Source organism: Rhopilema esculentum, chromosome 10 (assembly GCF_057945365.1).
Source record: "Rhopilema esculentum isolate cy_ngs chromosome 10, ASM5794536v1, whole genome shotgun sequence".
Lineage (NCBI taxonomy): Eukaryota > Metazoa > Cnidaria > Scyphozoa > Rhizostomeae > Rhizostomatidae > Rhopilema > Rhopilema esculentum.
The window spans coordinates 9834550-10247635 of NC_142824.1; the positions used below are offsets into that span (position 1 = coordinate 9834550).

Sequence of the window (413086 nt, forward strand, 5' to 3'; positions counted from 1 at the left end):
GTTAACGATTTCCTATAAAGTCCGGAAACATTGGATCAGAATGATAGGGCTTCAAATGATAGGTGTTTTGCAAAATAAAGTTCAATCCCCAAAAAAGGGTAATATGCTAAGATTCAATTATCAGAACCCTGGGAATAGAGTGACCTTTTCATAGGAAGAAAACTGTATCAGTTCTTTCTTAATGAATCTGAAACCCTTTAGAACCAACCTTTTGGAAGTTTTCATAGAAGAATACCCGGCGTTCTGGACCTGGCGGAGAAGAAGGGAATAATCGCCCAGCAAAGATGCTTAATCAATTTTAAGATTTTAGCTCATTTCCATTTGAACTGTTTTTTTTTATTGATTACCTTCAAATACGCAAAAACGAGACTTCAAAAACGAGAAAGAAGTTGATGGCCGCACAACATTGTGCGCGTGAACATCATTTTTTGAAATCAGCGCCCTCGAATTGACGAAATCAGCGTTCTCGGGCGACCACCCCCCTATTCTCCGCCTGATCTATTCCAACATCACGCTGTTTTGCTTCAAAAAATTCCAGAAAAAATATAAATTTTAGGAATGCGTTGATGCCATTACAATGCCATTGTAGTGGAAACTTCACAAAATCTACTACGCTTGTGAAAACTGCAGATTTTCGATTGATAATACTATTTTTGAGATGCTGAATCCGAAAAATTTTTTATAGCCAAAAACATCCAGGAAACATCGATTCCCGGCATGCATTGAGCCTTTCCTTTGATGCAAAATTAGTATCAAAATCTTAAAAATCGCTGAATGTTACGAACCAGAAAACCTCCAGGAAATACTAATGTCCTGCGTGAATTGATCGATAAGATGCAAAAATAGTATCAAATTTATGAAATCTTTTAGATATACTCTAAACCTATCTTATAGTGTAAGACCATTAAACTATATTTGCGGTGTATAATCCCAAAAAATCGATGCTTTCAATTGAAAATTTTCCAAAAACTATGAATAGCGACAAATGCGAGGTTTGGAAACTTTTTGTTCGGATTTAGCACCACAGATTAAAACTTCATGCTGTAAAGTAAGGTAGATGTTTAACGATTTTTGTGACTATGATGCTAAATTGAAATCAAAGACATCAGTGCATGCCAGTACAGTAACAGACGTTACCTGGAATATTTTGGCTTTGAAATGTAATTTTTAGGCTTCAGTACCTCGAATATTCTATTTTCACTCTAAAAATCTCATCTTAAAGTAAACACGATCGATTTTCTGATTGCAAAACCATTATGGCATCGCACCGAAGGCATTTATGCATACTAAAAATGATGTTTTCTGAAAGCTTTTCAATCAGTTTTGATGCAAAGAAATAATAGTTAATCAACTCCGTCCAAAAACCTATTTTTCTCGAATTTCGTCCTCGTGTAAACCATAACAGCTTCCTGTGGGCTGAGAGGAGAACTTCCAAAACCACTTAAACAAACAGTACCATTGTCAATAATTAAAACATATGACATCTGATCATACAAGATCGAAATTTATTTGCTAGTAAACATCGATGTTTTATTTCGTAGGGAGACTATTACCTCGATATGCGTATAAAAATGGGACTTCAAGAAAAATCTATTGTCGGATCACCATGGCTGTTCTGACACCGTGAGGAAAATTTTACTTTTAGCAACTGGGTTTGTGACATATAACTGACTAAAGGTCGATTCATGCATAGAAAGTTCGATTCCAAAACCTTTCTAGAGACATCTGTTTATTTCATTTTTCTACTGCTCATATGAAGACTATGATGTTTTTATTACTTTGATAATGAGGAACTAGCCAACAGACCCGCATAATGGTAAAGTTGCCATGCTTGCCTCTAAGTGGATGCGAGAAAGTAAAGGTTTTATGTGCAGATAAAGAAAAAGAGAAAGTTGAAGACGATGCGCAGCAGAGAGCCGAGCGTAAAAAACACAACGACAAGAGCAGGTATTCAAATGGTGCTTGGGAGAAAAAAAGCGAAGAAGACAGGGTTTGTTTAAAAAAAGATAGAGTTACAAAGAGGGTTCTTGATAATTATCATTTAAAAGCAGAGCCTTTGCAAAGATACCCCTCAGTAAATCGTCAGTCTCTCCCTACAATTCCTGAAAGACGTCGCCAGCGTATCACAGAAGTGCAGCGTAAGAAAGCATGTAATTTGCCATTTATCCATCTTCACAAGAAGTCGCTGCAAGATACAAAATCAATGGCTTTTTGGAGAAGAAATGATCGCCCTGTAAGTGACACAAACACGGTCTGGAGTGGCAAAGGAAATTTGAACGAACGGACCTCTCCAGACTTCTAGCAAGGTTTTCAATTTCTTCAATAACTTAATCGGCTTTTGATAAGTATGAAAATCAAAGAGAGTTTTACCATTTCATATAACAGATCATTCTTCTAAATGAGAAGATGGAATTGGTCGACCAGAATCAACTCGAAGTAGTTGCCTTTTTTCATGAAGCAACGAAACTATGACTAAGTGCTTTCAGGCAATGATAAACAGAACAGAAAGATGCAGAAGCGGACTGGCCCACCGGGACACCGGGAAATTTCCCGGCGCGCTCTTTGCCCCAATTTTTTTTTTCAAAAACTTGAAAACCTTCAAAAGGCAACTAATCTTCAAAAAAACTAAAATTGATTACAATCATCGATTGACCTTCTGTCTAAAGTACGTTTCCATAAAAAGTTTAGCTTCGCTTTTAAGTTGAGCAAAATTAAGATTAATTGCTAAGTTTCCCGATCTTTGTTATTGTAAAATTCATTGAAGACGCAATTTTGATCAGCAAATTCTGTAAGGTTTTTTGAAAACCTTGAAAAGAACATATTTTATTTTGAAAATGGCTTTGAAAAAAGCAAAAATTTTAAACATACTCAAATCTTTTTCGTATGAAACTTCTGAGAGCATATAACGTCAGAATGAGGGTCCAAAAGAACAAGATGGAAAATTCGATCCAGAAATTGGTACTTATTCTCCATCTTGTTCATTCTGACCCTTATTCTGACGTTTTATACCCTTAAGTGGTTCAGACGAAAAGGCTTTTAGTATGTTAAAAATGTTTGCTTTTTTGAAGCCATTTTCAAATTTAGTAGCGCCAAAAAATTGTTCATATGTAGCAGCCAGAAAGCCTACTCTCACTTCCAACCCTCGTTAGCTTTTAATTTTTCACGCAAGTGCGCAATACTTGAATTAATTTGATAGCTATTGAGGTGACTAGTAATTTTGTGAAACCCATGACTTATGACTAACCATATTAGTTGTTTGACTTATGGCTGACGCAAACTATTCCTAGCGCCTGATATCCAATAACTGGGGGCTCGCACTTTGGAAAGATGAATTGAGCAATACCCTGTATTCAACTAAAAACTCTTAGGCATCATGATCTTTGTACGTTACAATCAGGAATTTTGTGCCCAAAATAAATTATGACTTATTGGAGCCAAAAATCTTGACAACTTTTTAAAAAACTTTATACGGAATTTGTTGAGAATTCATGCCCTCATGTACGAACCTTCTTTAAAATTTAATGGAAAGTTAAATCGGCTTTTTTGAAAAAAACTGGTTTCAAATTTACAACTATCTATTAAAGCATTCCAATCTTCCTTCAAACTTTTGTTCCGGAATAGAGACTGTGCCTTTTCTTAAGAAATTTTTTATCCTTTTTATCTTGTCTACGCACAGTTTCTCATACAGAAGGAGCCTTCAATCTGCAAAATCATTAATTTGTGCAAAACGGACGGCAGCAGGGTCTCTTAAAATCAATTTGTCCAAGATATGTTACCAGATACTTTTCGGTCTACAGTTTTAAGCATATGTTCAGTAGTAGTAGTAGTAGTTGTCCTTCAGGTCGTTCGACCCCTGGTGATGTTATGAACCTGACGTCTCCATTCAGCTCTATTTTTAGTGTCTTTGTTGAGCTGATAAACATTTCTTGTTGTCATCGTCTTAATGTTGTCAAACCACTTTGTTGCAGGTCTTCCTCTTCCTCTTTTCCCTTCAATTTTTCCTTGCATTATCAGTTTTTCTAAACTGTTGTCTGCTCTATTTATGTGGCCATAATAGGTTAATTGCCTCTTTCTGATGGTGTTGAATAATGATCTTTCTGTTTTTATTTGGCCTAGTACCCATTCATTCGTTCTTCTAGATGTCCACGGCACCCTTAGGAGTCTTCTCCATACCCAAAGTTCAAAGGCTTCAATCTTTTTCATTTCTGCTTTTCTTATTACCCATGTCTCACTTCCATATGTAACAACAGGAAATACTAATGCTTCGATTATTCTTATCTTGGTATTTAGTGTGATGTTTTTGTCTTTCATTATCGTTGTCAAATTGGTCATAGCCTTCCTACCCAGCATTAGCCTCCTTCTAATTTCTTTTGTGTGATCAGAAGTTCTGGTTAATGTACAGCCAAGAGCATTGAATTCCTGTACTACCTCGATGGATTCCCCATCTACTTCAAAGTTGGTAATTTCTGCCGTCGTCATTACTTTGGTTTTTTTTTAATTTAGTAGTAGCCCTATTTTCTTGCTTGCTTTCTTAACATTTCTGATAAGTTCTTCCAGATCTTCTTTGGTTTCAGCAATCAGGGTCGTGTCATCTGCATACCTTAAGTTATTAATGAGTCTACCATTTATCTTTAATTCCGATGTTGTTTTCATATAGTCCTGCATTTCTCATAATAATTTCACCATATAAATTAAATAGGTATGGAGATAGAATACAGCCTTGTCTCACTCCTTTGCTGATTTCAAACCAATCTGTTAGCCCATACATTGTTCGTACATGCGCTTCTTGTTTATGGTAAAGATTCTTAATCAAGATTATTAGATGTTCTGGAATTCCCATCTTTCTCATCACAAACCACATAGTGTTATGGTCCACACAGTCAAATGCTTTGCTGTAATCAATAAAACAAAAATATATTTCTTTCTTTACTTCGCGTACCTTTTCCAATATCCATCTGATGTTTGCAATTTGGTCTCTAGTTCCCCTTCCTTTGATAAATCCAGCTTGCTCAATTGATATTTCTCTGTCAATATAGGGTGTTAGTCTTTTCTGGATTATTTTCAGAAGTATTTTGCTCATGTGAACAATTAAGGATATTGTTCGATTATTTGAACATTCTCTAATATCGCCTTTCTTTGGCAGCGACAAGAAGACAGATCTTTTCCAACCTACTGGCCATTCAGTGGTTTTCCAGATTAGCTGACACAGCTTGCATATGATGTTGAGTGTTTCTTTGCCAGTATTTTTTACCAGTTCAATGGGGATGTTGTCAATACCTGGAGCTTTATTACACGCAAGTTCTTTAATGGCATGTTCTATTTCTGCTAGAGTTGGTTTCGGTTCTTCTATAAATTCATTTTGAAATCATTGGATATGTCTGCATCCCTGCTGTACAAGTATTGGGTGTATTGTTTTCATCTCTCCTGTATCTCTTTCCCCTCTGTGAGTACTTTACCATTTTGGTCTTTCACTGTTAGTACCTGATCATAATTCCGCACGCTGATGCACTGGCATCATATCTTTTGTAACTCTAGCGTAGAGGCAGGAGCAACACAGTCATTAGGGTAGCAGGTGCTGAGGCACCCCTTTACTTTTTCAAAGATATGCTGCAAAACTTTCGAAAATTTATGAGAATGAAGTCATGTATTTCGTCAAATTTCTAAAGATTTCGTGATCGATTTTAATCGAAAAGAATCTCGTCTCCTAGGCCAGAGAAGTTGCTTTCTTTGTAAAATCTTGGAAGATAGTGTCTCGCTAACTGAAAAATCATCATTTGATACCTAAAATTGAGGGCAATACATGATTTGGTACCTACAAATTTTGTCAGCCGTGTAGACGTTTCAAATAAAGTCAATTTGACTGAGAATCTTCTTCATGCCAATGCCAATTGTGAATAAAAAACTTTGATATTCTAAATAGGGTGATTTCAAAAAATTTTCCGGGGCCCATCCCCCGATCCCCCGTTTCCTTTCCTGTGACAATGCTTGCAACAAACTGATTCTCAGCTAAAGCAAAGTTTTTCCGAGCCCGTTTCACAAGCCCTGAAGTTTTGTGACTTTAGCACCTATTGGCGCCCTTTTGGCTGCTTTTCCCGATGGGTCAAATAGTTGCCAGTCCGCCACTGGCAAGATGTTATGTTAGAAGATTCCAAGTTAAAAGACACGTAGTTTCCAAGTTACGCTTTTGCAATGTTAATCTTCAAACTGGTATTTGCTAAACTTTCTCCTGCTAGTGCCCACTATTTGTTTATAGCTAACTTTAATGATTCTAAGATTATAAAAATTATGAGAAGATATTATAAGACTAAATTGACAAGACCTCTCTCTGCAAGACGTCTGCACTTGATGAAAGTATACTTGCTCGTTTATGACAACAGCAGAGCTAGGGTTCTAGCACTGCCCTATTATATTTATTCTGTTCTGCCAGAATCAATAAAATTTATCTGTTGGAGTAACAGATTATTAAGAATTTTCGATTTACAACATTTTAACGAAAAAATTGCCAACACGTTTCTCTGTTACCATAATTGCCGCATCAAAATACCCAGGCAACTAACTCGAAGTAAACAAAACATGATCCACATCTCTTGTGACCGGGTTCGGGTATGATAATTCAATTGGATAACATGGACGGTGCTAGAAGATTAGTCAATAGGAGATGACATATTTTCTTCAGTATCTAAAGCTCGAGGGAAGTCTGACAGAAGAATCTTGCTGACTTAATTTATTACCATTTGATTTCGAGGAGTCTTTCTGTGTAAGGATTCGAAACAGTGAAAAGCAGAAAAACATTGCTTTCGAAGCTTTGGAATCGGAAGCTACATTTAGAATGTTCTAGTTAAACGAGAGCCGAAAAGTAACAATGCACACATCGGCTAGCTACCTCTTTGGCTAGATCTTTACAATCTTAACCAAATTCATACACTGGCAAGATGAAGCATGAAAATATAGAAGTAATGGACATAGAGAAACTGGCTGGTGAATACTGTAAAGTTTATTAGACATAGAAACGGTGGGTATCAATGGTTTATATAAATTCTTATGATACAAGGTATCACTTTACTTAGTATTCCATCAACTTAAATCCACTTAAACAGATTGGATGGAGGTTAACATGCTTCCCCCTAGCTTGTCTTGGCTTTATTAGCCTGGGCCTTTAGTAACCTGTGAAAACTTTTTATCTAAATAATTCTTTCTATCAGTTTTCGCGAGTTCAGCCAGGTGACAGAACAGGAAGACCTCTATGATGCACAGACCAAGTTGTTGTTGAGTAAGCTTTTGGAACTTTAGAAGTTTATCTCAAACATGAACATTAACTCGAAAGGAACGAGCATGGATATTCATCATAACATAGGTCAGAACCGATTAAGGCTTTCTGCAATTGGAAACTGTCAGATTTTTATATTGTTCACAGAACACAAAGTGCATTAAGGAAAACTGTTTTCCGTCACACACGCAATCTGCCATAAAGATTTCTTTTCAGTGGCAAATTCTAGAAGTTTTGTAGGATCAAATTTGCAATAGCTTTGAAGCAAATGATCGATTAAAGTTGAGAATAGCAAGTGTGTCTCATCCAGGTCAGGAGCGTTAAATTATGCATAGGTTTCCACCTTTAACTTACTAATCATCAAAAACATATGCTGCTCATGAATTAACATAAATAAGCAATGAAGACAGCAGTGGCGGCTCTTGCTAATGGGCATCTGGGGCAATGCCCCCTCAAAAAGATTCAAAGGAAATCTATGATATTCATATTTAATTTTGAAGATAGTCTTACTGTGGTTAATTATATAAGTTTGTATCTCTTCTAGAAAAAGCTCCTTGCTATCCAGTCTCGTCCTTAGCCTCGCTTCTGGCCTGCTAGTGCCTTGAGCGATGATGTCATTTTACGGGCAAAATTTTTTTTGCCCCTAGCCGAGCATTTTGCGCACAAGCCAATTTTCGACCTCGAGCATTGCGAAACGCGGCCTGTGATTGGCTTATTTGGAGAAATTCGGGGCAAGAAAAATTTTGCCCATAAAATGACATCATCGCTAAACAACAACCACATCTATATATGCGTTTTCTTCTGCGCTCCATGACGATCAACATCGAACCATGAATACAGTGAAAAATTTGCAAACGCTGTAGCAATATTTATGGTCTGCCCTCCCAACTGTGAAAGTCACGAGCCGCCACTGGAAGACAGTTTATTTTCCATTAAGCGAAAACACTACAAAATGCTGAAGTCCTAAACTGAGTTTAACTTCCTTAAAATCCGAAACGTTGAATTTTCTGGTTGTCCCTTCTTTTTAAAATCATCCAACATTCTTCATGTCAGGATAGCTGGACTGCACACTAAATAGGTTAATAACTATGTTAGCAAAATGCTACAGCAAGACCAAGCATTCATATAGGGGTCAGGGTCAGCGGGGTTTATTTGGGGAAAGATACAGTTACAAAGAAGGCTCTGAACAATTATGATCTAAAAGAAGAGCCATTTTCTTGGAAGTACAGCATAAAAAGGCTTTTAATTTGCCGTCAATCCATGTTCACGAAAATTCGATGTCAGAAACAAAATCAATGGCCTCTTGGAAAGAAAAAGATCTCCATCTAAATTTCCATCTAAATTTGGAACTGAATTTAGGATGAATTTGGGACTTTAGGCAAAATTTCCACGCAAACACATAACACATATTGTGTGCAGCTGCTTCATCTGCTCATGTGGAAGTTCACTATAAAATTTCACTATAAATTGATCTGACGGTGGCGTAACAAGATGGGGTGGGTGGGCGCGGGGAAGGGAAGGTCTTTTTTCTCTTATTCTTTGATTGCATATATACCGTAAAAAGGGCCGTTGAAAAGTGTGGTGAGGGAGGAAGTGTTAGAGGGCTAGAGCATCAAAAAATCTCTAGTAGTGTATACATTTTCAAACATAAGCTCAAAATTAATATATTTTGAATTTTCATCTTCAAAAATTTGCTAAGGCTATGTTCAAGACAGACACAAAATAGTCAACATGTTCTGCGCCCAAGAGTTTGTTATCTGTTGCTCCTAAGTATCAAATTTTAAAGATTTATTAAAAGCGATAAAAAGTCCGTCCATAAAATGTACGCAATATCTGTCAAAATTAATTGAATGGGCATTCTCAAGTGGCTCAGGACTTCACTGGAAGCAGTTTATTCGCGTTTTAATAAAATAATGACATATATATGACAAAAATACTGCATATCATAAAGTAATATAATAATTGTATAACAATAATAAAATTTATTTACAGCTAGCTAGAAAGTAGCTAGTGCTGATAAAGGCCAATTTTACCCTATTTAAAATAATCGATTAAATCCCATTGCGGCAGCTACACCGGACCCTTTCAAACCTCTTATTTTATTTTGAGCTCATTTTCTGCTTATTTGCCTGTAACAGCCGATTACTGTATTTGTATTATTACCCTTATTTGCATTGATAGATAGAGATGTATTAGCTTACTTTTTAATTTCCGTTTGTTATCTTATTAACAGGAGGCGAAGTTGCCTGCTGCCATAAGACTGACTTAAGTTATATGTCGTACAAGGTTAAGTGATACAGTTGAAAGCCGAATGAGCAGAGAGCGAGACAGAGAGAAAATACACTGATATAAAATGTTAAACATTATTTTTGCAAAAATAGATGCTTTTTGTATTTTCCATCTCTATGGTATTTTCAAGGATTAGCCAAATCAATAAATTTCCGTCTTTTGTTATTGAGAGAAACTTTGCAATTAAATGAATTGAGTTGAATTGAATTGAATACACCAATTCGACTCACGGCCTCGTTTTGAAACTTTCTCCTAACCTAATTATACGACTTTTTGAAGCTCAAATTTGGTTTTATCACCATAATCTTAGGCTGGATACAATTTTTCATATTGTTTCAGCTTGTATTTAAGATTTTACGGAGAAATGAAATTTGAAAACTTGTAAGAGATTTGACCGCAAAAATCTTTCGGGGGGAAACTTTACCCCCCTAGTCGCCAATCACGGTCAAATCCCTTATAAATTTTCTATCTTTTTGTCGTCATAAAATCAATATCGTGAGCATTACCATAATGAAAACTTCCAAGTATACTAAAATCATTGCTCGCAATCCGAATCTGAGGTCAAAAATTTTGTACAAAATAATTTGAAGAATTTTTCAAAATGAGGCCGTAAGTCGAATTGGTCTATTGAATTGAATTGAATGGGTTTAAGGAAGAAAGTGTGGAGTTAAGGTGTAGCATATAAACAATATTGTGATTGTGTCTGAAGTGTGATGGTCGCTCCATAATGTTACCAAGCTACTGTCCAGTTTTGCATTCTGACGAGAACCAAAAATGAGTGACTCAGAAGAGAAACGACAAAATATTAAAGGTAACTTGAACGCAGATTATAAGAATTTGGCCTGAATCAAATAGTTTCAAAGATGATTCTCCCTTGTTTTGGTGACTGGTGTGTGTTAAAAGCATGCACAGTGAAAAATTGTGCAGGAGGTTTTAAATAACTTGGCTGATTTGTGTACCAAGTCTGTAAATGTCTGTTGATGAGCCAATTCGACGTGTTTCTTTGTTAATTCGAATATATTATTAGCTTCTTAAAAAATTTTTCTTTTAAATTTGCACATGATAGAATGACAGATGATCAAGCCTTCATCGTTTGGTACTAGTCATCTAAAGCAATGAATGGCTGGAGCAAGCTAGAACATAGGGCTTTAGATCTCTGTTTTTTATAAATAGTTAATTGTTCAATCTTTGATGTTTTTAAGAATCTCTTCTTACCCCAGTAACAGTGTGTACTTCTAGGGGTGCCAGAAGCACAGGGGCAGTAGGGGCAGTACTGTGCCCTTGTGAAAGTGGTACTGTGTTTGTGTGAATGGAATAATTATATAAAATCGCAAGTTCTTGGGAGAGATAACATTAGTGCGGTTAGGAACAAAATGAAAGCAATTAAAACATTGAGTTCATTTGTTATGAACTTATATGCAATAATGCAATTTCTTTCAGCAACACTCTAAAATGTAGGAAAGTATTGTGGAATAAGGTGAGAGGTGTAACGGAGGCATCTGGGGTCCTAAGGGAAAACTGAGATGGTGCCTTTGTTAACAGATTGTAGTAGAGCATGTCAAACACTAATGCAATATGGAACACTAATTCAAATTTAACTAAGCCTAATTTTGAACGGGGAGGTGCCATTTTGGTTAAAAAATTTGGACCCATAATTCTGCATGTGTCTGAAAAAATGTGACCCATAATTCCGCAAACATGGTGAAAACAATACCCATTACTCCGCAAAACAAATAACATTTTTAAACCACAACAAAATCATCAAACAAATTTTGCATATCCTTTGCCAAAAATCTCAATATTACACATATTTCATACTTTCATTTCTAACTGAACATTCATTTTGCTAAAGCTCAATCTCCCTCCTAATAATTTTGCAATATTTTTCAAAGATGGTACCCATAGCTCTGCACATATTTCAAAAACTCAAACTAATACCAATAATTCCGCACTTTTCAGAAAAAGGAAGCTCTAAAAAATGGCACGTCCCCCTACCTTCAAACATGTAAAGGTACCCCTCCCCCCAGCAAAAGCCTAAACAACAGAATGGGAAATTTTAGACTGGCCTTTCAGATTAAATGTTTTATTGGTACCAAAGTATTGTGTTGTTTCATGTTTTTGTAATATTCTAATATAAGTCATTGAAAATGTGCCCTTTTTGAGTAGCTGCCCCCGCCGCCTTAAAATGCTTCCGGGGCCCATGTGTACTTCAGATATAACATGTACTTAATCAGGAGGGCCCTTGATTTATGTCATAAATCAGAATGAAATCTTATTTTTTTTCAATTTATTTTTATTACTGTTCTTTGACCAGAAATACCTGGCTTTTACTATGACACAGAAAAAAAGAGGTACTTTCGAATTACAAAAGACCATCCTAAGCCTGCAATCAAAGCTTGTAAATCTGAGGTAATCAAGGTATGTAGAATGCTCCACATATTTTACCTGAAATTATACGATATCTTTTTGATTTACCTTTTTGAGTTTCTAACTTTATTTTTCATTTTAAAGTCTGATAAGACTTGATATAGACCTATTGGAGGCAAGTATTTAGCAGATAAACTTGCATATAGTGTAATGCACTGAAGAGAGGAAATTCAATTAATGAAAAAATGCATTTAGGGAAAAGTGAGCTTAAAAAGGGATCATGACAAAACCTGGCCATTGCTATGCCAAATTGATCTGTGCTAAGCCATTCCTATACCAATGTACACCTTTGCTACACCAATAGGTAGGCCAACCCTACATCAAAGGTTACGCAAATGGCTTAGGCCACTTTTGTCACAACGTGGCCTAGTCCCTGTTTTATATTGTTTTAAAGGCATTTGACATGCAGCGAATCCAAAAACAACTCAGGCCAAATTGATCAGAACATGCACACATAGAAGAAATTGAAAAATTTCTCACATGAAACCACCTTGTGCTGCTCTAGGATTTCACCGATTTGCAAACAAACGGAAACTGTTCACACGTTTCTCTGTGTGCGCAATCTGATTGGCCAACCACTGGTGGTCGAGTGGCAGCCACTTTTACCTGTGTCAAATGCCTTAAAAACACTCAAGGCAGCCAAGGTAAAATTTCACTGTTATGTTGTTTTGTTTGCTAGTCTCTACCTGTGACTACTTTGGATATCCATAACTGTTTCAAAAGCAACTTAACTTGAACTCTTTTCCTGAATCAACCAAAAAGGTAATGCATTGATCAACCTGATAATTCTGGCTGTGTTTGCTCCAAAAATTAGTATAGTGATGTTGTGTTGTCATTTTATGTTGATACCAATTTTCTTAAATCTAGACAGAAAAACAGAAACAAAAAAGGCATTCCAACATGCACTGCAAAATTTTGGAGGAAAGGGAGATATGTGGAACAAACATTCGAAAGTTCAAAAGGTAAATATGTCTTTGTCTTATAGGTTTACACTGAGGCCTTTCGTATTGATAAGCTACTCTCTAGCTACATATTAAAAAGTCACTTTAATTTGTAAATTTTTTTTATCCTATGATATGTCATGCTTTTAAGCTGCCTTTGGTTAATAGAATATTTTTCTAAAATGTTTTCAATTTGGAAATTATTATGGTGCTATTTTTTAGTTTTGTATCAATTTTATTAAGTCCTCGTTACAGAAAGGAGTTTTTTATAGATGTTCTAAAAATGGGTTTTTCACAAAACATGTTGAAAGAAATGCGGTATTAAAAATATGTACTACATGTTTGAATATTGCCACATGTCATAAGTTCTGAATACTGCAATATTTCAGTGTTTTGCCCTGCAATAATCTTTAAAAAGGTTACATTTTATAATGTCATATCCACACTGACTGACTACTTTATTTTGTTTCAATTGATTCCTGTTAGGAACATGAGAAGATCTTCAATTGAATGCATCAACTTTGAAAAGACTAAAGGGATAAAATTGCACCTTGAGGAAGCAAATTTAAAAGACAAGGTCCTCATTACAAAAATTATTGTAAGTATGTCACTTCACCATTAGCACTAGCAGCTTATTAAATTAGTAATTGAATCTAGAACACGAAACTTTGGTAGTCTAAATATAAAAAATATCACATTTTCAGCTCATGCTTTACTTTATTTGCTGATTTGAATGCTTTTCAAGCTAGGGTAGTGGCCTAGAAAATAATTATCTTTGAGCTTCACTGTTACAAGGTGCAATATTCCTTTGGCAAACATTTCAATATGTTTTACTACTTACCTTCTTTTGCTGCTTACCAATCTTTTGCTGCTTACTCTCTAACTGATGATTGTTCCCTATACAGTCATTCTTGTTCCTCTGTTCTTTTTAACTCTTAAACCTTGTCTTCCATGTCCCCTTCTTTGGATGTTGGATATTGTGTTTCAGAGTTGCCCACAGTGTTGCTCTATTATTTCATCTAAGATCACTTCATTTAACCAAAATGGAGTTGGGTTGCAGATCTCTCTCTTGGTGCAAACTATAAGGGCAAATAAATAAACAGGATGCTATGTAGTTATCATTAGCATGTTCATAAGTTTCCAATTTGAATTTTGCCAAATTCATTTACCAGCCAAGCGCAAGACATGATGTTCTAGCAATTGTCAGCAAGATCAAAGGTTTTGATAAATCCATGTGAGTAATGTGAAAACTGATAAATTGCAACACATACATACACACATACATAAAAACATTTTTTCATCTATGGAGTAGGTTTCAGGGGCGAAACTTCACTATTTTCATTAGGGCATATGAAGCTTAGATGCCTGACAAAAGGGCGTGTACATGAACTTCAATTTCTGTTACAATTTTAGAGCACAACACCTCAAGGGCTGAAATCATCGGGGACCCTGATAGAGGGTCACTTAATATTTTAGGCCTTGAGACACGAACTTTTTTCTTTAAAGTCAAGAAATATGCCTTTAATTTTTTTGGTATTAGCTATAAACATTTGTTTCCTCAAGCAAATAAAAGCTTTTTTATTGCAAGTATTTCACAGGTACACCTTTCATCAAAGCTCAATTTCTGTGTTTCTATAATCATGGATATTGTTCAGAAATAGGAGAAACAAGGAAGTTTTTTGCAATTCATATCTTAATCATAATTCCTTGACAAATTTCTATTATTTTCTGCTTGAACTGTAGGCTTAAGACTTTCTGTTACTTGTTACAGCTATTTGAATTTTTTTAGTCTTAAAACCTAGGCAGCTGTACGGCCATTTTTTGGCTAAGGATGCAATACTTTTGGACCGTAAGTGTAAAACCTTAAGAGAATTTTGGGGCATAACTCCTAATGAATGTATGATGAAAGTTTTATACCTTCGGAAAAGAAAGTATTGCTTGATTTTTCTCAAAAACGTATTCCAAGGTAGCATATCTTTCATGCTTTGATTTATGATGCTTCAAAAATTACTGATTTTTATTATGCTACCAAAATTTATTTTGGAAAGACTTTTATTTACTTAAAGTAGGGTTTGACAAAAGCAATGTTTGTCTTGTTTGTATTCTCTTCCATGGCTAAATGTTAAACATATTATAGTATTTATCTATGCAATTTTTATAATTGCACTTTTTTTCTTTTTTAGGCTTCAAATATATGATTTTCAGTTCAGCAAAGAAATGAAATTTGAATTAACCAGTTCTTATGATATATCGATTGCACAAGTAAATAAATAAGTTGTTTGTTTCTCTTTGCTTTAAAAATGTGTTTGTAAATGTTCCCTCTCATACCTGTGCCCCTCTAACTTTGCCATGCTTCCAATGTTTCTGGTTACTGTACCTTGGTGTATCAAATATCTTTTATAATCAAATATCATTTTATTCATATCAAATAATATATTTTATAAGCCAAGGTCGGTTTAAAAAAAGCATCTATAGTAAGTGATGTGGGTGACCTTGTGTTTGAGCAAATATGTTTTTTTTCAGATAACTGATACAGTCTTTGCAACCAACACTAGAAGCTTCACAAATGAACTTTTGTATCCTTATTCTAATTAATTTTTTCGAAATTTAGCAATTTATTTGAAGAACAACATGTTTTAACTCACAATGACAGTAACATGGTTTTCAATTTTTGCTTGGCTCTATTGCAGTTTTGGAAATAATTTCAGTTTTCCTTTATAACTCTTTTGTGATTCCTTAACTTATCTTCTTAGAATTTCATCAGTAAACGAGAGTTTAGGTGTCAGTCAGGCACTCATATTCTGGGTAGATGATTTTCTTGTCAGTAAGTAAATTTTATGTGTCATTTGTTCTAACCTGGCCAAAAATCAAATAAGAGATATTTCAAAATTCCTATCAATGATGACACTAGGCAAAGTGAACAGCTTTGAATTTCTTGCAGTTGAGCTTTCATGGGCTTGCAGTTTTTCACTGAATAGTCGTATATTTTCTTTATTTATTTAAAGTTGGTACAATTTCTAGCTATGCATACTCAAGCTAATTAAAACCAGCTAATTTAAATTACCAACGCTAAATATAATATAAATCAATATAACCGATGTTGCTAACGTATTCCTTGCAAAGATTATAAGTACAATTAAACGATGTAAATTATGAGATTTTTTTCTTGAATATTTGTAAAGTAGGTGAGTACTTTATCTCGTTTGGAACTGAGTTACATATTTGGCTACATCTGTATGATACGGTATAAAATCCATATATTTTGTAATATGGCTCCGCCTTTTTGAATTGGGAGTTTCTTAAGTAATATTGGCATTCATTTATGGAAAATATTTCATCCATAAAGGGTGGATTAAAACTGTCAAATGTTTTGTAAATTTTTATCCCAAGATATCGTAAATTCTTCTTGTGAGAAGTTATTGTTTTATTCTTTATTAAAAGTTGTTCAAGAGTTGTTTCATATTCATCATGAGCTATTCTAATTGCTCTTTCTTGAATCCAGTTTATCCGGCTATTACTTTTCCTACTGCAAAACATCCAAATAAGAGGATAATAATTAAAATATGATCATATGAACGTTTTTATTAAAAGAATTCGCTTAGATTCGTCCAAATACGTACTATATTCATGTATGTTCCTTCTTTTGTTCATCAAGATACTAACAGTATCCTTCCTTTTTTGTGGCCCGCAGGGTTCTTAGTTTGAGGAACGACAGATTATTAGATTAATTGTTTTTTAACAGCCCGATCTTGTATTCGTATATGTTTAATCAAACGGTCTTACACTTATATATCATGATCATTTCATAAAATCGTTTTTTAGCTGACAGAGTCGTTAAAATGAGGAAAGGACATAATATTTGGTCTTCATGTTTTGTGCACAATCCATGTACACGGACAAGATTTGCCCTAGGTATGGAATACATAGATAATAAATCATTCCAACCTTTACCTACATCCTACTTTTCCTAAAGAAGAATGTATCATTTGAATTCTCCATTTGGCTCCGAAAGGACATAATTTCATTTCTTATTTCGACAGTTTTTCGACATGTATTTGTTTGTCGTTTCGACGATGGTGCAGCATAGAGTCGCCAGAAAATTCAAAGTTTTTCCTAGTCTCGTCAGATCGTAGAGTTAAGAATTGTCTCCATGAGATTTAGAAATAAATGAATTTTCTCATTGGTTTTACTGTAGCTGGAAACCTGGAATAGGAAGAATGACTTTGGACGGGCAATTTTGTAAAACCTCTGTAAATGAAAAAAAAATTGTTAGAAAACCTAAATCAATTCCAAGATTGGTTTAGCATGTTAAGTGTTGATTTGCAAAGACGCATTTCAAAATTTAGAAACGCTTTAGCTTTGTTTGAATCAAAAACATTTATTTAAATCCCTAGGAGGAAATTTATTTCTTGAGTGAAGTCTAATTCTGCAAGCCTGGCATCTGTTAATTTCTTTAGTTAGCAGTTTTGTTGAGTGCCTTCTGTCAAAAAATCTTATCAAAGCTATCTGCGTTTTTCCAGGGTTGACAAACGGCATTCTTTTGGTGGGTCCAGAAGGCAGAACGGAACAACATCCTTTTATTAGAACAAGCAAAAGTGACGTATTATCTCTTGATGGTGGAAAGGTTCGGTTTGTTGTAATTTTCTTTGCAACTAAGATAACGTATGCGTAGAAACGAAAAGAGGTCCTTCTGACCTATTGCAAGTAAGCTGGCGAAAAATGTGACTTCCCCGTTATAAAAATTCCAAGGATTTTCAAGAAAAGCCAGAAGCTAATATCTTACAACATAATAAATCATTTTAACTTTTCTTATATTTTAATCAAGATTTTGTTCTCTTTTGATAATGTTATAAACATCCTGCCCAGTGACTGCAGCTCTGCTTTTGCTGAATTCGCACTGGCTGAAACACTTGGGCCGAAAATACACAGGTAGCCTTTTAGAATCGAAATATTTGGAGAGAAAAAGTGTGATGGAAACAGGGTCTGGATGTATTTCCTTTTAGAAAGGAGATTTTACTCTTAATGACATTATAAATAGGTCCTTTCTGTTACAAATTAATTAAGCGGAGGAGGCAGCAAAATAATAAATAACATGCAAAAAAATTAGTATAACTTGGTTAAAAGGCCAAGGTTTTGCTGAAGATGACGATTGCGTACCGTTTCATATCAAAAAATGGAACGCTCAGGAGTTGCGTTCGCACGGAAACGCCTCAAATCGTATGGTTCTGTTCCAAAGATTTGAACGTTCTCAGAAGTGATGCGAAAACTGTAACGGAAAAACTGCCTTCACATGTGAACAAAAGAACAATTGATTCGTAATCGTTCATTTCTCGTTTGAACGTTAATGTTTTGTTTCTGAATTTGGAACATAATTTGGACGGTACGCAGTCGTTCCCTGTAAAAGGGGCCTAAGATGCTAAGGGACACCTCACAGTATTCCGTCGAATTTCTTTTAAAGATTTTAGATGTACCTTTTTCTCATAATTGCTTTATAAAGATATCTTTCTACAGGCGCCGTATTTATATTCTGGCTCCAGGGATGGTTACATTCGCAGTTTTGACTTTCGAGCATTCAAGGTCGCTTCGTCTGTAAGAGCAAAGAAATCAGTAGACAACGTCAAAATATTGAGCAATCAGAAACATCTGATAGTTAGCACTATGGCTGGGCATGTAAGATTTTTATCTATCTTATTATTTAGCACTAGTATCAGGGTGCCAGGAGGGTATGTCATGTTACTGTTCCTGAAAACGTTTTGCACAATGATATCTATTTCTATTTCACATCTTCGTTAGCATATTTTGCAACCTGGATTTCCCTTTCCACTTGATTCTTGAAATATTACTACTGATTTCTTGAGGTTACTCTTGATTTCGCAAGGATTTCATTATATTTTCTGGAAAGAAAAGTTTTTCGTATTACTCAGAAATTTATCACTTTTTAGTTCCTCCCTCTATCAATTTGAATCTGCGTAAGTAGACAAATATAGTTATTTTTTTATGATGCAAACCGTTCGCTAGCTACTGTTGGCTTATAGATTATCAAACCTCTAGGGTGCAGTAACTTACGATTTTCGGCAATGTCCGTGATAATACAAATATATTGGGTAAAAAAGAATAATATCTCAACGGTCAATTCAAGGTTATGATGCAGACGTCTATTGCACCATTTTTTGCTACACAGTGTGATGACATCACTGCAGCTCAATCGTATTTAGCCCGACTCAAAAAAGGCTTATGCAAGATACATATCCATTTCGTATTACCAAAGGAAATTTTAACCGGGTTTTACCACTTGCGGTGAAGTGTGGTGAGGTGAATGTAAGTGTGGAGTTGATTAATTTCTTAACAGTCTAGGCAATCATGGATTCTACAAAGTCCATTCTTTTTTACCATTTCCCACCAGGGGAACCGGCTGCTCGCAATAAACTCTAAAAATTGGCAGAAGCTGATGCAATAAACATTAGCTTAGGTACAAGGTGTACCTGGATAAAAAGCTACTTATTCAGTTCCTTTGCCAAATATGTGACTTTTTTGTTTCTGCAGCTTGAATTGTGGGATATACGAATGTGGAAAGCAGTGTTGTCGTACAGCGGCCACGCAAACACTCATTCTCGCCTTTCGCTTCACTTGGACGGCAACGAAAACTTCCTTTCATCAGGTAGACATTTTTCAAACACCACTCTCTTAATTCCAAACATGCAAAATCAGTCAAATGTCTAAAATCGGGTGAGATGTGGCGAATGAAAGATCTGAAGTTTCAAAACAAATCACTGTTATTGTGGCACTTGTCATAAAGTTATGAACAGCACAAATTACAGAGGTCTGATGGGGAAAGAGCCCGTGCACTTGTTACCATATCTCAGCCAATTCGTAACAAATTTGATTGATTTTGCACAATTAGGGGTATTTCATGATGCTCTTTCAGGTTATGGGATCATAATACAAAATTAATGTGTGCAACAAAAAATCAATGGATTAAATTAAAATCATAACTTTGTATGCCAAGGAATATTTTGCAATTTTAATAGTACTTCAGCTATACTGTCAGCTATAGCACTACGTATTGCCTTTTCACTCATAATTGGAACATTCCTCGTTATTCTATCTGGCATTTTATCCTTTATGCTATAATATTTCTCCATGATTGGAAAGGCTTTCAAATCTTGCTACTGGTTGTAAGACATGCCGGTTTCTGAAGAATTGCAATGATGACGTAACAAAAATCTATTTTTAGAGCTTTAAAGCATATTATATATTCATCATCCTAACATTTTGCCTTTAACAATAAGAACATTCTCAGAATTCTCAGAATTGGAATTTTGAAATCGTGATTTTTTCTTGTAAGCTACAGACTCTATTGCTGCAATAGAATTTTCTAACATCCACTTTACGGTTTATTTTAGTTGGAGAAGACTGTGTTGCCAGAATTTGGGATGTACGAACCGCAGAACTATTAAGAGAGTTTCCAAGTATTCGGTTTGATGAACGGGAAGATCCGATCAGGCCCACGGTCCTTTTTCTTGACCAGGACACTAACCCGTATATAAACAGCGGATATTTGTATGGAATCAAAGAGGAATTATTTTATTTCAAATTAAATCCTTGACTTCAAGCTAGCCGTTATTACTTGCTTGTTTTCATATTATTTCCAATTTTCCCAAGAGCCATGTCCACCTTACACATCTCACAAGGGGCAGGAAATAGCGTAGAAATAATTAGGATTACGATAAAAAAAATTTGAGAGAAGAGCGCGAAAACTAGCAGCTTTATACAAGTTTCGAAAAAGAAAATCATGATTAACTATCTCTCAAATAGAAGTACTTACCCTTGCTTTCTTCCTTTACATGTTATCTGAATCCCAAGCAAGAACTACAAAACCTTTGGAAACCTAGCGAATGCTGAATCACTCAAATCTACGCTTAAGACCAAGCATCACGGAATCCACAGAATTCCTTGGATCAAGCACGCGCTTTGGGTCCTTTCGCCAACGGACCTTTAAGTAAGAAACCATAGAGAAAAGAATGCACGCTCCCAAAAAGTTTAGATTTAAACGCGAGAAGCAATTCACATAGGGGACGTTTGCTTAATAGGGAAGATCTTTCAAGATTTCGCGTCATTTGAGCGTTTTTTTACAACATGGGACTTTGACATGCAATATTTTGAGCGGACGGAGAAAAAGAGGGATATGGATAGAGGGAGGGAGGAAAGAAGGAATAGAGGGAGGGTGGGAAGAAGAAATAGAAGGAAGGGTAGAACAAGGCGAGGAAACAGTTTTGAAGCTGGAGGCAACAGTCTGATTTCTTGTACGTTTCCCTCAAGGGTTAAACCTGGTATCACAAGAGGTTTCACGAAAACTTTTCATAGCTGCGTGTGAACAATGATTAATGGACTGGCAAAAACGCTGAGTGTAGATGAAATAAGCTTTTTCCAACCACTGTGGAAATTTAAACTCAATTAATTAAGCAAAGAAGAAAGGAAACAAAAATTGAATCTCGTACCAGAATAGTTATTTTGTAGAAAAAGTAACAAATTCACGCGCAGCTGTGGTCTGGCAAAGACCTAAGCGATACAGACTAATTTTGTTAAATAAAATATCAACGCGGTTTTTTAATCAGACCAAAATTTATGGACTATGCTATGACTTTCTTTTATAAACGAAATAGCGATGACGCCATGTTTTAATGCCTATTTTACCAGCTTAATGTGACATTTCTGCACATTCCTGTAAGATCTTATCAATGTTGACTTTATACGCCTCAAAAACTTTGATCAATTAAGTCACTAGAGAAAAAATCCACTATAAAAATGACGTTAAAAATCATTGAAAATTGATATAAAGTTGCAATGACGATCACATGCGCTCTGTTATTCAGCTCCTTGTCAGCTATTGACTTTAGGCAGGGACCGCTGAAGCAGGGGGATGAGGGGGCTAAGCCCCCCAACAATTTCCAAAAATGTAACTAAAACCATACACAAATCGCTTTGCTCTTGGCTTTTAGCATGTTCACCCCTCCCCCAACATTTTAGCCCCTTCAGCCCATAGTGTGCTCTGCGGTCCTTGAATTTAAGTACTGACTTGAAGACAAGAACGAGTGCAGACAAAAACCAAAGCGTTTAAAAGAACTGAAATCGGTGTACTGCAAGTATATTAAATCGAAAATAAAGATCCAAATATCAATTGAAGACGCCTATAAACGTTTTAATCAAAGCAATAATTTTACTGTTTCTTTAAAGTCAACACTTATTCGTCAGCCTCACCCGAGGGCATTGCATCATCGTCTATAACACCGTCTGTAGCAAATTGCCGTATCATATTCAACGGAACTGGAATCGAGCTGCCAAGATGCGACGCCTAAAACGAAAATCACCACTATGCAATACATCCAAAGATATTGGGCAAACGAGGGGCCCGATAAAAATCAATTATTGGCCCAATTTTCTGTATAAAGTAAAAACTTGAGTGGAAAAGGGCAGTTTTACAATTTATAGCTTTAATAAAAAGGAACATGAACAACAACATTTGGAGCTTAATTTCAGACAAGAAAAATTCAGTGTACTAAAACTGATTAAGACGTTTTAGTTACTATTCGTTAAAAATAAAGCTGAATTGACTAGGCCGTGTCATTTTATTTACGAAACATTCGAGATGTGTTTGTCTCATCTTCAGCTAAATAAAAATCATATGCGTGACTTTTATCATGTACAGGTTATTTGCGCTAAGCAAAACTAAGAAAGCTTCAACTTCGCCCAAAGCTTGACGTAATCCTTCTAATTGTTGTATGATTTTATCCTAAGCAACCATGTAAAGATTCCAATAAACGCCGAATCATGCATAAATTGTGAATAGATTGTTGCCAAGAAGCTTAAAAGTGCTACCGGTACCCAGTGATTCTGAATACTCAGTGTCAATTGTTAAACAAGAACAAGTTGAATAGGTTATTTGTATTCAACAAAGACCGCCACTCTAAAAACTACTCCAGCAAGCTCTTTCATAACATTCATCCCCCCCCCCAACCCTTAAAAATTTGAGTAAAAATGTCGTATATGAGATATTTTGCTAAAAAAAACCACACTGTTTCTCCTCCGAAGAGACATTAGTGGACAAACTCTAACCCCGATTTTACACCCTTAATCTCAGATCGCTGATCACCATCGCGTCCAGGTTGCCAAGGACCATAGTTTCCTCAAAAAATCCATTAAAACTTCCCCGCTTACAATCATATTACCTGATATTAGAAGCGCTTCGTTGATTTTGACATTTTTAACATTTAATCATTCTATTTTCCTTTCCTTTAGATAAAAATTGTTTGAAACTAACTGAGACACTTAATAAATGAGAATAATCCTTGGACGAAGGAACACTTATTGAGCTATCAAGTCCTTTGTTAAAATAATTACTGTACCTCGTCCCTTGTTCTGTCTGGGATCAGCTCATCAAGGATACTTTCAATTGTATCCATCCTGAAAAAAGATATTTCAAAGGCATAAAATTGCAGTTATAAGCGTCAAATTTGTAGTGACTTAACTAACTTAAAGATAAATCAACTAACAAAAGCAATCAACTGAATCAGAGCTTTCAGGCATTCTAACTCCTTTTAAAGTGACGGGGTAATCGGGCATAGAGGGCCCCCGTAAATGGGGCTTCCTTCCTATGTTAAAAGGATACATAAACGAAAGTTGTTTTCAAAGAGTTTGAAACTAGGATTCTCCAGCCTGAATGATTCGTTCACCACTGCCAAGGTAGGAACAGAAACAATGATTCGTTGAGTCGAGTTTCAACGGAAACAATGTTTAGCTCTCTGACTGCTGCAAATGCTTTTTATTTGAAATCTTATGCTTTTACTGTAATGACAGTATAAATACATGGTACTCCTTTTTAACCTACTTGTAAAGAATTAACTGATAGCAATTTTTTATTTTGCAATATTACTGGCAGGAAACCTTTGTCGGGCTTTCATAATATTTCGTTTTCTCTCAGCCACTGTCGATGGTTCTCAGAAAAATAAAGAGGTCTAACCTTAAACATGAAAATACGAGTGTTTTAATGCTTCTAATTTCGTGGAGTGTTCTAGAAATACCTGCCAATCAATTAACTGCAGCTAAAATTGACTTAATAAGCGAGACCATCTCTTGAACTCTGTTTTTACAACTTTAACGAAAGAGAAAGTGATACAACTCAATACTAAAACAAAATAACGAATGATATGATGAAATTTACAAACATACACAAGAAACAGGATTATTATGTCAAGGTTTCCGTTATAAAAAAATTGTCAGTTGGATCTGAATGTCCAAAAAAATTATAACTAAACAATATCATAACAAAAATCATTTCAAGTTCTATTTTCACGCACATACCAGGATATAACAGCATACACCAAGCATGCAGTAGCTGCTCATAGAGAGAGCATCCCATTGCGGTTTAACATTTAAAGTTCATGAAGTCAAACAATTACAAATTGCAAAAATAACAGCAAAATACAACAATGTAAATAAGTATGAAATATTGCATGTAAGAGATATAATATTAACACAATATGTACAGAGATTTTTAAAATATGAAACAGTGAAATGTTGGTATGTATATACAATAGTTCTACTGGCATTGAGAGACACTATTAACTCTCTCAGAATATCTGCACAGCAATCCAGGTGTATGTCTCTGTAAAATGGTGCATGTGTAATTCAGTGTGTCACAGTCTGTCTGTAAGTTCCTTAATGGTCTCAATCTTTTGTCAAACTATGCATCAGTCAGTGGCAAAAGCTTGCCTTTGTCACAATGTCACATCTAAAAAGTCAAAGCTTGCTTACTAAGTGGCAAGATACTAACTACTTGTGTACAAGTCTGTTCATGAGTACATATGAGACAATTAAACTCCCATTCAATTCAAACCTCTATGCTATAACTAAAATAGTTAAAAATTGCCTTTCTGGTTGCTTTTATGAAAACTGGAATTAACATTGACAACTGGAATGTTGATAATAATCTTGCAAATGAATTAGACAATTCTCTGGCTGCTCCAACTGAAGGTATACAAGATTTGTTGGCAAACAAAAATTGATGGGAGAAATTTACTATGTGAATTTAGTTGCATCAAATGTGAACTAATAAACAATAGCAATTTGAGAATTAACAAATAATCTTTTCATACAAATGGGTAATCGGACATTGAACAGATGGAAAGTCAGACATTGAACAGATGGGAAATCAGACATTGAACAGAAAATTTAACAGATAGCAAACTAAACTTACTTTGCATGAAGCCCTCCACCAGGTGGAAGGTCTGACAGCTCTTGATCTTGCAAAAAATCAACTATAACTGAAGTGTCAATCTCCTTTGGATCAGAAGACTTCTTTATGTATCCTGAAAACAATTGTAAAGTTTCATCTTAGCCAATATTGATAAAAATTCAAATTCTTGGTTTCAAAAATGCTCACTTGATCCTGCCTAAGAATACAAACCAATTCAAAAGTTTTTATGATGGGAAGCTGAGACAGCCCACAGACACTCTCATGTTGAGTAAAAGTTTCACAGGAAGTTTGAAGTTTGAACTGAAGAACCTCCAGTCACATTAATGAATTAAGTCATAAAGACCACAGTTTAATATTTTGTTATAAAGATCAGACAGCTCTATGCAATTTGAAAGTCAGCAACTGAATGTTGGGGAGAACAGGACAGTGCTAGATAGAAGAAATCATTTCTGTTCAATACTGTTGTTTTACACAGTAACATAAAACCAGGGACAGAGTTCACTTTCTTTAATTTGTATTCTTGCTTTTTGTAGCTGGTAGAAAAAGTAGTAAACTTTGTAACAAAGTAAATGGTAAAAACCTGATGACTTTATGTCTTTTTGTCACGGATGACACAGGTAAATAAAAAGTTTTTCTTTAGGTAATACTTCAACATTGAAGCTGTCTTTTGTATTATAGCACAGTCATCAAATGCCTCTATGAGTATCAAATACCCAAAATCATTCTTGTTTCATTTCAAATTTGAAAACTTGTTATTAAAAATATCAAAATTCGTTCTTTTTTCATTCCATTGCCTCCAATTGTCAGCCAAGAATATTCCTTTAGCGATTGCTAAATTCATCACTACATACAGAAAGTGCCAATTCTATCAGAAATGAAGATTTAAGAATGAGGGAAACATGTTATTGTGGTGATAAATTTAAATTCAAAAGCTAGGAATTTTAATAATTGTTGCAATCATAGCTTTGCATGTGCTATTGTCTCAAACACAGTAGGTATGAAACTAGATTATTGCACCATGTAAGTTTAATTCAGGATGGTAATGAATGTTGCATCTTGTCTATCATGTCATGCATGACTGCATAATTCTAATTGGTATTTTAGTAAAAAAGGTCATTCACAATCCTTTCAAAAATTAATAAGGACAACCACTACAGCAATGCAATGTGATTAGGTTTACAGATACCAAATTTGAGGATGGTTATGAGTACCGTGACTAAAGAATTTCAAACAAAGAGTTATCTTTATGATAGAATAAACAGATAATATTGAGACCAAAATTGAGTATCAGATTAGTATTGCATAGTAACATCTTTTCATATTTCAAGTACTTACCTTCAATCTTTTCTTTCAATAAGCTGTCTATTTTTGCATCCTTGAAAAAACGAAAGAATGTTGGCACATGTGAAAGCAGTGAATAAATTTGTTATTTCAACCACTAATATTGTTTTGAAAATAACAAAAGCAAGACCATCAAGTTGAATACAAAAAAATTCACAAAAATCTACTTTAACCACAAATTAACAATTTATTCGTAGAAACCAAGTTTATAAATAAATCAAATGCTAAATCTTATAATTAAAAATAATTTCGTTGAATCACATAATAGTGACAAAATTCTGAAATCCCAAAAATGTCCAATTATGTTAAAAATCTAGTTTTTTAAAACATTTTTGGCTTGAATGATATCTTTAACATTTCTATGAATAACTGTTCCATTATTATTCCAGATTATGTATCTTACACTTTCAAGTAACAATATAACTTTGAATTTGAAATAAAATTGTAGGGAAAGAAAGAGCCAATCTTATTAACAACGTTTTAAGCATAGCCTGCCATCCATTGAAGACAGAAAGCAATAATAGAGTATAGAACCTAAAAGGAAGATGGGATTTAACAGATAAGAATAGAACCACAGATATTACAGCATAGAAGGCAGGGGCGGTGCCAGCCTCAAAATAGTGGGGTGGACACTGAACGGATGGAGCTGATAAAAGGATCTAGGTGAGAAACTGGTGCAACACCGTACAAGAAATTGTGCTCGTTATTGATAACAAAGTTTGACATATTTTGAAACCCTTAATAGAAGAGTTAAACTTCATAGGCAAAGGTTTACCCACATAAAAGTTAATATCATAAAGTTCATTTCAGAGTTGTATTTTTTAGCTAGCAATCGTTATAAACTTTTTAAACAAGGCTTCCTTTGTTTATTTTATATGCCATATCTCGATCGATGGTAACTTGAACAAAAGTTTCCAGCCTTTCATCTGACATTGAGGCTAAAAGGTGATGCAGCTGTAACAGGTGGAGCTGCAACTATACTATCCTTACATCTTAAAAAGGTTTGGGTACAAGTTTTAAAGTTAATTATTGCCACAAACCCTTAACAAAGAAGGAAGACAAAGACCACACTCTAAGAACCAACTGTTTAGCATGACAAAGCTGTGTTTTATAGATCATTTTCATTTTATTTTCTCACTATTTACGGAACTGATGATCCAACTCACCCTACTTTATGTCAGCTAGGATCTGGAAATAACCGTAACTGACCCTCAAAATTATAAAGGTTCCGATCTCAGAGAAGAAAATTAACACCCCCCCCCCCTTAAGGTTTTCAATCCAGTTTTGAAAGAATTAGAGAGTTTATCCTGAAAAAAGTGGGGTGGACATGTCCTTCCCGTGGCACCGCCCCTGATAGAAATGTAGTGAAATCAATGGTATATGAGCATGAGCTAAAGACAGGATATATAAAATTAAAAGAAAGAACAAATAAGAAGAGGAAAAAGATATGTTTAATAAGTATAAAGTGCTTATTCATTTTTTTATTTTGCAATCTTTTCTTTTCCATGCGGGAAAATTTGCAAAATTCAAAACCACAAAGTGATGATCTCAGTTTCATGTGCATCTCCAATATTCAACATCAAACAAAACTCATCACATTGAGTTTGAAGGAAAATGAAGAAAAATAGACACAAAATAGCCAGAAGAGGTCAATAACTGGTTTATTGGCATAAATCAAATGTGTTCAAATGATTCTTTGCACCAAATGAATGCTCTTCTTCACTGGGAAAATGTGGATAAAGGGATCTTTACCAAATTGCAACTTCTATGCAGTCGATTTTATGGGAAAATGGTTGCCACTTGGAATTAACACAATGCACTTTGACATCAATATCACCCCAGTCATGATCCAATTAGTTTTGATCCATGCGAAAGGGGGTCTTACTCGCAGGGGAATAACTAGCCAAAACGCAGTGACACATCAAAGGAGTTATTCGCTTTTTTCACATATCAGGGTTCAAAGGTCAAATGTACAAATGTTTGCATCTCTGCTTTTCATTACAAAAGGTGAAAGTGCAGGAAAAATTGCATATTTTGCAAGAGTGCACTTCTTATGATATTTTGGACTCAGAAGATAAAGAATATCTAAAAAGGGTGACAAGGCGGTTGTTATAGGAAAATTAGGAATCAAAGGCGAAATGAAGAGAAAAATGATAAACTTCATTTGTTGGAAAGGATACAATTGGAATACAGAATGGACTTATGGATATGTGATACCAATAATTTTCACATTTTTATTCTAACTAAAATTATTTAATTATATGGTTTTGGATTATAAACACTAAAAGATCAAAATCCAATTTGAAGGAGAACCATTATTTAAGACTTACTTGGAAACTTGCCCATGGATATCTAATGAAACTGGCTTAGTAAGCTGTAGATTGAGAAGCCTAAACATATACCTTTTCACAACACACTTTAATCCAAGAACACCCAAACCTCAAATTATCCAAAAAATGAGAACATCAAGCCTTGGCAAAAAGTATTTTATTCTTATAGAAAAGTGTGTACAAATCCAGATAAAAGTGAAATCCAGATATTGAATAAGAATGGCTCTAGAATACACCAATTAAATGTTATCAATTATCATATTCAATTATATGACTGCTCAGAGTTCATACATTCATAAGGTTGAAATCACAAATTTATTGACCCCTCAGCAGGCCTCTCCGGGGAAAAAAACAATACAGGCTATAAAAAGCCCTTGCCAGTTTGGCTGCATGGGCTATTAAGCCCTTGCTGAATTTGACGCTATCTATTGTTCCTTTCCTGCATAACCATTTCCTATTCCATTGCTAGTTGTAACAGGTAACACTATAGTTTGTTAACATGTGATAAACACATAGACATGTAAGACACCTATCTCTTTATTTACTTGCACCCTGATATTTAGTGGTAAGTAGTACAAGCATTGGGGAGCCAAACTGCACGGATTGAATGAGAATGTTTGTTTGAAAAACTGCGTGGGCAGAGAAAAGCCCTCACAATTCTGCATGGGGTTTGCGTGTGCGCGGGCTATAGCCAATGTCTCCTGGGAACTCCTGCCCCTCAGTTCCCTGAAAATTGTATTGTTTGAATCTTTTTGTTTGAATTACTGTGCAAAAATATCTTCATCTTGATTGTAAGGCAAAATTATGTAAAAACTTGTATTTACTCCAGGTCATCTTTTGGCAAAAACATTTCTTTCTGAAACAAGGGTGCTGGTCATAGCTCGGCAAAACTTCAAAACTGATAGTAATTTTAAGGTTTAAAGCTAGGTATGATGCAAAAATTGGAAATTAATTGAGTAAATAACTGGCATGTAAATATTTGGCAGGATGACTATGATTTCAGTCGCAATTCATTTTTTTAGTCATTGCTTGCTAAAAATACCAGGGTTAACTGATATTAGCAGTGAGGTAAGGAATTAGGCGTTTTTATGTCATCAGTTTTAGAAACAGTTGGATTGTAGTAATTATGTTCTAGGTCTTAAGTTTGATAGGGCAGTTGTAACAGCTCGTCAAAGCAAAGGTAGACTTTAATTTTGTTGAAAGCAGAAAACATTTTTAGGGCTTAATTTACCATCTAGCCAATAACTTTTTACAACAAAGTTGTACATCAAATGATATCACAATGAAATCAGAACTTCTCAGTTCAGAACAGTTATTGAATAATTTACAGCTGAAATGATTTAATTTTCTAACTTCAATTTTTCAGTTTAAAATGTACTGAATAATTTATTACTATAAACAATTTTTAGCAGATGCAGAAATCTTTTGTTTTAGGTAATAATCTTGAAATGCAAACTGACTTTTTGGCATACCAAACAAGAGTTTTATGTAAATTTGTTTTTAAGCTGAAATTAGAAAATACCAGCCTCACAATTTCTGATGCTTTAAATAACCTACTAAATTATTGGTTTTGTCTACCAAGGTTATATACTCTTTTTTTATAAGAACCAGTCAATCTAAGTTCAGGCTGACTGTTCTTAATTTTTTTGAAAATCTGAAGCTAAAGAGTTTTTCGTTTGTTCTTAAATTAATAGGGTGTAAGCAGTGCGAGTGCTAGCTTTTTTGCTCTAGGGTGGTGTTCAGGCCTCATTTGCCAACAAAGTAAGTGAGACAGCCTTAATTTGCTGACAAATTTGAATATTTACTGAAAAAGCACACACACATCACTAAAAATCCTCGATTTTGAGAAAAAATGTTATTCAAAATTGCATTTTGCAGAAGCTCAGCCTCAGCTTGTTTTTAATTTGTTCTTAACTTTGACCAATTTTGAGGCTTGTGTTCTTTTAAAATTGTTCTTATAAAAAAAGAGTCTATTTTGCAAGAACAAAAATTTTGAAATGCATGAAGCTGAACTTTCTTTAAAAAAAATACAGCATTTTTACTTACAGCCTCAACTGCTTCTTGGGAAACCTCAGGTGCTCCTGGAAATGTTACGATGATTACACTCATGTTGTCTTTGCTTCCCTGGGAAATGAACAATTCTATTATGCTAACAGTTTCTTTATGGCACATAGTTCTAAGTATCCTATAATCGGGGCAGTTGCTAGATATTGTGCTCAGGTCCCATTTGCTGACAAAGTGGGTGAACCATCCTTTATTTTTCTGCCAAGTCTTGAAATTTACCAAATTAGCAACCCTACATGACAAAATTGTCTTGTTTTTGCAATGAAATTATTTTTTGAGGAAACATCACACCCAAAGGCCCACTACAGCAATGGCCCTGACCATAATATGATACTCACTGGTATTTCTTGTAGTGTCAATCTGCTGAATGAATCTGCTGGTTAACATGATGATGATAAAAGAAGAAACATTTTGAAAATTACAAGAAACCGACAGGAAGTGTCTCAGAGATGTTTAAACATCAGTATGATCCCAAATCAACAGAAACAGAGGTATCCCCCCACCCCACCTCAACACAAAGTTAGTTCCCGAAATTTCTTCCTGTCCATTTACCAATATGTGACTCAAATAGCAACCACAGATCAAAAGAAAGTTACTGACCTTGGCAAGACATGTTTCAAGAAGTTCCCCTGTCATTTGAGTAAGATTCTGGTGGATTTTCAGGCGATATCTGACATAGTCGACAACCTCTTGGTTTGACATCACATCCCATATTCCATCGCATGCCAGAACGAGAAATTCGTCATCGGGGCTTCTTTCGATGCAGGTAAGCTCAGGCTCTGCAGATACAAGCTGCTCGGTGCAGGGCAAATTCGGTACACGTTTGTAATCAAAATCACCTAATGCTCGGGAAACCGCTAATGACCCATTGACCCTCTGTATAATAACACTCCCTCCTGCTCTTTCGATTCTTGTTTTTTCGTCAACGTTGTACGGTTTGTGATCTAGTGTTGCAAATGCTACAATCCCTCCACTCCTACTAAGAACAGCTCTCGAGTCGCCGCAATTAGCAAACAATATGTGGGTATTAGTGACAATAACTGCGATTGCCGTTGACCCACTTCTTTCATCTCCAGATACAAATCGAGGGAGTTCCTGCAGTTTTTCATCTATATCTAGAAAACCTTTACGTATACTAGCTTTAAAGTGAATCAAATCTTTACTTAAGCAATCGCTACCATTGTTCCTAACTTTCTCCTCAGATTCAGTTGATTCTTCTTTCTCTATAGTTTTATTAATGCTATCTGATCCAGTTTCTTCTGCTTCGTTTGTATCATGTGTTTTACTGCTCCCATTCTCTGGTTTTGTCGATGCGGTAGACTTTACGTTTGATTTCCCAGCGTTGACATCACTTTCCTCGCGAATCTCGCTGTTTCCACTGTCACTTCGTTTAACCTCCAAGTTTACTAAATTGTTGAGTATTTCTTCCCAAAGATGCTCAGCAGCATACTTACTAACGAAGTCTCCAGCATGACCATCAAAAACTGCGAAGTAAGATGAACCTTGAAGATTTGGCGCCAAGTTTGTCTTCATCGAGTGAGAGTCCTCCATGTCAACTCTCCATCCCTGCATTGCAGAAACAGCAAAACGTAGGCCATTTCCCTCTCCAGACTCTGTGGTCTTCTCCTTTTTCGGCTTGTCTAAAAACAGGCCCATCTTATTAGCTTATTATTATTGAAGGATAGCTAAACAGATATCATGATACGAGAAAATTGTACAATTGAAGGGAAGCTCGCACTTTCCAAACTATCTCGCCATGTTCTTCAATGAAACTAAATTACGTCACCTATATTTATAGAGGTACATTCAATGCTTGTTCCCGCAGCATTACTGCGAGTAAACGCAGGTCATGAAACAACAACTAACCAGATTGTGCAAGCTTTGCCGGAAACACTGACCCCTTGCAGAGCACGAAAACAAAACTTTTATTTTGAAAAAATTGCTCAATAGAAAGTTTTTCAGCTGGATTTTATTTAAAAAACACATCAGTGAAAACTCCTGTCTTTTGCATTGTCCATTAATGTTAGGCATAAATCTAGCTTTAGCGTAAATCCTCGAATAAGCCCTCGGGGGCTTATTTGCAAAAATGAATTTTTGGGTGGGGGCTTATTCGAGGCTTAGTTCAAAGTTTAGTATTTTCCTCAAAGGTCGACATAAGAACGACATAATTTTCTCAATAAATTTAAAATTTCAAAAGGGTTTTTTGCAAAGGAAGCTTTCTTGAAATAAGATATTGTGTCATTCTGCAATTATATGCATCCCTCGAATAAGCCCCATAGGGGTTATGATTTTTATTTTTGAGGTGGGGGTTTATTTGCAAAAATGATCTTTAACTAGGTGGGGGCTTATTCGAGGGGGAGGCTTATTCGAGCGTGGGGGCTTATTCTAGGATTTACGGTATTCGTATAAGCTTAATGCGTTTTTATGATGTCATATACAATGTTTTTTTGTAAGAACAATTTAAAAGAAGACGAGCCACAAAATTATCAAAAGTTAAGAAGGAATTGAAGACAAGCTGAGACTGAGATACTGTAAAATTGATTTTTCAACAAAGTTGTGAACCCTCATTAGAAAATACCATCTCAAAAACGAGAAGTATTGCCATCTCGGTATCCTTTGTTAGTTAATTTTCAAACTTGTCGGCAAATAAAGGTTGCTACACTCACTTTGTTGGCAAACCTTGTTCACATGACTTTGTTGGCAAATCGAAAACAGCGTGTAGTTCTAAATGGAAAAAGTTCCGAATGGGCAACCATTTCTGCAGGGGTGCCATAAGGGTCAGTTTTAGGCCCATTGTTCTTGTTCACATCAATGACCTTGTTGATAATGTAAATTGTGATACCAAGATGTTTGCTGACGATACATTCTCTTGTGTATATAATCCAGCGAGAAGTGCTTTAGAGTTAAACGAGGACTTAGAAACGGTAAAGTTATGGGCGTGGCAATGGAAAATGCATTTTAATGCTGACAAAACTGAAGAAGTTATATTCTTTTGCAAGAGGTTCAAGCCCAACCACCCACCTTTACTGTTAGGAAATGATCAAGTCGCACAAAAAATGGAACATAAGCACTTAGGAGTGATACGTGATTCCAAATTAGATTTTCAAAGCCACACCAGGCAGCCAATATCGAAAGCAAGAAGAGGCATTGGTATAATAAGATACCTATCAAAATACGTAGCCAGAAATGTGCTTGATCAGATATATAAACTTTATGTGAGGCCTCATTTAGATTATGGAGATATAATGTATCATCGACACGACCCTGCCATGCAATCTCATTTTATACAAGCATTTGAACAAACTCAATATTCAGCAGCTCTAGCTATGACTGGTGCATGGAGAGGTACAAGTAGGCAGCGACTTTACAACGAATTAGGTTGAGAAAGTCTATATGATAGGAGATGGTATGGACGCTTGTTTCATTTTTTGTTCTGAAGAAACAGCGCTCGCCTCAATATCTGGTCATTGAAATATTCCAAATGAACGCCAACCAATATAAGACCAGTGGGAGATTCTATATATAACATTCATGACATGTTAGGTGTTAGATATTTAACTAAACTACGTTTGCAATTTAGCGCACTAAACGAGCACAATTTCAGGCATAATTTTGATTGTTTAAGCCCTGTCTGCGTTTGTGGAACAGCAAAAGAAGATAATGAACATTTCTCCTGCATTGCCAATTGTACGACATAATGCGTTGCGATCTCCTCGGTCAACTCTCGGAAATTTCTGGTTTAGACATTTCACAATATGATTCAAATCAAAACCCTTATGCACACTGCTTCTGTATGGATCTCCATTGTTGAATGTATTTGCCAACAAAATAATTATGGAAGCTACAATATCCTTTATCAAAGAAACAAAACGATTTGACTGAATGCAGCTACCCTATATTTATTTTTTATTAATATATTTTCTTTTTTGGGTCAAATAACTTAAATAACAATTGTTTTTTGGTTTGTTCTTTGTCCCTTTGTTTGCTTGAGTGACAGATTGGTTAAATACTTATTCCTTCAAATTACAGGTTGCCAGCTATGGCAGCTATTTGTTTGCTTTGACGATCGTAATTTGTAATTTAAAAGTTAAACTTACGAGTGATATTTCAAGATAGCAGAAAACAGGTGATCAATTATTAGAAAAAATTATTAGAAATCCATAAAGTCACAAATGTTAAAACTGTCACAAATGTTAAAATTCCTGACAGTGGTGCTTTCGCTTTTAAAACTGTAAGATTTAAGTCTACACGATTTATGTCATTTAAGTCTACACGAACGCTATGGAAAAAATTATTTGATGAGACTTCACCTCTTCTATCATACACCAGTTAAAACCATGTTATTTGAAATCAAATCAAATCAAAAGATTGTTTGAAATATTTATCCCCACATTTTCCAGCAAGATTCATTGTCAATAACAAGTAACTTAATATTCCCCCTCCCCCGCTAATGACAAACTTCTTCAACTGTGATCTCTATGTGTATCGGAGAAAGTTAGTGATCTGAGACAGGACTGAGCTATCTAAAAGGTCAGCCTCTGGCGGCCTGTTGGTCTCTTTCCTCAAATACCTCTTATGTGAACTTGTGAACCACGTGCTAATCCATCTCCAACATCAAGTTTCTTTAATGGCAGCAAAAAGATTACTCGTATTTTAGCAATTGAAGAGCGTGTAGATATAGTGAAAGAGTGGACTGCGATACTGCCATATAAGCAGAGGCCCTTTCCCCATCAAATCACTTTTCAGTTTCAGCTTCATTTAAATTTCTTTAGTTTCATATAACGGTAATTTGGGAATGATTCTAACCAGTGGTGGATTTAGGAGGGGGCAACTAAAGACAGTTGCTCCTCCCTCACCGATTTGAAGCAAGTCTGGTGCCCCTTTTTAGAAATTTTGCACCCCTTTTGAAGAATGAGAATCAAGTGAAAATGTTTCTGAGATTTATGTGTTAATTTACTTCAAGGATTACCTCAAAGAATACAACAATTACTGTGAAAATTTCCTTACAAAGTAAATAGATGGTCTGGAATTGTTGTACACAGCGTACACTCGTCACCATTTTCTGAAAATTTTTCAGCGCCCCCATTGCAAACTGCTCCTCCTTCAAATTTGTTCTGGATCTGCCCCTGGTTCTAACATCAGGCAAGAACGACTCGTGTCTTTTACTGACCATATCGCAATCAATTTTGAACAGATTCAACCGATTTTTAAAAAGGGCACTGGGATCGATAACATTTCATCTCAGTGTCCTAGGTAACGTTTCACGAACATTCTTTCATGATTTCTTTATTTTTGTTTATGACAATAGAAATGTTGAAGTAAATAGGTCTTTAATATATACCTTGCAAGTTTGTTTCTTAATGAAATGAAATTTGATGTCTAGAGTTATTTCTTAGTGTTTTTTCTGGTTATGGGGTTAGGATTTAAAATTCTAAGAAATTGATTTTTGATGACGCCTTCCAGCTATTTTATAGTTGCATATATAGGATAACAGTGAAATCTTTGGGATCAGGAAAAATCAAATGACTTTCTAAAGGAAAATTAAATGTGGAAACCCGAAATAAACCAATTCAATTAACGAACTCCTTTGGAAATTACTCAAAATGTCGTTTTCCGCAATACTTTCAGTGCTTATACAGTTGGTCATGCAATTTTTTAGGCTTGCACTGTAGATTTAATGACGATAAAAAGTTTGACAACAAGAGCGACGTTACCAGAAAAATCTTAAACCTTTCACTTTAAGTCGAATCATGGTCGAACCACTAAGGAAATTTTCAAATTTATGATGTCATAAAATCATCTTCGCGATCACTACCAAATTTTGATCCTCAATCCGAATCTTAACAAATCTAATCGAATCAAAAATTAGCACAAAGGAGTATTAAAGTATTTTTTCAAAACGTGGCCAGACATTGAAATGGTTTACTGGAAACAAACCAGTTTGGCCAAAAAAGAGTGACCAAGCCTTTTTATGACGAGAGGTATCTTTTCCTGATTATATTCAGCTTAGCCCTCAATAATACCTTAACTAAGATCTTTAAGCCCTAACAGAGACACAACAAAATCAAGCAGAAACTTCTCTACACATCAAATCAAACTCTTTGTCATTCTAGAAGTTTCGTCTGAATAGTTCGACGCGAAGATTGGAAGCTCAAGAGAAAAGGAAAAATGACAAAAACAAGTAGTGGACCATTATATCATAATATAGTATATATTCAATAATCATAAAACACAGTGACGGCAGTGACACCTATAAATACTGCTTTGGTTAACTAAAGGTAAATATTGACTTCAGTGTTTCCTAAATATTTCCAAAATTGACTTCTAAAAAATTATTTCGAAATAGTTATTAACTGGCTATGTCAAACTTTATCGCAATATTGAATAACTGCATATTGTCCACCGACCATCCAATTTTTGTCCTTTGCTTCTGTTTCTTCTGATTTTCCAGGACTTAATCCAACCACAAGGTCTGCTTTCAGCGTCCTCAGTGCACAAACAGGTCCTGGCCTAAAGCCCCACAAGGCACGGGAAAAGGGTGCTGTATAATCCCAGCTCCTGTCACCAATCAACTTGCGATAGTTCAGGTCACCCTTGAAAATGATGAGCTGAGATTTTGACAAGTCCTGATACAGGTCAGGAGATATCTGCTCCATAGCAGCAAAATCCAAACTGTAGGTCCAGTATGGATGTTCTCTTATAACGAAAGTACCTTCGTTGATTCTGTTACTCCAACGCAGTCCTAACTCAGCAATGACACTGTCGTCAGATTTCTTACACTGTTCTATCGTCCAAAGAAAGTCTTTTTTCGACGTATCTGATACGAACCAAGGAATGTCCTTAACGTGAAAGTGAACAGTATCGAAGAGTTTCTTGTCTAATAAAAACTCTGCTAGACATAGGTCGGTATACAGCTCAAAGCCAGCATTATCTAAAACGAAGTCTAGTCTAGCATGGCCATGAGCACGAGCCTCTGCAACCAAGATCTGCTCCCAAACTTTCTCAGTTTCGTTGCAAAGGATATGGGCAAGGAGATTCTTCAGTTGCGAGCTTTCTTGCAGCTGATGGGTTACCTGAGTTCCTGCTGACAATGACAAATCACATTTGTTTCCCCAAAGGCAATACTGTGGAAAATAAAAAGTCAACATTAGCGAGGAAAACGTACCTAGACCTTAAAAACAACTTCATATTGAACGAAAAGTAGACAAAGATTCAAGAAGACATAAGCACTATGGTTTCTAATGAACTACTCCATATTAGACGCAGTAGTAACACCGCCGACCCAAGTTTGAAACAAAGGCTCTATAAAAATTACAGGCTAACGACAAAATATCTTATGTTTAAAATTCTTAATTTTTTAACATTAGGACATTAGTCCCCGCCATCATCACCACAGAAAATGTAAGATGCATTTTGCAAGCATGATGCCCACATTGAGATATATCAGTGACATTATGCTGCAATGGATAAAGCAACACTGTCTTTATCAAGTCAAAGCCAATATTACCTCAAACAACATTTCAAAATCCAAACGTAGCTGCTCTCTATCCTTGATCGCTTCCTCTACTGAATCTGGCTGGGACTTTGTAAACTGGATTACATAATGTGCCAATGTTGCCATAGGGATTTTGGAGGAGTGAAATGCTTTTTCTTTCTGCTCGGCAAACGGATCAAAATCCTTGTGGAATTTGCTAAGATAAATTATAGTTTGAGCCCGTTTAATCAGAATAGCTAAAATCTATGAAGAGATTCTAATATTAGAAAAAAAATCATTATCATGAGCACCAATAGGATTGAGATTTGATATAACTTGAATCCTTCAAGTTTCATTTAAAACTTTAAGATGTCTTTATGATATAAAGTACACTGAAAAAGATGTTGCTAAAAAGAATGACTTCCAACTATTGTTAATAAATTTTGAAAAACATGCACAATATATAAACACTTTTTGGTTGGAATACCAATGTATTTATCAATAACGTTAGCATTATCACGTTTCTTACGTAAATTGATTTCTTTTTTACCTCATTCTCAAAGCTTCGAATATCCTTCTGTACAAGTAGCATTCAATAATAAGCCAAGGGGTATTGAACCAAGTAGGATCAGATTTTCCATCTTCGAGGCTCTTTAGATTATTTATAATACCGTTCCAGACAGCATCATCACAATATTTATCTTCAATTGGACGTATAACTTTATCTGTCATCATTTCGTTTCTGAGTTTTGATAATTTATTCACTATTTCTTTACATTCAATTGCTTTTTCCTGAAAGTAAACATAATTGCTTTAGCATCAATGGCTTTAACTGGTACTTTGTAAAAAAAAGAAAAAATAAATCAAACTTTAAAATGCTAAGCAAGAGAGAGTAGATTTATATATGTGAATTGTGAGGTGGCTGGATTAATTGTGTCATCTTGAGGTGCTTCTAGGAGGATCACTAGTTTACAGAGTCCAAAAAATGCCTCAACCTACCTCCAAACGAAACTATGCCCTATTTGCCTTCCTAAAAATTTTTCTTGGCTAAAAATTTCAGAGAATTTAAATTTAAGTAAAATTAACTATGGTTTGGTCTTTAAACTTTGTCTGTCAAGAAAAAAGAAAGGTTAAACAACAACGGTAAATTCTTGTCACTTGATAATTTCTTTTCAATTTGGGCCTTCCTCAAAACTACTGCATCAATGGATAACCTCCTTCCGGCTCACAGTCGTGGAACCGTAATGTTTTCTGAACTCTTGGACAATGAAAAGGTAAAGGAGGTTAACAGTGCAGACTGAGAGGTATCCATAGGTAACATACATTTATAAAGACTTGATAATCCTGATTATAAAAAATTCTGTTTGACAAACTGAAAACTAACTATGCAGCAAATAATGTTTTAAGTCAGTTCAGTGCTTTATGTCAGGTGCATTTTTCTCTGGCAAAATTTAAAGCAAATGATTTACCTCTACCAGGTACATTTAATCAGTTTTTTGAAGAATGATGTAAACAAGTTTTGACAAATGTAGGAGGTAGTTACCCCCTCATTCAAACCTTTGGCATCCCTACTAGGTGGTTGTGACCTACTTCATTGGACCAACAGTCCAACCTGCTCTGGATTTTGTTGAAATGCAGAAGTACAACAATTAACTGTAGTTTATGGCCTCTTTTCTGAGGAGCCAAGATTCAAAACATGCCCTTTCACTTGTTTGGGATATCTTCCCTGAGTTATAAAATTATGAACATTAAATTTGGCATGAAACTCTGTAGCTAATAGTCAAAACTTAGCCATACCTCTTCATTTTCATTATGGTGTTTACTTGTAAGTCTTGACATAACATCAATAACCTTTGTCAGTATTTCTGGCATTCTGTCCTTGATTGTGACATATGCAAAAGAACTGAAATGGAAAATTGAAAAGACAATCATGAGTTTTGTATCATACACTAGCCAGAAAATTAAGACCAGGTTAATTTTGAGGCAGGTACAACCTGAAAGCGGACAAATTGCTGTGGTTATTTTCAAGTACCCACATATGTAGGGGTTCAGAAAAGTGATGGTTAACGGTGATCTACTGGGACCTGAGGGTCGGAAACTGTGGTGAAAAAGTTAGCACTCAGACATAATGCCTCTGCAGAGGAGAAAATGGAAAATTACCATTTGGATACAACATGACTTACAGCTTTGCTTCACAACAGTAAGTAAGTGAGTAAGTAAGACCATTATTGAGTAAATTCAGTTGAAAACGTTCTCTTTCGTAATTTGAGGTCACCTGATCACAATTTTCCCTTAACCTTAAAAGGAAGTATTGGCTTTTTGTTGCAATAAATCCCAAAAATTCTGCTATAAGTATTTTAAGAATTTCTATGGTTAGTTCACATTAAACTACAGAATTTCTTATGCTGGTTATCATGCTAATCAAAATGTATTATATGCATATTTCAATGTAATATAACCATAGTAGTAGCAGTTTATATAACTATGCCTGACATGTGTTGATTGACGACTCTTAACTTATAATGCAGTCAACGCCATTCTTATATGGGGTTTTGCATCAGATAGGTCTACAGTATCGATTTGGACATTAAATCGAGCAGAACAGGCCAAAAGCACTGATTGTTTCCTAAAGCTGGCCGATTTTACCAATGCATCAGCTATGTACAAGTCATTCATCCTTGAGCATATCACTTGAGAATGTCATTTAATCCTGACCTTCAAAAACAAGCAGTTGAGTTAATATTTTCAAGGAAAAGAATTGGAATTGATCATCCAAAGATACTGTTTAATAATATTCCAGTGAAGAAAGTCAATGAACATAAACATCCTGGGATTATCCTGGATTCAAAGCTTTCTTTTGCTGCTCACATCAAATCAGCTATCTCTAAAACAAAAAAGGGTATCAGCTTGCTGAAATATCTCTCCAAATATCTCCCCAGGCATACTTTAAATGAACTATAAATACTGTATGCATGACCTCACTTGGATTATAGAGATGTTATATACCTTATCCTGGCTGACATGTGCCAACTCAGTCAGAATACTTTTTTACCAAGTCTTATGGAAAGGATAGAGTCTGTTCAGTATACTGCTGCTCTAGCTATAACTGGTTCATGGAGGGGAACTTCGTGACAAAAATTGTATGCGTAGCTTGGCTGGGAATCATTCAGTTACCGTAGGTGGAGCAAACGTCTTACTTTCTTTTAGAAGATTGTAAATAATTTCACCCCTAGTTATATGATGGATCCAATCCCTCAGCTTCATCGGTCACATTACTCTCTTCGCAGTCAATTCAATTCAATTCAATTTCATTGACAAATATACCTGAATACATTACAATACAGAATAGAATTTATTAACATAACATTACAACATAGAACTTAAACATAGAACATAAGAAGACATTATGTATTTAAATATATTTGTCTAAGGAGGAGCTCTCTAATAGATGAACTAATCGAGAGAAGCCCCCTCCCCCCCCCCCCCGATCTAAAACTAAAAAAGTGAAATTTTTTATTTAAATCAAAAGAGAAACCAGAAAGCCTCTGCAAAACATTGGAATAGACAAGGACTTGGAGACTGAGGAGATCCTAAGGGATTACCTCAATATTGATGTAGAATATAACCATTTTTGAGAAATTCTTTCAGTTTTGATTTGAAAATATTTAAGGACGCCTAAATTTTAATGTATGTTGGAATATCATTCCAGAGTTTAACACCAAGATATCTAATCGACCTGAGCCCATACAAAAATGTATTCCTTGAAGGTTGGAAAACATTACCACTAATTGCCCGAAGCGTTCCATGGCTTTGAACTGTATTACTAAGCTGAAAATAGTTGTAGAAATGAGAAGGTGAAAGATGATTGAGTGACTTGTGAACAAATTTAAGAATATCCTGGTGAATCATATCCTTTAATTTGAGAATTTTAAGTGAGGCAAATATTGGTGTTGAGGGAGATCTATTGGGGTGAAATGAGATAGACCTCAATAGTTTTTTTTGTAGTAAGAAGAGCGGTTCCAGAAAGGTTACATGTGAAAGACCCCAAGCTGTGGAGCCGTAGCAAAGAAATGAGGAGAAAATGGAATAGTAAAGAGTCAGGACATCGTAAGGCAAATAATGGCGAGAACAGAAAAATTCAAATCTAGTTTTTATCCTCACTGTTTATCTGAATGGAACAATATTGAACCAGAGCTTAGAATTGCAACATCTGTTGCTATTTTTAAGGAAAAAATTTTGTCAATTACCTGCCCCGCTGCAAAGTCTGTCTTCGGAATTCATGACCCAATAAAATTATCCCTTCTCACTCAACTAAGAGTTGATCTAAGCAAGTTAAACTCTCACAAATTCAAACATATTTTTAGGGATACTTTAAACCCAATGTGCCCTTCGAATGATGGCATTGAGGATGTGGAACATTTTATGTTGCTTTGCCCTTTTTTTGCTGCTCAACGACAAGATCTTCTTGCTGAAGTCTTTGACATATTACAACCTCTTGGACCTACAAACCTGTCAAATAAGGCTCTAACTCAGCTTTTACTATATGGCAATGAAAATTTCCCTTATGGCGTCAATAGAGACTTTTTCAACTTGACTCTACAATTCATCCGCAATGCTAGTCGGTTTGAATAAGGTCATTTCAATTTAAAATGTACACCACATAACCATTTTTTCTGTAACGTATTTTTATTTTTATTTTTTATTCTTATATTTATGTGTATATATGTTAATGTCCTTGGGGTAGACACAGCCTTTTGCTCCCCAAGGGTTTTCGTCGCAGTAGTATTGCAAAGAAGTTCTTGTTAGTAGTAGTGTAGACAGTAACATGTATTGTAACTTTTTATTGGCTTATATATAAAAAAACTTTGTCCTTCACAGGTAATAAAAAAATTTATAGTCTAGCTAAAAACTCTATTCAAATGGTGGTTTCCTATTTTATCAGTAGCGTTAACCTACACCCCCTTACCCTAATCTTTTCTCAAGTAGCCCCCTTTTTATGTATTCTGTAGGTTTTAGACTTTGCTTTTGAAGCCAGCTTGTTATGCATTTTCTTTAATATCTGAATGACCTGCCTGTCAAAAGACTTTGGCTATTCCCTCCGTTTTCCCCAATATCTGGTGTTTTTACTAATGCTAATTTATATAATGTTTCTCTTTCGAAAATAATTTTCCCAGTAGAAATAGATTTTCTCAGAACAACATAGTTTTATCTTGTTTGTTTATTTCCTGATGCTGTTGCATTGTGTTTTTTCACCAAAATTTCATCAAATATTTTTTACTTAAATGGCACAATTAGGCCAATTACTTTGCCTGACTGTTCAAATACTTTTAGGATGGAAGTGTACACTCACTACCCTTCTTCTACCCAGTGGCTGGTACCTTCAGGGGGTCATCAAATGGGGGTTGGGGGTGCTGTACCCCTCAAACACTTTGGCTGTTGTCACATAAAGGATATTTGCCGGACTAAGGAAGAAATTTTTTCTCACCCTAGAAATAAAATTTATGTTGTATTGTAGTAAAATTTGAACCTTTCTGCAACAATTTTTACGTATCAAAATTACAGTAGCAATTGATCTTTCAAAATATGCAACTAAAGTATGAATTTTGAGATAGAATTCTTGAACCTTTCACCCGCCCAATATTATCCATCAATTTGTTTCCCTGGCAAGGGTGTATTTGGGGTCAATGAAATCTATAAACAGAGGCCTCTGCTACTTGAGGTTATCCTTAATTAAGGAGTGATTGCCTAGTTATAAGAGAAAATTCCATCAATTCTTGCTTTTTTTCCGATTATAAAAAACCTTTGTTATATAGGTACATATTCAAACAGCGAGAAATATAAAAAACTCAGCCTGCGGTAAAATGGAGCATCAGAATCTTTGAATTTCTTTTCAAACGCATTCGTCAGAAAATGAATAATGACATTCAGTTTCCTTGGATACTCTCTACACACAAAACGTGTCAAGTACGAAAATAACACGACAACTACAAGTACGTAATACATTCAAGTACGGTACCCAAAATGAGATGGTATGCTTTCAAAACCGTTAGCTTTGCAACAAATTTTGTAATATTCATAGTAAACACAAACGAAAACACAAACACAAACGTTTTTCGATGATTAGATATTTCAAGACATAGCGAAATTACGGATAACAGCCCAGTGATGCACGAAATGTACATTTGGCCTAAGTGACCTTGTGCACCGAGATGGCAATTAAAATAGGTTAAAACGGGAGGGTGCAAAATTCATAAGTCCCTGAAACCTTAGATTGTCGGTAAATGGTTCTCACCTCTTGTCTCGGCCAGAAAGTGAGCATGGGCGTTCCCCCTCCATGTTTTCGTCTGACTTTTGCTTTCTTGCAGCCCTGCATAAACGTGCCACAGCCAAATTCGCAAAGACGAGAAGAGAAGCCACGAAGCCAGTTGAATTGAATGGTTGCTTTGCCAACGCTAGTGAAGCATAAAAATGTGATTCCGTTTTGCACTGAATCTGGAATCTGTGGTTCTCAACGGTGGCAGAGGTAACTCGCAGATGGGCGTTTTTGAGGGCATCAAAGTGCCCTTGTGTCAGATGTGGAATAGTCCGTAGAAAGTCCTTATGAATAAAAAATATTTATTGCCTTCTAGCGCCCTTTTTTGGAAATTGTTCACCCCTTTTTTGGAAATTGTGCGCCCCTTTTGAAGAACGAAAGTCAAGTGAAAAAGTTTCAGAGTAGGTAAATTTACTTTAAGGATTACCTCCAAGTTAAGTTGTTTATTCAGAAAAATGGACCATATTTTACTAGGAAAGTCACGCTTTGAAAGACAACAAAGGCTATTCATAAAGTTGTGTTCTTTCATTCCTGCCTTCATTCAAGCAGTGTTCAAGCTTCATATCAAAATAGAAATATGGAACATAATTTTGATAGAATACTTGTATGTTGTGCCTAGGACCCTTGGATCTCAGTCGATGTTGTAAATATCCTTGACCCATTTTCCGGCTATCTCTAGAATGTCATAGTTGCAAAACATTTTCTGCCACAAACCATCTCGCCAACCATAGTAGCCGCGTTAATCAAACTCTGAGCAATCAATCTTACCTTTTGCATCAATGACGTACTATTGAATTTTTAGGTGTATTCATTAAAGTACTGTCTAACTACACAGCCATAGTCAAATTGAAAATTGAAGAAAAGCAGCAAATTTTCTGGGACCCCAAAATTCGATCTCCCGGTACAGAAAAAGCATAGTACTCTAGCAAAATTCGAGCCACTATGGCGGAGCAGCGAATATTCAGCCGGAAAATTAATCTATATATCATTGTTTTGGCACAATCATTGTGAAAAATTTCTTAGTAAATGAATAGAGAATCTTCTGTAGTAGTTAGGGTCTGAAATTATTGTATAAAGCGTACTCTCATTACAAATTTCTATAAATTTTTCAGCGCCCCCACTTCCAACTGCCCCTCCTTCAAATCAGTTTTGGATACGCGACTGATCATGAAGTTGTCAAAGACATTTGCTGAGAGAAAATGTGGGCGAAGGACACGACCAGGCAAAGGGACACGCCCACTCAAACCTGCAAAAAGTGACACTGTACATTCTATTTTTTATAAGAACCAGTAAATTTAATTCATGCTGACTGTTCCTGATTTTTCCAAAATCTGAGACTGGATTTTTCTTAATTTGTTCTTTAATCTTAAATTAATAGGATGTAAGCTGTGCGATTACTAGCTTTTTCACTCTAGGAAGGTGCGAAGACCTCATTTGCCAGCAAAGTGAGCGAGACAACCTTCATTTGCTGCCAAGTTTGTAAATTCACCGAAAAAGTTACACTGATTTATCAGGGCTGGCCCCTCCAAAAAAAAGTTGTATCTCGGTCTTTGGCTCTAGAGATACCTAGCAAAACATTAGGATGTGGTATTAACCTTACAGAAAACATGCCAAAAGCTTCCATCGGTCACAAAATATACCCATTTATACTTGAAAATACCTTGTTTCAAGTGTCCTTATTATAAAGCTTGCTTCAGTATAAGTGTTGATTTGTTTCAAGTTATACTAAATAATCTTTCATGAACTATGAATAATCAGAAGAGGGCCCACATTGGCGAATTCTCCTTACTTTGAACGTGGCGTGGCCTAGGTACCAAAAAAAACGCGATTTCCCTTCTGTAGATGAGAGACGAAGACCTCAAAAATGCTAACTTCTTCTATAGTTAACTTTTTATCGATTACATTTGCAGTAATGCAAGATTGTTACAGTAAGGGGTCATTGACAGGGTGCCAACATCAGACCAAAAATATTTTTTGAATTGGGTCTACTTTTAGTTTCTGCAACTAGAGTAAACTGTATCTGGTCTGTGACTTCATTTCATTTCAAATAACTTCGGATCTTCGACATTTTACAAAAATTGTTGCTCTACCTGAAAACTCTTTTCTGCATTCAGGGTCTGCTAGAGCAGCCATACATTTTGTTTTGGTCTAAGATAATTTTTTTGGGCTTACGTCATTTTGTACTGACTTAGCCCTTCATTGCATCGAACGGTAATTCCGTTGATCTTATTTGCTATTGAAAAGCACACTGACAGGATTTACCAAAACTTTCAAAGAGCCATGTCCTATCACGAAGAAATTCGTGTTACGAGTTGTCCTCGTTATGGTCAACAAAAACATTGACCATGCATGAATGAGATTAACCTCCATGGCCCTAACTACATGATGTTACATATTTACCTCGTTACCACCTCTTTATTTTGCGTCAACGAGCCGATTACTTTCATACCACAAATATTCCTAAAAGATGCAAACAATTGCCAATTCTACTCAATTTTCATTCACACTCCTAACGCTGCGAAGATGACCGTAGCATTTTGAAGTTCCTCAGGCGGTAAGTCTCTGACATGTTTTATATGTTTCTTGTTAACATACAACTCCATTTATTTCTTAGCAGATATTCGATAAAAAGAAGTATCTTTTTTGCCTTAAGGTCGACTTAACGTGAAAAATACTTCGAACTTTAGCCTTAAGGGTTGGTTCCGATTCTGTGGCTTCAACATGTGCAACCGAAAAATGAAAGCGGATTGTTTGTTTGTTTATGTATTATTTTTAGTCGCATTATATTGTAAAGTATTGTGTTTTTCGTGATTTAACTCAGTTAAATACTCAGCCATTGAGTAAAAGTGAAACCATCATGTAAAGGCCTATAAAAAGCAATCTAATGACATATGTCAATTGGACCTTTATATAATCTCTTCAGTTAGAGGGAAGTTGTACACTAGGTCACTTTATTATCAGGCTGTTGAAGTCAGGGCTACGGCAATTATTCTGGACAAAAAATCTTTACTTGAATCATCATTGCACTGTAAAATAGCAAGGTTGTTGTTTCTTACAAAAAGGCGCAACATTTAGGCCGTTTTTCCGATAATTTGCACTTCAGAAAAAAGATTATCTAGTAGAGAAAGAATCAGAATGGAAACATCAGATTACTCGTGACAGAGTGGGACAAATGGGATATGAATTCGAGACTGACAGTGACATTATCAATACACAGCGCGTTGGCTGTTTTTCAGACCCAGTTTACACGAGACCGGTTCGAAAAAGATCCGTATCCATTTGAGTTCACTTAGGCGTTATGTTTGCACGAGACCTGCCTAACCGTACTAATTTGAGATCACCTAGCCGTACTCATTTGAGTTCACCTACGAAAGCGTACTTATTTGGAGCCGGTCTCACTTAGTCTCGTGTAAACACTCGAAACTGGATCTTTTTGTGTACGCTACCGTAACGAGGGTGAATTCTCCAGCGACGGAGGCTATAGCAAGAGGAAGCATTTTCGTTTGTTCGCTTTGGTGCCCTTTTTACGCACCATCGTGACAATCGCCAAGAAACAAGTACGCTCTAATAATGGAAAAATCGTTCAAAATAACGTTGAATTTGATGTCAGTTTTATGTGCACACTCTGCAGCAGTCAGTAGTAGTTTCTTGTTCGCAACCCTAATGATTAAAGGTTCATCGAAGTCGACAAAACAAGTTGGTTGCGTTAGCAGAACAGAGCTGCAAACGACATGATCGTTTTGCACAAGCTGATAATTGAAAACAAATTTAAGAGAAGAAATTTCTGGACGAGGCTTTTGGAGAACAGAAACCTGGTGGAGTAACTTTAGAAATAAAGCGAAAGTGAAGCGAATTTGGCGCCTTTTCACTTTTGTTGTCACGGTAATAGGGGCCTTCGACTCGAGTGTTTTGAGCTTTCTTTCACAAACGATCTTGTGTTCAGGTCTCGTGTGAACAGAAAGCATAAGTGAACTTTTTTAGAGACCGTCTCGTGTGATCAGGAGGGAGTGAACTCAAATGAATACGGATCTTTTTGGAACCGGTCTCGTGTAAACGGGGTCTCAGTGTCCTAACGAATACTTAACGCAAGGGCGGCGCCACGGGGTGGACTGGGGTGGACATGTCCACCACACATTTTTTAAAGATATACTTTCTAATTTTTCCAAAACTGGATTAAAAACATAAGGGGGTGTGAGTTTTCTTCTCTGAAATTGGACCTTTTTTCATTTTGATTTTCATTTCATTTTCTTTTTCTTTTTTCATCAGTTACGGTCCTTTTCAGATCTTAGCTGACATAGATTATGGTGTGTTGGATCTTTAGTTCCGTAAATAGTGAGGAATCAAAATGAAGATGACCTTTAAAACACAGCTTTATCGTGCTTACCCTGGGTGCCAGAGCCTCAGAGAGTCAAAGGATGAAGAACGGGGGAAGGAATTGCGAAGGAGACTGGAAGAGGAAACTGAGGCTCTGGCACCCAGGGTATACCGTGCTAAACAGTTGGTTTTTAGAGTGTGATCTTTGCCTTCCTTCCTTGTTTAAGGTTTTTGGCAACAATAAACTTTAAAACTTGTACCCAAACTTTTTTAAGCTGTAAGGATAGTATAGTTGCTGTCCCACCTGTTACAGCTACATCACCTTTTAGCCTTAATATCAGGCAAAAGGTTGGAAAACCATGTTCAAATTAGCATCGATCGAGATATGGCAGATAAAATTGACAAAGGAAGCCTCGTTACTAAGTTTAAAACCATTGTGCTAGCTTAAAAATAACACTCTGAAATTAGCTTTTATGTTATTAGTTTTTATGTGTGTAAACCTTTGCCTATGAAATTTAACTCTTCTATTGGGGGTTCAAAGTTGTTTAACTTGGTTATCAATAACGAGGGTGATATCTCGTACGGTATTGCACCGGTTTCTCACCCAGACCCCTTTATCAGCTACTATTTTGGGGCTGGCGCCGCCCCTGACTTAATGCATACGTAACAAAGTCTGTCAAAATCTTATAAGAATGTCTTAGCTAACTCAAAAAAAGCTAAATCAAAAGAAGAATGTCTGTAAATTCGTTGGCAAAAATTCCATTTGGATTCTCAAAATACCCTTTTTTCAATCGGATGGGCCAAGTTTTTTTTAAATGACATTGCAGTGGGACCAAGTGATACTATGTCACAAAGTAAATGCCTAGAAGTTAAGGTGCCGCCCATTGTTTCTTATACCTTCTATTCCCAATACAATACTCATTCTGTCTGGCAACTTGTATATCTTGTATACCTTGAATAAATGTCGGATGGTTGTAATTCAAAGTTAAGTGTTGCAATGATAGGCTGGAGTAAATAGGAAAGTGTACATGACATAAGAATGAAATACGACATTGATGATGCTTATGAAATACTACATGTTTACTTACAACCCCTACCAAACCATTTTTAAAAATGAGCATTTTTATTGCATCTTGGACTGTTATTTTTTGCCATCCCCTAAGTTAGGCTTAGGGACAAATATTTTAGCCTCCCCCCACCCCCGTGGCACTCCAGGTGCTACGGCACTATGTTAAAAGTAACTAGGTTTTCATATATAGGTTTTTTTCATTTGACTGTTATGTCGCTTCTGGCCCAGTTGATTGATACATACACTCATTCTTTTACAAGAAACTGGCTATAAGAAACGAGTACTGGATAGTCAGGAAAAATAAAGAAACTTCAGTACTCGAAGCAAAAAAATTAAGAAACTATTAAATCTTGATAAAATTGAGAACAGCAAAATTTTGTAAAATCCAAGAACATGATTGCCCTGTTTGCCTAGAACTTAAGACACAAGGGATAGGGTAAAAATATACTTTCCACATCTAAATACAGCATCAGAACGGAAGCGAATCTCTTGACGTGATAAAAAAGATCACGAACATTTCATTACATCATTCACGGCATCATAATTAAGAAACTCTTAAGAAACAATGAGTATTGAAAATTCCAGAACATTAAGAAACTGGAGTACTCAACATCGACCTTTGTTCCTTATGAAAAAATGAGTGTATTTGTGTTGTTGAGCTTGAAAAGGCTTGTTTGGTATTTAGAGCTTTTTGTTTTCTTGGGTAACGAGAAGCCAAGGTACAAATGTTTAGATGTAGTCCCGCGGCGTCATGGATGCTTTCTCGATTAACAACTTTGTATAAACTTAAGCTGTTCCATACATCATAATCAATTTTATTGATGGTCTTATAAATACCCCACATTTATCAATGGTCCATTTTTTACTTAATAAAGCGTATTTTAAAACCGGACTTTCGGCGATAAAACTATTTCTACCTTTCATTTGAACCATTATCATCCAGTGTTGTCTAAATGCAGTCGATTTGCTAAATCAATCTCAACCAAACGTTTCATACGATTGTGTGAACTTGTGTGACCATAGCAGGGGCGTCACGGCTGTAGTTCCCTTGAGGGGTGGGGGCAAGGCAACAATTTCTGAAACAAGATCATGTCTCATTTTGGCGTTGCTTTTAAAGGCTAATCCAAGAAAGATTCAAATGATAATATGCCAGAAGAAATTTTGTTTAGACAGGGACGTCGGTTCCATCTTTTCTTGGGTGATGTAGAAGGACTTTAGCCTTTACCGATGTAGAAAGCCCTGTAAAAAGTTAGAGCTGCTTAATGGTGATAGTCTTTCACTTTCTCACTTCACTAATCAAATAACAAAACTGTGAGGTAATGGTGTTTTATAGAGAATTTGGGGTCCACTGGCTTTCCTCTGGGAAACATTTTGATGACCTCGCTCTTGAAAGAAAACTTTCTGATGATGATATAAAACACTGAGCAAAACAAATCTATTGCTCTAGACAGCATTTTCAATTTGATTTGATTCTATTTCTAACTGCCAGAAGAGTTGAGATAAAGCAAATAAAATAAATTCAAAGAAAATCTAGGCAAAAATAGTGAATCTTACCTCCAAGTCATTTCCTTTTGTGCTAAAAGAATGAAATGCTTGTTCATGGCAGAACTAGTACTTGCTTGTCTGATACAAGTTTTCGTTACACAAGCAGGCCTACCCTGGGTGCCAGAGCCTCAGAAGTCAAAGGATGAAGAATGGGGGAAGGAATTGCGAAGGAGAATGGAAGAGGAAAGGGGAGAGTAAAGCAGGCCCAGCGCCACCAAAGATACTGGAATAGTGACTATTCCACTATCCTTGGAGCCACCGATTCTAAGCTGGAGGGGCCAGCAATGTAAAGTAACTGCACATTTGCCCCAGCCCCAGTTGTTGTGATTTGCAGGTTTATCTAGATAAAAATTTGGGCTGACTAAAATCTTTAATGTGTCGAAGAATTTGGGCTAGTGGCCCCCTTGGCCCAGGCGGGGCGCGGGCTCTGACTAGAATTTGGAGTTCTTTGAATGTTAGGAGACAGATGTTATAGGTTATAAGGGCTTAACAAGGGTGTGTCAACAGTCTTCTATCAAAAACGATGATGCAAACTTTGTAAGGATCATTTATTTACAAGAAACCCAAATCGATATAAAAATCGACAAACCACTGCTGTTATGTTATTTTTTTATAAATTCAAGATTATCTTTATCTAAAAGAACCCCCCTTTGTTGTTTACTTCCAAGCATCCCAAAAATTCTAAACTTTGTCTCTACCTGTTGCAATCCTCTAAACACATTATAAAAGATTTATTTCATTTTTTCATGTTTTGCCTCTATTCCGGAGGAAGGAGTCAAATCTTGGTAAAAGAAAAACAAAAGTAATCAATTAAAAAGTTTAAATTTCAAAACACATCATTGTTGTCATTTTTGCTTTTTAATAGCTTTTTTTCACCGTTGTTTAAAGATGTAGTTTAGTGCCAGTTTTGCCTTTATGAATTTTATGAATTTATGCTTTATGAAGCCAAAGTTATTGGGCTTTATGGTAAAATACGCTTTACAAATTCTTATGACATGTCTCCTTAAAGCAAAAATGAACTGAACCCATCCTCCTCTCTTCTTTCCTTTTCCCTGTGAGGGGTTTGCTATAGGCCCTTTTGGCATCTCCCTAGCATTACAAACCGAACAAAATTAAGATAGTCTTCTACAAAATAAGTTTTTTGTGCCGCAAAAATTGAAGGTGGAACGAAATAGCGGAATTAAAAGGGGCCATATAGCATACTATGAAATCTTCTACACTATGTAGACGACACGACAGCGCTTTCAGCAAAAGAGATTTTCTAGCAATCATGCTTGCCGTGGCCTGTCGACAGCTAAACTGGATTGGGGGTGGGGGCAAGGATAAAAAAGCTTTTTCTATAGCTTCCTTACGAAATAATGTCAGATCAAGCTTCGCTGATAAGATCTTCAAACACAATTTTTGCAAATTATTGGGAGGGGCATTGCCCTCCCTGTCCCCTAGTGTCTACGGGCCTGTGCTTGCAGGGATTGATCCTGTTGAAAAGCCGGTTAAAGCCCCTCCCAGTCCTTATGTCTCTTATGCCTATGGACAGAGCATGGGTCGATATTTGAAATTTCTTGAGAAATCGCTCTTTCTAAACTTTGGATTAACTTTCTCTGAATTAATTTATTTTTCTGAATTAATCGACTTTAGACTTAGAGCTGGATGTTGTGACCGATGAGAATAGAAAAGATTTCATTCTCTATTGATAAATCCATAATTTTAGGCGCTGCTAATCGCCTCTGGAGGCTTGTTCTGTTTATTCAAATATTAGAAAAGAACCCATGGCACCTTAAATCGAAACGCCTTTGTTCGTTCCCCACTGTTTCCTCGCCAGATACATGTCAAGCGCATTATGGCAGCCTATCTCAAATATTTTAAGCCGTACTTGAAATCCTGTTGGCCTTAGATCTACCTATCAGTGACCAAATTTTGTTTGCATATACAAATTGTGAAATAGGAAAACAAACCGCCTATTGAGTCCTTTCTCTCTTGAGTATGAAAACAAAGCGAAGCATTTGCAGTGGATTGTTTACAAGATGTTTTTAGCCATTCAAGACAAAATTAAACTTATCGTAAACTAGCGAGATCGCAGTACCAAAAAGCCTGCGCGCAGGCTAAGTACCAAGGAGCAAAAAACTCAAGGATCTCATGTTAAACAGTGGAATGTAAACGTTTGCTCCACAGAATAGGCGGTAGACAACCATGCTTGCAACCTTTTTCAATGGGACACAAGAATTTCATCGTTGGCAGGTATGTCATAACAGCAAAGTCTTAGGGCTTTAACTATTCTTCTGTTTTTGCTTGTTAGCCTCGGTTTGAAAATTTGGCTTCAGTTGAAGCAAATTTAGCTGTAAAACAGTAAAACAAAGTATGTAAAACAAAGGCAGTTTAGCATTTAGACCTAAAGCCTTTCCACACGTGCTGAGAGGTTCTCCTTGGCCCAATCAGTAAACCAATACATGTTGATCTCTGCCAGGGGCGCCTGCATGAGATTAAGGCAGGAGGGGCAGTGTTGGAGCATTTTTTCACTACGTATTGTGAGGGCGGGTGATACAAAATAACATATTTGCATGCATCTGTGCCGCCCATACAATTAGGTTTTTTGCAATCAAAGACTCTACGCATAGGCATAGTGTCGAGAAAATTATCCACGGAATTGGGTATTAAATAGCCTTATCATTATTCGAAATGTTTGGTTTTACAGAAGTCATGGCAATTATAAATGGGCTGGTTCTAAAACTTTGATTGTCCGCTTAGTCTCAATACTCTATGACTGCAGAATTATTGAGAATGTAAAAAGTAAAAAATAATAATCACAACATATTTAGGGGAACTGCTTGCCCCCTTTGCCCTTCCTGAAAGAGGGCAGGAGGGGCAGCTGCCCCTGCAGCCCCTCCAGGGTAGGCGCCCCTGATCTCTGCCATGTAACGTTGTCTATTGCAATGGAAAGATGAGCAGTCAGCTTAGAAATCTACTGTCAGAATCGAAGTGTCAGAATCATTAATGTGCATCAAGTAAATTCGACGTTAATACAGTGCGCCGTGAACCATATATTGCCTCAAAATTTTGTTATTTTTTCTTACACTGGAATTGAGATAACTAGAGCTCACAACTTGGTTTGCAGAGATATAGAAGTAAAAATATTTATTCCTTAGTTTTCTTATGCCCAGATTTTTTGACGAAATGTTGTTGTCAACTATACCGGTCTTGTGCTTGCGTTTTTCTGATTGGCCTATTTCGATCCACAACTGGGTATATATTTTTCCATCGTGTTTTTTCGGAACCCATTCTGACGTTTTATGCTTTGAGGAGTGTCAGACGAAAAAGCTGTTAGTATGTCGTAAAATGTTTGCTTTTTTCAAAGCCATTTTCAAATGTTGTTGTAAAATTTCTGTTTAACTCTAAAAGCCTAGGTGTGCAAACTAAGGTTTTTGGATGAGGTTTACCTATCCCAGGAGGAAAATTTTTATAAAATCTCGAATTTGTAACAAGAAGCCAGAGAAAGAAGATAACTCGGGTAGAAAAAGACAAATAGGCAGGGTTGTAGAATAGACGGGACTTGGAGCACAGAATAGGGAAAGGGTGATTACCTCTCCCTATTCAGTGCTTTGAACCAACCCTAGAAACTGCTTTGAAAACCACGCCCACTTGCGTGTAAGGAAAACCCTTTTGTCTTTTGCAAAATTGGACATAAGAAGAAACCTATCAATGCCAATAAGATCTCAGCCCAGCGCCTCCTTTCCCCAAAACACTTCTCATCAAGTCCCCAAAACACTTCTCATCATTGGTGTAGTCTTTCACTATCACTACCGATTGAGGCCAAATTGGGCCTTGTAATACAGCACAAAGAGGCCTACTATTTTGCATATTCAGCTTCAGGAAAGCTGTTGTCTGTTTTCATCTGGGCCTATTTCAGGAATGGACTTAATGCTGCAGTACTAACCTTAATCCGCCATTTGTTCTAAGGTATGTTGGCTTTAAAAATTTGCATCATATGCATATGCCTTATTATTTCATCGAGTTCTTATTATGGGTAGAGGCCAGTGTCTTGACTCCTGACAAAAATGAGGATGAAACTTTGGAATTTTCTCTTTGGTTCGGACAATAAACGGGTTTTTCTATTTACCAGAACAAATAGCCTTAAACAATAGGAATCTAGACTTGTCTCCCACACAAGCTCCTGACAAACGTCCGCCTGGACAAACATCCGCCTGGACAAACGTCCTCAAAGGCTTCGTTTTATTTGGAAAAAAATTAAGATAGGAGTCAGACAAAAATGATCATCTTTGTACGGGTGTGATAATGTCAACTTCGCTGATAAAGATATTCGGAGGCACGCCGAAGCAGGGGGAGGGGTGGGGGCTGGTGGTTATACCACAGTTTTGCGCTGATGTATGATTCTCGGTTTGTGGAATCAAGGGTAATGATGAAAAAACAACCATTTACGCTTGCCAATTTGTCTAGAGACTTCTCCCATCCCAAAATTTTCTGTGGCGTCCCTGGTTTGGGTCAGCCGTCAAAGGACGAAGGGGTGTCTGCCTAGCCTCTCTACAGACCTCAAACTTGAAAGTTAAGGGGCTCTACTTTTAAGTTAGGAGTGTTGATGATAGGCCATGTCGGCAGCCATTCTTTCTAGTCTTATCTTTTAACTTTTTCTCGAGAATCGAGATTTTTCTCATTTTTCTCAGGAGGGAGAGGGTGGGCTCTTGCCCTTTCACATTTCTACACTTTCCGCCCCTGACTGGACTCTTCGAAAACGCCGACAATCGTCTGCTCTTAATCCTTCTTTTGTCTAAATGCATTGCTTCGGAGAAAAAACACACTGCTATAACGGAATCGAATAGAAGATTTTGTGGTCTATCTTGAAGCGAAATTCAATGAAAACCAGGCAATTTGATATTCTTCGGAATTTTGCGTCAGTCTTGCAAAAATCTACGCCTTCGTCGCATTTTTTGAGAGGTCCCGTACGGAAGTAAATTTAGTTTAGAACAATAGGCTTGCTGATCCAACACAGGGGTTGTTGATCTAAGACAGGCATTTGTTTAGGCTCCTGTAACGGTAGGTTACTGTACATGGCCAGCATCGATGTTTCAAATGGCTGAAGTCCAGTGTGTATTGTCTGCAAAGGTTATTGAACAGGTAGGTAAAGCGCAGTCTGTGCAGTTTGTTATAACCCAAATGGGGTACGTTTGATGTTTATTGTCTTGAACAGATGACATTTAGTTGTTTTGTTATCGATTTAAAGCGACAGATCTGCTCAATCGACTCGAAATGTAAACAAAAATTACTACCAGATAAATAAAAATGGAAAAAGAAGAATTGTGGTTCGGCAATGTAGCTACATAGACGCTAACAAAACCTCGGTAAACCTCTTATCTCCTTGAAACGAAAAGTGCCGTTATAGCGACATATTCTATAGCATGGAATTGTCCTTTGCTGCAAGAAGCAAATTATGTAGTTGAAAAGTTGATTATCGCGACTACAGCTTTTGCAGTTAATCCTTCTACTGTTCTTTATTCCAAAAGTTATAGCCTTATTCATTGGGACGCTGTGGACCACATTTTATCGTCTAGTAAATAACATCAGATGATATTGCCGGACTAAACAGTACCACAGAATAGAAATAGTGACAGCACGTCCAATTGTGTTGCTTCACTTCCAGACTAAGGGGATAAAGGGTTGCAAGACAGAGACAGATTCAGAGCAAATTTGAAGGAGGGGCAGTTGGTTTTGGGGGCGCTGAAAAATTTTCAGAAATTGGTGACGAGTGTACGCTGTATACAAAAGTTTCAGCCCCTTACTACTGACATCACTTTGTAAGGAAATTTTCATAATAATTGTTTCATTTCATTTCATTTCATATAGATAATTCAAACTTTTAATAACAATGTACTGATAATACGATTTAATATTGATTAGGTAAGCTTAGGACACTTGGAAAAAACTCAGAAGAGCTATCGAGCCAAGTGCTTTTTACACAATTTAACAACAATTTGCAATATAAATGAAACAAACTATGTTAATAGTAACATAACAACAACAGCTAAGAAAATAAGATTAGATAAAATAAGAATATTAAACGAAGCAAATGGAACTTAAGTAACAGGGTTAGGTTTGGGAAATCAGGATACTTGCTAGTTTATTATTCAAAATTAAAATTAAAATCAAAAAAACGAAAAGACCAAAATACAGATGTTCATTAAGAAGGATTTGAGAAGGATTTTTTAATTAAGACTATATACAAATATGAATATTAACCGATCGAGCACTTATGTTTAGAAGCCATACTTGTTGTATACTTTGAGGTAATTCTAGTGTTTGAAGTAAATTAACCCATAAGTCTCAGAAACTTTTTCACCTGATTCTCATTCTTAGAATCCGTTAGAGTTCCCAGTTAAGAGTAACCGCTACTACTTAGAATCCGTTAGAGTGAACTTTGCAAAGTTGCGTTAGAGTAATTTTTCCGAAAAATTGTCAAACCTTTTATTGCAAAAAAGTGGGGGGGGGGGCTATAGCCCCTGCTAGCCCGTTGACTGCACTCAATTCACCGATATAGATAAAGATGAACAAAAATTTAGGGTTTTTTTCATAGTTAAGCGATTTTACCAACTAACTTTAGATTTTCTGAATCAACTGAAGGTTTACCGACCACGTCATGAAGAATAGTTGGAGGGGGGGGGGGGGGTTGTCACAATCCTTTACGACCCGCTAGCTACACCCCAGAGCAAGTCGCTAACATGATTTTTCTCTGAGAAGCTTCAGAGTAGGGGTTTTCTTGGGCTGCAAACAGTTGAGAAACTCATAGAGCTGCTTCAACACAGCAAATATGCTATAAGAACAAAGAGACATGATCATTTCTAAGAAAGCAAAACCTTTAAGAAATTCAGCTAGCCACAATCCAAACAAAATGACATGGTAAACTTCCAACATATTCTAAACAAAATGTTAATTTAGCATTCCATTTTTCTCTTTTATCATTTGAAAATGGCTTTGATAAAAGCTTTTCGTCTTTTATAGCAAACTAAAACTTTTTGCTTGACTGTCTTCAAAATGAAAAACCTGGAATTAAGGCCAAAAAGATAGAAAAGTAAATATATACCCAGTTGCGGGTCGCACCAAGCGAATCAGGTAAACGCAAGCACTTGACCTGTTTACAAAGACCGAGATACAACTTTTTGCTTGGGGGTGGGGGGGGGGGGCAGCCCTGATAAATAAATGTAGCAACAACCATATTCAAAAAATAAAAGTATTTCCCTTTTAAAAACAAAAACTCTCAATAGCTTTCAACTGTTCATGTAAAAATGCTCCACGTAACTGGAGAAGGTATTAAAATGATACAAAATGACTTTTTTGCGACTGTATCATGTCCTGAGCTTCTCTGCCGGGGCTCTTTCTAAGGATTGTAAGGCGTAAAAGACTTAGAAAGATCAGTTCTAAACATGTGCTTAGCACCCAAAAAAAGTCATAACATACCGTATATCCTCCAATGAACTCCCTCTTCTTTTAAACGCCTCCCTCTAATAAACGTCCCTTCGAAAGGGGGTGTTCATTAGAATTCCTTACCAAGAAAAACTGTTTCTTTGTATATGACTTTTATTTATTTTTTAAAAGGATCTTCAAACGACAAACCAAACTTCGTTGTTCCATTACAAAGAGCTAGATGTCAACCAATTCGTTATGGAGACGGGTGTAATATGCGTTTCGGTACCCTATGCAGAAGTGTAACATTGTGAAACGCAATGTGTTTCAAATCTTGTGATTTCATCGTAGTGCGATGTTTTGACACGTTATGAGTAACAAATTGAACACAATGCTTTTCGAGTTCAAAATTTCACACTTGTCAATCACGCAAACTTTGGAGTCGCCATTAATGTTGTACATTTTTTTGATAGCACCCCCTTTTTAAAAATAGTTTGATTGTTCTTCACATTCTGAAAAATATGAACCAGAACATTACTGTACCCAGACAGGTTCACATGCCAAATTCTACCGTTCGTTTCGGTTCCCTAATTTTTAAAGGCTTGGGTACATTTTTGTTTAAACAAAATTGTCATGCATTTGTGTACCCGGACCGTTCTGCATGCTAATTTCTACAATTTTTGGTACCCTTATGTTCAAGTGCTTGGGTACGTTTATGTGTAACCAAAACTATCATGCATTTGTGTACCCGGACCAAATTCCACTATTCGTTTTGGTACCCTATTGTTTAAATGCATGGGTACGTTTTTGCATAGCCAAAATTGTCATGCGTTTGTGTACCCGGACCGAAATGTATAAGGTTACCGAAACGCATATGACACCATATATGGGCATTTTTCGAACCGGGGGTATGGTAATCAATTATTTCGCAAAAGCATAACTTTTAAAAGTCGTTCTCGGCGTTAAACTTCATTTTATGCCATTTTGAACATCGATTTGATCCCTTTTCGCTAATTCTACCAGATAGCAGCAAGTTATATGAATTGGGGGGGGGGGGGGATTAAGATTGTGAAGACGAGGGTTACATCATTTTTCATAGCTACCATTTTATTGTGAAACACTAGTTACTCAATATTGCATGCTCAATATATAAGGCTATTTAGCATACACAATAGCGATTCTACTGATCCCAAAGATGTTGACTTACCTGAAAGAGCCACTTCAACATATCTTGTAGACCTCGTGGCTTTGGTACGTACAATGCCTAGTTTCTTTGATACCTACCACGACCTGGCAATGAGCCTTTTCGATATGCTCCCAGTTGGTTACAATCGTATTGACATTGTGGTAGATACATACAGGCAAATATCTTCAAAAGATCCAGAGCATGAAAAGTATTGTATTGCTGACAGAGTCATTGTAAAATCACCCCAATCAAAACTTCCTCAAGATTTTGTCAATTTCCTAAAAAGCGGAGAAAATAAGACATGGCTGATAGAAAACGTGAAGGAAGAGCTTACTGCAAATAAAGAGACATTGCTTCAGAAATTACAGTGCTGATGAATAATGTTCTCGATGGATCAATTATGCTACCAGATCACAACCTCGGATTTTTTTGTTGCTGAGCAATTAAGCAGCAATCAAGAAGAAGCAGACACCAAATTGTTACTGCAAGCTGTACACTCGCTTTCCGAGAATGCCGATGCATCTATGGTTGTTCGTTCTTCACTGTCAGGGGATGTTGATATCAATATATTGTTTCTTAGTGTGTTTTTAGAGAGTCCCGAGAAGGTAATAAGTGATCATAGCAGAGGAAATCCTAGGAAGATTCTACAGCTAGGAAGTTCTATCGATATGAGCAATGAACACAAAAAGGCTCTGATTGGCTTCCACTCCTCCACAGGAAATGTCTCTTTGTTCTTTCGCAAGTCAAAGAGTCTCTGTTGGCAAGTCCTTTAAAAGAATAACAGGTTTGTTCATGTTTTTTCGCGACTAGGAGCTGAGTGGAGTATTGATGACGATCTGCTTTCAAAATTGGAGGAGGATATCTGTAACATTTTTGGAAAGAAAAAGAAAGACGTAAATGCAGTTCGTTACGAAATCTCTAAGAATGTTTATGAAAATAAAGGAAAGATTCAAGATTCGTCTTTGCTGCCTCCATGTCGACAATTATTGCATTTGCATTGCCAGCGATCAAACTACATCGCAGAAGTGTAGAGGTCCGGCCTACAAGCGAATATTGACTTTGCAGATATTGGGCAAAATGGATGGTCTGCGGACGGAAAAATAGTCTGGATAGATGCTGCTTTCCCTGAAGAGGTAGAGCAAATTTTGGCTGGAGAAGAGAGCAATAATGAGAGCACAGAGCAGCGATAAAAGCGAGGATGAAGAATTTAGTAACAGTAATGCAGAATTCTTATGAAGCGCAGGTACGATCCTTTTTGTACCTTTTGCGATATTTTAGGCAATCAAACACATGATGTAACCCCCATCTTCACAATTTTAATCCCCAAAATCCTATAACTTGCTGCTACCTGGTAGAATTAACAAAAAGGGATCAAATCAATGTTTAAAATGGTATAAAATGATGTTTAATGCCGAGACCGACCTTTAAGAAATATGTTTTTGGGAGATAATTGATTACCATACCCCCGGTTCGAAAAATGCCCATATATGGTAAACGCAGCGGGTACCGTAAGTTTACCAAAGATTTTCTTATTCAGCACAAAATTGTACATCGGAAAAACATTACCTAATAAAGTTCGGCTCCAGGTTACCCCTACCTCATTTTCCGTCTGGTCTACTGGTAAATAGTGATAAATTTTCTCAAGTGAATATAAACACTGTCTATCTGTTTATCTGTTGAGCATGAGAAATAAGTACTAGAAAGCATAATAACAGCGCTTTTTATCTGCTCAAAGACTGTGGCAATTTCTAAGAGAACTTAGAAACTTAGAAAAAAGTTACCCAAAGAGTCTGATATTGTTGAAAATGTCAAAATGTAAAACGAAGGTTCTTCAAAAATACGGAATGGCGTCAAGGAGGACGCCTAATGACCATCAGTATAAGATAATGCGCTTAATTTTTCTTAGTGGTTGCATTTGTGGCATCTATGGGATTTTACAACGCATGGAGCTTGCAGTCTTTGCTGTGATTGTCCTGTGCTGAGGCTGCATGATGAAAGCGGTTTGTCAACGACTGGGGGAAGGGAGTGTAGAGTTCGAGCCTCATGAAGAGTGAGGCTTCCAACGAAGACATAGGTGAAGACAATTTCCCTCCAATCCAATGCTACCTTAATTCAGGTTGTTTCTGTGAACCAAATAACAATTTTGCTGACCAGCTGAGGGTCTTACCAACCACTCATCACTCATGTAAAACTAGCGGGTGTCACAACCCTACATCTCCCCCGTCGGATGTGCTTCTACATCCTAGTGATGCTCTGCCCTAGTGCCTCGTCTTTGTGTTTGATGTCTTTCGTCAGAACACGTGCATTCTCACCAGCATTTATTTCGAAACTCGAGACGGTGTTGTGAACAGAAAAGCCCATTCATATCAATCATATATTAAAGTAAATTAAACTGAGAGAATAATCGTTCATTTATTCAGCACGTCCAGGTATGATTTTCAACTTAACTGTCTCACTTAAAGGTACTTAAAGACTCTCCAATATGCACTGAAAATTGTCTTGAAGAAGGCAAGCAAGAAATAAATACATAGAAAACAGAATTTAAGATGTTATAACTAACTTTTTGCCAGTGAATTCTTTGTAAAAGTCTTTACAAAACTTTCCTGTCAGAAAAATGATACTCCTCGTTAATTTCTTGTGAGTAATAGTTATACGGGCACGAGAAAAATAACGCACTGAGACGTTCACGTCTTTTCATTCTTCAAAGGGATTTTGTTGCATTAATTCATCTTACTTACTAGAACAGATTGCCTGTAATACTAGGCTTAATACGACTGGATTACCTTTACATGAATAACGTTTTATGTGAAAGGATAAACACCCATTGTCATTGTATGTTTCTTGCTGTAAATCACTCCATGGAAATTTTGTACACCTTTGATAGAAATCCGAGTGTTTAATCAGGAAATCTGTAAAAATCCTTTTGGTCTGGTGGAAAAGTCGTAGACTATTTGCAAGAGTAAATTGTCCTTCGATAATTGCCATAAAAAGAGTACTGACATTCAGAAATCAATTCGAAACTTTAGTACTCGAGACGCTAACTATGTAAATTCCTCAATGGTGTCAAGTCACCAATTTAAAAGTCTCAGACACTAAGATATGAATTAAAAACTTTTTCTAATGAAACCTAAAACTATTGAAATCGAAATTAACAAAACTTTTGAGAGTCAACGAGTATTGAATTTTGTGACAGCATTTAGAAAAATTTGTATTAGAAACGATTTGAGCTGTAGATGAGGGATTTTCTGTAAAATAAATAACGTCGTTTCGAGCATAGCCAGTTATCAGGTCAATAAACTTGATAACATTTTATTTATATCGATTACGTCATTAAGCATCATATTGTACCGCACGCATTTTAGTATATTTATGGACTTTCTGTAAAGCATACTATTCAGACGCCTTAACGATAACGTCATAGAGAGTTTCAGTCGTTTGTTTTGTAATATTGATCTACCATAGAATAGTATCAAGCTTCCTTTAACGTTGGGAGAACAGGATTTGTGGTTTAATATCAGCTTTGTAATAGTCTTTACTCAGACTGAGAATTATTGCCAGCTCTGGATATTTGAGACATCGATGACTGATTCATGATGAACAAAGAGTTGACCTCAATACACTGACGCGACTCTGAGGAGACTGAGGTTACTCCTTGTAGACCGGGCTACAGTGGCGGTAGGTGCCACCTCAGGGCGGAGAAATTCAAATGGATATTTTCAGGTAGCTATGGGTCTGGTTACTTGGAAAAGTGATGGTGAACGGGAAATTGTTGGGGTTTAAGGGGTAAATACGGGGGTTAAAGTTCGTCATATTAGCATATTACCTCTGCGGAGGAGCCACTGTTTTGTTTACGACTTCAGAGCTAGGCAAGTGCTTGTTATCATAAAAAAATGATCTAGAGGGAGTCTTTTAGAGCTTCTTCTTTAAATTCCGACATATTACTACAATAAGAGTAGTCACGTGACCAATGTTTACCCCTTACCATATTTGGAAGGTGAGCTTTTTTAACAGAAAACCTTTGTTCTTTTCTTTGTACCACGTATTATTTTGTTTGATACCCTTAAATGTTAAAAGATGCAAGTTAAGGCAAAGATACCTGCATTTGTCATTGTTTATCCATTGTAGGTTTCATTTTCACTTTCTTTATCATCTCTGAAGGTCACGTCTTCTTCAAGATCCAGGAACAAGTTAGTCAGTTCGTCTGGAAATGCTTGTCGTTGCCAGTCTATAGTCAGGTTCCCTTTCCAGCCAAAAGTAGAAAGATCTGGCAAATTTATGGACCTTTCATCCGATGACTTCCAAATCTTTGCAATGATGTTTGATCGCAATATGTGTAGCCTCAGTGATGATTGACATGGAGGCAAGAGTGAAATGTCTATGGCTTTGTTTTGCCTTACATACTTCTTGTCAAATATTTTTTTCCTCACATCATTGACATTTTTTTGCCGGTATCCATATAAATGGCAAAAATATTCTTCAAGGTTAACAAATATTTGCTCATCAAGTTATCATACCTGCCCAAGTAGCGAAAATGTGTTAACAAATCTGTTGTTCTTCTGGACCACCTTCCAACATTCTGATTTCCCTTTGCGGAAAAAAGATGACACATAGTCATTCCCTGTGAATGCATGAAAGCCTATCAGGCACTTCTTCAAACCATCTTCCATCTCAATATCAGACAAAAATAGTCCTTTTCTATTCAAACCAACTCCAAAATCGAGATATACTTGACTTTGCTCTTTAATAATACTTAATAAAATTACCAAGATGTCGATGTCTGAGGATGGAGAGCGTACAACAACTTTTTTCGATGAATACCGAGTTAAAGCGTTTCTTTTTCCTTGTAAACTCTTTGTAGCAGAATTCATGGAATTAAAATTCTTTAGCTATGAGATCAACATCTTTAATTTCATAATAAATGTTCTGATCGATATTGGCTTCAGCAGCTTATTTTACGTTAGTTCGGCCTGCTTCGTCGTGATCGTTATTGGTACGGTACATGATGTTTCTGTTGCCTCTTTACCCGGTACTTTTGGCAAAAATTACACATCTGGGGATAAACATCTTGTCTCTGAGTAGCTGCAGTCTTTAGTGTTTGTGGACGCTAAATAGCTTCAGTGCTAGTTTCTGCGAGGAATTTCTCATTGGATAGGATCTTTGTAAATTTTTTATAACAAGGTTCTAAGTGAACTCCGTGCTTATTTGGATCAACCTCGTCAGAAATGGAGCTGCATTGTTCTTCGTGGAGATTTTTGCCACCAAGTCGTAAACGAGTAGCCTTTGCAATTTTATCTTTATTGATGTCAGACAAATCTTTAATAATACTGTACAGACAATCTTTGCTCGGGTAATGAACAATACAGCTTAGGCCTTGCATGTTTAAAAATATAAATAAAACAGGACCTCCTCAATACTTTAAAGGTACACAGAGTATCCAATTTTCAGAGCGAAAATAACAACTTAAATACTGAAAATGACGCTTAGAGCAAAACAATTCCTTCTTGGTAATGATGCACACAGGTCTTTTTGCTCTGCTACGTATTTCCGTGATTTCTTGAGTTTATTGCGTTACATATTTGTGTTACTATTTGTACAAATATTTTCAAAGCGATGAATTGCGAAAAAAGTTGCCCAGCATCTGAAGGAGATGTGGAGTCATCACGTAATAACCAAATGCGCATGAAATCAAACGGACCTATTAAATTATCATGTCTTCGCAACCGTTCGCAACCACAAAGTTAAAAACAGTCATTAACTCAAAGTTATTCAGGGTATCTATCAACAACAGTTCGGTTGTAGAATAATCTTGCTGATTTGTACATTATTGTAACATTTAAGAGTATTAAACAAAAAAATTTCAGGTATTCTGTTAGAAAAGGCTCATTTTCCAAATATGGTAAGGGGTAAAAATTGGTCACGTGACGACTCTAATTGTAGCAATATGTCGGAATTTAATAAAGGGGCTCTAAAAGACTCCCTCTAGATTACTTTTTTATGATAACAAGCACTTGCCATGCTCTGAAGTCGTAAACAAAACAGTGGCTCCTCCGCAGAGCTAATATGCTAATATGACGAACTTTAACCCCCGTATTTACCCCTTAAACCCCAACAATTCCCCGTTCACCATCACTTTTCCAAGTAACCAGACCAATAGCTACCTGGAAATATCCATTTGAATTTCTCCGCCCTGAGGTGGCACCTACCGCCACTGTAGCCTGGTCTATTGCCAGGGGCCAGGGGTGTGGAGCAAGAGGGCCCTTCTTTTCATAGCACTAAATTATTATTATTATTATTATTATTATTATTATCATAATTATTGTTATTATTATTATCAATTTATTCACAACTAATTTAATCCATCTACAAAGCAAATTTCACAGCGTTTATTCAAGGTAAAATGAGTGCATGAAAGTTAATCTAACACGTGATAAAAACAGCAATAATGATTATATACATTTTGTTTGCAATTTATAAATCTTTTTCTATTTTTTTTGATTTTTCAATCAATGAAGCCCATTTGTGCCATGTAATTCTTAATTAACACTCATGTTCCCTGCACAATGTCCCTATTTACTATGACCCAATGCAATTGAAGACACTTGAATTGAATGCTGAAGTTAGATAAGCATAAGCAAAATGGCTTTGAGGAAATCAAACATTTTGTGACAGCTTTTCATTATAGATCCATCATTCCGATCGATGTCTTTCATGATTGCATATCTCCAAAAAGAATTTTAAAGAATCGATGTCTTTTTACATTAACTTGCATCATTCGCATTGTAGGGCGATGATTCCAAAAGCCAGAACTACCAATAATGGTATCAGATCATTAAGTTTTCAAGGGCCTAAAATCTGGAATTCACTCCCGGAATCAATAAAGACAGCACAAAATACTAGACAATTTAAGAATTTGATCAAAACTTGGTTCCTTGAAAACAAGTGCGCATGCTCATTTTGCAGTAAATGAACTGTCTTATGCAATCCTTGAAATTGCTTCATGTTAGTCTTGATTAGTGTATATTCACTATTGTAGAAACTAACATTAAATAATCTACAATACAATACAATACAATACAATACAATACAATACAATACAATACAATACAATACAATACAATACAATACAATACAATACAATACAATACAATACAATACAATACAATACAATACAATACAATACAATACAATACAATACAATACAATACAATACAATACAATACAATATAATACAATAAAATGAAAGGCCGAAGAGCTTTCTATTGTTAGTGCTTTTGTTAAAATGTACAGATGTCTTTCAGCACACATATCTTACACAAAATATTCTTGACTAAGGAACTTCAAAGTTTCATATTATTCAGCACTCTATTGTTTGCTTATGATTAATGCTCTTTTCAATGTGCAATAGATAGCGTTTGATATTGAATAACTTCCTTTTGTAAATCCTCATCAAAGCATATTCATTTAACTTCAAATTTTAAATCTAAATATTCATTAAAATGATTTTTCTCAAGTGAATCATTCATTTGTAAACAAGCATGGTGGGTTGTTAATTTATCATAAGCCACTATTTCCTGGTTTCTATAAACGGAAGATTGATATAAATTTAATTTGATTTGTGGCAAAATCCGTCATTAGTATACAGTTTCATTATCCATCAACAGTCCACTTGCAATATATATCGTTAAGTTATGAGCCTCTCTGTGAAGACCTCCTTGATCCAGGATTTGAGGTCTTTGGTGAACAGTCCTAAGATACTTACCAAATTTTTCAAATTCACTGTGTTGTTTCATCGCAATCGACTTTGACACTTTTTTGACAACTGGTGTTAAGGGTTCCTTCTATCGTTTCAGGCTTTGGTTTTCCAGTGGAGAGAAATGCATTGAAGTAGAACAAGGTAAAGTTGGACTACTTAAAAAATGGAGGAAAAACCAAATAGAAAGCAGAGCAAGTTTCTTTCGGATTTGGATGAATATTACAAAGCAAGAGAGAAGCATACGTATTCATTTGGTAACGTACCATGCCCGCAAAACTTCATTCCTGGGACAACAAAAGCAAAAACGAATGTGAAACTTTTGCGAAGTCTTTCAAGGAAGGTGAGCTCGGTATGTTATCGTGGTGTTGTTATTCAAATGAAAGAGACCATGACTGCTGTAGAGAAAGGTTTGATCCCTGCAGGGCTGCTTGCGTTAGGAGTGCCAACTCCAAGTCAGCATACAAGTTGTTTGGAACACAAGATCGAGCAATTTTGGCACAGACAATCGAAATTGTTTGACAGCTTACCACGTATAGGAGATGGTTTGCCAGCAAAAGTTGAAGATATATCTGAAGAAGAGGATAAATATTTGTTGTCAGTAGCTAGTTCAAAGCCAAGAGGTTGTTCAATGCCGACAACAAGTAGAGATATTGGAAGTCTTCCAGTTCTAAGTTATGATGATAACTTTGTTGCAGTTTTAGGCAAGCTTGGTCGCGCTGAAAGGCGCAGACGCATGTCATACCCTCTCAACCGCGCAGAATATGAAAATTATAAGCCACAGTTGCGAAAATTCCGATCGCTCCAACAGAAACCGGTTGACTCTGTCATAAGGCTAAGTGTACTTTGCCGCGGTGTGTCATATCACGGTTCTAATTCCGAGAGGCTTTATCCGTTGAAGAAGCATGGAGAGAGTGCAAGCGAAGTAAAGGAATCAACAAAGAGCGTTAAATCAAATCGGAAAGTATTATCAAACCTTTCATCGCCAATGACAAAAGAAAGGTCCTTGGAATCAGATGCTGTTCAATATCCTTGGCAGAGGGAATCTTGGACAAGTAGTGACAATGACAACCGCGACACCGAGAGCAACAATGACACCAGTAAACAGCCTCATAGATCAGCCAGTTTGGATGCTACGGGAACTAGTTTGCTGGAAAGGCGCGAAAAGGAACTTCACTCGCCGAAGAAACGGAGTTTTAAGGACCGGTTTACTTTCCGGAGGAAGAAAGCGAGCGAGTATGAAGATGTGAATGAAACGGCACCTGATAAGGAAACCTTGTCTCATATACAAAGAGTTCTCCGATCAAAGCTACCAAAAACGCTGCAGACTACAGTAAAGATGGGCCTAAGTTTTGACCCAATAACTTCTAAAGAGCGAAATTACAAAGCACGTGAATGTCCTACCCTTACTTCTATGTTGACTGGCAGAATCAGATCAAAGTCAACCCCTGGTAGCCCATTAATAGCAACTCGAAAGAGCAGGAGCAGAACAATGGGTGAAACGTTACCAGGACCGTCATTAATTATCTCACCTCCTTCTCTTGATGAAATTAGCAACACTCGTGATGAAAAGATAAGCCTTCTAGAAAATTTTATAAAATTAGGAAAGAGCACCTTGCGTCGATCAGACAGAAACAAGAAGGCACCGGAACAAAAGCGCCCGTCATTGCCTGGTAAGATCGAAGTAACTGAACCGCTGAGTGATGAACATGCAAAGAAGCTAGAAAACATACTTGGGCCGGAATTTCGTGCAGCTTATGCAAGCCAGAGAAGCAATTCGATGCCTCTAATAAGAAGAAAGAAGACTGCATTGGCTAAGAAACTTCCTATTTATGCAAGATCGACATCTGAATTAGGAAAGCAGGAAAGATCTACTGGCGAAATGCCGGCTTTGGATATGTGGTCAAGTTATGACACATCGGATAGTGATTTTTCCCATCCTGGAAGAAGTCGTGGCATATCGTTTGAAAGTGAAATAAGTGACCAAGAAAAGCAATTTGAAAACGGTAGTCATGACACCAGTTTCAACGATGACGTTGAAAAAGAGCAGAAAATCGTCACAACACCCCAAATCTTGGTATTTTTGTCACCTCAGAGTACAAATAACAAAGGCGCAGCACAGGTGATATCAAATACTTCGAGCCAAAAGCCTAGCAACGAAGTCCCCATTTCGAGCTGTCCGAGAACACCAGATATGACACTTGACCAAAGCAATATTGAACGAGGACACGCTTTTGTCGAGAAGCAGGCAATAAAAGAAACCAATGGTACGTTTCAAAATGGCATGAATTCTAAAAGAAGTAACGAAAAGTTTTCGCTTAAAATTGAGACGAGGTATATTTCAGTAAAGGGATCTAAACTTTTGAAGTCCAGCCAGGAGCTATTGGCAGACTCCAAAGCAAGTCACGTGGATCATTCTATGTCTGGCAAGATGACCAAAAAAATGGAATCTGTGAATAACAAAGACATAGGTTCAGACGATATTGACAGTAAGCACGCGGAAGTGAAACAGAATGAAAAGGAAGTTGAATTGGAAAAATTAGATATATTGCTGAAGGAACTAGAATCTTTTGCTATTGACTAACTTTTACAAACTTTTTGACGATCATAACGAATAAATTAGGTGTATGTGATTGTTTGTTACTGTAGGTACTGTAGCATGTTTTCTTATATCAGTTTCTCAAAATCGTTAAATCATTTCAATGAATGTTGGCTGTTTTTTAAGAGTCGACCTGATCATATGATGGCTGCCGTCAGGAAATGGTAGTAGCACTCTTCACAACCATTCTTGTTCTGCTTTTCGAAGATAGACTTTAAAGAATGGTGATGCTATTTTAGAAAAGGTGACACTACCAGGCGAAAAATCAAGATGGTTTGCTATTTGTATGTTGGCTAATTGTTATCAACCATTTGCATAGCCGTAGCTAATAATGTTCTTAAGGGAAACTTTAGACTTGTGTCCCAGGTCTCGTGTCCCCTAAGGAGGACTTGCGTCCCCATTTTATTTCAATTTAAACTCTTTAAACACAATATCCGTTCAGCTTACAAACCCAATAATAAAAACAAATATAATGCGGTAATTACATAAATACATATATAAAACCGAATCTACATTTTAGTACAACATTTAACGAAGCTAGAGTGAATTGAAATATCTACATAGCAGCTGCTCTACCAGGAAGTTGTGTTATAATAATTATGACAACTATGAAAATCCTTTGTTTTCTCGTATTAATTTTGCTTGTATTGTTCTCAATAGTACCTTCCTCCTAAAAATTGTACTATGGGTGGTAAATAAGTCTAAGATTACAATATCTTAATGCAAATGCTTCAATGAATATAGCATTTATAGAGTCAGAATACAAAAAGGCCAGACTACCTAAAATAATATACCCTAGACCCAGCAACTAAACTTACACCAAACCCAAAACATACAGTATATTGAATCTGACATGGATACCCCGTGTAACCAAGTGATTAGAAAGCGTAGTTATTTGATAAAATTGAGAACCTCTTCGTGAAAGCAGGGCAAATTAGACTCGTTTTGCATTAATAAGGATGCTGAGCACCAAATAGTTTCCCTTGGCATAGATGTTAATTGGAATGAATTCTGGATAGTTGTAAACTTTCTCTAATTTTGAAGGGGGGGATAACTTATTTGAGAAGCAAAATTCGATCACCAAACAACAGGACTGGTGCCCATAAAAGGTGGAGAAAAAATGAGCCGGGTAAAAAGTCATAAAAACATGAAATTATAAGAAGCTTGGTTTAAAGTGGTCTAATGCACAAAATATTGTAAAAAGGTTGTAGTCAACTACCTATTTGTTTCAAAGTCTGACAACATATGCTTGAAGACAATTATGTTGAAAAGGATGGGTTTATTCAATACTCAGTTCTAGATTGAGGGCTCGAGTATTCGAAATCGAGAGGGAAGCTAATCGTGAAATAACACTATACACAATTACACATTTTTAATAAGAACTTCCAAAATGCTTAATTCTTGAAATGTTCTAGTTGTTGAAAAAATGTGTTAAAATGTTATTTTTATGTTCTCAATTCTTAATCATATGACGCAGGAGTGGACAAACTACACCCAGCCGGCCCGGGAGGGGAATTTTTGTGGCCCATGAACAAATGGAATTATATTTAAAAAGGTAATTTATGCAAATGGAAAACAATTAAGCTTTTGGAATCCTAAACTTAACTTTTAACGCAACTTTGCCGTTTGAAGAATCAAGTACGAATTTCACACTCTTCAATTAATGCTGATATAAATAAACTTGACTTGAAACAATGCCAGATATTAAATTAAAACTACATGAATTTTCTTTCTGCATTGCTTTTTATTGATGCGTATAGTAATTTTGAAGAAGATTTTATCACAATTCTTTGTTGCATAAATATAGAAAATTAGCTTTTATTTTTGTAATTATCACCGTTCTTTGTTAACTTCCTTGAAGTGCAAAATATATTGAATTTATTACGTTCTGGTCAGTCTAAGTTTTATTTAGGTTTATAAAAGGTACATTGTAGCTGCTCCAAAATCGAGAATTGAAGTTTTATCATTAATTCTGTCATTATAAGACGACTGTCGCTGTTGTTTGTATGTTGTTGATCTAGATAGCCTTTGGCTCGCTTGAAGAAAAGGCTTTTAGAGACCTTGTCTATTTCTGATATAAAGCATTCGTATTTTTAATATCCGTGTTCTAAAGTACCCGTTTTCTTATAAAATAGATATCGATATATATTGAGAAGGCTTGAAAAGAACATCCAATCTTCCGTTCATTTTTCACTCCAAACACCAATTTTCATCTACTATCGTCTTCGTCTGTATTTAATTTACGTCAACAAAAGCTTCGGAATGTTTTTATTATTTCGCCAAATTTAGTCTTACCGTTCTTAAGACCAAAGGGCATCCCAATTCCCAACGCTTGTAAGAAGTTCTTAATTTTGCTATTTTGAGGGTTGTTTTCTTATAAGCAATTTTTTAAAAATGGACGGACTATTTCTCTGCGAAAGCTGGAGAATCATTATTCTTAATAAGGAAATCTCTGATTGGAGTGAGCTATTTAAGAAATTTTATGAATGAAAGGCACTGCATAATATGGTCTCAACATGGTCTCAGCCAGTTCTGAGATCTTGACCTCATGATCCTTGCTTACTGTTTCATGCGCATGCGTTTCAAGTTGTGGCGCCAGGTTTCGAAGATGTTGTTGTTAGTTGTCGAAAGTTGAAAAATTGTGTGCCAATGCCAAGGCACGATAAAAACATTGTTCAAGATGGAATATTTCCAAGTAATTTAGGCTTTGACGAAAATGGCAGAACAAGGAGGCATTGACCTAAGAGAAATCGTCAGAAAAACAGGTAATTATTTGTTAAAGGGTAACTACTTCTAAAGACCTACCATATGCCTGAAATACAAAGTTCTTTTTTATCATCCAAATTCGATTAATCTATACCTTTCTGAATTTGACGACTTTTTTGGTTTGTAAAACTTAAAATAAGTATGTTTTTAGTAGTTTATCAATTTGGTGCAATCTATTGATAGGTACTTTACAAAACGTACACTTTTAGGTATTATAACTATTATGTCATTAGGTTCAAATAGAAATTTTGAGATTTAGAGAATTTAGAAATTGGGCTATGAAAAGCTTATCCAAAAGAAATGTACATTATTTTCAGATCTGATAAAACCTTAAAGAAATGCCTTGAATTGGTTCGAACTTACACGTAATGTAATGTTATATGATGTTTGACTGAGTGAACCACAAACCTTCAATAATTCATTTCCAGTGATTGCCACTTTGCTGCTATTAACAAAGAACAAAAAGCTATTAACACTTTTCTGTTGATGCAAAGCTATCATAGGGGGTAAATAATTAAATTTGATTGAAACGTGTTGGATTAGCTGTGCCTTGAATTTGCAAGTGTGGAATTTGATGTTTTGATGGAATTTCCTGTTTGTTGGAACTTGATCTACATCTAGAACTTTTTCTGTCAGGTCATCAAATAGAAGAAATACGTCTGAGAGCATTGGAAAACATACTGTCCAAACTAAGAAATCAAATAATATTTATTGAAGACTTGGTCCATCATAGAGAGCTGATTGTTAATTTGATGCAATGGTTTAACTATGAAAACCCACAAAAAGTTGTTGAAGTGTTACAATTAATTGAAAATCTTTCAAAGGTAAGAATTTCTCAATTTTGATGTACTTTTAGCACACCTTTTATTTGTAAGAATCAAGAAATTTTCAGAGCCTTCCATATCAGGTAATTCTTTAGAATAAATGTTTTTGCTCTCAATTATAAATGTATGTCTTTCTGTCCAAGGTCATTGTTAAGCTTCGCTACCTCTAAGAAACCTATCTAAATTCTGTAGGAGAATCTAAATTCCAGTAGGTGAAAACAGATTCATCATAGCCAAAATATATTAGGAATCATGCTCCCTTTGTTAAAACAAACATATTTATGAAATTTGCTTCTTGACTTGCTCACATTATATTTTCACTTGATATGCATCACAGCTCATATCGGTTAAGACGAGTAAAATATCAAGAGAAATTCCATTTGTCACAAAATACACAAAATGTCTTCATATTGATTCATGTGGAAATTTTCATATAATCTTCAGCATGGTGCAGCTGCCTCAATTTTGCAGTCTGTTGGTGCTATAGAATTCTTCTCAATGATGAGGCAAGATCTAGAAGATAAGGAGCACTTGGAACACATTGACAGCATTCTTAATAGCATATTTTGGGTTCAAGCAGAAAGGAGAGATGAGCACATTGATCATAATAGTTTGACAGAAGAAAATAGCTTTTATGCAACTTCTGTGATTCAGGATGGATCATCAAAAAGTGAGTCCTTGAGCCAATTTTTCAATGCTAGTTAATTAGAATGTGCATTTAGAACAATTGTCCATATATGGCAATTTTATATGCACTGTTCTACAAACATGCACTGTGGTGGCTACCTCATGATTCCAAGCCACATGATCAACCAAATGTCTGTACAAAGCTAATAGCATAAAATGCAAATAAACATAACCTAGGCAAACAAGAGGCATTCAGCTATGGATAACCTCTGTGGTTCCACATTTTATGGCAGGTCAATTCAACTGGCCTAATAGTCGAGCTATTGATGGTGTCACAATCAACATAGTGCTTTATGCATAGACTGATGGCAAAGCAAACAGAAAAAGTAATAAATCAGTCTGAGCAAAGCTTTTTTGACTGAGGTATTCTGTCCTGTCTTCTTGTAGTTATTCTTTTTATTGATGATTACAGGGGCTGCTGGGGGGGGGGGCAAGGTGAGCAAGCTGCCACAGGGTCTTGAGGTCTAGGGGGCCACATAAAGTAATGAATCCCATTTCAAGAATGGAGTTAGTCAAATGTAGTAAAAGTATTCCTAAAACTAAAAAATGTTTTTTAAACGATTGCAAGATATGACTGCAAGGAGTAACCTAGTATGCATTATAAGCTAATATGAAGGACATGGTCACATAAAATTTCTGCTTGCTCTGCTTGCAGGGACCTCAACTGTCAGTTCTACCCCAGGGCCTCATATACCTCTCAGTGGGCCTGTTGATGACTATTGATTTTCATTCTAGCTTGCTCAGTCAATAATGTTCTTGCTTTGAAGGTGTTGTAATTTTAAGCAAGATTTCATATTTTTTTCTCTTTTCAGTTAACAAGGTAATAAATCAAAGTATGAAGTCCACTGAAAACAAAAGTGTCCATTCAAATTTGTCAACATTGGCTAATTCAGTGCCAAAAGATGATAGCAAAACACAGCTTTCTGCAAATTCTGTCAAGTGGACAAGAAAGACACCAGACATTCAGGGTACAAAAGAGGAGGATGTTGATACAGGTAAGAAATGTTTAGCCCATTTTGAGAAGAATCAAAACTAACATCTGATGTGAGCTGTCACAAGTTTTGATCTTATTGCTCCACTCTTGCTTCATATTCAGCTTCATCAACTTGTCCCAAAACATCATTTTTATTAACATGGCATTGTTATTCTTCCTAAAAGAATTGTGTTTTGGCAAAATCGAATAGCTGAATGCTTATCAAAGTTTTGTGCACATTTCTCTTTTTCAACAACTACTTCCTTTGTTTTTTGGTCCAACCACTTACAAAATTTTATACTGATAAATCTGGGAAAAACCAACCTAATTTATTGCTTCTAAGTAGTGCATCTCTATCAATGGCTCTGCCTCCTTTACAAATATCTCCATAAGTACCCCCTCCCTCTTATTAGCCCCATACTATAGGGCATTGTAGTAGCCCCATGTTTACTTTCATTTGCACTCTTTTCTGTTAAAATTGTCCTATGTTTAGCATCCACACAATTTAGAGCAGTGGTGGGATTAAGGCTACTTATCCTTTATATCTAGGCATTAGCAATGCTCAAAAAGATTTCGACAAAGCTAATGGAGCCCCCTTCCTTTTCCGTTTGGTGGCCCCAAAGTCGAAATAGTTGATAATGTGAAGCATTTAGGGCTGCACAATAATAAAAATTTAGATTGTTATAAACGTACTCAGTATCCATGATCTAAGGTTTCTCGTGCTATTAGATTTCTTAAATTTTCCGATAGGCTTCTTCCAAAAGACACTCTCAGTAAAATGTATCAGGGTATTATTGAACGGCACCTCCACTACTGATTCTCAGCCTGGAGGGGGCATGTGGGGGACTAATTTGCAGATGCTGGAAAACCTTCAAAATTGTTCAGCTAGAACCATTCTTCATCTAGTGCCTTGATAGAATGTATAAATTGGCCTACTGTTGGAGATATGGTAAAAAGTGAGACAGCTTGCATGGTTTACAAATCGATAAATGACCTTGCTCCAGATTACCTCTAAAAAATGTTCACGAAAAATGCGACATGCAGTAAGAGATATTTGAAAAGCATTACAACTGATATCTGATTACAACTGATTACAACTAATGAAAACGGATAATGGCCAGCGAGCATTTTCATATCGAGATGCTAGAGAATGGAACCTCTTGGATTCGAAAACCAAGCAGGCATCCTGTTTCAAATTATTTAAACTGTTTCAAATTAAATTATTTTAAAAATACTTTAAAATATAATAATTTTTTAAGTTATTTATCATTTATTTGTTATTGTAATCAATTATACTACTTAATATTAATTTGTAAGATTTTACACATGGCTCCCTGAAAAGCCCTTTTCTTCACTGATGGCAAAGATGTGGATACAGAACTTAAAATGACATGTGCGTTCTCCCCTAAGTACATAGCTAGCTTTTATCCAACCATTCTTTGTACAATTTTTAGGAAGTTCTGTAGTGTCATCAGAATGGATTGTTCTAACATCAAGTGACAGACACATATTGTCAGTAACAGAAACTCGTCTACAAAGCCACAGTATAGAAATAGTGAGCCAGTCCTGTGAATTCTTCAAAGATGTACTGCTACAAGATTTTCCGTCCCATATTTTTATTCAGAGGCCAAATTTAGTTAAGGTTAGTTCTCTGCCTTTTACGTTTTATTAATATATTAAACAAGATGGATAAAGATGCATTTGTCCAAATGGAATTGCTGACAGGCAAATCATATTAGAACCCATTTAAAATCATATAGAGTTATTATGGTCATGAATTGTCGTTTTCTAATTGTGATTAAGAAGTTTTGGGTAGCGTTTTTGAAGTTTGGTTGAAGAATGTTGGCACACATATTTGGTTTTTACAATGTAATTACAAAAGGTTAACATATATCTTGACAAATTTCTTTTCAGGCCTAGCACGATTACTGGTCGCCATTACTGTGAAAAACTTACAGATTTGAGTAATCTTCTTATCGTGTATGTTTTAGCTTGCTGTGAATATATTTTCAATTTTTTTCTATTTGCGTTTAATGTTGTTTTTGGTCAATTCATTTTGTTAGAAAAACTTAAATGAAACTATTACAACAGCCATCAACTTTTGACTGTCCTCGACATTGCAGACACTGCTTGGCTTACTGGAAAGCTATGCTATAAAAGATGAAGATGTTGTTGCTATGTTGCTGGGCTGTTTGAATCAGTTAACGCTTGAGCTTTATAAGTCATCACTTCAAGAAACAAACCCTGATCTGCTGCAAATTTCGAAAAGTAAGTTGAACTCTTTCTCGTTAGTGTTTCAAAACAGTAATTACACTTCTGAAAACACCGAATTTCAGTGCTCCCTCAGTCCAACGTTTTTGTATTGCAGTCTTGTTTAGCAACGTGCGTAACGACTATTAGTTTACCTTTTCATGTTGTCCCATAGTTAACGAAGTTTACAGTTCGACTGAGTCATCAGTTCACACTGAAATATCAAGCCTGCATAGCCGGACAACAAGCTTGAATGAAGTTGGAACTCCAGTAGAAGCAACAAGCTCAACTGATAGAGGTAAAGTGTCTTTATCATAGTTGTTTGGCAGATATAATCTCCCGTTTTTCCTGTTTCCCCTCAGACATTACAAGCCTAGAGTTACTCTGCATGCTACCACTTTTCTTTCTGTTGTTATGCAATTGGAACTTGTTTCCACTTGACCAATTCATCATATCTTTGCAGATTTTAAGTCAAATGGGGATAGTGATGCAGATGAATTTGAAAGTGAACTATTAACTGAAGCCTTGCAACAGACTCAGTGGAGCATATTGGATTATTGCCTTGAAGTAATTTCTAGTGCTATCAGCCTTTCACTTTTTTCTGTGCAAAGTGCTAAGCGATGCGATGACGTCATTTTGTTTCTAAACAATACGCTGGATGTTCTTAGTCTTTGCAAAGTCGATTCGATTTGGAACGGAAATAACGATAGAAAGGTTTGTTGATTTTGCGTTCATTTGGATGAATAAAAACTCATTTTGGAAAATTTTAGCATTCAAATCTGCTGCTTCAAAACACGGTTCGAGTTATACCCAACGTTAAGCTCAATTGCAAATCGAATCTTTAAAGCCGTCCGTCATAGCGTCCAATGTTCTGTCATGCGGGCCCACCGGATATATGTCATAGGTTTACAATATATCCTGAAGGTCCTGTGCGCCAAATCGGTACGGTAGAAGCACTTTAGACTATGTTTACATTGTGGGCATTGCGCACTGTGTCATTTTCGTTCTACAGTCTTTGAAAAAAGTCCTTGGAACACCAATCCTTGCGACCAATGAAAGAGTTTAAAGAAATAAAGGTTTCCGGCCGTAAGATACAGTAATATCCCCCCTCCCCCAAAAACAATGTTGGTTGAAAAGGCTATTACCTATCCTAGCCGATAAAGTGACATTGGGCGAATTTCAAGCTTTGAAACTGTTGTTATTCAACATTGTTTCAACAAGGGGGAAAGGGGGATGCTACTGAAGGTATACGAAATTTCAGCTTGGTGTACCAATACTTTTGGCAAGGATTGTAGTTAATGAAACGGACAAGTTGACGCTTTAAGCGGGAACCAAACGATTGCGTATGATTGTTGTTTAAAGACAGTAGACATTGTAAGCAGTTAGCCATGACAACCAGAAATCGGCAGACGTTCCATCATGTTCCCCAGTTTATACGGGATGACGGAAAGAGATAACTGCGTACTGTTCCGCTTTTTGGATCACTTTCAAAAGTGTACCAATTTAAATCATTCCCATGTAAATGGAACTATTGAACGTCTAAATCGTTGGAAAAGAACTAGCGGGAACGGTACGGAATCATTCCGTGTGCATCCAGCCTTAGATTCCAGTTTGGTATCGCTTGCTCCGCCTCTCTTATTTTCCCCCTCCTCGGTAATCAGCAGTGGTTAAGGAGAATGGAAAGCATCAAGTAATTATTCGAAAAAATGTTCTTCATGAAATAATTTTTGAAAGCCTCAATTCTATTAGAAACTAGAACTTCATGTGGTGTAGAATTATTCAAATAAGGTCCATCTAAGTAAGCTTTCCCTACCTATCGATCGAACCCTAGCAATGATGACGCTTGACTTCTCCGTTTGATGAACATTGAATGCTTTAAATTTCTATTTGAAAGCTTTTTGTTTTAGGTTTATGACGTCATGACTTGTTTGCGCCACATCAGCGACCTTATTCAGCTTTGTCTTGAAACAAAAGATCATTTTGTATCACAGCTAGAGGCTGCAACCGACATTGCAAGCATCTTCAGTTTCCTGGCTAACTCCGTGGCTATATCAATTCGTTTTGTCAACCTTTGTGTACCACCTGAGCGGGTAAGTTCATTTCTAAGTTGTAGCTGAAGGGCCATACTTGCATTTACAGCGAATGCGGTGTGCAAGTGAATGTATGAAAGTTAACAATTCGCAAAAGCCTCTGTTTCAAATGACCTCTGTTTCAAGTTAATTTCGACAGAGTTTCTACAGTAGGAACTATGAAACAAGAAAGAGTAGAGTTTATTTGTGTATTATCAATAACAGATGTGCAAAGGAATTATTACAAGACCAAGATAAACTTTGCCTCTTTTTCACACTTTTGTACAAATCATGTACGAAAGCTAGTGAACTCATTTATTTCATGTTTAATATATTTGTACGCCGAGAAATTTCAATAATGATCAAGCCTGTATAGATACAACGCAAAATATCTTGCAACGCTGGACAGAAAGTTCTGAGATTTCGCAAAACATTTCTCTGTTTAATGTTCTCATGACTGCTTTTAAAATAACCACCCAAACCTTGGCTGGGAGAGGGGGTTATCCTGCAATATAAATGCTTGCTACCCATCTTATTCAAGCAGTTTTCCAGGATTGTAGTTTTGAAATTTCAAAACTATTTTTATGTATTTATTGTTGTATAAGAGCAAGCATGCTACTTCTCGGTTTCGAGATAATCTCAAAAGTGCTCTTGTCCCAGGTATTCGAAGCGGTCCCGGAAAGCCTTCTTGCCTGTTTTAAAAAAATCAGTGCAGACGAAATCCTTTCTCAGTATTATCCAGCTATCAGGAATTCGCTTCTTGCTATATTGAGAAATGCAGAGGAAAACTTCTACGAAAACTTCAAGGTAGCGGCCTCTGTTATTTCATCAATGAAAACTGTGAAAGGTTTCGTGGAAGAAGCTAGAAATATGGTATTCATATATTTTTTTCATCTTCTATATAAGCAAAATATAAACAAATATTGTTATTGATTGTATTTTTATACTTTCCTAGTCATTCAGTCCATTTGATATAGACAACACTGAGCTCTGAAAATCTATGCAGCAAAGTATGAGACACAGCAGTATTACAATATTGCAATATGATTAACAAGTTTAACAAGTTTAAAAATGTTGCCAGGTGGACGAGGTTGTCTCTTAGATTCTCTCTTAGATTGTCTCTTAAACTTTCTCTTAGATTATCTCTTAGATTGTCTCTTAGTTAGATTGTCTCTTAGATTGTAATCCAAAGCATCGGAATTGTCATTTACTTTCTTTGAAAACGGATCGCTACCCTTTTAATATTATGAAATCGTAGACGAAAGCAGCCTCCATCGTATTTTTCGTTTCGAATGTTTGCATATCATTGTGACTTTCTTCCTTGGTCTTTTTGTTTCTACGTACCTTTGTGTTATTCTAGCTTCAGTCTCTATAGATTGATGTACATATAGATTGATTTTTTATTTTCAATGTGTTGTATTGATATCGTTTTGTGTTTTGCTTTGAAGGAATCAAGTTCGAGCCCAAAGCTTATCAAACTTTTGGATATTTGCCGCGGTTCACTGCCCAGTGTCGGATTTCACCGCTGTGAGGCCTTCATCAGCTCTTCTCTGAGACTTGTTAGTCTCCTTTATAAGTCACGTGATCAACCTGATGACGTGATGCGCAATGCTAAGGACACACTTCTACGCTTGCTGGCGCATGAAAATGAGCAAGTCAGAGCCATTGCCTACCAATCGTGCTTGGAAATCGTAACGGTTTGTGATTTTTTAACACAATTTGCGCACTTATTAAGTCGATTAATGAAAATGGTGAAAAGGACCCATTTTTAGGTTAGGTGCAAAAGGTGGAATGAAAGAAACCTAATCGACAAAGGATGTAAGGTTTCTGACATTGATGATGGGGTTGAAAGATTTAAGAAAAGAAATTAAGGCCCTCGATTTTGAAGGTGAACAAGACGTAGAGATGTTCTCCAATTGCGATACGACCAATTGGATATACAAATCTTAAAAATATTATGCTAATGCAGACTTTATTGTATGGTGATAAAAACTTACCCGACGAACTCAATAAAAATATACTCCTGCTAACACTGGAATTTATCCAAAAATCTGGTCGATTCGATCAGATGCAACCAACCACCCTCTCCCATTTCGTGAAGGTGTTCTTTTTTCCTTGTATTTTTTTCTTTGTTTTTCTTTTAGGCCGTGTATTTAACATCTGAGTGTTGATTTTAATCTCTGTGTCGGAATGACCCCGGGGTAGTCATAGCCTTCTGCTCCCCAGGGTATCCTAAAAGTAATAATTTTGTGTTTATGTATAGTTGTATAGTAATTTTGTGTTTTGCAATCTTTTAATGGATAAATATATATATAAAAAAGAGAAATTTTGCAGTTTGCGCTGCAAGACATGGAATATTATAAATCAATTATTGACTTATTGACTTCATGAAGTTTCAAACATAGACATTACTTTTGAACCATTTGAGCCAACGTAGGCCTAGACCGGCCTACTTCTGGGTGGCTCTATCAAACCGTATCTAGCCTTTTTTGAGTGGTTTTAAAAGATTCTTTGGATTTCGACAATATGATGCTGCTTTTATTTGCTCCTTTAGATTCTTTACTAATTTCCAGTCCTCTACCTTTTTTTCAAGTAGACATTAAACCTCTGATTCAAAATATTTGTCGCTTTTTTCCAAAGGATGCAATGAGTGACAGTCATGTGACAAATCCACTTTCTACTGCCTACAAGCATGCACTGTTATTGATTGACACTGATATCTTGTACGAAATTGCTGCTTTTGGATTGGAAAGTACCAATAAGAAGGTATGAAATGTTTTGATCTCAACTTTCGTTTGTTCACATACCCACGACAATTATACTGATGCAGTTTTTGTAATATCAATAGAATTTTGTGATGCATTAAAGAGACTTCATTATTTTCAAAAAGCTTATGTTTTTATTGCTTTTATTGCTTTACACAAGATTCATGGCCAAAGTCAATTAATATGACTTTTGGTGGTGATTCATATTCAATGACGCATTCATTTCTAATAGCCTGCTTCACAATAGTGAGGTTTTAGCTCTCAACAGTGTAACTAAATTATAGCAAAAAGCACATAGCAATTTGTAAAATCTGATATATAATCGAAATGATTTTGGAAAATGAATATTCTTTCGTTTCGTGTATAAGAGTAAAGTACAATACGGAATTTCTTCTTCAAAACATCAAACTAATCGCTAAATTTTTGCTTCAACTGAAACCTTGAAAATTGGCGTTTTCGAGCCATGAACTGTCGTTTCTAAGCCCGTTCACTAATAATTTCGTTTTGGAAATTTGTCGGCTTAGGCCCTTGGCAACTGTGAGCCGCCATTTTTAACTACCGTTTTCATCCTTTGTACCTTATGTGTAGTGTTGAAAGTAAGAAGAACACTATATCACCTTAGCCTTATAGAGTTGTATTTATGTTCTATAGTTTTTCCCTCTAGACGACATTAAAGCTTTTCTTGCTGCGCTTTTGAATGTCTTCAAGTATAGATGACCTTTGGGTCTTTATTTTGATTGATTTATTTCACTGTCTCCATTTTCGAAACCACACACTTTTCAATCTTTCACAGATAAAAAACTATGCTGCTAATATATTAGTTGCACTGCTATTTGGTCGCTTGAACATGCCAGCGCAGGTATGGCAAAGCCTCATTCACAGTATTAGCCCTACGCTTCCAGTGCTTCAGTGCTTTGCTTCCGCTGACAAGGCTTTGGAAAGAGGCCTAGCAGCAATAGCGGACGCTACGAATACCATGCTGACCGCAGATGGCCGGAGTTACTTACTGCCTCCTCTTGAACAGCTGAGAGCCTCGTTACGATTCATGTTTGTAAAGAATGATCACATACGGGCCAGAGGGTTCTCTAGTGTCATCTGGACGCTCACGCAAGAAGACAATAAAGAAGGCAAATCAGCCAGGTTTGATTATGCTTTTACAATTTTGTTGATTCTCAGAATTAATTCAAAGTTTTGATCCAAAGGGACCCAGTAGCTATCATTTACTGCAGATTTCCTCCCAGTTGCAAAGCTCCAAGGTGTCATTTGTAAGATTGTAACTTAATATACTATATTTAGGGGGTCAGTCGCTATTTCATGTCATATTCAAAAGCTCTACTGTGTCAAAAGAGGTGATACTATTGAAAACGTAGCCGGGTTAAATGCGATTCTTCTTTCAGCTTTGGAGCTTCTGCAAAAAATGTGTGCTGGCAATGCAAATTTTAGCGATTTCATACATGTCTGAACTATTTCCGTTGTGCCAAACATTCTACTTATTCCCCTCCACCCAGATAGTGGGTAGTTACTAACAAGGCACGCAAGAAAATGAAATTATTACTTGCAAATTTCAATTTCGCAGTGATCTCATCATCCTATAGTTTATCCTTTTCTTGTTATAGATATCGACATGAAGCAGTCGAAAATGCCGCGGATATGTTTCTTGTTGGTCCAGTATTGTCATCAAAGTATCAGCAGGCTGGCACGATACCCACTGGTTTTGCAGGCTCAAAACTCGAGCATCTGTGGGATGTGTTTGTATCCGAATCTTTAGAAGAATCTCTAAGAGAATCAGCTGCTGAACAATTGGCTATACTGGCGCAAGGTTGGCTTTTATATCTCAAAACACCCTTTCTCAGTTATTATTTTAGTAGATATCGGAAGTAGAAATACTTGCAAAATTATTTTGCAATTCATTTTCAAATGTAAATATTAAAATTGAATCTGTCAAACTCAATTTGAAAATGTTCAAAGCATACTGCACGCATTTATAACTGAATGAAGTTTTACTAATCCCTATGCACATTTTAATTGGCTTTACCAAGCACACTGACTATAAGCAAATGGAACCTTGGCCTAACTCGGTGGTCCTAAACGAGACAAAGCTTGACCTAAAGCTGCACTCGCAAACTTTCTAATTGTTATCTGTTTTCCACCAAGCGAATTTTATTTATGAAGCGACATGTTTTCTAGGTAAAATTAATGTTAATGTAAAATTAATCGCTCATTAATGAGTTGTAGCTCACTATCATGCAGATGACAGTACAGACCATAAATCACAATCAGATTGTAAATATAATTCATTTGCGAATGTGTCCGAATCTACATTATTGACGTTGCTGGGGAATCTTTGGTACCACACAATACAGGCTGTCATACCTTCGTTTGAATGATGTTTCCTTACTTGACCTTCCCTGTGCTTTGCGAGAGCTTGTAAGAGCTTTTTTTTGCATTTTTGTAGATACCAGTCTACACAAACAACTCCTCGACCAAGATGCTGATAAAATTCTGGTTGCAAAATTGCATTCTCAAATCAGGAAAATTGGTTCATATTCCTCAGTGCCAGCTGTAAGTCAAATAGTATGACTTTTAGATTTTCCTAACAACATTTTAACAAATGGTGATTTGCTGCAAAATTTTCTCCTGCAATTGTGAGACGGTGACATTTACACATGTAATGAAACAAGCTTCTATTTCCCAGAGGTCTATAGTGTTTGAAGTCATTTTTCGACGTTTCTTACTCTTGTTTTTCAAAAAAAAAACCAAAGAATTCTCAGTTTGAATCCGTAACCTCCTATCCTTGCAGAATGCAAGTTGTTCGTTTCTGAGGATTTTTATTAATTAGAATTTGATATACCGTAAGACGCAGATGATTACAAAAACACGATGACAGAACGGGATCAAATTTCACATGACGAGTAAGACAGATTGTAGTCTGATAATATACACAAAAGGAAACCTCGCTTCACCACAGCCTGGTATTTTCTGCTTTTTACTGTTTAATGTTTTCAAAACACAGTAATGTAAGCTTGGACTGATATTCTAGTAATATTTTGTCATTTGATCCAATAGGCCTTTGAATATTGTAACTTAAGTTGTCAGTTATGTTGTCTTTTGTTTCCTATTCAAATCCAACGCTTAGGACATGTATATTTTTTAGAAAAATTTGTAACCAGAGCTGGTTCAACTGAAATGAACTCTGTTACCAAACTGATACGGATTTGTCCCAAGATCTCTAAAATGTTCTAACTTTCAGCGAACCTCTCTATGTTTGCCGCAACATAAACATATCTGTACCTATTCTCTGTTACTTTTGAATACCAGTAAAGCCTTTATTTTTTCATTTGTGCAGACTCCTGGCCTAAAGATGATAGTTTCCTGTGTCACTATATTGAAGCATATTGTACAGCACAGCAGCACAATTCGCCATGCGTTGGCCGTGGACAAATCATTGTACCTTGATATTTTCAAATGCAGACTGATATTTCACGAGGTTGAGTCAGTGCATTTTGAAACGAGTTGCCTTATCGCATATCTTGTATTTGATGAAGTCATCAAGGGAAAAAACAATTCCCTTCCAGCTTTGGTTGCTAAAAGGTCAGTCTAGATTCATCAAGTTTTTCAAAGTAGATTATATAAAATTAATAGAATATATTAAATGTTTTTGTGTTGACCGTGAATAAGACTTACCAAACTGACCTGAAAGTTTACTTCCTCTTCTTTTTATTGACGCAAATGCGCATTGCCTTTTGCTTTGATTTCTTCGTATAAGCTTCAATTTCCTGGACATTTTGATGGTTATTCAAGCTATGTTCGATAATGATCTTTCAGCTTCTATTTTTAATTGTGTTGTCAAATGCTTGCTTGCTAAAAGGGATTGCTTGCTTGCTGCTTGCTTACTTACAGTTACCGGTCCTGTCCTTAGGGTCCAGTTACCGGTCAAGCCAATTTGTAAATGTTGAACATATTTTAAATTTAACGTATTATTATAGATGATATGTTTTTTTGAAACTGTTACCTGTCTGCAGGAATGGCATGCAAAGTAGTAAAGGATACCATTTCTATTTACATTGTCGTTTATTTTTTTTGTTCAGCTTAGCAACATTAACTCAACCTAAAATCCTCTAGATAATTTAGAAGGTAATAAAAGAGATCAAAGTCTTCTTAATCGATTTGATTCAAGCTGTGCGATGACAGTGTATTGCATCTGTATCCAACAGAGCATATTACATCAAAATATCCTTTCTTAGGTATGCATTACCACTAGATCTGCCAACATACGAGATATCAACAGAACACAGAGAAAGGCCTTGCTATTTAACTACGGATCAAATGCATATTCTGAGGGATGAGCCATTCTCTTCAATGATTCGGATCAGCTGGAATGTCATAGAGGCAGGAGGTCCGGCTAATGTCCAGGTTGAAAGTAGCAGTGAATGTTTGCGGAAGTACGTCGAATCCTAGTAGTGCCCTTCTGATTTATTAGTTTGTTGGATATGTTTTTAGTTATTTACCAGCCTAATGTTAAATAATGATAAAAGTCATTTCTGATAGAGATTGTTTATACTAGTGAGTTTTTCTTCATTCTGGTTGCAGCTCCAGTCAAGCCTTGAAATTAACAGATAATGAAGCGAAACTTCTTAAGGATGGTTTGCCGCATGCTCTCATGAACAAGAATTCAGAGATTTTGAAGAAATCTGAAAATCTAGGAATGATCATAAAAGCAATCAAAGAGTTAAAGAAAGAGATCATGGCAATCATATGCCAACTCAATGCATATCCCTGCACCGGGAGAAAGGATTTTTTCAGTATGCATTATGCAGACTTCTTTGCCACTGTGCAGGATCCAAACTTATTTAAAAGGTGAGCTTTTTTGTAAGCAAACTGCAGCAAAAATGGCAGAATTCAAGAATTGTATCCAGCCTCTACTTCATGGCGTAGGCACCTGGACTTTGCCTTCAAATAAATAATTAAATACTTTGCCTTCAAATAAATAGTTTATTGTCAATCTGGCAACAGCATTGATAACGGAAATTTTTTTGAAATCCACTACAGAAATCCACTAAAATTACTACCTATTTTTACTTAGGCTTTCTTAGGCTTACACAGTCTGCAAATTAAAGATTTAAGGTCCCTGCCCCTTAACCCCCGATTTTCTTTATGGTATTTCTTCCGAAAGCAGTTTAATCAGATGATGCTGTAATAAGTAATTTCCATGCTAGTCATCAAGCTCTGTTTGTTGCATTAACTTGTGCAACAAAATCCAATTGAACTTTGTTTTGGTCCGCTTATAGGAGTTTTTAAGTTTATAAAGGAGCATCATTGAAAATGTGTATCTTCATTGTTGCTGATATCAAGTCTGTGATTTTTGCCGTAGACTGTATCCGATCTTGGACAAAAAGACGTCGTCTCTCCACCACCTTTTTAAATTTTGCCAGCTCCTAAATATGATTGATACGAAATTGTCACTAGCCACAACAGCGGATATACTGAGACCTCTTCTCCAATATGGTGGCGATGCCACTGGAGTTATCTCAGGTTATGTTCTACTCCGAACACAGCAAACAGAAACAAGCAGAAGTGAAGGAGAAACATACGACTTAAAGAATGAGGACAGGTATTATTTGCAAGCATGCAAAGAAACAAAATTTCCACACTCTTCTTTTAAATGTTGTGTCATTTTAATCTTGCACTTTGCAAATCGTACAGATACCTCAGGAATCGGGATGCTGTAGCTGCAGCAACGCTGACTCGTAATAACTGGCTATTTAAAGCCTGGAAATGTTCAAAAGCAAACAACTCGTATGTGTAAAAGGATATAAAAATTCCTTCAGAATGAGTATGCTAGAATTTGTTTCATTTAACAATAGTCTTCCTGTTTTTCTCTATACCCTGATATATTAGCTGCAGGTATTACTTTTCAATGAATACTCGTCCCTTCCCCCATACACTGCGTTTTATCATTTTTATGATATTTTCATAGGTGGTTTTATTTAGGCCTTCTTCCTCCGTTTGTTCTACCAATGTTCGTTATTTTTTCCAGGTCTTTATTCAAAAGCATTCTTGCCCTGGTCTCTCTGCTGAGTATTAAGCTGAACGCTGGTGATGGATCGCAACAACTTCATGGAATAGGCGACTTTATCTTACTGGTTGTGCAAAGCCTAAGTAGGGTTGGCTCCACAAGCTACTATGATTTACCTGTTCTTGAAATCACATTAGACTGCCTATCCCATATCACCTACAGAAAAGGCTGGAGTTTGCAGTTTGCAGGCAGTGGAGAGGAGCTTTGCAACCTCATGGCTGATCTTTTTATACAGGTAAATATTGACAATTGCGAATATAATGTGCTAATGATGTGGAAACCTTACTTAATGAAGCCCAATTTACATGTAATGAGAGGTTTATAAGTGGCGTGAAAAATGACAGTGATAACCGAAGGGACGTATTTCGATACAAAAGGCTAATTAAAGCCCAGCGCACACGGCAGAATTTCGTCTTTGAAAAACGAAGATTTTTGTCTTCACATATTGCGCATATGACAGAATTTCGTCTTTGAATCAAAGACAGGAAACTGCTTGGCGGGAGGTTTCAAGAGAACACCTTCGTGTGATCAAAACTTAGTCGCTTATTGGCCACCGAATATGTCTTCGAAAGATTTTTGTCTTTTGGATCCGAACACGGCATACTTTTGTCTTTGTCTTTCAAAGACCGTCTTCGAAAATTAAACATGTTTAATTTCGAAGACTGTCTTTGAGAGACAAAAATCTTTGTCTTTGACAAGCGCATACGGCAGATTTCTGTCTTTGGGATGCTAAAAACAAAAATCTTTGTCTTTCAAAGACAAAAGTCTGTCGTGTGCGTTGAAGATGTTGATATGATTGGCCATCAACCTGTTTGGCTATCAAATAACAATTATTTTCACATCTTTTTTCATCTGCTGTTTACTGTGCTCTCGTGTTTTCAAACAAGAAAGAGTTTTAAGTAGTAGCTTTTTATTACAATATCTTCTAGATTCTGCATTCATTCCATGTCGATCGGACTGGTGTTTCTACTTCATTCATGGGAAAAGGAGTTATTACCAAAGTCGCAACGTGCCTGTGTCATGTTGCAATGGAAACCCAGGCATTCTGCAAAGATAAGGTATTTGTGTATTTGCAACCATTAATCAACTTTCAAGACGGCAAATTTTAGATACCCCAAGTTTTAACCATCCTATTGCTCTACCTCAAAAGTGACTACCCTATCTTGCTTCCTAAGTTTTAATTATTCTATCGTTCTACCCCAAAAGTAACTATCCAATCGTGCTCGACAGGTTTTAGCTACCCTGTCGTGCTCCCAAGTTTTAGAGAACTGCGAACTGTGAACTATTTGATGTAATCTAACGAGTTTCTCATAAGTTGTCATGATGTCTTTATTTGTTCATCAGGACTGGACGGCTAGCTGGATACTACAAGATAACGCACAAACGTTTGATGGGGTATTAGAGAATACCCTTCCCTGGCTGTTACCTTTATTAACCGATAGAAGTTTAGATATAAGGTGGTGTGGTTGGGCCTTATCAACGGCTCTTTTAAACGGTTCTGCTGGTGCTGAAAGCGTTGTGAATGAATTTCAAATTTATCCTGGTGGTGTTTGGGCATCTGCTGTGGGAGTGATACTTGATAACCATGAGAATTCACTTATCAGGAGCCAGGTATGTTTTTCACGTGACTGCACTAACATGCACAAGTCAGAGCATGCAGAAGTATATCATTTTTTAAAGACACTCTGTTCTTTCTATAAAAACATATATAATATGATCATCGAGAAAATTATAATGAAAAACATGACCACAATTTAGGAGAAGAGAGAATAGACGTTATGTTTTTTTTAAGTTTAACCTCATTTTAACAAAACAGATAAGGTTTTATCAGCTAGTCAACCGTACTACTCAAGATTCAATGCAAAAATGTTCTTTAGTGGTCTTAGACACATTTCATAGTTTGTGGTTTTGTAAAAGTTTATTTTTAAATAGAAACTTCGAGAAGATAAGGGCATCGAGCTTCGGCCGAAGTTTCTACAATCACTGCCAAAATTACTTGGAACACCTAACACTTTGCGCTGTGCTTTTCTATTTTTCATTTGTTTTCTTGAATACTACCACTTCCGCCCCCCTTTCCCCCAAAAACAATGTTGAAAGTATAGAAAAGTATCAAACAATCCACAAGAAAAAGCGTACTCCATAACCCCTTTCTTTTTTCTATAGTAAATCAACATTGTTCCTAGGGGGTGAGGGGGATGGCTGAATTTGCCTTTGAAAACCTACGTTAGTGTTCCAAGACTTTTGGCAGTGATTGTAGTTCTTATAAAGAAAGAGTGCATTTCATACCTCCTGTAAACAATTACTGTAACACGCGATTCTTACGTTTATTGTAATGAGAGAACTCACTGCTTATTTTAGGAGCCGTTATGATATGTTCATAGGTGCATGATGTTTCAGAGGTGACCTTTAGCTAAAATAAAAGGATGTTAGCAAATTCTCTCAAGTCTTTTGTTTTTAGGGTAATTTATGTGAAACAGTGCCGCTAGTCTAGAAAAAAAAACAAATCAGACAGATAGAGGAAGTTTAACATAGCTTATGATGAAACATGTTACTCCTAATTTTTTTCATTATAACATTTCAGGCATGTAAATTGATTGTAACGTCTTTGTCAAAACTTAAACGTTCCAAAGAATCAACGTCTTATGATTTTTGGGAAAACATGGTTGTGCAAGATACACAGAGCCAGGTAGGGATGATGCTATCTTGTCGTCAGTTAAGTTAAAGTATCCTATTTTTGCTGTATGCTCACTGTAGTTCATTGAAGCAGCCTTCTCGTAAGGGAAATCTAGTTTAGTATAACTATGGAGTGATCTAAGTTTTTTACATTTTGTATCACGTAAGAATACGAATATAGATTAAATTTTACTCTATCAATCTAAATCAATAAGTAAACATGCTTCGATTTTGTCAAAGTGTGGTGACTCTGCTTAGGCCTGTTACCATTTTTTCCTTCACATTCATTCCTGCACATTATCATACCGCAGCACAGACATCCTCTTTGTCACTCTTAATGTCACAAATTATTTTGCATCTACTGTTTACTTTTTCTTTGCAGCACAATTCATTCCAATCCATTCTACCGCCATTTCCTTTTCCCTACATTACTGGTGTTATTTTTCGCCTAATTGAAATCTTTATTGTATATAGGTGTGTTAACTTGTGTAATAAGTTCAGTATAGTAATTTGTATTGCAACTTTTCATGTAGAGCATTCCACTGCATCTTAATTTTTGCATGTTCATGTTCAACATTACTAAAGCTTTTTGTCTTCATTATTTTTCATGTACCATCTGTTAAAGTTTATTTACGCTACCAGAAGTACCGGGAGTCTATATAGTGCTAAACATTCAAGCTTGCTTGAGTTTTTGAACCTGCTTGTGAAGTTTTAGAATAAAAATAGAGTCTATTTACTCGTATATCGTATATCAGGACTTGCTGTATTGCCTATGCTGCTGTCTTTGTTGTAGAAGTCGACGTTTCCTTTGTACAAGTCATATCTTTTGTACTGATTGTTTTCATGCTTATGTAATCCAATCTTTTACAGACAAACATCACTGGCTTTCCTGCATTCCTTCTTCTTTTGGATCATTTTAACTTCTTCAGCAAAATCAAAGATATTTTGATTTGGGAATCAGCTACTAAGCACGCTTCCACGCTGCAATCTGCATACCAGAATGTTTCTACGTCATGTTCCTCACAAAGAAGTGACACTGACCAGGACTATGAACGCATATCTGACTGCAGTCATGATGACGAAAGCTCGGACAGTGTTCCCACAAGTGTTACTGCCTCGAATACTAAAAGCAGCATCACGGAGGATGCCAAAGGTTCATCTTCCGAATGCCTGCTGTTGTCATCCATAGACAGTTTATCAGATTCATCCCAACATCATCAAAGCGTTTTCCGGTATGCACTCCCCATTCAAATTTAAGCTGCTAAGAGAACCTGGTCGAGTTTCTAATTGCAGGTTCCTTCTACGTTACCAGATATTCTCATGGACATCCAGTAGGTTACTGCTAAAATGAATAACTAATATCAATGGTATTTCTAACCTTGTAGTGAATCACATGTCGACCTTTTAGCCATTTGCTAACAAGCACGCATTTAGAGAATCACTAATAAAATTGGCAAATTTCTTGTTCAGATGCATATAGCTTTTAGATTGCTTAAAAGATGAAAGCGATTTAAGAAATCCTTGCGCTTTTTGGATCTCTGAATAATTTCACTGTTTTATCACCCACTTGGAATATTGCAATATGAAAACTAAATATTTAGAAACTTTCTAATTAAGTACTTTTGTGTCTGGTTGTTAAATAGGGCCTGTCTGATCGAATTCTTGTCTCAAAATTATGAGCTCACTTCTGGCAGATTAGGAAGTGGAGCTTAGATTTACGAAACAGGCCAGCACTCCTTTTTAAATATATATGATGATACCTCGGATTGAGTATCCCTGAGCAATCATTCTGTGACACCCCTTAACCTCCTGTGCGATGTTAGTTGATATACAGTACGATTTCTGGTAGTCAGTTACTTTAGGTGGTATCTCCTTTGAAGATATCTTTACTCAGCGAATGGCTGTGATCGTTTTTAGTCTTAAGGGTTTTCCCCCTAAGAAATCGTTGTAATCTTTCAGTTTTAGTGTATCAAAGCAAGAAGAAAGAACGGTGCTGAGGACAATCGATAATCGGGGTCAATGTAGCAGCACAAAGCTAAGGTCATCTTTGTTTCAGCTCATTGGCATGTTGGCTGAAATTGATGCTGAAAATGTGATTTTAAGCCTCCAGACAAATGGCCTGCTTGAAATGATTACAAGGTACAGGCATAAATGTTCTTCGATGGTTTGAAGAGCATTTTTTAGTGCAATCTGCCCTAAATATTGGCCCTTTTAGGCTATGTATTCCACCCACAATTTGCCAAAAATCTTGATCGGATGGAATAGTGACAAAAAGAATAACATCTTTGCTATTGATGAGCTGTATACTTAAGCGATAATAGGTGTTTTATGATTATTTGTATAAACAAATTAGTTAGTTATATATTTCTTTTTTGAAGGGTAATGCCGGAAGCTTCTTATCATTATATTCATGGCTATTCATTTTATTTATTCATCATCTTCATGCATATTCAAATAATTGTTTTAATTCATTTTAACTAACTCACGATCTTTGTTTATAACTTTGTATAAAGCAGCATCTATTGTATCTGGAATTGCTAAACCTAATACATTTGTTTGATTTTTATTGATAAACAGCCGCTAGGACCCTTCTCGATCAATCTTTAAAGGTTGATTCCTTTCTTTTTTGTAGGTTCATGGATGCCAGTTTTGTTGCCAAGTACACAACTCGCTTGTCGCAAAGCACGCCAAAGACTTCGAACTTAGCCCAAAGCTTTCTAGAAAATGCGGAATTAGCCGGGAATATTCTCAAAGTTGTCAACCTTTTAATCTCAAATCACAAAGCATTTGCGTTGAAGTTGCAAGGCGATGTGCAGTTTTCTTCACAGCTTATGTCACTGTTTGAAATAGATGCAGAATTTACGTCGAGTGAGTATGATAGTCTTCATTCGCTGCACAGTGTTTACCCTAATTTTTCTAAATGTTACTAATTTAAGACACGTACTGCTTATGATTATGTGAGAAAGTTGCAATGAAAGCTCTCTGGTTTTCTGCCTTAATAAGAGATTATGGTGGCAGTGGTTGCCCAAGCTACTGCAGAGTGGGAGGTTAATGGGGTGACCAATGACACAACGCCCTTTTAAGACCATGCCATTTTGAGACCACGCCCTTTTGCTGCATTTCTATGCTTTAAACTAGTTGTATTATCCTTTTGCAAATCTTAAAAGATTATGAACTACATCTACCCAATGCATTTTTGTCAGTTTTTGGTAGAATTGTTTAGACCATGTCTCGGCAAAAGTGGGGAGGGGGTAATTTTTTATATTTTTAATACATTCACAGTTGCATGATGATCGCATTAAAGCGTGAAATTCGCAGTAGCAAATTGTAACCATCCTGTTCTATATACTAAAAGCGTGTAATACATTTATATATATGTGTGTATATGATGAATAGCTCTTTAAATGATAAAAGTAACTTTGTTTGTAGCAGCTTTGTACCAGTTTTTTCCTCGTGAAGCTTCAGAAATCAATGTCATTGCGAGTTTGATGCGATTGTAGCATTATTTTTTGAGAGGTTGCAGTCTTGTCAGTGTAATAAGTATTAAAATATTGAATATAATGTGACCGTTGGTGACAAGCCTTAGTTTATTTTAGAAAGTCACGTCAGTTGGGTACCAGTCACCAATGAGGGGGGCTTTGCTTTATAGGATCGCTTTAAGGATAGTGAATCAAAAATGACGACATTTTCCCTGTCAATTAATGACCTAAGTTTGGTTATCTCCCAGGTTCATCTTTAGCAAGTCAAGCCCTCTACAAGGTATGGAACGAAGCTCTCAGACTTTTGATCAAGATGTGCTCACGTGATCAGAGCATGGAACAAATGAAAATCGAGGCTTACGTCATAAAAAACCTCAGTCTTGTTGCAGGTTTGTTACTTTCAATAGTAGACATGGCTTCACGTTACCTATAATTCAAAATGATATGCGTATGTCCTCCTAATGAACAAAGAAGTAATGAATGATACAACTCGAAATTTTACAATAATTATCTCAATAATGTTAATATTGTATTCATACTAACACAATAGTATGCATACGTAGCAAGGATCTGAGATTTACCTCCACAAAACCCTTTGCTGGAAAAAAAATCTCATTTACTCCCGATACACATTTTTACTTTTGATAATTTCCTTGCTATGTCTCAGAGAATGCAATGTATCTTTTGGTGCAATGTGGCATCAAATTGCATTAGCGTCGTTTAAGTGACTGGAAGCTCACTGATCAGTTATGTTGAACCCCTTGAATTCTCCATCTTATACCCGTTTTACGTATTTCGCCCTAGATTGATCGTTTTATACTACTGTACACGGTCTATTTTTTTGCAGTGTCTTACTATCAGGTGGTGTCAGCAGGGAAACTGGCAAAAAGCACAGTCAGCTTGTTTCTACATCTATTCAGTTGCATTTTTGGTAGAGAAAGCAGACGAAAGTGTAATCATAGAACTGTACCTCAAGCTCTAGAGGGTGGAAGTGAACTGCTGTCTTTTTGTAAACAAAGCAAGGAGTTTCACGAGAAAGCTGCTTTCACGCTAGGAGAGTTCTTTTGCAAAATATTTCTAGATCAGCTAAACAGGTCTATGAGTATTGGACAGGATAAGAAGACTGTTTTATCGGCACTGTCGCTGCTCTTTGTTTTGAGCACTAGTTCGAAACAGTTTGCGCTGGAAAATGGATTCTTAGAGTCTACAATGGAAGATGTAAAAGATATTCATGTTAAACTGAATTTAGCCTCGTTGCAATTTGAGAAGGAAGGCGCTCATAAAAGGAAGGTAATGTGTGTGCTCTTCTTAGTCATCAAAAGTTTAATAATATCACAACGCTTTCGATTTTTTTCAGGGTGCTGAAATGTTTGTAGTTTCTTGATTGAGAAAGATCCATCTTTGCTAAATTTCCAGCACAAGGAATCCTCTTACATATTATTTTGTTTTAGAATACAAAAGTTCAAATTTTTGTTAAATTGTTGGTAAAAAGGCATTACTGCTACCTTTTAATGCTTTTAAATACAGTACCTTCTATAGAAGAATTTCCCGAAATAATTGTTTTATCGATTATTCTTTATATAGGAAAAGTCATTGTTGCTTGAAGTTGCAGAAATTTTTGGACTTCTTCGAAATCTGTTACACTCAAGCACTGACACAAAGGTGAGAGAAAATAGGGTGCAGATTTATTGTTCTTATAGTGAAATGTAGGGAGGTGCCATCAATTTCAGTTTACGCAAGTGTGGCCCGGTTCGAGTGCAAATCAATTAGCTTCAAGTAATAAACACAAAACACGACATAGTTTTCCAATGCAAAGCTTTATAAAAACCAAATACTCTTTACAACTCCTCAACGTGATTCCAACAGTCCCTCTCTCTAACTAACTAAAAGTCCTCTTTCCGGGGGTAAGTCAGTTCTTGTAATATGGTTAAAAGGGGGTCTTTGGAGAGGTCCTCACACAAGCTAATTACCAATTCAAATTACTGAATAGTAGGTCATGAATTGTACTTTTTTGAGCAATGGCTGATATTGATAAGCATGAAAAACATGCAATGTATTATTATCTGACCTGATCACTTTTCTTGTTTCGAACGAACGTGGATGTGGACAGGCATGTGTAGATATGTCCAGCCAGATTTATTGCGAGATAAATATGACGCAATATGATAAATATGGTTTATTTCCTATCAGATTAACATAATTATTTTGTATGGATTTTTTTTATCAAAGCAGCCATTAAAATATTTCTAATGTTTGCATAATGTGTATGATGCTTATACTGTTTCATAAATGATATTATTATCAATAGTTTGTTTTCTATATAGAATGCAGCTGTCAAATCTGGACTGTTGATGTCGATTCAAAAGATGTGGTCTTGGTGTCTCATCGAAAAACAATTAAAACTAGCAATCCTCGAGATTCTTTGTACCCTGTCTTCCAACTGCCCGAAAGGTATGGTACTTGGAGGATTTTCCTGCAATGGTAGTAGGTGTTATTTGAAATCAAAATTGTTCATTCCGACATAGCAACTAGAAATATTTTCATGTTTCGTTATTCCTATCTTCCAGACAAGTCGTTTTGTTTCGGAGTTTTAAACCGAGTTTATTAGGGTTCTAATCCTTTTTTCTAAAATCTAAATCTAAATCAAACCTTGCATATAATTTTAAAATTGAATTTTGAATGCTGTTTTTACGTATTTCCAGGTATTTCTGATAAAGTTGTGAGACTGCAACCTTTTATTATTTCATAGTGATTAAGAACTTCTACTGGCACTATACTCTTGAATGCCGAAAAACTTAACTGTGTTCTTTTCACCCACAACAGCTATTGAAATGATATGCCATGGAAACTCGACCACATTGCAAAGAACGGTACATGATGAAAATTTCTTGTTTCAAAACATTCTTAAGCTTCTGATCCGTTTGCATAAAGATTGCATGGCTCCAACTGGAAAAATTGAAAATGCAACGAAAACCTCTTTTTTGCTTGTGACCAATCTAATTGTCATTTCTGATTCAAGATCAATTATATGGAAGGTATGTGGCAATTACTTATAGCCTCTTTGCTTTGTTGAATGTTGTTACATGATTTGTTATCAAGACGATGTGTTATGTTAGAGTTACTAGTAGTCGAAAAGCCACATTTCCTGTTCAGTTTATTTGTGTAAATACCCGATAGTACAAGTTTTTATCATCTCTTAGTATTTAAGATATAGATTAGGATCATTTTTTGCTATTATTTGACATAACTCTTATCGTCTCAAATTCATCTTGAAACTCCTCTGTCTTGACATTAATTTTTGTCTAGTAGATTTGATTTAAGAACGAATTTCGAATCAAGTAAGTGAGGATAGTCTAGAAAGTGCAATAGTTGGCTGCATTTTGATCTGTTTTAAACTTTTTAGAGAATGAATGATATCTTTTTATTTCTTGTATTCTCTAAAATTGTTTCCTGTATGCAAAAAAATCTAGTTTTTGCATCTCTCTGTTTAGAGCAATTTCTTGCAAAATTTCAAAAGCTGTCAAATTGGACAAAGTGCTAATAAAAAGCAAAAGGTGGCGTCAAAAATTCTCACAGCCTTGTGGATACAATTTCTCCTGGTTTTGTCCTTTTACAGTGATGGGGCCCAAGCTATACTCAAAGTGAATGGTATGACTTAAACTTTCCTAACAAATATTCGATCTATAGTTAAAAAGACACCGAGGACTTGATTTGCGCTTAAAAACAGAGCCCAGATTAGTCTGGGTCGTCGTAGATGTGAATAAAGAAACACGTGCCTAAAACTAGGCAATTATGCTGTAATGGATAAACTTATCATGATTTTAATACCAAATTCGCTCAAAATTTTAATTGGTTTTGCTTTCGTTGAGTTTTGAGAACTATTTTTCCTTAGTGAATAATTTTGCAGCGTTTCACATCGAAAATAATCTGTTACTCCGATACCAAAAGCATGCCGTATTTACTCGAATTAAACGCCGGTCTCGAATAAACGCCGGGCAACGCTGAACAATCAGCATTGTTGTCTGAAAATTGATAAAAAATCAACAATTGCGTTTGCTACCCATGCAATCGAGGTAGATCCGTTCTTGGACTTAAATTCTTGTATTGCAAGAGAGTCCCTCGGATAAAAAATTTTGATTTTGAATAAGCACGCCGGTTGCGTTTATTCGAGTAAATGAATTTCATGTTTCCTTTGGCAGCATGCAAGAACAGTGTTTGATTTTAGCTCGCCATGAAAGTTAAAACTCCGTCGCCTATGACTTGTAATGCATAGAACCAAGTTTCTTCCTTTTTATTTCGCAGACATGCTCTCAACCATAATTGCCATTGCTTCCGAGGAGCAACATCGAGAGAGACAAAGATGCTTGCTGATTCTTCGCAACTTGCTTCATTTTCCAGCTAACAAACCGTCTCTTATTACCAACAGTATATATTTTTTATGTTCATTTTGATGTCGCTATTGGTTTCAAAAATGTTGATCTATCTTTCATTTTACCCATATTTTCCATTAAGACTTCATTACTACAGCAATGCTTTTTGAATTAGTGTCTTTTTATATTCAGAAAAATTACCATTAGATTTGAAGGATGTAATCCTATTACGGATCAAGAAATTTTTTTATGGAAATATTTGATGTACAATATTTTATCAGGGCGTAAACATTTTTTGTACGGAGCAATAAATAATATTTTGAATGGTTTGTATGTTTCTTGAAATTTGAATTTTTCAGCCCAACTGACGTCATGCCTTCTGAAAGGGCTTGGTACCGAGTCAATATGGACAAGCGCCATGGTCGTGACTTGTTTTGCGTCTTTGCTCCGCAACTGTCACAAGGTATAAGATTACATTTGAAATTCTACATTCGTAATACTTGCAGGACTGTTTAGATATATCATCAAATGCATATTAATGTGTCTATATTTATGGGTGACGTTTATTTTCAGAAATGGTAGCATCTTTAAATTTAATTTTTTATTTATCAATTTTAGGCCAAAGTTGCACTAAAGAGGACAAATCTTTTGGCAAAATTGCAGCTAATGAATGAGGAGGTGATCTCAGGTAGTTTTGATACCCAATAGTTTTTTTTAAGTTTTTTACTCTTCAAGAAAATTGTCATCTGGGTTATGTTAATTTTATAAGATTTAGTTCCCTAGCCTAGAAAAAAGTTCACTATGATAACGCAGCCGCCTGATAGGGAATCTGTTCTTTAGAACTGCCAGTTGGGCTAAGTTAAACAGTCCTTGAGGTATCTCCCATCTAGTGTGATATGGGCCTATGTTCAACCAGATTCAATTCTTTCATATTATTTGAGTGTGCGGTTTTTATGCAACTTGAAAGTAGGTACAGTACACTATTTATTTACAGTACACTGGAATCATTAGCACACTGACGTTATATCTAATATCAATGAAAGTTTTCACTTTGCCATTATCTCATTTCCTTTTAAAGAAAGCGGGACATTTTTCTTGGCGAATGCTTAACCTTCCACAAGACCTTGACAACTACCTACTAATTCGACTTTTTATTCCATTTCTCGTAGGCAAGATGTTGACCATTAATGGTGACGCTAAAGGCTATGAAAAGCTAAAAATCTCACTAGATAGGACGATAAAATTCTTATCTAAATGAAATTTGATTTGTGCCTTTGTTCAGCTGTTTATTGCTTTAAAACTGTGAATAAATAAACGATCTATGTTGTAAATATCCTTGTTCTAATAATCTGCTTGTATATATGTTTCAGTTTTTGTAAATTTCTTAAGATAAAAATTATTTGTGGACGTTTTTTTTATGTCGCAGTTTGATGACGTTCCAGTGCAGCCTGTATTATTTGAAACCCCACTTTTAGAACAATTATACCGTAACTTATGAACAAAGATCATTTTCTCCTATATTTTACAGTTTTCATTGCTTTTTTATCTAAATGCGTAGCTAAAGCATCAGCAAATGAAGCAGGCTGCAACGAATTGCTTTTAATAGGAATTGCTTTTAGCACACTTAAATGAATTCCAGAGGATATTAAAGATTCAGTTTCTCTAACAGAAGACAAGTATGCCTAGCTGGAATAATCCATATCATAATTTCGAGAATTTGACTTTTTATATGTTTTAAGTTTAAGACATTTCAAAAAGGATACACAAGTATGTTTCCGGTTATGCATTTGGTTAGTATAAGAAGATGATGTCATACCACATGTAAGAAATAACAATGATGGATGGATAAATTCAATGTCTACAACTACCTCTAATATATTTCAAGCTTTCTCATGGAATGCCTGTCAGATCATCTTGCTCTTAATCGGAAATATCAGTTATCTGCTCAGCTTCAACTTTCCTTTCATAGCCAACAGATTTATTTGCACTTTCTCTTCTCAAATTTTGTTTTACTTCCGAAAGTGGTTTAAAGATGGATCTCTAAAGGCAAAGTATTCAGATACGCATTTAGCTATAAACCAGCATTTATTTCAATCTTTGTCACTGTGATGAAATATATGCTTCTTAAACCCTAAAAACCTTGTTGTTCTACACTTGAAAAAGACCCAAGTTTCAACAGAGCAACTGTTTCACATGACTCGTTTCAAAAACACCTTTTCAGCCCTTGAATATAGATTCCAGTTCAGTTCAATTTCAGTTTAATTTATTTTAAAACTCCTCAGCAAACAATATACAACATCCAAGTTAAATTAATACATTAAACACAATAGCAAAATCATAACTTAATTTAATTTAGGTAAAATGTATAGCAACGGTAATAACCAATTAAATAGAAACGAGGAGAGTTGTATGGAGGGGAATTTCTTGAGTATGAGCTCTCTCAGTAACTAGGCCAATCGGGGAGAGAGCCCCCTGTTTTAAAAATAATAACAGACTATAGTTTAAAATGATGGTTTGCTTTAATAAAATTCCAAGATATTCTAGCGTAACTAGGTTCAAAGCAGTTAATGCATGTAACAAGGTTTCACTATTTGGTAAGGGGTTTATATCTACATTTGAAAATCTTATTTATTTGATAATTAGCTGCAATTGTAAGGTAATCAATTTTGATATAGCATTTCTATTGTCTTGCAAGGCAGACATTCTTAGCATGAGTGTTGCTCCTTTTCTTTATTTTAGTGAAATAATGCTAAGAACCATTGGCAGAATAATATATTACAGAGGGCATTGCTTTAATTGTCCCCTTTCTGCCTTGTCTGCTTTTCCAGTCTTCACCTTTTTTTGAAAGCTGATCTCTCTTCTGTGCATCTAGCAAAATGGGCTGGTTGCCTTTTCATTCACATCATTTACCCTCAGTCAAAAGTAAAATTTTTGTTCATTTAAAATGTAATTATAATTTTATTCTTATGAGTTTTATCCAAATTTATCTACACAGCAAATTTGAGTTTAACATGACATATATGGAACTTAATGCAATGTGCATATTTCTGACAATGCAATGTGCATTTAAGCAACAGCCCCTTTAGATCTTTTGATTACAGATTTTTAGATGTCAAAAGTATGAATTTAAAATTCCTAGCAATTCATATGTTTTTTGTTTCAGTTCCTCTGTAAATCAAATTAAAACAAAGGAACTTAGGAGCAGAAGATGACACAAGAAAATTGTTGTTAACCCTTTTAAACTCAAATTGTAAGAAATCTTTTAATAAAACATGCAATTTAATAAAATCTTTTACTTAAGTAAATTTCTTAGGCTTTCATATTGACTTGAGTCATTATCTATATGATTCTTTGTCTTCATTTGATTCTTTCATCCACATGAAACTGTGAATTACATTTTCAAAGGCAGCTGCTTCTGCTTTATGTAACATATCACTTGCTCCTTCACCTAGCTTTTGAGCACCTGCAAAAATACCAACAACATACAATGGAACTTCGGCATCATACTGGGTGTTAAAAAGCAATCTGCTTTCAATGCTTTCTTTGTACCCTGCAAGAGCTGCAGCCCCTGAAGCAATTAGTTTTGGCTGCTTTATTTTTATCTGATCTCTGAAAACTTCATCATCAATAAATGGCATGACAAAATCATCAATAAAACTTTGCAGTTCCTCTGTACCAAGGTCTTTATAAATAGCTCCCATCAGTGCAAAGAAAGCGTCACATATGACATCTGCTCTCGAGAACGGTAGGTGTTTTTCATTATCAATCTGATCGATGTCCTCTTCAATAACCAAGAGCTCTGGAATTCCAATATTTTCCGCTAACCTTGTAACTATATTTCTACCTGACAATTGTTCAGAAATGTCGCTTATCATTATTGATGGCAAAAATGGAAATGAAGAAAAGACTTTAGACGTTACAGTCGAGTTTGTTTGCGTGAGACCAAGCAGCGTGAGAGTATCTGGAGACAACTTTAAGTTTTGAAGTCTCTCTACTAGCGAGTAATTTTGGGAAGCGAATTGCGGGATGTCTTCTCTACGGCTAATCTTCGCCAGGAAAGATGGATGAACAAATGCAGCGGTCAGATAATTGGGGTCGTTAAATTTCAACCCCATCCTCTCCTGAAAGCAAAACAGCTCTTTGTCAAGATTTTGAAAAATAAAAGCCTTTTTGTCAAAGACTGTGTCTTGCCGTGGTAATCGACGTTTGAGCTTCTCTTGTAGCTTCCGCTCTCGTATTCTGGTATCTCTGTTGCTTCCTCGATAACACCTAGCCTGAAAACAAAACACAGATGCAGGAGCAAATAATCTGCACATTTTTCTGAGAGCTTGCATAGGACTCTCGTGAGAAAATATTGGGCTACTGATTGCAAGCACGCTACCTACTTTCTTACCCGCCATCTTTCAACGAATGAAATGAAGCCGAGGCCATGAAATGTATCTTTCTGAAAAAGAGACTGACTGTAAGCGGGTGAAAGGAGAATGGAGGACTTGGTTGCTGCAATCAAATTGTACTCAGACGACAAAAACTGGACACAACTCGTGGAATGTATAAACTCTTCAGTAGAAACAATCGTGAAGAATGCTTCTAAAATAGATGCTGCTATTGATGCACTAGACCCTGCTCAGCATACCATTGGCTTTTTAGGAATACTGTATGTGTAGTAAACCTTTTAACAAAATCCGTGTTTTCATTTATATTTTATCTTTAGGTTTTTTTATTTTGCTACCTATTCTTTTGGAGCCTAACCCCTTCAAATTATCATTTAAAAAATGTTCCTTTCGGTATTTATAGTTAGTGTCAACATCAATTGTGTGCTAAGTTTTCAATGTGAAAAACACTGAAACTGCCCCAGACTGGAAACTTTGCTGCGCGCCCGCAATATATTGCCCGCGCACACCTCTGCGCGCTTTTGCATATTGGCCGCGCAAAATCCCCTAGATCCCTTGACAATAGGATTTAACATTATTAACAATAAAAATAACTAAGAGTGCATGATTTCAGGCGCGCAGTCTCAAATTTTCAAAATAAACTTGCCCGCGCAAGAAGCAAAGTTTCCAGTCTGGAAACTGCCACCCAAGTCTGCAGAGAATGATTATTTCCCAGGCTCGAAAACATGCATATGCTCGTAGCTATGCTGGACTTCTTTTGCTTTCACCTCAAACGTCTGTCACCAGAGTGCAAAGTATTTTTTGTGCGCTGGGAATTATTTTCTGTCGCTTACACTTGCATGGGAACAAATAATGTTGCAAAATGACAGGTTAAAAGCTGCAGGATTTCATTTTAAAATAGCACTTTTAGGGCTGGAGATTAGGCTATGCACAGAATTCACACAAAAGTCCATGCTCCAACTGCTCGGATTAATCTAAATTTGCAAAAAAGCACGGACGGGATTTGAGAAAAAAATTTTTTCCCCCTCTGGCAAAGTCATGTATTATACTAAAGTAAATTGTTATATGGGCATCACGCGTTGGAAGCTGATAATGGGTGGTAGCTGATAATGTGCCATTTGTCAACTTTTTTTGAAAGTCATAAAATTCAAAATTGTCCCACCCAGCACTTGTTTGATCTAGCCTTGTCCCTGTAAGGGTGATGAAATCTGTTTTCTTAGATACTGACAATGACAGAGTAGAAAATAAGAGGGTAAAACATGATATCATGAGTAGTGCTTATGTTAGATATTGGATGTTTGTGTTAAAATCAAAAGAGCCTGATGATAGGTGCAGGGTTGCCAGATGGGATTTACAAAAGAAGGGTTGCCAGATAGGTGGCAAACTCAGGCCAAAATTCACGTAAAAAGGTCAAATTGAAAATTCCTCCAAAATACACAGTGTGAAGTGAATAATATATATCCATGCATGAACCTTTCAGATGACATCCAAGCTCGAGCAAGAGACCAAGAAACTTTCTCCTTCAAACGAATTCCTTTGATAATCGTTAAGCCATTACACTGTAGTATTGCTCTTTCAATTCATAATTTGTTTGTTACTTAGGGTGCTAAAGTTTATATAAAACTTTAGCAGTAAATGAACTCATAATGTTTAAAATGGCCAAATTTATGTAGTAGGCCAAAAAAATTTTCCAGGCAATTTAACTCTGAAAAAGACCAAAATTGGAAATTATCTGGCAACCCTGGATAGGTGGCATCTTTGAAAGTTGCATTTCCACTGCCCTGGGTATAAAACTGAAAATGAGATGTGAAAGATTTGTGCAAGGATAAGCTTCATAATTAGATAGAACTTGTTATTCATTTTGTTTAGCTAGCAAAAGTGCTTAATAATGTTTTTTGGTATAAAATTTACTTCTCTTGAATTTTTCTTTCTTACTTGCATGGTTTTTATATAAAATAAAATCTAAATTATTGTAAAGTATTTTATAAAATTTCCTGCCTGACACAAACAAGGAAGGTGGTTTATCTATCTGTTGTAATTTTTGTGGCCAGATCCTCCAGCCAAAAACCTGGTTTTTCAATATGATCACCCATTTAAAAAAGTGTAGGGTCTTCAGGGACTTAGCCACGACAAGCAAACAAATTTTGAATACTTACTTTGCCATCATAAATACTTTTTGCATAACTTTTGATTGGTTATTAGCACAAAATGCCACATAATTTGACAAATACAATGTATTTATTGTTTAGAGCTAATATACTTCAATAGAGTTGAAAGATCTATGTTAAAGTATCTATGTTTGCTGCTATTCTAGTGTCTGTAGCATTTTATCTTTGGAAAACTATTTATAACAAAACTTAAATTTATTTCAGGCTAATAAAGATCGATTTACCAAATTATGGAGATTTTGAATTATTGTTCACACAGATCAAGAATTTTATTGAACTGTGTTCTCAAGAGCAATTGCCAATTGTTATAGAAAAATGTAAGGCCTATTTGATTCTGTTTCTTATTTATCTAGTCTTTTTATGGATATTTATAGATTTTGTACCAAGCATCAAATGAGATGACTGATAATTTTTTTTAAATTTTTTTCTGTGAATTGGATGCTATAAGCTGTTATTCTATACTTTTAATTTCACAGTTTTTTCCTGAAGTGTTGCCATGAGAAATATGTTTTAGATAATTAAGAGCTTCTTAATGTGTTTTTACAATTTTAGTTATCCATATTTGTCATTTTGTCACACGATGTTTGATTGACAAGAAGCAAGTAAGTATGAATTCAGATTAAAATATTTTCTTTCAATATCTAAATAGCCATTTGTAGTGATTTATATTCACCCCATAATCTTGTTTTTGATATGTTGATACTTTGTTTTGATGTAAGGCTGCTTGTAGCCATTTGCAAAAAGTATTTCAAAAATTCTTAGATATTTTTACTGAATTGCAAAATGAAACAACCCTGCATTTTTCAGACAGGTAGAGGTATAAAACTGATGACAACAGCAATCTGCAAAGCAAGGCAACATGAAAGCCAACTAACCTCCATACATTCTGACCTGCTTCAGGTAAAAATTGAAGGAACAATTTTAACAATTAGAGATATCAGCAATATTGGCATTGATGGCTTCTGGTTTGAAACAAGAACTGATTTTTAACTTATTTTTTTATCAGGTTGTACCACAATATACTTATATTTTTGCAGCTCTGTTTGTTGTCTAAGAATTTCAAACCAGCATTGAGGTTTATGGACATTGATGTCACTGATATACATAAAGAGGTTTGTTTCTGTTCTTCAATAAAGAGCCATGTACTGTACTTTTTGATAGGTATTTTCCTCTTGTGAAAAGGATGTAGAAAGTCAAGGTAAAGAAGTTTGTCATGGGATCTAGACATGATGTGGCAATAAACAAAATTTTTGCCATTGAATTTCTAGAATAGTATGTCAGGAAACTTTTTTATGTGGATTTTTGCATGCATGCATATCTATATAAATGCAGATATTATGATCTGTAATCCTTGCATAGAGTCCCTGTTGAAAGTTTGACAAACTTCAAACTTGTCTTTGCCTATCAAAATTTATGGAAAATTAAAATTTGAAAAACTAGACAGCTGGTCTTATTGAAGAGTTAGTGAAGCATAGCTGAATCAGGAGACATAGAGCCAAGACGATTCATTTTAATCTAAGCGAAATTTTTAATTAAACTTTCCTTTAACCCAAACAATTTTCAACTCAAGTAAACTTGACTTTATTAATATTATCTGTATACACACTTCTTAATATTTTTACTGATATTTTTTCATATTTGTTTGATGTCTACTTTTTGCAGAATGGCCAGTATGATTCCAGGTATTTTCTTCTCTATTATTACTATGGGGGAATGATCTATGCTGCGGTAAAGAAGTATGACAATGCTCTGTTCTTCTTTGAAGTGGTAAGTAACTCTTTCCTTGTAAAGATTTACTGCGTTTATAAAAACCTCTGTCTTTAAATTACCATTTTTTGCTTAGCAACAAATATGATTGTACAAGATGCTTGAATTCTATATTAAGGTTTTTTAGAAAAAGTCACTAGGGTATGTTTTAACATTTCCTTTTAATTTTTCTTCTTCTCCAGGCTGTAACAACTCCAGCAATATCAGTCAGCCATATAATGCTAGAGGCTTATAAAAAGTTTATTCTTGTTTCTACCTATCTTCATGGAAAGGTAAGAATTTGCTAAAAAATCAGTATTTTTTAGAAAGTGTTCCATTCAAACATAATGAATGGAAAAGGCAGATTCAAATTTGTTATTTAAAGAATCACAGAAAAAATTGAAAATTCTGGAACTTTTTCCCAGATTAGATTCATCTTGTATCAGTTTTACAATGGAAAAGTACATTTCCTTTGTAGATAGTAACCCTTCCAAGGTATACATCTGCTGTGGTACCAAGATTTTTGAAGGTATCAGTTTTTCATTTTCTATAGAGAGAATCAGACAGGTGTTCAGTTCATAAATGTCTTAACAATAAATTTTGAGTTATTCCACATATGATGCCCCAATACTATTCCATATTCTATTTATAATGTTATCACCTAATTATGTCAAATTTGAAAATGTTTATATGAAATAGTCTCATAACATAGTTAAGTATTTTTTAAATGCTGTGAAATACGAGATATACAAATGTTAATCTATTTTAAACTTGGTATTATTTTTCCTCAATGAAATTTGATAAAGTCAATTTTGCCTCATATTGTTAAGAATTTGATTTTTCTCTGGTTTAGTAATTTTTGGGTTTATTATCTATCTTTTTTACCGCATACAGGCACTTAGCTCTGCCTATGTAGAATTAGCAAACTCTTATGGTTCACACGATCCTGACCAGCTTCGATCGGTTGCAGAAAAGCATCATCAAGTCTTCCAAAGGGTAAGTAAACAAGGATTAAACTAGTCAGCCAGAATTTAAACTTCTTGTAAAAATATGTTGTCATGTAAAGTAATAGTATATTTCTTTTAAGTTTGATATTTTATTGATAGTGTTAGATATTGTATAAAATATAAGAATGTTGTTTTCATGTGTATATGCATGCTGTGTTTATGTTTACATGCTGTTTCTTTCTACTGAAGATTGGTATTTGCAATTCTTTTATTTTTCCTCAACAGGATAATAATGCAGGGTTGCTGAAGCAAGTCATAGCATCTTTATATAAACGAAACATCCAACGATTAACAAAGGCATGATACATATTTCTTAGCTTATTTCATGAATGTTAATTACATTCATTAAAATGAAATTTTCTGTTTATAGGTTCCGTTTTTCCTGTTGTTTAGGGATGTAATAGTATAACTTTTTATCAATAAAATTTTATTTAGTTTTAAAGCCAACAACATAATATTTTATATAATCTTAAACCATAGTTGTTAATGCTTTTTTGTAGTCTTTATTTGTTTCTTCTGTTTTGTTATGGGTTATTTTAAATGCACTATAATCCAAGTTCTGTGAAGTGATGCTGGTAGCTGACTATTCTGATCAGGCCACACAAAACAATTTTGGCATTTTATTTGTTATTTGTTTTCAGTTAATGATTTATACTCTGTTATTGTGTTTTCCAGACATTCATCACACTTTCATTAAGCGACATGGCCACCAGAGTAAAACTTGAAAATGCCCAGGAAGCTGAATCTTATTTACTTGAAATGGTAAGTTTACCTTTTTCATAGGAATAACCGTCTTTTTTCACTCAATTCTGCTATTATGGTTTCCATAATATGTTTAGAAAGGAGAAAATAATTTTGATACTTTGTAAATCAGACATTTTACTGATTTTTACATACTATGTTGCTATTATACAAACAGTTTCATGAGACATATTCTAAGAATTTTGACGCTTTTTTATGAAAGTAAACCAAATAATTTCAAGTTTTTTTAAGTTCTAGAATTTAGATTGCCTCTTTCAGAACCTATTTGTTTGGTTATAATTTCAAAGGATACAATAATATGCCATTTTAGATTGAAGATGGGGAAATTCATGCAACTATTGATCAAAAAGATGGTATGGTGAAATTTCACGACAGCGCTGAGAGATATGATTCTTCAACAGTAGTAATGAAAATAGATGAAGAGGTGGAGCCATTTTGAAATTTTTCTTACATATCAGCATTTTAATATCCAGGCTTTTGCACCAGGTTTATGTCCATATTGTTAATTAGTCTTGGGCATACTGTATGTGTGAGCATCAAGGGTTCAGTCTTTGTTAACCCTGCATTGTGGGTAAATATTATCAGCAATTCAGCTTAATGTTTAATAACTTGGCTTTAGAGTTTGAATTTACATTTGTTTGATTTGAGTTTGAGTTTGAATTTTCTCCAATAAACATTATGCAACAAATGACATATTTGATTTTGGTTTTCTCAAATTGCTTTAGTTTGCAACTCTCTCTTCTATATCTTGCAGATTCGAAAATGCATGATTTTAGATGAAAAGCTACAAAAAATGGACAGAGAAATATCAGTTAACCCACAATATGTCCAGAAGGTAAGCTTGATTTGGTATGGTTGTGAAAAATATGGTATGGTACCATTGTGTATAACTTATTCCTATTATAGACCAGGTGGAGAATAGGGGAATGGTCGCTTGAGAGCTAAATTTTTGGAACCAAGTGCATTTGGTCATTTCAAGGGTGCTGATTTTTCGAAAATCGATGTTACATGGGGATTTTGGGGGACCACTAGCCTCTTTTTCGTGTTTGGAGTTTTGTTTTTGCATATAGGAAAGTAATCAATAAAAAACAATAGCAGTGACCTATATTACTTGCGCGTTAATGTCTAAAATTGAATTATGGTCTGTTAAATTAAGCCTTCTTTGTTTTTAATCTGAGTCATAAAGGGCGGGAGGGGCCATGATCCCCCCACTTTTTTGCGAAGCAAGTAGTTTTGAAGCTATACTAAAAGGAAAAAAAGCCTTGGCCCCCTACTTTTGCTAGCCTTGGCCTCCCACTTTCAAATTTGTGGCATAGGCTCTGTCTTTGATGTCATTTTTGTCTGCAAGAGATTTGTCTGTATTGTTTCCATTCATTTTTCACATATATAAAAAAATTATGTATTACCTAATGTATGAGAAGAAGGGAGGTAACAAAAAAGAAAAGATACTGGTCCAATAGACATATCAAGCTTGTTATGTGGAAAGAATAGAAAGACACACAACTTGAGACAACTCACCTTCCAGAAACCTTCCAGAAGTATCAGCTTCTCAAAAAGGAAAGAAAGATGTAAAAATATAAAAATTAATGGTCCTCAACTGAAAACTAAAATTATCAATTAACCTTGTTGGTGACATTGTCTATGTAAAGAAGAATATGTTTCTGCTGAATTTATCTATATATTTTTTATGGTTGATAAAATTTCACTTATTTTACATCCATCTAGGTTGTTGGGCTACAACAATTAGACGATCCAAGTAAAGGAGATGAGCTTATGTCATAAAACAGAGATATTTTGCTGTTAGAACAGTTGTAGAGCTTTCATCAAGATTCCATACAAAATCAATAGTGCATTGTAAAAACCAATTTAGAACTAGCTCCTTGTATTTGACATTTGTTAAATAATTTTTGTTTAATCTTGAAGAGAGTAAAAGTACTTTTAAAATTGTTACTTTGAAACTTAATAAAACTGAAACCAGTGCTGCTAAGTTGTTGACAAATTGTCTTCACCTCAATTGTAAATCATTTTCTGGCCTTTAATTGACTCTTCATTTGGAGGATAGTAAACATTTGAGTAAAAAACCGAAAAAAATATAAATGAAAGAATTTTTTTTGAAAATTCAGGTTCTGTATTTTGGGAATTTGATCTAATAACACATACCATGAAACAAATGCCAATTTGTTATTTCCCAATATATCGATAAAATTTTATGTAAATGAAATCATTGTTATAAAAGGGGGCTCATTTTATTTGCATGCATGAGTGATAAATTTCAGCATTAACAATTCACAAGTGTATGCTTAAAAAAGCATGTTTTTGACATTTTGTAACCATTTTTTGCTGTTTGCTAAAAATCTGTTCTGTGTTAGAATGTTGCTAAGGGTGCTCAAGCCTCTAAGCCCTAATGTAGTTCTCATCAAGCATATACCTCACAAGATTTCATACTTGAATGTTGTTTTGAAACAATGAAGAAATATGGCCATGGTTAACTGTATGATATCTGAAGACCTGCATCTTACTTAAAAAGTTTATAAATCCACCATGGGGATAATGTTTCAGGCCTCTCCGTGAGCATTTTAGCGGGCGCGTGCTCAAACACGCGCCTCGCCTTGCTTAGGCGCGTGTTCTACCAAAAAAATATATTTACGTTAAAGTAGACAAAAACATCATGTTTTCGCATGTAAATACTCTGTATCTAGAAATATCTAAACAAACTACCTAATAGAGAGCTAAAAGCAAAAAAACACATTATTGTTGCAGTTCGTCAATGTCCAGCTCAAATTCCAATGAAGAATCGGAGTCAGAAGGAGTGGAAGAATCAAAATTTGTTCCATTGACGTAATATCCAATTGCTTTTCTGCCACTTCCTTTACAAACAAGATTTAATAAAATAACGCTTTTGTATTTTGAGCAAACTTTACACCAAATCGAAACCACCATTTTCTTCCCATTCCTATCTTCGGTCTTTGATCCGCTAACTTCGTCCTTGCGATACTTGCGAAAGCAGATAGCTCTATGGCTTGACCCTTTGAATTACTGGCCACTTAAAAAACTTATAGCAATCAGGAATCACAATGACAGTTTATTGGTTATTGACCGGAAATATATTCAAGAGGTGTTTGATTTAACTTGGCAATAACAATTTCCTCGAAAGAGGGATTAAAAGAAGCAACCGTTTATTTAGATATCAATCGCTTTCGAATCCGCAAGGCTCTTGGTATAATAATTGTTCAAAACTAAAACACAAGAAGTGCGATTTAAAGGGTTCTTATAAACCAGGCGCGTGTTTTATTGCGCGTCTCGGCAATGATAGGAGCGTGCCAAGGCGCGCGCGCGTGATCGCGCGCCATAAACGGAGAGGCCTGATGTTTTGCATTGCATTCTAACTGATAATATCTTTAAATGGTGTATTTTGACAATAAATACGACAGCTGGTCTGTGGCATAAGGATTTTCCACAACAACATTTGAATACTATACAGTCACAAATGCAAAATCTTTCTCCCATGACTACTTGCTTGCTTCTAACATTATAAAAGATGGCTTATTAAAGTCCCTTAAGTGTTTAACTGATGTCCATACTACTTTGCTTGTGACTAAAGGGCAGTCCTTCATCATCGTCAAGAATTTGCTGTAACACATGGATAGAATGAATCAAAGCATGAAGTTGTTTGCCACGCATATCAAGCTTTTTTGCAAGTTCATTTTTAGTTTGTTCTAGTTTGGAAAGCTCTTCCTTTAGTTTTTCAGTTTCTGCTTGTGACTGTTCCCTGTCTGGCTGCACTGTTATAACTTTTGCAAGAGAATCATACTCTTGCTTATTTTTTCTTATCTTCTTTGCCTTCTGTAGTTCCAGCTTACAATGTGATATGTCTTCTTTTGCCTCTGAAATGCTTTTTTCTATTTCCATCAAAAGATCCTAAATATTTAAAATGTGTTAGATGTCTGACAGACAACAGCCACAGGCCATATTTCATTGGAACATCTTTGACATACAACTATTATTAAAGATCATACATCTAGTATATATTTGAAAACTATAAATGTGCCTATGCATTTTGGCTGTCAAACATCAGAATCAAGGATGAAAAGAAAACAAAAGGCATAAGAAAATACAAACAGAAACTGAAGATAAATCATGGGTTAAAGGATGAACTACAATTGACAATGGCATCTTTTGCCAGAGTGGAAACTTTGCTTCTTGCCTTGGCAAGTTCATTTTGAAAATTTGCAACTGTGCACCTAAAATGTTGAATGATATTAAATGATGTGATTATAATATAATATGATATTTAAAAGGGACTTTGTGCAGTCAATGGGCACAAGTGCGTGGATGGAAAATTTGAGTTTGCACCCAATATATTGCAGGTGTGCGACAAAGTTTCCAGTCTGGGTCTTTTGCTCTTTTGATTCTATGTTATAGAAATTTGCATTTTCTATTCGGAAAACTTGCCCATAGGCTATTCATAATTTGACTCTCATTTGGGTTCTTTTATGCCTCCTTTGGTATTCATTTTGCTGAAAAAATTGATCTTTCCCTTGATATTAACACCAAGTGTAAAATAATATCATATACGTTATGTAGGCTAGGTCGTCAAATGACTTTCAATGGTTAAAGTAGAATTGAAAACATTAATTCTTAACCTCGTAGTTCTTCCTTTCTTTCGTATTCATCTCATAGACTAGGTGATTCTTTATCATTGCATACTCGCACTGGTTCAATAACGCGATGATTTTCTGGTAAGTTAAATTGCTCTCCTCTTGAGTCGTTTCCACATGGCACCATTTAACGATAGTTTTTAGAAGAGTTTGTATTCGACGATCATCTCCTGTTCCATCACCATCAAAGAGCAAACGATGCCTTATTATTTCTTCTTCAGACGCAGCCATTTTAGGGTTTATAATAGTGTTATTTTCTTGGCAAGAAACACATTTATTGGCAAGCTTCTTGCCTAGGCCAATAGCGTAGTAGAGCGAGGTCGTCTGTTGACTGACAAAACGAGGCTCGAGCGGGCTTGGCTTCGTAAAACACAGCAGTTAAAAACAAAATCTGCTCTTTATTTATTCAGAATTAGTTTCAGAAAACGTCTAATGCAATCACTACTTTTTTCTGCTTCTGCGTGTTTCTTTTTGATCGTGGGCACCCTTCTATTGTAAAATTGTTTGTTGTCAGGCAGGTTAGTTCGGCGCTATGTCGAGGGGCAAATCATTCCAAGAAAATCCCGTACACCTTTTGTGAAAATCCTATTGTTTTATCTAAAAATCCCCAGAAATCCTTTTTGTTTTAGGGAAAATCTCGTCCGCTATTTGCAAGAGCGAATTACCCCTCACGCTATGTCGCAAGGCAAGTATAGTGGCGTAGGAGCCCAGGGTCTAAAGGACACGTACCCCACATTTCTGCTAAGCTAGAAATCTGCCCTCTTCTTGGTCGAGAAGTGCCCCTCCTGAGATTTAACACGGGTCACTTCATTGCTCTTTATATAACCCTAGAGCTGACTTACTAAACTAAACCAGACCTGTCAACTCTCCCAGTTGCGCCGGGAGACCCAAAGTTTTGCTTGCTTTCTCCCGGTCTATCGATTTTTTAAAATTTTCTTCCTGTTTATTCTGTGTCTTTCAGCAGAGGTATTCTTATAACAAAAATTATTGCAATGGCGTTCTTCATGACAACATTTTTATTAGTGTTCACGAATTAATAAAAAACCTTGAAAAAGTCATTATGAAGAAGTTTCCTATATTTTTTGTCATTAACTGTTTTCCCAGCATGACTTTTCCAGGTTTGTTGTTTATAAATTTAACCTAATAAATGTTCTATTATTTTATCTTGATTTAGCAAATTCCAGGGATCTTACTTTTTTTCCCCAAATCTCCCAGTTTTTTTAAAAAACATTCTAAAATCTCAAGATTGTGTAAGTTTTTGGTTGACAGGTCTGCTATACACCCATGTTGTTTTCATCTTTTCATTCTTGGGTGTCGAATCATTCCATGATAATATCGATTGCATTTTAAGACTGTTGATGTATACCTTATAGCATAGTCAATGCTTATAGAAAAAGGTAGAATATTTGATAGTTTATCGTATAAATCTTTAGAAAATATAGAAAAAGTTATTCAGTTGATACCACAGCTGAAACTTTTTCCAGAAATAGCAAAGTGCCTTTCTTTTGAAGTAAAAGATATGATATAAAAAATTGTTTGCAAAAAAAATCAACAAAGATGTCGCACAAAAGTTGTTAAAGTGCTTATAATCTATCTTCTGCTTATAAGTTACCTGCGAAGTAGTAAGAAAGAACGGAGATACAACAACTTGATGATGCTTTATTCTCATCAGCAAAGAACTGATAAAATAGAGTTGAAAAGGGTTGCAAAAGACTTCGTACAGACTTTGTACAGACTTTGTATAGTCTATAATTAAATGCAGGAAACTTGCAAGTCACATACACACTTGAGTGTGCCAAATTTATATTTGACGTATCAAAAGGCAGCTATGAGAACTTTCTCACAGATACCTTTCAACAGTTAGACCGTACACATTTCCACAAAACCCGGTAATCAACACACGGAAACTTCTTTCTTCACAGAGTTAGACCAAATTTCAAACGTAACTTTATTACAGCTACAGGAGTTAAAATATATGGAATGACATCCCTCCTAAAATTAGAAATTTATCGAGCAAAAAATCTTTTTGTAAACTTTATAAGAAATTTTTGATTCAAAACTACTAACTTCATCAAAAAAATTTATTGGTAACACCTCTACTGATCTTTCTGTTTTTATTTAAATTCTTTCTACGCTTTCCTCTTCCCGCAATTCATGTAATTTTCTAAGAATAATGTTGCTATTTTCATCAATACACATATGCATCTTCGATTAGTATCTTTTAATCTCGATCGTAGCAGCCACGTCCAATCGACGGTATACAGCTCGAAGGCTCTAATGAGTTATTTCTGTATTTCCTCTTCAGCAAAGTTAATCTTAAATTTTTGATTCGTTGTTTTCTGTAATCTTATTGCAATTGTATTCAATTAAGTTTCTTGCATCTTTTGTTGCTATGTACATGATTAAACGCAGAGAATATATATGAAATGGAATAAAATATAATGAAACGACATTATTTTGGTAAATTCATTAGAAAAGTGCATACTCAAAGCTTTTTTTATTGCTTTACTAATCTAAAAAAGTGCTATGACATGACATTGTCCCAAATAAACTTGAGTATCAGACTTGTCAAATGAGTTCTAATTTTTCAGTGGGCGTGCGACTTAATTGCCCCTTCTATTGTAGAACTCTTCCACTATCTGGTACGCTCCTACGCCTCTGGGGAAGCATTTTGCACTTTAAGATCGTGAGGAAAATCAGAAGTGGGGAATCATTGGATGTACTCGGGGACGCCGGAGAAGGGGCGTGGTGGTCAACCGCCCTTGCTACCCTTTGATAGGAGGGGCAGGAGGGGCCAGAGTGCCCTTTTCATTAATTTACCCTTAAAGCCGACCAATTGTAATAATCAGAGAGATTCATATGGAATTCTGATTATAGTGCTTAATTCACGACGACATTACTCAAAACTTGTAAAATGAATCCTTATTCCAAAAGTTAGCCAATTTCAAGATATATACAGAAGATTGAAATAAAATGGCAGTTAGTAGGAGGAATTGGTAGAAGCCGAGAGTTGTCTTTAAAATGCCCTTTTACTCAAGCCTGCCCCCCTTGCCTCTTGGTCGTTCCGGCGTCCATGTACGGAAACAGAAAGGGGTATAGTCCAACCGCGTTCCATCAAATTTGCGGGCTCTCTAACTTTACGTGGCAGGAGCCAGCTCAAAACTAGAGCCCAATCCTCTAACTCGAAGTGGCCTAAGTGACAAGTAGAGGAAAAGGAGTAGGGTGTACTTGAAAAATGGCAACTTACCAGGAGTTCATCCATCAAAATGAAGATCGTGACGGCGTTAGGTTCAGTTGGAACGTATGGCCATCCAGCAGACTCGAGGCAACTCGAATGGTAAGAATGATTTGGCGGCAAATATCTTATTAAAACAGTGGACCTAAAATTTCGTATACCTTTCTATGTCCCTTTAGACTTTCAAATTTTCTCTAGGGCACTCAGCTCAGACATTATATAATTTTTTTTAAAAATCACCAATGTCTCAACATTTGGCTTTGCAAAAATCCAGTGCTTTTATGGAGCCATTGCTTGTTTTCTCCACCAGCTGTACTTGGCAAAAACAAACCCCTAGTCTAGTGCTGCACCAAATGCTCTGTATCCTAATCCTAATGCCGAAAAGTTGTATGTTTATGTTGCATAATATAAACTATTAATCGTCATTTTTGCCAACAAAGTTGTTTATAAATCATAAGCTGGCCCAAAAATAGGCAGCAAACCCATCCACCTTTATGCCAACATGTTATTCATAAAGTATATGCCAAATATCTCCAGCATAACATGGATTCAATCGAGGAATACATTTAATATAAATCTCACCCTGGTAGTATGCCAAAGAAAGGCCAGGTGTACATCAATGTCCATATGCAGTCATTATGCTGACTTTAGGCAGTGTATTGATATGTTGAGTAAAATACATAAACAATCACAGAAAGAGCTTTGTGCTGCACCACTACAGTAGAAACCCGCATAAAAGAACCTGTTTTTATAAGAACATTGAGTCTGAAATTTAACCTTTAAAACCCCATAATCAAGAACCCTAAAGAGGTTTAAATTTGGAAAGGTTCTTATATATATATATCTAAGAAAAAGGGGTTTTTAGAGTAAATCAGGTAATGGTATGTTGCATTCTAATTGGACAATCTAAAAACACAAATTCATTTGATTGATTGAAATTAAGCACAAAAAAAGCTGGTTTAAGTGTGTCCATTAGAATTCTTGCGGTGGAAAATATTGTTAATTGTAATAAACCAAATATTGAGACGTAAAATGACTTCAAAATATATTTATCTTCATCATAATCGCACATACAAAAAACTGACTTACAACACGTGCTAACTGGAATAGAGGCTAGATATGATTTATGCACATATTTTAATACTATTGTTCACAGGGGATAACACTATCCCCCTCCCCATCTCTCTTTCTATGTTAGTGAATGTGAACGAGTTCTGTTTGGTAGTATGTTTGCAATGTCTACTCTGCACCAATTTCTGTTGATCATGTTGTTATTATCTTCTGGTTGTTCTCCGTGGTTCAAGTCCCCTGTATTCCCTCCTCCTCTTGCACCCTCAACGTGTACTCTATCATCAATGAGATTTGTTGTCTTGTTATTGGTTAGGTCAGCAAAAATGTCACAGACTTTTTTCTTAGGAGGTCCCTTTGCAGGTAGGGGGTCAGTTGCTTTTTTGAGTAAGTGGATTGATCTTGGAGGTATATACTTCAGTTGATTGACATGAATAGTAGGACTGGCTTTGCCACTGGCGTCAACAAGCTTACAATTCAGATCTCCTATCAAGTGGGTGATTGTCCAAGGCCCCGACCACTTTGGTTGAAAACAACGTGAAATACCCCTTTTCTGAGGTGGGTTCCATAACATGACAGTATCATTGATCTTATAATGATGTTGGGTAGTTTTCTTATCGTACTGTTGTTTCATTCTTTCTCTGCTCTGGTTGAGGATACTGCGAACATTGGTAAAGGAGTTTTTAAGGCGCGTACCGATGTCATTGGCAAAAGCTTGAGCCTGTTTCACATGGTGTGGAGCAGACTGGTGAATCTGTTGCTGTGGTGATTTATTAAACAGCAACGCAGTTGGTAAAGAAAGTTTAGCACCAAGAATAAGTTCAGCAGGTGTAACTTTAGTGCTATTATTAACACTTGAACGAATGGCGTAGACAGCTGATTGCAAGAACGTGTCCCAGTTACGGCCATGTTGATCGATTTGTTTCTGCACACAGGACTTAACTAGTTTTACCATTGCCTCGGAAAGGCCATCACCTTGTGGGTGGAGACGCGAAGACTTGGATTTACCTATACCCAAGATTTTGGCCACTTCCCGCATAACATTGCCATGAACATTTGAGGCACCATCACTGTGCAAACGTTGCATAATCCCATACCGACAGATCCATTGGTCGTGAATCGCTCTAGCAATAGTAGGTGCCGATATCTCTTTGAGGGGAACAACTTCAGGCCATTTTGTAAAATGGTCGACCAGGATAAGAGCATACTTGAAACCATCTTGAGACGCAGGCAGAAAAGGTCCGGCTAGATCGTAGCAAACAAGTTCGAATCGTTCAGTAGACTGTATTGGCTGTAACTGATCTTTGTGGTATCCTTGAGGGGGTGGATTAAAAGAAGCACAAATCTTGCAACTTTTCACCCAGTTGATCACATCCTGTTTGGCATTGGGCCAGAAATAGTGTTCACAAAGGCGAGACCAAGTTCTGTCAACAGCAAAATGACCAGAGGATGGGTGGTCATGGCAAAGTTTCAGGACGGTTCCACGTAAATCGTCAGGTACTACAGTGCAGTTGTGCCAATGCAAAATGCCATCCTCAGATACAGAAAGTTTATTGCGATATGGTTTTAAGGAACCTAGACGGCAGACATCAAAGTTTCGTTTATCAGAAGACATGTACTCGATTGCTGCTTGGATGTGTTGATCTTTTGTTTGGAAATCTCTGATTGCAGCCACTGTAATATTAGGTTGTAATTCTTCCAGTGAGTTGACACTGTGCATGCGACTGAGACAGTCGCTTATGGCGTTGTTCTTGGATGGAATGTGTTCTATTTTATAATTGAACTCTGAAAGTTGCAAAGCCCAATTCAGCAATTTTCTACTCTTAGGGTTGCGTTTGGATTGCAGGAATGAAGTTACGCGATTATCAGTACGCAAGAGAAAGGGTTTACCAAGAAGGTAATGACGAAATTTTTCGGTAGCAAAAATTATAGCATGCGCCTCTTTCTCTACAATGTTCCACCTTGATTCAGTTTCATTGAACTTTCTGCTGGCGTAGGCGACGATGTATGTTTTGCCATCACTTGTGTTATGGGCTTTAAGACATGCACCTTCACCTCTGTCTGATGCATCGACTTCTAGGATGAAAGAGTCTGTACTTGTAGGAGCTCGTAAAACTGGTGCGGAAGAGAGAAGCTGCTTTAGTGCTTCAAAGGCTGCTTGAGCTTCAGGTGTCCAGACAAACGTTGAAGTCGGTTTTGCAAGTTCGTGTAGAGGAGCAGCAACAACAGAGAAGTGGGGAACAAATCGATCACAAAATTGTGCCATGCCTAAAAATTCCTTCAAGGATTTGGCATTGGATGGCACTGGAAAATCGGTGATGGACTGAATGCGAGCTGGGTCAAGGCGAATGTGTCCCTTGTCAATGAAATGGCCTAAATACGGCAAACTTGTCTGGAAAAATTTGCATTTCAAGGCGTTTAAAGTGAGACCAGACTGTCGAATTCTTGCTAAAACTCTGCGAACATTGGAGAGATGATCTGTGAAATCTAATCCTTTAATAACCACATCATCGTAGAAGGGTGGTAGAATACAGTCGCTTAAATCAGAAAATGTTTGTTCCATGGTTCGTTGGAACAAAGAAGAGGCCGGTTTGATACCTTGAGGCATAACGTTCCAGGTCCATTGACCAAAACCGTAACCAGGAGAAAAGGCAATGATCGGTTTGATTCTATCAGCACAAGGAATTTGGTGGTAGCCACTGTTGAAGTCGATTGAGCTGACATATTGAGAGCCGCGAACAGAGTCAAGACATTGTTGAAGAGATGGAGAAGGCCAACCTGAATCTTTGATGGCAGGGTTGAGAAAACGATAGTCAACTACAAGTCGAAAACGATCGGTAACATCACAGCTATTTGAAACATTCTTCTTGGCAACAAGGACTGTAGCAGCACGATAAGGTGAATCAATATGTTCAATTAGGCCATGAGCTTTATAGTGCTGTAAAAGTTCCTTGACAATGGATTGTTGATGAAGTGGCACTCTGCGTAAAGGCATTGAAATGGGTGTCGAATGAGCCAAATCAAAGTCAAATTCTGTCACGTTGGTTTTGCCAATTTTGGTGTTTGATAAAGAGAAGACATCAGAAAATTCCATCAGTAAATTCTTGGCTTGTTGAAACTGCGAGGGAGACAAGTGGGTCAACTGTGAAGTGAGAATCGTAATAGGATTGGAGGTTTGAGTAGAATTATCTGTGTCCTGAGTAGAGAGAAGATTAATTGTGTCTTTAGGAAGAACAGAGAATTCTTCAAAGTCATACGTCCCTAGAGCAACCTTGGTGCCCTTTTTGATGGTCCTTGCGACGGCAGAAGTATTAACAAGGACGGTGGGAACACATGAGTGTTGATGAGAAACCTTGTGTAAGTACGGAACAACCTTTACATGCAGACGTTCTTCAAAGGGTGCATGTCCATCAATCAGTGCAATCGGTTCTGAAACTGGGCGGAATGCATGAAGGGAGGCCCCATTAGCAACTGTCTTAATAGTCAATGATTGTCCGGGTAGTATTGTGTACTTGTTCGGTGTTATGAAAGCAATGTTATCTTGAAGAGAAGGCTGAGAAGATACCAATACCATGGTTTGATCTAGATGAAGGAGTTTCTTGGAGTTGTCAATGCCCCATTTGGTAAATTTATTTAGAAAACTCAAACCGAGAATGCAAGAATAAGGCAATGCATCAATAATCATAAATTCAACAATGTGAGATACAGCAGGATGCCCTACTATAAGAGGGGCTTTAATTACACCAAAGGGTTTCATTATTTGTCCATTTGCATCAAGCAAACCTGGGCCAGTATAACCCTGTAATGGTAGGTTTTGCAAGTAAGGACTGCCAGTGAAACATCTTTTGGCAAGACAGCATACGGTGGCACCAGAATCAAGCATCATTGGAATTTGCTGTCCATGTAATGTTCCTGTTAGCCAAAGCAAATTAGGTTCTCTTTGTAGAAAAGATTGTGATTCTTCTTTTTGGGGGGTCAATGAAGCATTGTCGGCTTTCCCAGTATGACCCTTTACTGGGGGCCCCAAAAGTTTCCCGACTGTTGAGGAAGATTAGCTTGCTGCTTGTAAGCTAGGCAATCACGTTGGATATGATTTAAGCCGTGGCAAAAATAGCACTGAATAGGTTGCCGTCCATCTGGCCTTGCGTTTTGAGGCTGAAAATCCCTGCCAAAATTGCGTTGAAAACCATTGCGTGATTGCCTACGGTTGCTCTGCGGGGCAGGAAAAACAGGGGCACCATGCTGATGTTGAAGTTGCTGTGAGGGCCTAAACGGAAGTTGACGGTTGAGTGCATTGATTTGGTCTTGTTGTTCATCAAGCTTCCGCATTGTGAGTTGACTTTGTTGCTCAAATTTGGTGGACAAGGCAAGAATGGCGTCCAGTGTTGTATCAGATGGATTTGCAGCAGTTAAAACAGCATCAGAAGGCCCAGTGACAATAGCACCGTTGATTGTCGCAGATGGTAAGGAAAGATGAACTGATGCATCGCGGCAAGCCTTGAGCAAATCTTGATGGGTAATTTTGTCATCATACGGGTTGGTGCAAAAGATGAATATATTTCTGCGAAGTGTATCAGAAATCCCTTGTAAAAACTTGCGTTTCACCGCATGGTTTATAATGTCAGTTTTGGCTTTTGGATTGGCGGCTCTGAATAACTGTAAAAGGTGGGTCATGAATTCTTCTTCACTTTCATCGATCTTTTGAATACAGCGTTCGAATGCAGTCATGTGAGCTTCGCGATCGGTTTCTGAATCGAAAACTACGGCGAGTTGTTCCTTAAGCTCGCTGTATTTCTGGGGACTGCCTTTCTCATCTTCAAATTGATCCAAGATGGCTTTAGCACGGCCATCAACACAAAGCATTAGAATTTGGCCAACCACGAGGTCGTCAGATTTCTCGGCAATAACACAACATCTGTCGAAGTTACGAAGCCATTGGTGCAAATTTATGTCCCCGTCGCCGGTGAACTTCTCAAGTTTTGAAAAAATTATGTTAAAGGATGACATTGTAAAATGATGTGGGTCAAAACACTCCTGTCACCAGTGTAATAAACCAAATATTGAGACGTAAAATGACTTCAAAATATATTTATCTTCATCATAATCGCACATACAAAAAACTGACTTACAACACGTGCTAACTGGAATAGAGGCTAGATATGATTTATGCACATATTTTAATACTATTGTTCACAGGGGATAACATAATGTGTGCAAGGCCTGTACGCATATAAGAACCTTGTTAAGAACCTATTAGACTAGAATTTAGAATCTATTCTATATAGAATCTAGAATCTATTTAGAATTTAGAATCTATGCTATAGCAGCCTGTCAATTAAGAACCCATTCAGGCTGCTAGAAAAAAACCTAGGTTCTTTTATGCGGGCTTTTATTGTATGTCATTTGTATGTCAAGTGCTTACCTTATGCAGAGGCCACGCCATAAAACACAACTACTGTGAATATCTTTGGGATTTGCTTTGTGGAATGCATCATCTGCTAGCATTAAATAAATAAAACACCTTAATTTTTATTCATTCGAAGATTTCATCTTTATATAGTGTCTAAGATTTAGAAAAAACCTTTTTAACCTATCATGTCTGGAAGCAGTGATTTAATTTTGTGGTTTCTCCAGGTTGTTCCAGTTGGCTGCTTATATACTCCACTAAAGGAAAGGCCTGACTTGCCTCCAATTATGTATGACCCTGTCATTTGTGCCAAAAATACCTGTAGAGCCATTTTGAACCCATTGTGGTAGGTTTATTGTTATTTGATGTTTATTGTAATTTAGTATTTGGTACCAGTCTTTTTGTTAGGTGAATATTTTTATGACATGTAGTTGAATTTTTAGAATGAGTAATATCAAGACAGCCATCAATTGAATTGTAGCAAATTTAAGCTGCTAGTCAGATAATAAGGAATATTGCCTAAACCTGCAATCCTGGCCAAAAATGCTGAGACACTTGCAAAAAAGGAAGCTACTTACAAATCACCCGACCCCCTTCCCCTCAAATCAACATTGTGATTGGATTGATAACCAATGTAGTAAACCCAACTTATTACGTAACCATCTTAAGTCTTAACCAACATTGATCCAGGGGGGGGGAGGGGGTTAAGGTCACCAGCCCATATAGTATGAATATAAAGCACGCAAGTTCCTTTTTTGTTCAAATGTCAAAGCTATTTTTGGCCAGGATTTAGGCATCATCAAGAAAATTTCTCAAATAATTTGAGCTGTATTTTTTCTTAGCCAAGTTGATTACAGAGCAAAAGCATGGATATGCAACTTTTGTTTCAGTAGAAATGCTGTAAGTTTACTTTGCTCCCTATTTTAAAATATATTTTAGAATTCATCCTCTTAACTGCTGTTAACAAAAGTAAACCATTTTGTTTCAATTTTGTAGTTGTTTTCATATAGCCATCTTTTGAAAAAGAAATTTACTTTCTAAATTATTTCAAAGGAATATGTTCCCAATTAATTTTGATATCTGTTTTTGTTTCAGTCTTGATTATCAATCTAAATATGATTTTCATCAAAGATTTATATCTAAATATATATATATATATATATGATTACTTAAAAGTTAGTGATGAAGTAAAATATTGATATGTCAATGTCTTTTCCTTTTATAGTTCCCACCACACTATGCCGGAATAAGTGAGCAGCAACAGCCAGCTGAGATCATCCCAATGTTCTCAACCATAGAGTATACCCTCACAGTAAGTATGCACATGTAAAAACTCTTATTCAGAAGTATTTTTAAGTCTTGCTTGCCAGGCAACACACACCAGTCCAAAAGTGAAGGGCTGAAAAGAGCATGACCAAAATTTTCTAGGCCACACCCTTTAGAACCCCAGAAAATGCCCCCTTGAGAAAATACTTGCTTTTTTGGTCTAATGATGTCAGTAAGCTTGCATTGTGTGAGAAGACAATCAATGCTGGAAATTTTGTCCTAATACAAAGTGTATTTTAGTCAATTTATGAAAATTGAAAAATCAAAATTTTTCTAACCATCGATTTATCAAGGATTTGCCTTTGTTAAAAATGTTGACAATTTATCTTTATAGTGACAATATTATGATTTTAGAGAAAGAAAACCTTCGCATTGACAATTATGTACTTCAATACATTTTTTGATCCCTTCCCATAACTTTTTTGTCTTGTAGAGGCAGCAGACGAGTCCACTGATCTTTCTTTTTGTCATTGATACTTGCCTGGATGATGAGGATCTTCAAGCTTTGAAGGTATGTTACTTATTATATATTTATCCTATTTTTTCTTTAATAGTTGGGTGATTATCAAAACTCCTTGTTTGATCTTGTTTTTTATTTGAAAATTTTTTCCCTGTTGTGCTTAGTAATCTGCCAGGTTCTAATTTTCTAATTTACGTATCTTTGGTTGTAGGAATCTTTGCAGATGTCACTGAGCTTGTTGCCTCCAAATGCACTGATTGGTCTTATCACGTTTGGAAGAATGGTACTACTAAAATCATTTGTGAAACCTTTGATACATATTGCCATTTTACTACTACTATATACTTGCAAAAAAGCTCCAATGAAGTATTGCATTGAAAAGCATTATTAAGTTTGACTTGGAACATTGATTTAGATAGCAATGTTCTAGGTGTACATGTTCTATTAATGTACTAGTTTCTGATATTTAGTTGAACTGCCTTTTTGTAGGTCCATGTTCATGAGCTTGGATGTGATGGAATATCAAAGAGCTATGTGTTCAGAGGTAATAAGGACATCACTGCCAAACAATTACAGGTATGTAAGTAAGGTCATCAGGAAAAGTGTCAATTTTTTTGCAAGTGACTAAATTTTTTGCAAATGACATTGTTATGATGTTCCTTCAAGGGCTATTTTGTATTCTGTTAGTTTTTATTTTAATCATGCTGTTTTCATGCTTTCATGAATTGTTTATCAGTCTTAAAAATCCACTGATTTGGACCAAGTTATGTTATTCTCATCTCTATATTTACTGAAATTCCTTGTCACATAGGAAATGCTAGGAATTGGTGGAGGAGGTGCTGCTCAAAAACCTGGACAGCAGCGGGGCCCAATGCAGCCAGGCCAGCAGCAGCAACACATGGAAATGCAGAATAGGTGAAAAAATTATTTTTGATATACATGATCATACCTTGCCTGGAAAGGACTTCAATCAAGCATCAGTACCTAAAGCGCACTTTAAAATAACCACAGGGAGCGATTTATCGAACACCTTAAAAAGTGAAACTATCTTGCCACAAACTAAACTTAATGTTTTAAGATAATGTTGATCAAAATTAAACTGTCTTCTAAAATGACTGCAATACAATGATTTATAAGATTTGCACAAGAGAAGATTACTACTAATCTTTTGATGACATTTCATACTCAATTATATAACTGGTTTCTCTCAAGGCGATGTCTTAAATAATATGTCTTCAATGAAATTGTTATTTTTTCATGCATGACATATTTCTCTCCATTTACATAAAAGGGTAAATCTGTGATCACAAATACAAACATACAAAAACGGTTTTGAGATTTGAATCAATTGAAAACGCAATGTTATTTGAAAACAAATCGTTTCCATGTGGAAGCAAACTATCTGATTTGTTTCCGTTAAGATGTAAATGTAATCTTTGGAAAACTTAAATGTGTAGACATGGATCGACGAAGAGGCTTCTTTTTGTTTTGTAATGATGAAATTGGCAAATAATGGCCTCTTTGTCACGGAACACAAAGCATCTTGATGAAGCCAATCATGATACAGAAATAGAGCGCCTTGAGTTTCGTAGTAGCTCGTTCTATGGAGCTCAGTAGAATTAAATTATATTAAAGAAATCCAATCCTTCTAGTTTTAATACATTACTTATTGAATATTAGACGTATTTAAGGAAATGTATATACATGTCTATTTTTTTCTCCATAAAAAGGTTTAATAAAAGACAGAAAAATCTAAATGTATATTTTTACAATAATTAAATCTTCAAAGGCGGATCTTGGGGACATGGTGCATCTTCAATGGTAAATTCTTTTCTAGGTTTTTACAACCACTTCATAAATGTGATATGAATCTAACAGACTTGCTTGGTGAATTACAACGAGACCCTTGGCCAGTAGCTGCAGATAAGCGTCCATTAAGGTCAACTGGCACTGCCTTGTCTATTGCTGTTAGCCTACTAGAGGTAAATAACACCTTATGTCAAGCTAGATATAAACCTATGTCAGACATTTTCAAAGTTGATTTTTTAGACTTGGATTTATTTTTAAAGTAATGTTAAAGCATCTGCCAGTTTTTACCGTTGTAAGAATTTCATTTTTATTTGGTGATTCTAGCTCTTCTGAGCGATGTTTTTAGATGCTTTTTATGATTATGATATGGTTATATCATTTCAGAATAGTTTCCCAAATACTGGAGCCCGTATTATGCTGTTTGTTGGTGGTCCATGCACACAGGTATCTCTTCTCTTTGCTGTACCATTTATTTTATTCAGACTATTTTTCGAATATTTGTGAAAGCATGTCGACTAGTACAAATTTTTCATTACTATCTTTGCCTGTTTTCAAAAAGAAACAAAAGTACTGTATTTAGATTACAGGAGCTCTCAACCTCATTCTTTGAAATAAACACTGTACCAAGCACTTCCTTGTTTCAGGGGCCAGGTATGATAATTGATCATGAGTTGAAGAATGTGATGCGTTCCCATCACGACTTAGAAAAAGACAATGCTCCATACATGAAGAAGGCAATGCGGGTATGTAAGAGCTTGTCTTATGTTTTAATGCTACGCTTAATGCTACTCGGAATTTATATCATTGGACTTTATGGTGCACTGATTTAGATTGATCTCAGTCATCTGGAAGATATTAATACATACGTGTATATGTATGGTTCAACAGCTTTGCTTCGAAAATGATTAGCTCACAGTATTTTCCAGGCTTTTATGTGGAGAAGCTCACATTTTCAAGGTACATTGAAAGCTTGCAGCACGTAACAGTATGCTTACACACGTGTACCATATGCTACATTTTAGGTCAGCTCTTAGAAAACTGTTTTCATCTGTAAGATAAGTCATTCTGAGATGATTTCTATTAACCACAGACTGTCACTGGCATTGCTGGAACAACCAGAATTGAACAGAGCAAACAAGAGTAGCAACCAACATTTTATATATTGATATCCAGGAAGTGACAGCAACCTTTGATTTTTGCATAACCTCTTTTGAATACGATATGGGAAAAGTATTATTAGAATTATCCGATTGTTTCCAGCATTACGAGAGTCTTGCAAATAGAGCCTCTGATAATGGCCATGTAATTGACATATTTGCTTGCAATCTCGACCAAACTGGTGCTCATGAAATGCGACACTGTACCAATTATACAAGGTATTTATGATGTAATCCTAAAGCACAATCATCTCTATTTTGCAACTTCTGGCTTCTAGCAGTCCTTTATATTTTCTGGCTTCAAGCTGTCTAGTATAACCTATATTCACCACATTTACCTTTGGTCTTTGATGCCTCTATCGATTTCACTTGAACACTTTTGTATCAAGAAAGATTTTCTATAACTGTCGGTACCAAATACACCAACTACATTGATGCCCAGTTGCCTATAGTTTGTGCTATTAATCTAGAAAAGTTCTCGCATTTACAATTTTTGCATTCTTTGTTATGCATCTCCCTTTTTCATTTGTAGAGTATGAATTTTCATATTGTAACCACCAGCCAATTAAATTTTATATGATCGATTCTGGTTGAAAAGAGCTTAGACTAAAGTATCAGGGAAGCTAATGGTAGTAGCACAAGATGTGCCCCATTTATATAAGAATTAAGCATGAATGCAATGTTTTCTTACGGTATAGTGGCTATATGTTTATGGGTGACGCATTCGACACAGCGCTATTCAAGCAGACATTCCAGAGGGTTTTTTCAAAGGATCAAAAGGGTGAATTTAGAATGGCATTTGGTTCATCTTTGGAGATCAAGGTAAGGAAATTTTACTCTGCAGCAGAATCAAGTGTCAAAATATTTATTTTAAAAGTATGCCAATGTTACTTGTGTTTATAGTAAATTGTACAAAATCGTCAATTTGGAATATAATGTGTCTCACTATATTTGAATGAAGTAAATAAAGTGGGAGTAGGAGCTTATATTCACAGAAAATCAAGCCGAGACACCAAGGGTCGTCATCCTATCAGCAGCTAGCATAAATTTTGTTTGGCAACCTCAGGAAAGAAAGCATGTTTTATTTTTACTGTGTGAAGGCAGGAAATCTATTACTAATAGAGTTCGAAATGGTCAAAATAAGGCGAAAACGTGATGTTTTGAGATATATGCCTATTATGGATCGAAATAGGCCAATCAGAAGCGTAGGCATATGACGGCTAACCCATCAATTCTGCTTGCCTGTAAAAAATGAACCACTGAATCCAAAGCTGAAATATACCCTTTCTAACAACACAAAAACGGTTTTTCAATTTTTATGTAGAGGAAGTCTAGACTGCTAGCTAGAACGACGACCAAGCTCTGCAGTTGGTTGAAACGTGTTGTCATCATAGCTTTTGCTACGATCTAGGTTAGCTGGAATAGTTGGTTGGATCGAAAAACCAAATATAAACCCCTGTCAACTGAAAGCTAAATTAACTTTTCAATCTAAAGAGAGTCATGAATTATAAACATGTTTCACTCAAATGTCTTGTAGACATGCTTTTAATCAATTAAATGATTTTCAATAGACCTCAAAAGAACTGAAGATATCTGGTTGCATTGGACCATGCGTATCGCTGAAAAAAGGCGGGCCTAACATTTCTGAGACTGTAAGTCATACTTTTGACTATTTGCCTACGATTGTTTTTTCATTATAGTTCAAAACATCTTTGCTACTTTAGATATAACGGAAAGCTACTCTCACGCTATAAACCCTGTTTTATTTCTGTATGTGTCGAATTCCTCGATTTTCAGTACCATGTGTATATAATTCTTCTAAATGGTCATGAATTTCTACCCTTGATGCCTTTATACATTCCAGAGCAACTTAGCTGCAATTCTTTGAGGATTTAACCTTTTTCAAGTAGTCGTTGTTTATTTTCGATATTTCACCTTCTGTGCAGGAGATTGGCATTGGTGGAACAAGTTCTTGGAAAATGAGTGGAATCGATTCTGGGCTGACCTTGGCTATTTTCTTTGAAGTTGCAAATCAGGTTAGTCGATATATATTTCTGATATTTAACTATGTAATATTATGTAGACATAATATAATATTCGGCTGGAGCACCAAGTTGGGACCGCGCCTCGAACTTCAAGGTAGGCGGCTGGGGAAGAAAAAGTTTGGCTATCACTCATTATAAATTATATCTTGCACTATATCACGGCCCCTTTTGCGTGCACCCCATTGTCGTGGCCCCTGAAGTATCACCTGCCTGTTATAGTTGAATGAGTATTGTTCCTGCTGCTGGCAGGTTTCTCCATACTAATTATATGTTAATAAAGTGCAGGTTGCTACGTATGACCATTTCACATTCATTTTCTCTCTACCCTGGATCCCGTCGTCATCATTTATTCATTTTGTAATTACAGCACACAGCTCCAGTTCCCCAAGGTGGAAGAGGCTGTATTCAGTTCATCACCCAGTACCAGCATTCCAGTGGTCAAAGAAGAGTACGGGTGACAACTTGTGCTCGCAACTGGGTAGATGCTGCCAATTTGCATCATATTCCGTATGGATTTGATCAGGAGGCCTCGGCTGTGCTCATGAGCCGAGTGGCTGTTCACCGCTGCGAGGTCGATGACAACGTGCAAGATGTTCTTAGATGGTTAGATCGAATGTTGATTCGACTAGTGCAGAAATTCGGTGAATTCAACAAAGAAGATGCAAGCTCTTTCAGACTAGCGGAGAACTTCTCTCTTTACCCTCAGGTATTTTTTTGCATAATCTGAATTCTTTGAAAGAGTTTACGCTAAACCTTTTTTTGATTTCATATATTTCATCAGTTTACACATTAAAAGATACTTGTATAGCCTTTCTTTATTGACATTTGCTCATGTTGTGCTTGTTTTTGTATTAAAGGCCCAGTAAGATTACCTTTTGGTTAGTGTCACTGATCTCCCATGTTGTGCGGTTATGTAGAATTACAGCCCGGTGGTTGGTCTTGCATCTCGTTTGATGATAAAAATCAATGACCACATCAAAAACAACAATTGTGTGATAAATGTTTTTTGTCATTTTTTATTATTGCCTCCTGTTTTCTTTAACTCTCACGTGAATTAACGGGCTTGTTGTGTAGAAGGTTAAGTTATTTTTCTAATAAAACTCCTGAAAACATTTCCCGAAAAGATCGCGAAACAAAAAAACTTGTTCTAGACAAGACCTCGCACTTTAGAACCTGATTTCTTAAGGACAAAATTTTTTAAGGTTTTGCGAAACATCTCTTGACAGAGTGATATTAGCGATAAGACTTTTAACCAAATTTTTAAAGTTGTATTATCAAGAAGCAGCACCTCAAGAATATCCTGTTTGAAACGTTTCGCTAGCTTCCCTCATGATACTGTGTAAATACTATTCAAGTTATATTTGCACGAAAAAAAACCAAAATTTGACTTTGATATAATTTAACGATGCAATGAAGTTGAAACTGTTATTTACTAATTGTTATTCCTTTTTCAGTTTATGTTTCATCTACGAAGATCTCAATTCCTGCAATATTTCAACAACAGTCCTGACGAAACAGCATTTTATCGGTTTGTGGAATTTTTAAAGTACTATTATCTGAACATTGATTTAACAGTTTAATGTCCCACTCAAATTGTCAATATACTGGTACCTGGATTAAAAAGAAGTTGAAAATATTACCCATCATGTCAGTAATATGTCCTCTTCTGTGATTTTTAGAATCCCTCCCTAGGGTTTATTTTCGTTTGCGCAAAGCTGCTATGCGATACCAACACGATGCCCATCTTGGAATCATTAATGTTTTGATATTACTGGCTTAATTGCAAAAAATTTGGTTCTAGACACTGTATGGATCGAGAAGATGTCACAAACTCGCTTATCATGATTCAGCCAATATTATACTCCTACTCGTTCCATGGACCTCCAGAGGTATATTTCTTTTTTTTCGTGTGACGTCATTCACAAACATGGCAGCCACAATAATGTATAGCTTCGCTATATGTTGGCATCGTGCTTACTTACTTTTTCCCCTTTTATGTTGATTTCTAGCACTTTTATGATACCTTGTATAAGATGGGAGGTAAGGCAAGAATTAAGAATTTACAATTTCACTTATGAAAAAATAACTCGAAGCATTTTCCCATACTTAACAAGTTGACAATCAATGGGAAACACTTGAAAGTAAATATTGGATTTTTTTGATCAATGAATTTGTGCAATTTTGTTATATGTTAAGTAATTTCTCGATGTCCGTTTATCGTTTTTTTTTTCACCGGTTCAGTTTCTTTTTCCTTTTTTTGGGAAACTCATGCTCAAACCTTATTTTGAAATCTTCTCTTATTTTAGCCAGTATTATTGGATTCGAACAGTATTATGAGTGATCGAATTTTACTACTGGACACATTCTTTTTAATCCTTATCTATCATGGAGAAGTGAGTATTTTTTTTATCAGCGATTTGTCTTACTGGAATATTGGCTATTTTAACGATATCGTTATTCATTTCTGGTAATTAATATTATAGGGCACCAAATCGTAATAACTCTTTTTAGCTCCCAGGTGGTTTACTTGATTTTTAGGTCATATCGAGAGTTGGTGCTTATTAGAAAGGGGGCTTATTAGAGAAGAGGCTTATTTTACTAGAGAGGGGCTTATTAGAGTGAGGCCTTGCAATCGAGAGGCTTACTGAATCGGGGCTTGTTTTAGAAAGCAGCATAAAGATATGAGATGTTTTTTTTAACACGTTTGTATGTTACGAAGCTACTGATAATAGTATTAATGTAAGTAAATAGGTTTTTTGACTTCAAGTTTGAAGTTGAAATGTTTTTTATAGTTTCAGTACATCAAACTATGAAATCATTCCAGTAAATCTTAAAAACGAAGTTGCCTTTCCTGGGCTGTTATTTACTATGTGCTAATACCATTTTTTTAGATTTATATTGAAAACTTTCTCTTAAGCGTTTGACTATAGTTTACCGCGCCTTTTTTTGTAGACGGTTTTCCAATGGAAGGAACAAGGATACCACAACGATCCAGCCCACGAGAATTTCAGGCAGCTGTTACAAGCTCCAGTCGATGATGCCCAAGAAATTCTTCAAACGAGATTCCCCGTACCACGCTACGTCCAAACCGAACATGGCGGCAGTCAGGTACGTTTGTCGTGGTTTATAGGCATATCACACTTTTATATTTAACTCTAATGTTTGTTTTTTGTGTAAAGGAATTAAATAGTTTACATTTCACGTCCGCATTTGAAAGCATACGATTGCAAGGAATGTATTCTTAAACTGAATGTTTAGATGTTCGCAAACTAGAATAGTTTTTTGGATTTTTTTCTTATTTCCCCCAAATTTTGTTGCTGCTTTTATGAGAATGCTACACCCTAAACTAACATTTGTAGAAATACTTGTTTATACAGATGCAAGGTCTTTTGATCCTTGAAAAAAGTCCACATTCTATTCTCACTGCAGCCCGGAATTACATTCTATTCTCCTCCTTCGGACTCATTTTCTTTGAATCATAGCTTTTAGTAATCAAGAATTCTTTCCCATTTTGCGAAAAATTCTCCTTCGTCCAGTGTAAATGAATTTTACACAAACCCTCATTCTTGTTACAATCGCATGTCAATTTGCTGCAGGTTTTTTTTTGTTTAAAATTCCTATTATCAAACATACATCTTTTGAGGCCTGGAAATTTTAATCGCTTTATTTCATACGCCGAGCCACCTTAACCTGGCATAGCTCAACGAGATTTCGTTCTCTTTTTAGGCGCGTTTCCTTTTGGCGAGAGTCAACCCGAGTCAAACACACAGTAACATGTTTTCTTGGGGTGGTGACGGAGGATCTGCCATTTTGACTGATGACGTCAGTTTGCAGACCTTTATGGAGCATTTGAAGAAACTGGCTGTTTCCAGCTCATCTTGATAGACCCTAAATTTTCCCTAGTTTGTGTCGATATTTTTTCCAAAATGTAAATCTGAGAAGAATGTATGGGCCAAAGTTGAAATGGTTCTTATTTCCATGAAATTTTAGAGTAAGATATTCAATAATTTAGATTCCATGCAAGCAAAAGTTTAGTTTTAGTGAAATGCACCTTTGCCCAACCATCTTGGGGCACAAAGTTTACCCAGGTTGCAATTAGCGACGTAAATGCAGTTATTTTAAAATACCACAGGCAACTTTTTACAATACGATTAGTTAACTGTACCCGTTTTTTAACCAAACCACCAAAAATTTGTTTTGGACTTATCTGTTTCTTAAACTTGTAAGTTGTAATGGAGACTAATCTAATGCTGATTTCTTAAAACATACTTTCAAACAATAAATAATTGATTTTTGAAAACAATTTTCGATTTGTTAGTTTGTTTTTCTTTATCTGATCATTTAAAGTTTACCTTGAAAGTTTACCTTAAAACCTGTCTCAAATTTTCAAGCTTGAAAGATTGAGAAATACAAAAGCCTTATAGTTAGTTTCACTATTTGCATAATAAGATGATGGCCTCCTGTTTTTGGAATACAAAATTCAACGCTTTCTAGAATTACTTGGAACACCTAACATCTTGAGTTGTTTTTCTATATTTTCACATTTCTTTCTCCAATGTTACTACTTCCGCCAGCCAAGGGGAGGAAGGATGGTGGTGTTTGCACTTGAGAACAGACGTTGGAAACATGATAAAAACAGACATTTCTCGTTTGAATATCAACGGCGGCCAACTTACATTATGTAAAAATTGTTTCAGGGAAAATTGAGTATTTGTAACCATTTTCTTGCAGATGAAAGATAGTTTTTACAGGAGATTTGTTTTTCTCCTTGTTTCAAAAGGGATGAATTCTCCCAAGATAAGCATGGTGAAAATTTTACTCTTTCATTTTAACGTAATAGTAGCTCCTCTGTGGAAAACAAGTTTGGCCGATTTTTACCTAAAGTTTGCCAAGAATTGCTATTGAATTAGTTTCCTCCTCATGAGTTAATTTTTCAAACCATTTTGAAGTCTTGCTTTAAACAACAATTAATTAATATTTATTTATGTGCCCAAAGCTCATTTAAAAATGATGAAGTCAGACCAAAAATATTCTACCAAGTTTGGATACAGTATAGTATTTTCAACATGCTTCCAAAAACAAGTTGAATCAGAAATAGGCTTGTTCAACTTGCAATAGTAGAAATATGTTGTGAGATAAAATTGCAGGATAAATTGACTATTTTTTAAAAGAAAGATTGCTAAGCAAATGATCAAAATGTTTGTAAATGAAATGAAGAAGAAAACATTCCAAGACAAACTTTTCGTGTGACATTGTTTAGGGTAAAATTTCAGTTGTACGAATCTCCTTGCTTTGAAAAGAAATAGCCTCTCCCATTATGAATGTTGCTTGGTTGGTATTTTGCTGTAAAGTAACTTCAAAAGAATACATCGTGCATAATACTCAGGAGAGAGTAAATAAATCGGTATGTAACGCTGAACAGGGATAATGTTTTGTCATAGGGTATCACGAGAGAGAGCGTGCAAAGATGGCTGAATGTAGCGTTGTGCATCGTTCCAAACTCTTTGACACAATCAATCAAAATCGTCAATCATATCATCTTTATTATTAACTTATTTTTAGTAACCATAATCGTTACACAAACTGCTCCATAAGCTCATTTAGGCCCACTAATCTTAGAGCAAACGGTAGTTCAGGCTTGTAACAGTTAAGTATGTTATGCAGTTAAGTGGTAGCCAGGGGCGTGATGGGAATTCTTATGGGCCGGGAAATCAATTTTTAGGGGCCGCCATTATGATGCCGATTGTTTCTTATTGTTATCACTTATAAAATGTTGGAAATTAGTGTCGCGGAGGCAGCGTGGGGCCTTACTTCAATTGTTTTTTCTCACAAATCTGATGTAACAAATGATAAAAGCTTAAAAGGAAGAAAAATCCAAGGGGCCCGCATGAAAAGTTTCAAGGGGCCTACCGGGAAATTTCCCGAGTCCCGGTGGGCCATCCCACTCATTGCGGTAGCTGTTAACTTGCAATACTTTCGATAATGTTGCTACTTTTGAGGCCGCTGATTGGCATTTTCATGAATCACAGGTTCACAAGAAATTAATCACGTCAAAAATTCAGCTAACGGAATGATTGCAGACAATCGCAGTGATCGGTTTTTTCAAGAATCGCAAAAGGCGTAAACATTAAGCGAGGTAACGATCGGCGACGGCGAGATCTTCTTCACGATAATTTTTCTCTGTTCATAAGAAGCAGGCCCCAGAATCTGTGTTCTATAGATCTTTGAAAGGACCTCATGAAGTGCTTGAACGTTTTAGCAGGTTTTTGTTATTTATGACCAATACTCCTCAATCTAATTTCTTTGTTCCATAAAAGACTTTGCTTGTTCTGATTATCGCACAGTTTGGACATGCGCAGCTGTGTCGACGTGAAACAAAAGACATGTGGAATTTTTCGACCACCTGTTAAAAGAATTCTGCCATTTTGATCAGCGGAAGATCAATGTTCGTTAGGCGAATAAAAAGCTTGTTTTCTAACTGAAATCTTGTGCTATATAATTCGTATTATTTTCTCGTCAAGAAGAGATCAGTGATCGACAGATGGGTGTTGGTCTCACTCTTCTTTAAATGGTCAACAGATGAAAGAGAACGTCGAGAACTATTAGAATCTATCTGATCTCTAGTACCTAGACTTTTGCTACGTAGAAATGGAAAATTTTATTATTTCTTGCATTGTGGTTACATCGCTGCTCGTCGGAGTAAGTTGTCATGAAAATAAAGGCCAACATCATAATCAAAACAACCAAAGGAAGGCCCCAGTTCACGATTCGAAGCATATTCACAACAAAGAGTATGTATAATTTTTATTCCTTTATCGAATCTGTAGAAAAAAGTTCAATTTTAGATGTTGAAATTATCCATTTCATAATTGCTCCCCTCAATTAGTTAAAACTAAATAATATCTTGCTAATACAACCATGTGGCTATCGGTCATTAAATCACAGTTTTAAAAAGCCAGGTGCATTAATGATATTTTCATTAAAGGTTTTCATTGATACTGAAAACCCCTTTGATTTAGAGAGTTGATCAAATGGAAGTTTTCTAGCTCGATTTTCGAAGTGCAAAAGAATCCCATTTGGGTTATAAATATATAAATATCAATCGCTATTGAGCAACACACAATTAAGATAGCACTTTTTTATAAAACTGGCATGACAACTTATTTCATAGAATTAAGATTTTGCTCTTTAAATTTGTTTGGTGAAATGGCCATTTTGATCTTTAAATCTTCAATTTACTGCTCGGTCAGGTACGACATGTGATTGTTAAACATTCTGTTGGTCACAATGATGGTACCAACGGTAAAAACATGAGGGTACTAGCTGGTACTCCACAGCGTCCTTTGATCTGTAGTGTAGTAGAATCCCGCTATTGCCAATTTCGTAGATACCAAGAATAAAGTTCGTAATAGTTTGCTTTCCTGGGGGCTTCGTTAGATACAAGATAAATTCAAAGGAAATAGAATTGTAGTTCGTAATAGCGAGAGTATCGTAACTAGCTGAGTTCGTAATAGCATGATTCCACTAAAGTATTTTGGAGACATTGACATATTCATTCCAAACGACGTATACATAAATGCAGACCTCTTTTTCACAAAAAAGTAGCTAACAGTAGCAGGAATAGCGGGAGTAGAGAGTGAAGAGGGCTTTAGCAATCACCTCCCTAATTTTCCTAAAAGTAATTTCAATCTTACATTAAACAATTTCCGCTCTTAGCTTTAACTATAGTGAACATTTATTAGCAACCTCTTCCAATCTATAATAAAATCCATGTTTCCTGATGAATAGTCAGATATGTTAATTTTAATATCAGATATGTTACTTTTTGTGACCCTCTGTTCCCCCATTCTCTGTTCAATGCCTCTTATTTCCTTGAGCAAAGGGAAGTTTTTTTAGAGAAGAATTTTTGGAGACATTTTCCTTATTTAATGATAGGGGCTAAAGCCGTCCTTACTTACATTTAACAATACACTAATACATTCATACTGTTTACTGATCATAAATTTTCAACAATCAACAATATTGGATGCAGAGTTGAACTGATTAGTTGCAATTTAATTTGAAAATGTGGTTATGATTTCTCTTACAGACATATTAAGGAGCACTTGCAAGAATTCACTGACGTCAAAGAAGAAAATCTTAGCGACGATAATTTACAATTTCACTATTTCAAAGTGCATGACTATGATAACAATGATAAACTAGATGGAATAGAACTGGCGAACGCAATGAGCCATTATCACGACGAAGAGACGGGCGAACATGCAGAGGAATACAGCGAAGAAGAATTAGCAAGCATGGTGGACCAGATTTTAGAGGAAGATGATTTAAATATCGATGGATATATAGATTATCCAGAATTTATTGAGTCGCAAAAAAGAGAAGAAGCAGCAGCTGAATAATTAGGTTATACATTGAGAACTATTGATTAAGGGTTTTAAAATTCATTTATATTTTGCTAAGAAATTTCGTGTATTTGGAAACCAAACGGCGTTGATACGCTCTAGCCAGAGAGAGATAGAACAGATTCGGTAGAAACTGCCTTTTCATATTGACATTAATTTAAAATAATAAATGTTTTTATGATACTTTTAATGAAGATAGAAAGCAATTTTACCTTAAATTACACATTACTGGTTACCTTAAATTCTGCTTTGGAGAATTACAATTTGGCCCAGAATTTTACACACATGTATTAAAGTATGCCCCGTAAGTTCATCAAACAACCATTTTTGCAAAACCTGGCTTTTGAAAGCTTCCATGTACTTTCGATATTATCATTTCGTTATGAATGTGTCTTCTCTTTTGCAAAATCATGTAGAATGCCCAATATTAAAGACACCGTCAAGGATTTTATACTATATTGACGCTAAAGGCAATGCTGCATGGCTATTTAATGTGATAAGTAGTAAAGAAATAAAAAAACCCGATGTTGAAGTAAGCCGGAAAAAAGCTTTAGTCGTTTTGGTCTGACTGTAACGGACGACAATGGATGTTATAACTTTGAAACACTGGGTTTTCTCAGTCTTGGTCATTCCCTGGAAGCGTTTGAATTTTTTATGATAACATTTCAGGTTGCCCATTTTTTGGAACTGTATTGGTCAACCAAATGACAGGTCGACTTATACACCATATAGACTAATACACAAAGATCTATGCCAAAGGATAACTTTAGAAAAATTTTGACGGGGGACAAGCCTACTTCTTAGAGTCATTATTTTCAATCAACCTATTTTCTGCGTTTGGAATTTCTTATTTTTTGTGTTTATTTATCACTTCTACAAATTTTTTGGATGAATAATAAATCAATCTTGAATACTCAGTTTTTGACATGGTTTTTTGGTAAAACCTATCTCATGTACACAACAAATCAATTTTTAAAAGTGTTCAACGAATTTGAATACTTTTTGCTTAAGTCTCAAGGACAGTCTCAAGGACAGTCTCAAGGATGGACACTAAATTTTCAAAAGACACATTTTCCTAACCCTATAGTCCTTTGCACGATCTGTTTTGAAAAAGAAGCTTCGTGGGAAACATGGGAGGGTAACGATTCAGTAAACCTTGTATAGTAACAATAAAACAGAAAATTCGACTAAACAATGGTAAGATTCCTACAAGCACAAAATAACTTACGACAAGACTTATCCAACATATGGAATCATTCCTTTTGTAACCTTTACCCAAACCTGAAACAACATGTACGTAATGCAGAAAAGTTTCTATTTGCAAACGATGATGCAATCACAGTGTAATGGTGTGTCACGTGATATTGTTCAAATGTCCTAACACACCCCCATTCGCCATTTCCCTGATGGAAATACAAACTTTCGCACTTTACTTTTCTTGTGATAGAAACAGGAACAGCTATATATTTGACCTTGTTCGTGGAAGGCTTTATTTCAAATTTAAGATTTAGAAAACAGTGATGATAGAAATATTATAACCTTTTGGAGGATGTAGTTGCTTGGGGTAGCTAAAGTTTGGTGGATATGTTGCGGAAGAAAATATAAAAACTTGTCTCTCAGACATTAAGAATTGCTTCCTATGTACGGAGAGCCACTTCCTAAACGAAAAAGCGTACATCTATGCCCTCAGTATACAAGGATAGGAAAGCCTTTTCCCATTTACTGATTTGTTACTTACCTGTGTAAAATTGAAAATAAGTCTGTGCAGGCACGTAAATAATAGGGGGGCGTGGGGGGCGTAACGCCCCCCCAAAGTTTGGAAAATCCAGTTACAGTTGGAAAACTTAACGGTTGACTTGAAATTTTTTTCATAAGTCCAAACTTATGAATTTTATATTTTAAAAAGTTTTTTATTTCAAATGTAAAAATTCTAAACATCAAAATTCACAGGCTGAATCTGACTTATCCATTAATCGTTATCTATTGTGAATCCCGTCTCCACTGGATCCAAATTGCACAATTGCCCCGTTTGCTTTCTTTCTGACGGGAGTTAAATCAAATTACGAAGAGGCAAGGTGAATTTCCGGATAAGAAACTTGAAACTTTACAGTTTGGAATAATAATACCCGCATTGATCAGAAAATATTAGAGTGGGAGTTTTTTAAGAAACTACGAGTAGTTAATTCAATAAAAGATTGAGAATCTTTCAGTACTAAAAATTCTCAACGCTTCTTATAAAAAACGAGTTTATGCTAAACTCCCCCTGTCATTTGTTAACGTCCTTGACTCATTATCATAAATTCCTATGACAAAACTGCTGTGAAGCAAGAAAACATTGCAAAATTGCAGTAGAAGTATTTGATCAAAGAAGAGTGTTTCATCTTTCGAATCAGGCATATGCACAAGTTTGCTCTCAAATCATCATTTCAATTGTAAAGAACGAAAAGGCATTTGGTCATCTGAAAAGTGTTAGTAGTTTTCTTCGATCAAGAACAAAAATAAAAGGCTCGAATTCTGGGTGCGTTTATATCGTGAAAAAAATGTATTTTAGATACATAGATCTGCATCAATTGATCAATTGATCAATTTAGATAAAATTGATCAATCGATCTGAAAGAATACTACTAATCATTAAGTATATTTAATACTGGTTTTGCTTGATTGTTGCTTTACTGCTTACAGTAAGTTTAAATTTTTGTTTCATGGTGATCAAAATTTAGAGATCTAGGCTTTTATGTTTTAGGCTATTTGTTGAGTAAGGTTTTGGTAATTATAAAGAAAATAGAACTATGGTGTTCGGGCTATTTACAAATATCAATTTGGTGGGTACAGTAGATTTACTGGTCGCATCAAAAATTTCTCACTTAAAGTTGGAATTTTCATCCTTCCACGCCCCTCCAAAATTAGCAACTTATTTTCGTCCCTGAGTCTGTGTGTAGAATTCCCTCATCAGGGGGCACCGAGGGTGGGCGCTGAAGGCCAGACATTACCCCCAGGGGGTTAGATAAAGAGGAGTGGTGGGTTTATTTGATGTTCCCTATTCAAATCACTGTGGTGAAAATTAAAGCCTCCAAGCCCACCCACTTCCGACAGCCCTGTAGCAGAAGATATTTTGCTAGGAGGCAAAATTCCAAAAGAAACATACCTCACATCTTGCTATTGTGCTGTTGCTTTAGAGGAATTTTCGGGTGCCCCCTTGTTCTCCAAGCTCTACACCCCCTGCCTCTATAACAATTAATTGTCATCTCAGAGTTATCCTGAGTATACATGCGTGCGCAGCTATTCTTAGTTACAAATAATTTCATGTCGGGGTTATTCTGCTGCTTATTCTGAACGCCATTTATAACCGGATCTCAAGGAAACTGCCTTTCCGTAAGTTGCGAGGTATATATGTCCCAAGAAGATTTTTCCACTAGTATGAAGTTATGAAGAATCGAAGCGAAGCGAAGAAAGTTATTTGACACAGAGGACTACCTACTTAGGCCCTACCGTGCTGGCTTCCTTTTTACGCTGTAAATCTGACGCTGGATCTCGGTTTACAGTAGCAAATGAGCTCAAATTTCATACAGCGTGAAAGTTATCTTTGTGTTCAGTGATCATTTCAAAGAAACAAAAATACGGTAAACTGGTTGGTTATAAAGTCTGGCAAGGATGGGAGAAACGTATGGTGAGTTGTTATGGCCTGTATATAAAAATATTTGGCATCAGATTTGTTCGAAGTGTGAAGTGTCTCCAGAATTTTGAACTGTATTTTAATAATATTTATTATATAAATAAACACACTAGGATTTTCGGTGTTCGCACGATTTTTTCAATATCTAGCAAATTTTTTCAGGCTGTCGTATGTGATCTCTTAAAAGTCATGCAAAACAGGAAACTGGTTTCACTAATTGTTTTCTTGTTGTAAAGTCCAATATTTCAGGCCATTATAAAAATTTCTGCATTTAATTACGAGTATATCTTGAATATTTTTGAGTTGCTTTGACTAAAAGTCAATTCCTATGGTTTTCATACGTTACTGGAGTTTATTATTTAGATTTACTGAAGTTTTATTATTAAATTTGTCACGTAATATCACATCATAAAAATGTTTATTTTTATTCTCTTTTTACAGACTATCTGTTCAAATTTTTAATAATTGGAAGTGCAGGAGTTGGGAAGTCTTGTATACTCCACCAGTTTATGGAAGGAAAATGTAAGCATTAGAGGAATAATATCATACATAAAGTCTTATTTGTTTCACAGTTCTAACTTTGAATTGGTCACTTAAAATGAAGCTTTTGTCACTGAAATACCATCTTTTCATAACTTTGCATGGGAAGCGATGCTGACGGCTTAGATTGATTTTTACAAAAAGAAAAAGATATCAATGCATATTTAGATATATTATTTGTGTGATGTTTTCAAGCAGGAGAGAAAGGAAGAATGAGAGAGATTTTATTCTCATCTCATTTTTCAGTCATTTGATAAATTAGAAAGCACTAATTGGTTAAAAGCCGCACCATTGGTTCGAGATACGTGTTGCAATTGGAGGGGGGCATAACTTTCTAGTTAATAGATGATGTGATTCATAATTAACCACAAACTTATTATAAGAATACTCTATTGCTGAGGAATTGCTTATATTTCGAGGAAATGCAAGTCCATGGCTGTGGTCTTTGTAGTTTTGGATCAGCTGATTCATAGCTCTAACTATTTTGTAGCTGTGATGTATGCAAGGAGGGGATTTCGAGGAGGGGGCTGTTGCTGCACTTTCTGAAAACGTGGCCTTAAGATTCTCCCAAAATCTCTATTGATGAGTGGTTGTGTCCCATTCAGTGTGTGTCACTTTCTAGAAGCCTCTAGCCAATTCAGCTGTCCATCCTTTTAGGGGGCAAGCCACAGGCCCACATCAGCTGTTTGCTGCCAGAATCTTAACCATGTTTACAAATAAACCTTATTCCCTTGTTTGGGGTAAAGAGGTAGGCAGGTCCGTAACATTTTGACATCAATGAAAAATGTTGGGGAAATTTATACACCTTAGGTGTTATTGTCCAATATAGTGAAAAGGACCTTTCCCCCTTTTCTGAGAGTATATAATTATAGAAATGCTTTGCACAATTTTGCTCAGCGCCTGGCATTATGATCCGTGTACTTTCCTGGAGCTGTGCCCACCACTGCCTTGAAGCCATGTTGTTAGTTGTATTTGATTGTCTATTAGTGTGTTTATAACTTTATAACTTTTACTCAGTCAAACAAGATTCCCACCACACTATTGGTGTTGAATTTGGATCCAAAATTGTTAATGTTGGTGGAAAATCAGTGAAATTGCAAATATGGGACACTGCAGGACAAGAAAGATTCAGGTACTTAATTGAGATCTTATACTTTATAGTGAATGTTTACAGTCATGATTCATGTGATATCATTTGATTCTAAAATACATGAAATATGTATGTGTGCAATTTTATTTAAAGTTGAATTGATAAAAAAAATTTGCTATATATAGCTTTCTAAATATACACCGATCCAAATTAACTAGTAACTCAAGGATTTTCTTTTGCCTCATGTTTAATTATATCTATATAAAAATGTTTGCAAAACAATAAAAATGAAAAAAATCATTGTAAGTTGAAGCACGAGAATCCTCTATTAGAAGCATTCTCAAGGTCAATGAGGAACAGGCATGTTTAAAAGCCCATTGGATGCCACTTAAATTTTCAATTTTCTGGGATATTTTTTTAAAGATCTGTCACAAGAAGTTATTATAGAGGGGCAGCAGGAGCTTTGCTGGTCTATGATATAGCCAGGTAAGCTGTTCATATTTGTTTCCTGTGCTTATCAATCCTACTGAAAAGGTAGAAATATTTACAAATGCTCTATCTGACATTTTTCAGAGTATATCCCTAACAAAGTTGTAAAATTTGATGATAAAGATCCACCATGGATGAAGAGGGAATTAAAAACTGCTATTAAGCATAAACACAGAATATATGCTAAGTTTGTTAGATGTGGGAAGATAATGAGCATTACCTTCTGCACTGCTCCCAGTTTACAGCTCAGCACCAAGCTCTCCTTGGTCAAGTCTCGGATGTCGGATATGATGTTGCTAGCATGAAATCAAAGGATCTCTGTCATTTGTTGTTATATGGGAACCCAAATGGAAACACTCTGCAAACAGAATCATCCTAGAAGCAACTATTTCTTTCATTAAAACTACTGGACATCTCAATTAAACTTTCTGGAAAAACAGCAGCCTAACCCCACTTTTTCCTCCTTTGTTTGTTTTTTTTTTCTTTGTCTTGATTAAGCGTGTATATGTATTTAACCTTTTCTTTTATTGTTAATTTACCGTTGTTATGTCTTAGAACACTGTAAGTGGCATTTCTAGTGAGGATTCGGTGACCCTGCGTCTTTCTTGCTACAAATGCCACAGTATCATACATCAACCTTGTTGTTTCTAAACTTTTGATTATTAAAAAAAGTACAAGGGTAGGAAGTGTCCTTTTTCATGCCCAGATTCTCTGAAGATATTGAAAATAACTGACATCTGCAATTTCCAGTGCTAATGAAACAGGTAGTTTTATAAAAACTAATAGGCCTTGCTCACACCTCCAAGCCCAGATTTTGTGATAAGGTGTTTCATAGAATTTCATCCTTTTCTTCATGCACTTGATGAAGATAAAGAATTGCAATCCCTACCCAAGAAAACTAATAAGTTGACAAGATATAGAAGAACCAATTTTGTCAAAAGTAATAGATGTTGCCTCTTAATAGTAAGGTCTGTAACAAGCACAATTACTACTAACAAGTAGACAATTTAAAAGTTCACATAAGAATATTTGATAAACTGCCCAAAATCTTAATCTTTGGAGGTAATAAGCAGAGTTTCAGGAAACTTCACTTCTGTAACTTTTTATCATTGAAGCAAGAATCCTGTTCATATATTCATCAGAATGTGTTCACTGTATGTGAGAGTTTCAGCAAGAATCCTTGTTTGAAGAAGTATCTACTACAGTAACAGAAGCCCCTAAAGTTTTATACAGGAGTGCAACTTGGCTTAACCATGGTTGATGTTTCTGACTGCAAGTGCAAATGTTTCTGACTACATGATTATTGTACATCTCAAACATGTCTCAAATTTACCAACTCCCTAATATAACCTAGCATTCATTTCCTTTAGAATTGATTATTTTCAAATATTGTTCCATTTTTTCAGTCGTGAAACATACAACAGTCTGACTACCTGGTTGACAGATGCCAGGACACTAGCCAGCCCAAATATTGTGATAATTCTTGTTGGGAACAAGAAAGACTTGGATGCAGAGAGAGAAGTGACATTCTTGGAAGCTAGCAGATTCGCCCAAGAAAATGGTACTTTATCTTATACATGATTATTTTCTTACATTGACTTACAAAGCTCTTATCAGATAGAGCTCTTGCATTTTCTAACATCTCACACCGTTAATTTTAGAACTGATGTTTTTGGAAACTAGTGCCATGACTGGAGAGAATGTAGAGGAGTCCTTTCTGAAGTGCTCAAGGGTTATTCTCAACAAGATTGAAAGTGGTATGTGTACAACTTTGGCTCTGTATATTTCTTATAAATTTATGTTGGTGTAAAGCTTTGAATATGTTGAGTTTTTATGTTTAATGAACTTGGTATAACTTAAATTCATTTTTAAAAAGCACCAGTGAAATTGAGAGAATGAGTTTAGCTAGGGGTAGCGTTTGTACACATTGTTATTAATATAATGCTGAGTATCAAGAAATACTGCCATTACATATTGTTATTAATAAATACACATTGTTATTAATATAATGCTGAGTCTTTTTGTGTCAAAATGTTTTTTATCTTATTAATTCAGTTGATGAAGTAGAAATAAGGGTTACTTACATAGGGTCAGATATGCAAGTTTTTTAGGAAACCTGGGCAGCTAGTACAAAAGCCATACCCAAATTGCCTATGGCAGAATAGGGCATTTACAATGGCTATTGAACCAAAAGGGCTAAATATCTGGCTCCTGCACTGTATCAATGAATTAATTTGTTTATGGTTTTGGTGGTTACTTTAAACTTTTCCAAAGAAAACATTTATAACGTACATATTTATGGAAATTGTAAGTCACATCTCACCTGACGGTGTCTAAACGTTTGATAGCCACGGCCTCAACATTTCTTATGAAATAATCTCCATGATAATTAAAAAAAGAGTTCAAAAAATAGAGATATTGAATTAAGTATTATTGATATAAGAATATTTTAATATTTTCTTTTCTTTAAACCACTTTTTGTGATCTCATACAAAATAACTTTGAATGCAGGTGAGCTTGATCCTGAGAAAATGGGCTCTGGTATTCAATATGGAAATTCATCAATCAGACGGACGATTCAGCCAAGAAATGAGGAAAAACCTGCTTGTGCATGTTAGGATGTTTGCAGCATTGGGCATTGAAAGGGGAATTTATTCTACAATCTTTTGCAACACATTAAACTCAACATGCTTTTGATGTGTGTACATAAACCAAACAAGAAAGGCTGAATTGTTAACAAGCATTTTGATCACTTAGTTCCTTATTAGTGATTTTAGAATTATGTTTAATTGATAGCACACCCCTTTGTTGTATGCAGATTCTAACATTTATGACTTCGTTGAGATGGATACTGAAATACTATATTGGTAATAGCATATCTGTCATAGCTTTTATCATTACTTTTTCAGCCAAATCATACATTGACAAGAACGTTTTTATATAACCAGGTTTATTTGATAAAAAGTAGTACAGGTTGTTAATAAGTAGCCTTGAAAGAAGCAGCACTCTGTAATGTTTGAAATTAGTAATTGCAGCATTCTGTATCAACATTTAATTTGAATTTATTTACTAGGTAAAGGGTCATCCTAACAGAATCATCTCTTTGTGATCCCAAACTTATATGTCTGATAAATTAGGCAGCACATAACTTAAGAACTAATGTTTTCCCCCTGTTTTTGATAAGGCATATTTTCCAACCATTTTTTGAACAGGTAAGAGATAGGAGAGTCTATTGTGATTCAAAAGCACAAGTCAACCATTTTTTCTAAGCACTTTAACCTTTTGTCAGCTGTTCTATTTGATTCTTATTATCTGTTACCAAACTAAGGTTATTTAAGCCTGTACTGAGTGCAAAGATATGGCCATATAGACCCCCAAAAAGCAGTTTGTATACTGGAAATGCCTGCCATAGGTGATGTAATTGCTATCATAGCTGATAAGTTTTCAATGTGTAAAAACTTGCTGAATTATTATGCTTTTATTTAATTATGATTGGAGTGACATAAAGCATGCTTTTTCTTAAAAGTTTAAACAGCAAGTCAAAAACAGTAGTTTTAAGGGTAAATTTATTATTATGGATGTATGGTACCCAAGTCAAAGATGTTGCATAGCCATCTTACAATTAATTCCTCATTGTGATTTTGCAGGTTCTAATTATCAGAAATTGTTTTAGCATTGACAAAAGCTTTCATTATATGTATTTTTGGGCTACCTGACTGCCAGTATTATGGGTTTGTTGAGGTCTTTAAGATGTTTTGAAATTTTACTAAGCAACATTTTATGCTGTCTGTTTTCAAACAAGGAAGATGTGTTTGACGCAAATAGTTGCAAATAGTTGCACTTGCATTTACTTTTATTTTCATTGTGTTTCACTTTAGAAAACAATTAGCAAGCTAAGCTAATTTTGAATCAGTTGTTAAGGTATTTAATAGCGCTACTCTTGATATCAAGCTGAACAGATCTTAAAAAGAAATGGAGTTTTGTTGACCTTAGGCATCAAATCCATCCTGAATCATAGAAACATTACATTTCACATTGATTACCACATGATTTGGGCTGTAGATGATTATGGTTTTAAACTAATGCTTTCAGTTTCAAACATTCTTACATTCAAAGCGTTTTACTGCAGTTAAAAACGTGAACACCAGCAAATGTACTCATCTTCGGCTATACTTGTAACAATTACCCTGTCATCTACATCTAAAATCTAAGATAAGAACAGAAAATTCTAGATCACAACCGGTGCAACGACTAAGCCATGCTTACTACTGCTCCTTGCACAGTCACTGACAAGTCAATGTATAATTTCAATCACCTTATTAACGTAGGGAGACAATTAACTGGCTACAACAGGGCTATGGAAACGTTTTACACAACAATATTCTAAATTCAAATCTGTAACGTCATTTTATGATCAGAACAGTTAATAAAACAAATTACACACTTAAAAAAAGGCGTGCTATTCCACGGCAACACAAAAACAAACCCATACTTTAAAAATTAAACAAACACAAGACATAGCTTTGAAATGTCCCAATTCCTTTAATGGCAGTCAAGTTTTACTTCAATTAACTATATGCCACAGAAATCTTAATTCAAAGATGCACATTTGTTTGAAGCAGAATAATGCCTGGACTTGCTACAAGTCTTGGAGTCTACAAGTCCAAATAATGCCAGATGACACAAAGGCCTGACATAATCTAAAGCTCTTAATCAGTTTTTTCATGCTGGTAATAATTAGCTCATAGCTGTAAGCTACCTATGACTCTTCTACTTCCAACAAAAAAAATCGATAAGTTTAATCGAGAAGGGATTAGAAATCTCACCAAAGAAAAAGTAGTTTGATAACATGGTAATCGGGGATGATAATTCCTTTAAAAAAATCTTTGCAGTTTTGGCCCCTACCCACTAAAAGTAATGGCCCAGTCGGGTCTCTATTTCAATAAAGCTTTTGACATGTCATTTTTCTTAACTTGCTGCTGACAGATGAATATTGCCTTAAGCGTGTTTGAAAAACTTTTATTTAATGGATAGCTGAAAAGCATTCAATATTCTGCTAAATTTTTTCCTTAAAAACGAAAAGTTTTGGAAATTTATGTGACATATACTTAAGAGTTCTTTTATGTAATAGATTCATCTGCAGTCCTTCACCGGGCATTTATACGACCCAGAAGCGCTGTTTTTAAAAAAATGGAAAAAATCTTCTACCGTACCAATTGCTACCTTCTATTTTGTAAACGAACTTACAGCTTACAATCGTTGGTTAGTAGACAATCCCTGACAATATTCTATATCTTTTAATGGCTTGGCCTATTAATTTTTTCGCATTTTGCTACTTGTGTTACCAGCAATGGTTACAATCACATGCACAAAGACAATGCCTCATTACATAATGGTCCGTTTGACAGAAATTTGAGTTTATTTCGATGAAACGTTGCTCAGGCAATCTAAAGTTCACATACCTCAAGACCAACAATCAAGTAATTGTAAATAGACTTCCTAAAAGTATACGAAATTTTACAGGGGCAAAAACACAGACGGCATATTTATATTATATTTTATGCACACCGCTATATACTATATATATATTCGACCTTGTGTATTCTTAAAAGAGATGTACACAACTACAGATAAAAGACAGTTTGTCAATATGCTTCGCTTGAATAGGGCCTACGGCTACCCTTCAGACTGAGAGGCCAAGTATCCGTCGGGATGTTGGTGTTGCTGCAAAGCTCTCATTGTTGCAGCATCTTGTGGAAGGCATGACTTTCGTCTGGTTGCCTGTCGAGCTTCTTCTGTATTGACCCGCTCTTTTATTTCAGAGTTCTTAAGCTGTGAAGATGACACAAAATAGACACTGACTCATTATTCTCTATAAAACGCATAAAGCTATGGGGTAGGCATATTATATCTTCATGTACGAAAATGCCATATTCCTAGGGACAGCACCTATGGAGCCAACTTACAACCCCACTTCTAAGTGACTGGCGTTGCCTGTACCGGTGGATAGGGCATCAAACATTGGTGCCCAGTGTGGGATAGAAACAAATGCAAGACACCATTGGCCATTGCCTGTATGACATCGGCTTTTAAACAGCGAAAACCGTTCCCTATTTTGCTGATGAATATTAGCCGTGTGATGAAGATGCATCTTCAAATATTGAGAGAAGAGAAAATATCACATATTGCCAAGTTGTTATTTTCATAATGGGAAACATTTTCACTGGCTTGCAAAATTCGAAAAACATTGTTGGCTGGTTGTTCAAATTATCCTAATATATTATAAGAAAGGGTTTTTCGCTAAAATTTATTGAAACGGCGGTTTTATCATCATGCATTCATTAGCTAGATTAATGATCTCATGTCACTAATAAAACAATTTGCTACTGTTTTTACCAAAGAACTTCCCTGTTTAGAAATATCACAACAACTGACAAAATTCATTTCTAACTAGTTCCAGGCAGGCTCGGTGGGATTTTAGCCCTACAAATCTATTCGTAAATCCGAAAACAAATTACCTGTTTGGCCAATACGTTAGAGTCCATTATACCATCGGCATCATTGTTGTTTCCATTTGTGTTGGCGAGTATGGACGGATCAGTTGTTCCATGGTTAGCAAGCAATGGCAACTCCTCTCTTAACTGAGGATTGACTTCATATACTCTCTTGCACTAAAAGTTTCGACAATCGAAATGCATCAACAAAATGGGGCGGTTGAAAACAATAGTCAGCTGAGTGTTTGCAAACAATAATAAATGCTTTTCTGGCGTGAAAAAAATAAAAAAAGCGCAATGTCAGGAGCACAGTGTCTTTAAGAGCCTTTTTCGCATATTACGATAGTGTTCGAACTGCCACCAAATGTAAGCAAAAGTACATCCCTTTACTGAGTACCCTGCGTTAAATATTGCATCCGGGTGGACATTCAAACATGATTGCCTTTGTCCATCAATGACCAGTGCCTGAATATAAGAATCATGTCCGGAAGGTGTCCAAGATTTTCCCAAACTCTGATATAAAAATTCAGTTGGGTAACCACATTTTTCACTTTTATCTTATCAGAACAATTTCAACCTACGGATGAACGTTTACTTAATAGTTTTAAGCCTTTTGCATTGAAAAAAGTTTACTTGGCCAAAGTATGGTGTCCGTAGCCACGGCTAAATAGTGTTGAACTTGTGTCTGACCGATGCTGAAAAACCTACTCTAGTGTCTCTAATAGACGGGCCCCCTTGTATTAATTTCAGAAGAATTTGCCCTCCCCCCGTCGCTTATCAGCATTCCCCTTCTATTGAAAATTGGCCGCAATGAACACCCCATTCTATTAGAGACACTAGAGTAAGAAACGAAAAGGCATCATTTTGCAACCGAAAATTTAAAAAAGCATAAGTCATTTCTATTGTTTATCTGTTCTTACCCCTATCCATGATCCGAATTTCGATATTGATGAAGAACACCCCCTCCAACCCCCACCCCCAAAGTTGAGTAACCCTGAGCATTCTCCAGTCAATGACACACAAAGCAGTTGTTAACTTCGATTTCGAAAGTACAATTATCTTTAAAGCACAATGTCAGTATGTTAGAAATAGAGCTCATGCACACACAATAACACAAAATCGATTCTTTGAGATAAACAAAAAAGACTTCCATGAGAAGGATAGCATCGAACATCATTATAGAAATACAGTACAGCTTCCAGCACGTTCAAGTAGGTACTTCTACCAACAGGCGCCAAGCATTTTGTGGCAATGGAAACATTTACAACGAAAAATACTTTGAGAAGGTCAGTTATTTCTTCTCGCCTTAATTGCGCACTTGTGGTGAACGGGGAAGGCCGGTTTCTACACCATTAAATCACAAAATATCTGTTTAGACGGCTGCGGCAATATGTTTATCTCATTGTTTCAGAAAATGGGAAATTCACATCATTAGCCAAGAGAGACATTTATCAGATTTGTTGGATGCTTATTTCCCAATTCGATTACCATATTTGTAAACAGCACATTAATAAATCCGAATTATAGAATTGTTCAAGCTGCAGTTACTTGGTGCAGTTTTAATCATTTCAGGGACATTTCAACTGTTTATCTCTTTGGAATCAATCCTAAATCCATAACTGCTTACAAGCCAAGCAGAAAGCTACTATTTGCAGTAACCATATTTTCAAATAATCCTACAGAAGCGGAGCAGCAACGTCTGTGTAGGCTACCATAAAATTAATGGAAAATAATCTGTTAGTATCTTCCTTTGAATTCAGGTGCAGGTGACATTCTGTTTAAAATTCAAAGTTGATAACTTAGCAATAAATTTTGTACAAGGGCTTAAGTAGAAATATTTTTGCTTTTCAAATTCAACTCACGTCTGGGTTATCAACTGCTAGTTTCGCGATTCTTTGCCAGGCATCCTGTTTTTCTTTCAACCTGTCTTTTTCTCTGCAAGCAAACGCACTTATGATTAGGTGATGTAACGTAAATCTAACAACAAATGCCAGCATGAATTATCCTGGAGACAGCTGTTCAGGCAAAAGCATAAACATACTCAGAGTTATGACTTCAATCAAATATTGGCAGATGAGAATTTCAAAAACAACTAAATCAACATTAAATTAGGGCTGGGGAGGGGGTGGGGGTTCTACGCTGTCTGGTCAGGATTTTTGAAAATATTACTTCGAAGTGACCTTTGAAGGCCGTTGAAAAAAAAGTGTGGCTTGGAATTATGACTTATTTGAAAATGATTGGTGATATTTCTTTACCTTAGCTTTTCTTCTTTGTATTTCCTTGCACATTCATCAAATAGTTTTTGATTCATTTCCATGAACAACTTTAAAGCATTATAAATCAAACCATGAATTGTTCTAGTGAAAAAAAAATGATTCCTTGAAATTTCCATCGAGTAGATCCTTGCAAAAGAATACAATTTAAGAATAGCAACAAAATTTATGTCAACTTTGATAAGATTAAACGAAATACAATAGAAGTTGATCAGCAGATACGAAAACCACGAATAAATGAGCTTTAAAAGATAACTATGTGGTATTTACGATATCATAAGCAATCACAAAAAGTTTATTTCTGAACTTGAGCAGAGACAAAAACCAAGCTGTTTTTCCTTTAATGCCATGTCAGTTTCACAGCAAGATTAATTTCGTTTTGAAAATAAACTATGAAAATTAGCTTTTTAACAAATCCATTCTAGAGGGTGCCGACTTTGTTAACGTTGCTTGACTTATTCAGACAGCCTTAAGTACTCACTTATTCCAATGGGTCTTGGAATTTCTGTACAGGCTTGGAAACATGATGGGAAGGATGACATTAGCATTATCGCTAACCAAACTCATCACGTATTCATTGTTCCAAAAGTATAACGCACGCTCGGCAACCTAGGGATGAAAGTCAAATAATCAAGTTGGGTTTTGAGTTTTCAGACACAAAAATCTGTTTAAGGAGACCTGAAAGGTCAAACCTCTTTCTGATAAAAGATCGTATTTTATGCGTAGATGGCGGATACTAACCTAAAAGGAGGTTAAGAAATGCCTATAAATATAAGATATCAGTTAAATATGTCAAGAACTGGGTGAGATAAGGCAAATAAAAAACTTGAAGTTGGCTAACGGATTACTGTTATTTTGGCTTGGTTCAAAATGTTGTGAAGCGAGACCAAATTACAGTGATTTGTTAGGGGTAAGAGCCTGTGCTTCAGTGGCCATATCTCAGCCAATATCTAACAGATTTTTGCTGTCTTCGCACATTAAAGGTATTCCGCAATGCCCTTCCAGGTGATATGGTCCAAATTTAAAAGATCTTGAAATATAATTTTGTAACGTCTTCACTTTAGAACGCTATTCTTTTATTGGGAAAATCAAGTTTTAGAAAGCAGTCAAGAGGGCATGTTATCTAGACCTTTGAAAGCTGACGTCACAAATACCAAGCTGTGTACCATTCAAACACAAATTGTGTGAGAAAATTCGTTTAATGTTTGGAGACAAACCTGGAAATGTGGACTGGAGACACATCGGGCTAGTTGTTTGAACAGCGGTTCAATCGTCTTTACGAATTCATTCGGTTCTATTACATCAAGGATTTCCTCAAGCTCATTGAGAAACATGACCTTTTGAAAAAAGAGATCAATACAATAATTGAATCATAATGGAAAACAAATAAAGTAGAAGGATTTTTAATAGCTCGTTTCTTAAGTGTTGGCAAGGAATGGTGACGTCTTATATAAAACGTGTCACAGTTGCCAGCAGGGGCGGATCAAGAGCAAACTTGAAGGAGGGGCAGTTGGTAGTGGGGGCGCTGAAAAATTTTCAAAAATTGACGACGAGAGAACGCTGTATACAACAATTTCAGATCCATTTTCGGAATAAACAACATAACTTTGAAGTAATCCTTGAAGCAAATTAACCTATTGGTCTCAGAAACTCTTTCACCTGATTCGCATTCTTCAAAAGGGGCGCACATTTGCCAAAAAGGGGCGCCATACTTGCTTCAACTCGTCGAGGGAGGGGCAACTGCCCCTAGTTAACTTGGGTGTTACCTTATACTCCACAGATGTTAAGTTCTTCGCAAAACAAGGGTACAGCAACTGTCTAAAGGATCACTACTCTGATAAATACTTGTCTCGTGGTGACCCCCCCCCCCCCCCCCGCCCAGCATATTCATCTTTTTGGCATTTTCTGAATCATCCCTTACTCAAAATGTGATAGAAAAAATACCAAAACCAAATTTAATGGTGCTGGAAAAACAGTTTCTGCCTTCATAGAGGCTATTTTCGGCCAAACAGCAGAACAAGGCTTTCAAAGTTGTTTCCATCATAAGAAATGACGTATACATTCAAAGAAGGGTATTTCCGCAACATGCGAAAATTTGAGCACCAGACGACTTTGGCTATTAAACATATCACTAATTTACCCTAATACTCACCTCCTTAGGGCTGTGAACTTTGGGCCAGAATCGTAATAAGCCAACGACAACCTTGGGTTAAGAAAGCAAGAAATACGGTGTTTACAGAAATAATTCCGTGTTTTGCTACACTAAAGCGTTCAATTAAAATCCAATCTTGAGTAATAAATGATAAACAACTGAGATAAGGAATTTGAAGAGCTTTTAGAAGCACTTTCTGAAATGTAACTCTTCCAAATTCATATTCCTGCTCGCATACTGTAAGTTTGATTGACAGGGCGCAGGTGGCATAAAAATCAAACCTATTTGTTACTAATCAACTTCTAAGCAGAATTACACGTGGGTTATTCATATATCAGCTTATAATCAAACAGTCGATCAACATCATTATACACTCCCCAAATTGACAAATGATATTACAAATGCTAACATTATCACAGTACATCAAACAAACATTGGTTGCTAAAATTCTGAACATACTGAACATGATACGAGCCTCTAGCAGATTATCGGGTTTTTGTTGCAAATTCTTTCGACTATTGTTCTTGGCAATTCGCATGTATTAGCCAATTAAGATAAAATATCTTAAAAATGGACAAAATATATCAACTTAGAAAAGAAAACAAATAGACGAAACAATTTTTCAATAAACAGTGTGAAGCCGTCGTTCTAAGCTCCTTAGATGTAGCGAATGCTTGAAATTTTGCTGGATAAATTAAACCTAATCATTCATGTAATAAAGTCAGTTGTGTTTTTTCATTTCGAATGGCTCTAAACGCATAAGCTTGTGGAACAAATCCTTTACGCAAATAGAGAAGGTCTTAGCAACATACCGGCTCGGTTAATGCAGGGTCTTTCTCCAAGAACTGCACAACGCAATAGGCCAATTGTGGGTGGTACATACTTAATTGTTTAGCTTTGTGTAGTGGCAATAAAACTTTCAATAAAAAGATTTTGTGCTCTTCTTTTAGAGGCAACGCAAAACCATTGATAATACTACAAAAGAAACATTGGGAAAATCACATCAAAAATCAAATCAGCAGATTAAAAAAGAACACCGCAAGCACATTTCTCTAGCTTCACAAAGACCAAAGCACCATTTCGGTTTCATAATCCCGGTACACTCCTGAGGTTTACAAGGCAACAAAGACCCTTAAATCCTGATATCTAAAACACCGTTTAAAATCGATCCTTCCAGCGTGGTCCCCTGGGCTGAGATATGCGAAGAAAACATGCAACGGGAGAATCGGTTCATTTCTATGGCTTAATTGAACAGCAAATATGGTCGTCCTATTTAGTAAATATCTCACTAAACAAGCGTGACTGTCTCTATGTAGCAGAATGAAAAATGCAAACAAAAAAGAAACAATATCAAAAAGTAAGCTAATAATGATACAAAACATTTAGATCCGAGGGAATACCTAGCCTTTGGCAAAGCGTTACGGGAAAATAATGGAACAGAATATCAGTGAAAAGATAGATACGAGGTTGATGGTCATGATGATAATCATGATGATGATCCATTATGATCGACAGGCAATAAAAGTAAAGTGTTTTAAGGGTTTTACCTTCCTAAAACTTCGAGTAGTTCTGCTATTCCGTTATGGCGTTCAGTTTCATAGATAAACCTGCCAAAATAGGAGAAAACAAGGCATTTAAAAACGTGACAACACATCATTTGTAAAAGCAAAAGGACTTTAGGTAACGAAACTATCCAAATATCTATACTGGCCTTTTATCAAATAAATGAATTTGTTTCTGAAAACTCAACTCAAGATCTACGAAGCTTCAGGACTTAAGAACTGACAAGGTTATGATAAAATAAAGGTACTTTACATGCATACATTACACAACATTAAATATAATGCTTATCATAAGAAAATACCTGTAGAATATATGATTGATCTGTCTTCGAATGAAAGCTCTAAGGCTGAGAAATTTTCCATAAATTCTATGTAATATGGTTTTGAGGAAATCCCTTTCACGAGGGTCTTCACTATCGAACAATTCTAAAAGCTGCAAAAGAGCAAAAGGTTGCACAGTTCAAAAGATTTGCTGAGCCATAAAATAAACTAAATCTTTGAATGAAACAAACTCAGTAATTATCAATGAATACTTACTATTAAAAAAAGTATTGTTTGGTCATGTTTACATTAAAATTATGACACAAAACAGCTTCACATGAATATAATATAAATTTAATTAATGGTATGACTGACAGAATAAAAGTTACGCTGAGTTAATTGACATATTCAAAACATATCGTAGTTTTCCTGAAATGTATTAATACCAGATAAATGAAAATTTATGAATATCCAAATAAATACATTATTTGTTTGTGGAATACCCTTTTAATCTTTACCTCTTAAAAAACCAGGATCAAAATTTTCCATGTACTCACAAAAATTCACAAAAAATCAAAACGACAGTGATACAACTACAGTGCAATAAAAATATCACAGGGTGCTCGAAATCTCTTCGCAACAATGCAGCCATTCACAATTAACTCAAAGTCTATTCACAATAGATGCCAGGTGAGACATACAGGGATGTTTAAAATCTAACATGAACATATTCACAAATTTTCAACGATTTTATCAAAGAACCACAAATGCTTATGTACCGAAGTTGTCGCGTGTAAACTCAATTCAATTCAGTTCGATTCAATTCAATTATAACAAATTCAAGCTTTTAATTACAGGCTACATGATTAAAAATACTTATAATTGATAAAGCTTAGGGCAAATAAAAAGAACTCAGATGAGCTATCGAGTTATTTAAAACTGACTTGATATTAAACATAGATGAAATTCGATCCACAGAGGGAGTGACTTAGTTGTTGCCTTAATCGTGAAACCTTAATCGATTTTATTAATCGTGAAAATCAGAGTTGCAACTTAGAACCGCTCCGTTCTATACGAAAATCAATTCGTTTTTCATTTCATTCAAAAACAATTTCAGTGCAATTTTGATTCTGACACAAGGAGACTTAGAAGAGTACCTGAACCATGAACGTTTGGTCGATGTATTTCTTTGCAACATTTGGTTGAAAATCTGATGATTCCAGGAACCTCAAGAAGAACTCATATACAATCTGCAAAAAACACTGGGTTATCAAAACCTGGACCAAATTTTGCGTTGCCACGAATCATTAGCAGATAGAAGACTTTGCCTGTTTTTCCCTTCTAGTAGCTACAGACTGGGCGAAGAATTTTGCAATCTTCCCAATATCTTCTCCGAAATTCACCACATAAAATCAATACAATATAAAAAACGCATGCATTGACAGCCTGTTTCTTTCTCATAAGGTTTATAATAATTTTATATACTCCATGTTCTAATTCCTAAATGTTTGAAATTCAAAGGTAGTGAGTGAATACGTAAATGGCTGATATCATCCTGAAAAACTATCCCGACAAAAAGGCAAATCGTTGATATGTACATGATATCTTGCATACCAAATTATTACTATTTATTGCTTAATATGCTCCAAAAGCATAATGTATTGATGTCAAGGCAATAATGAATGATGAAACAATCATCAGAGATTTTAGCAAAAGATAACTGCAGTCTGCATATCTTCTAATATCAACGGAGCCTTGTTGCATTGAGTGCATCCAGTCAGTTTGAGACTACATCAGGAGGCACAAGAGTGAAATAATCTTGTATAATCAAAACATAATCGTAAAACAATTGTATTAATGAATATTGCTAGAATAACTCTGCATAATAATCTACTAAAAGAGTTCAGTGTACGACACAACATAATCTGAAACAGAAGCAATAACGAAAAAGAGAATAATTAAGTATATTTATGTGGTCAAAAAACTGAAGCAGTATATCTATAGGGTTTCAACTCTTGAAATAAACTTAAAAAACCCACATAAGAAGGATATCAAGTAGAACCAAACCTGCAGATGAGGCCATGCAGCTTCTAGTGTGGGCTCATCTTCTTCCGGGTCGTATTCTGCGCCGCTCGGATTTTGAGAAGGCGGTAAGGCTCTAAATCCATTAACTGCAAACTGTTAGAAAAAATAAGTCCAAGGTTTTGTATTTGACCACACACGCATAGTTCAGTTCGGTTGAGTTTTGAATGGTTAATTGTTAATGACATTATGTTCAATGGTGTACAATGTAAATGGCGCCCCATGAAATTAGACAAGAAGTTGCAAATGAGATCTAGAAATATCAACAAAACCTTGAGTTCCCCCAGCTGCAAATTATGGTTAGGCCACTGACAAGGTTGTAGAATATTTTGTCAAGTTTCTTTCTTATATTATCTCTATTTGACAGTAGTAGCATTTCTAGAAAAATATGTTTTATAAAACGTTTTATGACAGCATTGGTTTAATACTTTATTTGCTTGCAAAACAGCCACATTGCATGCCTTTTTGAAAAGAAACCAAAAGCAAGGGCGAGTTATTTGCCACTGTAACAATGCATGCCTGCTTACAAAAACACAAAAGGCAAGGAAAAGTAATGAATAACGTAAGTCCCCGGGGGCTTACTTTGCAACAAATATTTTAGTTTGGGGGCTTATTCAAAGGGGTGGCTTATTTGAAGGTTGGGGCTGGTCAGTATTCTTAAAATGCAGATATATTGGGATAAATCTATTACTATGGAGGGAATACGTCTGTCCATGGGGGCATATTTGAGGGTGGTGGCTTATTTCACAAGAATTACTATAAGATGGGGAGCTTATTCGAGAGGAAGGGGCTTATTCGAGGGGGGGGGGGGGCTAGTTCGGGGACTTAGGAGAAGGATCAAAAGGAGAAGGATAGATAGCGAGAAGCTACTAAGGGGCTATTTTAATTGTGCTGAACATGGATAAACAAAACCAACAACAAGCAATCAAGTAAAATTACCATTTTAACTGTTTCGGGATAAATGGGATCAGTGATAACTCCCCGGTTGTGAGTAACATATTCAACAATCTCGTTCAAAGCTGCTCGTTTAACTTCCTTCCATTTCAAATCACTGAGTGGATCGACAATAAAATCGAACATCGTACAACATTGTCGTAACTTTTGTATGAAAATGTCTTCTTTTTCGTTCTGTGGAGCATCTATGAAGAAAATATTATTCATCAACATGTAGCCTGGAGATTGAATTCTTTAACTGGTAAATATTTATTGCATCACTCTTTGCCTAATGAGGCAATAAGTTCTTTACTATTCAATTACTTCTAGAGATTATACAGAAGTAGCACTCCTGTTTAATTTTGTCATAAGAAAAATAAGGCAAAATTACTATACGCAAAGTTTCTTTGAGGCTTGCTTCCTATCAAAAACATATACCATTTCCTTTATTCTTATCAAAATGAGTGACTTACGAAACTAAAGAAACTACTCAAATAAATATTTGAAACAATTAAAAAACAGTGGGCTGAACGTAGGAGCAGCTGGGAAGACTTTCTCGATTACGGCGATAGCGACAGAAAGTAACTGACAGATAAGTCTGTTAATTTACGAGATCCAAGGTGAAAAGCAACAGGATTCTGAGACAAGCACACTAAGGATTTTGGGACTAGCGTCCTCTCCCCACCATTCTTACTTTGAGAAACACTAACGAGCAAAACACATTGTACTGAACAACCATTCTGGAGGAAATCTACAGTTTGTACAGTAATTAGAACACTACACGTGGTGCAGATGATAACCAGACTGGCGATCAATTGAAAATCAACATCGGCAATAGAGGCCATGCATAAGCTATTATGTTAGGAAAACCAGAACATATTTTGTGCCATTCCCATTCCCAATGGCTGATCACAAAACCAATTGCTGATAGCAATCAAAGAAATCAGTGCCAAAAATTTATTGTAAAAATCTAGAGATATATTTAGGCGCACATGGCCAGGAGTAGATAGTGTTCACATATGCTACAGCATAGAAAACCAAAGTACAGAAAAAAATACACATACTCTACTTTCAAAGCAAATCTTTTAAGTTTTCAGATAGGCTATTGCATACTGACAAGGCAATCTGTACACATATTCTAAATAGTTGCGAAAATATTCGACCAACAAGTCACCGTTCAACTAGAGTAGTTATGAATTTTTTAAAATTCAGTTCACAACAGAGATAATAGAAACATACTGAGAAGAGCAGAATTAAAACTCAAGCTATTGTGATAAGGCTCAGCGCCCCATGCGCCGCTTGTACCTGCTAGCAAATCTAGCTAGATAATTTCAACATACTTACATACAGAATATTCCATATCAAAAAACTCGTCAATCGTAAACAAATTAAACACAGCTATCAAACCGATTTGACTATGTGCTCCGAAGCTCCAGTGATTTAAAAATCAAGGAAATTGAAGCTGACAACAAACTAATTGCAAGTTCAATTCACCTCGAAGACATCTTAGCATCGCCTTCAAACTGGTCGCTGACGACTTCAATTGTTCAAGTAAATGCAGAACTTCAGTTCAGTTCCGCAAAAAAGTTCTGATTTCTTGGTTAATCCTTGATATATGCACTTGCACAACACAGCTGCTTTTGCATTTCACATAAACGGTATAGATTAAAACACTTTCTGATTGCGTTAAATAACAACAGCCTAATTTGCATATTTATAAGGCGAACTACGAAAATCACAGATACGATGATCTACGCTATTTCGAACAAAAAGGAACCTTTGAGCATCAACAAGAAGTGTTGCTTTCCAGCAAAAGATTCTACATTCTTGATGAATTTGATGGCTTAAACTGTGAAAATTATGCAATATAGGCGAAGTGGTGTATTTGACTGCGGTGCAGAAGGCTAGGGCGTCTATCTCAAGTCTGATCCAATCTGAATTATTTAATTCATTTCTCCTGACCCCCTCTTGTATGGATCGTATATGTTCATGAGAAAATACAAACCATTGCATTTTGTAGGGCTCAGACCTCTTCTGGGTTTCAACGTCCAGGTAACGTTGTCAAACCCTCATTTTGAAGGAAATCTATGCTTATGACTCTTTGGATGAATGGATACATTCGAATGAAAAAGTCATATAAGGCGTGTTAGGCCACTTTTCGCAAATATAGGATATCTTAGTTGTGAATAGCGTATACTGCGTTATAAATCATTATCAAAACCAAGCTTTCTTATTTGACCTAGTAACCATAACTGCATATGCCGGGCATATATTTCATGCTTGTTTTCGGCACTGAGCAAGGTAGATGCTTCCAACGAAGACGCCAAGCTGCAAAACGAGTCTGGAACTTCCTTCATTTTGAACGACAATCTTTGATGTCATATTAAGCAAATGCAGTTTCAATACTTTTTAAATATTTGGGAGTCAAAACCTTGAAAACTTCCTTTCGAGTCGACAAATGATAAGGCTCCGTTGCCCTTATCACCATGGCTTAGTTCCCTTTTACAGTTCATTTTTGGATTTATTCTGTTTAATACGTAATAGAAAACAAGCCCCCTCTTCAGATGTTTGCGTTTCTAATCGCCAGTGAAAGAAGATTACAAAGACTCTACAAAAAATAAATAACATAACCAAAATTCTTTTTCTGGTGCAAGACGATAAATCTGAATCAAACTCTGTATCAATTGCAAGATATTAAATTTTTGAGGGTTCTTCAATACCGTTACTTAAGTTCTTGCCTTCAAATAACAAGCAACAGGCTCCTTTGCTTCGCTCAGTTGACAAGCCTACCTTAACTCGGCATTACGCGCCAGGGACGTCGCTAATGGAGGGCACTTTCCCCCCATACTTTGTCCGTTGGCACATAATTTTTTTCTCGCCCGTGTTACTATAATATTTTTGTAACTTGTTAAGATTTCTGTAGCAGCTCAACTTTCAAAGTATGGCACTAAAAATACTTGAAACTTTGGAATTCTAAATAATAAAGTAGAAATACATAAAAGCAGCATATAAAATTACTTGTCTTATGACCACACCCAAAAATAATGAGACACGCCCTTCTGTCGGCAAAAAACAAAACTTCACCCCTCCGAAAAAACTTTTTGGCTTCGCCCCTGTTGCCCGCCCATCTATCTTTTCAGTGTTGGCTTCATGCCTGATCTAAATTACGGCCAGCCAGTTGCAGTTGAACCCCAGCAAAAACTGAGGAAGAATGACGAACTATAAATGACGTTTTTGTGACTTAAGATGCTTCGGCTCATAATTAGGTATTTATCTTTGCATTTTCAGGGAACAAAACAAACACGGCTCCCATGCAAAAAGATTGAGGTACACTAATCAAGCTTGAATTGAGCTTGCATGGTTCATTTTCTAAAATGCTTTCACGATGAAGAGAGACTGTAGCAAATAATTGAGCTTCTCCACATTTAGCCAAACCAGGATTCCAAATATTCAAGAATATCGATATCGAGACGAGATTGCGTCTACACGAGAAATTTTGGTAAGGTTCCGAATGGAACTTTTTCCTAAGCGATCCCGCTTTGGTACGGCCAGCCGTCCCCTTTGGAACGGCTCCCACAGGTCCCGCGTAAACGGAAGGCCTAACCGTGCTCATTTGAGTACGGTTCCAAATGGAACCGGTCTCGTGTAAACGCTGCCTTAAGGCTGATTTCCACTAGGCGGATTCTTTCGCGCGAATCGAATAAATTTTCGTAGCGATAGAGTAGGACCGTGATCTGCTTTCTGCGAATCGAATTTTTTCGCTGTGAAATCTGAGAAGATGACACCACGCATGCTCACATTGGCAAAAATTCGAGTTGCAACTTGAAATCGTCCTGCTTATACACCAATCCATATATAGCTCTGCCTATACGGCATCAAGCAATATATAATAGAACCGTAAAACAGTAAATTTTCATTCGATTATTGAAATATAAATTTCATATCATTTAAATGCTTTATCTTTAAACTTAGTTTTCTGGATAGACAGATGCCGTACACGCCAATTAATTGCAAATCCAGTCTCAATAAGAGGATTAACGATTTAACTTTCATTTTAATCAAAGCATGCAGAAATCAGCGTATGCGCGCTACCGATTTCACGATGGTCAAAATACTGTGTACAGTGACGTCATTTGGTTATCGGAATGCTCGAAAAATAAGTAAATTAGCAATTAAAGGGAGACGGACGGAAACGAATGATTAATTCGGTATAAGTTGATACGTAAACTTTGCGCATGTTACCCTTTGGCAAATCCAAACCGTAGAATCCATGTGTAATCGAACTATTACCTTACAGCATGACAGGCAAATCGTATGCAGTGTTGTTGCATGTTAATATTTCACACAAAGTAAGCAGTACAATATATAAAAAGGAAATCAAATCAAGATGTCGGCTTGAATCAATCTGTTTTCAAAATTTAGTGGATTTTCAGAAAAATCACTGCTATGTCGGAAAATTTTCAATTTTGAGCCGTGTGGGTAAAAAGAAGAGGTGAAACAAACCTTTTAGCGAAATAAATTACTTGGACTGAAGCACTTTCCGAATTGTCGAGAGGCAATTCACTCTTGTAAAGAAAGTACTGGATTTCAACAAAAATAGAATGATTTTCCAGGATTTACCGATTTCTACCAAAAGTGATTTGCTGTTCTGATATTTTGTTGGTTAAAACCAGAACCTTTAAAAGCCAAATTTTGTTATAGGAATTGACATGCAATCCCTCCAGACGTCTAGAATTTTCAAGGAAAGATTTAACCACCTCCTTCTTCCTTGACTAAGAGATTTAAAACCACGTCTTTTCGAGTAAATTTCCATTTACAATTCCAGGATAAAAATAGTTGAGACTTTCAAAGAAAATTTTTTTGTCTCTCTTCCCCTTGAAAAAGTTTTTTCCCCTCTTCCAATTCAATGTTGAATGCAACTTTTTGATGCACATTTGATAGAACTCTTATTCCAACATTGATTTGATACAAATTGATACAACATTGGGGAGAGATACAAATTTACAGAGACATGGTAAAGAAAAAAAATTCAAAAGTTGCATTTTGTTTCAACGATTCGTCTGTGATTGTAGACGAGCCAGGCTGCTATCCACCATGGAAAAATATGCTACTAAGTCTCATGCCTACTTGGTACCATCATCCCAAGCGACATTTTATTTCAGTGACACCAAAACTCTATTTCTTTATGTGTCCCCAATACTAAGTCTGCAGCTCTACATGACAATGTCATAAATTGCATCTTTATTTGATACTGAAGACCGGGACAGTGCCAATTTTTTGCCTATCACCAGTTTTGAAAATTTTGTCCCTGGTTTGTAAATTTATAAAGTCACGTTGCATAAGGTAAAATATTTGAAAATGAGAACAAGGAAATTGATCAAACCATCAAGTAGCTTTCTGCCAGTAGAAATTATTTTTAAGAATAACATTTTATCATTAAAATATGCTTCAAAGACTGCAGTTTCTGGCAAACTTGAGGCATTAAAATTATAAAAACAATTTTCCCTTCAGTGGCAGCCACTGCCACTTCAGGTAATAACTAAACTGTAACCTTGTCCTTTTCTATTGATTAATATGGTTGTGAGGTATCATGAAAGTTCACAGAGAGTATGAAGAAGAGAGAGATAAGATAAAGTACATTTTAAATATCTTTCCTGCTAGAACAAAAGTTATGATTTTTACTGCATCAACCACCCCTCTCCCCTTACACATGAAAAGGTTCTATTTGATCTAAAAAAAGCAAAGAAATTTTGTCAGTAAATAATTTTTTCTGGCCACTTCTAGAATTCATGACTCAATGCCTTTAATCAACAAATTACTATCAAATGAAAAACAGTAGAAAAGAGGCACTGCAAAACAGGATAGGTAAACTAAAAAGACTGGGCCCTTTTTGTTTTCTATTGAGATTTTAACACCTTCCTGAACAAAACCCAAATGCCTTTAATCAACTACTTTTAACCAATAAACTTGGTTAGCTTTTGACTGAGAAGGAGCTCACATGAGCATATCTCAGCAAATTTATGACATATAAAAGAGAAATTGGCTATTGAGAAGTATTACATGATACTCTTTCAGGTTACTTTGTCTAGATTAAATAAATAAAGAAAGATATTTCATGATCTTATCACATAACAACCACAAAGCAATTTGTTAAACCACATTCATTCCAGAAGGATCAAACATCTTCATTACCAGGGAGTAACAAACAACTAAGATTAAAGTGACAATGACAAGCATTTGAAAATGTTTGTTGCATTTAAGTAACTACATCAAGTGACTAGAAAAATTCACTTCTACATTAGAACTTCCACAGGCCCAAATTGGTTAATTGAAAGTTATTGAGATCTTCAAAGATCTTAAAGATTAATTGTTAATTCATAGATTAATAGTCAAGTTCTCAATTACATGGAAATGAAAATATAACCATAGAAAAGAACAAAATAAAAACAGAGGAAGTCTGCTGCTAACTGGGACTAACACACAAACTGGGACTAACACACAAGAAAGCAGAAAGAACAATTTCAAATGAGGTCAGTAAAAGGTAGGTCATTCAATAAAATATAATGTGACTTCAAGGTAGACATGAATTACTAATGAGGGCAACACTATAAATGAGTACATCATCAAGTAGCTGAAATTATTATAATGATGGACAACCAAAGCACTTACAAGCCAATTGAACTGGCAATTTTAATTCTGACTGTAACTGTAAAAAGTTCACTTTTTCCAAACTACCTATTATTCAAAATTAATCTTTACCACCTGATATCTTAAAAAAGCAAATTTGATAATACCTTAAAGAGTCAGAGCTACCAGAAGTAACAAAAATAACAGCTAAGTGACTTTTCAAGGTTCTTAAAAACAAAGAAAATAATTTTGTTGGAACTTGAACATCAAGATAAACCATTTCCATACACTTCAGAGATCTACTAACATCACTATTTTATATTAGTGATTTTCTGATATGCTTTGGGCAGAAGCATACAAAAACATGTTTTAAAATGCATATGCAGATACAATACATAGCCTCAGACCAACCATGAATCTTTTAAAAAGTTTATACATTACCTCAAATATTCACTTTGAAACATATGTTCCCATCGTTACTTGGCTAATAATAACAAGACAGAAGCCAGGCTACTGATTAACTAACCTTTTATCAGTGGCAACTTCAATAGCTCCCTGTTCTTACTGATGTTAAAACTTGATGAGCCTTGTCTTTTCTCTTTTCTTATGAGGTTTCCTGGTCCAGAAAATTTTGACTTATTTGGGGGGACAATTGGAACTTGTGGTGGCGCGCCAGATACCTTTCCTTTGCCTGAAACCTGGAAAACAGCAAGATACTATTTTTCAGTCCATTCTTATCAATACTGTTACAAAAAACATTACCATAAATGATAAACAAAACAAACATTATTGATTGCATGTTCAAACATGCTAGTACAACAACCAAGCCCCATTTGCAATTAAAACAAGAAAAATGCATAGTTTACATTTTTAACAAATAATGCTGGGGTTAAATAATATTCCAGGTAAACCCAAAGAAAATATTGGAAACCTGTAAGGTAAACAGTTGCTTAATAGATAATAGGCAGTTTAAGCATTGGCGACGATAACCATAACGATAAAGATAGGAGGCTTTATCAGCTTAATGCACAGGTGTCATTGGAGATTCCCCTTCCGTTATCGTTCCCCCTCATGGTTCTAGTACGATAGAAATCTGATGTATTGTTCTTTGACAACGATAGGATTCAGTGACAGATTTTGTTGAGTTTTTTGAGGATTTTCAACTGGAAATGACTTCATCAGCCACTGCATTATCAAGCCTTGAGTCAAGCCGGTGAGTTGTGTGTTTTTTATTTGTTTAAAACGATTTATAATTTTGTTTTCACGATGGAATCAGGTCTACCTTTGTTGTTAAGATTCACATAGGCTGCAGCGTTTAAATTTCAATAAAGAATTCTGCAAATTCAGTAACAAATATTGAGAACTTAAACTTTATTACTTGAATATTAAACAAATTCTTTGAAATTTTTGTCAAGCGACCAAAGTCATTTTTTTCCTGGGGTTTCAACTTCTAACTCCCAAGGTTGATAAAAAGATGAATCATGTTTGGGCTGAAAAGTATATTTACCTGATTTCAATTCTTTTTAAGGAAACAGTTCTAATGGAAATGATGAGATGAGCTTTGATGTGAGAAGGAGGATAAAGACCCAGCAGCAAAATTTTGGTAGGCGAGGGTTGGCAGTGCAGAAATGGGGGAAGAAATGCTTGTGCCTTCCCTTTTGTTAACTGTGTAGTATTTTGTACATATCAATTCTACGTTAGAAATAAATTTGTTCTTTTAAACTGCGTCATCAGTTATTCCATAGTGTCAAGATAAAATAAAGAACTATAGTTTCAGATTAAATTTAGGCCTTTTTGTAATTCCAACAGAAGAGGTAGATCTTTGTCGTTGATAAAATTTAAGCTGTGTGCGACAGCAAGAACTTAATTAATATATTTTATGGTCAAATTTTATTTAGCTAAAATATATTTAACATTAGCGGGGCATTCAAAACTAGACTTCCATGGCAAACAAGGAAGTGTGTCATGCGGTAGAGCTGCAGCCCCTACGGGTGTCAATGCTTAATGTACTTATACCACAACGATAACGGAAATGATGACAGTAGGTTCTGTCGTTATCGGTATCGTTATTGTCACCTGTGCTTAAACTCTCTAATTATCTAAAGTTGATGCTATATGAATATTTTGATAAATCAAAATCATTAAACAAAACATAGAAATAAACAATACAGGTTCACTTGTGGTACTAAAAATAAATAATAGGTACTTAAGAACTGGCAGGCAAAAATATTTGAAGCAAATAAATAACACCTCCCCCCTCTCTTCCAACCAGCTCTTTTTACAAAAATATTCAAAAATCTCTCCATAATGGTCGCCTCTAAAACCATGGTCACTAAGCTTGGTGCCTGAAAGTTACAACTTTGAGCACACTTTTAGACGGGTTGGTGTAACATGAATTAGCATTTCATCAACGGGCTAAGCACCACTTTTAAGTCTTTAAAAACAAAGGGAGGATATGAAATTCACAAAAAATGTAGAAAGAGGTTTGTATAAATAGAAATTAAACTTGTGTGTTAAACTTTTAAAGTCGTCAGATGTCTGGACAGAAACTTAAGACTTGTCGAAGTAAATCATTATAACCTTTGCAGTTTAAACTTTTAAAATTTATTACGTGGAAGAAATTGGTTCACGAATTACCATAGAAGTTAAATTAAATTTACTAAAATAATATGACACAGTTTGGTGGTTGTTTGTACTGTTTATCTGTAATTAAATTCATCATTGTATCATGCTTCTAATTATCCCATTGTCCATCTAGTCATGTAGCCAATAACACATTGTGTGTACCAAGTATCTACATTTAAACATGACTGGACTTCTCTAGTTCTCCAGACCTTTAATATGGCTAGCTTGGTTGGAAACATTTAATTTACAGATGGAAATTTTAGTGAATGCTTCAAAACAATGATCCTAAAAAGACAAGGAGCTACTACGGATGGGTGCAAGTTTTTGATTAAAGTGACTCAGATTATTCTTAGATAAGAGAAAAAAATGAGAAATTATAATGAGGAAAAAAAACAGATCCATCAACCAAGGTGTGATCGAAATATTCGCCTCCTTAGTCCTGGAGAAGATTGGGCTATGTGTAAAACCAATCATATTGAATATACTTGGAAAAAAGCTGGCAAACAAAAATTTCCTTTAAGTTTTTAATGGTTTTATGTCTGAGGGAAACAAGGGTTTTTTTATTTTTGGTTGTATGTAGATAGTTCTGTGATTTAATACTACATGGTTTTAACTCTATTCTATATGTATTTTACTATCATTCATAATGAAATAAAATGTTCCTGTTACATCTTAAAAGAAGCTCAAACTCCATATGAAAATAATCATCTATTTGAACAACATAAACAATAAAAGAAAGTTTTTAATATATAGCACCAGAAAAGACCAAATTAGGTCAAGATCTGGTTCCACATTCCTCCAAACAGAGAACTGTAGGCAGCAGAACATCCTTAGATAGATATCAGGCTTTTATGATCCTTATATGAAAGTATTTTATAATACAAGATTTCAGATTGATAAAAAAAATCTAATTCAATCTAATTCAATATTATTATTGCCAACTTCACCTTTCCTGCTTGCAATGTTGCACAGCCAGAGAAAAACAGTTTTTCATTGAGCAGGACGCACCAATAAAAAAAAGAAATACGGCGTCAGATTGTTTGCACCTTTCATGCATATAGGTTGAAGATCTTCCTACAATTTGCCTCTTCTAGAGAGCAAGCTTATAACCCAAACCCCTTTTTTCAACGCATATCCTACAACTTTGAAATAGTCCAAAAGAATAATGGTCTCAAGTTATTTACAGCAACGTTAGCGAACACTGTCTCTCGACTCCGAACATATCATAAACATCAAATAAGATAACTACTCACATCATCGCTGTCGTTGTTTCCTTTCTTGGTTTCGCCTTTTGATGAGTTCTAAAAAACAGCAAAATGTCATGATCTTTTAAATTAATTGAAACAAGGAACGTAAACATCGAAAAGGGAAACCAATGTTCGAATAATGTAGGCCGGTTACTATGATCCAGAAATGCTGCTGGTTTCCGATTAGGCGTTTACCTTATCTTTTTTGCTTTTGTTTGGCATGTTTCTGCTAGGTGTTTTTTGCTCTGTTTGTCCAAGCAGGGTTATATCATGTTTGTTTACACGCAATTTGCAAAGCAGCCAGCCTAACTTCGCCACATTATCCTGATGCGATGGTATTTTATTTGCTTGGGCCTCTGTGTTAGCGGGGTTTGGGGAGAAGCAGACTTTTGACTACAGTATAGGTGCTGCGGAGGAGAGCCCTCATCATCGTTATCATTATTGCTATCACAATTTTTCATTATCCAGTCATTTTTTCATAAGAAAAAGGGTCGACAACATACAGTGAGGAAATTCAGGAACTCATTTTTCGTACAGGTTTCTAAACAATGATGTCATTAATTTTACATTTGCGGTCGGTCCTATTTGTGATTTTTCATGCTAAAAATTTTCCAAAAAAAACTTGTTAGGAAGAGTTTTCGCAGCAGCAAACAAAGACAATTGTCGATGTTTCTATCATTTCAAAAACGGTTGTGACCTTTATTTCAAGAAATTCATTTTCTTTCTAATGCTCTAATGCTTAACTTAGATGGGGATTGGGAAAGTATATTTCCATTCTCTGTGTCTAAAATTTCATGCCAACAAGCCAATCGAATTGGTTGATTTTCACATAACTTCTAAGCTCTTGTCTTTTTCAATATTCAATCGTTTCCCGATTTTTGCTTCGGGTAAATAAGTTTCTAATAGCGATTCTCTAATAAAAAATGAGTGTAGTTAGGATCTTTCCCTCTTCCAAGTTGTCACAGGCTTTCCTTTCATGCTTTGTGCACCTTCTACATTTCACTCAGTAGCTGCATACTCAAAATTTACACCAGATTAATGACAATCGTTCTCCATCTCCATCATCTCAATACATGGCCCAACCATCTCAAATTTCTTGTCTCTCAAGTTAAAAAATGTTTCCCTTTAACCCTAATCTTTAACAAATGCGTGTCATAATCTAAATATGTAAATCATCAAAAGTTTTCGCCTAAATTTTACAGCGTAAAGCAGTCCTGTAACAAACTTAATTTAAAAAAAGAGGTTTAAAAATGTTGATTACTTTTTTTATTTTTGCCTGACTGCATTTTGAAAGCCCAAGGGCAATAGAATTTATCATTTTCCTATATAAATCATCAAAGTCTCCAAATTTTTGGTCACCATCAGGGGCGTCATTTCATACCCATCTCACTGCAACACATATTACAATATATCAAATTCAAATGTTCAGCGCGCGATATAACTGCAGAAATATATATTATTTTCTATGTTAAAAGTTTGATATACCACTACAGCCACACTATACCAATAAAATCGTACAGACATACAGAAGGGCGCCGGAACCATTGCCCTAGTGGTGCGGGGCAGCACGGGGGCAGCAAAGTGCCCTTTTCAAGAAATTGGTCTCCGAGCAATATTAATGCATATAAATATTTTGAATGCTAATAAAAACTAGGTTTCAAGCATCTTTTGATGCCTACAGGCACAGTGGGCACGTAGCCTTGTTCCAAACTTCAGTTTAACTGCCCCTTTGCAGCGCACCGAGTTGTCTTCTTGCCAACTGCATAACCAAAAGGTGCCCTTGAATTGCTTAGGTGCTATTCGAAATGACCAAAGGGGTGACCTTTTGGGATGATTATTTAAAAAGTTTCTTTTCCACTGCTTTTAAAAACACCAAAACACAAGCTCACAACCAGTGGCGAAGCTGACCAAGAACGGGTGGACCTGCACAACGGGGGTGTGGGGGCGTAGCCCCCAGGAAAATCACGTGAAGCCACGACCTAGACACCCTTGGAAAAGGGAAAAACGCCCTTCAGGACATGTTGAAATCAAGATTGCAGTGAAACATTTTTTACTGCCACATTTTGGAAAGAAGGGGATGAGGGTTAGGATCCTTTCAAGTTCCTCCTGTCTTACATTGAAGAAGTCAAAAGCGCATCACAAAAATTCTTTCTAAAATAAGTAATATTTGAAAATGTTTTCGTTGATTGAAATTTTTTAGATCATTGACTAAAAAGAAATTGCTCGTACAAATAGGCATATACAGTTGTAACTCATACTTGAAACATAATTGATTCAAATTATTTGAAAAAGTAGAAATATTTTGTCACAACATGGATGGGTCTGATGCACGGTAGATTGTGCCTTGAATCAATTTGTTTTGATGTGAGAGGAGACCCCTGAAATTTTGCCAGTAGAATACAATCTGATTCACAGAGTACAAAAATATAACCGTATGATACTCTTTCAGGTTATTTTATCTAAAGAATAAAGAGAGATATTTCATATTCAATGAATAGCAACACAAGCGATTTATGGTATGTGTTGTGGAAATAGTTGATTGGCAAAAAACAAAAGTCAAGATATTTGGATTTCTTAAGACTTTCTGCTTTATAGAAGGTATTTACAGATATTCCCTAGTATATTGACAATGTTTATAATTGGGTGGCTAAGAATTTTCAGAGACCGCCCCACAAAATTAAACTTGGGAGCTAACAAACAAGTTTAATGACGTAGAAGGGCCCACCATGGTTGGGTCCGACAAGAAAGAAAATTTTTGAAATTTTACCTTCTAGAAAGGCTAAAAAAGCATCCACAAACTAAATTTAATAAAATACTAGATCGCCCAGGATAGAAATTCGATGTTTCGCAGAAAAACACAGATCATTGTTCATTGGGCGAAATGGTGGAGGGGAAGAATCGTGCTTAAACTCTAGTGACCATGTTTACTCATCAAAAAATGAGTATGTTGTAATGATACAGAAAGACAAATGGCAGAAATATACGTAAATAAGTTAATGAATAGGTCAAATAAAATAACAGTTTGGGGTCATCCATATAGTATGTACGCAGTTTGAGAGCCACTTTTTGACCCTCCCTCCCCCCTTGTATGCACATGTACACTTTTTACATACCCCCCTTTTGCGTACACTGCGTATGCTTATATCTTTTTTTGCCTCCCCTCCCTCCAGTTTCGAGGTATAATACAAATAATTGAGAGTTTCCAGGGGAATTCAGGGAATTGTCCCTACTGACCATTCCTTGTTATAATATATGTTAATACAGTTGTCTAATTTATGTTAACATGTGAAGTACATCGAAGCAGATTCATTAACATTGAACTTGTTGTATTTAGCTTTCTAAAAGGCAAAGCCTTTCACATAGTTTTTATTGGAAGTTCATCAAACAGAGCAGATTTTAGGTAGGATGAAAATATGCAACAAGCTTCCCATTAAAATCTCTGCCATATGAACAATGAACGAGCAAGCTTGCAAGGCTCAAATTTCACGTTTAGGAATTTCTTAAGCGTACGTACTAAATATCCATTACACCCCCTCTCCCCTTGTATGCAAGCGTACGATTTCTGATCGACTCCACCTCCTCCCCCTGAGTGCGTATGTACTTTATGTATGACCCCTTTGCTCTCTTTTTATTTCATGGTCTGTTTAAAAAAACGGTAGAAAATGGTAAAAAACAGCAAGAAATGTTTATCTTGTAAAAAAGATGAAAACCACTCTGCTTACAAAAATATCGGCCATCACCAATAGTCAACTTGCACTTGACACAATGACTTAGTGACTTAGGTTTGTTGCAATAACAGACAAAACGTAGTTTCGTTCTAACCCAGCTGCCAGGGATTTCTTTCATTCAAGGAAAATGATGATAATTTCTCAAAAAATTGTTTTGCTCCAGATTTTTTTTGGGGGGGTCCAGTCCCCTCGTCCCCTTGGGATTTACGGCCCTGCTGACTTAAACAGTAAATAGGACTGACACAGCGGCGGAAATTCAGGCTTTCATTTGGATTTTCTTCCATTTTAAAGGACCTCTCCAGCCAAAATTTGCAATTGCATTTTATTGGCTAATCTAAAGGAGTTGAGCTTGCTGATCACGAATTCGTGATTTGTTTTTCGATATTTTTTACATTATGTGAGATATAAGCTCTTGCATTTCGATAATTGAATTAACCGACAAAAATATTTCGGTCTGGTGACACTGTGACGCAATTTTGACGTCACTGTGCATTTCGTTGGTCTCGCCTCAAACCGAATCGAACGACGGCGATTCGCAAATTGAACACTGCAATCAGGGGCGAAACTACCGGGGGGGTGTGGGGGGGTGTGACACCCCCCCAATCCAAAAAATTGTCGATTTCGCAGGGCAATCGAAGATTTCGCAGGGCGCCAAGAAAAGCTTTATTGCCACGCAGAAATGCCACCTCTGAAGTTCGTAAAGAGCCGTTTAGGAATTTTGAAATGGAAATATCGTATTTGTTATGAACCTCTCTTCCTGACATTGCATTTTAGAGAACGGAACAGGTATGTAAGGAAAAGCTCCGTTATTTGCAAAGCAAAAGCATTTCTTACCGAAAGTCATAGCCAATGGTACCCTGGGTACCAGAGCCGCAAAAATTAAAATTAAAAAATTATGAGAGTGAGAGCTTCTCTCTTTGGTCAAGATAGGAATTTTTTATCATTTTTTCTATTATCTTTTAACAGTGCATGAACTTAAAAACATAATAAATCGTTAAGATACCGATTTTGTTTCATCTAATTGCTAACTTTTTCACATATATTTTTATTATTTTTCATTTTCAGTATATTTGCATTAATTCAGTAAATCATTTTCTGTATCATTGCAATGTTTTAATTTTGGATGTTTAAACATGGCCTTCTTGATACAAGAAACTGCACATTTCTGTTCAGGAAAAAAAAATTCTCCCAATCAAAACAACATCTTCCTCTGTCATTCACAACTACGTGGAATCTGAAACGAACGGTTGCCGTTTCTTTCCTTTCCCAACGTCTAACACTAGAGTTTTAGCATGACATCCCCCTCCCGTTTTTTCCCAATTAACAATAATATTTTCAATAAACAATCAATTCTTTTAGCACAATAGTATTTTGCTAAATTTTTGTCTGAAAGATGCTTTTTAGCCCTTTTTAAAAGGTATAATTTCAAAAAATTTCTTCACGTCGGACCCAACCATGGTGGGTCCTCCTACCTCACTAAACTCGACTCTTAGCCCCACTGGGTTAAATTTCGTTGCGCTGTCTACATCATGTACCCACTTCCCCCCACCCCCCCCCCATTAGCTGTTTATTAGCTTAATTTTGCAAACCAACATTAAATGAAGTGAATATAAAAAACAATTTACGCTCGCGTAGAGAAATAGAAATTTCATAGGCAATGAAGTTTCAAGTTTGTTTTTTTTGCTTAGAAGTTTGTCCTTGGTAAAGACACTGGTAAAGTTTTCACTAGTAACCTATAGACAAACCGTTGCTACGAGGTCTGCAGGGCACCACTCAGTTTTGCAGGGCAGAAACCCTTTTCACCCCCCCAAAACTATTGGCCAAGTTACGCCCCTGACTGCAATTGTTGGTACTCTCAGTTCTGTTCCACCGGCTTTTAGTTTGAGCATTTCAGATATCAATTCTGAAGCCTTTAGTTGTTCATCGTTTCTGGAAAACAACTTGAAGTGTCAATTTCGATTAATTATACGCGAGGGAAGAGCCGGAACAGGAAGCCATAGCTTTGTTGGTCTACACAGGTGATCAAAACAAAGTCGTCACACAGCATGGACACATTCCGACCCACAGTCTTAGAATGATTGTACTTTTCGATCCTAAAAAGCTCCTGCTGTAGATTTAGATGCAGTTATCAACGCGTGACCATGACTCCTTCACGCTTCGGTGGAAGCAGGGCCGTCGCTAAGCAGAGGGGTGCCAGTCACCAATTTGCCGACAAATAAGGCGTGGCCTAAGATATTTCAATGTGGGGTGTGGCATTTTGACGCAATTGATTTTGTTTATCAAAGAGGATGTTCTCGTTAGTCAAACATCGCTTCAATTTTCGAGTGGCTGTGGGTACTTAGGTTTCGAAGGCCTTAAAACAAAACCGAAAGACGAGGTCCGCACCCCCCCCCCCCGCTAGCTGGGGAGCGTCCTACTACATAGCGACGGCCCTGGGTGGAAGGTATACGAAATTCATGGCGAACGAGAGCCGCACACTGTGACGTCAGAATGTCACCAAACTGATTCGGCTTTTGTCGTTTTTTTCTCGGAAAGGTGCAACTTTAAAGCCTTATAACGTCTAAACTAATTGGAATTTTGCAAAAACAACGACTTTGCCGTAATACACGCATCAGATGCTAACTTTTTAGTCCAAGTAACGTAGCTTACCAAAACCCTTATTTCCAATTCGCAAAAAGTACCTTTCGGTGTTCTTGGTAGAAGCCAGGGGCGGCTCGGAGTGAAAATAAGTAGGTAATCAACTTTCTAGCTACGCCCTTTTTCAAAAGGGAAACGCCCATATTTTGCCTATGATATAAACATACCCACACCCTTCCTTCTGAAGTAGTATTTCATAACACTCATAACAAAGTATGCAAGCGTTTAAGCATTTTCTATGATATTAAAGCCAATAACATTAGTGTGAATATATACTAGAACATGATACAAGAAAGTTCAAATAGAATTGAAAGCAAATTGAGAATCAAATACCTAATTCAAATATATTTAAAAAACCAGATTAAAAAACTATAAAAACTTCACTTTGCAGAAATTAAAAATCTTTATCTATTAAGAACCTAAAAGTTAGTATTCACAAAAAAAATGCACATTTTTCACCCTGATATTATGTCCTGATCATTATGAGCTACAAATCTTGTGCACACAAAAAGAAATCACCAAACATTTGTGATGAAGCCTATGGTCACATCACAATGCCAATATTTACTGGCTGTATTTTGACATTTATAGTTATGAAATTTGCTATAGTCTTTTGAATTGAACAGTAGGCTTTTAGCTTTTAAGTACGCATAATCTCTCTGGTGATTTATACCTTTATTTTGAAACTACATGCATATCAAAATGTAAAGATTTTTTGTTACAGGCTGACTTTTTTAATGCAGGTCTACAACTTGAAACAGCCAATCTTATTTCCTTGAAAATCTTTCAAAGCGACGTCGGTTGATTGTTTTAAAACGGCTGACAACGTTGTCTTTAAAAGAAGGTCTAGCTGCAAGCAACTTCAGCATTCGATTTTCCACTTGAAGAAAAACTAGATTTTCCTTTCTGGTTTGGAGCATCTTCGATCTTAAAGCAGAAACCACACGCTTCATTCTGCTGAAAACTCTCTCACAGTGAACACTCGTAAGTGGTATTGTTACGGCAAGCTCCAGCAACTTTACCACTTGTGGAAGGGCGTCAGAAAGGTCAGCACTCTTGATTACAAAAAGAAGATCTTGAATGGTTGGCATGCCTTTCTTTACCAATTCAATCTCCAGGTTGCCGCCTTCTTCAACTTCGAACAGATCTCGCTCTTCTACATCTTCTGTGTCACTTGCGGCATCTGCACCAACTTCCACCTCTTTTCGAGCACGTTTTCTTCGTCGAGCTTGCTTTTGCGCCGCCAAAGCATCACGCTCGCGTACCAACTTTTTCAGCAAAATAGCAATCTCGTTATTGTTGTACAATACGTTCAGATTATATTCTGTAGCTGTCGTATCATCCACGGCAAATGGGTAATGTTTCCGAAGCTCCTCGATCAGCAGTCTTTGCTCCCGCACAGTTGCTTCTTTTCTCTCATTAAATTTGCTTGGATGCACTAAATTCATCCATTGGAATTTTGAGAGGTTTGCAAATCGCCAATCGAGTTGCTCCGTAAACGTTGCAACAATTTCTTTGCCGAGTTTTGTAAGAGTTGACCTCCAGCTCTCCTGTGATCCATCATTTCCTTGCTCCATTGCTCTCCATCCTCCCCTATTGCGAACGGTAGGAAGCTCAGGATCAGTAAGTAGAGTATCTTCCCAAACTCCATCAAAATTGAAATTTGCCAAGACTCCTTTAAAATCATTTATCATTGAGGTCAGCTGTATGGCATCCAGGGTCGTTCGCATATCTTCCTGTACGTCTTGAGCAAAAACACAAACTCGACTTGCTGCATCTGTGTCCCTATTGCAGCAAGCTATTAAATTTGCTTTATTCTTTAACTTTAAAGATATCTGTAATACAAAACTGATGTTTTCTCTTTTGGATCCATTCATACCTTTTTCTCATTGCTCTTAAAACGTAAAATGTCCCGATCTTGATCACTGCAATGAGCTACTTTCTTGTAAGAGGCGCCATGTTGGTTGTTTGAATGTAAAAAGAGTTAATCGATGCAGTGGAAACTGCCATCAGAAAAGTGAATTTATTCGCGATATTCCTGTTGGTCGTCCTTATGCTGATAATCGTGGCGCGATTGTCACGATTAACCGTCGTTTCTAAAAGACTGAACACTCTAAGAACAATCTGAACACTCCAAGAACACCCTAAGAACTAGCCATAAAATCCCTATTAAGCGGCTGAACACCCTTCAAAAGATATTAAAATCGGCATATCATTCGAAAAATAATTTGTTCAATAAATCCAAATTAATTTTGGGGCAGGAAAGGGCCTGATAAGTCTAATGCTGTTGGTGTTGTTACAACCAACTGATGTTTTGCGCATTAGCGCTAGCGGATGGACAGAGCAATTGTTTAGAGGACAATAGGTTATCGTATTTTTACATCAGTCATTACGCAAAACATCAGTAGACACAAATAAACAACTCTATTGAAAAGACTCCTATTCTAAAAAGATAATCCAAATGACGCTCATTTTGGCTCGGAGGCAGGAAGCTTTTGTTAGAATTCAAAACTTCTTCCTCCATCAAGATTCTTTTCTCGCTCCGTTGAACTCGATATTAAAATATTCTTTTGTCAATTTTACTTGCCATACCATACAGTGATTGTGATTTCTCCTCGCCCTCGCATCCCCTATTCAAATAACGCAGTTAGGGAATTCTTTTCATTCAATTTCAAATATTGCCTTAATTAGGGAGATAATGAATCTATTCGTTTCCAAACTTCCAATAAATTGGGGCTGCACGATTGGTTTTCTTACAGCATCTAGGGCGTCGTCTGAGGTAAGAGCAATTTTTTTTCTGACATTAAATGTTTGACCGCTTTAGGCCGATTCCTGATGGTTAATCCATCAGACAAATATTGAATTTCTTTTCGATGATTTTTTGTGTGTTGCGCTTTAATTCCAATCCATGATTGAAGATTCTTTGATTTCATTCAGGAAAGCTGAAAAAATGAAGATTTTTGCCGTACTTCTTCTTCTTGGGATCTTGGTCGGCGCGTTTGGTAAGCAATTTGCTGAATAATGTCTGATATTCTAGATGATATTTGCAAATTTAAATTTCTAGGTATCCACGAACTTCTTAGACAGTTTCTGGGAAAACGTCGTTTGTAATCGTTTCAAGCTGGTCTTTCATAAAGTAAGGCAAGATGTGAATTATTCTCTGTTTTGCAGCTGAGCCGGTACACCCGGATGAGGACTCCGGAGAGGGTTTAGACCTGTTAGCCGAAGAAGGAGATGCCCCCGATGAGGATGAGACGGTTGGCGAGGATCCCATAAGTGAAGAGGACACTGAGAACGAAGATGAAGAAGGTGATCCAGAAGAAGACCCTAAGTCTTTTGAGTCTGACGTTGTCGAAGATTCAGAGCTAGCTGACGAACAAGGTGAGACTATTGCCCCTTTGCGAGAAAAACATGTAAAGCAAAACCATGGTAGCCGCTATTTCCACACGTACATCTGCCATGACAAACTTATTCCAGTGTTACATGGATAGCAAAGGTCGCTTTTTTTAAATTTCCTTTATGGTTGTTTTTCAGAGGATCCACGCAGAAGACTAGGATTTTTATGTTCCTTGCGCCGTAAACATGTTTGCTACTATTACCGCAGATGGTTCCGTTGGTACAAGCGATGCTCGTGTTCTCGCTGTCCACGTCATCATTATAGAAAGTGTGATAAAAAGGTCAGAAGGTGCCATGGACGAGTCTGTTCCTACAAGTCAAGTTGTTCCTGCAAACGACGAATTATATATTGCAAGCGATTCTACGTCTGTAGAAAACGCAAATTTTGCTTTAAGGGCAAATGTGTTACTGTCCGAAAATGTCCTTGCAAGTGTCACAAAGGCTTCATTCGCCGGTGCATTTTTCACAAAATTTGCTACTGCTCACGATTCAAGGGTTGATCAATTTACAGGTATGAAGTAAATCCCCTTTTAATGTTTTCTACTTTTTTTATGTCTAACTGGTAAAGATGGATTTGACATACTAAGACTCTCGAGCGTTGAGTCTGACCTATTCTAAGCGATACGTTTGACAAAAAGCAACCTTTCCCTTAACAGAGTGCAAATGTATATATGAAATGATTTACACAGATTCTGCAATGTCAGTTGCATTGAACTGACGACTTGCACGTTGTGAGCAAATATGATGGAAGTTTATAGAACGTTTTTTTATATTCAGTGATCTCCTAAATTAAGTCGTTTAATTAACTAAATTAACACTTCCTCGATTTTAAATGCAACGGATCATTCTGTTAACGCACGGTTGACGAAATGAACATAGCACCATTATTTCAGGAAGAAATTCATACCTTCACTAACACTTTCTTTTCTTCTTCTTAGTTTCTGGCACCAGATGCTTGCATTGATGTAGCGATCAGGAGTTTGCTGAACACTTTTTGTAGCTTTATTTACGCATCGTTTTACTCTTTATATTCGAACAAAGTGAATGAACAGTAATTTGACGCCTATTTCTATTGTTGCATATCTTCATTAGGAAACTTAGCCCTGCCTCAATAGTTACCTGATTAATGTTGGCGGGTTCTTAAATCATTCAGGGGTCGGGGATGTGATGGTGAGCAAATGTCTTCATACTTTTAGCCATATCACCCGGACGAGTTAAAGCTCTCACTGCCCTGAAAATTGCAATTCATTGTGCAACACAGTGCCCTGACGTCAGTTTTAACACCATTTGTTTCAATTTTCCTCGAAGTGGTGATAAATGAATTTCAGTTGTTATATAGAATGACGGTTTCGTGTATGGATAACGTTGCCACATGGTGCGAAGTATTAGGGTGTACGAACGTGTACGGAGAGGTCAAATTCTTACTGAGAAAAACATGGACGGGTATCCACTCGTTTTTTATTAGAAACTCTCTATAAGAAACGATTAATAGGCATTGTAGCCCAAAGTTTCCCAAAGAATTAAGTGAACTAGAGAAGTTGACGTCGACCTATGTTTCTTAGAAAAATGTTTGTAATTCAATTACGGTCGTTTATAAGCTTTATCAAACCCTGTACTTGAAAGTTATATTCTCCATTACAATATGTTCATACAATCTTACATTTTAAACTACCTTTGTTTTCATAAAGCTGTTTTTTTCATACGAAAGAGATGAAAAGTTGGATTTGCATGTTTCACTTAAGCTTCTCAAACCTAAGTTATTGTTTTTTCTATCGTATCGACCAAACTCCAATCAAGGTTTCACAGGCCTTTTTTGGAAAGGTGCATAAATTAAGTATGATTTAGCAAAATAATATAATGATTGGGTACACAAGGAAGGGATTGCCTCACTCCGTAAATTTATAGAATTCTTCCAAATACTGCCTATTTAAATAATAAAATGTGTTCCTTTAGCTCATGATGCGGGAGGATTATGTTAAAACCAAAATTTAGGGTATTTCTTGCAAAAAATCTTTTTGAAAAAAGATCAAAATTTTTGAGAAGTTTCCAAAGCATTATTGAATTAAACAATTTTATAGCTTAAAGGAGAACTGACACGCAAAAATAAGTTGGGCTAAAACGGTAGTTTGTGACAAGCAAATTCCGGGATCGAAAAAAATTTTTAAATCACAGTTACCGTTTTTGAAATACAGGCGTTTTAAGTTGAGAAACGACAATTGTTCCGACAACTTGAGACTCGAGGCGAAAATCGTCACGAGTGGGCGATCATCTTTGACGTCACAAGTGACATGTTCTCAGCACGTATTGTGTTTCTCTATAGAAACCTTTAAGAAGATGCTGCGGACAAATGTTTATTTTGTGCTATTTAAAGGAGCTAATTTTGCATTTTTCACACATAATTGACTTTTTCAATGGTTCGGGACTCTGAATCCGAGTTTTATTACACTGATTTCGAAACAAATGGAAAATTTCAGCCGTCTGAGTTTTTGCTACCAACCAGCGCTGCCGCTTGGGCAGACAGTCGTTCCATGGCTCAACAGTGACGATATTATGAACAAAGAACAGACTGGAAGTACAAACTGATATAGAGTTTCTTTTAAAAACATTGCTATTGCTACAATCTAAATGGGATCAGGTATCGTAAAACAAGAATTTCATTTCAGATTGAGGGGTCTTTGTCCAGACTGCTTTGTCTGTATGGCCTAATTCGCTGAAATGCCTATGATGCCCTAAACGGAACTGCAAGTTATTCACTATCAATATAGCATTCTATGATTGTTTTTCCATGTTTCAAACTCGTTAACTGTATCGTGGTATTAAATAGTAAAGGCGGGTTGAAAGTCTCACTTGTGCGGATTATATGCCATTTTCACCGGGTGTGAAGGTTGAAAAATCTGGATCTACGAAATAGGCTCTTAGCTCTTAGTCACAGAACTTGATTTCTTAGTCGAAGAAAATGATTTTTAGTTGTCATAGGAATATCAACTGGCGCAGTATCTTCTTTTGCAAACAATTTTGACTTGGGTCTTTTTCAAGACTAGGTTATTTCCTAGTATCTCAACCTCTGTTAAAATACGATAATCAAGTTCAGTGAAATTATTATTTAGTCACACTCGCAGCTCCCGTCAACCAAGGTTTTTTCTTGAATTCATATTTCTGCACCCAAAGCAGGTTGCAGGATCGCTTTTACCGCCGTCTCCACTGGATTTCGTTTGTCTTTTGGCTATTGCTTCACCCCCCCCCCTCCCCCATGTTGCGATTTCATTAGTAATTATAAAAGTAAAAACTTGGAAGAAACGGTATCAGTTTTCAAACAAAGTCGACTCCTTTTTTCACAAGCTTAGAGGTTCTTTCAATGTTTCAAAGCATGCTGGTTCGAAGATATCATGGCAAAAAAATAAATTTTATGTGGATATTGGCGTCCTAGCAGACATGTAGCTAAGATTTTCTAGCTTTTTTATACTTATAAATGAAATGCCTGACAATTTTTTGTCTTTTCACCGCGGACTATTTTCAATAAAACACGAAACTTCATTTGTACTTTCACCGTTGCGGTGAAAGCCTTTACAACGGCATTGTTAACATGTCACTTGTGACGTCAACCGAGAATTTTAACAACTCCTGGCGATAATCTTGTTTCCGCTTCGGGAAATTCCCGAGTCCTGGCTGTGACGTAATTGACGGATAAAAGTGCAAATATCAGAAAAACGGTAAATCTTAGAAGAAAACTTTTTCCAGATTTGAAGTCAGCGACAAATTTTGCATAGAATAAGCTAAAGTTATTTTTGCGTGTCAGTTCTCCTTTAATGTGCCTTTTAGAGACCTTTTGTATTAGATTAACCGTTTGTTGGAAAGAACCGTTTTTAATGTAATAATTTTAAAAATGTAATAATTATAACCGCTGTAAAATGAAAGCAAGGGCTATCTCGGCCTATATCGACATTTAGCAGAGATTTGCCCCGGCGTGTTCAATTTCATTGTTCAGTGTTGTACCCGAGCTCATCCGAGAGATCTAATAGAGATCCTTTCCTCCAACTTATATCTGAACTTTTCATACCCTTTGCTCTGGGACATTATACTAAATGATAATAAACTTTATACAAAAAACAAAGTGAACAGGAGCTCCTGCTCTGCCACAATATGATTCTGTCACACTCTTGTCTAAAATTGTACTGATTAGGCCCCTTTATTTCAAAATGCTGAAAATATTTATATGATTCTTATTGTGCAGGTTTATAGGCTTTTCTAGAATGGCAAAAAGTGTAAAATGAACACTTGGTGAAGAAAACTGCCAACATTTCTGTTATAGGTTGTAAATGACCTTATACATGCAAAAGTCTTTTGTTCCAAATTTTGCATTGAATCAAATTGAAGTGGTGCTTTTCTAAAGAATCTTTGGGTTTCAAAATATGTTACACACTTTTTAATAAGAATATTGAGGCTCGAGAGTAATTTTGAAAAAATGCCAGACTCAAGCTTCATCAAGTCTTGAATTTTCACTTTCATGCTACATACATGTTCTAAAATACACTTATCCGCTCTGTGATTAATTAACTCGGTAATTACATTTTGTATTTCAATACCCAATTTATTGTTTTTGTCGTTTATTATCCCTGCTTTGTCGGAAAACTGATCTGTGGATAAAAAGGAGAGGTGAAACGAGCCTTTTCTTGAAATAAATATGAAATAAATAGCTTACCAAGTTAGAAAATAAAAAATATCCCTAAGCAAGATGAAACACCAAGAAAATGAACAAAAATGATTCCCAGTGAAGTAAACTTTCCAAAATTGCAAAAGAGTAAACTTTTCAAATATTTTCTAACCTACTTTTCCAATAAAGGTTTCGAGGGCTATAGCCCCTGCTAGCCAAATGGCCGCGCGTTTCCTGGGATGGGGCAAATAAAAAAGGCATCCAAACACACTTTCATGGACCGCAGAGCGGCGGGCTGCAGGGGCATTACCCCCCAAACTTTTTGCCAAAAATGCAGAATATTACGACAAGAACCATCAGTAAAGCCTCTTTTTATTCGGTTTAACTCCCCCCACTGTTTTAAAACCTCACTTTCTTAACCGCTTCGGGATGCATCAGTTTAATTCATACCACGCTCATAAGGACAATCAGACATAGCCGTAATTCAATCTAAGGTTTACAAATGCACTTTTCTTTTTAGGCATATGTTCAGTGGCAAAGCTAGCCAAAAATAGTTGGTCCTGCTGTATGGACAGGGCCACGCCCTTATTCAATAGGAAACGCCCATGAACAAAAATTCTTTTTTGCAGATGAATTTTTTCTTAAATTCAGTAAATAGCAAATTTTAAACTCATGTCTATCTTTCGAAAAACAAACCAATACTTGAAGGCGTGCTTGTAGGGGCAAGTTCACATATTCTGCAGAACAATTATTCTGCAGCTTATAAAGAGAGGTACACTTGAATATGTGTTATGTTATCATCGAAAACAACTTCATTAGCCAAACCATTAGACGAGTAAACAATTCAGGCAGAAAAATACATTTTCATGCTAGCAGTTCAGCGTTCGGCTCATCGGTATTCAACATAGAAATCAGTCACACAACACTAGTCACTCGTTAATTTCTTACAAATACAAATTCCGCTGAAATTGGTTTATACTCCAACTGCAAAATTTCAATCACAGAACAGTAAAATCAATTATGCTTTCATCGTCCTTTTTTTTATATTCTCACAAAATTTTTACAATACAGACAACTACAAGACGATGCCATAGGGAGCATGGAAATACAATAGGTGAGCAAAAGTATTGCACCATCCCCCACAATATGGCCGCACCGCCGCGAACTTTTTATAGTAAAGCGAGATTCAAATAGCTAAAGCAAACTAAATAAAAGTTTTAAGATGACGGTTTGGGTGGGAAATCATGGGAAATTTATAAAGGTAGAGAAATGAAAATGAAAAATGCAAATATATGTATATCGTTTGTTTCTTGTTATTTTTAAGCTATATCGAACACTGCGAAAACATAAAAACTGAGCTATGGCGCTAGGAGTACCTGTAATATATTTGCAACAAAAAAGGTTTATCTTTGCACAAACCTGTAAGATTTCAGTAAGGCGAACTTGGAAATACTTACTTCTTGCTTGGTTGCCCAAATCTGTTAATTTTTCTGACTCGTATTAAAGTATTTCTCAAAAGCTTTGGTCGCACGTTTTTCGTCCTGAAAAAGGCCTAATTTTGGATACCATTTCGTAACATGTTGCAACAGAATACAATTGATAAAACATGTAAGTAGCCTTTAACTCCATGGCTTCCAGCCAATTGCGATGTTGTTTAGGGAACAAATATTACAGCAATATGTTCAAAACAGCATTTCATCTCCTCGTTGAATGGAAATACCAAAATTTCTGCAATAAACTGTCGTGAAGAGTAACCCGCCAGTGTTAAAAAAACCCTCCTTAAAGAACGTCTATAAAAGTGTCACTTACTGCTAAATTCAAGGCCAATAATGATCTTCTGGGATCTCAAACACCTAAATGTGATCTTGCCAATGTTTTCTTAAAGTTACCTGGTGCAAAAGGTTTTGATTGAATTTAGTAAATTTTTGTTGTTTTTTGTAAGCACTTACTGAGCAGGATTGTTTGATCTCTGGGTCGAGTTTTTCCCATTCAGATAAACAATTTGGATAAAAACTAGATTTAAATTCTCGCGTTCAGTTCTCGGTTCTCGCGTATTTGCCCTACTGAAGCCTGTCTGCGAAGAATGTAGCCTGATATCTGAAGTTGGGGTAAAGGGCTTCTAGTGTAGTCTGGTGTCAAGTTGTTGATTACCGTAAATCCTTGAATTGCCCCCCCCCCTCGAAAAAGCCCCCCTCTCGAATAAGCCCCCACCCTAGAAGTACAAATTGTCAATAAGCCTCCCTTCGAATAAGCCCCCACTGCTACCGTAAATTCTCAAATTGGACCCCTCAATTTGATGATTTTTGCCATCTGAGGTCGCCTATGGCGTTTCATTGAATTACCACAACAAATTCATACTTTTTGTAGTAATTAATTAAATGCTCATAAATAAATTTCTACTAAAATAAAAGAGGTATTTTGAAAATGTCTTCTTAATGTCAACAATGTTTCTAAAAGCCCCCCCCCCCCCTTCGTATAAGCCTCCCTCTAATAAGCACCCATCCAAAAATATCAAAAATAAATAAGCCCCCAGAGGGCTAATTCGAGGGTTTATGGTATTTTAAAGAAAGAAACAAGGCGTCTACTCCATCGTCGGATGTCTAGCGCTTCCCATCCGAGTTAATCAAAAATTTTGGCGCGATGTGCCCTTCCAGGCCCCAGTTATTGCTAATGCGGCAGAGTATTGAATGGACTCGAGTTTTTCCATCGAATTTGTCAATGTAACAGTTTAGCTACAATCATGAGTATTTTGTGGAATGTGATATATTACGTCACCAAAATCCAGATGGGGACGGACATAAAGTTTATACATTTCGTTGAGCGTATATCGCGGTATGTAGGAAAGGAATCTCAACATCCCTATACCTTGTTTACATTTAGAAATAATTGACTGAAAGTGACTAGCGAATGATAGTTTAGAATCAAGTATGATACAAGGTGTTTGTGCTCGTCAAAATATCATCGTCATTGTCCAGGCAGTGGCAGATTTAAGGGGAGGGTGCAACTAGGGGCAGTTGAAGCAAGTCTGGCGCCCTCGTCGAGTTGAAGCAAGTCTGGCACCCCTCATTTGGAAATTCTGCGCCCCTTTTGAAGAATGAGAATCAGGTGAAAAAGATTCTGAGACCGATAGATTAATTTGCTTCAAGGATTACCTCAAAGTTTTGTTGTTTATTCGGAAAATGGATTTAAAATTGTTGTATACAGCGAACTCTGGTCATCTGTAGCGCCCCCACTACCAACTGCCCCTCCTTCAAGTTTGCTCTGGATCCGCCCCTGTGTCCAGGTCTAAGAAAATCTTACTCATTTAGGCCACCATGATATACCGTGCTTCATACGATCATACGAAGGGCGAAATCAAAGTGCCTCATACAGCCAATCCTTGTTGTTTGCCATTTCTTCCTCGCGAAATTTGGACTTTACCTTGTTACAAATAAAATCTATGCAGCTCAACTGAGGCAAGTTTTGCTGTCAATAATCATTGGTATCGCCCAAGCAAGCAGGAAATTCATATTCACATCGCCTCGCCATAATACTTGGACTGGCCTCTTTGCTTGCACTCTTGTCTCAGTGTCTCATAGCAGAATGAGAATGCACAGGGCAATTCTTGCAGTCCTGCTCTCAGAAATAGCAGGACCAAAGGTTTTCAAAACAATGCTCTTTTGCCTACGTAGTCCAATCACTCCTGCTTTTGAAATGTTATGATGATCATTTCGACAAGGTCCTGCTCCCGAGATTGAGCAGAACTGCACTCTGTTCTAGACTATTGTGAAATAGGACCAAATTTACAAAGCCCATTGTGAAGCAGGACCAAACATAGGGTATCATAGTTATGAGCAGGACCAAAATACAGGGTTGCCGTAGTAAAAAACAGGACCTTGAGATTAGCACAGGATGCCTGTATCACCTGGCAGTACTGGGGACTGTTATCAATTAAAATTTGATTAAAACTTCCTTTTTACAAAGAAGAAATTTTTTATTGTTAACAGTAAATGTTTACAGTTTCCTTGACCATTCAACTGCTTTTTATACTGTAATCATCGCTTGCTCCTGAAACGACTTAATAAAAGATGCGGCGTAATGTGAGATGCGTTGAAATGGTTTGAGTCTTATCTAAGTGATCGTTCACAAAAGGTTAAAGTGAAAAATAATACTTCAAAGAAATGACCCTGTCATGTGGTGTTCCTCAAGGTTCAGTATTAGGACCATTGCTGTTCCTGGTCTATACATTGCCACTAGGAGATATTATGCGAAAGAAAGGACTAGAATTTCACATATATGCTGATGACACTCAAATTTACATGTCATTTACACCAAGTGATGGAACATCCAGTATCAAGAATGGAGGCGTGTATCAAAGAAATCGAATCATTGATGCTGATAAACAGGCTTAATGGTGACAAGACTGAACTATTGGTTATTGGTACCCAGCAACAATGCAAGAAAATCCCAGACGTATCCCTCAATGTTGGTGGCAGTATCATTAAAGCCAATGAAAAAGCAAGGAATCTTGCCGTTGTTTTTTATAAAAATTTGACACTTAAATTACATGTGAACGAGTTGTGCAAATCTGCTAGATATCACTTACACAACATAAGCCTTGCTCGAAGATACCTCGGCTGCAGAGAAAGCTATACACGCATTTGTCTTATCAAGACTTGACTGCAACAATTCTCTCTTATATGGGTTACCATCATGTGAGTTACAAAAGCTACAGAGAGTCCAGAATGCTGCTGCCAGAATCTTAACAGGTGAACGAAGACGTTGTCACATAACACCAGTATTGAAGAGCCTTTATTGGTTGCCAATTACACGCAAGGTAGAGTACAAAATAATCATGTTAACCTCAAGTGTGTAAAAGATCTAGCGCTGAACTATCTTAAAGAATTATTAAAATTACGCAAGGCTTCTCGTTGGACTAGATCTGCTGGTGATGAACTATTATTTGATGTAGGAAAGACCATATTTGTTACGGCTGGTGATCGTGCTTTCAAAAATGTTGCCCCTTCCCTCTAGAACAGACTTCCCTACTCAGTTAGAGCTTGCAACACTTCAGAAACTTATTTGAAGACATTTATTTAGAAAGTATTTTATTGAATAAAGTGTTTTAACTTAGATTTTAATAAAAACATGGTAAATTTTTACCCTTTTTAACATACATTTTAAATTAGACTTAATATTTTCAATTGTAATGCGCCTATGAGCCCTGTGGATATATGGCGCAATATAAGTGTTTTTATTATTATTATTATTATTATTACATCCTTTTTAACTTTAGTTGTTTTATTTTATTTTTCTCAGTTTTTCCTTTTACCTTACGATTGTTATAGTTTTTTCTTGTAAAACCAGGCTAGCCAATTGCAAATTACCTTGTAATAGTGAGATTTGTAGTTGTAGTTTAAATTGAATTGAAAATGAAATGTTTCCATTATCATTATTAAATCTTTAATTGGAAGCAGGACCAGCAGGACCTTTGGCTTCGCCACTGCAAATGTTTACATTTCCAGGATATCATCTTATGGGAAACATAAATTTTGCAAAAAGATTATGGTGCTTTGAGATGAATAACAAAACAAAGCCAAAACATTTCTTTTTATATCTGAATAAAAATTTGTGTGTCGTGATTAACTCGATCAAATAACTTTTTTTCAAAGTTCTATAAGTGTCATCGAAGTTCGAGTTAAGCACGACATCTAAATTGACCCTAAAAAGCGCTACCAAAATTATTTTTTTATTGGCTTCAGACAAGTACAGTTTCTAGAAGCGTGAAAACCCCCACCCTGAACACATGTCAACATTGAATTTAGGGAAGGGGTAAAAATGCCAGTTTCGATTCGTTTCCCAAAGCAAATTTTATCAAAATCCTGTAATTTCAGCTTACAGGATTAAATAAACACAAATAAAAAACTCTATTGAAAAGACTCCTGTTCTAATAAGATGAGGAACATTTTGGCTCGAGGGAAGGAAGCTTTTGTTAGAATTCAAAACTTCTTCCTCCCTTCTTTTCATTCAATTTCAAATGCTGCCTTAATTAGAAAGATAATGAATCTATTCGTTTCCAAACTTTTAATAAATTGGTGCTGCAGGATTGGTTTTCTCACAGCATCTAGGGCGTCGTCTGAGGTAAGAGCAATGTTATTTTCTGACATTGATTGTTTGACCGCTTTAGACCGATTTCTGATGGTTAATCCATCAGACAAATATTGAATTTCTTTTCGATGATTTTTTCTGTGTTGCACTTTAATTATAATTCAATGATTGAAGATTCTTTGATTTCATTCAGGAAAGCTGAAAAAAATGAAGGTTTTTGCCGTACTTCTTCTTCTTGGGATCTTGGTCGGCGCGTTTGGTAAGCAATTTGCTGAATTATGTTTGTAATTCTTAATGACGTTACGAAGGAATAATCATTATCTAATTATACTTGTCTTGAACCTCTTGGATATTCTTGATGTTCTCTGCATCTGCAAATTTAAATTTTTAGGCTGCATTCACATTGCACGATCTTCTTTTTGCATGTGACGATTTCCGCAAAATTAATCGCGTGCCGTGTTCAGTCAGAATGCAAAAATTTTGACAGGCGGAAACCAACGAGATAACTTTTAAGTATACTCCAAATGAATATTAATTTTGATTTCAAAAACTGATCGAACGAGATATTTCTTTAGGGTCGATTGGCGATTTCCATTTTTCCTATTAGATGGATCCCAAATCTCCTGTTTTCTCAATGCCTTAATGGCCCTTAATAGATAGAACTTAGACTGTAAGAGCAGGGCCGCGGAGAACATTTATGGGCCCCGGGTCAGGACAAAAATTAAATTATAAAGCATGCCTAAGGCAGACGCGTGTAGATAGAGGGGGTCAGAGGGAGCAAAAACACCACTATAGAGCTGAACTGCTATTTTGTCGGAAAATTTCTGCTCTTTTCAAAAATTTAACATGGTTGTCTATGTTTATCTAAATGCTATGTTTTGATGGAAAAAATTTGAATCTAAATAAACATAAGAATATTCAATATATCAAAAGATCTTTTTTTCAGTTCTGATGTCGTTATGTTATGTTGAAATTTATGAGAAAATTATAGAAGCTTGTTAGATTTTTGTCGGAAAATCCATGTTTCTCACCCCTCCTGTGAATTAGAAAGAAATAGAAAATAACAGGTACAAGATATTACGTTTAAATGACTGAGAATAAAAAACAAGTGGGTTAGGCACAAGATTTAAGGATATCTAATGGAAGAGAAATAATTTATCACAAGTACATTTAATACTTTAGGCAACTGTTTATTCTGTTTCCTTTCATATCGCACTGGTTCATTCAACCTCGCACTTCTTAAATATTATCGAAATACAATGTATACATCAAATATCATACTTACCATACCTGATAACTGATATCTGATAACTGAAAATTTGAGCATAACTGACATCTTAGCACCATAATGCATGAAAATTAAATTTTCTTAGAAATTCTTAAAGGCTAGAAAATGAAAAACGTTCAATTCGTCGACTAAATTGGACCACAACAAACAAACTGTTGCAAATAGATGCGAATGCCATAGTGTAAATCTGTATGATGTACATATTGCCCTGTTTGTTACCCTGCAATCACATTTTTGGTAACATTCAGAAGCTTTTGAACTAGCCAAGAAAGATGAGAAATTCTTAACAAAATTACATTTAAGACTGAGGCAGGCAACGACTTCGTGGACCTTTGTCATTATTGTCTCTAAAATTATGTTATGTTAATGTTGATGGGGAGGCTGGATTATTACTTAGAAATTTTTTTCAAATGAGTTATTTTTTATGGGCCCCTAAAACAAAGGGTCCCCCAGGTCAGTGACCCCCCTGACCCCCCCTCTCCTCAGCACTGTGTAAGAGCGGAATATCCAAGCAATTTCCATAACATGTGGCCCACCCGTGCTTTTGTAGTATGACTCTATATCACGCGACATTATGCTAACCTCGCTTTCACTTATATATAACCTTATATATAAGCCATTCTGTTTCTATGTGATAAGTTTGTTTTCATTTGATCAGACATCCTTTGTCGAAAACGAAAGGCATTTGAAAAGCCTTTGTGGCATTTAAAAGGTACAAATGGGGGAAGAAGTTTTGAAATCTTTTGTAGAGAGCAAGAGAAAAGAGAGAGAAAGAAACAACCTTTTTAGAAACGGCGGAACATCGTGTGTGCAGTTTGCTTGACAACCAATCAGATTGGCGAAGTTATCATAATAACTCAGCAATTTTTGCAATTTGGGTATACGCTTCCTATTTACCATGACTCAATGCCTTTCAGGGGCGGATTCAGGGTGTCGCACAGGTCGCACGGAAGACCATCAGATTTTCAGAATTTAGTTTTAGTCTTCAGTCATTGAAATAAGGCAATCATGTTTACCATAATCTTTTTTTTTTCTCCCTACAGATAATACATTTACCTCTCTTTACACAATAAACACAGGACCGAACTTGGTCAATCTCACACACAATGCTGCGATTCAATTCAATATAAAAGAAATTCAAAGACTATAAAAGACCGTAAACAGTATGATTTTTAGGCATGTCGCCCGTGCCGCATAAATATGCAGGGCTCTTTGTTATGCAAATATTTTACCAAATCTCACCAATCAAAATTCAAGTTTTCACATATTTGTGCGGCACGAAAAGTCTGTAAACACTATGTTAGATTACTGTGCCGTGCCGCACAACTGCTGGCAAGGGAAGAAAGTTGATAAGGTTGGAAGTTGTAAAAGAGAAGAATCCCAATTTTCTTTATCTATACGGAAGAGGTGCATAGGTAGTGTACACTTCTGAATCTCAAGATATTTTTTTTCAACTGCGTGTTGGATTTGCTAGAAAATTTGGAAAACCTTTTCAAGGGAAAAATGTTCGACTAAAAAATTTGAACATTCCAGGGGCCCAGTCCCGCTGCCATTCTCAAAACTTTACTGCAAGTCCTGCATACCTCGTTGGTGAGGCAACTCCGCGGGGGGTGTGTCTGTTTCGATGTGATAAGTTTGTTTTCATGTGATCAGGCATTCTTTGTCGAAAACGAAAGGCATTTGAAAAGCCTTTGTGGCATTTGAAAGGTACAAATGGGGGAAGTAGTTTTGAAATCTTTTGTAGAGAGAGCAAAAGAAAAGAGAGAGAAAGAAAGAACCTTTTTAGAAACGGCGGAACAAAGAGCACTTATAACATCGTGTGTGCAGTTTGCTTGACAGCCAATCAGATTAGCGAAGCTATCATAATGACTCAGCAATTTTTGCAATTTGGGTATACGCTTCCTTTTTACCATGACTCGATGCCTTTAAGGCGTTTCATCGATCAAAGTGTATCAGTCTTGTTTAGCGGAACAAATCGCTGTAAGAAAATATTCTAGACCAAAAATTATGATGCAATTCTTGAAAAAAGGTGAAATTATTCCTTTTATTTATAGTGGTTGAAATGATTAGCATTGTGAACTTTAGGGTTCTTGCTTTTAAAATTAGGCCTAGTTGCTCTGGTTCCGGGGGGCTGGGTCTTCATCATGGCTCCGCCCTTGACCACGTGAGAGGCCCCCTAGACCGCCTGCTGGTTAGCATTAATGTGCAACCGTCAACTTTTATTCTGTATCTGCCCCTGATGCCTTTAAGAATGATTAGTCAGTTTATATTCTCGCTACGAGTAGCACGATATTTCTAATTTGCTCTTCGCTTTAAAGACTACTCGAAGTAATAGGTGCAGCTATACCTATTATACTTTGACATGGGTTGTCAGTATAAACATGAAGTTCGAAATTTTATCGCGTTCTCGCAAGATTGAGTAAGCCGGTTAAAAAATTTCTTGAAAAGCATCGTTAATACTTGCACGAATAGCCCCCTAGAATTAGAAGGGAAACACTCCATTTCACAATCTACATCATCATTCAAGCAGAGTAGCCCCCATACAATTAGGTAAACTGGTGAAAAGAACGCCATAATGACAGCCCTAACTGGGTCTTAAGGTCTGGTTTTTCCAGGATGCCGTTTCAAGCTAATCTTTTTTGAAAAGCAAGGCAAGATCTCTCAAGACTTCTACTGAGTTTCTTTTTCGCCTTGATTGTGAAATGTGAATTATTCTCTGTTTTTCAGCTGACCCAGTAAAACTGGATGACAACTCCGCAGGGACATTAGACCTTTTAGACGAAAAAGTAGATGTACCCGACGAGGATGAGACGGTTGATGAGGAACCCGCGAGAGCAGAGGACACTGAGACCAAAGATGGCACAGAAGGTGATTTTTCATTTCGTTTTATCATATTTATACACAGAAACCCTATCAGCTACTAGGTTAAAAAAGAAAAAGTAAAGATTAATTTACATATAATGCTGGTCTTCCTGGGGATCGTGCTTCGGGAAAGGATGCTAATTTTGCAGGAATTCCTTTCATTTCTTTTTGAACGTGGTAATCATGGAGCTCATTCTTATCTGTAATGGAATTTCGTTCCACGTCTGTGCACCACAATAGAAAAACTCCTTCTGGAGAATTCTAGGTTTTTTCCTTGGGGTGTCTAGGTGTAGGCAATTTCTTGTTGAATAGTTAGATATTTGGGATCTTGTGACTTGATCCAGTTTCGATTGCGGGAGTATGTTCTTTAGTTTCCACAGGGACGAGAGTGCATTTTTTATTTTACCTTTAAGGTTTTTATATTGCTCGTTCCGTGTCAGGTTTTCGTCGACCGTAATTCCTAGGTATTTTACCTTTTGAGCTCGTTTGATTGGCTCTCCATTTACATTTACTTTTAGTGAGCCAAGGATATGGTTGGCTTGTCGTTTACCACCAATAACCATATATTCTGTTTTTTTCAGTATTAAAACTAAGCTTATTCTGACGTAACCATTCTGCAAGATTGTCGATCTCAGCTTTTAGATCATTACAGAGACCGTAGATATCTTCAGCAGAACCGGTGACACTGGTATCGTCCGCATACATGTTTGAGCTGCACTCTTGAGGCACTGCTCGAAATCATTGACATACGGGATGAAGAGGAACGGCCCCAAGCCCGATCCCTGGGGGATACCGCAGTGAACAGTTTTTAAGCTTGATCTATGGCCATTTATTTGACAGTATTGTCTTCTGCCGGTTAAATACTATGTAAACCACCGAAGAGATGTCCCTTCCACTCCGTATTTGGTTAGTTTCGATAGAAGAATCCCGTGGTTCACCGTATCAAACGTTTTTTTAAGGTCGAGAAATACGCTTATATTAATTCTATGTTTGTCAATATTAGAAAACCATGAATCCGTTATGTTTAATAGCGAGGTCAGGGTGCTATGCATCTTTAAGAATGCATGTTGACTTTCAGCAAATTTCTTTTGCTCTTTCATGTAAGTCGAGACTTGGTCGTGTCCAAATATTTCCAGTAACCTCGAGAATACAGATAGCACGGATATAGGCCTATAATTACCCATTTCACTTTTAGAACCAGACTTGAAAAATAGCGGTTACCCTTGCTATTTTCCATGTGTCTGGAAAAAAAACCGTTTTTGAATAAAGAGTTGAATAAAGCAGCTTGGGGGGGGGGGGGGGGTCGAGGGGCTCAAATTTTCCTACTGACACAGGCTAATTCTAATTTTGTATGAGAGACTAAACTTTGATAGTTTATTACCAACAGAACCTTATAAACTGTCTCGTAAAAATTCCGTTTTTGAATGAAGAGTTGAATATAGCAGCTAGTGGCTTGCATAAAATTTCTGCTGCGTCTTTCACAAACTGTACTGAGGTCTTATCAAAACCCGCAGATTTATTGCATTTCAATCTTTTGATTTCAATTTACAGAAGAAGACCCCAAGGAAGCCGAGTCTGACAATGTCGAAGAAACAGAGCTAGCTGACAAACAAGGTGAGAATATTGCCCTTATACGGGAAACAAAGAAAGCCAAATCATGCTGGCCGCCTTTTCCACACACACATCTTTTTTTCATAAGAACAATTTTATAAGACGCGAGCGCGCAAGCCCCAAACTTGGTCAAAAGTTAAAAACAAATTTAGAACAAGCTGAGGCTGAGCTTTTGCAAAATGCAATTTTGAACAACGTTTTTTCTCAAAATCGAAGACTTTTAGCGATGTGTGGGTGCTTTTTCGGTGAATATTCAAACCTGTCACTTCGTTGGCAAATAAGAACTGAACACTTCCCTAAAGCAAAAAAGCTAGCACTCGCACTGCTTACACTTCTTAGATTAAGAAAAAATAAAGAACAATCCAGCCTCAGATTTTCGAAAAAGTTAAGAACAGTCAACCTGAATTTAAATTTACTGGTTCTTATAAAAAGAAAGAGTGTAAATGGATAGCAATGGTCACTAAATTTCCTTTATGGTTGTTTTTCAGAGGATTCACGTCGTAACAGGCTAAGATTGTGTTCCGTGGAGTGTTCACATAGCTGCACATATTACAAATGGTTCTTTTGGAACAAAGGCTGCTCGTGTTATCGCTGTCCAGCTGGTTATTACAGAAAGTGTGGAAAAAAGGTCAGAAGGTGCGATGGAAGATTCTGTTACTACCGGTCACCTTGTTTCTGCGAACTTGTACCACGTCAAGGATTTTGCAACCGATTTCCTTTTTACGCCTGTAGAGTTCTCAAAGATTGCGTGAATGGCAAATGTTCTACTCTCCGAAAATGTTATTGCGATTGTCGCAAAGGCACCGTACGCTGGTGCTTTTCCAGTTCCAGATGGTGCCTCTGTAGACGACCCAGACGGCGGTGGGGTTGATCAATTTACAGGTATGCAGTGAATACTCTTTCAATGTGTTCTAAAAGGATTTACTGAATTACAATCAAGGTAATAAAGCATTATCTTCCTACACGAAAATAGCTCTTATCTCAATAGGGTTGTTGCTGCAAGTAAATAATACTTTGTCCTGGAGCAATTATTTCCTGCTCTTGCCAATAGTATATGCTACTCACAGTAGGCGTGACTATGGTTTAGATTAATTATGTTTGCTATTTGTCACGTTTAAAGTGTCCTTGCCTGCTTGCTGTATGATATTACACTTTTTGCTTGCATTCCTTATTAAATTGAAAGAATGTAGGAGGACATTGTTTTTTTATTCTGATTTTCAAGATAGATTCAACTTTAATTTGATTTGTCAGAGGAGTAAACAGATAAGTAAGGTTGGGAAGTCTTAACATGAAATTTTATGGAAAATTAATTAAAACAGGAGACTTAGGGGGTAACTCATTAAAATATTTAAACAAGGAACACGAATAGACCTGGGCTGCAAATGTTTTGAAGCAACTTTCAATTAACGGAAGACTAGCTCCCCTACGAAGCCCGCTACGCGGGCTTGCCAGTGACCCTACGGTAGTGTACATAGATTAGCCACGGAAAAGACAAGAATTTTTATAAAACACCCTGTGAATGATAGTAAAATTAGCCTCGGTAAAGACAAGAATTATTTCCAAGCCCTCAATGAGTATGCAGATTAGCCTCGGAAAAGACAAGAGGTGTATCAACCTCGATTTGAAAAAAATTGATTCCGCACAGGTCACGTGATAAAAAATTACTCGCACTCCTGTGACTATCGCTAGGAAGGGGGTCGCCTGAAATAGAGCAGGGGTAGAGGCTCCCCCCTTCCTAGCGATAGTCACAGGAGTGATATTCACAGAGGGTTTTATAAAAATTCTTGTCTTTTCCGTGGCTAATCTATGTACACTACCGTAAGGTCACTGGCAAGCCCGCGTAGCGGGCTTCGTAGGGTAGCTAGTTTTATTTCTAATTGGTAAAGATGGATATGACATACTAAGACTCTCTCAAGCAGTGAGTTTGACTTTTTCTAAGCGATACGTTTAACAAAAAGCAACCTTTCCCTTAACAGAGTGCAAATGTATATATGAAATGATTTACACAGATTCTGCAATGTCAGTTGCATTGAACTGCCGACTTGCACGTTGTGAGCAAATATGATGGAAGTTTATAGAACGTTTTTTTATATTCAGTGATCTCCTAATTTAAGTCGTTTAATTAACTAAATTAACTCTTCCTCGATTTTAAATGCAACGGATCATTCTGTTAACGCACGGTTGACGAAATGAACATAGCACCATTATTTCAGGACGAAATTCATACCTTCACTAACACTTTCTTTTCTTCTTCTTAGTTTCTGGCACCAGATGCTTGCATTGATGTAGCGATCAGGAGTTTGCGGAACACTTTTTGTAGCTTTATTTACGCATCGTTTTACTCTTTATGTTCGAACAAAGTGAATGAACAGTAATTTGACGCCTATTTCTATTGTTGCATATCTTCATTAGGAAACTTAGCCCTGCCTCAATAGCTACCTGATTAATGTTGGCGGGTTCTTAAATCATTCAGGGGTCGGGGATGTGATGGTGAGCAAATTTCTTCAAACTTTTAGCCAGGAAATTTCTTCATACTTTTAGCTATATCACCCGGACGAGTTAAAGCTCTCACTGCCCTGAAAATTGCAATTCATTGTGTAACACAGTGCCCTGACGTCAGTTTTAACACCATTTGTTTCAATTTTCCTCGAAGTGGTGATAAATGAATTTCAGTTGTTATATAGAATGACGGTTTCGTGTATGGATAACGTTGCCACATGGTGCGAAGTATTATGGTGTACAGGGGCGTAACTTGGCCAATAGTTTTGGGGGGGGGGGTGAAAAGGGTTTCTGCCCTGCAAAAATGAGTGGTGCCCTGCAGACCTCGTAGCAACGGTTTGTCTATAGTTTACTAGTGAAAGCTTTACCAGTGTACACTGGTCTTTACCAAGGACAAACTTCTAAGCAATAAAAACAAACTTGAAACTTCATTGCCTATGAAATTTTATTTCTCTACGTGAGCGTAAATTGTTTTTTTTATATTCACTTCATCTAATGTTGGTTTGCAAAATTAAGCTAATAAACAGCTAATTGGGGGGGGGGGTACATGATGTAGACAGCGCAACGAAATTTAGCCCAGTGGGGCTAAGAGTCGAGTTTAGTGAGGTAGGAGGACCCACCATGGTTGGGTCCGACGTGAAGAAATTTTTTGAAATTATATGTTGTAAAAGGGCTAAAAAGCATCTTTCAGACAAAAATTTACCAAATTACTATTGTGCTTAAAGAAGTGATTGTTTATTGAAAATATTATTGTTTATTGGGAAAAATAGGGAGGGGGATGTCATGCTAAAACTCTAGTGTTAGATGTTGGGGAAGGAAAGAAACGGCAACCTTTCGTTTCAGATTGCACGTAGTTGTGAATGTGTAACAATGCTTTGTGCTTTGCCTTGCAACACATATCATGCTTCGCAGCGACCGCACCGCCACGCCTTGTTTGTGTTGCTCAGCATTTTAATTCAATGAAAGTTTATTTCGAATCTCATTTTGCTTGTTTTCTACGTTCACGATTTTTTAATTAACTCAGTAACACATTTGTATTTTCTCCGCATTATATCTTTTAATCCTATTAACCTTGCAGATTTTAAATAGACCTTCACGTATCATTTATTTGTCCCTTGAGCTATGCTATTATATTGCACAACTATGTATTTATATTTTTACACAATTAGTTCAGTTCGTTTTATGAGAGCGCTTGTGAAAGGTTTTTCAGTTAGTCTAAAATTACGATTTACTTGTAAAAGCATTTCGTCGATATACATCTTGTTGTTCTGAGAAATTTGTCGATGTTCTTTCGTTTGAATCTGAAAATAAGTCCTTAGACCGCTGAACATATTACAAATGACAGAAGAAGATGTTGTTTTGATTGGGAGAATTTTTTTTCCTGAACAGAAATGTGCAGTTTCTTGTTTCAAGAAGGCCATGTTTACACATCCAAAATTAAAACATTGCAATGATACAGAAAATGATTTACTGAATTAATGCAAATAAAAGAAAAATAATGAAAATATACGTGAAAAAGTTAGCAAATAGATGAAACAAAATCGGTATATTAACGATTTATTATGTTTTTTAGTTCATGCACTGTTAAAAAGTAATAGAAAAAATGATAAAAAAATTCCTATCTTGACCAAAGTGAGGGACTTCAGCCCCTTATTCCCCCCAATGACGCCGTGCTTGTCATGAAAATAATTTACAACTTGAATTAATTTGCATGACTCAACCTTGCCCTCATAAACATATGCATCAATTATTGCATCCATTGGCTATGACTTTCGGTAAGAAATGCTTTCGCTTTGCAAATAACGGAGCTTTTCCTTACATACCTGTTCCGTTCTCTAAAATACAATGTCAGGAAGGGAGGTTCATAACAAATATGATATTTCCATTTCAAAATTCCTAAACGGCTCTTTATGAACTTCAGAGGTGGCATTTCTGCGTGGCAATAAAGCTCTTCTTGGCGCCCTGCGAAATCTTCGATTGCCCTGCGAAATCGACTATTTTTTGGCTTGGGGGGGTGTCACACCCCCCCCCCACACCCCCCCGGTAGTTTCGCCCCTGATGGTGTACGAACGTGTACGGAGAGGTCAAATTCTTACTGAGAAAAACATGGACGGGTATCCACTCGTTTTTTATAAGAAACTCTCTATAAGAAACGATTAATAGGCATTGTAACCCAAAGTTTCCCAAAGAATTAAGTGAACTGGAGAAGTTGACGTCGACCTATGTTTTTTATAAAAATGTTTGTAATTCAGTTACGGTCGTTTATAAGCTTTAGCAAACCCTGTATTTGAAAGTTATATCCTCCCTCCATTACAATATGTTCTTACAATCTTATAGTGCAGTTGTTGAAGTGATGAACAAGGAACAAAATGGTAGAAAAGCAAAAAGTACATCATTTTAAGTAGAATTCTTCCCTCTAGAACATATCAAAAATCGCCTAAAATCCAACTTTGGGAGAAAATTTTCTAGAACTTTTTAAAAACATGAGCTTTTTGACCATATGCACAATTACATCTGCCGAGAGATTCTGCAAAATATGAATAGCTTGCAACAATTCAAGGCGTAAATTCTGAATTTGGAAGCTAAACAGGTATTCGAGTCGACAATTGAGAGAGAAAATTGAGTATTAGGGCCCGCACCTCCGGGGGGGGGGGGGAGGCGGAGAGGCCATGGCCCCCTACTTTTTGGTAAGCAAAAATATTTCCATAGAGTTCCTGTTTTGAAGCCCTAAATTCAAATTCAATGTATAAAACTTGGCCCCTCCACTTAAAATTCGTGGCGTGGACCCTGAGTATATGTTGAACAGTAGCAAAATAATCAAGTCTTGTTGCTAACCCGCTAAAATTTTTGAAAATTCTTGATTATAAATGAGAGTACAAATTTTTCAACAATTTTGGTATTTGGTACCTCTGGTATTTGGAATTTATGCCCAGCATGAAACATGAAAAGCAGTTGTCATGATATATGATTATATATTGCGTCTGCTGCTACAAGATCAATGCTGCCGTGAAGGCGAGGTTATACATTTGCAGTCCACGAATGATGCAATGCTGCACCCTTCAAAAACTTGTCTTGCATTGGTATCGTTGTGAGTCACAACGCCGAAGCTAGCGGTCATGCTGGTCATGCTGAGCATGACTGAAAAATTTCAGAGCTAAAGACATTCATTATAACGATTTAAACCTTTCTTTATTGAAAAAGTACTTTCAAAACCCCTTTCGTCCAGTTTATTCTTATTATTCTACTGCCCTTCCCATAGAGATGGCCCTTCCCCACCTTGGTCCCTTGTGGTTAGTCATCCTATCTCTATGGGAGAGCATGACCTGCCATAGGGTTTCTTTACGCAGAGAGCCCAACGGCTCTTGTGAATCGGCTGAGTTTCAATGACTTTTCAGTTGGTATCCCTGTGTTAAGTCATGCTCATTTGGAATAGCATGACCTCGTCATTATAATCATAAACCTAGCACTGATTTGATTGGCTGAAATTTATCTTGCGAATGCTATTTTGGCCCGTTTTGGACCCCAAGTCATGCTCATTTTTTTCAGCATGACCGACCTAAATCTCCCATACATGAAGTACCTAGGGTGTAGGGTCTACTTGTGAACTGAGAGACATTGCTGCAAGGGAGTGGGAAAGTTCAATCGAAGCAGTGGCGTAGCGTCTATGTATGCTACGCTTGCGGCGCAAGCGTAAAAATTTATAGACAAATTCTAAAATTCTTGCAACACTTTCAATGCATAACAATTTCCGCAATAAACGGCTTCTCTTTCTTGTCATGAGCAGCATGCAGTGAACTCTAGCGCCAACAGGCCAATTGGCCCCAATTGGCTATTTTTCCAAGTAAACAGATCGCTAAAAATTATGAAATTCGAAAAATCTGAAAAACTGAAGCCCCTCCACATCACTCTTTTTGCCTGTCCAAAATAAGAGAAACATGTGATGCTCCAGTGCAGCTTCAGTGCAACTCGAAAGAAGCTTCTGAGAGAAGTGAGAATTTTCCGGACTGGAGCTTGCGGTCGGCCTGAGCGCAAGCCTTCCCAAATATTTGATAATCCACAACATTTTTCTACCTATAAGCTGCTTTTTGCGAATACTCTTTGCGTGATACATCATTTCAAATCCAATTATTTTCCTTTCTTTACTTTGTGACTGTCAGGGACGAAAATAAGTTGCTCTTTTTGGAGGGGCGTGGAAGGATGAAAATTCCAACTTTAAGTGAGAAATTTTTCATGCGACCAGTAAATCTACTGTACCCACCAAATTGATATTTGTAAATAGCCCGAACACCATAGCTCTATTTTCTTTATAATTACCAAAACCTTACACAACAATTAGCCTAAAGCATAAAAGCCTAAATCTCTAAATTTTGATTACCATGAAACAAAAATTTAAACTTACTGTAAGAAGTGAAGCAACATTCAAGCAAAACCAGTATTAGATATACTTAATGATTAGTAGTATTTTTTCAGATCAATTGATCAATTTTATCTAAATTGATCAATTGATCAATTGATGCAGATCTATTTATCTAAAATACCTACATTTTTTCGCGATATAGAAGCACCCAGAATTTGAGCCTTTTATTTTCGTTCTTGATCGAAGAAAACTACTAATATTTTTAGAGGACCAAATGCCTTTTCGTTCTTTACAATTGAAATGATGATTTGAGAGCAAACTTGTGCATATGCCTGATTCGAAAGATGAAACATTCTTTTTTGATCAAATGCTTCTACTGCAGATTTGCAATGTGTTCTTGCTTCACAGCAGTTTTGTCATAGGAATTTATGATAAGGAGTCAAGGACGTTAACAAATAACAGGGGGATTTTAGCATAAATTCGTTTTTTATAAGAAGCGTTGAGAATTTTTAGTACTGAAAGATTCTTAATCTTTTATTGAATTAACTACTCGTAGTTTCTTAAAAAACTCCCACTCTAATATTTTCTGATCAATGCGGGTATTATTATTCCAAACTGTAAAGTTTCAAGTTTCTTATCCGGAAATTCACCTTGCCTGTTCGTAATTTGATTCAACTCCCGTCAGAAAGAAAGCAAACGGGGCAATTGTGCAATTTGGATCCAGTGGAGACGGGATTCACAATAGAAAACGATTATTGGATGGGTCAGCTTCAGCCTGTGAATTTTGATGTTTAGAATTTTTACATTTGAAATAAAAAAACTTCTTAAAATATAAAATTCACAAGTTTGGACTTAAGAAAAAAATTCCAAGTCAACCGTTAAGTTTTCCAACTGTAACTGGATTTTCCAAACTTTGGGGGGGCGTTACGCCCCCCACGCCCCCCTATTATTTACGTGCCTGGTGACTGTTGAAAAGAGAAAAAGTTTCGTCAAAGTGGGGTCAGAGTCTATTTGTCATGATCCGCATTCCGTAATTCAAGTCAAAAGGCTTGCCAGTATAGTCAGAATTTACGGACCAGGGCATGCGGTAGACCTGAGCGCAAGCCTTGCTAAATACATGATGATTTGCCGGGACTAACTTTCTGAAACTTTACACATGGAAGCATCTTCAATTCTAACAACTCTCACAGCTCACTATTTTCATCTTAGTTAACTATGAGAGTAAAAAATGAGCAGAAACTGTTGCTCCTGTTCGCTCAGGCTCTGCAGTGTGTTAACAATTTCGCAATGTGGAGAGCTCCTTCTTGCGGGAATCCCCAGCTTCATTATAGCATAAAAAATTCTTACATTAGGTGGGCATTAGGTGATGCCTTTTCTTGAGGAATATGAATAAGAATAAAATCTTTTGCAAAGCAGTTTTAGCACTAGGAGTTATTCTGAAAAGTCTTGCTAAACAATTGAGCTTTTTTCAAAAACTTTCGCATGGATGATGATTTTTCCCTTGGCCCCTCTTCACTTTCCAACCTCTGTCGGAGCCTCTGATGCTAAGAATAGACACCTTGATTGATTAGAATTAGAGTACAAATAATTTGTTACTTTGAAAATCAAAATTTGCTATCACGATTATCATTAATTACCGCTTGTATTTTTTAGAAACTGAAATTACCATTACATTTATTCAACATAGCCGTATATTTTATGTTACCGCATGCCTAAGTTCTGCGCTCACGCTACGCCACTGAATCGAAGCTATTTGCGAAAGATATATTGTTTCTTAACTACTACAGGGATCACTTGCGTGTGCCTGAGCAAAGTAATTGTAAACCAAAATTGTAATTGAAAACCAAAGGCCGACCCTTATCGATGAAGAATCCTACCATTGCGTTGCTGATCATACCATAACTTGTTGCTGATGGACGAACTTGTGCCCTGAAACTTGCCTGTGTATTTAGTATTTCACCAAAACCTCTTGCTCATGGAATTATACTCTTGAAAATTTCTTGTTCTGTCAAAATCACACAATAACCTGTTGCTGATGGATGGGATTTTTCAATAAAAATTGCCTGTCGTCAATTATGGTTTATTCAACATTGCAACTTTACTTGTTGCTGAGAGGAACAAACTTGTACTTTGAAAACTTGCCTGTTGGCTGTTTATTCAATATTTCACCAAAACCTGTTGTTGATAGAAAGAATTGTGCTCTTAAAAATGTCTTGTTTAGTCAATGTTACAACACAACTTGTTGTGTATAAATGAAATTCAAATTGCATCCGGCAATTTGCCTGTTACTTGATATTACATGATAACTTGTTTGCTGATAAATCAAATGGTACCCTAAAATTTGCCTGCATTCAATATTACACCAACTCATTTACTGACAAATGAAATTGTGCCCTTAAATTTGCTTGTTTATTCAATATTACTCTATAATATTTGTTAATACATGTAATTGTACCCTGTAATTTGCCTGTTATTTAATATTACACCATGGCTTGTTGCTGATAATGAAATTGTACTCTGGAATTTGCCTGTTATTGGAAATTTGACCATAATTTACTGATTGATAGAATTTACAAATGATTTTTAATCACATTATATATGTAGCTTCCACACAGCCAACCTTCTCATTGCAGTTTGATTTCTCCAGGCTTTCTGTTGCCAGGAAAACTATGGGGTTTCTTAAGCATGAAATACCAAAGTTATAGGAAAGCCCTTGATGTTGGGCTTGGACTTTTCTTGTTGATGTTTATGGCATGTTATAACTTCAACAGGGATCAAAACTTTTTGTATATGCTAAACACACCAACCTTGATACATTTGTTTTAGATATGTAAAAATTCAGCTTATAAAATTGAGGCTAAATATAAAATTCTGAACCAAAAAACAAACATCCCAACATTCTCTGTACCATAAACAAGGAAAGGCCTACCTATCACTGAGGGCTTATCTTGCCTAATTCATCTAAATTCAGAAACATCATCAAAAATATCAATAATTAATAGTAAGAGAATAGATATTTCTTAGCCATTGCTGACTTGAATAAGCTGATTTATCAAAAGTTTAGATTTTGTAAAAATATTTGTAGATATAATGTTCTCTCATATGCAATGTTCTTTTCAAGTGTGATCAGTAGCGTTTGTTAGGGAGTTTCAACTGCACAATTTTTCAAAAACATGATCCCAAAGATATGTCCAAAAACACAAGATTGGAGAATGAGGTGGAAAGAGCATTTAGATGTTGAAGTCTTTGACAGAATTGATTGTGATCTAAACAAGAGCTATTTGATTCAATATAGTAAAATGGGCGTTACCCCCCTTTTCCAAGCATCTATAGGGTGTGGTTGTGGGTAGAGGGTACTGACCTTGGAGCTAAGTCATCACGACTCCTCAATTTTCAGCGAAGGCCCAACGCCCTTGCTCTTAAATTGAAGGCTAAAATGGGCTTTATCAAGATACTGCTTTGTAGCATGGTTAAAATGTTCATCTTTTCTAACACCTTTTTGCGAATCTTTGGCCTGGGGTTCTGTTTATACAAAATAGGTATGAAAGCAGTGTTACGCGGCAAATAAAAGTGAGTCAACTTATGAGCCCTCCTCCCCGCCCCCTTTTGAAAATATTCTATTCAAAATGTTGCTCGTTAACTTTCCAACCTTTACAGTACCAGTTTACAAGCTTTGTTAAGACAGAAACGTCGATAACATTACTAAAGTCAATCTTTGTAGCAACACCACATTCAATACCCAGCAAAGCCAAGTCATTCAGCTAGCCATCATTCCTTGTCATTTTGACGGACCCACTTTGCTAGCCTGTGTTCAAGACCGTCGAAAAGACGCTTTAAACATACAAAAAAGCAGAATTAGTTTCAAACACATTAATATCTAACTTCAAGCACCTTGGCACCTTTACGGGAGAATCATCTTTGGCCTTACCTGGAATAATGCATCATTGTTATATAGTCATTTGTAGCAGCATTACCACAAAGGAAGCAATATTTTTTCCACCTGAGCTCAGTAAACTTGATTGCAGTCTTTTAGAACAAGGTGTTGCAATAACAACTTAACTTTTACAAGGTACCTTTCTTACGTTAAAAAAATCTCGACGACAGTTTCGATGAACTAAAACGTTACCAATTGGAGTTTTTTTAACTCTCTCTGTTGAATAATTGTTTAAATCAAGTCTTTCGTGTCTTACACTGTGCTTTATAATGTTCGAGGCACCTTTTCAGAATGCTGAAAATATTTATATGATTCTTATTGTGCAGGTTCGTAGGCTTGTCTAGAATGACAAAAATTGTAAAATGAACACTTGGTGAAGAAAACTGCCAACATTTCTGTTATAAGTTGTAAATGACCTTATACATGCAAAAGTGTTTTGTTCCAAATTTTTTATTGAATCAAATTGAAGTGGTGCTTTTCTAAAGAATCTTTGGGTTTCAAAATATTTTATACTTTTTTTAATACGAATATTGAGGCTCGAGAATAATTTTGAAATAATGCCAGACTCAAGCTTCATTAAGTTTTGAATTTTCACTTTCATGCTACATACATGTTTTAAAATACACTTATCCGCTCTGTGAAAAATTAAGTCTACAGTGTAACTCAGTGATTATATTTTGTATTTCAAAACCCAATTATTGTTTTTGTCGTTTATTGTTTACATTTATGATGAATATTTACTTGCGTAATTTTTACGTGAATTTTTACTTTTTACAGCAACGCTTCTTACTTGCATCCCTTTTGTAAAAATAGTTCAATTGTTCTTTACATTCTGAACAATATGAACCAGAACATTCGACCGGTTCGCATGCTAAATTTGCCTTGGTACGTTTTTGCATAACCAAAATTGCCATGCATTTGTGTACCTGGACCGTTTTGCATAAGGTTACCGAAACGCATATGACACTGGCATGGAGACATGGTAAATACTGGTTTTCCGCTGGGGTTTGTCTGTTTCCATGTGATAAGCTTGTTTTCATGTGATCAGACATTCTTTGTCGAAAGCGAAAGGCATTTGAAAAGCCTTTGTGGCATTTGAAAGGTACAAATGGGGGAAGAAGTTTTGAAATCTTTTGTAGAGAGCAAGAGAAAAGAGAGAGAAAGAAACAACCTTTTTAGAAACGGCGGAACAAAGAGCACTTACAACATCGTGTGTGCAGTTTGCTTGACAGCCAATCAGATTAGCGAACCTATCATAATGACTCAGCAATTTTTGCAATTCGGGTATACGCTTCCTTTTTACCATGACTCGATGCCTTTAACTCGATCAAATAATTATGTTTTTTTTAAGTTCTATAAGCGTCAACGAAGTTCTAGATAAGCACAACATTAAAATTGACCCTAAAAAGCGCTACCAAAAGTATTTTTTATTAGCTTCAGACAAGTACAGTTTCTAGAAGCGTGAAACCCCCACCCTAAACACATGTCATCATTGATTTTGGGAAAGGGGTAAAAATGCCAGTTTCGATTCGTCTACAAAAACAAATTTTATCAAAATCCGGTAATTTCAGTAGAAAAAAATAAACTACTTGATTGAAAAGACTCCTGTTCTGATAAGATGACGCTGATTTTGGCTCGGAGGCAGGAAGCTTTTGTAAGAATTCAAAACTTCTTCCTCCATCAAGATTCTTTTCTCGCTCCGTTGAACTCGATATTAAAATATTCTTTTGTCAATTTTACTTGCCCTACCAAACAGTGATTGTGATTTCTCCTCGCCCTCGCATCCCCTATTCAAATAACGCAGTTAGGGAATTATTTTCATTCAATTTCAAATATTGCCTTAATTAGGGAGATAATGAATCTATTCGTTTCCAAACTTCCAATAAATTGGGGCTGCACGATTGGTTTTCTCACAGCATCTAGGGCTTCGTCTGAGGTAAGAGCAATGTTTTTTCTGACATTAAATGTTTGACCGCTTTAGACCGATTCCTGATGGTTAATCCATCAGACAAATATTGAATTTCTTTTCGATGATTTTTTGTGTGTTGCACTTTAATTCCAATCCATGATTGAAGATTCTTTGATTTCATTCAGGAAAGCTGAAAAAATGAAGATTTTTGCCGTACTTCTTCTTCTTGGGATCTTGGTCGGCGCGTTTGGTAAGCAATTTGCTGAATAATGTCTGATATTCTAGATGATATCTGCAAATTTAAATTTCTAGGTATCCACGAACTTCATAGACAGTTTCTGGGAAAACATCGTTTGTAATCGTTTCAAGCTGGTCTTTCATAAAGTAAGGCAAGATGTGAATTATTCTCTGTTTTGCAGCTGACCCGGTACACCCGGATGAGGACGCCGCAGAGGGTGTAGACCTGTTAGCCGAAGAAGGAGATTCGCCCGATGAGGATGAGGCGGTTGGCGAGGACCCCATAAGTGAAGAGGACACTGAGACCGAAGATGAAGAAGGTGATACAGAAGAAGACCCCAAGTCTTTTGAGTCTGACGTTGTCGAAGATTCAGAGCTAGCTGACGAACAAGGTGAGACTATTGCCCCTTAGCGAGAAAAACATGCAAAGCAAAACCATGGTAGCCGCTATTTCCACACGTACATCTGCCTTTACAAACAAATCCCAGTGTTACATGGATAGCAAAGGCCGTATTTTTTAAATTTCCATTATGGTTGTTTTTCAGAGGACCCACGTAAACGACTAATATTATGTTCCGTGCGCCGTTCACATGTTTGCTACTATTACCGCAGATGGTTCCGTCCGATCACGAAATGCTCGTGTTCTCGCTGCCCACGTCATTATTCTAGAGAGTGTGGAAAAAAGGTCCAAAAGTGCCGTAGAAGACGATCCTGTTTCTACACGTCACGTTGTTCCTGCAAAGGTGAGACTATTGCCCTTATACGGGAAACAAAGAAAGCCAAGCTCGAGTTGATAGAATTATTAGACTAAAATACAATCTTTTGATAAACGCACTAAGGCCTGGTTCAAACGTCGCGCTTCTCATGTGCCGAACCTAACTCGAGAATTAAGTACATGAGGGGCGCGACGTCTGAATCAATTTGGTACGGCACATTTAGTTAGTAGCGGCAGACTAGTTTGGATCGGCAGAGCTTGCCGAGCTGCACGGCTCCAGCACGGCACGGTTTCAAGCGTCGAACTTGTCATGTACCGAACTCAATGCTTAATTATATTTAATTTATTTTCCTTCCCAAAATTCATTTCTTTCTTGGAGGGCGCATGCGTTTCAAACAAATATTTGAGATTGCGCGCTTTAACCAAGATACTTCATGTAACAATCCTGAAAGCCATTTGGCGCGACATGATTAAGTTCGACGTTCTTGCGGGTAATTTTCTTGCAATCGTTTAAAACATTTTGTTATTTTTAAGGCATGCTCTTATTACGTTTGATTAATTACAGTCTTTATGAGGCCCCATAGACCTCGGCGTATTCTTTTAAAATTAAGCAACAAAAGGATCTGTCGGATAATTCTTTTCTTTACATCTTTTCCTTAATCATTTTATTTGCTTAAAAATGTATTTTTGAAAAAAGTGGGGGGGGGGGCTGGGGGGCTGAAGACACAAGCTCTCCACCTGGTGCCACCTATGTTTCATCGGTTGATCTCGAACGGAAAAAGTTCTTGACAAATCATAGAAAATGTACTGCGCTTCTTTAGGCATTCCTGATAAATATTATTTAAAAAATTATATTTCGTATCCCGTTTTTTTAGAAGCAATTTGATGGAATGATTATCACACTATCCCCATTACGACGAATGTAATTGAAAATAATTGCATTTTCATACAAAACTTTGTATTTTCTGTATTGCGTCGCCTCTCATTATTTTTAGGACTGCTTTTTAACAAACAACTTTTTTCTTTTGAACTTATACCTTTCCGAGCTACAGTTCACAAGGTCATTTGAGTCAAAACTTAAATTTTCACAAATGTTACAAATTTTCTCTGATTAAGCTAGCTTCCTACCAACAGTTTTAAATTTTCCGACTGTCCTCAAATTTTCCGACTAGATGAAAGATTGGGGGGTGTCACACCCCCCACACCCCCAGTATTTACGTGGCTGTCGGTGAATATTCAAACCTGTCACTTCGTTGGCAAATAAGAACTGAACACTTCCCTAGATCAAAAAAGCTAGCACTCGCACTGCTTACACTTCTTAGATTAAGAAAAAATAAAGAACAATCCAGCCTCAGATTTTCGAAAAAATTAAGAGCAGTCAACCTGAATTTAAATTTACTGGTTCTTATAAAAAGAAAGAGTGTACATAGATAGCAATGGTCACTTTTTTTAAATTTCCTTTATGGTTGTTTTTCAGAGATTAAACGTCGTAGAAGAGAGTGTTCCGTGCACCGTTCACATAGCTGCACATATTACAAATGGTTCTTTTGGAACAAAGGCTGCTCGTGTTATCGCTGCCCAGCTGGTTATTACAGAAAGTGTGGTAAAAAGGTCAGAAGGTGCGATGGAAGATTCTGTTACTACCGGTCACCTTGTTCCTGTAAACTTGTACCACGTAAACGAAATTGCCACCGTTTTCTTTTTCACGCCTGTAGTTATTTCAAAGATTGCGTGAATGGCAAATGTTCTACTCTCCGAAAATGTTATTGCGATTGTCGCAAAGGCACCGTACACACGTGCTTTCGCCACGGATGGTGCGCCTGTAGACGACCCAGACGGCGGTGGGGTTGATCAATTTACAGGTATGCAGTGAATACCCTTTCAATGTGTTATGCTTTTTTATTTCTAATTGGTAAAGATGGATATGACATACTAAGACCCCGTTTACACTAGAGTGTTTTATCCGGATAAATTTTCATCCGGATAAAAATTTATGCGGATAGGCTCTCCGTCTACACGAGCGAATTTTATCCGTGTAGATATTTATCCGCTTTGCCGTACAAATATTTATCCTGCTACGAAAGCGAATAAATTTTTGTCCGGATTGAAAATTATCCGGCAAAGGGGAGTCTAAATAGTTTTATCCGGATAAAATTTTATACGCAGACACAGTGAGGCTATTCTGTTTCATATTGAGACCATTTAAAAAAATTGGCGCGCTTTTGTTAATATTTCATGTCATTTTCGCTGTTTCCTGAACTATCATGGATGAAAGTTCACTTCAAAACATCACACTATCTCTGTTTGCATTTTTAAGCTCTGTAGCGCTGCAGCAAGGCTAAACGCTCTGCTAGCTGTTCTATCTGAGAGATCCTATAGAGCTAGCCAACGCAACTTGGAATCAATAGTTGACGATAGCAATTCACGGCTACAAAGAATAAGCCGTATTCTGAAAGCTTCAAGAAGAAATCGACGACCACGCCGATTCTGGGAAAGACCTTGGAGCAGCAAAGCAGTTTCCTAATCTGTCCATGTGAAGTTCTTATCAGTCTTCTTGCTACTTCCCGTCGATGTATTCTCCGATTTCTTTGGCATTGTCGACTTTATGACAGAAATATGAACGTGTTCACTCTGACATCAATGAAAATTATTTTCGCGCGTTCTTAAATCAAGGGTTGTGCGCATGCCCAATTAAAAAGCTCACCATTTAGTTTCACCGTGTAAACGGAGGGGCTAAGCGAATAAAATTTTATCCGGTACAACGTAAACGGATAAAAATTTATCCGGATAAAACACTCTAGTGTAAACGGGGTCTAAGTCTCTCTCAAGCAGTGAGTTTGACTTTTTCTAAGCGATACGTTTAACAAAAAGCAACCTTTCCCTTAACAGAGTGCAAATGTATATATGAAATGATTTACACAGATTCTGCAATGTCAGTTGCATTGAACTGACGACTTGCACGTTGTGAGCAAATATGATGGAAGTTTATAGAACGTTTTTTTATATTCAGTGATCTCCTAAATTAAGTCGTTTAATTAACTAAATTAACTCTTCCTCGATTTTAAATGCAACGGATCATTCTGTTAACGCACGGTTGACGAAATGAACATAGCACCATTATTTCAGGAAGAAATTCATACCTTCACTAACACTTTCTTTTCTTCTTCTTAGTTTCTGGCACCAGATGCTTGCATTGATGTAGCGATCAGGAGTTTGCTGAACACTTTTTGTAGCTTTATTTACGCATCGTTTTACTCTTTATATTCGAACAAAGTGAATGAACAGTAATTTGACGCCTATTTCTATTGTTGCATATCTTCATTAGGAAACTTAGCCCTGCCTCAGTAGCTACCTGATTAATGTTGGCGGGTTCTTAAATCATTCAGGGGTCGGGGATGTGATGGTGAGCAAATTTCTTCAAACTTTTAATCAGGAAATTTCTTCATACTTTCCTACTCTGTCCAGCAGATTCCAGAACAAGTTGCAAGGCTTAGTTAAGATTTTTGGTAGTGGAGAAGCATTGGAAAAATGCCTTCCAAGGTCACAATCACAACAGCTGAACGAGAATAAGACTTTAGGCGGTGGCTGGGAGGAACATTTAACTGCCAATATTACATAGCAGGTGCTCCACTCCTTTCCCCCTCCACCCCTCTTGTTTGCAATAACAGGTCAAAACTTTGCAATAATTATAGCTTTATGGGCAGTGGCGGACTGACCCCTTTAAAATCTGACAAAAAGGGCCCATCTTTGCAGAAAAAGGGCCCCATCTTATCAGAAAAAGGGCCCCATCTTTGCAGAAAAAGGGCCCCATCTTTGCAGAAAAAGGGCCCCATCTTTGCAGGAAAAGGGCCCCATCTTTGCAGAAAAAGGGCCCCATCTTTGCAGAAAAAGAACCCCATCTTTGCAGAAAAAAGGGCCCCCTTTTAGGAATGCAGGGCCTTAAGATGTCCCATTACGAATAATAAATATCATGGATTACATAAAAACTGAGGTTGAATAAACGTCATAGCATGTGGTTATAAAATTGATTGTGTTGATTGTGATTACCTTTTTTAGGTTATGAAAGGTTAATAGAGATTTTTTAACATGATGGAATTTTCTGAAATTTTTGACTTTTCATAGACCCAGGTTCAGTTATTCTGCCCGGCATTAATTGTAGAGTTCACTTAAATTTTTGTCAGTTAGCAAAAAAGTAAGGCGTGATTCAGTAACAAACTCGGCGTTTACTTTCTTTTTTTCTCAAGCCATAGCATAGGATAATGCGATGCCAATGATACTTCAACGGGTGTTGCTGCATCGTCTTAAAGATTTGTTAGCCGAATAACCTAGTTTTTTGCTTGCACTGGACTGTTTAGTATCAAACACGAACGCGTAAGATATTGCCTCGTGGAATGAAAAATTGACATGAAAAAGATGTCAATAAAATGGCAAGAATTAGCCAAATTGCACATAATGGACGAATAAACTTCGAGTCGCAAGTGGTTCTTAGAAAAAAAGTCAAAGTTGAAGTCAAAAAAGGGGACAGGACTGATTACTGGTTTCTTGGAATGCAAATTAAAGAAATGCAACTTCTGGTAGCATTTGTTTTAAATGGTCTTCGGAATGATAAACCTAAATGTTTTGTGAAAAATATAGTTAGTAAGCACGTATTAAGTCTAAAATACAGACGGCAAACCAATTTAGCGGATGATCACACAAAAACTAAAGGGAACCTTCTTGCTATGATTTAGCTATAATATCATGATTAAGCTATCAAATTTTCGTATATAGAAATGATTCGCTTTGGCTTTATTTGTTTTTTCATTTTGAATTTTTGATAGAAATTTGTACAATTCAATAGACGTTCAATGTATTCCGCATGTAAGCCACAAATTCTACAAAGCGAATCAGTGTACCTCCCTTTCTAGTTTGCTATTTTTAGGTCTGCAATTTTTAGTTTAAGTTTCAGTAAAGATAAGGCTTCCTCACACCTCAGATATTCTGTAATTTAAACTTACTATCCTTTATGCATCTGAAGTTAGTTTTCTTATAACTTTTAACTTTGTATCTTCGAGAAAGTCCCTTGTGAAAAATAACTGAAATCCAAATCAGAAAGAATTTCTATTATTTAATGTTAAATTTCAATTAGTGTACTCAGCGCCCATTTGTAATCAACAGCTCAACTTTGCTATTAGTGCTACATATGTTATGTTGCTTAGAAATTGATGAAATACTCACTTGACCACACCCTGATTTTCAGACCAGACCCACCTAGGCCCCTCCAGTTCTTTGTGGCCGCTTAAAAATTCTGAGCCAGACCGCCACTGTTTATGGGAACCCGTTTTTATGCATTTTTATGCATCTTGTTTAATGATAAGTTGTATTTTCTAAGTCCGATTCATATTTTTGTTCTGTTTATATGAAAGAAATGGTTAGATTTGCATTTTCATGTTTTTCTTGGTCGTCCGTTTCGACCAAACTCCAATCCAAGTTTCACAGGTCTTTTTTCTAAAGGCGCATAAATTATAATTGAGCCAAAAGATATCATCGGGGACTGCGACTGTGTGAGTCGGATATACAGGGTGGGGACTGCCTCACTCCGTAAATTTACAGAATACTTCCAAACAATGCCTCTTTTACACAAAAAAAATGTTTCTTTGGCTCATGATGCTGGAGGATTATGTTACAACCAAAATTTTGGGTAATTTTTCCAAAAAATCCTTTCGAAGAAAGATCAAAATTTTTGAAAAGTTTTCTAAGCATTATCAAATTTTAGAGACCTTTTGTATTAGATCAACTGTTTGTTGGAAAGAACCGTTTTTAATGTAATAATTGAAAAATGTAATAATTATAACCGCTGTAAAATGAAAGCAAGGGCTATCTCGGCCTATATCGACATTTAGCAGAGATTTGCCCCGGCGTGTTCAATTTCATTGTTCAGTGTTGTACCCGAGCTCATCCGGAGATCTAATAGAGATCCTTTCCTCCAACTTATATCTGAACTTTTCATACCCTTTGCTCTGGGACATTATACTAAATGATAATAAACTTTATACAAAAAACAAAGTGAACAGGAGCTCCTGCTCTGCTACACTATGATTCAGTCACACTCTATTATCTAAAATTGAACTTATTAGGTTCATTTATTTGAGAGTGCTGAAGTTACAGTTACAATATTCTTATTTTTGCAGGTTTATAGGTTTGTCAAGAATGGTAATAAGTGTAAAACGAACACGTTGTGAAAAAAACTGCGAACATTTAAATGTTGCAAATGGTCTTATACATGCAAAAGTCTTTTGTTCCAAAATTTGTATTGAATCAAATTGAGGTGGTGCTCTTTCTAAAGAATCTTTGGGTTTCATAGTTATATCAATAGACAATTTACATGGTTTTATAATTAGATAAATGATTTTATGTATTAAGCGCATTAAATTCAGCTTGAATATCAAGATCACCTGATCCTTCCTTGATACGTCGACGATTCGTTGAGAGATTTGAAGTATCTTCCACTGCTATCAGAAGCAAACTCGTTGCTTTATCTCAAACTAAGTATTTTTTCAAAATCACTTGCATTTTAAGCATATACCAAGAGACAGCTGCGCTGTGAACTGCTAAATATTCCACGAAACGTGTTCTTTTAGATCATCAAACTTAAACTGCCGTCGGTTGCGTTTGATACTTCGTAGGCGATATCCAGTTTTTTCGTAAAAATCGAAGCCAGGTCGCAGGGAAATGAATTCAGTCAGTTTCAAGAATGCAAAATTCTAGACACCAAAGGGGAATTTTTGAATATTCACTATTTCAGAAACAAATCTACTATCACCTAAGATGTTCAATGGCTAATATCAGCTTCAAGCTTGGGAAATTGTAGAGATGCTTATATTTAGATCATTCTTAGAGATAAGATAATTGCAATAAAATAAACATGCTTTGTATAGTTTGGTATGTATCATCAAGGTATTAGGTGGAGCAGATATAGAGAATCTCCTTTGTTATGGTGCTGATCCTTGTTGCCATCGAACATTTGCTCCATTTTCTGAAAGAAATATCATCTCGCTACGGCAAAACTTTGGAACTTTAGGACTGATGGTTGAATGTTTACCAAAGAGACCCATGTCTATGCATCTAAATAACTTTTATCATTGAAATTCGTTTCCTTCCTTGGCTCGTTTCCTTCCTTTCCCACTACAGAATAGAAAAATGCATGAGGGAGTAAACAATAGCATTTGTGAGTAAACAGATTCATGCATAAGTTGATGTCTATATTATACTAAATCTTATTTGTAATTAATTGATATTTGTTAGTTTTTGTTGAAACAATTACTTAAACCAAATGTAAATAAATAAGTTTTTATCATTGCTGCATATTATCATTCTTATAGCTTATATCGTTCCTTCCCTGAAATTAGGTTAACCAAACTACCCATCTGTTATCTCCCCATTCGAGAGACAAAATGAATTTCAATAGTCTCCGGCTTTAGACAAGCAACAATATACCTCTTGAAAAAGCTGATTCAGATACAGCTGCTGAAAAAATACCACGTCTCTTCTAACTCTCAATATCTTTATTTGATATAACCGCAGATTTAAAATGTATATCAGCGTGCTATGAAAGCATAAACATAAGTTATATCAGTGAGAGAGAATTTCAGCATTTGGAAGGAATATCAATTGTGTGGAACATCCAACAATTAGAGATTATGGTTAAGGTGAAACGAGGAAACTCATTTGAACAGAACAAAAACCGGTCGTGATGAGTGATCTTTTCAATAATTTTCATTAGAATCATTCTTAAATTTGCCAGAAGAGCTAAGATCTGAATTTAATGGTCTTTTCCGAAATAAATAAAGATACATAATTGTACAAATAACCAACATGTTGATATGTCATCCCAGAACAGGCAGGACCTAAAATGAGCGTGACCAAAATCCAGATAACTCAATGCGTGACAAGACGTGGTTGTCACCGGCGCAGCATATTTTGAGATGAACGATTATTCTGGTTGACTATGTTACAAATAAAAGTGCTTCCCCGGCGTGTCCTCTCTCATTCTTCAGTGGTGTACACAAGCTCATTCGAGAGGTCTAAAAAACATTCTTTCCTCTGACTTATATGTGAACTTTTCGTACCCTTTTCACTGAGACATAATACTAAATGATAATTAGGTTTATACAGAAAACATAGTGAGCAAGAATTTCTGCTCTGCTACACTGTGACTCTGTCACACTCTTTTGTCTAAAATTGTACTTATTGGGCTTCTCTTTTTGAGAATGCTGAAGTTCTAGTTACATGATTCTTATTTTTGTTGGTTTATAGGTTTTTCTAGAAAGGTAAAAAGTGTAAAATGGACACGTCGTTAAAAAAATGCCCACATTTTTGTTATAAATTGCAAATGACCTTATACATGCAAAAGTCGTTTGTTCCAAATTTTGTGTTGAATTAAATTGAGATGGTGCTCTTCTAAAAAATCTTTTGGTTTCAAAATTATGGTACACTTTTTATAAGGATATTGTGGCTCGAGAAAAATTTTGAAATAATGCCATTCCAAGCTTCATCAAGACTGTCATAAATTCTGATGTTTAAAAATACACTCATCTGTTCTGTGAATAATTAACTCTGTGAATAGTGTGGTGTGAATTAGTGACTTAGATTTTGTATTTCAATACCACATTCATTGCCTTTTTGTTCGTTATTGCTTATGTTTATTATGAAGCATAAAATCAAACAAAGTTTGAATTTTTTTTATCAATCTTAGTCTCCAAATTGGATTATTTCAAGAATATCGAGACTTGGCATAAAATTAAGGTATTCTCAAAAAGAAATGTGAATTTGGCAACGTACACGCACTAGAAATGCTGTGATATTGTCAGCAAAGAGGAACCTTGGCCTAGATTCGTTGGAAAGGGTTTAATAGAGGGCGGCAAATATTAAATACAGCGGCTGAGTAACCAATACCAGGACCGGGGGCCTTAGCTATTTTATGGGAACCTCTGACAAGAAAAATATTATATTATAACAAAGCATCAACTACATTAATGTATATTACAAAATTTGGAGCAACAAGTTAAGATGTACGACAAATACAAATTAAGATGAAATATAATTACAAAAATGTCAAACAATGAGTTTGTGTAATAACGTGCCTTATATCAACTTTTAATTTAAGTTTTTAAAGCTGCAAAGTCATCATGTTGATTAAATTTGGAATAGAATTCCACAGAATAAAATATAACATATTTTTTTATTCGATAAATTTTCCATAAATTACTGGTTATCTAAGCCATGCAAATTCGGATGTACCAGGCCACAGTAGAAAAATACACCCAAACAAAGTTTTTAATGAATTGCTTTTCAAAACTATGAATCAGCATGTATGAGTTACAACAGGGAACGTGCAAATTTAACTTGAGCGTTTCAACTAATGCATTCCAAAGTTTTTATCATCTCAATCTTCTTTATAGCCGATGTTTTCAAATTTTTAAAGAAAGTTACAGATTGAAAAAATACTTTCCATAAAATACTTTATTCAATATAGAAAGAATAAAACAATTTATATTTTTAATATGCAAACAATCAATATATTAAAGAATAAAGACAAAGTTCTTTCTAAATGTAAAGGAAAAAGTTTTACATGATTTTTTTTCAAATCTCTTCGTCATTAATTTTATGTATCACGAATATTTCACGGGAAGTTATTAAAAAATCCGCCGATTTCAAATATATTTCCCCACACCACGACGTGATTGCAACGAGTTCCCATAAATTGCACAGCCTTTCACTGAAGTTACCAACAAAAATTCAACAAGGCCGGTTAGGTTCTGTGCCTGGGGCCTAGGCCTCGTAGGCCCCATTGGTAATCCACCACTGATTACATATGGTTGGCTAAAAATGCGGCGTCCGATAGAGGGCGGCGTTCATTAGAGGAAATACGGTATTTCAGAGATTTTTCCAAATTATAAAAAGTACCGCTTTTTCTAAGTTTCACTGTCCGTGCCCTAGATTTGAGGGAAAAACCTACCCAATTCCCAGAGGTTTTCCGGATGAGCTTGGGTACATTTTTGAATAAGAGAAGACACACAGGGAGGTTTGCATAATAGACAAATTTGATTTTGATGGTTTCTTAGACCACTGGTGGGTAGGGCTTTTGATTTTTAAAGAAGGAAGAGTGCCGAGAATGGCTGCGAGCATTGAAAGAATAGAGATTATTTTGTATTGCGAGGACCTCTCTAAAAGTGCCCTGCTGTTAGTATTACTAAAAGATAACGTGGTGACATTTCTTTTGATAAACACAATAAAACGGGCCACTGCTCTTTGCTCTTGATGAGTGACAATGAAAAGAATTCAAATCGACCCCATTGCAAGGGACCTTGTGATGAAACACAAATAAAATTTCATGTATTGACAAACAAAGGGATCAGCAGATTGTCTAAAAACAAGAGAGCTATAATTAGGAAGTCCTTGAGAACTGAGGTTTGCACAAGTTCCTAGTCGATGCATTACGGAATTATTGGCATCGAATAACGAAATGCCTATTGAGGAGAAGGATCAAATAGGCGAAGCTGATTTGGACTCATACGTCGTGATAGAGACTCCGTCACCAGCACCTAGGCATAATAAAAAAGTGATTGGATCTCCATCGCCCAGAGTTTTAAGAGCGAGAAGGATTAGAGCTTTCACATCTGTTGCAGAAAGAGATGCACTTGTTAACAGCATCGACTTGGGAAAGATCAGCCAGCGACTGACAGAGGATTTCCGCAGCGGTTCACGGTGAGCACTCATTATATATTTGAAACTACAATTACAACCGAATCCAGAATGTCGAGGGAAAATTACACTGAATTCGCGTTTTAGTTTTGAAGCGAGATGTGCCATGGAGGTCAGGCAAAAGGGCAGCAAAGGTCAAACTACAAGTAAATAATGTGCGCCTTGTCATGTGACAATTTACGATCATTCGCATTTATTCATTATTTTTAGGGCAAATATTCGCTATTCATTAGCGAAATCATCAGAGTAAACACTGATGAAGCCCTGTATGCCGGGACGAAATATAAGTTATACGTAAAAATTAATTACTTTTAAAATTCTATTACCAGAGAAGAAAACTTACACTCCCCTTATATTTTTATCCAGTTTTGGAAAAATTAGAAAATCGATCTTAAAAAAGTTGGGTGAACATGTCCACCCCAATCCACCCCTTGGCGCCGCCCCAGGATCCTCGTCGTCGCGTTTCTTTGTTCCTGATTATTATTGTCATTCAGTCGAAATACTGGCAACTATTGATAGTGTTGGCCACCTTAAATTTTCAGATGCTATTTGTGCCTGTCAAGAGGAAGGCAAGAGAAAAATCGCCCCTGGGCCTCGAGATCTAGGGTGTCTCTTAAAGAGATGAATTCCATTTTGAAAATGGAATTAATCAAACATAGCCAAAGTATACTTGATTGCTTGATGTACAATAGTAGAGAAAATAACTATGGATTTAAGTAAATTGTACTAGGAGTAAATAATAGATTATTAATCAACGACGTTTTGAGCATAGCCCGTTATCAAGTGAATGTGAAAAGCGATAATAGAACTAAAAACGTGAAAAATAATAAGGGATTGCGATTAAAATGATCTTTTGTGTATATTGGCAAAGCATCGCGCCAGATTAACAACAGGTTTGGCGAGCACTTACAAAATGTTATATAAAAATTCAGCTCAGAAGCAAACACGACAGTGATCCTGATAGAAACATTTAACCCTGACATTCATTGGAAAAACGAATCATTTTTCAACTTTATATCCTTATATACTTGAGACCTTATACCCTTCTAGACTTCATGGACATTTTACGTTTCTTCAATAACCAACATCCCCCCTTTGTTTTTCTTTTCTTTATGTATTTATGTATATGTATATACAGTGGTATGGTGGCTCGAAATTGGCTAGGGGGCACTAACCTTTTTGGCGCCCCCTAGAGTTTTATGCCCACGGTACAACTCTATCAGGGCCGGTGAAACGTGATTGAAAGTGGGGGAGGGGCCACAATGTTAAGATTGTATAGAGGTTTTGTGAATACCGCTACCATGGTTGGAAACAAGAATTATTTATGATTGGCCGAAAACTCGTTTAAGACATTTTTTATAAACGAGGAAGATCCAAGTAAATTTTCAAAAACATTTTTCTATCATTATGCCCCAATGTCAATATTGTAAAGGGGTTTAGTGAAAGCCGCCAAAATGCTGTTTGAAAAATTTTTTAGTATGCTTTTCTAGGAATGACCGGAAACTACCTCAGGAACATCTACAACACACGTAGCTTTAGGCCCAATGGAGATTTTAGAAAATACTGATAAGCTTTTTTTATCATTATACCCCATAGTTTTATCTATTTTAACTGGCATGACCCTGACATGAAGACAGTAAAGGTAATGCAAAATTCAGGAACAGGTTTACAATAAAATATGAACATAAGAATATACCAGGCTAAGAATCTTTGTAAACTTAAGGTATTATTTTGTAAGTTTGATCATAAAAATTTCCCTTAGTAGTTATGTCTCATATCCAACCTCCGTGAGGTCAAGCAAATTACACTCTTTTTTTATAAGAACAATTTTACAAGAACATGAGCCTCAAAACTGGTCAACAGTTAAGAACAAATTGTGAACAAATTAAGAACAAAACAGTTAAGAACGAGTTTCTGCAAAATGCAATTCTGAACAACGTTTTTTCTCAAAATCGAGGATTTTTAGCGATGTGTGGGTGCTTTTTTGGTGAATATTCAAATTTGTCAGCAAATTAAGGCTGTCTCACTCACTTTCTTGGCAAATGAGGCCTGAACACCTCCTTTGAGCGAATAAGCAAGCAATAGCACTGCTTACACCCTCTTAATTTAAGAACAATTTAAGAACAATCCAGCCTCAGATTTTCGAAAAAATTAAGAACAGTCAGCCTGAAATTAAATTTACTGGTTCTTATCGAAAAAAAAGAGTGTAGTGGGTTACTTGCGGAAGTTTGGTAATGTATGATGGACTGCCGAAGGATGCTTGGATGTTATCGCATCCTGGGTCTTACCCTGGGCTCCGTAGCGTCAAAGGTTGCCGAGAAGGTGGAGTGGCGCGGAAATGCGGAAGACGAAAGAAAGAGACGAGAATAAGACGGCTCCACATTGAGATATGCGCTTCTTCGGAGCACGGCTATGGCGAGTTGCCTTCTTTGTTCACATTTGTTTCCAACGGGATTTTGGCGCCCATTTGAAGAGTTGGGTCGCCTTTGGCGCCCCCTGATATCTGGTCGCTGGTGGGACACGTGTCCCCCCGGCCCCACCTGCCACCACGCCACTGTTTATATGTGTATATACACTCTTTTTTTTATAAGAACAATTTTATAAGAACACGAGCCTCAAAATTGGTCAAAAGTTAAGAACAAATTAAGAACAAGCTGAGGCTGAGCTTCTGCAAAATGCAATTTAGAACAACATTTTTTCTCAAAATCGAGGATTTTTAGCGATGTGTGGGTGCTTTTTCGTCGAATATTCAAACTTTTCGGCAAATAAAGGTTGTCTCACTCACTTTGTTGGCAAATGAGGCCTGAACAGCTCCCTAGAGCGAAAAAGCTAGCACTCGCACTGTTTACACCCTATTAGATAAGGAAAAAATTAAGAACAATCCAGCCTCAGAATTTCAAAAAAATTAAGAACAGTCAGCCTGAACTTAAATTTACTGGTTCCTTTAAAAAAAGAGTGTATATGTTTATATTCACTTGATAACGGGCTATTCTCGAAACGTCGTTAATTAACAATGTATTATTTATTCCTAGAACAATTTTACTTTAAATTTATAGGTATTTTAAAGCAAAAGCGTGCCTAAAAATAAACAAACTTCTAAACGATTCGATTGCAAGAAATTTTCTGAAATGCATTTCAAGCTAATCTGAAGGGCATGGTCGCAAAAAGTTCCTCGCAAGGGGCCTCGTCTTTTGGTTTTGCCTCAAGGCCCCCGAAACCTCTTGGCATCTTGGGTAACTGCACCTGAGAGACGTCCTTGCTATAGAAATTACTTACCTAGGAAATCAACGGAAACAATAAGTGGGGAGGGACGTACCCGAGAACCCTCCAGGGCAATAACCTCAAAGAGTGAGAAGCAAATCTCACTTTCGTTTCGCTTCCCCGCTTTGCTCTTTCACTCGACTCCTTAGAGGTTCTGGTACTAAAAGCCTCCGACAGCTCAGACAAAAGTTCCACTGCTAAAATTTTCCGGCGTTAAAGCAAAAGTTCGGCTGAAAAATTCAATTTGTAAATTCATATTATATGGCAATACCCAAGGGTGTTAAATTGGGGTTTTCCAAAGTTTTACCTTAAATCTACTTGGATTCCATTTATGTCATGTGATGTATTTGAATGGTCCATTATTTTAATAAGGTTGAAAGTTCATATTAAGGCTCGATCATAATTTCGACGTTTGCGTCTTGTCCATCAAGCAGTAAATAGTCTGCGTTCAGACTCTACGGATGAGAAAGAATCCAGAGAGGAGAAGAGTAGAAGAAGTTTCAAAAACTTGTAGGTCTCACCCCTTTCAGCCTCCCCACTTTTAGACTGGTGCGCGGTGCCTGGCTCCTAAATTTTTTTAATCACTTTATTTAATGTTGGTCTACATAATAATTTATCTCCTTTCATTGGTTAGTAAATCTCTAGTCTAACAGAGGGACAAGTTAAGGCTGATTTCCAAGGCGAATTCTTGCGCCTGAATCGAACTTTTGCCAATGTGAGCATGCGTGGTGTCATGTTCTCAAATTTCGCAGCGAAAAAATTCGATCCGCAGAAAGTAGAACACGATCCTACTCTATCACTACGACTATTTATTCTATTCACACGAGAGTATTCGCTTAGTGGAAACCAGGCTCAAGACTGCTGTCTGTGATTTCAAAAGGGACCTGTTGTCAATTTATTTCACTTTCGGTCACCCACTTTGTGGAAACTTCCTTCACCCGAAAAATTGTTTTTAAAGTGCCTATGAAATAAAATTTGACAAGTTTAGATAAAGGCACACTTTTCATAAGCAAAATTTGCTGATTTCAATGATATATATTGAGGTGATTTTTTTCTTGCGGAACCGTCTAAAAATATAGGTTGAATATCCTACTTTCACATTTTCGACTGTGACAAAGCGCCGTTATCTGTGACGTCACAAAGTCTGCAAACACGGAAGCAGTTGACGTTTAGTACACACGGACACAGACGGAGGTCGTTGATTGAACTACCGTTAAAATAGCCGTAGGGGGCAATTTTAAGTCAGGATACATATCCAATCTTTTTTAGTGCATCAAACTGTCCTTTTTTGCAAAGTTTCATACTCCTGTACCAAAGTACGACTGAAATACGATAATACCGTTTATTAAGATCTTGGGCGGTGCACCCCAGTCTAAAAATGGAACAAGGGAGCAATTTTCAGATTGAGTCTTTATCTTATCAATTACTGCGTATCAGATTGCCGTCTATTGCAATGTTTCCTGCTATTGTACCTACTTTCGGCAGAGATATCAAAATATTGTCATTTGTGGAGTCATGCGGTAAAATACCCCAGTCTAAAAATAGCCCAAGGGGGCAATTTTCTGTCGGGGTCTATATTCTATCTTTTTCAGCGTATCAAACTGTCCTATTTTGCAAAGTGTAGCGCTGTAGTACTAAAGTACGATCGAGATGCAATCAAACCGTCTTTATAAGTCTGGAGCAAAGAACCCCAGTCTAAAAATAGAAAAGGGGGCAATTTTCAGTTGGGTTACATTTCCTATCTTTTTCAGCGTATCAAACTACCACTTTTTGAAATTTTCATGCTGGTATCACAATTTGCACAATTGTTTGACTAACAGCCCTGACTAAGTGGTGTGGTGTGTTTACTGCGAAGACGGAATCAACTGCAAACCTTGTGACGTCACTGATTCTTATGCTTTGTCACTCGCACTCATTGTTTTTAAAACCCCCAAAAAAAACTTTCCCGTGCAAATTTTCGAGTTAATTTTCGTTTTACAAGCCCGTCGGAATTATTACAGAAGAGATCGATAACCCTAACTCGTTATGTAACCATTCAGTGCAAAGCTACCTAACGATAAACTACGCTCAAATAATTGTCAAACTGTAGCATGTTTCCTCTATCATAGTGTACTGAATGAGAAGAAATACAAGGGGCAGCCCCCCAATATGAATTTCGTTCCGACGGCACTGTTTTATACTGCAACAACATGTAGAAGTTTCAGTTTCTTACAAAAAAACTATATGTGAAATTTAGTTTCATAGGCACTGTGCCCAAGTGGCCCTCCCGGCTCCGACGGCCCTGACATTGTTACATGAGCACAGGCCTTTTCTCAATCAAACCACTGTATTTTGCCCTAGGCTCTAAAACTTGTGATTGTCTGCTTTAATTAGCAAAACACGGGTCTTTTACTTACCATATTTCAGGACACCTGCCACAGACTTGACTGATTTTGCACACTTAAGCCCCGGCAAAACGACTGGACATTTGCGCTGGTCACACACTGGACATTGCTTAAGCCCCGGCAAAACGACTGGACATTATCACTGAACATGGACTGGACAAATGTCCAGCGTAAATGTTGCGTCGTTTTGCCACCTTGTCCAGTCTTGTTCAGCGATGTTGAATGTTGTTCAGTCGATTTTGAAGGCAGCCAAAAATGTTCAGTGGACAGGACTAAATTTCTTTTGTTCACTGATGTTATACAGAAATTGTTCAGTCGTTTTGCCACTCTACTGAACATTGTCCAGTTCGTGCACGCGCAATCGATTAATGGTTTGGATTTGGGGTCAATTTATTTCCCATATTCAAATCTTCAACAAACTATCCTAGTCAACACCGCGAACGAAATGGAAACAACGTAAAAATTCAATTCGACCAATAGTAGAAAAAGGCATTTCATTAATAACGATGAGTCTTCTGATCAGATTAGCTTTAGTTACGATAAGGAAAGCGATGCCAGAGAGCACGAGGACTGTGATTTTGATGAACCTAGCAGTCCTAGCCACTTTTCAATAATACACTTTAATTCATACGATAACACGGTTAGGGCTATGAAAAGTGTATTTTCAAAGGTAAAGAGATGCCTTGTTGCCTGTTTTTCAACCCGCATTCTTCAACAGAGAAAAAGTTCACTGGACAATGTTCAGTCGTTTTGCCATAACCAATATTTTCTTGATGTCCATACTCTGAACAAGTGAGCAATGTCAATGTGTGACCAGTGCAAATGTCCAGTCGTTTTGCCGGCGCTTTACTTGTTTAGAGTATGGACATCAAAAAAATATTGGTGGTGGCAAAACGACTGAACATTGTCCAGTGAACTTTTTCCCTGTTGAAGAATGCGGGTGGGGAAACTGGCAACAGGGCATCTCTTTACCTTTGAAAGTACACTTTTCATAGCCCTAACCGTGTTATCGTATGAATTAGATCGATTATTGACAAGTGGCTATGACAGCTAGGTTTATCAAAATCACCGTACTCCTGCTCTCTGACATCGCTTTCCTTATCGGAACTAAAGCTAATCTGATCGGAAGACTCGTCGTTACTAATGAAATGCCTTTTTCTGGTATTGGTCGAATTGAATTTTCACGTTGTTTCCATTTCGTTCGCGGTGTTGACTAGGAAAGTTTGTTAAAGATTTGAATAATGGAAATAAATTCGCGCCAAATCCTATCCATTACATTCATTGCGCGTGCGCGAACTGGACAATGTTCAGTAGAGTGGCAAAATGACTGAACATTTCTCTACAACATCTACAAACAAAAGAATTTTAATCCTGTCCACTGAACATTTTTGACTTCCTTCAAAATCGACTGAACAACACTCAACATCGCTGAACAAGACTGGACAAGGTGGCAAAACGACGCAACATTTACGCTGGACATTTGTCCAGTGCATGTTCAGTGAAAATGTCCAGTCGTTTTGCCGGGGCTTTAGAGGTATTTTACCATGTCCTTTTTGACTATGTATTCAAATTCCAAAATTCTTGGAATAAAATTCTAAAAGTATATTTTTATGACGTCATCACTTTGCTACTCTATTCCTATACTCTGATAGTACTCCTTACTTAATGCACTATAATTTATTCAATCGTGTTGCATATTATTTTTTTACAACCCATAATAAACAGCCCGAAATATAGTCATTTGGGCAAACATTTGTTCAGTGATGGGGTGCCGAGGCAATCCATCCCTGTTTCCTTCAATTAAGTCTTGAAAATATTAAAACCCTAAAATATTTGGAGGACGAGGAAGGTATTGACGTACATACCAAGGTGATTTCAATTTCGATCTCTGATAGCGATTTAAATCCTTCACATTATAAAAGATAAATGTAATCTGCATGTAGGTTGGAGCCCTTGGATGTTTTTAAAAATAAGACACGATCAACGGCATAAGTTTCTCATCCAGCAAGCATAAAAAACAATATCTTTTTTAATGGCCAATCCCCTGAATCCTTTTTCCCTCCACCGTTCTTTTCTTTTGTTGGCTCAACTGCATTTGTAGGTATAGCAGGTGCATCGGGCTAATCAAAGGAAGCATAGGCTTTTCACTTCCATTCTCTGCCCAGAATTTCCCTTTGTGATATATCTATGACCTCTCAGTTTCGAATTTTGTCACTCTTTGGTTCTTTTCTTTCGTTTGATTCAACGTACCTTAATCCAAAATAGGATTCCCAATCTGTCGGCCCAAGATAAGAGAATCTCGTTAGGTTTAAGAATGATTTTTATGAAGTGGCATAAAACCAGCGATAATGTTTCTCTGATAATGACCAATGAATTCTACGTTTGCACTTCACATAAGTCAGTTATATTTACTTTTAGCTCTGATCTTTTCGCCCTATTTCTCAACTCGTAATCCAATCAATTTATGGAATAAGTCTGATGCTAAAAGACTATAAAAATATTTGACTACCGGGACATTGATAGGAAGAATTCTTTTGAAATCGGGAAGGGGTCTGACACGATAAACCATTCACCTTTGATTTCATACGCAGAATTACCTGCAGTCTTTTACTGGCCAAATAATATCTGGAGTGGTGCTCATCGATATTGGAAATTGTGCTATTTTTGCCTGGTCCTCAGATTAAACTTTACAAAATATACGATACCAATGACATGCAATCTGTTGGCTACGAATTTTGCCTAATATTGTAAGATGTTTTGTTAAGGTATAAGCCAAAGTAACCATATCGTCGATGGAACGTCGCCAGTTCGACCCTGCAAAGCAAACTGTACACACGGTTCAGAACTTTGAAGAACTTTGATGTTGGTGGTCTACCTTGATTAGAGGACTATCAGAACTGGAGTTTTGACAAGTTATTCGACGAAATTCTTTTTGTCAATTTCTAATTGAAAGTTCAAGAATCTTCCTAGCAGTTTTTTATTGGATAATATTGAGGCAGCCGCAACCACGAAATGCCGGAACAGAATTTTAGGCCGCTAATTCGACGATCTATAAAGAAAAGAACATCGGTATTAGATGAAGGAAGTACGTACGTGCAAAGAGTTCTAGATCGCCGCAAAGCTACGTTTCTCTGGGATTATCTAGCTCAGTCTTACCCTGAAGTTCGTCGTAGGTGAGTCGTTGTAAGCTGCATGTATTTGAGAAATCGAAATTATTTTGTAAAGGATTAATAATAATAATAATAATGATAATATCAGTAACGATGTTGATACATGGTAATACCTTCCACACCATAAGTGCGAGGGCCCTGTACTCGGCAAATACTGAAACAAATGCTCAATTGGTCCATCCTCGCCATGGGATGTCACCAAGTCATGGAGGAGTGCAGGGTCTGAAACGATAACATTCATGTCAACAGAAGTTTTTCTCAATCAAGGTATGCAGGACAAGAAAGCCTTAAACTTAATTTAAGATATAAACTCTACAATTTAAAAACAAATTCTCAAATTTTAGATTAAGAATAATTGACAATTAACAGACATGCACTAATCAATTACAAGGAGGTCACAAATAGAAATAATCAAGAATTTGCTTGATTACTGAAATGCAGTATGTAGAAAATTAGAGATTCGTTGGTAAAGCGCTGAATGATTAGAAAAGAGTAAATTGATTGAGAAAATCTTTTCAGACGTTGATATCAACAGAAACAAATAATCCAATTCGCGATTATAAGAAGCTATCAAACACGGCTAAAATGGTTGAACAAAATATAGGAATAATGCAGTTAACTTGACTGCTGTTGCAAGTATCGATGTTCCAAACGTGATAAACTTTCAGGAGGCACTTATTATCGCATGCACTGTCCAAGTGGCGGTCCTACACATTTTCCATTTTCCTAGTCCCCCTCTGTCCTTTCAGCAAAGCCTTTGTTTAGCTAAGATCAAGTGATCAACATGTGATTAATAATTTAAATGAATACTATACAGCTTTTTAACGAGACATGATTTATAATAAGATACAGTGAGATATATGTTGTTGCTGCGCTGCCCTTTTTCATATCTTTATATGTGAGGCTAATGTAATAGATAACTGCGAATATCAATTTTTCTTGCAGTTAAAGTGCTTTTAATTTTTATTTTTGTGCAATGATGTCTCTGAATATTCAGGTGGCTTCTTTTTTCCAAATCCCCTCTCGTTTTCCGTTTATTTAGACTACGAAAACTATAACTAGATTTACACCCAAATTTAACAGTTAACAGTGACTTGAACTTTCTTTTGGGGACACGACAACCGTCAAGAACAGGTGAAGGATGAGAGAAAAATACATGTTCTTGTGATTATGCTGCTTTTTTTAAGTTGTTTGATTTCATTTGTAGAATGTTTTGCATAATTATGCATAGCTTACTAGTGAAATGTGCACATAAGATTCAATTCTGTTGTCTTCACATTCAGGAAAACCTCTTTCGGTTGGCTTTCGGACACCTTTTCAATCCCCTTATAGATCCTAGACTGGGTTGGGCTATCTAAAATTACCGTAAATCCACGAAAAAGCTTCCTGGGAGCTTGCTAAAATGTGATGATTTTTAGTAAGGTCTAATTGAGCGCGAGGGGGGGGGGCTGCCTTTGTAAGTGGCCATGCGTTTTCAATGCTTAGAATGGAATGTTTGATGTTTGAGAGAGAGAGAGAGAGAGAGAGAGAGAGAGAGAGAGAGAGGAGAGAGAGAGAGAGAGAGAGAGAGAGAGAGAGAGAGAGATATTTTCTGTAGTTAACCAATAAAATCTACTTGTTCCATTTTTCTTTATTTAAGGCTTCAAGTTGGGGAAAAAGAGCACAGATCGCAACATGAAGTTGATAGTCATTCAAAACTACCGCGAATCAGATCCTTTAAATCGTGTGATGCATTCAGAGATACTCAGCGAACACGATCTTTAACCGTTGATGCTGTCGCTGCTTCGGTGAGTGTTTTCTATATAAATTCTCTCAAAGTTTTTTGCGACTGTCGCCTTTTTAAAATGACGTCTCCAAGAGGCTCACTCACGAGTACGAGAGCAATTGATGTACGGAGCAGGGAGTTCCAGCTGTCTCTAAGCCAATCAATGATACCTACTAATTTTGTCTGTTCCGGTAAGACAAGGTTCGTCATAAGTAACAGAGGGTTAGATCAACAATTGGTGATTAATTATCGCAGCACAAGGAGGGTGAGATGCCTTGCTGAACTTTTGAAAAGAGAATGGGGTGACCAGAGTCCAGAAAAGTTGTTAACCTTCCTCCAGACAAAAACATCGCGGAAGGCAAACCTTCCTCACAAAACAATATAAAGTGGGCGTGGCTTGGGTGTGTCATATGAGCTTCTATTGTTTTTCGTGGACCTTCCCCCGGTCAATGGCCGTGCAACCGTAATGTTTTCCTGACTCTGGGGGTGACATCCCCGCTTTTGCATATCATGGGGAATATTTAGTTTTTCTAAAGTGGCTTACCCAATTATCAACAAAGTAATGAAGAAAAAAGAAGCTTTGTCTTGAGTATTTTTATGCTTTGCTGTAAAATTATAGCATGTGAACTTTTCCCAAAGCCAAGATACGCCACATTTGTTGCAAAGAAGTCCTAACACCGCAAATGTAGTCAAGTGATGGATGAATATAGAGCTTCAAGGTCATAACGTCATTATTGTACTTCAAAACACATAATTGTTTGTTGGCAGTTCAGAGACTTAAACTAAAGGGCTCAAAGACTCAAGACAGTATCCGCATTGTTAACAGCTTTCTTTAATCCAGCAGCATAGAAGCTCTTTCAAATTATGTCATAAGTCAAAGATAGTCAAATAGTTCATGAGCTGTTAAAATTCTATGGATCAAAACATAGTCAATAGAGTCCTTATTTCCTATTGACTTCGATCAAAACTAAATTTCGACCAGATTTAATTTTGACCAGGTTTTTGATCGACTCGTTTTTGGAAGTCTTGCATTTGACTGACATTTTTATTGATAATTTTCATCGTTAATGACCTTTAAAGTAGTTTTCCGATGTACACTGTCATGTTGTCGGAAACTGCACAAAGCTTTTTTTGTAAGAAACATGATTCTACTTTTGGAAATTTGATTTGATTTGTCGTACCAATATAAGAAGATGAGATTGATGTTTTTTTTAACTTTGAGAGAAACGTACTAGGAGAGCAAATTTAATTTCAACTTTTCCAGGAGTTAAGCGTCAATGCTCATGTTTGTCAAACAACAAACTCAATATTCAAATTTTCAATCCAGGCAGGGCCTTTTCGTTGTTGACAGGATACTGAGCGTAAAGTTGCTCGAAATCTGTACTGAGGTTATCCGAAGAATGCAATAAATTTCCTTCAAAAAAAGTTCTGGCAATTAGGCTGATAGTACACTTTCTATGTGAATAGCAACCTAGAATTCAATTTTGTATGTCTGGCAGGTTTTAGCTTGGACTCGAATTTTTTTCAAATGTATTTTCAAATGGATTCAATTCACATTTGCTTGCATCTCGTGCTATATGCCATTCATTCTTGATTGACCAGTTTCTATCAAGCTTTTTCATTTTCCCCGTTCCCTTCCCCCTTTTAGACGAGTTTTAGTGACAAATTTTATCGAATCGAAAAAAAGTGTAAGTATATTACCTAGCAGGAAGCTGTACTGAGCAGGAACAGGAATTTGCTAAACTCGATCAGATTATATTATTACCGTAACAAGCAGTGACAACTTGCTTTCAGCGGGTTGACTAATCACAGACAAATATTCAAATTATTGGACCATTCTCTCAGATAAGCTTCCCTATAACAGAGGGATGTCACTATTGTACCAAAAGAGCAGCTGAAGCAAAGCTGAACAGGGAAGACTGACTTTCATTTTTGTGACTCTGCACATAACTCCAGGAAACAGTACTACATGTGCATCGTATAAGTGGAACCGTATAGTGCAGTAGGAGTCTTAGAACTTTAACAATACTTATACTATGGAGAAACGCCAAGAATGGGTAAGTAGCTGCTCAGTTCTCAATGGTATTGGAACGAATAACAATGGTAACCATTTTGATTCACTAGACTACACTCATTTTTTTATAAGAAACTGGCTATAAGAAACGAGTAATGGACAGTCAGAAAAAATTTAGAAACTTCAGTACTCGAAGCAAACAAATTAAGAAACTATAAAATCGTGATAAAGCTGAGAACAACGAAATTTTGTTAAATCCAAGAACAAGATTGCCCTGTTGGCCTAGAACTTAAGACACAAGGGATAAAAATATACTTCCCACATCTAAATACAGCATCGGAACGGAAGCGAATCTCTTGACTTGATAAAAAAGATCACGAACATTTCATAACATAATTCATGACATCATAATTAAGAAACTCTTAAGAAACAATGAGTATTGAAATTTCCAGAACATTAAGAAACTGGAGTACTCAATATCGACCTTTGTTTCTTATAAGAGAGCAGCTCAAGGAAAAATGTAACAAATTTTTCAAATGCCAGAAAAATTCATAAATACCCTTATCTCTAGATAAGATAATAAAGTTAATTCTTGAATTAACGTGAATGAGCTCTATGTCATCGTTCTCTTGGTTTTTTTGGCAGCCTTTATCCGCCAGCGTTTTTTGCATTATAGTATGAATATAATGCATGTCCAAACTTTCCTAAAAAACTATTTTCACAGAGTCTGTGTAGTGCCCAGGTAGGGCCTTAGTGCAAATTAATGCTTTTCTTAAGAGATGTATGCTACAATGTTTTCAAACTTTTAAAATGCAATTGTTAGGGTTAATGATACAGTACAGCAACTTTTTTGAGAAAGATGGTGCTGGGCCTTGAAAAATTTAAGAAACTTTGAGGAGAGCTTCAGCCAAAAATAAAAAAGACACAAGATATAAGAAACTTCTCAGGCTAAGTAGGAAAAAACAGTTTCTTTGTTGCGGGGTCTAAATGCATTGTCTTTCTCCTCTCTCTGTTCTTTCCGAAAATCAATTCTTATGTAAAATATAAATGCATCGATTCATGGTCTTGTTAACTTGTTTTCCCATAAGTTATACGCAATTGAAAATGTTTTACGCAATGAAAGATTTATTGTTTTCCAACGTTTACATGTTAGCATATAGTCTGGATCGATTTTTTTATTATTTTTGTTACTTTTTACATCAACTCACACGAACCAAAAGCTGCGATCGTAGTATTGTGTGCTTCAAAGGCTTTTCCAAATACACATGGTTTCATACAGAAGAAAAGGAATCCCTTGCGAGATCTTCAATGATTACAGTCTACTAAGAATATTTTCGCACATGACCGTGTCTACAATTATCAGTGTCCTTTGGTTTTAAAATTGGTTTCACATTGTTTTTTTTCCGTGAGCACTTTCGTTCTTTCAATATTACTCTTTAGCATGGCTATGAATCTTAAATACTGTAAATCCTTGATTCAAAGTCTGTGTCAACTTGACACCCTCTTTGGTTAATTACCCCTCTTGAAAGCTCAGCTATGTGAAATAAGCCCTGCTTTTTTAACGCCCTTCCATCAGACAGTCAAGTGATTTAAGAGGGCTTTAACCTAGAAAATTTAAAATTCATTTCTTTACAGGACGGTATAACAATAAACAGTGAAACAATATCATTTCATTTATTACATTTTCATGAAATAAATGAAATTCCCCATTACACATTTCTGGCAATTTATGAACCCTACCACACTTCTGACTGATAAACGCCCATAACTTTGAAGCCGGAATTCTATTACCGCCCTAGACTTGCTAGAGTTGAGAATGGGATAAACTGTACCATAATGCAAGTTTTTCTCAACATTACCATTTGCATTGCTACTCTTGATTACAAGCAGTCCTACTTTTCAATTAAACGATAGTTTAAACAAAGGATGAAATACACTTTAAAACCCTAAAAATTTGTCTTGTAGGCATTGATACACTACAGCCTTTTTATATAAGAACACTTGACTCCAGTTTCAGCCTAACGTGTTTCTTATTTTGTTTCTTAATTTTTTAATGGAATTTCCTGTGCATACCAGTGTCTATAATTACGCAAGTACTTTATGACAAAACTTTTTTTAAATTGCTGACTATAGCAAAGTCTGTAACAAATGCTTGCTTTATTGGATCCAGGAAGACAATGACGTCATCGGTGACAAAACTGGTGACAGATGATGAATCTCCGTGGTTTAAGTTCCTCTGAATTGTTCTTTCTTAAGAAGAAAGTTGGCAGATTGTGGCTAGAATTTTACAGGTGCAACTTCTTTTGGTGTCCCTCTAAGAGAAAAGCGTCTAGAAATGGGGTAAATCTTGTTTTTGCGGCAAAGAAACTAATGCCCTAAGCATTCAGGCATGAAATACCTGTTTGTTGTTGGATGAGAGAATAGCTAGTCAAGATCTTTTGCTATTTGTAAATGCGTTATTTCATTTGGAGATCATTGTTGCGGCAGTACATACAACGGTTGAGAATTTGTAAGTGGAACGATTTATCTATCAGAAACTTATCCTAAAGTTTATTTTGAAAAGCAGCAAAAATGTCATTGCAAAAAAAATTATATTAGACAGACAGTTGATCTGTCAATACACCAAAAAAGACGTTTTGTTATAAAGAGAGGTGGGAGGAAAGTGTTGGTGGTGCTTAGGATCTCAGTTCATTCCTCTTATGGATATCAAACTAACGCTCACTGGCGTTTCATTGCTAAAAGCATGCTTTTTCAAAACAATGGTCGGTAGAATCTATCCTGAGATGCATTAACCCACAGTGAATGTTTTCTGTTTTTCTCACTAGTTATCTCCACAAGTGTTTATTCTCTTGCAAGAAAGCAATCTGATGCTATTTTTCAGATACGTTTTATAATATCAGTTATCTGTAAGCTCCTACATTAAAAGCAGGTCAAATTGAATTGAAATGGCAGGATGTAATTGTCCACCACAACCATGTCTGTCTTTCATATTTGGCCGAAGTAACGAAAGCATCAGAATTCATGCTGGGTTGGATTTTAATTTTACGGGTAACGTCCATTACCGATAGGCTTCTAAGAATATGGCATTGTGTTTGTAGAGTTTTCATCTCTCACTGAGATCCTTAATGTTGGTAGCATCGCTAGGTCGGCCGTTTTCACAATATTCAACCATGATTTGTGTTTCAATTCAACCAATGTTTATGTTTTGAACCTTTGGAGAATGAAGCGAAATGCTTTCGTGACTTTCGTCATCAGTTTTGAGAAAGGAAGTTCAAGGTAACTTTTTGTTTTACACGCTTTGTTTATAAGAATACGTAATTTTCTTCTGAGCATAAGATTCTTCCTAAATTTTTCTTGAGCGACACAAGGTGTAATTGAGTTGCGTTAGAATCTTAATGACTCCGAGGCTGGATACGTCTATTTCAAGACAAAGCGTGAAACTCGCATTTGTTTTTCCCAAAAAACTCAAATAAACAAAAATTTTAATTTTTGATGACGCTAGAGCCTTGTATTATTCTTAAATTTTTCTCTCAGTGACTTTGAGCCTTAATATTCTTATAGACTATATTCTTATAAAAAAGTGTGCATTGGAAACTGTCTATAAGGGCCTCATTATGGAAGCATTCCCAAGCTCATCTGGAAAACCTTTAAGAAAAAGGTGTCTTTTCTCCTCAAACCTAGGACAGTGATTTTGAAAAAAAAGGGTTATGTTTGGAATTTGGAAGAAAATTACTGAAATTGTCTTTAAAACCAATCTAGGGTGTTTGTTAAAACCAATCTAGGCGAAAATTCCTCTTCGCTGACAATATCACAGCATCTGATACCTTGTCCATTGATATAACTATGAAACCCAAAGATTCTTTAGAAAGAGCACCACCTCAATTTGATTCAATACAAAATTTGGAACCAAAGACTTTTGCATGCATAAGGTCATTTACAATTTATAACAGAAATGTGGAAAATTTTTAACGACGTGTTCATTTTACACTTTTTACCTTTCTAGAAAAATTTATAAGCCAACAAAAATAAGAATCATATAACTAGAACTTCAGCATTCTCAAAAAAAGAAGCCCAATAAGTACAATTTTAGACAAAAGAGTGTGACAGAGTCGCAGTGTAGCAGAGCAGAAATTCTTGCTCACTATGTTTTCTGTACAAAGCTTATTATCATTAAGTATTATGTTTCAGTGAAAAGGGTACGAAAAGTTCACATATAAGTCAGAGGAAAGAATGTTTTTAGACCTCTCGAATGAGCTTGTGTACACCACTGAAGAATGAGAGTGGGCACGTCGGGGAAGCGCTTTTATTTGTAACATAGTCAACCAGAATAATCGTTCATCTCAAAATATGCTGCGCCGGTGACAACCACGTCTTGTCACGCATTGAGTTATCTGGATTTTGGTCACGCTCATTTTAGGTCCTGCCTGTTCTGGGATGACACATCGACATGCTGGTTATTTGTACAATTATGTATCTTTATCTATTTCGAAAAAGACCATTAAATTCAGATCTTAGCTCTTCTGGCAAATTTAAGAATGATTCTAATGAAAATTTTTGAAAAGATCACTCATCACGACCGGTTTTTGTTCTGTTCAAATGAGTTTCCTCGTTTTACCTTAACCATAATCTCTAATTGATGGATGTTCCACACAATTGATATTCCTTCCAAATGCTGAAATTTTCTATCACTGATATAACTTTCATGCTTTCATAGCACGCTGATATACATTTTAAATCTGCGGTTATATCAAATTCAGATATTGAGAGTTAGAAGAGACGTGGTATTTTTTCAGCAGCTGTATCTGAATCAGCTTTTTCAAGAGGTATATTGTTGCTTGTCTAAAGCCGGAGACTATTGAAATTCATTTTGTCTCTCGAATTGGGAGATAACTGATAGGTCGTTTGATTAACCTAATTTCAGGGAAGGAACGATATAAGCTATAAGAATGATAATATGCAGCAATGATAAAAACTTATTTATTTACATTTGGTTTAAGTAATTGTTTCAACAAAAACTAATAAATATCAATTAATTACAAATAAGATAGAAGATTTGGAATAATATAGACATCAACTTATGCATGAATCTGTTTACTCACAAATGCTATTGTTTACTCCCTCATGCATTTTTCTATTCTGTAGTGGGAAACGAAGGAAACGAACCAAGGAAGGAAACGAATTTCAACGATAAAAGTTATTTAGATGCATAGACATGGGTCTCTTTGGTAAACATTCAACCATCAGTCCTAAAGTTCCAAAGTTTTGCCGTAGCGAGATGATATTTCTTTTAGAAAATGGTGCAAATGTTCGATGGCACAAGGATCAGCACCATAACAAAGGAGATTCTCTATATCTGCTCCACCTAATACCTTGATGATACATACCAAACTATACAAAGCATGTTTATTTTATTGCAATTATCTTATCTCTAAGAATGATCTAAATATAAGCATCTCTACAATTTCCGAAGCTTGAAGCTGATATTAGCCATTGAACATTTTAGGTGATAGTAGATTTGTTTCTGAATTAGTCAAAATATTCAAAAATTCCACTTTAGTGTCTAGAATTTTGCATCCTTGAAACTGACGGTATTCACTTTCCTGCAACCTGGCTTCGATTTTTACGAAAAAACTGGATATCGCCCACGAAGTATCAAACGCAACCGACGGCGGGTTAAGTTTGATGATCTGAAAGAACATGTTTCGTGAAATATTTAGCAGTTAACAGCGCAGCTGTCTCTTGGTATATGCTTAAAATGCAAGTGATTTTGAAAAAATACTTAGTTTGAGATAGAGCAACGAGTTTGCTTCTGATAGCAGTGGAAGATACTTCAAATCTCTCAAAGAATCGTCGACGTACCAAGGAAGGATCAGGTGATCTCATTATTCAAGCTGAATTTAATGCGTTTAATTAATTTCTATTATAGTATCGAAAAGTGCTCTTGCTTTCCTGAGAATTCTGCAAGTGATTAAGGTTTACACTGACTACGTTGCTCTCCAGTCTCAGAATGAAATACCTCAGTTTTGAAATTCTTGAGAATTCTAGGGTTATTGATGTCTATGAGCATACTAAAGAAAAATAATCTTGCCACCTGCATTGTTAAGATCAAATTGCAGTAATATTCACTGCAGTATTGCAGAATAAATTTAAAATTTTGGTTCACGTGGGTCGCACTGGGCTGCAAGATTTTTGCTGGCTTCGTAACATTTCCTCCCTGTTTCCAGATTTTAAATTAAGAGCTCCTTGGAAAATTTGGCATACCTTAAGCTTTTTTTTAATTTTCAAACTCAATCTAGTTGAAAAAGGTTCACTTAACACACAAAGAATGAAAATCTATAAATGGCAGGAAGAAATATAGAACATTTCGTTGCCCGTTTTTGGTACGATGCTCTTCCTACATTGAATGATGGCTTCGATGCCAGGTTTCCTGCATTTTTGTTGTTGTCAATGATGGCGCCAACTGTCTTTTAGGGGTTGGGGGATGGGGTTAGAGGTTATGATAGGCTTGAAAGTTCTCGAAACTACTCATTTTTGTTAGAAACATTGTATTTTTGCACCCTACTCTCAAACCATCTTGTGGCCCGTCCACTGGTGTTAAAGGGAACTTGTCTTGAGTAAACAACCCAAAGGTTATCCGATTACTTGGCTACAAAATTATGTGAATCTCAAGAAAATACCCAGCAGAGAAGCACGCTCAAGACACCTGCCCTTCGCCGAAAATCTCCAAATTTTGGATGTAATCAGGATTCAGAAATCCAGGCATTCTGCTAGCAATATCTGAATTTTTCCCAAGTTTAGAAAGAGCTTTAACAGCGATTTTTGCCGAACAAGCGATCGCATGTGGCTAAAGAACTCGTCAAGCTTAAAATGTAGCGAGGTCCTCCGTGATTGGGCTTGCCTCTTTTGCTGTGGATGAAGGTGACCAAGGATAAGACAAATATCTAAACAAGGGAAAGTACTACTGAAACGGGCATCTACGGGAGTTCCATTTCCAATGATTCCCCAAAATACTTCTACCATCCACGAAATAACCGTTTGCTCTCTTTTTAGCGTATTACACGCTCTTAACTATCTCTTTAAATTGCGAAACTGCTACTTGAACCCTGGTAGAGGTTAAGGTTCACGGGAGTACAGTGTGTATTTAGAGATATAGCAAGTGCCCGTGTTGAAAGTGAAACAGACTGGGTGTTAAAAAACTTCGTTTAGATGAATTTTCAGATTAATGCTAGCCCTTGATCGTTCATTTGATATGAGCTTGCTATGAAAAAAATTTGAGAGCCTACATACGCTCTAACATCCAGCTCCTGTACATTAAGTAGCACAGTTTCAACCCAACTCAACTCATCTCTGCTCATTGACCAACATTGTTCAAATGTGTGAGAAGGAAGAACCGCAGTATAGGCTGTCCGCCGGATTCTGTGAATCTTGCAATGAGTATAATATATATACGAGGATAAAATTCAGAATCAAAGCAAAACGGTGACGATAATCAAATGTTATGTGATAAATTTTTCAGAATAAATCAAATCAAACGAATACTGTTCAAATAAAATGGGGGAAGGGGAATGGCCGAATTTTCTTTTGAAAACTAGCGTTAGTGCACCAAGACTATTGGCAGGCATTGTAGCTTCAAATGCAATATGCGATATGGCGACGTGAAATGAATTGCATGCTTATCAACTTACTGAACTTCGTTTAGTTTCATTGCTTTGATTTTCATTTAGATTTTACCCACGGCAGACTTTATCCAAGTATTCTAGATATGCTTTACCTTCAATTTTTCAGCTGACGACACCGCCAGTGGGACACGTTTACTTCCAGTCGTTTCTGATTTGTAACATTGAGTATTCAAATGCTTAGTTTTGTTTCACATCAGCCATAAACTGTATTGCATATCACCATTTGCAACTATATCTATTTTCTTTTTCAGCCGGCGTCAAAACGAAACAAGGGAAATGTGAAGCGCACCGTTTATAGACGAGGAACCCAGTCATTATCAAGTATGGCTGCAAGGAAGGTGCCTATTGTTCCTGTGAAGTACAGCTTCGAAGGACAGGTAAGCCACAGCTTTTGATATTCTGAGTAAGTTTCGTTTGCATTTAAAAACAAAAACTGATTTCTCTAAACGTTTTTAGTTTTATAAGAAACACGGTTTTAAAAAACATGATCATACTGCCTTAATTTTAAGAAACTTTTGAGAAAAAGCTGCTTGCTGACTTGAGAAGTTGAGTCGGATAGTAGCTATATAAAATCAGTGTGTCAATTCCGCTAAATCTTTGAAGGTTTTGTCTGGGAAGGTTTCTTCTGGGAAGGTTTCCTCTGGGAAGGTTTCCTATAACTGCATTGTTTTGAAGAAACATGGCAAGTTGAAAATCTAAAATTATCAAGGAACAGTAAGGCTCAACTCAAATTTCATTGTTCTCTTAAGAAAAGTGCATCAGCTTTCTCGTTTGTAAGTACACAATACCTGTGATGTGACCTTGATAAAAATGAAAGGCAAGGACAGTAGCTTTTTATTCAATGTGATTCCTGCAGAGGTCCAAGTGATATGACCAACCATTAAAAGGCGGTGAAGGCGCTAGGTGTCTCTTACGTTCGCGGAGTGAGGCAAATTTTGTTTTGGCGGCCATTTTGAATGTTGGCAACAAGGAACTTGGGCCCTACTGAGCTCTTATAAATTTGGTTAAAGTAACGATTGATTTCGTTAACTTTTCTCTTTCCTATTTAGATGTTAAACCTGGTAAATGTCCTTAGATATATCGTAGACCTATCATTTCCTAGTGTTACTTGCTCGTTGGAGAGGGACGGGAGCTAGTAACAAAGATTCTGTCATTTATTGATAAGATACTTTTGTATGTACGGTCCAGTTAAGAAATATTGCTAATCATCTTTTATGCATGATTTTGTAGGCCAAATTGGAAAAACGCATTTTTAATTTTCCCAACACCAACAGCATTAGCTATATTAACATATTTATATTTAGGTTAAACTCTATGATCAGCTAAAATCTGGACACCAAATGCCAAAGACAATTTTTTGAAAACATCAAATGATTTTTTTGAAAATGAGGGAAATTAGTTTCAAATCAAAAGTACATTTTTTTATATGAAACAAAGGTCGATGTTGAGTACTCTCTGAGTACAGTTTCTTAATGTTCTGGAAATTTCAATACTCACTCTTTCTTATAAGTTTCTTAATTATGATGTCATGAATGATGTTATGAAATGTTCGTGACCTTTTTTTATCACGTCAAGAGATTCGCTTCCGTTCTGATGCTGTATTTAAATGTGGGAAGTATATTTTATCCCTTGTGTCTTAATTTCTAGGCCAGGCCTACAAAATTTCGTTGTTCTCAGTTTTATCAAGATTTAATGGTTTTTTAATTTTTTTGCTTCAGGTACTGAAATTTCTTAATTTTTTCTGGCTGTCCAGTACTCGTTTCTTATAGCCAGTTTCTTATAAAAAATGAGTGCACTTGCTATGGAAAATTTTAGAAAAAGGAAAGGTTTTTTAGGCACACTGAGTTCTTTCTTCCTCTGTCCATTGTAATTTTATGGTCTGCTGGCACCGCATATATTCAGTTATTTTGTGTTTATGTTAGGAACAGCATTGTTTGATAGGAGATTCACAACTTTGGTTTGTGTTGAAAACAAAACGAGAGGTAGCTATACTGTCATGAACAACTGAAATTCACGATGTTTTTTGGCTTTATACTTCTGTTATTAATCTTCTAAACCACATTGCTAGGAAGGTATTGAAATTAAATTTTAAGACCAAATGATCTGATCAATTTAGCCAATTTCTGCTTATAGTTTATTAATCTGATAAGAACTTTACAATAACATCTTTCTGGTGGTTTGGTTCTTTATCCTCACATATAAAACAAAGCTTTTACCAAAAGATGTACACCAAAAGAGGTTTTTTGTACACTGGTCCAATTGCTTGGAATGAAATCCAACAGTCCATTAGAGATATCGATTCCATCGTAAGATTTAAAAAAGAACTAAAATTTATATTTACTTAACCTCAAGAAATTTTTATTTTAATGTAGTTTTTCTTTTTGTATATCATAACTTTGTCTTTTTACTGGATTGATTTCATCTATAGATAAGATTTAATGAAATGAGCTGCGCTTTCCGGCAGTGGCGGAAATTCTTTTTTAGGTGGGGGAGCGAAACCCACAAAAACAAGCAAATTTTTCGACAAAGGACAAAATTTACCTAAAAGCTGAAAATTTAGCAAAAGCTTGGGGGTGGTTGCCACCCCCTCCACAACCCTGCAATTTCCGCCACTCCCTTCCGAGTAATATGACATTTTGGAATAAGTAGGAAAAAACAACATATTGGCGTAAAATCTTAGTCAGTCATTAGACAAATATCAGTGTAAAGCTTAGGCATATGCCATTTCCCTGGTTATTGAATTCCAAGATACTAAAAACACTAAAAATTAGAGGTTTGATACTTTAAGAGATTTAAATTTCGATGTCCTTTTAGTCAAAAGAAATCACAAGTAGTGCAGCTCAGTAGAACTCTAAAATATAAACCAGGAACATTCCTCTTTGTGACCATAGTCAGTAAAGATGCCTTGTGACAAAAAGTTGTTAAAGTACGACGAAAGCAAAATTGAATGTACTGTATTGAATGTAAAAAACAGGTATACAGTGAGTCCCCGCATATAAGAACCAACAACAATAAGAACCTAGAGGCTGTTTTTCCTAAATTATGCACCTTGTAATTAAGAACCTGTTTTAGTGTGATAAAATATAATAGGTTCTTTTTGCAAGGGCGAAAAAATTTTCAATGGTCCTTATTTTTTCCCAGATTTTTAAAGATGAGGTAAATCACAATCGGTATAAAAAATTTTCGTTTTGTATTCTCAGCATTTTATACACTTTCACGGAAGAGAATTTTAAAATCACTTTGACTTTTTAACATAATCATATATAGCAAAATCCAAAATGTTGAAAAATGAGATAAAAGCATTAGAGTTCATAATTTTCATTTCCTGAGGACGTATGAGATCATCTCCACATCCATCCACTGCCATAAGGCAGCCAGTGCGCTCAAATGTCTTCCTGTAAATATCTTTGTAATGTTGCATTAATAACATTGCCAAAAGGAAAAAACAGGATTGAATGCATCTCTTGATAATGAATCCTAAAATTTTAAGTAAGGGTTCCTTCGAATAAGAACCTTCATACCCTGTAATTAATCCAAACACCTTTCCAGTAAGAACCTACTTCAGCCTGAACCTCAAAAAGTAGGTTCTTATATGCGGGGATTTACTTTACTGTGTTGTGTTTATTAGAAAAGAAACCAGCTTTCAAAATAAATTTTTTCCCGGTATTGAATAACTTGAAAACTGATTTTCTCAGAGAACTCTACCAAAGATTCAAGATAGCCCTTCTGTCGTTCAACTGTACAAAAGTGTGCCCGATCGCACATTTCTGGAGGCTTAACCTCGTCCAAAAATTGCATTGAAGGAATCGATTCTCATATAACGACAAAAAATCTTTTTACAAACTTTTCAATCAACACCATCCTCAAAACCCGATTTTATGACTTTAACAGCAAGTTAAACATATTGTGCAAGAATATATCTTTAAGGATCTAAATGAACATTTGTCAACATCATAGCTCGTATGCATTTGCTCTGTCACTGCTGTTTTCAAACCTTTTTATCATAAATCATACTATACCTTTGACCAAATAGGCGAATCTGACTCACGGTTTTACTAGCCAGTTTTTAGTACTTTCATTGTTGCTTAAAGAATGAAAGATGTAACGGTGGTAAAAACCCATATTTGTTTGCAAGGAAAACAGTTTCAAAAATATGATCCCTTTCCTTCGTGCTGTGTTTGAATAGTATGAATATGGGTTAAAGATCTAACAGATCCGAAATATTGGCTACAAGTAGCTTGTTGACAATCCATTTAGACTAGGAATACACGCATTTTTTATAAGAAACAGGTTATAAGAATCGGTAGGCTCAATTTTTCGAAAGTTGAGAAACAACCCTACCCAAATTGAAAAAAGCTAAAACCCCGTTGACACTGCTTTGTATCCGTTTGTGTCTTGCGTTCACACTGCTCTACCTTGAAAACGGAGAATTTTGAAAACGATAACAACAACAACAACACAGCAAGATACTTGGACCGCGCCAATTTGAACAACTTTTCTTAACATGGCTGATTCACTCAAAGTTAGCATACTACTCGGAGGACTATTAGTGGCAGTGAGCTATTTGAAAAGTTTATTAGCAGTGGCATGTGCTGTAAACCAGCTCGTGGCGTTTTCCTTTTTATCCAGAGCGGAGCAATGTGAACGCTTCATAGTTTTCATACCGTTTTCAAATGTATCCGGAGCAGTGTGAACAGGTAAAACGGATCGATACGAAAACGGATAAAAATGAATACGGAGCAATGTGAACATAGCCTAAGAAACTTTTATAATTTGCAGTTTTCAGTTTCTAGTTGACGCTCGAAACAGTCTTGACATTGAACATCACTGTATATTGCAACACTACACTTGACATGCAGTTTGCATTCTTTCTCAGTAAATTGCACACTCAAGAAATTTCCATTTTAAAATTTGTTTTGACTTCAACTTAACATTGATGAAGTTCAATGAGCTTAACTGTTTACAGATCTCAACAGTGTCAGTCATTCTAGGCTAACAAAATGCCTTAATCTATTTACTTAAACTTGGAAGCACGTTTTAAAAATTCATTACCTAAAAAAATTTTAGAAACATGTAAGAAACTTTGGATAGCAAAATGGCCAGAAAATTTAAGAAACTGCCTACCAGCAACGGACCTTAGTTTCTTATAAAAAAAACACGTGTAAGGTAGGGAGCGCTCCTTTTCACGAAGTGTTCCATGTCAATGTAGCATAGAAATGGTTACTGTTAAACAGCTAACAAATTTGAATTTAAGAATGTCGATGCTTTTCCCCTAAAGGTCCTTTTCTGGTTGATGCAAATAACGTAAAAACGCGCAAAAATGCTTTCCTTTTTGCATGCTTGCTAGATTTGCAACTTTGATTAGAGGATTTACCATGCGTGGACTTTCTGTATAAAATACAGAACATGATTCCACAAATGACAATATTTTCAGTGCTCCAGGTAGGACAGACAGTGGGTTAGTAAAGCTTGAACGAAACGAGAAATGTCTACAGTAGCTATATCCGAATTCTACATCATTGGAGATGCTAGAAAACACCGATTGCTCGCAACAAGCCTGAACAGCGCTCAGTTATTTCAGTTTATTCACGAATCATAATTTTTTGCAAATACAAACGAAAATGTTTTTTGGTTTTTATATCGAACAACGTGTTCAAATATGTTAACATTTCAATGACCGTTCATTTGTTAGGAATGATATTTTCCCTCGAAAACATGAAGATTATTTCTAGATGTTATCAAAAGGTAACCGTCTCAGATCGTTTATTTGATCTAATATTCCAGATTTTTCATAATACGTGTATCCAAGGACGCATAGTGACCTCTGACAAGGTTTTAGAATTTCATAAATGACTTCCTTTTGTTCGTCGGGTTTTTGGTTTACTCTCACTTTATCTATGGGCTAGCCGTTTGAATACGACTCTAATGTTGCAAATGTCAGCTAAGACATACGTCCAAACAACATGTCAAGATCGCATTCAGCTGGAACTCTTCATCGTTTAAATTTAGATCTCTTTTACCAACAGCATCCAGTGGTAAGTGACTTCGATTCATTGTAATTTCGTTCGAGATTGTTGGTTTAATTTGCTGTTTTCATGCAATGTATTTTGTTTTCATGGCAGTTAAAGTAGTCGTCGTCCAGTGCTGCGTGTCGCGCATGAGCTTTCGTGTCAGTGATCATGAGATTTTGACGATCCAAACCTAAGGGAGAGTAGTTTTCGAAGGGGGAAAGTAGGTAGCCAATCAAAGTAAGCTTTACTATTATAAGTATGGATATCATTATTTGGAAGTAGCAGTTTGGGTGAAAACGTATAAGGGGGGGGGGGGAGGCTTTTGTGGAAAGGGGAACAAGGCAATCGCTAGCAAAATGTTTCATGCCAGTTGCGATAAAACGCTACATTCATTGTATCAGGAATGATGCTCACTCGTCATTTGTTAGATTTTAAGGAAATGACTGTGGTTTACTGATTTTACAGCTACATTTTGCTTGTATTAGAATTCTGACTCGTAAGAAACATAATCGAGCGCCATTATGTCAACGCTAGAAAACATTTTTATATTTTGACCGTCAAAATCATCGATAAAGAATTCCTTGCGTTAAAGATTGTTCTGAAAATTTCTGGAGGAGGACGGCAAAGGGCGGGTGGTTGAGGAAACAATCGCCCTGTGCCCTCGTTATTTGCGGGGATGGTCTCAAAGGGGCAAATAACTTTTTCAAGGCAAAGATCTTCTATCAGCTTTGCCATATGCCGATGATCAGGTGAAGAAAAAACACTAATGACATTTTATCGAATGCTTCTTATGATGGACTCCCTATAAACTACTGTAAGAGTTTAATCTAGTACTCGAGTTCTTGTTATCCTTGTTCCCTGTTGTCGTCATTCCTGCAAACATCACAACACCGTCCCTATCCAAGAATAAACTCCTTATACTTTAGACGTTTTATTGTGTCAGTTTGTCTGAAATGGTGTCAGCAATTTCGATTGTTTCTTTGTGGGACTATTTTATTTGTCCCTTGCTACATGAGCTTTCTTTTGTTAAAGAGGTTTTAGGAAACTGTTTCGGAATCTTTCGGAAAAACTTAACCCAATTAATAATGCTATTCAAATATATTTGATTATACTTAGTACATAGAAATCCCAGTATCCAGTTAAAAGATGAACTAATTTCCTCAATTTCTTAATTCTACTGTGTCTAAAAAGGCTGTGCAACCATGTGCAACATTATTTTCCAAATGCCCAGAGCCCTTGATCATAATAAAATGTGCTTTCGGATAAACAATTCATCATTTTGGCTTTCGTCTATTGGGTAGAAACTGTCACGACGATACCCACGGAAGGCACGAGATTTTAGAATGCTCTACTTATTATTCAACGCACGTGTAGTTTTTACGGAGAAACTGCGGCCATAAGCTGCAATAAGGCGCATTTAGGAATTAGGAATACGCAAATTGGTGTCGTAATGGAAAAGTCTTGCCCTTATATAATATAAACAGTTGAATCTGCGTAAATTGGCTGAGATCTATCCACATGATAACAGGCTAAATCTTTTCTTCATTCTTAACTTTATGAGCTACGCCAAAACAACGGTAATAATTGATAAAATTATGGTTTTTTTATCTCAGTCCCCTTTTTATAGATTTGATTTTGCATTTTTAGGTCTTTTTTCAAATCGTATGTCATTTCAAAGTTTTGAGAAACAGAATTCTATAACATCACCACTTTAAAGGCATTGAGTCATGATAAAACGGATTGGGTATACCCTAAGTGCCAAAATCCGCTGAGTCATGATTTTCATGAATGCCATGCTATTGGTTGACCTGGAACTGGTCACATGAACTCACCTCGTACTGATTGACAAAACAATTTCCATCAATAGCAAGTTGTCAACAACGGATGCAAGTATCACATGAAACACCAGCGATCACGCCGAAACCAAATGACCCCCTATAGAGAGGGCCTATTTACCATGACTCAATGCCTTTAATGTCCTATGCTTTCATAATTACAAGGGTGGAAAGGGTCCTGGGTCCAAAGCTCCTACGCAGTTTTTGATTGAAAATGAACAGGTGATGACAGAAACAGACAAGAAAATGACAAGAATATTTTTAGATCTATAATACAGCGTGATATCCTCCTCACCTATCTTGTTGTAGATATTTATAATTTTAAAAGAACATACTTTTAAGGGAACAATGGAATTATGGCACGAAAACATTTACGCGGATTCTGCAAACATTTTACTTTTTGCATAAGGCATCTTGCATTTTGACATTTGAGTAGGTTAGGATAGTATGTTTTATCAAAGATTTTAAATTTTTGTAGTAGAAGATAATTTTTTCATGTCCAATGGGGTGTAGAGCTAAGGGCTTTAAGGGGCTAGGTCTATCGTGCTAATGCCAAACAGTAACTCTCTTCTAACTCTTCCTATTTTTCTTTGAGAACCACTTTGGAAAAGCCTTCTCTGCTCATAACATCGCACTACCTCAATTGCATAACATATGACCATGTAATTCAACTGATACTAGCAGGAGTTAGTAAGGATATAAAAACCATTAAATTGGTATCCTACTAAGACCATTAAACTGATTATTTGGTATCACAACATATCTATACAAGAAAATAAATGCAGTTCAGCCTGTTTAAATAATGATTAAAAATTAATATAATTGCAATCCAACTCTGTAGATTTTAAAGTAAATATTGTTGTGACGTTTCAAGCATAACTCTTCATCATACCTATACAATGCCAGTGCTTCTATATAAAGATTGATAAAATATAGCTATTGTTTTGTTACCTTAGAAGGAAACTCCGTTGTTTTTGTTAGCTCAAAAGAAAACTTCGTGTAAAGTGCAAATGTGATGGCTACGCTTAATGCACCTTTAAAAAAGAGGCAGACGGACATAAAACGAATATGAAAGAAATAATTGAATAATAAAAGAAATATAAAATTAATTGAATTTCTTATTTTCTCTCTTTGTTTTATACTCATTTACTTTATTTAAAAATGATACTTTATATTGTTAAGAGGTGTTTTCCTGGTTTGTGATTTTTTGGAGAGATTCTCAAATTTGATTTAAGACATTAAGATATTTTCAATGAATCTCAAGATTTTCAAATCCTTCAAATTTTGAACAATTTCAGCTGCTACGATTTCAGGAATAATTTTCAAACCGCTTTAACCGATAATACGAAAAAGACAGATAACACTCACGTTGGGCTTACGTTATCTCTAATGCCAGAGTAAAAACTAATTATTTTTCAGCTGACAAAAGTGACTCATTTTGAGTAAGAGTAGGTTCTGTACCTGTCTACTGCGCAGCTAGAATGTCTTGTTTCGTCTCATTAACATCGTCACCATAAACTTGTTTTTTGGTTCTACAAACTCACCCATGTATTATCTCGTTTACTTTTTGTCATTAGTAGGTTATGCTGAAATATGTTGGTTTAAAATATTTCATGTTCAGGCTTCAGGGCTGCAATGTATCCTCATGCTTCTTGTGTCATCTAATGTTAAAACCTTGTAATATGTTAGATTGATATTAAGACTCGACTGTTTACTTTTTTATCTTGCTTATTTACTATTTGGTATAGAAATTCTTCATTATTATGTTTTATCTGCATCGAAATCATAATCATCATCTTCATCCTAAGGATCTATAACGAGCTTTTACAGTAATAGCCATCATCGTCTTTATCATAACTTGATTACACTCTTTTTTGATAAGCACAAGTAAATTGAAATTCAAGTTGGCTGTTTTAATTTTTTTAACACATCCGAGGCTGGATTGTTTTTATTTTGTTCTTAAATTGTAAAGGTGTAAGCAATGCAAATGTCAGCTATTACGCTCTAGGGAGGTGTTCAAGCCTCATTTGGCAACGCAGTGAGTGAGGAATCCTTTATTTTGGCGACAAATTTGAAAATTCACCGAGTGGCATCCCTAGATTGCAAAAATCTTCTCCTTTTTTAGATTTGAAACATTGTTCAAAATTACACTTTTACAGTAGCTCAGTCTCAGCTTGTTTTGAAATTTTGACCGATTTCGAGGCTTGTAATCTTTTAAAATTGTCCCAATAAAAAACGGATGCAATAATAATTTTTCATAGCGACATTGTTATTCACAATTAGGAACATAGCAATATATGCAGTCACTAAAAACTTTATTTATATAAAATGAAATTTGATAGTGTCAGGCAGGCTCTTTATCTTAGGGAATTTAAGCGGATATGACCTTCCTTGGTGAATCACATCATTTGATATCATGTATCTAAATCTTTGATCCAAAGCAATCCAGGATTAGTGTCTATGTGTTCTTTGCTGTGAGAGGGCCCTCTTCTCATTGATCAATTTCCGCAATGTAAATGTAAATTGTGAGCTGTATTATGTTGTGGTTGGCAGCATGCATAGTTAAAGCAAATCATACCACATAAAAAAAATACATGAAGCAGTGGTAGGTTTAATTTTGAAAATTTTGAAAAGAAATCAATGAAAGACCCTTTCAACAAGGTGAAGGAAACTGCGAACGAAAGCAGGTTGTTGCTGTAATAGAGTAAAATGAATAGCGGTGTCCAGTGTTCTAAAGTACGTCGGAAATTTCGCTGTGGAATCTCATATTCTTTAAGGGAGGTAAGACACCAGCTTTCAAGCCACTTACTTGTTGCCAAACCTGTTGTACTAAAATGGTAATTGAATGGCCATGGATACCGCATACGTCGAAAAAGATTGCTTTCAGTGAACTCAATAGCAGTAACAGTTGATCGTTGTTAGTTGATCAACGTTGAAACTAGAATGTAGTGTAAAGTCTTCATGTAAGACAAGTGAAGCAAACGGTAATTTGCTTTCAGTGAAAGACACTCGCGGCTGTTCGTACAGCTAGGTAAATCGAGGCACAGAGAACAGAAAAGAGCACGAAAAGAAAAGGGCTTAGTCCTTGATCAAGATGTTGTTACACATTTATTTACTGTACTATCAATATCTAATCTAGCACTTGTAGGCATTTACAACTTTATTTGGATATTATCTGAATATTTTGAAGTTGAAAATACCAACGCTGTCTTATTGCTGCATCTTCAAACAAGCAACACGCTTATAAACTGCTAAGAGTTGTAAACAATTAATCGACTGTAGGTAGGAAAGTAGCTCTGCCTTTTTGCATAGTGAATATTGTATTTGATTTACTTTTAATGCACATAAATTGATCTAGAGTAATGTTTGATTTTTCATAAAAGTAGACAGTTTTTCGTCTCTTAATAGGTCGTCTCTAAACAGTAAGAATGCTTAAAAACTTATCCTGGTCACTTTTGAAACTAGCAATAAAAATTGGGACTATTTTGCTTATATAAATAGCCGTTAGAACTATGATATTGCGCTATGTTCAATTATCTCATCGAATTATTTCAAACACGATTAACAAAAGATTTGTTTACCATTACTTTATAATTTTGTCTTGAGAACAAACTTTTTGGTATTGGTTGTAAGACATGGCCAACCTTGAGGTTTTTTTTGAATGCTTCCTATCGATGCAGACTCATTTTTTCTTTAGTTCCTTTCCCATTTCTTTTCTTTTCTCAATCTGTTCATTGTTTCTTCCTCGCCCCCATTTCTTTGGTATTTAAAGTATATACCAAATTTACACATTTTTTTAAATCGACATTTTTTGCAGAAGCTTCTATAGTAGATTAGGCATTACTTAACTTTCTAATGAGTTAATTGAAACAAGTAGCACACGCTTTTTTTCGCAAGGAAATGTTTTAAGAAAATTGTTGCTCAAAATTGCTAAAGGGGAAGAAAAAGTAAAATAAAATAACGAGGTTCTAGGTTTGCAAAATACATAATTGTTTCTTGATTTGAATTTTTCTTGCAATTTTTAAGCTTCACTAATTGTTTTTTATTTTAGACTGTATATCAAAAAAGGTCCTATTTTCATAAGTAAATGCTCGATTTTTATGAATATTGGTGTCTTTTTTGCTTTCATATGCGACGGTGTCAATAAAGAATTATGTAAGAATTTATTTAAGCCCGATGTCGAAATTTTCGCAAAGGGCTCTGAAAAATCAGGCATTCTGATACATGTTTATTTTGAGAGGAATTTGAACGTGAGAGGCGTTTTGTTATAGAGGGAATGTCTTGTGTAGCCTCTCATGTTCCCACGCTCCCGTATTCTATTTTTCGCGAAGTTTCACATCGGATTTTTAATAAACAAACAAATAAAGTTTTCTCCTTTTAATAGTATGTTAGTGATGTTTGACCAGGTATTTTTCTATGTCAAATTTTTTGGATAATTGTTAATCATCAACTTTTTTTTAGAATACAACGGCAAGAAAAATTTCTGTTGCGCCAAAGAAAGCAAGACGTCGTAGTGAGGTGAGTGGTAAAAAGTCTTAATTTTGAAAATGTTATTGGTGACGCAAAGTTCGAAGATAGCACACAAAGTGGAAACATAGCATACTTAAGTACTTTTCGTCTGACACACTCTAGAGTGTATAACCGTTGGATAGATAGTGACAAAAGGTAGCCAGAAATTTTTTTAGCCAGATGCGAATCGAAAGTAACGTGAAAGAAAGAATAACACGTTTGATTGGTTCCTTTTTTGACCAATCAGTGACTGCTTACTTCCCAATATTTTAGCTGAGGAGTGCCTAACGAAGAGTACTTTAAAACGCTCTTTAATTTCTTAGCTGCTTCAAAAATCTGAAAAATGAGAATGAAAAATGAAAAATTGAAAGTAATTTTTGTTGAAAAATGTTAAAGTGCATAAAATTCTTCTGCAAAAGTTACATAGTGCCATCCTTTTCCAAGAAAACTTGGATTAACGATTAAAAGCTATGGATTAAAAACATATAACTGTTCTTTGTAAAGTCAAAACTGCCAGATAATACCATGGCTAGTTTCCTAAAAGACCAAGAATTAGAATTTTCATATTGTACACCTAATTTTATTTCATGCCTGTACCTTTTGAATTGCTGCAATTAATCTGGGAATTTCTTTTTTGCCTAACGAAAACAAAAATGCCTTTTCAAGACAACGCCCCTTTTTAAAGCTTTTCACAATGCTACCGGAGGCTCGATGCTAATGCTTTGAACAAACGTCTTGTAAAAATCGTATTTGTAAAGCAAATCGCAGCACAATTGAAGTTCCTGGTGTGACGTTTGAGAATGCAGAATGGCAGCACATGCAGCTCACGCCCTTATCTATAGCAGTTTATTTACCATTGGTGGGCATTCATTGATTAGCATTCATTGTATAAGAGAGTAATTCCATTGCACTCTGTTTCAAATTAAGACGCCGTTGATTTTAGGCCCGAGTCTATTATAATAATTGATTTTCGGTATATACGTCCTGCGGCAAACTGTTGGTAGGCAAAAGTTAATTTTCAGGAACCGGGTTTTCACTTTAGAAACCGGGTGACTCTTATATATAGGCACCTGCTACGGTTTTCTGGTCTGCGGTTGCATTGGCTCCCTAATTCCGCAATTATTGAAATGCGAATTCATCAATGTGTATTCTCACGGTCTTCATGAAACCACTGTCTATATTCCCACTACTAATTCACTGAACAAATTTAAACATCAACTATGCATGGGTCTAAAGGCCTTTTGGTCGAGCACAAAATGTATGTTTCTTGCACTTAGTGACGTTTTTGTCTCTCAGAGGTAGATCTTTCAGCACTTGCCAAATGTCCATGTTGAAGGGCTCGAGCCTTTACAAATCAAAGCCGAAGCCTACTTTGGCACAAGCATTTCAGACTTGCTGATACTTATATTACATAGACACACTAAGGTTTAACTTTTTCTTGTAGTGCTTAGCAAGTCGCTGTCTATTCTCGTTCGCTTGTGATTATAAAATATATACGATATGAGGATAATCTTATTTGGAGCAAATAATACTAGATTTAGAACTGTCCAAAACTGCCTTCCTAGGGACTTCGCAACTATAATTATTGACTTTAGTCCACGTGCTACATTTTCAAGTGAATTCTCAATCTCTGCTTTCCGAACAATAACAGACCTGGTTAAGTCGTACGACGGTTCAGATTATAAGTACATTGCTAAAAATTCGGCAAGATCCTCAAGTATGTGGACGACTATTTTACAGGACAGGATTATAATATATCAATCACTATGGGGCGTCTGGTTTAGAAATTTTACAGAAAAATCAAATTAAAAAACGCTGGCCTTTTCATACTATCTTTAATAATTTTTTATGTATTGCTTACAAAATAACTTAAATAGATCGCTGAAATGTCTAGAGAAATGTTATCTGTAAAAAGCCATGAATCAAAGTAAGCTGTTTTTTTATTCAGCAATTTTGACTAATGCGCGATTAGCTCCATCATATTGACTATGGCTCCATTCGCTCCAATGATCTTGCTTTGAAAATACACCCCCCCCCTCCTGCTACGTCATTGCATATGTTTCCCTAATGCAGGTCTTTGTCTTGTGTCATTTGCTTCCTTGATTTTGTGCACATTCGTCATTTCACCTTTAAGTTGCTCTTTTAAAAACTGCGTCAGCTACTTACAAAATTTAAAAAATATAAATTTAACCTCAATGATGTTCTATTTTTTGATTCCAACTTTTTTCTGAAAACGTTTTTAGACAATTTAATCAACAAATAACCTAGCAGTCCGTAGAATGAGGTTGTTACCATTTTAAAATGAGATAAAAGTGAGGTCCTTCTAGCATTCAACTTTTTATGGTGACACAGATGTTAATTTTCTTTAAGTCAACAGCCCAACACCATTGTCTTATTTCTTTTAAAATTAGCCTTTAGCTCAGTTCTATTTCTGCTAGCAGCGACGAATTAGGTCTCTGCTGCGAAATAGGATTCAAACTTTTTATACTGGTACTCATTTGTTTGTTTTAATCTTGAATGTGACGTGAAGGTCAAAGCCCGCTTAGCTTTGAATAACATTAATACTGGCGACGTGTTTGCAGAATAGTGTTGAATGAAAATGATGAATGTCATAGATCCCTGAAGTAGTCATCTAAATAGATGTTCTTTCAGATCCCGTTTGGAGAACTGCTTGAGATGAGTAGGACTGTCTACTGAAATCGTGGCATATCAATTCCAGGTTAATAGAAAGTGTTAACGAGTCAGCCAGCTAAAATGATATAAAGCTTAAACATGCCCTTGTTGTACCCGCCAGTTTGTCACCCCTTGTTGTACCCGCTCAGAAAGGATTAAAAATTCAAATTTTGTATCGAACAGAACGGAAAAGCAATACTATTGTAGTTTATGAAACGAAGATATCCAATCTCTAAACAGTAAAAGAGTCTGGGCTCTAGTTTCCTCTCGATATCAACTTTACCGTATCTTTCATACTATACTGTCATTGTGCTGTTTTTCTATCATTTCTTCTTTTATTAAGGGCAAATATAAAATAGAAAAAGCAATAAATTCGTTTTTGATGCGTTCAGTAAATTGCACTCTTACTTTGCGAGGCCTTTAAAATTGGTCAAAGGGATAAAGTTAAGAGCAAAACAAGAACAAGCTGAGGCAAAATGCAATTTTGAACAACGTTTTATTTAAAAAACGAGGATTTTTAGGCATATGTGGGTGCTTTTTCGGCGAATATTCAAACTTGTCGAGAAATGAAGGTTCTCTCACTCACTTTGTTGGCAAATGAGGCCTGAACGCTTCCGTAGAGCGAAAAAGCTAGCAATCACAATGCTTACATCTTATTAATTTAAGAGCGGTTGCCTGATTTTCGTTTTTTTTCTATTCAAAAATAACAGCAAAGAGGCTGCACGGCCATTGTTTTTGTGGTGTCCTGGCAACCATGGCAATTGGCATCAAAGCTTTTGTTTTCCTTTGTTTTTCTTCTCCAAAAATTCTAAAGCGGGGTGTCATTTTAGTATTTTAGTCTAAAGCCGGTTCACCAAAACAATCTTAGGGGTGCACACCCCCGTCGTTTTGGTATCCAAGTACCCCCACCCCCCGGGGCATCGTTATGTGCGGCCATCATTGCGAGCGTCAGGTGTGCCTACTGTTGTTAAGCAACATCAATGTTACCTTCTACCCATTTTCTTTTCGATCTGCGCGAGTAAATGTTGGGTGAAATGTTGTTACGTTTGACAACCAACGTTGGATCACCTTCCAACATCGAAAAAATGTTGGGCGAAATGTTGGATCTTTTGCCCAGGGCTTTAAGTATTTCGGCAGAATTTCAAAACACATCTGGATTGTAGAAGCAGACTATGTTTTGGACCAGCATAGTGTCCCAAATTAGCTGGCAACATAAAGTTTCTTGTTCAGGACACCTTGGTGTTAGAGCTCGTGTCCTCTCAGTTACAGTACGTGACTTATTAATCCTGCACCAGCAGGTGCTTCTCAGAGGTGATAAGAATCCTTTGTTTCATCGTGATAACCGTATGGCGTAAATTGTGCCTTTCCTTTTTTCCCCGTATTGTTCTCAATTCACCTAACCAAGTGTTGCAATTTCCACAGGGAACATATCCGCTCGCCCGGTGCAAATACCGCTACGACTATTGTGCGACAAATTAACTCGTAACATGATTATTTTAACGGTCAGAGTATAAAACATGGACTACAATTTCTACCCTTGGTATAAGCGTAGCTAATTGCGGCTTCAGGTGTCCCAGGGTGCATTCCATGTACTTAGGCCCGAAGATCTTCGGCGTACAGCCAGGTTTTTTTCGGCGTTTGTCGTGCAAACCAATAAAATACTTTTTAGCGTACTTAAAATGTTTGTTAGTTGGCATGCTAAACATGAAGCCATGTACATAGTTAACGTAAAATAAAGACTCACACACCACAGTTTTCTCTAATAATCAGTTTTCTTTGTCTGGCGCAACAATGTTCACAGTTTTACTAACTCAACTGCTTTTATATTCTTGACGTACCTAAACCAATGCCTCGGTTGACCTTCGGCGTACAGTTGACATGGAATGCACCCTGGGAGTTGTCTTTTATGATTGGGGGGCTTGATATGTTAAAGCCATGAGCAAGATCCCTTTTTGGAATTATTTGGAGGCGAGAATAATTTTTGGGGCTTAAATCATAATAATATTAATTAAGCTATTTCAGGGGTTTTAGTTGGAATTTCAAAGGGATAGGGTCGGAAATTTGAGAAAAGGACACAATCTATCCTCAGTAGGTTCCAGGTAAGAAGTACTGGAAGGTCTCATGGCTTTGAACTTGTTTATGGTGAAATTTTCTTCAAATATCACAAATTTATAAAGCAATCTGGAAAATATGACCAAATAAAAGGGAAATTCTCTGTCAAAAGGTTGGTCATACACACCCAAAAAAAACCACACCTACGCCCCTATATCTGCAGCAACAATATTTAGGGAGATGAGCCAAGTGATGATCTACTTTTCTGGATTCAGCTGTGTAGCTCTTTGTTCCTTAAAATACCTGTAATTGATTGTCATGTCTTGATAAAAAAGTTCAACATTCGCTAGAAACGTTTTCCAAAAATCTGTTGAAGTTTTGACGCTACTTGATGTGAAGAATGGGAAACTTGAGTCTATAAAATGGTTTATAACAGTTTTTCACAGCATAGTTAGCAGCAAAGTGCTAGTCTAGTGTTCTCTCTGTAAGTGGGAGTTGAGCGTTCCACATTTTATTGCTGCGTTGAACGTTGTTTGAATAAAGCCGGCTGGAAGCATTGAGCGAATATTCATTGGCACTGGCTCCATACTGCAGTGAGACTGAGAAATGGAAATTCAAAGCTTTAGTTTCAAAAAACTTTAGCTGGTACATGGATTTCTAGTCTCAGTCAGACCGGCCTCGGAAAATTGCAGCTCTCAATAGGAACTAGTCCTGTTCATTAATAAATCATGCTATTTGCTGAAGAAATTCGACTAGTCGAGGACTTGCTGCCGCCTGAGAACTATGTTTTCTGTCAGCCTATGGAAGTTTATTATGAGTACTTCTCTCCTTGTAGAGAAGATATAGATGACGTCTTTTTTGAAGATGGCCGCATGTGGAGTAATATTTACCTCGATGAAATTGTAAGTAGTCGATGAAACGTTAATTTTTGATGATATTTACTTAATTGCAGACTTTTAATAGAATCTTGACATGGATGACTGTCGAGTAATCTTCATTCAAGGTAATAGAATACATACCTCTTTGTGGATTTTGAAACTAGAAATATAGTTGAGTAAATCAAATTTTACGCTGTTTCAGCCTTAAAATTTGGTTGTTTGAACGCTGTTTCAACCAAATGTTAAGGCTTCGTAAATGCACTCCACAGGTTTTCTCATAGTAATTATCAGTTTGGTGAAAAAATGATAGCTTCCAGTATATTTGATAATTTCATTCATAGGAGTTTAAGTATTCACAGGTACGCCAGAACACCCCCTCCCCCAATTTTTTGTTGAAGTATGGTATCAAGGTTGTGGCAGCAAATATAATGGAGGCAGACTACCATATAGTTTTGCTAACTTGTCTAGAGCCTCCCCACCCCTATTCCATAATGTGCTCTGCTGTCCCTGATTCAGCAAGCCCCTTCTAGCACGACATTGGAAGTCAAAATCTTGCTAATAGTTTCCATGCTGTTTCTCATGTTAGTGTGCAAATACGACTTAGAAAGAAGCAAAAATTCCCATCACGTCGGTCTTTCTTACCCACCGGGCCAAATTTGACGGCTATCTTTTGAACTCCTACCCAAGTTGCTGCTGATTTGATATCCACTTTCTTATGAAAACTTATTGTGTTATTTGGTAGCAACTAGACAAAGCAGCATCAATGCCAAAACTCCTAAAGCTGGTATGAAATTAACGACTTGTTCTTTCGCCAAACTTTTAAAGCGGTTTTTTTTAATTTAAGCCAATTCTCTAAACATTTAGCTATTCTTTATTCAATTCAATTCAAATTCCAATTAAATTCCAGTGTGTAATGCGCGTCTCAGTCCTTCCATCTAAAAATGTCCAGGGGATGGAGGTTTGAAACTTTATAAAAGTGTCCCCTTTTAACAACAGGAACCAGTTTTGCATAACAACACGACACGGTACATTTGTGTTTGTTGCTTTTATTATTTTATTAGCCGTTGGCTGTTACCTTGTATTTATGATTATATTGGCGATGGGCCATTTGGGCCTACAGGCCTTTATCAAATAGTATGGAAAATTGTCTAGGCGACAAAAATGTATAGACGGCACTTAACAAAGTTGTCCGTCGCCAAAAGTGCAAGTCCTTTTTTCAGCCAATGAAACGCAAACCGCCTCAGAGAGTGGGTACTTTTTGCTTTGGGGATCATGTGGACAAATTAACATACTTTCCCTGCCATTTTTTCGAGCGTGCCCTTGTCTCTCCGTTAGTTAGGCTACGTTCACACTGCTCCGTACTCGTTTCTTTCCTTTTTCGTTGATGAAGACGAGGTACGTTTACATTGTTTCATTTTCAAATAAATACGCTATGATTACCGCGCCAGGGGGGGGGGGGGGTGGCCATGGCGCGGGCCCTGATTACGGAAATTGTGCAGACTGTTCCAAAAAAGACGCTTTCATAAGCTTCATTTTTAAACAGAGGGCTCAATTAAATACTGTGTACAAATGCGACCGTCCATTGTGAATTCCATATTTGAAAAGTTTGAAAATTGGCTGGCACACAAGTTGCTAAACTAACACTCAAACTCACACTCAAACTTAAAACTACTGTTGTTAGCGTATTCAAACGTCTCCGTTTTTTGTGTTTACAGTGAAGAAGAGCGTATTCAATACACACTGTATTCAAAGTATCCGTATTCATTTGCGTTTTCAAATAGCTCCGTTTTCCTGACCAGTGTGAGCGCAAGGCAAAGACAGATAGGTTTAACGGAGCAGTGTGAACACAGCCTGTAATATTTCATTCATTGGACATGTCAGTGACGTAGCCAAGATCCTAATTAATGTTTTTTAGTTCTAAAAATTACTGTTTTTCAAATTTTACGAATATATTTATTTTCAAATAATTCATGTCAGGTGGGTAGACTGAAGAACATTCTAGAAGGGACGCACTGTATTAATTTTATTTCCAGGTCTTCAGAAAACATTTTCTTTCACTTCAATGCCATTTTTCATGTCTCCAAAATATAGGTATTTTTTGTTAGAAAACTAACTTTGTTTTTGGAAGATATGAATATTCATTAGTTTTTACAGTCCTTAAATTATGGCAATATGGTCAAATAAACTTCAGTTTCGACAAGTTTGTATTTAATGTATCTAACAAAAAAACTTGAAAGTTCTGTTTTAAAGGTCGTCTTTCAAATAATGCTCCTGTCGTACAGACAGCAGAGCTGTGAAAACTTTAGTGTAGAGAAAATCTTTGAGTTTCATTTTGACATGAAATCAATTTCTGTATTACTTACGATGCATATTGAAGTTAATTTAGCTTAGCCTTACTGGGATAGCCATTGCAAGGAAGTTGCTTGCAAATATGTTTTTTATAACCCAAACCACAACAGGTGGCATTGTAAAAGTCTATTAAGGCACTCTTTCAAAGTTATCAGTAACGTTTAAGCTTTCGTGACGTTATGATAGAAAATTGGTGATATTTTTACCAGTACTGTTTAATTGAACTCGGACTGTTTTGAATAATTTCTTTACTTGCTTCTTTTACATCCACATGCACTTCGATTTAAGTGTTTTGCATTCGGCTCTGTCTTTTAACTTGAACCAACAAATGTTTCAATTCTTTAAGTGCTTTAAATCTATAGGTCGAATCTTTTATTTAGATATATGCAGGTCAATCGTACGTCTACTTATATATGAATTGCCTTTTATTAAATACTGCTTGAACTTAAGCTTCGCTGGAAACCATGCATATAGATTTAAAGACGATAGTATACATCTCAGATACAATAAGATCGACTACCATCTTTGCATTAGAACACTTAATAATGAAGGGCCTTTTCGGATTTTTAATTATCAATGAAGGATTACTTTGTTGTTTCCCACAACTCATTAATAATTCTAATGATCGTCAAAACGACGATAGATGATTAAAAACATATAGTTTAAGTATTTATCATGCAGCCGCGTCTGTCTGTGAAACCTGTCGAAAAGGCCTAAATCATGATTTTTTCTTTGAGCTTGTTACACAGCTAACTTGAGACTACTATTGTTTTCAACTGGACTCAGCCTTTTAAAGCAAATAGTAAGGACACCGGGGAAAGAAGGTAGACTGTTATCAGCACAGTGGACAATTATAAAGCACAAGATATGGAATTGAACAGGGCCCTACCCAGTCTTGCTACTGTATCTGATGAGTAGTCATCAATAGTCCCAGAGCGAAGACTTCACTATGCAGTTCGTCTAGGGTCTTGAGATTGACTGATCGTGATAATTCAATTACAACAACATATGCAAAGAACAGAATAATCGTTTAATGCATAGCACCGAGCCATATTACTGCGTCTCTTCTCCAGTGCCTATTAAAGAGGGGTTAAGTTCCAACTTAGTTTGAAAAATTGAACCACTCATGTAAGTTATTCTGGGTGTTCTCTTTTCCATAGGTATGCAGGGGTAGAAATAAGCCTATCGACAACTAAAACCTTTGAAAATATTTTTCCTCCGTGTGCATGTTTACATTATCAGAGCAGTTTCCTCAAGTATCTCTGTCATCTTCTTCGTGGTAGCAAATGCAGATACAATTGGTTACAGGGCGCAGCTACGAAGGGGGGGGGATGGTTGGTAAGGGTGTGACTCACCCTAGTACTTCAAGAGTTGGTCGGTAAATCTTCAGTTAGTCCACAACATTCTTACATTGAAGGTAAAATCATCTATCTGTCGGTGAAATAGCACCGAAATTTTATCCTGGAAATTTCCCTTCTGGGCCTTCGTCGGCAAATTCTGCTATCGATGACTCTCTACCCCGAGTGTGGAAGGTCAAAAGACGCCATTGGCTCTTTGTTCAATCAATTTTTGTTCGACCTCATCCCACCCCGTTTATCGTGACTTCCTTACATACACCAATTCGACTTGTGGCCTCGTTTTGGAAATTTCTCTAATTTGATTATACGACCTTTTTAAGCCTAGATTTGGTTTTATCACAAAAATTTTAGGATGGGTAATTTTAGGTTTGTACTTGTAATTTAGACTTTACGGAGAAATGAAGTTTCAAAGCTTGTACGGGATTTGACCGCAAAAATCATTCCGGGTGAAACTATACCCCCTAGTCGCCAATCATCACGGTCAAATCCCTTGTAAAATTTTTATCCTTATGTCGTCTTAAAATCAATATCGTGAGCAGTACCATAGTGAAAACCTCCAAGTGGACTAAAATCATTGCTTTAATCCGAATCTCAGGCTAGAAATTTTGTACAAAAAAATTTGGAGAATTTTTCAAAACGAGGCCGTAAGTCGGATTGGTGTATTGGTTTTCAGAGATAATACAAACCTCCCTGTGATTACCATCCCCCTTTGTGATCAGAGATGAACAGAGACCATGTATCCTGTTGGAATTCACCATGCCCTGCTGTTTCTGATATTTTGAATGCATTTACCGACAATTTCAGCTGCAGCATCGTTTGTATAAGAAAGAGAAAGCAGGCAAATCGAAGACTTGTACCAGTACCTGTACCTACAGAGTCTGTACCAAGTCATAGTGACATTATTAAACAGGTACCTTGATAAAAAAGTTAGGAAGGGGGCTGTGCTGTAGGCATATTCAAGAGGCCACATCCATGATCTAACCTTTACCATACCCAATAAAATTCCATTTGTGTAAGAACCATAAAGACGGATAAGAAATTGCTCATTCATTAAAAACCTATAATACAATAAAGGGTTGCCAACACAGATTTCGTCCAATCAAATATGAACTTACTAGTTAAGAGGGGCTGATCCCCCCAAATTTTCTCTGAATTCTAACAAAGGGGGCTGAGCCCCCCCCCCCCCATGAGTCTTTCATTCACGGCACCACTGGATGAATGTTTTGCACTGGTCCTATGTATCTTTTTCACCCGATTCAAGTGGCATGCATTAGAATTACAGTCTACTTCACTGTAAAGAGTTGAAAGTTTACAATATTGTGAAATTGAACCATCCATCTTTTTGTTAAGCATGACCTCTTATTCTTCTGATGTCCTGTTACATGACTTTTTATTTCCCGCTTGTGCCGTGAGTGTGCCTTTCATGTCCAAGATTTCCGTGACTTATGAAAGCAAATGGCGAACGAACTTGTTGACTCAAATGTTTTGAAGAGACAAGTTATAAGTCAAACAACTCCAAGAAATTCTTGTCAAACAACACGTTCCAACAAAAAGGAAACAGTGAATCGTGGGTCACCAGTACCTGCCTTGTTTGACTTGCGAGTCACTTACTGCGCACGATTTTAAAGATCATATTATTTACTTTATTAAAAGATTTTGAACGAAGCTACAGAGAGAGAGAGAGATAGCCGTTTACAGTCGGAGCAAGAATAAGTCGCGCATTGCTCGTCGTTGAAGTTTCATAGACATGGAAATCAAGAAGTACCGGGGGAGGCTTGCGAAGGGGAATAGAAATCGCATCAAGAAGGTAACTGTAAAATTGGTTCGCTGAGAGAGAAAGGAATCATGATTGACGTAGTATATTCATATCAGGCGCAGAGGCCATCCGTTCCTTTAATCTTCTGTTGAAATTTATGTTTAATTTGAATGTGAAACATCAATAGAACCTTAACCTAATAAATTCAATTTTCTATGTTTTCCTGTAGGCGAGGTATCGATTAAGAAGTTGATATAAAACACCATACAAGAATGATTTCGCTATTTTGTTCTAAAAATTTGTTATTAGGCCCGTCAATTCGTTTTCCAAATAATCGTTGTGCATCATAGATAATTAACTTAAGTGAATTTTCTTATAATTGGGGTTTAATTGAAGTTTTTAAGCTTTGCCAAGACTAGATGAAGATGTAGAATATTACAAACTTGTTAAAAGCGCCTCTCTGTTTTGACCCAAACAGCAAGCACACCGTAATTTGAGACTGTTGTTGATGTCGAAACTATTGTTTCTGTTAAAACAATTGGCAGGACCTCAACTCTCTCGCATTGGATTTCTTTCATCGTCTGTTGTTAAAGTTGGAGTCTGTCGTTAAAATGTAACTTGCTGCCTATAATTTTGTTTTCTGCCTTTTATGGTGGATACAGAAGATTTGTGCAGCAGATTTACATCCACAGGCCAATGTGATCGACGACTAGGCTGTTCTTTTATTTTTTTTTAGTAGTTTAGTTTGCACGTATCTTTATAATGTTGTGCGAACTTTGTCAAGAAAACGTTTTTTTATTTAGTGGTGACAAAAAGTTAGAGGGCTTGATCGACTGTTTTGAAGAATTTCCTGTTCGTTTTCCACCCCTAAGCATCATATGCGGTTAGGCCTACAGAGGCAAAGCCTTCAGTAACGTCATCTCTCCACACGAAATCTGCCTAAAGATAGAGGGAACGAAGTCTGCCAATTATTTTGGATGGAGGGGAAGGGGGAGGGGAGAAGAAGGGAAGGGGAGGGGGAGGGATGGCTCGGGCCAACTCGAGCCAGATATTTATACTTGGATATACAGTCACATGTAGTATGGCAGTTTAAGGCAACTAAAGTGCAACAACCGTAATTTTGAATATTTTTAAGCACGGGCTTTTGCTAAATTCCTGCTCACACTGACGTTTGTCTCCCTAAACGAAATGATGTTACACAATCTCATTTGTAACAAGTCGACAGAGCCTAAATTGGCAAATCAAGCATTAAGTGCTTGCACGCACTTTATTTGCGTATTCTTGGATTATTTTGTTTTTCTTCCTGATAATCATTTCCTACATAAGCAATGCTTGTAATTCATCATAATCTACAAGAATTTGAATTTCTAATCCTTTGTTTGTTTTAAGTGTGCTAATATGTATTTTACCTTTTTCCTAGCCATTCCTCTTCACTTCTGCTGGAAGGTTGAGAAAGACCTCAGCCGTTTGTCCTCCGCGGCAATTCCAAGCAGTATCGTACAAAAGGCGACTCTCAACCACAAATGGTATGTCTTTCATTAGCCTTGATTATTAGCATAAAGTCACTGATCAAGCAATCCCTGATAAAACATCATCTTTTTGCAAAGTTCTCCTGTTACTTTCAAATCTTTAAACGAGGAAGTAGAATTTGCCTCATGCATCGTGATTTAAAGAGAATCGCCTTTAATAAGTCCTACTGCTACTCATTTAATGCACATAGAACTGGTTGCGACTGTTATACTTCAGCTTATGAAAATCAGTTTCTCAAAAGCTTGAAAGAAAAAGCTTTCTACGTAATGACGTGTCAGTAGTCTTGATCAACCATATTAGGATAACATGCGATTCGAGCTACAACAGCTGTCCGTCTTGTGTCCATGTTCCTTCTTCGGTGGAGAATGCTTGTGCACCCTGAGTATTGAACAACTGTGCTGTTTTTTGTATTCCACCCAGCTGATACCATTCATAAAGAAAGGGGGTTATGTGTCAACCATACAGCATTATTATATAATTTTTTGGGCTATGGACAAAAACTTTGTAAATATACGAAAGTGGTATTTTTCGTGTCCTTGCCACAGCGTGGAAAATCTTTAACGAGTTAATTACTAGAAACTTTGTATAGTTTTGCTTCGCTTCTTTACTTTGCAAGAATTCTACTAAACTTGTATAGCGAATGTCTAGAGAAATCATTGCTACAGACCCTCCTTTGTATTTGTAGTCATACAGTGAATTATATAACATAATATGGCTGATTTATATATATATATATAGCTCTTCTGTTGTTGAGCTCTAGTGTTCTATCCTATAGGGTCACATTCAATCTTTAAAAAAGGTCACATTCCCCGTCAAATGTGGCTGACTCGTGCAAAGTATCAGAAACCAACAATGCTTTTTTTAACCGGGTTCCTTCACGTGGCTTTCAATAGATACATTCGAAATATAGTTGATATCGTCAATCATAAGTGGTGCTCATCTCACAAAATGGTACCCAGCGCCAGTACAGCCCGGTTACAAACATAACCCTCCAAGTAGGTCACACCTCTTTAAAGAGGACAGTACCAAATGTCCGTTACACGGCCGTATCATCGTTAATGTGCACTAAGCGACATGTAAAGTTAACTGTTAATTATCTCCTAGAAATAAAATAAATGAATTTTCATTTATTTTAATGCCTGTTGAATTAGCAAATCATTTGACTTTTAAAGTTACGATAGAATCTTTATTAACTCCGTTACTTTTATAAAAAAGTAAGAAATGACTGCTGGGAAAGTGACGCAAACAGGTCCGCCCCAGCATTCATCGCGGTGACCATGCCCTTTCGCCTTGCTATCAGTGAATCATGATTGGTCATTTTGAATCACCATTTCTGCAGTAATTTGGAGCCTAAGAGTAATTAACCTAGTTGATTAGACGTCTGGCCTCATTAGCGCCTGATGAGCTTCCCTGGCGAGCTAAATCTGTCGTAACTAACGGGTTACCATTAGCTACTTAGCTAAAATGCTAAATAAAAGAAGGTCATGGCTTCATAATCTTTTTTGAGAAGGGGGGGGGGATACATTTGTTAGCAAAATAGGCGCGTAGCAGCCTAGGTGCCACTCACCCAGCATGCAATCAATTGTTACTACATACATATTGAATAAACGCTAGATTCAACATTATTTTACACGGTAAATGAAAGCATTTACGTTGTTGTTTCTGATTCTACCAAGGAATAAAATTCCAAAGAAAATCCTAGCTACTGTAGATGCAGCTCTGTCCGCATTCCTGCTTCAGTGGGACCAAACGTTTCTTTTCACCTACCAAATTACTTTATAAATAAAATTTGGTAGAGTTATCTTTGCAGTATATCATACTGACCTATTGCAGAGGTTTTCCATCCATTTTGAGTTTGTCACGACCGCTACGTTCCCATCAGTCCTGTTGTCGTAGGCGCTTACTTTCAATTTCCAATAATCCAATCGATTTGGTTCAAGGCTCGAATTGTTAATATTTTTTATAAATGGGACTCATTTTACTTTCAAAAATCAAAATGATAGGATTGATCTCAACAGTTGACAGTTACGTACAAAATAGTCCTTTTGACTGAAGATTTCGACTACTAAATGCCCCTTTTTGATTGCCGCCTCTTATATGCAAGCAAATATAAAACGTTTTTGAATCATTAAAAAAGCTACCAGGAATGGTTGATCACCCTCTCAGAAATCCCCACGTAAGTTGGCCAATCGGCACCTATGCCAGCTCTTGTTGTAAAAGGAACTCTACTCTTTTTTTCTTCGCAAGGTTGTTCTGTAATCGTGTTGTCCTCAACTTGGCGTGAAGCCCGTTATTATATAACATAATCTTTGAAGTTTGTTGGTTCTGGTTACGCCGCAGATTGTCACGAGGTCTTACACTCAGCTCAACATATCGGGAAATTCATATTATTTACATGCTCAAGCAAAAGAGAAAAAATTTAAAGGGCATATGTCCCATTAGCAGTTGGCTAATAAAACAAAAGCGTTTGGTGTGGAATCCGTTGCACTAGTGCAAGTGTTTCCTATATGCGGCCCGCGGGCCATATGCAGTCCTTGAGCTATGTCTATGCAGTGCTATCCCCGCTAAAATTGTTATATTTCATTATTAGGCATGCTAACCCATTATTAGGCATTCTTTATATTTATTTAAGGCAGATGTTTCTGTTTCGAAGCTGAACAGAACAATTCAAAGCTACGATATAAGCATACAGAAATACATTTACGTGACTTTCTTCGCACGTCAACTACAAGTTAGATGTGTGATTTGAAGAAACTTTCTACAATTATTCATCTGGCCCGCCTGTGTAGTAAAATTTTGTCAATGGCTCACCCAGAAAATAAATGAATACACTGATAGATATACCTGGCTTCTCCTCACCATTCATCATAACGGTAGAAAATCTGCCCCCAGATCCAATTTTACAGATAAAGTAAAACATTTTATTTGTTAAGAAATAACCATAGGATTTGAAACCAACTTTCACTGCGATCAAAGATCGAGATACAACTTTTTGTTTGGGGCTAGCCCTGATAAAATAGTGTAACAACAGCCATATTTTACAAAATGAAATATTTTACTTGATGTTCTTTAAGTTTTCTGAAGGCCAAGGCCCCCGCCCTCCCCGCCCCCCAGGTATCTCGATCTTTGACTGCAATGCAGAATGAGCACGTTTAGAATATTTTCCTCTGGTCTCAGATCTGAGGCAAAGGTTCAAATCTGTCATATTTTTAATTCTCTCCATTAGCTCTTTTGCTCTTTGGTAACTTTAGTGAATCATGCCACTCATTCTTGGAAATGCAGGCACCGCGCGCCAGTCTTAAAGTGGAGGGGCTGAAATGGAGACTGAGGGTTTGCCCCCAAAAATTTGTTGAGGGCACGCCCGTTAGAACGCTGGATGGCACCCCTTTTACACAATGCTTCACAAGAACACAATACACTCTAAAAGGACACCGAGGCTCGATTTCCAAAAAATTAAAGGCCTCCATCTCAGATGAAAAATTCAAAGAACAACAATGTGTTTTTTAAAATTTTCTCTCCTGATAACAAAACAGGAAAACAGAGCAGAGGTCTTGCAAAACTTAGAAATAATTCATAGTATGCAGTTTTAAGAAAATCCTTTTTGAAATTAGAACAACATTAGAAATTCTCGATCATCATATTTTCAAAAAATAAGAACATCGTGCCTCGGCAGAATTATCTGAAATAATCAAATAACCTGAAATAAAAGAAAGTATCAATTTTCACGTTTTTGTGTTCCTGAAATGCCGCAAATTTTCACCAGGTAATTCTAAAGACGTTTCAAGAAACGCTAATATCGACAACAAAATTACGAACTGAGGCATATCCTGCGCTTTTAATGGTTTGGCATTGCTTGACGACTGGAATTTTCGTAGAGCTTGTTACATTCAAAGTATCACGGAGAAAAGGAGAGCTTTTCCTTCAAATATTGCGTGACAGGGCACTCTCTGTTTTGGCATAGCTTGAAAACATGCAGTATTCGAGTATTCCGGATAACGGTACGTTAGCACTTTGCTAAAAGCTGCAAAACGTAATCCTAATCCACGATGACGTAAGAGCTGAAGATTACAAGTCCCATGATATCTTCAGGAAACTTGATATAATTGTGACCTTCGTTTTGTGAAGGCTGTTTCAAAAGAAGCCGAGGATGTCGAATGTTGCGTGAATACCAAGACAAAACAGCCATGCCAAGGATATCCTATTTTGCAAATTAGACCTGTGTTTTTGGTCTTACCATTTACGTATGCCTCAGGTTTAATGGAAGCTGATTATCTTTTACTTGGATTGGTTGGATCTTTGTACCCTTGCCTCTTAGGCACTACAAGCTTTCCCTGCCCTTGGGATTTCTTCGGATTTCTTCCCTTTCCCTCTAGAATTTTCCAAAAACTTTTCCTGTGGCGCTATGTTCTGACGTTTTAAACTCTGAAGAGTGTCAGACGAAAAGCTTTAGTTTACTAAATGTTTGCTTTTTTCAAAGCCATTTACAAGTTTTGTACCACCAAAAGATTGTTTGCACTTTTCCTTTTCTTAAATATTTCTCGTTTCCCAAAGTCATAAAAAAGCCCTGTCCTAGCACGCTCGCTGATAATGGAGTATAGATCATTCTTTGTCAGGTAAAAGAATTGAGCAATGTGTGAGATATAATTTAGGAGATTGCATAAACTGTGTAATTGACTTTTATTACCTCAGGTATAACAAATTTAATGAACGTAACCAGCAATAAATCTTTCCATCAATGATTTATCTGATTGGCGCAATTATTTGTGCAACAGCGGTGATTATGTTTGTTCTTGATTATGAACCTGCAATTTATTTGTAAGAAAGAGACCGGACTCATTTCGCATCGTATTATTAAACTTTTCCTGATCACGATGAATTCGCTTTTTATAGAGATAAAATCGTAACAAACAGCGCATTAGAAAAAAGGAAATGCTAGGATTTCTATTGTGATAACAAATGCTTACTGCCTCATCAAACTCGCTGATTTCATACTATCCTGAATTTCATAAACTTTAAAAACATGTCTCATGGCGAACACGACAGGACATAATTCACGAATCCTGGCGGATATTTGTTATTGTAACCCTGAATGATTTCGTGTTGTTCATAATCCTTTTCGGACACATAAAGTAGTGGTCATGAAAACCCCCTGGTCTCAAACCATATTGCCTTTTCCGGAAACCTCCCCCTGGTCTGCAATTACCGCTATAACTCAATGGTACAACCTAACATCAAGTCGTAAATTTTACATTCATGTATGTACAAATCTAAGCCCGTCGCTGAGTTCAACAAGCTTATACTAAGCCACTGTGAATTTTTAGTTGTGACCCTGTTGGCCTCAAATAAACATTGGATAGCGTAGCAAGTTATGACCGGGGAAACAAGATGCTGACCAAAGGAAGATAAATGTTTCAGTTATCTTATTTCATACATATGAATTTGGAATTTTGAGGCCGCTAAGAAAAGACGAACCCTGACACATGATGCTTTTGATCGATCTGTCGAATGGGGAGACAAGACCAACATCGCCAATTGATCAAATGTTCTTCGTCGATGATCTAAAATCGGCGGGAAGCTCTGATGGTAGCGATGAAGAAGAAATTGGTAAGACTGGATTCTACGTTGTATTAATGATTTGATGGTTCTAAACGAAGCAAGGCCAAACTTAGCCACTCTCCACATTTATTCTTCAAAGTTATAAACTCATCAATTTGTTGTTGTAATTTATAAACCTTCAAAGTTGAAAAACTCAATTAGGGTGTTGCCGATTTGGTGAAATTAGAATGTTTAAAGTTCATAAAGTTGGTCTCTCAAATTTTCAACGAAATGAACCGGAAAGGGGTGGTTTTTTAAATGTAAGCTGCATCCCTTAGGGTGGCAAAAGCCATAAGAAACTGAAATAAAACAAGTATCATTTGGGTGACTCTGGGTGTGTAAGATGTTGTTCCACGCCATTTAGGTGCAGGTAATTTGATAATTATAGGAGGTAGCCTACCAGGTTAACAAAAATGAACGGGAAGTAGGCTTGTCACTGATTCAGAGTCTTAACACCAGAGATGCTATTGTATTGTTCCTGTCCTTAATTGGCACAGATCCACCACTGTTTGAAATTGTTTCGAATAAAACATTTACGTCGCCATTTCCTTTTACCCGTCACTTTCCTTCACAAATTTCCACTTTGTCGCTAATAATAAGTTTATAAATATATGGGTATTCTTCCCTTCTAAACTAGCAAGCTGATTGTTTACTTTAAGTGTAGTTTGACATGAAATAAATAATTAGTATGTTGGAAAACCGTTAGCCACATTGTTAGTTGTTGCATCAACCAAAATTGCCAGCACTTTTTGGCGAATTGCGGTTGTCTATTAAGCTATTTTAAGTTCCCGTATAACCGTAATTCACGTAGCCGCAAGTTCTCTTATTGATTCCAGGTTAAATGAGGAATTTCATCAACGTGCAAAAAGCATGTTTAACGGTCCCTTCTAATTCACGATATATTGAAAAACCCTTGAAACTGACGATATTGCATTTTGATTTTTGATTGATATTGTATAGATAGGGAGGTACTTGAAACTAAGCGCGTTATGGCGTATATTGTCGCAATGTAGTAGCTTGCATTGCAAAATCATCACACGTAAACGGTATATTCCTTGCGCAAGCGTGATCATGTTAATTTCTAAAAGCGAACATCGTGTTTTCACATCTCATTAAGGTCCACTGTTTGTTTCTTTTCAATTTCAGAATATAACATTTATTACCTTCCCTCCGAGATCAGTCATACTCAGCTATGCGCAGGGACCCAATAGTATGTTACGCTTTTGAGGGGAGGGGGGGGCTGATGAGTTTTTGGGGGGCCGAAGTATTCAAAGCTAAAATTAAACAGACGGATCTTACTTGCTCGTGTAGACTATGCACACCATATATTTCTAATATTGGATACTTGTAAACATGGCAATTTTTTCTCAGTTATATTTGTTATCGTTACAAGTTGGTGTTAATTAGCTGTTTATTAGCTAGTATTTTGTAAACCAACATTAAATAAAGTGAATAATAAAAAACATGCGAAAAACCAGGAGCTAGATGATTAATTGTATTGGTTCAATTACATTTTTCGGGGATGCTAAGCTTTCTCAGTCTCATCAGCCCCCTCAGTAGTCCCTTCAGCCCCCCTCAGTAGTCCCTTCAGCCCCCCTCAGTAGTCCCTTCAGCCCCCCTCAGTAGTCCCTTCAGCCCCCTTCAGTGAAGCTATGCAGCAATACACCTGCGCGCGACTTAAAGTATACATCATATTGCAGGAAATCCCTTGTTTTGAAGAGGTTTTCGAAATTTGTGCTTTAACCCTATACTTTATTTTCTGCTATTGATAAAAAAGTTTCGTTTCCTCTTATTTCTAAATGGAAAACCAATGATAATGTTTGTAAACCAAGAGTTGCATGGGATGTTATTCTCTGAATTGTTTGATAACAAAAACGCCGCTACTTTGCTGGTTTGATGCAGAGAGTTGTTTCTGAGCACTGCACCTCTTTCCTGCTTTTTTGTTACATTCTGACATTGCAGCGTTGTTTTACATAATATCATTTGTAATATGCATGTGGAGATGGAATTTCGTAGGTGTGTTTGCAAGCTTAATTCTCATTCCTTTGCTATCTTTTGATTTAATTCCATGACACCACTGGTATGTAAGATTAATATTTCTTTTATTCTCATAATCTACATCCCACCACAAAGCACATTGTTCTTTGTTATACAATATATTTCTGCGCCATTTGTCTCTCCTGTGCGATGCCCGTATGGCATGCAGCAGTCGACACCTCCGCTAGCTTGTAATTGCATCAAGGTCCCCTTATAGCACATTCGCCTAGATTGAAAATCATAAGACCCCCATTACCAGCCCAGTCTAAGTTTATTAATCTGAAAGACAAGAAACTTTTATAAATGTAACAAATATTTTCTGCTATCGAATACGTTTGAGACTACGTCACAATTTAATAAGCTAAAAGAAATAAGCTAGATTAGTTTGCCGGCACCTATGGTAAGATGTATAAGAGAACCGTGTTACTAGAGAAAATTATGTGTTATTTTTTCTGCCATGATTTGTAAGCGTTCTGATGTTCACTAACTACCACTTTTCAAGCTTATTTTTCTTAAATGATACTGATCTACAGTTAGATCCTGTAAGAGGTAGAAGCTGATTTTCTTCGACTCAAATGAGTACCAAAGCGGTCAGTACCGAAGTTCGTGCTTGAAATACCGAAACAAAAAACTGTTTCCAGATGTTTATGTCTGTTTCCTGGGCCTCTGGCCTGCTCTTCCTAGACGCCCGGATGACGTTTCTTTCATTAGCTGGTGCTTCCTTTTAGGTCATTCTATTTTCGACCCTCGTTTTTCATTTCCTCAGACAATCACTTGTCACAGAATTTACACAAAACCTTTTCTTGATTTGATAAGAGAATTCCTTTCATGTGGTTTTGCTTTTTAGTGTGTAGCAGGATTTTGGTGCACGATTAGCTGATTTCCCGACAGGCAGGGCATTTCGGTTTCTTCCACAAAGCTACAACTGACTGGTGGTTCCTTCTTAACAAATCACCCAAGGCCACTTCAATCAATTCGCCAATGATTACAAAGTTTTATCTTTGCAATGTTGTGCCTGAAAAATCTTTCATTTCTGAATTAAGACGTTTTGTTCAGTAGTTGCAAGGCTAGAAATGTGTATGATTTCATCTTTGAATCTCTGTAGTTCTTTGACCACTTAATTCTTTTTGTACTGCGAGGCTCGTTAAAATTGAAAAGCAACATTTTTAACTACAAGGGTTTATTCTAGCCAGTTTTCAAACCAAAAACGTATAGACGGCTCGTCTGCTCTGAGTTCTGTGCCTCTGTCTGCGTGTTAAGCCCTTACATACATTGAAGGGGACTGCTAAGAAGGCGCTTTGCTAACGGGATTATCTGCCCCACCTGGCATGCTAACGTAGCAGATGCTTTTCGTGTCTATTTTGCAACCTAAATAAAGCTGAAAGTATATTTTTAAACTGCTGTAACGTTAAGGTTGGTCTTCCTGTTCAGACCCTTAAAAGATACATTTCTGGATAATAGCAGATACGTATTTAGCAGGTTGATCATTTGGTCCATGGGATTTCTCTCCCACTTAAGTCAAACCACTTCAATGTGTACGATAAAGAAATAGAAAAACCCGCAGTTACATCGCTAAGCCATCGTTAGAAAGCAACCAAGATTTTCACTCTATTTACTCTTGGTTCTTTAACTTCCTTTTTTGATATCTGATGTAAAGCAGAATATATGTGCCAACTTTTTTATTACATAAAACCTTTAATAATACTTTGTAAATTGATACACTCTATATCAAGGCCATGGAATTGGCTCTTGTCTGCTACCACATTTGACGTACCACATATCTATTTCTTATCCACAGATTAACCCTAAAATAATTATATGAATACGTCAGCAGCTTTTTACAACCAAAAAGTGTTTGACTAAAGCATATGTATTCAGTAAGTGTTACGTTGAGCAAAGTGAGACAAAAGACCTTAAGTCATTGGTTGATATTGATCGAAGGGTGAGGGACAATCGTTTGCAGCATTAGTTGTTTAATACAGTTCAAGAATAATAGGTTTTGTTGCAACTGTTGAATCAATTGAACAGTAACTGGTAACGTGCCAAAGAATGAAATGGCCTAGAGATGTCTTGTAAGGGAATTGTTTGTGATTTGGTGCTGACACCCTTAGTAGTAATGTCCACAAGACCAGATCATTCGACTGTATTTTCAGTAGTGATTGTACAAGTGTATAAAATAACTTTGTCTCCTGTTTCAGCATTGCTGCCTAGTGCCAACAAAATCAGGCTTCAAGAGTTAGCCAACACTGAGCTTTTAGCGAGTTTGAATGAGCCGTTCGGCAAAGATGAATCGGAACAGGAGTTATCTGATGATGAGAAGGAAGAAACAGACTTTGCTATATCTGAACCAGAAAACGAACTGAGGAAGCTAACAGAACGTACGTATAATTCAATGTATTGTAATTGTATATCGATGTTAGTTTTTTGTAACAATTTAAGGATGGTTTTTTAGGTTTTTTTTAAGAGATACCCAGAATCGTTTTTAATGTCCACGTTGACAAACAATATAAGCTGCCTTTAAACCTAAATATGATAATGAATTCACCTTTATCTGATACATAATTTTCTTATCTGGTATGGACGATAAGAAAAATATTTTGAACCTACTATTTTATACACGATAATTTCTAGTTTAATGCAAGTTATGATTCATATTTCGTATTATATGCAATTAATATTAAATCCTATCTTTAGGTGGCTGTTTTCTTGTCAGTAGGCTTATTTTGCAATATATGTTTTTGAATCATCCATTGGGTATCTTTCTTTCAGTAAAAAGAGTGAAAGTTATCGAAGAGATTTTCGAAACCGAGAGGAAATATATTTCGTGTTTGGACACCGTTGACAAGGTAACTTCACCCAGTTGTTTGTTTTTCCCAAAATAAAATAAGCTTCTGCCAGTTAATTTCTTCTTTATACATTTTATTCTTTGTTGATTAGAATCAATATTTTCATGCAAAATTTAAAAGAAATTATTTCCCTGTTTGTTGATTATTGATGCTTGTCCTTCAGGTTTTTAAAGTACCAATGCTTGATGGCGGTATTGCACAGGAGAAGGATGTTAAGTAAGTCAAGCGTGTTTGCGTTTGTTTAAAAAACATACGTACAGCGTACGTTTTTATCTAATGTGAAACTCAATGAAAATTACTGTTCACCGGTCTGTCATAAATTGTTCGATGACGTATAGGGAGAGTTGCACGCGCTTTTGGTGTATAGAACAGAACGGTTCTAAGTCGCTACTCTGAGTTTCAAGCTTAATGCGATCATCTGGCAATTGACAAGCATAATGTGAAATTTAAATTCTTTCTATCGACGGTGTGTTTCTGGAAGTATATACCCCGCAATATCTGAACCTTTCATTTTTGTAAATTTGCATTAATTATGAGCAGGATCTTCAGTTAAAAATGTGGGTCGAAAACATAGATAAGAAAGCTTTCAAGCGATTTGTTAATTTTATGGCTTGTCTTAATCCTTTTCGGTTAAGTGAAATATGAAAATATTAACCGATTGAGCAATTTTCTCTTGATCAAGTGACCTCAAGTTAATTGCATTTTGTATATTTTACCACACGCAGAGGGACGATTCCGTAAAAAGATCAAAGAAATCCCATTGTATCAATTATTTATTCTCCGTTTTTGTAATACTTTTTGTTTTGTAATCTTGTGCCAATATTATAAAATCAGGAAAACGATCTTTCTTGATTGAATAATATACCAAAAATATTTTCGGAATTTGATTCAATTGAAACAATATAAGGCAAATGGTATCTTGGTATGTTTAACTTGTTTCAGATATTACAGAGGCTTTATATTGAAACTGTTTAATATATACGTATTGTAAAGGCCAGTGTATTTTGCTTTTCAGTGCTCTGTTTCCGTCATGTTTGTCAACAATAAAAGAGTGTCATTCTTGGTTCATGGAGCAGCTAGAAAATCGGATGAAAAGTGATGATTGGTCGGGTGGCATTGGGGATATCCTCGGGAAAATGGCTGGGCCACTAAAAGTATGTGAATTGACCTTCCAAGTTTAAATTTCATGGTCTTTATGCCAAGGGTGAAATAATCTGCCTCTTCCAATAATTTAACATATTGTATGCCAGAACAAATGAAACTCTAATAGTTTAGGGTAGGATAAAGGATTATGGTTTCATTAAACTGGCATTTGTGGTTCCAGCGTTAAAGTCCGTTGTAAGAAATTACCGGTGTCAGGGCGTTTCCATTTTAGTGTCCGTTGTATCCACTGAAGTGTCGGTTCCAGCGTTACAATCCGTTGTAAGGAATTACCGGTGTCAGGGCGTTTCCATTGTAGTGTCCGTTGTAAGGAAGTTTCCATTGTCCGAAGTTTTTTCCACAAGCCTTTGACAGTAAGAATGTTGTACGACAGGATTTTTTCCCTTTTCGGAGATGTCCAATGTCAGTTCTTGCCTATTTCACAAGAGTTTAAATATAAAAGAACGAAAAAGTGTCGGGTTTTCGTTGAAGCAATCATTTAAGGAGCTCAAACAAAGCATGATTTTTGACTTTCACTTTACACATTGCTATGTCCGTAAATTTGAGCATTTCAATCGCTGTAGTTGGCAATTTGCGTTTACCTTGGCTAACTCGACTCTGAAAATTGAATACCGCGATCTAGCAAAACGAACACCCATTCTCTTTTAACAGTACATTTATCTTCCAATACAAACCACGATAGTATTTAAGATTCGTTTATTTTTCTGATCTAGCTTTGATCTGCGTTTTCTCCTCGCCGCCGATAAGCTACAGCCACAGTGAATTTACCAAGATTAAATTAACAGTCGACTTATCTGTTAAATTAGCTTAATTAATGAAATTTTTCCGCAGGAAAACCTCTTAAACGTGTATACAGACTATGTGAATGCTTTCCCGAAATCGATAAGCACATTTAGCAAGTGTACAAGAGCTTCCCACAAATTTAGGAAGTTTATCGAGGTAAGTAATGTTTTATTAATACTCTCTGCTTGATACAGTATTCTTTTATGCTGTCATTTTCGTGAAGCTTCACTTCATGAAAGTCTTTTTCCTCTTTTGTTGGCTCTTGCTATTTACGATAAACATATCTTTTCATCTATCTTTCAGGACTGTTACTGCAGGAGTGACAACCTCGATCTTCCATCGTATTTGATAACACCAGTACAAAGACTTCCACGTTATGTTTTACTGTTAAGAGTGAGTCATCCAACCATCTATATATACATATATATCCTTTCTCAAGCTCTTTACTTTGTCATTTAGAAATTCTATATACGCATATCTTAATATGTCTATATATGTACCTATTCATCTCAAATGACAAAACTTATCAGAACTTAAATCTGTAATAAAAATTTCATATAAAAAGCATTCTCTGATCATGAATACAATCCAACAACATATCATTACATTTAGATTTAGAGGACTTTTAATAGCTTTTTTCGTTTGTCCTCCCTGTATTTTAGTAATATCTTACAATGTTGTTATCTGAATCATTGTTTTTATCACATAAATCTGAAATCAAGAGTCAATTTTCACCTTGCCAATTCATTTCTAGCAACTTTCAAAATACACAAATGAGGATCACCCAGATAATGGATCGATTAAAACTGCCCTTCTGCAAATGGAGGAGCTTATTACGTCACTGAACAGCTCTATACACAATTCTATGCAAGCGTACACAGCCAGGGAGTCAGAAGCTCGAAAAACAATCCGAAGGTACTTTTGCATTAATTCTAAAGAATTTAATGAAACTTTTTTATTTTTTAATCTGCTTTTACTTAGAACGCAAACATTTTAGGATAACTGCAATTATTTGCAGCAAGTTCGTCAAAGCCAAGACGAATGCTAGTTTTCGGCCTTAAACAGAATCATTTTGTCACAATCTTAGCTTTCCTGTTATGAGAATTTCGTGAGGTAACGAATCGTCGTAGGGAATATTTAAAAAATTTCTCAAAGAGGCCAAACTCTAGTCAAAACATAAATCAACAGTTCTGACGTCATAGTGTTTAAGTTTTTATTGCCGATAAGTTTTAAGTTTATTTATTTGTAAAAGTAAGGATTAGTACGTGTAAATGTTACTGAAACGTGAATAAAAACGACCAACTCTAAAGACTTCTTCTACTGTTTCTATATTGTCAATCGAAAATTTATTAGCTTTAGAGTATGCTTGGGCAATTTCTCGGAACAATTCCGTATCTTTTAACAATCCCATAACAAACATAATGATTTGTTCGCTAAAGACCTCTATATCATCTACAAAGTATTCAGTAACCGCAGTACAAATGGTTTATGTTGCAAAATAGGGTGTTGCTTAAAGTTCAGTGAAATACTGGAAGGAAATAACTAATTTCTCGAAGAAACAGGAAATTAAGGCAGTTACCGGTTCCATTTTCAGTAACAAGATAAATGGTTGTGACAATAATAGTTTGATGCTTAACCAGTGGCGTGGCTTGCGTTGTTTGTCCCTCAAGACCTAGGGGCAGAGTGTCATCAATATTAAACTTTACCGGTAAAAACATAAATGAAGAAAAATTGAGACGCTATTTCAACTACCGTCAGATGATTTTACCGACCAACTGACAATTTTTAGACCAACTGGGGTTTTGTTACCGACCCCAACGCAAAGAATGGAGGTACCACAGCCCAAAGCCTATGCTAGCAACGCCATTAATATTTACCATATTTTTAGCTACCCAGACACCCGATTGCTGTTAACCCAACTATCTGACAATGAATTGGTGATGCTGTATCTTTTTATTGGATATAATATTTCCCCTGTAATGTTGGTGTGTTGTTTGATTTTAGGCAACTATCACGAAGAAGAAAGAAGCCCAGGCCTGTTTCTTTGAACTTAAAGTGAGTTGAAAATTTGCAAAACACTGTAACGCTTAAAGGGCCCTTTAAGAAACTTAATCTCCCGCAGATATTTGAAGCTAACACGTCTAATTGAAAGCAGTACATTCTTTACAAGTCAAATCATTGCAAGCAAGGCTCCAGCCAAGTGCTAAACTCAAGTTACAATAAGACTGGCCAGTCAATTCAAATACCGTGCCATTTAAGGCTATTAGTTTCCTCGAAAAATTTAAAGCTAAGGAAAATGATAAAAAATTAAGATGCAAGCTTTCTGGTCCTTCAGAAAGAATGAGAATTTTTCACGGAAGTCACCTTTTTCTGGTTAGCATTTCCGGTTAATGCGTTTTTTAAACATGAATCTTGTTATTCTTCTACAGGGACCTTAAAACAGACGAGAAAAACCCCAAAGCGACATCACCCGAACAGCACAACAAGGCAAATAGGCGAAACAGCATTGCAGAGCCCATTCATTTGCAGACTGTGCCTGAACAGACGAATGGAGATGAGCAAGATGCGAAAGAGTGAGAAATATTTTTATCTTCTTTCTGCAGTTGGATTTCTTTTTCAAGTTTTTCTTTGATGTTATGCACATATTTTATTAAAGAACTATGAAAGATTTTATCAACTTTTTTAGCTTTCGATTATTCTTGTTTTAGCTTTGAATAGCATTTACACTATGAAGGACTGGAATTTACTTATGTTAAGGCATTTTATGATCATGAATTCGTTTTGTTTTTGCATAGTGGCATAATGTGAGTATGACTCAAAAGTTGTCAAATATGTATTCATTTTAGCAAGCAGATAATAAAATAAACTTCTTTGACGTTATAGCTCACCAACTAAGTAGGAAATGGATGACATCCTTATAAACTTTAATAGCCTAAATCGATCGAAATGCTGTGAAAACGTTATAGAAATAGTCGTATAGAAATAGTTGGCGATGATCTATAAACTAAGCTTACTTTTCAGGTATCTGCGATCTCGGTCTCATGGAAACAACTCACGGCTATCCTCGCCCTCAAACGAAGAAGCAGGAAATGTCGTTATGAGAAAGAATAAGACGGATAACAGAAAATCGTATGTTCATTATATCTATTAATACTTTATCTTTCCATATATATCTGTTGTTTTACAATTCTTTAAAAGAAAATAAATGGTGTTGCATTGGAGAAATATCAGCAAAGATAAATTTCTGTTCTGTAATGGTGCTTTTGTTTAAAAGAAATTTTGTAAAGTTTAACGTGAAATTTTCATTGTAAGTGTAAAATTACTTTTGATGATATGAGCCAATTTCATTTTTTCAAAAGGCCACTGATTTTTGGCTTTAAATACGAGTCTCTTCCACTAACCTTGTTTGAATCTTGAAATCATGTTATTTTTTATTATATTCTAACGCTAAATTGGCTAATATCATCAAGAGCCCTCGTCTTCAATTTGAATGCTAATCAAAATGCTTAAAATATTTTTGCCATGCAGGTTCAGGAGGTCTCTTGGAGCTGCGCTATCTTCTTTGTGGTCCCCAAGAGAAGACAAGGAACATAAAAGTGCCAATGATAATCCGATTCAATGCACTGAAAATGATATCCAAGTAGATGCCAATGCTAATGGAAATCTACCATTAAGAAGGAAAGTTGGTGTTGCTTATCCTTCATCGGCGACAGTTCTTGACTCGGAAGTTATGGACACGACCCAGTCGATAAAAAGCGATGACGAGGTTGTGAAGAAAAGGCGGTTTTCGGGATCTTTTCGTGAAAGAACTAGAAGTTTCAAGATTCAAGTAAGAAGACGCTCAGGCACATGGTTTTCAACCTCTGCCTTGAAGAACTCCGATCTTAATCTCACAGGAAACGACGGTTCGAGTTCACACACCCCTTCCATAACTGTATCCGACGAACATTCGCTAGATGACGGGTCTCCCCGAACACCTCGTCGTAATACGAAAAGCCGGTCATCATTCATGTCGTTGTTTAGCAAGCGTAAATTAAAATCGAACGATAACGATAGTTCAAAACCAGAAAGGAGAAGATCGGAATGCCACACGAAAACTGAGAACAGTGAACTCGCTTACAATCGAATGTCAACGTCAATAAGTGCTCCATTGATTGCTGCCCAGCGAAAGGAGTCGATGGTTTCGAAGGTAAATGAAGTAATTTCTGAAGAAGGTTTTGAAAGTGCCGTTGATATTAAGTATGAAGAAGAGGACGCTACAACAAAGGAACAATCAGTTGACGACGAAAATCTACAGGCTAATGGCTCGATTCAAACACAAGAAACAGCTGTCAACAATTCTTCCGAGAAAAAGCATAAAAAGGGGAAGTTAATGAAAACTCTCAGAAATATTATTGGAAAGGGAAAAGGTTAAGCAATATATTGATTTTACTATCGAAGAATGGATTAGAAAGAGGTATTGGAATTTCGTTTGCAATTGATCTACTTCTATGTATATAGAAGTAAAAACGTTTTGATCGCTGCTTGCAAGTCGGAAAAGAACTGTTCTGATTAAATCCAAATTTATCTGGTTTTGTATTTTCTGAGTGTCTCCTCAGGAAAAGTTTCCAGGCTTTGCGTAAGCTTATGAATCGTAATGTTTAGACATTTACCTATACCCGAACTCTAATTGTAGAAGTCATCCGCAGTCAACTATTCCCTTTTGTAAAAATTACGAGAAAACTTTTCTTCCATCGAATAAAATTAGAAAATCGTATATATTTATTATTTTGCAAGAATTTATCAAACAAAGAGCTTACTGAGAATAACAATACTTGGTTCAATATTTCACATTTCTTTAAGATTATGCTCCCTCAATTCAAAGAATTTCTAGGTTTTTCATGAACTTCTTTGCCCTTTTTCATTCAGGAATGTTCAGAATTTGTAAATGAGAAGTTATCTGAAAGAATGATTTGTACAAAGCATGTGTATAATATATGTCAAAGGAAATAGTTATCGTTTCGTTTTAATGAAAGTAATAATATTCATAGTTTTTTATCTATATAATTATAAATTTATAATTAATGTTATAAAACCCACCAGTCTTATTTATAAAGAGGTAAATGAGAAATCAACAAATTCTGAGACAATCCGAATTACTTGTTTTATTTCTTGTCAAAGTTTTTTTCTAATAATGTGTTATTTAATTGACATATGTCGAGAGAGTCTATGAAGGCGACCCACCACTTACAATGGCAAGATTGTAAACAACTTCAATCACTCGTTAGATGAAAGAAGTGGGAAAGTACCAAAAGAAAGCGGACAACCCGAAGTAAGATGAATTTCCCTGCCATCCAATCATCAATGATTGTGGAGACTACCCCTCCCCCCCCCCCCCCTTGAAGCCCTGTTTCTATATTCGGCCTATTACCTTTGAAAACCAGTGTTGGCTTGTGGGCATATTTCATATTAAAGGCATTTTACATGCATAAGTACAGAGAATCCAAAAATAACTTAGGCCAAATTGATCGGAGCACGCGCACAAGAAAGGTGTTGAAAACCGATCACGTAAAACCACCACGCGCTGCTCTAGGATTTCACCGATTTGCAGAAAGGCGGAAACTGTTCACGTGTTTTTCTCTGTGTGCAATTTAATTAGTCAACCACTCGTGGTCGAGTGGCTGTAAGCCTTTGTCCACGTGTCAAATGCCTTTAATGTAGCCCGTAATAGTTTGCAATAGAAAATAAAGGGACAAGTCATCATTGATGCCGGGTAGGTCGCCAAAAATATGATTTAGGAGGGCTCGAAAACTTAAGATATAAACTCATAACGAAAAAAAAAATTTGCAAGATATCTGACTGTTAGACCATTTTTCACTTCATTTCTTTGTTTTTATAACTGTAGACGACTGGCTAACTCTTTTACTGCGAATTTACAGGGTTGAGAATTCTAGCTGAAATTGTCATAAAAATCAACGTTGAGAATTTTTTTATCATAATCAACAGAATGAATATCATGAAATACTTTTACTTTATTGAAAACAGCTAAATGTCTTACAAATTAGTTGAGATATGGCCACGTGACGTGAGCACAGTAATATTTCCCCATCAAATCACTGTAATTTTGGTCTTGCTTCCTAGCTTTATAACAACAGGCCTGAATAACAATTGTCCATTGGCAAAGTTGAAATCGTTTATTGGCCATATTTCATGAAGTTTTGAAAAGTGTATTACTGTTTTCGCACTTCAAGAGGTATTTTATGTCATTCTGCCAGATAGTGTGGAAAAATTAGAAATATTTCTAAAAATAGATATCCTCAATGACACCAATGACGTCACAGTGTGACAGCCTCGATTTCAAGGCAGCGCAATATGGGCCTAGCGATCTTGTATATGTAAACAAAGATGCTCAAGTGAACACCTGTTGGCACTTTGATGCCCATTCTTACAAAATTATTCAGTTGCTTTTTCTACTAATGTTTTTTTAACTAAAATGGCAGAAAAAACGAATAATATGAAGCGAAAGGGTGTTATTTTGTATCAAGATGGCGAGCTTGATTTGGAAGATCCCGCAATCGAAGAAGGTTTTGATGACTTAAAAGCCGCTGTCATGACTGGAAGAACGGACATTCTGAGAATTCTTTTATCTGCAGCTCAGGCGTGTAAGTAAAAGTTGGAAGATTTGCAACTGAATTATCGGTTGCAAAAATTTGATCAGCTTAATTTCATGTCGGAATAAGAGATGACGAAAATAGTTAATGTGCAATTGATTCAAAACGCGAATCTTGTTGTCCTTCTTTGAAAAATTATTTAAACAAGAGGCCTGTTCCTGAAGTTTTATGTATCCAGTTTCAAAGACAATCTTGTCTCCAACACTCTCGATAAGACATCTGGAAAATTTTGCTTTTTTGTAACCAGGGATTCAATGATAATTGTAGTTGAGCTCATTTGCGACCGTTGTAGAAGTGTGTGTGTGCCTGCCTGAATGGAATTGATTGGAGTGGCCCATTTCGTTTAAAACATCAGGAAAACCTCTTATCTTGAACAGTAGAAATCATTTCATGGAAAAAGAAACAGGACCTTGACTGATAGCAGCTTTTGAGCAAGCTGACCAAGTTTCGTATCCTGTATTAATGTAGATTTTTATTAAAAGAGAAAGAATTTCAGACTTTGTCTGATTACAAGCTCATAAAAATGCCAAAATTCAAATAGCTTTAGCAAGTTGTATAAATGTTGTAAGATCACTCTTTAGTTAGAAAATAATGGAAAATTTATTGAGGTTGAACACTGAAAATAGCAGATGCAAGAAAGTTCTTGATTTTTTCCTATTTTTGAACAATATCAACATTTGCAAAAACACAAAAATTGAGCCATGATGATTGAGGTACCTGTACGTTTGCATTAAAAATTTAATCTTTGCACCCATTTCCGATTTCTTATAGAAATTAACTGGAGATACTTACTTTATGCTTCAGTGTCTAAAACTGCTCATTTTTCTCATAAATTTTTTTCAACAACAGGCCCAACAACAGCTGGTGCATCATGATATGTTGCAACAGAATTCAATCAATAAAACGTGTCACAAATTATCAAGCCCACCTTTTCTAACCAATTGCTATTTAAGGGAGCAAATGATGCTGCAAATTGCTTAAAACAACATTTCCTCATCTTATTGAATTTAAAGAGCAAAATTCCCACAATAAACATGTACACTGAAGTGCTTCAATCGCTGCGAAAGAGCAGTCATAATAAAATGGCTTAAAATCTGCCACTTTCCAACAAAACAAGGCCAACTTGGCACAAGGGGCAGACACTTGGTCAAATATTGTGAGGACATTTCCCATTGTCTTATAACAAAAGACCATTGTTATCCAAAGTATTGGGGACACTGCAACCTCTTGCCCCCAGGGTGTCCACCACTGCTTGGTACGACAATAATATCATTTTAGTAAATCTCCCAAAGGTTTCAAAGCTGTAAGACTGTCCTATGGAAAGTTTAAACTTTTTACTTTTTATCAAGTAACTTTCTTAAATCTCTGAAGAGTTTGAATTAAAAGTAGCCAACGGTTTAAAGTTTAGTTTGATTGGTTTTAAGTAAAAAAGGATGCTTAATGGCTTCACAAATGTGGTTTAAGCTTCAAACAACATGTTGCTTACAACGCAGTCACCATAACTCATTTTGCAAACCCAGCAGCGGTTTTAGAGACTGCAGTGCCCAGGGCCAAATACATCTGCAGGGCCCTTGTTCTTTACAGTTTCTATCTTTTTTCGTAGGTGTGGGCTCCTTTTGGCTACCATAAGTATGGGACCTGGGACCATGGCCCCCCTGGACCCCCTTAAAACTGCCACTGGCCAAACCTGTGCAATGCTTTTGCCCACTAGGTATATTTATTGTCACACTTTACCATTCTAGTTTGATCAGAAGCATGCATTTAAATTTCTTTGGCAAAGCAACATTCCTCATTGTTTTAAGTCCTAATAGAATTAAATGTGACTTTGCTACAGAAATTCAATGTTGAAAGTGTGAGATTTAATGATAATGTTTCTGCTTTTAGACAGAGATGAAGAAGATGTTCTTGATGATGATGATTATGATGATGCAGACAAAGGCATTAAGAAAGTGCCCGCAGATGAAGAAGAAATCTTAGACTTACTGCAAATGCTTTTGAATTTTAGAGATAATGATGCTGGAACTGGGCTCCATTATGCTACAAAGGTTAGGACTAAATTTATTCTAAATGTCTTTCGCTTGAAGGTAGCTTGCAATTTTGAAAAATTTATCTAATGAAAATCTCCTCCAATTTGTTCTTCATTCTCAGTGCTTCTAAATTATGTTTCCTATTTTTTAGGATTATATTAACTATTCCTTTGTTTCAGGACTATCCATAACAATACATTATTCATTATTTAATTAATCATAGTCTTTTGTTGAATCTCTTCAGAGTTTTCACCCCTAGTATCAATACCCTCTGGAATGTTTACAAATGACAGTTCTAATAACTTGAAACATTGTTCCCCTTTTAAGTCTTCGTCTGATGCATTTTTTTTGTATGCAGGTATTGGGTCTATTAGCCCCTGCTCCCATTTCAGTTTTAATTATGCACTCATGGATAACATCAGGTTCTCATTGACTTGCTCTGTGTGTGCTAAGGCATTTCTAATGCTTTGGTTCTATTTCTGAGTTGGAAAAGTCAAACAGAGGAATAATGCTTACAATTTAAATAAGTTTAAGGGCAATGCCCAAAGTTTTCTCTAAAGATCACCACAATGAGCTTGTGTGTATATCATTCACATGGATTTATACATTGTGTAAAGGCTTTTATCAACCATTTTTTCCTGCTATTTTTGTTCTTAAAATATAGTGTTATTAGAAAGCATTTCCTTCTAAATTGGGGGCCACACAGATTTTTCTTTACCACAATTCATCTGCACTCATTGTATCTTTTTGACCGCCATTGAATATGCCACAGGGTCTTTGCATTATTAGAATTCAAATTTTCATAACTGGTGGCAGAAATTTTGCAGGCAGGAGACCGTAAGCCCAAAGTTGCATTTTAATAGAGCAACCACTTGAAGATTCCAAAGTTTTTTTATGGTGTATGCAAAGCTAGCATACTAAATGTCCAAGGGAAAATGAGGAGTAGAGTTCAAAGATGAGTGGAAATGAATTATCTATGATTTTCTTTTTTCTAGCTTTCAACAGGTGTAATCTATGAACTTGAATCCATATTTTTTCCACACCCATAGCCAGGGGAAAATTGGTTCCAACAACTGTAGCGATAAATTATTTACTCAATTTACAGCATTGTCAATTTCCAAAATTTTCCACAGCTTTGCATTACATTGTTCTCCACACATGCCAGTTTGATGAATTCATTTAATTTGTGTACACTAAACAACAACTCCTGTGAACTAAAGCAGTTTGTAATCTATTGTATTTTCCCGAAGAAATGCTAGTTTAAAGCAGTTTTTTTATGAAAATTGTGAGGGTTTGTTTAAGAAGAGAGGCAGGATAATTTTAATTTTCTTTCATAATCAGACTATACTTATCATATTTATTTTGGATGAACTATTAACAGTTTCTTTTACTTCCAGCAATTTTTTATTAAGAGAATGAATGAAGTTAAAAATATTCATGAATATACATTTTAATTGCATGTATTTTGTTTCAGGGGCTAGCAATTTTTGTAATTTAGAGTAGGCAGAAAAGTTATTCTGCTTATGTGACTCAAAAATATCTTTTCTTTAGCTTGACAGAGCAGATATGGTAAGATCTCTTTTGGCTGCTGGTGCAAATCCTACATTGAAGAACTGTGAAGGAGCCACACCATTAGATTATTGCAAAAGTGAACAAATGAAAAATGCTTATGTTGGTGCTCTGATGCAGGCTGTTGCCCAGTCAAAGTAGGTCACCAAGTCTAAATCAACTTATATTTAGTGCAGCAATGCTATCAGTCCATCACAAAACGTTCCAACTTCAGCACTATTAAAAAATTGAAAAAAATGTTTGATTGTTTTTGTGCCATCAGAATATGATTAATAGAAAAGGAAGACAATTTGGCAATTTAAGATAAAAAGGAACCAAAATTCCGGAGAGACATGAAGCAAGGATTGAAAGATTGAACCAGTAATGTTATATGAACAAGTTGATTAACGTTATAAATAATTATGAAATTATTAGAGTGCCAAGAAAAGACAGGTCTACTTTGTCAGATTGCTGTTAGCTGTCATTTTTAAGGATTTGTTTGTTCCATTTTAATAGCTTACTTTCAAGGTCCTAGACTACTAAATTTGTCATCAAAAATCAGCTTGCCAAACAATAACAAGATAATTTTGGTCATATTCTGTGCTCTAAACAGGTGTTTGTTTTTAATGCAATTTTTAGTTTACAAAGTAAATTCCTCCATCGTAATTTGATGCCTGAGAGAATGTTTGTTTTGCAATAGATTTCTAGACATTATAGTCAAAGGAGAATTTTCTTAAATTTTATCTGTAATACCTATTTGCTTTTTTGAATCCATTTTTAGACAATACAGAGTTAGTCTTTTGTTGGAAGCTGGTGTTGATGTCAATGCAGGTGACGGAGCAGATAGTGACAACAAAGTGCTCCACTGGGCTGCAAGTTTTGGCGATCTTGAAACGATTAAACTACTTCTAGGTAACGTAGAACACTTAAAGTTTATAACGCTGTTTTATTAAAATGGGAATTTGTTTGAAAGTGTGTTATGCTGTTAACGTATCTTTGAAATACGAGCAAGCGGCACTTGTGAACATGACCACAGACTAGTGTTTATGGATAGATATGTGGGCTCTGAGTGCTTTCTTAGCAACCTTGGACGAACCTCAGTTCAAAATATGCTAAGCCTTGTGGCACTTTTGTTACTGATAAATCTAGGGCAGAGTCTGTTGATTTGTTATATATTGTTTTGAAATAGAGTATGGCGCAGATGTCAATGCTGTCAATGGTGATGGTTCGACAGCTCTGCATGATGCTATAATTCGTGACGATAAAGCAATTGTTTTGGAACTACTTAATCATGGTGCTAATATCAACATCGTTCCGTTTAAAGGGTAAGAGCGTTTAATACCAGATAGTCGATTTTAGTTGTTTTCTGTTTGTATAAATATTACTTGTTGTACATTTAATATGTCTTTCATAGTTCTAAGGAACTTAAAGCCAAAGTTATCATTATTCTAGAATCATTGCTCGAATTTGGTATAAGTGTTAAGAGAACAGCCAGCATTTCCCAAAGGGTCCAAAAACATCCAATGAGTTTCTACATTTCAAGAAACTGGTATTGAGCGAGTTTTAGGGTGTCACTCCGTTGTAATATTCTTTTATCAAACTTTGCATTTCATTTTGTGTTCGTCTTAGAGCTATGGAAGGGAAAAGTTGTTACGACGTTGCCGTTGGGAAGGAGGATATTCTTACGATACTCGAGGTTCATTTGCTTACAAATAGCGGCAATGTTAATGGAGATCACAGGGATCAAGAAGGTATTTGTGTGACTGTATCTGCTTCCATCAGTTTTCTCTTATCAGTTTGAAGTAGGGATGTAGCATAAGAGTAAAACACTTTGCAACAAATTTTATACTGGAAACACATAGAATTGAAACAATCCTTTTAGCACGAATTATATATACTAGCACCAAAATCTGTATACCAGATATTTCTGTTTTGGATCTAAGATTGTGTACCGATTGATGAAGTTAAAAAGACGACTTCTTAACCCTTGATTCAATCAAAGCTAATTAATCTTCAATTAGGTATCGATGAAAATTAAGTGGCCAAAGGGGGAGCAAGGTAAATCTTTTGGGCAGATTATGCAAGTGATATAGGAACCTAATGCTTAACTGTCTTAACATTGATTAAAGAAGAATAACCTTTTAAAGACTATGATGTAACATTTAAGCGCTCTTACCCTGAGTACCACAGCCTCGGTGAAAGAGATTGTCGCTCATACTTATCAACCCACTCTTTTTTCATAAATTTAATTATGCAAAGAAGTTTAAGTTGTTATTCGAAGCTATTTATGTTCTTTTTTTAGAAGAGAAGGTTCCAAATCTTGAAGATACTGCAAGCACAACAGAACTGAAACTTTCAACACCAATCAGTGCTTCTAAAATTAATCACGATTCCTCTAAAAACTTGAAAGAGCAATCACCAACTGAAAGTATCCCAAAGCAAAAGCAATTCCAGCCTATTCTTTTACCTCCAAAATCACCTATGCGACTTTTTTTACCTACTATGACGAAGTTGGATCCTGGTGTCCTACAACTGTGGCCTCCGCCTCAAAATATTCTCCAGTACAAAGGAACTTTCTACGTTCCACCAATTAATCTTAAATTCCTTTTGATGGTTTCCAAAAACACGTCTTCAGGTAAAAAGAAGCCGTTTATTTATATGTGCGACTTAATCTATATCTCGTTGGACACAAAGCCTGATATAATAACTCTTTTGCTTGATATACAGGCCCGTCTGTTGTCTGTCTTTGTTTTTCTGCTTTCTTATGTAACAAAATATCTTAAAGAATCGTTATTAACGACCTATGCCTTTGCTACTGCAAAATTTGAAGTTTAGCACGGAAAAGAGTATGTTTTCGTATTTACCTATTTCTCAAGGTAAAAAACATAATGTCATCGTTTGTTGCTATACCAATTTTAGGCGCTTCTTTATCTCAGATGGCCATTTATTTCTTCTTGGACCCGTTCATGCGGCTTTGCTATTTAACTATGTCTATATTCTAAATTCTAAATTTTCAGCTCATTTGACTTGTTTCAACAAACTGATGCAAGTTCTACAACCGAAATTACAGAGCCTTGGGCTCGATTTTGAAGCGGAGATTTCTTGCCCTTGTAAGTACTAATCAACTGAAAAAGTACTTTTAGAATGATTTAAGAATTTAAGAATGCTTAAAAGGATAATTAGCTGATAGAAAAAAGACTTAGTATTTTTAGAGATGAGTAATTCCTTTACCTACGGTTGCTGAAACTCTTTACCTATCTATGCTGAATTCCTTTACCTAGGGAGGCTAATGTAAAAGGGTCTTTTTATATATGTGTCTACAGTTAGTTGTAAAGTTTTAGCCATCTTTTTCTCGATTTTTGCTTGTGTAACACTTAAAAATGCTAGTCTAAAAGGAACTTTTAAGCCGTGCATAAAGTATCTTAAATTTTTCACTTTCTTATAAGTTTTTTTTATATATATATTCGGTATAAAAACTTACAACAACAAAATACTTAAAACAGTACGTACAAACTACTAAACTACATTACAAGGACGGAACCCAGGAGGAGCAATATAACATGACTGCCCCCTGGGATATGACATGTATCTAATATAACTAATAATTCAACTATAATACTACATATACATATACGTTTCTTATAAGTTTCTCAATATAAGGCAATTTTATAGACCTCTGTTATCCATCTGTTGTCTATCTTTCAATTTTTATAATGTTGCAATATGATATTAAGATTATGTCAATCGCATGTTTTGTTCCTAATTTCATTTTTCTTGTTTTGCAACCACATTGATACCAAGTCATGATTATTCTAGATACCGCATCATCGAGCTCTATTAAAGGCTGCATCGAATGTTTCATCGACTCTTCAACGATCTTTGATGATGAGGAGTACAAGCTCTGTATCTCTACAAAAAAGGTTTGATATATTATTATAATTTTCAGGTTTAATATTATAGTTTATTATATGAACCCTGTTACCCGTTATTCTCAGTTACTTTATGTAAGTGGTAGTGTGAATCACCGGCTATCTTGTGATGCAGATAAACCTATAAATGGCAGCCACATATCTGGAGATAACTTGTGCAAGGCTATGACCGCTAGAGAGAACGTTCAGGAGAAAGCTGTACTTCTGTTATTTGGAACATTTCGACTTATTACATATTTTATATGAGTTATAGAAATTGAAAAAAATAATCATTCCGATCAAGTAACCACACTTCTTAATGCCATACTTGCAATTTTTATTTCTACAATACTGTGACAGAGACAGAAGCGGTGAGCCATAGAATCGGCATTATTGACCGTAACAAAATGTTGAGTAAAGTAGTTAGGTTATGTTTCCATGAAATAAATTTTTAGTATCTAGAAACGAATCTAAAACAACATTATGAAAAAGTCCTTATTTTGTAAAAGCAGATGAATCTAAGACTGACTGAGAATTGCCCAATGGCCACAGACTCCTTTCCCTTCACATCACTAGAATTTGGTTTTGGCTCCATTCTCTATGAATTAAGCCAAAACAGAAGTATCACCGCCGATTTGAAATAATATTTTACTGGCTTTAGCACGAGGACCATAACAAACACTTTAGTTTAAATAGAGTGGTCAAGTGGTGACGTCACAAAAGTATATTTTTAGAATTTTTGAAATTTTTCCCATAACCTGAAAGCACGTCATGAAATACCTCTAAATCTGCAAAATCAGTCAAAGGTATTATGAATTGGCTGAGATATGACCAGCTGAGCACAAGCTCTGACCCCATCAGACCTCTGTAATTTGGTCTCAGTTCATAACTTTATTTACTGAGCCAAAATAACAGTAATCCGTTAGCAAACTTAAAATCTTCTATTGGCCATAGCTTACCCACTTTTTGACAAATTTAACTGATTTAGCATAAATGGAAGTATTTTATGGTGTTCTTTTATGTTATGTTGTCAAAATTATAAGATTCTGAAAATAGTTTTTTTGTGACGTCACACTTGAGAACTCTATTCAGAAAAGACAAATCAGTGTTGTAGTTGACATTCCAATGAAATAAAGATTTGACTAAGCGATATTTGGTACTAGTAGATTTGACTATTACATGTTGATTATGTAGAAATTGACTATACCATATTTTATATACTAATTAATCTTTGTACACCATATACTGCTGAAATCGTAGAAAAGATATTTGTCGAGATTCTTTGGTGATCTATTCCGGGCCATTGGCCTAGCCCTTTGGTGCACTTGCTTGGCGATAATACACCGTCATATGAAGAACTCTAGAACGTTACAAATTTTGTGAAGTTCTTTTAGGTTAAAAATTATTTCAAATAAAAAGTTTCTAAAAAAAATTGTAGTGTATGGTATTGCATTGCTATCAAACACTCGAAGGGAGTTTTCGAACGCTCAAAGGTTGTGCTTATCGAGCAGTGTCCTGGTCCTTCCTTTTAATGTCACCACCCCCGTGATTCATACGCTCGGAAATACAAAGAGCTGAACACTGTCCTCTCATTGAGTGAAAATTTGGTCATGTCAGGGACTCGAACCCCAGGCCGTTGGTTCTGTAGTCAGCAACCCTAACCACTGAGCTATCCTCGTACTGTATAGCATGCTACTCATCTAATTCCATGAACTATAGCATTAATCTGTGTCTACATTGTCTTTTTCAGGTGAAGATCATTGCTGGAGGTATGAAGGCATTGTTTTATGCTTTAAATACCTTCGTACAGTGCCTTAGGATTTTCCAAGGAAAAGGTCTACCACTTTTACAGGTAAGATAATTTTCAAATTCAAAATATCTTATCATGCCAAAGCACAGTATTTGGATGGGTATTAAATTCTATGATTAGAAAATGACTATTGCTTAAGATTTTGGATAATTTTCACTTTGCTCGCGTCAGTATTCTGTTCGCATGCAATATCTTTATTTTTTTGGAAGTGACTCAAGGCATGAATTACGCCCAGTTGGTTCGCATCCAGTTTGAAAGAAAACGCAACCATATTTACTACGAGCTACAAGTACTCTCCTTTTTTCCGAGTCTAGAAAGAAACGAGCGGTTCCAGAAATCCAAATTCTCGTGCACAAACTAAGACGTCCGTGCCCAAATTAATTACAAAAGCTTTCTGAAAACATTATTTTCAAATGTCAATGCTAATTTTTTAATGCACCCTTATTTTCCAGCACATAATCATGCCTATGTTACCTCAAAATCCCGTTCTTTATCAGTGGTGATAAATTTTGATTCTTTTGAACAGATTTCGGATGCACCCGAAACAAGAATCAGAGGCGTGCAGCTGGATTTTAGGGAAAGAGATTTGCCTAAGTTTGTAAGATGTTTGCTATGTTTTGAAATCTATGCCGTAGATTTGGTATACTAGCCATGTGTACAGTCATCATCGCTCAGCAATGTAAACAAGTGTAGTATAATAAGTTATGGATTTTCCTTGGAATTTCTTTAATCTTTTTGAACATATTTTCATATCAGAAGTTTGACAGTTAGAGTTACCTAAATATGTCTAAAAATTATGCCTTTCTCATTAAAATTTTTGCCTATGGCTACCTTAGGGTTGCACTTCCAAGAGAAACGCCCAATGATTTTGTATTTTTAGTCTCCTACAATTACTCATTTTAAGCCCCCTTTGAAAGTTTGATCGCATAGCAAAATCTTGTTGACGTCTTTGAATTTAGCGCTTCTGTAGTTCCGTGAAAATTTGCAATTGAAAAACAATTATATGTCAGATATTGTTTTTTGCTACCTCAGGAATATCTTCTGTATTACATCGACGTCTTATCTGGATTTAAAATCAACCAGGTGAGGGGTAATTCAATCAAGGATATTTTCTATTTAACATATTATACATTTTGAAGTTTACTTTACAAATTGTATCCATACGTATTCTTGGTTAATGCCTAATCACTTCCCTTTTTCCTACTCATTGAATTTTGTATGAATCTTTTTTGCAGATTTTCATACCAGCCCAGCTTTTTCTTCCTGATGAACAGAAAAGGTTTACCGGCTACAATTCTAGGTAATGAACGCTTAGGTTCAAGTCTTATATTTGATAAAAGCCAAGCAGGAATGCAATGCTCTCTATCAAAGGATAAAACACTAGGTAGAGTGTCCCCCGGATTCGCTCAATCTTGCGATGAAAAGAACGATAACCAGTAAGAAGGAACAACGCAGATGGATGGACACTTATCATTACAGTATATATAGAGAATTGCTAGCAAGGCGAAAAATGTAACAAGGAAATGAATAACTAGTATTCATCGCTGTCAATATCTTTGTTTCTTCTGCGGGTAACTCTCTTTCATTTTGTTTTTCCGCGTCCATTTTTGCTGGTTCTAGTCACTCCCTCTAATCAAAAGCTGGCTTGTTTTTTGATGTGAGTGTCGTTAGTTGATATTTTTCACCATGATATGAATATATCCGAATTTCGTTTTTAGCTATTGTCTTAGAATTCTATTATATCTTTATCTCATAGATGTCTTGATTTTTTCTTCATCCTGCCTTATTATTGTCCGTAAATCCCCCATTTTTGCATATTATTTTTAACAAGTTTATTTCTTTTAGGGATTTACTGCAACTCCACAGCTTTTGTCAAGATCGTTTTATAGAATTAGTTCCATCGTTGAGGTATAAGAATTATTTTGTAATAGCTAATAGTTGTTACTCACTTTATGTAGGGCTTTTGTTACAGTGATAAATTGGATTATTCGTGAAGCTTTTAGATTATATGTTAATTATTTCTTTTTTTCGTGAAATATTTCAAACAAGTTTCCTGGTCTCAGACTAAGGTTGTTTACGAGTTAATCGTTGGCTTAGAAAATTAATAAAACCTGAGAAGGTATTTGATTTTGATGAATATATTTTCATTTTATGGAACGATTTATCCACAAGTTTTCTTTTCAGATGTGCTGATGTTTTGGATCCTGTCACCGCAGTATCTTATGCATCAATAAAATTAGAGATACTGCCCCTTTTTCCATCTACAAGGTTTGCTGTTTGTTATTATTCTCAACAAGGTTCTCTTATGATGAATAGCTTTGCACCCAGGCTCCCTTTGACTTTATACTCATCAACCTGAATCGATGTTATCTCGACGTCATGTTGATATCGAGGCTAGACTCCAATGGCTGCCTTCAAATGCTAGTCTTATCTTGGACAGTTTGAAACTGATTCTTAACAACATATAATTGTAAATGCACAAAAATTAGAGTCCCGCTATTAAGAAGTCTGCTGGGACCAAGAATGATATTCTAATAACGGGAGTCCGGTATACCGAAGCTCGATTTGCAGGGAGTACCAAAAGGGACCAGACTTCTAGTTCGTAATATTAAGAATTTCGTAATAAGCGGGATTCCCATTGTAGCTATAGTTAGACAAAAAATATTTTTTAGAAGAATTTTCAAAGGAATGTGTAAAATCTCTTTGATAAATATGTAAGAAATTTGTTATCAAGGATAAGATATGCTGCTGCTCATATTTATAAAGTAGGCCAATATTTTTTCATTTTTCTATTCGGTACAGAACACAAGTTCCTTTAATCATCTCTCTGGATTCTTTTTCTAGAGAGTCGGGATTCTTGTTTTGTGCAACCCATCCATGTTATTCTAGCATATATGGTCTGTCTGTCTTTTCCCCTGCTAACCATGTAATTGCTTTTTAGATTTTTAAGCATCAGCCTAGATGACTTAGATTGTTCATCAAAGGAAAACCAGAACGTGGTAAGAAACTGTCTACATTTTTTATGCTCGTTATCATTGTATCAATGTACTCTAGAGCTATTCATGTTTGTTGGAAAATGAATATGAAACAAATTTGATACTTTTCGGAATTTTGAAGTAATAAAATTAAAAGCTTCGTTTCTTGATGAACAAGAAAGCGCAGTTGTTGTTGATGAACAAGAAAATTGTTTTTAATGATTTTAAAATCATAGCCCGATCAGACATTTCAAACTTTCGAAAGGGTCAAATTCAGACACAAATTTTGAAGTAGGCTAAGTCAAATCTTCATTTCTGTCCTAAGGCAATTCAGTCTGAATCATCAGAAATACTGGCTCTCCTGAAACTAAACGATGTTTTTGAAAATAGGTTGTGATGTTTTATTGATAATTCACAGCCTTTTAAATGCTTACACGCTATGCCACTGAAAGCATTTTAATAGCTTTTAGCAATAACAGACAGTGATTCAGCAGTGCCACTGAAAATACTCTTATAGCTTTCAGGAATAACAGATAATGATATGGTGAGAAGAATCGAGGAGCTTCATGAGTTTTGCGTCAGCAATGGGCTAACCCTGCTACTTGATTCAGAGATAATCTTGCAACAGCCAGTCAGATTAATGGATATTAGTCACAATTTGATCTGCCTAAACATGCTACGCGTAAGTCAATATCAGATATGTTTCGATTCAGTGATCTTGCAGTTTTCATTAGTAGTCTCTTTGTTGCGTGATTAAGATGTCATAAAAAGATTTTCGTCATTTATTGTAATTTACACTTACAAATAAATTATCATTGGCACATTTTACAATCTTTGTAACCCTTCGTCTACTTTTGCTCGGATGAAGCCCCGTTTGTTGGGGCGAAATATCAGCTATCTAAAATTTATGTGTTTGTTATCGTTTGTTCTCGGCGCGTTGCGTTGTTCATCGTTTTCAATATAATTACGCTTTTCATACCTGCAAGAGTAGTGTTGATGAGTTTCATGACTGACCCTCTTTTTAAAAATAAACTTAAATATAACGTATATAATTGCTCTAGGAAGGAAAGAAAGAATTAACCACAGAGTATCTTGCGGATCTAGGGTATGTGTGACTTCATTTTTTTTCTAGGGTATGTGATGTAGGGTATATCTGACTTAATGTGATTTTCTATTAAACTCACCTTAGGGTATCGTTGATTACGACTGCTCATTTAAAAATAGTATATTTTGTCAAATAACATTCTGCTTACAGTGGCTCTTCAATTAATTAATGCAGGTTTGAAGCATTGGCATGTAAGTTGTGTTTTTGAACAATGGCCTTTACTAGCTAAAAGTGTTTGGAAGCCTATACCAGGATGAGTTAAGAGTTATGGATGACACCATAAGCCTTGTTATGCGAAAATTTTATGGTTCAGAAGCAATGTTTTTAGTCTATTGAGGAAATAGAATATACAAGATTTCAGGATTCCGTTTTGTTTATACTTTTAATGTTGTTGTTGTTGTTGTTGTTGTTTTGCTGTTCTTGTCTTTGTTGTTGTCGATGTCATTTTTATTGACTTTATTCTTGATACTTTCATCCTATTCAAACCTTTATCTGTTTTACAGGGTTGCTCATCTGATATCTCCATCATATGAAGATCATAGAACGTATGATTTGTTTATTATTTTTAGCTGCATCTTCAAGAGTTTGTCATCATTTCCTCTTTTAAAGGGCTTATGAAACCAAATTTTCGATAGCTATTTTATTAGCTACACTCATAGATTCAAAGGTTCCCGTTCTTAATCAAAAAACAGAATTTCAAAAGTCCTTGTCGTTTCTTTTTTATTGCGTGTGAAAAACGACACATTACGCATATTCATTGCGAAATCGGATGTCCTCTTGTGACGTCACAGTGATGAGTCGTGATATATGAATGAATAGGTCACGCATTCATTCATGGCTATAGTAGTAGAAGTAGCATGGCAAATTCGAAGCGCTCTTCAGGTTATGGTCGATCCTGCGTTGCTGGAACATTTGATGGGACCAGTTGCAAGAATACGCAGTTTACAGAGGGTATCTCGCTCCATTATTTTCCCGATAAAACTGTGGACAGAACAAGACATCAGCAATGGGTGAGATTTGTTCGCCGGCACAGACAAGGTTTCAAACCATCAAAATACTCTGCGTTGTGTTCAATTCATTTTGAAGACACGTGTTACACGATGAGAAGGGATTTAGCCAAGGAGCTCGGAATAAGAACAAAACTAAAGGCTGACGCTGTTCCGAGCATTGATATAGCCAACGAGAGAGTTGATAGTGGCACAACCTTCCGAGAACGAAAGCAGGTAGGGCCTAAAACAAATCACTCATGCTATAAAATTAGGTCCTTACTTCTGTAGAATAGGGTCAAAACTTTATCTTTCTCTAAAACTGAAATAAAATTACTTAGGTATATTTGATCAGAATACGTGAATTGTCAAAATAGAAAAGGGTGATTATAATTAGGCAGAAGCCTAGTTGATATTATGTGTGTCATATTTAGAAAGAAGACTAGCCTTTATTTTCTCAAAAAGCAACACACTTTATTGTCTTCAATCCACCAGATTTTACGAACGACCCTTGACAAAATGGAGCAACAAGATGAAACTACTGACGATGAAGAAGTCCGCGAAGACTCCAAACTAGACCCTCCAGTTGAAGTTCAAACTCTCAAAGAGAAAATAATTTCCCTTCAAAAGACCAACTGGGCAATTCGAAAAGAGAAAGCTGCATTACGTTGTCAACTTGATCAAGTAAGTATGATAACATAACCACAGACCTCTTCTTTGACTTTATCACTTTGATGTACAGGGGCGTTGCAAGTAGGATTTTTTAGGAGGGAGGGGGGTGTTGCAGACCATTCCCCCTGGATACACCTAGACTGCTGCTTTATTTTACATTGAAAATACAACGTTATCCAAATCATCTTACAAAAAGCCTAGGATGTTTTGAAATGTGTAGGTCTCATGAGATCTAGAGGGCTCAGGCCTGTCTCACATTATTTCTACCTGGATAAACTTAACAGCCTTGTGTTTAGCCAATTTTTAGGTGAGTGTTATTAAGGTGAGTATTTTTCATATGCAGGCTCGTTCAAATAAAGAATGTACAGAAGAGGACAACCAACCAAGCTGCAGTAGGAAAAGGACAGTTTCAGAGACGAGCAGTGTTCAAGATGAACTTTTAGAGATGGGTGAATTCGAGAGTTCCGAGTATGAGGATACTGATTGGGTGTCCTGTGAAGAAATTGCGGAGACGTCTGAGGATGAGGAAATGGAGGATGGCTCTAAAAACACTGTAAGGTATGTAAATAATGGCAAAATATGTTTGATATATGGTAGTGTTTGTCACTCTAGTTCATGTTTGCATATATAGTGCTCCAGGGGGCAACACAATTTTGATGGCAAATTCATATATTCTAGATAGAAAAATATAACCAATATGCTCATGAAAGCTAGTTAAATGGGTCAGATTAAAATTCCATAAGTCTAAATTATGGTAAAGATGTGGATTTTAATATCCTGTTGACCTGTATTTTACAAATTGTTTTGATTTTTTATTTATCTATTCTAGTATTGCACCTGGTACACAGCCAAAAGATGAACCAAAATTTATAGTGTTTTTTGGAATGCTACTCAATTTGTTTCAGATGTTCTGCTACCATTGCAGAGCTCCAAATCCGAAAGTTACAATTAAACGGAATGGAACCATGGCTACTGTCATTCAGAAATGCTCACATTGTGGCCAACAGTTTACATGGAGAAGTCAGCCATTCATACATGGAAGATATCCTGCTGGAAATTTGATGATGAGCTTTGGCATATTACTGTCTGGTGTGAACATCAGCCAGGTATTTCTTATGTTCAGGCACATGGGCCTCTCAGCAATATCACCAAGATCCTACTTTCTCCATCAGCGAAAATTTTTGTTTCCCTCAGTTTTTATGCATTGGCACAAGTATAGAGCTGCCCTGATCGACAAACTAAAATACATAAAGAATTCTCAGTGGTCAGGAGATGGCAGGTTTGATTCGATGGGCCATAATGCCAAGTATGGTGTTTACACGATGTTTTCAAACTCAATTTCAAAGCTGGTACACTTTGAATTGTTGCAGGTATTACAATATGCTTTTTTCAAATTAAATTGAGTAATATAGTCATAATAGTTATAGCAAACAACTGCATTTAGAACATCAATGTGTTGCTGCTGACATGTGTGCCAATATTTTATTTCCAGAAATTTATTTTAATTTACAGAATTTTTCTTTTATTTGCAGTCAAATCAAGCTGGAAGCAGTAATGCCATCGAACTGAGTGCTGCTAAATTGTGCTTTCAGTATCTCAATGATTGTGGTTTGCATGTCTCAAATTTTGTAAGTGACCGTCACAGAGGCATTGCAAAGTGGATAAGAGAGAAACAGCCAGGCACAAAGCATTTCCACGATCTCTGGCATATCGTCAAAGGAGTTTCAAAAAAGGTTCTACAAGCCAGTAAGGAGAAAGGAAATGAAAAACTTCAGGGTTGGCTGAAAGGTATACGGAGTCATCTATACTGGTGCGCTGTGTCAACAAAGCAGGGCTTTGGAGAAATGATTGTTGCCAAATGGAAGTCGTTGATGCGACACATTTCAAATAAACATACTGACCACCCCGATCAGCTTTTTGACAAATGCGCTCATGGTCAACTCCAGCCACGAGATTGGCTCAAGACAGGTACCCTTGCAGTATCTATATCCTCTGAAGCTTATATATTATGCTTATTCTTTATATTCACATTCACACAAATGTATATTATGGTGAACATGATTGGTGCTTTTGATGTCATAAACTGGGGTGCGATCTCAACCAAGTGCATTATTTATATATATATTGAGATTTTTTTCCCTACTAAGGTTATATTCAGGGTTCTAGGAAGATTTCAACATTTTCCTTATTCCCAATATAGTTTCATTTGTGTCCCCCTGTTTCAAATTTGATTGATTGTAAAGGTTGGAACATAATAATGAATGAATCTTATTATACTGTATTCACTTGTTGCTGTCGTATCTTCTTGTCCTAAAGGCACATTTTGTAAATTATCCAAATTCAATTAGTAAATAAATTGTAATACCCAGTTATTATCATTCTAAAGGATCTGCAGCACATGAAAGGTTACACACCATACTTATGAATGCAAATCTATTGAATGATATAAAGATGGCCTCGTCAGATGCTCAAACAAGTTGTTTGGAGAGCTTTCACTCAACTTTAAATCATTGGCATCCCAAAATGACTCACTATTCATGGCTTGGTACTTTCTGTAGGTAAGTAGCACAACAAATTGCTTAGCATAACCTTTAGGCATACTTAGGAAATCAGATCAAATTAACTTTGGCTATATACAAGATGAGTCATTATGTAGTTTTGTTTGTATCCCAAAGTTCCTAAATTTATCAATTGTTTATGCAAGGGCATATTGCATTGTAGCGAAACTTATCATCCTTTATCATCCTTTATCTATCACATGTTCATGACTTATCTTTTGTTCAAGGCATATTCTGGCAATACTCCATTTCAACGAAAACCTTCGCCGTGAGAAAAAAAAAACCAAAGATGGAGCAACATACACAAGTGTAACATATCCAAAATATAAATTTGGTGAAGAATTAGTTCGAGAAATTGCAGTTCCTCCAACATATGGTAATTATAGTACTTATAAAGGTGTCTTTGAAAAAGATATTGTCACGGACTTGTAGAATTAACATAGCAAAGATTCTTTGACCACGAGGAGTATGTCTATTCAGTAACAAAGCTTTATAATTTGTCTTTATGGTAGTTTATGTTGGAGAAATCAAAGATGTGATGTTTTCAACCAGTGAAAAGGACAAAAGTGAAGCTCTTGCTTCATACCTTGACCATCAGCCCCAGCCATTGACCACACAGTTTGGGGAAAGACTGTCCAAAGGAGATGCAATGGAGCAACAAATGCAAAGACGGACAACTACTACCCAACTGTATCCACACAGTAAGTGGAGTAAGATTAATTATTTGCATGATTTTCTAAAGTGAACAACATAATAATGTTTATAAATACTAAAGGAGGTATGTCAGAATTTTGATAAAATTCAACTTAAATGCCAAACAGATGGTTGGTATATCCTGTGTGACAAAATCTATTTACTTGTTTAAAAACAACACAATCTTGAAAGCAAATATTTTTTGTAGATCAAGATGTTTTTTGAGCCAATTTAAAAATATTTTTGAAAGGGCCTTGACAATTTGATGCACTTTGCCAATTCTTCATAGTTCACGAACAGACAAACTTGGAAAAGTCTCTAGCTGTTGCTGCTGCTAAAACCCAGGTCAGAAAAGGAAGACAGTGCCGTAAATGTCAACAGCCCATGAAAGGTCATCCAAGAGGACATTGCAACACTACAGAGATTAATGAGGATTAATTAGAGTAGTTACTCTAAGGTGCCCTTTATGCCCCCCCCCCCATTTTTATTTTGCAAAGTTCTATATTAATTATTTTATTTATGATTTTCATCTACATGCAAGATGCAGACTTTATCCCATAGAGAGTTTCATTTCCATATTATTCCAACCTCTGCTTACTAAATATTTCTTGAAGTTCCAACCCCTTACCTTTTCTAACCTCCCTAAACTCCATCTATTGGGCACCTTAAAGTACTTCAAGTGTTTGGTTAGCTTATGTTTAATATTAAATTGATTTAAATAACAATTTATAATATATCTTTATTTACTGTCTTTCAAACGAAGTAGCATAACCAGTCAATTGCATAGATGGATACTTTGTTCTGATATGATGGTATGCACAGGCAGGCAGTGGCCTCGTGTTGTCCCAACCAAGAAAGCCAAAAATGTAGCGTATCACCCATCTATAAGCAACAGCTCTCAAATACCTGTAAATAAAAGAAGCATATAAGAGGAAGTTGCCCATGATTTTTTAATTATAAGGGTATTGCCCATCAAACATGAATAAATGTTGGATGTAGGCAATCAATCTACCACATGTTTACATATAGTACATCACTATTGTCAACCATACTTTCTAGTGTTTGTTACTTTTGAGTCCCATTTGGACTTTAAAAATAAACCTATATTAAAGCTTCCAGCTTCAAGATAAGGCACTGCAAACTGTTTGTTTAACTTTTTTAGATTTAAAAATGTTAATGGTCATTAAGAAATATTTGTATGCTAATTAACAGAATGGGGCATCCCCCACCCCCTTATAACAGATAATTTCATTTGTCTCCATTTAAAGCACCTGGAAAGATAATTTAGGTGACAACAATTCCAAACAACTGCTAACTGCCTAAGTTAGCCTCTTGTAGGGCCAAATCGACACTGCGTTGAATGTTTATGTTTAGGTCTTGACCTAAGACTACTAATTACAGTGCTTCTAATTCATATTTGAATTTAAAAAATGAAAAATTTTCCTATTTCAGTTTTTGTCCCCTATGTGTTAATCTTAGTGCATTCCAGCTACGTTTATATGACCATATTCTGTGAACTGGGACGAAAATTATTTGTCGATTTACTTACTCGTTTTTTGTATGACCGGCCCGTTGCTTGTAGACTCTGCCATTTTTGTCCTTTAGCAGTGTACCCACGTGAGAAAGCACCACCGTCTCTGTCAATTTTTTATAATCCTCGTGCTCTGTTATGCAATTTATCCTCTCAATGCTGCCATCAGTTGCCAATTTTTCAACAGCGGCATTGACCTCTGAGCAACATCGGTATTCTCTAGCACCATTTAGGACCGAATCATTGCATTTTTGGCATTTACACCTGGTGTTAGCAGAGATATACAATTTATTCAATAATTTAAAAAACAAATAGAAAACGAACGTTGCTTACTCGTCCATCGACGTTTGGAAACATTATATGAAGTGAACGGAAAATTTACTAGGCCAGCTCGGTTAGGCCCATTGGTCGGCACAAGACAAGCGCAAAAACAAATGTTGGTAAATACTTGAAAAATCATTTACCATTCATTAAGTGGAAACCTTTTCTCAAATCTTGCCTCAAGACTCTCTAACGGTATTCCGTCTATGTCTTCCTCTTCGTCGCTTTCTTCTTCGGCAATATCGTCAGGGAGGATAGGCTCATCTTGGTACGGCACGATACCTGCAGCTCCCAAATTGACAACCCCATAATCAGATTCTGAATCGCTCTCTGCCAGTGAACTTTCGTTCGAACCATCCGTCATTTCTTCATACTCAATGTCAGACATCGTAAACTGTTTATTCAAACGTCAATGAAGAACTACCTCTAAATTTGTGCGAGTACTCTATAACAACATACGTTCGTGTCCTGCACAGTGATCATCCGACTCATCACTGTGACGTCACAGAATGCAATTATTTTTCGCAATGACTGCCAAATTTCAAATTGTAATTACACAACCTTTTAGATGTCATATGCTGATTGTTGATGTACGAGACTGATCACAAAAGATTGAATTTTAATAAAATCAAAAAATATGAACGTCAAAAATTTGGTTTCATAAGCCCTTTAAATGACCCTTTCGCCTTGTTGCTAATTCAGTTGAATCTCAAGCTCTATTTGCCATTCATTCATTGTTATTGAGCAGAGAGGGAATGTAGTTGCCAAGAATATATTATAATAGAGTTCCGATATATAGAATTGGTTGTTTGTATTAATGCTTCTAAAATTACCCAAAAAAATTAGTAGAAACATCAAGAAAATTACTCCGACTTAATAACAAGATCCATCCGTCTCGGGTGCATTTTCTTCTGCTCTTTGCTTATCTAGCTGTAAATCCTCGAGCTGAAATCCATTTAAAACCCTTTCAAACAAATTCTTAAAACTCAATGTAACATAATTTATTTTGGCTTATATTGTTACAAACATTAAGAGTTATTTTAGAACGTCTAACGCCCTGTTTAATGAAGCTGCTTCTTTTTTGAGATCATGTCACGATCGTTTTCTTTTAGACTAATCAACGACGTTCGATCGAGTTTGAAGTGTTTCGAAAATAGCCAGCGATCATTAAAGAAATCTGGCTCCATCGGAGTTGTTCTTCGATCTCCTATAAAGTCAATGAGTCTGTGCTGCTTGACTCTAGATTTCGTGTCAATAGCTATATGCTCTGCAATGTCATGGAGATCGTCTCCTGTTATGGTGAGATAGGCCTTGCTATTTTTGACAGCACATTTCTGCATTTTTTCCTAAATACAAATATTTACCTCCTTTCAGTCGTAGCATTGTATAGATCGTATTGTTGCTTTTTGATGAAATGTAGTAATGACTATTTATTTGCAATACGAAACATAAAATGATATTTGTGAAGTTCAAAAAGTAAAGCAGATGTTAAAAACCAATGTTATGATGTCACGCTGTTGAGACATGTGCTCTTGATTTGGCTTCAGTTTAGAAATTCGATAGACATGTGCGACTCCTTGTATCCGGAAAATACATTGTTTTTCAAAGTGACAGCCTTTTTTAAAGCAAGTTATAGTTAAATCAATTTTTATTGGTGGCCCTTTACCTTTGGCTGCAGTCCCTGCCAAAAGTCTTGGAACACTGACGTCAATTTCCAAGGTCAAAATCAATCATCCCCCTCTCCCCCCTTGAACAATGTTGGTTTACTATAAAGCGGGAAGCACTTTCTTTTGCGCTTCTTTTATGATATTTTTCTTAATTATCAACATTGTTTAGGGGGGAAGGGGGTGCGGAAATAGGAGTATGCGGGAAAAGAATTGAAAAATATAAAAACACAACGCAGATTGCTTGGTGTTCCAAGTACTCTTGGCAATGATTGTGCATGCAAAAGAATGAAATTAATGATAATTGTCAACTAGGCGAATGAAATTACAAATATCATACTGATTGTACTTCAGGTTTTAGATGAAGACATGCTAACAGCAATCATAAACAGGCATATATACGAAGATGATAATGATATCATTGGAAACCTGGTATTGACTTTAAGCAGCATAGAACAAATTTCTTTGATTTCCAAAGAGAGCTACTATGACTCTACGGGAGAATTTAGTAGCCCCAATACCGAATCAGCTCAGTTTGGGCAGCTCAAAGAACTTCTAAATGCAACAGACGAACTCAGTGCAAGCTCGTTATCCTTTGAAAACCTCAAGGTATTTAAATCACCCATTTCATTATTATCAATTTTTTCTATGATTTTTGTGGGCTGTCATTATAGGTTTGTATATTTTTAAATGCTTATTCTTTAGTATTCTGACACTGGCAAAACATTGATGCTCGAAAATTCCAGCAGTGTACCAACTGATATTTTCTATTCTGGCTTTAAAATAACATTACTGAGGCCAGTGTTGCTAATATAATCAGTAAATTTTGACACATAATTTGGAACTTGAAGGTATGGTATTTGGGGTGATATAGATTTGGTGGGTCAGTAGGGGGAATGAGCGTGGAAATAGAAAATGCATTTTATTACAGCGAAAACTGTAGGATTATGTTAAAGGGGTAAACTTAACACCCTCCTCCACTTTGAAAGCTAGATTTGTTGAAGTTCAGCAGTTTCTTTATTTTCAACACCATGCTCTGTCCATAGGGTGCCCGTTAAATGGAAATTAGCTAGATCTCAAAAACCCGCGGAATACTGGATGAAATAACTTTGCTTATACCGTTTTCAACGCGCACTCCTTGAATGAATAAAATATGACAGCAAGGGCAAAAAACTATCCTTATCATCGAATTAACATATATTTATTAAATATATTTTCAATGATTAGACTGAAAGAAAAGCTTAATAATACGTAAATGACAATATGGGCTTAAGATATATGCCAAATCTACGTTTGCAATCTGGTGCTCTTAGTGAGCATAGACTCACACATACCTTCCACTGATTGATTTTTATTCTATATAAAATAGTGGTGATGAATTGTCCAATTGAAAAGTACACTATTTTCAATAATTAGACCAGTAAAAATTATACTGTGTTTTCTCTCTAATTTTTAAGGAATGTAATGTAGTGTTTACTAGAGGGTGGCGTTTATTTCCATTTTAATGTGGATACTTGGGTGCCAGAGTCTCAATTATTTAGTCTCAAGAATATAGTTCGAATCTGTTTTTCGCCACTGCAGCCGTCTGCAATACTATATCCCCGGATTCATAAGGCTCTGGTACCCAGGGTGTGTGGATAAAAGAGGCGTGTTTAAAAGGGAGCTGTTTATTTGAGACTCAGCGTTTATTTATAGTAAGCAATAATAGAAGATAAGCATATGGTCAAGCATAACTACTTTGATTCCTTCAGTTTGCATAGATAGAGCAGGCTTGTCATTTTGAAAATTGTTTCCTAATGGAAATCTGTTACTGAACGTAATTACTTGCAAAATTTTAATGGTAGCTACTATATCAATTAAAAAACCAAAATTTGCTTACGTTTTTTTTTGTTCCTAAGTTGATGAGCAAGCTAAATTTCAATTTGTGTTAAGTGTAATATAAAAAGGGGCCCGGTGACCTTGAAGTAAATTTTGTATAGTTCAAGACATTTTGTTTTGAACGGAATTGCTATTATTGCGATATAAGTTGCATGTAATAACTCTTCTCTCAATTTTTCCAGATATCAGCAATATCACTGAAACAACTGGAGGACAAGATAGGCAAGTCCAAGATTAAAAGCCGATTTAAAGAGTTACTAACGTCAGAGCTGAATTCATTGTTAAAGATTATGGGGTTCCTTTGCAAGTGAGTAATACATTTAGTACGCCAACTTTAAACAAATTATTTATTATTTGTTATTATTATTATTATTATACTCAAATTCTTATTTTTGTTCTCAAACTTCTGTCATTTTCAAAAGAAATTTTATGATATGGAGGAAAATTTCCAGATCCTCCTAATACAATATGGCTTAAAGGTATTCTTCAGTCATCATACAAAATTACAAAATTCATATTTTACATAAGAATTCAGCAGGCTTTAGGATGTCAAACCTATATTCTTCCATCGAAGATTATCTGAATATTTTCATATAGTGACCTGAAAACTTAACGAGTTTATTACTTGTGTGTGGACGTTTGTGAATATTACAGAAGACACTTGTGATTGGCTTTCTATTCCTCGATTTGCAGTTCTTAGTAAGTGCCAATCAAAAACCATTAACTTTTTCTATTCACAGATTTGCAGTGCTTGGTAAGTGCCAATCAAAAACCATTTTCAATATAGCTCAAGGAAATGTTCCCTTTTCCAAGCAAATGTTTAAGGAAAGGAACGTAAAATCAGTTAGTCAATCACTATTGTGTATGAAGCAATGGTATATAGACCCTTAACGTTTTCTATTCACAGATTTGGTCTTGCTTTACAAAAGCCTAAAACTAATACAACAGCTGACGCAACTGTGCTTAATCTCTCACAAATTCAAAGAAGTGACCTGTCAAATAAGTAAGTTTTCTAAAGTTGTTTATTTATTCAACATTGTGTAAACATTTAAGGGGCTGTCATTCTTGAAAGCAAAGAGAAGTGTGTGTCTTTTTGCATTTAAGTTTGTGTGCATCGGTGGCTGTCATTCATCGATGCTGCAACGTTCTATCGATCCTATAGATTTTTCATGAAGATTTTCACCCTTTTTTAGACTTATGAACTTACTCGAACAATACGAGGCGTTTTCCACCACATACTACAAAGAGACTCCAGATGGACTGAAGGCTGTAGAACTTCTAAGGAGACTTATAAAGAGGCTATACCCAGAAGGAGACTCGTCTTTTCTTGGCTCAATAGTGCGTACCTTCACCGTCTGATGTTTCTATGATGCTGGGCATTTTGTATACAAAAAACATAACATAAACATCAAGTATGGACGTGAACATGCTACCGATATTTTGGTGAGCAGAAAGCTTTTTGCGATATGTCTCCGCTTAGGATATAATTCATATTGAGTCAAATTTAAGTTAAGAAACTCTGCTATTAGGAGCGGATTGATATACGAAGAGTTAATGACTTTGTTAATGTTTCCAGTGTTTTTAAGCGGCAAAATAGTCAGCTGCTTTCTGTATTTCCGTTAAGAAATATAATGAAGAATATATAATGTTATTCATAAAAACAAATGTTGGTTTCGTGCGCAATTTCTCATATTAGCTGAAACTTTTATCTTATATTTGTTTAGTTTTTATACACATAGTTTATCTGTACAATGCAAACATATTTTTCTTACTCTATCTGTGGGGCATTTTAATTAGATCAATGATACCATAGCAACTATTTATTGGATACGGTAAAGGTAAATTCTAAGAAGTTTTCAAGGCGAAGAGATTTTTGTGTAGACTTAAGAATCATATTCATTATGGCTTTTTTTAGTATTTGAAAAGCGACAGAATGTTGGTTGCTATAAAGAAAAGATATGTGATATGAGTTGATAAAGCTGTGAATATTTCAAGATCGGTTTAGCTCGGAGGCCCATCATATTGTAGTATTTACAATAATCTTATTAATTTACCAAGATGCTATTTTCCCTTACAGTATTTGTATCAATCTTAATACCTTGTTATTTGTGGTATTTCTTTTGCACATTAAACTGGAATTTAGTTAAATATAGAATATTTATTGTACATGTCATTAAGATAATCCTTAATTGAAGTTGTAATAATTTTCTCTTGTTATTTTACATTTCGCAGTCAGCTTAGAGTATACTTTCAATATCGTTTGCTTTCAATATCGTTTACTTTCAATATTGTTTACTTTCAATATCGTTTACTTTCAATATCGTTTACTTTCGATATAAACAAACTGCCGAGAACGGAAACTGGAGGCTATTTTAAATTTCTTGCTGAGTCATCGAGCAGTTTAGCAGTATGCATTTTCTCCACTAGGCATCATTTAAGGCCTTGATATGTAATATTGTTGTTTTTAAGACATTAAAATAACAGCGCAGGTAAGTTGAGCAATTTGGCTGACGTAACTGTGTTCATTACTCCCGTGCAAAGAAATATTGTTGTTTGAACTTTTTGAGAAACGCAAAGCATTACTGTTGCTAAAGTGAATTTATAGAAATATTTGTTCTCCAGAAAATAAATCAAGTGTCTTGATTTGACTTTCTTCTCTGTTATCCCGTGACTGCATGTGTTCTTTCTTTCTCATCGAACATAGTCTTTTAGGCCTCTTGTGGTCTTCAGCAACAATCTGTTTGGGCCATTGACGAACTGGAGTTGTAGTAGACGTCGTTTCTTGTACCAATTGGTCACCAAATTGACTATTAGGGGTAGCATATTCAAGTGGAGAATTAACTGGAACCATCTGCTCTGCAACGTAGTGTTAACACAAATGACATTTGTTGAAGGTATCTTGTTGAATACTCGTGTTTATATTGCAAGTGAATTTTTATTTAATTTGAAAAGAAGTGCATGGAGCTTACTGTATAAAGTAACGTAGAAGAGTTTCGGTAGAAATGGGTTCAATGATTTTGATAATGTTTTCAGGTTTCAATCGAGATACCTAATTTTGTTGGAAAAATGCATAGCAATTTGATCAGTACCAATAGTGACAAATGTTTAAGGGTGGACACAGTGCAAACAATTATTTTTACCTTGGTTGTTCTTAAGGGTGAATGGAATCCCATGCTATCACAACATATAAGAACAGCATTCAAATTCTTAGTTATGTTTCATACATCTTTTTGATATCATAACTGAAACAACTTTGAGGTGAATATATACTTGACATATTGTAAATATCCCCCAACATTCAAACAAGGCCCAACAATCAACTTGGTCATTTTGTTCAAGGAAGCATTCAAAATGTTTGTTTGTTACCTGCGGCAGGAATGCGAAAGCAAGTAGCTGCTATCGGTGTTAATGAAGGCACTTGATATAGTTCTGTAAATCTTGAGTTCAGTTGTGGGGTCACCGGAGAACTGATTTGTTGAAAGTTCTTCACAGATCTTTGCAAACGTGCTATGATGTAAATTTTTTATATTAGAAAAGCAGAAATTTTAGCTTGCAGACAAAGATTTATGCCCATTAGAGTTCGTTAAAAGCCAGTTAAGAGAAAGCAATGAAGTAAACAAATCTTCAGAAAAGTGTTTTATATATGACACTCTTCTGGATGAAAACAATCAAAATTACTGCTGAAATTTAAATAGATATATTAACACCAGGGAGTAGAGGAGGAGTAGATCAACATAATCATTTGATGCTGATTTAGGCAGCCAGTAATTGTCAATAATATCTGTAACGAGATCAAAACTGGAAACAAATGTAGCTTTGCATACGTACTAAACAACTTAATCATGTTTTCTAATATAAATATTAATCAAAACTTTTTTAAATATCGATTTGCTATGAAGCTATCGTCAAAAAAGTCAACAGGCGAGGTAATCGATGACAGTTTACGAATAAATACTGAAAACCTTGCCTACCCTTTGTTCGTAATGATGTATTGTTTGGGCTGCTAACGTCTTCAACGTCCGGAACACTACGTAATGGAGTGCATAATTGTGTTCTTTGGATGAATGGAGAACAGGGAACACAGTGAAGGTCTGAAGAATCTTGGATCACAGACGACATTCTGTTGAAAAAAATTTCACGTCAATCAGTATGTGGTTTTTTATTACATCGTGGCTTTGTTGGAGGCTGTTATGATACCGCTTTGATCTTCCCAATTAAGAATAGCACTGCATACGTAAATCGCAACATTGTTCAAAACATACAAAATAAGGCTGGCATATCACCCTGCCTTATTCAAATGAATAAAATGCCAAAAATTAATCAATTTTGTCTAAAAAATTCAAAATACGATCGTACGAAGCTTGTGCTATGCATGCTCACATAAATGCAGTGAATGCTGTTGATCGATTATGGTTTTTGTTACCTTTTCTTCCTTCTGTATCTATTTTGCTTCTCATTAATCTCGTTTATCAGAAAGCATTCAAAGATAAAATTTTCAATATATAGTTGTTGATTTTATTTCTTTCAAAATCAATCCTAGATCTTTTTTCTTTCTTGCTTCTCGCTTTGGAAAACATTGATGTGATCACGCAATATTTGGCGGGAAATGCTCGAAAAGCTCGGCCCAGTCTCCCCTTCCCGATGTTGATACACAAAAAATCACGAAAGTAATCACAGTTGCGGACCACTTACAGCGGACATGTTTCTTTCGAGAAACGAGAGTTACCCTGTTATAAGAAGACAAATTGGCGAGCATGAGCTATAGGCAGGTAACTAAGTATCTGTCAATTACGAAGGCTCTAGTTTGCATATTTTTCATTCACTGTGGTCCATTTCATCTTCATTTGCGTGTCATGTCAACAAGATAGCATCATAAAACTAGCTGAGTTACTAGCCTGTTTGTTTTGGGATATTTTTTATTTGGCATTGTTCTTGTAGAATGACGAAAGTTTGATACTGGCTTGTCATAGTCTGTGAGCTTTTTAATTCAGGAAAATCATTGAGATTTTCTTCAACTTTTTGTTAGCCAGCAACCCTGCTGAAACAGAGCATTGAAGCAGAGTTCAATATTCTTAAAGAAATTTTCGTTTTGAGCCTAAATAAATTCTTCAATAAGCATTCTTATTTTTTTCAAATCTGATATGGTTCCAGGGGAACATATTCGAAAGGTATTTCTAAGGGGGGCAGTGAGCTTTTTGCCATCCAGCGGTGGCTAGTTTGCAAATTTCCAAACTTGTCAGCAAATAAAGGATGGCTCACCTACTTGTCAGCAAATGGAACTTGAAAACCCCCCTTGAGCACTATAGCTAGCTATGGGCCTACCTGCAGTCAACTGTAGTCCATGTAAAAATTATATGTGAACCACAAGATAATTGTATATGCCTGCAATGGATAGCCTCTAATATTTATTCAAAATGTTGGCTTAGCTTTTTATTTCATATTCTATTTTTCTTCTGAAAATCCTACTTGTATATATTAATTAATAATTAATAATTAATCTTCATTTGTAGTGTCTATCAAGGATGAAGAGGAAAATTTCAACAGAAACAGAAACACCAAGGAAAGTTAATCATTTAAAAGTGAAATATGGAAATGTGCCATGGAACAAAAGAGCAGTCATAAAAACATACTCAAGAAGCCGTCCTTGTTTGTTAAAAAGAAATGTTAATGTGCATGATGACATTTTCAGGGATCTTTCAAATAAAGGTATACTCACTTGTTTGCATAATATTTCCTTGCTTTCAATTGAAGCTAAGACAAATCTGTTGTAGGCATAAGCTCATAGTTATAAACAAATAATGTCTTCAATCACTCTCACTACTTATTTTGCTTCTACTTTGGCTTCCAGATTCCTCTGCTCAAACTTCAACAGCACCTAAGCTCAAGAATGGAAATCTACACAATTTAGAATCAACATGGAAATGCAACAGCAGTATTAATTCCAGAGTAAATGATACAAGTGGGCATTGCCAGCAAAGAGACAGCCAACCTATGGAGCAATTCATATGCCAGGGCCAAGAGAACTCTACTGGGTCTATTGAAAAGTCTTTGATAATTGATACAATGAAAGACCAAGAAAAAGAGGTATCTCCAAAGAATTCTACCTGTCTTGAAGGAGGAGATAAGATGAGCAATGCTTTAACCAATGGCCCAATGCTTTCTCCAATAAAAGGTCTGTCAATTCCTTCTCTGTTCATTAAACAGCCTAATTCCTTTTGGAAATCAGTTCCTTTAAGTTTGTTATATTCAAATTGCAAAGCAGATTTGATAGATACTTATAACATATGGGCATTGGCGTACCTTTTGACATAGAGTTTGCCTACCTGTTGGTATGGCATGGGCTCCGACAAAGGTTGAAAAGTGAGGAGGGGGGGGGTCAAGGGAAAACTTAACACCCATAACAAAAGATTCTGAAAAAGACTCTATTGTTTTGCAAAAAAGTGGGGGAGCCAAGGCCCCCCGGCCCCCCCTTCATTGGAGGCCCTGTATGGCAGTGGCATACCTCTGCACCACAATAGAAAACTTAAAGGGGAACTGAAGTGAAAAACGATTTTTTTACCACTGATAAAGGTTCCCGTGCTGATTCAAAAACCGTTTGAATTTTTTAAATACGTTATGTAGTTTTTAAGTTATTAAGTTTTTAAAGTCGAAATTTGCCCTCATCGATGGCGGAGCGAGAACGCGGTCAGACCACTGTGTCACGTGACCTTGTGACGTAAAGTGGTGGACACGAAGAGATGTTTTGATGAAATGTAGTAGTGAGTTTGATAAGGTTCATGACAGGTAACAATCGTGAAAATTGTGATAAAAGCATGAAACTTGGTGAAAATACAGAATTCGATATGCGTAACAAGATAGAATATAGACCCATTTTGGGAAAAAAACCCTTGTGCTATTTTTAGCCTGGGGTACTTGTGCCCAGTACTCAGAATATGTTGGCATGGTCAATCTATTTCTGTGAACTATACAGCCATGAAACTTGGCAAACCGACACAATTTGACTTGCTGAAAATGATAAGAATGGTCCCCACCCTCAGAAATGCCCCTTGTGCTATTTTTAGACTGGGGTACTTGTGCCCAGTACTCAAAATACGTCAGTATGGTCAATCTATTTCTGTTAACTATACAGCCACGAAACTTGGCAAACCGACACAATTTGGCTTCTGAAAATGATAAGAATGGTCCCCACCCTCAGAAATGCCCCTCTTGCTATTTTTGGACTGGGGTACTTGTGCCCAGTACTCAGAATACAATAGTATGGTAAATATATTTCTGTTAACCATACAGCCATGAAACTTGGGAAATCTACACAATTTGACTTGCTGAAAAAGATAGAAATGGTCCCCATCCTCAGAACTACCCTTGTACTATTTTTAGACTGGATACTTGTGCCCAGTACTCAGAATACGTTAGTATGTTAACTATACAGCCATGAAACTTGGCAAACCCACACAATTTACTTGCAGAAAATGATAGAAGTGGTCCCCCACTTCAGAAATACCCCTTCAAACATGATTTCTCATGCTTTGTCTACAGAACATGATATCAAAGCACTTTCTGATTTAACTCCAGGCATAAAAAACAATTCATACCAGGATGTACATAAAGGGGGAGGATTTAAAGCACAACCATTAAATGATGTATATGTTTCCAAGTTTATTAAATGTTGAGTTGAAGCGAATTTCAGAAAAATACAACCATTGGGCACAAAAAAACTTCATTCTCAAAATATAAAAACAGTGTATCTAAACAACAGGCAGTGACAGAATATATTAACAGAACATTGTACCCTGAAGGTAAAACATTTTCCTCTGATTATTTATAAAAAATGTTACCAAGAAGGTGGTACAGGACCATTATTGTAAGAGAAAATCTTGATCAAATCCAAACTATTCTACACATTTTGATGTGAGTGAACTATGTTGAAAAGTACACCTTAGGAATCTTAAAAATATCAAACCTTGCTCAATCCCCCCCCCCCCTTGATGTGACTAATCTAGTGATTTGGCCTAGGGCTGACAAGATTTGGCCATTGTCCAACTAGTTTCAACAAATTTCTCTTCTTGCTATTATGAACTAAAAGTCTGGTCCTTTTGAATAACCCCGTGTATATAACCCTGTTCTCCACTGTATATGTAGTAGGTAGCTGATTTTTGCATTTTCATTGTCTCTCTGCAGAATTTTGAAACTCTTGTCTTCTTTGACTAAAGTTCTTTTCTTTACATTTGTGATAAATGCATACTTAAAGTTGTCCAGTTATTCCAGCACAAATACCCAAAAACCAGCAAACCATACATTGATCGGCCACTGTTTGTAGATACCTAGCAAAGTGGATATAATTTTAGGTATTATTCTATTTTAGGCATATTTATGCAATTCTATTAAATATTTGACATTTTCGAATTATCAGTCCAAAAATCTGAATTGCAGGAAGATTTAATAATACTTGTCAATGTACACAAAACAAACCAGTTTTTAAACCAAAAGTGGATTAGGTCGACCTGTTCCGTGCTACACATCAAACTATGTATAAACGTTTTTATATCAAAGCAAATATTTATTAAATTGTAACATGTAATAATCCTTATTATTTCAGATTTTAGAAATGGAAAGATTATAATAGGAAGCCTACTCATTCTCTGTTGTATCTTACTTTTTATAAGGAAATTGAGTTTGAGTATTTCTTGCCTTCATTGCAAGGAAAGAAACAAGGATCGACGTACCATTTATTTACTTCCTCATTTCTACCAACAAAACGAGCACGTCGCGGGAGATAATTCATCCTCATCCTCTGGGATCTCATCGGGCCTAGGCTAACCTTCATCGCCACTTTCGCAGGTCCCGTTCGCCCTTGGTAGGGCAAGTACTTCACCACCACATGCTCCAAACACTTCATCGTCGCTCGATCTTAAGTCTGTTGTCATTCCTGAAGAGCTGTCGTGAAAATTGCGATCTGAAATTTTACCTACTAACCAAATTCCCTCCCTCCGATTCACTCTACTACACTGTTGTTTTCGTTAGGTTCGGGGCACGTGTCCACGACTTTACGTCAGCGCCTGAAACTTGTCTCCAGACCTCTCCGCCACGGAAATGGAGAAATTTCACACTTTGCGCGTTAAATGCAGGAAAACGAAAAGAAAAACACTAATTTCGTGTCGATATTCGAAATCAGCACGATGAAAACTACTAATTAAATGATTTTCATTTTTCACTTCAGTTCCCCTTTAAAGAGAGAACAATTTCATTAGCTTAGCATTCAAAATAAACACATCAAGAATGTTTTTGCAATTATTTTTGTATATATTTTTGCAAGTTTGTTTTTCAAACTTTGTCAGGAAATTTTCAGACTTGTCAGCAAATAAACGATGGTTCACCCAATTTCTCCACAAATGGAATTTGAGCACAATAGCAATGGCCCGAAACTCCTTAAGAATGTTTGTTTTCTCTTGGATGCCCAGAGGAACTATCAATGCTTGCATAATGTACCAAATTTATGGATGATAAGGATGTAGGTATCTTGCATAGTAGTTTAGATATGAAAAGTGGATGCAGTTAGTGGAAATATTTTTATCGGACCCAAGTTATCTTGAAGGACAACTTGCAAAAAAAGTTGCAAAATAATCATGATGCATTTGTTTTGAACACAAATCTATGCAATTTTTCTCTCCGTAACTTTCTTGTTCTAGTGCAGAAGTACACTAAGCCTACACCAGTGCTACAACAAATTGATCTGGGGTAAGCCATTGCTGCACCAGACATGCACCATTGCTGCACCAACAGGTGGCGGTTTTACTAAACTACGGAATCACCCAAAACGAGCCAAAACGACCAATAACCAGCCAAAACCAGCCGTAACGACCAACCATGTAGCTGTAGGTGTCGGTAGGGGGGGGGGGGGCAAACTCAAGCAAGAACCATACCTCAGGCTTTAAAACAGGAGGCTTTGAAACAAGAAAACAGATATATGACAAACAGATATATTTGGGCAAAATCAAGGTCATGGAATTATAAATATGCCAAATTTTCAAAATATCATTTGGAAAAACTGTAGCCAGAGGAGGCAAGCTGTCGTCAAAATTTTCATTTGGGGGGCACAGCCCTCCGTGCCCCCTGCAGCTATGTGGCTGGTAACGACCCAAAATTATACAGAACGACCCAACACGATCCAAAACGTCACAAATAGCATCGAGCAGAACGACCGTTTTTCGCGCCTTTTTTTGTCTTGTGCACGGGGGCTGAGAGTAGAAAACCATTTCTCAAGAGCCCCCCTTGTTATTTTGATAGGACTGCACCACTGCTCTACACTATGATCTTATGCTTCTCTACTGCACTCTATGGGAATTTTTTGAAACAAGACACTATGTTGGATTATATCTGTGTTTCATTTGTCTACTTTAGCTGTAAATAGAACAAACTATGAAGCTGTGTCAATGGATTTCACAAAGCCATGTGAAGCAGAAGGAAGAAAGCTTGAAACAAATAATTGTCTTTCAACAATTGGCAAATCATCCCCATTTATTTTAGCTGCGCTAATGGTATGTAAATGTAAAATTTTGTACATATTGTTCCTACCTTTCTATCTTTATATGTGTTATTGTTGTATCTGCCGATAATGGTCCAATAGTGTGCATAGTTCCTATGATTTCATTTTTCATAGAGAAATTTCTATACAAATAAGGCCAAATTCGCAAAAATTGGAGCTCTTCACACTGGAGAAAATAGTTTGATTTATGCTGTCTGATGTACACATGTAAAAAACCAAAACCGAGCACCAGTGTAATTCAGTGTAAGAAGTTTCCAAGGTGTATCAAATATTGCGGCATTTTTAAAATTTATTGCATATATCCCACCTGGTGTTTACAGAAGCAAAAGAAAAGGAAGGCGAGGAAATATAGTCCAATGTCATTCATTAGAGAGAGGGTTAGAGAGAAGAGATTAACATTGCCAAAAGAATACATGCTGGCTCGTACATACGTTTTCAAGGTATGCTAATGGTCTTAAACTAGCAGATCTTTTGTTATCATTGGTGACTTTCGGGAATGATTTTCCCTAGTTTTATAATCTGGTGCATCTTGATGAAAGCTCTTTATGTTTGTTCTAACAATATCGTAAGTTACAGGACAGTACCTGACCAAATCAATGATAACTAACCGTACTACATTTAAATTGCTGAACACAGCTATTGGGACACAACTTCTTATTCTATGAACTATACTTCCCCTCCCCATACTTCAACTGAAGGCAGTCCTGTTTGCTTTATATCAGCATTATCGATCGAGTAATGCTTTTGCCTTATATGTTAAATTTTTAATCAGTTGTTGTACTTTTATGAAGAAATTTGTTGATTCACAATTCAACACAATTCACAGAAGAATACAATTCAAAATTTCTTGTTTCAGACACCAAGTTACCTTGGCAAATTTAAAAATCCCAAAGCATCTTGCTCCAGTTCGTCGAAATCTCCAGTGAGTAGATCTTGGCATATTCTTGTGTTATTAAATAATGGCTTGACGATTTAAGTTAATCCAATGTTAAGATAATATATTTTAGTTATATAAGTCTCTGTTCTCTAATAAGAAATACAAACCCATTATTATATTATATGGTGTTGTCCGCATTCTACTACCTGTCAAAGTATTTGCACTTAAACACAATGTATTTGGGTCTGATATGTGTTCTTGCACCACAATCTATGTTTTTGTACAAGAAAAGTTATCTGGAAAGTTAATTTATTTGTACACAGAATAGAGAAAGTTGCTCTTTGTAGATCTATTCTTACATCATACAAATGTGTATCTTCTTAGCATTATTCCATGTGCGATATGTCTCAACGTGCATTAAGACATAATGCATGTAGATTTGAAAAAGTATTGAGCCAATCATTGAAGTATCTTTTAATACAATTCCAAGTAGTACCTTTTGTTACTTGATTCACTGATCATCCTAACAGAAAACGGTAGATATTGCGAACAGTCAAAATTTTGAAATAACAATTTTGGAACAATGTAAACCAGTGCCGAACAATTCGATCAACGATGTAAACGAAGAATATTTTAACGTGAGTCTGAATTAACCAATTATTATTTCTCTAATAACACATTGTATCCAATCATTTTTTAATTCTTAAAGGAATTTTGCTTATTCGCAATATTAAAGGTGATCTGTTATCGAAGCTTTTGGCATTAAAGTGGCTTTACGGAAATTAGAGCTTGATTAAATGCACTTTTAATAAGAAATTTCATGACAGATATTTTTCTAAGACATTCCATCCGAAACATTACTAACGGCACTTTACAGAAGGAGTGTTTTTTTCTACCTTTTTATTCACTTCTTTTCTTTTCATTCTTTTTTTCTTCTTCCTCTTCTTCTGTTTTTTCTTGTTCTTCTTCTTTTTCTTCTATCAGATGAATAATAACAAAACATTTTCCATATGTAGGAAGGCAAGTCGAAATACCCTGAAGCTGCTCTCAAAAAGCCACTCCTTTCAGATACGAATGCAAATGTTAAGAACACGAATCAAAATATATCATGTAAGGTATGCAACAAAATAGCTATCAGTAGGTCAACATGTTATCAGAGAAGATATCAAGACTGAATATGAAATGTGAACAATCAATGTTGATTCTTATATTCTGTAACCAGATTTACGATCCCTATCCCCAGATAAATGTTTTCGCTAGCCCTTGCTGGAAGCCAGATTTGAGTTAAAATAGACACAGGTTCTTTATTCAATGGAAGATGTTAATTGACAATAATCAACATTTGATAATAATCAACATTTGATAATAATCAACATTTGCTGGGATTTTTAAGTTATGTCGAGGGCTGTGTATAAGTTCACAAAAAATAAAATGAAAAACCTTGGGCAAAATTTGCGTTAAACCGCTACTAAACATAATTGGTGTCCTTAAACAGTTTCTAAATATATTTTCTTACATTTTAAAAATGTCAATGAAACCGGAAAACAACTTAGCATAAACTTTTACAATGATTAAAGTTTAAGGAGATAAATTGTGATGTAGTATCATTGATGCCCTACAGTAAATATCCACAATTGATGCCAGTTTTCTTGTTCTCTAATTAGGAGGCCACGCTGGTAAAGTCCATATTGCCAGTTTCTGAGCATTCACTACTGGAAAGCCTAGAGTTGACCAACAATGGTGTGAAAAATAATGATACTAAGTCGAACATGACAAAGACGAATGACTCTTCACATTCTAGTCTGGTAAATTCGATTTATCAAGAACATCCTACTAGCAGAGGCAAAGAGGCCAAATGACTGATTTTTTACATGATTTGATTAATATAGAGTACTATTTTAATAGGATTATTACAATTAGTAGGAAGATATGTGCAATAATCTTATAATAACTTGCTGTTCATCCAAATTATGCCGTTCAAAGACCCTGCACTCTTTTTGCTAGTATAGGGTTTGTATTTTCATTCAGGTTGGAGTGAGTGGAATTTATATCACCGCAATTTGGTTCATGGTAATAATTCCAATATACTTAATTTACGCTTTGAAGCACTTAAGAAATAATTCGTGAAGTGACAAATGTTGATGTAGAAAATACCTCCCTTTGAAGTCATACCAATTACGCCCTCTTTTAACTTTCTAGTCTATCTTTATCACAGGGTATCGAGTTAAAGCCATTTAAAGTTGTTTTGGAAAAAACATTACTGGAAAATTCTACATCTGCTGAGAAAGCGAAGAAAACTGTTGAAATCAGCTCTAGCAAGGTGGCTGATGAATTTCTTTCGCTTCTTATGTAAAGATGCGTTTTGGCACAATCATATGTTTTTAGCATGCGATTCATAACTGATTAATTTCAGATAAAATTTGGCTCACGATTTGCAATTAATTACGTTTGACAACATTTGTAATCATGATGTTATCGTGCAATCATATAAATGATGTAATCATGCAATCAGATAACTTCAGGATCATCCTTGAAGACAATTCTGGTTTTGTTAATCAGAGACGTGTTTTGTTAATATGCTACTTTTACAATGTTCTTGTCTTTCTAACAGGTACATTCAGTGGTGAAATCGCAATCACAATTTGAGAAAGCTCTTCTTGAAGACCTAGAGCTTCCACCCATTAATAATGAAGGTATAGAAGCAACATCAGACGTGACAAAAAAGCAAGGAGCTACAAGTTCGAGATTGGTAAATCCTCTTCACTCTACACCGTCCAGAAATCAAATAATTCCAATTTCCTTTATATTATCATTATGCCTCCTTTTATCAAACAAGCAGGAAATCCATTCTTATAACTAAAGCTCTTGCATTTTAGGAAGTACGTCACACCGATGCCGATAAAAATGAAAATGAAAGCTCATCGGAGTCATCGGAAGTTTCAAAAGAAAAAGCACTAGAAGAAAACGACAATGAATTTGTAGGGAAAAAGACACCCGAGGTTGGCATTTAGTATATACTTGATTTCTTTAAACTTTGTCACATAAACCTGCTGCAAATGACCATTTCTTCCGAAGACTTCTTTGACGAATGTAAGATGTATATAAGATATAAGCAAGGCATTATATGAATTATATCAGAGAAACTTGTGCACGTGCTAATTTATGATATAAATCCAGTATTCGGGAAAAAAGCCATCTACAAAGTTCAGTTTCCAGATGATTGTTCCCATCACTATGTCGTGTAACTAGCAATGAGAAGAATGAGCTTCTCATAGAGTGAGCTGCACATTAATTTGATTAGTGATCCCCGCCATGCCATTGGCTGTCGTTATGGTAAAGAATTTACCCTGATTTCTTACCCTTGACAGGTGTTGCCTTGACGTTACGTTTACCCCTCTCCAAACTTCCCTCTTCTTTATCTCTATCCATTTTTTATAAAAATAACTTATAATAAGGCATTATTGCCAAGTATCTTTAAAGACCTGTATATAATTTGTTTCTCTTTGCATCTGCTACGCACAGCTATTCTCTGCATGTGTATCAAGTAGGCGCCTCAACTCTGTACCCACTTGACCTGCCTACACAGTCTAGGCGCTCGATTGGAAAGGCACAAGAACTGTTTAGTCAGATAAAAATGCTAAACAAAAATTCCCTGTTCATCAAATTATCGATACACACCAATGTGTTTTTGCTGGTATGACCTTCATCTTAAATCAATATTTTATTCTGAGTTACAATGTAATTGCAAGGCATTTTCATCATTTTCAGAGTTGCAAGTCCGCTACAAAGGAAACTACATCGAGCACAAGGCCTACTAGAAAAGGCACTCTCAAAGCTGCTCAAGAAATCACACCAGAGAATAAGAATGCTTCATTTGATGTAATCATTTTTGCCATTTACAATCTGGTTCGATTGCTTGGGTTTGAATTGAAAATTTTGAGGAATTTATCTATAGTGAACAAATGTAAGGTGATCTTAAACGTAAACAACAAATCTAAAACTTTGGTAACTTTGATTAAGTTATGTACTGTTTATCATGCTATTTACTATAATGCCCTATCAACTGTACTCGTGAATTTGCAAAGTTTTCAAACCCCTGTTTCGAACTCTCTCGATTTATGTATGTTGGGAGCCAGAGATTTCATTGGGTAGATATCACTTTGAAATAACAGATTCATTGCTTTTAGAATATAAGAACGGTTCTGTGTTGCTTTCATTGCTATTCAGTTAAGAGGATTTGGCTTCGTTTTAATTGGTTCCCTTTACTCTCATATGATTTGATGAAAATCATGTTTGTAATTTATCTTCATATTTTCCTTGACAGCTTAAAGAAAGATGCAGTGCCACAATCCGTCGCAGTCTTCGTTTTCAAAAATCCCGTGTGCCATTAGACATTCTAATTACAATGCCAGCAGATGAAGTGGAATTTAATCGTAGAAGCAAACGTATAGTAAAGACGACAAAAGACAACTTCATTTTCGACATGAACAGGTATTCCAAAGATACTTTATTTTCATAAAAATTTCCACTTAAAAATTGCTTCAATTTGTTATTATGTGTTTTTGTTACTTACTATTATGCTAATCGTTTCCACCAGTTGGTTGTTATGAAACCTATTTTTTTTTATTTATTTGATTAGAAATCTGAGCTAAGGTTGGTCAGAACAGCTATCAAAGATGGCTGAGTGTTTCTGTTAGATTCAAGTAGTTTCCAGCGTTTTATGTTTGCCTAGTACTGTAATGCAGGCTTATGTTGGCTTGTTTTGTCCCCAGACCGCTCTTGCAGATTAGAGTAGAATCAGTCGTGGTTAGTATCAGTGATGGTCATTATGGGGGCATTGGGGCAGGGGCCCTCAAATCGCGTTCATGTCGGCAAATTTGGGCTTTTTTCGGATATTTGACAAACGTTTAACGTGCCGAAGGCCATCCAAAAAGTTGTTTTGTCAAAAAGCGTAGGCTTTAGCCCCCTCCCCCATCCCACTTTTTCCCATCCCACTTCCCCCCATCCCCAACGATCTTATGACTCCATTCAGAGAAATCACAATCTGTTTGAACTAAAATTAGTTGAATATCATTTTCTAACCTATTTAGAATTTTAGTGCAGTTCATAGTTACTAACATTTGCTTTGTTTATTTTGTATTTTTTCAAGCAATGTTATTCTAACAAAGTAACCTTTGTAATTTATGTGAAAATGTTGAGTTGTATAATTGAAAAGAAATTAATGAAAAAGTTGTAAAATTTAGAGCAGATTAAGTACAATAACGCAAACCAGATTATATACAATCGTTTTCGAAATATTCAATTTTCCAGATTACGTCATACATAATATTCAAATTTGAGATCTCATCATCTTGTTTTCGAACGGTTATTCATGATGTTAGTTGCTAATTTATGTGCAAAAATTTGTGTTTTTGGAATTCAATGCACAGTTGATATAAACAAAGATTGTAATGTGTAATGACAATGATTGAGATGAAAAAAATAGATTTTATTTGAAAGAGGAACATGACTAAATGCTTTTGAAAGTTTCCCTTTTGATGCTAGTGAAACGCTTGGCAACACTCGGCAAAATATTATCATTATATATTGCAAGGTTTTGTTTCCAAGTCCATTTAATTTCTGTAATTGTTGTTTAAAAACAAGGAAGATGAAAAGTGCATTGCTTCTTGATTAGGGGAGCGCCCACGGCTACTCACTACTGTTTTCGAACAAATTTGTCCTCTAGAATTTCTATAAAGAGGCTTGAATAGAGTTCTGGATAGTTTATTTTACACTTTTTCTAGAGTTTCGATTATAACAACGTACAGTCACTGCCAAAACTACTTGGAACATCCAACACTTAAAGCTATGCTTTTCTATTTTTCATTTGTTTGGTCGACTACTTCTACTTCCACCCTCTTTCTCCCCAAAACAATGTTGATAGTTGTCATGTCATACAGGCCACAAGAAAAAGCGTACTCAATAACCTCTCTCTTTTTTCTATTGTAAATCAACATTGTTCTTATGGGGGAGAGGGGGGGTGGCTAAATTTGCCTTTAGTGTTCCAAGGCTTTTGGCAGGGATTGCAGCTTTTCTCTTGCAACCTACCAATCATCTATTTTGGGAGGACAGAGATCTGAGTGGTGATGTTACTCCCGCTTAATTTTTGTCTCAATCTCATACTTAAGAAATTGATTTGCTTGTATGCAATAGGGGAAATCCTTTTTTGAAGACAATAGAAATTAAGGATATTACATTGCAAAATTCGTCAAATGGGGTTGATCATTTTAACTGCATCTTGCACTAGTTGCATCTGCAATCACAAATAAGCAAAGTTTCTTCGATAGTTTATTTAATACATCGACATACGTGGCATTATCAGTCTTTTCAGACATCTGATTCTTGCTTTTTTCCCTCTCTCTTGAGCCTCAAAATCTTCATATTTCTGTTTCTTATGCTGAAATAATGCATTTTGGGACAAAGTTGGCAGTTTTAAATTTTCTTTCTGGGGCAATTCCATGCCTTTTCTTTTCCAATACCGCTCTCTTTCATTTTGCTTTTCAAGTGTTTTTTTCAAGCTTATGACAATGGGGCATTTCGTATTGATAGAAGCTTCCTTTCTTGGCTTGAGGGCCTCAGTGCTAGGACCATTATTAGAGATTGCTGGCAGGGTTCTCTCTTTACCTGATTCGGAATTTTGTGTTGCTAGTGCAAGCGCCGATCCAACCATATTTCCAGTTATGTGATTTTGGTGTAGAATGTTTCGGGTAGCGTTAGAGTTTTTGATACAATTCATCGCTGCAGCCCTAAGGTCTTGCATTGTTACTCCGCAACTGTGTTCATTCGAAACTGTTGTTGTACTGCTCGACGCCCTTGAATTGTAGGGTGAGACTGGGTTACGTTTAGCATGTTTCGTCCTGTTTTGCTCCTTTCTTCTGTGCACTGAGAGTCTTTTGCCGTTGACTAATACGAACATGGACAGACTAGAATCTTTCATTTCGAAATTTGAACTCAAGAGTAATTGAGCATCATTCCATACACGAACAATTTTGTAACTTTCATTGATGAAGAGTCTATCTGGTATTTTTCACATTTGGTTAAAACGTTCTGAAAAATGTATACGTGCTTTCGCAGTCGTTTACAGTCCCTTCGCCTCTATATCCTTGGCGGTAACAAACATAGATTATAAAGTCAAGCACATTATTTTATATTGACGATTTCCATTCGACGATCTAGAATTCCACTTCTTCGTGTATGTTTGTTTTGTGTTCCATATGATCACCTTGTTGTATCTGAATCCTGCAGTTACGCTTTTGGCACTTTCCAGGTGATCATACAGAAAGCTGCCGCCCGACCGGCGTTTTTCGTCACCCCTTGAGAATATAGCAGTGAATGCTTCGTTTGTAGCGCTTTTATAAATGGTGCCACCTCAAATGTTTTTGTATTGAGGCGGGGACTTTAGAATCGTCTATTAATTGAATAATTGTTTTACCAATAGCTCTTTTTTGTTTAGGTGCAATCAGTTCCTGTTTTGTCAATTAAATATTTTCGACCGACGTAAAAGATTGTTCCCAAATGTAGATGTCGGTCTTCAAAAAAGAGTCGTTTCTTACGTAATCATTTATCAAAGCTGTAATAATTTATCACGCTGAAATGTAAAAATTCTCCCCCATCTTCTCTGCTGCTGAGGTCTACTCTTTGAGAACGAGAATTAAAATAGCTTTAAAAGAAAAGACAGAGATCTGCACGCCTTGGTGTCCAACGAATAGGATGAGTTTTTGTTACATTTCAGAGTTTTCAAGCAACTTTTCAAGAGTTTTTGACTTGGCTATATCTCATTTGCAAGATTTCTCACAAGTAGATGAAAATACTTGATTCAGTAGTTCTCAGCTGATTCAGTTGTCTATGTTTTCGGCTAAACTGAATTGGGATTGAGTTGAGACCTATGTGGTAATATGATTGTAATATAATGCAAAGTTATATATGGTGCCATGGTGTAATATAATGTGATATATAATGCGAGTGATGTTGGTTTTTTTCGCATTCAGGATTTGAAACACATTCACCAGCTTATTTAGTTTGACTAGCTGCCCGCTTAAGCAAAGTATTTTGATCTGACCTCGCTCCCAGCTATTTTAGACATATTGTTTTCGAATCCCACTTATTGGCACACAAAGGTAAAGATCTTCTCTCAAAACTCTTGCTATCCAGTCGAAGATTACTTAACTAATTAATTTGGTTTCCTCTCTTACGTGAGTAATTTTCACGTCACTGTTTCAGACAAAATACAACTTAAATTTTTTAAATGATTTTTTTCAACATTTAATCATTACCATGCAAGCATTTTGTAAATACAATAAGCTGAAAATAGAAGGGGACTGTATCTCCAGGTGCAGGATGTACTCATTAATCTTGCATATGATGTAAGACCCAAATCTTGTTACCAGTTCTCTTATCAAAGGCCTAGCTTTTCATTCGCCAGGAAACAGGATCAGTATTGCACGATATTGGAAAAGAAAGCTAATTTTCGACAAAGGCAATGTAACAGACTTATTCAAGAAAATAATCGAAGGTCTGAATTATTTGACCTTTAGGAAAGGTCTCGGGCATTTCTATTATGTCGCAGCTGGTACCTGCAAAGTTAGGCCTCTTGCATTAATGTCTAGTGCCCCTTATTGAATTAACCTAATTATGAAACAAATAGGCCAGGTCAGTATATGAGAGAATAATTATTCTTTCTATTAAAGGATCGTGAGGAAATTAGCCTAATTATCGATGGACTTGTACTCAAAATTAATAGAAAATTGAGAAGCGTAAACATTTCAGCTGCACAAATAGAAGATATAAACAAAACATTCAGGCCTACCCAGAGAAAGAGGACGAATCTGCGGTGAGTTGTTATTCATTTTGAACGTATTGTTCCTTTCTGACTTAATTATCACTAGATTACAGGTGTTGTTTAGGGGAGGTGTAATTTTTCGATCTTTGATCTTCTTGTTGCCATGACCATATAATAAACACATATTAAAAATATGTAATCTTAAAGTGCAAATGTTTTTCGACATGTTCTAAGACCAAGTGAATCTTGGACAGAGTTGCAGCACATTATCTTGCAATGGAATATTGCGTGAAACTCTTGCTTTCATAACATTAGGCAACTTAATAATCCTACTTAAGTTACTTAAGTGTTTTATCTTCTTGAAGTTAAATTTGCTTGTGTTTTGGATTTTTGAGTCACCTCTTCCTAAAAATTTTGCTCCAATATCAGGAATAATTGATAATATATAATCTTGAGTAATTACACGTCAATGCTTGCTGCAGGCCTTCATCTCTCTCGATTAATTCTATCTTTTTTCTATAGGATTTTCAAGCTACAAGCAATGTTTACTGAGTTCTTTATATCATTAACGAGGCCTTTAAAGCCTGCGCCAGAGATAGTTAGTTAATGCTAAGCTCTGGCTGTCCAGTAACGTTGCTAAAATGCACAATGAAACACTGAGGCGATGCTACCTCTACATGGTGCTAGTCGCAGTAATATGTTTAGTAACACTGCTGTACACGACAAGGATCGTCAACCTGAGTAATTTAGAAAGGCTTAATGCGATATGTGCTTCCAAGCTCAACATCAACGCATGGCTGGAGAAGATATCTAATAAACAAGACCTTACCAATATGAAGTTATATGAAGGAGAGGATGCACGGCACTCTTTGGAGTTCTTGAGAAATTATAAACTATTGCAGAAAAAAAGAAATTTGTACCCATTCTCTGTTCAAAGATTGAAACCAAAAGAGCTCCTTGTAAGTGAGCCGTTGACTGGAGTTCAAAGTAGACCATCTAAAAGCAGTGAACCGAAAGAGATGCCAAACGAAGAATCGAAAAGTCTAATTGAGAATAAGGAAGAACTCTTAGAAAATTTCTCCGTGGAAATTGCTGTAGAGAAACTAGAAAATGACGAAGAGAAAAGAACAGTGATTTCTCAGGATACTACAGTTAATTCAGATTTAGCGATGTCTGAGAATAATCTACAAAGCACACCACTTAATTACAGAAAATATGGAGAAGAGTGGTTAATGACAAAGGATGAGCTGAAATTGCTTAGAAATTGGTGTGTAGAACGCGATTACAGAATTAATTGGAAGAGAATACTCGAGCCATGCAAGGACAATACTGTCTGGTCTCCTTACAAACCGCATTGGAAACCAAGTGAAATAACAACAGCTGCATATAGTTATATTTTTGATACTGACATACGACCATCTGGGCAATACAGTACCTTTTTTATCCAATCAGTGGCACAAGACGGTACAAAGAAGACCGTTGGTGGTGACAGTTGGAGAATACATATCAGAGGGAGAGCTAATGTTCCTGTTACTGTGATAGATCATGGTAATGGGGCCTATGAAGTGTTTTTTCTCATAACTGAGCCAGGAAAATATGAAGCAGAAGTATTCCTCGACTATACATTATGCGATGGAATGAAGGATCCTCCTGTGGACTGGTTTATCAAAGGTAACACAACTTTAACTTGCATCAACAAGTTAAGTATCAATATTATCCTATCTTGCTGTTCATATTTATGTCATTCTAATGACTTTCTTTGACACTTTCCTGGCTGTTTGTCTGTATGACATTAAAGTTTTGTTTACCTTGAAGGCAACGTCCAAGGGAAGTACCAGCATCCGAACTCTTTGCCTGGAACCGAGCATCCTTATCTCCTTGAGAATTTCCCAAGAGGAGTCAATTTCACTGTTGACGCAACTGATGTATCAGTTTTTGAAGGTACAACCTCTTAGCTTTGGTTTATATTTTTAGAGAACTGTTATTCAGTGAATTTTTTTCAATTTCACAAGATAGTTAATTTTCATATAAGTATTTAGTTGTTTAGTCAGTTTGGCAATGAGTTAACTTGTCTTGTTTAAAAGAGGAGTAAATAGATGAAAGAAAAACGTGCTTGTTAATAACTTGGTCAAAACTACTTTCATCCTAGTTATTCTGTTAGTTTGTTGTCCTCTCAGTCAGCCAGTCAGTCAGCCAGTCTGTCAGTTAGTTAGTTAGTTAGTTAGTTAGTTAGTTAGTTAGTTAGTTAGTTAGTTAGTTAGTTAGTAAGTTAGCTAGTTAGTTAGTTAGTTAGTTAGTTAGCTAGCTAGTTAGCTAGTTAGTTAGTTAGTTAGTTAGTTAGTTGGTTGGTTAGTTAGCTAGTTAGTTAGCTAGGTAGTTAGTTAGTTAGTTAGCTAGCTAGTTAGTTAGTTAGTTAGTTAGTTAGTTAGTAAGTTAGCTAGTTAGTTAGTTAGTTAGTTAGTTGGTTGGTTAGTTAGCTAGTTAGTTAGCTAGGTAGTTAGTTAGTTAGTTAGTTAGTTAGTTAGTTAGTTAGTTAGTTAGTTAGTTAGTTAGTTAGTAAGTTAGCTAGTTAGTTAGTTAGTTAGTTAGTTAGTAAGTTAGCTAGTTAGTTAGTAAGTTAGCTAGTTAGTTAGTTAGTTAGTTAGTTAGTTAGTTAGTTAGCTAGTTACTTTTTTGATCAATTGTTCGATTGATAGTTACTTAGTTTCAGTATTTTTTGTATAGATTGATAACTTTCCTGTGGGGATAACCTTTCATTCAGAAACTCTCTACAATACTTCCTTTCCAGAAATGAGGGAGAATGGAGTATTGGAAAAGTATTGCCCCAATCCCTCTTGCATGATTTGGGATGGATATGGGACTTGGGTTGACAGCATTTGGAAGGAGCATCTTTCAGGTATGTGATCACAATTTTCTTTAGCCATACCTTTTTTCACAGCCATGAAGATCAATTACAGTTTTTTAGCATTTCTTTATCTAATTATCAAATGTATTTTAAAGCTTTCTGCCCTGTGTTGTATTAAAATGTTCCCCAATTTTAAACGTTATTTGTACCAGCCATCTGAGCATCACATCACTGTAGTGGTGAGGAATACTTATTTGTGAAAGACCAACTAATTCTTACTCTTTCTGTTAGATATAGATTCTTTTCAAATGTACAAAGTCGTTATTTTGATACATTAATTATTTGGTCGTTATTCTTCGACGTAAAACACGCTGAACTAGATTGGTTATCAATTTTTTTTCTTACCTGTGACGTCAGGGCAAGAGTTTTATTTTTACGTATGTTGCATCTTAATTGAGCCAGACTGCTTCTCCGCCGAGAATCAAATACGGAGCAAATCTACTAAACAGATAACTTAATTGAAATAAGAATTTCATTTGAAATGTGTATATTTCAAGCCGTTATATTTTACCATTCCGAATTCGTACGGTACATTGTAGACCATTGTAGGTCAAGTTTTTTGTTAGCCTATTCGCCGATAAGTTGACGGGTAAATTCTTTCGTCAGCACTTTCATATGAACGCTGTATTGGTGTCGTTTTAGCACGGAAGGAACGCGACTCCACCGATCACAGAGATGGAACACTTTGGATATATGGTGACTCAGTCGGAGATTTATTCTATAAGTCTATAGCCAAGAGGGCTCTTTGCCACGAAGTATTTGACCATTGCAATCATACTTATAACTGGGTTTATGCTCTGCAAAACATGAACATTACCCAGGCAAAAGCTGAATGGGACAATAAGGACTTTAGCATAGACAGAATCATCTCAGAACTAGATGATGTTTTGAGCGACCCATCCATGAACGATCATAGTGTCATTATTATAAACATGGGATTACATTATGTGCAAGGAGTTAATTTTTCTAGCTATAGAAAACTTATAGAGAGAGTCATTGACCTGCTCCAGACGCATAGCAACTCACCACAAGGCTTTCATGGGAAGGCTATTTGGAAAACAACAACAGCGCTATTTAAAGAAAGGTATGGCGATCCAAAGACAGGTGCTAGACATGCGAAAGGGCTTCGATTTTTGACAGTCCCGGTAAGTGAACATTGACCGTTTTACTTTGTATTTAGATTCAGAGAAGTATCCTGTCTTCTTCCACACCTTTAACTTGTGAAACGTTTCTCAAAAGCAAGGAAATCAAGATAGAGCAACATAGAGACCTCCATTTTCTCCCCTCCGTGTTTTCTTGGTTTATCTACATCATTCTAAAGTATCCATAGCAGTAAAAATATTTTTTACTCCTTGCAGTTGTCCTTGTCAACCATGTTCCGACCAACTCCTCCAAAAGATTCCACATATGAGTTGAATATTAAAGATGTCAAACGGCTAAAGAACACAGAAATGACTTTTTAAATGATAGAATTTTTTTAACCAAGGTAACTAGGTCAGGTGGGCCCCTGAAGTTAAATAGGCCAAGAAGGCGAAACAAAACTCCATTTAAGGTAAATGCCATTCTTGCCATGGCTAGATTTCTGCTTTAATTTTGAAAATTATCCTCTGTAATACCATCTTTATAAAAATTTTGAAAAATAAATATCTGTTAAATTTATCGTCTCATTTTTATTCTAGCGCCTTCAAATGTTCAATGCTTTTGCAACATCGACCATGTGTAACAATGGAATTGATATCCTTGATGTGTACCCAATGAGTGACTCGTACCCAGAAGGCACTGGTGGCGTGAAGAAACCATGGGATGCTGTACACTACAACGCTGCGGCTTTTAGATCTGTGGAGGATCTACTGGAAGAATACCTTGGGTAGTCTCCTAAATAAGTCACCTGGATAGTACAGGTTAGATCCCCCTAGTGATTCCTGGAAAATGGATTTCAAGACAATGTTTCCAAGAAAAATAGAGCAGTATTCTGCACTGCATTGGTGCCAACGGTTCCTTGTATCCGCGTATTCCTGAAAATTTCTAGCTTCGTGAAGAAATTTGTGCTGCCTAGCTCTTAAACATCAAGAATATAAGAAATACAGTGAATTTTCTTATAGTTAGATGCAGTGAGACAGTATACTGTCTTCCCGGTATAAACGACATTGATATTTGCAAAGCCTACGCCTTCCTGTTCACGTAGGGTGCGTCTGGGACTGATAGTGATGAACTTGAGGACTGGTTTAGCTTTATTTGGAACAGCCTCTATTTGAACTGTTTTTATACAGTTTATGCTTCTAGATGAAGTAAATTCTATGCCAGTGGTTGACCTAAACGCACACGTTTCCCCGTATGCGGCTTAAGCTACAAGCATTTTAGAAGAGTGAAAATCATTCGTAACTGTGCTGATGTCATTGCACGCGAGTGAATGACGTATTTACTAGTATTAAAGAGACATTAACATTTTTGATCTGTCATTCCTAATGCAATGTACTTTAGTACTTCTTGGATCGTAGATATAAAATACTAGGTATTTGTTTGATTAGTTTGCAGTCGATTATATACGACAAGTTATGGATGACGATGAATGCAAATGCTGAAATCTTGCTTGTTATTTCGCCTTTCCTCTTATTATTGGCTCTTGCTTAGTCCTTTGGCTGATACACAAACTCACGCTTAGTATTTCTTGTACCCTGGATAATATTACTGTAAAGCAGCATTCTTTGTAGCTCCGAAAGTAGAAAACAATTCCATTGGAGTCATGAAGAAAATGGCCTAAAAATTGCACATATTTTAATAGCATGTAATAATTTCTTAAGGGGAAAAATAGAGTGGTAGAAAACGTTCTTAAAAATTACGTTTATAGCCCAGAAAATTGACAATGGCAGTAGAATACACAAAACAGCATCTAAATTTTGTATTCCGAAAAAATCTTTGCATTTTCGTACACAACAGCTTATTGACAAAAGCTTAATACTACTTGTTTCAACCAATGCTTTCCGCAAACAATAATTACAAACACGATCTCTATGGCTTTAAATGCTGATTTAGAATAACAAAATATTTTTTTATCAAATTTATGCTGAATGTATTTACAATACTATCCATTAAAAAATTATTCATACGTCAATCTAAATTATTTTATGTACATTTCGATTAAGAGTTTCACAGGGTCATATTGCATCTTTAGATATACGTCATATAACAGTACAGAAAAACTTTAAACTGCCATTATTTTTCTATAAAAATTAAAGTTACAGGAATTAAGTTACAATGAATGAATAAAGTTATCTAGAATAGACAGAAATCGTAAAAAAATCGTTATATATGATTGACATGATGAATATGAATTTTTTAAGGAGGTGAACAAGAGAAAATCTGTTTCTGAGTGAGTCAACCCTCCGGCCTGGAGTCTGAGCATGAGTAATAAAGAATTCGTTCCATACGCATGCTCTTTGGCTTCAGGACGGAGGGTTGCCTTACTCATTAACAAAAATTCCTCTAGTTCGGCTCCCCAACAAAGATCTTATGTTTATTTTCCAAGGTATTAGCCCTCGCTTTAGTTTTCGAAATATTTCGAGTTTAAATGCTAGTTTTTCCACAATGCATTTAAGCGTTAAAAAATGGTAGCTTGCAGCTAGTTGAAAAAAATAGTGAAAATACTAAGCCTATGTTCTTGCACTTTCACAGCGTGTCAAAGTGCAGTGCATCAGAGTTGGGCTGGCAAATCTTGTCGCTCATTTCTTGACAGAAGCATCGTATGGGCTGAACCTAGATGACCTTCCTTTTCATCATTTCCTCCAACAGTCTTTCAGCCTTTGCAAATGTAGAATGCTCATAATGCACAGCATCGAACTGGTAGCCTGCAATGCCAGATCCTTTTGGATAAGAATCAGTCAAAGGAAACAAATCTAAAATTGGTATTCCTGCGTTGCACATTTGGCTAGTTGCGAAGGCGTTGAACAGGATAACTCGCTGAAATTAAGAAATAAAACGTTCAGTAGTTATTTGGGTTTAAAAATATCGTGATGAAAATATACTATATTATGACTTTGCCTCAAACGCTTATTATATAAAAGATCTATTTATTATCGTCATCATTTTGTCGGTGAGACGCCAAATGCAATCATAAGAAGATCAAGTCACCGGGTAAAGAACTCCCAATGTCTGTCACAGTAATAGAAAACAAGAGAAAACAAAATGAACTAGGAACTCTCTCGTTCATGAACTAGGAACTCGTTGTATCTAAAGGCGAAATAGTGTACTTCGCTTAAAGACAAACATGAACCTACCAATACAGTTATCTAATATAAGCCAGAATCGGCTCATTTTTTCTTGTTGACCACTTTTTCAAACGTACTCTGTTACTGCGTACTTTCTGATTTAATGTACTGGTGTGCTTGGTCCCGGCAAAAGGTGTGCTTGGTTTTAGGCAATTTTTACTTACCCTCGTTACAACGTACTTCGGATATAACGTACTTAGTACACCGGTCCCTTAAAGTACGTTATAACCGGATTATACTGTACTTCATTTTTGATGGGAACTGATTATAGTGCACTGTCGGGTAATTCTTTATTCTTTATTTGTATATATGGTTAGTAAATGGCCTGGTACAAAAGGTGGAAGGTAGAAGGGGCCAAGAGGAGGAAAAGGACCACGAGGAAACTGTCACACCTAAGGGTGCCTTGCTTAAATTGTTCTGTCTGGAAGTTTTTGTTCCTTATCAAGGGGAAAGCTCGACCGTTTTCTTGATTCTGTACACATTAAACATGAAACGTCTCGTAAGTGGCTGACCTGTTGCGTTAGGAATCTTCTAGAATGCTGGTCTTTTCCACCAAGTTTGTGTTTGTTCAGGGCCGTTGTTGTGCGCCAGATCACTCTGCCCTGAAACCTCTTTTCGTGTTTGATTAGGTTGATCAGCCTCATAATCAAAGTTTTATAATTTGAAAACGACGAGCTTTCAGTAAAATGGAGTCCGAAGTTCATAATGATGACTGATTCGGGTTTGTTGATCCAAGGAGATGAAATGACTTGCAAAACCTCTTCAGTTATTCTTGTTACATTGAAATCCTTGTCATCATTCTCAATTTTTGCACGCGTTGTGTTGTAACCTAGAAGGTTGGATATCTCTCTTAGGAAAGGTCTATGTGCCGCAACAATGTACAAGTTTTGAAAACAAAATGGGAGTGGAAAGGGTTTTATTTTAATAGGGGCAAACAAGAGTGAGGGTTTTGCATTGTTCATGAAACAATGACTGTGTGATTATGAACATCAGAACATAGATGGAAGTATATATATACCCAGTTGTGGATTGAAGTAAGCTTACAAGAAGCGTGAGCACATGACTGTAAAGGTCGCCCATTCATTGCCGGGGTTTGAAAAATAGTGCTTGGGATGTTCAATCTAGCTGTAGAGCAGGTGTACGGTATTATTTAGCTATGTGATTTCACGAAAAATTATACGCATATAGTTAGTATATTTTAAGTCATACCAGTGATTTTGTATACCCAGTTATAGGTATGTCCACAGCCACCACTGAACATGTGGCAGAGTTTTCCAAAGAGTTTGATGTTATTGTAAAATTGTGCCATCACTGAATCGCCGTAAAACCATAATGTCCCGTCATGGTTTTTGCTAATTGGGCGTAATGAAGACTCTTTCTCAAAAGCTGAAATATGAACAAAAAATGTCTCAATGAGCGCTGCAATAAATCGGGTTATTGCATTCACTTCGACAGGAATACGACTTTAAACTTACTTTTTACAAGCATTTATATATGTATGAATATAAATAAGCTGCCTAAAGGCCTTGAGTGGAAAGGGTGGAAAGGTTGATGTTACGACAAAGTAGCATCAAAATTAAGGTTTACAGATTTTCCTGCCGATACACTAGTACCAAGCTGACTTTTCTTTTCGCAGGCTGCAGATTTACCCTCTCGATTAAAGATTTAATATAGAGCTTTCATTTCAACTATAGATGTACATATATCTTTATTACTGCAAAGTACTGTATTCTTATGTCAGTTCTAAAGTTTCGTTCGCAATATTATAGGTTGCCTTGCAGAAAGAATATTTCTGACCCACTTAAAAAATCGTCCACTCGTACGGGCTGCAAACCGACCGGCTGAAGCTCCCAATTAGTCCAAATTTAGAGCAAGACCCTAGATTCGATATCTTGTTTGTCTATTGTTGATCTTAAGATGATCAACGAATAGGCAGACTTTTTTCATTTAAGCTAAATATGTTCAATATTCAAGCCCATTAAATAAAGAAAGCTTTTATGTAGTAAAATGTAGCTTACATTTGCTGCGCTGGTATGGGTGCCACTGGTCATCAATCCATCTACCTTGTCCGTCCCATATAAAACTACAGTTATCTTTACATATTTTGTGGCCATTCTCCATCAGCATTTGGACGGCTGTGACACAAAAGAAGGATATACAGTTTGATTTCTATATAGTTAACTTTCATGGCTTATAAGCACCTTTAGAGAGGTGTCATTTACGTGGAGGTTACTTGTTACCATGTTTTCAAGGTTTTGTTTCATAGAGTCATGAAAGTCCCAACCTTGTAAATTTTGATGTTTACATTTTGCAAAGGTCACTACCTAACAGGAAATGTTGCAAGTTAGGTTGACAAATATGATATTGCCGAAGAGGCAACAAAGAGAATTTCATGTTTTTAAAATTAGGTCTATTACAAATTCTATGTAGCTTAATGCCACGTAAAGACTATCATGATATGAAAGTGCTGTTTACAATAATTCCATCAAACTAAGTCGAAGAAGTGTTGCCAAGTGGTTCAAGTAAGCGCAGCTACCATTTAAACATTGGCTTCATTTTTCACAGGCTTTTTGATTTTCTTTAGCTTTCCATTTTGTTTAGGCAACATTTTCGAAAACAGATCTGTATAATAGTATGTTCTGTTGATAAAAACCTTGGGTATACTCTAAGGATTCCTGTTCCTGGATGTTGATTTGCAATGGTCTCAATGGATTTAGTTTCTTGGAAATGTAAGCATGGTCCAATCCCAGAGTTCCCTGTGGTTGGTACTTTCCTTGCGCATTGCCTGTGTAGAGAGAAACCTTTTAAATCATGTAGGCCTTGTTCATGCAGAACTCACACTATATCGGACTCGCTGATCAGAAAGTCATCCGATCCTCTACAAACCAAGATTTATCGGATCACTTAATTGCAATCTGTTTAATGTTGTGCGTGGAAAAATAGTCGGACAATCACAAGAAAGGCCCTTGCAGTTATTCAGGTGTGAAACAATACTCAAATACTTGATTGAATTCAAGGTTTTAGGAGGCGACAGAGTATGTGAATAATGATTTTAACATCAATTCGAAACCATAAATTCTTAATGAAGTCTTGATCTAATTCTTTGTCGGCTTTGAATTACCACTGATGCTCAAATAGATGTCGCCAACAGCTCTTCCTCCAAAGCCGTTCATTCGAAATATTTATAGCTGTTTAATTATAAAATATGGTATTTCCTGCTGCAAGTATGAATTCTCTAGCCTGTGTTACAGCTCACGAGAAGTTGTATATAAAAGAATTGATGTAACTGCCAAAATAGCAGGGGTGTAGTAAATTCATATAATAAAGGCTCGTAGACTTTAGACTACACGGTTATTGCAAATTACAGAAAACACCCTGATAAGATTTTTGTGGAGATTCTTACCAACAATGAACCAGTTATCCGGGGGATCCTTCAGCCCATCGCACAACGAATGTTCCAAATATGCCTTTAAAGTGTATGTCCCTGGCTCAATGAGAAGAAAGGCGACTTCATAAGTCCCATTTCGATGATCAAACACAGTGGCTGATGGTGAAGAAGGTCCTCGTAAATGAACCCGCCATGAATCACCTCCGATTTTCTTTGCGCTGTTGTCACTTGTTCTTGATTCAATCCATACTCGACTGAACTCATCTTTGGTAAACAGAAAATGAATTTTGTCTAAACAAAGTGCCGACGTTCTAAAGAATGTTGTAAAATTATCTTTCAGATGAATTTCAATTAAAACTAATAGCTTAATATTTTTGAGTGGTGAGTTTGAGAGGAAAGCAAAATGAATTTTTCGTGTTTTTTAATAAGGCAGCTTTTTTCCTTTTTCGTATAAAAAACTTCAGGTTGTTGTCGAGGATCATGAGGTGGAGCCAGATACCCGCTCGTCTTTTCCTTAAAAAGTCACCATAATTTTGGCTTTTATTTACGAACCAGAAATTTTCAGTAGTAATCCTGGAGTAAATTTTTCCTGCCCATGGATTTGTTTGAATTAGGGGTGTGGTGCCAGGGGGCTCAGAAAACCCCCTTGTTAGTTTTATGGCACAACACCCCTGTATGTACCAGATAGAGTGAGTTTTGTACCCAGGGTACACCAGTGCTTGCATATGTTATATTCGAATGCTTTCCAACTAGAAAATCCAGAAATAATAATTGTACAGCCATGTTTGTAAGTTATAGGGCCCGTTATCAAGAAAAAATCCTGTTTAGTACAGGAAAAGATATTTACAGTATTCTTAGTTTGTAAGGCATTTCTCGATTGTTTGCTCTTCTTCCAATACACTATATTTATTCATCATGTAAAGAACAAATCTGAATTATATAAAATTGAGATTATGGAAAAATAATGATTGTCTGATGTGATCGAACTTAAAGATGAAAACAATAAAACAGCTGCAAGTAAAATGGCCTAATGAAAACATTGACGCCTCTTTTACATCATTGGAATAACTTGCTTAAATATTTCATGTTTATATTTAGCACTGAGGAATATTGTTTTGATTTTCTATATGGCGTCATCTTACTGAAAATGTTGTAATACAAGCTTTGTGTGTTCGTACAAATTTTTCGATTTCATCTGACAAATATAATTGTAAAAAAGTCACTACTCATACTCCCAGCGTAACACGCCACTTTTATTTCTTTTCTTTAAGCGTTTTTCGTATGTTGAGTCAAATGCAAAAAGTCGATTGGAAAATATACATTCAAGATTTCTGTACGTTTTATTTGAATAATTATTAAAAGAATAAATTTCAGATTTGAGCTTTTCATGGATAGAAATACAATTTTGGGCTAAAAATCTGAGTCTTATCTTTGACGATTTGACATATATAGGCATGGGCAAGAACCATAAAATTGGGCTAGTACAACGTTATCATATGAGCTAGTACCATGGAATTTCGTATCTAGATCCTCCTTTTGGTACACATTTTGAAACTAAAGTTTGTACATAGAAAATTGTAGCAATTGACTACAAACTCGTAAATTGATGTGATATGATACCTAACAGCGCAAATAATATTCATGTATGATGTTTTTCTAAGCTATAGCGCCACTTACATGTGCGTCGTATATCCATGGCAATTACTATGCTTCTTCCAGCATCTGTTCGTTCGTCCCAGCCTCTTTTCGTAGATCCCCATTCGATTAGACCGTCACATCCTTGCTTGATTCTCCGCCAATCCTTCATGTATCTTCTCACTTTACACCAAGTTTCATAAAAAATGCTTAGTTTCTCATCGTCATGATTTTGTATCGCCTTGGTCGAAAGCCTCCGATTTCCTTGTAGCACATAAAAAGTCGACAAGACGACAAAGCAAACAAACAACAAATAGGCCAAGCATTTTTTATCTGAAGAAAGCAGCATTAAGACACCTTTAAGTGTGATGCTTTAAATCCAACGTTGATCTTGCGGCTCAACCATAGCAATTCTTTACATATATATGTACTAAATCTAATAATGAGCATCGTTTGTAGAGCTTAGGACTAAACAGATACAGCTTGTAAGATGCATTCCCCCTGGACCTTTTGATGAGAACCTTTTTTGGGTTCACAGGCTGAGGAGTTGCCGGGGGCGTCTTATGCATTCCCCAAAATTATACGACTGAACAAGTTTGAATTTAGCTAAATCATATGTTTGAGAGTGACAACAAAGGTCACCGGTAAACAATCATTGATCCGTGGCATCATCTTATTCAAACGGAGTTCTATTTGAATCTTTCTACTTGTAACAGGTTGCCAATAGTTAGGCCTAATTATTCAAATCTGCAACGTTCAAACTTCATTCTCTCCAGTGGTAATTTTTTATTAGGCATGCAGCACTGATTGGTCAACTATAACGGTCTGGTGCTTGCGTTTTTCTGATTGGCCTATTTCGATCCACAACTGAGTATATATTTTTCATCGTGTTCTTTTGAACCCTTATCCTGACGTTTTATGCTCTGAGGAGTGTCAGACGAAAAAGCTTTTAGCCAATATATTTTAATATACTTGCTCTTTTCAAAGCCATAATTACAGTATTCTCTCCAATTAACGGACACTCTAAAAAGCGGACACCTCTGATTAGCGGACACATTTTCTTCCCCGATCGTTTTCTTGTCAAAGTCTCATTAAAATTATCTAAAAAGCGGACACTTCACTAGCGAATACTCTAATTAACGGACAATATATTTTGCACAAAATAGTTAATTTGGCTTTTTTTTTCTTTCCGATTAGCCGACACTACAAAAAAGCTAGGAGCCAGCAAGCAGAAAACTTAGATTTAGCGGACACCTCTGATTAGCGGACAAATTTTTCTTCCCCGATCGTTTTCTGGTCAAAGTCTCATTAAAAACTTTCTAAAAAGCGGACACTTAACTAGCAGACACTCTAATTAACGGAAAATATTTTTTGCACAAAATAGTCAATTTGACTTCTTTTTCTTTCCAATTAGCGGACACTACAAAAAAACTAGGAGCCAGGAAACAAACAGCTTAGACGAATGAATATTTGTTCAAATATCTGTTTCAAAAACTTTGACGTTCGACAATCTAGTTGGTTTTTTACAGCTTCAAGCTTCTTTACAGCCCAGTTTACTTAGTTTTCTCGTCCACGAAAGTGGTAAATTACTGGAATCTCCAGACCATAGCCACCTCCACGATTCAACCTCTTTCCAATAACTTCCTCCGATGGGGGGCTAAATGCTTCCGACGAAGGGGCTGTAGCCCTCCCCTTGCGCCGCCACTGATTACACCTTTTGAATAAAAAACTCGGATCTATTTTCAAATTTGGGACTTACATTGCAAAACTTTCCAAAAGGCGGACATTTCCGATTAGCGGACACCTTGCTGGTGCCCCGACGGTGTCCGCTAATTGGGGAGAATACTGTATTTCTTCAATATGCTGGTAATCGTAATCGTTTCCAGGTTTTGTACTTGCAAGTGAAAACACTTGAAAGAGTGGGACTGAATTATCTAAGAACCCGCATACAAATTTTGCTGACCCTACACCATTTCTATTTCAGATTTTCGAGGGCAATACAAGCTTGGTAGAATTATCAAAATTCCAAAATCCAACATGTAAGTTTCTTTAAACTATGAATTTTTTTAATTCGAACAAATTCTAAAGAATAATAGATAAGTTAACATCGGTTGATTTTGCAAATGAGATGCGGATTTCTGCAACTGTTGATATTCAATAGATTTCTAGCTTTTTGTTTACTGAATACACAAATAGGTTTAGTGAATACATTAAGAGATTCGAATTTTTTTAACAAATGCTGCATTCTCGGTTAAGCCTTACAAACAGTGATAATAAGAAGGTTGTTTAGACTAAAAGAAAGCTTAAAAAGGTATGTACAGGAAGCTAGAAATTGACAAACATCTGCTTCTTAGAAAACACGTTTGCAATATCCACATGCTTTCTTGCAGTAAAGTTGCCCCAAAATTCGATGCCTCTTGCATAACCACGACTGCGAATTCATAAAACGGCAGAAATATCTAGTATCATTGCATTCCAGTTTCGGCTTTTTGTATTCACCGGTTACACTTTGAGAGTCATCAATTTTGCGTTTTTTAACGTTCTTTAATACTCTGGGCTTGGAAAAAAAGCTTCTGCATATTTCAGGATCGCTCCGTCTGTCAGAGAGAGGACAAATACAAATTTGTAAAAACAGCAATGATCCAGTGAAATAATGACAAAAGCTGAATGGCTGAAAGAAGAATTTTCATTTTGTTGTTGTAGACTGTCGACAAAATGAAAAAGCGAATTTTTTGGGGGGAGAGGAGGGGGAGCTCAGATAAATACGACAAGGGGGGATCTATTAAAGAGCCCTACACCTTTTACAGGTTTGGCTTTGTACAATGCGGAGAAAAAAGGGTTGGACAAAGTGCTCATTATCTTCGGGTGCCCACCTTTCCTTCGAGAGGAGTGCTCTTCACTACATTTATTTTCCAGAGAATGCTAATTTGACTGTTATAATTAGCTGTTGTATTCTTGATAGAAAATTTCTTCGGCTATCCTCTTATCTCTCCTGAGCACTTTCTTGAAAAGTTTGGGGAAAAGTCACAGGCCTTACGTTCCGTAAAACGTTGAGGTTCAGAACTCTTCCCGTTCTCTCCTTTGATACCCTCTGTGCTTTTTGGGCTAAATAATTTTTGGAAACATTTTGCCATTAATCATTCATGAAAGTTTTATGAATAAGCAAAGGTACTTGAATGTACTTCCTTGATTGATACAACTGCACCTTGATTTAAAGATATTTAATCAAAATAATGCGTATATACCTTACTGGGTCTACCAGTTTGTAAAGTGCACCAAAAGCTTGGGACGCTGAGGGCCAGTAGACACTTGCAAAGTATAATTCACCTGCAGAGAGAGAAGAGCTGTTGAAAACGTTGCAATATATATTCACTACGTATAACTGCAAAGACATTTTCTCGCATAGATTGAAAAAGCCTGGATAGAAGGTCGCGCTGAAGTCTTCACAGAAAGATTTGCAACAATCCGGTCCGAGAAACGAATAGCAATGAAAGTGACAGCAGATATTTTCACTGACATCGCGGTATTTCAGAATGAGCGTCGCTTGCCTATATTTTATACACGGATTTATGAGAAAATGTATTGGTAACATGTGATTTTGATTGTCAGTTCCAATACACAACAACATGCCATAATCTAGCATACAGGAACTTTTATCTAGCATACAAAACTCTTTTTGTTGAATATAGTTCTGCTGTTAAGAGTATTAAAGCAGCAAACTATTTGCATTTTCACATGAAACTTTTCTTAGGTTAATGCCAGCTTTAAGCTATGTTTAGTCTATTCAACAAACCGGTTTCATCTTCGCCAAATGACAAGATGTGCGGTGCGTGCTGATCCTGCAATGCATTGTTGCACATGCTCTGGTTTCCGATCACTATCTCTTCAGAGATCCACTTTCCAGTCTTCAAATCTTCTTCCGCAGCAAACATACGACTTACAATAAAAATAAACGGCAGTGAGATTATCGCTTTACAATTTTGTCAAAACAGCTGCTTCTTTAAAAGAAAAACCGTTAGCGACATACAAACAAACAATGCGCTTTGAATTCAATTTTTGCAATCGATTCCATAATGTAAAACTTTAACAAAAACAGACGACCAAGCAATATAGCAAAATATTAAAGATCAATTTAAACGATCGTTGTTCATTTAACGATTTTACTCTAAAAATTATGGCTTTGACATGAGAATATTAATTCATTTCTAGCGAATATAATTGCAACGAATAGAGAAAATGAATTCGTGTTATTGCCATACCCAGAGACAGTGTCTGCGTAGATATAGCGCCCTTGCAATGCCGGATTCTGACACCCTCTGTAGACGTAGCCACCGACAATAGATTTACCAACGGTGTGATTGTAAACAATAATCGGGGGTTTGTAGTTTTCTGCAACCAACAAAAAGATATCGACATACCAAACTCCAATATTAACTTAACACAAAAATGTAGAACGTGTATCAAGTACCACATCATCTTTATTTATACCTTAAGCCATAGAGCATAATTTGAATCGTTTTTGAAGTCTGACTCCTTCAGCAATTCCCCCTTGATGTTTTCAATGTAACCTTACCAGCAATGCGATTGTGGACGTCCCTGCTAAGGAGCATTCCAGCAGTCGCAAGGACGACACATGAAAGAGTTAGAAGAGGCAAGAGAATCTAAGATGCAGACTTTCAGCTACTTCCAACAACTTTTAAGCCATTGCATTTACAAATTGAATAACAGGGATTTTTATAAGAAGGTAGTAAGGAAAGCTGGGGTTAAATCCACGCCTGATTTTTTCCTTTAAACAGTTCATTGTATCCTTGAAATGAAGCAAACGTTTCCAGCTACCTTGCTTGAACTCACGGCTACTAAAAAGTTATCGTTGCTTGAAAAAAGTTTTTTTAATGAAACCACATGCGAAAAAATTTTCTTTGGAACATTGCTGATTCTTAAAAATCAAGGTCATTATCATCTGTGGCTGAACAAGAATAACGTTGCTGTTGTTGAAGAGGACAAAAACGTTTAAGCAAACTTTTGGGAAAAAAGACTGGTCCACCGTGTTCCTGGATGAATTATATTTTAAAAACCAAAAGGTCGTGTAAAGTATATAGAACTATATCTTTATAGGGCTATGCCTGACTGATAATACTGAAGCTTTTTCTGAAGCTCTGAAGCTATTTTCCATTGACTTTTTTTGCCTTAAATCTTCGTGGCTCAAAGATTTTTGAATGAAAACGACTTACAATGCATAGCATATTCCATGGGAATTAGCTGCAGGAGCAGATCCTTGTCCATGTAAAGAGGGAGACAATAGTATTTTGTTTAAAACAATGGAAAGTCAGTGGGGCTGCAGGGGTAAATGTCCCCTAATAAGTATGTTAAATAGTCCCTGTTACACTGACTTTGGGACATGATGATCTAACACAACATAGCACGACACTTTTTGTTGATGATCGTCTGTCAATTTTCTGGTATTTTTCATGCCATTTTCAACAAGGCTTGCACCAAGTAAAAACTGCAAAAGTTATTTGCAACAATCGCCTGCACACAAACTGTAAATGCTAACTTGCTAATTGCATGTCTTTTACAGGCAAGGTTTTTATTGCTAACTTTTCGCTTTATATCAAGGGACGTTTGGCAGCAGTTTTTCGATAGCTTGAGACAGGAAATAATCAACCGAAGTAAAAAAAATAGCAGAATTCTAGAATGAACAATGTTGTTAGTGGTAGCAACGAAATGGTAGCGATAATATAATCAATATTCCTGTTTTTGCAAAACGATATCTTTAAGAGTCAAAACCGTCGCTAGGCAAAAAGATCTTCATAAGAATAAACTGTATATGAGCATGTAGCTTTGAAGAATAAGCGCAATGTGACGTCTAAAGGGCGCAAGCATTTAGTACTAATGATATCAACAGGTTATTTAGATTGATTGTATTGTATAGATTATTTAATGTTGGTTTTTACAATAGTGAAAACACACGCTCTCTCTCTGTGGGTACCTTATCCGATCCGGGCGTTGGCGATCATGTCTCTCCACACAATCCTATTCTTTGTGTTGCGTAACAATTCTACTTCGCTCAATCCAGTACACTTGCACAAGCTAGAAATATATGCTAGTCTTGGTCTTCCTCGGCTCTTTTTACCTTCAATTTTCTCAGTAACACACTAATTAAGACTATCATAAAGCAACTTCAAGGATTTCATAAGACAGATTACTTACTGCAAAACGAGCACGCGCACTTGTTAGGATTTTCATATTGCATATTTACGTGTTAATGTTTTATATGTGAATATAGCAAAATGTCAAATTCAACTTCGTTTAGTCTTTGGATCTTTAAAAGAAACAGCTTTTTAATATGCACGGTATTAAAAAATACCGAGTAATTGTCATTACTATATTTTCATCTTTAGTATTTCATTTATTCCTGTTTTTTCCTACAATTTTTATTTCTACTATTTTTGTCATTCTATTAATATTATTGTCGTGATAGTTATTGTTATTATCGCCAATTTGCACTCCTTTTCTTACTTACAATTTTACTTTAACGTAGTATTGGGTATAATGAATCCATTCTTGATAATAACATACAGCTAGAAACCTAATATTACAAAAGTAAAGGTGAAAAATACTAACATCTCGATATTACGTCATGCGAATAAAGTCAAATTAAAATAAACTAAATTAACGTAGAGATATAAATAAGATATTACAAGTTACATGTTTAGCTTTCAAATCACAGCGGTGGTGCTAACGATTTTCTTGATTCAATTTTTTCTAAACAATAACGTTAACCGCATCTCCATTTCGAACAAGATGTTACGAAAAATCTGACGACTGCAATGGTTATGTATTCAGGAACAGGCGCAATAAAACTCTTTAGTTTCATTTAACGTTCTCTCCGCTGCCCTGTCCTTGCAAAAAACGGCTACAAAAACTAATGACTAGTTTCCTGCTCTATTTGATAACTTCTGCAAATTGCGTGATAAATCTTTCGAAATCCTCTTTGAAAATCACGCTGTCTCATCGCATATAATATCGGGTTCACTGCCGAGTTGCCATACGCACACAACAATACAAGTGTCTCGAATATGTGTGGCGTTTCAACATTAGAAACTTTCAAAACAAAGAGTAAGATAACGGGGAGCCAACAGAAGAAGAATGCAACCATCATGATGATCAATGTATGTACAAGACGGGATTCAACAGCACTAAGGAGGCCCAAATCTGGTCGACTAGCTCCTTGCACAATTGCGCTTGCTCTCATGCGACGGAGATGGGACCGTGTCATTTGGTAGAGTTTGAAATAGCAGAATGTCATTGTAATTGTAGGAAACACGATAGCAATTGCAATCAGAGCTAAAAAGTATGAATCACCAGAAGCATTATCGAGGTAAGGGGCGCATTGGTGACCACCTGTACTAAACGAATAGCGACTCCATCCTGCTGCAGGTCCTACCGCAAACACTGACGCGACAATCCAAATCAGCAATACTGTACAATAAGCTTTCCTTCTCGTGAAGGTACTCTGCAATCTGTATCCAACAGTTGCATACTTCTGAATACTAATTGCAGCAAGTGTAAGAAGCGATGCAACAACAAACAGAACAAGTCCAACTCCATTGAGAATGCAGAACCATCTTTTGTGCAGCAGAAAGTGCTCTACACTCGCAGCTAGTGATAGCGGTAGTGCAATAAAGCCTACACCAAGATCAGTTATCGCCAGGTTTGTGAGAAAAATCCCAGTGATGGTCCGCATTTCCTTGATCGTAGTTAGACAATACAATGTCATAAAATTGCCAATAATTACGACTACCATAAATAAACTAAGAAGAACAATCTGTAGCCAGAAAAACCAAAGTGCATCGTGATGCTCTTGATGCTCGTGGTTTGCTTTTGGTGTCAGTGTCGTTGTTGGACTTAGAGTGGTATTTAGGGTATCGTTGAGAAAATTTGTCATCTTCAGCAGAAAAACTCAGCTCTGGAGTGCGTATTCGTACGTCTAGGCTTCAGGAGTTGAGAAAAACAAAACAAACAGATTCGAGAAAAGAGCTATTTCATCTACTTCACCGCAATCAAAATTTATTTCACCTTCATTCATCATCTACAAATGCCTGGATTCAGCGACTTCTGCAATTAAACTGATAACCACAGAGTCCATACCGTGTACTTTCATGGTGGTATTATTAGCAAACTATTACAGGTATTATTTAAACATATTTTTCTCGAGCGCAATCGTCTTCATCTTTTTATAGTATTTGCTGTCAAATCACGTGACGTAAGACCCAGGCTCTTTTTATGACGCAAACAGCCGCTGTGTTAAAAGCTAACTATTGAAAAGGATGCATTTTTGACAAATGATTTAGCCAAACCATTGATTGCATTAGTTAAGATTAGAAGGATTTACCTAGTTTCAGGATGAACGACAAACAGAGATTTCGCAATGATGTTTGAAAAATGCATTGTTGTGCCCTACAGCTGGTGCCGACCTCGAGGCGATGCAGTTACGCTCATAAGTTCAGCCAAATATAATAGAATCTTTGTTCTTCATTGATATTTTTTTCATAGGTGTCTCTGCCTAAAACCTTGTTCGTTTTGTGTATGACCGAAGACCAGTTAAATGATAAAGCATTTGGCGTCTTAAATCATAGAAGCAATTATTCAAAATGAAAGCTTTTCACTATTTGTGCTTTTGGTACATTTGGGGCCAAAAAACTCTCAAAACCTCTCCCAAAGTCTCGCATTGCTAGAGAAAAGAGGATTTGTCGTAAAAAAATTAGCAATTCTCTTAAAAACAGAAAAGAGCCTTAACGTGATTTTGCCATCAGCAGCTGGAAAAAAGCATGATCAACTTCAGATTTGAAAACCTTTACTTATGGAATATGCCATTTTTAACGTCATATCTGCCTGTTTGTTTCCACAATTTCCGGAATGTGCATCAAAAAATCTTGCCTATTTAACAAGCACCTGCTTGGTTTTCCCAATTTGTTCTCTGACGTGGCAAATATATATTTCAGCTATTTCTTAAAAGGCAAACACGTATTGCAAAAGGACTTTATGTTAGATTTCATTTGAAAGCTTTCAAATCAAATTAGAAAGTACCCGCAAAGTGTAATTGAATTATCAGTATTATCGCAAAGTCATTGCATGGCTTAGTTTGAGCAACGAAAAAAGGGAGGTTACATATTCCCTATTCTCTATTCTTTGGTTTGAGGGCGTTAAACCTGCATGGTTTGACAGTTGGCATATAAATCTTTCCATCAGGGATATACTAGTCAATCTAACGCGAATCGTAGTAATTATTTTTTGCAATCTGTTCCTCCAGATGCGTAACTGGAATAAGTAAAATTATATATATATATGATTTTCCGGAACGCATTTCATCCTTTCAATGAGGAATCGTTAGCCTATTTCCTATATATATAAATATATATTTATAATATCTATATATATAAACATCTCCTGAAGAGTGAGTTACTCACGAAACAGGCTTGTAGAGATAAACCATGTAGTCTTATTTTCTTCAACTCTATGATATATTTATAATATGGATACATATTTAAAATTTGCCTTATTCATGGGTATCTTACGCTTATGATTGTAAGATACAATGTATAATGCTGTGAGAGACACTTTCAAATAAAATAATTCAAAGCAGCTTGGCTGGTGATGAGAAACTTTCAAAAAGAAAATTATAACAAAAGAGTGCAGGAAAGAACGATAAACAAAGTTAAAGTGGCAAAATAACTGAGATTTGTACAGCAATTATCAAATAGCTTAGATAAATGATGAGGAAATATTAGCAAATTGTCGAGTACTCAGTTTTGGCATCGTTGTGAATGTGTGAATGGTACGGCAAATTTTGGTACGGCAAAGTTTGATGTCTAAGAAGCCTCTTTTCCCACTTACATGGGAACGAGGTTTCAATAATGACAGCAACAGACAGAAGGTACTGGAATGTCAACTAATAAACAACTCGTCAAGATTTGTGAATTAAAAATTAGCAAAAAATGTCGATACCAAAATACCTGCTAGCAAGAACTTCATTTCCAATAGATCGCAAAAAGACAAACAAAACAAATGGTGTTCTTTACTGTGAAAATCCTAATAACAGTTAGGTGGTGGCATAATGGCAAGCCCATGTAATGCATAAAAAACTAGAATTTGCGCCCAATTAATTCATGCCCATTGTGCCGATTACGAGCAGCGCTTGGTTATCATAACTGCCTTTTCGGTGTTAGAGCACTTTTACTTAGTATAAAAAAGAAAAGGAAGAACAATTAACTGTCATATTGTATAATTCGATTGAATCTCATCCGCTTGTTAAAAAGCGTAGGGATATGTGCTTTTCATACTCATAGAATCAAGCTGCTGTTAATACTGAAATACAGGTGTCGGCATTTGAGTATCAGACGGTACCGACAAAACCTTTATAAGAATATACATCTCTCAGCCCGTTGTTATGCTCAAATCCGTACAGATTAAATTCCAAACGAGTCTCTTTTACAGCTGAATAATCAGATGCATGCAAATCGCGTTATAGCTGTTGGTTCCATCTTTTCATCGCCATCTCTAGTAGGGTATGGCTGTGTACACTTTACATGGGATGGTTAATGTAACAATGATGCCAGATTCACATGGCCTAGAACAACAAAGCTACCAAGGGGTAGCAGTACAAACGATCCAGATTGTGGTTTTGACGCTTACATTCTTCATAGTTGTTTTTGGAAATATTGTGATGTTGCATTGCCTATTGTCAATTAAAGAAATGAAAAATACAACTGGCATGCTGTTAATAAGTCTAGTAACAACAGATCTTGGAGTTGGTATCTTCTGCATACCATTTGCCATTGCCACAACGGCTGATCATGATCTTGTGCATGGTCGATTATTCTGCAACATGACGGGATTTTCATTGATACTGTTTTTAGATTCTTCGCTCCTAACAATGGCTGTGATAAGTGTACAAAAATATATGACAATAGGATACTCGCTGCAGCCACGATTTACTAGAAAGCATGCCTTGTATGGCATTTTAGCAACATGGACGATATCTCTACTGTTCGCATCAGCGCCTGCTGTTGGCTGGGATTCTTACGCACATAGTACCCATGGCCATCAGTGTGCACCGTCTGGAAGATATCTGCTAGGTCTTACATATCAAGCAGCTTCACTCACATGCTGCCTTGTGGTACCGACAATCACTATGATGTACTGTAATGGCAAAATTCTAATCTTCCTAAGAGCGCATATGTCCAAAATGAAGGCTAGTGGCATTTCTCGGTCGCGCTTCTCAAAACGGCCCGGTGTCTCAGCAGCTGAACGTCGTATGGTAAAAACATTAATGCTTATGATGCTATTGTTTTTTATCAGCTGGTCTCCGTGCTTTATCTACATGGGCATGGAAATAGCACAGGCAAATTATCCACCCTATCTAGAAGACATAGTATTAGATTTTGCATTTGCCAGCTCAGCAGTCAATCCAATTTTGTATGCGATGAGACATCGCGAGTTTCGAAAGGGATTCAAACTTTCGATTTTAAAATTATGCCGTATGACCGAGAATGCAGACAATCAGCAAACAGGCGATGAGCATTGTGTAAGAAATGTTTTTACAGTGAATATTCGTTTACAAGACATTCATAGTTCGGAAGCATTAATTTGATAACGTAGAAGAACCACAAAGGCAAGAAATGAAGTGAAATAATCCCGTTTGTCTATTGATGTTGGAAGAGGGCAGAGTCAATTAAAGTAGCATACTGTGATCAATACCCAAGAGAGTTGCACTAAAAACATTGTACCTCGAAGCATTTTTAAACAAATGAAATCTGGATTGGAAAATCATAGATCCATCGGATTCAAGACTGTCGCAACTGCCACAAGATAACTCGTGTTGTTTAATTTTGGAAAGCAAGGTTTTGTCCATGCGACAGGCCAAAATCTCAATTATGCTGCAGTTGTAACAATACAGTTCAAAACCCATACTTCGATTATGGTACAGAATTGGTGGCACCGCGTCAGCTTATAACTGTGATGGCAAAAGTTTTAAGTGAAATGGCTTCTGCCTTCTGTTATTTTGTTATGGGCGTTTCGTTGAAAAAGATAGCTTCTTTTTATTTGATATGTTTTTGCACAATAGGGAGTTTACAATTTCATTGTTTTTTTTTAGAATCGCGATCGATTAAAATTAGACAAATGTACTGAAATTTATAACCACCCTTAGAGATTATTATGAGTACAATACAAGAACAATTTTGAAACCTCGTAATTTCTTTTCTGATAGGTTTGCCATTTTCCATTAATAATAATTTGGGTAGTCAAAGTCATTAAAATTATAAGTCTATATTTATAGAAATAAATGATAATAATTAGTTCCAAAACATAATAGTTGCATAATCTTGAAGTTGATTCTGCTAAAATTTTAGGGAAACATTTTAAAAAACAAATAATGCAATAGAGTGTTTGAGTGCAATGTTATAAAAAATTATATTTTTGTAATTTTTGACTTTTAAATACATTTTCAAATGCCACTGAAAATGAAAAATCAGATTAAATAGTTTAAAAATTCGGTAAGATAATACAAATATAAGACTTGTTTTATAGCAATTGTAATTGATGTTGCACATTTAGTGGTATATTAAAGTGTTCCTTCAGGATAAGTGGTCAGAAGAGAAAAATGTTCAAAAATATAATATATTCTTAGAAATACATAATGGATTTTCTCAATAGATTATAGAATTGATTTTTATGACGTCATCTCTTAAGTACTCTATAAGTATAACTTCTCAATGCAGAGCATAATTTTGACATTGCTGAAGACTACTTGAAACATTCTCAAACTGCAGGTGTAGGTACGTGTTTTCATTTCTTCGTTTGCACCATTCAAACGAAGACGGACCTTGTGAATGGGTGACAAGTCAATTGGTTTTTTTTGGAAGTTAAGCAGGCTTCTTTGAATGGAATAAAAGTTATCTGGTATTGTAGACCAGATCTGTGCAGACAAAGAATGCTAGATTAATCTTGTTTCTCCTTAAATGTTGGAAAAACAAATCTTCGCAGTTTTCATTGCAGATATTATGCGGCATTTCTCTGATATCATAGGATTCCGTTTTTCAATATAAATTTGAAGGAAAACACTACATCTAAACACAATAACATGTGTTTTTCAATGTGTCTTTTCCATCCTTTTTTCTCAAATGTTTCTTACCAGTTGTCAGTAAAATTTATTATGTTTTGTGAAATATATTTAGGAAATTCTTTGCTGCTTCTGCGCTGCCAATCAACGTTATATCACTGAAATTGGTTGCTTTTGAAGATTCATAGCCCTGTGTTCTTTATCGGGTTTCAAATGCAAAGGAAATTAAACATTTTTAAATAATTAAAGACATATTGTCCGTATTGCTTTAAGCGTCGTAAATAAGGTCAATGGAGAGCCGTTGCCCCTCAGAGAGAAAGTCCATTAGCAGGTTTTGTTTCATATCAAATGTTTTGACTGCAAAATTTTATGTTCAGATGTTTTAAAATGTTTATTGAAATGTTGTTTTAAATTTTAGTGCAGTTCCCTCAATAAATGATATCATCGATAAATCTTCAAGACTTCATTAATTTCTAATAGGCAATGTAAAAATATGAAGGCCTGACTGCGAAATCCTTACAAAGAAACAAGATTTGGATCGAATTTTATGTTGAGAAAAACTTTTCGAAACCTACCAACCACCACCCATCTCCCCGCATACCTACTTCACGCAGAAGAAATAACTTTTGGTCGAATCATGAAAGACTCATCTGTGACATGAATCGATAAAACTCATGCCTCTCTTTATCGTTCTTCTCTGACAATTTTGTTAAGAATATCTCTGACTGTATTCGACTATGAGAGATGCTGGATAATCAAAACCCTAGACGACATACATGAAGAGTGACAAATTTAGGAATAGATGCAAAAGGAGAAATTTAAAAATCAAAATGATGACGTAATAAAGGCTGAGCCGAGTCAAAAGAATGCTTGTACCTTTTCTGTTAGTCAGTGAGGGTCAGTCTATCAGTCACTGCACTAAATATTTGAACATTTTCTATTGCATCATCCTCTCCCCTTTCAAAGAATGTTGCTTCGAGCCAATATTTCAACGACGTGAACTTCGTAGGGGTATTGTTGGCAAAAATATCGAGGCATTTGCAGTTTGGTTTTAGGTTATCACAGGCGAATTCGCATGAAAGTAGGAAAAGGTCTCATTTTTCGCAGCAACTGATTACCAACCGGAGCACGAACGATTAACTTGTGTTCTGAGAAAATAATTCATAAACATTAGCCTAGCTGCAATTTTGAAAATTTGCTTTCCAGCGGTATTTTCTACCGGGAATAGCTATTTTTGAATAAACAGCATGATGTTCCAAAGACTTTGTCCAGGATGGTTAATGTTGAAACTTTCAGCATTTTTAGGGATAATTTTCGATTTTTGCTTAAATTTTTTAGACATAATGAACTTCTTTATTGAAGTGCTTGAAATGCTAAAAACGGTGCTTTTAGTTTTGATATCAACTTTTAATACACCAATTCGACAAGAAATCTGGAGCAACAGAATTTACAGTATAAATTAGAAGCATTGTACTGTATTTGTATTGTATTGCATTGTATTGCATTGTATTGTATTGTATTGTATTGTATTGTATTGTGTTGTGTTGTGTTGTGTTGTGTTGTGTTGTGTTGTGTTGTGTTGTGTTGTGTTGTGTTGTGTTGTATTGTATTATATTGTAGTGTATTGTGCTGTTTTATGCTGTGTTGTTCTGTATTGTGTATTTATAGTGTATTTATAGCGTATTATGCAAAGTTTTGGAATATTTGTAAATATGGGTGTGGAGGCAACTCAACAACGTTATGTTTTTTGCCTCCATCTCAACAATGATCGACTTGAGTTTTGCATTTAATTTCAATTTTGATAAAATTGCATACTCAGCTCGAGCAGTCTCATTAATGAAATTATATTTAACAAAGCCTTTATTTACCAATCTGATCTGCTTGGAATTATATATTTGAAGCGATTAGTATATACATGAAACTATAAGTAGTTAATGATTCATGGTAACCTGCGCAAACTTTTGGCATTAGTTTGCATCAGCAATTCGGGTCCTGAGCCTTTGCTTTCAGGTTTCTCGGCACAACATTTGTCATATACGTACAAGCACTGTCAATAATTACAGAGTCAATCATTGTTTTTTCAGAAATAAATAGTTTCCAAGATTATAGTTGCTTCAAGATTGAAAGTAAAAGAGAGCATCCAACAAAATTGTGTTTTCTGTGTGCAGCAAAATATTCAGCATTTTTGATAGTCTTAGAATTTGCAGGACCAATGGCTGCGTTTGACTACAGCTTCCTCGTTTGTCCTTATCACCTTCCAGCTCGAAAGCTCCCGAATTTTGCTTGTTATACTTGTTTTCTTTCAATCTTGGTCAAAATTATAGTTGGCAGGTCTGATCAAAACTATTAATTACCATATGCTTTCTTTTTTCCCATCAAAGAGTGAAGGATTCAGGTAGTAGCAAAACTGCGACAGATGTAGTTAGAAGAGACTTACAAGCATTGTTTAGATATCGTCATCAGAAAACGATATACTCTATCGGCAAATTCTAAATGTATTCCAAGACGGACCAGCGATGAATTTACCTTGTTTGTTGAGATCCTGTCAACTGAATTCCCACCAGACCCATTACTATTGTTTCACAGAGAAGTTGATGATGTGCCTTGCTTGATTGTAGCTGCATTGACTTGCATCTCTACTCCACGTGCTTCTTCATCTTCTCTTCTACAGAATTTTGGTATGCACATCTTCAAAACGTTCTTGAACCCTCTGCGGAAATCTTGATGCCGATAAGCGTATATAATTGGATTCAAAGTGGAGTTTCCGTATGCCAACGTTAATGCAAACACTTCATACTCGAGCGGCTCTTCGACTTTTGCAAACTCTAACATTACTAGTATTCCTGAAGGCAACCAACAAAGCAGGAAGACTATCCCAATAATGATAAACGTATTGATCATTCGTGTTTCTTGTCGGCTCGTGCGTCTACTGTCGCTTTGCTGGCGCACTGAAACTTTAGGTGAGGACGTGACTGCACTTACCCTCATTCTTGTGTTATGCTGTCTTGTCGTCTTATACAATCTTACGTAGCAATAACTCATAACACTCACAGGAATTACAAGGCCAACTATAAAAATTGAAGCACTGTAGGTTCTTCCAGAAATTTCCCAAGCAAAAGGTCCGCACTGGTAACCATCTTTGCTTGTTGCATAGTAGCTCCATCCTACTACAGGCGCCAGACCAAAACCAACTGAAATAAACCATAAGGCAATTATGCAGCGTATTGCAACTTTCTTGTCAAACCGTGATCGCATGTTGTAGCTGACACACATGTGCTTCTGAACACTGATGCAAGTTAGAGTGAGTAGCGATGATAGTAAGAATATCACCATGCTGGCTCCGTTCAGGTCGCAGAACCATTTATTGGACAAAAGCGTATGGTTATGCGCAGATACAAGTGAAACTGGCAGGCTTATCAGCCCTACGCCAAGATCGGTGACTGCAAGATTCATAAGAAATATCCCTGTAACTGTCTGCATTCTTTTTATTCGTGAAGTGCAATATAACACGAGAATATTTCCACAAATTGCCATCACAGAAAGGCTGATAAAAGCAATCGTTTGAACAATTGTTATCCAGCTGAAATCTCGATGCATTTTCCTGCTTGTCTATCCTTTCCAGCCTGTTCTTCTTTAAAAAGAGTTTCTTCACTACAAAAGAACTTTATATGTGATCGTCAATCGTCGTCTTTGTATCCTGCTTATAATGACATGCATTCTTTAACCTCTTGCATAAAAGTGACGTCTCATCATCCCAGTTGATTATAACTTCTCAAACGATAACCTGATTATAACCTTGGAAATTAACGAAAACAGTGGGAAAAAGTCAGTATAACGATAATCTACAGATGCTTTAAACATGAATTGATCATTAACTGTTATGCAGAATTGCAATGACCTTCCCTGTCTCTAAAGAAATATAATTGATCTTCTTTGTAGCCATTTGTAACTAGAGATTACTTCATATCAATAATATTCAAATCTAATGTCTCTATTGCTGCCATCTGAATTGGAGTTATAAGAAAAGCTGTATATATAGTAGAAGAGAAAACATATTAACACTCTTATGTTATATCTCCGTTGCCAGCGAATGATTTGAGGAAGTTAACTACCATCAGAGCTATTTCATAGCTACAAGCAATAACAATACACTTCTTTTGTCCAGAACTCGTTAATTATTAACAACACAGATAATCAATTTGTGATGTCTAGCTGGCCGCCTTCCTCTTATCCTCTACGTAGATGGAAAATAAAATAAAACATATGGTATGCAAGTTTTGTTAATGAACAAGACATCTTAGTGCTTTTCTTTTATCTTCAAAATCACTTCTCTACGTCTCCTAGGTTTCGTTCCAACTGGTCCCTTGTTGAGTCATAACATGTTATTACATATAGACTCTGAAAAATAGAAAATTTTTCTTTAAAAATTACTTTCTGATAGTATAGCTCTCTAGGAACATTTTGTTTTGCATTTGGTGCTCTTGTCGGAGATGCTTTAGCTGCCTAACTCTGCTTTTTGTATCTTGTCTATTAAAGCATGTTTATGACGCACCACTCAACCTTGCTTACTGTGGTATTTCGACTACAGTAGATCAACTAGCAACAAATTTATGAATTTTTTTTCAAGAGAAACATGGTTTTCAAATTCTACCTATATGACCATTAACATGCGATATCTAGGGCGATAAATTGACAAGATAGAAGATTTAGAGCCTGACCAATAATCCTTTCCTCAAAAGATCAAACATATTGAAAACATAACAAATAAATCCCACATTTGACGATTATATTAGTCCATACAATATGAAGGCGTCTCATCTAGTTACGGTGTATTGGATTCACCAAGTGTAGATGTTTTCGTCCAAGTGGTATATTTATTATGCATCGGAAAAAGGGAAGTTTTACCCAAACCAGAATAAACCAGGCATTTTTGTACTTTTCTTACAAAACAGAATAACTTAGTGATAGCTATATGCGATACAGTGTTAAGGTAATATAAGATCCACTTCAAGCAAAGATCACATTTCTTATAGTACTTTTTATAAAAAGCTGTCTTAGATAATTTCAGAATATAAAAGACTCTACGACAAGGGAACTGAAATTATTTCAAAGTCAAGAAACTGTTTCCGTTTTAAAAAAGCAATCTTCACGTGATTCTAAGAGAGTCATGCTTAAAAAACATGTTCTGTTGAAAATAATTTTGTTTTTTATGATCTTTCTCTGTCTTACGTACGAATTTCAGTGAGTTAGAACATTTTGGCTTTTGATGACTTTGGAAACTCTACCTAACAGCTCTCTGAAATGAAGTCTAGTTGAAAAAGGGCTTATTAAAGTTCTAAAGCCAAATGTTCTAACTGAAAAATTGGTTTAGTCTAGAATAGCGTTTTTGAAATCCAATTAATGCAACCACAGACTGTTAAAAGAATGGGTTACTCGAAGAGGGCGTGAAAGTAGGTGATCGGTGTCAGTAAGAAAATAAGACTCAGAGGCTATAGAGGAAATGGTTACAGAGATGCCAAATTTCTACATGTGGCAAAATCATTCTAGGCATTGTTTTCCTAAAGATGCACTTGTTTTGATGGAGTTTGAGCATTCGTGCATTTTTTTATGGAACTTAATTGCTATTTCTGTCACATAAATTTACCAATGTTGTTAGTAATTCGTTGAATGCCTACATGATTATCAAATGTCTTTAAGGCTATTGCGTCATTTATTAAAGCATAAGATGTTTGATTAGGTATTGTTTTGGGAAATATCTAATCATGACCTTACAAATATTTGATTGAATATCACGAACACGCTTCTTTTATGCAATTAAAGGTAATAATTGTACACTTTTCAGATTTCTTTCTAATCAATAATTCATTAAATGTTCCGCTTTCTCACATGCTTGAATTTGAAATTCACCATTTTTCATTTGAATCATGTTTTACGAGTAAAATTTTACACAAGTCACCGCACTTTTTACATAATTACGTTTAGAATTATTTCACTAACCCAGTATTTTCTAGTCAATAATTCATATTTAACATCTATAGTAATTGAAAGTAGAAGCACAGTGACACCAATTGTGGCCAGTACCAATACTTCGTAACACATTTACCCTGCCATGTCATAGTACAGTAAAGCAAAGCTGACAACTTAATTATCACTCTAGATTTGCCTATCTTGTGGTTCATTGTTCGATTGCAGGTATGCGGTTGTCACTTACGTATGTACATGTACACGACTGAAGCCAAATCAATCGTTGCATTAATCTGTACTAAACAAAACCAACTACGAGTCAAAGATTGTTGTTTTAATGTACGGTGTTAGCCTGCATGCAGAATATACTATTTTCAACTTGGCTCCAATTGAGTTTAACTAAGACAATTAATTTTTAATTCAACTCATGGGAGAGGTAGGAAATAGGAGGAAACAGTGGAGCCAAGTTGAGAATCGTAGAGTTTACACGCGGGCTTGTACAATGTATGTTTTGATATCAGCGTGCTTTGTAGTTTACCAGTTTAGGCTACCCCTTAAGAAGATGTTACACTGCTTTGTAAACACTGCCTTTGATTCATTTATAACAAACCGTATGAAAAACATACATATATCCTCTATATGTCCATAAATTTGGAAGAAGCTCGTGGGTAAAAAAAACCTCGACAATTTGTGCTCAGAGACACGTACAATTGAGAAAATTTCCAACGCAAGTAAAGTTGAATATGAACAACGGATCTTTTTGGCTGTAGTCAAGTAGATGACGAGGTGACGAATCTCTTGCAAAAAAGATTTATCGCTCGTCGATTTATCGATTTATCGCAAAAAAGATTTAGGGCTGCAAATCAAATCAATTTTATAGGGATGTCATTACAAGAAGGACCGACTCGCATATGAAATGGATCGACTTCTCAAATTAATTGTGGAGGCTGGACGGATTGGCTAGAAAGATTAGGGGAGTGTCACACCTAATTTGCGCCCCTGCTCTCGTTCAATGAACGTGAGAAGTTTCTGTCAAACTCCTGAAACTGTCAAATAATTGCCAGTTATAGAATTTCTCTTAATCCTGTATTCTTTCGACATTACTTATATTAAAATTCATAAGCCTGTTACGTCAAGTTCAGCTTATAAGAGCCAAATTTGCTATTCGGGCCATTGTTGATTCATTCAATCACAAAGATCAAAGCCAGTGACGTAACTAAACAATATCATTGCAGGAAACCAATCACTCTTCTATTTCATCGAATCGTAGAGCAATTACCATTGATAAGGCTTGTACATAGCATTTCATTTTATAATGGTGGTATTAATAATGAAAAAATAGAAGCAATGTATGTCAGATACCAACAAAACCCTTCTCAACTTTGTCGGAGCAAAATTTTAATACACGACACCAGTAGTGAATGTGTGTACTTCACTTGAATAGGAAATAGGCTCTGTTTTAGAAGATTTGAATGATGTCTGTATTGATAGATAATTGAATGGAGCTTTGGAAATAATCCTGGTTTATAAGGTTAAGAAAAGATATGCAGGAGATGGTCTCATTGAGGATTTGAGTACATAATAATAGAGATTTCTCAGGATTTGAGCTGAAAAAAGACGGAAATTCAATGTCATCGTAAATATAACGGCGTGATCAAATAGTAAAAAATCTTGCAAACCTGGGGTAAAAATTGCTTTGTTTTAGTGATAATTTTCTAAATATCCCTGTTGTTCTAAAAAATTTCGCATGATTTTTAAAATAAGTGGAACACCCTACGAAATAAAGAAGGAATCCAGACCGTTTGATAACATAGCCGTTAGATTTTCAAATCCCATCAAACATCAGAAAGCAGCGTTGCCTATTCATTGTTAATGGTCAATAAAGTGCTTGCTGGCATGATACCAGCAGTCTGGTGGGAGAATCTTTCAGTAGCAACAGAGCTGAGAACTAGGGCGTCTTACTAGGGCGTCTTGCTATTATTTAAAACCATTATTTTGATTTTATCCCGCGAGAATGAGGTTCGGCCTAGTAAGTAAAGAGATTTACGTTGCAAGATTTCAGTGACAGCTGATCGAGAAAAATCGTTCAATATTGTTGAATGCATTGAGTAAACGGATGGTGGCAGACAGCAATTGAAATAGCAAGGTGTAAACAAAGTGAAATCGCTATCAAATGGGCGTTTGCTGGTGTGTAACGAATATCATGATACATTGATACGATGCAAATACTTTAGGGTGATACACTGACAAGAAAGAAAATGTTGATTTGATCATACGCAAAAGGCCTTTAGAATACATGCAAAAAGAGAGATTATCCGTTTGATAAGAAAGCCTGTTTCTCTAGCAAGCATACTACTGACCGTAGCAAAATGTTGAACCTAACAACGGCTACAATTACAACAATTGAAGGAGAGACTAGTATAAACAGAACAAGCAGTGAGCAACATCAACACCATGCAGCATGGCTTCGGATTCTCCGAATCATCATCATGTGTTTACTGATGGTATTGACATTATTCGGGAATACATTGATACTGCTGGGCGTACGCAAAATCGAGGAGCTCAAATCAGTAACGGGTACATTTCTTGCAAACCTTGCTCTTTCAGACCTAGGAGTGGGCCTAGTTTGTTTACCTTTAGCTATCGCAGCTGCAATTGACGAAACTCTACTTCGGAACGCAGCTGTTTGCAACGTTGACGGTTTTTCCTTAGTCCTATTCTTCATCAGCTCTATTTTGACTATGTGTGGAATAAGCATACATAAGTACATCGCAGTTGTGTATGCTATGCAAAGTATTGTTACCAAAAAGCGTGCAATGATCATGCTTTCATTTGTTTGGTTGATATCTATAGCACTTGCTGCTGGGCCTCTGTTTGGCTGGAGCAAATATGTATACAAGTCTGGCAGGCATCAGTGCTCAACACCAGCTCCAGAAAATACAACAACATTGTCGCACATGATATTGCTGCTGAATTTCGGGTACATTATCCCATTGGTAACAATGGTATTTTGCTACTCAAGGCTCTATTGCACGACAAGAAAGCATCTGCGGAGGCTGAAAGCGAATGCCATCACAGACTGCGCAGGAACAACCTCAGAAAGTGATTTGGTCAACACACTTGTCATAATACTATTGACATTTATCATTTGCTGGCTGCCTTTTGTCGTCTACATAGCATTTGGCATTCTCAACCGGCCGATTCCATTCTACTTGCCAACAATTTCTTTCCTCTTTGGCTATGGGAATTCCGCATTGAACCCAGTAATCTATGCCCTAAGACACAGGTCTTTTCGAACTGGATTCTGGGATATAATCTGCCTTCGTTGTAAACCCGACAGACGAAAAGGTAACACCACACTCATTAGCACAGCTGACAGATACAGCCCGAACATCAGGTTGAAGAATGCAACCGGACACAAGGGCACAAGCATGAAGAATTATGTTCCAGCGACGCAATCAAATGGTGAAGTTATTGAGCTCCATTGCAACTTGTCATCGGAACAAAGCATTTCGTTTTTAAAGGATGAACATTAGAGAAGATGACTTTTAACGTGATGCAAAACCCCTGCTACTAAAGACATTTTATCTAAAATCTAAGATCTTGTATCGTTTATGAAACTAACTATTCACAGCACAGAACACTTCACCTTAAAAAGTAGGCCACACAAATACTTTGAAAGTTATTCAATTGCTACGCACCCTTTATTTGACCCAGCGATGGCTTTTTATCACAAGGATCTACCAAGCCATAGTCTTCCCTATACATTGATAATTTTTAAAGCAATTCTTTGAAAGTCTCATTTTAATTTCTAGGACTGTCAAGATGCGGACCTCGGCGCTCCGCTAGCCTGCGTGCAGGCTTTAAAAACTGGAGAAATTTTCTCCTTTTTATAAAGTTCGCACGCAGGCTACGCTCCGCGGGTATGCTCAACAAGACAATATAAAGAAAAGGAAAATAAATAAGATAGAAAAACAAAATATAACTGAAGAACAAAGAAAATAACTCTCTTGTTTCTTGTAGAAAATTAGATGTCAAAGTAAACTGAAGTAAGAATAGCGATAAAATAGCGAAGAATAGAATAGAGAAGCTTCGAGATGTCTAAGAAATGAAAAGGAAGATATTTCAGTTCTTTAAAGAATGCTGAATCGACTTTACGTTTGTTTCTAGGCAGCTTACTAAGGATAGAAGCATTCTGTCGAGACCAGGAGGCCTGAAAAAAGGCTTGTCTCTTGGACTCCACCCCCTCCCCTGACACAGCCTTTCTTTTAACTATTTGATATTTTTTCATACCTTTCCAACTTTACTTTTTCTTACTTTCTTTCTAGAAAGGCAACATAGAAAGTAGAGTTACTTACTCATGAGTTTAGAAATGCAAAGGGTCTTGTCGTAGCATTCGTTCCCTTCCATGGCTCTCCAACCATAGTTTCCACCCTTGACGATTATATCAATCTCCTCGAATTTGTTCTGGCCTACATCTCCACAGAAAACTCTACCCTTTCCCTTCCCAGAAATTGGATCACCGCGATCTTTCGAGCAACGCCACATGTTTCTGGCCCCATAAGCATAAATCTCCGGCCTTGCCCCTTTCGTTTCAATAAAAGGGTTATCTGATGGTATCCTGTACCGACGTCCATCGTAAACATCTACGTCGACCCTCAGAACCTTTCCAAGCAAATTTGTCCTAAAACGAAAAGGATAATTAAGGTTGTTTACCAGATTTGTGAAGATTTCTTTTAATAGAGAATCAGAAAAGGCTTAAAATCGATGTAGCAGATAGGGGTAATGATCACCAGGGTTTTTTTTACTGAGGGGTTCATTGGCTGAAATTCCCTTTTTTAATGGCAAAAAGCAACCAATCTCTCTTTATCTATTGGGTATGTTTGAATATATGTTAAGAGCCCCCTGTTCATATCATAAAAGTACACTCTTGGTAGTCCCTATTTCGAGTAGTCGCAAATAGCTTGAGTATAGCTGGAGATTGTACCAACTTTAAATAAAGAAAGAAAAATAGCTGTATTCCCTGGCTCTTTCAGCTCTACAGCAAAGGTGTATTAAGCTGAAAGGAAAAGAAACCTAGGGAGGTCCAGCTTTTTCTAACCGGGTGCTACTTTGGCTTACATGTTAAGCGAGTTCCCTATTGACCAGTGCCTATCACCGCCACCGCCACCATCACCGGTAACAATATACAAATAGCCATCATCACCGAAAAAGATCATTCCTCCCTCGTGGTTGGCCTCGGGCTCTTCCAGTTCCAAAATGACGACTTCCGATTCTGAATCAGCGACATTAGGGTCAGAACTGGACACAATGAATTCTGATATCCTGATTTTGTGCTTCGGGGAGTCAAACCAATGTCGATCATCATCTTCTGTTTGATTGGTCTTCTGACTGACATTTTTGTCATCTGTTATTAAAACGAGGAAGTGAAAAAATACAAGGAAAACGTCTCCTAAAGCAACATGATGCTTTCCACAAGATGGGTAATAAGTAAGATATTCAACCAGCTTCGTTTCCTTCATTAGTAACTACAACATCTGTTTTATCTAGTGTTAAGAGTTATTATTAAGCCATGTCTCTGTCGCAGAAACGAAATTTAATATCTATTCTGTGGCTCTGTTATATCCAGTATAAATAACTTGTCAATAATAGACATATATCATAAAAGAAAAACCAGAAAAATTTGTGTTGGTTTACAACGCACCCTATTTCAAGGCTTTTTAAATGAAGTATGTCGCCAAGCAACCAAGAAAACGTATATCATTTTAAAAATATTACGTAATATAGTGCTTCGCTATGTAACGCAGAGAATTCATAATGGTGGAACCACTATTTAAAGTAGCAATAAACAAACAAGATGATACAGATTGTAGTTTTCTAAACTATTGAATACCTTGGCATGAGTAGTAGACAAAAAATCTTCCATTGCTAGCAAATTTTGGATGAAATACCATGCCAAGAAAACCTCTTTCATCCCAAGCTTGGCCAGAATTTAGCACCTTTCTCTTCAAATCTAAAAATGGTCTGTTGGATTGCAAATTTCCTTTCACATCAATAACATGAACCATCCCTCTTTGCTCTCCAATAAAAAGACGATTTGTTCCATCGTTAGCTGGGACAGCAGCCAGAGGGTTGAATAGCTTATGCAAAACCGGCTGTACGCACATTGTTCTGGTGTCTTTTTGTGGCTGTTTGGCACTTCTACTTATAACAAAATCATTGACTTGAGGAATACAGTAATCTTTGTCTGCTGGTACAGCCCACTGACAAAAGTCGTTGCTATTAGAATACTCTATGAATTTCCGAAAACTTGGTCTCAGAGGCAATCGCAAGAGCATGTTGCGGCAAACTTTAAATGACTTGAAACAAAATGAATAACATAGGCCAGGGAATCTTTCGTCCTTCTTTGAATAGTTTGTTTTGATTGCCGGTGGAGTTTCTGCGTCAAAAATATGTGCTGCGTATGGGCTGCACTCTGCACAAATTATAGTGCGCAAGAATTCTTCGCACTCTTTGGGAGCTCCAGCTTCCCTGCCATAATGCCTCGCGTAATCATAAAAATTTTGAAGGCTTCTATCTCTTGAAGACGTACAGCAGCCGTACTGAGATGTTTTTTTGCATAGGCCTAGTGGTTTGGCTGATTGGAACGGTGGAAGATAGTCCAAGCATTGCGGATGTCCAGATGCCACGGGCGTATGGTACGCTAGAAGACTAAATATCAACAAAACAAACATGTTATTGATCGTCACTTGGCCAGTCCTGGTTCTTTTTAATTACGACAGATTCAAGCAAGCGCAACCAAAGTGAAACTGGTTCACTGCGATCAAGATCAGTACATCATTTCCGCATCATTGACATCCAGTATTGTCACTAAAGCTGATTTCCATCTCTTTGTGTCTGAATTAGCAAGGTGTGCATTAGTTTACAACTGAAAACATTCAGGGTTTTCCTCTGGGTTTGTATCTGATTTCAACAATCAGTCATCTGAAAACGTGCCCCCTTTAATGCTGGGGAATATTTTCCTCCCTCCCCGGCCTTGGAATTCAAAACATTAGGAAAGGGTAATCTTGTCAGGACAATAAAGTGAAAAAAGTAATTTTGTCGGAAAGGAACGTGTTTGTCTAGCCTATTTCTTGTACCCAAATGTTCCATTTTGAATAGAAAAGGTTTGTTTGGAACCAGCATCTGATGTAGGACCGTTTGTGGCTCTTATGGGAATTAGCCAGTCTTCATATAAAAGAAGACGAATCAAATTTAGAGCAAAGGGTGCCATGAGAAGAGTGAAAATTAAAATCTTGTTTCTGAGATCAAATATGATCATAACATGATAAAATGCTGTAAAGCATCAAGAGATGGCAAATTTTGTCTACAAGCCTTTGCCCGAATACGCATGTGCATACGATGCACTTTCTCACTGGCAGTAGCGGACTGGCTCAGAATTTTCAACCGGCCACGAGGAACTAAAGGGTATGGTCTGAAAATTAGGGCGTGGTTAGGTAAACATTTCATCATAATCGATCAATTTCTGAGCAACATAGCATATGTAGCACTAATACCACTAATAGCTTATAACATATGTAGTACTAATTTTTTCACAAAACTTTTAGCTTTATCATTTCAAAAACCCTTTCAATCAAATTCTATCAGAAGATTAATTTTTCTTTTGCATTCCAAGAAACCAGTGATCAGTCCTGTTCCCATTTTGCATCATATCAGCTTTGCCTTATTTTCTGAGAAGCACTTGGGACTCGAAGTTTATTCTATTATGTGCAATTTGGCTAGTTCTTCTTATTTTCTTGACATCTTTTTTATGTCAAGCACATGTAAAAAGATTGGCTATTCGGTAGACGAATCTTTAAGACGATGCAGCAGTCCCCGTTTAAGTATCATTCGCATTGCATTATCTTAGTACCATGGCTTAAGTAGAATAATTTGTTAACCCCGAGTTTGTTTCAAAGTTAACTACTGACACAAAATTCCTTACTTTGTTGTTAGCTTTGACCCGCGCCAATGGCAAAAGTTCAAGTGAACTCTACAACTAATGCTGTGCAGATTAATTGAACATTGGTCTATGAAAAATCAAAGTTCCAGAAAATCCCATCATGTTAAAAATTGCAAATCCCTATTAACCTCTCATAATCTACACAAGTCGTACTTTTTTGAGTTTCGACCCAATCCCTCTTGCAACCACATGCTATCGCTATATTCAACGTGAGTTTTTAGCTGATCCGTGATGTTCATAATGAGGCATTTTAAGGCCTCATATTCCTAAGATGAAACTATTTTTCTGCAAAGATGGGGCCCTTTTGCCAGTATTTGAAGGGGGCCCACCGGCCACGGTTCAGACAAATTGATAAAGTCATTGCTCTAAACAATGGAAATCTAGACTGGACGTAGCGATCTCTAAATAAACTTGACAAAGTGAAATGATCTTTCTCAACAGAGACCCCGTTCACTCTGTGGCGTGCAAAGATTTTCCAAGTAAATTTCAACCCGTTTACACTAGGTTGAAAAATTTTACCAAAATTTGCCATGCGTTTGAATTTACCAGTCTTTTGAACTTGAGGCTTGCGCAAACGATTGTGCAATAACAGAAAAACAACCAGGCCATTCCTCGCTTCTCTTTTCAAAGCCTCCTCGAGCGGATAAAAGCCATTCAAACTGCAAGAATTTTCAAAGAGGGCCTAAAACAAATATGACAATTACGCAAAAACTGGTCGATAGTCTTTGCTCCCATGAAGTGGGGATTGAGAGGGGGGGGGGGTATAAACCTAAAACTCTATTTAGCTATTTCTGTTCTGAATTTTAGAAAAAGTGGTTATTAGCTCCCCCAAGCTGAAAAACTATCCACAGTATCAAAATAACTCTAGTATCCAACAAAAACCTCGTTTTGACAAATAATGTTGATGGTTTGAGCAAGATATTGATTTAACGTCAATTTTATGTTGCGATTTGTGATTTTGACGTCATATTGATGAAAATTGAAATTTATAGTATGAAGGTACCGATTCTATTCATTCTCAAATCTTAGTCGACGAGAGGATACCATATTTCTGCTTATTGCAAAGTATTTTGACAAATCTTCAAGACATCTTGCATATTTGCAAAGATCATCGGATATACTTGTTTTGAAATAAAGATTGGAATTCTTAGTGAATAATGATGAATACGTTCTGGAAAATCGCACAAACAACGGTGACGTTTGCTATCGTGGGTTACGCCGCTTACTTATGGTATGACATTTGGAAAGAGGAACAACGAGAGGTGAGGATGATATATTCAACAACTAAAATGTCTAACTTAGCATTTTTGTGTTACATTGGAAAACATTGTTGTAGATGTCTTCATTGCAAAGAGTTTAGCTTCAAAATGTATAGGAGTGTTATGTTACAGGAGCTTAGGTATAATTTTTATCAAATTCATGCTCTTTAGGCCGAATTACAAGAAGAAGAAGCAGAAGCTGAAGCCGCAGCCGGGAAGAAGAAAACAGCTTCAAAAGGAGGATGTCCTGGTCGCGAAAATATATCTTCTGGCAGGAGTAAAATCGGTACTGAAAAGGGGAGGGGCCGTCAAGAGACACGAGGATTTTGTGGTTTTAAAAAGGGCTTCCTACTTAAATGAAAGGTAAAATTTTAGTTTTTTCAAGGCGTAGGTAGAGGTTTCAATCGAGGATCGAAATTTAATGAAAATGGGGCCAAGTTAGGCTAAAAGATAACTTCTAACACCATATAGGTACATAGTGTTTTGGATTGATGGGTCTAGGGTCGTGAAGCAATGTACCTATCAATCTTGAAAACGTCTTTCAAGTTGGAAGAACTTTGAAGAATCCCCCAGATATGCCCAAGCAAAGAGAATAGGGAGTTGCTTACACCTAGCGACTCCCCACCGATCCTATCAACCCTCTGGATGCAAAATGTTTTTCATGTTGAATGGCCTTCTTAATTCATTTGGTAGATACTATTGTTTTTAGGCTCAATTTTTTCTGTTACAGTATGCTAAGGAATATAAGAGCAGAAGAGGGAATACTACAGTCTTTTGGACATTTGGTTATCTGGATTTTAAGATCTAAGTTCAAGAAGTTTATTATTTGGGGTGAAAACAAAAAGAAACTAACTGAATATGGCAGCGAATCAACCATTTTGTCTGCGCTGTATTACTACGGGCTGGGATATGGCTTCAACAGAATTAAAGACGCTGCTGTTCAGCCCTCTAGACAACATACTATACCAGAGGACATTCAGGAGGAACACTTCCCGTCTCTATGCTTGGTACCAACAGAAGCCTCCTTAGAAGATACTAAAAATGTACAATTTTCAGTAAAAGACAAGACAATTGGATTCAATTGTCAAGGAGCTGGAACTTAGGCTTCCTTTTTTTCTTCCATAATTTTTCTCAAACGTTTTTTGGAAGTATTTATGGCTGGCATTCTAAAAAATGGGGTATGCATATAGAGGTTCTGGCTTAGAAACTTCCATTATAAAGATTTTCGTATAGAAAATGTTTGTCTTATTAAAAGATATGTAAAAAACATAAAATATTTGCAACCAATGGTTAGTTTATTCATTGTATTCTACATCTGCATTTAAGGAGTTTGACTCAACTATATAAATATTGGCTTGATTGGAACGATATGTTGAAATGAATTACGTTTCTCTTTCAATTCTTGAGAAGAAATATTTCTAACAGAAAAGGATCACCAAAAAGCTCTTGAATAGATTGGAAAATTTGAATTTTACCTTGAGAAAAGCTCCTCTTTTTGTTATCTTTATAATAACTAGAATCAATCGACTAAAGTCCGAAGAGTATAAAGTAGCCTGTGTCCCAGACCCCTAACTTAAAGTCTAGGTTAGGGGTCTGGGACACAGGCTAGTATATAGTTGTACCACCCTCTAGACGACTGAAAAAGCATATCGAGATGGATATTATTTGAAGCTTGAAAAACGTCCTCCTTTTGAAAAACCGAAATTCTGTTTCACCTAACATAACAAAATTGACATTTTTCATTGACAGAAGTTATAAAGGTAAATGTATATGAAAATCATGAACATATTCTAGATAAGGCTTGAAAACTGCTTAGAAAGATTTTATTTTTATATGTTATTTGAGCAAGATTTTATTTTATGTGATATATGATAGCGAAAATTATCAAATTGAGGGGTCCAATTCGAGAATTACGGTAGCAATGGGAGCTTATTCGAGGGAGGGGGGCTTATTTAAAAGTTTTTGTTCTAGGATGGGGGCTTATTCGAAGAGGATTTTCGAGGTGGGGGGAGGGGGGCTATTCGAGGATAGGGTAATTCAATTTGTACTGAAACTGTGAATTTTGGTGGATGCGATCGGACTTTGTCGCGGGGAAGGAGGCTTACTTTATTCGCGCCGTTAAGCCTCCTTTTTGAAATTCAAAATGGCGTCGTCAAGAGTTCTATCACTATCAAATTATGAGAGACAAACGCGTGGTAATTTTCTTCATTTTATTTTGATTTTATGACGCAAGGCTTTTGATTTTACTTTTTCACTTAACAACAACCTCTCTTCATATTTTGTGACAGTATCATAAATAATTGAAAAACTCAAAGGGCCTAAAACTAAAAGGAAAATAGGCACTTAAATCAGAAAGAAGTCAGTCAATGACTAAGAAGCAGGCCACGCAAGAGCAAAAAAAGTTTCAATGTAATAAATATGCTGTTCATAATTATTCAAAGATTTATACTCTAAGGAGTATCGAATCATATGCTGGCAATTGAATAGCTTCGTGAAAATGATGTCAATTGAATTAGTGGCAATTTTTTATCTTGCACAAAAATATTATCTTACACCCTTCACAAAAGTATCTGAAAAATCCAACGATTCGATTGCCCTTCATTCAAGGCAAAAACATATTCAGGCTTGTGATAACGACCACTTACTTTAAAATTAATATTTTTTGAAAAACCCTTCCAGAATAAATCCCAAGAAGCTATAATGTTTCAAAACTTCTGAGCTTTCTGCCTGGAACCCAGGGGTGTCCAAACTACAGCCTTGCGGGCCACCTGCGTGCTGTGCAGTCAAGTTCTTCTTGGCCTGCAACAAGTCCTGAAAATTGTATAAGATATGGTCCACATATAGGGTTTAACACAATTGTTTCTTCTTATGATAACTGGATAATGACAACTTTACTCTCCCAAGACGAGATGCAAATAGATTTGCAAATTATGACCCTTTTCCGTTCAACATTCATTTGTGCCAAATATTTTCTCAAAAATTTTCATGAAAACAACCTTTGAAATATGTAAAAAAAATAATATCTAACAACAGATTTGCATCTAAATTTGAAGCTCTCCAGATACTTTTATGAGGGAAGTATATTAGTATTGTTGTCTAAGTTTAGATCTGCGGCAGTTTCAATTCCTCTAAAGAACTGATCACAACTAATTTCAACGTCTCCATGATACAAAATATTAAGGTAGAGTTCAAAGTAGTTTTTGGTTTTTGAATCTAGATTTTCATAGATCACACTGGAGTATGTAAGCTCTTAGTACTTGAAATTTTTCTTCCATTTCATTAAAGTCAGTTATTAAGAGTCAGAATGAGGATGAAATTTTATTTTCAGCTCAACCTAATTTACTTTACATAAATTTTGCCCTGTTTCAGACACAGTGTCAAATATCAAACACAGTGTCAAATTATCTCAATGCAAAGGTTTTTTAAGGAGTAGATAAAGCCTTCTAGTGAATCATATCATGTATTGAAACACATATCGTTCATGAGATTTTCATGCAACTGCAGATGGTGCAACTGCAGAAAACCAATGTGTTACATTTAAAATCATATAGCCAGCAACTTGGCTTAGAGAAATGGCATCATTATCTTCTTTCACCCAAAGAAAATTATCTATTTCAAGCTGCTATTGTCTAAGGCCGGCTTACAAGATCATATTCAGGTAAAATTTCCATCACATTTTTTATGTGATCACAGGTGATCGTGTAAGCAACCTTAAAAGTTACTTGAAGTTGCACGAAGCAGCAGGAAATAATCCCTTTCAATTGCCTAATAATTTGCCATCACAGATTTTTCATTTGACCAGCGATCAAATGGAAATTTCTATGATGCAATTTTTTCAAAGGCGCCAACAAATTATGCTAACCAGGAGAATCACACGAAGTACTAACTGTTTTGGCGGGCATTTTATTGGCCAAAACTTAATTCAGATTCATGTTTATTTGCTATTGAATTCTACTCTTATTACATCAGCAGTCTAGAGTAGGTGAGAGGTTTCACTGATTGAAGTTGTGAGCCAAGAAAACAGGGAAGCTATTGATAAAAACCCAAGTCAGAGCAAGAAAAGGAGCTGCTGCATAAAGCCTTGGCAGAAAGGGCAGACTAAATAAGATTTCTTAGGTCAATTTTCCACTTGCACACCCGCAAACATAGTTAGTGCCTCGTGCTTTTTGTTGGTGCCTTTGAAAGTATTGCATCACAGACATTTCTATTTGAATGCTTGTCAAATGAAAAATCTGTGATGGCAGATTATTAGGCAGCTAAAAGGGATTAATTCTTGCTGCTTTGTGTTACTTAAAGGAACTTTTAAGGTTGTTTGCACGATCACATTATGTGAGCACATAAAAATGTGATGGAAATTTTACCTGAATTTGATCATATAAACGGCCCTTTAGCAAGTGGAGAATCCTGTTTTACCCTAGGCATTTTTATAGTTCCCATAATTCTAATGACATTGCAACTACATATTTGACTGCAAGAAAGTTCCAAAAATGAACTGCATGAGCACATACTCAAAATTGAAAAAGTTGACCTTTTTGTTACAGATGATGCTGAATCTAGTCTAGATGAGCTAAGGCAAAAACTGGAGATTTCTCCAACCAAAACGCCAAACAGAAGAAATTCAAAACTTACCTCTAGTCAGTCGTGTCCATATTCTGCTTCTGGTGAATATTGTTTATTTATTTTAAATAAGATAAAATTGTTTCTATCCATCAATAACATGTGATTTGCTTAGAGCTTTCATTTATATGCAATTGAGACTGTTGCTAAGATTGGTTAGTCTGCTGTGGTTAGATTTTACTATTTCTTGTCAATCAAGCTGATCAAAGTATGAATTTTTCAATATCATAAGCCATTTTTAATATCAAAATTTTGATTTTTGCCGTTTTTTCTGTCTTGCATATCATACTCTTTGATCTTTAGTGGAAAAGTTAAAGGACCTCATCCACAAATACGATAAAATGAAAGGAAGTAAGACAAATGAGGTATTACTCTTTTAGGTCTTTGTTTTATGCCCTCCAACATACATTACTTATTGTAATTCACTGTAATTCAATGAAACATAAGATTTTAATCCCCTTTTATGCAAGTAGCAACCTTGGTTATTTAATAATTCCTTTCTGAATATTGTTCAAAATATGTGAAATTAAAACTTGTCTTAAAATAAAATAAACAAAATTGATCTTACTCCCTTTCTTTCTAATATCTTCCTCTTTACCCTTTTCAGGACTTTGTTATAGGCTCCCAGACCTTTTTCTAGCATTATCAGCTAAATAAAATATAAATTTTTCATTATAACTTTTAAACCATTTTTGTGGAACTTAAGACACAAGAAAATCTCTTGTGACAACCTTTTCACAGTTTGAGTTTGGTGAAATTCTGTTAGACAGAAGAAACAGGTGTTAAATATTTTTTGTCAGAAAAGTCGAAAGGCAACCTTATTGAAGTTGAAACCATTCACCTTTTACTGAGAGTACTTGAAACCTTTTCTTTGAGACTAGCCAGGACAAATTTGATATAGAGATATTTTTAAGTTTTCAAGAAATTGTTTGGTAGAATTTCTTTTACATAAGATATTGTATATTATATTATTACAAGATATATTATGTTATTTCTTAAAGCATAGTTTCTATTATTCAATATCTGACAGTAACAATTTAACAAAACTCATTGCAGTCTGTTGCTGTTAGACCTGACATTCCTGAGCCAGATGAACTGGCCCCACTTTTAAGTGATCAGCATGCACTCCTGCAACATCTTGAAGGCCAAGTCAATTATTACAAGGTAGGGACAAAATCTTCACTTTTGAAGAAAAATGAGTACAGTAGATTATGTCATTTGAGGGTTAAGCGCTTTTGAGTGAACTTCAACATGATGTTCAAGTAGCGATTGTGTTCGAAATATTTTGCCAAATTTTTTTATAAGTTTTTAACCTTGTTCAAAAAATGTATTCAGAAAGTTTTAAGCACTATAAAACAATTAGCACAATTAGGCCTTATTATTTGAAATAAATCATGTATATACAGTGATCATAATCTAATACTATATGCCAGTAAATATGAAATAATATTTGAACAAATCATGTCATAATAGTTTGAAGCAAGAATTCAAGGCAATCAGTGCTAGGTTATACACACACCATGAAAAGTGTCTAGTCATCATTTTAGATGACAAATGTCATATCTTATGTTTCATTATTCTAGATAGTCAATATCATATGTTATGTTGTGAAATAAACTACAATATGTACTTTATTGCTAAATAGCTAAACGTCATCTGAGCTGTGGAATGTACAATTAGAGTTCAAACCATTTGTATTGAAAGATATGGTTCTTCCTGTTGGATACATTCTCTTTGCTGCTAAAGATTACTGATAGTGTCTTGATTACATTCGTTCTTTAGGAAGCTTTGTCGACGTTGAAACAAAAAGCAGAAATCGTTATTGAAGAAAACAGTCGTTTGCACGAGCAAATTATCGATGGAATTCAAAATGAATTTAGTGATTTGAATGGAAGCTACATTGCATCAGAGGTTGCAAATAATTATTTTGTTATAAATGTAACTCTTCTTGCGGTTGGATTCCCCATGTTTAAAAATTTAAGAAAAATTTTTTCCCTTCTTACTTGACAATTTTCCATTTTCAAAAAGGTGTTATCCACGGGGGCTTTCTAGATGAGAAATTGAAGTATTTTTCCCCATTTTTCTTTGTGCTTTTCTTATAAATGAATCGTCTCTGTAATTCCTCCTCACACCCCCCCCCCACACTTTTGCAAACCTTTATTGTCAGAATCTCAGAATTAGACGGCTGCTGTCAGCACTACCAATTGTATAGGTTACCCTACAGATAAGTTCTTAAAATAAGATACAATGCCTTGCTGTGTGATGCAAAGTGCTAATTAGCCCTTTCTGTTGTTTGTTTTATTTGACACGAAAATTGATCGCTTAGATTTTAGGTGGCAATTCACCATTTTGCTTATAAGTGCAAATCTTAACTTATGTTCTGTTTTTTGTGTATTTTTGACAGTCGCATTCAAAGCGATCGTTGATTGACTGCGGAATTCAGACAGACATCAATCAATCAACCCATGACGTAAAGAACAGTACACATACGAAAGAAGACCGACAGGATTGTGAAAACACGGGTGAAACACAACAAAATAACGAAAAACATGATATTTTGAGGAGTGAAAAAGAAGTAAGTCAATTCAGAAAAAACTATTACTTAGCACCATTAAGATTTTGTCTCCTCAAAACGGTTTTAAAAAGTATTCGGATGCGAAGAAACTTTCTTAATGTATTTACTCTTCGTTTACATATCGCCCACATTCCAGATTAAAACCCCTATGTTGGTAATATTTTCTAAATAGGGTATTATTTTAGTCTTCATTTGTCAGTATAAATATCCTTAAATCAAACCTGATTTTGTTTTACATATAGCCACAGAATGCAAATTTTCCGAAAGATCAACCTGATTAAGTGGCAAGAAAAGTTTCTGATTGCCAGAATTTCGATAATGAAATTGTAAATTTCTCTAAATTTATCTTGATTTTGTAGCTGCTACTTTTAACAGACAATAACTTCATTCTCTAGTTCATGTGATCTTCTTGGCATTTCATTCTTCTGTTTTCTTAAACAAGCTTTCCGGGAGTTCCACCGCATATTTTCTATAGACGATTGTTCTGTATTTGCGAATTTCGCGTGCTTAGGTGAATTCACATTAGTAACTTTGAAGACAAATTTAAACAAATCAATTTATCCTAAATACAATAGTTTTTTGTTTGATATTTCCAGAGAGTTTTCCTTCGACGAGATAGAATTGTGTTTGAATTGTGTATGAATTGTGTCAAACAATTTTCGACCATAATTACATCATCTAGATCACATTAACGCATAAATAGCATTATGTGATTATAGATAAATAACTTTAAGAACGTTCGAAAAAGAGCCTATTGACTTTTCAAGTAAGATTAGTGTATCAAGTAACAATGAAAGGTCTCATTTTATCCAGTTAGTGCCTCTGAGAGAGATATTGTGTATGATTTAAAATGCTTTGTTTTTTAGAACACTTTGCAATTTTTTGTTTCTTGTTTCGTGTCTCATTTATATCAATTTTTTGTATGTATGATGTTTTAGAGGCGACTGACGGAAATAAAAGAAGAAAAGACAAAACTTCTGGAAAGTTTGCTAGAGGCTGCAAGGTAAAATTCTACATTTTGGAACATCATTTCACAAAATTGTTATATCGAGCAAATCGTTAAAATGCTTATTTAATATATAGACATTCAGCTGTTTCCCAAGATTGTAGAGAAACATAGAAATTAGAATTATTAATAAGAATATGTGTTGATAAGATAAACACACATATATCGAGTCGAAGTTTGAAGCACTGCCCATAGAACTACCTATGACGTATTCTTGATTTTAAAAGTGTGCTTTGCTACATTTGATCAAAATGACTTAAGTGCTACTGCGTAGGCAAAACGAATATATTTGAGTTAATGGAATTTATACGTTTGTAACAATTAAGCCCTAGCTCTTATATTAGACTTTTATGACAATAAAGTTTACTTTACTTTTTAGAAAAGAGTCAAAGGAAAAAGACTTGGTGATAAGCAAACTAGAAAACGATAAAACGTGCGTAATATTACAGTAAATTGCCCTGATACGTTCCAAAGTCATACACCTAGATATTACACACGTGCAAAAATATTCCGTTATATTCTGCATGGCTCATATTATAACTTGGTTTTTTCAAATGCACTTTTGTTTGACAATGTCATTTCTGCTTTATTCCTTTCCTATTCAGCAATTTGCGTTGTTCTTGTTTTTTAATTTCTTCGCAATGTTATGAGAATCTGAATGATGGTCTATTTGTGAAAAATATATATGTTCTTCGCAATTTAAAATTGTTTTGATTCATGATTCTCTTGTCAAATCAACTTACAGCAAGTTGGAAAAGGAAGATGTACTGAATTACAAGGTAAAGCAAATTTTATTCTTGGACCAGTATTGAAAATATCGATAAAAAACTTTTTTTTCTTCATTTTTCTTGATTGGCTGTGTCTATTTTCTACCCCTTTTTGAAAAGGCGCATACGCTTTATTTTTTATTTCTCCTTAGACCCTAAGGACTTGTTTCTTTCTTTTTACATATTGTGTCTATTTAAGGGAAGTCCTTCTGTTATTTTCAGATTTAAGAGCTTGTATTGTGGAGACTCAAATGATTTATAAGTGAACATATCATTCGGCTTTACCAAAGGCCTTTGAAAACATAGAGTTGCCACTTTGATGAACTCTGTGAAGTGATAATACAGAAATTAATTTTTATGCATATTGGAAATAATTTAAATCCTCTGTTTAGGAAGATGGGTTTCTTTGTATCAAATGCGCCCACCACGAAGGTGTGATTGGTGCCCGAAAGTTTGGAGTGAATGAACGAGTAATCAAGAGGATGGAAAGGTAGCTTTTAATTCTTGATTATTTCTGATACTGTGATAGTGTTTTTAGAATATATTTTCTTAACTATAGGTGCTGTCGTAACATACCTATATTAACTTAAACTGTAACCATCAATTGTGAGATAGGTATTTAGTAAAGAAGGTCGAGTACCAAATACGAACTACGCAACTCCTCACCCGGTTCAAAATTCGCGCCGAAAAGTCTGGTTCAAAACTACTTGGTAAATCTCCAGAATAAAAAGAGAACAAACTTACTCAATCTTAATAAAATTAAAATCTAATGCAGTTTTTTCTCAAGAATTATCAACAATGTTTATTCACAAAATGTTGTAGTTTCGAAAAAAACATTTTACAGATTTTTCGGCAAACATATAATTGCCAAACGGAAAAGATTTAAGTATTCTAGAAAATGTTTGGTTTTACAAATTTTGTACGGCCAAAAAGTTATATATTTAAATATTTTAGTGCGTGAAGTATAATAGCTTTTGATAAGGCGAGAATTTTGTTGTTGGAGTAGACGTTAATCGCATTTTTTCAATAAATAATAGGTAAAAGACTGTTCTATTTCACATCACAACTAATATTTCCGTTTCAGTTTTCAAGAATATTTTCAGATATCTAAAGCAGTGAAAGCGATGATGTCTTAATTTTTTAGGCTTAAAAATCACCACTCAAAACATCCTTTTAAAATCTACAGATTTGATTCATAATGAAGTTATCTGCATGGCAATTTTTGTAAACGAACATTCTAATTGTAATGTCTCTAGGCCGTAAGATAACTGCTTGACACCGACATGCCCATGTTTTAGTGAAAACCTTGAATTAATGGAAGTCGCAAGTAAACAACGAAAAACAATTGACGAGCTAAGAAGGAGAGAAACGGAGGCATTCGCCCGTGTTAAGAAAAGTTGCGAGATTGCTGAGGAAGTTCAGCTAGAAAAACAGCAGGTATGTGTCAGATCTATTTATGTACTCGGGATGACTTTATTAATTTTTAAAATTGACAACAATATTAACCGAATTTTCTATCGAGAATTTTCAAACTACACTCTTAAGTTTGAAAATATTTCTTAGATTGAAGTATGTCTCATCGGCTATTTAGTACTCTTTCTACTTTTTCAAGGCTAAGTAGCAATAGTAGCGCAAATCTTTAAATTCAAATAACGATGGTTTTGAAAGAACCAATTTTATAAAGATTTTGGCCTCAATACACACAGTTAATTGAATCGTGGGTCTGAATACTCACACTGACAACATCGCCTTTAGATAAACGTTTCATTGCAACATGAAAATGATATCTTATGGTATATTTGTAAGCCAAACAGTTCCTAAAGCCCCTAGGGCTCCACCCTTCCAAAATAAAGTTCCATCTTTAAAACCACCCTTCCAAAATAAAGTTCCATCTTTAAAACCTTTTTATCCTTAATAACAATATCAATTATATGATATAACCACTATTCTATCAAGCTACACACTGACCAGAAATACCAATGCCTACCTTTAATTTTATACCTGTGCTAATACCTAGTCTTTTTGCTTTGGATAGCTGAACATCAGTCTTCAAAAAGCAAAGTTGGAAATTGCCCGGATGAAAGAAGAAAACAACAGTCAACTGAACAAGTCTAACGAGCTTATGCAAAAAGAGAAATTGAAATTAAAAGTGGAAGGTGATGAGAAATTAATGAAATACAAAGAAATGGTAAGTTGTCTTCTTGAAAGTCTTTTTTAAAAATTTATGAGGATTAATGCTAAACTTATTTGATCTAAAATATTATTAAAGTAATGTTGGCAAGAGTGTTGGAACAACTGAGATACAATATTTTTGGTCTTATCCTAGGAACAAATAAGACTAGCTACGCGTAGTACTATGAATACAAATATCAACAAGTTGCTTGTCTTATCGCATTTGATATTTAATCTACCAAATATTCCATTCACAATCAAATCGATGAAGTTTGAAATAAATTATTGATTTTTTCTTCGTTATTTAATAATAAGTGGCATTTTTAGGCCAGTAAACCACTGAAAATGATTATCACAGTTGAGAATCGCTCGGTCTCAAGTTGATAACTAAACATAGTTAAGCACTGGTCTTTTATTATTGAGCATCAACCGGAGATCCCCTTATTTAATGTAAAATGTAGTTTAAAGCATGTCCGAAATCATTAATTTTTGATAGAAAATTTATGCTTGACATTATTGAGTTACAATTTTTTCTCACTTAATGTAAGGATTTCGTTAAAAGCATATTATTTTTAGTCCATTTTGGTACTCTTTAGAGCCTTCTATAGAGAAAGGGAATACAAGATTTTCACATTCGTAGAGGCCGCTTTTGTCTGTTAGTACACAAGATAATTGTCTGTATAATTCTGTAAAGTCTGAAGTACATGTCAAAAATATGTTTTTGGCCAAGGTAGGTGATTTAAATATGCAGAATTGTATTTTCTTACTAATCGAAACGACATATGACAGTTGTCAACAGGCGGGCAAATGTTTAAAACAGATACACCAAAGAGCTGCGTCATGTTAAAGTAATGTTTGTTATAACCCAACTCAGTTATCTCTGTTATTTGGTTAAAGTAGCAAGTGTAAACGACCTGTTCAACAATTATTGGATTGCTCGGGTTTTGTGCTTTCAAGGTCGACTGACACATAGCAACTAAGATTCGGCCTACTGATTGCCCGGGGAACCATTCAATGTCGCTTCCTTTGCATTCGATTCGCCATAGGTTTAGATAAAGAATACACTTGAATACTTAACAAACTGATAGATTGATACGCTGTTTAGTAATAATTAAGCAAAGGTCCTTGCGAGCCAATGAGAGCTAATCAAGAGTTGTTTACACGTTGTGACAAATTCGAGTTAAAAGTCTGCGGTGCTTGCTTCTCACATTAATTTTGGCGTCTCGACACACACTGCAATTGAAACAATAATTAAACATTCTATTAAGAAAGTATATTTTTTGTTAACTTTGAAGTTAAGTGATGTGTTTGTGGGCAATGCATTCATATCTTTAGAATTGAAACTACCAGGCAACCACCTGCTGTAAGCTTTTCATGACCCATAGTTGCCAGATCTCCAATATCGAGTGTTCAAAGTCCATTTTTCCATCAATCTGGGTCTCAAGAAACGTTGTTAACCTCTTTCTTATAAAATTTACAACTTTAAAAAAAGCCCTCTTGATAGCATCTTGGATTTCATTCCCTCACACAGTGAGGTGCTTGAATCTAGGGTTAAATTGTTGGTTTCATAAATCAGTTGAACGAGGCTGGTATCCAAGCGAGACAAGCACTAAATGAACATGTCAATGGTCTCGGTTTTCATGTGGTTTCTATTAACCTCAAACAACAAATATATTTCGCTTACGTAAGGTGTTGTAGCTGCATCACCGTTATGCAACTTATTATTTATGCAACTGGAATGTTTGTAATTCTAGCTGATATCGCGTTCCTTACCCAAGAGGTAACCAGCAGATGTATTTAAATGCTTTGGCTCATCCTTGCGCTCTGATGTTAAACCTTCCATAATTACTTATTTGAAAGATTCTCTCCTCTTGCTTAATTTTGCTTTGGCCTCTTAGCTCTAACTCATCTTAGCTAATTTTTTCCCCTTAAGTTTGAGGAGGTAAGCGAAAAATCATCTAAAACTGAAATACAACTGGACCGTGCAATAAGAGAAAAAGTAAGTATCTAAGATGTTAACCTTAATAGAATCTTTAATGACAAGGTATTGTAAAAAAGATATGCAGAAATGATACATTCACGCATTTAAGATGAAGCAAAAGTGCATTTATAATGTAGCTCCGCATTCTTTTTATTCCAAGAGCCATTCGACGGGCGTTATATCTCAAAGGAAATTTTCCTAAAAATTTTGAAGAGAAAGCATGTCTCAGTTAAGAGACACAATTCACTCGATCTACCTTAAATCTATTATACTAAAACAATAAACAACGTTATTTCTAGGTAAAACATAAGAAAAGACCTCCATTCCATTATTATTAGCGAGCAGGGGATAAACAACCCGCCTTTTGTGATTGCCTGATAAACTTAAGTCTAAATCGAAATCGACCAGAATTCAAATGCCCCTTGCGAAATTAACCGTACTGAAATAACGTTTAACCCCGTTTTGAGTAGGGGCTTGACTGATATAATTCTCATTGTCTCTTAGCTTGACCTAAAAGCCACACTTGACAAACTTGAGACAGAGATTACTGCTCATGATAAAGAGATGGAAAAGGTACGTAGAGCCTGGGCTTTATTATCGATTTCTACTTGATAGAAAATGGCTTTGAAAAAAGCAAACATTTTACGACATACTAAAAGCTTTTTCGTCTGACACTCCTCAGAGCAAAAACGTCAGAATAAGGTTCCGAAAGAACACGATGGTTGTGGATCGAAATAGGCCAATCAGAAAAACGCAAGCACAAGACCGGTATAGTTGACCAATCAGTGCCGCGAGCCTAAAGAAAAATAATTACCAATGAAGTCCAAGAGAGAAAACGAACTCCTTTTGTCTACACAATGGCGGCTTTTTCGTTTTTATGTAGATTGACTCCAAAACTGCTAGATGGAAAGACGACCGGGCTCTGCCAATTATCCGAAACATGTCGTCATTATAGAGTTTTGCACAATCTGGGTTGTCTAAAAGATGTTGACCAATGGCAGAATCACTTGTTTTAACAGTGTTTCTAGACCTACAAGATCGAGGAGGCTGTTCTCTTTGAGGGGCAGTTTTGTTTCGTATGTTGGAAGGAACATGTTGTTTTATCCTATCCCCCAATCTTTGGGTTGTGCGTCCTACGTAGCCACAATCACACTGGCACGTAAATTCATAAATGACGGAACTTTTTTGTTTGGTAGGAACGCAATCCTTTTGAATGGATGGAAGGGCTCTCCTAGTGCTGTAAACAATCCGTGCCAGTGTGATTGTTGACCCAGATTGTGCAAAACTCTATAATGACGACATGTTCCGGATAATTGGCAGAGCCCGGTCGTCTTTCCATCTAGCAGTTTTGGAGTCAATCTACATAAAAATGAAAAAGCCGCCATTGTGTAGACAAAAGGAGTTCGTTTTCTCTCTTGGACTTCATTGGTAATTATTTTTCTTTAGGCTCACGGCACTGATTGGTCAACTATACCGGTCTTGTGCTTGCGTTTTTCTGATTGGCCTATTTCGATCCACAACCATCGTGTTCTTTCGGAACCTTATTCTGACGTTTTTGCTCTGAGGAGTGTCAGACAAAAAAGCTTTTAGTATGTCGTAAAATGTTTGCTTTTTTCAAAGCCATTTTCAAATTCTGTACCGCAAAAAAATTGTTCATACTTGATAGAAGTTGTACTTTGCCTCTTGTCTGTTGTCTTTGTTTGCCCAGAATATCAGTTCAGTGAGATTTCAAACGTTCAGGAACTGATTTGATGTTGCTCCTAACTAAGATGTTTTTGTAATTTATTTGACAGAAATTAGACGAGTCTGGATATGCGTTGCGAAAGGCAAACACAGAAAACGCTTTACTTTTACAAGAAAATCAAAGACTTAACAAAGAGAAGAAACATTCAGAAAAGGTGCAAGAACAGGTAATGTTTCATAAGATTTTTTAAGTTTAGTTAGTAAAGTTATTAGTTATTAGTTAGCATAGTATATCAGAAAAGCTGCCTAATTATCACATTAAGCATGAAACTCGGAGTAGCAGCATAGAACCGTCCTGTTCTGTACACCAAAAAGGTAATATGATATATTATGTAGTTATTTAGTGGATCTAGCTGATCGACTCGGTCCTTGGTGAGATTGAAAAATAAGTGAACTTGCTTTGTAAATGAAAATGAATAATGTTAGATATTCTAGATTAATATTTTATCTTTTTGCATACTTATACCTGAAGAACTTATCAAAATTGAAAATTTAGCAAATCGATCCATGACTTTTTTCTTTTTAGAAACTTGACTGGTCAAATTCTGAACTGATAGCAATGAAGAAAAGATTGCTAGACACGGAACAGAGTCTTGAGGCTTCGAAAAGTGAGTGCCTGAGCCTCACAGAGGAACTGCAGACTATAAAGACACGGGTAATACACTCAAAAGAAAATCAGTTAATCCAGGGGGAGATTCTAACATAATAATGTTTTGGGTTGTGACCTGATCGAATTGCATGAAATGTTTCAACGTTAAGATATCCTTTAGCCAACGTTAAGATCACCTTTTAATTTTTCATTTGTTTCATTTCTTTTGCTTTTAAACATCATTTCAATATAGCGCACAAATTACTTTGCTTATTTTCTTTATTTGTTTATTTCATACTTTTCCGCTTTGCAGTTACATGCAGAAGTGAACACAAGGAACCAAGAAAGCAGTATTCATCAATACGAACAAGAACAAATGCGAATGGCAAGTAAACAACAACAACAGCATTTAGAAAAGTCTTTACGTGAATCAGAGACAAAATACGGTATGACTCTGGCCTCAGCGTTGCCGTATTTTTTGCATATGATGAAATCTTGAATATCTTTCAGATCTTTACTTTCGTTCAATTCGGTAAACCTATATGAAAAACTGTGATTTGCACTGTACGAAGAAATTTTTCTTTTTAGTTAGTTGTATTTTCTCTACTATTCCAAAATATTTCTTCCTACATAAACAAAACAAAATATTTAAGAGAAATTTCTATTTGAATGGGTTAACAAGAATTAACTGAATACTTTTCGTTTTATTTCAGAAGCAACTAAAGGAGAGCTCAGCTCCTTATTAGAATCACAGATACAAATATCGAAAGACTTCAAAGAGGAATGCAAACAGCTGATCGAAAAGCAAGAGAAGATGGAAAAAGAAAACAGGTGAGGGTTTACCGGCCATTGAATAAATATATTAAATATTGTTCGTGTGAACATTTTCTTAAATTATATGTACATAGGCCGAGATGACCCTAATTACAATTTCTGGTCCGTCAATGAACTCATTCACTTTTTCCTTCAAGTCACTGTAGTTTGGGTATTCGTGTATTTAGGTAACTCTATGAGCCAGCCCAAAACTACACTAATCCTTTAGCAAGCTTCAGGTCCATCATTGCCCACATTTCAGCCAATTTAGGCCAGATATAGCTGAAAACACAAATAGAAAAGTTTTTTTCTTTATTCTTACAGATTGTATGATCCAATCCAAATATATTGTCTTGAATTATTTACTTTCCTTGGGTTCCGTATTTTAGAAATGAAATATTTATTACCACATTGTTATTTTCTTCCACAGAACTACCCAGTCCAAAATACTGCAAGAGAATTCGCAATTGAAAAGGGAGTTAGAAAAAAATTCAAATGAAAAGCGGGACCTATCTGATCACTTACTTAAAATCCGTGAACGATATGAAGCTCTGGAAAAGTCAATGGCTGCTGCGCAAGTCCAAATTCAGAAATATGCTGAAAAGGTAATGTTATACAACATGTGAAATGGATGGAATGCTGACTAAGATTCTTGCTCGTTTATGTTCAGTAAATATAAAGGCCAAATAATTCTGATCTGAATTTTGAAATTTTCTGCTATTGCCATTCAATTTTATAATTTATTTCTTTGATTTGAGAAATAAAGTTGAGAAAATTAATAAATTAGCATTTTTGATAAATAGTTGAAGTAAAAGGAACTACATGAAAATGTTTCTTGTAGGTAAACACTTACAAGTTTTATGTATGTATATATTAGAGTGATTTGTTTAATTCTTAGCAGGAGGGATTTCGATGCACTTCAAACATTCCTTGTCAAAGAAAATTTACTGTTCATTATCCTTACCTGGGGTTGGGAATAAACGGGGGATTGGCGGGTGAAATAAACATGGTTGGTCAACATGGTTTTGATAAATGGCTTTTGCGTCAGTTGCAAAATGGAAAGTATTGTTGAAAGTTCCTGCAAGGACATTTTGAAGTACCAAATTATTGCAGTATGGAATAATATGCGTTGAGGGGGGGGGTGGGGGTGAGTGTCATCAAAATCTTTTAAAAAAACAAATAAGAGGCCCATATATTTCCTACCAGAATGTAAGTTTTGTGTTAGAGATAAACATTTTTTGACACGCAAAGGAATGCTTGATAAGATTGTGCCTGATTTACAACTAAAGATGAGCTTGCATTGTACAGTTTAGTTAGGGCTACGGATTTGCATGTCGGTGAAAATCAAGAAAATGAGCTCACGTAAATTTGCTTCTGTATTCTTCTGTTTTTAGGCAATTTCATTAATGAACAAGTACAACTCCGTCTTAAGAGAGAGGCAGCTTTTGAGAGAGGAGGTTAACTTCTTAAAATCTCAACTCCCTGCATTTCGACACAGTGATAGAATATCTATATCAGATCTGGACAGTACAGAGAAGCCAACTGGATGAGTTCAGGTGGTTTATTTTTGTTTTTCATTTGTTGCTTCTAAAATGGAGCAGAAAACCCTTTTAACCTAATAAAAAAAACTGCTAATATAAAAAGCTCAAATCAAATTGTTTGTAAATAATTATTTATTGTCACATAACTAAGAGTATTGTATTATATGTGTGGTATACGTTATTTCTTTTTGATACTCAATAGCCTTCATCGGCTTGAAATCACAGTTCAATTTACAAATCCTTTCGCTAGACATCGCCGAGCCTTATATATTAAAGTAAATGGCACCAAAGGATGTCCCAATTCGCCATGACCATCTCACTTTCTGCCAGAGCACTGCCAAGCCTGAACATACAACGCTTGCCAAACGCAGGGGCGGATTCAGGGCAAATTTAAAGGAGGGGCAGTTGGTAGTGGGGGCGCTGAAAACTTTTCAAAAATTGGTGACGAGAGTACGCTGTATACAACAATTTTAGACCCATTTTCAGAATAAACAACATAACTTTGAAGTAATCCTTGAAGCAAATTAAACTTAAGGTCTCAGAAACTTTATCATCTGATTCTCATTCTTCAAAAGAGGCAAACAATTTCCAAAAAAGGGGCGCCAGACTTGCTTCAACTCGTCGAGGGAGGGGCAACTGCTCCAACTGGCCCCCCCCCCTTAAATCCGCCACTGGCCAAACGTACACCCAGACAGTTTCAGTCAATTCTCGATCTATTTTCAATTCGCGCCTATAGAAATAGGTAATTAGGTCCTTTAATTAGATAGACATTAGTGATGACATAGATGTGAGAGTGACTTGGTTAAACCCATGTAAACCAGTTATAAAGAACACAAGTCAACTCATTCAGAGTTCAATGCATGAAACAATCCATAAGCATTGTTTGGCAACTTACGATTTCACTTGAACAGTTGTCTGAAAGCGTTATTCCACAAGGGGCTCAACATCTGTCAACTGTTATCTCTCATCTGTTCGCAAGGAGTTTAACATTTGGAAGAATCATCACTACCAAATAAGCAGGCTATATCAAACATCCCTTCGTTGCAGTGGCTACTGAAGCGGTTTCTTTTTCGATTTCAATGCCCTCTTTTGTTAATTAGAGAAGGGATTTTGTTAATTGAGGCTGTGACTTATAATTTCTTAGATCTACGTAGCTGACTTTTATAAAAAAGATCTCGGATTTTAAAAAAGGTGATAGCATCCGTAGTTGAGCTGAAACCTCAGTAGGATCATCTGGTGCTGAAGGGTTTATGTGTGTAATCAGGAAGCCATGGGAAAGGCATACCTGCCTTACGGGCTGACCTGACATGCAAAAATTACATGCAGAATCCGTGTTCAGCATTTTATAGCCACAAGATAATCAAAGAAGATTGATTTGTTGGCCGTTGATATGGATATTTGTAGTGTAGAGGAGAGTACTGCCATCTTTTGTTGGCCTCCTCCTCGTGCCTGAAGCAAATTCAACTCGTAGCTACCTCGTCCCTCTCTTCACATCAAAAATCAGTCAGAAGAATTCTGAAGTTTTTGAGTTTATGGTATGATAGTTTTATTGAACTCTGTTGTGTTTCTAAAAGTTTATTCTTTATAAGTTACATGGGCCCACCTCTTTGGATTTGGACAATTTGATACCATATTTAATGATATCATGGCCAGAACTCCAATTATATGCTTTTCTCTACTAGGCTTCAAAGAAAGTATAGGAATCTCTCGAAAAACACTATTATGTTTGTGTATATTCATTTTCTTGATAAAGCAGGCAGAGTTTACGCTAAAAGAACTCATACCAAAGTACTGTATAGCTAAAATGATTCAAGAAAGGTGCCTACACTTTCGTTGAACATCCATCTTATTTCCGTAATTAAAATACAAATTAAACAGCTTTGAAGAAGACAGGAGAAACGCATTAAGTACATCAAAAGAGACAACTATTAAAAAATACCCATTATTTTCTATTTACATGATACATACGTCTTGCTGTTTAAAAACGAAGTGATATTGTGCAGCTCATATTACAAAGCGTTATAAAACATCAATCTGTCAAAATATGTTCAACTTTGAAGAAAGAAATATTTAAACATTCTTCAGTTCAGGCATCGTCTAGCTTGCTTGTTAAATATGCAACCCAACATATTTTTATATTGCCGATTGACCTTACCAAAAAATGTTTTATTCAAGTCAAAAATATTACCGATTTGCCTTGGCCAGGAATGTTTCATATATTCTTGTCTGGCATTTAGAGAATAGTTTGTTTAAGGACTAAAATAAGAAAAGATGTTTCTGATATTGAAATTAAGAACGACAAATCGGTGATTGTTTTTGAACGATAGAGCTGTGATGGCACACCTTTTATAATTGTAAGATACCAATCGACAGTGTTTAAAATTTTTCTTATCAGGTCTACATTCAGTCCACGCTGTTATTCACCATGTTGCAAGTCTGTGTTGGTACAAACTGAAGATGTACGGCATTCCATGAATGTAAGACCTACGCCCACGATAATCTATAATTCCTTTTCTAAATTATTAGCTGCAGTACCATTTGACGTCGACACCGAATGGTCCTGGTATTCCCGCTCTACGTGGTCTCCATTTACATCAACGTGAGCCTGGCCGTTCCTTGCAGGCGGCAAACGCAGGCTTTTGCTGCTTTCTCGGTTCTTGATAGCTGATATCTGCAATGCATCTTCGTAACTCAGAACCCCATTCTTATACTGTGCATTGTGATTATGTACATTGTCATCCCTTACATCTTCGCCACGACTTCGGCGATCGAATCTATGTTCTGCCTCACTTTGATAATGGCTGTCCCTACCCTCTCCATGATACTGCTTCAATGATTGCTCGTACTTAGCATCGCTAGGGTAAACAACTGGAGTATAGTGCTGCGAAGGACCTGGAGAGTAGCCTGATATACCACTAGAAGGTGATGATTCTCTTGAATAGGCCCTTGGACTCTCTGGGGCGTGCATGTATGCTCCTTTCGCAAAGTGATGCTCATGGTTTGCATTTGAATCATTGGTGTATATTGGAGTGTCTTCGAGTGCACTTTGGTATTTTCGAAGCATAAACTCTACAGTTTTTGTCAAGTCGTTGCCAAAGTATGCAAGCTCCCTACTGATGACATCATTGCTCAGGTGGGGGAAGATCTTGTGAAGTACTTTTATAAACAATGAATCAAGGGGAACCTGTTTCTCACCCACGAACTCATGTCTCGGTCCCTTTCCAACCATATGGTGTGGGTATTGTGCCAGATTAGAATTTGCCATGTGACGCTCAATACTGGCACTGACAGGAACAGCATTGGCATAGCTAGCAGAGGGTGAGAACGATCCATGATGAACTGACATTCCATTACCCTTCATTGGATACGGTCTCTCCAATGCATTCATAGTTTCAATCAGACGCCTCTTGCTCTCAACTGACACCCCTGTAAAAAGATATATAAACATTATATGCTATATAAAAGAAACTTGTTTAGTACGGCTCGAGTATCGAAGTGCCCCTCCAATAGCCAACAAACAGAATGCATGCATGATTCGCATGATTGTGACGCTATTTGTTAACTTCTGCATTATTTATCTTTAATGCTCCCTTGGAGGCAATTGTTTACGGAAGTGTAAGTTGTTTACGGAATTGCAAAACACTCTTTAGTGAAGTGAAGAATACTCGCACTGCTGAAGAGAAAGTTCTTCGTAATACAGATACAGAATGAAATTTGAAGAAATGAACACACCTTTGTCCATGTGTACGGGCATTGTTTCATTTTGATAAACGGGATAAGTGTCTTCATGATGCCGTTTGCGAGATACAGGAGTTTCTTCTCGCTGACTAACTGAAGTCTGCACCATGCCAAGCTCTTCCTGATCTTGCTGTCTCCTCAACGCAACCTGTTGATTTGAGCAAAGAATTACTGAGATATGTTCAAGCGAAATGGAGTTAGGATTATTAAAACGATGATAATATCAGACAAATAATTAACTTATTAAATTGATTTCATTTTCAATTATTTCATTTATTCAACTGAACAAACTCTCCCTAGCTTTTATGCATATCGCTTCACAACTAATGGCAAGCAACAACACCTAAACAGTGTTTCCAGTTGACATTCCAAATAGATGACCTTTGCATTTAACTGCTTGATAAATTAAAAAGTCACATGAAAATGTACCTGTGCAGCCATTATTCGTTGTCTCTCAGATATGAGGTTGCATTCGTTGCATTGGCAGTCCTTAAATGGACAAAATCGTTTGTGTCCTTTGAGAACTGATACTATGGAATGATTTCGACATCTGGCACATTTTGGTTCCCTTGGTTGGCGCTTTTCATAGCCGAGGTAAGGCACTGAGTATGATGACATCGTTTGATACTGAGAAGGTTTGGGTCCACCTGTAACAGAAAAGCCTTACAGATTAAGAAAATCTAAACTACTGCTTTCGTAAGATTCTAAACTACATCTACTATTGTCATTATCACCATGCGTAAACTCTAATGTCACAGACCCCGTAACGCGATGTAATAACCTGTTTACAAAATGTCGTCCTCAAAATGCCAACACTCGATACAAAGTATACCTGGCAGGATCATCATAATAGAACCAGGAATATATCTGATCTTTATAAACCCTTCAATCAAAAACCATCCTTCTTTTTATTTATACGTACTATTTCATAAACAGAAGTACCAAACAATTAGCTGAGTTCCAATATGATGCCAATTTTACAAATTAGCAGTCGGTGATACAACACAGTGCCTTGCCTTGCCAATCAGCATCAAGTACTCATTTTCAAACGAAACTGGTATCCAGATGCATTCCTTTTCATTTCAATTTTGCTATGAATAAAGCTAATTGAAGGAATTTTACGTTTTATTGTGGTAGTATTGTTCTAAATTGTATACGCTCCTGTAAATAGAAAACATCGTAAGTTAATTCAGTATCCCTATCAATCTTTAATGAAAAAATGTTTTGTCGGAGTACCTATTTTTCAATAAAACTAAACATTCTATTTTGCATTAATCCTAAATTGGCATGCAGCTTCTATCACGAACTTTCTTAAAAACTCTCTTAACTTAAACTATCCATATTTAGCACAACTGGATGGCAACGACTTAAAACATTGATAGGCCTAACAATTGTCATTTTATCCTTCGTATTTGTAGTTCTATGGTGATCAAAATAGAGGCGCTAGAAATAGTTCAATTCGTGAGCTAGATTAGCTGGAAACCCCGATACCACAATTTCATTCTTTCTGATATAGACCTCGACAGAAGAATGTTTGATATCTAGCTACATGCAAGGCGTGACGACTGGTAACATTGTTGTCAATCACACTTACTACCATACATATCCTTAATACGCTTGACAGCGATGCCCGATGCGCTAATGAATGTTCTCCTTAGGTGAATATGGCAACCAGTTACCTGCTGAAAAGCAAGCGCAGCCTTACTGCGTTTGAATTGCAGAGTTACCGTTGACAATGCACTTGCTCAATTGAATGACGTTAAGACACAAATGCAACTACGAAGTTTGTTTGCGATGGCTTTCAGATCAATCCATGCTAAAAATAATTGCTCCAGAGATGATCCTTGTGGAACCGGCAATTACGTTACACCAACTGTGGGATTGTTCTATTCATTAGAGCCTTTTCAAGAAAATTCATCAAACGAACTGTACCTTGTTCCTTCTTTTAACAGGTACAACAACAAAATGAAAATGAAAATGAAAATTATAAATTTTCCAATATACCAATGGACATTAATAAATGCAAAGCCACGAATGACGTAACAGAGGTGTAGTCTTGTGGCAGTAGAGCCGCGGTTTTATTAAGTCATTTTTGACTGAAGGCTCTTGTACAGAATACTAATTAGCTGTACTGATAGTTAGTTTACTAATCGGATGCTTTCAATGAAGAATCACAAAGTTCTCTGTAAGGGAGAGGGGGGGGGGGGGTGAACCACGGAAATTGATCTTAGTCACCTATGATTCTGATATAAGTAGTCAGCTGATTCCTAAAAGTATTCAAGTTTACATTGTTTACCAGCTGGCGAGAATTTTTATGAAAGAGAATTCCAGCGAGTTGATTTACCTTTCCAACTTCAGAGTCACGTTTGGTATTAACGAGGTCTTTCTTAAGGCTTTTCAAACAGCACTGATCGTCATACATGAATGAAAAACTGCAACAGTGACAACCCCCATCGCCCATCGCAGTATATGTATTCTTATCCTACAAGTGATTAACACTGATTTTAAAAGCGAGAGATGCTATCGTTTTTCACAGCTAAGATTCTAGTTGTGTCATAGCCTCATAAGGAAAAAACTGTTCGAAGCAAGATGGGACTTGTTCGAGCAGCTCTAGATGTTTTCATTTCATTTTAAAATTATTTACCTAGGGTAAAAATTCAGTCAAAATAATGTTTTACAATTGGCCCTGCAAAAACTACTTACAAAATTAAAAAGTTGTATACTATAAAATTTACAATAAAAAGAGCGGAATATGGCTAAATCAAAGATGTTTGTGATTTGTTAGGATTCCGTAGCTCAAGATGGTTCTTGGCTTTCTATTTGCTATCAACAAATAATATTCTGCTAGTTTTGAAATAGTTCTGCCTTTGTATCTTGTATCAATTTATCATTGTTAAAATGATTATAAATTTGATCAGTCTCGTTTTAAATTGCTAAATGAAACCGCGGCTGCGCGTAGCTAGTAGAAGATGAATGCGCATTAAAGCAGGTGTGTAAAGGTCTACTTATAACCCACAAAGTATAAATGCTTTCTGGATTATACTTACGTAACTCTTTTATCACCTGTAGAGTAGTGGATTTAGAAAAGATTGACACATGAAATGTTGCCAAACTGAAATGACATCGACCATTAACATGTAAATTCATAATAACCACAACCAATAACCTTAAAAGAATAAGGTGCGTAGGGCCTAGGACTAGCAAAACACTACCGTGTAAGGTTTTCGAGGTTGTGTTATAGTTTCAAGAGGGCGGTTGTTGGGTAAGGCCAGGACCCTTGTTGCGAAGGAAGCATTCACATCCAGCAGTAATTTTCTTGTCTGGCATGATGCAGAGCGAGTACTGCTGGCCATAAGTCCTAACGTCTAAGATGCATTCGCCCCCAAACTGGAATCTTTAGCTAACAGGAGATGAACAGCGAAAGAGAAAACGCAAATTCTGCCTCAGTGCCAAGGCCAGTTATGCATTTAAGGGAAAGAGAAAGTAGGGTACAATTGTTAGTCTGTACAAAACAAATTTTTATCGCTCAACAATTGCAAAGAGTTCCGTATCCGTTCTTTCAACTGTAAAAATTTGGCTCCCATCAGATCGTGTCGACATGTACTAAACCCTGTCATACGTGCACCCACAGAGAATCCCCTACTATGGTAAACCTAATTTTCAATTGAGGAATTTCCCCTATCATCCAATGATATATTGCTGGTAGATTTTGACGAATTAACCAACTCACACGTTTGTCCTTGTAAGCTTTCTTTTGCGTCTTTTTACTATCGAATGAAAACTCTTTCCGCCAAGCATGCCACGAAAAATTAGCTTCTTACAATAACGGAAATCCAAAGGTCTCTAACAAGAGCATGCTAAAACTTTCTTGAAGCTTTTGTATGTTGCCTGCCATTTCCCCTTAAGGACAGCAAGATAAAGGGTTGATAAAGAAGGGTCGCGACCATAACGTTTGCCGAAAGAGCAAAATAGGAAAAAAGAGAAAATAAGAAAAGCAAATTAGTTTAAACTACAAAGAACATGCACTTTTGCTAATTATTATGTCAACATTTGCATGGAGTTAATGGTGCTTTAAGAGCATATATAAATATAAGGCACCTGAAAACGTTAAACTTTTGCGATAGGCTAATGAAGTGGCTCGTTAGTGAATGAGATTTTCTATATTTCATGCATTTTAACGCTAACTTAGTTAATGAATCAAGCATATGTTTCCAAGTGTTATCTTGCTTTACAGCTTGAACTGTAGTTTCTCTCTTTGTGATGATATGAACTCTTCGAGAGAAAACCGATGCTCTTTGTGATAGTTGAAGTTGATAAAGATTGCAAAATAATTAGCTACGAATACGGTCACCCATGTATTTATATAGTTTCTTTAAGGAGATGTTGTTTTGCAGGATTTCAGTACCAATACATACAACTCCAAGCTACAAATAAACGAGTTCGGAAGTAAACGAATAATTGTTTTGAAGTATTCTTGTCCAATTATCATTCTGTAGCCAGAAAAAAACCTACCCTGATATTGGCAGGGCTTCGAGAAACGAGAGAGAAGTTGTAAAGGATTTATAGAGCAAATATTTAATCAAGAAAGCTGCTTTCTTAAAAACATTCTGTCGATTACTTCTTTGGAAAGTTACTCCCCATATCAAAATTGCTTATGTCTTGTTTTAGGTTGGTGCAAAGCTTTCGAGTGCTAGCTAGAACTAAGACGAACAATGTAACGAAAGTTGTTTCAAAGACCGAATCTTGATGAGAACAATATGGCTTACTACTGTTAGCTAGTAGAAGACTGTTCCAAAGACAAATACACGATCAGAGCGATTTGGCTTTACTACACAAAGCAACCCGGTGAGTTGAATCATATTCTTTAGCACGCAATTGCCTTATTTCCTTTTGCCTCTAATTTACATAGATAGTTGCATTGAAATCGGAGCAAACCTGATGCCCGTATTCTGTTTTCTCTTTTCAACTCTGCGTAGCCTTAACAGAAACAAGGTCAATTGAAGATCGAGAATGGAGCAACTATGAGATAACATTCTGATTGCATGAACTACTGTAAAACCTACAGCCCGTTACACTATACATATCGGTGCAAAAGAATTACATATTTATTGCTTTACGTACCTAAAATTGACATTGTTAAAACCAGTGACAAACCAGCGTCCGTTCTTGATTTAAATGCACGTCAAACTGAACAAGGATTATGCAAATCGCGGTTAATAACAAAATACACTGATATAGTCACCTGTTACGTCAGTGGCCTTATTGTTTTCTTTACAACAAAAATAAACAGTCTGAAATGGTGACGGGAACTAAAAAACAACAGTCCAAACGAAACGAAATGAATGAATGTTCCTTTTTTGATGTCTTTAAGTAAACATTTTTCACATTATCATTAGGTGTATTTTTCAATCTGAGGAAAAATTTTGTGCATTTTCTTATTTTTTAGTTAGGTTTAACGTTAGTTTTACCAATGGCCTGTTAAAGAGGAAGGTTATGAAATCTCTTAAGAGGTACGAAGTCTCTTGAGTGGAATAAAGCCATGTTACGCCACATCTGTGACGTACAGCGTGCCTGCAGTTTTTACGCTAGCGTAAGGCTTGGCACTTTTTGTGTATAAAGCATTGTGTAAAAGGGCATTACTCTTGGCATAAATCTGTTGCGTATGGACTTGACGGATTCCAGTATGGCAAAGTCTGTAATACAAGAGACAATTCGTAGTACCGCCTAGAAAACAAGGCGTTCACACAGTCAACAGCGATCGCGACGAAGGCCATTGAAGAGAAAATTAGCCGAAGTGTCACATTAAAACCCCGCCTTATTTTCATTGTTTTTTTCTGAGAAAGGTTACCACAGTATGAAGATATTGGTTTTGGGCTAGCAGAAATCGAACGAAATAGTGCACGAAATTCACTCCTGTACCATGTTTTGGCTGTCAAATCGTCAAAAGTTATTGAATACGCTTTGCCAGTGCTGAAGGATTCCTCCCAATCCAGCAGCACTGAGCTTCTAGTTCTCTTCACTGTAATTCCTAAACGATTTCAGGATTACAAGTTTGTTTCAACATATTACACTAAACATCGAAAATCCTATTGTTTTATCTGAAAATCCCCAGAAATCATTTTGTTATAGGGAAAATTCGAAGAGCGAATTGCCCTTTACTAAACATCATGTCTTTCCTATGATTTAGAAGCTTGGAAAACATTTTCAGTTGTTACATTCATATCATGTACCAAAACCTGGGTCGGCAAAGGAGAATCGAGCGAATTAATCAAATATAGTATTGACTTATTTAGGTAAAGTTTGCACCAGGAGTCTTTGACGGTGCTACGTCATTTCGCTTGTCTTGGACTGCGGCTTGTTAACCTTCGTCTCTAATTAATGCACCCATCAACGATTCTTCCCAAACATTCTGGAATATTATTGTAGCCTGGCTAAGTATGAATGTACGAATCAAACCCAATATACCGCCACCAGTCAAAACGCTAGAAATTTGAAGGAGCAACTGTTTAATCTTAAATTACCGCTGCCATGTTTTGTAGCTGCATAGTGTAGAAACAAATAGAGAACCGCATTAAGAAATGTTTGCGGTGCTTTTTGGGTGCAGATCAGAGAAGAAGTTGCCACCTGTTATGGGAAGGTGTATTGTGACAAATAGGCTTTGAAGCTGTCGTTAGGGTTTGTAGACATAGAATATTGATACATTCACTACTTTATTTTCTCGAGCACAGCGATTTGTAAATTAAAGCCACATTCTTGGAAACAAAGCAAAGTTTAAAATGACTGATATTGTAAGACTGTCGCCAAACTTTAAACGTTACAGCGGCATAACTATGAAGAAAATCGTCACATCTTGGGCTATTTTCGACTACACAGCAAATCTGTTTCCAACTGCAATTGCAGATATCAGCAGATATACTAAGTTACTGTTATTGAAAGGTGTTGAATTCAAAAGGCGAATAGTAACGGATTGAATTCCATAAAGCGTGACTTGCATAGCTCGCGTGCTACTGATTCGTGTTCATGAAGATTACATTCAGTAGCTACATTCATTGTAACTTTCCTCAACGGAACGCAAATTTGTATCGGAAAATGACATCATCAAGTAGATCTTGATAATGCCATTCAGCGCAGCTTTTACCTTGGTATCATGTTAGTAAACAAAAACACCTTAGATTAGGCACTCAATAGAAGAATACAATATCTAACAAGAACACGAACCCTTACAAAACAATGCACTTGAATAACAGTAACAATTTCTCATTGCATGGTGCCTGCTACGAGGTCAATATGTCGGCATCGTGACGCATTGGCTACGTATCTATTCACGCATTAAGTCGAAATTAACAATAAATGTATGTTACGCGTCAAATACAACTGTATCTTTAGGAGCTGGTCAGTGGATCATCACGACCGCACCTTTAGGGTGAAAACCGACACGTAAGGGGTTGGGGAATAGAATCCACTCTCAGTTAAGCAACATTGTTCATCCTACAAAGAAAAATAGAAAGGTTTTCTGTGGTTAGTTAATTTTTTCTGCAAACTATATTTTACTCTGCCATGGTTTCATACAAATTGATATTTTAGCTGGCGTGAATTAAAAACGGACTGTTGTGTGCAGTTTGGCGTCTAAAAGTAAAAACAGACTTAAGTCCTGTGCAATTACCTGGGCAAAAGGTTTCCCAAAGGTTTTATTTACAGTTGTTTGACCCTCTTTTACATAGCTCAACAGATTGTAAGGACGCTCTATAAGGCAGTTTAAGTAAGAAAATCGTGGATATCAGGGGCATTAGACATTAGAGGCATTAGAGGACAGAAAAACATGTCAGGTTACTGAAACTTTTCCTTATTTCCTGATGCTTTCTTTCATGAAACACGGGAAATTCACAATTTCACTTTTCTGATAAAGTCTGAAAAAGTACGCCTTCACTTTCTACAGAATCAATGAGCGCCCCATTTTTGAACACATTACTTTGTTATGTCTTCCTCTGCTCGTTTTGGAGAGCAATAATTTTACACACGGTGAATAGAGAATTTATCGTCGCTACCTGAAAATTAGAAAGCTAGCATTGTTGCTATGTTAAGTGTTGTGGAGAACGCATTGTTTTTGTTTATTTTGCTTATTGCATACAGGGTTGCGTTGATTACACAGATGGCCTAAAGCAAATAACGCAAAGTGGGCCTAAGATGGTTTCTATTTATACCTATAGTCATACCAGCATTGTGTCTAACAATCAATAATTGGTGGAAGGCCTTAATGACTGAATTTCAACGTAGTCCTTGCCATAGTTTACTTAATTGAAGGATGCTAGTACGCTGAGAATGGAAATTGAGAACCCAAGATGCAGACATGCGAGACTAAAAATTTTGCTGCGCGCCCACAATATATAGCTCGCGGCACACAAATTTCCCATCCGCGCACTTTTGTATTTTGGCCACGCAAAACCCCCCAGAAGACGCGCAAGAGTAAGTGTCCTCCGTACCCACTACACATAAACACAGGGGAAATAACATCTGACAATATCAAAATCAATAAGGTTATGCTTATTTCATTGAATTTTTGGTAAGACATGAGCGAACATTTTTTAAAAAACGGTAGTTTGCTGGTCCTATCTCGTCACTACACACAAGCGCAGCGAATTTCTCAAGACACATGATTCTTAGCGCGCAGTTTCAATTTTTTAAAACGCGCAAAAAAACTAGCACTGAGAACGCACCTAGAAACCAGACCCATTAAACTATATACTTGAAATTTTTATAGTGCTGCTGCTCCTGGTATTTAAGAAAACTCTTGAGCACCCACACCTGAGAGGGTTGTTGGCACACCCAAGATCGGTCATACACTGCAAGCTGGGAAGGATGGACATAAATAAAATTTGTGTTCTTTTTTTATCGTCGATATAAGCGTATAAGGTAAATGACAAATCGCTTTCCTATCCTGCTGACGACGGCCCTTTCTCTGCTACTACGGGTCAGTTGCAGGTTATGTATTTATCTCCTCCCAAATAATGTACTGTACGAAACTTTATGTCATGCTCCTGTTCCTCTTTACAATTGTAAAAATATGTTATTGACGTCAATCGCTAACGTTGTAAGTAACAACAATTTTTGTTAATGCAAGAGGCAACGCCTACACATTTCTCTGTAGTTGTATATGTGCTGTAACAGAAACTCCTGAAACTCCACGAGTTAAAAACAAACAACACCCGAACAAAAGCTTCGTCTGTCATGTTCCTTATTCCCCTGACGTCACTGCTAAACAAAGAAAATGTACACGCGGCAGCATGCAGATTTTGCAATCTAACAAATCATTAGATACATTAACGTAACAATTATCAAATATGATACTGTTAGTTTGTCTTTATTTGATGGATATTTACAAATACACTTACCTGTGATTTAGATTCACGCAGATTTGGCTCTTAAGCGTTGATTTCGCAAAATCTGAGTCAATCGTTCACGATTTCCTGTCGAAGAAATACAAAATGCCGTAGAGGAATGTAAGGAAATGGCTTATTGCCGGTTCGATTTTCGATCTCTTCAAGTAATTCAACGTCTTTATACGCTCACGATTGTGATGGGTAGCCAAAGCCCCAACTTCTGTTTGCTCGATTCGCTTTGGCGTTCCAAACAAATGATGGCAGTTTGTAAAAGTAACATTAAATTCATACGTTCCTTTTAATGAAACAAGTTGGATCCGGTCAACGAAGAAAATATGTAACTGACAACTTGTTCTAAACCAAGAACTAGACGCTGAAATATATGCAGCTTAACGCTTGATCGCATTTGAATCGAAATCTTACAGAAGCGTAAAAACCGTAACAGCATTGCAACCTGTACAAATGATCAATTATATGTTACTGGAAACATAGTACTGCAACTCACCCTTGCAATTCACGAGAGAACACCTTCACCCGAGAGAATCCTATGGCCTATGAACTTTCGCCCCACTGTCGACCTCAAAATCCAATGTATTATTATGTTAAATAAAAGGAAACATTTCTCTTTTGTCAACCAAAAATAACCTGTTGTTTTGTTTGTTCATTTGAACTTCGGCGACTTGTTAATCTAAGTCCAATTTTCAAAAGAAATAAATCGTATCAACTCAGCGATCAAAAACCAAACAAACACTGCTTTTAAAGAATATTTCAGAATTACAAAGGGAACCAGTAGCGTGTAGCCTTATTGTTTGGTAGAAGCAAAAGAATCTAACTAGATTCAATAGAGGGTTTTAGCTTGTTGACGTAGCAAAGTTTCAAAGATCTTTTAATGTATTCGAATGAATAATTAAGTGCCAGCTTCGAAACCACATGCTGGCTTGTCTCTATGCCCAGGCCTCCATTTGGCTGCATCCATTGAAATAATTTCTTTACACATCAGTAAAAATGTTTGGCTCTTGCTGAGCAAATCACGTACAGCAAGGCAAATTCTTTCTTGATATGGCTATTTCAGTTGCCTTTGAGTCTGTCGCTGGAAGGCTAATTTCTAGAGCGATTAGCGTATAGAGTAGCCTAACGACCGAGGCCACCAGTAGTCTCATCCCCCTACAAAAAAAATTTGCCAAGACATTTTCAGATGCAAAATAGCTTAAAACTGTTAACGGAACTTCGAGGCCTCAAGAGGGGGGGGGGCGGCTGTTGCTCCCTCACTTTCTTGCTGAAGTAAGATATTTATGTTGTGGCATCAAAAATAATGGCCGAAAAACTACTATAAAAATTGGCAATTTGTCTAAGGCCCCCATCCCAAAATGTGTTACGGCGTCCCTGTTCCTCTGTGATAAATTTCATAATTTCATCTCATCGGAACCTTTTTCGTATTTTACTAACTTTACAAAGTCCTTCAAAGGGCTCCATTGTTTAAAAAACACAATCCAGTTTGAAATATAGAATTATCTTTTTGGCACTAACTTGAGGGTTTCAGTGTTCAGAACAAATTCGTACTGCACTAGCAAATAGATTTTCCAGTTCTTTCTCATTTGTCCACAAAAGCACAACCAAGAAGGGAAGAAAAGTAAAAACAATTTAAAGCCAAAGGGTATGTCGCTCAATCCAAAAAGTTTACGTTTTTTTGAACTAGACAATTTTTAGGATCTTTCGCGGTTTTTTCTTGAAAACAAAAGGATTTTTGCCAAAGGTGTTCGAGATTTTCTTGGAATGATTTACCTCTCGCTTAAAGAAACAGACTGGCGATCTGAAAATCTAGTAACCCCTTGCTTTTGTTCGATGTATTTCGCTACTCCTTGCTCACTCTCGCCCAAGTCAATTTTATGTTAATTTCCTATAAATAGAACATTTTCATAATTAGATTTTCACGAGGTCAGACTTTATTTACCAAAGGTTAGGGACAAAACACTCCAAGAAAATCTTGTACGCCTTTGTTGGAAATCTAACTGTTTTGTCTGAAAAGAAATCAGTTTGGAAATCTAGAAATCAGTTTGCTTTAGGGAAAATCTCGTACGCTATTTGCAAGAGTGAATTTCCCCTCGAGCCAAAGTACCTGTCTCGATAATGACGCTCAAAATCTCAACATCTAGTGCTTATTGTTGTGTAGAGGCGCAAATAGCAACCTGCGCTGGTGTTTGATTCATGGCTACACATGTTGCATTCCCACCAGCAAAAATTTGTTGTTGTTTTTTCTCACCATACCTCCTCCGCAGTTATATGCCTGCAACCAAGATTTTCTTAGTGAAATTTTCCTTATAAAAAGAGAAAATAAGCCATATGGAAAGTATGTGTGGGGATGCTCTTTTATCACCATTCAAATACGGATATACTCTGTGTTTGTGTTAAAAGTGGGCCCATTTGGACCAAATTCTTCCTCCTGACTAGTTAGAGACCCTGGAGTAGTTGATAGAATAGTTAGCAGCAGGGTTTATTGAAACGTGCAGTGAGTACGATTTTTCAGTTGTTTTCAATAAATGAAATTCAGAATTTGAGTAGTTTCTCTCAATTAATAACCAATAACCAATTAATGCAGTAATAAACCTTTATTGTGCAGTGATAAATTTTGTGCAGTGATAAAACTAAAATAAAGAGTTTTGGCATTGAAAAAGCAGAATTGAAGCAACTACCAGAAGACACATAAAGCTTATAAAAGAGCATTACAATTTTAAAAACGAGAACATAACAGTAACAGTGATCATGATGTATGAAATCTCTTTGAAATTTGTTCAGTATCTAAACGCTATAGAGTTTTATCATAGTCCAGTTAGTTTGATTTTGACACCTAAATTTTCAAAAATTTTGAATGCGTGCAGTGATAAAAATTCCTTAAAATAAACTCTGGTTAGCATCGCAGGTTTTTTTTCCACAAAGGCAACTTAAGTATTATGAATACAGGACTCGTCCTTCGTACAAACTAACGACTACACCCACAAAGAGAGAAATCAATAGCGGCCTGATGATGATCATACCAAGGGTGAAGCTCAGAGTAGCAACTTATAAGTTTTGCGAATCACAGCATAAACGGGGTCTTCTGAACCAAAGCGTACATTTCCTGATCATGATATTGGTGCTAGAATTGTTGGGAGGTCTACTAGAAAAACAGCACTTCTGTGACGTATGACCTTGCGAAGGAGACTTGCGTAGGAAGGAAAATAGACGCACGAAAAGTTGTCCTTGATCCCCAAACCCCTCCTCTCTTTGATTATGACGTTCTGGAGCAATCCTCGAGCAATCAATAACAAATCGAAATCTTCTTTTCACTATTGCAGAGACTCTTTGCGCAAGTGCTGGGTCGCCGACTGTCTCCTAATGTTTATCTTGTATTACAAAAAAGCTGAAGTCAGGGCATTGGCAATCATAGAAACAAACATGCGAACAAACAATTCGGCAGTTGAGAGAAACTACTCAAATTCTGATTTTCACTTATTGAAAACAACTGAAAAATCTTACTCACGCAATAAACTAGAGCAGATTATTTCTTCTTATATACACAGAAAAGCAAAAACGTTTTTTGAAGACGTGCCGGATCGGAACAAAGATTTCTCGCTTCTAGGTACCCGAACAAGTAGTGTTACGCCCACCCCCAGTGTTGTGAAAAGCCTAGATAAACATAACTTACTTTGGTAAAGATAGCAGAGAGGAGAGAGAAGCGCAACGGCTGAGAGTGGGTATAGGAGCAAAGGGGAGTTTACCAAGGGCTAGGTACGGGCGAGTTCCTAGAAAGGGATCGATATCAAACCATTGACCAGAAAACAATTTGTTTGTATATAAACTCTTCTCAACTCCTGTATTTTCTTTTTAGCTAAAAGGTTATCTTTTTAGCTACCTTCGGTGTAGGCCCTGCTGATGAAAACGCAATACCTTATATATCACAATAGCAAACAATTCAATAGTTTTAACTAAAATTGTAAATTTATTCTAATTAATGAGCATTTTGTATCCTTATATTTTTTTATAAAAGGTTTGCCCTCTTTACCCTTAAAACCTTTGCTGTAGAAGAAGTCAGAAAGACAGTGATAGGTAGGTAGTTCTACATTTCATAATAAACAATGGAATTTAATGATCTCACATGAAATTTTCGTTCCACTAAGTTACATATCTCATATAAAAAACAAAATATCAAAAACAACTTTTAAGCAGTAATTTCAGTTCATGATGATATGAAAAGCATGCTGATCCACAAATGAGTCTGCATATGTCCACACTGTTGACAACTTACAATTGCTATTGATATATACAATGGCTGAGCATCTATTTTTCAGAAACCCAACTGAAGAAGCCATTTTGCCACTTCTTTCTTGTGTTTTCCTTTCACTTTAACACAACTAGTAATTTCATTAATTTGGTAAGTCTTTTCATCACCAAGTTTGAATCGCAGACACTTTTCTAATTCCTTTGAAGAACAATAAAATAATATTAACGACTTAAGCTATCAAATATCAAGACCGTTTTAGCAAATCTTTAATTGCTAAAAATTTATTCAGCAAGTCTCTGACTTTGTTTATAATCCCTGCTTTCACTGTTCTACTTTCATGTGTTAATGCAGTAATTTTTACATTGGTAAAGAACTAAAGGCTTAATCTAAAAAATATCTAAAACAACTTTGTAGCTCAACAAAAACACATTCCAATATAATGAAAGGTTGATGATAGAAGGGTCTAGTAAAGTGTGTATTCCATCCCTCCAACAGTTGGCTTTTTAGTAAACTTTCTCACTAGCAAAATAATGCTTGCAGCCAGGTCACGCTAACAGTCATTACAATAGAAATAGGGAGATGTAAAAACTTACAACCAGAAGCAAGGAGTGAAAATGTCAGGAATAGAGAGAAAAGGTGTGTGTGAGCTGAAATTAATGACATAGAGAAAGCAAGTAATGAATACTGTATTTCCTCTAATAGCTGCTATGTTTGATTTTCTATTTCTATTGATAAATAAATCAGTTGGTTTTGCATTAAAGAATATCACACACACTGTTTGAATGATTATACATCTAGCATTAGCCTAGATATATTTTGTTTGTTTCATAACTAATACCTTTAGATCTCCAGAAACCTTGCGAATAACTGTAACAGCTCTTGTGCCACTGTGTGAATAGTGTGTATATACTGGCAGATTATTAGTCCTTGTGCGCCTGATACCAAAACCAACATCTGGTGGATTGTCTAGAAAAAAAGAGTTTTGTTATCAAAAATACTGAAGGAAAAATTACTAAACTCAAGAAAATGTTTACCTATATTTTATGATTCAAAATCAACAAAGAAAAATCTAATGAACTCATTGATACCAGTCCTTGGAAGTTTCATAGAATTTCAACCATATTATAATTCTCAGTATAAACCTTGGTCATAACAAAACATAAAATTCTTTATTTTGTGATTGCTTGCTACAGACTCTGCCTGCCCAGGAAATTATACTTGCACTTATGCAACCGGAATGCTTTGCAGTAGATGTCTTTTTACATGAGGAGAAAAGGGCTGTTTTTTTATTTTTATATCTAGTAAGGTATTAGCACTGTTTTAGAAATAAAGTCGCAAGGCACACTGGTTGCACAAGAGCCTTATGTAATTAACTGAGAAGAACAGTAATAAGGGGAAACTTTAGTGTCTCTTAGTAATTTTCAGCATTGTTACAGAGTATGAGGCAAAAATCATCTTCTCTTTTTATTGTATTATTTCACGCTATGATGAATGTTTACAGTTGTTCAGGTTTTTAATGCTTCTGACATGTTTGATTTTTGGAGGATTGATTGGTACTAGACTTTTGTTGAACAAGCAACATTTTCTAAAGATTCCTGGCAGTACCTGTCAGGGATGCTGGAGAAGGGGGGCACAGGGGTTTTACCACTCCTGTTGCCTTTTGAAACATGAAACAGGGGCAGACACTTAGGGGGGCAAGGGGGGTGACCGCCCCTTAATACATAAGAGGACAATGGTCTTTTGTTCTAAAACAATGGGAAATGTGACATCATCTTGTTAAAACAATAGGCTTGCCCCTCCATCATTTGACCAAGTGTCCACCCCTGAAATGAAATTCTGATTGTAGTGCCCAATTCATGACAACATTTCTTAAAATTTGTAAAATAATTCCTTATGCAAAAATTACCCAAAAGGTTCAAGAAGATGGTAATAAAATGGCAGTTACGAAGGAATTAGTAGAAGCTGATAATTATCTTTCAAATGCACTTTTACTCAAGCCTGTCCCCTTGCCCTTTGGTCATGCTGGCGTCCTTCATACCTGTTTTGGTGATAATATGTGCAGTTGCAAACAAACTTATTTGCAGATTACTTTAACAAAATTTATGGCATACTATTTCGATCCATTGGAATTATTACAATCTGTTTTTACCTCTGCTATTTGCAATGAAAATAATCATAAAGGAATCCTTTTTGCAAGGCATTGTAGAGATGTAAAGCTAAGTATTGATGTCATTACAAAACTTTGCATCTACATAGGGTTCAGGCAATGGTAAAAACTGGTGCCCCTACAAAATTCTGTACAACTACTACTTGAATTTGGTCATTTTGTGAGCCACTTAAACTCCTAGCAATTTTCGCTGTATAAATTTGACAACTGTTAAGACTTACCAGCCGGTGGGACCCATCCACTTGGCGACTTTGCAATCTGATTCAATCTTTCTTCTTTCAGTTTATACTGAACAACCTCACTACACAAGCATCTTGATGGTCTAATAATCACCTAAGATAAATAATTGATTTTACTGTACATACCAGAGCTTGGGAAAATGTTTTTTTCGAGGAAAATTTCTTTATTTTTATTTGTTTGTTACAACCTAACTTCCAAAGGTAGTTTAGAACACTGTGAAGCTATGCTTATTAAGCCCCTCCTGGTTCTTCCTCTTAATGTGATCACATGTGTTGACTTCAAAGCCTTGAATTAAATAGAACTTGCAACTCTCTTCACTCTAATTGAAAGTTTTTTTCATGGCAGGGACTCAATCTAAGGTATATGCTTAGATCTGTAATCCAGGACCCTCGTCACTAAGCCATCCTTGCACTACTAGAGAGATCTTGAAGGGGAAAAACAGCAGGCACTTGACAAATTGGGTTTCTTCAACTTCCTAGGCGCTGAAACAAATGTGTACCATCAATTTTCAAAATTAAGTTTCTAAAATGTAGCTTAGCTTTCAGCAAATTATATTCTGTAATTTGCTTTGTGATAACTTTAATGATGTTGCTGAAATAAATTTTTAAACCAACAACATCTTTTAGGCTCTTCCAAGCAATAAAAGATATAAACTGCATTTTTTCTTCATGAAATGGCTTAAAAATAAAGCTAACTTATTATTGGTGTGTCAAAGAAGGCATCTAAGGCAAACTGCACAAAAAATATACTTTTTCTGTTATAAGGGCACCTAAAATACTATGAATAAAGGGTCATTTTGGTTTGTTTCTGTAGAGAAATAAACCAATATATGGCAGCCTAACAATGCAGATAAGTTCATTTTGAAAATTTGAGACTACACGCCTGAAATCACATTAAAAAATTTGTAGTGTTGATAATGTAAAATGTTATTTACAAGGGACTTTGCACTGCCAATATGCAAAAGTGTGGACAACTTCTATGCGGGAAGCTTAATTAACTTAAAAAAGATCTTGATAGAGCGGGCATTCTTGTCCGACTTCCGCAGTGCTGCAGCCAGCTGTGTGGTACTACTTTTTTTTTTTTTTTTTTTTTTTTTCGGTGACAAGTTGTGATTTTTACAAAAATAAAAATAAAACTTCCGAAAAAGAAGAGAGAAGAAAAGAGAGTTAGTACATGAAGTCGGGATCTTTCTGCCTTTGGCCCTTTCTGCTACGGCTGGATCTTCGTGGCTCTTCTTTTTTGGCCTGCCTCCAGAGTGCCCGGTCCTGGGCGTCCTTCGCTGTGCAGTTTTTCTGAGCCATGTCTTTTGAGACGGTCTGCGCGATGTTGTGCGCGGGCCGCCCCCTTCATCTTTTCTTGCCCTTGGCAGTTTCCTCGTACATCTCCATCGCCGTGCGGGCGGGGCCCCCGTGTCGCAGGGTATGCCCGACGAAAGCCCATCTTCGCTGGTCCACCTCTGTCGACACTTTCTCCACACCCGCGCGACGATACACTTCGTCGTTAGGCAGCTTTGCTGGGTAGAAAACACGTAGCACTCTCCGCAGGAGCCTTCTGTGGCAGGCGTCCAGCACGTCGCGATCTGCCTCACCGAGGTCCCATGTTTGGCAATTGTACAGTAGGACCGGCTTCACGTACACGTTGAAGGCTCGGATTCTTGTGCTTGCAGCGAGCTTTTCATTTGTCAGCACGTGGTGGTGATGCGAGAAAGCGGCTTGTGCCATTTGTTTTCTGTTCTTCATCTCTTTCTTGATATCAGTGAAGGAGCCGAGGATCTTGATTTGATCATTTCTTTCCTTGTCTATCTTGTGTCTCTCCGTCTTCTGCGCGTTGACCACCAAGTCAAAACGTCCGAGAACCTGGGCCGCCTTCGTTTCGATGTCGTCAATGATTCGCGGGTCTTTCGAGATGAAGTTTGTGTCGTCACTGTAACACATCTCGACAACCTCTTCGAACTTGGGAACCGCGCTGCGCAGCTCTGCGAGGGCCGCCTCAAGGTATACGGTGAAAAGCGTCGGTGATAGGGCATCTCCTTGGGGAGTTCCTGTGTTCGTGCTGAACCATGTGGAGTCTTTCCCGATTTTCACCTTTAGCCTCGTATTCCTCAGGTGTTTGCGAATCAGTCTCAGCTCGTCGGCGTCCACCAGTCCGGCCATGACGTGCAGCAATTTCGAGCGTGCCATCGTGTCGAACGCCTTTGACAAATCCAGCGCCAACATCTCATACTCCTCGCCGAAATGCTGGCATATAGAGTGAATGTATTTGGTAGCGAAGACGTTCTCGGCAGTTGAGTGATTTGAGCGGTAGGCGGTTTGGCTCGACGGGAGGAAGTTTTCAATCTTGGGTCTTATCCGGGCCAGTACGACGTTCGCGAACACCTTCCGCACCGTGTCCAGGAGAATCACTGGCCGGAAGTTTGCCGCCTCGTTTGATTTTCCTGGCTTCCGTAGGGGTACCAGCATTCCATCTCCAATTTCGAATTCGGCCCCAGTTTCAAAGTGCTTATTCATGATGACCGCCAGTTCTTCCGCAATCTGATGCTTGAGAGCCTTTAGAACCTCGGCCGGTATTTCATCTGGGCCGCTAGCCTTTCCGTTTTTGAGCTTTGTGATGGCTGCCTCCACTTCGGTTGCTGTGATGGGCTTGCTTAGTGGTTCAGGCATTTCTTCATCATCTTCCTCCTCCTTATCCTTGTAGAAGACCTCGTTGAAATGTCTTCTTAGTTCTTTCTCCATTGCTTGTTGGTCATCCGTTTCTTCCCCTGAGTGGAGTTTGATGGTTTTGGGGATTTTTTCTCTTCTCTTGAGCATTTTTATCACTTCGAAAGCAAGGCCTTCATCCGACCTTTCCTCGAGAACTTCGATTTTTTGTGGTACTACTTGCATACTTAAAATTTGAATAATATCAGTGAAGCCCCGTTGTACGCCTGTGACCTCAATAAAAATGGACATACTTTCCAGAGAGATGTTCTGGATTGACAAAGAAAAAGGAGCCTTTGACCGCGCCGCGAGGCTCCTTGCTTCTCCCGGCAGTAAATGGAGTAGGAATTAGTTACTACTAAGAAATTCCATTGCAAAAGAGACAAGTAAAAATTTAAAAGAGAGGAGTATATTTTATCAAGTAAACTGAAACTTAACAAACCTGATATTTGCTAACAAGTGAAATGCTTCGCTTCGCTAGCATATCAACTCTCTTTTGGCTCCAGATTTGAGATTTGCCGACATGAGTTAGGCCATTTTGTCTCGTTCCCGTGAGCCTCGTTTATGTCCTTAAGTTTCTCGAAAAAGAACTCAAGCGAGGCTCGATTTGCCAAAAAATAGAACAAATTTACATCATTCTGAAATTCTTTTCCTATTGCTAAAAAGACAGAGCAGATTTTACCACCTAGTCTTCCACATTGCTAAATATGTGATGCAAAGCATTGTTAGTGACAGTGACTGAGTGAATGGAGAAAGATCAATGTTGACGAAAGAACAAGAGCATTAAAGTCACGTATGATCCAAAGAATAAGAACATCAAGCCTAGGAAGATATATACGGTTCTTATATAAAGAAGAGTGTAATTTGTGAGTTTAAACTTTAAACAAATAAAAATTATGTTTAACTCATATTTGCATGTTAAAGGACAAGTGACACGCTTTTGGCGCCAATTTTTTTTTCTTTTAACTTCAAGTAAAATGCTGTATGAGAGTGTTGTTGAAATATTTTTCCTTTCTGATTTCATTTTCCTACTTAAAAACCCTTTTCAAATTATGGCGGGAAATGAATCACGTGACACCGTGACGTAGATTGTGATAATCTGTTATTGCTGCTACTGGTATACAGTGCAATACTAACGTTTACAACACGGTTCTAAACGAATTCAGTTCGTCTGGACCTGTCGCGTCGTGTTTCGTAGACTCTCTATTAATGAAAGGAAAATTCCGAGTTATCACAATGTACGTCATAGGATCACGTGATAAAAAGCAAAATCGCGCCCCCTGCGCCCCCTGATTAGAATTTTTTGTTCTAAACCAGGAAAAACTTACTTCTAAATGATGATCTATAAGTTAATGAAAAGAAAAGATAGGGTGAAAAGTGTGTCACTTGTCCTTTAAACTAAAAAGTATTTGCATCGAAAGCATCAACGTCATTTAAACTATGGGTTTTATTGTTATTATTATTGTAAATAACTTTGTTATAACTTGTTGGGTCTGCTCTCAACATCGAGTATTGGGCAAACTGCCCCCCTTTCGACAAGCCTGCCAACAGCACAATACACGGGGTAATCATGTTAGGTGAGAATTTTGAAGGCGGGTTAAAGGCAGAATCAATCAAAAATCAATGTTTCACTATACAATGCCGATTAAAATACCTGGTTGCATTTTCTGAGGCAGAAATCATTTATGCTTCAGGCAGCCATTTCGAGAGCGAATAAATGCATTGCACAACAGACAGAAGTGTGATGAGATGTTACATCGTGCGAGATATAGAGACAATTTCCAAAAAAAGATGGCACCATATGAGACTAGCTGTGATGGTTTGACACCATATTGAACCAAACTCGTGGAAATTTCATATATTTTTCAGCTGAACTTATTTTTCTAACCAAACAACTGTAATATTTCAAATCCTTTGAACTTTAGATCATCATCATCATCATCATCATCATCATCATCATAATCATCATCATCATCATCATCATCATCATCATCATCATCATCATCATCATCATCATCATCATCATCATCATCATCATCATCATTGTCAGTTCTTGAACTGAATTCGTTTTCACCGAATTAAAAATTAGCAAAAATTTAGCTTTTTTGTATACTGCGTTTAGCTGGCTGCATTTGGCTGCCAACCAGAAAATATGTGGCTGCCAACCATTCAAAACAACTGGCAATAACCTGAAGGTGGAAAGTCAAAATT

General features: G+C 36.2%; 32 protein-coding genes across 53 annotated transcripts; 19 read left to right on the top strand and 13 right to left on the bottom strand.

Moving 5' to 3' along the window:
- The first annotated feature begins 10190 nt into the window (after positions 1-10190).
- On the top strand, positions 10191-20536 carry LOC135684351 (DDB1- and CUL4-associated factor 4). Its single transcript, XM_065199888.2, has 13 exons — positions 10191-10367; positions 11871-11974; positions 12851-12945; positions 13411-13522; positions 14097-14158; positions 15108-15186; positions 15448-15500; positions 15678-15748; positions 16747-16836; positions 17445-17548; positions 18436-18594; positions 19468-19582; positions 20328-20536. The coding sequence occupies exons 1-13, from the start codon at positions 10331-10333 to the stop codon at positions 20528-20530; spliced, it is 1284 nt and encodes a 427-aa protein (XP_065055960.2). The 5' UTR covers positions 10191-10330; the 3' UTR covers positions 20531-20536.
- An 883-nt stretch (positions 20537-21419) lies between these two features.
- On the bottom strand, positions 21420-32693 carry LOC135684342 (protein phosphatase 1B). The gene is made up of 6 exons (XM_065199876.2): positions 31513-32693; positions 30895-30972; positions 26513-26552; positions 25178-25289; positions 23328-23385; positions 21420-22276 (listed from the first exon to the last, which is right to left on the bottom strand). The coding sequence occupies exons 1-6, from the start codon at positions 32566-32568 to the stop codon at positions 22166-22168; spliced, it is 1455 nt and encodes a 484-aa protein (XP_065055948.1). The 5' UTR covers positions 32569-32693; the 3' UTR covers positions 21420-22165.
- A 4401-nt stretch (positions 32694-37094) lies between these two features.
- On the bottom strand, positions 37095-44820 carry LOC135690382 (damage-control phosphatase 1). Of its 2 annotated transcripts, none has more exons than XM_065207935.2 (5): positions 44679-44820; positions 40184-40289; positions 38937-39178; positions 38420-38603; positions 37095-38036 (listed from the first exon to the last, which is right to left on the bottom strand). In XM_065207935.2, the coding sequence occupies exons 1-5, from the start codon at positions 44720-44722 to the stop codon at positions 37275-37277; spliced, it is 1338 nt and encodes a 445-aa protein (XP_065064007.2). In that variant the 5' UTR covers positions 44723-44820; the 3' UTR covers positions 37095-37274. The 2 variants fall into 2 exon arrangements, with proteins under 2 accessions (XP_065064007.2, XP_065063997.2); XM_065207925.2 differs by lacking the exon at positions 44679-44820 and adding an exon at positions 41033-41057.
- Positions 44821-47094: 2274 nt separating this feature from the next.
- On the top strand, positions 47095-70670 carry LOC135685226 (uncharacterized). 6 transcript variants are annotated; one of them, XM_065201090.2, is made up of 2 exons: positions 47095-47253; positions 68068-70670. In XM_065201090.2, exon 2 carries the CDS (start codon positions 68134-68136, stop codon positions 70549-70551), a length of 2418 nt encoding a protein of 805 aa, XP_065057162.2. In that variant the 5' UTR covers positions 47095-47253; positions 68068-68133; the 3' UTR covers positions 70552-70670. The 6 variants fall into 6 exon arrangements, with proteins under 6 accessions (XP_065057162.2, XP_065057171.2, XP_088966910.1 ...); XM_065201099.2 differs by having other exon boundaries at positions 47110-53862; XM_089110784.1 differs by lacking the exon at positions 47095-47253 and adding an exon at positions 53885-55578.
- Positions 70671-70825: 155 nt separating this feature from the next.
- LOC135685216 (rotatin) lies at positions 70826-101018 on the top strand. The gene is made up of 36 exons (XM_065201067.2): positions 70826-73331; positions 73969-74156; positions 74601-74826; positions 75656-75838; positions 77271-77458; positions 77940-78084; positions 78242-78364; positions 78530-78780; positions 79974-80156; positions 80796-81008; positions 81584-81832; positions 82776-82901; positions 83694-84040; positions 84517-84719; positions 85356-85462; positions 86247-86491; positions 87145-87342; positions 87491-87757; positions 88272-88511; positions 88938-89211; positions 89906-90034; positions 90321-90587; positions 91558-91662; positions 92520-92881; positions 93609-93788; positions 94282-94517; positions 95377-95517; positions 95976-96418; positions 96713-96790; positions 97453-97579; positions 97952-98163; positions 98620-98776; positions 99431-99553; positions 99858-99961; positions 100117-100186; positions 100668-101018. Exons 1-36 carry the CDS (start codon positions 73283-73285, stop codon positions 100754-100756), a joined length of 6828 nt encoding a protein of 2275 aa, XP_065057139.2. The 5' UTR covers positions 70826-73282; the 3' UTR covers positions 100757-101018.
- Positions 101019-101270: 252 nt separating this feature from the next.
- LOC135685254 (uncharacterized) lies at positions 101271-103919 on the bottom strand. Its single transcript, XM_089110785.1, has one exon. It carries the CDS (start codon positions 103896-103898, stop codon positions 102834-102836), a length of 1065 nt encoding a protein of 354 aa, XP_088966911.1. The 5' UTR covers positions 103899-103919; the 3' UTR covers positions 101271-102833.
- Positions 103920-103931: 12 nt separating this feature from the next.
- LOC135685244 (COP9 signalosome complex subunit 3) lies at positions 103932-111559 on the top strand. Its single transcript, XM_065201117.2, has 14 exons — positions 103932-104152; positions 106262-106374; positions 106610-106659; positions 106865-106957; positions 107095-107169; positions 107720-107824; positions 108007-108096; positions 108282-108332; positions 108698-108799; positions 109036-109107; positions 109486-109572; positions 109883-109996; positions 110327-110407; positions 111298-111559. The coding sequence occupies exons 1-14, from the start codon at positions 103980-103982 to the stop codon at positions 111352-111354; spliced, it is 1263 nt and encodes a 420-aa protein (XP_065057189.1). The 5' UTR covers positions 103932-103979; the 3' UTR covers positions 111355-111559.
- Positions 111560-113007: 1448 nt separating this feature from the next.
- On the bottom strand, positions 113008-114571 carry LOC135685264 (THO complex subunit 7 homolog). The gene is made up of 2 exons (XM_065201138.2): positions 114216-114571; positions 113008-113490 (listed from the first exon to the last, which is right to left on the bottom strand). Exons 1-2 carry the CDS (start codon positions 114459-114461, stop codon positions 113137-113139), a joined length of 600 nt encoding a protein of 199 aa, XP_065057210.1. The 5' UTR covers positions 114462-114571; the 3' UTR covers positions 113008-113136.
- A 2828-nt stretch (positions 114572-117399) lies between these two features.
- LOC135694575 (protein transport protein Sec23B) lies at positions 117400-134766 on the top strand. Its single transcript, XM_065213385.2, has 21 exons — positions 117400-117567; positions 124168-124286; positions 124783-124840; positions 125166-125252; positions 125700-125777; positions 125938-126009; positions 126216-126302; positions 126538-126641; positions 127564-127708; positions 127920-127979; positions 128180-128278; positions 128796-128911; positions 129391-129514; positions 130264-130344; positions 130639-130728; positions 131105-131443; positions 132192-132265; positions 132539-132626; positions 133044-133130; positions 133690-133845; positions 134464-134766. The coding sequence occupies exons 1-21, from the start codon at positions 117466-117468 to the stop codon at positions 134617-134619; spliced, it is 2322 nt and encodes a 773-aa protein (XP_065069457.2). The 5' UTR covers positions 117400-117465; the 3' UTR covers positions 134620-134766.
- An 871-nt stretch (positions 134767-135637) lies between these two features.
- LOC135694603 (multiple coagulation factor deficiency protein 2 homolog) lies at positions 135638-140055 on the top strand. Its single transcript, XM_065213422.2, has 2 exons — positions 135638-137528; positions 138827-140055. The coding sequence occupies exons 1-2, from the start codon at positions 137386-137388 to the stop codon at positions 139137-139139; spliced, it is 456 nt and encodes a 151-aa protein (XP_065069494.1). The 5' UTR covers positions 135638-137385; the 3' UTR covers positions 139140-140055.
- Positions 140056-142414: 2359 nt separating this feature from the next.
- Positions 142415-148625, top strand: LOC135694594 (ras-related protein Rab-4B). The gene is made up of 7 exons (XM_065213410.2): positions 142415-142809; positions 143257-143337; positions 144373-144487; positions 144869-144931; positions 146341-146495; positions 146596-146691; positions 147446-148625. The coding sequence occupies exons 1-7, from the start codon at positions 142794-142796 to the stop codon at positions 147550-147552; spliced, it is 633 nt and encodes a 210-aa protein (XP_065069482.1). The 5' UTR covers positions 142415-142793; the 3' UTR covers positions 147553-148625.
- Positions 148626-149077: 452 nt separating this feature from the next.
- LOC135694587 (serine/threonine-protein phosphatase 2A 56 kDa regulatory subunit gamma isoform) lies at positions 149078-171572 on the bottom strand. The gene is made up of 16 exons (XM_065213397.2): positions 171386-171572; positions 171197-171244; positions 167845-168016; positions 160698-160897; positions 159744-159854; positions 158834-158926; positions 157718-157848; positions 157401-157460; positions 156666-156828; positions 155854-155904; positions 154919-155038; positions 154183-154310; positions 153684-153785; positions 153291-153363; positions 151453-151605; positions 149078-150766 (listed from the first exon to the last, which is right to left on the bottom strand). Exons 1-16 carry the CDS (start codon positions 171410-171412, stop codon positions 150611-150613), a joined length of 1788 nt encoding a protein of 595 aa, XP_065069469.1. The 5' UTR covers positions 171413-171572; the 3' UTR covers positions 149078-150610.
- An 8683-nt stretch (positions 171573-180255) lies between these two features.
- On the top strand, positions 180256-182006 carry LOC148959285 (uncharacterized). Its single transcript, XM_089110672.1, has 5 exons — positions 180256-180334; positions 180493-180557; positions 180727-180936; positions 181090-181462; positions 181890-182006. The coding sequence occupies exons 2-4, from the start codon at positions 180506-180508 to the stop codon at positions 181449-181451; spliced, it is 624 nt and encodes a 207-aa protein (XP_088966798.1). The 5' UTR covers positions 180256-180334; positions 180493-180505; the 3' UTR covers positions 181452-181462; positions 181890-182006.
- An 8433-nt stretch (positions 182007-190439) lies between these two features.
- On the top strand, positions 190440-201225 carry LOC135689499 (uncharacterized). Its single transcript, XM_065206745.2, has 6 exons — positions 190440-191722; positions 191883-191948; positions 195705-195845; positions 197391-197453; positions 197939-198332; positions 199709-201225. Exons 2-5 carry the CDS (start codon positions 191897-191899, stop codon positions 198319-198321), a joined length of 639 nt encoding a protein of 212 aa, XP_065062817.2. The 5' UTR covers positions 190440-191722; positions 191883-191896; the 3' UTR covers positions 198322-198332; positions 199709-201225.
- Positions 201226-210094: 8869 nt separating this feature from the next.
- On the top strand, positions 210095-214389 carry LOC135689490 (uncharacterized). Its single transcript, XM_065206733.2, has 6 exons — positions 210095-210176; positions 210335-210399; positions 210569-210778; positions 210932-211129; positions 212579-212963; positions 214273-214389. The coding sequence occupies exons 2-5, from the start codon at positions 210348-210350 to the stop codon at positions 212950-212952; spliced, it is 834 nt and encodes a 277-aa protein (XP_065062805.2). The 5' UTR covers positions 210095-210176; positions 210335-210347; the 3' UTR covers positions 212953-212963; positions 214273-214389.
- A 7066-nt stretch (positions 214390-221455) lies between these two features.
- On the top strand, positions 221456-284694 carry LOC135690843 (uncharacterized). Of its 9 annotated transcripts, none has more exons than XM_065208524.2 (16): positions 221456-221847; positions 232299-232446; positions 242369-242494; positions 254425-254481; positions 266959-267064; positions 276899-277078; positions 277470-277546; positions 277710-277762; positions 278562-278700; positions 279539-279646; positions 279794-279883; positions 280245-280405; positions 281495-281545; positions 281920-282063; positions 282512-282619; positions 283019-284694. In XM_065208524.2, the coding sequence occupies exons 1-16, from the start codon at positions 221606-221608 to the stop codon at positions 283902-283904; spliced, it is 2676 nt and encodes an 891-aa protein (XP_065064596.2). In that variant the 5' UTR covers positions 221456-221605; the 3' UTR covers positions 283905-284694. The 9 variants fall into 9 exon arrangements, with proteins under 9 accessions (XP_065064596.2, XP_065064603.2, XP_065064619.2 ...); XM_065208531.2 differs by lacking the exon at positions 221456-221847 and adding an exon at positions 229194-230662 and having other exon boundaries at positions 283019-284691; XM_065208547.2 differs by lacking the exons at positions 221456-221847; positions 232299-232446 and adding an exon at positions 234150-234481 and having other exon boundaries at positions 283019-284684.
- A 1133-nt stretch (positions 284695-285827) lies between these two features.
- On the top strand, positions 285828-312136 carry LOC135690827 (uncharacterized). 2 transcript variants are annotated; one of them, XM_089110673.1, is made up of 24 exons: positions 285828-286131; positions 288025-288185; positions 289719-289873; positions 290497-290627; positions 290905-291040; positions 291345-291466; positions 292018-292350; positions 292733-292825; positions 293532-293635; positions 295374-295475; positions 295960-296031; positions 296466-296516; positions 296669-296733; positions 297279-297341; positions 297618-297701; positions 298375-298432; positions 298926-299090; positions 299470-299513; positions 300017-300058; positions 307387-307573; positions 308293-308547; positions 309999-310123; positions 310724-310819; positions 311010-312136. In XM_089110673.1, the coding sequence occupies exons 1-24, from the start codon at positions 285963-285965 to the stop codon at positions 311173-311175; spliced, it is 2979 nt and encodes a 992-aa protein (XP_088966799.1). In that variant the 5' UTR covers positions 285828-285962; the 3' UTR covers positions 311176-312136. The 2 variants fall into 2 exon arrangements, with proteins under 2 accessions (XP_088966799.1, XP_088966800.1); XM_089110674.1 differs by having other exon boundaries at positions 285991-286131; positions 288029-288185.
- LOC148959286 (uncharacterized) lies at positions 300371-306050 on the top strand. The gene is made up of 9 exons (XM_089110675.1): positions 300371-300736; positions 300995-301183; positions 301515-301729; positions 302001-302541; positions 302704-303139; positions 303558-303729; positions 303957-304105; positions 304242-304430; positions 304712-306050. Exons 1-9 carry the CDS (start codon positions 300371-300373, stop codon positions 304858-304860), a joined length of 2406 nt encoding a protein of 801 aa, XP_088966801.1. The 3' UTR covers positions 304861-306050.
- Positions 305166-306927, bottom strand: LOC148959287 (uncharacterized). The gene is made up of 3 exons (XM_089110679.1): positions 306418-306927; positions 305972-306217; positions 305166-305328 (listed from the first exon to the last, which is right to left on the bottom strand). The coding sequence occupies exons 1-3, from the start codon at positions 306660-306662 to the stop codon at positions 305166-305168; spliced, it is 654 nt and encodes a 217-aa protein (XP_088966805.1). The 5' UTR covers positions 306663-306927.
- A 279-nt stretch (positions 312137-312415) lies between the features above and the next one.
- On the bottom strand, positions 312416-313935 carry LOC135691026 (uncharacterized). The gene is made up of 3 exons (XM_089110680.1): positions 313788-313935; positions 313183-313323; positions 312416-312672 (listed from the first exon to the last, which is right to left on the bottom strand). Exons 1-3 carry the CDS (start codon positions 313933-313935, stop codon positions 312416-312418), a joined length of 546 nt encoding a protein of 181 aa, XP_088966806.1.
- A 534-nt stretch (positions 313936-314469) lies between these two features.
- LOC135690937 (uncharacterized) lies at positions 314470-344347 on the top strand. Of its 2 annotated transcripts, XM_065208636.2 has the most exons (15): positions 314470-314585; positions 315327-315522; positions 315665-315988; positions 320215-320351; positions 320680-320799; positions 321216-321281; positions 321767-321874; positions 322253-322351; positions 322901-323041; positions 323452-323556; positions 323848-323985; positions 324113-324235; positions 325005-325115; positions 325561-325727; positions 344232-344347. In XM_065208636.2, exons 1-15 carry the CDS (start codon positions 314571-314573, stop codon positions 344257-344259), a joined length of 1878 nt encoding a protein of 625 aa, XP_065064708.2. In that variant the 5' UTR covers positions 314470-314570; the 3' UTR covers positions 344260-344347. The 2 variants fall into 2 exon arrangements, with proteins under 2 accessions (XP_065064708.2, XP_088966802.1); XM_089110676.1 differs by lacking the exons at positions 321767-321874; positions 344232-344347 and having other exon boundaries at positions 325561-329483.
- Positions 329676-334830, top strand: LOC135690929 (uncharacterized). Its single transcript, XM_065208628.2, has 6 exons — positions 329676-330105; positions 330577-331725; positions 331870-331995; positions 332843-332950; positions 333602-334104; positions 334639-334830. Exons 2-6 carry the CDS (start codon positions 330696-330698, stop codon positions 334828-334830), a joined length of 1959 nt encoding a protein of 652 aa, XP_065064700.2. The 5' UTR covers positions 329676-330105; positions 330577-330695.
- On the bottom strand, positions 334673-343320 carry LOC135690954 (uncharacterized). Its single transcript, XM_065208655.2, has 7 exons — positions 342290-343320; positions 340628-340876; positions 339878-340009; positions 339243-339359; positions 338434-338610; positions 337737-338053; positions 334673-336916 (listed from the first exon to the last, which is right to left on the bottom strand). The coding sequence occupies exons 1-7, from the start codon at positions 342594-342596 to the stop codon at positions 336713-336715; spliced, it is 1503 nt and encodes a 500-aa protein (XP_065064727.2). The 5' UTR covers positions 342597-343320; the 3' UTR covers positions 334673-336712.
- A 35-nt stretch (positions 344348-344382) lies between the features above and the next one.
- On the bottom strand, positions 344383-368068 carry LOC135690919 (HHIP-like protein 2). The gene is made up of 7 exons (XM_065208618.2): positions 367228-368068; positions 366456-366741; positions 365693-366018; positions 346507-346636; positions 346041-346183; positions 345493-345574; positions 344383-344844 (listed from the first exon to the last, which is right to left on the bottom strand). Exons 1-7 carry the CDS (start codon positions 368066-368068, stop codon positions 344598-344600), a joined length of 2055 nt encoding a protein of 684 aa, XP_065064690.2. The 3' UTR covers positions 344383-344597.
- Positions 349173-350195, bottom strand: LOC135686063 (adenosine receptor A3-like). The gene has a single exon (XM_065202217.2). It carries the CDS (start codon positions 350193-350195, stop codon positions 349173-349175), a length of 1023 nt encoding a protein of 340 aa, XP_065058289.2.
- Positions 352818-353900, top strand: LOC135691000 (galanin receptor 2b-like). The gene has a single exon (XM_089110677.1). It carries the CDS (start codon positions 352818-352820, stop codon positions 353898-353900), a length of 1083 nt encoding a protein of 360 aa, XP_088966803.1.
- On the bottom strand, positions 357179-358967 carry LOC148959288 (octopamine receptor beta-2R-like). The gene has a single exon (XM_089110678.1). It carries the CDS (start codon positions 358965-358967, stop codon positions 357951-357953), a length of 1017 nt encoding a protein of 338 aa, XP_088966804.1. The 3' UTR covers positions 357179-357950.
- Positions 360668-365693, top strand: LOC135690992 (adenosine receptor A3-like). Its single transcript, XM_065208704.2, has one exon. The coding sequence runs from the start codon at positions 363704-363706 to the stop codon at positions 364868-364870; it is 1167 nt and encodes a 388-aa protein (XP_065064776.2). The 5' UTR covers positions 360668-363703; the 3' UTR covers positions 364871-365693.
- A 292-nt stretch (positions 368069-368360) lies between the features above and the next one.
- Positions 368361-372563, top strand: LOC135691009 (uncharacterized). The gene is made up of 3 exons (XM_065208728.2): positions 368361-370598; positions 370767-370958; positions 371326-372563. The coding sequence occupies exons 1-3, from the start codon at positions 370570-370572 to the stop codon at positions 371696-371698; spliced, it is 594 nt and encodes a 197-aa protein (XP_065064800.2). The 5' UTR covers positions 368361-370569; the 3' UTR covers positions 371699-372563.
- Positions 372564-372622: 59 nt separating this feature from the next.
- LOC135690905 (serologically defined colon cancer antigen 8 homolog) lies at positions 372623-397262 on the top strand. 2 transcript variants are annotated; one of them, XM_089110550.1, is made up of 21 exons: positions 372623-372790; positions 375137-375256; positions 375516-375577; positions 376269-376376; positions 376995-377123; positions 377617-377787; positions 378726-378790; positions 379173-379226; positions 379539-379572; positions 379953-380050; positions 380859-380997; positions 381596-381748; positions 383666-383731; positions 384218-384286; positions 385507-385623; positions 385983-386111; positions 386359-386491; positions 386759-386876; positions 387289-387463; positions 388253-388414; positions 396806-397262. In XM_089110550.1, the coding sequence occupies exons 1-20, from the start codon at positions 372739-372741 to the stop codon at positions 388406-388408; spliced, it is 2148 nt and encodes a 715-aa protein (XP_088966676.1). In that variant the 5' UTR covers positions 372623-372738; the 3' UTR covers positions 388409-388414; positions 396806-397262. The 2 variants fall into 2 exon arrangements, with proteins under 2 accessions (XP_088966676.1, XP_088966675.1); XM_089110549.1 differs by lacking the exon at positions 396806-397262 and having other exon boundaries at positions 372624-372790; positions 388253-389979.
- On the bottom strand, positions 390308-402092 carry LOC135690964 (uncharacterized). Of its 5 annotated transcripts, XM_065208679.2 has the most exons (5): positions 402020-402092; positions 401527-401601; positions 392567-392784; positions 392132-392285; positions 390308-391825 (listed from the first exon to the last, which is right to left on the bottom strand). In XM_065208679.2, the coding sequence occupies exons 3-5, from the start codon at positions 392753-392755 to the stop codon at positions 390900-390902; spliced, it is 1269 nt and encodes a 422-aa protein (XP_065064751.2). In that variant the 5' UTR covers positions 392756-392784; positions 401527-401601; positions 402020-402092; the 3' UTR covers positions 390308-390899. The 5 variants fall into 5 exon arrangements, with proteins under 5 accessions (XP_065064751.2, XP_065064745.2, XP_065064759.2 ...); XM_065208673.2 differs by lacking the exons at positions 401527-401601; positions 402020-402092 and adding an exon at positions 397259-397336; XM_065208687.2 differs by lacking the exons at positions 401527-401601; positions 402020-402092 and adding an exon at positions 394482-396812.
- A 3506-nt stretch (positions 402093-405598) lies between these two features.
- Positions 405599-411467, bottom strand: LOC135691019 (large ribosomal subunit protein mL49). The gene is made up of 4 exons (XM_065208741.2): positions 411318-411467; positions 408161-408272; positions 406611-406738; positions 405599-405970 (listed from the first exon to the last, which is right to left on the bottom strand). The coding sequence occupies exons 1-4, from the start codon at positions 411357-411359 to the stop codon at positions 405836-405838; spliced, it is 417 nt and encodes a 138-aa protein (XP_065064813.2). The 5' UTR covers positions 411360-411467; the 3' UTR covers positions 405599-405835.
- Between the last annotated feature and the right edge of the window lie 1619 nt (positions 411468-413086).

Coding starts and splice junctions, on each gene's coding strand:
- LOC135684351 (XM_065199888.2), top strand. CDS start 10,331: ATGAGTGACTCAGAAGAGAAACGACAAAATATTAAAG. Junction 11,975..12,850: donor GTAAATCTGAGGTAATCAAG/GTATGTAGAATG, acceptor TCTTAAATCTAG/ACAGAAAAACAGAAACAAAA. Junction 15,187..15,447: donor ATGATATATCGATTGCACAA/GTAAATAAATAA, acceptor GTTTTTTTTCAG/ATAACTGATACAGTCTTTGC.
- LOC135684342 (XM_065199876.2), bottom strand. CDS start 32,568: ATGGGCCTGTTTTTAGACAAGCCGAAAAAGGAGAAGACCACAGAGTCT. Junction 30,973..31,512: donor TTGAAACATGTCTTGCCAAG/GTCAGTAACTTT, acceptor TTCATTTCCCAG/GGAAGCAAAGACAACATGAG. Junction 23,386..25,177: donor GGTGGAGGGCTTCATGCAAA/GTAAGTTTAGTT, acceptor ATCTTTTTTCAG/GATGGATACAATTGAAAGTA.
- LOC135690382 (XM_065207935.2), bottom strand. CDS start 44,722: ATGGAGGGGGAACGCCCATGCTCACTTTCTGGCCGAGACAAGAG. Junction 39,179..40,183: donor ACCATAATGAAAATGAAGAG/GTATGGCTAAGT, acceptor GTTTACTTTCAG/GAAAAAGCAATTGAATGTAA. Junction 38,604..38,936: donor TTCGAAGCTTTGAGAATGAG/GTAAAAAAGAAA, acceptor AATTTATCTTAG/CAAATTCCACAAGGATTTTG.
- LOC135685226 (XM_065201090.2), top strand. CDS start 68,134: ATGGAGGAAAAACCAAATAGAAAGCAGAGCAAGTTTCTTTCGGATTTG.
- LOC135685216 (XM_065201067.2), top strand. CDS start 73,283: ATGGCAGAACAAGGAGGCATTGACCTAAGAGAAATCGTCAGAAAAACA. Junction 88,512..88,937: donor GACTTAAAGAATGAGGACAG/GTATTATTTGCA, acceptor TATTTTTTCCAG/GTCTTTATTCAAAAGCATTC. Junction 90,035..90,320: donor AGGCATTCTGCAAAGATAAG/GTATTTGTGTAT, acceptor TTTGTTCATCAG/GACTGGACGGCTAGCTGGAT.
- LOC135685254 (XM_089110785.1), bottom strand. CDS start 103,898: ATGGCGGGTAAGAAAGTAGGTAGCGTGCTTGCAATCAGTAGCCCAATA.
- LOC135685244 (XM_065201117.2), top strand. CDS start 103,980: ATGGAGGACTTGGTTGCTGCAATCAAATTGTACTCAGACGACAAAAAC. Junction 104,153..106,261: donor ATTGGCTTTTTAGGAATACT/GTATGTGTAGTA, acceptor AATTTATTTCAG/GCTAATAAAGATCGATTTAC. Junction 107,170..107,719: donor TCACTGATATACATAAAGAG/GTTTGTTTCTGT, acceptor TACTTTTTGCAG/AATGGCCAGTATGATTCCAG.
- LOC135685264 (XM_065201138.2), bottom strand. CDS start 114,461: ATGGCTGCGTCTGAAGAAGAAATAATAAGGCATCGTTTGCTCTTTGAT. Junction 113,491..114,215: donor AAGAAAGGAAGAACTACGAG/GTTAAGAATTAA, acceptor TTAAATATTTAG/GATCTTTTGATGGAAATAGA.
- LOC135694575 (XM_065213385.2), top strand. CDS start 117,466: ATGGCAACTTACCAGGAGTTCATCCATCAAAATGAAGATCGTGACGGC. Junction 129,515..130,263: donor GTTCATCTTTGGAGATCAAG/GTAAGGAAATTT, acceptor GATTTTCAATAG/ACCTCAAAAGAACTGAAGAT. Junction 130,345..130,638: donor GGCCTAACATTTCTGAGACT/GTAAGTCATACT, acceptor CCTTCTGTGCAG/GAGATTGGCATTGGTGGAAC.
- LOC135694603 (XM_065213422.2), top strand. CDS start 137,386: ATGGAAAATTTTATTATTTCTTGCATTGTGGTTACATCGCTGCTCGTC. Junction 137,529..138,826: donor AAGCATATTCACAACAAAGA/GTATGTATAATT, acceptor TTTCTCTTACAG/ACATATTAAGGAGCACTTGC.
- LOC135694594 (XM_065213410.2), top strand. Junction 144,488..144,868: donor GCAGGACAAGAAAGATTCAG/GTACTTAATTGA, acceptor ATTTTTTTAAAG/ATCTGTCACAAGAAGTTATT. Junction 146,692..147,445: donor TCTCAACAAGATTGAAAGTG/GTATGTGTACAA, acceptor CTTTGAATGCAG/GTGAGCTTGATCCTGAGAAA.
- LOC135694587 (XM_065213397.2), bottom strand. CDS start 171,412: ATGCCAAACAAAAGCAAAAAAGATAAG. Junction 171,245..171,385: donor ACAAAAGCAAAAAAGATAAG/GTAAACGCCTAA, acceptor GCTGTTTTTTAG/AACTCATCAAAAGGCGAAAC. Junction 150,767..151,452: donor CTAACGTATTGGCCAAACAG/GTAATTTGTTTT, acceptor TCATCTTCACAG/CTTAAGAACTCTGAAATAAA.
- LOC148959285 (XM_089110672.1), top strand. CDS start 180,506: ATGAAGATTTTTGCCGTACTTCTTCTTCTTGGGATCTTGGTCGGCGCG. Junction 180,558..180,726: donor GATCTTGGTCGGCGCGTTTG/GTAAGCAATTTG, acceptor TCTGTTTTGCAG/CTGAGCCGGTACACCCGGAT. Junction 180,937..181,089: donor AGAGCTAGCTGACGAACAAG/GTGAGACTATTG, acceptor GTTGTTTTTCAG/AGGATCCACGCAGAAGACTA.
- LOC135689499 (XM_065206745.2), top strand. CDS start 191,897: ATGAAGGTTTTTGCCGTACTTCTTCTTCTTGGGATCTTGGTCGGCGCG. Junction 191,949..195,704: donor GATCTTGGTCGGCGCGTTTG/GTAAGCAATTTG, acceptor TCTGTTTTTCAG/CTGACCCAGTAAAACTGGAT. Junction 195,846..197,390: donor GACCAAAGATGGCACAGAAG/GTGATTTTTCAT, acceptor TTCAATTTACAG/AAGAAGACCCCAAGGAAGCC.
- LOC135689490 (XM_065206733.2), top strand. CDS start 210,348: ATGAAGATTTTTGCCGTACTTCTTCTTCTTGGGATCTTGGTCGGCGCG. Junction 210,400..210,568: donor GATCTTGGTCGGCGCGTTTG/GTAAGCAATTTG, acceptor TCTGTTTTGCAG/CTGACCCGGTACACCCGGAT. Junction 210,779..210,931: donor AGAGCTAGCTGACGAACAAG/GTGAGACTATTG, acceptor GTTGTTTTTCAG/AGGACCCACGTAAACGACTA.
- LOC135690843 (XM_065208524.2), top strand. CDS start 221,606: ATGCCTATTGAGGAGAAGGATCAAATAGGCGAAGCTGATTTGGACTCA. Junction 267,065..276,898: donor GCGACTCTCAACCACAAATG/GTATGTCTTTCA, acceptor CTCCTGTTTCAG/CATTGCTGCCTAGTGCCAAC. Junction 277,547..277,709: donor GTTTGGACACCGTTGACAAG/GTAACTTCACCC, acceptor CTTGTCCTTCAG/GTTTTTAAAGTACCAATGCT.
- LOC135690827 (XM_089110673.1), top strand. CDS start 285,963: ATGGCAGAAAAAACGAATAATATGAAGCGAAAGGGTGTTATTTTGTAT. Junction 288,186..289,718: donor GGCTCCATTATGCTACAAAG/GTTAGGACTAAA, acceptor TCTTTTCTTTAG/CTTGACAGAGCAGATATGGT. Junction 291,041..291,344: donor AACATCGTTCCGTTTAAAGG/GTAAGAGCGTTT, acceptor TGTTCGTCTTAG/AGCTATGGAAGGGAAAAGTT.
- LOC148959286 (XM_089110675.1), top strand. CDS start 300,371: ATGGCAAATTCGAAGCGCTCTTCAGGTTATGGTCGATCCTGCGTTGCT. Junction 303,140..303,557: donor ACGAGATTGGCTCAAGACAG/GTACCCTTGCAG, acceptor ATCATTCTAAAG/GATCTGCAGCACATGAAAGG. Junction 304,431..304,711: donor TACCCAACTGTATCCACACA/GTAAGTGGAGTA, acceptor AATTCTTCATAG/TTCACGAACAGACAAACTTG.
- LOC148959287 (XM_089110679.1), bottom strand. CDS start 306,662: ATGTCTGACATTGAGTATGAAGAAATGACGGATGGTTCGAACGAAAGT. Junction 306,218..306,417: donor AGGTTTCCACTTAATGAATG/GTAAATGATTTT, acceptor TGCTAACACCAG/GTGTAAATGCCAAAAATGCA. Junction 305,329..305,971: donor GCCGGTCATACAAAAAACGA/GTAAGTAAATCG, acceptor TTTTATTTACAG/GTATTTGAGAGCTGTTGCTT.
- LOC135691026 (XM_089110680.1), bottom strand. CDS start 313,935: ATGTCGTCTGTGATCCAAGATTCTTCAGACCTTCACTGTGTTCCCTGT. Junction 313,324..313,787: donor TACATCATTACGAACAAAGG/GTAGGCAAGGTT, acceptor TTTACATCATAG/CACGTTTGCAAAGATCTGTG. Junction 312,673..313,182: donor CTTTCGCATTCCTGCCGCAG/GTAACAAACAAA, acceptor ACTACGTTGCAG/AGCAGATGGTTCCAGTTAAT.
- LOC135690937 (XM_065208636.2), top strand. Junction 322,352..322,900: donor ATCAAAATATATCATGTAAG/GTATGCAACAAA, acceptor TTCTCTAATTAG/GAGGCCACGCTGGTAAAGTC. Junction 323,986..324,112: donor GAGCTACAAGTTCGAGATTG/GTAAATCCTCTT, acceptor CTTGCATTTTAG/GAAGTACGTCACACCGATGC.
- LOC135690929 (XM_065208628.2), top strand. CDS start 330,696: ATGCACAATGAAACACTGAGGCGATGCTACCTCTACATGGTGCTAGTC. Junction 331,996..332,842: donor TGATGTATCAGTTTTTGAAG/GTACAACCTCTT, acceptor CTTCCTTTCCAG/AAATGAGGGAGAATGGAGTA. Junction 332,951..333,601: donor TTGGAAGGAGCATCTTTCAG/GTATGTGATCAC, acceptor GTGTCGTTTTAG/CACGGAAGGAACGCGACTCC.
- LOC135690954 (XM_065208655.2), bottom strand. CDS start 342,596: ATGCTGCTTTCTTCAGATAAAAAATGCTTGGCCTATTTGTTGTTTGTT. Junction 339,360..339,877: donor ATCCTTAGAGTATACCCAAG/GTTTTTATCAAC, acceptor TTTGTGTCACAG/CCGTCCAAATGCTGATGGAG. Junction 338,611..339,242: donor CCCATACCAGCGCAGCAAAT/GTAAGCTACATT, acceptor TTCATATTTCAG/CTTTTGAGAAAGAGTCTTCA.
- LOC135686063 (XM_065202217.2), bottom strand. CDS start 350,195: ATGACAAATTTTCTCAACGATACCCTAAATACCACTCTAAGTCCAACA.
- LOC135691000 (XM_089110677.1), top strand. CDS start 352,818: ATGGCTGTGTACACTTTACATGGGATGGTTAATGTAACAATGATGCCA.
- LOC148959288 (XM_089110678.1), bottom strand. CDS start 358,967: ATGCATCGAGATTTCAGCTGGATAACAATTGTTCAAACGATTGCTTTT.
- LOC135690992 (XM_065208704.2), top strand. CDS start 363,704: ATGTTGAACCTAACAACGGCTACAATTACAACAATTGAAGGAGAGACT.
- LOC135690919 (XM_065208618.2), bottom strand. CDS start 368,068: ATGTTTGTTTTGTTGATATTTAGTCTTCTAGCGTACCATACGCCCGTG. Junction 345,575..346,040: donor ATTTGGCGAAGATGAAACCG/GTTTGTTGAATA, acceptor CTCTCTCTGCAG/GTGAATTATACTTTGCAAGT. Junction 344,845..345,492: donor AAACTGGTAGACCCAGTAAG/GTATATACGCAT, acceptor TCTCTCTGACAG/ACGGAGCGATCCTGAAATAT.
- LOC135691009 (XM_065208728.2), top strand. CDS start 370,570: ATGACATTTGGAAAGAGGAACAACGAGAG. Junction 370,599..370,766: donor GGAAAGAGGAACAACGAGAG/GTGAGGATGATA, acceptor CATGCTCTTTAG/GCCGAATTACAAGAAGAAGA. Junction 370,959..371,325: donor GCTTCCTACTTAAATGAAAG/GTAAAATTTTAG, acceptor TTTCTGTTACAG/TATGCTAAGGAATATAAGAG.
- LOC135690905 (XM_089110550.1), top strand. CDS start 372,739: ATGGCGTCGTCAAGAGTTCTATCACTATCAAATTATGAGAGACAAACG. Junction 372,791..375,136: donor TTATGAGAGACAAACGCGTG/GTAATTTTCTTC, acceptor TTTTTGTTACAG/ATGATGCTGAATCTAGTCTA. Junction 387,464..388,252: donor TTCAGAAATATGCTGAAAAG/GTAATGTTATAC, acceptor TTCTGTTTTTAG/GCAATTTCATTAATGAACAA.
- LOC135690964 (XM_065208666.2), bottom strand. Junction 392,286..392,566: donor AACGAATAATGGCTGCACAG/GTACATTTTCAT, acceptor TCAAATCAACAG/GTTGCGTTGAGGAGACAGCA. Junction 391,826..392,131: donor GCCCGTACACATGGACAAAG/GTGTGTTCATTT, acceptor ATCTTTTTACAG/GGGTGTCAGTTGAGAGCAAG.
- LOC135691019 (XM_065208741.2), bottom strand. CDS start 411,359: ATGCTAGCGAAGCGAAGCATTTCACTTGTTAGCAAATATCAG. Junction 408,273..411,317: donor CACTTGTTAGCAAATATCAG/GTTTGTTAAGTT, acceptor TATTTATCTTAG/GTGATTATTAGACCATCAAG. Junction 406,739..408,160: donor TGGATGGGTCCCACCGGCTG/GTAAGTCTTAAC, acceptor CTTTTTTTCTAG/ACAATCCACCAGATGTTGGT.